Raw genomic sequence first — 551,258 nt, 5'->3', positions numbered from 1 at the left:
TAACCGTTTAATTAATTAATTTTTTTAGAGGAAGCTAAACCACAGTGACCTCTTGAGTTTAAACTAAGTCCAGCTACTTGTCCCTTTCATACTTCATTTAGAACCTTTGCCCAGATTTGCAGTCCTGGGGGAATCCCAGCTCTTCCCAGCAGGATCAGCAACAACAAGAAAGTGGGAAGCAAAACTAATTGTTCTTGATTCCTTGTGGGAAGAAAACGGCATTATCAGCTCTGTTCTTATTTGAAGGCACACTGAAGAAGAATTTCCAGTCTCTCTGGAAACTCTGAAGCTGTGGTTCAGTGGTTGAGCAAGTGTTTGCATGCAGAACGTCCCAGGTTCAGTCATTTAGAAGGGTAAGCTAATATGTGATATGAAAGGGAACATAACACAAATAAAATTGGAATAAGTACGTAAAGGTTAAGAACGGAGCTCTTCCACCAGGTCTCTGGTTGAGGCCAGGGTGTGGGAGATCGCAGGGGCCCCTCCACAACCAAGAACTATCGGCATCCCTGAGAATTGGGGCCCTGAGGCACTGATGGAGGGGGGGGGACATGGGAGGTTAAGGAGAGGTTTTATTTTTCTCATTGCCGGAGCAAGTTGTTTTTATGGGTTTTTATATTTTTATGTATTGGGGTTTTATGCCTGCCATGAGTAGTTTCTGAGAGCAGCCGGTAAGAAATCTATCTAATAATAATATCCACCAGTGTAGGAGAGGAAGAATTTATGGCTCCTTAAAAAACAGTTGTAGCAAAGACAAATAGAGGGATGCGAACAGGGGGAAATGAACCACGGAGGAAGGACAGGGGAAAATGAACAAAGGAGGGACAATTCTGCTTGTTGTTAATGTGTAAAACAGAAGCTGTAGATTAGAATGGAGGCACCTATGAGGGGAGTTAACTTCTCTCTGTGGTCTGTGTGGCCTCAGGCTTCTTCTGGCCAGACTACAGCTCAGCTCCAATCTGTTCCTGGAATCAGGATTGTACCTACAGGCCCTTGTTCTCCCAGCTCCAATAGAGCAAGCGAGCCAGCTGGGTGGAACCAGGTGCCTGCAGAGACAGAGAATATGGAGAGTTCAGATCCTCTCACCTCCACTCTTTCAATGTGGCAATTTGATACCATCACCCCCTTACTCCACTTGATATATAAGCAGTGGCTGTCCCCCTGATCTTCTTTGGCCCCTTAGTGAAGAGGCCCAGGATAGAATTGGAAACTTCCACATACCAAGCATGGATTCTGTGAGCGAACTCTCAGCAAATCACAGGGTGAGGTTCATCCCTGGGTCATAAGTGAACTAGTAAGCTGAATCCATCACAGGATTTTCAAGGCAAGAGATAGGCAGGGGTGGTCTGCTGTCACCTACCTTTGCATAATTATTCTGGACTCCCTGGGTGGTTTCTAGGGATGCCGGTCTCCAGGTAAGACCTGGAATCCCCCAGAATTATCATCTTCAGACTATAGAGATCCGTTCCCCTGAAGACAATGGGTGCTTCGGGAAGTGGGCTCTGGCACTGTATTCCACAGAGGTCCCTGTCCCTCCCAGGTTCTATCCTTAACTCTCCAGGAGTTTTCCAACCTGGATCTGGCAGCCCTACCTGCCATCCTGTGCCAGTGGCCAGGGACACCTAACAGCGCTAGTGATTTCCCAACCAAGTATCAACCAGGGCTGACCCTGCTTAGCTTCTGAGTTCTCATGAATTTGGACTAGGTTGAGCTATCTTGGTTTCTGGGTCTTATTAGGATTTATTTGACCCAGACAGTCCAAAGGGAGATGGACCATGCTTTCATTCCCTGTCCCAAAGGCAGGGGATAGCACTGCTGAAATGAAAGAGACTGAAGAAACATTCAAACTAAACTTCCCCCAGATTCTAATGAGTAGCTGTGCTGGTCTGAAGTAGCACAATAAACTTCTCCTAGTTTTACTGAACGGTTCTCAGTACCGATGGAATTTGAATGCACACACGGTCCACCAAATACTGGGAAATCCAAACTGCTGGTGAGGAAAGCAGTCTTGCATCATTAAATAGGCAAAATTAGACCCTTGGTGACAGACTGGATACGTAGCAATTAGCTCCTGGGGGAAACCCGGCAGGGGCCGAAAGCTGCAGCTTTGATGAATCTCTTTCCATTAAATGTGGGAGGAGCAACTCCCTAGGGGCTGGTCGGTCAGCAAACACAGGTGGCTTCTGCCCCTCTGGGGAGGCGCTGGATGCTATTTCTGAAATGGCGTTCTTAGAGCTTCCCACAGGTGAATTCAGAGAAAAAGCTTCAGGGCAAGCCACCAGTTCAAAGACTGGAGGAAATCCAAGGATGTTTCAAAAATAATTCTGGTCTGATAGCACTGGAGACCAAAAAGCATTTTGCATTAATACTCACGCCTGCATTTGGCACGGTTCATTTGGGGACACAGCCACTTCTGCTTAGAAAGAATGCTCTGGATCTGAGAGGAGCATGTGCGTGTTTTCTTTCATCTGGGTGTGAGGAGGGATGGATAATAAGCTGCTGGGAAACGGCTCGGCCACCCCTGCCTTGGAGGAAGAGCTAAGAAGTTGCATTTTAAAATGTTGCAGAGCAAGATGTGACTCCAGCAGCACCTTTGGACCTAAACGGATTTCCAGAGCATAAGCTTTCAAGAGTTAAAATTCCCTATGTCTATACCAGGCAGGACCGGTTTATCCATGTAGTACATGTAGCATGTCCTATGGGCCCCACGCTTCCAGGAGCCCTACAAGGTGTCTTCCCCCCCCCCCCATGGATCAGGACTTCAGCCTCTCTCCTCTCCCCTTTTCTGCCTTTAAGGACATTCATGTAATGCTCCTTTCCACAATGGGGGGGGGGGGTCCCTCTATCCCCAGTGTGGTTCCTCCCACAACCATTGTACTTTGCTGGGAGAATCCTTAAACTACTCCTTGTAACAGGGATAGCAGGGTTACACGAGAGCTCTCCAGGGGTTACAGGGCCTTTCCCAGAAGTTCAGATGGCTGCTGACATCACTAGACGTCACTGGATCACACTTCCCCTGCTGATGTACAAGCTTAGTCTCTCTCTCTCTACAATGGAAACAGTAAATGATGGTTTGATTGATTGGTTGGCTCCTACATCTTACTTCTGCACCCACTTCTCAGAAGGGACATGTCACCACTTCCAGAGTTCCTCAAAGCCTGAAAAATATTTCAAAGGGTTCCTCCACGGTCAGAAGGTAGAAAAAGGCTGGCCTTGTTAGTCTTTAAGGTGCTGCAGGACTCAAATCTTGCTCTTCTACAGATCACCATGGCCAGCCATCTGAAACTTTAAAACAGTGCCAGTCACTCTAAACAGGATATTTCGGTTTCCTAATGGAAAATCCCCTATATCTTCTTGAATTTTTTTAGCACTACCCTGTTTTGAAGAAAGTAGGAAAGTAACTGAATCCCCTCAGCAAGGCCAGGCAGATTTGGTTCCTAACTTAATTTATAAGAATTCCCATTTCAAACTTCCTGCTTTTAGTTTCAGAGGCTAAAGTTTGTCATGTGTAATTAAATATTTTCTGTGTGTGTGTGGATTTGCTTTTGGCAACTGTGTCTGAGGCTGGCCTCAGTGTGAACTAAAAGCTTGCACTTTTCCAATTGAAACTTTCCAACATAAAACAACACAGCACTCTGGTTGACAGAGTAGCAATGCATGGCCCACAAGCATCAAAAGATAATCAGCAACTAGAAACCACCTTCTGCCAGCAAATTACCTCTTCCCATCTCTTTTAATCATATGAAGCAACTGGGAGATGGGAAAGGTCCAAACTGCGTCTCCTCCCATCAGGGGCAGATTGTCCTCCTGTCTCTGGTAATATTTTAATGTGTGATGGGGTGGGGTGGAGGGACTGTGGCTGTTGCCTTCATGCTACTCTAGATCAATTAACAGACAGCTCTCAACTGCGGGCTTATTTGATTGATTTACACCCTCCCTTCTGGCCTTGTGGAGGAAATGGAAACATTTTTATTCTCATAGGTTTTTGAATGATATTTTTAAACTGGTGCTAGTTTGTGATGCCTTGCAGTGATGGGCTATTAATATAACGCTTGTTTCAGGGTGCTTTCATGCTCTCATAGCGTGTTTTGATTGGTGGGGTTGCTTTTATATTGTAAGCTGTCTTGTGCATCTTTTTATTATGAAAATGAGGCCCCTGCATGGCTTTAAATACACTTTTTTTTCCTGCCATAGTTTTGACTGTGATGTGTCACAGTCATGTAGATCAGCATGCTCACACATGATGAGAAATAAACATTTGGAGAGGAGGCAACTTTCCATCTAACAAAGAGCTTTTGTTTATCAAACACGATTTCTCCCTATCTTGAAAAGTCTTTCCCTTCCTTGAGGACCTTAAAAATGACATTTTCACTAAGATTTAGCAAGTATAAAATTACCTGCAATATGCCTTTAATGTAGTCAAGTAACCCTTCACAGACATGTGTCAGATCTGGTCAATACGGTTTAATAAAACAACCGTGTTGTCCAGTAACTTATGGCAACCCTATGAATGGTTTCTAAAATGTCTTATAATTGACAGCTTTGCTCAGGTCTTCCAAACTACGGGTTCCTTGATTGAATTATGAACCAAAAGGCTAAGGAAATCAGAATATAAGGGCTCAATAGTTCTGTGTATAAACGAAGCATAAATATTAAAAGGTAAAGCTATCCCCTGTGCAAGCACCGAGTCATGTCTGACCCTTGGGGTGACGCCCTCTAGAGTTTTCATGGCAGACACAATACGGGGTGGTTTGCCAGTGCCTTCCCCAGTCATTACCGTTTACCCCCCAGCAAACTGGGTACTCATTTTACTGACCTCGGAAGGATGGAAGGCTGAGTCAACCTTGAGCCGGCTGCTGGGATCGAACTCCCAGCCTCATGGGCACAGCTTTCAGACTGCATGTCTGCTGCCTTACCACTCTGCGCCACAAGAGGCTCATAAGGGCTCAATAGTTCTGTGTATAAACGAAGCATAAATATTACAAATATACAAAAATGCCATGCATTTATTGCATATTCAATACAAACAAATGTAGGACCAGTTATTAGCCTTAATTTATAGTATAATTACATGTTAATCTCCAAAGATAAACCATTATTGACCCTGACCAAATGCATTTTGACCAATTGGCCTTCATTATTCTTACAAAGTGGCTCTAGACCATCATTTTTCAACCTTTTGACCATGGAGGAACCCCTGAAATATTTTTCAGGCATCAAGGAACACTAGAACCAGGTCAGAAATTATGTCCACGGGCCATGCCTCCCTGCCCCGCCCCCTGAAGTGCCATGTCACTGGAAGTGGTTACTCCTCAGACCCTCTGTGGCAGAACTAGCCCACTTTTGCTTTGCATGCCCAGTTCTGCCTTGCCCACCCCCTTTTCTGGCAGGTTGCCAATTCCAAGAGGGCAGCAAAAGGGACTCTCTCTGGGTAACACACTGCCACCACCTGGTTGTAGTACAGGGTTGCAGCTAGGAGAACCAGGATTCCCAGCTGCCCCTTTCACTCCTGAGTCCTCTCCTCTGCGGTGTCCCACAGCCCCAGCACATGAGTGCCATGGGGACAAGTTACTGCAAGGGTTGTTGTTAGGTGCGAAGTCGTGTCTGACTCATCGTGACCCCATGGACAATGATCCTCCAGGCCTTCCTGTCTTCTACCATTCCCCAGAGTCCATTTAAATTTGCACCGACTGCTTCAGTGACTCCATCCAGCCACCTCATTCTCTGTCGTCCCCTTCTTCTTTTGCCCTCAATCGCTCCCAGCATTAGGCTCTTCTCCAGGGAGTCCTTCCTTCTCATGAGGTGGCCAAAGTATTTGAGTTTCTTCTTCGGGATCTGGCCTTCTAAGGAGCAGTCTGGGCTGATCTCCTCTAGGACTGACCGGTTTGCAGTCCAAGGGACTGCAAGGGTACACCCCACTAGAGCAACAGCTGCTTGCCAAGCTCCCTCCCCTGACCCTTGGTCTTTCCCTTCTCTGGGCTAGAGTTTCTGAGATGGGAAAGCATTACACAGATCAGAGAACCATGTCCATCTTCAAATTTAGATTTATTAAAATAACAAAGTTCAAAGAAGATCTTTAGCACAGTACAGAGTTAAGCAAAACAGGCAAAAGAAACTGGACAAAACGCAATCCTTCTGTCCCTCTGCTAAAACATACCCTATCTGATGTTAAGTACAGGGCAGGTAAGGAGTTCCCAAAGTTTCATTGCATTGTCCACATGTCCAAGATGGCTGCTTACCTCTTTGCCCAAGAGCGAGCTCTTGCTCCTCTGGTCAGCATCCTATTTACCTTTCTGTTCCCTTCCACAGGAAGCCCCTCCCCTAGGAATTCTAGGAAGAATTCTTTCCTCCTTCCAGGTACCTGCTTCCTGGCCAGGTCCAATTAACATTTGAAAGAGGGTGAGCAAGGGGTTAGCAACCATTTCCCTCTCTCCACAACAAAGAGGGGGGGGGGAACTCTGACCCTTTTGCCACACCCCAAATAAATTTGCATTGTATAATGTTTTAAACAATATAAGTAACAAAATTCTAGCTGTAACCATTTATCTAGAAGTATTAGCACCCAAACATAAAAGCAGTATTTTTTTTTAAAGGTAAGTACTGTCCTTTTTTCTTTAACGTAGATTAATAACCTAAAAGTATAAAAATAGCAAAAGCAATGGGTCATTTTAGAGAAATACAAACTACCCATAAATAAGCCTAATCTTTGAATGGGTCATATTTCCTCAAAACATAACAGCACAATTTTAAATACACTTTTCTAAGCTCAAATAATTTCAAACGGTGTAATTTAGTGGATACCACAACAAGTCCCACCGAGTCCGTGGGCCTTACTTCATAAATGCTATGCTATCTCCCATGGCCAAGCTATTTCTGACCCCTCTCAGCCTGGGCTTCAGGGGCAGCAGAAGTAAATAACAGAAAATCACACACAAACATGAAATTAACTTCTCATTAACAGGCATTTTATTTTATGTGACAGCTTTTTCTTTTAAGGCTTCTTTTAAAAAGATTTTAGAGTTCACCTGGATTTCTGTGTGTGAGAGAATCTCCCATCTAAGATGGCTTTCTTTCTATCGTATAGGATCTTGGCTGTGGATCAGTTTGAAGGTCTTTGAGATCTCCAGGCCCCACCTAGAGTTTGGCAAATCTAACAATGCAGGTCAGTTGTGTCTGGGTGATGTAATTCGCTGGCAGGGGCTCCTGGGAATTGTAGTCCATGGACATCTGGAGGGCCGCAGTTTGACTACCCCTGGTCTAGAATATATAAATGTTACATTCTATAATCTCTTGTTTTCGGATGTTTGTGATAAAACTCCAATAAATTGAAGAGGAAGTGCTTAAGTTTCAGTATTCAGAATATTGCCCTTTAAATGTCAGGCACTTTTTCTGTACCATTTTTGGCTTTCTCTGCTGTTTCCCTATAGTTTTTTTGTTTATGGTTGGGATTGAGTCAGTCCATCTCATGCTGAGTCTTCCTCTTTTCCTGAAACCTTCAACCTTTTCCTAGTATTATTGTCTTTTCCAGTGGATCTTGCCTTCTCATGATGTGATACAGTCCAAATGTGTTCATAAAACAACTGCCTGGATTGACATGTAAAAACATTTCCAGTCACTTGAAGTTTGTGATAACCTCTTCCTTCTCCAACAAGGTAGCAGAGGTGGGTCTTTGCCCGGCTGGTTACATGGCCCTCTGCTTTCAACCAGTCAGGAGTCGATGGAAAAACACTGCCATCCGAGAGCCAGGATCTTCTAGACTCCAAGAGTGGCAGGAAGAGAGTGTGGCCAAGTTTTCTGGTGATGGAACAATGACCTATGTGGTTTTCCTCCTTTGAGTGATGCTTTAAAAGTGGTTAGATAAAGCCAGCCATATGTACATTTGCCCAGAGGTTCAGGGAATGGAAAGTAAAATCCATACCACCTGCCTGGTCATTGAATAGAGGGAGTAGTCATTGATTTGCTCCTTTTTGCAAACATCATCTGAGCAGCCATTGTTAAGATGGAAGACCCTGGGGTGGCAAACTCCGTTCTGTTGACCTTCCAGCTAGTGGTTGCTCACTTCAAATTGGGAAATTCTTTGAGACTTAGGGGTGGAGAATGGGGTAGAGGGGATGATGAGGGGGTATGCCAGAGTTCACCCTCCAAAACGTCCTGGGGAACTGTTGTGATTTAGAGAGCAGTTGTGATTCTGGGGGATCTCCAGGCTCCACCTGAATGTTGGCAACCTTTTAATCTAGCCTGCAAGCCACAACTGCCTTCTGACTGCCAGAGCCTTTCTTAACAGCTCTGCCCACACATGGCAACAGCTGCCAAAATTGAAAGCTACCACGATGGTGCTTTACAAAGAGGAATTTAATTCCCATCATTTAATTCCCACCCAGGAGACAATCAGGGCTTAAACCCATGTACTAGTTCCAAATAGGAGGACATCTCACCCGCAGATCAGCCTGCCTGAAGCAGGGGCAGGTTTTTCATCGGAGGCTTCTGCTCAGGGGGTACCTCCCTTTTTAGAAACTAGCCTTCAATCCCAGGCTCTTCCTCCATTCCCCGCACCCAAGCAGGTTCCTTTTTGATCAAGAATGATTTACAATAACAGCCTCATCGTTTTTGTGGGAAGGAGGGCACAGTAAGGCCTTTCGTGTTGCTACGGGCAACCGTAGAATCTTTATTTGAATCTAGCGAAAGCAAAAGTGGGGTGGGTGGGAGAAATTGAGCCGCTTGCTGCAATTATGCGGAAGGGGGGGGGGGGTTGCAGGAAAGATGAGCAAATCGGATTGTGACATCCCTCCCAACACATATGTCACAAGTCCTTCAGGGTCAACTGGTTCCCTAAAATCCGAGAAGATGAAACTGAATCCTTCTGTTCTAAAGAACTGAGTTTCTAGTTTAGGTAGAAGTTGCTGGGAAAAGTTTGAAAAATAGGAAATGCTGTTTTCTAAAGGGGCTTCCCCATTGCTACAGCTGCCAATACTAGGAAAGAGCAAAAGGGCTGCCAATTGGCAAGATTCCCCACAGTTTCCCTCCCTAGACCTCAGCATCAGCTTTCCACCCCTCCAATGGGGGCAGGGGGGCTTTTCCAGTTTTTGTTTTAATTCAGCAATTGAATACTGTTTTATGGATACAGCATTACACAGATTGTCATGTCAGGTTCTCTGAATTCCCAGTTTTCATGTCATTGGTGGATGCGCAGAATCTTAGCACCATAGTGGCCTGTCAGCTCTGCACAGAACTGTTGTCTTGGTTGTTTCCCCCTGTGAGGTTGGCACAAATTCTCTGCACCTGATAAAAAAAATGCAATGAATGTGGGGGCTTGTTTGTGTGTCACTTTGCATAAGTCCAAAAGCTGATTGGCATGTTCGTGTTAACACTCAGGTGCCTCCTCCTTCAAGCTCTTTTGTTTACTCTTGGGTAGCCATTTTCACGGGGTGCCACCCCCTGCCAGGCTTCCTCTCGCTACACTTTTTGTCACTAGTCACTTATGTTACCTGCCATTGTGAGCATAGGGGGGTGACCCCAGGGGGTAGGGTAAGCCCAGAATCCTAGGTAGAGTAGCCAGGGCCACTCCCCACAGAGAAAGGCTCCTGATGTGGAGAGCTGGCACTATGGCATGCCAGTACATGTTGGCGGCGCCATGTTTGAATCCACTGCCCTGGTCCTTTACTGAGGAATCCTGTAAACCTGGGAGAGAGTAACCAGCAGATGAAAGCAGGGAGCCTGAGAAAGCTGGGATCATATTCTATTGCTTTACACTCTCATGTAAGACCCACTGGATTGTCTCTTGAGCCTTCACACCTTTCTCCCCAGTGGGGGAAAACCTTCTTCTACTTGTTACATTCTTTTAATGTTTTCAGTTTTATAATGTCAGGGGACAAGTGACTGAACAAATAAATTATATTTCCTGCTTCAAGGTTGATGTTTGAAAACATCCCGTGATTGACACACGATTAAGTGCACTAAAGTCAATAAGGCTACTCACACGTAAACCTGCATGTAAAGATGGGGGCTAGGAATGTAAACAGGTAGAAACAGCAGAAAGCCTTTGCCACATATAATTAGAGACTCCTCTTAAGTCTGGCTGTGCCCTCCCTAGGGACTGGTAAGCTACCCTCCTACCCACCCATGCCCATCTGTACTGGTTTTGGGGGGCATTAACAGGGAAAATTGACTGCCTAAACACAGGATTCCCAACCAGAGCTCTGTGGACCCCCAGCAGTCCATGAGAGTTCCAGTGGAGGCCTTTCGCCTCCTGCCTTAATGGACTCGTCCATAAGATAGGGAATGGGTAACTTCCATTGCTCCCCACCCAAGCATAAGATCTCTTGTGGTTTCTGCTCCTGGGATAGGGCATAGCCTGCACACCTACTCCCACCTTAAACCACATCCCATCTCCCCCCCAAAGTCCTCCTCAAGCCTGCCAATTAATGCAGTTGGTGATGTCACTTCCAATGACATAACTTTTGGGGAGTGGCAGTAAGGCTCCTCAAATCCTGAAAAATTATTTCAGGGGCTTCTCCACAGTCAAAAGATTGGCAAAGGCTGCCCTAAACCTTCCTCCCTTTCATGAAAGGATCTGGAGAAGCACTCAATCTATCAGCAGAGCCCACAGCTGCAAACCACCTGCCAGCCCATCCTCCTTGCCTTCTCCCTGATCAACATTTGGAAGAGTGCTCCCAGGCTGGCAGAGGTGAGAGGGCAGTCAGGAGAGAAGAATGTGGGAGGACTTTGGGCATTGAATGGTACCAGCTAGATATCAGGGGGGAAAAATTCACATAGTAGTTCAGCAGTGGAATGGGCGGCCTAAGGAGATGGTGAGCTCCCCCTCACTGGCGGGCAACAAGCAGCGTCTGGACAGATCCTTATCCTGGATGCGTTAGGCTGATCCTGCATTAAACAGGGGGTTGGACTAGATGGCCTGTATGGACCCTGCCAACTCTATGACAGAAACATGATAGGCATTGAAGGGCAGGGCAGATAATCCATAGGACTGAGTTGGCCTATGAATAGTAAACACTTTATGGTGATGGGGGAGGGGGAAGCAAGCCATAAGTGGTCTCAAATCCAGCTGTTAAACAATGACTGGAAACCAAATTCAGTACAGAAATGAGGAAAAATACTGCAAAAAAGAAAAGCAGACCGATTAAAGCGAGTGCAAAACATCAGCAAACCAACACCCCTGGAAGGAAAGCAATATGGACATAAATGAAAACTGCAATGCATAAATGGTAACAATCAGCCATATACCTTCCTTTCCTTAACCAAGAACATTTTCTTACATATCTGAAGTTAGCAAAATCTTTCTGTGACTAAGCAGGGAGCATGCCTTCCCATTCCTTTGGAAACTGAAATGAAACCATATCTGACCCCCAAAACAAGAAACTAGGGATCTGCAGGGATGGTTTGAAAGGGCTCAGGAGGCATTTATTCCTGTAAGGAATCTCCTAGTTGAAAAAACCTCCCTCCAGCATTGGGCAAGGCTTTACATAGAACTTCCCGATGTTTCTGGTTGCCTTTCCCCATCAGCAGCCATTTTGTAATTGGCTCCATACCTTAGGGTAGCCATTTTGTTTTAGTACCCACTGCCTGTCCTCAAAATTCCAGAAGGGACTATAGATTGATCTACTTAACCTTTGAAACATACTGAGGTGTGAGATATATGGAATGTCGAGGAAGCACAAAATAAAATCTATGAGTTACCAAGGAGACATTCAGGACCACAAAAAGCAAATTCCTGGCCCCTAGAAACAATATGAAGAAAAGGGGGGGGGGAATAAATTGGTGCTTGTAGGGAAAGAATCTTTACTATTCGTGAAACCCTAACATGTTTCACATATTCTTCAGGGGGCTATCACTTCAGATTCTCAGTAAAATGTTACTTTCCAAATATTAAAGATTCTTTCCCTACAATATTTCTCTATTTCCCTAGAAACCATAACCAAGGACTCTTTGAGTACTGGCCAACAATTACCTACGCATTTTTGTACTCCTCTCTGCAGCCTGGATGCCTAGACATTTGGCTTCTAAACTCTTTTTCTGAGGGCCAAATTGTGAATTAATTGCTAGCTTCCTAGCTGGGCTTCTAAAAAATCACTCAGCATTTTCTAAAAAAGAATGTGTCTAGCCATATGAGAAAACAGGAGCATTAGTCCACCTGGTTTAAACTGAGTCCAGTTGAAATAATCAGTATTGTGCACTCTTTCTGGCTCAGGCTACATCTATTGTTTAGGCATACCAGCCTATCTTACAAAGTTGCTGTAAGGATTACAAATGAATACAAAGTACTTTTGTATTCATACATACTAGGCACGAGACCTTGATTTGGGGGAAAATCTGGCAACCATAACCATGGGAACGTTCCTTTCCCAATAATTGGTTACCAACAGTGCCACCTATCAGAAAGGGGTTAAAAATTCCAAGGGAAGTCAGCAGTTTCATTAAAACTCTATAAGCCCCTCCCCATAAAACCCTGCTTTGTTGCTATGGGGATCCAGAGAACTTCAAGAATTAGGGTTACCACCTCAGATGACACCTAGAGATCTCCCACTGTCACAATTAATCTCCAGACAACCCAAAGAGGCTCCCCTGGAGAAAAGGGCAGCTTTGAAGCATTGCATCCCTGTTGAGCTCTCCTCCAAATTCCCTTCAGGTTCCATCCCAAATCTCCACAAATTTCCAAAGCACAATCTGCTTTCTGCTTTGCAGCAGCCCCCTTCCCATGCCGATTCTTTCCTCCACCCATCTTCACAATATTGTTGCTGCCCATCAGTCCCTCTCAGCCAATAGGATCCTGTCCACCGTGCTGCTGAATGTTTGCTGTTTGCCAAGGAAACAGTTGCTTTAGCAACAGATGGGGGAATTCCACCCTGTGGTCCCCGCTTTCCAACATCAGATGCACCGTCATTATCAAGACCAGAATCCAAAAATATTATTAGGAAGGCCTCAATGCATCCTGTACAAAAGAATTCAGACTCCGGGATGCACAAGACAGCTGAATGTCACTGTTGCTGCACCCCCCTCCAGCTGCACTAGCCTTGTTGGGGGGGGGGACTCTGTGCCAAAAACATGAGAACTCAGTTTTTAAAAATCCTTTTCATGCTGAGCGTTACATTTTTGACGCAAATTTCTTGCACTGCTGGAGAAATGCAAAAAGTGTTACATTGAGGTGAAGACCCAGGAGCCAACCAGCCAGGAATATTGCAAGATGAAGAATCCTCTTTTGATTGTATTTGACTTACGCTATGTAATCCTTTCTCAAGACTTGGTGAGAAATGCAGGTTGTAAAAAAATTAAATAAAAGAATAAATTGGAAAGTCAGTGAGGGGGGGACAGCATAAATGATGAGAAATATTGCAAAATGTTTCCCCTCTCCCCAAATTACACGCCTCGATTAATACTTTAAATTAACAAAGAGATCAGGGGGATTAGTTTGCAGGGGGCAAGCTTTGAGAAAAGGAACTAGAAGTGCATTTTTAAATAATATTTTGGTCCTGATGAAACAGAGCATTAAAACATCAAAACAGCTTTTCGTTTTGATAAGGATCAACATTTGTTGATTAAATCCTAAACTCACAAGTTGCTCAAGAGCTTGAAAAAAGGCAACCTATAAAGCAGCTTATGATAAAAAGACAGGGACATTTAATCTGGGAGAAAGCAGGTGGTTTTTCAGTGTCAACTTGTAAAAAATGTCACAGGACAAGCCATGTTTTGCCCCACTCTGGGACTAAATTTCCAATTAATGGCCTGTCCAATCCATAAAATAAGCCAGTTGATGATGGAGCTCTCCTCTACTACAGACAGCGAGATGAGAATGGTAAGCTTTTGGAGTGGTTTTACCATTTTCTAAAGGGCTCTTAAGCAGGGGTAGTCAACCAGGGGTAGCAAACGCTGGCAGGGGCTGATGGGAATTGTAGCCCATGGACATCTGGAGGACCACAGGTTGACTACCCCTGCTCTAAAGCTCAGAGTAAGAGAGATCCCTTCCCAACCTAGTGTGTGCACTATCTTGTTTCCACGGCTCTATTCTGGCATCTACAGACTTTAATATCACCTGGGCCAGATATGGAGCAATGAACCTCATGAAATGCAGGTGGGTTAACTTTTGGATATTTATTCAGTGATTCTAAGAAACACCTAAGTGGAATGCAGACTGGGACAGCATGCATCACATGACTGAGCCCCCTGGGGTACGTTCCAAAGGGGAGCTCCTGGAAAGCAACAGGTGCCAGGGTATAGCAGGTCTGCTCTGAAGAGAATGCTCCTGTTTCCCTACCATCCCATTTGCTCCCCAAAGAGAAATCAGACCATGGAAAGATAAGCAGCAAGGTCAGAGTGGCAATCCATGAATAGTGTGAGTGTCCTCCCCCCTCCCACAGCAAAAATTGCAGCAAAGGCAACTTGCCTTCACAACTGTGCCGACAATGCAGGGCTATGCCAAAGTTTTTTGCTGGGTCACCACAAGGACAGCCTTCAAATATTAGCACGATAGGCAGCACTTGGTGACCTCAAGCACGCATTGAGTAACACAAAGACAAAACACTGCATCATTGTGGGAGCTCCAGTGGGAGGGGTGGAATTCCCCCTCCCCATTTACACAGGTTCATATTCAGGGATTTGGTGAACAGAAAAATGAAGCCGGAGAATGCAATGTTGACCACACAGCAGAGCATTCAGGGCCCTTTGCATCTCTGTCTGAACAATCCTTAAACCACCTCTGAGAGACCATGCTAGAATTATCCTGATAGCAGATGGGTGCGTGGGTGTTTGAGGCAGACCGAATGGCAGCTTGGACCAAGGACTGGCCAAGCCAAAGAGAGATTTTATTTGAAGACTTCCTGGGGCAGTGGGTCAGGTATTGTACTACACTGCAATCTTGATGCAGAAGGAAGAGTTTAGTGTTGCTGGTGGGAAGGGCCTGATGATGAGGGTGACCCCTGCAGGATTTTCACAGCAAGAGTAACAGAGGTAGCCTTGCCATTTGCCTGCCTCTGCATCACATTCCTACATTTCCTTGGTGGTCTCTCGTCTGAATACAAATTAGGTCTGACCCTGCTTAGCTTCCATGAGCTTAGAAGATTGGGCTGCCCTGAGCCATACTCGGTGCTGGAGCCAAGTCTTGGACCTTATTAAGCACTAATTATACAATGTTAACACAAGCAAATCACGAATTCCTGCAGATCTGCCAAGGCGGTCAGCTAACTGCTGAATACAATTTTTAAAAAGCAGAAGGTACTTGAGAACCGATGACACCTTCCCCAGCTGCAGTCTCCAAAACCACAAATAAGAACATCACCTGCTTTTCTAGGTTCTCTCTAGAGACATTTGTTCTTTCATTCAGATCTCAAGGACAAGTTATTTTATGAGACACCACTGTGAGTACTCTGCCTAACATGAATTAAGGCACAAAGGGCCCCTTCTGCTACCTGGCTGTTATCCTTCCCTCCTCCTAGGCATATACACAGAGACTGCTCAAGGTACACATTTGCATCCATTTTATTAAGGCAGCACATGGTCTTAATGGGAGACGGGAACAGTTGTAGGGTACAGCTAATCACCAAGAGGAAGGACACTTTTTTTTTTGGTTTTGTGCTTCAGTGCTGGAAGGGATAATAGTCGAGTAGGAAGGAAGGTAGCACCACAGCCAAAACAAAGATATTTTAGATGCCAGTTGCTGAATTCCTACTGTCAGGAAAGTAAAGGGAAAGTGCTCCAGTAGAATAAGTTTTCCCCAAACTTCCAAAAGTAGGAACAGCCAACCCTGGTGTAAAAAATATGCCATAAAGCAGTGGTTCTCAGCCTGGGGGCCAGGGCCCCTATAGGGTTTGCATGACCCTTTCACAGGGCAAGCAGCTTGGCGGGGGGGGGGGCACCACTGTTGCCACTCCCCCTGAAGGTGCCCACCAATTTATATACAATCATGAATAATGGATCTTCACACCATTGGTCAGTTTCGGTTTAATTTCTATGAAACAACACTTGCCAGGGGTCACCACAACATGAGGAACTTTAATAAAGGGTCGTGGACATTAGGAAGGTTGAGAACCACTGCCATAAAGGGACACCCAGAGTGGTTTTTAGAATGAGTGAGATCTCACATCCCTTCAGGTGAGTGCATCTTTCTGCACCAGTCAGTGCTCTGGCATCTTGGGTACCTGGAGTGTCAACCACAGTCATGCAACAGAGTTGCAACAGTTACTTGCCTTCAACAGTTTGAATGGATGGAAGCAAGGCCAGAGTGGCAAAACCACACAGGATACTCTAAACTTGAGGCAACACTTAATCCAGCTGAATGTTTGAGAACTGTTGCAACACAATTGAAGCAAACTTTTCAAGTCACCTAAATCAGCCATTCCCAACCTTTTTTTTTTTGCACACAGCCCTTTTAGGAGCTCTTCTCAGCTCCCACAGTGTCCCTGCAGTAGGCTGGCAGTTTGCACAATGAGCCAGGCTAAAAAAGGCCTAATTTAAGAGTGAACTAACTATACTCAACGTACCTTGTTTTATATATATGCAAAAGAGATTTCTGGAACATCTGATCAAGAGAAGCATGTGCATTCCTTTTTTCCCCTTGCATGTATTAATTCAAGCATACACGAAGGAACAAATTCCATCATTTCTTTTTCTTTCCCTTGACGAAGTAAACCTTTCTAGCAATTAATGTTGTCATACATGACAGAAAGAGTATTTAATTGGCTCTATTACCCCCATAAACCCTGTGGGCTCCCCTTTTCACATTTTTCAGTCTGTGGCCCCCTTCAGATGTGCCAGGGCCCCTCAGGGGGTCACATGACCCCCGTTGAGAACAGCTGATCTACATTACCAAGGGAAAGCCAGTGGGTGCTGCCAAGTTGCACAATCTCCAATCAGCACTCGTGTTTCAAGGCTACAAAGACCATCCTTCCCAAACGAGTTTTAACACGTGGTTAAGTATCCTCCCAAGACATTGGTTTCTTCAAGATAGACACTCTTCTTGAACATGATTCCATTGCCCCCCTTCCCCTTTGCAGAAGTTTTCGCTTTCCCAACTCTGTAAAACCTTCACCCTTTAAAGAAGCCCTGCTGTCCCACCCCTGGTCCCATGGGCAAAGGGAATGGGGTGATGGCGCATGCAGCACTCGATGGTGTCTCGTCCTGTTGACTGCCTGGATTCATTCAGCTGAAATGAAATGAAGACAAAAATAAAAGAAACCTAAAAAAACCCACCAAAGACAGGCAGAAATACAACAGAGCCAGCAATAAAGGGAATTCTGACTGGAAGAATTGTCTGGCTAATGCTGGAGACAGAACTCTGGGCTAGATGGACCCTTTACTTCAATCACAGGCATTTTCTTAGCTTATGTAATAAAACTTATGAGGCCTTGATTACAGCATGCCCTTGTTTGGCAGATCGGCAGATATTCTCCTAGTGGAGACAAGAAACTGTTATCGCTCCAAGGATCAAGAATAATCCTGAACTCACAAATATCAGCGGTGCCTTAAAGGCAAGAGGAGCAATTCTCTATGGACTAGTAACTTGCAAGCCCAATTTATACTGTCTCCCTGGAAGAGACACAATTTGCAACCCCAGACTCAGCATCTTGATTTCCTTGCTGGCTTGGCTGATGTAGGAGAAAAGCGATTAGGCCAAATGTAAATGAGAACCTGTTGCAAAATGTAAATGAGAACCAGTTGCAGGGACCTTGTGGCACCAACTCTGTGATGTGGGCCTCTTTTCTGTAAACATACAAAGCACGAGGCTTTAAGCAGGTTCTGTTCTGCCTAACGGCTGACAATCACCCACTGGCTCTGGAGCGATGGGTGGAGGGATGCTAGTCAAGCAAATGTTTTAATGGAATAGGGTTGGAAGGTCACTCCCAATGGGTGAGCCTGTTGCCTCGGAAGTTGGTTAGCGTTTATCATTTTCCTACAACAACTTCAACCACAAATGCATGGGCACCCTTTAAGCAGCAAGATGCTCCACAACTCAATAACTAACGGGTTTGTACTTTGTTGTTTCCTGAGCAGCCCATTTTCCTACATCCACAGCTTGGAAGTAGACTCTTTCAGCCTCCCACAAGGCCTTCAAAGATGAGAGTGGCTCACTCAAAAGTCACCCAGAAGCAAAATTGACTTAAGAAAACAATGGAGTAAAAGGAGCAGGCAGAGGCAACAGACACATAGACACGAGAACAGACTGAAGAACACCTGTTTACAACTCTTATGCTTTTCTGGGCCTGATCTACCCAGCTAGCAAAGCACAGAAAAGAGCCAGACAGAGAGACTGAATGGGGCCAACAGGCACTTCCATGATCTGCAAAGTCTTCTTATCCAGGCCAGAACTTGAGCCTGTATGGAGCCTTAGCAAGAAGAATGTTAATATCTATGGCAAGCCAAGACTTGCAGGGGCTGGCAAGCAACGGCAATAGAACCGGAAATTATATCTGCTGTCACGACTGCATGGCTTCAGACACTCAAGGATCTCTCCGGGAAATCTCAAAGACAAGTCTGACATCTCAGGAAGATAAATCAGGCTGCTTTGAGTTCTGGCAGGATCTTTATTGCAGGTAAGGCTACAGAAAGGACAAGGTTCCAGTATCTTCCTGCCCAGTTAAAGGCTAGGAATTGACCTTTTTCCTAACCAGGTCAACTCCCAAAGCAAATCAACATTCCCAGAAAATAGGCTGAAGTACAGCTGGGCTTTCTGGTGACGTAGCCCTCCAATTCCTCCTGAGTAAGCACAACCCAACTTGGCACCGTGGTGTCACCAAAGCCATCTGAGGCAAGACACACAACGGAATTCTACTGATTTGCCTTGGGGCTTTAGCCCATGTTGCAGTCACATGGTCACAATTCTGCCTTTTAGAAGTCTATATTCTCACCCAACTATCCCTTCTTTTTGCTGGCTCCTGCAACAGATTTGGTATGTTAACATATTAAGGAAACAGAAAATCAAACTCCAGGGCAATAAAAATCTACATTCTGCTACCGGAGTAAGCGGCACAGAACTGCCCATCTTGCAAGCTGTTCGGCAGCTCTACTTTCTATATTCTGCTCTTGCTAGCCTTGAGAAGCATGAGGACCCCCCCCCCAAAAGAACCTCTTCACTAACCATTCTGCTTCTACATGGCCACAAGAGCTAGAAATAAGACAGATACCAAGAGGCTTAAAATCCAGTGCAAGCCACCAGCATTCTGTGGTTCAACAAAATAATGTATAAGTACAAGGGCATACTGCCCTGGGTGTATCCAATGATGCATTAGCTTCCCATTGGCTCAGCCCAGACAAAAACGAGGCATGCACCCAGGCATTCAAACCCTCTCTTCAGAAGAGGCAAACACCTTGAACATCTTTGTGCTAACTCCAAGCCAACAATATATTTCATTTCCTGTAGTTACAGTGCAGGAGCAGCTGGCTAGCATGCTCTCCTTCCTTTCCACCGCTGCTGATCAGTGACCTTCAGCCCTCCTACGAACATTGCACCAAACAACCCAATACGTAGGTGGAACAAAAGAAACAGCAGCAGTTTCTTTCCTGTTTAGCTGCATCTCTGGAACACTTTCCCTTTTGACTTGCAGGGAGACAGCCAGCTTCTAGGCCCAGGAGCTGATGCGCTACTCCACTGCACCCCCTGCAGGAGACCCATGTGCATGCTCCAAGAGCAATTCTATACATGAAAAATATATATGTATACATACACAGAGAGACAGACAAGTCAGAGAGTCAAGGTCTTGTTTAATGGACACTTTGAAGAACCTTCCTCTCAAGATGCACTGCAGCCTCTCCTACTCTCTTCCCTCTTGCTGGCCCAAGAAGACAGGAAAGGAGAAGAAGGCAGACCAGACACAAGAAGAGTCCTAAACAAACATGACCAGGTCTTTACATGTGGCTTTCGAGAAAGCTGCCAAGATGCTAGCAAACACCACGTCAGGGGTCTGGGATGCATCCACCGCCTTGTGGATCCCACGTCGGGTGTAATAGTCAACCAGCGGTGTGGTTTGGGTGTGGTATGACTTCAGCCGAGTTTTCAAAGCCGTTTCGTTGTCATCCGAGCGGCGGATTAGGGGCTCTCCGGTGACCTGGTGAGAACAAGTGCAGATGAAGAAAGAGTCTGGGCAGAACAGCTTCCCTCTTGAGCTGGGATACCCTAAGCTTCAGGCCACTAGGAGAGCTCAGAGTTAAAAGAATCAGGCATCTAAGAAATTATTCCAACTTTTGATGTTGGCAACGTCCAGTTTTGTAGGAGTGACTCTAAGGAAGGCTCAAGTGCTACTCCAACCCAGATGGGAACTAGTTGAAGATGTTTAGTGAAGGGTGGAAACCAGCTGTTTGGAGCAACAGCTGTATCCCAGAATCCCTTGCACCTTTGCTAAGGGGACCTACAAAACAGACTGTGTATTCAAATTCTGCTGCCTGTATTATTCTAAAGCGTCTTGTTGAGTCTGGCTTTGTTTGTTATGTACAAAGGCAGAAAGTTATTTAGGACAGTGAAGCTTTAAGTTCTGGAAATCTGGAAGACCCCCGGACTTCTGAAACTTCAGCATGCTTCTAAGCACAGCTGTAAAGCCCCAGAGGCTGCAGTTTTGTTTTTGTTTTATAAAAGGTGAAAGCAGAGACTCTCAATAAGCAGCGAACCACCCCACAAAACCCAGCTCTGCCTATGATCATGATTTCAGCCAAATAGTCTGCATCAGCGTTCCCTTCCTGGAAATGGCATGCTAAAAGTCTGTCACTGGGAATTCCATGGGCATCCAATACATTTAGATTTGGAGCAACTGAGCCAGGTCACACCGATTAACAGTGAAGTACCCACAGAAGAAAGCCGATTTAAGATGATATCTGCATAAATTGCGACCAGCCTTTTGAAAATACCACAGAGGTTTAGAACAATAAAAGGTAATCAGAAGAAAACCCCTTCGTTTGAAGTACACCTACATCATCCTTCATGTGGACTTTAGGAGGACTGAATTCCTCATGATATGAGCGGCCACTTGCCGGATGGATCAACCTGAAACAGATGACAGCAAAGGGTATTGCAGTTCTAGTTATTTCTTCAGAGCTGGATTCATCCAAGCAGCTTTAGCCTTTGCTCAGTTCCAAAAGTATCAGCCTTAACTAGAGAATCCCCATGAGATGGCAGGAGTCACAGAGGGCAGAGGGGTCATAAAGGCGGCTGCAGCCCCAATTAAAAGTAACATGTCCACAGAAGACCAGGGCACATTTATTCCAGTCCAAGCTTTTAGGAGTCAGAATTCACTTTTTTGCAGATATGCAGGAGTATAACTATCTGACCCCAACTTATATACACAAAAGCAAGGAGTGAATAAATGAGATATGTTATTAAAAGGGGCCAGTTCAAAATGAAGTCCAGTGTAAAGGGCAGCCAGTTCATTCAGTACGAGTGCGGGATACTTCCAGGTCTTGTAAAACAGTAAAAAGGTAAAGTCTAGTTGAGGATGGTCCTGGTGGATTCACAATCCTATGCATCTGAAAAAGCCACCTCTGACCCACAGAGTAAGTTCTCTAGGTGCCACTGATTTATTTAGCCACAGCAGGCTAGAAATGGGTGATTCAGCCCAAATAAGCCTGACAATACCTAAATCAAAGTTGTTTAACATTCCCATCAGTTTAAACCAGCTAAATCAGAGATTGGCTTGATTCAGCTGATTTGTGACTTGACTGATTGAGATCAGACTGATTGAAGATCAGCTGTTCGGCAGGGTCTTTAAATGTCTCCCCCCCCCCGATTCTTCTGAAGAAGGGTCTATGGGGGAGAAAGACTTGCCAAACTGATCCCCCACCCACCCAGAGTAGATCCTGACAAAAAGCTGATCCTAAGCTGTTCACTGGGCTCTGAGCAGGGGGAGGGAAGAGGCAATACCTCCCCTTCCAGTACAGGATCAGCTCCTTGGTGGGGTCTTTTGCCCCTGCAGACCCATCTGAGCCCTCTCTTTGCAGCTTCAGAGGGGTCCTGGGTGATGGTAGGGGAAACAATCAAAGACCCTGCCAAACAGCTGATCCTCAGTCAGATGTTTGGCGGAGTCTTTCTCCCTTATCCTGTTGGAGCTGGCTGGAAGCTGGGATGGGGTGTGTACAAAGCTGACTTGTCAGTCCTGCCCCTGGTCTCCTCTATGCTGCTGGGGCCTGCTACAGACTGGGAGGGGGGAGGGGGGGGTTGGGTGCAGACCTGGCTTATCAGCTCCACTCCTGGGCTCCCCAACCATGCTGGTGTTGATTCAGCAGACCCAAGCCTCTTATCTGCCTGCCCTGCTCAGCCCAGACTGTGTGGGAAGTGCTACCCTTCCCTAGGTCCATTTAAATGTTTCCAGAGCCACTTCTTTCTGGGGATTAGCTGTGTTGGACTGAGGGGGTTGCCCTCCTCAGCCCACCAAACAGCTGATCCCTGCAAGGCTTCTCACCCAGCTGGATCAGCTGTCTGGCAGCTGATTGGACCAAATTGGTTCAAGTTTCCTGAATCGATCAAACTCATATTGATAAACCGAATCTGTGATTTGCTTGATTTGAGTCGTACCAAATCAGGAAAATTCAAAACCAAAAAGTGTCAAACTTTGCCCCACTAGATAGATTCAAGTGGGTAGCCGTGTTGGTCTGAAGCAGAACAAAACAAAATCAGAGTCCAGTGGCACCTTTAAGACCAACAAAGATTTATTCAAGGCGTGAGCTTTTGAGTGCAAGCACTTCTCCTCAGTTCATAGTCTGAGGAAGAGTGCTTGCACTCGAAAGCTCACGGCTTGAATTAATCTTTGTTGGTCTTAAAGGTGCCACTGGATTCTGATTTTGTTTTGTCTTTCCCACTAGACATCCCTGCTACAGATCAACATGGCTCCCCTTGGAACCTTCATATTTGGGCTTGCCCTGAGCCACCCAGAAGAACTAAAAACACTTATTTCCCTGCAGAAAGCAGTTCTTACCGTCCTGTAATCCTCCGGATGAGTAAGGAGTCAGCAATGCTGAATTCAATGACGGAATCTAGATGCTCTTTCCTTTTCTCCATGAGCTCATCAAGCTGTTAACATTTCAAGAGGGAGGGAAGAGGCATTTTATTACAGCTCAAGCTAGGCTGCTCAGCCTGAGAAATTCAGTAGGGGAACACAGCTACGACTTGAATGGTCCAGGGTACCCTGACCTGATCAGAGCTTAGAAGCTAAGCAGGACTGGCACTGGTCAGGACTTGGGAGACTACCAAGGATTATCAGGGTTAAGAGATGAAGACAGGCAGTGGCAGACCACCTCTGAGCATCTCTTGCCTTGAAAACTGCACAGGTTGCCCTAAGTAAACTGTGATTTGACAGCAAAGGAAAAAGGTTGCCACACATGTGAGAACACTTAATTGCCCAATTGCCACACATGTGAGAACACTCGGCTCAGAACTTGCACTTTGTACATCCACAGAGTCCCAAATGGACACCAGCAGGAAAACGTCTTGCCTGAACCACTCACAGTGCTCATCATCATCATCATCATCATCATCATCATCATCCGACACTCCCTAGCAGGCTCATGGCAGGTACCAATAGTCTTAAAACCCCATTAAAACTCCCATTAAAAGACATTAAAAAAACCTCAACATGGTGGAAAAATATCCCACTCCCACCCCTACTGCCGAAGGCGGTGGAGAAAATGGTGAAGGAACGATGTACAGTTCAAACCCCCGGGGGGGGGGGGGCGATAGATCTACCTCGCCAACCACAGCCTCAACCACAGACCTGGTGGAAGAGCTCTGTTTTAAAGCTTGTGGCATTACCATAATTTCCACTCTGTATCACTTCTCCTTCCAAGAAAAAAAAAGAAAGCAAAGGCTATCCAAAATTTCCTTGCTGAGTAAAGGGGCCTTTGAAAAAAGACATGCTGTCTAATTCAGGGCAGACTGTGTCACCCAAAGCCAGGGGCACCCATTCCCTCCCAGGCTGGCACTACTATCAGTTTGCTCCAAGGCAAGCCCCTGCATCACCAGCAAAAGGGCTTGGTTTGGATCAAGCTGCCCCAGGTGAACATGCCAATCACTCCTTGTGCAACTGCGGGCACAGAGTGAGTCAAGCCCCTGTAGCGCATTGGTGCCCTCCTCTACTGTGCCACTGCAATCACTTGGACAGCATGGCTGCAGAACATTATTTATTTGGGCTTGTATTTATTGACCGCCACTCCCAGACTTGGCCAGCTCATGGTGGTTTACAATTAAAAATGATGAAAATTCCATAAAAAACAACTATCAACAATCCTCATGGCCAACAAACTAATTTGTTTCCCTCTCCCCACCACGTCCACAGCTGATGACACCAGACTGTACTGGTCCCCAGTAGTCCACCATCGTCTCTGGGAGAGGCACCTAAGCCCAGCTGGCCAAGGCCAATGCCTCTACAGGGCTTATACGGGGAGGGACCCGATCTTCCTGGCCCAGCCTCAACCATACGCCTGGTGGAAGAGCTCTGTCTTGCAGGTCCTGCAGAACGTTGACAGGTCTGTCAGGGCCCTCAGCTCTTTCGGGCACTCATTCCACCAAGGCTGGGGCCAGGACCAAAAAAGCCCTGGCCCTGGTTGGGGCCAAGCGTGTCTCCCGGAGGCCTGAGATAACCAGAAAATTCATATTCACAAAGCCCTGCGGGGGGCATAAGGAGACAAACGGTATAGAAGAATAGTTGGTTCTTATATGCCACTTTTCTCTATCTGAAGGAGTTTCAAAGCAGCTTACATTCACCTTCCCTTTCCTCTCCCCACAACAGACACCCTGTGAGGTGGGTGATACTGAGAGAGCCCTGATATTACAGCTTTATCAGTGCTGTGGCGAGCCCAGGATCACCCAGTTGGCTGCATATGGAGGAGGAGCACATGCAGCTGCACTTCTAACCACTACACCAAGCTGACTCTCGCTCACAGTAGATGCCTTCTTGGGGAGATGAGAGAGAGGAAAGCAAAAAAACATGCAAAAGTTAAAAGTGACAATAAGGACCTAACTTGATTTGCTTAAACCAGCACATATTAGATACCGATCCCCAAACACCAGGAGGGAGTTTGAGAGACACCCACGTTAGTTACGCACCATTTCTGCTTGTCGCACTGTGCGGGGGAAGCCATCCAAAAGGAAGCCGTTTCTGCAGGGAGGAGTTTCCAGGTTTTTCTCAATCAGCTCCACCACCATCTCATCGCTCACCTTACAGGGGTTTTTTGGGGGGGAGGTAGGAAAAGGAAAGATAAAAAAGAAGTGTCTTGAGACAGAATCCTACATCAGCAATGTAAATCTGGCCTTGCAAAATACATAAAGCCCCTCCTCCTCCCCATGTCAAATCGGCAAATCCTTACAAATTAAAGCCTGATACTAAGAAAGCAGTCAAACAGCATTTAGTAGGACTCACTTCTATGCTTATGTTAGTTTTCAGAGTCTGCTTGCCGACTGACTCCCTGGGCAACATAAAAACATGAGAATCTCACAGCTATTGACTCCATGCAAGTCTCATGTTTCTTTTTTATCATTTGTATATTTTGTGGCCATCCAACGTACATACAAAAGCAAATCCACATGAGCCATCTGGTCTCCCAGAGTCCCTGCTCTGAGCTTATCCTGTTCTACCTCCTCTCTCCTGGGCTCATGATCATCCATAAAACTCTCCACTTTCATCAAGTCTTGACCCACCATGAGAGAACTGCTACATGAGAGGCCCAGCAACCAGGAAGGGCCAAGAACTCCCTGCATCCATCATTTGCCCAGCGCTCCAGGGCCACACCAATTTCTCCCTGACATTTGGCTCCTGAACTACTGTAGTGTCAGGGCAGCTGTGCTTGGCAATCAAACCTATTTGCTATGTAAGCAACCTTCTACAATGTACCTGCCTTCCTCTCTTGAGGGGCACCGTGGTCTAGAAGACACGGACTGAATAAGGAATAGGGTGCTCCTAAGTAAGCATTCGGTCCACTGCTAGAGGCAGAAAAACAGCCTCCTGCTGAACTTTACCCAAGTACTTCAAACATATTCATCTTATATTAATTTACATACAGAAGAACACTGCAGATGTCCTGAGCATGGCATGAATTCCCATTATCTCCCATCCGGAGGAGCAGGGGTGAGGCATCTAGCCAAGGTGGATTATTGGCTCTAGGGGACAATAGCCTTATCTAGCCCCCGCAGCTGTTTCTGCCGAGGCCCCGCCTTTCCTAGCCCGCAGATATCACGACCAGGAGGCTGCGTGATCCATCACATCCCTGCTTGAATAATGACAACTGCACACTGGAGGCCACCCAGTGGCTGCAGGGGGACAAAAGGGAGCCATTTGTTCAAAGTCCAGAGTGGTCAACAAAAGCAGCAGGGTGTAAGCAGAAAGGGCCTTTATGAGGCCAACCCTTTTAAACTTTCAGCTTTCCGAGTCCAAATCGGAAGGGGGGGGGAGGAAGAGAATAACAAATAAAAACATTCCTTTCTCTAAAAACAAATGTAACATAAAACCTTCACATCAGAAATATTTAAGATACAGGTGAAGAAGGAAATATTTAAGCCATCGACCAGTACCTAGGAGAGAGGGACGATCCCTTTGCAACCAAGTCTCCTCCTTTGTCAGCAACTGATAATAAATGCCCCCCCCCATTGCACAGTTGCAAGCTGTCTTCCCCCATTCATTCCAGCAGGCAGCAAATCCAACTAGAACGATGAAACAGGATTGATGGAAGGAAGAGGCAGGCGGGAAGGGGGGGAGGGAGGGGGAGGGAGTTCTAAAAATAAATTAAAGATGCTGCAAATGCAAAATTCTGCTCCACAAAACCATTTCACACATCAAAATTCACAACCAGAGCGGCAAGCGGAACGTAAGTATGAGGTTCCACACTTTACGGCCGTTGCCCACATGCCAATCTGGGTGTAATTTTCCATTCCAGGGTACATGTTAGGAACAGGAAAATATCTGATTGTTGCGAACTACATATGCTCCATATACTTGATGCAGGAGTGGGGGGGGGGGAGAAGGGGGGGCAGGCCTGCAAGTACTCAACAGATCTAGGAAAGGGGAAAGGCTTCCCAGCAGGAACCGCCTGTACCTACCAGCTTGCCAGCATCCATCGTCTCCTTCAGCCTCTTCCCAAGCTCTGAACCGGAGGCTACCATGGCCCTCAGCATGTCCCCCGTGGCCAAGTGACACACACAGTATGTTTCAGCAAGGCGGGGAGCCTGAATAAGCAGAGCAGAAAGAAACAAGTGAAGCCAGGCCATTTTCATACACAGTTCCTGGAGCAGACCTCACCCCACAAGTGCTCCTTGAGAATTTAGAACGACTGGTGGAAACGCAATAACAGCAACAGGGCCAGCAAACACTTCCCCTGCAGGCAGTCATCACTTACGCTGTCCCAGGAGAAGGAGATGCAGACAGCCAAGAACAGAGAAGAAAGGCCAGACTACGCTGTCTTGTATACCGTCTCCATTAGAGGCCAGTTTCTAGGAAGCCAACAAGGATGGAATGTAATCACCAGCCCATGCCCACCCGTCCCTCATCATGTCTGGCACCCTGAAGGCTCCATTCCTTTATCATTACGGGTGGACTAAGACGTTTGCATGGTCCAGGAGAGCAAACCAGGCTGAGCAGTCCCTGCACAACAAAAAAAAACATAAGCAATACCATTGATGGATGTTGGCTCACCCCTCACATCCCTCTGCACCAGCATTCCCTAGGAACAGATTGGAGAAGGACTGTGGCTCAGTGACGGAACATCTGCATGGCATGGGAAGGTCCTAAATTCAATCCTAGACATCTCCAGTTAACAAGATGAGGTAGCAGATGATGTGAAAGAGCTGAGACAGGGCAGAGCTACAGCCATCCAAAGCAGCTGAGGCTGATATTGACAGATCAAGGGTTTGATTCAGTAGAAGGCAGCTTCAACGGTTCAGGTGAGTCAACCCTCATAATTGGATGATTGCTCAGGTCTGCAAGAAGAGGCCTTTGCAGCAAATGCAGAGCACCCAGGGCTTGGCTCTACCTGACTGCTGTTCACCAGGAACTTTCTGTCAGTGAAACAGCCAGCCCACCCTTGACCATCATAGATTACAGAGGGTAGGTATGTCAGCAGCTATGAATTTCTCTAACTCACTCCCATTTATGTTAGCAATCATAACTGTGGCCTTCAAAGTCAAAACCTACTAATAGTGGCCCCAGTACCATAGACAAGAAGAGGAGAGTTGGTTCTTATATGCCGCTTTTCTCTACCCAAAGGAGTCTCAAAGCGGCTTACAGTCACCTTCCCTTTCCTCTCCCCTCAACAGACACCCTGTGAGGTGGGTGAGAGCCCTGATATTACTGCTCAGTCAAGAACAGCTTTCTCAGTGCTTGTGGCAAGCCCAAGGTCACCCAGTTGGCTGCATGTAGATGAGGAGCAGGGAATCAAACCCGGCTCACCAAATTAGAAGTCCGCACTCCTAAGCACTACACCAAGCTGGCTGTCAGACCAAGAGATGAGCAGAAGTGGTCTGCATTTGCTTTCCTCTGCATGGCTACTATCATATCTTAAGCAATTAAATTATGCATAGTATGAAAAACAGTCTCAGTGAAGTCAGCACTGCCCTCTCCTGGCAGCAGAAGCTTGGTTGCAGCAGACATTCACCTCCCAAAAGAGGGAAAAGGATCGTCATGACCAGCCTGTAAATAGCACAAAATATTATCTGGAATTCCAGTTGCAAGATTAGGTGAGCTAAATTTCAGTGATATAGAACTCTCCAGAAGAAAGCTTGCAACTGAAGATGCTCGCTGAGTAAAGGACGCAGCCTCCTGTGTGCAAAGTGCTGTATAGAAAAACAGACAAACTACTGCCCCAAACCAGAACTGATGGAATTGTGGGGCAAAGGGAAAAGGGAGGACCGTTAATGGGAAAGAGGAGGAGGAGAGTACAGAGGCAGGAAAGGGCAAGCAGAGATGGTTCCAGGATGCCCAACATTTAACCTCACATGTCTCTTCTCCAACAGAGAGAAAGCAGCATCCTTCCCAACCCTTGAAACATGTTGTTAGGATTTATTATGAGACGTTGAGAACAGTGACTCATGCAGAGATGCAAGAGGCAGCTTCTTGAGGCATCTCTCTCTCTGATGAGAAAAAAGAGTTGGTTCTTATATGCCACTTTTCTCTACCTGAAGGAATCTCAAAGCGGCTTACAATCACCTTCCCTTTCCTCTCCCCACAACAGACACCCTGTGAGGGAGGTGAGGCTGAGAGAGCACTGATATTACTGCTCTATCAGAACAGCTTTATCAGAGCTGTGGAGAGCCCAAGGTCACCCAGCTGGCTGCATGTGGGGGAGCATGGAATCAAACCAAACTTGCCAGATTAGAAGGCAACACTTCTAACCACTACACCAAGCCAGTTTTGCAAGAAAGGTTTTTTAAAAACCACTTGAGAGATTACTTCAGATACATCACCATGCCTCACCCAAGACAGCACAAAGGGCAAGGGGTTTGCTTTGCAACAGTACAGAATGGAAATTACTCAGAGCAAGCACAGAAGGAAAGAGTCCTGTCCCAAAGGCACTTTGTGATTTGGAAGGCTTGCTTTTAAGTGAAACAGCTGGTCCCAGGATAGGGCAAGAAAATACATGAAGATATTTTACTCCAATCATTTCTTTCACATAGCAGCCACAGTACTGCCAGCCAGTCCTCCCAGGGAATGCAGCACCTATAAGTACTACTTTGTGGGAGAAAGAGCACAGAGTGCGCATATACACACACACACAAGAAGCACATCTGTTGAGAAAGCCCAGCACTATCCAGGACTCCCTATTCCAAGTGGCATGGAATTACCAAGGCTGAGGCCTTGCCTCTTCTCTTGAGATAACAAGGGCTGCACGGGACAAGCAGAGGAGATGCACAAGGCGACCAATACCAGGTGTTTATGCTCTGGAGGTGCAACCAATTCTAAAACAGCACCAGGCCTGGTTCACAAGGCAGGAAACAACCTAAAAAAACAATACAAACAAAACACCCACCTCCCCCAAATGGGGGCCTATTCAGTCCCAATACCTTCCAAGTAAAGTTCGCATTGTAAGCCGCCCTGAGCCTTCGGGGAAAGGCGGCATGTAAGCTGGATAACTTTGTGAAGCTTCTCCCATTTGCTTCCCTTCAAAACGGGCCGCAGACGGCAGGACCGCACTGCGGAAGGCTCCCAGGGCCCCGGGGCTTAAGACTCTAAAACCGGCCCAGCGAACTAAGACAGCAGTTCTGCCACTTCACTACTACGCGCGCTACAAAATGTGAGTCCGGTGGCACCTTTAAAGGCCAGCCCAGATTTATGCAAGGAGTGAGCTTTCGCGCGCACGGGTTAATCTTAGTTGACCTTAAAAGTGCCGCCACCGGACTCAACATTTGCTGTGCTGCTTCAGGCCAACAAGGCTACCCGCAGGAATCTACCAAGTGCGCTGACCTTCTTCCTCAACACAAAGAGCACCCAATGGGAAGCCGCATCGTGTCCCCCCTGCACGTGAGAACGCTCCTCGGGCCGCGCGAAGACGCGGGCCGAAGTTCGCAGGCTCCCGGGCACCCCTAGCATGGGAGGAAGCCAAGTAGCCTCCGCTGCTCCAGGCTCCCCCCCTCACCTGGGTGCCCTTGCCAGCCCCGGGCGGCCCCAGCAGCACAGCCCGGATGCCCTTGCGGACCCCCCGGCCGAGGGTCCCTTCGCCGCTGCTGCTGCTGCCGCCGTCTTCCGCGCTCGGAGCCATCGCAGCCGCCCCTTCCGCGGCCAGCCCGGAGGAAAGGCATGCGCAGGGAAGCCCGCCCCCAGAGCCCCTCCATTGGCCGATGCTCCAGTCCCGCCCAGCGCCGGCCGCACTTCGCCTCCAATGGCATCAGGAGAGCGACACCCTCCGGGTTCCGATTGGAAAGCGTCATTAGGACCGGCAGGACGGGTGGTAGGTGATGCGCCTGCGCGGCGTCCAGGACGCGTGTTCAGCCGGGCAGAGGATCCTTTTCGGGCGACGCGTGCGTCGTTCTGATAAGGGGGAGGGTGCCGTTTTTATTTATTTTGCCTCTCGAGCTGTGAGGCGAACGGGAACGCGCGCGGCCTGGTTCACACGTGCGGTGGCGACTTTACCGTGTCGAGGCGCAGGCGGAAGACTCGTCGCCAGAAAAGTAAAATAAAACAGAGAAATTCAAAAGTTTACTCCACTGCTTATTTGTCTTGCGCAGTTGATTCTGTCACCTCCATGGGCGAACCGTTCATTACGCACGTGTAGGATAAGGCACTTTCAGTGTGCTTTTGTAGTTGGATTTTCCTGTGCAGAACACGAAAATCTACTTTTAAAGTATGTGTGCAATGGCAGGTCTGGGAAGAGGGAGTGGGGCTGACCCATACTTGGTTGCTGATGCTAGATGCTGTGTAGCAGGAGTCAGTCTGATTCAAGTGGGGAGCAGTGTTGGTTTGGCACAGCAGAAGGAACTTTGAGTCCAGGAGCACCATTAAAACCAACAAAGTTTTATTCAAGTTATGAGCTTTTGTGTGTATGCACACTTCAGATACAATGAGTGAGTCTGCTACACTTAAGGGTCCCTTACGGTGGAGGCCTTTGGCCTTGGTGCATGTGCAGCAAGATTTCTGTTCCTTTGCAAATCACCCTGTGGCCTACCTCCCCAGCTGTGCATGGCAAATTACATGATATTGCTCTCTGAGCATCCGTCTCAGCTGACTTCAGTATACTTAATTGCAGCAAGGGGTTAGACACTGTCTCCTCTGAATACTAAGGACAAGCTGATTTTGCAAAAAATGACCCTTTCCCAGAAAGCACTCAAGCAATCATTCCTGCCTCTACCATCACGGCTGCTCAGCATTTGAGGTTTCACAGTCCTGCGTTTTATTTTCACAGCACGTTTGTGAGGCAGGATGGGCTGAGCAAGAAGCTTCTTCCACATTAAGATAATTCTTTGTGCAGCTCTTGTTACTGCCGGGGAATGTAGAAACATTTGCGGTGGCAATGCAGCCTTTTCATGGTCTCATTGCCTCAGCCTGCTGCAGCCACTATTTCTTCCCCCTTCATCAGAGGGCTTTTGATAATCCTCCCCCCCCAAAAAATCAGGAATTACCAGTCACTATTGCATTATAATAAATTATTGGTGCAAGCTATTTAATCCTTCCTTTTTGAAAAAAGTAGATCTCTAGCACTTTTCTTTGGGGAGTTATAATGGAAAATGTGAAGACTTGCACTTTTATTACAGTTGGAATGTTACCGGAGAAGAATTCTGGAATACTGTTTTTGCAGTAATGTTCTCTTATATGTTTAGTAATTGGGTTGGGAACAAGCCCCCCACAAAGCATATTTTCTTAGTGGAGGGAAAATGACTGTCAGATATTATAATTAAATGGAATTGCCAAATTTAGAGGCAGGTAGTATAGCTCTTGAGCCTCTTGTGGCGCAGAGTGGTAAGGCAGCTGTCTGAAAGCTTTGCCCATGAGGCTGGGAGTTCGATCCCAGCAGCCGGCTCAAGGTTGACTCAGCCTTCCATCCTTCCGAGGTCGGTAAAATGAGTACCCAGCTTGCTGCTGGGGGGTAAAACGGTAATGACTGGGGAAGGCACTGGCAAACCACCCCATATTGAGTCTGCCATGAAAACGTTAGAGGGCGTCACCCCAAGGGTCAGACATGACTCGGTGCTTGCACAGGGGATACCTTTACCTTTACCTTTAGTATAGCTCTGAGAGCCTCTTGTGGCGCAGAGTGGTAAGTGGCAGAAATGCTGTCTGAAGCCGTTTGTCCATGAGGTTGGGAGTTCAATCCCAGCAGCTGACTCAAGGTTGACTCAGCCTTCCATCCTTCCAAGGTCGGTGCTGGGGGGTAAACGGTAATGACTGGGGAAGGCACTAGCAAACCACCCCATATTGAGTCTGCCATGAAAATGCTGGAGGGCATCACCTCAAGGGTCAGATATGACCCGGTGATTGCACAGGGGATACCTTTACCTTTAGTATAGCTCTGAGTATTAGATGCCAGGGTCAGAGACTGAAGGAAGGGTTATTGCCTTCATGCTTTCCTTTCTAGCAGTCATCTTGCATTGTGCATGAACACACAATGATTGGCATGGTAAGGTGACCTGTGAGTTCCTTATCAGAAGTCCTTGTTTGGGGCCGGCTCATCCTTGCCCATAGAGAGCCAGCATAGGAAGGAATGAGGAACTACTAATTGTTCCCCCTTCCCCATCCATATTCATGACTAATTGAATTTGCTTGCTTCTGACAGATGGAGAGCAAGGTGTTTGGTAAGGAAGGCATCCAAGTCAGAATCCTCCAGGATAGATACACCAGCTCCCCCACCCACTTTCTCCTGCTGCATCTCAAGTTTATAGACTCAATCTGGATAAGCAGCAGAATAATCCAGTTATCGCTAGAAGGAAAACAAATGATTAACTAAAGCTTCTACCCCTCTGGCAAATATTCAAGGATGCCATGTCAGCACTGGCATTGGACAGTTGCGTCTTCAAACAACAGGAGCACTCGATAAAGATCACAGGAAAACACACACACACACCAGTGGAACCTGGCTCACAGTGGCTTAACCTATAACCAAGGTTGGATGAATACCTCCTGCAGTTGCTCAATAGTAATTATTATCCTACCTTGGATATAGCTTAAGAATTGAGACACAAGCCACTGTGAGCCAGGTTCCACTGAAAGCTTTTGTCCTGACATTTTGCTAACGCTGCTGACGAAAGTAATGAAACAAGCTTTATTTGTACCAGAATCATGTTCAGCGTACAGTATTGAGAATTCTTCCTCTGATTGGTTGCAAGGTTGTGGGCATTTTGATCTCTTTCAGTCAAAACAAAAGGACTCATTTTTATTAATCATTGAAGTTGAATGGGCAGTGTTACCTACTGTAAACTGAAAGGTGACTGCTGATTGGATTGCATTGCTGATTGGATGTCACCCTCTAAAAAGAAATTTCCACTTAATCACACATTCTGACCACTGTGTTAAATTTATCTATGTCGGTTTGCATAGGCACATGATGGTTCTGAAGAACATTGCTAAGAACTTGTGAAGCAGCCTTGTACTGAATCACGCCACTTTGGTCCATCCAGAACATTATTGTGTATTCAGACAGGCTGTGGTGGCCTTTCACGTCACCTGCTGCCTGATCCTTCTTAATAGAGGTGCTGGAGTCGAAGCTAAGACTTCCCTGTATGTGGAGCAGATGCTTTACCTCTGTGGAACAGCCCCTCCTCAAGAAAAAAAACCAACCATGTTTTGTTATTAGATTAGAAGAAGCAAGTCACAGGGAGGACCATTTTAGAAGAGGGCTTACTTCCTATCCAGGACAAAAGACAGATTTAAAAAAATATTCTGGAAGCCACCCACCCCATGTTTGTGGAAGGAGAGAAAGAAGCACATTGGAATCCTACAACTAGAGTGCAAAGGCATTTGGTTATCCCCAGTGGCTGCACCCCACGGTTTGAAAGGGGATCCCTAGGTTTCTTTCCAGGGTCTGCAGGCCTGTAGATCTTGCAGTTGTGTGGAGCAGGGGTAGTCAACCTGTGGTCCTCCAGATGTTCATAGACTACAATTCCCAGGAGGGCTCCTGGGAATTGTAGTCTATGAACATTTGGAGGACCATAGGTTGACTACCCCTGGTGTGGAGGACAAGCAGTGTGCATGGCCAGCCTTGGCCTGGTCTCTCTGCCTGCTGGAAAAGCATTAACTAACCCTCAAAAGCAGCCTGTGTTGCCAAGTGTAAGAGTTCAAACCCCCCCCCCCACACACACACACACACACACACTGTTCCGGAATTCCCTAGTCTTGCAGTTTTGTGCTTTAGCCCGGAGCCTCTAGCCTTCTGAATGCAAAGGATGACAAAAGGGAGAGAGATGGAGTGCCTGGACTGTGTTTGATCTCCCTCCTCCAATCGGATTGCTGTGCTTGGTTGCCAAGGCAACCCTTGTGAGGCAGAGATGGAGGGGCAGCTGCCGTATATAAGGGACCAGCATGCCTCCTGAGGGCAAGATTAGCTGGTGCTGCTTTACATAGGCTTTGGAGTGGGGGGAGGAGGAGGAGCAGCAGCAGCCACTGCCGAAGCCTATATTTACTCTTGGGAGACCCATGGGCAAAATCCGTTTAAATGCTTTTTAAGGTGGGTGGAGGGGGAAAGTGGGACATCTTGTGCTGGCGGGGTTAGCGGAGGGGAGGGATTCATGGGGAGGCAGGGAGAGAAGAAGGGGGCTGGTTTGCCAGGTTAGGAGTGACAGCGCTCGCTGGTAGAGGCAGAGTCTCCTGATCAGTATACCTCAGGTTGCCAACTCTGGGTTGGGAAATTTCTGGAGATTTGGGGGGGGAGTGTTGAGAGGGGAGGGTTTGGGGAAGGACCTCATCAGGGTATAATGCCATAGTTCTCTCCTAGGGAAGTGATGTCTGTCACCTGAAGATCAGCTGTAATTCCAGGTTGACAACATTAAAAAAGTCTGCTGGAGCACCGGTAATGAAATGGGTCTCCCTCCCCTTGCAGAGATCTCGGATCCCCAGCAGCAACTGCGCCTCGGGGTGTTGCAAAAGCTCAAAGTTCACCGGAGAACCCCCCTAGCATTACACCCAGCCACCCGGGAAGGAAGAAGGCTTCGGGATCTGGTGAGGCTGCCCCTTCAGTTCTTGGAGGGAACCTACAGGGCTGGGAGGGCACAGAGGCAGAGGGAGAAGCCAGGACAGCAGCCTGGAAGGGCTCCTTGACTCTCTGCCCACTTTCTCACGCATGGTCCTGACCCAAGAATGAGGGACACTAGTATGCGGGAGAACTGTATTTGTTAGAGGCCTATTAAAATGTTAACTGCAGAAACCCTTATATCCAAGCACATCAACCGGGAGGATAAATTTTTCATGTTTATTTTATTTATTTTGAGAGAAGGGGTTTAGTTTAGAGGAGGGGTTGTAGCTCTGTAGCAGTTCCTTGGCATGTAGAATACCCTGCTTTTCACTACCCAAAGGAGTGTCAAAGCACCTTACAATTGCCTTCCCTTCCTCTCCCCACCTGTGAGGTAGGTGAGGTGGGAGAGCTCTGACAGAACTGCTCTGGGAGAACAGCTCTAACAGGGAATCAAACCCGACTCTCCAGATTAGAAGCTGTTACTCTTAACCACTCCACCAAGCTGGTAGGAGGTCTCTGGTTCAATTCCTGGCATCTCTAGTTAAAAAGGGTCAAGTAGCTGGTGATGTGGAATATATCTGCTTGACAACCAATCACATGTTACCTATTTTCACACATGTGTTCACAACAGCCACACAGTAGTTGCGGGAAACTGTTTCTTTAAAAAGAAGAAGAGAGCATTTTGGGGTTCCCCACACAGAGTGGAGTTACTATGCCAATTTTGCTGCTCTCTAAGCACAGATAACTCCATATGGAGCAACAAAATTGGTGAAATGACACGTCTGACTCCCACCTTGTGCCAAACCAAAATGTTCTCTGGGGTGTTATTTGATCCATTGGGGGGATGCATGTGTAATGAATACAAGCAGCTCCAAAATGTGGTAAAGACACACATGTACAGAGACCATGTTGGTTCAGAAAAATGGTATGGAAGCAAGTTAGAATCATAGAGTTGGAAGGGACCTCCTAGGTCATCTAGTACAGGGGTAGTCAACCTGTGGTCCTCCAGATGTCCATGGACTACAATTCCCATGGGAACTGTAGTCCATGGACATCTGGAGGACCACATGTTGACTACCCCTGATCTAGTACAACCCCCTTCCCTCCATGGTCTGGTTCTGACCCCCAGATCTGACTTATTTAGAAAATCGTATCTGTAGGGGGCCTGAAGGCCAAATGTCCCACCCTTTCTGCCTGTGCTGCTGCAAGTACTTATAGCTATGTGGAACACATTCATCATGTTAATATTGGTTAGGGGTATGAATTTTTCTGGGAACATGCTTCCACAGAGACCATTGGGCATGCACTTCCCTGGCTATGAAGCTTTGCTGAAAAAATACATACAAGTGGCCAATTCTGCAGAAATCATTCAAAAGCTCACAGATGCTCAGGAAGGTGGGTGGGGAAGATTATTTATGGAGATGAGGCTGCAAGGACCTGGGCTGAGGGCTTATCATTTCTGAAGAACTCATGCACCCAGGGAGCAAAAGAACAAGCCGTATTGTAGGAACATAGAAAGTTCCTATACATTGATTCTCCCTGGAGTTAGAGTGCATTCACAGCAGCAATGGAGCATCTGTGCAGATGCTTTATGTGTATTTTCCTTGCCTCAGCCCCTGAAATCTATGTAAACAGAGACAACCCTTATTAAACAGCTAATCAGAGTCACATCTACGTCAAAATTTAGGGCTACTCTCTTGGGAAGACTCCTCCAAAATTCATGGGACATTTGGAAATAGGTTTTGAGGAACCTCTTACCAAGGAGACTTGAAATGAAATCTGGGGAGCACAGCTGTTAATATCAAGCTGTCTCAGCATTAACGAAACTCCACTCAAAGTATTAATACCGCCTATCCAATAGTCTTGAATGGTCTCAACAAATAAAGCTGAACTTTGATGGGGAGATTGTCAAAAAGAATAGCCTCATTGACCTGCCCCAAGATGAGAAGATCTGAGGCCTGAGCTCTCTGTCACCTCCCGGGCTACTTACAATAATGTAACCCCAACATTTGTCTGAATTGCATGTGCAAATCCCATATTTTCTCAGCAAAAGAGAGGGAAAAAGCACCAGCTGAGGCACAAGTGGCTCAGCAAATTATGGACTACTTCATCGACAAGCGCAAAGTGAAATATTATTTTAAAAAACACTTTACATTGACTTATAAGTATTAAAACCCATTTATTATTTATCTGTACAACAAAGATTCCCTGATTCCCTTTATATCCAATTCTGAACATGGTCCCAGAGATTAGATTTTTAAAAATCTGTGTAAATGGGCCATGTAGCAGAAGGGAAATCTGTCTCTGTAAACCTAGGAATATCCCCAAGCTTACAGAGAAGCTCTAAAAATAAAAAAGTGAGATTTAAAAACCCTATTAAAGGAAAAACAAGATATCACAATGCTTTGTCACATAATCTTATGTGCCATTTTTTGGGGTTGCGTAGCAACGGCAGTAAAAGATGCTACAGTGCGCAGCAGAGGAGGTGGGTGGGGAGGGCTAAGAAGCATTAAGAGCAGGAGAGAGAGAAAGAGAGAGAACTGGCAGTGGAAACGCGGGAGGAGAGGCAGCAGTAGCAGTAGTGGAGGGCTGGAGATGGCAGGAAGGCTGAGGAGGGAGAAGAACAGGATAATGCCAAAGTTGCTGTCTGATTTACTGTTTCTTCTTCACCAGTGCTGTTTATCTGAAAGCCAAAATCAATCAATAAACAAATAAGATTATAAAGGTCTGATTTGGTTTTCCTTTCATAATGGCACTGAGGAGTAGAGTCCAAGGTAAGGAAGAGGAGCTTAAATTAGGTATTTAAAAGCTGTCTAGGATAGTTATTTATTGTATTTGCTTCATTTATAACCCTGTGTTTCTTCTCCAGCCATTTTCATTGTTCTCCGTTTTATCCTGACAACAGCTTTAGGGGGAAGGTTAGTCTGAGAGTGTTTGACTAGCTCAAGATCTCCTGGCAAGCTTACCTGGCACAGTGGGGACTCAAACCTACATCTCCTAGATGTTATCCCCACACTCTAGCCACTACACTGTACCAGTTAATACCAGGTAGCTAAACTAAGCTAAAAAGTTCAGTTTTCAGGTCAAGAAAAGAATTTTCTAGCTTCCATGGCTGGCAGTGAAGAAGAACTTGGAAATACTCAGGTAGAAAGTGGGAAGGCCACTGCTACATATCTTCCCTTGGTTTGGGTGGCTCAAAAGGGACTTAACTCTGCTCCCGTTTTCTTTTTCTCCGCAGTGTGTTGCATACTTAAAAACTATAACCCCCACAGAGATTTGAGAGGCGAGCTTCCCCCTCGTGGTGACGATGGCCGGCTACTTGGACGAACTGGACATCACGATGGTGGAAGAAGGATTCACCACGAAGGACCTCATGGAGAGCCTTCTAAAGGAGGCCTCCCAGAGGGTAAGAGGCTCTTCATACACACTCCTTCTGCCAACAGCTGGTAGCAGCAGCAAAAAGGGATCCAGTCCAACAGTCCCCCAGGTGGTCGGCAGTGGAGGGACATATTTTCAGTCCTGGTCCCCATTTGGTGGAATGAGGAGATCAGGGCCCTGTCAGAGCAGACTCAGTTCCATACGGCCTGCAAGACGGAGCTCTTCCTCCAAGCTTTTGATGGGGGCCAGTGATCTTGGAACATCAATTAGGGCCACCCCGGATAACCCCCCAAGGAGAATTACATCTGACAGTTTTACATCTGAAAGAAATGTCATAGTTGCACCAAGATGTTTGCAGTCTCGATTTTATATGTTTTAGCATGTTTTTATTAATGTTTTTATTTTATTGTTGCTAATGTACTTCTGTTGTTCGCCATGCTGAGCCACTAGGGCGGTCAGTATATAAATTGTATTATTATTATTATTATTATTATTATTATTATTATTATTATTATTATTATTATTATTATTATTATTATTATTATGGCACCCAAAGAAAAGGAGGCTTCATGGGAATCCCAAAACTACAGAAATCTGTCTAACCTTTAGTGTTATGAAAATATGCTTAAATGCAGTGGTCCCCGGTCCTGGGACTGGTACCGGTCCGTGGATCAGTCAGTACCAGGCCGTGGCTCCTCCTCATCCTCTTCCCTAGCTGCTGCCTTGGGGGCTGCCATGCCACTCTGCTGCCAGCTCACCTTTGGTACTCTCCGGTGGCAGCCATGGCTGGGGCTCCCCCTCAGCGTGGTACTGTGCAGCTTCTGCTAGCAGCCCCCCCCCCCAGTGGGAGGCAGAAAATCAGAGACGCCAGCGGGAAAGCAAGTGGAGCAGGGTCTCAGGCAGTGGTGTCGGCGTCCCTCGGCAAAAGACTACCCTCCCCCCCGGGTTGACCGGCCCCTGTGATAAAAAGGTTGGGGACCACTGCTTTAAACGCACATGAGCGGTGTGTTATGAGACATCTGAAGCCAGGAGAAGGAAGATCTGAATTGGAAGTCCTCACTAGCTGAACATTGCTATGGGTGATTGGGTGGTGCTCCGGGTCCCCCTGCTCATATAACCCAAAGGGCATTTTAGCTAGCTCTATGGGACTTGAATTGTCATTGCCATAGGGTTTTTTAAATGGGTGTTTTAATGGGGAAAAATGTTGTATATTTTATTGAGGTTTTTAGTGTGACCCGCTGTGAGCCAGCTTGCTGAGAGCTGCAGGCTGTAAATTGAAACATAAATAAAATAAATTAATTAAACCCCAAAGTTTCCCAGGCGTGAGGTTTCAGTTGTCATCATACTTGTTGCTCTTCCCCATGATAAAGGAGGATAAAGGAGGAAGATAAATTACACCAAATATGAGTGAGTGAGTTAGATTTATATCCCACTGCAATCAAGGTTCATCTTGCAGCGGGTTACAATCTGTTCCACATAATATATTTCTGGTAAGGGCTAGAAGGAGTAGCGTATCTCGAGGCTTAAGTGCCACTCAGCGCTTAACACCCACTTAGGCGGCTGTCCCGCCCCTGAGTGCCTCCTCTACCAACTGGCTTGCCTGTCTGTCCAAGGGGCAGCCAATTGCCTTCCACCCCCCACCCCTGACCACCTCCTCCTCCTTCCACTTCCCTCTGAGGCTCGGAGGCTGCAGATCCCTGCTGCATGAGAGCTGCCCCTGTCGGTGAGTTTCATAACAGCTGCCTGCAGCCTTTCCAGGTCCTCGGCGGAGGGGGAGGCCATCTACAGAGTCCTTCTACCACCACCCCCAATCTAGCGCCTGTTGTATTCCTGACGGTAACGGCCTTGGCCTCTAGTTAAAATATAAACCCCACATACATTTAAAGTTAAAAATGAAAAACCAAATTATAATTGGCAGCGCCAAAGAGAGAGAAAAACAAAAAGAAAACCCCCTATTGCTTCCCTTTCCCTCTCTCCCTCCCCTCCCAATGCCTCAGGGAAAAATATGGGGTGCTGACTGTTCCAGTACAGATCTTAGCTATTTTGGATATGGACGTGGAAGGGCCCCTAGTTCTCCTGCACCCTGGTCTCAACCAAAACCTGGTGGAAGGGCTCAGTGTTATAGGCCCTGCGGAACCATGACAGTTCCTGCAGAGCCCTCAGCTCTTCCGGGAGCGTGTTCCACCATGCTGGGGCCAGGACTGAAAGGGCTGGCAGGGGCTCATGGGAATTATAGTCCATGGACATCTGGAGGACCACAGGTTTGACTACCCCTGATCTAGTCCAACCCTCTGCACTACAATCCTATCGCTGACACTGTAACCTGCCACTCCCTTGGTTCTTCACAGAGGATACAAAAAACCAGCTCTTGCTGCCGCCGCCCACTACCTTAAGTGATAACTGTTCAAATAACTGGATATAATAATTTTTCAAATAAATTGGGTGATTTGCCCCAGAAATAAAGCTGCTAAATTTCCTTCCTGGTTTCTAGGGTAGCCGAGAAGCCTTCTTTGTGGCAGATCTTGGGGATGTGGTGAAGAAACATTTGCGCCTCCTCAAAGCTTTGCCCCGCGTCAAGCCCTTCTACGCTCCCAAGTGTAACTGCAGTAAAGGAGTGCTCCAGATGCTGGCAGGACTGGGGATCGGATTTGGATGTGCCAATAAGGTAGGATCATGGTAAAATTGGGGACCCTTGGGGAAAAAATCTGGATTTTTAACTTTAATATTACATGTTTGGGGATTGTGAAAAATTGCGGGGAGGAGAAGCAGTTTGCAAGCATCCCATCCCCATTCGTCATAATCTAATAAATAAACACTCGGTGTTTAACCAGGCTCCCTCTCCTCCTTGACCTTTCTCTCAACATTTCCTTCCATCTAGAGAATGCTCAGTTCTCCTTGGACATTTTTTAAAAAAATGTTCTTTTACATACTTTACAGTGTACATACTCTCATTCTCCTTACTTGTGTGTTCCTGTTGCTTCCCCCCACTGCTTTGAATATGTTTTGATCCCTCTAGTGGTTGATTCAGTATTACATCATTTTATGTGCATCTTAAAAACTTTCAGGGAGATATGCTGGACATTCTGTGATGTAATGTCAAATTGACTACTAAGGGGAGCAGAATACATTCAGAATGGGGGTGGGAAGAACCCTGAAGCAACAGATGAGGAAAATGAGAATTTGGAAAAGTCCAAGGACTTTACCTGTCATGACCTGAATAGGCAAGACTAGCCTGGTCTCAGAAGCTCAGCAGGTCAGCTCTGGTTAGTACTTGAATGAGAGACCTCCAAGGAAGTCAAGGATTGTTATGCAGAGTGAGTCAATGGCAAACCATCTCTGTTCATCTCTTGTTTTGAAAACCCATTGGGGTTGTCATAGGTTAGCTGAGATTTGATTGGGGGGGAATCTCCCCACCCCTCTCCTCCTGCATTTCCAGGGCATTCCTTTGAGCATGGGTGAGGCCTAGCTCTGCTTTTGTGTCTGTTGTAGAGTTTGGACACTTTATTATTTGATATACCCATTCAGCACAGGGCATACACAACCCCAATAATGTTCTGCTGTCTTTCTCATGATCATACTAGCACAGATGGTTGAAGAGAGAGCTAATCCACCTGCGCAAAGAAAAACAGCTGCATTGAACTTTTAAGATATCGGTAACAAGAACTGGTTCATACAAAATAGTGGTAAAATATTGTGCTGATGACAATAGTACTTTTTTAATAAAAAGTATTTCAAGTTGTCTTCTATAAATAGGCTTCCCATATAAATATATAAATGCAAATTGTGATCATTATGATCCACACATCTCAAACTGCCCTTGTCCCTGGTTATTTTGCCAGCTACAATGCACCTGTGGCAAAAGAAATTCTCTGCTTCTTTGTAAAGGTAAAGTAAAGATATCCCCTGTGCAAGCACTGAGTCATGTCTGACCCTTGGGGTGACGCCCTCTAGTGTTTTCATGGCAGACTCAATACGGGGTGGTTTGCCAGTGCCTTCCCCAGTCTTTACCGCTTACCCCCAGCAATCTGGGTACTCATTTTACCGACCTCGGAAGGATGGAAGGCTGAGTCAACCTTGAGCCGGCTGCTGGGATTGAACTCCCAGCCTTATGGGCAGAGCTTTCAGCCTGCATGTCTGCTGCCTTACCACTCTGCACCACAAGAGGCTTCTTTGTACCAGCATCAAATGTTGCAAAGCCATTTATATCTGTTGTGAGGATGTTTCAAAGGCACCCTCAAGATATTCAGCATAAATGCGTCATTCTTGGGCAGGTTGCTGTGTTAGTCTGCAGTAGTAAAACAAAATTCAAGTTGGTAGCACTTCCAAGACCAATAACATTTTTCCAAGGTCATATTTCTTATTTCATCAGATCCAAATGAGAATGCACATCCATCCGCCCTTATATCCAGGTCAGAAGGTGCTACCAGGAAGGATCTGATAGAGTCAAGATGCTGAGGTACAATGAAAAACGAGCTGGGTATTATGCACAGAGATATCATGGAGGTGGGAAATGCAGAAAATAGACATCTGTCAGCTGACCTGTATAGCCCAGGCTAACCTGATCTTATCAAATCTTGGAAAATAAGCAGGATCAGCCTTGGTTAGTATTTGGATGGAAGTCTAAGGTTGTTATGCAGAAGCAGAACATGACAAAACACCTTTGAACGCCTCTTGCATTGAAAACCCCATGGGGGTCCCCATAAGTCAGCTACAATTTGATGGCAAAAAAGGACAAGAATACTAAGTCCTGATTCAGCCTTGAGGCGTCCATTGTCCTGAACTTTTTGATGTATTCTAGTTCAGCAACCTCACATTGTAATCTCCCTTTGAATCTTCTCTGCAGTAGAACTGCCTGACTCTCTTGGGCCACCAATGAAATATCCTGGAAGACTGAAACATCTATCCCCTTGTTTCTGAGTTCTGAGGTTTTTGATTTTCCACCTTTTGACCCGGGTATAAGGACTGAAGGACCTCTCTTATCATTTGTATCTGACAAAATAAGCTTTGTCTAATGGAAGTTTGTATCTTGGAGAATGTTGTTGGTCTTTAAGGTGCTACTGGATTAGAATTTTATTTTCCGTGTATGGGAGGCGGATTTCTGGGGGGGGGGGGAGGAAAAATCCCATAGTTCTGCAAGTCTGCAATAAAAGGCAGCTGTGAATGCTGCTGATTGGGTAGCCTCCATGCATCCACATCAGCTGGGCTGCAGTTGTTTTAGAGATGTTTGTGGCCCCCCTTGAATGTGATGAAAACCTGGCACATGTAAACTGCTGATGTCTTCAAAAATAATGGAAGCGAGCTGTCTCCCTTAAGCAGGGATGGAAAGGGCTGGCTGATGTCTGTTCCTTGCCTTGAGATAATGTTTTTCTCTACCATCTTCATTCAAAGGGTTGGAAAGACTGAGGCCCAACAGATGATGAAGGAGCCTGAGATCAGGCAGGAAACTAGAGGGATGGTTTCCCTGTTCAGAGGTCCCAGCATCCATTTGGACAAGAAAGGGCTGAACAGAACAGGGAATCAGCTCTCAGGCCAATGTAGGGGCAGGAATCCACAGGAAGCAGACAGAAAGAAAATCCAAAAGGAGGAACTGGCTTGGGATCTGCATTGTGGGTGGTGGAGCAACAGTGGGTCCCTGGCACACAAGTCAGGAGGATTCTGGTCTGTAATGTTTGGTTTGAAACACCTGCCTTTGTCTCTGCCCACTGGAATTCCTGGTCCAGGATCTGAATGAACTTCGTAGTGCCCAGTTAAGCCACCTCTTCCAATGCCTTTTGCTTTCTCTTCAGCCAGAGCTGGCACTGTTGAAAAGTGCTGGTGTCCCACCAGACAGAATCATCTGTACAGGCCCCTGCAAGCAGATCTCCCAGATCAAGTATGCAGCCAGCCAAGGGGTGCAGCTGATGACTTTTGACAATGAAGTGGAGCTTGGGAAGGTAGCACGGAACCACCCATCTGCCAGGTAGGCATTCATGGCACCTGTGGGGGGCAAGGGAGGGGATCATTGCACTGAACAGAAGAGCTTTGTGCAACAAGAACAAAAGCTGTAAACCTTAGGCTTTAGGATTATCACAAAGGTTACAGTGCCTTTGGTTCAATCCACCAAGGTTCTAGGTAAAAGAGGCTTCTAGCCTTCACTTTTGAAAAGAAGAACCAAAAGGTTAAGAAACCTAGCCTTGAAATCTTCATCTTGATATGGAAGTATGTGAGCAGCTATAACATTACAGGACTAGTTGGGCTGTTATAGAAGTACACCAAATATTGTACAAACCAAGCATTGTTTCTACAGGGATGAGCTCTGTGGGGAGGTGGGGGACAGTTCTATAAATCTGTAGAGGAAATTGACTACACACAGTGCTGATCGGCTGCTACCTGTGAAGTCATCAACTCACCTCCCTATTCTCCCCATATTTTTCAATTTAAAAGTTATGATGCAGTAATGTAGGGAATGAACCATTACATGAATAAACGTTCCTGTGCTGGCTTAATGACAGACAGCCTATGACTGTGCGCGGCATAGCTAGTGTGGTATAGTAGTTATAGTGTTCGACTAAGATCAGGGAAATCCAGGTTCAAATCCCCACTCTGCCATGAAAGCTCTGGGCCAGTCACATATTCTAGGTTTACAGCACCTCACCAGTTTTGGATGGGAAATGCATTCTAACCCTTTAGCAGAAGCACCTGCCTTTGTCTCTGCCCACTGGCAATAGTAAGTGCTGGAGAGTGCCACTGATTTATGGCAACAGAGGTCATTTGCCATGCCCTGTAGCAAGCCTCCAATTCTTTGGTGGTCTCCCATCCAAGTACTAGCCTGAGCCATCCTGCTCAGGGCAATAGTTATTGCAGCAAAGCAAATTCAGTGACTAACACCCCCTCCTCCAATCTTTCCACAGAATGATTTTGAGCCTACTGACTGAGGAATCCAGGCCTTCCAGCCATCCGACTATGAGGTTTGGCGCTACCCTGAAATCCTGCCGCCATCTGCTAGAGACTGCAAAGGATATGAATGTGGAGGTGGTCGGAGTCAGGTGGGCAGCAGAATTTCTGGCACTATTAAAGGAAAGGGGGTTCTCGATCTCCCGCCTCTGGTGCTCCGGCTGGCCTGGAACCCAAAGGCTGAGCAACAAATATATATAAAAATTAAAATGCAAATATTTATTATTAAATGCACATTAAGAAGATTAAAAACAACCTGAAAACATAAGACGCAGTGTGTACAGTATTGCACGTACAGTCTCAAACCAAAAGAAAGTGATTTACACACGAAGATGCACACTCAAGGTTGAACCTTGGCCTTGGAGAGAACGGTGGTTCTTGACTATTTTGATATTTTGGATTGATTCAAGTGGGTAGCCATGTTGGTCTGAAGCAGCACAACAAAATTTGGGTCCAATGGCCCCTTTAAGACCAGCAAAGATTTATTCAAGGCGTGAGCTTTCTTGTGCATGACACTTCTTCAGAAGTGTGAGGAATGCATGCATATGAAAGCTCACACTTTGAATAAATCTTTGATTTTGGATTGTGAGCTCCACGCCTAAAATTATTATAATGTATATATTGGGAGCTTCATGTTTTATGATTCTTATATGTCACCAATCCGAGCTGGTTCTGCACATTTTTTCCCCATTGTCTATCCTGCTGAGTTCTGATCGATTTGAATCCAGGTCTTCCTCCTTCCTTTTTCTCAAATTGAAACAGACTGCATTCTATACTTAATTGTGTGGCTGCTCTCTCCTTTCTGCTTGATTGGGGGAGCTAAAAGAGGGGAGAGGAGCAGTGGTTGTGCAGCTCCAGCTGGCATTGAAGGAGCACAAGGCTGAAGCGGGGTTTATTTCCTGCCGTTCGTCTCCTCTACAGCCAAAGCAAGTGGAGGGAGGGAATGGAGCACAAGGCTGCATGTTTTACTTTTCCTGAGTGAGCGAGGATGGGGAGAATGAGGGGGGAAAGACAATCCAAAAGGCAAATCTTGGCACATAAAAGTGTGGACTTGGAGCACGGTCACTTTAAAAATGAGGGCAAAAATAAGTCTCAGTAGGGAAGCCTTGCAACTGAGTACCAGGCCGTCTTTGAACTGATGCCCTATCCAATCAGTGACAGACCGCTTTGCTACATCAGTGTTGAAGTCATGGGGGAGGGAGTTAATCCAGAAAAACCCAGAACATCAACACTTAATGATGAGGCTTTGGGAGCGGTTTTCTCAAATGTAGTGAGTTATATTTGCTCCTGGATATCACAGGGGAAAGGTAGTGTCACCGCAGATCAATCATAGACATTGCAGAGGGAAAATTTAAAGTGCAAAACATCAAAATGGAAATCAAATAATGTGTAGATGACTTTTTAAAATTTGGGGTCATTGAGAATAAAAAGCCCATTGCAGATTCAGCCCAAGTCTCATTGCAATACTGTATTATTATGTGTGTACAGATAGCTTATTTGACCGCTGATGAAGACCCTCTGGCTTGAAGCACATTTGATTTATGGCCATACCATGTGCAGCTATTGAGACTGTGCGTGCAATGTTGCACAGACTGTGTCTTATGTTTTAATGTTGTTTTTAATCTTAATGTGCACAATAATAAATATTTATGTCTTAATTTTAATATATATATTTGCTGCTCAACCTTCGGGTTCCTAACTTGTTTTCTCTGATTGGGTTTTTCTCCCCTTTTTGTTTTTCATAATTCCTGCCAGCCTGCCAGGCCTTGGCCTTCCTCTCCTACTGCACCTCCCTCCCTAGCTCACTTTTGCTGCCAAGGCTTGATTCCGAGAGGCCTATCCAAAGCCAAGAAGGGACAACCCAGGAGGACATATGGAGGTGGACTAGGAATAGAATGGAGGAGCATAATGTGGGATAGCTTTCTCAGGATAAAGGAGAAGGATGGGGCATGAGTACAGTCAAGATGGCGGCTAGTACTAAGTCCTTGGTGGTCTCCATGTGCAGAGAATGGGGCTGAGGAGGGCCCCTCGTACAGCAGGGACTCAGGCCTGCGGTGGGATTGAGACTTAAAAAACCCAACCATGTGCTTACCTGCCTTCCTTTCTAGCTTCCACATTGGAAGTGGCTATACGGATCCTCAGATCTTCACTCAATCCATCGCAGATGCTCGCCTGGTCTTTGAAATGGGTGCAGAGCTGGGCTACAAGATGCGCCTCTTGGGAATCAGAGGTGGATTTCCTGGTGCTGAAGAGGCCAAAGGACACTTTGAAGAGGTACAAGGATATTCCAAAATTCCCTCTACAGGAGAGGGTCGGGAGTAGGGAGGGTCCATGACTAAGTGGCAGACTATCTGCGTGGCATGCAGAATGTCCCAGGTTCAGTTCTTGGCATATCCAGTTAAAAAGACCAGGCTGTAGATGGGAAGGACTTCAGCCTCAGGCCCTGGAGAGCCGCTGTCATTCCAAGTAGACAATACTGACCTTGGCTGTCCAAGGTCTTGATTCAGTACAAGGTCCTCTCGTGTGTTCAGTTCACCTGAAGCCAAAGTATTCCCTTAGTGATCTTAAGCAAGGCACTCTTCAGCTATACACCAGAATGGGGCTGAGCGGTGGAAGGGCCAGGCCAGGCTGGGCTCAGGAATCTGGTCTCAAGGATATCAACAAGTGGCATTCTGGGGCACAACTGAGAGGGGGCAAAACTGGATCCTTACTTCTGGTGCCAGGGGCAGGATGGTTCCTGCTGCCCTGGATGCCCCTGTGCTTTCTCCCGTAGAGTAGGATGGCCACCACTCACTCCCATGGTGCTGTCCTTGGGGACAGACCTGCTCAGCTTTCTGCTGGCAGTGGGTAGAAAAGGGTAAGTGTGCAGCATATCTCTGTGCAAAGAACTTGGAGGTACATGGCACTACCCCAGGGTTCCCTGCCATATGCTCCTCCGACAGCGGCATTCCCCACAAATACTCAGGCCATGGACATGCTGCATAATTTGCTAGCGGGCTCTTGAATGATTATTTCATAGCAATAAGAGAAACCTCGGCTTCTGTATAGAAGGTACTAACTATTGAGTGGTGTCGGAAAGTGCTGTCGAGTCAGAGCCAACTTATGGAGATCTCAGAGGGTTTTCAAGGCAAGAGACGTTCAGAGGTGGTTTGCCATTGCCCACCCCTGCATAGCAACCTTGGAATTTCTTGGTGGTTTCCTGTCCAAGTACTAAGTAGGGCGATTCTGCTTAGCTTCAAGACTGGGCTAACTTGGATCATCCCAAACAGGGAAAGCTATAAATTCATGGCAGATTCTGTGGGAGCGTTAGCATATTAAATTGAAGAGCATGCGTGTTTGTTGCCTGTTCTGTCTTGTCACAGTATGCTCTGCTCCGTTTACAACTCTGGAGCAGAAGATAAAGTACTTACCTAAGTTCTTAACAAATCTGGGGAACACTGATGAACCATAGCTATATCATTTGATGTTCTGTATATTTTGTTCTAAACTGCCAGTAAAGGCTTCTGTGCTGTGCTGTACCCGGACCTCATTCCTGCACATTGGTAACAACAGGATTTTGGATTCTTTCCCTTGCTTAATCAGACAACAGCTGTGGTCAACTCCGCCTTAGACCTGTATTTCCCAGAAGGCTGTGGGGTGGAGATAATTGCAGAACTGGGACGCTATTACGTGGATTCGGCCTTTACCCTTGTGATCAACATTGTTGCCAAGAAGGAAGTTCCCCTGGATCCACTGGGCTCTGATGGTAGGTCCGGGCAGAGAAAGGGACAGTCTCCGAGTATCTTCAGTACATCCACTTTGGTATAAAGCAATTGTTGCTATCAGATAACATTCAAAGTTGGTAGAATATTGCTCTATCCTCCCACCTACTCCTTCCCCAAACTGAGGTATATGATTAATACCCTGTTACCCCGAAAATAAGACCTCCTCCGAAAGTAAGCCCTAGTGCAGGGGTCCCCAACCCCCGGTCTGCGGCCCGATAGCAGGCCGCAAAGGCCATCGTACCGGGCCGCCAGTGGCAGCGCCTGCCTACCCCCCCTGCAGCGAGGGGGGGGAAAGAGGCCGGCACGGCAGCTGGTGCGGCAGCCGGTGCAGCGGCTATGCAAACGTGCACGCGCGGAACTGCCGTGCATGCGCGTTTGCGCCCCCTGGTGGCCAAAACGCGCATGCGTGGCAACTCTGCGCATGTGTGTTAGCGCCACCTGGTGGCCAAAACGTGCATGCACGTTTATGAGGAACTGCGGCAGCCGGGCCGCTGGCTCTCCCCCACCCCCGGAGGCGGTCCCCGACCAAATGAAGGTTGGGGACCACTGCCCTAGTGGTACTTTTTCATGCACCACTAGTATTAGCCCTCCCCCAAAAATAAGACCTACCTCTAATTGGTCATCATTATCATTGTCATCATTATTGTTATTGTTATTATTGTTGTTGTTATTAAGCGCCACTCCTAAGAGGCTCGTGGCGGTTTACAAAAAGTCCGACTAAAAACCCATTAAAACCCATTAAAAGGGACAGTCACAACATCCTGACACAACAGCAAACATGGCGGAACCCTCAACCACCCCCACCCTTCTACGAGATGGCATACAAAATCAGAGGTGGCATTTGTCATTTAGAATCAGGGAGACCCCAATTGCTCTTAGAGCCAGGGCCGGCCTTAGGGGTGTTCGTGGTCATACAGGATGCCAGGCCAGCCGACATTCAAATCTGCAGCACACATGTGTGCAGTGCTGCTGTGCCGCTCGTCTCCCCACTGGCAGCGATACACACTGCAGAGCCCTGCCCCTGCTCGCTCAGCCTCTGTCAGCTCCGCCTACAATCCCAGAATCCCCTGGCTTGACAGAAGCTGTGCCCTGCACTTAAGGTACGATTTATCGGGGTTGGGGGGGACCTGGAATAAATGTAACTTTTTTTTTTGACCTCAATAAATACAAGACCTACCCAAAAATAAGCCTAGTGCATTTTTTTAAACCTAAAATTAATATAAGACACTGTCTTATTTTCGGGGAAACACAGTATGTCTATCTTCTTCAGGCTCTCTCTCGCTCTGCATTGTTCTGGTTAATCATAAAACTGAATTAAAATTATACTGCCTACTTAAATTCAACATCTATGCTGTCCTCCAGTTCAGATTGATAAAATAATCATCCCCCCCACCCCCCGATTTCTTTGTTGGACTCGGTGCTACCTTTTTTTTCCTTCATTGGCTTTTGCACATAGCCAGGGTGTTGAATGCCGTCTGCTTGCCACCGGTCGGGAGGTGCCACGTCGAGGAGGGAAAGCACCGCCATGCGCAGGGCAGCCATGTGCAGGGTCCTTCCTCTGTTAGACATGGTTTTCAGTATCTCAAGACATCCCAAGCTTGCCCTGTGTTGCACTTCCTCTCCATCTTCCAGAGGAAGACCCGGGAGGCAAGAAGAGCTTCGTCTACCACCTGAATGATGGCGTCTATGGCTCCTTTAGCTCCGTCATCTTCAACAACACCTGCCCAGTCCCAGTCTTGCACAAGGTAAAGGGAACTTTGCCCTCGGGGTCTCTCGTACAGAGCCATGGAAGGAACCATCCCTTCCCTTGGCACAGAACCTGGGATACTCTCTGGGGTGCCAAAATGTGGGAAGACAGGGTAGGTGATCTCAGCTAGCAAAAACCTTGGAAATAATATACACTTAAATAAGAGAAGAAGAAGGTGGTTTTTATACCCCGCTTTTCACTACCCAAAGGAGTCTCAAAGTGGCTTACAATCACTTTCCCTTCCTCTCCCCACAGCAGACACCCTGTGAGGCAGGTGGGGCTGAAAGAGCTCTTAAATTGTTGGTGGTCTCATGTTCTTTTGATATTGTTGGGATGCCGATACTTAGCTCTGGATGTAGCCATAGAAATGGAACAAAGTGTGAGGCACCTTTAAGACCACAAAGGTTTATACCGAGAATTAAACTTTGTTGGTCTGAAAGGTGTCCCTGGACTCTAATTTTTTTCTAATGCTTCAGACTTACATGGCGCCCCACCTGAGTAACTTCATAGAAACGGGTACTGGGTATAGAAATTCAATACCTGAGAATTTCAGTCCTTTTGTGTCAGTTTTGGTCCTTTGGGCCACTGGGGATCACAGAAGGCCAGGTGGGCACTTATTTTTGTCTGTTAACTCCCCTCTCCCATGCAGAAACTGTCTCCCGATCAGCCCTTATACAGCAGCAGTCTTTGGGGACCTACGGGGGATGGCCTGGACCGCATTGTCGAAGGCATGGAGCTCCCTGAACTGCACATTGGGGACTGGCTGATCTTTGAGACCATGGGGGCCAACACGGCACCAGCCTTCTCCTCTTCCCTCAGTGGAGGGCAGCCAGCACGGATCTACTACGCCATGTCCAGGGTGGCTTGGTGAGAGGATTTCGTAGAACCCCTTGTGAGGAAAGAACCCCTTGTGCGTGTGGAATCCGATCTCTGGGGAAGGAAGGCGTTCTGGATGTGGCAGGGGCCATATTTGCATCATGGAATGCAGCTTCCAGCTAGGGTGCCACCCTCTAGATGGGGCCTGGAGATCATTCAGAATGGCAGAGCACAGAAATAAGTTCCCCTGGTGCAAAAAGGCTGCTTTGGAGGGTCAGCACCTTTGACATTATAACCTGCAGTGGTCACTCTTCTCCCGAAAAGCCACCCTCCCAAGGCCCCGGCTCTCAAATCTCCAGGAATTTCCAACCCGTAGTTGGCAACCCTGATTGCAGTGCACTTTGAATGGCACAAGTCAGCACAGCATGAAAAGACTGGACAGCCAGAGGCGATGTGGTGCTGAGGGATCCAGGAGTGCATCTCCCCCATGTTGTCTTTTTAAAGGCAACTGCTGCTGTGTAAAGGCCCTGGTACATATTGGGGCTATGATACCGGGAGGGACAGGGTTCAGCTCTCCCTCCCTCCTGGAAGCTTTTGCCAGTTGAAACTGTACCTTGCCAAAGAACAGATGCTTCTCTTTGGCCCTTCCTTTGGCTTGGGGCAGGGTGGCCAAGTATGGATTGGGGGATTTCTGGAGACTTGGGAGTGGGGTTTGGGGTGGGGAAGGACTCCAGCTTCCAAAGCAGACATTTTCGCCAGGGGAATGGGTCTCTGTTGTCTGCAGAGCAAATCGTAATTCCAGTAGTTGTCATCATCACAGCCTCAGCCCAATTCAGGGCCCCATGCTGGTTCTATTTCCATTTACTAACTACTGGGAATATATATCTAGTTCTATTCCAAGAGCCTGCACTAGCCCAGGGGCTCATGGGAATGGTAGTCCATGGATGTCTGGAGAACCACAGTTTGGCTACCCATTCCCTAAATCAGGGGTAGTCAACCTGTGGTCCTCCAGATGTCCGTGGACTACAATTCCCATGAGCCCCTGCCAGCAAATGCTGGCAGGGGCTCATGGGAATTGTAGTCCATGGACATCTGGATTACCACAGGTTGACTACCCCTGCCCTAAATGGTCTCAACCTCTGTGGTGAACTCCCCCTGGCAGAGCTGGGCAAGTCCCCTGACCCCAGTCTGGAAAATGGAGATAGAAGGGCTCACAGCAGTCTCTTCTTGATCCCTGAGTGGCTTTGAATGCTTTGAATAATTCTGTTTTGTTTCTCTTTAATTCCCCATGGGTGTTCTGTACATCTCTTTCTTATCAGCCTTCAGTGGAGCAAGTGGTATTTAGCCTGGGATCCCCCCTCATTTATTTTCAGTGCATTTTATCAAACACCTTTCCCCTGCCCAAGAGTCCCAAAGCAGCTGTCACCTGTCTTCTGGGAAAAGCAAGTTCTGTTCTGATTTATTTTCGGCATTGGTGTGGTCTTCAGGGAAGCAGTCCAGCTCCTGCAGGGGAAGCTCCTGCCGCCAGAAGAAGAGGACCGGGAGAGTACCTGCACCCCGCTGTCTTGCGGCTGGGAGATCACGGACCCCCTGTGTGTCACCCCCGTCTTTGCTCCAGCAAGCATCATGTAAGCCGTGCCGCTCGGTCACCACAGTGGGGGGGAAGACCCTTCTCCCGACAGATGCCTGCCACATTTCCTCTTCCTGTCTTCTGTGCCCTCAAGTGGGAGCTGTCCCCCCCCTCCCAGTGCTGTGTGGTTTTTAAGTATGCAACATAAATCCTGTTCCTCCTGATGCCAATGTCTCTCTGCTGTGTTTTTGGGCTTGCATGGGACCCCTCCTTGAATCAGTATGCTGGAATGGAGTTAGTCAACACTCCCTGTGAGTTAGGTGGGGCTAACAGAGCTCTGACACAATTGCTCTGTGAGAACAACTCTAACAGTACTGTGACTAGACCCAGGTCACTCAGCCGGCTGCTTGTGGAGCAGAGGGGAAGCAATCCTGCTCTCCAGATTAGATACCACTGGTCTTAGCCACAACACCAAACTGGTAAGCCCCCTGGCTGCATACCTGCGGGTCACAATTTATTTCTTATTTATTTCTTTTGAAAATTTTTGGCCTCCCATCTCTAGCAGCAGTCTCGGGACAGCTGACAACAGCTTAAAATTCCTTGCAAAGATATAAGCCAGTTTTCATTGAAACCCATTTCTGTTCAAACAAACAAAGGTGCTCCGTTACGAAAGGCCTGACGGGAGATAGGTCAAGTTTAACCACCCAGGGTTAGGATGGTGGGGTGGAGAGGGCAGGGCCCCCCCCCCAGATGTCAAAAGAGTATTTGGTCTTGGCCTCAACCATAAGCTTGGCGCCATTTTACACACCCTTCAGAACTTTGACAGACCCTTCAGTTCTAAAAGGGCCCAGACCTCTGTAGGCAGCTCATTCCATCAGTAGCTTGGAGCTGGTGGAGCGAAGTGCTCTTTCATCATCAAAGAAATGGGCCCTGAGAGATTTGTTTTACTGGTAGTCCATCTTCCTCGCCGAGACCCAAGGCAGATCACCCAGGGTAAGTCTACGCAATCAACGGGATGATGGGTGTTCTGACCTCAGTTGGGTAGGTCAGTGGCTGAGCAAGCTGCTGTCCCACAAGAGGGGAAATAAGCATACCATCTTTAACTCAGATGGGGTCTGTTCAACATGTGACCATGTCCTGTGGAAAGCAAGGATATGCTAAATGTACACCAGGCTCTTTGTTCAAAAAAAAAAAAAGGAGAAGTTATTAAAGCAAAAAAACCATGTTTGGACCAGAATGATGTATAGAGACATCTAATTCCCTCCACCCAGAACTGGTTCTAAAGCAGGCCAGATATTTTGGGAGCTTTTGACAATAAATGTAGACTGTCAGATTGAACTTTAGGGGGGAAAAAACCTTGAGTTGCTCTGTATATCTCTTCTGTGGTGGGGCCTTCAATACCTATAAAGGTAAAGGTATCCCCTGTGCAAGCACTGAGTCATGTCTGACCCTTGGGGTAACGCCCTCTAGCGTTTTCATGGCAGACTCAATACAGGGTGGTTTTACCATTTCCTTCCCCAGTCATTACCGTTTTACCCCCCAGCAAGCTGGGTACTCATTTGACCGACCTCAGAAGGATGGAAGGCTGAGTCAATCTTGAGCCAGCTGCTGGGATCGAACTCCCAGCCTCATGGTCAGAGCTTCAGACAGCACGTCGGCTGCCTTACCACCCTGCACCACAAGAGGCTTTTTCAATACCTAGATAAGGAGCGAAAATCTAATCCAGCCCCTTTCCTTTCACTGCATTTTCACTCTGATTCAATTGATGAATTTCAGCCTGGCGCATTGCTGGAAGCATTGTATGGGTGAACCTTTCTGACTGCATTATGCACTTCTGATTAGAAAGATGGGGAAATCAGACCAAAAGTTAATCTGCTTTAGCATCTTCTGGACAACTAAGGATAGCTGGCATTGCTGGGTCATCAAGGCAATAAGCATCTCCCTTGTTAATCCCCATCAGTACTCTTTCAGTGATATTCTGGACTGCTCTAGCCTTTTGTGTTGCAGAGTTATAAGGGGAAATGTGCAGCCTGCATCTTTAAAAGAAAGCCTCAGAAGCCCCTGGTGTGGAGGGAAGAAAGGGAAATGGTGTTGAAGCAGATGCATACACCTTCCCACGCACATGACATCCAAAGGACTTCAGTTTTTCCCCAAAAGATGGTACTAAGCCACATTTGCAAGAGATTGTAGTAAAGCGGGGAGGGAAACAGAAGCAGGGTGAACAGAGGACAGGGTCATATGGATGAACCTGAAAACAGTGCTGCTAAGGAAGCCAAGGTGGAGCCAAACTTCTATGGGGAGATGCTGTGTTGTGCTTGCTGTGAGGGGCGGGCAATGGTTGGCCCTTTCTGCATAGTAATTTTTTAAAACTTTGTGTGGCTGCTTGATCTGCAAAGCATTCGCTGGCAATTTTGGAAAGCACAGTCAAGTTGCCACCAATTTATGGTGACCCATAGGGTTGAACTTCCAGGTGAACAGTCACAGTGTTGCAACCTTGGGAAGGAGATTAGCCCCCAGAGTTTAAGGAATGAAGCAACATGGAACTGGGGTCACTGTGGGTGGGCAGGTAGTTGTGAATTTCCTGCATCCTGCAAGAGGTTGGACTGGATGACCCTGGAGGTACCTTCCAACTCTATGATTCTATTATTCTATGACTTCTAAGCTGCCATTTTGTGTCAGTTCTAATTTGTGAGTCAGGGTGTGTGTTGTTGTTATGTGCGAAGTCGTGTCCGACCCATCGCGACCCCATGGACAATGATCCTCCAGGCCTTCCTGTCCTCTACCATTCCCCGGAGTCCATTTAAGTTAGCACCTACTGCTTCAGTGACTCCATCCAGCCACCTCATTCTCTGTCGCCCCCTTCTTCTTTTGCCCTCGATCGCTCCCAGCATTAGGCTCTTCTCCAGGGAGTTCTTCCTTCTCATGAGGTGGCCAAAGTATTTGAGTTTCATCTTCAGGATCTGGCCTTCTAAAGAGCAGTCAGGGCTGATCTCCTCTAGGACTGACCAGTTTGTTCACCTTGCAGTCCAAGGGACTCGCAAGAGTCTTCTCCAGCACCAGAGTTCAAAAGCCTCAATTCTTTGACGCTCAGCCTTCCTTATGGTCCAACTTTCGCAGCCATACATTGCAACTGGGAATACCATAGCCTTGACTAAACGCACTTTTGTTGGCAGGGTGATGTCTCTGCTTTTTAGGATGCTGTCTAGATTTGCCATAGCTTTCCTCCCCAGGAGCAAGCGTCTTTTAATTTCTTTGCTGCAGTCCCCATCTGCAGTGATTTTGGAGCCCAGGAAAATAAAATCTGTCACTATCTCCATTTCTTCCCCATCTATTTGCCATGAATTGAGAGGGCCGGATGCCATGATCTTTGTTTTCTTTGTTTGTGTGTGTGTGTGTGTCTGCAAATGTCACTTGTAGCCCACATTTCCCCTTGTCATTATGCTTTGCCCATGGATGGTCCATAGTCAGATCAACCTCCAAACCAATCTGGAATGGGATATAATCACGCCAGGGCTTGTCAGGAATGCTCAATACAGTGCTGGCTTTAAAAAACAACAACAACATAATCCTCCACCAGGCAGATACCCAGATTCACACCTGGGATGGACAGATCTCAAAAATCTCTCACTGCGTATGTCCAGGGTGTCGTTCCCGCTTTTATCCTGCAGAGGGCTCCCAGTGGGGTTAAAAAAGAAACCGCGCAGAAGCGAGAATCTGCAGCCCCTGCGAGGCAGCGGTGATTCCTCCTCCTGGCCGCCAGGGGCGGCTAGCTCGAAACCTATCAGCCGAGCCCTCCTGACCTCAATTGCGCAGGCGCCGCTGGAGTGTCGTGCAAGCGAGCGGCGCGTTGACGGCGGCGGTGTCGTAAAAGGCTTGCAAGGAGAGGGAGAGGAGAACCAGGTGAGGGGACTTTAACGCGGTTCTCAATTGCAGGGTTCTGGAGCCGGCTGCTGATTCTCCGCCGAACGAGGCTGGCTACCTTCGCTATAGGGAGGTGAAGCCTCTGCGTGCAGCAGCAGTCTACCTCAGCATTGGGGATGGCGGGGGTGGGAGGGCTGTTGCTTTCTGGCTTGGTAGTTTATCAGGTTGGCGAAGTGAAAGGGTCTTCCTTGTACCGCACTGCCGGTACCCTCTTGCAGGACGAGGAGAAAGCCGAGCTGCTTCAAGCTATGGGCGGCTGGAGGCTCCCGTTTTAAGCTGGCTCGCCAGTGATTTAAAAAACTTTGGGGTGGGGGGGAGGTGTGGTTGTGGGCTTTCTGTTTGCATGGGAACCTGCGATATGCTGTGGTCCATCCTGCCCACTTCAGCATTGGACCACCCTCTGCTCATTATGCACCACAGGGTTGTTGTTTTTTAACTGGGGTTTTATTGCCAGATTTTGTAATTTATTTTGACTGTAAGCAGCCGCGAGCTGGCCTGGCCACGAGTGGAGGCCAATAAATCTCAACATTAAATAAATAAAATGGTTTTAACAGCAGTGGGGAATTATCTGTGACTAACACTGGAGAGTGACCATATGAGGGAGGGAGAAACTGTAGGTGCACTAATCCACAACTTAGCCAGGCAAACAACGTCCAATTTTACTGTTTGGAGAAAAACTTGATTGCAATGTCACAGCAGTAAAGCACAAGCAAGAACTGGTATATTCCTTGTTTCCAAAAATTTCTTCAGCATGCACACAGAATTACCATACAGGAGACTGGAAAGCCAAAATGTCATATACAGCTCCTTCTCTCTTAGGAAGTGAATTTGGCTAAATGCTCTTAGCTGGTGAATCTAAACTGTGTAAATCCTAAATTGTGTTAATCCTTTTCATGGTAAGCTTTTTTCATTTGAATTCATTTTATAGAATAGTACTTTGTTTACTGAGATTTTCGGGGCATAAGTTGTGATTTCTCGCTCTGTTTTTCTAAATATTGTATGTAGCTTTGTGCATATTTGAGTTTTGTAATTGAATTGCCTCCTGTTTGTACACATCCGTTATACCCAATGACCTTCTGAATACGATTGTTGACATTTATACACAGTGGCTCTTTCCTCATTTTTTCTGTTCTATATACTCTGTATCCCCTTCTTTGTTTCCTCTGACCCTCAGCCATGCCGCTTTTGGACCTCCAAGACAAGCTTGGCATTGATATCGACAGGTGGATCCTGATCCAGAGTGCCAAGCAGCCATATCAGAGGGCTTCTTTATGCCACGCCTTCGAGAAAGAGTGGCTGGAGTGTGCCGATGGCATTGGCCAAACCCGAGCCCAGAAGGAGTGCAAGATAGAGTTTGATGATCTCCAGGAGTGTATGACCAAATACAAAATGGTAAGGGGAGGGGGATTCTGGGGGATACACCTGTCTCAAGAACTTGTTCCCATGGGGTGCATGAAAGACAGTGCCGGAAGATGGATAACACAGGTAGAGTGTTCAGGAAGGCCCATAAGAAGGTCTCCTGGGTTCAAAACCTCTCCCTCATCATGAAGTTCACTGGGTGACATCTTCTGCCCATACCAGTCTCAGAGAGGAAAATGGAGGAGGGATGAACCTTGGATACTGCCTTTGAGGAAAGGCAGAATCTGTACAGTTTGGGGCCATGGGCCCTAGTTTAAATCAAGGGAATTTAAATCCATGTATTCTTTTTAGCTACAAAATACCCAAATCAGAAAACCATTAAACCAGTTTTTCTTAAAACCTAGCAAAGATCCTTTTGAAAGGCTGTGCTATAAGCTTACTTACATTACTTAGTCTGCTGTTCTCACTGAGGCTCAAAGCGGGTTCCATGGTGCAAGTCACGTTAGCATGTAAGGTAAGGCACAGAATGCAGATATGATGAAGAGAAATAGTTTTCTGACTTTTTACATGATGGAACAATCTCCCCTGGCCCCCTCACTTCTGATCTTCAGGAGGCAGCTGGAGACAGTTGTACTTAGAACTACATCTGATTAATTTTGTTTTTATTCATGGGCAGCCATAACAGATTTTAAAGTGCAGTCTTTTAGTTGTTTTAAAATAATAAAACATTGTTTTATTTACTTGGTAAGCCGTCTTTAGTTCTGCAAGGTAGAAAGGCGCTAATACAGGCTTCAAATCAATAGATGAATGTCTTTATTTTTTGAAGATTCAAGTGGGTAGCCATGTTGGCCTGAAGCAGCACAACAAAACAAAATCAGAGTCCAGTGGCACCTTTAAGACCAACAAAAATCTTAAAGGTACCACTGGACTGATTTTGTTTTATTTTTGGAAATTATGCTTATTTGTAGGTAACAGTGCTCCAGTTGCATTCCTTTTATAAAACTCCTGCGTAGATTAAAGTGGTCTCCAACTGGCGATAGAAAGTGGTGCTTCTTTTTCGAAGTTGCTTTCTTCCCCTCCTGCTATCATCTTCCCCTCCTGTTGTGCCATAACTGTTCCATCCCGCAAAAACAAATACACTCAGCTATCTCCAAAAGCTGGTGATAGTTGCTGTTCCGATTACAGATCTTCATGAGGGGGCAAGAAGCCACCAGTTCTTTATTGTGGGAAGACAGAGCCTGTTGTCAACATCCCAGTCATCAAATGCAGCACACATGAAACGGACTTATACTCTAATCAGATCCTTGGTTCACCAAGGTCCATATTGTCTACTCAGTGGCTCTCCAGGGCCTCAGGCCAGAGGTCTTTCATATCACCTGCAACCTAGTCCTCAAGAGGCTGGAAATTGTAACTGGGGACGCTGGGAATTGAAAATGAAACCTGCATGCCAAGCAGATGCGCTACCACTGAGCAACAACCTATTAAACAACACCCCCTCCCCGGTAGCAAACAGATACCTGCATGATGACTGGCACAACTTATCCCCCTCCTCTAAGAAGAGCCATTGTAGAAACACATCCGACTGTTATGTTGACTGGTCAAGTCGTTCTCCATGGCATCTTCTTTTCAGAGGAAAGCAACCTTTCATGTTTGGATCATCAGCTCAACTTTAAGAGGCTACATGTTCTCATTAAGCTAAGAATTCACTTTACACAGAAAAAATGCTACAGCAGGAATTCAAAACAAAAATGCCTTCTCCCCTTTAAATTTTTTTTAAAATCATTGATTTTGGGGTGGACTAGACTGTAACCGGTACTGCTTCCTGGGGGAGCACTAGTTGGGTACTGACCCACTTCCACTGCAGGGCCAGTCCCTCACTTTCTTCCAGCATGGGGGTGAGTAATCCTTGGCTACTCCTGGCTGAGAGTATGCATTGAGCAGGGGAGTAATTGTCCCACCTGGAGGAAGTTGATGTAATTGGACCATCAGAGGCAAGGGAATTGGGAGTGAGCCTCTGTCTCCTCTGTGGCATTGCTGCTTACAGGCACTCCTCTGGATGTGCACAAATGATGATTATGAAGGAGGGGTGGGAGTAGGGCCCCGGCTGATGCTTGTTCCTGCCTTGCATTGGTTAATTGTGCTAGATGGCCTTTTTGGTGTTGGTCTGATCCTCTTCAGCTGTACCTTTCTTGGGAGGACTGGGCTGGGAGGGGGCTTCTAACATTTGCAGACTAAATTTGGGTATGCCCGGATATCATTTGGGAGATACATTAATGCTGAGCAATCATTGGTTTTTGCCACCTTCCATTTGTATTCACTTCTCTCTTTGTTTTTTCTTCTTCTTTGCTTTCACATGGTACAAGTGTTGCTGCATTACATTTTCTGTCCTCTATTCCCTTCCCTGCCTTCTCCACGTATTCAGAGTCTGCTCTAAGCAAAGCAGATGTCCAAACGCCAGCTACCGGGGTCTGAAAAGAGACTGAACTTCTTGGCTGGTGAAGCATGATGCTGGCAAGTTGTGTTCATTTGCTGGCAGACAGGTGGACGGGACCAGGGCTTAGGGGGTGTCATCTGGCAGAAGTTGCTTTTGCTTTCTCCCCTCACTGCCACTCCCACTAGATCTGTCCTGGACAGATGTCACTTGAAGCGAGAACATTGGAGTGCTGTTCCTGACCATCGCAGTCTTCTAGTTCCAACCTGAAACCTGGGACCTTGCTTATAATATTTCTCCATATAGGTCTTTCTTTTCTGCCGCTACTGAGTGAAGACAGAGATGGATAACCCCGTTGTTAGAGAAGGATATGTTTTTGAGCAATGAATATTTTTCCTTTGTTCTGCAGGATAAGGATCCGAATGCACCTAGATCATTGGCTTCTTGTCTTTTAATGATCCAGCATAAAATAATAAAATAAAATATTTTTTAAAAACTAATAATTACAATGGACCCAGAAGAGAAAAGGGAGTTTAAAAAATATATGTAGCAGGTTCTGTTTCCTGGGGCAGCACGAGCTGGGTATTGGTTGGGCTTTAGGCTATGGCCAATAAAGCTGCACCAAGGGAGGAAAGGTATCAAGGCTCCTTGATCACTGAGCAGTTGGTTGCAAGAGGGGATTTGGGCAGGTGCATTTTTATCATGCACAGGGGAGAAAAAAGCTACATTTGCTGGAATTCCTTCTCTTGTGCAGTAGTCAAAAAGAGCAGCGTTCCTTTGCTTCTTCATACACTGCAACAGACGCTCTTGTGATTCCCCCCTTTCAAGCGGTGGTACAATCCACAGGTGGGGAACAATCCACAGGTGGGGCCTGAAGATCAGGGGGTGAGAGTGTACTGAGTGTTATTAAAGTGAAGCCACGTCAGGGGCAGGAATGCATTTCATGTCTATCACAAAAAAAAAAAGTCTTGTCTGCTCAGCCCAGATGACATCTGAATTCTCCTGCCACTGTTTTGTTCTTCTCTCTCTGGCAGATAGAACGCATGATGAAAGTTTTAGAGCAGAGAAAGAAACTGATAAAGGAGGGTAAATACACCCCACCTGACCACCACACGGGGAAGAAACTGGACACCGACCCTTGAACATTTGCAGTGGAGCCTTTGCTGCCCGTTGGCTTGGAGTTGGGTTTTTTTATCCTACTGGTCCTGCCTGCGTGAAAGAGCCAAGATCGGGCCTTGCTCCTGTCCTGTCACTATCCATCTCTGGTTCTGTGTACACCACTGGTTGGAATAAAAACAATCTTTCCTGGTTCTCAGGTGTTGCTTCCTGTGAGATTCCCCCCCCCCCCACGCATGCACACCACGACAGCCAGCCAAATGATCTGTTTACCAGACAGAAATGGAGTGAGCGGGAGCACCCAAACTTCAGCTGTTGAACAAAGCTTGCAGAGGCTGCCTCTGTCTGCGGTTTCATCTGAGCCTACCTGCCATTGGCTTCCTTCGTTTCCCTCCAACCACGCCCTCTGAAGCTGACTCCCTGTGCTCTTACTTATCACAGCTTGTTGCAAAGGAAACCGATTTAAGGGTGCTCTTAAGCAGGGGTGGCAGGGGCTCATGGGAATTGTAGTCCATGGACACCTGGAGGACCATAGATTGACTACCCCTGCTCTTATGGACGGGATGGGCAAAGAACAGGAGCTGACTGAGATGTTCTCATGCAGAAGCCCCACTGAGATAAATAGGAGTTGCAGCCCCTTTTGATGCTCTTTGCATCTGTCTTGGCCGAGTCCAGCTTGGTTTCACTTGCTGTGTCTTACCCCCTGCTTGGCCTGAGTCATCCTTACTCCTTTTGCTCCCCGTTGTCAGTTTATGGTTCATTCCTCTACCTGGAGATGGTTTCCATTTCATTCATGTCCTTTTCACACCCGTGAGCAGACACACAAACACACAGCTCCCTTCAACAGAGTCAGGTTATCAGTCCAGCATGGTCAGCATTGTCTTCTTTGACCAGCAGTGGCTCTGTAGAGTCTCAGGTGGAGGCCTTTCACATCACTTCTGGCTAGGTCTTTTAATTGGAAATGGCAGGGTTTGAACCTGAGTCATAGCCCTTCAGCCAGCACCCACTTTTCTCCTGTGTAAAATACCGGTATTCTTTTTCGTAGGTCTGGAAAGTACTGCTGCTCATTGAGGGTTCATTGAGAGCCTTTAACAAAGCAAAATGCTGGTGGTCTGCAGGGGGTAGGGGCCCTCTTTCAGCATGCCTAGCATGGACCCTAATCGCAAAGCCTGAGGAGCAGTCCAGATAAGTTGGAAGTGCTGGTAGTTGGCAATGTTGGTGGCCAGCCAAGGGTTGAAACGTCCTTTGAATGCTGGGTTGCAGAACTCTGGAAACAGTAAGTTCAACCAACTTTGGTTGGCTCATGTTCGACTACTGCAGTACATTTTTCATGGGGCTGCCTTTGAAGACTGTTCGGAAGCATCAAGTGATCTAGACCAAAGCTGCTTAAACTGTGGGTCGCGACCTCATATGGGATCATGTAACTAAACGTAGGTGTCATGAATCCTGATGACTTCCAGCCAGTATGGAAGGGGAGCAAGAGCAGCTGTCTTAAGGAAAAAGCCCCACTGCGCTTGCATGACTTCCCACCCACTGCTTCCTGTGGGTTAGGATTTGGTTCCTGAGCTTGCAGGTATGCCTCAGAGCTACAGAACTGTTTTCCCTCCTTCTGCTACTAGTTTCTTCCCCTGCCCCCAGGCTTCTGTGCCACAACTGACTTCCACTGTCTTGTAAGCAGAGAGCTTGTGGTGGTGTTAGGTTTGGAGGAGGGTGGAGGTGGGAAAGATCTACTCTGGAGAGCCTGCAGGAGTTGGCCTCTCCCCTCCCTGCTGTTTTCTAAGGGCTGAACAGCATGGGATCTCCCATGCAGAGTTACTTATGAGCAGTCCTGTTGAGCGGCTTTGGAGGGGCTCATCCCCGAAGCCTGGCTGGTGAGTCTTCTGAAGAGGAATGGATTTTTTTTCTTTTTTGCTTGTAGTACTTGAAGGCTTCAGCAGGCTGAGCTGCTTCCTAGAAAGACTGAGGAAGTTTGTGGTGGAGGGGAGACTAGGGAGGGCTTCAGATCAACATGTCTTGCAGCCAGATCCCAAGAAGGTTTTCTCATGAGTAAGTTGGGGGGGGGGGAATAAGCTCTCCAGTCCTGGAAGAAAGAAATGCTATAGTGTGCTTTGTTCCTTTTTTTTATAGTGGGTTTGTATTAAATAGTTTTGAAATGCAATTACTAGTTTTAAAGATCCAGCCTCCTGGATCACTCTGCACAGCTGACCCTGCCCTCACCTGGGAGGCAGAATTGGGCATCGGAGGCTGTAGGCTGGAGTGAGTCAATCATTCCTCATGGATCAGACTCAAAGAATGTTCATTCAAGAGCAGTTATCCCTCTGGGATCCGTAAGGTGCAATCCCTCCCCCCATGCTCTTCAGCTTTTAAGTAAAGGTGCATAGAAGATGAAAACTGCCCCACAACACCTCTTTCTCTTTAAAAATAAAAAGGCTTACAGGCCAACCTGTGCTGCACTGCATATTCCTCTATAAACTCTGGAGCTTTTCTAGTTCTTGGTTCAGAATGTGGGATGCCAGCCTCCAGGTGGGACCTGAGAATCCCTTGGAATTACACCTTGTCTCCAGACTAAAGAGTTCAGTTTCCCTGGAGAAAAGAGATGCTTTGGAGGGCACATGTGCAAATGCAAGCTTTGCATTCTTAGCGCTAATGAAAAGTGTGTTGTCTGTGTTACATACCTGTATACTTGGAGTCACATAAAAATTTCTCAGGCAAGAAGGGGACCTGAATGGAAAAAGTTTAAGAAGGATGCTGAGTGGGCTATTTTATTGGGGAAAGGCCCTGCCAGTTCAGAAGAATTTCTTAGCCATCTGTTTTATACAAACAACTTAAAATATTGGTTTTTTCTTATAAACCACCATGTGGACTTAGATCTAGCCTGGCCTGATTGCCCTGATGTAACCCAGATGCCTTGTTTTGACACCCCAAGGTCGATTTCCTGCCATTATGTTTTATGCCTCCTCACCCTCCTTCCACATTCCTTTCCCTTCCTGTCTTTAGTGTCCTGTAGTTCTCAGACCTTCCCATTCCCTGATGGCCAAATGTTTATCTCTATGTTTTGGCTCCTTTGAACTGTGCCCGGTTTGAGTTCCCAAGGGAGGGGGGTGAACCTCTATATGGTCTGCCTTATGCTTTGTAACTCAGTCCTGACTATGCCTTTGATGTAGATGCTTTAATTTTCTTAAATAAATTTTCATTCCATGAGTTTACTTATTTAGAAATTGAGGTTTCTCACACTTGGTGTAGTGGTTAGGAGTGCAGACTTCTAACCTGGCAAGTTGAGTTTGATTCCCCGCTCCTCCTCCACATGCAACCAGCTGGGTGAACTTGGGCTTGCCACAGCACTGAGAAAGCTGTTCTGGCCGAGCAGTAATATCAGGGCTCTCTCAGCTTCACCCACCTCACAGGGTGTCTGTTGTAGGGAAAGGGAAGGGAAGATGATTGTAAGCCGCTTTGAGCCTCCTTCGGGTAGGGAAAAGCAGCATATAAGAACCAACTCTTCTTTATTTAAGTCCCACCTCCCCAGGCTTTCAATTGTGGCTTACAATCACCTTCCCTTCCCTTTTCTGAATATATATTTTACAGTGTCCTGCTGCTTTTCAATTGCCGCTGCATACTTCCTTTACTGATCCTTTTCTTGATTGAGCCTACTGTTTTAAATATTTTCTCATTTTTCTCACCCTCTCTATTATAACAGTGCTTCAGGCATGTTTCTGCTGAGAGATGCATATAATGCCCTATAGCAACTTAAATTTAGTTCAACGGTGTCCTGGATAAACGGTGTGCTGTACCAGCTCTGCCCTCATCATGTATTGACATCCTAGAAGCAGCAGAACCATCTTTGATGAAAAGTTAGTTATGTTCTACATTGATGAATAACATTGGATTATAAAACTCAGAATTAAAAAGGTGTCTAAAATGTTAACCCCTTTTTTAAAGAAATGAGAGAATGTAGTGGGCACTACCATAAAATGGCAGATACAATGAGGTCAGTCACAAAATGGATGCCATGAGACTGAACCAGGTTTGATTCCCCACTCCTCAATGTGCAGCCAGCTGGGTGACCTTGGGCTTGTCATAGTCCTGTTAGAGTCCTCACAGAACAGTTCTGTCAGATCTCTCTCAGCCCCACCTGTCTCACAGGGTGTCTGTTGTGGGGAGAGGAAGGGAAGGCTATTGTAAGCTACTTCGAGACTCTCGGAGAGTGAAAAGCGGGGTATAAAAAACAACTCTTCTTAGTATGATGCCTCTAACAGGCAACCTTATGAGGATGGAGAGCTGCAAGCAGATGCAAAAATGGGACTGGGGTCTTGTTAGAGGATGAATTGATTAGGATCACTTCTTCATGAGTGTGTTTCCATTGCAAAATCAATTTCCTGCTTGTCAGTGAGGCGAAATATGCCACACTCAAACGGAGCCATCCCATTCCAGTCTTCTACTTTTTGTGCATATCTCTGGACACCAGATAGGCTAGCAATTACAGCTGCCCAACACCAAGTCACCTTCCCAATAAAAACAGTATTCTGGTAGGGCAGAAAAGGGAGGCAGAAATGCAGAGAGTGCATTTCACTTCAGTATTTCCAGGGTGTAGGAAAGGGATTCCTCAAGAGACTTTGCAGAAGCTTGAGGGGCAGGGGAAGGCAAGAGGTGCCTCCATGTAGGAAGCAAATTAAGTCAAAGCCCCTTCCTTGCTTTCCTTGAGGTGAGGAAGTGATGGGTGAAGCTGGATGTTGGGTGTGGAAGAAGGCAGGGCGGGGTTGGGGGGAGGCAGCAGGGAGCAGATAGTGGGATCTAATGGTGCACAGAGAGTCAGGCCAGGAAATGCTGGGAAATAAAATTCTATGTCTTCCATTTCCTCGCTTCAGTTCCCCAGACTTAAATTTGGCTCAACTGCCAGTCCCCAGCTCCTTCCAAAGCAGTCCCAGTACCTTGTACCCTTGCCTGGCAGCCTAAATGTTGTGATTCGCTTGTGGGTGGTCAGCATGTAACAGCCAGAAGGTAGGGAAGTAGGCCAGCGGCAGGAAACATTGGGTGCCTGGGCACCAACAGCCGCCATGTTGGCGATCTCGGGATTAGGAGATGGCGTACACTGGCAGTGGTTAAGCTGGTGTGAATAGTGCCAGAGCAAGGGGAAAGGGAACTGGAGCGGAGGCCAGGGAGAGATGAGCAGAAGCTTCCCTTTGCTTTGGAGTCTGGGGGTCTCTTTCCTCACTGCTGATTTGCTTAACATAAACCCAAGATTTTTGTGGAAGTTGTACCCCCTTCCTAGCTGGAATGCTTTGCAGTGGTGGCCAAACAGTGACATGCCAGATGTCCATGGACTACAATTCCCATGAGCCCTTGCCAGCTAGCAGAGGCTCATGGGAATTGTAGTCCATGCACGTATGGAGAGCCACCATTTGGCCACTGCTGCTTTAGAGCCAGGATGTCCTCTATTGCTGGTCCCAGCCCCACCCCCAGTACCTTCTAAGTCTCTACCTGTCTGCAATGCAAACTTCTTTGTACTTTCCCCTGCTGCCCATGTCTGAGTTCCTTGGCTTCCAGCAATTAAGGGCAAGAGTGTTGCCTACAAGTCTAAAGCAGACAAGAAGCAATGATCTGGTAGCTCACCCTTCTGTGACATCTGTACTGAAATCTGCAAAGCATTATGATGATATGTTATTTATTACCCCCCCCTTCTCTGTTGACTCAGGGCGGGTTTCAACAATTGAATTTACATAAATAGGATGACATCAATATTGCCAGAGGGTTGGTTGCTGTCAAGGGGTGGACCCAGCAGGGACAAGCAGCAACTTGACCAGAGGTCAAGTGACAAAGCTGAGATAAAAGGCTCTGTTTCTCAGAGGGCATTCTTCTTCCCTTGCCTGGCCAACCCCCTGAAGCAAGAGCTGGAGAAGTTCAGCCATGTGGCAGGACACCTGACCAGACTGCATTGTGCTGATCTATGGGCTTCCCTCTACTCATCTCTGTCATTCCCATCCCAGAAAAACACTAAGAGGCAGGCCAGCAGAACTGCCAGCAGATACAATGTTTTAATGGTATTTAAACTGTGATTTTGTAATTGTTGGATGGATGAATGCAAATTGTGAATTGCCCTGAGCCTGCTCACAGGGAAGGGCAGTATATAAAACAAATAAATGTACATTCGTTTTTAGGACTAGCTACGAAAGTAGCAGCAGTTCTTCTCAAAGCAGGTCTTCAGATGGGTTGTGAACCATGCCATAAAAAGACAGTCCTGGGTGTAGTCTGCACAGGGCTTTTTTCCCACTGCCAGCTCGAATAAATCCCTGCCGTCTACACTGAATTTGATTTCCACTTTGATTTTGGGCACTTTAAATTTTCCCTCTGCAACAAGCATATTTGAAAAATCAGCATCAGTAAATGTGCAACTCTCTACTTTTTTGCGAATTAACTTCTTGCCTACTGTCTCCAACGCTGTAGCAAAGCAGTCTTCCCTGATTGGCCAGGATGTCAGTTCAGAGACTTCCTGGTTGCAAGGCTTGTCTTAAAGTGACTGTGCTCCAGAAGCCCTAACTTCTCTTAACAGAGATCTGCTTCTTGGATTTATTACCCCTCCTCTGCTGTCTCCATTCCTCCCCCCCCCCCCCACCACCTCATTCAAGAAAAGCAAGAGACTCCTGCTGTGCTTGGCTCCCCTCCCTACTCTGAGCTTTCCCAATCCAGTGCAAACCACTTTCTGTTTCAATTGGGGTGGGGGGGATAGAGGAAGACCCGAGTTCAAATCGATCTGAATTCAGCAGGATCCACAATGGATAAAACAAGTAAGTACAGAATCAGCCCTACTCTACCCACCAGCTCCACTGATAGGTGTGTGTCTGTTTGTCACTCCCCTACCACCACCACCCATCTGAGAACCCTTGATTGCAAAGAATGGTGGTAGTCCTCCCTGCAAAACTCCATTTCGAACTACAAGTCATTTGCTGGAAAGGAGAACTGGAAGCTAGGAATTGCTCCCACACAAAGGCCCCTTTTTGCTACTTTTCCCCTGATGTGAGTGAATTTCTCCTCCTCCCTCCCACACGCAGCAACCTTGCATTTGAGTAATAAGAGGCCTGGTTGCAGAAGCACAATATGTTTCTATCTATGCCTTTGCCAGCACCCTGTGGATTTCTTTGGCTCGGAGGATGCGTACTTCCCTGATTTTGTGGTTATCTGATTGAGAGTGATGCCCTCAGGAGAGAGACAAACCCCTCTTGGCATCTTTTGCCCAAAGAGCCATGGATGAAAAGTTGGAGCATAATCGAAGCATCTGATCAAATCTTATTGAACACTACATTTGTCAGGACAGTACTTACATTTTAAGCAGGAAAGTCTTGAACTTAAGGATTCTTAGGATTTCTCATAAAGCTCTCTTTGTTTTTACATGTTGAGTAAGGATACATGAGACATTTTAACGAGTCCACCCCAAGAATTATTGCGTTGTGCTATGGAAACTGAAAGAGAGCGCTCTTAACGTTCTCATGTACTTAATTCCAGAACAAGAAGCAAATATTGTACAGCTTTAACAAACCTAATTCCTTGGGAAAATCAGCTACTGGAGCATGAAATACCCAGGATAGTAAACAGGGAACTACAGCCAGAATTGTCAATTGCCTTTCTCATTTATGTGCTAATGCACTAATCAGAAAACCCAAATGTGTTCTGCTTCAGATTTACTTCGAACAGTTTGGCTGGATGGGTGGAGGTACTCATCATCCTGAGTCTACAGGTGGTCAACTCAGTTTTGAGAAATTTCTGGTCAGGAGTGGGACTGGAAAGGGGAGGGACCTTGGTGGGGTATGATGCCATAAAATCAACTCTCCAAAGCAGCCACTTTCTCCAAGGGAACCCATCTCTGTAGTCTGGAGATCAATTGTATTTCTGGGAGATCTACAGAAACCAGCTGGATGCTGACAACCATAGATCATGTTGGAGGGCTTGCTGCACAGTGTCTTTGTGTGTGGCTCATAGTGTGTGGGCTGCTTCAAGAACAGTCTTTCTCATTCATTTATTTAACTTCTACTCCACCTTTCTCCCCCATGGTGACGTAAAGCAGCTTACACAATTCTGCTCTCTTCCATGTTATCCTCATAAAAAAACCTGAGGGGGGGGGGTTAGGCTAAAACAGTAACTGGCCCAAGGCCATGCAGAAAGCTTTCATGGCATGAGAGGAGATTCAGATCTTCTGTTTCTGGAAGTCTAGATGTTGGGTCACCCTTATCCCCATGTTTGTTCATCACCTCAAAGAACTGTAAAAGGTTAGTTATTCTAAAACAGGGGTAGTCAAACTGCGGCCCTCCAGATGTCCATGGTCTACAATTCCCAGGAGCCCCTGCCAGCGAATGCTCCTGGGAATTGTAGTCCATGGACATCTGGAGGGCCACAGTTTGACTACCCCTGTTCTAAAAGGCAAGTTACCTCACAGAATCCATGCTGGTTCACCTAAATAGCCTTTGTTCATCAATGCGCCTGCTAATTCTACCTTTAATAATGGATTCCACCAACTTACTGATACCTATGCTAGATTGACCAGCCTTTAATTTCCCAGATCTCCTCTGGAATCTATTTTAAAGATGGCAGTTACACCAGCTACCTTTCAGACCTCAGGAATGGAGGCAGTTTTTAGTGATAGATTGCATATTTTTGTCAGGGGATCCACAAGTTCACAGTAGAGTTCTTTCAGATCTCTTGGACATATGCCATCTGGGCCTGGTAATTTGTCAGTTTTTTATTTGTCCATCAGTCATAGGACCTCCTCTCTCATCACCTCAGTCCAACTCGGGTTTTCGATATGGCTCTTGAAACCAGTGGTTCTGGACAGAGCAATCACCTCCCATCTTCCACAGTGAAAACTGAGGGGAAAATGCTTTCACTTTTCTGTCATTTCCCTATCATCTCTTAGTAATCTTTTTGCCCCTTGCCTCTCATTTTTCTTTTTGATTCTAATGTATTTTTTTTTGCGGGGGGGGGGGAAGTATTGTGACCATGTTTTCTGTAATATGTTCCTCATAGTCCCTTTTTGCCTGTCTGATCACCAGCTGCATTTTGTTTGCCAAAGCCTGTGTTCCCTTTTATTTACCTCACTCCGATCCAACTAGCCGTCCACCATGCAGCCCTTTTAGAATACCTTTTTGAACCTTTCCTAACCTATTTCTGTTTTTCCTAACTTTTCCTAAAGGTCACTCCCCTTTCACCTCCCAGGAATTCTTCCCTCCTGTGAAACTCCCCTTGACATACACCCCTGAACTGCCAATCCCTTATCCCCCAGCAGTGACACTACTCCCTATGGCCCTCAAAGTTACCTCAGAGTGTCACCAGTGAGGCTGCCGTGTTGCTGGCCTGGGCCTTCCTCACGAGTGGCAAGTCTCTCCCACCGCATGCCCAGGAGGGATCTGGCAACCTTACAAATCTAGTTTCCACCTGCCTCTCTTCGGAAGGAAGGAGCCCAGAGAGCAGAGCTTGTGAGGCAGATCTTAACTGGCATGGCTGGGCAACCGGGCAAGAACTAGCACTTTATACTGAAACCAATGTGCTGTCATTGGTGAAATTTCTCCCTGCTGTGGCTTCTCTTTTTCATTAAATGTGTATTTAGAAGGACAGAGGGAATCCCAAATAAAGCAGCAAGCAAAGAAACTGCAAAATGTGAGGCTGGATTGTTTCCCATGAGGGTTTCCGATGCAAATTACAACTTGAAGCAGGCTTGAAATATGAATGTGCGTAAGCTGTTTTCACAGGCTGCTGTACTAAGCTAGCCCGAGCATGCAAAAGCGATCCCTTCCAAGCCAGATTTGTTTCCTTTTTAAAGCAGGTGGCAAGGACAGAGAGGGCACAAGAACTGGTGGAGCAGACAAGAGGGAGCCAGGCTGTTGTAGAGCAAAGAGGCTGTAAATATCTCGGTCAATGCTCTCCTGTGTGCGCCTGCGCCCGCACAACCTCTCTCCCCTTCCAATCCATATGCAATGGGGAGCGTGATGCTCTCTTCCTCGCATACTGTGCAGTCAGCAAGAAATCCTCACTTGGCTGAGTGTGTTAATTTCCCCTCTGCCTGCAGAGAAAAGCAAATCGGCTAATTACGCCAAGCCTGCCTTTCCGCCACTGCGCTCTAGACATGTGAACATGTCACTGCAGCATCAAAACAGGATTGTGGCAGCTAATTATAAAACTTAGTAGACTTTTTCATTTCCAGTGGTTTAGCTATATGTTTCATGTGTTTCTGAAGAGTTACCCATATTAGATCTTAAGAATATTTATCATCACTTCCATGGGTGAAGATCTGTGAGAAACATAAAATTCAAATAAATCTGTGTTGGTCTTAGACTCAAATTAGACTCCTTAGACTCAAATTTTGGTTGTGTTACTTCAGACCAACACAGCTATCCACTTGAATCTGTAAGATAGTTATCCAGCTTTCATACACTTAAAAATATATATATGTTTTTGGTTATTTTAATTGACATTATAAATATCCCCCTCCCCCATTCCCCTTTAATTTCAGGTGTGTTTGGTTTGTGATTAATTTTATGTCCATTCTACATATAATATATATTATATGGAATGCTCTGAATATTACCTTCAAGGTAGGCTTTTAGTCAAAATGCGTTCTTATATAAGGCTATAATTCATACCTTTTACTTGTATTTATGTATTTGAACATTTGTGTCTATTCCAGGCATAGATACTTATATACAGAAGCAAGTGTATGTGGCTTTTAAATGACAATTTAAAAACTTTCAAATGCATAAATAGTGATGATATTCTTCACATTAGCACTACATATTTAGACATATTATAGTTTATTTTTCGGGTTCAGCCTTTTAGGTTACCCTACTGTAGTTGTTCCATGCTAAAGTTGCCAACTTCCAGGTAGGGCCTGGAGTTCTTCTGGAGTTACTACAGAGATCAGCTCCCCCTGGTGAAAAATGACCGCTTCAGAGGGTAGATTCTGGCATCACATTGCTGCTGAATTTGCTCCTGTCCACAAACTCCACCCTCCCCAGGTTCCTCCACAAATCTCCAGGAATTTTCCAAACCAGAGTTAGCAATCGTAATTCCAGCCCATTCCCAGTTCGGGGCTGGCCCTGCAACAGAAACAACCCAAGAAGCTACCTGGAGTGCTATTAACTCAGCCTGCAAGGCAGCCCAGGGTACTCCCGAAGAGGAAAAGCTGTTGGGATTGCAGACAGGAAGGGAGCAAGTTGCACGCCCAAGATCTAAGATCTGGCACAGCCCCATAGACCAGGGCTTGACGGACCCAGGAGCAGGGCTTTGGTCTTGGGCAGGTTGCAAGATTCCAAAGGAACTTCTATTGGGGGATGTGTGTGTGTCATGGGACCCATTTCCATGGGGCACTCTGAGGCATAGAGCGGGAGGGTAATACATAGGACAATTTCTTTGTGTGGATATCTGAGATGCAACCGGTCTAGTTGTGCTTGTGACCACAACTAACCAGGCTAGCCTGATCTTGTCAAATCTTGGTAACTAAGCAGGATTTGTCCTGGTTACCACTTGAATGGGAGACCACCAAGGAAGTCCAGGGTCACTGCATGGAGGCAGGCTATGGCAAACCATCTCTGTTGGTCTCTCTTCTTGAAGAGTCTACGGGGCCACCGTAAGCTGGCTGTGATTCGATGCCGGAAGCAAGCTGTTGGGAGCTGTGCAGCCAAAGAAGCAGGCTGCTGTTGAAGCAGTGCTGTTGGTTGGGTGTTTTCTTTCCTTGCTTCTGGTCTTCCTTCAGCTGATCCCTTGGAAGTCCTTTACCTGTGGCAGGAGCAGCTCTCTTTTTCCTTCTGCTTAGGCCCCAGATGGATTCATTACTGTCATGCAGATGGGTTCTCCTTATAGCAAACAGGCTGTTTGTTCTACCTCCCTGCCATGGTTTGGTCGGTGGGAATCATGGATATTCCCTTTAGAACAGAAATAGCTACAAGAAGGGAGTACAAGCAAACAGAAGCTGCTAAGTGCTTCACCACGCTGTGCACAAGATATGCTTCTGACTGTGACTCGGTTCTTACATGAAGACACACAAAGTTGTCTTATTCTGATTCTGACCCATCGGCGTCCATATTGTCTGCTTGGGCTTGCAGTGGCTCTCCAGGGTCTCAGAAGGAAGTCTTTCATAGCAACTAGTACCTGATCCTTAACTGCAGATGCTGGGGATTGAACTTGGAACCTTCTGAATGCCAAGCAGATGCTATTCCATTGAACCATAGCCCCTCTCCCTTCTGTTCCTGTCTGAAAGTCCCAGACCAACATATTCCCGTTTGAACTGGGTTTTTGCAGATGGATTGTGTTCCAGTGCCCAGGTTGTGTATTTTCTTTACTGGCAAAAATAAGTAAATTGCACATCTGCTCCATCCAGTTGCCTGTGACTTGAATAATGCGTGCAGGCAGTTTAAACGAAACGTCCACAATTTCCCTTGCTCTGTATAATTTACTGTGGAAATGTTTACAATATACCGCATTATAAATAAACATGTTATTTCCCCTGCCTTTCTGCTTTAAAAGCATCAGGATGATTTTACGGCAAAGCGATAATTACGATGATGAACATGTATCAGAAGTTAACAATATTAACAAACTAGGTCAATAGAAAGCAGCAACTGAGGGCCTAACTATATATTATGTTTTCCCTGGGGAAAGTTGAGATGAATGTACCAGAATTACCACGCTTTCCAGGCACGCAGGGGCCTGATGCACGGGTTAAAACCTCCTTCCCCTGCCTCGAATTCTTAACCTAAACCTGCCCTGGGGGAGCCACACTTTGTCCCACTGGCAAAACTTAATCTGTATGGATAGGTTTCAAGTATGCTTCCCAAACAGAATCAAAAGCTGTGTTCCTGGGGCCAGTTTAGATCAGGTAAATAGAATGGAGGGTGGGAGGACTAAGCCCCACCTTCATCAACACTGCACTCCCATTCTGAGAAGTGTAGAACAGCCATTCTTAATGATGGGGGGTATGGCCCTCTGGGGGGGGACTGGCGCATTTGAAGGAGGCCACAGACTGATGAATGTGAGGAGAGCCCAAAGGGTTTATGAGGGGGGAGGCCAGACCTGCAATACCCTTTGTGCCACATATCTAACATCATGAATTGCTAGGAAGTTTGATTTTTGTCAAAGGAAAGAAAAAGAAGTCACGTAATCCAGGGGATAGTCAACCTGTGGTCCTCCAAATGTCCATGGACTGCAATTCCTATGACCCCCTGCCAGCAAATTCTGGCAGGGGATCATGGGAATTGTAGTCCATGGACATCTGGAGGACCACAGGTTGACATTCCTATTGTGTTTGCTTGAATTAGTGTATTCAAGAGAAAAAAAAACTGAATGCACATGCTTCTCTTGATTACATGTTCTAGAGATCTGTCTCACGTATATATAAGCCATATCAAGTGAAGTTATTTCACTCTTAGCTTAGGCCTTTTTTAGCCTAGCTCTTCATGCAAGTGGCCAGCCTACTGCAGGGGGCCCTGGAACCTGAAGAAAGCTCCTGAAAGGGCCATGACCCATAAAAGGCTGAGAATATCTATGGTAGAACATGGCTCTCAGCTAGACTTGGGAAATTCTTGGGGACTTGAGAGTGCTGGCTGAAGTGGGTGATTTTTTTCGGGGGGGGGGTTGGGGGGAGTTCAATAGGAATGCAATGCCATGGAGTCCAGCAGTTAAAGGTGCCATTTCTTCTAGGGAAAATGATTTCTGTAGTTTAGAGAAGAGTAATAATTCTGGGAGAAACCCCACCTGGAGGATGGCAACCCTACTCACAACCCCCTCCAAGGACATCTCTGAGGAAAATGTAATACATACTTAGGCCCAAAGTTTCCACCCTACAGATTTCCAGGAGTTTTCCAGCCTAGAATTGGCCACCCTGTGATGGACAGCCACAGGCCCCCTCTCGGTTGTTGAGCTCAATGCTCTGGATGGCTTTAAAGAGCAATGTCAGCACTTGCCTGGCAGCAGCTCAACACCTGGTCATCTTTTCTTGTTCTGTTTAATTTACTCTGGTTTGGTCAGAGCATTGAAGTCCGTCGCCCCCAGGAATTTTGCCCGGCTGACTGTCCCTCTGCCTCTACTATCTCAGAGGGCACTGTTGTCTCAAGCACAGCTTGGTCACCAGAACGACAAGAAAATTTCGCTTTTTCCAAAGGGAAATCGCTGCCTTGAAGATGCTGAGCTCCATGTCTAGTGCCATGTTAACCTGTGCCCTTTCTATGCTCTTACAGAAATTATATTGCACACAGCTGCCTCCTGGAGCAACCCTTTCTTTCTGCTTGGTAGGGAAATTCCAGATTTCTGACATCTGTGGCTCTCCAGATATCCATGGACGACAATTCCCATGACCCCTGCCAGCCCCTGGAGAGCTACAGTTTCACCACCTCTGTCCTGGGGGTTTTCAAGTCCAGTTTTCCTTGGTGGTCTCCCATGAAAGCACTAACCGGGCCTAACCCTGCTTGTCTAGTGAGATGTTACAAGATTGGGCTAGCCTGGGCCGTCCAGGTTAGGGCCTCTGGCAGCCTAAAGATGTCAGAAATCTGGAATTTCCTTACCACTGCCTTGCCTCTGTGCTGGGACCGCAGCTAATTGCCCTCTACTCTCAGTATAGCTGCAATTACGTTGACTGCAGGGAGCTCTGCGAACAACAAGGGGAAGCTGCGAAAGAAGAGAAAGGGTACTGTGCGGAAAGCAAAGGAAGCTCAGAAAACAGGGGGGAACAGACTACAAAGAATCCTGCAGAGAAAACAAAAACAGCACTGCCCCAGTCGTTGGCACAGACTAGGCTATAAATAACCATTGACCCAAATGTGCTTAGATCTGGCTGTATGCAAATTCAGAGATGGTGCTATTCGGATCTCGTTTCAGGATATCCAGACATGAAGCAAAAAATGAAGGCGCCACTTCTGGCTTGTGTGCCAATGCCCATGAATAGCTACACTCCTTCCCAAACTGAAGGCTTCCTGGGCAGAGGGTGGGTTCAGGGGGCCTGAAGATGGTGCCCCGCTCACGTTAGAAATGGATGACTGGATATTTTCTCCTTCGCCATGATCATTTGCCACTAAAATCAAGCGAGGTGCAAAATGTGCAGCGGACCACAGCCACGAGAACGGATGCCAGGGTGATAATTGCTACTCTGTTAAATGAACCGCCTGTGAAAATCCGAAAATCGGCAAGGAAAGGACTGCATTGATAAGAGAGAGGAAAATAAGAAAAAACATTCTTTTCTTTGCTTTAAAAAAAATCTTCACCTCTTGTAGAGTTTACCGATGCCTCTTCCGATCTGAGTCATCCAATCAAGCCTGCTTCAGTTGTCAAAGGAAACACTGAAAGATCTCAAAATGCTTGTTCCTTCCAAGAGATTCTTTAAATCGGCCTGAAATTTAAACAACCATTATGAGCGGCACATAAACAAGCTGATGTTTTCGGTGGAATTTTGCAGCAGTGTGCACAATAAAAGATGGTGCGGCTGAATTTTAATTCCTGTTGAAGGGAAAAGATAAAGAGCTAATGAGAAAAAGGAGAACAACAAAACAAAATCAGAGTCCAGTGGCACCTTTAAGACCAACAAAGATTTATTCAAGGCGTGAGCTTTCGAGTGCCAGCCCTCTTCCTCAGTCTATGAACATGACAGCGGGAACAGAGAGAGAGAGAGAGAGAGAGAGAGAGAGAGAGAGAGAGAGAGAGAGAGAGAGAGAGAGAGAGAGAGAGAGAGAGAGAGAGACTAACCCCCTAAAAGCAAGTTCCTAGAAGGGTTCCTCCTCTGTATAGTGACCCTGGCTTTCCTTGGGAGGATCTGCCATCCAAATGCTAATCATGGCCAATCCTGTTTAGTTTGCAAGATTTGGCAATATCAAGTTATACTCCATGTCTCCTCCCTTCCCTTTGTTGTACTGAGCACTGAGCTAGAAAGCATGGTGAGATCCTGTCTGCCGGATCCAGTCAGTTTAAAGTGAAACCAACCAATAGTGTGCACTGGCAGGATCTATTCTGTGACTATACATAAGTTATTTTTTTAGGGGTGGGTGTATCAGTTCAGTTCTAATTTGTACCATGCTGGGGTCCTAACAAAGACGTCAAATTACTTCCAGTGTCCGTGTCCACCTCTGAGCCTGTAGGGTGGAGTGGTGCAGGTACGTCCCACCTGGGCTCCGGCCAGCCCTTACCAGCAACAGTTTATATTTATTTGGCGCAAATAGACAGACAGACCAGCAAGGGTCCTGCAAGTCTGGAAAGTGCAGGGAGATCCAAATAAGATCTATTTAGACATTGTAACTGGAGAACAAGCCACTGGCTGGAGAGACATACGGATTGAAGTGACCTTCAGTGGGTGGGTGGGTGACAAATGAGGTTCCACTGGAAATGACCTCCACTGAGTTACTTTATACCTTGGCTGGAGAAAACAAACACGCCACCAAAACCATGCATGCGCAAAGCAGCTCTTTAGCTAAGCCATACCTACCTGCTTCTTGACCCCGGTGAGTTTCTCTGGGATGCTGTTTTAGGAATGTACCCCCCTGCTGCTGACTTGCAGCATGTGGTCCTTTGGGGGACACTGGTGTTCCTTGGATGGATCCTCCAGTCTCTGAGCACCTATCACCGCTCCCCTGACAATACAAAGAGCCATGCGCAGGAATCAACAGGGGTATAAATGCTGGAAAACAGCATACAGGAGTGGGAGAGTTAGCTGGGATGGGGGAAGACTGTCACTCCCATCTCACCCGACTGTTCAAGCTTGTTTTAGGAAAACAAACACTGACCTGCTTAGTCAGCACTCTGGCGTGGTAAGAGGGCCTGCCCCCCTCCTCTTGTCTGTCTGCTGCTGGCATTACTGACTCTGGATGTGGAATGTTCCCAGCCCTCCGCCTGAGGATAGATGGTCAGAGTTCTGGTATGGCGTCAATTTCCATGATATTGTCTTTCAGACACGGCAAGTATTGGTCCAGCATAAATCCAAAGCGATCCGTGATGAGGGAAGGGGAGGTGGAGTTACCCAAAATGGCACTGAGTATCAGAATCCTGGCTGATGAAAGATATCGCTCTGGCTAGAGATGGTTGGGTAAGGCCCTCCCCAAACGTGGAGGTCAGCACAGTTCATGCTTCTCAGTGGAACTGGGCTTCGCCGTCTTTGCCAACTTAGTGTCGTGGTTAAGAGCAGCAGTCTCTGATCTGGCAAGCAGGGTCTGATTCCCCGCTCCTCCACATGCAGCCAGCTGGGTGACCTTGGGCCGGTCACTGTCCTGATAGTGCTGTTCTCATGAAGCAGTAATATCAGGGCTCTCTCGGCCCCACCTACCTCGCAGGGTGCCTGTTATGAGGAAAGGAAGGGAAAGTGATTATAAGATGCTTTGAGACTCTTTTGGGTAAAGTGGAATATAAAAACTTCTTCTTCTGTATTTAACACAGTAACTATTTAAATTGAAGATTTTTTTTGGGGGGGGGTAATTTCTTGGCTGGGAAACTGTCAGTGATGGATAACCTGCCCACTCATTGGCTGTGGTTGAGTTTGTCCTCCTTTCCTAAGCTTGAGAGATCTGTTATTTCTCAGCCTAGACCTTTATTACAGTCAAGGAGGAGAATCTGACTCATAGAAGTTTGGCTGGAATTCAGCAGAGGCCTTGCACTGTTGGATGATGCTCCTGACCGTGAGGATGTTGGCAGAGTTTAAATATGCAAGAGAGCGAAACACCAGGCTGCTTAAAGAATAACATTTTATTTAGAAGAGAAACAAACTTTTCATAGAAAGAGGAGATACTTGGTCCTAACAGTCTACCTATTCTGGAGGCAAATAGGGAGGAAGTATGTTCAAGGAGCAGAAAATCTCCTATTGGGTGAGTCACGACACTGGAGGAAGTGTTCCCCAAGTCACTCTGTCTCCTGAATTTAGATGGAAGAATAAGTGAATTCCAGGAGACTTAGTGAGAGGCAATTAACTAGAGGGTCTCCACTTGCATGTACCAGGGTCCTTCCCTCAGAAACTCACTTGGAAACCAATTTTGAAATAAATGAAACATTATTTTTCTTGAGAAACACATCAGACAAGGGGGAAAACAGAGGATAGAGGACAGTGCAACAGGGGAGTATAAAAGGGAAAGAGAAATTGTATCTCCATTCAGGAGATGCACAAATCCAGAAAAACAGTGAAAATGATCAGCACTTCAGATGTATGTGGGATATCTAGAGCAGGGGTAGCGTTTGCTGGCAGGGGCTCATGGGAATTGTAGTCCATGGACATCTGAAGGACCACAGGTTGACTATCCCTGATCTAGAGGACATACACACTGAAAAAAGTGGGCCCACATGGATTTATCTCCCACCTCCATTCATCTCCCACGTGATCTCTCACCGCCATTCATCTCCCATGTGATCTCCCTGGAATGGGTCAAAATCAGTATCAACTGATGGGTCCCAATGTTGTCTGTGCTCTTTACACATACTGACATTCAGCGGCGTCCACCTAGGGATTGGGGTTTGCCTATTACTGTCCCAATATTTAAGCAGGGAGAAAAGACAAACCCTCCACAATACCACCTAATTGGCCTACTCAGTATGGTCTCTAAGCATTGTTCAAGACATTTATGCTGGAAACTTTGCAACTGAATGGACCAAGAAAATATACTAAGTGCAGGAGCAGGCAGGTTTTTAAAGCGGGTATGTATCTGCTTCTCTCTAGTCTTTCTCCAGAAATAACACACAATTGTGTATGGGGGCACGTAGCATGCATAAGCAGATAGTTAAGTCCTTAAACGGGGCTGAGTTTTAATGGCCCCACTAAATTTATTTGTTGATCTTAGTAGTGTATGAGCAAAAGTTTTAGGTTGATTTGATCACGACTAACAGAGTTCCATAGATGCGATGGGAAGGAAGATGCACTTAAAGGGTGATAAGTTTAGTGATATTCCAAGGTGCACAATTGACCTGCAGATGGGCATTGTTTCTAGAGTGGGAAGAGAAAAGGCGGTGGTTGAGTACCCCTGATGGTCCATAATGATGTTACCTGAGGAATCCGGGCAGCTCCTGGAAAGGGTTGTGGCTAGCTGGAGAGCACATTTCCTGCTTTCTATAGATGGTGCAGATATTGCTGGCCAGTTATTGGGGAAATTCAAACATTTGTACATTTCTAGCACAGAGATGCAATTGCAAAGCACTATAACAGTGAGATACAAGCAACCTTGATGATGGGTGTTTGTGGGCAAACCGTTCCTCAAAGTGAAGAAGGTTTGGCAGCTAACAGATATTCCTATCCACAAGAGCCTCTTGTGGCACAGAGGGGTAAGGCAGCAGACATGCAGTCTGAAAGCTCTGCCCATGAGGCTGGGAGTTCAATCCCAGCAGCCGGCTCAAGGTTGACTCAGCCTTCCATCCTTCCGAGGTTGGTAAAATGAGTACCCAGCTTGCTGGGGGGTAAACGGTAATGACTGGGGAAGGCACTGGCAAACCACCCCGTATTGAGTCTGCCATGAAAATGCTGGAGGGCGTCACCCCAAGGGTCAGACATGACTCAGTGCTTGCACAGGGGATACCTTTACCTTTTTTAAACTATGCTACAAACACAGCTCCTCCAATACCCCTGTAGGATATTCTTCATATCCTTTTGAATCATGTACACTACAGATCTTGCATCTTCCATCATCCCTTTGCAAGATTTAGCATGCGGTCCACCTTTCTTCTTAGGAAAGTAGAATCTGCTAATCTCTTCCCTGGAGGCAGGTCTGTTTGGTCCTCAATCAGAGCTTTCTGAACATTCACCAAAAGTAAAAAGCCAAATGTGTTTTTAAAAAGAGTTTTTCACTAGAAGTAAATATAATATCTACCTCATATGTTGTGTGGTTGCTGAAAGTTATAACATTTGTTGAATTTTCAAATCACAACTCCTGGTCTGTATTTATACATTCTGAATTGTTTAAAAAAATAGTATATGTTATTGACCACTGATTAAGGCCTCATAAGCTGAAATGTCTATGGTCTTATTAATCATTGGATATATTTATCAGTCGAATTTGTGAAATCATCCAGTCTACATGTGAAATTGCTACAATTTACGTAAGCTCATTTTGATACTCTATCTAAACTGAAATTCACACCTTATGTTTTTAACCTTTACCACTGTATGTCCCATATATGTTTTGATAACATTTCATTTAAAGTGCCATGATCTATGTCAATAGTGCAAATGGGAAATTCTATTCTAGGGGTAAAAAAGCGACTGAAATTCAAATAGGCAGCAACATAGCATAATATGCCTGCTTATGACAATCTATGCTGTAACCAAGGCATCATTGGGCTGATAAAAGTGCCAAAAAAGGGCAACTGAAATGATCAAGGCGTTGGAGTGCCTCCATTAGAAGGAATGGATAAGATGTTTAGGATTTTTCATTTTGGAAAATAATACTGAGGTGAGTGTGTCCATGCATACATGTGTGCATGGACAGATATTTATAAAACTATGTGTGCTGTAGAGAAAGTGGAAAGAGAGAAAATTTTAGCCCCTTGTAATACTAGAACTTGGGGCACCCAAAAGGCTCAGCCCAAAATGAGGTTACCCAAGTCGCTCCTCTGTTGGAGACAGGAAGATGGTGTCCACCCCCTTGGCCCCTGCCAGGCAGTTGGGAGGTGGGGAAATTATACCTACCTGCCTTTCCTTGCCCTGTGCCAAGAATATCCATCCTGCTGTGGTCAGGCAATGTGCAGCAGAACTAAGAAGGAAGAAAGCCAGGCTGGGCATCCTCGTCTCTACCTTGCCATCCCTGACAGTGGAGGAAAAGACAGAGCAGCAGCTCCACCGGCTTTTCACTGGATCTGGGGAAAGTGCCTTCCAGGGCAGACCCCCATGCAGCAAGAGGGCCACTAGGCAGGGAGTGAGTGGGGGCTGATGGGGCTGGTTGGCACCCCTCCATGACTGACTTCCAGGGCATCTGTCTAGAGTTGCCTGGCAGCTGGGCCACTTCTGGCATCCAATAGATGGACAATGATTTGGGATGGGCGACAGAGCATGTTTTATACACAACGCATAACTGCAGAATTCACTGCTGCCAGTTTAATAACGGCCTCTGGTTGAGATGGCCATAAAAGGATGAACTCGAGGAGGTTTGGTCCCTGGGCCAGCCTCCATGCTCAGGGGCAGCAGACTTCAGAAGGCACCACCAGCTGATGGGCAAAGGAAGGGAGAGCCCTTGGCTCCTGCGCTTGAACTTCCCAGGAGCATCTAAAATGGTCGCTGTGGAAATAGGCAAGGGGCTCCGGCCAGCAACCCCCATCTCTCCCTGGGGCTGGTGCCTTGCATGAGTTTGGGACCCGTTCTAATCCTACCCCCCTCCCATGTCCTTTTGGGGCTTGCCAGGCAGCTCCCCTCCTGTGGGTGACCGGATAGCCCCGTCCTGGCCCTGATCCACCGTGCCCTGGGAGCTGATCCAAAGCCGGCCGGGAGGGAGCCCGGCCTTCGGGGGCCAAAGCGCGCGAGGCCGTGCCTTCGCAAAGGCGCGGGGGGCGGAGGGGAGACCCGGCTTCCTCTCGCGGTGCGTCACGAAGCGGCCGCGGGGCGGTCCCGATCCGGCCAGGGAGGAGGAGGTGTCGAGGGGGCGGGGTTTGGGCGCGGGAGGGAGGGAGGGGCCGGCTGCCTTGCGCTCGCTCTCTCGCCCGGGCACCCGCGCGGCTCCTTCGCCGGGCTTGGGCAGCCGAGGGCCGGCCATTGTGCGCCCGCAGCCGGGCTCTGCTGCCCCACCGAGGACGCCCGGTAAGGGGGCCGCCAGGGCGGGGGTTGAGCGGCTCGGGAAGGGGGGAAGGGCGGGCGGGCTGCGGGCCGGCGCTGCCTCGGCTGCCCCCCTCCCCCGGCAGGGATGCGCGTCCAGCGGGGGCATTTCTCCACCTGCTGCCGGGAGACCCCCGGGCGAGGCTGCCGAGATCGGCTGGCTCGGGAGGGGGAGATGTCCTCCTCGCCAGCGGGTAGACGAGGCGCCTTCGCACACACACGTGTGTGCGCGCTTTGCCTGCCTTCCGCGGGGCATTTGATGCATGCCAATGACAAAACCTGCCGGATGGCTGGCGCTTTGGGGAGGGGGGTGGGGGGTGGGTGTGTTTCCGAGATGGAGTAAAAAAAAATGGGGGGGGGGTTCGGCGCTCCTGCCTCTCCAGCTGCACGAGAGATGCTTAGCTCGACTTAGTCTGGGAATGTACATGCATGCACACACACACACATATTTGCACACGCACATGAACATGTAGCTCTGCCCATTGAGGTTTTTCCCTTGGACGTTAACGGGAAAGATGGCTTTGGGGCTGAAGGAGGCTTTCGGAGATTGTGCCTTTGTTCTCCGGGACTGTCACTCTCGTTTCGTTGATTACTCATATGATGTCGGGCTCTCCTTCCAAAATCCTTATTTTTTAAATTATCCTCAGACATTTTAATTGTGATGGCTATAAAATGAAGAAATAACATTTGTAGATGTGTCGTGGTGGAGGGAGAGTGCAATCACTGTTAGTTATTGTAATAATAATAATAATAATAATAATAATAATAATAATAATAATAATAATAATACATCACATCTCACTTGACTCTTGATGGCCCTGCAGGGAAAAGAGATGGAGTTGTTTCAAATATGATTTATGTGATTTTTCCACCCTGGCTGGATGTGAATGTAAAATATATACCCTCCACCAATCACTCGGTTTAGGAGCAAAATTACGTTTTATCACCTGATATCTGATGGATTTTTGTTTTGCTTTCATGGGAAAGGGGGGCAGAGATGGAAGAGCACACTGGATTTAGACAGCCATGGGGGTTGATTTTCTTTGGTATTGCTGCACAGAATCCTCCCTGTATCCATGTATTTCTTGAAAAATTCAAGGGACTGAAGCCATGAATTGGGGTAGGCAGTTGATTGCCGGCGGTGTGGCATTTGTGGTACCTAAGATGGGGGATATTTCTGCTCTGCCTCCATTCAGCGTCCCTCCCCCTCCGCTGGAAACGAAACTGGAATCTCGTAAGGATAGAAAAGGGAAAGCCTGATGAGATGATGGTGGGGGTGGGGTGGTGGGCTGCACATGAGAAATCCAGAGATGTAAGAAGGAGATTGTAGATCGCCCTGACTTAGCAGTGGCGGAGAAGGAAGCTCATGATTTTGGTACAGAACAATCACATGGCAGGAGATTTAGGACAGGAGGCGCTATCTGCAGGGGAGCTCACAGCTCTAGTACAATACCTGGAGCAACAAATTGGGACAATGTCCGCGTTGTGTTCTCAAGCAGAGTTCTGTAGAATATGAACAAAGATGTAGCTCCGGGTTCTGGTTTCATTGCTGCTGCTCTGTCCTGGGCATGAGAAATAACAACAGTCTTTGGACATATGCAGGCGATCTCTCATTGATCCCTGGATGGGACTTAGGAGCCTGTTTTAGAATGTGGGTTCCAGAAGGATTTTATTTATTGTGTTCAAATTTATGTATTCAGACATTTGTACCCCATATCACCTCAGGATTGAAGGTCTTACAAAAATAGTTTTTACAATTTCATTGAAAACCATAATAAAACAACAAACTCAACAGTTCTCCTTTAAAAAGATGTCTGCCATTCACACCTCCTCAAATACCTGGCAAAATGGAGCATCTCCTGATATTTCAATGACCCCCCCCCCCCCAAAGGAGCCCATTCCACAGAGCAGGAGCAGAAGATGGGGGCAGGCCTGGGCTCTGGTCGATGCCAAATGGGTCACTCTAAGTGGTGGGGGAGCCACTGCATGAAGACCCTAGCTGATGCTCTCCTGAAACTCTCCTGGGGTACCATGAGCTATTAATAGCAGTGCCAAGTGTTTCTCACATCATTGCAAAGATGTATGCTTTCTGCATGTGATATCTATGCATGTCTGTGCACACTTGCACAGCGAGTCTCCCTTCCCAGCATTTGCACCTCATTGCTTGGGAAAACTTCGCAGGACATTTCCAAGGGACTTGGGTGTTCTCTGCTGGTTTCTTATTTATGGAGGAATTAATGGAATTATTTCCATCACTCCTTTCCCTTCAAGCAGCTCACAAACAGCTGTGGCAAATAGCCCCCCTGCCCCACACAATAAAAATGTAAACAAAAAGACCCCAAAACACTAAGCCCTGCTTAAGATGAGGTTTGGAAAATTTAAACTGAATTATGGCTCCCTCTAGGAGCCAGTTTTATTTGCAGGAACTGAACCCAACAACGTGGTGTTTAAAAGAGAACTTCTGAACATAAATAGAGTGCCTATCTGTCATCGCAAAGAATCCGCAGCCGAACCCTCAAATATATGGTTTGAAGGTATCAAATATATTTGACATCTGAGACATACCTTTCCACTCCCCAATCTACACCCCCAGGCATTTTTCATTGGATGCAGGTAGTTCCACTCCCCAATCTACACCCCCAGGCATTTTTCATTGGATGCAGGTAGTTCTGAGTCTCTGCACCAGGAATATGAGAGCAGTTCTGCCCAATCAGTCTAATGGTCCATCAAGTTTAGCATCCTGCTTCACAGTGGTCAACCAGATGTTGTAGAAGGTCTACAACACGGTTGGGAAACTGTGGCCCTCCAGATGTCCATGGACTACAATTCCCATGAGCCCTCCCTGGCAGGGGCTCATGGGAATTGTTGTCCATGGACATCTGGAGGGCCACAGTTTGCCCACCCCTGGACTAGAAGCACAGCATAGAGACCAAGTCTTCCCCCCTGTACTCACCTCCAGCCTGGAATTCAGAGGGTTCCTGCCTTTATTCAGTGTAACACTTAGCCATAGGTAGGCCTCCTCTGACCTGGGTGGCCCAGGCTAGCCCATTCTCATCAGATTTCAGAAGCTAAACAGATTGGTTTCGGTTAATCCTTAGATGGGAGACCACCAAGTAATTCCAGGGTCTCTATGCAGAGGAAAGCACACCTGTATTAGTTGCCTGCCTTGAAAACCTTATGGCAGAGGTATCAAAATCATTTGTTAAGGGGGCTGGGTCTGACATAGAATCATAGAGTTGGAAGGGACCTCATGGGTCATCTAGTCCAACCCTCTGCACTACGCAGGACATAAATGTCAGTTTGTCACATTGTCATGTATGCTGCAAAATGTAATGCCAGGTGCCAGAGACACAAACTTAATAAATAACATGGGCAGAGCCAGTTAACGATATTATATTTATGCAAAATATGTACATGCTTAAAACATTAACACTCTTATAGTGCTTGCTTAAAGTCCCCTCCCAGGTTCCCTTCTTGTAAACCTCTGCTGTTCCCTCCCTTAACTAGCTTTTCTGCAAAATAGAAAGCCCAGAGGGAGTGGGGTCCTGACTTCTATTCATTAACACTAGGCCATTAGCACCATCTCCGTTATCTGGCAATAAAGGTAATGGCCAATTGTTTGCAGAACAGATAAGAGCCCTGCACAGGTGGGCTCCTGCCTGTAGGCTGCCTATTTAACACCCATGCCCTATGGCAGTGGTCCTCAACCTTCCTAATGCCGTGACCCGTTAGTACAGTTCCTCCTGTTGTGGTGACCTCCCAACCATAAAATTATGCAAGGGTTCATTCACAGAAAGTAAACTGAAACTGACCAATGGAGTGAAGATCCACTGTTCATGACTGTATATAAATTGTTTTTTTTCCCGGAGGTTTCTCAGTTCATTTCTGCCTCTTGTCCCACCATGCCGATCTCACCATTTCCCACTGCTCCAGACAGACAAATGCTCTCTCGATCTACCACGCAAGGCTGTTGTGTAGATGAAATGGAAGAGGAGCGATGTCGGCCACTTTGGGACCCCCTTGGAGAGAAGGGCTGCTCGCCCTGCCGTGACCCCTCTGAAAGGGTCATTCGACCCCCAAAGGGGTCCTGATCCCCAGGTTGAGAACCATTGCCCTACGGGGGGGGGGGGTGCTCTTATTCAGCTTGATTTGACAGCACTTTATACACCCACAAAATAGTGGCCATCACTACATCGCATGGCTGTGAATTTCAGAAATTACTTTTGGAGTGAAGAAGTGCTGCCAGCCCTTAAGGGGCTGCCTGTCAAATTCATTGGGTGCCCCCAAGTTCTAATAATGCAGAATTTTCTCCTGACCTACTTTTGCCATGCATAATTTTATAAACCTTTATATCATGTCCTCCCCTTGTTGTCAGCTGTTTTTGAGACTGAAAACCCCCACAGCTGTCCTTTGTTGGGAATGTACTCCAACTTCTTGATCATTTTGTTTATCCTCTTCTGCTCTTGGTTAAATGTCAGGAAGCAGAGAGCTGGAATAAACAGACAGTTCTTATTGAAGGGGAATGCACAGTGGAATCCCTCGGGAATTACTGTTGTGACTGATGCTATTTAATGTGTTCATAAATGATTTGGAATTGGGAGTCAGCCTCGGAGTGGCTTTGTTTGACAGGAGATTATTCAGAATGATGAAAACCAAGGCAACAACACAGCAAATGTGTTTGGAAGTGTGAAGTGGATAAAATCCTAACTTGCCATATACACTGTGTGACTTGATAGGAACTGACCAGGAATGACATTTTGGGGTTGCGGTGGACAGATGGAAGAAAATGTCAGCTCAGTGGGTGGCAGTGGTGAAAAAGGAAAACTGCATGCTGGGGGTTATTAGGAAAAGAACTGAAAACAAAACAGCCAGTATTGTAATGCCCTTGTAGACAGCTATGGTGTGGCCTCATTTGAAATCCTGCGCATTATTCCGATCACTGTATCTCGAGAGAACATTATTGTCATGCTGGGAAAATGGCAGAAGAGGGCAATCAAAATAATTGAGAGGTCGAAGCATGCTCCCTCTGAGCTTTTTAGTTTATAGAAAAACTGATTAAAGACTGGGGGGGGAAACAATGGAGGTTTACAAGATGGGGATATGGGAAAGGACATCTCATATCTCCCTCTCCTAGCCCCTTGCTTCTTCTTTTGGTTGCCCCCTTTTCCTCCTTCCACTCTGGCCCCACTTCCTCCCTACATGCTTTTTTCCCTCCCCCACCAACTCTCCGCCCACCCTGTTTACAGCTCTTGTGTTGTCTCCCCTTCTATGGCTACCAACCGCCAAGTGCAACCTGGAGATCTCCCAGAATTATAACTAACCAGTTCCCTTGATCTTTGAAGAGATTATAACTTGCTAAGCGTTATAACTTGCTAAGGTCCCCGTTCCCCAAGCCCCATTCTCCACCCATAAATAGAGTCAGTAGAGGGACCATGGTTCAGTAATAGAGCATTTGCTTGGCATTCAGAATGTTCCATGTTCAATTCCTGCTGTCTCCAGGCAGTAGGTGCTACGAAAAACTTATGCTTGAGACCCTGGATAAGCATTGCCAGTTTGAGTAGATAATAGGGTCTGATTCAGTATAAGGCTGCTCTATTTAAATATCCATGAATTTCCAAGCCAACATTTGCAACCCTACTCCCCCATCCTGCCCTTACTCCAACTCCAACTTTTATCTCCTACTGTCAGTCTTTGGGTTGCTCTGGCAAACCCGCAGCTGTCCCTAGCCCAGCATAGCCCTATTGTGTGGATTTTTGGTCCACACTTGTGTGTGTGTAGAAGATCCCCTGTGACTATTAGATATGTGAGTAAAAGTAGGCATGAAGAAGGTAAATGAAGAGAACCTTCCCCCTTCTCTCAGAATATTAGAACTTGAAACAGTAGATTCAAGACAGACCAAAGGAAGTACTTCATCACATGCATGCAGTTGATTTCTGGAAGTCACTGCTATGGGGTGCGGTGGTGACCAGCTGGTTGCTCAGATGGCTTTAAAAGGGGATTAAACATCTTGATGGATGAGGGGAGGCTTATCAGAGGCTATCAGCTATGATGGCTGAAAGGGGACCGTATGTTCAGTGACAACTAGGTTTACACTTCCAGGTTGGGAAATACCTAGAGATTTTGGGGGCGAAGCCTGAGAGGACAGTCTGGGAAGGGGAGGTACCTCAATAGTGTATAATGCCATAGAGTCCACCTTCGAAAATGGTAATTTTCTCCAGGTGAACTGATCTCGGTCACCTGGAGATCAGTGGCAATAGTGAAGGATCTCCAGCCACCGCCAAGGGGTTGGCAACCTTAAGTGCCGGCATAACTCTGAATGCTATGGACTTTGGAGCAGTAGCAGAGGAGGGGGTTGGGCCTCTGCTGTAGTTTCTGCGGGGCTTCTGGCTGGTCCCTGGAAGAAACAGGAAGTTGCACGGGAGGGACCAGGGTTGTGATCCTGCAGGACGCCACTTACATTCTTACATTCACTTTGACCTTAGAGGTACTCTTTGATTTTTAATGTATTCGTTTATTAACATTATTTATAGTCTGCTTTTCTCACCGACACTCGAGACAGATTGCACCATGCAACTCCTGCAATCAACAGGATGATACGTGGAATAAGCAATATAATGCGAGCAGGGATTGCCGAATTTTGAAACTGAGCTGCAGTCTGAACAAAGGATAAAGCCGCAAACAATGCTGAATATGGCATTCACATTGGAGAAATGCAGTGTAGTTTCCCAGACCAAACCAAAAATGCCCTCCTGAACGTTTCTGTTTACACTGTTTATGAAATGCCAACAGGGTGGGAGCCTTCTTGACCTCCACAGGTCACCAATTCACACGATAGGAGCCACTACACAGAAAGCGCTGCAGAGAAGGCACAGTTGTTCTTCCCTCATTGGCAGAACAGAACCCCTAGAAGGCCCTGGTTAGATGCACAAAGTTGTCACAGCAGTACACTGTGGTTCTTGACCAGGAGTTTGAGTTTTCCAGGCAGGCCTCAGCCTTCTGTCCCTCTCTATGGAAATGAAAGACTGAGGCCAAGGCAAGGAGATGTGTGGGACTAACAGGGCAAGAAGGAAAGGGATGGGGGTTCTCATCTGGACAGCCCCTCTTACATTTTTGATATTTTTGTGCCAGGGGAGCCAACTTCCGCACAAAGGCCTTGCCAAAGAGGAAATGTGCATACAGTGCCACAGTGGGGTGGCCACTTTTCATAAGATATTGCCTGACATCTTGGTGCTGTTTCAAAGTGATTCACTTTCTGTCGGTTGTTCCGTAACCAGCTATTGAAAAGATTCTGAAGGGTTTTTTAAAAAAATGTCTTCCTTCTTTTTCAAAATAGCAAAGTTCCAGCTCTTAATGACATGAAAGTAGATTTGCCACCAATTCCTGTGAATCCCAAAAGTTTTCTTCTCTTGCTCCTATGACTTTTTGCTAATAGGTTCCTTCATCTTTCAATATTGCCCAGTGCTTACCCATCTAAAGTATGGCCTAGGGCAGGGGTAGTCAAACTGCGGCCCTCCAGATGTCCATGGACTACAATTCCCAGGAGCCCCTGCCAGCATTCGCTGGCAGGGGCTCCTGGGAATTGTAGTCCATGGACATCTGGAGGGCCGCACTTTGACCACCCCTGCCCTAGGGCAACCTTTTTCAACCTTTTCAAATATTTTTCAGTCATCGAGGAATGCCAGAACTGGGCTGAAAGTGATGTCATCTGGCCACACCTCCCTGCCACACCCAAGGAGGATGGGATGGGGTGGGGAAGAGAGAAAGGAGGCAGTTGGAGAGGCAGGAGTAAACGTCCCTGCTTCACCCCTTTTGCCAGGTGTGGAAACCAGGCCAAGAAGAAAAGACCTATCCTTATAGCATTAAACAATAATAAAGAATGTTCTTAAACAATGTCCTTTCTTGAGCATGAATGAACTATATAATTATTTTATTTTACATCTAACAAAATTAAAAAATGATATATTAATTGTGACTGTTTATAATTTAGGACTTGCCCCTGAGGAAAAGATAATAGAAAACGGATTTTATCTGGAAAACTGTTCTCGTCCTTGGACTGAAATAAACTGAAAGTAAAGTCAAGAAAGGACATTGTTTAAAAACATTGTTTATTATTGTTTAATGCTATAACGATAGGTCTTTTCTTCTTGGTTTGAGTTATCTGAGACCGTCCTGTGTTTTTCCTATTGTCGCAGGTGTGGCAACCATGTAAAAATGCCATCTTCAGATCAATGGAAACAGCCAGTTTCGTGTTTTCACAGCAATGCTGGGGACAGCTTGTGGTTGTGTCCATTAAGGCAGGATACAGGGGAAAGGCCAGGGAGCCCATAGGGAGCTCTCACAGAGCCCCAGGGAGACCTAGTTGGGAATCCCTAGTCTCGAGGATTCAGTGTGGAAATCAGGAGATCTAGGTTCAAATCTCCTGTCATTTGTGAAGTTTATTTTCTGTCACGGTGACCTACTTTACAGAGTCATTGTGAGGGTAGCACAGATGTTAAGAAACCATGTGTGCCACTCCTGGGAAGAAGGTGGTGGAGTAAAATGTCATGAAGGCACTAATTTGCATTATCCAAAATATATTCCATGTTCTCAAGATAGGAATCTCCATTACAAAATATGCTAATGTGCATAAAGATTTTTTTAAATCTGCATATGCTATTAGGAGCACATTAGCATGCTTTTATGCGGTTCTTGGGCAGGAATCAAAGTATGAGGGCAAAGAAAAGATTTGTTGATGTAAAATACAGAGGTCGTGGATGTTGGTTTATTATGGGGAGGGTGGACTATTTCCCTTGCGGCTGGGCCTGATGACAAGGAGTGCATATAGGAGTATGTGGAGAAAATAATTATCTCCTCACTGTTTGAGCCCACGTGGCTGTGCTCAGGCCAGCACAGCCAGCTAAAATTTAGACATGTTCTCAGTGTTGTGCTTTAGAATCCTCCACTGTTTTGTCAGGAATTCTGGGAAAGACCCTTGAGATTGTGCTGGGCATAAAACAGGGTAAGTTATGTTCAGGATTGAAAGTCTCAGATGTGCTTGATAGGGCCATCCTTCCATCCTCTCAACATTCACTTACTGTTTTATTGGCTGTTCTGTCCATCTGCAGGTTTGGCTGTTCCTAAGGAGAAGCACCACCTCTGATCCTGCCTGTTGAGTGGGGCGATGTCTTCCTCAGACGAAGAGACCCTCAGCGAGAGGTCCTACAGGAGTGAGCGCTCGTGCAAGAGTGAACGGTCCTACCGAAGTGAGAGGTCGGGCAGCCTGTCTCCCTGCCCGCCAGGGGACACCTTGCCCTGGAATTTACCCCTCCACGAGCAGAAGAAAAGGAAGAGTCAGGACTCTGTGCTAGATCCGGCGGAAAGAGCTGTTGTCAGAGTCGCTGGTAAGAAAACTTCCCTAGTTCCATAACAAAGTGTAAACAATTGTGGGTCCCTACAGAGCATTGGCCCAGATCTGATTGGCCCAGCCTCACCCAGTCTCTGCAGAGCTTGGAAGCTCTGGTGAATACTTGGATGGGAAATCACCAGGTGAGTCCAGGGCTGCTATTCAGAAACAGGCAGTGGCAAACCTCGTTTGTTCCTCTCTCACCTTGAAAACTTACAAGTTTGCCTTAAATGGGCTGCAATTGACAGCACTTTCCACCACAGAGTGGTTCTTAGTTGGCATCTATGAGGCCGAATATTGTTCTATTGTTTTGAGTTCTGGGTCTCCTCTTGTCTGTTTCCTTTATAGCAGGGGTAGTCAACCTGTGGCCCTCCAGATGTCCATGGACTACAATTCCCATGAGCCCCTGCCAGCAAATGCCTACCCCTGCTTTATAGGACCCCTCCAACCCATCTATGGTGCTCTGAAATGCTACAAAACCTGTAAGCCCCCTAAATCCTGCTTCCTTTTCTGGAATGGAAAGGAAAGCGAGTGCAGCGGTTGCTAAAATACGCCGTTTGTTTCATAATGCAGAAATGGCCACACTCTGTTTTGCAGGGAGGAGATCGGTTTTCCAAACTGTGGTTCGTGGGCCGCAAATGTATTTATTATTCATTTAAATTTACTTCATTTATAGCCGATCCTTCTTCCCAATGGGCTTTATGTAATTCTCATCTTCTTTTATTCTCACCAGGCTGTGAGGTAAGGTAGGCTGAGATCATGTGACCGACTCAAGGTCACCCAGCAAGCTTCTGTGGCAGAGTAGGCAGTCTGACATGCTAACCCCCCCCCCCCCATTCATAGGCAGTCAGACTCCATAATGTGATGTGTGGTGCCATCTAGCAGTCAAAGCATTGCATTCCTAGGGCATGAGCACCTGGCAAGACATGATGTAGAAAATCCAAAATGAGATGGAACATTATGTGCAAACCACCTTTGCTCATCTCTTGACTTGAAATCTCCATGAAGTTACACTTTGTGTGACTCTACAGCACACTGTACCTTGCCCACCTGTGTCTCTTAGGATGTAAAAGCTTCCCATTCCTTATGAGTGTTAATGTGCGGCTCCTTGGGGACAGATAAAATTGCTTCAGAGGTCTGCCTCAGCCTAGGGTCCACCACTTGGGCTTGCCTTCCGTGTGCATGTCAGGATCTCAAAGCTGTAAGCCAGAGCTGGGTCAATAACAAGAAGGTAGAATGAATGTCAAGACGAGGGCCGAATCAGGAGCAAGGCAGCTTTGTACCTGGAAGACTGGAAATGTATTGGTGGCAGTGGGGCCAAAAGGCACAGCATTTTTGCAGATGTTAGAATGACTAAAGATTTACTACTACTACTACTACTACTACTACTACTACTACTACTACTACTACTACTACTACTACTACTACTACTACTACTACTACTACTACTACTACTACTACTACTAAATTTATTACCCGTCACTCCCAAGTAGGCTCATGGAGGGTTACAGACGTCCAGTTAAAACCCTATTCAAATTGACAACAAATACAGATATGGTAGACCAACAACCCAGCAACATGGTGGAACACCCCCCCCTAACTCCTACCCCTACCTCTAGAGATGTCACTTGTGATTTCTAACAGGTGATATTGATACACTGGCACACCAGGCCCTACCTTCCCCCATATCTGCAAGGAGTTGCTGGATGCGGCCTGGCAAACCCTATAATATGATGCCAGCGCTGTTCCCTCTTGTCTCTGTTCTCTCGTCTTCTCACCAGTTGCCAGGCAAGGGCTATGAATCCTATGAAGACAGCAAGCCTGTCTCCACATCCTATTTCCCATCAAGTTGAATGCACTGTGTATGGCATTTGTCCAGCAGAGGGAGAAAAGCTGCCCAGAACTGTAAAGCATTAATGAGTGGTTGGGGGAGAGTGTGAAGGCCTAGCTGGTAAGCTGCGTTTGTCATGGGGGCTTATGACCTCTTTGGGGCCTGGGAAAGTGCTTCAAATCTCATGGAATTCCAGATGGGCTGGTTTGGTTATTGACCGAGCAGGAAGATGCAAGTAAGGTTTATAAAGGAACAAGAGCCAGATTCTTGGCTACCCACCCCTTTCCTGAAACAAATAATACAGAAGTAGGTAGAATGGGAGCCAAGGGCCAGTGGTAGCTTCAGGATTATTTCTTCCCACTCATTAAACAAACAAACAAATAAACAGAAAGTAGCTTTGGATCTACAGTTTAAAGGAGGGGACCCTTGTCTGTCTGCAGTTCTAGAGCTGCTTTTTCAATCTTTTGACCATGGAGGAACCCCTGACATTTTTTCAGGCTTTGAAGAGCCCTGGAAGTGGTAACATGTCCCTTCAGAGAAGAGGGCACAGAAATAGGATGTGGGAGCCAGCCAATCAAATGACCGATCATTTACCATTTCCCTTGTAGAGACTAGGCCTGTAGAGCAACAGGGGAAGTGGACTCCAGGGCCATCTAGTGATCTCAGTAGCCATCCAAAGTCCTCAGGAAGGCCGTGTAACCCCTGGGGAGCCTGGAACCCTGGTTTGGAATCCCTGTTCTGGAGAACCGCAGATCCAGTATACTATATCAGATCTCCACAGAGAGAAAGTGATATCCTGCCCCCCTAAGATACTTCACCCAACTCCATCTGTGGTTTTCTCCTTCTTTGTCTATTTTTTACACAAACACTTGCCAACTCTCTTAAAGTTTCATTAAGGCAGGGGTAATGGCTTAGTGATAGTGCATCTTTTTGGTGTGTTGAGACTTCCTGGTTGAATCCCCGGCATCTCCAGTTAAAATGACCAGGCAGCAGGTGATGTGAAAGATCTCTGCTTCAGCCTCTGGCGAGCTGCTGCCAAATTGAGTGCAAAATAGTGACTGATTCAATCAGCTTCATGTGTTCATATCCTGCGCCCTCCTTTGTCCCCCTACGCCTTCATGCGTTGAGTCATTAAAGGCCATTGAGGGAGGGTCTCCAGGGGGGGGGGTCTTTTGAAAACACCACTCTTCCTTTTGTCATTTGATCAAAAACTAAGCTTGTTGCAATAAATTACGCAAGGCCTTTGAACTCTGGAATGTATTACGTAAATGATCATTTATAGTATTACTGCTCCCATTAGCTTTTATGTCATTCCCATTGATTTTGGTGAGAACTTGCACAGGGGACTTAGAAAGCTAAGAATTTTCAAGACAGGCGGTCAAATACATGCTCAGGGAACCAGTTACTCAGGGCCAATCCAAATGTTACCAAGTCCTCATGGGGGACAAAAGGCCACATGAAGACTAGAGGTTTGTGCTGGGAATTCAGTTTCCACACACGGGGGGGGGGGGGGGGGGGCTGATTCAGGTTGGAACCATGGCCCATATGGAAGGTGCTCTTAAGCCTTCCGCCTGCTCCATTTTCCTGCCCTTGAAATGGCCATTTGTCCCCTTGAGGAAATTAATAGGGAACCTGATCTTGTTGGATCTTGGAAGTTGAACAGGGTCAGTATTTGAATGAGAGACCATCCAAGGAATGCTCTGCACAGGAAGGCAAACTTGCCTCAAAAGACCTTTGCTGAGGTCACCACAAGTTCCCACATGAAGACAGCACTTCATGTATGTCTGCAGGGCTGTTTCAGGTTGGGAAAAAGAGGTTCAGGAGAAAGAGTAGGCCTCATTCCCTGGGAACTGTAATTCTGATTGGAATGGGGCCTTTTGAATTGAGTCCTGGGCACAGAACTCTGTGTTGTCTCTCGGAGCATTTGCCCACCTGCCATGTGGACTCTTGTGGGCGTCCTTGGGACCCTGGCTGAATAGGAGGAAAATAGACGTTCATTCCATGAATAAAACTGGGCATCGCGTAACACGGAGGCTGATTTAATGTTGAATAAAATGTCTCCTGAGGAGGTTCACGGCTAAGCAGGGCAGGGTGGGCAGAAAAACGATAAACACGGCAGTTCTATTCAAGCAGGAAGGGTGCATTTCTGATCTTCTGCTCCGCTGTTCTGCTTTCTCGCCTCTGCTCCTATATCTTTCTAGCACATTCTTCCACCTCCTGCCCCCCCCTGCAGCTGGATCTGTCTCATTTCCATATTAGCAACCAGCAGAAGTGGGTTTTGTTTTTGAGGGTTTTTTCTCCAGTCATTCTCTGTTGTAGAAAACTGAGGCTGAGAAAAGAGAGTCCCTCTGGAGTTCTTTGTCTGCTCTCCAAACAATCCATTCCCTGTGGTTGGCTCCTTTGCCTCTTACTTGGGGCACACAATAGAAGCACAGCGGGGTGGAGTGAACTGGTCACAAAGGGCAACTTCATCAACTGGCCCAGCAGTGTCAAGGGAGTGGTGGGGCCACCCAGTGCTTCTCAGATGGGGGGGGGGCTTGTTATTGCTCCACATGTCACTCCGCCACCTGGGTTCCTCATTTGCTGCTGAATTGCCCTTCTAATGCAGACAACCTTCTTGCTTTCCTCTGTAGGGAACTATGCAGAGAAGGCTATGGCTTATGAAGCACATCCCTCGGTTTGTTGCTGTGGGCCCAGGTTCTTTTCCCTGCTGCTGTTTCGCCCCTGAGGTCAGGGACAAGCTTTCCAGCCCTTGTTGCAAGTTCATTCTCAACCTTTTCCCCTTGGAAAAAACCCTGAAACATTCTTCAGGCTTCAAGAAGGCCTGGAAGTGGGCCAGGAACAGGGCTGGGGCAGACATCTGCTGCTCCGTCACCCCCTGCCACCCTACCAATGCAGCTAAGTTAAAATGAGAGTATTTGCCGCTCTGGACTCCAGTTACCATCATGTACAATGAGCCATGGCCAGCAAGGATTTTTATGAGTGGGTCCTTTCCCCTTTCCACCCCCACCAGGCCATTTTGGGAGGGGGTGGGTGGGTCAACATATATATGGTCACCAATAATATATGGTCATCCAATGAATTTTTAAGATGTAAAAAAATATATAAATTAATTCCCAGCAAAACCCTTATGGGGCCGTCAAAAAACTCCTGGGTTTCTCAAACCCTCTGTCAAGAAAGCCTGCTCCACTCTTTTCCCCCTGCATCCCCTCCCCAATTATTCCCTCTTTCCCTCAAAGCCAAGAAATATCCCCTTTTCCTGTTTCTGTATCTTCTTCCGGTTCACCAAGAATCCTACTTTTATCTGCTCCCATTTTCCCTCTCTCTGACAATCTTTCCCTGAGAATGATCTGACTGAGTTGTGTGTTCTGTTTTATTATTTATTGATTGATTGATAATTTGATTTGCAGTCCACCACACCTGTAACCAGCTATTGGCCAATAACAAAATATGAAAAGCCCACAATAAATTCCTCCCATACATAAAAACCACAACACAGCCTGGCAGCCGAATAAAATACTCTCCCTGCCCCTCCCCCTCAACAAAAGGCCTATAACCACGTCTGAGGATTAATAGGGAGCAACGTGATGCCCAAAGCTTGTTGACTCAGGGGAGAGGGGGGAACCCTGAGCCTCCGGGGAGGGCGGTATATAAGTATGATAAATAACAACAACAACAACAACAACAACAACAACTATCCTGACGGGAAGAGAATTTCAATTTTGGTGTTATGACCAAAAAGGCTCTTTCTAGGGTTGCCGCCCATCTAGCCTGAGAACAATTAATGGAGTTGGTGAAATCTGTTCATTTTCATATATTAAGGTTTCTTTATTTACTTCATTTATACCATGCCTTTCTTCCCAAAGGGGAACCAAAGCTACTTAATTCTCCTCTCCCGACCAGATTTGGCACCCAGAGGTTTCTTTGAGCTGCTTCTCATACCAGCTATCCAAGAGTGGTATGTGATGCAAATCTGAACTTATGGCCATTAATACATAAATGCCAAATCTGACCATTCTCTGAGCTTCCTGGTGACTCATGCCCAACAAAATCTTTCAAGAGGTGGCTACTTGTTTTCCTTACTGTGGTGAGCGTGCCACATTCTGTTTCTCCCATGGGCATCTGCATGGTTGAGAAGCACATTAACGGTGCAAAGAAAGATGACTCCTCACACAGGTAGGTTCTTCTGACTTTTCAGTCCCCTTCCCCTCCCCAGGAGCTCTTTGCCTGAATCTTTAGCATTCACGACACCCCTCCCTTCATGTAGAAGGCTAGAGGAGGGGCCGTGGTTGAGAGGAAGAACCTTTGCTTTGCATCCAGAACCTCCCAGGTACAATTCCTGGCATCTCCAGTTAAAAGGACCAGGTAGTGAGAGGCAGGAAAGACCTCCATCTGAGACCTTGGAGAGCCACTGCCAGTTGGATTTCCAACCAGGGTAGCATTTCCCTTCTTGCCTTAATGGACTTGGCCACAAGCTAGAAAACTAGCAACTTCCATTGCTCCCTTCCCAAGCATGGGAAGGGGGCAATACCTGCACTCCTACTCCTGCCTTAAACTGCTTGCTGTCCCCCCCCCCCTCCTCCAGTCCTTCTCAAGCCTGAGTGTATGTCACTTCCAGTAACATGTGACTTCAGGGAGGCATGGCCAGCTTACATTACTTCTGGGGTAATTGGAAGCCTGGAAAATTATCACAAGGGCTTCTCCACTGTCAAAAGTTTGAAAAAGACTGGAGTAGACAAGTCAGCTTGTTGAAAATAAAAGTCACTTACTTGTGACTTAAAGTCCATGTGCTGGCAACAAACATATTCCTGCTGCAGCTTTTAAGGGGAAAGAAATATGAATTTCCAAAGCTGCCCGCTTCCAAAGGAGAGCTAAAGAGCAAAAAAAATGGATACTGGAAAAAGCTGTTGGTTATGAGGGTCAGCATTTGGGCAGGCCAAATAAAAACAACACTAGAGGCCTTGGGTGTTCTGTGGCACAGTTGTATACATGAGGCTAGCAAAGTAGCAAAGTGTTAGTTATCCTCCCAGACTTTTATAGGGTGAGGTTCAGAGCTGGCTCTTACACCACACTGAACTGCAAACTGACTATTATCAACAATTTGCAACCAGCTTTAATTTGGATCTTAGTTGCAGTTTAAAAATAAAGAAACAAGATTCCTTGCTTGTTTTAATTTCAGGCTGCTTTTAATTATTCTTGCTGGTTATAGTTCTTATCTTAATTTCGATGTATTTGCGAAGGTGACTTCCAATATATACTTGTGCAGTTTTTAAGTGTTTTGATATTTGCCTGCAGCTCCTTCCACAAGCAGAATCCTTGTTAGTTTGTGTGTAATTATTTCAGTGTATGGATATTTAACATTAACTGCTTTGGGCAGAGGGTAGGAAAACCAGGAGGCAGAGGCCATGCTCTCCATCATGGAAGTTTTGTACAGCTTTCCCCGCCCAACTGGCTGGAGGGGGGGAAAGTCCTGTCCTTGTAACAGAGGCTGAATGGGATATTATTTCCCAGGTGATGTTAACCTCCTTGTCATGAAAAGCTTTAACTGCCCCCATTTCTGCTCATTATGTTCAAGGGATGGGCCATTTCCCCTCCTTTCAAGCTGCTGGCAAACTTAAGGTTTTGTGAATATAAATAAATGTATGGAGAAGGGGGGGATGAATTAAAAATACCAGTATGGAAATGATAACTAATAATAACAATTGCTTAGTCTTGAAACCAAAATAAGTATAAATGGTCCAAGACAACGAGAGAGAAAATGCCACTCAAATTGTGCTGAAATTGTTCAGGTACATCCAACCCTCTCTTTGCTTCATTATATTCCATGCACAGGTATGCATGTACATGTGCGTGCGTGCGCGCGCACACACACAACCTTGTTTAACACAACAGAAGTTTTGATTATTTTAGGCACTGGTTGGCAGCTAAAAATAAGCTACACCATGTGAAGCTTTGGAGTCTCTGTTCTGAAGATAGAACACCCCCCCCCCCCCGAGACCTCCCTTATGCTTCTTTATTTCCCAAAATAAAATAAAGGAGGCTCCTTACAATAGGTGTGGTAGGCAAGCATGCCTCACTAAAACAGAAAGCATTTGATAAATGCTATGAAGTGGGATTAGTAACACTGGGGCATTCCCAAGCAGCTCTACTCTGAAGTAAGTTCCATCTTATTCAATAGGCATCCTTGAAACCCCATGGGAAGGTCCTTGTCAGTCAAACCTAGTTTCCCCTTCAAGGGAAAGGCCCGTAGGATTACAGCTGTAGACAGGTCAATGTTCTGTTTTCTATATTGTGTCTATGTTAATTTCTTAATTCAGAGAGAAAATTTGGGATCACTGAAAGGAAGGTCAGTGCAGCTTCTCATTTTTGCAGCTTCTCATTTTTGTATTTGCAAATTCACATTTGGTTCAAAGTCCTACTATACAGGTGTTCTTTTGCGATAAGTCATTCAGAAGCAAAATTTGCACCACAATGGGAGTGGCATACCCCTCGTTTTCAGCATTAAAAAAGAAGTCTTCTGCCTACTTGCTCATTGAGATGGAAGCACCCATTGTAAAGTGTGGTGAACATCTGTGTTCTCAGTAATGTGTGGATTGACAGAGTTCATCAGGGCAGTGTTCAGGTGTGGGGAGGGAGAAGGAAGGCTGAACCCTCACAGGCCTCCAATGGCCCCAATTCAGATATAAGCTCACACATAAGAAGCCCAAGGCAGCTAGATAGCTTTCCTATATCAGATTATTAATTTCCTGGTAAGAGGTACATCTCAAAAGTATTTTCCCTATCATTTGGTATATCGTACAGAAGTAAAATTATTACTAGAGAATCTAGCCTTCATTTTGTATGATTATTTACACTTTTAACATGAACTTAAGTGATCTGTTGATTTTGCATAGATAATTGAAGGAGAGAGATTATTTAAGCCCATTAATTATTTCTTGCCCCAAACCAGCAGATTACAGGCAAGGAGCATCTTTAAGAAGATCCATCATTGTATAATTTCCTATGTCGATAGATTTTGAAAATCATCCTCCCGCAGTAGCCATCTATACTGCTGATAAGGGCTCATATCCTTAGCCAACTAATTACAACTGTTGATCACTGACATAGACAGTTTTATTTCTCCTATACGTTTTTTTTACTACAACTGAGGGGACTGATTGGCTGTTTTAGCAAAGAACTACCATATGGCTGTATTCGGATGTTGTGACACAGTTTACTCATTTAACAGGATTAACTTTTGCTTATATATTCCCACTTGTCATGATGGTCAGTTTGTAGTCTGAGGAAGAGTGCTTGCACTCGAAAGCTCACACCTTGAATAAATCTTTTTTGGTCTTAAAGGTGCCACTGGACTCTTTTGCTTTGTTGTGCTGCTTCAGACCAACACAGCTACCCACTTGAATCTAAATACAACTGCTTTTTAATGTAGCAAAGAATATCAAAATAGAAATTACAAGTTTCTCATACATTTGGTTATATGTTGGTGTCCAGCCAATATATCCTATTTTTGAACTTTTATTCTACTTCTAGATTTAGTTGGAAATTCTTGCCATTCCCAGATTCAAGTGGTTAGTCATGTTGATCTGAAGCAGCAGAACAAAGTTTGAGTCCAATGGCACTTTTAAGAACAACAAAATCCAGGTGTAGGATTTTACGTGCATAGCATACTTCCTCAGACTCTAAGTGTGCTATGCACACAAGCTTACACACTGAATAAAGCTTAATTGGTCTTTAAGGTCCTATTGGACTAAACCTTTATTTTGCCATTACCAGATACTTCTTGCACCTGGGCCCAGACCTATTGCATCTATCGATTTGAATTATACTATTTCTAATCTACCAGAGGCCATATCATTGTTAAACCTTTGGCCTTCTGCCAGGCCTTTCTATTTTGAGTCTCTGGACTTCCTTTTTGGAATGGCTAGCCAAGAGATCAGGCCATCCCTGTTTCTGGCTGGTAGAAGCATCATCCATGATCTTTTTTGTCCAGACCAGCAACTGCTCCCCTATATTCCTGGCTATATCCATGACATTTAGTTGGTTACTTTGAAATACAATCCCAGCATTCGGGGTACTGCATTCTATCAAGAGCATCTAGACTTAAACCCAGCAGGTAGCCAGAGTTTATTCCCACCCATTCCCCAGATATCTGCTTTTTTTGTCTCCCTGCTGTCTTACTCACTGCATTACACAGCCTCTGCAGTTCCCAGGTCCTGCTGGAGAATTCCTCTCCTCATGACACATTCTCCTTATGGCAGCTGCGTTTTGTTAACAATATGTGACTTGCTCTTGACTACATCACAATGTTTGCACACATGTGGCTGAGCTTGCTGGTAGGCAACAATATTAATATAATTATAATACGGTTATAATAGGTTGGAAAAGTTCTGTAAATTTGGAGCCAGGGAAGGGTGTGGTTTGGGGAGAGACCTCAGTACAGTATAATGCTATACAATCCACCTTCTAAAGCAGCCATTCTCTCTAGGAGAACTGTTGTAATTCTGGGAGCTCTCCTGGCCCCACTTGGAGGTTAGCAAACCTAATTATATAATGGATGTCAGGAAGGGATATTGAAACATATGTTAACTTTGCCATTGAAACTTGGATTTTAAACTTTGGCTAGCCAAAGTCCAGCCAAAGATAAACATTCTGCTGCGTTATCCTCATAACAACCCTGTAAAGTAGGTTAGGCCGAGTGACAGTCTCAAGTTCATCCACTATATTTTATAACAAGTGAGGATTTGAATTTGAGACTCCTTGTTCAACACTCTAATATCACTATATCACACTGGCTGTTCATTTAAGTAAAAGAACAAAAATATTTCTCCGTCTATCCTATTGAAAGCTGTCTGGGTCTGGGTCCAATCCCAGCCCCCATCTGTAACCCGGGACTAATAATACTTGCCTACCCTACGGGGGTCCTGACCTGGAGCCAGGGGTCCTGGGTGGCCCATATTAGCTCGATCTTGTCAGTTCTCAAGGTCAGCCCTGGTTAGTCCTTGGATGGGAGACCACCAAGAAGTGCAGGGCGATACCCGACAAGGGGAAACCATCCCTGCCTCCCTCCTTGAAAGCCCTGTGCAGTTGCTATAAGGTTGTTGTGGCTTAACAGAACAGTCTACCACCACCCTACAGGGAAATGTAAGACCTAAGGAGATAATATATGTCTGAAGAGCTCTTTTGAAGAGCTCTTTTGGGGGAAAAGTTTCCTCCTGATCAGAGGGGGGGGGCATGATGCCTTTCTAGGGAGAAAAGTGGAGGGGGTGGGAGAGCCCAAATTGTTTCTCTTAGCACTGAAGCTACACTTTAAATACCCCCCCCCGTCATTTTTTTTACTGAGATGCAAGGACAAATGTTGAGCTTTTAGCCTTTTCACAAGCTCTGTATGGGTCTAAAGCCTCACTGTTTTATCTTCACACCTTCCATAAAAGGAGCAACTTGCCTCTCACACCCTCGCCAAGGGGCCTGCTGGGGAAGCACCCTCCCCATGGCTTCACCCGAGCCCCTCAACTAGGCCCGCCAAATCCAGCAGCGAGTGAAATGGAAGAAGGCGCTTTCCCTGTTGTCAGGGTAACACAGATGGCTGAGCAGCCATTCTGGTGGTTGCTATGGTTCCAGGCCCATTGAGGGTGTGTGACTTTCCCTCTGAGCTCCCCCCCCCCCATGGACCTGGCTGCAAGATGCCCCACAGATGAGTTAAGGAGCTCCCGTCCACAAAAGACACAAAGATTTAAGCAGTTTAACTGGAAAAGGCCTTGTCTTCTTTAGGTCTGGCTCTTGAAGGCCCGTTCATACATGGAGCAGAGGGATGAGAAAGAACACTGGGGTGGGAGAAAGGAGTTGGGCCAGTATGAGGGTCCCTTACATTTAGACTGGTAAAATTCCTCCCAAATATGTATTTATTTTATTTATAATAGCCAGGCTTTCTCCCCAATGGGGACCCAAAGCAGCTTACATTATCATCCTCTCCATTTTATTTTCACAACAATCCTGTGAGGTAGGTTAGGCTGACAGAGCATGACTAACTCCTGGCCACCCTGGTAGCTTCCATGGCATGTGTGGTGATTTGAACCTGTGTCTTCCGGATACTAGTCTGACAGTCTTATCTACTACACCTTACCAGCCCTCAGAAGGGCAGCAGGAAGGGGTAGTTCTTGTGCTGCTGTACTGCTTTTCTGCTTACAGGGAGGTTTTGCAGTTCCAAATGCACAGTAGCATTCAGAAGTAGAATTCACCACCTGCTTCTATTCTACTTTTTCGGGGCTCTGCCACCTGTTTGTCTGGCCTGTATGATCCAGATGCCCTTTTTTTTGTTTGGTTGTAATTTTCAATTTATATTGCAAGGACTTGTGGGGAATTTGTTGGGGGTGGGAAGGGGGGGTGGATACAGAGGGAGTGGGAATAGGCTATTTAATTCAGGGTGGGAATGATATTACCCATCGTAATATGGAAGGGAGCAGAACAGCAGCCACCTTTGAAAACCCAAGGGTGATCCCAAGACGTTTTAGTCTGAGATTGAAAATCCAAATGGCATTCCACTTTAATACCAGGCACAATCTCCTGGGGATATATTCTGGGAAAGCTTCATAGGCAAGAATATAAATAGCATTTTTTTCAGCCACCTTACCTTACTATATCACAGTACTGCCAGAAAATCCTATTAAGAAAAATTAAAACTCTTTGAAAATAAGTTCCCTGCTGGTACTATTTACACTAACTCACTCCACCATTTGTCGCTTCCCTTCTTTTTCTAGCCTTCTTTTATGTCCTCATGCTGTCAGAAATAACTGATCAGACAGCACATGCCCTACCCTTTTGGACATACATTTTGAATCCCAAAAGTTATTTGTTATTGTTAAATTCCAAACCCTGATAATTCTGTATCCATTAGAGAGGGGCACAAACTGTCTGACAAACAAAAGTTCTTCATTAATTTCAGCCAATTTATGGTTTGTGAAGCAATGTCCATGACCTGAAAAGCCACTTTTAACTTCCAAGTATTTGATGCAGTTTCTGGTGGTTGTGAATAGCAGAAAGCAGCGGTTTAAATGGCTCTGAGCCATTTAAACCCCTGCTTTCTGCTTTCCACCAGTCAGCTGTTTGGTTTAAATGGCTCAAGAGACAGTATGAACCAGGTTCAGAAATCTGAATATCTGTTTGTGGTTCAGCCACAAACCAAACTGCAAAAATGCAGCTGGTGCCCATCCTGAATAAACCCTTTTCTTTCCTTTGAAGATTCACTCCAAGGGGAAATCAGGGGACATTTTGTATGTTCTTGCACTGCTCTGGTTTCTCCACCAGATGCCACTCAAGCTCTTAATTTATTATTAACTTAAAAAAAAATCCCTCCTCTCTTTTCTGCAGTTGCTTCCAGGGCCCTCTTCAAATATTACAAATTTCCTCTGCTCCAAACTGTTTCATGATGGAAAAATACAGTAATGACAAATGCATCTCTTTTGACCTTTTCAGCCTTAGTTGACTGAGATAAATGTGAGTATCTTGAGACCTCTTTAGCTGAGCATCTGCCACATACTGTACATTGCCTAATGCTTAATCCTTGCAGGTCTGGGTAGGCATCAAAATCAGGTGGTTTCTTCACCCCTAGTGGGCCACCAAAGATGCCTCAATGGGGTATATGTGGCTGAGGGGGTCACATGCTATGCAGACTTACAGTAGTAACAATGGCTGTTTGTTCACCCGAGTTATGTTCAGGGCCAGCTGGCTTGCAGAGATACTAATATTATTAAAGCCAAGTGATCTAAGTAGCAAAACAGCCTCCTTCTCAAGGCCCACGTGCCTTGGCAAACAGCATGGACTTGCTGCTTCCATTTCTTGGAATAAGAAATGCCCGCAGTGGCCCTGGTCAGAATGCTATGGGAAAAAAAAACCCTTCCAAGAAAAGAGGTGCCATAAATATCAGTATGGGTGCTTCCATACATGGGTGAGCCTGTGAAGGGGTGGGAATTGCTCTGTTTTTTCTTGCTACTGTCACATACACACACCCTGCAGGCTTCACACTGTTTTGTTTTTTAATCAGCATAATGATACTTCCACAATAACAATTGATTTATTAACTTACTTCATGTATGCCCTACCCTTTCCCCCAATGGGGATGCAAAGCAGCTTGAATCATTACCCTCTCCTCCACCACATCTTCACAACAACCCAGTGAAGTAGGCTAGGTTGAAAGTGTGTGACTGTTTCTATAAGAGAAGGGGATTTGAACCTGACTCTCTGAGATCCTAGCCTGAACCATTATATCACACAGTATTTTTTTTAAACCCACAAGTGGTGTGTGTGTGGCAGGTGCAAGGGGAAATGTGGGTAGGAGAAATCACACCTTCCCACCCCCACACTCCCCAAATACACTTTAGCCCTGTTTGTAAATTACAGTGAACACATGTACAATCCACTTTATTTTTCTTCGTGTACATGCTGAGTAATTCTCAAGTTACATTCAAGACATGTGCTGCAAAATGTGTGAACTAAACGCCACATTTATCCAAATACTGGTCCCAGCTTTCATTTACAAACTATATGCAGGCAGATTTGCACATGGGATGCACATGCATTCATTGTAACCTGAACAGGGCTAGTGATATGATGTTCAAGGAAAAAATCATAGCAAAGCAAGCTTGAAAACAGGGACTGGAGCCAGGGGAAACCTGCTTAGGTGTAGGCACAGGTGACACTGTTGTGCACTCTCCCTCTTCCCCCCAACTGCAGTTCAAAGAGGAATTCTCTTCCAACTAACACAAAATATTGCTGGTGCTTTTGGTGGTCTTTGCAAAGGTGGTTTGTCAGACAAGAGGGCTCCTCTTAGCTCCTGGACCATGTCATGGATGGGCTCCCAGTCTGCGCTGAGTGCAAAGTCAAGGCGCAGAAGTGGCAGGGAAAGCCAGGTGTGGGGGGGACCTGCAACAAACAGAGGGCATCGGCTTAACCGCTTGAGGCCTGTGGGTTTCTTTTGCCTTGTCTAGTTCCCTTCCTGGCTTCCTTCGGAGGGGCTTTCTTCCCGAGCCGGATCCCGTCCCGCTCCTAGAGACGCTTCTCGCTCCCTCTCCCTTTCCCCCGACTCGCGTCCAGTCGCGTCCTGACGTTGGCCGCTCTCTGCCTCCAGCCAATCCGCGCCCCGCCTGGCTTCCGAGCAGGACTCCGGGGCTCTTCCCGGGCTGGAGAGGGCGTGGAACCGGCTTCGCCTTCGCAGTACTCCTGCCGGTCGCCGGGTGCCCTCGCCACTCCTTCGCCGGGCCGGGGGAGAAGGGAAGCGAAGCGAAGCCAGGCGAGGGCGGGCCTGGGCCTCCGTGACAGCGGCGGGTGGAGCTTGAGCCGGGAAGCGAAGGGAAGAGGCGGCGGCGGCGCTGCTCCAGTGGCCGGCCTGGGAGAGCGCAGAGCTCACGGCGGCCGCTGCTCGCCTGCCTTCCTTCCTCCTCCTCCTCCTCTGCCTGGCCCAGCAGCAGGCTCGGCACAAAGGGATCGGGCGCCGCGCGGGCCGGGCCGGGCCCCGCCATGGCCGGCTACGTGCCGGGGAAGCTGCCGCTGAACCGGAGCCAAGAGAAGGAGTTCGTGCAGGCGTACGAGGATGTCCTGGAACGCTACAAAGGTGGGCCGGCGGAGGGGCGCGGCGGCGCCTTTGGGGGGCGCTCCGACGGCATCCCTTTGTGCCTTCGGCGGGACCGCGGCTTCTGACCCCCGGCGAGGCTCTGGGAGCCGGATTGAGATCCTGGATCTCGGGTGTCCGTCGTCCCTTCCTCCCCCCCGATCGCTTGATTCGCTTCTTTCCAGGGGGAATGGGGCTCTCGCATCCCCCCGCCCCAACCTTCTTAGCCCGAAGGAGGCTCAAAGTAGCCAGGCGGGGGCGGCCGGCGCCGGCGCTGCCTCTTGGCCCTACTCGGGCTGTCAGTCAGCCCAGCCTGGCGAGTGGCCGTCCTTGCCGGGTCGGCAGGAAGGGTTCTTTTGGGCTGGCTCCTCTCCCGTCCCTTTCCCTCCTTCCCTGTAGCCTGGCTCCCGGCAGGCCTCTTGCCATCAGGTTCGGTTCCTGCCCAGCAGGGGCAACGTTGGGCCCTCTCCCCAAAGCAGCCCGAGGCGGGGGTCTCGCCCTTCTCCGGAGTTCTTGCGGGTGGGGTTGTGGGGGGGGGCAGCCGGGAGGCCACGCTGGGCAGGTGACAGTCGTGAAAGGGTCTTCTGGAGCCTTCCCCGGCTTTGGAAGGCTGCTTGGATCTGTGTGGAATGGAGAGAATTTGAATCCCCCCTCCAAATTTAAGGGGGGGTGGATTCAAGAAGAGCCCTTATAATATTAACATTGAGAAGCCCCTTCCATGCCGCATTTACCCCCCTCCCCTGCCCAGGTGTTCACACTACCTGCCTTGCAAGATGCCTCTGGACGGGCATAAGCAGTGAGCGGTAGGCACATTTCAGTGGTGGTCTCTTTCCTTTCGGTTGTTGCCTGTGTGCCTGTCGGCACATTCTTGTTAGGCTGGCTGTTGTGTTTTTCCTCCTGGAGCCAGGCATCAGCCCCAAAGAGTCTTTTTTCCCCCCTCCTGCCGCAGAAGTTTCACAGCCAAGCGCTCAGCCCTGTCTGGGAAAGTGGCCCACAAAAGAGCTGCAGAAAGTTTCCTTTTCTCGTTGACTCGGGGAAGGAGCCACTGGGTTGCTATGGGTCTAAGCAGAGTAGCTTTGCAAAAGCTTTCTTTTCTTTTTTTGTAGGGGTGGGGGAGGGGAGGGAGAATTGCTGTAGTAGTTAGGCTTGATCAGACTGTTTCTGTGTTGAAGATTAGCCTGAAGGAGACACCCCAGTCCATGCAGTATCTAAATTTTGAAATGTTGGGGAGGTGGGGACTTAGGGGCCTTGGGAAGCGACCTGGGAGATACTGGAAAGGCTTTAGGATTTGAAGTGCCTATCTGGGGGGCTTATTTGACTGCCCTGGTGGGGCTGTTTTGGCCTTGGAGGCAGGAGCAGGCCTCGATCCCCCTTCAGTGCCAATCCTCAGAAAAGTACTGAAAAGATTCCCGTGGGAATCTGCACAGACTTAATTATTCCACTGGATGCTTAACTGGCTTTTCTGCCCAGGTGACCTTTGTTCCCTATTGGAAGGTTACTTTCCAGAGAGACTGGAAGGGGGGGATATTAAGATCAAGCAGCCAATTTCCCAAACTGAAATTGTGCCCTGAAATACTGGATAGTATGTGTGGGGACAGTGAAACAATGTCTTGTGGCTATTTTCAAATGTAGCCAGTTTTAGAACTTTGTGTTCTGCCTTAGACCTTCACAACTTCTGTAGGAGGTTCTCTACCTCTATAAGAACCGGCGGCTGCAGAGTTTGAAGTGTCTGTTTGGGGTCTTGTCTGGCTACCCTGGTGGGGTTGGTTTGGCCTTGAGGGCAGTAACTGGCCTAGATCCCCTTTCCATGCCTATTCTTAAATCCAACTCTCCCCCTCCCCCCCATTTAAGTTGTTTCTATTACTGCCTTTTGTTCTTTTGGTAGCCTGTATGTAAAATGTCATCAAATCAGTCAATTTATGGCAACTCAGTGGGGTTTTCAAGGCAAGAGAAGAACAAGGGAAGTTTGCCATTGCCTGCCTCTGTGTAGCATCTTTGGTGGTCTCCCATCCAGGTGCTAAATAGGGCTGACCCTGTTTAACTTTCAAGTGCTGAAGAGATTGAGCTAGCATGGCCTCTCCTATTCCCAAATCTCTTATTTTCTCCCTGCAGTCAAATTTTGGACTCTTTGGGACATGGGCCTATATAAACTACTGCGTACGTACGAAGTGATATGTAAAAAAGAATAGTTTTAAAAAAACTTTTGTGCTGTTTTTGATTAATATGTATATCATCCTAGAACTTTCTGCTGAGTTACATGAAGAATTCTCCATTTAATTAAAAAAAGAACTAGAAGCCTTTATAGATGGTAGCCATGTTAGCTAAGCAGAACCTTGATATTCAACAGCTGTCTACCCTAAACACCAGAAGCTAGAGGTGAACACATAAAGCTGCTTTATACTGAAAAACCATTGGTCTGTCAAGGTCATTGATGTCTATTCTGATTGGCAGCAGCATTCCAGGGTCTGACATGGAGGTCTTTTTACATCACTAGCTGTCTGTGCCTCTTAATGTTGGGGATTGAACCTGGGACTTTCTGCATGCCTAGGAGATGCTCTACCACTGAGCCATGGCATCTGCCAGCAATTGTGGAGAATGTGAACTTCAGAAGGAAAATCTCAGTGGCTGTGATTGCACATAGGATGCTGGGCAGTGTGGGCCAGATCATGGCCAAATCTTGTTGCGTTCCTCTGCAAACCGGTATTGTGAGTAGCTTGGGGTGGTGAAACCAGTGATATAACTTTTTCAGAAAGGTCCCCTTTGATCCCCACCTTCTGTAAACATATCTTTGAAGGTAGTAAAGAGTCATCCTGTGAGAAAGGGAGGTGGGAGGAAGAAAGTGGAGGAAGACTTGTTCTAGACCAGGAAGATCATTATTGATAGCTAACAGGCGGGGAAACCCACTTAGAAATGAACTGACTCTGCTTCTTTTATGAGTAAAGAACTGGATAAATGATAAATGGGAGGGGGAGGCAAGACCATTTTATAGCTTTAAACCTTAATTTTCCCCTGTGCTAGGCAGGCATTGTAAACAAGATGATTCCCAGCTGAGCCCAGTCCCTTGTGAGGTCTGTGGTACCAACTGGTTTCCATGAATCAGCATCTTTAATTTTTTTCTGGTGCATTTTTTGTCCTGTCCTCAAGGTACCCTGGATGGCATACATGGTTTCTTCTTCATCCATTTCCTTCTTCCATTTCCTTGTTGTTTCTCTACAACCCTGTTAGGTTGTAATGTAGAGGGATGGCCAAGACCACCTGGCAAGTCTGGGGGGAGGATTTGAACCCGGATCTGCAAGGTACACCATTCTAACCAGTGTCCTATTGCAGTGTCTTTTGGCCAGAGCAGTACTCATCATGGCATGGATTGTCCATCTCTTCACTTTCTATTCTTTCTTATGAATGGCCCTTATAGTGCTTGTGGGAAAGCTGCTTTGCAAAATATGCTGAAGCCCAATGGATGCCTTGGATCCAAAGGCTGGTTTCTTATGGGATGGGGAAGAGAGCGTTGGTTGTTCTCTGAGCTTGGGACAAGTTGCAGCAAGTAAGGCTTCAAAGCAGAATATTTTCTGTCACTCTTCTGGAATGTGCAAAACGTTCTCCTTGGTGAAGCGCCTCCTTACATTTATATGGTATTTTTTTAATTAGTAAAGCTTTCTACTGTCTTTACAAGGCTTGTCTTAAAACCAGCCCTTTGGAGTTGCTTGCAGCTCTTTATGCCTTTTTTTAAAAATGATCTGAAGCTGAGAGTGGTTCACGTTGCATGTTACATGTAGAAGCAGAGATGTCCCAGTAAGTATAGGATGAAGCTAAGAGAGAGAGAGTACAAAGGGAGCTCAAGTCTTACAGATACAGCATCTGATCTCTCTGTTGGCCCAGTGGGCTCCTGCAGGGCAGGGCTATGGAAAGGAACTCTGGCATTAAAATAAATGGGTTTGGGAAGTGCTCTAGCCATAGCCTTCTTCCACTTGGGCAGAAAGGTGTGTTGGTACCAGGGTTTGGTGGCAGGTTGCCTTTGGAGCTTCCCAATACCAATGGAGGTGGGCAAATGGACATAGGGTTCTCTTACGTTGTGTCCGACCTGTTTGGGTGCGAACGAAGAATGGGAGTGTTGCTATGGGCCTGGCCACATGGTCCTGTGGTGCTGATGCAATCCCTTGGGATCTCCAGCAATGTGCCTGAAGATGGTGGTGGAGCACAAGTCTGTAATCACACACCATCCAAAAACAGAACTGAGCTGCTGCAGATCTTGGCTTCTGCCTTCCAAAGGAGTGGTGTACGTTCAAATTGGTCATTATGTTGTGCTCTTTCTCAGTCCTGGAGGAGAGGTCCACCAGTGGCTACTAAAGGGAAACCACTAGAGCAGTGGTTCTCAACCTTCCTAATGCCGCAACCCTTTAATCCAGTTCCTCATGTTGTGGTGACCCCCAACGATAAAATTATGCAAGTGTTCTTTCACAGAAATCAAACCAAAACTGACCAATAGTGTGAAGATCCATTGTTTATGATTGTGTATAAATTGGTTTTTTTCCAGGGTTTCTCAGTTCAGTTCCGCCTCTTGTCCCACTCTGCCGATCTCGCTCTTTTCCACTGCTCCAGACAGATGAATGCTGTATCCTGATCTACCCCGCAAGGCTGTTGTGTAGATGGTGCCCCGTGGCAGGGTACCTTGCCGCGACCCCTGTGAAAAGGTTGTTCAACCCCCTACCGAGAGGCAGCCAACTTCCAAACACCTTTGCCGAGAGAGAATCTCAGGGGGGAAGGCCTTGGCCTCTCTGTCCTGTTTGCGGGCCCATCCTGGGCACCTAGTTGGCGACTGCAGGGGGCAGGTTTCCAGACGAGATGGACTGCTGGTCTGATCTAGCAGGGTGCTGTTTAGGTTCTTATTGCTGCATGGCCTGATGGGGGAAGGGAGCCACTGGCTATTAATCCCCGTTATGGCGGGGAGTTAATGATTCTCCAGGATGGTAATCCAGTCCAGTGGGTTTTCTAGACAACCAGGGAGTTTTGTCCCACTTTCTGCTGGCAGATTATAACAGCATTGTGCTCACATGCTCCGTAGCATCTGTGGGAAGCCAGATGTAAGTTACCATCTAGGCAAGCGTGATGACAAGAGCACTGCTCTGCAATTGGAACCGGGTAGGAGAGTGTGGATTCTGTGGCTGCGAAGAGGGGAGCATCTGGAGGCAGTAAATTATTGCACCTGAAGGTGTTGTCCAGGTACCCAACAGCTGCTCTTTGTGAACGGTGGCTGTGAAGTCGGAAATGCCCCCTTTCCACTCCTTCCCGTGTCTCCCAGGTGCCCGAACATTTGGTGCTGGTGCAGAGGAATTTTAAAAAGTTTCCTGCTTCTGATCTTTCTGAGCGGTTCACATCCTTGTCGCCCAGGCATATGTTCCCTCCCTGGGCTTTCTTTACCAAAAGGATCAGGTTTAGTGGCACCATGTGAGAAGTTTCTGCCCGAAAGCTTAAGTTCTGTGTTTTTCTGCAATTCTTCACAAAATTCTCCTTGGCAGCGTTGACTTAACTGTACCCTGCAAAACGAGTTCCTTAGCGTTGGACTGATGATCACATGATTACAACACGGTCAGGTGATCTTTGCTGAGCTGTCCATTGCCGAGAATCATTTCCTACACAGATTTCTTGTTGCTTTGGGGTGTTTGTGGGGGAGGACAGTTTTCCTTTGAGGCTGTACCTTTAATGCAGCCAACACAAGAGGCTGCATTTGTGTGGTCAGCTGTCGGTAATTTCCACTTAGCATCTCTGTGCCCTCCCTTTTGTCTTGCAAAGATAAACACCATTCCTTTGTGGTGATGAAGGAGAAAGTTGCGCTCCTGTCCGTCTTGGTGTCTGTGGAAGCTCAGTTTCTAAAACCTTGCTCTGGTCCAAGATTTGGCAAGTTTCTCCCCCTCTCCCCCCTGGGAAACGCTGTCGTCTCTGCCTCCCACATTGTCAGCACTGAGAGCTGAAGCAGAGGTTGACATTTCCCTCCTGGCCCTAGCAGTGGGTGGGGAGAGAAGCTGCATTTCAACTCCTGCATCCTCAAGGGGCTCATCTGGCAAGAGCACTGCCTTGCTTGTTATGATGATAAGGATAAGGATGCTGAACCCTGGAATATGTACCCTCCTTCTGCTAGCCTGGTCTCGGCAGGTCTTGGAAGCTAAGCTTGTATTTGGATGGAACACCACCAGGGAAGTCCAGGGTTGCTACATAGAGGTGGGCAATGGCAAGCCACTTTGGAACTTCCCTTGCCTTGAAAATCCTGCAGGGTTGCTATAAGTCAGCTGTGATTTCATAGCAAAAAAAGAGAAGGAAATAAAAAATGCTGCAGTGTCAAGAGCTATTATGGATTGATTGATTGATGGGATTATATTTATATGCCACCCTCCCTTGCGGCTCAGGGCGGTTAGAACTTGGGGATAGGGCAGCGCAATATAATAACATCAAGCAAATACAATTAATGACAACTTAATTAATCACAGCGATTTCATAACAGTTCCAGTAACATTTTCCCCTAACGATTTCAGCATGAAGTTGCGATAACGTTAACCTGTTGACTATGAACCCATGGGCTGGTCGAGTCGGGCTTTCTTCAAGTCAACGAGCTGATATGATAGTTCCATATCTGGCCATTTCCCCTTCTCTTGAGGAATGTCAAAAATAGTACAAGATGGTAGCAGTTTGTTTCTGCATGGTGCTGCGATGTCAACATGAAGCATAGAAGCCAGCCAGATTGGATTGTATCAGGATGTATTTTAATTTTCTTATAGATAGGAGCTTATTATGGGGTGGCACAAAGTCTTGTCCCTCTTATCCCGCTTATCCCATAACATCTAATGAAACTGTCACAGATCAAGGAGTTCCACAGTTGATCTATCCGCCTCTTCTCAGGGAGGTTATAACTTCATCCCAGGGCTAATGAACCTGGTAGAAGCTTTCTGGTTGTCTCTGGGATGGTTTGGTTGTCTGGGGACCAGTTGATAGGTGCAGCCCACTTCTGTCTTTTGAAATGGCAACCAGAGACTGGGATTGAATGAAGCCATTTTTTGGCTTCTTTGTTTTGCCTGTTGAGGGGATGACTGGGGCCTGCTTGCCCCTCCTTGCTAGGTTCCTATGGCCTCTCCAGTTTTTAAAAAATATATAAATGATGGGGCGGGGGGGGGGTGTTTGTTGCAACCAGCATCTCTGCCCAAGATTCTAGCTTTGCCTTCTAGCTAGATATGCAGCCCAGTGGAAGGAAATGCTAAGGACTTTGAGAAAAACATTAAAAAAATGTTTTGCCTCTGGATTTGCAAAACTCTGGTGCAATGGACAGAATATCCAACTTGGTCTAAGGAGAGCTGGTTAAAATCCCTGCTCATGAAAGGTTCTTGGGCTGAATGCTTCTTCATGGCAGAATCTGTCTCATGAGGTGAGCACAAAGGAGAGGGGAGAGAGGGGGGATTAAAGTGGAATAAACTGGTAGTAGTGAAGGAGTTATCAGATGCCTAATAGGCATGACCCATGACTACCAGGCTGTGTGCTGGCTTCACTTCAGCTTCCTGCGTGAGCAGCCCAGAGGTTTAGCAGAGCATCAGACAGCACAGGGCAGGCTGTGTGGTGCTAGAGAAACGAAGCCGGCCAGGAATGGCTTTTCAGCATCTCGGCGATGTTTGCTGCCCCAGTCTGTAGTGCTCTTGCAAACTAAGAGGGTGGTACCCAGGATCCCTCTCTAACTCTTGTTGTTTTGTATGATGCCTCGTGTCACCTACAACTAATTTTGTTTTGTTATTAGATGTTTCTAGGTTTCCCTCAAGGTGCTTAATAACTTACATGGTTATTCTCCTTCCCCCATCCTCACAACAACCCTGCGAGAGATTGAAGGAAGTGAGTTTAGTCTGGGCTGAGCCAAGAGAGAGGAGCTGGCATGAGGATGCTCACATATGCACATTAAGCTGCTTCATACCGAATCAGATCACTGGTGTATCAGAGTCTCAGGCAGATGTCTGTCTCGTAACCCAGCCATTCTCAACAAGGGCCATATGGCCCGCTGTGGGCCCTTGGCACATTGAAGGGGGACACAGACTGAAGAAAGTCAGAAAGGGAGCCCAAAGGGTTTATGGGGGGGGGGAGCTTGGTAACTGAACCGATGAGATACCCTTTTTGACACATAAAGGTAAAGGTATCCCCTGTGCAAGCACCGAGTCATGTCTGACCCTTGGGGTGACGCCTTCCAGCATTTTCATGGCAGACTCAATACGGGGTGGTTTGCCAGTGCCTTCCCCAGTCATTACCGTTTACCCCCCAGCAAGCTGGGTACTAATTTTACTGACCTCGGAAGGATGGAAGGCTGAGTAAACCGTGAGCCGGCTGCTGGGATTGAACTCCCAGCGTCATGGGCAGAGCTTTCAGACTGTATGTCTGCTGCCTTACCCCTCTGCGCCACAAGAGGCTCAGTTTTGACACATATGATGTCATTAATTGTTAGAAAGTTTGACCTTCGTCAAGGGAGAAAAAAGAAACAATGTAATCCATTCCTTTGTGCATGCTTGAATTAATGCATTCAATGGTAAGATGAATGCACATGCTTCTCTTGGTTGAATATCTTAAGTATATGTAAGGCAAGGTAGGTGGAGTATTGTTAGTTCACTCTTAGCTTAGGCCTTTTTAAGCCTAGCTCAACCTTTTTCAACTTTTTAACCATTGAGTACCCCCTGAAGCTTTGAGAAACCCCAGAAGTGGTGCAATCATGCAGAATATGATTGGAAATTTGTGTACACATCCAGGGCCCCTCGTCTTCCCACCCCCTTCAGACCCATCGTTGGCCAACTGGGGAGGGGGTGGAGGGGATTGACATGACCATATATGGTAATCACACCTGAAAAATGTTTAACAAATTTTAAAAAATATATTACAAAATTGACTCCCACCTGGAATTGACTCTGGAAACCCTTCCGGGGCCATTAAGAAACCCCAGGGTTTCACAAATCACTGGTTGAGAAAGCCTGGCCTAGCTCATTCTGGAAGCGGTCAGCATACAGGGACCCCTGGGACCTGAGAAGAGCACCTAAAAAGGCCGGAGCCAAAACAAATTTGAGAATGGCTAACCGGTTGCCTGGTCCTTTTAACTGGAGATGGTGGGGATTGAACTTGTGACCTGCATGTGAAGGAGAGGCTCTGCCACTGAGCCACAGCCCTTCCCCTGTAGGCTTCATGGCTGATTTGAAACTGTGTGGAACTGCTTCTGAGGTAGCCTTCTGCTTGCTACCAGGCCCTGTTCAACCTCCATTTTTGGATTTTTTTGTGCTCTCCTGGCTAGGGGCAAGAGAGGTTTTTCCGTCCCTTTGCTGGCCCATTCCTGTCATGCCTGGTCCCGTCCCCTCCCTTTTTGCTGCCTGATTCCTGACGCAAGAAGTTCTGGCGGGTTTGCTGTGGGAGGGGAAGGTGCATCGCCAGGGGCTAATTGAGAAAAGCTTTGATCTCCTCTTCCTGGCAGATTTAATGGATGGCCCAGGACCAAAAGTGCTGAGAATTAGCAAAGCCCAGTGGCTCCTCATTAAGTAGGGTTCACCTCTCTCACTCTGTTCTTGTGAGGGAAGAAGAGCCAGTGGGACCCAGCAGGTGCTGTGGGACCCATCCAGGCCATGCTTGCTCTTAAAATCTGAGCCCCATAGATGTGAGAAAAACAGCAGAAATCTGCCCTTTTCTTTGTTTGGCACCATTTCTCCCCTTGGTGGGGTTGACTTTTTGTGGGGTTCCAGGCTTCCCCCTGCTGCTCTAGGGAAGCACGCCTAGCCCTAGGGAAGCACGTTCCCGGCCCTACGGAAGCACGCCTAGCCTTGACCAGGGCCATGGCCTTTTCGGTCCTGGCCCCCACCTGGTGGAATGAGCTCCCGGGTGAGCTGCGGGCCCTGTGGGACCCTTCAACGTTCCGCAGGGCCTGCAAGACGGAGGCCTTCCGCCAGGTCTATGGTTGAGGCTGGGGCTGCTGGGGTACATCGACTGCTTTCCCCCGGGCTTCTTCTTGAACATCGTTGACCTCCTTCTTCTCCACCCCCCCCCTTTTTTAGGAAGGGGGGTAGGAAGGGGATCTTATTATTGTGCCGCCATGTTGTGACATTTTAAAGTCTTTTAATGGGAGTTTTAATGGGGTTTTTAAGACACTGTAACCCGCCACGAGCCATTTGGGAGTGGCGGGAAATAAATCGAAATAATAATAATAATAATACTGGAGCGCAGGTGCATGCTGCGGCAAATACGACCCCTAGGTTCACATACTTTGCTGAAAATTCCTTTTGTGGAACATCTCATAACATTAGACCATGTCTGAAGAGGAATTCAAAACAGAGAGCCACTCCAGAAACTCTGTCCTTTCACAAGGCTTATCAGAATAAAAGAGAAGGCATTTTACACCAGTTTCTCTGCATGAAAGATCTCATATGAGATCTTTATTCTGCGGGAGCTTTCAGCGTTTCGCAGGGACTGCAAAACGAAGCTCTTCCACCAGATCTATGGTTGAGGCCGGTGTGGCAAAGAAAATCTCATGAGTGTAAAACCCCCCCCCCCATGTAATCTGCGCTCCCTCCTCCCACTCCTGTATTAGATTTCGAGGGGCTAGTGGGTTATTGACCGCCATGGTTTTATTGTTTTAGGAGTCTGTTTTTAGGAGTCTGTATTGATGAATGTCCGGATGTGTTTTAATCGGGTTTTAATGGGTTTTTTAGTGGACTGTTGTAACCCACCACAAGCCAGTTATGAGAGTGGTGGGTAATAAATTGGATGAATGAATGAATGAATGAATGAATGAATGAATGAATGAATGAATGAATGAAGCCCACACAGGTTATTGGCTTTGGTTGCTTGAAAAGCAAGCAGGCAAGTAAGTTGGGAGTTTCAGGACATGGAATTCTCTGCCTGCACTGTGTTATTCTGCATTTGCCCTGTGCTGGTCAGTTGGTGTTTAGGAGGGCACAAGAGCTTCAGTTTTCTGAACCTGTGTTAGGACTAGATGCACTTCAGCCCTTCTTCTAGCTGTCCAGTGTTTCCTCTTGTTCTGCAGTCCAGTGATGTGAACATCTCCCTTTAGGTTGCTAGGGAGTTTAGCGTACTGTGCTGGGAGCTGCCTGTCTGCTGGTATCTGCTGCCCAGCTGGGCTCTTGGCTCATTGTTTCTCTGCCAATTGCAGTACAAAGTTATGTATTAGAACCTGGCAATGGGACAAGGGGCAGGAGAGCAGGACTTAACAAGCTGGGTACTGGGCGGCAGAAGAGCTGCTCCTTGCAATAACCTGTTCTCGGGCCCCTGGTGGTTGACTGGCGGAGTGGAGTTGGCAAGAACGGGGTTTTTTAGCTTCACCTCCTTGTGATTTTCCCCTTGGACCTGCTCTCTTGCTTTGTACTTTGCCGAGAACTGCGTCACCTCCTTCTTCAGGCTCTCTCGCTTTGGCACGCTGGAGGACTGATTTGCTGTGCTTATTAACTCCGCTTGGGCTGATTAGCGTCCTGAGCTGGCGGTGAGGCAACAGAGGATCCCCGCGCCCAGCCCTCAAGCGAGCACAGCAGGCGATTTCCCACTGCTTCTCCGCTGGAGCTGCGTTCCCGGGTGGGCAGCACGGAGGGATTTGCAGATTCTTGCGGGACTGGCTACCTTAAGTTTGCTTCCCATTCCAGTCCTTCCCCCCATCACCCTTCTTGGGTCTAGAAAAGTGCCTTTGCAAAATCCATTCTGCTTGCGAGATTCCAATGCTGCGGATTTTGGGTTCTTGGTTTTCTTGCGAAATAGACAGTGGGAGTGAAGAGCTGGGTGCAGGGTGGGAAAGGCCTGGTTTGAGAGCCACCTTGGTGTAGTGGTAGATATCTGCGGCCTCTAATCTGGAGAGCCAGGTTTGATTCCACTCTTTCACCTGCAGCCAACGGGGTGACCTTTGGCCAGTCACAGTTCTCTTAGAGGTGTTGTTGAAGGGCAGTTCTGTCAGAGCTCTCTCATTCCCACCTACCTCACCGGGTGTCTGTGGGGAGAGGAAGGGAAGGCGATTGTAAGCCTCTTTTAGATGCCTTTGGATACTGAAAAATGGGGGTATAGAAGCCAACTCTTCTTCAGTTGTCTGCTTTGGGGTGTTTCTGTTTGATGCCCAACAAAATCATTTTCAGAGAAAACGGAAGTCATCTGGATTACGTGGAAGTCGTTCAGTTCTGCAAACCAGATTTGACACTGGGAGTCCTGTGGTGGAGCTCCTGTATTCTTGACATTTAAAGATGCCCCACCTCCCAGGGAGCTCCATTCAGAGCTAGCTGAGATGACCAGCATTGTTAATTGGTCATAGAAGACTTTTACTATACAAAGTGCTTTAGGCACAAGTAACACTGCTCCAATTTAAGGCTGGATGCCTGTGTTGTTTAGTCAGCTTGCCTCTGTCTTCTGAATCAATTCGGAGGAAGGTTGTGTTTCAGCCTTCGTAGGTACGATTTATCATGAGGGTGTGATTTTGGTCATAAAAAGGGATTGCTTCTGTCTGAGCTTGTGCCCCCTTACCGCTGTGATGTTCTTGGTGTTACCCCAATGCTTTGGAGCTTATCAAAGCTTATTGCTTTCAAAGCTTATTGCTTTAGGATGGTTTGGGCTGATCCTGTGTTGAGCAGGGGGTTGGACTAGATGGCCTGTATAGCCCCTTCCAACTCTATGATTCTATGATTCTATCAAGACTGAGTTTCCGAAGACAGAGCAGAATATAAATCCCACAATAAATAAATAACCGTGGAAATTGCACTTCTCATGGGTAGTGTGCAGAAAGAGTCGGTCCTGGGTGATCATAGCCAGCAGTAATACATTTCACGGAAGCTTGATGTCTCACTTGAGAGCGCCTGACATTTCTGGTTCCTCTCTTGGCTTAAATAATAACAATCATCTTTATTTTTATAACCCGCCTGGCCTAATGCTCAGGTGGGTAATGACATAGATTCCATAGTCAATACAATTTTGTTTAAAAGTGGCAAATCTAATCTGGTGAGCCGGGTTGAATTCCCCACTCCTCCACATGCAGCCAGCTGGGTGGCCTTGAGCTAGTCACAGTCCTGTGAAAGCTGTTTTCACAGAGCAGTTCTCTCAGGGAAGGTGGTTGTAAGCTACTTTGAGGCACAGGGGAATAAAAAACAACCCCTCTTCTTCAAATATAAATACCATAAAACATCTCCTTCTGTAGCCCCCAACTAGTTCAGGTGTTGATTGTGAGGGGCTGATCTTTAGAGGAAGCACGGCCTGCACTTCTTGCAGGTCCATCAGGACCCCAGCCAAAGGCCTGCCAAAACAGCTCTGTCCTACAGGCCCTGAGGAACTGCTTAAGATCATGCAGGGCCCTGATCTCTCTTAAACCAGTGGTTCTTGGCCTTTAATCCAGTCACACACACCCTGAGTACACAACATGCTGTCGAATGACTCAGTTTATTTATTGTAATATTTATAACTCATGTTTCCTGTTGATCACAATGGCTTGAGGTAGTTTATAAAAAGAATTACCTGCAGATACCAGATATATTTTTTAAAAGATGAGAAAAAACGCATCTGTACAGCATTTCATCTGGCTAGCCGTGTTGGCCTGCAGATGACAACTCATACCTTAATCTTGCCCATCCTCCTAAAAATAATTCCGTCTTCCTGAAATGAAGAGAAAAACACCTGCCTAAAACAAATGGCCTAACGCTTCTTATGAGAGGCAGAGAGAGTAAGGGAGTCCTTTGCTCCTCCTTGGGGAAGGCATCCAACAGCGCAGGTGCTGCCACTGAAAAATGAGTGGGCCAGTGCTGTAGCCAAATGGAGTGCTCAAAGAGAGGGCTCAGCAAAAAACTTGCCCTGGCAGGGTCTGAGATGTCAGGCAGGCATAAAAACACCAAAGTAGACAACTTTATTTAGGTATAGTTCTGTTATATGCATACGATGCACAGATCTCAGATGCATTTTCTCCAAGACCCTTGAACTTGATGTCCATCAGCCAACTCCTTGATTTTCAGTTGGGTTCCTATTTGCTGGGTGCCACCTGGGGAAGGAATTTGGGACTTGCAATTTCATTCTCAGGTCCAGGTGCATGACGTCAAAGAATACTTCTTGGCCTGCTGTCAGAAGCTGGAGAGAAGAGGTTTCCTAAAATCGCTACCTGGCTCACCCCAGTTGAGAACCTCCCTCCAAAGTTAGCAGATTGATCCTTGGGGGCTCCCTGTTAAGGGTCACTGGAGTTGACTGTTGAACTTCAGTGTTTAATACATTACCCTGTAGTGACTTGCTGGTGGCAAATTAACCAGAATGATGCTACTGTCCTGTCAGAAAACTGTCAGGTTTCTTTAGCGAACAGGTTTAGGAGTCTTGTTTGTTAGGGGAGGGTGTGTTACACTCTGCTGCAGGCCCCCCACCCTAAATTGGCATGGAATCTGTTGCCATCTAATTGAAAAATTGTGGGAGAGTCCCGCCCTTTGGATTCAGAGATATGCTTAACACATTGCTGTAACCTTACATGATTTTTCTACTAGGCCCTCTGAATACTTTTATTTTTTCAAAAGATGGCCATTAGTCTGTTTACGTACAGGGGAAAAGCATATTTTTGCAATTAAAAGAGTTCAAGGTTTAAAAAAAATGAATGGAAATTTACCACAGAATTCTAGAGAATTCCCAGGGTGTGGCTGACACTGTGACATCACTTCCACCCACTTACCCAGAAGTGATGTCATAGTGTCATGCTGACAGTCACCTCTACCCTGTTTTCCCTTCCTGCTGCTCTACAGAGCAGGATGGGAGCCAGAGCGTGGGTGAGGGAAGTCGCCAGCCACACTGGGCAGTCTAGTAAATCTGTTGCGTAAAGATTGCAGCAAAGTGGTGGGAAACATGGAAAGTGGATGCTGTCATGTGGGTGTTCCAATAACTCCAATCTTGGCTGAATATCAAACCTGGGGTAAAACCTCTGTGGAAATTGCTCGTGGAACTTTCAAAATGGCCCCAGATTGCTTCTTGCACTTGAATGCAGCATCCTTACCTTAAGTAGGAAGGGAGGGAGGGAGTTCTGCTTGAACAACCAAGGATCAGCCACTGTTCCTCCCTTTTGGGAAAAAGAGGCATCCCCCTGACCCCCAAGTCCCCTGGTTACTGGCAGCACTGGGTAACAACAAAGACTGGAACAAGTTTGTGGATTTGGATATTTTATTGGAGATGGCAGCTGTCAGAAGCTGGGTTTCTTCATTTCTGTGCAATTCTGGATTTGTATCAGAGGCATGATTCTGGAAATATAGGTACTGTGGCATGGCACAGCTGTGGCTTATATTGCGTGCATATCTAGAAGCTTTCACAGGCTTTGCTCAGGCAAATGGGCAGCCTCCAATTCTCTGTTGTACTCTAGCGCCGACAACAGCTCCCAGGATCCAGCTTTGGTGTGTCTAGGTCTGAAATAAGCCAAAACTTTCTCCTGCTGGCCCTGTAAATTAAAAAAATAATTCTGGAGATAGGGCCAGGCTTTTTCCATGCTGCTGAGCAATGGCTCTTTGGGGAAATAACCTATTTACTTTTCATTGCAAATGAAATGTGGCTGTTCATCCAATTTCTGTTTCCTGTTTTCCTTCGGTGCAGACTTTGCATCCCGCCTAGAAACCTTCGGGGTCTGATTCTGGCTAAAGAAATACCGGCAGGGAAGGGGGGGTGCTTCTTGAATAGCGTCATGGAGTCTCCTCTCTTCCCTCCCCCCCGTATGTTATATAGCACTTACAGCCTGAGAGAATCCAATTTTCCAGGCCTAGAGCCAGGTTGTTGGGCTACATGAATACCTGTGCATTAAGCAGTGTTCTGAGGAACTCAGGAGCATAGATTGCTGAGGCAGTTTCTCTGGGGCTCTCAGGGTATTTGTTGCCGGAGTCTGTGGTATAAGCATGCTCACTGTTCAGGTGGAACTGTCTATGGGTTTTGCGTTGGGTTCCCAATGCTTTGCCTCCTTCTTTGGGAAGAGTTCCCCTTGGAGGCCATTGGGTCTTCAGCAGTTAGGTTTGCCAGCTCTGAGTAGGGCAATACCTGGACATTTAGGGAGTGGAGCCTGTTGAGTGTGGAGTTTAAGGGAGAGACCTCATTCTATAGAATCCACCCTCCAAGGCAGCCATGTTCTCTGGAGGAACTGATCTCTGTCATCTGGAGATCATGTTTAATACCAGATGATCACCAGACCCCCTGGCAGTGGGGAGCCCTAGGTACAAACATTGATATTGGTAATAAGAGAGACATCTGGCTCTTTTCCCTCCAGGGCTCTTTTGAAGGACCTCTTCATTCTTGGGTAGTTGGTAATATCCACATGGTCAATCACAGCACATTGATTGACTGTCTATCCAAGAGCCTCTTCATACAATCAAGTGGGGCAAAGTTTTGCTGAAGCTGTCAGGATGTGCATGGAGGGGAGGGGTGGCGAGTTTGAACGTTTCCTCCCACCCGCCCTCCCTCACCCCATGTTCCTTTTGTCCTTGGAGGCACAAATGGAAAATCTTGATGTGTTGCTACATATGAGCATTTCTTTTTATTAGTTGCATGCTTGTATTGCTTTCATTTGCATATGGTGGGGAAACAGGCAATAAAAATAAATTAATAAATGGCACTCTTCAATTCCTGTTTGGACTGATAATGCTTGTTCATTTGGAAGTTCACTGGGATTCAAGCCAGATTGCGTAAGGTTTTAAAAAGTAATAAATCAGTATAATGCGTACAAGCAGTCATTACAACCGGATCACAGAATGATAGTTTAATACATAGTTGCTGGTCTACAGACTATAGAGATAGGTGTGGCCAAACAGTGGCTCTCCAGATGTCCATGGACTACAATTCCCATGAGCTTCTGCCAGTGCTGTCAGGGGTTCATGGGAATTGTAGTCCATGGGCATCTGGAGAGCCACCGTTTGGTCACTCCTGCTAGATAAAAATGGCTGCTTTGGAGGGTGAACTATATGGCATTATACCCCACTTGTGGCTAGGGCATATTATGATGTTTTATGTTTAAGTTTCATATACTTTAATGGGATTTTAGTTTATTCAGTTGAAATTGCCCCTGCAATAGGCTAGCTCGCCCCCTCGTCATGGCAAGGAATGCGTTGTATTTGATATTTGATGGTCTACGACCGCAATAATAAACAACCACTACTACCCACTGAGGTCCCTTCCCCTCCCCCAGCTTCACCCACAAATCTCCACTCCAGACTTCCCTGGATCTTGCAGAGTGGTTCTATTCTGGCAGTCTTGTAGAGCTGGAACTTTTTACTAGCTGAAGAAGTCACGGCAGTCAATTGCAACTGGGTTATCCTGTGCAGACATGATGATCCAGTTGTGAGTGATTGCCAGTGATAACAGCAGCAACAGTATGTTTATTCGGTCGATTGACCCATATAAATAATGCATCAATACAAACTGCAATCAGTGATAAAAATTAATCGATATGTGTAGTAGAAATACAAAAGTATTGCTACATAAAAATATTAAGATAATAAAACAATGTAAGAACAATGTATTGATGGGAACAAATAATAATATGTTATTGTAGGTAGGGGGGGAAGGGTTATAACATGTAAAGAAGAAGGCGGAAGAAACCTGAAGGAAGTTAGCTGCAGGGACAAGGAATCAATACATCTTCTAGAGCAGGGGTAGTCAACCTGTGGTCCTCCAGATGTTCATGAACTACAATTTCCATGAGCCCCTGCCAACAAACACTGGCCGGGGCTCATGGGAATTGTAGTCCATGAACATCTGGAGGACCACAGGCTGACTATCCCTGCTCTAGAACAGTCCACTAACTCAAGTGATAAGATGGTCTATCCATTACTACTGTTCAGACATTCTTTTCAATCTAATTCTAGTAGAGATGTAAAGGAATTTTGCTACCATGTTAGAACTAAGTGGGTCTTTATCCCTTAGCAAAAATTTAACTAGAGTGTCACTATTATGTGATGATAAAGATGAATGTCTAGTGTAGTGATATATCTGCTACCTCCTGTAGTCCACCACAGGAGAAAGTGTCCTACTTTATATTTGTCATGACTGAATTGGACCCAGGTCCGGAACTGTGCAGTCAAGAGCCGACTTGGTTGGCTGTTGAGGTCCGCGTGGGGCACACTGTAGCACCCTGCAATCGGCAGCATGATTAGCTCCCTCCCACTCCCTTTGTTTCTGTAATGAATTGTGCTGCCAGCTTTGTTACTTGTAGGGGCTGCGCATGGCTGCTGGTCAGAACCAGGTGCTCTAGTTCAGAGATGAGGAGGCTGGGTGGGAGAAAATGCTCTCCAGTCATCACAAATAATAAAAGCTAAAGGGCACTGAAGCCGTGCAAACAGAACTTGCGGATTGTGCCCCAAGAAAGTTCCTTTCTGCGTTTTGCCCTTTCTTGCTGGGAGCTCCCCCTCCCTTTTGCATTGTTCTGTCATCCGGCAAGAGTAAATTGTATTCTATTATTAGAAGAAAAACCAAAAGAAGCGTGAGTCTGCTCAGCCCAGTCTAGAGAAGTTAAGTATTCCAAAATGCTTTCCCTTTTCTGCTTGTGCCATCATTGCTGCAAGGGAAGGTGGGGCAGAATCGTGAAATACCTACTTTGTTCTGGCCTGGATGGGCCGGCTGCAGAGGGCGGAGCACTGCCCTGCTGGGATGCCTGGGCAGGGAGTACCACAGGGCGTCTGTCGGTGGCCCAGAGGCTCATGTGACTAAACTGACGCCTGCACATGCTGCAGAACAGCTTGGCTGTGCCTGGGACAAACTTCACGTGCCCAGGTGTGACTGTAAACTGCAAAAAGCGTGGTGGCTGATGGCAGGAGATATGGATTGGGGCAGGTTGCTTGAAATGGCAGGGGAGGTTTACTTGGGTTTGCCCTCATGCCAGTTTCTTGATCAAAATTACACACACACACAGTGCCAATTGCTTTCTGCCTCTAGAATAGCAGATGAGTGCCTCTTTTCTCATTTATGCCCCGCCTTTCTCTCCAGTGGAGAATTGGGCTCATTTGGTACCTGTTGGATAATGCACTTTAGAAGTAGGTTTTCTTGTTTCGCACAGGAAAATCCGGCTGCAAAAGCACATTGAAAGTTCATCACCCAACATCAGGGGTAGTCAAACTGCGGCCCTCCAGATGTCCATGGACTACAATTCCCAGAAGCCCCTGCCAGCATTCGCTGGCAGGGGCTTCTGGGAATTGTGGTCCATGGACATCTGGAGGGCCGCAGTTTGACTACCCCTGCCCAACATGCATTGAATGAGCCCCAAAGTAGCTTATCCTGTCCTCCATTTTTACCCTCACATCAACCCCTCGAGTTAGGTGAGGCTGAGAGTGCGTGACTGGCCCCAGGCCACCCAGCAAGTTTCCATGGCTAAGCAGGGGTTCAAATCTGGATTTCCCAGATCCTAGTTGGACACCCTAATGACTACACATGCTGGCTGTCATTCCTATTGCTGTTTTCTTTCCCAGAGCCGTTCTCTTTCTCCTGACCCACGTGTGTTGCTTTAAGGAGCAGAGCTCTGAAAAAGCTTTGTCTGTTTGGCCTTCTGTTGACATTACAAATGTTGTGTTTGGGTGTGAGTCAAAGGGCCAAATCCTCCAGCAGAACGCAAGCTTTAGGGATCTGGTGTAACAAAACCAGTTTACAGCACAATCCTAAACAGAATTATACCCACCTAACAACCAGCAGAGTGCTGGCCTGGGTAGGGTAAGCTAGCCTGATCACGTCAGATCTTGAAAGCTAAACTGGGTCTGACTTGGATGGGAGACCACCAAGGCAGTCCAGGTTGCTGTGCAGAGGCAGGCAAACGACCTCTGTTTGTCTGTTCACCTTTGCCGTGAAAACCCCACAGGGTTGCTGCAAGTCACCTGTAACTTGACAGCACTTTCCTTCTCCGCCAAGGACAATGCACCTCTGCCATGAGTGGACTTAGAAGGGTGTGACTCCATTTAGAAGTGCACGGGTCGAGACTGGGCAGTCTGCGGTTAGCGTCCTGCCTCTGCTGTGAACTTTCTTTGAGAAGTCATCTATTGTGATCTCTGTTGCAGGATTAATTATGGGGTTGTGGTGAGGTCTGAGAAGGTCTGGGCTGCCATAAGCATGTACTAGGAGCACGATGCCAGGGTGCTCCATGTCTTCCAACTGGCATAGCATTCTGCATACTCCAGAGTGGCCCTTATTTTCTAGTGTTTCTTTCCCACCGCTATTGAGTTTCCCCTGGGCCGTACCTCTTATTAAGACCAGCCACAGTGACATAAGACTGTGCAAGTTTTGCATTCTTCAGAACTCTACGTGAAAGGGGGTTTAAGTTGGAAAACAAAACAATAAAGGGGGGAGGGAGGAAACAAATCCTTCTGTGCCACGATTTTGTGACTACAATCTCATTTGCATCTTTCATAGAACACTAAGCTGACTTCAGTAATTTGGAGTAGTTTTTAAGTAATTTAAAGTCCACCATTTTATTGAGAGACAGTGCGTCATTAGCTTTGAAAGTTGATGCAGTAAAAAAAAAATACAGCCTACCAGGGCTGTAGGCTCAGGGCAGATAACAATAAGATTAAAAACATTCAATATACATTCTGATAAATTACAACAATAAAACATGAAATATCAATTCATTAAGGTTTTAAAAAAATAACAGTTCAAAAGCAGTCTCTTCATATAACTAGTAACCTTCTAAGGGGAGGGGGTTGAGCGGTGTTTGGGTAGATTAATTAGGGAAAAGAATGACCACAGATGTGCGGGGAAAACATTTTAGGCAATCCAGAAATTGGCAAAGTCCTAGGCACCATTGGGCTGTCAATAAACATGATTAACACAGTCCAGGGTGAGAGGAAGGTCAGTGAGAAGGACTCTCATGAGAACAATAATCTCGCTCTGCATCCTCCAGGGTCTTCCTGGAGGATGTGGCGTCCAGCTAGAAAACGTACACACTGTTTGCTGCTGGTGTGCAAACATGGCAGGGTCAGTTTCCTTGGTGAATTTGACGTGTCTTTGTACATTTCCGGCCAAGCGATCTAATTAACCATGGCATAGGAGAAGGGTGACAGAAATACGAATAAGCTAAGCGTGCTAGATGTGATAGAGGCTAGCCAGGTCAGAGCCTGGAAGCTAACAAGGGTCAGCCATGGATAGTACTTGGATGGGAGACCACCAAGGAAGTCTGGGGCTGCTACGCAGACGTAGACCACAGCAAATCACCTCTGCTCCTCTCTTATCTTGAAGACTCCCATGTGGGGTCACCATAAATGGGCTGTGACTTGATGGCCCTTAATATCCTTATTAGGTATTATAAAGAGTAGAGATAATGCTTAGATATTATAAAGAGTGGGGATATAATGCGGAAAAATGGTGTTGCAGCAGTAGAAATCAGTGCAGTGGCCACAGAGCGATAAATGCAGCAAGCAGAAAATGCAGAGTCCAATTACAAAGGGCCTTCCCGAAAAATTCCCATTTTACGTAGTTCAGGTTTGGAATGCCCAATCTGACGAAGAGTTCTGGACCCCCCAAAACACGCAGTGTTATTAATAAATATGGCTGGCCTTGGTAAAGCATGGCTTTTATTTTCAGCGTTTCCTGTGGAGAGGCATGCCTACCCACGTCTTCGGTTTCCCCTGGGTTGTGGCCAATCTCCTCTGTATGGGGTAGCAGCTAGGACTGAAACCTCTCAAGGGAATCTTCCTCTTGCATCAGTGAGCGGGCACTGCTACCTGCTGTGCTTCTCCCCACCACCATGGCTCCCTGCAAACAGCTCCCGGCTTCTTTCAGTGGAGACAGTATGTGAGCTCCTCGAAGAAATCAGGGCCCTGTCTGAACTCCCATAATTCTGCAGGGCCTGCAAAAGGGAGCTCCTCCACCAGGCATTTGCCTGAGACTGACCACAGGTCCCCCTCATGCATCCCCTCCATGACCTGAACCAGTCTGACCGCTCTAAGGGCCTTAGTTAAGTTCCCGTTCCTGTTATATTGTTGTTTAAGATCACTAAAATAGTGTTATTTAGATCGTTGTTGTTGTATTTGTTTATGTTATATATTAATTCGTTCCATGTATCTTCCTCATGTTGTTGTATGTAAACTGCCCTGAACCATATGGAAGGGTGATATAGAAATCAAATAATGAATCAAGCAAGCAAGCCTGGCAGCAATAGGACATTTCCAGAGTATGAGGATCTCCCAGAAGATTCACTCAGGCTGGGATTGGGTGTGTGTGTGGGGAGAATCCATGGCAGGGGGGGTCTGGAGATGCTTCCTCTTGTTGCTAGTGGCTTCTTTGGAGTGGAGGCTGAAGGAACAGACGGATATTTCATCTCCGCCCTTCCCCATCAGCTGTTTTGGATGCTCTTGATCCCGCCTGAGAAGCGTCACTTGCTGCTGGACGGGGACATCTTTGGGATGCCAAGAGCAAAGAGACAGCTGAGCGAATGGTAGCTCTCTCAGAAGCTGCAAATGTGTGTTTTTTTCCCCTTTCCAGACTTCCAGAGACACACACCCTGGGGATATTGAGGCAATATCCTGTTCGCAGCCCGACAGCTTCAGGTTTCCAAAGCCAGCTGGAGCAATTTCTCTCTCTCTCTCTCCCAGCTGTAGCATTCCAGGCATGCTTGCATGGCTGGTGGGGGGAGCTTTGCCTAAGCATGAATAGGCCTCGGTGGCGGAGGGGTGGAGAGTTAACTGGTAGGGCGGAAGGGAACAGTCCAGATGCGGAAGTGCCCTGCTAGACTGGCAGCTAGCGAGGGCACATGTGATTTTTCTACACTTCCCAACGTTTCTCTCTCTACCCAAGTGGATTACATTTTGCTTTGTACTTTTGCAGCCTGATTCCCTTCTTTACAACACCCCTCCCACCTTCTGACTGGGATATAAGGGATCTCTAGTCCTACTTCTGTCTGGCAAAGGGAGCTTTGACTATTGAAAGCTTAGAACCTGGAATGCTTGTTGGTCTTTAAGGTGCTCCTGGGTTCCAATCTTGCTGTCGGTGTTCTGTAGGACCTGCTGTGGCTTGAGCTTGCCTGGTAATTTCTTGGCTAGGCTAGAAGATTTTCTTTGCTCGGGGCAGTATGGTTATGAGGCTGGTTTTCAGAGTCAGAGACTGGGCCCAAAATACGTGAACTAGCAATTTAGAGTGCCTTTCTGTGCTCCGATCACAATTGTGGCCCATTTTTTTGGACCCAGGAAAAGGCTTTCTAAGACAGCATGTTGGTCTTTAAAAGATTGATTGTTAAATGCAGTACGCCATGGGTGGCCGGAGGGCTCATCTGAGCCCTGCTTCGGTATAAAGCAGTGGTCCCCAACCTTTTTATCACCGGGGACCGGTCAAAGCTTGACAATTTTACTGAGGCCCGGGGGGGGGGTAGTCTTTTGCCAAAGGACTTTGCCACCGCCTGAGCCCCTGCTCCACTTGCTTTTCTGCCAGCGCCCCTGACTTCCCGCTGCCTGCTGGGGGGCGCTGCCAGCAGCAGCTGCACAGTGCCATACCGAGGGGGAGCCCCAGCCATGGTGCCCGCTGGAAAGCACCAAAGGTGAGCTGGCAGCAGAATGGCAGGGCAGCCCCCAAGGCAGCAGCTGGGGAGGAGGACGAGGCAGAGCCGCAGCCCAGTGTTGACTGACCTACGGACCAGGACCGGTCCCCGGACCGGGGGTTGGGGGCCACTGGTATAAAGGGCCATTCTGCACCCAAGTTAAAATGTGAAATCCTAACCTTATGCAGACACTTTTTTTTAAACCTTTTACACGACATTGTCTGCACCCAGCATCCCAGCAGCAAACCGGCAGCTAAATCCTCCATTTTAAAGCGATACTTGGGGAATCCCCAAAAGTGGATTCCCACAACCATCTAACGCAAGCAGCAAGCCACACACCAAGGACATGTGCATAACCAACATAGGCAAAGCAGCACAATCTCCGTCTCCAGCGCCCGCCCTCAAGCCTGCCTCCTTCTCCTTTCTACCCAAATGAGGCTTTTTTTTTCTTTTTGGAGCAAGCTGCCTGGACTAACGAATATGCATTGGTCCATAGAGGCAGAACAACAACAACAAAAAATTCCCACCCACCAGTTGGCATACAAAGCATGCCTCGCAACCCCCCCTCCCAAAAAAAATCTGAAAAGTACTACTGTTCACCTGCAAGAGTCAAACTTACAAAACGTGCTGGCTACATTATGCACTATGCATCTATGATTATATGGATAGGCATAACAACGGAGAAGTTTTACTTAAAAAAAAAGATTGCTTTCTCTTTAAAACAAGGATAAAGCTGATTGGCTGGCTGCCATGATTGACAGGCAGGGGGAGACTCGCTGGTATTGCGTATCCCTCTCCGCAGCCATTTTATTCAGCCGTGCGGAGTGCCTGGAAGTGTGAGAAAGTGGGAGGAGAGTGAGGAAGTGAGAAATGGCGGGGAGCACATTTTTTAATAGCATTAAGCAATTTCGGTTGCTTAACGCTAAATTTTTAGAAGTGCAGAATGGCCCATAGAATAACCATATTGTCTGCATATAATAGTGTGGAAATTGGTCTGTTTGCCATAATGGGTAGATGGCAGTCAGGAATGGATAAGGTCTGCACCATGGATTTTATATCAAAGTTAAATAATTAAACAAAAGGGGAGCAAGGATGCAGCCTTGCTTCACACCTCTCGTAACTGGAGCCATGTGGGACAGGAGACTTTGCAGGTTACATCTCACTGACAGATGTTCTCCTGTAGTATGTGGATAAGGGCAAGCAGCCCTTATCCTATGGTCCATTGTGCAATATTCTAGTTTTGGCCATAATCCATTGTGTGAGATGCTCTCGCACACACCATTTTATAATCCACAAAGGCTGCATAAAGTGCCCCATGTTGCCTCCTTACAGTGCACAGGTTTCTGACTTGGAGGTTTAGTTTGACCATTAATGCCCTGATTTATGATCAATTTGAGCCACATTTTTTTGTGGGTTATGATGTTCAAGACCTTTTTCCTGGTCTTGTGTGACTTCAGCCTGTAGGGTCTTATAAATAGGAGCCCCTCTCTATCAAAAAGGTCTTGTGTGTGTTTCATTGGGATATGGTGGGTTTTGCAATTGACCAAGATTAAAAGGGAAAACTGTCACCCTACCTTTGCCCTAACCCATCACGCTAAAAAGAGTAGGGATGGCTATTTTCCATGTCTGTAGGACTTTTTGCAGACACATTTTTTAGCTAAACAGTAGCATAAATCTGATTTGTTCTTGGGAGCATTGGTCATCCCAGTAAGAGTAAGTGGGTAACCAAAACTACACTGAGTAGGTAACTGTAGCAATATATCCTGTTAACTTACCACCAGCCAAAAGCCCAATCCGTTAGGAGGACAGCCTATTCCACAGCCCTGAAATCCTGTATGCCCATAGGAGAGATATGTAGAGAGATTATTTGGCCCAGTACTACTTTCCTACACCCTACAAGGTAGTCAGATGGGCATCTCTAGATACAGCCCTTGGCCACCAAGTCCTGCAGCAGATCTTGCAAGATGATTAAAGCTGCAGAGGCTTTTTTATTCCCTCTGGGGACAGTATGCTTTGTTAGATCACACCTGGGTCTCCTAGTCCTCCCAGTGCAGAAGGGCACATTGATACTTACTGTGAAGGTCTGTTCTTGGAATTCACTAGGAGACCCAGCCCCCCCTCCCCTAAAGAGCAGGATGAAACACAGAGGTGCAGAAGGACAGAGGCAGTATAGAAAAAGAGGGAAGTTCCCTGATTGAGTGATTGACCCAATTGTTAGTCTGGGTTGGATAGTTTTGTATTGCTGTGTTTGCTAAATTTTTCAGATTAGGTTGTGCAACAGGGGACCTATCAAATTCTCTGGACTGAAGGGGAGATGGGAACAGAATAGAGCTTGTGGGCTCAGAATAGAGACCTTGTGCTCTGTTTGAATGTTTTGGTCATGCACAATTATTATAAAGCTGAAGATGTCTCACAATGAAACTAAACATTACCTAGGATTCCGGTCTTGTTTTGATGATATTTTTGATGACTCTGAAGACAAAAACTTCTCTTGTTTAATGTTAACCTCTGATAGGAACACAGGAATTCTTTGATTAACTGCAAGATTCGTTTGTTCATTCGTTCATTCGTTGATTCATTCATCTATACTGCCCCTCATGAAAGGTCGTCTTGGGGCAGCTTACACATAAAAAACCCAGTAAGCATACAACATAAAAGCCCATAAAAACCCTTAATTACACAAAACTAAGAATAACACCAAGAAAAAGAGCCACACCTCCCTTCCTTTGTATACATTATCCTGTGTATATTTCCACTTTATTATCTTGTTTTCCGATATCTGCAGTTCAAGCCCTGTCACACTGTTCCTTGGATGCCCAAGCCTGTTGATTGTATCTGACATAAGCAATGTAATCCCCCTTAAGTCTTGGTGAAAAAGGTGGATTATAAATAATGTAAATTGAAACAGCATATAAACACATTTTATTTATTTATGTTCTCTATAATCCTCCTATCTCATCCAAGACTCAAGTTGGGTTGTAAAGTAGATGTCAGATCAAGACGCCGGATCCAACTCCAATGAATTTGAACTGGAAAATTTCTCCCAAGGTATTCCAGTGGAAAATGTCCCAGGAAAGGAAGTGCTGATCTCACCCACCTTGCTTTGTGCTTACTTTGCCAAACCTTGACACAGACAGTGGATCCAGCCAGTGCCTTGTGTTCTGGCCCAAGTAAAGCCTGTCCAGCTAAGGAGAAGGGTGTCTCTGGGCATGTGCAATGGTCCTTCTTCCCCTTTTCCCTCCATCTTAGTTCAGAGAAGAAGGGCATTGAGATTCCTTGTCCCTCTCAACTTCCCCAGGGCAGCGTTTGGCTTTCCTTAAGAGCGGCTGGAGAGAGGATCTCAGCAGGGCCGCATCTCTGGTCTTGCCTTCTCTCTCTCTTCTCTCCCTGCCATGGTTCTGCCGGGCCCTGACCTACTTTTCCTTCTTACAATCAGGCATTTGTGAGCAAAGGGAAGTGAAGGAACGAGACAAAGAAATGTTGAAAAGTTTTGAGTTACTTTCTGCTCTCTTGCTGGGGATTGTAGGCTTGAAACAGTTGATGGGCCAGGAGAATAGGCTCTGGAGGTTCTGGTACCCGTGGCCTGGTTTGGGACACTTACTTTAAAGCTGCATCGGGGCTAAACATGTGCCCCCCCCCCCCCCGGCCGTAGTTATAAACTTGCTGAAACAACCATCTGCTTCCCTTTCTTGCTAAGGACTCTTTTCTCCTCCACCCTTTTCTTTTATTTGGGGTCTGAGAGAAGTGGGGGGAGGTTCTCTGCCTGGGCACAATAAAATTGGATCTCGACCAACCTGTTCTCAAGAACTGCCTGTTTTCCCTGGGGAGGCCAGCAGAGTTCTTGTGGCAGCTTGTGAATAGCGGCAGGATGTGGCTGCAGAGCAGGGAAGGCGGGTGGCATCCAGTCCCTTGCTCTGAGCAATCCTCTAACCTCCCTGGCAAGGCACTGGCTTGATCCTTTGCACAGCAGACATCACTCAGCCGGTTGCTTTGGACAGGCACACAAGCATGGCTGTTTCCCCTTATTTTTAAGTAAATTAATTAAAATGTGCCTGATTTGGGTGGTCTGGGCCAGTCTGGTCTTGTCAGCTAAGCTAGGTCAGCCCTAATTGTCGTCCTTCTCTGTGTGTGTTTGTGTGTTCAAGAGCTTTGAAGCCCCCCTTCCATCGTCCCCAAGTGCTGGCATCCCCTACTTGGTAGCCCTTCTTTCTTGCCAGGTCTTGCCAGGAGTTTGGCAAAATCGTTCTCATACTGGCTAGTAACTTTAGACGATACTTGTGTGGTGCTTGGTTTGTTCTCAGGGGTCAAGACACAAGTTATTTTGTGTTATTTCCCTGTTGCTAGGTAGGCAGGTTGTTGGCCTGAGGGCTCGTCTGGGTCTTCCTCTCACACTTTCATGGCCCTTCAGCAGCTCTGCACTTTTGGGGAAGGGTTGACCCCTGATCCCAAACCAGATGAAAAATTTCCTTCAGACTGGATGCGCTCCCTGGCACCCCTGCTGTCCTATTGGAGCCTTTTCTATTGGCTCCGCTTAAAAAATGAATGCATCCAGCCGGGGCTTTGCATCTGGGGGATTCCCTCCCCCCACCCAACAGCACAGACGGTCTCTGCCCTTTGGAGGGAAGGGAGGGCTGCCCTTTCCCTTCACAGCAGGTTCCACCAGGCCTGGAGCAACCTCCCTGCCCTCCCTTCCGCTTGGTTGCTCCTGAGCAGTCAGGTCTGCTCTCGCTCACTTGGGGGAATAATGAATTTGTCCTCCCACCCCCCATTCTGCTGTTGGAGATCAATAAATCAGTCTCTGAGTCAAGGCAGCTTGCCTCACTAGCTCAGCGGTCCTGTGCCGTTAAGGTGGAAGGCCCAAGCCATGCTGGGCCTTCCGTCTCTGTCTTGTGTTGGCCTTTCTCATTTGCTAAGCAATGCAAACTTGGGAGAGAATTCCCGCTGTGTTCAGACAATGTTCTGGTAAGAATCTCGGTAGTAGTTGGTTCTGCTTTGAGTCCAGCAGTAACCAGGAACACACGTAGAGCCAGAATTGCCTCCAGATGACAGAGATCAATTCCTCTGGAGGAACTGGCTGCTCTGGAGGGTGCACTGCATGGCATTGCACCCTACAGAATTTGCTTCCCTCTCCAAACCACAGTCTCTCCAGCCTCCACATCTGTCTCCAGGGCACTGGCAACCCTAGACACATGGGTAAGAGTGCAGGAATTGTGGCCTTCAGTGGAACAGCACCCGCCCATCCTGCCAGGCAAGGGGCATCTGCTCATTGCGGGGTCCGGCCAAAATTGTTCTGACTCCTGTGTGTCCCAACCAAGAGCTAGTGCCTTGATAGTACAGTGCTTGCAATGGTATACCTAGCTTATTTGGCACCCTGGAGCTTGGTGACACAGAGGCCGGGGTGGGTGGGGGTTGTCGGGGCTTGTTTCTAGTCAAGGGCACAACCCCCTCCCCACCAAGCTGCTTCAGCACAGATGCGCCCACCCCCCTGTGGAACAAACCTTGGCCCCTGAGTGGCCCATGAGTAAAAGGGATGTGGCAGAAAGCAGGCTTTGCATATCCTGGAGGGAGTACCCTCATCCTCTAAACCAAGCAGCAGCAGCCTGGGACCCTCGCAGCTGGCAAGCCTCGCCCCTTCCCCCCAGGGGAGGATGCCTGGACGGCTTGCAGCAGAGCTACGGCTTCTCAGTCCTCTGGCTGCACTACCAGGGACAAGGAGGGTGCCCAGCCCAGTATGGTCCTGTAGGGCATGTGGGCCCAGGCTCAACTGGTTTGGTGCTGACAACGTCCCCGTGGCTGGCAGATTTGGCACCAGTGGCCTGCCTGCAGCTGCTGCAACTTCCTCCAAGTCTCTTAGCTTGCGCTGTACCCCCTCATCAACTGACTCCCAGGGCATGTGCACTTTTCACCCAACCTGAGATACGCTTCTGGGTGCTTGCAGAAGAAACAGGCTGGGATCCCCTTAAGGTTGCCCTATCTAGGCTGGAAAATTACTGGGGATTTAGGGGCAGAGCCTGTAGAGGGTGGAATTTGAGCAGAGGGGGAATCTCAGTGGAGTATATCGCCATAGTGTTCACACTTCAAAGCAGCCGTTTTCTCCAGGGGATCTGTTCCCTGTACATTTGAGATCCTGTAGTTGCAGGAGACCTCCATGTCCCACCTGGAGCCTGGTAACCTTAGACCTCCCAGGCAAGTGAGGCCAACTGCAAGCCATGTGGATTGCATGCCCCTTTCCCTCCTCTTAGCAGCAATCTGTTTAAGAGGGCTAAAGGGGATTCCTTCCTGACCTTCACATTTGGTCCTCAGACTGAGCAGAGCTCTTGGGGCCAAGCTGTCCCCAAGGAGATATAAATGGATAGGCCCCTTTGCTACCTGACACTCCATTCCAGGTTGCTGCTAGAGGGTGTGTGTTGGGTGGGGGGCAGAAAAGAATGGCTTTGGAGCACCTGCTTTTTAGCACACTGGAGGAGCATTTATCCCTCTCAGATTCCTGGTTCAACAGCTGCTGTCGGAACGAGAAGCAGCAACTGGTGTCCGAGGCTCATTTCGATTGTCAGGGAAACGGATCCTGTGCCTATCGGGTGCCTGTTTCTGCTGCGTCCTCCTGCTCTTGAGGGGCTTTCTTCTTAGAAAAGCGACCCTGTTCACGACACTCCTGTTTTAGAAGTACTACGAGCGTTAAAGGAAAGCACTCGGATGCATCCTTCGTATTTGACGTGTATCTTTCGGTATAAATATTGTTATGGAGCAGAGTGGCAAGGATGGTGTGCTCAGAGACCCACATGCTCAGAGGCAGGTTGTTGCAGATTCCTCATTTGGAATGCTGGGTGGGGATTAATTCTGGCTTGTGTTCCATACCGGAGCTCTGTCTCACAACTTAGAATTCGGTTAAATTGTGCCTTTTAAGAGGTCCTGCAGTCTCTTTCAAGAATCACTGTAGTAGAATCTCTAGAAATTTGGACTGAAAGTGGAGCCCTAGGTCTAATTATATTGGGAAATAAGTTTGCATTAGCTAATAGCTCAGACTAGCCTGATCTTGTTAGGAACTGGAAGCCAAGCAGCCTTGGCGTTTGGATGGGAGACCACCAAGGAATACCTGAGTTGCTATGCAGAGGTAGACAATATTAAAGCATGGCACTGCTGCTCATCTCCTGCTTTGAAAACCCCATGAGGTGGACCAGCATGGGGTCACCCTGAGTCAGTTGTGACTTGATGGCTCACTTCACCCAATATGTCGGTCCAGTGCTCGACCAATGAGACAGTTCATTGGCTTGCCATTCTAACAGTGGTGTTTCCGGTAGCAGAGTACGGTAACTACATCATGTAGAAGCCTGAATCGTGTACAGGTGCTGGGGTTTGTCCAAGTTTCATATCCTACATTTAGCCTGTTTAACATGATTGATTTGCTGAGCAACAGCCCTGACAAGTATAGAGAAGCAGACTATAAATATTTGTGGGGCGGAAATTTTTCATGGAAAAATGTAGCATCAGAAAATGATTGCGTCTGTTATCTTCTCATTCTGGCCCACTTCCCATTGGGACTTTAATGGAGAAAAAGGGAAGAAATGTCTTTGAGACAGAGGGAAGGACTGTGCATTAGCAACAGTTAAGAGCCTTATGTTTTAGGGCAGTGGTAGTCAAGCTGTGGCCCTCCAGATGTCCATGGACTACAATTCCCATGAGCCCCTGTCAGCAAATGCTGACAAATAAAACAGACTACCCCTGTTTTAGGGTGTAGAACAGGCTTTCTCAACTAGGGTTTCATGAACCCCTGGGGTTTCCTGATGGCCTTGGAAGGGTTACCTGAATGAGTGGAAGTGGAATTAATTCTTTGTATATATTTTTTAAAATTGCTAAATGTTTATCGGGTGATATGACCACTTATGGTCATGTTGACCTGCCCCCCCATGGCCGATGATGGGCCTGGAGGGGGTGGGAAGGGGAGGGGCCCTGAGTGGGCAATATACATAGCTGCGCTTCCCAACCATATTCTGCATAATCGAGCCACTTCTGGGGTTTCTCAAAGCCTGAAGAATGTTTCAGGGGTTTCTCAATGGTAAAAAGTTGAGAAAGGCTGGTGTATAAAATAGCGCGGTATTCTACATTGCTTCATACACGTACATTACGCAAGGAGATCTGGTGATTTGGTAGTGTAATGCTTTTGAGAGCAATTTAAAAAAAACAATAAAACCTCTCAGCCCATTGGGACACTTCCTCTCTGGATGTTTCTCACACAGGTCTCCCACGCATTCTTGGCATTTCCAATCTAAGCAGAATGACCCTGTCTGTGCCCCGAAAGGTTTAGCTGCCCTCCTCCCCCATATGATGTGCATCAGGTCACTGCCTAGGGCTGCCATTGCTAAGGAGACCAACGTGGGACTTGCATCGAAGAGTGGGAAGGCTGCTGTGCGGGGGGGGGGGGAGTGGGTGAAATGAACGAAATGGACTGAAGAAGCTAGGCGGGGACGGGTGAGCAAACAGATGCCAGGCTACATGGATGCAGACAGAGCACTACAAAAGCCCCCAACGTCACCAGAAGGCAGCCAGATTTGGCACCCACTGGAAGGAACGTGCTTGAAGCATTTTGCAAGCACATGGCTTGATTTCTTTCCTTTACTCTGAATTTAAATGTTGCATGATCTGATTCTCCAGGTCCTTGCATGACTGAGTTTGGACATGCAAGGGGGGAGAGAACTCATATTGTGCTCTGCGGTTTCCCCTTGACTCCTTCTGGGCTGTTTTTCCTTCCAGTCAAGCATTTCCAGAAGGCAAAAGAGTTTAATTTGTGTTGGGGTTTTTTGCAGTGATTCTTAATTTGTACCAGAGTTAGTTGTGGCATGTGGTGGACAATTTTTTTTTAATGGCTGGACTGGATTAGCAAAAGGGCAGTTAGCGAGGCTGAGCCTCTATTAGGGCTGCTGGCTGAGATATTCCTGGAGATTTGCGGGGGGGGGGGGCTGGAGCTTGGGAAAGGCAGGGTTTGGGGAGGGATCTCAGCAGTGTATAATGCCAGAGTCCACCCTCCAAAGCAACTGTTTTCTCCAGTGGAAATGATGTCTCAGTGGGAGATCAGTTGTAAATGTAGGAGTTCTCCAGGCATTCCTGGCCTCTCACCACCTCTTCCCACAGAGATGAGCTTCCCAACCATCCACACTGCCTTGTACAGGTGAGCCTCTTGCCTTGTGTTTGAGCTTGCCCACTTGCCTGGCTCTTACGTAGTTTTGTGGTTAGGCACAGCTGAGCATGTGGCGGTCACCGGCTTAGCTGTTGCATTCAAGCTGCGGCTTTTGCAAGCAGGTGGACGCTGAGAGTTTTTGATAAAGCATCTTGCTTTCCCTCTAGAGAGATCGAGGGAACTAGCTGATAGAGTCATTTGCACCAAAACATACTCTGAGCAAACCCCAACCTCCGGCAGTTCCTTGGCACATAAGTGTCAGGCTGCTTTTCCTCATCCGATGTATGAAAAAAAATAACAACATTCCATGTGCCGCAGTACAGTGGCCATAGTAAGGAGGGTTGCTGGCTCCGGTTTGGACAGCCATGATGTCTGCCCTCAAAAGTCTCCAGTTCCTCCAGGGACTGGAGGATCTCTAGGGATCTCTAGTCTGCAGCTCATTTATAATTCCAGGGATACTCTAGGCCTGGAGGTTGGCAACAGCATGGTTAAGCCGTCAGAATAGCTTCTCTTCATCCTTGAGTCCTGCCTTGGAATAATGTTCTCCCTGCTGTTCAGATTAGTCATAGAGCCATGAACTCATTTCCATTGCCTTGTGGCAACCCATTTGACATTTGTGTCCTTTCTCTCTGTGGGGTGGCTCCTACCTCTGTTGGCCACATCCCCACAAGGCCCAGTCCTGTTTATCCATCTCCAGAACTCTGTATTCGTGTTGTTGTTTCTTTGCCACAGTATGAATCTAGTCGTAACCATAGCAACGCCTCACGGCCGGGATGTGAGGTTTTAGCTGCAGATGTTAATATGTGAGAGTTTTTCAGAAAAAAATGATGTGGGAATTCTCTGACAATAATAAGCATGCCAAGCTGAGTCACGCACACCATGTGTGAAGACTTGGGAGGGGAGACCCCTCCCACCTTTTACACCTTGCTTATTTTTCTTCCTCTCATGCCGAGCGCTGTTTAAAAGTAATGAGGTGTACGTTGTGAAGTCTTTCATTACATCAGGAGTTCCCGGAGTAATGCCTTCTTCCTGTCCTACCCAAGTTTTAATTTCTCTTTTCATGTTTTTTTGTGTTTTAACTTTGGTTTTAACGATTACTTGGTTTTTAAAGGAATGTTTTTCATGTTGTATGTTTTAATCTATTAGCTGCCTTCATGAGGGCGGGAACGTGTGGCATAAATATTCATAAACTAGTATTCAAGCCCGCTGTGTTCTAAATACAGCGGGCCCTAGGCAAGGGAGCCCGTGGCTCTTGCAAGCCAGGGCCACCCACGCCCCGCAGCTGTTCAAAACCTTCTCTCGGCCGGCGGAGCAGCCTCGCGGTGTCTACGACGCCGCGAAGCCGCTCCGGCAGCCGAGAGAAGGCAGCCAGGGCCCCCCGCCCCCCGATGGGTCTCCGAAGACTTCTCCCGGCCGGCGGAGCGGCCTCGCGGCGTCTATGACGCCGCGAGGCCGCTCCGGCGGCCAGGAGAAGGCGGCGCGGCCGACTGCTGACCTGTGGCTGTGCGGGCGAAGCAGGCAATGGGGAGCCGCGCTTCGCGCGGCTCCCCATTGCCTGCTTCGGGCGGGATGGACACTTGGAGGGGCCAATCAGGAGCCGCTTCACGGCTCCTGATTGGCCCCTCTGAGTTTTTATCCCGGACCGGTCCCGCCCTAACTCCTCCCCACTACCCCTTACTCTTTTATTCAGTCCGTGGCGCCCATGGCGCCACAGGCTGTTTACAGATAAATTGTGCATTTTTAGTGAGGGAAAATGTGCAGAAACATATTTTCCTTTAGTTACAGTGGGCCTTTTGAGTCACCTGGCTGGAGTACATAAGAGTGGGAAACATTTTGAAATAGGGTGTGTGTGTGTAACATGCAGAGCAAAAGAAGTCAGGTCCCGCTGTGACCGGAATGGTCCAGGCCTGGCCGATCTCGTTAGACCTTTGAAGATAAGCTGAGTCAGTCTGGATTACTACTTGGATGGGAGACTACCAAGAAATTCCTGGGTTCCTACAATGAGACAGGCAATGGCAAACTACCTCAGTTCATCTGTTGCTTTGACAACTCTATGGGGTCACCCTGAGTCAGCTTGATAGAACTTTTCATCAGAAGTAAAGTCTTGCTTCCGCCATGAATGAACTCTCAGTACTTCAGCGAAGTGCTGTTCTTTAAAGATCTCCTTCCCCTACCTTTTGCTTGCAGCATGAGAATAATACTGGCCTCTTTTGCAGGGCTGTTCTCGGCCTTGTTGGTGAAGCTTCTTATTCTTGACTTTGCAGATCCATCAGCACCTAAAACCTGTGTGTGTTTCGAAAGCAGGAATAATAAAAATAGCATCCATGTATAAATAAGAGCCTGTTTATGCTATACTTTTAGATATTTTGTATGGTGTTGTATAGGTGGGCAGGCAGGCAGACGATAGAGCACATGGTCCATGGTAGGACCAGGTAGTCCTGGACTTTAACTGTTGCAGGCACCGTGACAGCCAGCAAGTTTAAATTAATCAAGGGTTATGAGCCAATGGTTTGCCACCACGGCCAGCCCCATTGTTCTCTGCAGGTATATATGTTGGGGTTTTCTTGGAGGTTTAGCAGAGTAAAGTCCTGGTACTTTCTGTATCATGTGCTCTCACAAATTAAAGAGCTGCAACGATTCCAGTGTCATGTGGTTCTTGAACCCACAAATTTACATATGGTGTTGTTTTTCTGCAATTCTTCATGTCATGGTTTGTATTTCTGTTGCAGTTTCCTCAGTTTGCCTGCCTGAAGATCCTTAAAGGCAAGGATTCCCCTTTTGTCTGCTTGTTTTTAGTGCGATCCGTTCCTTTGTGAACAACCACCACTCCTGGATCATGTCATTAACGTTCGCAGTTCATATCCTTCTTATTTTGCATGCCCATCTTTCCAACAGGGCCAGTTCTTCCTTAAATCCAAACAGACTGTTTGCGGTCGCAACCCTGTGTCTCCATGTGCAGTTGGTTTTAGGGGGCTGTGTGTGTGTGTGGAACCCTATACCTCCTGTTCGCTCACAGATGGGACCTTTCTAATGTGTCGCTGCTCTTTTGCATAAAAGGGAGGGAGAGGTGGGGGGTGGGCAGGGGCTAGTTGGCTGACACCCAATGAGGTTTTAATGCACACTTCATCAAATAAGGAAGCACAAAGAGGGCTATGGTAGCGCAGGGAGGCAGTGCTGGTGACCTCACCGCTTCAAGAGTGGTCAAAGTGCGATTCTGGTACAGCTGCTGGTGTATTCAGAGCAGGACGAGGAGGCTGGGAATACTTTGCAGCTTTGCGGGTCCGTTCTCAGGGCCTTCGGATCATGATTGCGGCTCCCTTCAGCTGAAGGGGGGGTAGACACTACAGGCCAATGAATACCCAGAAATACCAGAAGTTCTTGGATGGGCTCAACAACCTGAAAGGTATGTGCAGACTGTTTCTCCCTTTCCCTGGGTGTCAAAAAGAACAAGTGGCTGGACAGGAAGGGGATAAAATTAACACAGTCTGGAGGCATATAAAGAGGTTGAGAGAGAATTGTGCGAGGTTTGGATATAGTCCAGCAGTTGCTCCCGAGCCAAAAGGTGTTGCGCTTTCTCTAATGCTACAAAAGCCTAACATACCACTTTGACCCAGGTGGGGCTATGACGAGTGCATAAGCTATGAACTAGGAGCCCCTCCATTAAAGCATTCAACTCTCTGACAAATGGTTGTCCTGTTCCAGCAGAGATTGGTTTGTAGGCCACAGGGGAGAAATCCCTCTTCCCTTTTCACCTGAAGGGACAAATCCGTACCTTGTTTTCAGGTTGCGGAGTTGTCTCTGGGTTGTGGAGAAACCATGGGCTGGGGCCGTGGTCCATGTGGGTTTTGTGGAGTTACCTTGTCCCCTGCTTCCGGCTTCTCCTCTCAAGTCTCGGTGAGATGGAATTTAAACGTGAAGCGCTCCCTGTCCAGGAAGTGAGAGCTTTATGAGAACAGAAAAGGATCAAAAAGTCTTTTATGTGTGAAAAACAAAAACGAAAAAGGAAGCTGGCAAGTATTGCTGGGGGAACAGGGCTGGTTGTGAGGCGCCTTGCTGCGGAGTTTCTGAAGGTCTTGAGGAATAATAGAGTCTTGTTCATCTCCTTCCCCTCCCTGCTTATTTTTGCCCTCTGAACTGAGCTTCGTTGCTTAGCTCTGGAGCCTCCGGGGTGTCGACTTTTGGGGCGTGTTAAGTTACAGTATGAATGAGGCATTCTTGACAGAGGGGGGCAGGTGATTCTCTTAAACACGATCCGTTTGCTCTGAGTCTTAATAGCCAAGGGTGCTCCTCTGCTGCTCCCTCAGCATCCAGCGTCTGTCATCTCCCATCTGCTTCCCCAGAGGATGAGCAAAACAAAAAATAGCCAAGTGTCCATATGGAAGGTTATTTGATCGGCCTGTCTGTAGCTTCCTGCACTCGGAGACGGAGAAGCTTGCTTGATTTTCTTTCAATTGTCGATGTCTTTACGTGTGTAGAGAAGAGAGAGACTACTTGGACATGGGCTGATTTGTGGTTTGGCACATCTTTGTCCATCTTAAACTTTTTTTATGACATGCTGGACTGGAGACACTCGGATCTTTCTCATCCTGCCAAGAATGGAGGCTTCTTCATGTCAGTTTGGGGATCATGAATCACTGTCTAGTTGAGGTTCAGATTTGGCAAAGTCTGTGTGACTGGAGGACCGTCATTCAGACCTCTGTTTGGCCATGACGCTTAATGGGAAACTGATCACTCTTTCTGCCTGATCTAAAATGGAGAAGAGGAGAACATTGCAACATCCCAGAGTTGGGATGGATGGGATAAAGCAGTCTTGGATGGAGTTATGGTGAGGAAAGGCAATAGTTGTGGCTCAGTGGTGTGACATCTGCTTTGCATAAGGAAGGTCCCAGATTCATTCTTTCACATTTACTCTTTAAAGGCTCCCATAGGAGGTGGTATAGAAGTCCTTTGCTGGAGGCCCTGGTGAGCCACAGCTGGGAGGGGTAGCAACCACAGTGGAAGACAGAATCAGAATACAGGATGATCTTGGCAGGCTGGAAAACTGGGCTAAACTGAATAAAATGGATTTCAGTAGTGATGAATGTAGAGTTCTGCATTTAGGTGGGGAAAATCAAATGCATCGTTCTAGGATGGGGGAGACCTGTATTGACGGTAGTGTTTGTGGAAGGAGTCTGGCAGTTTTAGTAGACCATACACGGAACATGAGTCAGCAGTGTGACTCAGTGGCTAAGAAGGCAAATGAGATTTTGGGCTGCATCAAAAGAAGTATAGTGTCCAGATTGCGTGAGGTGATGGCACCACTTTATTCTGCTCTGGTTAGATCTTACTTAGAGTACTGTGTTCAATTTTGGGCACCACAATTGAAGAAGGAGCTAGACAACTAGAGCGTGTCCAGAGGAAGACATAAAAATAGTGAGGGTTTTGTAGACCAAGATGAATGAGGAAAAGTTGGGAGAGCTGGATCTGTTTAGCCTGGAGAGAAGACGACTAAGAGGTGATATGATAGCCATCTTCAGGTACCTGAAGGGCTATTACAGAGTATGGAGCAAAGTTGTTTTCTGTTGCCCCAGAGGGTCAAACCAATGGGATGAAATTAATTCAAAAGAAATTTTGGCTAAATATCTGGCTAAATATCCTGACAGGCTTCCTCGGGATGAGGTGAGTTTGTAAGTTATGTAAGTTTTTAAGCAGAGGCTAGATAGCCATCCGACCGCAATGCTAATTCTGTGAACGTAGGAAGATTGTAAGTGGGTGGACAGAAGGGATTGTGTAGATGCTTGGTTCTTGTGGCCATTGCCTGCATTCTGCAGGGAGTTGGACTAGATGACCTTGGTGGTCCCTTCCAACTCTATGATTCTATGATTGTATGATTCAAAGCAGACATTACATGCTGTAAAATAAAGTGGTTTCAGGTGGGTCGCTGTGTTGGTCTGCAGTGGAAGAGGAACCATAAAAACCCAACTGATGTTAATTGGGACTTTCAAAGGTTGAATGTCTGCATTGTGCACAATTAAAAAACACATGTTGGGAATTGAAAACATATATACAGCCCATAGACTATTGCAAAACAGTGTGCTATGCACTATATGAACCAATAGACCAACGTGCTTCGGCCCTTATAGGGTGGGAAATAAATCGAAATATAATAATAATAATAATAATAATAATAATAATAATAATAATAATAATTGCAATGAGTAAAGAGCCAGATTTGAATCCAGTACACCTTAAAAACCAACAAGATTCCCAGGGTATAAGCTCCTGTCGGTCAAAACTCCAAAGGTGCTACCAGACTTCAAAGCGGCTTAATTAATGTGGTTACTTAGAGTATTGTATGCCAGCCACACTTATGAACCTGTTTAAAGGCAAAACTTTTCCTAAGAGTGTCCTTCAAAACCATGCTGGAGTTTAGAGTTGGGTCAAGAAGGGTTCTGAACCTGGCCAGAGCCTGCCACTGGAGCAGCTTATCTTCTCTGACTTAATCCCTGATTTGGAGTGTGTGGATGTGGAAGGCAACTTTGGAGGTGCCCGGGGGCATTATTCTCTCTCTTACCAATGTCTCTGTGCTGTGGGGGCTTTCCCAGCATTAAAAACAGGGTTCTAGGGCTGAAGTCCAGTTATATGAAATCTCCCTGCGGTGTTCCTTCTTTCTCAGCTGGTTGGTGTGCTTTTGCATAGCAAAGGTGACTCCTGTGTTTATTATGGCTATGTGCCAGGGGTCTGTCATTCCCCTTTCTGCCTACAACGTTCTTTCTCCTGCCTGGAAAGCAGTCAGTCACTTCCAGGTTGCTGGATTTATTTCTAGGAGAAAAAAAAACGAGCCCTTCATATGCAGGGTCTTTAGCTGGCCAAACCTCCAGCTTTCAGGAGAACAGCTATGGCACTTTTTCTCCTGTCCCCTCGTCCTGTCTGCAGCTGGTGTTGGGAATCAATGTAAATCAAACTCTGGTGCAGTCAAAGGAAGCAGAGAAGCAACTGTTTGGAATTAACGGCAGGCTTGGAAAAATTCTTCTCCCTCCCCCTAAGTTTCCCATTTGACAATGCAGAAGCAAGGGTGGTATAGAAGCAGTGTTTGGATTTTCAGTCAACTGGCTCTGATTTCATCTCTGTGCCTTTTGGGAATTTCAGGTATAAAATAGTTGTCTCTGAGCCACTGCTGCCTTCAAGAGCTCAGGTTGGGGCTGGATTTTTATTCCCTCCCTCCTTCCCTAACTAGCATTGCTTTCCGATTTCTGCCCTCTGCAATGTTGGCTCCAAATAGATGATTGTCCTGGCTCAAAGCTAAACCCTTGATGGAGATGTAGGTGGGCCCCTGTTGGAGTGCGGCCCTGGGCCAGGTGCTTATTCCTCTGATGTGCCCCTTTGCACATTATTCCTCCGCCATCCTGTGCCCTGTGGAACCTCACGCTGTGTTCTCAGAGCTAGCTGCCCAAAAAGACTTCTGGCACCTTAAGATGCGGAACATGGATGGAGTTTTGGCAAAAACAACATTGGGGGAGAGAAGTTGGATTGCTTGACGCATTGCTTTTGGAATTTGCTGGCCCCCCATTGGTTATTATCAGACACACTCCCTAGGAGTCGTTGGGAATGACAGTGAAGCTGCCCTCCTTAAGAAAAGGACTTGTTGGCAGCATGTTGGGGTGTAAAGAAAGATTTGGGGGCACGCTTGATGGTAGGGATCTCAACCTTCGTTGCCTGTGGGACAGTCTCAGTAGCTGCTTCTGTTTTCAGTGGCTGTCACTGGGAACTGGCCAATCGGTGTTGGAGCTCTGGACTGACAAAGAGCAGCTGTAAGCTGTTAGATTTTTTTGGTCATTTGTAGGTCCAACCAGCTGTGTGCTGACCCCCAAAAAGCTGGAAATAATTCCTAGCCCCATTTTGCTTTCTGCTTTTGGGGAGTGCTAGGAGTCCAACTGGTAAGGTAGAAGAAGTCTTCCTAGTTAATTGGAGCTAGAGGAGGCCACCTGTTGAATTGTCATCACCACCAGTAATAGTTGTGTGGCCCAAGCAAGCCAAAGATCAGGCTTAATTTAACCCGAGATTCAGCTCCCAGACTATTTTTGAATGCTGGTGCTCATTCCTGTGGTATAAATGTAAGACAGTGTTCCTGATGATGTACCAGAGGCCTTTTCTTTGTCACGGAGAGACTCAATTGTGCTTCAGGGTTCAGGGCTTTCCACGTCAAGCTGTGTGGCTGATGGGCCAACTTTGGCACTTCGGTTATCCATGAGAGAATATATGAGTGACCAGTTGGCTGGAATTCTCCTGTTTTGATGTAGATCCAGGCAAAGGGAGGAGCCAGACCCTGCCTTGGAAGCAGCTCTGATTTCTTGACCAACAGGCAATGAGGAGATCCTGTATGCAGTTAGAGAGCTGGGCACAGATCTATAAAAACATGGAGCGCCACCCCTTGCTCTTCAGAACTTCTGGAAATGTGACTTCTCTGCTTTTACTACCAGTAGTATTTGGCTAATATAATTTGGGGAGGTGGTGAGGGTGGCTAGTGATGGTTAGCAGGATCTATCTCAGGCTGTTGTCCAGGGCCTTGGGATCAACATATGTCTTACTGACTCCTGGAAATATTACCATGCCATATTCAGCATGGGTTGAGAGTCTTTTCCTTACCGCCAAATAACCCCAGCCAGGTTTCCTGATTCCAGGGTTAATGACTAGCCTAGTTGGTCACTAGCTGTATCATGAGCTCCAGTAGCTTAGTTTATTGCAGGGGTGGCAAAGCGGTGACTGTCTAGAGCAGGGGTAGTCAAACTGCGGTCCTCCAGATGTCAATGGACTACAATTCCCATGAGCCTCTGCCAGCAAACACTCACAGGGGCTCATGGGAATTGTAGTCCATGGACATCTGGAGGGCCACAGTTTGACTACTTCTGCTCTAGAGGTCCAAGGACTATGAGCCCCTGCCAGCATTTGCTGGCAGGGGCTCATGGGAATTGTAGTCCATGGACCTCTGGAAAGCCACAGTTTGGTCACCTCTGGTTTATGAGAATTGTTTCAATAAGGGCCTGTTGAGTTTTAGTCTGTTTTATTGTGCAGTGTTGATTTTATGTAGTAAACCCCTTTGAGACAAAGGGAACAAGTCAAGTGAGATACATATATTCTAATGACAATAACTTCTCTCCATTAAACAAAATTTGAGTCCAATAGCACCTTTACGACCAACAAAGATTTATTCAAGGCATGCACTCAAAAGCTCACCCCTTGAATAAATCTTTTGTTGGTCGTAAAGGTGCTATTGGACCCAAATTTTGTTGGGCTACTTCAAACCAACACAGCTACCCACTTGATTCTCTCTGTTAAGTTTTCTTCTGATGCTGAGTTTGCAGTGTCCCCTTTTCCTTCCACCCATCCGCAGGCTTAATGGTCTCTTCTGCACCCTAGGGTTGCAGGTAGATTTGGGAAAAGCTGCTGTGGATCATAGAACTTTTTGAGATAAATTCCCTTTCTTTGTTTTTGTTGGGTGGAAGCCATGAAGTTCACTCTCCCCCAACCCCCACTCCTTCCAAGTTAGCCTGGAGGAAGGAAAGGAACCCTTTGATTAAGCAGTTATTTACAGTCTTAGTTTAGGCTCCTCCTCCATCCCTAGCCACTTGCTCTAAGATAGGAGAGGCCTTGCTACCCTTCCCCGCATGCCTTGGGTGACCTTAACTTGTCAAGCTACAAAAGTGCAGAGGGGCAAACCTCCCTGCAAGGTGGCCTTCTCCTTTCTATCCCTCTCGCCCCTCTTTCTGACTCATTCAAGACTGCCTCTTAACGCAACTCTCCAAGCGCTTCAACAGTTGCATGGAAGGAAACATTCTCAGTGTTTGTGTGTTTGTAGTCCTACCACCTGGCTAGCCAACCTGTGAACCTGAGCCAAGAGTGTATGAGTGTCAGAGCGAGAAAGGGAATGTGAAGACAGGTGTTTAGATAGTTAAAACCAGGCATGTGTGTGTGAGCACCAGAGGCCTGTTGAAAGTACTCTGTTTTTTGCCTCCTTGAAGCAGCCTGAATAGCCTGATTATGTGACAACTTGCAAGCTAAGCAGAATTGGTGCTTGGATGGGAAGACCACCAAGGAGGACGGGTTGCTATGCAGAGGCAGGGAGTGGTAAAGCTCCCCTGTTGCTTGTGCCTCTGCCCCGCAGGCACTGTCTTGTATCTCTGCAAGAGGCTGACCATGCACCTGGGAGCGTCCAGCCGCGATCCTGCAGCCACTGTAAATGCTGTTGATTGATGAAAAGGCTTGGGGGCACAAGGAGCCATTCTTGGCTGTTTTGGGTCATCACCATTGCTTTGGAATCATTGGTGAAAACACCATCTGCCTTGACCATATGTCCCTCCCTGCCATCGGGTTTCCCCGAAAGATGCTTGTAAATAGCACCTCCTCCCCACCCCCTCCTTTCTGGCCGGAGATGAGGTTGCTGAATGGCTGAGCTTGGTGCCGGTTCCCTTTTCCTCCGACTCTCTTAATAGCCGCTGTGTCTGCTGGTTGTGGGCGTGTACTGAAATTGTTTTGGGAGTCAAATATGTTCATTGGCAAGAAGGCTTCAGTATCGGGGAACAGAGTCCCTTGCAAAACGTGGATCCAAGAACCAAGAGGCTTGTGAAACCTCACTCTTGCCATCTGCACATGCATTGCATGCTTGTCCCATTAATTAATTTGTTGTAATTAGCAGCCTCTGGCTGTCTATGTGCAACTGGTAATGTGGTTTAGAATTTGCACGCCCCCACTGAAGGAAAAAAGAAATCCATCATCCTCTCCAGTATGGGTAGTTGCCACGCTTTTAAGAACACCCATTCCATGGTGAGGGGTGCATCTAGAATGAGGGAAGGCAAAGAAGAAGTGCACACCTTTTGACCACCTGACAAGATGCAGGAGGGTGCTAATGAGCAGTCTAACAGGCAGTGACTTCAAGTGGGTAGCCGTGTTGGCCTGTAGTTGCACTACAAAATCAGAGTCCAGTGGCACCTTTTAAGACCAACTAAGATTTATTCAAGGCGTGAGCTTTCGAGTGCATCGTGACATGGGGAATAAGTAGTTCATTGTCTGAGGAAGAGTGCTTGCACTTGAAAGCTCACACCTTGAATCTTTGTTGATCTTAAAGGTGCCACTGGACTCTGATTTTGTTAGGCAGTGACTTCCTCCGTCTTTCTGTCATTCCACTGCAGTTCCTGCTCAGAAACCTTTTGCATGGGTTTGAAGCACTAAGAAGATCTTGTGAAACAATCTTCACCAGAGGCAGTGGCAAACCTGGTAAAAACTGCACAATAATATCCAATGATGCCTCTCTTGAACCATTTATGCACTGGGAACTTCACTGCCCCAGCTCCTGCGCAGGAGCACAAATCGGGGGTGGATGAGGCGCACCAAGCCAAATGCTCTCCCATGTGGGTGTAGGAAGAGGTGGGGCAACCTGCCACGACTAAAACTCCAGCCTGCAGCCCGGCATGAAACCGCCAGTGCATAAATGGTCTTGCTGTCAAGTGATGGCACTTGCAGAAGTGCTGCGCATTTTCTCCAGCCCGAGTACTGAAGCAGCCGGCAGAGAAAGCAGAGGAAAACGTCTCTCCCCCCCCTGTTTATGTTTTGCTTTGGGCCAGTCATGTGACTGGGGCCTCCCAAGGTGGCTGCCCTGATAAGAGGACTCGGCTGGGGGACTCTTTGGAGCTGCCCAAGGGTGGGGCTGCTTTTCATCCTGGCCTAGCTCCTTGTAACTGGGTGAACAGTAGGCTGCGAGGGTGGGTGGGACACACCCATCTGGGAGGAAGGTTTGTTTCAGATAAGGTTGCCAACCTCCAGTTGGGGCCTGGAGATTTCCTAGTGTTCCAGTTGATCTCCAGGTGACAAAGATCAGTTTCCCTGGAGAAAACGGCTGCTTAGGAAGGTGGACTTCATGGCATTGTACCCTGCTGAGGTCTCCTCCCTCCTCGAACCTCATCCTTCCTAGGCTGCACCTCCAAAATATCCAGGTATTACCCAACCCAAAGTTGGCAAGCTTATTTTCAGAGTGGCAAGGAAGAGCTGTTACCCTTTTCCAGGGGCATGGCCACCTGAAAACCGGCCAGCAGAGCAGCTCCCAGTATGACCTATGCAGTCCCATTTCCACTTGGAAGGCAGATTTGGGGAAACGGCTTCTTTCTCTCAGCCTTGGGCTTGCAGTTTCAGAAGAAGGAGAAGAAGAAGAGTGGCCAAGTGGGATTTTGATCCCTGAGATCACCTCTGCAAAGCAATTTGAACACCATACAGCTGCAGTTATTTGTACCACTTCTTGCCTGTGGAGTCTGGAACACCATGTGCCCCATTTCATGTCCCAGCAGGGAGTTGGACCTTCTTGCTAAGAAGGACCTCCCTTGGATGTCTACCAGCATTTTCTACCTCCTGGGCCGGTTTAACATTTTGTCAAGGAGCCTAACCTGTCCAGGGTTTTTGTGTTCTCATGTGACTGGCAAGAGTTAACTTCTGTCCTTTTTGCCGACTTTGGCTGACCTTCTTCTGCGGCAGCTAAGCACTGGCAAGTCACCATGACGTCTTTCCACATGTGCTCTTGCGTCAGCTGGCACTTTGCTTCCAGGTTCAAGCAGACCTGTTTGCTTACCTGTTATTAGGGATTTTTTTGGGGGGGGGAAACAAAATTGAAGGTGGCAGGTATCAAGATCTGTGCTTTAGAAGGAGAACCCATGGGAGACCTTGAGAGCCCTAGATGGAATGCAGTTGCTGAGTGTGAGCGTAGCTCAGAAAGCCTTCCTCTCCATGGATGGCCCTGTAGCTGAACAAGCAAGGAAATGTCACTCTTTGCTTTCTCCTGGGAAGGGTTTTGCGATCACACAGTATCTAATTTAACCTACAGGGCTGTCGTGCATGCAAAGCATAGCAGGTGCACGCGCCACCTGTCAGCTTTTTACAGGTAAGCCGTCCCATTCATATGAGATGCTCTGCAAATACACAATCTCACGAGAGAGCTCCATTGCCCTGCAAGCATCGAGTTCAAATCAGGCCTCTGTTTCTGGAGAATGTGCGCAGTTAGAGGGAAACAAGGGAGTTTCCTGGTTCGTCAGAGAGAGACTATACCGGAGGCGGGGTCCTGGCAGCATCCGCGAGGGGCTTTTGATACTGGGGATGGTGCTTCCTGTTCTAGGGCAAGAGGATGTCAAGTTTTCTTCATGTGCAAGAATAACTCTCCCTCGTGCTAAATGGAGCTCCGTGGGCCTTAAACGCCAACACAGCTGGACAGAACAGGGGCACTGCGGTCAAATAAAGCCAGACTTTGTACAGCTGCTTAAATTAGAATTTGGCTGCTTGTTGCATTCGGCTCAACCGTGGATGCTCCTAAAACAACAACGAGGCATCTTGGAGACCAGCATCAGCTTTCCTGGACTACTTCCTTAGCTGTTATCACAAAAAGCTGCTTTGAAATCTCAATAGCCCTCCTGATCGCAGTGGAGCTGTTTTGCAGGGCTAAGACTAGAGCCTATTCTGTACACAATAGATAATGCACTTTCAATGCACTTTAGTTCTGCACAGGAAAATCCAGCTGCCAAAGCACATTGAAAGTGTGCAGAATGGGCCCTGGATGGGCCAGGCTAGTCAGATCTCAGAAGCTAAGCAGGGTTGGCCATGGTTAGTTGTTGAGTGGGAGACCACCAAGAAAGTTCAGGGTCGCTCTGCAGGGCCAACTTCAGTCTCCTGCCTCAAAAACCCTGGCTTAATCCTGCATCCAGTCACACACAAACCCTCCCTACTCCAGTATGATCAGTATTGGACTTAATTGTGCATCCTGTCAACTCCTCAAGCCAGTGAGTATTACCTGTTATTTGACTTAATAGCGCACCCAGTCAACCCTACCATCCGGATCCAATAACAAGCAGTCTTGATATTCTTAACCCACAACAGCGGAGATGTAGTTTTTGTACCAGAAACAAAAGGAATTCATGGAGTGCCCTTGCCTTTCTGCATGCATCGCTTGACTCCTCAGGCTCCACAAGCTTGGTGTAGTGGTTAGGAGCGCCGACTTCTAATCTGGTGAGCTGGATTTGATTCCCTGCTCCTCCTCCAAATGCAGCCAGCTGGGTGACCTTGGACTCATCACAGCACTGATAAAGCTGTAATATCAGGGCTCTCTCAGCCTCCCCTCCCTCACAGGGTGTCTGATGTGGGGAAAGGAAAAGGAAGGTGATTGTAAGCTGCTTTGAGTTTCCTTCTGGTAGAGAAAAGCGGCATATAAGAACCAATTCTTCTTCCTCCTCCTTCTTTTGCATTTACCTCTTGTGCCCCTGATGCATGGAGAGGTGTCAGCAGTGATTGCTTTTCTGTCATTCTTTCCTTCTGAGCAGTTCCAGAGACCTTTTTGGAAGCCCTAATCGTTCTTGGTTCACTTTTTGGTGCCAGGGCAATCATATCGATCCTCTGCCAAGGAGACTGCAATGTGTTCAACGCCACTCAGATATTCCTGGTGTCTGGCCCCTGCTTCATTCCTCTGTGCCCCAGGAGAAAGCGATGCACAAATTCACAAACATTGCCTCTCACCCCTGCTTGTGTCTGGAGAAGGGGAAGGTTTTCCCCATGGAAAGAAGGGGTCCTTTTCAGCTAGGGTGCTCGGAGCAGTGTCTGTGTGCAGTATCCCTACTGTGATTGTGATTCATCTGAACAGGCCTCTCTGTCTTTCTGGATATGTGTGCCTCTGTTTGTGTTGCAGTGGGTGGCCCGTCTGTGTAGAGTGCGATGTTAAAAATACACATGGAAAGGGCCAGCACACCAAGCGACAAAGCATGGATGGTTTCCCACAAGGCTCACATTTTCATATTTCCCTTTGCTGCCAAGTAGACTTTGGGTTGTGTCAGAATAAGAAGGTTGTTTGTGAAGACACCGGCTGCTTTTGTCCCGCTGGCAAAAGACCCTTTCCCCTCACCCCCTCATTCAAGGCTGCCTCGCCCACCCACCCTTTTATCTTTCTTTCACTTGGCTTTCCTCTTTCCTAAGCTGCTGTGGGAAGGTGGCAGAGCGAGGCTTGGCTCTGAAATGCCACTGGAGTCCCAGCTTTTCTGGGGGATTCCTTGAAAGCACGTGAAGATGTCAGATAGTGTAGTTAACAATGTTGGGGAGGAGTATGAAGAAGAAATAAAGGGCGGGGGGAGGAGAGATTTCAGCAGGATCCCATTTGGAACAGTGGCAGCAGCAACAAAGGATATTCCTGGCTAATATCCTGAAGATCCATTCTGATCAGTTTCAAACCAGGGTTTTGGACCATAAATGGCCTGGGTTGCCCCAATAAAAGATCCTTACTGGGAAATGGACAGGGGGCTTGCAACTTGGGTTGGGCTCCTGGTTCTGTCACTAGTGTTTGATCAATAATAAATATTAAGCGCTGTCAAGTCACAGCCAACTTAGGGTGACCCAGTAGGATTTTCAAGGCAAGAAACGTTCAGATGTGGTTTGCCATTGTCCACTTCTGCACAGCCACTCAGCACTCCCTTGAAGGTGTCCCATCCAAGCCCTAATCAGGGCTGGTACTGCTTAATTTCCAAGATCTAATGAGACTGACCTAGCCTGGACCAACTAGGCCCAGGCTGCATGTGAGAACGCTGTAAAACCAAGTCACTGAAGCGACTGGCTTGTAGTGAATTCTGCAGGTGCAATGTATCATGGCCTGGTGTGTGCATAACAGCCAGCTATGAGTCTTCTTTTCAGAGGTATATTGCTTTTTCATTGTGTCCCTGGCCACAGGTGCTTTGCTCAGGTGAATTCTGTGCCCCCAAATCACAGACTTTGGGCATGTAAAGCCCCTTGCTTGATCCAAAACTGCCCTTTCAATTCCCAAAGCAATGTGTGTTTGGGGAAGGGAGAGGGAGTCTAACCTGATCTGAAGCAGAAAAATCTGGGGCGGGGGCTGGAAATGAAAGTGAGGGTCTGTTTTAAAATGGTGAGGCTTCCCCTCTACCTGGCAGCTTCCAGGCCTCTGCTGGGAATGGTTATGAGTAGCTCAGATCCAAGGCCTTGGAGAGCTCCACAGAAGGCTCTTGCTGCTGTTTTTCCTTGGGACTTAATTAATTCTCTGTCCCAGTGTGGTATAGTGGCCGAAGAGACAGGCTAGCACCTGGAAGATTCCTTGTTCTGCCATACAAGCCTGCTGGGGAACCTTGGGCCAGTCACCCACTCTCAGCCTAACCTTCCTGCCAGGAAGAGAATGCTGTGAGTTGCTTTAGGTCCTCATTGGGGAGAAAGGTGGGCTAAAAATGAAGTAACGTAAAATAGAAACAAACTCTATAAGTTGTGTTGTCGTGAAATGCTTCCTTTCCCCTGAACCATCAGCCCTGAATTGTAGTACACCTTCTAGGCTGGTGTGTGTTTTGCTTGTTGCATGGCTGTGGCGTGGATGGTATGTGCAGACATGTGGGTGCTTTTGGAGTCACTGGACAGTTACAGCTTGCATGCTCTCAGGTTGCAGGTGGAGCGGCAGAAGCACCTTCTCTTGGGCCCAGGTGGCCCAAGGCAGGTGATGTCAGTTGTGAGCATGTTTCTCAGTAGTCTCTGCTGTGCTTATTCTGCACCTCTGTGAGGAGAGGGATTGCTGGAATGAGCGCTTCAGCTGGCAGAAACTTCCCATGATGGAAGCCTTGGAAAATCTAGGTCATAATAATGCAGCAGGTTCTATTTGCTCTGAGAGAAGGAAAGCTAGAAGAGGATTCTTGGTGTTTTCAGGATATGCCTGCATTGCTGTTATGTTATCAGTGCTCGGAGTTCCAGGTTTTGGCAGGCTCTCAGCAGACAGTGCCCAGGGACCCCTCTTCTGCCTGTCACCAGGCCTTCCCCATGCCCTCCTTTCCACCCATCTACCTTTGTGTGTAGCCCCCTTCCCATAAGCCTTCCCACCATCTGCTCTCATAGCCACCTGCACCCCATTCATGCCTTGTCCCTGACAGCACTGGCTGATGCATGCCTCTCTGCTCCACCTGCATGCACGTCCCCATCAAAGCAGGGAAGCTGGGGGCATGGATGGTAGAGTGCTCACATGCACATGGGCAGGGAAAGGCATGCAGATGTTGGATGGGGAGGTGAACAGCTAGGGGGGAGTTTGTGACAGTGCACCCCACCAGAAACCCTGGTCCTTTGGCATCTGCCTCACCTCAGATGTGCTGATGCCAGCCCTGTTTGGGAACCATGGCTGCATGGTCCTTAAAAGGTACTTTGGTACTGGGACTACTTAGGGGAGAGAAGGTCAGCCCAAGTGGTTTTTGAACCTTCTTGTGATGGATGGACTACCAGAATGCAATTTTGTTGAGTTAGAGAAGAGGGTGATGCATTCACAAGGTGAAGAGAGGCAGCCAGTCTCCTTTGGCTTAGAGGCCCGTGGGGTGCTGGACCCCTTGGGCAGGTCTCACTGTTTTGGGGACTCTGAGCAAGGAGTGACATATCACCCCAGTGATACTCATTTATGGTCCGGCTCGGGTTTCTCCCTCTGTTTGCGTGAACATAAGATCTTGATATCCCACTATGTGTTTTAGCATCTCTGAAAATTCTGAGCACAATTCTGAGAGCCAGCTTGGTGCAGTCGTTAAGAGTGTCGACTTCTAATCTGGCGAGCCGGGTTTGATTCCCCGCTCCTCCACACGCAGCCAATTGTGTGATCCTGGGCTCACTACAGAATTCATAAAACTGTTCTGACTGAGCAGTAATATCAGGACTCTCAGCCTCATCTCCCTCACAGGGTGTTTGGTGTGGGGAGAGGAAAGAGAAGGTGAATGTAAGCCGCTTTGAGACTCCTTCTGCCAGAGAAAAGCAGCATATAAGAACCAACTCTTCTTTGATTCATGGCGACTGGGGGGAGAAATCCCATAAATGACTGGATACTTTTATTAAGACTGGAGACAAAAAATGGAATTTTTTTCTCTACAGAAGGCTGAAGATGATGTGGAAGAAACTGTTGCAGTTGTGCACCTGAAAATGCATGGGAAGTGAAATCTCTTTTGGGCACTCGCAGTTCATTAAAAAATACAAAAACATCTTCAGCTTTTTAGGTACCCTTCCAGTCCTTCAGAGTCTCCACCATGGCGTAGTGGTTAGAATGTCAGGCTGTGATCTGGAAGACCCGAGTTCGAATCCTTGCTTTGCCATGGAAGCTTGCTGGGTAACCTTGAACCATTCACATGTTTTGGGCCTAACCCTACCTCACAGGGATGCTGTAAGGGTAACATAGAGGAGAGGAGAACCATGTGAACTGATTACCTGTTGAGGAGAAAGGTGACATATAAATGAAATGAGTCAATTCATTGTGTATTTTCTTTAGTGGGTATTTTCTTAAGGGCCTTAAAGTATGCATCCTGAAAGAAACAATAGGTCCAAGTCCACTAATGAGAGCCCACATATTGGGAGTGAGGTGTGCAAAAGTTACTATGGTATTCTAAAATTTCTGTCAGCTGCTTTGAGGATCTTTTTCAATCTGTGCCACATGTGAGTTACATATAGAGACTATTTAGATGTGAGGTCATTAGTACCCCAGAGATCCCAGAAGTGTCAGGGTAAGCTTTCAAGACATCAATATATGCAATATATACCAAGTTGTGCTTGGGGAAGTCCTAATCTCTTAGCTGGTCCCAGTTGCTCTGTGTACTAAGCTGGTTGTGGGGAGTTCCACGGGCTCAGCCAGTCCAGCAGGTATGGCCAGGCGATTACTCTGCTTTTTAACAGGCCCCTTGACAGGAGGAAATTGTGTAAAATGTCAGTGTACAGAGGCGTACCAGTATATCCGCTAACATGTGACACATCTCTACGGTGGGAAGTCAGTGTCTAGCATGACACCATTTGTCTAATGTAGACAATCTCTTCTCATATGTTCCAGTGCTCATGTTGTGTTTCTGTACAAAATATTTACATAGAGAGTGTCTTTTTATCAAATGCTTCCAAATATAACTCTTCCTGAGGGCTGACCGTCTTGGTCTCTTGCAGTTTTGACTGTCTTGGCTTCCTGCGGTGAATCTAAACAGGAGTCTAGGAGCGCCTTAAAACACTTATCAGTGTTTTCTTGTGAACTAGAACCTACTTAATCAGATGCAATGTAGCAGGGCCTTGCTAGGACAGTATAGGAAAATGGCAGCAGCAAGGGGCACTGAAATGCTGGAAGTACAGGAGGAGATGCAATTATGTGAAATTCAAATGTAAATTGGGGGAATACAAAGGCCATTCACAGCCACAGTGTTGGATTAGGAGATGGGAGACCCAGCTTTGAATGCCCACGTTGCCATGGAAGCTTGCTGGGTGACCTTTGGCCAGTGACACACTCTCAACCTAAGTTCACAGGGTGTTATGAAGGTAAAATGGAAGAGAGGAGATGTCAAACTACTTCGGATCCCTGTTGGTGAGAAAGGTGGGGTATAAGTATACATCTTGCCTTTCCTTGTGGCTCAACATGGCTTGCAAATCACAAATTAAAAGCATCCGGCATGAAATAAAAACTTCAGATAACCCCCTCACCTCTTAAAAATGTGGGTAATCTATATCCCTTTGAAAGTCCTGGCAAATTTAATTCAGCCTTTTGGGGTCTCCTGAAAATGTCTACAAATGGTCCGCCTCACCACATTAGGGGCTGCATTCAAGAAAACAGTGAATATGGCAAAGACTCTGGTAGATGTCAGTTGGGCTTCCGCTCAGTAAAGGAAAATTCATACATGGCAGCCTGAGGATTGCAGTGGATGCTTGGGAAAATAGGAAACGTGATGGTCCAGAAGATATGTGGGCCCCAGGCTATGAAGGGCAGTTAAGGCCATAACAAGTATTTTGAACTGAACTCTGAAATAGTCTGGAAGCCAATTTAGCCACTTTAAAATAGAGAGATATATTCCTGCAAGCTAGCCCCTGATGATCACGGTGCCGCATTCTGCATCCATTGCATTTTTCAGGATGTCTTCTGGGGAAGCCCAACATGCAATGCTGTGGTAAAAATAACCTCTTGGGCTCTCTTATTTTACTGAGGAGGTCTCAAGATAATCTCTCCCAGCTTCCTTTTTCCTTTCTCAAGTAGGGTGTCCTCTCCACTGCCACCTGCAGGCCACCTATAGAATCGCAAACTGAGGGCCTGCAGCCACTCTTAAACCAAAAATAAAACCCAAAATCCTCTCTTTAATTCAGCTAAGATAAGCTAGGGCGAATACTCATGAAATCTCACTTGTGAAAGATATTCGGATCTGGCATCTTCTCCTGGCCCTTGGTAGGCATGAATGAAAACATGAGGCTTTTTTCTATGGCTGCAAAAAGCAAGCCTTTGAATCTGTATGCGAGAGGGAGAATTCAGCACAGAATTGTGTACGGCATTGACGCCGGGCAGACTTGTTTCTTACAAAGTTTCTGCATTGTCAGGGATGTTGTCTTGAAGGAGGACTGGCATAAGCACACACACAAAAAAGAAGAAAAGCGGGTTGGCTCTCATGAGATAAAGAGGTTGCTGATGCATTGTCGAGAGCAAGTGGCATTTTTCCAGCTGGGCCTAGGTTTTGTTTAGTTTTGTGCGTTTTTTGCACACTTTGGGCTTTTCAGTTTAGTCAGCCCATGGTGAGTATGAGAGAGCATCCTGTGAGTGTTGCTGGAAAGTTCAGACCGGGTGCCTCTCCACTACCCAGTGGGTGGGAATCCCTGCTACTTCCCTTGCCCTTGAGGGCAAGGACTTTGCTCGGAATGACTCCGCTAATCTGTTTGGGGAACAGTGGCCAAGCTTGGCTTTGCTCTCCTCCTACAGGAAATGCTAAAGCTTTGTTCTGGTGGTGTGTTGCAGCATGGTAGTTTGTTTGATTGTGTGTGTGTGTGTGGGGGGGGGGGAGATGGAAAGTGGTGGGGCCCAGCTTTTTGCCTTAAATACCTCACCTCTCTCGCTCTACCAGGAAATCTTACTTTCCCTTTCTTTTCATCTGTCCCTTTTTGTCCTTTCGTTGCTGAAGAGTACGTTTCTGGGTGTTCAGGGGGCTTCTAGTGCCAGGTGCTCAGGGTAGGTATCTGGGAATAGAATATACAATTGGGAACCTACAAGACACTTTTGAGGAGGATGCATTGCTTCCCACCCCCTTGGGTGGTTGCTTGCAAGAAGAACTTGTGTCCAGGGGGAATGTATATGACAACTAGGCTGGAATCGGCTGCTTAAGGAGGTAGTGAACTCCCCCTCACTGGTGATCTTTAAGCAGCAGCTGGAGCGATACTTATCATGGATGCTTTAAACTGATCCTGCATTGAGCAAGGGGTTGGCCCCTGCCAACTCTGTGGTCCTTTGGCTACAGGCATGTCCCACTTGGGTAGTGATGTGGTAGGAGTCAGGCCAAGAGACCAAAATCTGAGTGATGCTGACAGTTGGGATGGATACCGGACAGCTACATCTCACTCCTTGTCCAGAGCAAGGCTCTTGCAGGCCTTTTCAGAATATAAGAAGTGACATCCTGGACCAGAATGAAGGTCCATCTAGTCCAGCATTCTCTTTACACAGCAGCCAACCAGCTGCCTCTTAGAAGCCTGCAAGCAAGAAGACGGCAACAGAATCCCACCGGTGGTCCCCAGGACTCACTGTGAAGAGGTGTGCTGCCTTTGGTCCTGGAGGGAGCCTCAGGGAGGGCGGTATATAAATATAAATAAATAAATATCTGTTATAACTAGTAGCAAGCAATAGCCTTGTCTCCCGTCAGTTCGTCTACTGCCTTCTTCAAGTTGGCAGTCCTTGCGATGAATTCCACAATAGAACTGTACGCTATGTGTCTGTCTGGCCTGTTTCTCACATCCGTCACTCTAGCGGATGCCTCCAGGTTCCGGTGTTATGGGAGAATAATCTTCTCTTTCTTGACACACACGTACCTGGTCAGTGACAGTAGCATTAATCCATATCTAGGTGCAAGCTGGGGGGGGGGGAGAGATCAACTGGCTCTTGTTCATCCTCTTCTCCTGCTTTTTTTTTTTTTTTAAATCCAGCTATTTGGTGGCTTCCACTTTGATCTTGGGTGTCAGTTTTGACCTGAGTTCCACATATGTCTGAGGGCAATAATACTGATTGATGTCACTCGGTGCAGAGCAAAGCAATTGCAAATTGGAAGGGTTACACCATCAGTAGAAGTTAGTAGGAACTGGAGAAGACCTACGGTGGAACAGAGAGAGGCCTTATATGCAGCATTTCTTGCTCCTGCTGCTACTTCCATCCTCTGCAATATAATGTTTACTTTATATCCGCCCCTCTTTCCAGTGGGATCCAAAGCAGCTTACGCCATTCTTCTTTCTTCTGCTGTATCCTCACAACAGCTGTATGAGGTAGGTTGGGCTGGGAGTGTGTGACTGGCTCCAGTTTGTTCATGGCAGAGAAGGGATTCATTGTTTAGTGCTTAGAATGGTGGATGAGGGACTAGCAGACCCAGGTTCGAATTCCCACACTTTTATGGAAGTTGGCTGTGGGTGACTTTGTGCTGACTCCTGGCCTAATCTGCCTTGCAGAGTTCTTGTGAGAATAAAAATGGAGGGAGGGAGAACAGTGTACACTTAAGTTCCCGTGAAGAAGGGTTGAGTTTTAAAACTGCCCTACATTTAAAAAATACATAATTTTCTATACCTCTCTCCCGAACCAACTCTGGGTGGTGTGTATCATGCAATAACAGTTAAAAGGTAAAGGTATCCCCTGTGCAAGCACTGGGTCATGTCTGACCCTTGGGGGGACGCCCTCTAGCGTTTTCATGGCAGACTCAATACGGGGTGGTTTGCCAGTGCCTTCCCCAGTCATTACCGTTTTACCCCCCAGCAAGCTGGGGACTCATTTTACCGACCTCGTAAGGATGGAAGGCTGAGTCAACCTTGAGCCGGCTGCTGGGATCAAACTCCCAGCCTCATGGGCAGAGCTTTTAGACTGCATGTCTGCTGCCTTACCACTCTGCACCACAAGAGGCAATAACGGTTACAGATAATTAAAATTTAAGTTAGCATAATAAACACGGAAACAGTTTAGCAGCATCTACAACCAGCAGCAACATCAAAATCAGGAGATCTTTCCAGGTTAAGATGTGTCATTGGAGATGTATCGTCAGGGAGAGCTCATAGGTGTTATGAACTGTGCCAGCTCTAACGCAGGGCCCAGATCTCCTTTGTGAGCTCGTTCCACCAGGTGGAGGTGAGGGCTGAGAATGTCCTGGACCTAATTGAGACCAGCCATACTCCCTTGGGGCCAGAAACCACCAACCGGTTGGAATTTGCAGAGCGAAGCACAGGTTTAGGCTACTGTGTCACCTGGTGGGTGGATTGAATGCAATGCATAATCCCCAAAGCAAGGCGTGGTAAAATGTGGCCAGAGCAACCTGTTGTGTGTGGGGGTCCCTTGAAGAAAGCTTTCCTGGCTGGGCGCTCTCTACATATATGCCAAGAAAGAAGGCTGAGCAAGGTGCCTGCTCTAAGATATTTGCACGGCAGAGCGTGGAGCAAGCGAGCCGATTGAGTACACCACTGGGGAAGGCTGCTTGCCATATGTCCTCACGGAGAAATATATCCTTTTAATAGCTGCTTCTTGTTTGAGCCAGCTCTGCTTGTTTGAAAATGTTCTGCAGTGAGCAACACATGCCAGCGATCCTTTATTCACTCTTCTGTGTTTTCAGCTTCTTGGGAATTATGCTAATCCCCTTTATTGGGCCCTGTTTTGTTGGTGCTGCCTTGAATGGGGTGGCCCAGGCTAGCCTGATCTTGAATGATCTCAGCAGCTACTTCGTGTCAGCCCTGGATAGTAGCTGGATGGGAGACCACCAAGGAAGCCCAGGCTTGCTTTGCAGTGGTAGGAATTGGCAAAAACCACCTCTGTGCCTCTCTTCCCCCCAAACCCTCCGGGATCACTCTAGGTTGGCTACAACTTCCCACCACCACCTTTGTGGGTGGAAGGATATGCATAGTTTTGAGTTGTGCAGGCCTTTTTGTCCTCCGGTGGGATGAGGGAAAGAACATTAATCTCCTGTTTGTTGGTTGCCAGAGGGAGAAGAGACCATGTAGCCCCAGAATGCCCACTCTTCCAGAGCATTCGTGCTTCCTGCCTAACCTCAGTATGCCTCCAGTTACCACTCTTCCTTTTATTGCAGTTAATAGGTACACTGGTCTTCCAGCTTTTTCTTCCATGGGACCCAAAAGCCATATATGGACAGCCCCCATCCAACAGTGCTTCTGCAAAGGACTATGTCTTCTGCCTTCAGGCCATAATCCTGGACAGGTCTCTGGGCAGGGAGAGCCAACTTGGTGTAGTGCTTATGAATGGCAACTTCTAATCTGGAGTGCCGGGTTTGATTCCCTGCTCTTCCTCCACATGCAGGCAGCTGGATGACCTTGGGCTAGTCACAGTCCTGGTAGACCTGTTCCCACAGAAAAGTTCTGCCAGAGCTTTCAGCCCCACCTACATAGAATCATAGAATCATAGAATCATAGAATCATAGAATCATAGAGTTGGAAGGGGCCATACAGGCCATCTAGTCCAACCCCCTGCTCAACACAGGATCAGCCCAAAGCATCCTAAAGCATCCAAGAGAAGTGTGTATCCAACCTTTGCTTGAAGAAAGCAACTCCCTACCTCACAGAGTATCTGTTGTAGGGAGAGGAAGGGGAGGTGATCGTCAGCCGCTTTGAGATTCTTTCATGTAGTGAAAAGCGGGGTGTAATAACCAACTCTTCTCCTCTGCTGAGCCAATTCACTGGGATAGTGGAATTTTAAATCTGATTTTTCCATGCTCTTAGGCAAAATCCCTTCATCTGTGGGAATTTCTTTGGTTGTTTGGGGGAAGGGCTGCTAAGTCGATCCCACTTGGGAATTTTTAAGCCTCTTTGTCCTCCCCCTCGCCCAAAAATATGCATTCCTTGGCCGTCCTGATAATTGGCTTTGTCTGGAATTTTTAGCGTCACGATGGAGACAGAGCTTTTAAAACTTAATAATAGTAATAATAATGAATATGCAGTCAGAATTATTATTATTTTTGGAACAAAGTGACTGCTGTAAAGAGGAACGGATGCTGAAGGTTTTTAATCCTTCATTCCAGTAAATTCCCACTGGGGTTCCTTTGAGTTCTGACCTGTGTCTCTAAAAGTCTGTTGTGTGGCTGACAGGGTTTTGGCCCATTCCGAGAGCTGTTGCTGCGGAAGGATATGAGAAAGAAAGGAAGGCCTCATTCTCTGTGTGGAGCCTTCAGAAAATCTTTATGCTTCAGTCCCTTGGCAAAGCTGACTTTCTCTGTAGGTCAGTTCCCTACTTACTGGAATTATTGGGAGACTAGTAAAAAAAGCCCATTTTATTCTTCAATAAAATGGGCGCTAGCGAGCGCTGGGCGGGGAAGCCTTTGGAGGGCGAAGGCTTCCCGGGGCCGGGCTCTGCGCAGGCAGGCGTTGGCGATGTGGGGCATTGTCGTGGGCTCTCTTGGGGGCGGGGAGAAGGCCGCAGGGCAGGCGGGCAGCCACGCGGGATGTCGAGCGTCCTCCCGGGGCGTGGAAGAGGCTCGGCGCTGCCGCGGCTCGGGAAGGCTGGTATGGGGGTGGGAGAAGGGCGGCCGGTCATCCTGGCAGCTTACCAGAGCTGCAGGCGAGGTGCTCCATGTTGGAGACGCCGCAGCGGGGACGCAGGCCGGCTGGGGCTGGTGGGGGAGGGTCGGAGCGACGGCGAGTGGCAGCAGGCATGCGCGGGAGTCCGCGCATGGGCGTGTCAGTCCATGGTGGAGGTGGCGCAGGGCGCGCTGGGTAGGCGAGGCGCGGCCTAGGCAAGGCGCAGCAAGGCCTAGGCGAGGCGCGTCGCCACGGCAAGGGGAGAAAAGGGCCAGGGAAGCAGAGGACGGCATCACAGTGAGTTGTGTTGCGGGCACGGACCTGGGAAAGGGACGGTGGGGGTGGGGCTGGCGGGCATCGTGGCGGCTGGCGGGCATCGTGTTATCGTGGGGGGAGGGGGGTTGCGGGAAGGGGTCGGGCGATCGAGCAGACGGAGGGACAGGGCAGCGCGCGGGAATTTAGTGCACCTTATTCCGGAGGCGTCGCTGTTGTCCGTCTGCATGGGCGTGAGGGTGACGAACTCCAGGCCGTCCTGCACCTCCCCGCCGGCGGCGCTACCGGGCATTGTCGACGGAGAGAGCCGCGAGCGGTCCCCGCGGGTCGTCCCGGCCATGGCGGAGCGGGTCTCTTTTTTTGGGTTTTTTTTAGTGCGGGAGTCCCCCCAGGCGGCGGCCCGAGCGGCGGGTCTCTTTTTTTGGGTTTTTTTTAGTCCGGGAGTCCCCCCGGGCGGCGGCCCGAGCGGCGGGTCTCTTTTTTTGGGTTTTTTTTAGTCCGGGAGTCCCCCCGGGCGGCGGCCCGAGCGGCGGGTCTATTTTTTGGGGTTTTTTGTAGTCCGGGAGTCCCCCCGGGCGGCGGCCCGAGCGGCGGGTCTCTTTTTTTGGGTTTTTTTTAGTGCGGGAGTCCCCCCAGGCGGCGGCCCGAGCGGCGGGTCTCTTTTTTTGGGTGTTTTTAATTCCGGGAGTCCCCCCAGGCAGCGGCCCGAGCGGCGGGTCTCTGTTTTTGTTTTGTTTTGTAGTCCGGGAGTCCCCCCAGGCGGCGGTCCGAGCGGCGGGTGTTTTTTTTTCTTCGAGGAGTCCGTGGGTTCCCCCAGGCGGCGGCCTGACGCGGCGAGAGGCGCTTTGCGCCTCTCGCCGCATCAGGCCAGCGGACAGGGAGCCCTCGGCAGCCGCGCTTCGCGCGACTGCCGGGCTCTCCCTCAGGCGGCCTGACGCGGCGAGAGGCGCTTCGCGCCTCTCGCCGCGTCAGGCTGGGAGCAACTGCGAGCCGCGCTGCGCGCGGCTCGCAGTTCCTGGGGCTGGGAATCGGAGGGACCAATCGGCAGGCGCTTTGCGCCTGCCGATTGGTCCCTCCGATTGTCTGTCATGAGGAAGGGTCCAATCTGGACCCTTCCTCATCCCGGACTCATCCCGCCCCAGGACCCCTTACTGTTTTATTTAGTCCGTGGCGCCCGCGGCGCCACGGGCGGTTTACAGATTCTTCAGAACGGCCTCTGGAGGAGATTCCTCAAGGAATTAAATGTCTGTTCTGACCGCCCTTCCTGAAGAATGAGGATGGTTTTAAGGTCTTGTGGGCAGTGCCTGAATAAACAGTCTGCCACTCACACTCTCTAACCTCTCTGCTTGGTATCTTATGGAAGATCCATAATGATCATAGAATCACAGAATCATAGAGTTGGAAGGGGCCATACAGGCCATCTAGTCCAACCCCCTGCTCTATGCAGGATCAGCCCAGAGCATCCTAAAGCATCCAAGAAAAGTGTGTATCCAACCTTTGCTTGAAGACTGCCAGTGAGGAGGAGCTCACCACCTCCTTAGGCAGCCTATTCCACTGCTGAACTACTCTGACTGTGAATTTGTTTTTCCTGATATCAAGCTATATCGTTGTACTTGTAGTTTAAACCCATTACTGCGTGTCCTTTCCTCTGCAGCCAACAGAAACAGCATCCTGCCCTCCTCCAAGTGACAACCTTTCAAATACTTAAAGAGGGCTATCATGTCCCCTCTCAACCTCCTTTTCTCCAGGCTGAACATTCCCAAGTCTGTGGTTACTTTTCTGAAGGAAGTTCGATCAATGTCCATGGGTTGTTAGATAAAAACAACATGTCAGCAACAGGCAAGCATCTAAAGCAGGGGTAGTCAACCTGTGGTCCTCCAGATGTTCATGAACTACAATTCCCATGAGCCCCTGCCCCTACCCCTGGTCTAAAGGACTGCCACTCCCGGCCTGAAAGAAGTGCCTTTTCAGCCCTGGCCCCAGCCTAGTGGAACAAGCTGGACCCTGACAGCACTACGTAGTTCCGCAGGGCCTGTAAAACGGCACTCTTCCACCAGGCCTTCAGTTGAGGCCAGAGGAAGCTAATATAGCAAATAAATCTATTGGACCTCCTGGGTAAATTCCGTCCACCAATTTAGAATTTGAATATGAATAATATTACATGTTGTCCATAAGGTGGACTAGGTGGGGGAATCAACGGAGCATAGGTTTTAAATGTTTTAACTGTGATTTTATAATGATGTATACATGCAAATGCGTATTCTGAACAATCCCAAGCCTGCTTTCAGGGAGGGGCGGTATATAAGACAACTAAATAAATAAAATCCAACAACAAATATAAACACGCATTCCTATGCCCTTTTCCTCAACTGTAGGTTCTGGGGCTCAACCCCTTTTTTCCAGACTCCAGATGTGTTGACTGTGATCCTTTCTATCCCCTGGGCCTGAGGCAGGCAGCCTGCCCTGACTTTGTTCCGTGCGGCCTGAGGTTTATTTGAGAGTGGAAGGTTATTTACTGAACTTGGCTGCAGCAACTTAGCCTTGGGGGGAGACTCGGTTGCATCTTCTTGCCTCTCTTGACAGACAGTCCCCCCTGGCCTCAACCAGATCAGGTCTGCATCTTGTGCTATTGCCCTGTCTACCTAGACAGGTGTGCCTCTCCTGCAGTGCAAGATGTTTCCGGGGGTGGTGGTGAATGGTGGGTGAGGATGTACAAGCTGAGCAGGCTTGGAAAGGAGGTGTGGACCTGCCCGAGACGCCCGGTGGAGCTTTTACAACCCCAGGAAGGTCACGGTTTGCTTTCTCGACTGCCTTTCCCATGGCTGTCAGTGTGCAAGAAGGGATGGGGGAGGCTTTGCATGGTGTGCTGCGTCTCCTCTGCTTGCCGGTGCTTGCAGGAGGGTGGGCCGTATGTGTTTGTGTGTGCGTGCCTGTTGCCGCCTTGCTTGCCGTATGCACACGTATGCGTGTGAGGGCATGCACGCTGCAGCCAAAAGGAAGGAGAGAAGCTGGGAATGACTGCAGGACCCATTTAGTGGGGTCTCACTCAGTGTGGAAAGGGAACCAGAGGCAGGTGGTTAAAGATGGGCATGCTAAAGGTTGGCAACACTTTGCATGTCTGGTGGTGGGGATGGCTGTAGACCAGTGAGCATCAGTGCATGGTGAACCACGGGAGGCTGCCGCCATTGAGGCTGGGCAGAGAGGAGGGGAAAGGCCTTGAGTGGCGGATAGCAGGCAGCCAATACCCACCCCTCTTGGGCTCTTGGGCTTTGTTCCTAGGCTATGCTAGGGGTGAAATACCATAGATGATTCTATTTACTTAATTTCTAGTCTGTCTTTTCCACTGGGACTCCAGGAAGATTAAATCAATAAAATCATCAGGATTACTTAGCACTTAAAACAATGGGAAGCACAGATCTGTGTCACCTGGTGGCTAATGTCAGGTGATCTCCAGCCATCACCTGGAGGTTGGCAACCCAATATGCTAGGTGACCAGAGGGCATTCAGCTTTGGGAAGCATACTAGTCCCTGAGGAAGCCAGGCAGGGAGCAGCCCAGTGACAGGGAAGCTGGAAAAAGTTGTCTGGGCTGAAGGCCGAGAGAGGCCTGTTCCTTACAGAAACCCTGAAGCTGGTTTTAGAAACCCAGCAGAGCCAGTTTGGGTGCAGTGGTGCTGGGTGCTTTTCTTCTGCTCCAGCCTCTTGCCGTGTGGGCACACCTCTGCTCCTCCTTGGTTCCCACACTGGGAGGCCCTGAGGGAGGAGGCAGGCGGGTTATCCGGCCTGTGTGGGAACAGTGGCCTGCGGAGCTGAGAGGCCTAGTCAAAGCAGGGAGATGCCAGAGCATCATGCAGGGTTCCCAGCTCTGGGTTGGGAAATATTTGGAGATTTTTAGGGTGGAGCCTGAGGAGGGGTCGGGTTTAGAGAAGGGAGGGACTTCAGTGGGGTATAATGCCATAAAGTCCATCTTCCAAAGTGGTAGGGTTGCCATACCCTCTGGTGGGGGACGGGGTCCCATATTGCTTGGCCCTGCCCCCCAGTTGCCAATCAACTGGCAAGCAATAGGGAAATAAGAAGGCTTAGGCCACACAGGAAATGATGCTATCAGACCAGTGACTTTCAGGCAATGCTCTGATATTCAGGCAAAACCTCTATCGTGGGAGCCTCTTATGCTGCGCTCAGGGAGGGGGTGGGATGGACTGACATCACATCCATGATGACTTCCATTAAGCTCCAGCCCTGAGCGCAGCATAAGATGTGTTCCACATCAATAAATAACTTATTATTGTGCTTGGTGAGCCCGAAAGGGACAAAGTTTTTCCTTTCCAATCAGATGAGCTACTGGTCATTGGAAAAATTCTGGCCCGCTGCAGCCTCTTACATTTTTGCAGCTTGCAATTGTGTAGTTTAATGTGGTATTTTTGTTTCCCTGTCCAGATGTCCTTTAGTTGTTTAGCAGTTTGTATACATATGGCCTGCTTTCTCAGGCTTTATCTTGGGTCATCTTCATGACACTCCTTGAACTTGACCCTGGGCTGTCCAGAAGGCTTCAGGAGTGGTTCAAGGATTCGTGCAGCTTCTAGCACCAGAGCCAGTTTAAGGATTAGTGGGGCCCTGGCAGAGTACAATTTTGGTGGGAGCAGCCAGACTGGAGGCAGCTGGCCCTGATCTATCAGTGGCGGGCACCATGTGGGGTCCCTGGAAGTGCAGGGCCTGTAGCATGCACTACATCAGTGGTCCCCAACCTCAGTTCCAGGGACCGGTACCAGTCCGTGGATCAGTCGGTACCAGGCTGTGGGTCCTCCTCATCCTCCTCCCCAGCTGCTGCCTCGGGGGCTGCCCTACCACTCTGCTGCCGGCTCACCAGCGGCCACCATGGCTGGGGCTCCTCGGCGTGGCACTGAGCAGCTGCTGCTGGCAGCGCCCCCCAGTGGGTGGAGGGAAGTCAGGGGCGCCAGTGGGAAAGCAAGTGGAGCAGGGGCTCAGGTGGCGGCGATGTCCCTCTGCAAAAGACTACCCCTCCGGGCCTCAGTAAAATTGTCAAGCGTTGACCGGTCCCCAGTGATAAAAAGGTTGGGGACCACTGCGCTACATGGATAAACCAATGGAAGGGTCAGGAACTAGAAGCAGCTGGGACAAATTCAAACTAGATTTCTCAGTTGCCAACTCAGAGGTTTGGAAACCTGGTGCATTATCTACAGTTGATATATAGAGAGTATATAGCATTGTTCTGGCTATGGCTATGGGCTGTGTATGTATATTTTTAATTTTTAATTTTTGTAAAAAAAAAAGTTGTGCACAATAAAGGTCATATAATTTTGTAATTAACTGATGATGTTATACAGACATTCAACTTTTAAGATCCTGACTTCAGATGGGTTTTTGTGGTTCTGGTTCAAGGAATTTGTTCCTCTTTTGGTTCTTGATGCCTTATCTGTGGAAAAGGGAAGCTGTAGCAAAGTCACCTGTAGCATGCTAGTTGTTAACCAAAGTGCGCTATACAATTAATCCATGTAAGTTGTGGGACTTCTAGGACACAGGCTGAGCTCTGTGTACATCTCCTAGGTTGTCTAAATTTCTCTTGTGCCTAGAGTCCTCTTCTGGTTCATCTCCATCCCTAAATATGGGGAAAACCTCCCTCCCCCAGCAGAAGAGATGGGCTTGAATGTCCTTAGTAAGAGCAAGCAATGATTGCATCCCTTCCAAATACCTTTTTTTTGGGGGGGGTGTCACTGTCACACTGGCTAAAGGCGTAGCCCCTGAGGGGATGAGTCAGCCCTGGAACTTGCATGGCAGCTTCTGCCTGCATCTCTTTCTTTGGTGCCATGGTGGAACTATAGGAGTGGCTTCGACATTTGATTGCCGCTCACTTTATTGTGATTTATCCCGCAAGAGAGACAGAAAGTTGGGTACTGTCAGGATTTGTGACAGTAAATCACAGCTGCCAGGACACTATGATTTGGAAACTGTAGCAGGAGAGGGGAGGGAGAAATCAGTTATCCTCTCCTCTGAGCGATGAATCGTGTCTTCTTGAGCAAGAACAAGTAATAATGACTCAGTATGAGAGACAGATTTCCTTGTTCTGGGGAATGAGAACTCATTTTAACGGAGAACCTTCTCCCACCACCTCACCCTATATTTGGTGTTGGTTACATTTAGAATAATAGTCCAAGGGAGTGCCAACTTGGAGGGGAATTTGATTTTTAGATACACATTCTGGGTTTTATTCTGATTAAGCCAGCTGTGGGTGGCCATTGAAAAGGGTGGTGTGGTGTCTGTGCTTTGACAGCCAGGAAGTTTCTGTGGCTGTAAAAAGGCTTGAACTTCCAACTGTGGATCTGTGTATGTTGGTGGGCAAATGCCCTCTCCTCTCTGCCCCATATCTGAATGGAAGAAGGACCGCTTTCCCAGGGTGGTTGCAACCGTGAGCGCTGTGAGGACTTTGCAGCATTCTGCAATTAAGTGGTTCTTGTCAATGATAAACAGACTTCCTCGGGAGGTGGTAGGTTCTCTATCTTTAGAAATTTATTAAACAGAGGCTGGATAGTCATCTGACAGAGAGGCTGATTCTGTGAAGGTTCAAGGGGGTGGCAGGTTACAGTGGATGAGTGATAGGGTTGTGAGTGTCCTGCATAGTGCAGGGGGTTGGACTAGATGACCCATGAGGTCCCTTCCAACTCTATGATTCTATGAAATGGTTCTGTTGCCAATTGGACAGTGGTTCTGGCAAAACTGCCCAACCCCACGCCATTGTGTGAAGGCTCCAGTGTGAGGTGACACTTTTCCGGGACGGATTGATCCTCGGTCCTTGTTGACCTCTTGTGGGATGGTGGTGTGGAGGATAACCAGAAGTGGGTCAGCCACAGTGAGGTCTGCGGGTGGTGCTCTGATAGTATTACCAGTATTACTTCCAGATTGGGAAGTGTCTGGAGATTTGAGCTGGAGGGTGGGGTTTGAGGAAGGGGAGGGTGCTCAGAAAGGATGTAAAGCTATGGAGTTCATCCTCCAAAGCAGCTGTTTTCTCCAGGGGAACTGATCTCTGTTGTCTGAAGACTGGTAGCAATTCTGGGAGATCACCAGGCCCCACCTGGAGGCTGGAAACGCTGTGCTCTAAACAGGTTTACAGAAAACTCCCCCCCCCCTCTGTATGTGTGTGTCTGTGTGTCTATTTCCCATTGTAGGACTCAGAAAGTCCTACAAGGTTGCCAAGGTTGGGTCCAAAGACTCCTGAGGCAGCCTGTGTCCACACAGATGTCCACTTATAGAAATTGCCTGTAAGCAAAGCCCTGGAACATTAATTATATATAATGTTTGATCAGCATCCTCTATTCACAGCTCAAGGGCTTCATGGTGCCCTGGCAGAGCCCCAGAACCTGTTTGGAATCCTGAGGGTCTCCTCTAGAATGTGTGTTGTTAAAATAAACCACCTCTAAGCAGGTGCAGAGTAACTCTAATTCAGAGATTAGGGTACTGGGGACTGTGATTGGAAAAGCATTTGGCTCACAGAGGATAGCAGCTATGGCAGCCAAGTGGAACCTCCCTGCTCAGAGGCAGTCTGCCTGTGTTGGCAGATGCTCAGGACAAATGGGCATTCATGTGCATGCTTGTTCCCTGCCTTCTTGTAATTTCTGAGGCCTCTGAATGGCTACAGTAGGCTGCGAGACTAGATGAGCTGGCAGGGGCTCATGGTACTTGTAGTCCATGGACACCTGGAGATCCACAATTTGTCTGGCCCTGCATACAGGGAGGATGCATTGTGGTGGGGGGGCTTGCTGGAGTTCCCTGCCCGGGTCAACCTTTTAACTGTCCGGGCTGTCAGCCGTGTTTTTAAAGGGATGTCTTTTGCTTCACAGGGAACTCCTAATATATCCTATATCCCTCCTAATAGAAAAATGGTGCCTTAATGCTTGATAGAGAGCTCCACCATCCCGTTTCTGAGGTCTCCCCGCACTGCTGCATCTTGGGCGCGCTGTTTCAGGTGGACGCCTGCACTCATTTTCCTTCTGCCAAAGGATCCATGTTCTCGGGCTGCTCTGCTCTATTCTTTTCCCTTCCCAAAGCCAAACTTGATGCAGCTTCCTCTCCCACCTCCACCCCGATCCTGTGAATTGCATTTTTGGTGTTTTTGTGGTGCCATCTGGTGGTCTCTGGAAAGAACTGAGAAAGGGCTGCAGTAGCCAGAGCCTTCTGAGCAAAGTTGCTATTCCACCCCCACCCCCACCCCTGTATCCCCCTAACTCTGCACCAAGGTTTTTCAACAAGTACAAATAATACAGATGCAGGCAGATTTACATACTTTCTCATAGTCTCCATATTTTTTATCTATCTAATTAGGCTTGTATCCCGCCCTTTTCCCAAGGAGATTTGGGCGGAGTGCATGCTTCTCCCTACCTTCATGTGAGGTGCCTTAAGCAGAGGGTAAGGGCATGGCTTTAAACCTTCCCATAAGGCAGCTTCGTGGCCAAGCTGCGATTTGCACCTCTGCCTCCCTCCCCAGCCCTTGTCTGATACTGTAACCCCAACACAGCACTAGCTCTCCTTTTTGCATGCAATCGATTTTACTGAACTCAGTCACATAAAATCGGAAGGAATCCCAGAGGGCATGGAATTCAGGTGCTATGTCCCTGGGAATATTCTGCCCAGCAACACTCCCCCACAGTTGAGGATTTGGATGCTTAAAAAACAGCACATCTTTGCAATTATGAAGTCTAACATTTTGCTTGTTAGGAAGACAGAAGAGCATCTCAGGAAGGAGAGTTCTTTGGCCAAGACCACACCTGGAAATCTTTGCATCCTTCCATGGCATTGCAGCATCTGCATTGGCCTACTTTCTGGGAATTGCACAAGAGAACTAGGAGAATAAACACTGGACCTTCTTGTTTGATTATTTTCTGCATCCGTTTATGTTCCGCTCATCTCCTTATCAGGCTAGCTCAAATGCTTGCTTTCCATTGCCCTGGTTGGTCACCCTTGGATGACTGCATCTTTACCAGCCTTGCTCAAAAGTCATCAAAGTTTCTAGTCCACATGATTTCTTACTCTCACTCTCTTTTTTTCTTTTTCTCCCTGGTCGTACCATTACCTGTTAGCCAAGCTGAATGCATTATGTGGTTTCAAAATGTTTTAAAAGCTGTCTTCCGGTTTATAGTGCTCCTTAGCTTGATCATCTGGAGGTGTTTCCTGGTCAGCACAGGGGGCCAGGCCTATGGGGCTGTGGCTCAGTGGTAGAACATCTGCTTGGTGGCCTGATGGCCTGATTTATTTAAGGCAGTTTCTTGTTCAGACACCTGTTCTATTCATGCCACTGTCCAGGGCCAGTAGAAACACTGCCTACGGGATCGCTTCCTGTTTGAGGGCTGCTTCTGAGTTCACACAGGATAAAAATGGCATTGATTAGTTTTATTTCCTGGCTCATGACAGAGTATTCTTTGTCTATCGCAGGGGTAGTCAAACTGCGGCCCTCCAGATGTCCATGGACTACAATTCCCATGAGCCCCTGCCAGCGAATGCTGGGGCAGTTTGACTCCCCCAGAAGCTCTTGGGAGTATAACTCAGTTTGCCTTCTGCATTTTTATTCCAGATTGGCCTGCTAAGCTTCAAGGTGTATTTAGACTTGATTTTGTCAAAAAATCCTGATATGAATTCTGGGTGTGGGAAGAAGCCTATGAGTGGGAGCTCCTTCTGGGCGGGCATTAACAGCTCTGATGGGTTCTCTGTATGCTGGGGCAGTCTACCAGGGTGTCCAAGATGCTGGGACAAAACAGGGCGTGGCCGGTCAGCTTCCCTCTGGCCTTTCTAGAGGCTTCTGGCTGGCCATTCGTAGATAAGATGCTGGACTACTCTTCTATTCTTACTGAGTTCAAAATGTTCCATAACCCTTCCAACAACCCTGCGAGGTAGGGCAGCGCAGCTGTCTCCACAGGCAGAGAAAGTGGTGCTTGAGATGCGATTTGGAGCAGGGCCTTCCAAGGTCCCACTCTTGCATATGCAATTTGTGACACTGGCTCTGGAGGGGCAGTAGTTCTTGATCCAGTGTAGGGTTGCCAGCTCTGTATTAGGAAAAACCTGGAGGAAAAACCTGGAAGAGCCTGGGGAAGGGGAGGTTTGGAGAAGGACCTCAGCAGGGTATGATGTCATATAGAGTACATCTTCTGAAGCAGCCCTTTTCTTCTGGGAAATGGATTTCTCCAGCCTGCAGATCAATTGTAATAGTGAGAAATCTCCAGGCACCACCTGCCAGTTGGCAACCCAACATCCAGGCTGGGAAAGAATCAGCGCATGGGTAGGGGTGGTGGGGGGGGGGAAAGGGCCATGAATTCTCCTCTCCTCTCTTTGTTTTGTTTAGTCTGGAATGCTGGCAGCCTCTCGGGTCTCGTTTTGGAGGCTGACGCCGCGTCGGGCGCAACTGGAACCGTGACTCACTAGACAAATGTACAGTAAACTGTATCATCTGAGCCAGAGTGACTCAGCCCTGAGGTGAAAGAGGAGGCTTTCAGAATCTCGCATGCCTTGATATGGGCGACTGGCTCATCAGCTGCCTCTGAGCTGTCTGTTGAATAGGCCTGACCAGCGGGTGCGGGAGTGGCTACGGCACACTGGCACCGAATTTCAGCCTGCTATTTCTGGCTGAGGACTTGTATTCCTCAGAATCTCTACTTCCACTTTTTATTTTTTGAAGAACACATTTCTAGTCCTTGTGGAAACATATGGGGGGGGGGGAGGATGGGGAAGCTGGGCGGAGGCTGATTCAGGAGGCATCTGAAGGGGCTGCTGCCGTTGCTGATGGGCCAGGCAGAAGGCGCTGGTGGGGTTGCTTAGAGGCCTCTGTGACGGCTTGTCTGGGCTGCAGGAGCCAAGGAAGGGTTTGTGAATACAGGGTGGTCAAGGCCACTCTGGGATCCAGAGCTTATCTTGGTCAATCCCTAAAACAAAATAGAAGGAAGGTACTGCTGCCTTGCCACTCCCATTTCAGCTGGTATATAAACACCCAGGTCAGGTGTGGTGTGCACAGAGGATAATGCCTTAGTAACTCGTGTGACTGCCTTGCTTGTTAGCATGGACTTCACCTGAGAGTGTGCACTGTGGAACAAAGGGTTCATCTGAACATGTACAGCAGGGGTAGTCAAACTGCGGCCCTCCAGATGTCCATGGACTACAATTCCCAGGAGCTCCTGGGAATTGTAGTCCATGGACATCTGGAGGGCCGCAGTTTGACTACCCCTGATGTACAGAGTGCCCATTCTTCAAGCAGCTCAGTTGGAATTTGTGCCTTCCAGAAGGTCTGAAGTCTCAGCACTTCTCTCCTTATAACTAAACTTAAACTAAACAGTTCTTGCACTCGAAAGCTCACGCCTTGAATAAATCTTTGTTGGTCTTAAGGGTGCCACTGGACTCTGATTTTGTTGAGCTTTCAGACCAACACGGCTATCCATTTATATCTAAACTTATAAATGTCCCCTCTCCGGTACCTAAGGTCATATTCACTCGACCTGCAAACCTCTGACAACTGTGTCAACTTAACCTATCCAAAATCTTGGGTGATGGGGAGAAGCAAGTGTCGCAGAACAGGTTCATTTGCTCCATTGCGTGTGTGGGAGAGGGAGAGGGAGTGTGTGTAGTTATGACCTCAAGAGCGGGGTGTTCTTGGCACAGGGTTTATTTTTGATAGAGAACTTAACCAGATAGTGCTATGAACTGAATCTGGAAAAATCCCTATGTCTAGAATGAAATAAGTGAAAAGGTGGGTTTAGAAAAGCAGTGAATAAGGGGAGGTAGGGGAGAGAGACATGTAATGGTGTTTTATAAAATTGTGCACAGGATGGAAAGAGCAGACAGAGAACTTTTGTCCCTCTTCTGAATTTCACAGGCATCTGATTTAGTTCACGGGCAGTAGATTGAGGGCAGACAGAAGGAACTACTTCTTTACTCAATGAATGATTAAGATGTGGAATTCACTGCTAGAGGATGCAGTGCTGGCCACAAGCATGGAAGGCTATAAAAGGGGATTAAGACAAATTCAAAGGTTATTAAGGCATGGCTACCAGCCATGGTGACGAAAGGGAACTCCCACATTCAGAGGTCGTAAACCTCTGAACCACAGTTCCAGGAGGCAACATCAGGGGAAAGCCTTGGACTCAATGCCCTGTTATGGGCTCTCTGGAGAAACTGGCTGGCCACTGTGTAAGAAAAGATGCTGGACTAGATCAACCACTGATCTGATCCAGCACGGGTCTTCTCATGTTCTTATGCCCACTGCCGAAGAGGCAGAAATTGCCTGTGAGGGGTATGAGCAAACGCTGAAGCCATGGTTGAGCACAGCTGAAGTTCTGCCTCCCATTGGGGTGTTATGTCAAAAAATGCAGACACCTTGCTCCCCCCAGGCTGAAAATTAGAATTAATCTGCAAAATATTAAAAGGTAAACATTTGTGCCAATGAATAATTGAAAACCGTGATACAAATGAAGTAAAATTTCACAGAACCCTGGCTGAAAAACGGTCTTCCAAGAGCTGTGTAGGATCTTGGAGGGAAGGTGTGGATTTAGAGTGTGAATTTTCAATTTTTGTTTATTCCTACTTTGCCACCCCAGGTCTCTGCTTGTGTACCTCTATTCTGTGTCTACTTTTAAGGTGTAGCTTCTCTCCTGGATGTGTATTATCAGGTTTCTTCCCTACCCCTTCCTTTCTTGGTATGGGAAAGATCCTCTGAAGAGCTTGCTAAATTCTGTCGCGACTTAAAAGGTGAGGAAATGCTTCCATGGCTGATTGTGGCCTTTAAGAGGCCATCAACAGTGGCTTCTCCCTGCAGCTCTAACCAGCTCCTGGTCAAGCCCTTCTGCGTACCACAATCCATTCCATGGATGTCTCTTTTCTGTGTGTTTAAGCTTGTTGGCTATTTGCATGCCAGCCTGAAGAGATATTGCCGTGGGCAGGAACATCTCAAGTGGTGTTTAGCGTATGGTGCATTTCTGTAACTCTCCTTGCTTTATGTGCGCTTGGTGGCCAGAAGCGGCAGAGCACATGAAAACACCCACAGACGTTTGTGCATTTGTGGTTCCTTAATAGTCTTCCTCCCTCCCATCAAGTCTGGATGAATTGTGATGTATCATCGATTTTTCTCATGGCTGCTATCTCTAATGCTTCAGGTAATAGACCAAATATCTCTTTCTCTTCTTTAAGGGAGGGGGAGTTTAAGGGGGGGGAAGCCAGTTTGGTGTAGTGGTTTAGAGTGTGGACTTCTAATCGCGCATGCCGGGTTCGATTCTGCACTCCCCCACATGCAGCCAGCTCACCACGGCACTGATAAACCTGTTCTGACCAAGCAGTAACATCAGGGCTCTCTCAGCCTCACCTCCCTCACAGGGTGTCTGTTATGGGGAGAGGAAAGGGAAGGCGACTGTAAGCTGGTTTGAGACTCCTTCAGGTAGAGAAATGCGGCACATAAGAACCAACTCTTCTTCTTCTTCTTCTTAATTGGGTGGAATTAAGTGCTATCCCTTTGCTATGCTGCAGGAAGGTTTACCCTTTTTTAATATATATTTTTATCATAAATGAATAAAATTTAGAAAAAGGATCTACATAGAGTTTGCATTTAACAATTCATATCTTGTTGTTTTGCATCACCTTAACGTTACAGGTGACAAACTACATTTTCCCCGTAGTTAATTCCCCCCACCCATTTTTTATTTAGAAGGATAGAAGGTTTACCCTTTTAAAACCCAGCAGAAAATTCCTGCCATGCGGCAGGATTGACAGCCCAGTGCTTTCCCACTGCTCTAGCCCTCCTCCCGCTGCATCCCAAGGCCAGCAAGTGAATTCAACACAAGCAGTAGCTTGTTCCGGTCTCTGCTTGCCTCCTATTGGTCACTTTTCAGCCAATTATTTTGTTTCATTCTCTTCCTGTTGAAAGAGATGCTCTGTGCAGGAAAGAACTAGGCTACCACACAAAGGCAGGGTACCGGGAAGGAGGAGGCAGGAGAGATTAACCCTTTTTTATCCTCTTTCCCATTTCACTTGCTGTATATGTGGGGGGGGGGGTTGTGTGCAGGAGAGCTGGGAAATGGACTTTATGATTAGAACTAGAAATCTCCTGGATCTATGAATGGGTCTATTGTGGACTGTGGGTTCTCAGGTCTCAGCTGTCTGAGGGCCATCAGGGACCATAGAGATGTCCGTCACCTGTCCCTGGCCTACCTGTCCCTGGCCAACCTTAGGGGCCTGCAGGGCGTCAGGCTGCAATCCTGAGCTTTGCCAGTTCCCCACCAAAAACCCAGATATGGAGATCAAAGTCTCCTTAGGCTAGACAACAGTGTAGTTGCCCATGGTTCCTGGACTCTTCAGGAAACTTCTTTTTCTTCTCGATCCCTGTCATTTGAGGCTGTGCTCTCTTCAGCTGTTTTTCTTCCATCCCAGGAGGGACTTGGGAATGTGGGGAGGGAGGAAGGTTAGTGGGGAGGTGCCTTAGGGCAGGGGTTGTGGCTGCTGATCTCTAACTGTGTGTGAGAGGCAGCCTGAACATTCTTGGCTGGCCAGTGCTCTTACTTCAAGCCTGATTGGGGCAGGAGATGAGTGACAGCTTCTTTCCCCCAAACTTCAGCTTCATCTTTTGTTTTCATACAACCTTAAGAAGAGTCCTGCTGGATCAGACTTGTGACCATCTAATCCAGCATCCTGTCTCGCGCAGACAGATTATGCATGGGCCGGGAAAGCCGGGCCAGCGCTTGCATGCCAGCAGGCTAATCCCCACTTAAGCATGATGCCAGCACTGTCCAAGCCCCTTCCCAGCCCCGGCCTGCAGCAAGGGAATGCAGATTCTTCCACGTTCCCTGTCTTGCCCCAGCGGCCAGCAGAGGTCTGGCCAGGGCAGCCCTGTACGAAAGGGAAGAGCTGGGACTTTGAGGCCTGTCTCCTCCCCCACACCTACGGTGTCCCTTCATAGACACAAAACACCCCATTCGGCTTCATAATGTTGTGGCATGCCGCTATCCCACCATCCTGCAGTGGGACCCCCGTGCCCCCTGCTCCTCCTGTCGCCACCGTGAGGCAAGGCGGAACTTTCACTCCCCATAGTTGTGCATGTGCACACACAACTCCAAGGTGGACCGTGTGTGCTGGGGGATTTTATCCCCTGTACATGCATGGGATGTGGCAGGGCATGCTGACCTGCTGCTAGGAATTGGTGGCAGCCTGGTATGGCCACTGCCATGCATATTCGGTCATTGTGGCCAACGAGTTCCTGTGGAAGCCCAACAACAGGTCATAGATTAGATTTTATCTCCTGACACTGTTTTATTACCTCTCAATGTGGAAGTGCCCCATATAAACAATGGCTAGTAGCCGCTGATGGACTTAGCCTCCATGAATTTATCTCATCCCCTTTTACAGCCATTTTCATCCTAATTGTTGTTGTTGTTATTGCGATTTATTTCATGCCACTCCCCGAAGGCTCGTGGCGGGTTACAGTGTCAGATAACCCCCCCCAATGGCCATTAAAACCTCTGACATAAAACCATAAAATGCAACAACATCAAAATATCAAAACTATACAAAAAGATGTAGGTGAAACGTCGTCCCATCCCTAGTAGACCCTAGCAATACCTCTGGGGAAGGGGGGGGGGAGGGTGCAGATGAACTCGCAAGCCGCTAGTCCTGTAGGGGGGCCATGATCTTCCTAGCTGCCCAGCCTCAACCATAGACCTGGTGGAAGAGCTCTGTTTGGCAGGTCCTGCAGAATGCTGAAAGCCTTCCTTTCTGTTTCCCTTCCCTCCTTTATCTCCCTCAGGGCCAGGTTTCTGCCCACGTTGCATTTAAACAGGTTGCTTTTTTATCCTGTTGTACCAACTACTTCAGCCCACTACAAGCATCGGGTGACATTAGGCTGTTAGTGACATTCTCTACGAGTGTGAGTTCATGAAGTTGCCTTAAATTACCCCATTTCAGAAGCTACAGTGAATGCACATCCGGTCCATGGATGATGTCCGCTCAGTTTTTCTTTATATTGGCACTCGAGTAGTCTCATGTTTCATTCAATGCATGGGCAGCAGACAATGTGATTGCAACCACATCTCTTTGAAATACCGCTCCTTGATTCTTTCGTCAAATGTACGTACTTACTCGCAGGATGTAGATACCTTCTCTGTAACACGTGGACAGGCATATCAAGTCACACTGTTGTGTATTCTCGTTTATTTATTTAATTTTTATACCACCCTCCAAGGAAGGCCGGCTCAGGGCGGTGCACTAGATATAACAATGCAGTCAGTAAAATTAAATGAAATGGCTTAAAATGGATGTGCAATATTAATTGACAACAGTGCACCTAAGTCAGCGAATACAACCCTTTTAAGATGTCTCCTATATGCTCCTCAGAGCCAGGGTATAAACTGGGGCTTCTTATAATGATGCTAGGTGGAAATTAGTAAATAATAAGGGATAAGTGATGAGTGAATGGGGCCTGATTGATGTTACCATGTCACTGGCCCCAACCAAAAGCCTGGCAGAAGAGCCCACTTTCAGGCCCTGCAGAACTGTGCTAGTTCTGGCAGGTCCACAATGTGTTCTGGGATCTCATTTCACCAGGTAGGGGCCAGGACAGAAAATGTCCTGGCCCTGGTTGAGGCTAGACATACCTCTTTGTGGCCGGGGACCACCAGCTGGTTGGAATTAGTAAAGCAGAGCGCTCTTTGGGGGGTATAGATAGACTGATATGCAGGACCCAGGCCACAGATGGCCTTGTGGGTAAGTACCCGAACCTTAAACTTGATTTTGGAATTCACCTGAGAGCCGATGTAGCTGTCAGAGTGGCTCAGACTGTTGAACTAGAGACTCAGGACTTAAATCAAGAGTCTTCCGCATGCAGATCAAGAGCTCTGCCAGGGGCTTATCCCCCTCCCCATAGAGCCAAACAGATGGCCTTACATGTAGTGACTACCTCAAGTACGACAGGGGTCCCTTGAGGGCAGAACAAGCAGCAGTCAAGTCTGCCCCTTTAGGAGCAACCTGCTAGGAAGCCCTTTAGCCCAACTCTGAGGAAAGTGAGTCGGATTTGGCAAGAGTTCACGCAGAAAGCCGTGCATGTGTGTCTGTGTGTGTGTGTGTGTGTGGGGGGGGATTGTGACCTATTTCAGTTAGTAAGTGAAGGGCCATATTGAATTATTCTGTCTCAAGCACAAAAATGTTTTGTTTGAAAGTTTCTCCTGTGGAATTTGCCTCTGGGTCACCCAGGTGGAAATCTGTCTTTTGGAGGCAAACATTGTTGAGAAGGGGGAGGAGGAGGAGGAGGAGGAGGAGTTGATTCTTATATGCCGCTTTTCCCTACCCGAAGGAGGCTCAAAGCAGCTTACAGTCACCTTCCCTTTCCTCTCCCCACAACAGACACCCAGTGGGGTGGGTGAGGCTGAGAGAGCGCTGATATCACTGCCCGGTCAGAACAGTTTTATCAGTGCCGTGGCGAGCCCAAGGTCACCCAGCTGGTTGCATGTGGGGGAGCGCAGAATCGAACCTGGCATACCAGATTAGAAGTTAGAAGAGAAGAGTCCAGCGGTCCTGGCCCGTTAGCATCGATTGGCCCTCCTATGGTTGCAGACCTCCCCTCGAGTAAATCTTTCACACTACCCCAGTGTGTGACACAGAACATCATTAACTTGTTTTTATTATATCAGCATAGTTGGCCTTTTGGTAGCCCTTTTGGAGTTTTCAGTCTCTTTCGCCAGTGCAAAAACAGCCTTTTCAGAAACAGACCCTGGGATGCTCGGTGTCAGGTTCCCAACCCCTTTGGGAACAATCGCACGCTGTCTTCTTTGGCAAGGCTGTCTGCTGAAGAGTCTGCCGAATGTCCCAAATGTTGCCAGTGTGAACAAAGTGGCAGTGTTATTCCCCCGGGGCCTTGAAGGAGCCTCAGCACATCATCCCCCTGCATTTCTCAATTGGCAAGATAAGGATTTGTTAACCCCCAGATGCTCCATTTGCAGTGTGGGTTTGATTTGGCCTAAGAGTGAAACCATCATTGCCTTTACCAATATGCTACAATGCCTGTTGTTATGACATTTTTGTGTGTGTGTGCGCAAGCATGTGTAGAGCGAAGAACTGCACAGTGCAAAGATGCTCAGGAATACAGTTCATCTCTCCTCTGTGCACAGAGGTGCAGTTTTTATTTTGGTATTTCATTTTATTTACACCCTTCATTACTCCCCACTCAGGTCCCAAAGCAAGCTTACACTGGTCTCCTCTCTTCCTTTTTATCTTCACAACAACCCTGCGAGATAGGCTAGGCTGAGAGTGTGGGACTGTCCCAAGGCTAGACCGCTAAGACTGGGCATACATTGCCAGTTGAGGTCCAGCATGCGAGAAAGGGGTTGTGCGAATGGGAGAGGGAGGGGTTGTTGCCTTGGGGGGCAGGCAGCTGCCCAGGGATCGTGACATTCCCACTGCGTATCGTTTCTAGAGAGCATTTCCTCTTCCAAAGGAGTCTGTGTGGATAGCCGGCATTCCAGCGACCTTAGGAATGGAAATTTAAGAGTATGACGTTCCCTCTTGGAGGGGGGAGAGGCTGAAGTCAGTTTGTGTCATCTTGTCAGTGGGTGCCAAGGAAAGAAGCCCGAGTCACCCTTTTGCTCACTTTCTCCCTCTTTCTGTGCCTTTTTTCCAAAGTCCCCGAGCTCTGCCCGCCTAGCTGTTCTTTCTCTTTCGAAAGAAAGCGAGGCGTTGATGTTTTTTTCCTGTGGGCCCATGAGAAGTGGGGAGAAGGGCTCGGGCATTCTGAGTCTTCTGTCCTGGGCCGTTTGTGCCCCGCTGTTTCTCTCTGCTTGGAACTCTGTGCTGTGGCTGACCCCTCCCTCTCTGTTCCTCGGGCGATGCTGCGGCCGACCGGGTGGCCTCAAGAGAAAGGAATGTAAGGATCCGAGATAAGGGGACCGAAGCCGGCCAGCGGGACTGGGGATCGGGAGACAAATGCCGCTTCTGGATGGTGCATTCCTGCCCCCCACGGTTTTCGTCTTGAGCCACGTACTTGGAGTGGCTGGCATCGTGTACTGGACGCGGTGGAGGAGGGAGGAAGGTACCGTTCTTTATGTAACTAAACCGGCGTGTGCATTCTTATGTTCCTGCTTCCAGCCTTGAGAATCAAAATTTGCTGAAAAGCATGAGGTCAGGGACTCTGGGGAAGTTCTAGCTGGCCTTCGCACTGGCATTTGTTGAGCTGCTGGGCACTAAAACAGACTTCAGCTTTCAAGTGCCCAAGCTTGGGGAACCCTGGGAATTGTAGTTTTTTGAAGAGGCTGCAAATGTACTCTGCACTCGCCCAAAGTGAGAATTCTCTTGGACCAGAACGCTGACTGATCCTTCTGATCATCACCTGCAGGAGTCAGAACTTCTGCCTTACGTTTTTGTGATTGTGACTAAAGAAGGGGGGAAAGGCCGCTCAGATGGTTCCCTTGCCAACCGTGTTACCTTTTATCTTGCCTTCTGGTCCTTTGTCTCCATAAATAAGAATGTTCTTGGAATTCGGCTATCCTGAAGTTTTTGTGCAGACGTGCCTTCTCTGCCTACTTTTAACAAGGCATCATCTAAGTGCATGGGCCCCAACAGAGAGTGCTTTTCTCTTGCTAGCTCAGCCTTTTTTGATCATTTAATCGAGGAAGAACCCTTGACATTTTTTTCAGGCTTTGAAGTGGTGACATGTCCCTTCAAAGAAGTGGGTGCAGAAGTAAGATGGGGGAGATGACCCTGCGTTGAGCAGGGGGTTGGACTAGATGGCCTGTATGGCCCCTTCCAACTCTATGATTCTGCAAACCAGCCAATCGTTAATCATTTCCATTGTGGAGAAGGAGACTAGGCCAGTAGAGCAATAGGGGAAGTGGGCTCCAGTGACGCCTAGGGATGCCCTCTGTACTTCTGGGAAAGGATGTGTAATCCCTGGGGAGCTCTTGCATAACCCCAGGGTATCCTGGTTGGCAATCCCTATTCTAGCATAACATTTAAATTGAGCTTGGGTAATGGAGCCCTGGCTTGGATGGTGCAGTCTTGTCAGATCTTTGGAAGCTAAGCAGGGGCAGCCCTGGTTAGTACTTGGATGGGAGACTACCAAGGATAGTCCAGACAGGTAATAGCAAATCACCTTTGTCTCTTGTCTTGAGAACCTTACGAGGTTGTCAAAAGTCAGTTGCAACTTGACGGCACCCTCCACCACTTCAGCAGACTTCCAAGTGGCCCAGGACAGAAAGAGAAACTTATTGGCCGACATATAGATTTAGGCCAAAGCAATGGCTGCACAATTGCTTTTCAAATCAATGTTTCCTAATGATTTTCTGGTGCTTGCAATCCACAGTGTTGTGTTAGGATGCAGGGCATGAAAAACTCTTGTTGGAGTAAATAATAATAATAATAATAATAATAATAATAATAATAATAATAATAATAATGACCTGTTTTGGGACCCTTGTCCTGTTCTGGGCAGGCCAGGCATGGACACTCTCATCTGCTCTTGAGGGTGCTGTTTTTGGGCAACATTGCCTTTGGAGAGATAAAATCTGGGTTCAGAAGCAGGAGAGAGGGTGCAAGCTGGGAGGCAGATGGCCCAAGAGCTCCCCATGGGTGCTGACAGGCCTGCAAGAGTCACTGTTTTAGCAAAACAAAGGCTTGAAGACATAAAGCTGCCTTTAAACCAGACCCTTGGCCCATCAAGCTTAGTATTGTCTGTTCAGACCGGCAGCAGTGCTCCAGGTTCCCTCGCTGAGGTCTTTCCCACCCCCTACAGCCCAATCCTGTTAACTGGAGATGCCACAAATTGAGCCTGGCGCCTTCTGCTGACAAAGCAGAGGCTCAACCACTGGGCCACAGCCCTGGCTTCTGAGTGACTCTTCAGTTTTGCTAGCTGCCTGGAGTTCTCCAACTATGAAGTGTTAAATATTGAAAGAGCTGAACAAGGGAATTTTGATCCCTAGGGCACGGAGACCTGGAGGAAAGGTGGAGAAAAAGGACGTTTTGATAGTCTTTGAAAATAATTTTGTTCCATCACCTGCTTAAGAGCAGGAGAGACTCTGATGAAGGGATTACAAAGTCTTGGACTCCCTTTAAATGAAGCTGCTGGCTCCCTCAAAACAAACCGGACAATGGGGCTTACTGGAATCAGAATGTCATGCTCCTCAAGGTGTCTGAACACCACAAAAACAACCCCCCAAAACCATGGTGTGCCCAGTATGTATTTTCTCATCGGTCCCTTGTCCTGGGAGACTGGCAAGCAGGCTGTCATTCTCGACCAGCCTTTTTAAACCTTTTTACCATGGAGGAACCCATGAAATATTTTTCAATCTTCGAGGAACCCCAGAAGTACGTGTGGCAGTCAGATGTGGGAGCCAGCCAATCAATTGCTCCATCATTTACTGTTCCCACTGTGGAGAAAGAGATGAGGCCTGCAGAGCAACAGGGGAAGTGGGCTCCGTCCAAGCAGCTATCCAGGCTCCTGGGAATGGCCTTGTAACCCTTGGGGAGCTCCAGCGTAACCCCAAGAAATTCTGGGAAATTCTGCTCTAGTCAGACTTGGCAATTTCATAGTGCCCAGCTATGGTTGTCAAAATTGTTAACAAGCTGAGTCTCTCTGGGACACTCCAGAAAGGATTTCTGAGTTTGCATTTCTGTCCTTGATGAATTTTCTGGGTCTTCCTTCCTATCCAGTCTTCTGCAGAGTCCCTCAGCTCCCTCCGGTCCCCTCCTTCCTACTGTAGGGCCAGGTCAGGTCATTGACAATAGCAGCATTTCTGTAGCCTCCGTCCCTGAATTTTGTAAGGAATGTGAGGCAGTTGATTGGTTATCTTCCGGGCAGGCGAGGGGGAGTGCGGGCAAGGGCCGGGTAGCGGAAAGCCAGCCGGAGAGGCTGTGGCCGTGAGTTGAGGAGAACAGTACTAACGGGTTTCTCATCTGAAGGGCTCTGGAAAAGATTAGCCAGCTGGTGATAAACTGATGAGGCCTTGCCGTTGTTGGTAAGGAGGAGTGAAGAAATTATTATTAGCCCAGGGCGTGTGTGTGTAGTGGGTGGAGGAAGGGCTAATCTAATTAGAATCCGAGGATCACTTGGAACTGCAAAACAGGGCGACCAACTCTTCCGTCTGGGGAAAGAGCACCAGAGAGATGCTGGAGTTGATTCTTGGGTCGCAGCGGAGAAGATGACCGGACTTGGGCTGGGGGAGCCTCATTTCTTTCCTGGCTGGAAGTGGAGAGCGCTCCCACAGGCCGAAAGGGACTGAAGAGGAGTTATATTTAGAGGAAGGAAGAGACGGACGATAAAGCAGCCCCCGTTATCACCGTTGTGGACATTCCAAACTGTCAGCCTCCAAAAATGGTATAGCGCTAAGCTGGGTGAGATTGGGCCGAATCCTGAACTGTGGGGTGGTGGGGTGGGGGCGGTTTTTAGACTAAGAAAAAGAAAATAAGACAATGATTATGGGAGCTGAAGCTGCAGACCCGAGCAGCGTGAACGCAAAAAAGAAATGAAGGCTCCATTGTTCTCCCTGGGTGACATTTCCATTTGTACAACTGCTGCTGTTGACACCAGGACTTGACAACAGGGTTTGAGGAAGGAACCGATAGTTTGGACTGCCCTGTTGCATTCACGGGGGAGACAGCAGCTAGACAGCGCAGGCATGTGCATCTCTTGGCCTCCAGGTTGCACCTGGGACTTAAGGGAAGGGATTTTCTTCCTCTGCAAAATTTACCTCCCCTTTGGGGTCCCTGAATAACTTTACTATCCTGGAATGGTTCTGGATTTCTACTTTTGGGGCGGACTGTTGCTTCCTCGTCTGCAGAGGCCCTGAAGAGCCCCATCTGCCCGTCACTCTGTTTAGCAAGTGTCTGGAAGAGCCAACTAGACCTTGTGTGTTGTGCTGTCTGTCTCTTCTTGAGTGAGTAGGGGATTTCAACTGCCCACCCCACAGTACTGTGGAGAGCGGGGCAAGGCGGAGCCCTTTGTGGGCTGAAGCAGGATATTGGCCAATCTCCGAGCCGTGGCTGAACCTGCCTCGTGGAGTTCAGGCATTGCCTCTTGCACTGTCTCCGCTACTGAGGTTTCTTTGCCCTCGTGAGATAAGAGCGTTCGTTTCATCGCCGTCTTCCTGTCTCTCGTTCCCCTGCTTGTGGCTTGAAGGGCTGCAGACATCTTGGGAGGCTTCCGGTGAAGTGGGTCCTCTTCTCAAAAGGCACAAGAACAGCACCTCCGGTTTGAAGGACCTTTTTGGAATGATGCTCTCCAAGGAGGAGAGGGCGACTGCTGTCCTGTTCACAGGATAGGAAGTAGTGGGAGGAGTCGGACCGGTGAAGCTGCTCCGATTGCTTCGGAGACCACGTTGAAAGGGAAACAGGAAGATGGCAGAGATCCGTGGCGTGCTGAGGAGCTGAAGGTGCCGGGGGCCGAGTGGGGTCATGTGGCACATCTTCAGTGGAGAGCGGGAGCTGAAAGCCCACCTGGCAAGTCAGATGTGCTGTCTCGGTTAGTACGGCTCTCCCCGGTTTTGACTGTTTTTGAGAGGGGAAGCAGAGAGCTTGTTTGGGCTCAAAGCTTCCTGGTTAAACATGAAAGGGATTGCAACCTCGGACTCCTATCACCCTCCTCAGATTCATGGGTGGGGTGGTCCCCGTCACTATCAGTGGTCCTGGAACAACTTTGTGGCCTTGAATGTTAAGAAGGGAACTACCCAGAAGAACTTTCTGAGCAGATGGGACCTTTCTAAGTTACAACAGGGAGGGGGAAAGTTGAATTCTGTTGCTGTGCAGCTTTCTTTAGTCCAGCTTGGGAAGCAGGTAAGGCAGGGGCCGTAACAGAAGGTAGAGTGGGGGGAGTTATTTTTCCATCGGCATAAATGGGAATGCACTTGAATAATTCCTGTTCATTTCAAGGCCAGGATAATGTGCACAGGTGAGCTTCTGGAGAGCAGAGGGAAAGTATGCTGCAGGGGCTAGAGTATTGGATTAGGACTAGGCATACCCTGGCCCTGCCACGAATCTTTCATATACTCTCACACTGGGATATTGTTTGGATTTGCATTTTTTTGGTACATTTCCACCCTGAAATTCACCTTTTTGGGCGCAGACCTGAATTGCCCGCTTACTTCTCCTTTAGCACAGGAATCCTTGGAAAACTGCTTTTCATTTTTTAGCACGGGGACTGATGGGGTCTAATTCGGGGCTGCCAAATGTGGAAATGCGTGCAGTTGGGTTTTTCCCCTGCACCCACCATTTGGAGTTATTATTTGGGAACGGCCCTTTCCTTGTCGCTATCCTCCTTTACCCCTCCCTCCCTCCCCACCCTCTGATCCAAAAAAAATCTGCTTTTTTATTGCCCTCCTTTCCCCCAAAGTGTCCCAAATGTAATTTTAAAAACTGGAGTTATAGCATTATTATAACAACATAACTCTGCTGCATAAGAAAGCAAGACGGCTTTTTTAGAAACAGTGTTGTAACGCGATCACCCTTTGCTAAGGCATGCATTCTGAGATGGCCATTATTTTGGATTTAAATAACTTACAGGCAGAAATCCAGAAGGGATCTGGCTCTTTTGACAAATTCTGCCTCCCCATTTTTGCCAAGTTTTTGGGCTTTTTTGGACTTTCTGGTTACATATGGACTGAAGGGAATAGCCTTATGCTGACTTCCCGGTCAGTGCAACATCTGCATCATGTACCAAGTCCAGGACTCACCTACCCTCTAGTAAGAACTATGATTGTGCACAGGCTTTTATGGTCTTTAGAGACGTCTCCTTGTCAAGATGACCTGGACACCCTGAATAGCCTGGTCAATGTGAGGGGTAGTTGAAACTGTCCCTAATTTCACTGCCTGCCTACTTGCCTTCTACTCCATCTCGGGTGATAGTAAGACCCCACTATTAAGTAATTTTGGGTCCTGTATCTCCACCCAAAGCCATTTTGTGAGCTGATTTCCCTTATGTTTTCTATTTTAGTGGACCCTATCCTCTCTGTAAACTTACAGAACGATACTTCCTATATAATTTAGTTGCAGGGATATCTGTATCCCACTGATCCCCCAGCGGTCACAGGATATTTCTCAAATGCCTGGTCTTAAAGAAACTGCAAATCTTGGCAGAGTTGGACTTACTCTGGGGAGCAAAGTAAAAAAAGGGTGTGTGTGTAAGTGTCCAATTAGGGATGGACAGAGTAGTGGTGTCAGTGTATAAAGTCGCATTTGTGTGCATGTAGTTTTGCAAAGCATCAATGTCAGGTCTACAAGTTACTTTCTGCAAGTATCAGAGAACAACAAGAGTAGAGGGATATATAGGGAAAGGAAAGGCCAAGGGACCAAAAATGTGCCTTAATTTTGCCTGCCTCATGCTTCCCACCGTGTTGATTGCTTTTTCTGTGCCTCTAGACCTGCAGTCCAGCCCTTAGGCGTGAGAAGTCCCTGCTATCCCCAGTTTCTGAGACCTAGAAGCCATGATTTGTGTAGACTGTGGAATGGCTTGAATTCTCTTTCCCCAAAATGTTGAATGCTGTTCTCTGGGTCTGTTGACCCAGGTACTAGTAGATTCAGACGTGCAACTGAAGAGATGAGAAGCTGTCAGAGTTCTCTGAGCTGGGCGAGGGACTTCCCATTGTTAAACATTTGAGCAGTTTGAAATGCATACTGTTTGGGTTTATTTGTTGCTGTCTTCAGTGTAGTTAGCCTTTTGAGAAAAAAACTAGCTATCCAAAGCAACCATTTCTTACTGTTTCACATTAGCATACACTTAGATCCTGTAGGCCTGTAATACGTGTAACAATGAATTCAACAAGTTAAAGCCTTATATAAGGAGAGAGAATGGTATTCAACTTTCAAATGAGGAATCAAACATTGCAAGACGGAGCCTAACCAAACAAACTCTGTGTTCGTGCCTTTGAGTGGAAGGAGCAAACCGCAAAGAAGCCGGCACAAATCTCTGGGAATATTCCTTATGGTCTCTTCCCCCCTGCTTGGTTCTGATGAATTCAGGTTTCCTTAATTAAACCTGTTGCGTATAGAATGGGGACTTGTTGCTATCATTCAGGGTAGCGGAGGGGTATTCTCCCTGCCCAGGCGGCCTAGTGATGCTGGAGGAAGGAGGCTGATGTTATGTCTGGCTGTGCTCATTCGCAAAAGTTGCAGAGAGAGCTAATCTGTGCCTCGTGGCTTGTGTTCTCCACTTGTGGGACAGCGGAGGGCTCTGCTGCTAAAATCAAGGCCTGTCCTGGGTTCTCCTTGGGTCTTTTCCCATTCTGGCTCTGTTTCTTTTTGCAAGTGAAAGAACTCACCTGTTGGATGGGAAGCAGTTGGTAGCCAGGTGTCCCTAACACTCCCATATGTGTTGGTGTGATTGGAAGGACTCACTCCCAAATACTCGCTTGGAGTACTGTGTTCAGTTTTGGGAACAACTGATGAAAAATGTCGAGAAACTAGAGCATGTCTGGAGGAGGGCTTTGAAGATGGTGAGGGGTTTGGAGACCAAGTTGTATGAAGAAAGGTTGAGAGAGCTTGGTCTGTTTCACCTGGAGAGACAGCGACTAAGAGGTGATATGATAACCATCTTCAAGTACTTGAGGGGCTGTCATAGAAGATGGAGCAGAGTTGTTTTCTGTTGCCCCAGAGGGGCAGACCAGAACCAGTGGGTTGAAATTACCATAATTCAAAAGAATTTTTGGCTAAATATCTGGAAGAAATTCCTGACAGAGTAGAAGAGGCTTCCTCGGGAGGTGGTGGGTTCTCCTTCTTTGGAAGTTTTTAAGCAGAGGCTTAGATAGACATCTGACAGAAATGCTGATTTTATGAACTTAGGCAGATTGTGAGTGGGTGGGCCAGAAGGGATGTGCCAGTGTTTGTCTCTTGTGGCCCTTCTTTGCATACTCAGGGAATTGCTGATCACCACTGTGGGATGGTAGGTGAATTTCCTCTACCTGGGGGGGGGAATCACTTGGGCATGAAATTGGGGTCACTGTGGGTGGGCAGTTAGTTGTGAGTTCCTGCATCGTGCAGGGGGTTGGACTAGATGACCCTGGAGGCCCTTTCCTGCTCTACGATTCTATGAATGCACTTGGCTACTTGGAGCAGTCCGGAAAGTTCAAAGCTCTCCAGGTGTCCTTGGGCTGAGCTTGAGAGCCTGAAATAAATATTAAATCCCTAAAATCCAATGAACCGAAATACAGTGAAAGAATAAGCTGCTAATTGCCAGTATTGTTCAAGGCTCGAAAAGGCCTCCTCCTTAATACAGGCAGATGCATTGGTTTTATGCATTTCATGAAACCTACACGCTCGGGAAAAGCAGCAAAAGGTACATAATTCAGATTTGTAGAAATAGCAAACCCCATGTTAAAGCTTTGGCTTTTCCTGAATGCTCCTAGAAGCCTCCTGATTTTCTTTTCTCCAGGTGCTAAAAGAGGCTTGCAAATGCTTCTGCGGCATGAATACACAGCAAGGCAGTCCTCATGTTCCAGTGGGCTGAAAAGCTAACCTGAATTCTTGTTCTCTTTCTGTGTCCTTTTCAACAGATGAACGGGATCGAGTCCAGAAAAAGACCTTCACCAAATGGGTGAACAAGCACCTGATGAAGGTAAGCCGGGTTCTAGTTCACTGGCTGAAGCCCTCCCCCCTCCATTTTTCCCACCCTATGATGTTTGGTTTTTAAAGTCTTCATTATGCGGTTCAAGGCCTCTCTACCCAATGCTATGTGTATTCTGCGCAAAAGGAAGGAGAATCTACAGATACTGGCATCTGGATTTTTTAAAGCGTGCTTTCCAGGCCTTATGGCTGCAGAAACAAACTGAAGTATGACGTCTCGGGGGAGGGAGGCAGGTTTTCCTCTTGACAGCCAGCTTGGTGTAGTGGTTAGGAGTGCTGACTTCTAATCTGGCAAGCCGGGTTTGATTCCCCCCTCCCCCACATGCAGCCAGCTGGGTGGCTTGGGTTCGCCACAGCACTGATAGAGCTGTTCTGACTGAGCAGTGATATCAGGGCTCTCTCAGCCTCACCCACCTCACAGGGTGTCTGTTGTGGGGAGAGGAAAGGGAAGGCGACTGTAAGCCGCTCTGAGACTCCTTCAGGTAGAGAAAGGCTGCCTATAAGAACCAACTCTTCTTCTTCCTCATCTTCCATCATTTCCAAAAAGAAAAGGATGAATTAGTAGTGATGGATATGGGGGGGGGGGATGACTGGTAATTATTAAACTCATGGCTTTAGGGCCAAAGCAATGGCATTTTCAGGGTCCAAAAATCTTGAGGGGCTGTCATAGAAGATGGAACAGAGTTGTTTTCTGTTGCCCCAGAGGGGCAGACCAGAACCAGTGGGTTGAAATTACCATAATTCAAAAGAGAAAAGCGGCCTATAAGAGCCTGTTAGGGCTAATCCTGTGTTGAGCAGGGGGTTGGACTAGATGGCCTGTATGGCCCCTTCCAACTCTATGATTCTATGATTCTATGATTCTAACCAACCCTTCTTTTTCTTCCTCTTATCAGAGGGTGGGGCTTTAATGCCATTTACAACTCCTCTACCCCTCCCTGTACCAAATTTGTGTGATTTCCCCGTGCACATTTCCACTGGGTTCTGAGAGATGACCCAAAAAGACTTCAAGGCCGCTGAACTGTTTCCTCTTTCCCCCAGGTGCGCAAGCACATCAACGACCTCTACGAGGACTTGCGGGATGGCCACAACCTCATCTCTCTGCTGGAGGTCCTTTCAGGGGTCAAACTGGTAAGTTTCTCAGCTCTTGAAGCAATAAAAGCTGTCTGGCTACCTTCTTGCCCCAGACTCCTAGCCAGGGACCTATTCCTTAGATCTGGAGCATATTCGTTGGTCTGTTTGTGCTCCTCATTGCGTAGCATTTCTATTGACATGTTCCTTTAGAAAGTCCATTTTTCCCATTGGCTAATATTTTTCTCTCTGTAGGGAAAGTATGTATGCTGTGTTACAGAGATGGTGGTTAGGATATATGGGGCTATACATTGCCCCCTTTGCCTGTCTGGCTGGGACCTTGGGGTTCCCCAAAGCTACTGCCGGTTGCTCGCAGGACTTGAACCTGTAGCAGTCTGAAACTTAGGGCCTGAGAAGTGTAACCCTCTGTGTTCCAGCAGGAAAACCTGCAAGTACAGGCAGGTGGTCTCCTGCTTCGACAAAAGACTGGTGGGATTCTACTCCTGTGCCCCCCTCTAAAAGATTTTCGCAGCCTACATAAGACTGTCTTTACCTTGTGTTTTGTCACTTGTGATTCTCTCCCCCCCCCCATGGTTCTGGTAATTATTGTGATGCGGCTGATGGTCCCTCTGTGTGTGAATGTGTTTGTGCATGCACAGACGTGTGCTGCATTGTTGAATGTGCAAAGCTAAATAAAGGGGTTTCGTAAGTAAACTAAATGTTACTGATTTTGATGAGTTGGCCCAGAGTTCCAAGTCCCAGTTTGTGTTCATTGGGGCCATACAGCAGCTTCAAGGAATGAGAAAGAAAGAGAGAGAGAGAGAGAGAGAGAGAGAGAGAGAGAGAGAGAGAGAGAGAGAGAGAGAGGGAGGGAGGGAGGGAGGGAGGGAGGGAGGGAGGGAGGGAGGGAGGGAGGGAGGGAGGGAGGGAGGGAGAGAGAGAGAGAGAGAGAGAGAGAGAGAGAGAGAGAGAGAGAGAGAGGAAGAAGAGGAAGAAGAGGAGGAGAGCCCCATGGGCTTGGAACAATGCTGTTGGGTGGGAGAACTCTAGCTTCCTTCCAAGCTGTTTTCTGTATTAAAACCATGCAGGGGAGAGATTTATTTCCCTGATTTTGCTGCTCTGTATGGAGTGTCTGTACATGTGGAGCAGCAAAACCAGGGAAGTAACTCCCCCTCCGGTGTGATTTTTGCAGGGGAAAGTAATTTATGGGGAGGCAGGCATTCTTCCTCCACATCACAGCATCCTTCTGAGCCCATTTGGGATTTCTTTTTTAAACCAAACAAACACTGTAGCTGCTGTATGGATGCAGGGAACACAAGTTGGTTCTGGGAAATCGAGATCCAACTATTTTCAAAACAGTAATTCTTAGGTTGGCCCAAATACACCTCAGTTGTACTAGTTTTGAAGGTGTGCATTTTCAGACTGGTGCTGTCTCACCAGCGGCTCCCTTAAAGAAGCGTGCCAAAGCTGGCAGAGGGTCTTGCAAATCCTGTCTACTCCTCTGGGCTGTGCCTTGGAGGTTGGTTGCTGCCCCCAGTTCTCTGAAGAGTTCCTTTCCTTCTGGGGAAGAGGGTAGATGGGACAGTCAGAGCCAGCCAGTGTCTTTGGGTCCTAGGCCTTCCCGGCCTCCCTGGTACCCATGCCTATTTGAATCAGAATATCACAACACATCTGTGCCTGTGTGAGCATGGCCAAAGCTATGCTTTTTTTTGCAGAATTTGGCCAAGAATCAATCCAAATCAGGTTTTCAGAAAGGACAATCCCTTTCTAGACTGGGCGGCACTTTGTGGGGCAGGCCCTGAGTAGGAATGAGATCCTGCACAAAGGTTCAGATGAGGCTCTCGAGTGACGGGTGGCAAGGACGATGACTGATGGCTGTCCCCTCCAATAGAAAAGATGCCCTCTTTGGAAAAGGCTTTCTCCATGGGGCCTATGGCTTGAGGCTACAGCTGTTTGCTAATACCGTGAAATCATGGGGAAGGGCCTGGACGGGGAGTGGCAGGTGGCCTGGGAAAGGTGGCTGGACACCCTCTGGAGGCCCACCATTCATTGGCCTTTTCCACAGACCTGGATGGGAACTGCAGAAGGTGAGAAGCAGCATCCCTGAGGCGTTCCCTTGCAATGCCCTGTGGGCAGCAGGGAATCACCTTGAAGGGATCATCACTGCCACCCACACGGGGTGTGGGGAAGCCTCTACTGTGAGCTGTGATGATTTTAAGACCAGAGAGAATGTTCCTTCTGGCCCCGTTCAGTACTTCACCTCGAAATGGAACAATGGTCAGGCATTCTGCGGTGAATGTTTGCAGTGGAATGATCTGGGACAAGCCATGTGTTCTACGTAAACAACCACCACAACCACAACAATCCCGGAGCATAGAGGGCAAAGGAGACCGGCTTTTGGCCACCTTTCCCCTCCTCCTGTGCATTTTGTGCTTGCTGCGTTTTGTTTATTTGGGGCGAGCGTTTGCCGTTTCTTCCCTTTGGTGTTGTTTGTCTGCCGTGCCTGTTAGCCCAAGGACCCTGCCGGGCAGAAGAGCCTTCGCTCGGGGAGAGGGCCATCCTGGTGTCGCACAAGCAGTGAGGACTGCGAGGAGGAGGAGGAGGAGGATGGTGACGGAGTATGTCAATGGCCTTTGAGAGCAGAGTCGGCAGTTGCTGACACCGAGGTGCAGCCAGATAATCCAGGCGTGGCTGGGGGATCCATTGAGGAGCGGAGGAATTGATAGTTTCAGAAGGTGCCCATGCTGCTCTTCCGTAAAACCGTTAGATTTGAGTCCAGAAGCATTTTAGAGATCAGCGAGAATTTCAGGGGGTAAGCTTTTGAGAGTCAGGAATTCATGCTAATTCTGCTTGGCATAATAATTCCCAAGTTCAAAGCAACCCCAGGATTGCTGCAAGCAGTCTCGTGTCAGCTCCATATTGCAGGTAATGGGTTGGATCTGCCAGAGCAAATTGCCTCTGCTAGCAGACTGGATCTGCCTGCTCCATCTCCATCTGGAGAGTCTGAGAGCAGTTAGTCCCACTACAGTGCCCGTGCTTGCTCTCCCACTTGCACTGAAGAGAGAACCAATGTTTTTGGAGCAGTGCGGCAGCTCATGGGAGCAGGAAGCTTTTCTCTCCAGTCTTGAATTCTGGCCAAAATGGCATGGCCAAATTAGGAACAGAAGATGGCTGCGCTTGGTCCTGATTGGCTGCCGTCCTCTGTGACATCACAGAGAACCCTTTCCCCCAGTCCCTGCAACAGTTTCTCATTCATTCATTCATTCATTCATTCATTCATTCATTCATTCATTCATTCATTCATTCATTCATTCATTCATTCATTCATTCATTCATTCATTCATTCATTCATTGGAATTATATCTCGTTGCTCTCAGAGACTGGCTCGTGGCAGGTTACAAAAAACAATCCAGAGAATAAAACTCCATAAAATACCCATTAAAACCCCAATAATTATAATTAAAACAACCCAAGATGGCAAAAAAAACCTCCTAACAGGAAGGCCCTTATGAGGGCAGCATAGGAGAAACCAAACTGCACCAAGATGTCCGGCGCAAAGTACCAAGGGGGACCTATACCCTTTGCCTTCGCACTGGCCCTGACCATAAACCTGGCAGAAGACCTCCATTTTACAGGCCCCACAGAAAGCTGAAAGCTCTCCAAGGGCCCGCAGCTCCTCCAGGAGCTCATTCCACCAGGTTGGGGCCAGGCAAGCCTCCCTGGGGCCAGGAACGACCAATAAGTTAGTACCCACTGAGCATTAAAAATACACACTTCTCTTTTAATTAATAAAGTGACAAATGAGATAAACACAGAGATATTTGTTCAACACAATGGCAAAAAACAAAAAAGAAGACATAGAGTTTGAACCATCGGTGATGGGGAGATGGACAGCTGTCCTAGCGTTTGGTTTGTTGTGATGCATGCCTGGGGTTTCTCTTGTGAATCTAGGAGAACTGGGTCTCTCCCGACATTGCCACCCTCCAGGTAAGTCCTGGAGTTTTCCTGGAATTACAATGGATCTCCAGACTGCAAAGAACAGCCCCATGGAGGAAACAGCTGCAATATACTATAGAGTCCTAGACTCTGCAGGGTACCATTGAGTCCATCCAATGGAAGTCCTAGAGTGATATCACATCCCTGCTGAGCTCTCTCCCCTCTCCACACTCCACTTTCCCCATGCATCACCCCAGAATCTCTAGGAATGTCCCAAACTGGAATTGGCAACCCTCTTCTCCCAAGGCTGGGGAAAAAAAATCCCCCATAGCCCTTGCAGTACAATTTCCCACCATTTGCAATTTGCCCTTCCCAATTAAGGTACAAAGATCCACAGCTTATTGAATGGAAATAAAGTTCCATGGGAAATTGTTGGGACTGACTTCCAAGTTAAAACTTTTATTAGGCTGAGGGAGGTGATTAATCTCCTGGAAAGAAAGTCACCTTGGAAGGGGAATGTCTGGTGCAGAAGGCAACCTGATACAGCCTTCTGGCTTCAGTCCCTTGCCCTGTATGCACTTCTTCCGGGTAGCATCCGATTCCGAACACTCTGGTTTCCATATGCTGTTCATGCATGTGCTGTCTTGGTCCTGGGTGGTCTCAGACACCAGGAACAGGAGGGAGAAGTTTGGGGGGAAGAAGAGGAGGGCTGGGAGAACAGAGGAGCGGCCTTTTGGGTGCCAGCGGAGAAGCTAAGGGGTGGGGGTGCAAGAAGGATCCTGCATAGTGCATTGGGTAGTACATGTAGACTCTGGAGAACCTGCATTTGTAAGGATCTTTTCAGAATGTGTGTGTCTAGACCAGGGCTGGCCAAACTGTGGCTCTCCAGGTGTCCATGGACTACAATTCCCATGAGCCCCTGCCACCTGGCAGGGGCTCATGGGAATTGTAGTCCATGGGCATCTGGAGAGCCACTGTTTGGCCACTCCTGACCTAGACCTCATCCCTCCTGAGAGAGAAGCATGTGAAAATGTGATGCTTTGCCCTGCCCCGTCCCTTGCTCTCAGCCATAAATATAGTATGCAATCCAATCACATTTTACCTTTGAGAGTTTTTTTGTTATTATTTATTTCCATTATTGATAGTCTGCCTTTCTCAGGGGGAGTTGAGACAGATTACACTTAATGAGTCAGAACAATCCCAAACATAGAACCTTCAGTAATTAATTAATGCATTAGGGTTTTAGCAGTCTGGAAGCAGCAGAAAGAACCGAAGCGTATCATAAGTATTCGCACGGCCCGTTTCAGAAATTACATAAATAGGATCCTACTTACAATAAGCCAAACATAGCTGTCTAGTTCTTAATCATTTCTCCGAGCAAATTCGTAAAACCATTTTGTGCAGTGCACACAAAAGCCCTCTGGAATAGTTTTGCAGACTTTACGGGACCCCAGGAGGACCATTTTTCCTACCTCTGCAGGCGGGCATAAGTTAAGCTAGGCAGCTTTTAAAAAAATGCTTGTTTTTATTGATTTATTTAAAACCGATATTAGCTGCCTTTCTACCTTGTGGAACTCAAGATGGTTTACAATGTAAATAAAGCCACAATTCTGAGCACACAAAGAGCAACAATTTAAAATCGCAGTTAGGACAGCCCATACATAAAAACTAAATCTGTCAAAACTGTCTTCCGCTTTATTTGCTCGAGGAACAAACTGCACATTACCCCCCCCCCCATCCAAAGTGGCACAGAGTGAGTTTCTCTCGGGAGGGGGGAGTTCATCTGAATTTACACTGGATTATCTCTGCGCCTTTGCTGGTGTCGGTAGCTGAATGTGGAAGGAATACTAACCCACCATGTGTGAGTGCATGATCGTCCGTTTGCTGGAGTTCCTGTGCACATCTTCAAAATGTGTGATATTCCCACACTTGTAAGTTGAGATTGTTGGCTTAGACCAGGGCTGGCCATACTGGGACTCTCCAGATGTCCGTGGACTACAATTCCATGAGCCCCTGCTGGTAATTGCAGTCCATGAGCATCTGGAGAGTCACAGTATGGCCACCCCTGGCTTAGATGCTTCATATGTACATGTGAGCACGTGTACATGTATACTGGATTACATCGCAGTGCTGGGTCTTTCCCCCCACACAAAAATAACCTTTTACGATGAATATATAGGAAAGGTTAGGAGGCCAAACTAATGGCCCTTTCTGCATGGGGAGACAAAACCACATCTTACACTAAAGGATATTGTGTATCTGCACCTTTGTAACCGAAGACTAGCGGGGAATGCTGCATGCTGATTGCTTTGCCTGCGTGTGGATCTCTCTGCAGAGGATTGAAGGGAATTTGCATCCCAGTGGAAAGGTCAATTTGAGGCAGTTGTGGAGCAGTTCTGGATTTAATGGCCCTCCAGGCAGGAAGTGCTTCCACAAGGAGAGCATCTAGCATGGTCCTTTGCTCAGGGGATGGGTTTTTGAACAGCCTGACTTCCTGCCTTTCTAAAGAGTCTAGGTCCTTGGGTGATTACAGGAGTTAAATATAGTTGTGTCAGTAAAACATGCTGTGTTATCTATACGGCTGGGACTCTTGGCCGTGGCTTCCGAGGGTGCTCTCCCTCCTGCTCCGATTAACTTAGCATTTCCTTTTCTCTGTACGTCTTTGTCATTCTGGGTGATTCCTTCCCTCTCCCTCTCTGCTACAGCGTCACGCACTCAGGAGCTGTGGCGGCTCAGGCAGCTGAAGGGCACCAGAATCTGGGCTTGGTTGTCTTTTGGGGGCCCTACAGTTCTTATGTGACTGTTCTGTTCCCCATCCCAGTATCGGGGACTGCAAGTGGCTTATGCAATGAGTGTACATCTGTGCTGTCAAGTCGTAGCCAACTTACGGTGACCCCCAGCAAGGGGTTTTCAAGGCGAGTGAGAAGCAGTTCCTCCTCCCAGCATGTCTTCATTGGCGCTCTGCCATCCAAGTGCCCAACCCTCCTTTGTGAATGAGATCTGACGAGATCAGGCCACGCCGTGCCATCAGTACGGTTGCAGAATGAAAGACGCATACTTTAGAGATGTGTGACTTCAACAAAACTATGCAACTCAACAGATCGTCATGAGTACAGTCATAAAGTAAGAGATGAGGCACAACTGCCCCAGGGTAGTGCTGGTACACACCAGGACAGGGGCCAAGATCTCTTTGGCTTGTGCCTGTGGCCATGTACAGGCTGAGCCTTGCACGGCTTCGTGGGCGATCTCAGCTACCACATGGGGTGGAGAGATTGCTCGGTGCCTGTTGCGATCCTAGATCCTCTGTGGGGATCTTGGGATATCGTGCAGCACAAGAGCAGAAGGTCATGGGCTGGCTCCAAGCACTGACCTATATAAAGCAATAGGTTTCTCTGCTCTGCTAGGGACATAAAACGATTTGTCTGGATGACAATGAAGATGATTTGTCTGGATGATGCACCCTGTATTCTACAGCTTCTCCAGCCCCGCTTCCTTCCTATTTTTATGTGGGTCTTCTGATGGAAAGACTTCTGTTTTGTCCCAGGCTAGCTTGATTGTGAAAGCTGAGCAGGGTTGCCCTTGGTTCATCCTTGCATGAGAGACCACAGAGGTTGCTCTGGAGAGGTAGACAATGGCAAACCACTTCTGTCCTTCTTCTGCTTTGGAAACCCTAAGTTTGCTATGACGTGATGGCACTTTCCACCACATCACAATGATACCCGCCTTCCCCCATAAAAGATGCCCCCCCTTACAGCTATTTCAGCTATTGGGCATGCACAGAAACTAGGTACTTGTCTGTCGCTGTCCCTTCTTGTGTTGTGTTTGCAACTCTTCTGTCAAGCTCAGTTGGCTCAGATAGCTGAATTGCTCGAAGTCAGGCCTGCTTGGCTGAATGCGGGCTGTGTGCCCCAAGATTTGCCTTCCAAAGGTTCTTTTGCAAGGCCTGGCCCAGGCCTGGTCGTCTTGAGAGCAGCCAAAAGAAAGGGCACAGGGTGGTCTTCAGAGGCTGAGGAGTGGGCCTGGTGGGAGCCGGCATGGCATAATGGTAAAGAGTGGCGGACCCTAATTTGGAGAACCAGATTGGGTTCCCCACTCCTCCGCGTGAAGCCTCCTCAGTGACCAGGGGCCAGTCACAGTTCTCTCAAGGCTCAAGTGGCTCTTGTGGGGAGAGGAAGGGAAAGTGATCATAAGTTGCCTTTCCTTAAGGGCTTAAAGGCTGAAGTCCCTCCTCCCCCACATTACCTCTTGGCACTAATGTTTGGATTTCTGTGTCTGAACAGGGAGGTTCCTTTTAATCCCTATGGCTAGCCACTACTGTTAGGCCTGTCTTCCATCAGTGAGAGTGGTTGGTTTTCTACTCCAGGTGCAGTGGTATCAAATAAAATCAGGATAGTTGCCATGACTCGCTGACAGATATGTCTCTCTCACTCTTTCCTGGCCTGCTTCTTGTAGTTTTGTGCACTTGTCTTGTGTTGTACACTGAAGGCACCTGGGCCTACCAGCTTATGTGTAAAGTGACTGTTTCTTGGTTTAAGCTGTACAATCTGGATTGGTGACCTTTGCTAGAAAGAATCGTAGCTGGTAGTTTGAGATTTTAGGAAAAGACTCTGAAGGGAGTCAGTGGATTAATGTGTTTTCGGAACAATCGAGGGTCCACTCTGAGACACTCTGAGACAAAAAATGTGCTTTTGGGATGGGATGGCTGAAATGAAACTATGATTTCTGTTTTGCAGCCACGGGAGAAGGGCCGGATGCGGTTCCACCGACTACAGAATGTGCAGATTGCTCTCGACTTCCTGAAGCAGCGACAGGTAAGATTCCATGTTTTCTTTCCCATGTCTCTTCCCCCCTGTGCCACCCAATATATCTCAGAAAGCTTCTTCAGTGGTTGTGGCTGATTTCGGAGCCTTGGATCCTATGACATTGTGGGTTGGGAAATCCCTTAAGATTTGGGGACGGTGCTAGTGGTTTGTGGGGAAGTCTGCCCTTCCTCAGTGTTGCTGAATCTTGCTATTATATTGCTTTGCAATAGCATTGCTATGCTAGAATTGTACAAATGTGTGTCAGTTTTGCTAGAGACTGACCAGCAATATTTGCATCCAGACAGAAATGCAGGAAAGCAGATGCTATGCTTTTCAGGAGCTGCCTGGATTCCTCAGGTGTCAACCTCATCAGCCTGCCGGGATACTCATATGCTAGATTCTCTTTCTCCTCCTTAGAGACAATATCCATTTGCAGGTCAATGGTGCATCCAGGAACGTTACTAATCTTATCACCCCTTAAGTGCTTCTTCTTCCCTGCATCACCTACAGAATTCCATTAGCCATGATTAACATACCCACCACACCTAAACCTATTTCCCATCCTCTAAATCACAGGGTCGTCAAGGCACCATTTGCATTTTTGCCTTAATTCAGTTAATGTAACCACATCTTTGTTGTTTGCCTGGGAAACTTTTCATGGGTCTACCCAGGGCAATCACAGGTATTATCTCTGGCCTGGGAAACCTCCAGGACCTTCCCCCATGTTTTGTCCACACTGGACAAGAGCATCACCAGCCTCCCAGATTTCTTTTTCACATGCCGTCTCACAAAGTCTGTTGTTGTAATGTGCTACAGAACCCAACCTTAGCTTCAGTACAGAAATTTGCCTACCTAAGGCCCACTCCAGAGTCCCTCTCTCTGTGTATGTATCTTCTGAATACCCCACCTCCATCCAAAGTGCTGGCCTTTTTAGCTGTTTCTTGTAGGACTTCTGCAGGTCATGAAGATAGCTATAGTTTTCTTTCCCTTTTATATTCCCTTATCTCACCATCTCACTTCTGGTATTTCTCTTGGGTGACTGCTTAGCTTAATGTGTGTACAAGCTGGCTAATTCTATTTTGACTTGTCTTTCAATAATTTCATTTTGTTTCAAACTGGTTTCTGTGCAAGTTTCTAAGGGAAGGGCCCTGGTATACACAGCTGGAGAATCCCATTGTTACCTCTCTCACAAGCTGAATTTCCCAACTCAGTCTAATTCGGGTAACAGTGGAGCCTGGCAAGGGTGAATTTTGGGAAGGGAGGGACCTAGGCAGGGGCTAATGAAATAGAATCCACCTTCCAAAGCAACCACTTTCTCCCAAGGAAATCATCTCTGCAATCTATTTTTCTTCGAAATCTGCAGAGTTGGCAACCCTAACCAGGGGTTACTTGGGAAAATCTCATAGGATGCGGAAAAGAGGGCCTAGAAATCAGCACCTGCCCATCCATGCAGTGGGCAAACCCTGCTTTGATCGTTCTGGAAAGATCAGTAACTGGGCCAAAAGGGAGAAATTGTGGAAGCAGAATACACGGATGTTCTGAAAGGCCCAGTTCCAGTTTGAGGCAGGGTGGAGAAAAAAACATGGCCTGCTTTTTTGTGACCGTGCCAGAGAAGCTTGTCCCCGAGGGTGGTTCAGCGTTTGATGATGAAACTCCTGCCCCCTGACTTAGGCAGAGCCATCGTTTCCTATCTGTTCTGTCTCAACACACCTGCAAAAAAATGAAGGTGATGAGCAAAGGGATGAGATTTATGGGGCTTGGATAGAGGCATGTGCCCTACCCTGGGGAGTGTGAACAGCTTAATAGCCCCCTATATTTTAAAAAAAGCAGTGGAGTTTTGCTTGAAGGTGCTTGGGAATTTTTTTCCTACACAGACATTTCCCCACCTTGATCCCTGCCCCCCTCCCCCAGGACAGAGATGCTTGTTGAGGCATATTGCGTGCAGAAAGATCACAAACACTGTAATTGCTGTAGGGGGGGGGGTTGGCGGTAAGCAGCGTTCAAGCTCTTTTCAGATTTTAAACCTGGACATTCTAGGCTGTCAAATAAGTGCGCAGAATGGATGGGCGAGGTCTTTAAAATGTTTTCCATCTAAGAAATGCTTTTGCATCAGGTTTTAAAATTCACTGATACTGTGGTTTATTTTTAGGACACTAGGGTTTGAATATGTGTCCCATTTTAATGGATTAATAAAATAAATACATGTCATAGCTCACCACTGGAATAGATGCATTCTTCAAAGTGGCTTCCCGTAAATCTATGGCACACAAACTGAAAGCAGCGTGAATCAACATGACACATAGTAGCACAGAACTCCCTCCCCTATTAACCTTAACATTTTTGTCTGATTATCTAATTACTGAGGGGGTTTAAGCAAAACATTGTAGTATAGGAATATTGTAGCTGGCTTCTTCATTTGGTTTTTTGAAATCCGATAGCACTACCACTTAGGATGATGGTTTAATCTACCTTCTTACAAGCCATTGTGCATATAAGAGAGTAGACAATCATTTACTACTCAACTGAAATGATTCTTCATTATAGTAATACCCTAGTATCAAAGTCCATTTTAAAAATGGGCTTTGAAAGGGGTCCAGTGGGTAAGGGAAAGCCCAACAGGTAAGGGAAAGCCCCCCCCACCAGTCCCCCCCCACCAGGTGCCCGTTGAGCTGTGAAGCCATCTCACTGCGTCTGCAAGGCAGTGAGAGGGCTTTGTGGGCCAACAGGGAAGGGAAAGCCCCCCTCCCCCCACTGGCTTCCATTGGCCTGGGCCAACGGGAATGGAGTCCCCCTAGGGCACTTACATGTTTCCTGGGGAGCGTCCAGGGGCAAACTGCCGGCCATGGCAGCAGGGAGCCCCTGGCCAACTGGGTGGGCTGGAGTGGGCATGGCCTGTGCAAGGCAGGGCCCAATCACATCCCGTTTGTGTCCTGCCTCAGATAGGCCGCACCCACTCTCCGCCCACTTAGTCCTTAGCAAGTTATTATAACAGTGAGCCTGCTGTTACAGATGGTTTAATAGGCAAGTAATCATTTGTTGGCTGATGAAATGTTATCTGGATGAGGATTGCTGGTTTTAAATGTTTAGTAAAACCACCTGTAATCCACATGTATTCTTGTCTTTTTTACATACAAATGGTTGCATAGTATTATATGCATTTATTTGTCGGAAATGAAACTCATTTAAATGTATGCATTTACAGTTCACTTAATAACAGAACTATTCCAAAAGTAGTCATAAAATGATCCTTTTCAGGCACCAAGTGCCATCCCAAATAAAAACCTTGCAAAAGAACCTTTTCCCATTGAGAAACCCCTGCAACATTCTTCAGGCTGCAGAAGTAGTGCAATCATGCAGAATATGGTGGGGAAGCATAGCTGTGTACATGCCCACCAAGGGCCCCTCCCCTTCCCACCTCCTCCAGGCCCATCATTGGCCATTTTGGGGAGGGGTGGGTGAGTCAACATGACCATATATGGTCGTATCACCTGATAAATGCCCAAGAAATTTAAAAATTAATTAATTAAGTAAGTAGCTCCCACCCATTCAGGAAACCGTTCCAGGGTTTCATGAAAGCCTTCTTTGGCATCTGACACAAGGAATGCATTTCTGACAGGTAAGAACTGCATTCTTGCTGGTACTGCTAGCACCTCTGCTTGAAGGGCCTCCACCTCTGCTTGAAGGGCCTCCTTCAAACAGTGATCGTGACGGTCCCAAATGCCAGATATGCCCAACTCCTGGAGCAATCCATGTATCACCTGACTGCTGCAAAGTCAAAAGGCATATGTCATATGACCACATGTTTCCCAGGTCACTGCTGCATGCTCGTAGCCAAGAATTGTCATAAATGTTCCCTAAGAACATAAGCCTCAGTTAACTGAGTGCCCATGATGATCCCAAGGTTTGTGGTTGCAGATGAAATTCTTGTTTATGCTTGTGTCAGGAGGTCCAGACACCCTCTTCTCCATGGGCATGTGGCATGAGTACCTGGGCAGGGCATTTGGGCAACCGTAGCGCTTTAATTTGGGAAGTGCCTTTTACCTGTGAGACTCCTCTGTTCTCTGCCAAAAAGTGCAGGTAATGTGTTCTTTATGGCACCGAACCCTAAGGCAGTTGTGGTCTGAGGTTTTATAAACGGAGTTGGTTGAATAATGCAGGGTGTGGGTGGATCAAGCTTGGGCCTGTATTTTATATGATCCGTAATATTTCAAAACTAACATTCAAGGTGCTGATGGGATAAGTGATATCTAAAGTAAATGGTATGCTTTGAAATATTTGGGCAGAGGCCTTTTGAGAACTGTCTGTTTTTAAAAAATACAGCTACAATGCATATTTGGGGCAGGGTGTGTGTGAAATGAGAATAGTGTGTGTGGGGGGAGGGGATACAGTGATGACAGGAGCAAAGCTAGTGCCTGCTATGGAATCTTTCTGAATTTAAGGGAGGAGATGTTTCCTCAGTGGTCTATATATATAATACCTGGGGTTCAACTCCTGCCATCTCCGAGGGTCTCACAAAAGACTTTGAAGAGCTGCTACTATTCTCAAGAGTAGATTGAACTGAACTTCATAGACGGATTGCCTCATTTGGAATGAGAGAGTTGCATGTATTCTCACATGTCCCTTGTTGGTAGAAGCTGGAGAGCTCCTGGGATTACAACTAATCTCCAGGTTACAGAGATCAGTTCTCCTAGAGAAAATGGCATCTTGGAAGGTGGACTTCATTCATTCATTCATTCATTCATTCATTCATTCATTCATTCATTCAATCAATCAATCAATCAATCAATCAATCAATCAATTTATTTCTTAGATTCTATGGCATTATACCCTACTGAGGTCCCTTCCCCATAACTCTTGCTTTCCCCAAACTCCATCCCAAATTCTCCAGGTATTTCCCAAGCAAGAGCTGGTAACCCTAGCCTCTGCTCACTTGTATGTTTACTGCTTATTTGGGAAACTTTAGAGAGTGAAAATATACCCAGACAGCGTCATCTTGCATTACTGTGGCTTGCAGGAGATTCAAAACAGCAGCAGTGAAAAAGACAAATTGGAGGTGTTGGGAGGACGTAACATGTTTACAAAATATGAAGGTACAGGAAGTGCTGGAGAGAGAGTGAGGGAGACTTTTCTCTTACAAAACAGGACTGAAGAACTGTCCACAGAAAATGACTGTCAGTAAATTCAGACCAACAAAAGGAAATTTCCCCCCCAGTGCTCCTTAATTTAACAAAGGGAGTTTGTTAACCACCTCAAGATGGTCCGGGGGGGGGGAGGGTGGCAGCAGCAGCTGAGGTCCATAATTATTACTTGGGCATGAAATTGGGGTCATTGTGAGTTCCTGCATGGGGATGGGGTCACTGTGAGTTCCTGCATGATCCCAGAGGTCCCTTCCAACAATGTTTCTATGAAGTGGCAGGACTGGTCAAGGCCTTGGAGAGTTTTGCCGGAGAGTTATCAGGCTTGGCATAAGAAGACTAATGTGGGCAAATCCATGGCCATCCAGCCGTCTCCCTGTGATCCCCCAAAAGCTGGCCATGGCTGGAATCAGAGTCTCTTCTTAGTACAGTGGGAGATTTGATGGACTCCCTCTCAAGGATCGGCTCTGTATCTGCAGTGAGGGTCAAGTAGAGACCCCAGAACACATCTTATTTGAGTGCAAGCTGTATATTCGCACAGGTGCATTAGTACGAATGCTTATAGAATGCCCTCACAGCCTGAAAAAGCACCGCCTGCAACTATTGCTATCAGATTCAAATAATTTTTAAACTAGCAAAATAGCAAACTTTGTGTGGCTAGCTTTAAGAACTAGGAAAAAGTGGGTCACTGATGTATGGCCATTATAACCTTGCCACAGAACTTCTTATGTTTTTTGGTTAGTAGCTTTCATGGTACGTCTCTTAATCTTGTTTTTTGTTGTATGTTTTAACAGTTTTAATAGTTTTATTGCTTTCATGGCTCGTTTTGTTTTTGTAAAATAGTCCATGGTATTTAATGCTTTTTAAATGTTGACTTTTATGGTGGAGAAGTTTTTAAGTCTTACCGCTGATGCATTTCAAACCTTTTTATGTATTACCTTCCCTTTTTATAAACTGCTATTGTATAGAAGTGCATCTGAAATTTTAGTCTAAAGGACCGTAAATAAAGATCGAGTCCTGGACCTAACTTTTGCCCAGCATGTTGCTTCCTGTGTTCGTTTAACTCAATCTTTGCTGTGAATGAGGGAGCTGCAGAAAACGCTTGGGCTGATGTCACATTTAGTGCTCGATTAAGGTTCATTCTACTTCCCTTCACCAGCTCCCTACTGGAGGCGGCTCACGAACATCTTCACTTTGGTTCCCTTCTAGGTGAAGCTGGTGAACATCCGCAACGATGACATCACGGACGGGAACCCAAAGCTGACCTTGGGGCTCATCTGGACGATTATCTTGCACTTCCAGGTAAGGATCTGGCTTCCCTCTTTGGGAGATGGAGATGGAGCAGAAAGAAATAAAGTGCGTCTTGCAACCTTTGCATAGTAACAATTTTGCTCAGTGTTCCCCTGGGGCTGGCGAGTTAGCATATTCCGTGTGATGGAGATGGGAGCCGTTGGAGAGTCAGTCCATGACAGCAATATGTATAACCAGTCCACTGATGGCTGAACTTAACAGTGTACTAAATTGGCATTAAAAGAGCCTCTTGTAGTACAGGGTGGTAAGGCAGCCGGCATGCTGTTTGAAGCTCTGACCATGAGGCTGGGAGTTCGATCCCAGCAGCCGGCTCAAGGTTGACTCAGACTTCCATCCTTCCGAGGTCGGTAAAATGAGTACCCAGCTTGCTGGGGGGTAAACGGTAATGACTGGGGAAGGCACTGGCAAACCACCCTGTATTGAGTCTGCCAAGAAAACGCTAGAGGGCATCACCCCAAGGGTCAGACATGACTCGGTGCTTGCACAGGGGATACCTTTACCTTTCCCTTAAATTGGCACTGAGCTTCACTGGGACAGCTGTGGATCTTAAACTGTGAGTCAGGTCAGGAGCCCTGAATGGGTTGCAGCTCTCCCATAAGTGGATCATGGGGGTAGGGAGTGGAGGACCTGCATGAGATGGGAACCACTGCATATCATGTGAAATGGCTGTCATATACCTAAGATACCTTCAGATTGGGAAATTCCTGGAGATTTGAGGTGGAGCTTAAAGAGGGTGGGGAGGGGAGGTACTTCATCAGTGAATAATGCCATATAATCCAACTCCACCCCCCCCCCCAAAGCAGCCATTTTCTCCAAGCGAACTAATCTTTGCCATTTGGAGGTCAGTTATAATTCTGGTCTCCAGGCCCCACCTGGAGATTGGCACCCCTGTATTGCCTGCTGTTCAGATTATTTGTCAAAACCAAGTATGGGCTATAAAATGTAAACTTGTTCAGTGATGATAAAGTTCCTGTGTATTATGAGGGGAGGAAAAAAGCCCATAGAGTTAATTTGCAAGGAGGTCTTGTAAAACCCAGTAAGTTTACAAGGAAATTCTGATCCAATATGTTTGGAAGCTGCTACTCTGCTTTGCTCAGCTGGGGGAGCTGATGAACTTACTTGTGGGGCTGCAGTGTGGGAAGTTCCTTGTGCTATTGGTTTTGTTGTGCCTCTGAAAGGCCGTTGAAATAATGCTTCCACCACCCTGGGGATTTTGCCCAGCATCTGAGACTGTGATGATTTCAGGATTCAGCGGACCAGTTTGAGTCTATGTTCAAGGACTAGGGATGATTCTTTCCTCCTATTCTGCTGTGGTCATAGCAGCGGTGGAATGGGAGACCTGACTCACGATTTCCTGGTCCTGATGAGGTCCCCGGATTTGCAGCCAGATTGTGCAAACTGATGGTTGCACGCTTTGTCGTATTGGCTTGCAAGAATTGCAAGGCATTATCTCCTAGGGTTTGCTTTTTCTTTTTGTGGTATTGCTTTCCGAAATGAACAGAGTGACAGAAATGGAACCACTTTCTTGGTATACCGTGATTGGGGGAGGCACTCTGGGAGGTGCCATGCTGGGGTTACTGGTGGGGTCAGGGCACCTGCAATACCACCCCTACAGGGTAACCTTGGCAGCGCCTGCGTTTCCCATGGTCCTGTGCAAATAGCCTTTTGTCTTCATGCCTTTCTCTGATGGAGAAGAGGTTTTCCTCTCTTGTTCCCTTCTGCTCAGACAAATGAGTTCTGAGCGGCAGTTCTGGTCGATGGGATGCTTCTGTTGGGGTGACCGTTGTACTTGCACGTGTGTCCAGGGGGGTGATCCCATCTGTTGGCCACCCGTCCTGCAATGCCACCTGCTGTCTGAAGGGACCAGAATCTATTTGGCGGGGGATGGGGCTGCAGTGCCTGAATGCAAGGCACGTTTGGGCCATTGAGTTTGGGGAAGAAGTCATCTTCCCATCTGTTAGGTGTAGACTAGACTTTTTTTTTTACTATGTCAAGCCTGATTATTATTAAAACAGATAACATTAACATGAGAATTAAAAAAGCCAAGACTCCCCCCCCCCAAAAAAAAAAAGCCTATGTATTGCTTTTGTGAGACATACATTCATGAATATTTTTATTCTGGAAATAACGTACTGCACTCAAAAAGCCATTTGGGAACAGCCATGATAAACCCCTGGTTTCCTTAAATCAAACCACGTTATAATGCCATAGAGTCCATCCTCCGAAGCTGCCATTTCCTAGAGGGGAACTCAGAAGTTTGGAGATCAGTTGTAATTCATGGAAATCTGCAGAACTCACCTAGAGGTTGGCAGCCTTAGTTGGAGATGAATGGAGGGGGCTCTGCCGGAAGGTAGGGTTGCAATGGGCAGTTTGGTGCAGTGGTTAAGAGCAGCAGCTTCTGATCTGGTGAGCCAGGTTTGATTCCTTTTTCCTCCACATGCAGCCAGCTGTGTGAACTTGGGCTAGTCACAGTCTTGATAGTGCTGTTCTCCCAGTCCTGTCAGAGCTCTCTCAGCCCCACCTGCCCCACAGGGTGTCTGTTTGGGGAGAGGAAGGGAAGGTGATTACAAGCTGCGTTGAGACTCCTTTGGGTAATGGAAAATGGGGTATAAAAACCAGCTCTTCATAAAATGTAATGTAAAAATTTATTTATATCTCGCTGTTTTCTGAATGCTCAGGTTGTGTAACAACAGAACTATAACAATAGCAATAATACGATAACAGTAAAATAAATATTTAGTCCTAAAATGTTGTTTATATTCAGTTTAAAATCAAATTCATTCTAAAATGCTACCTCCTTCTCTTTCATGAGAGAGGTCATATAAGTCTGTTTGTTGGTCGATAGGGTAGAAATACAACTGATGTTTTGGTTAGGGATGCCAGAATTTTGGTATTATTTTAGGCCTCAACCATAGGCCTGGCAGGAAAACTCTGTTTTACAGGCCCTGTGGAACTGTCCCTGGTCCTGCAGGGCCCTCAGCCCTTGCCCTGGTTAAGGCCAGTTTAACCTCTTTGGGGTCGGGGATCTTGAACAAATTTTGTTAGCTGGATGTTAATCTCCTCAGAGGGACATAATGGAGTAGGTGGCTCTATAGGTACAAAGGTTCAAGACTGTTTAGGGCTTTGACGGTGAGAACCAATACCTTGAAGCTGATTCGGTCCTCATTCTGGAGCCAGTGCCACTGGTCGAGCCCATGTTGAAGGTGTGCTATTTATTGGATCCTGGTAAGGACCTGCACAGGTGCATTCTGGATCAGTTGAAGCTTCCGGTACAGCTTCAAGGGCAGCCCTGCATAGAGTGAGTTGCAAAAGTCTAGTCTGGAGGGGACCGTTGCATGGATCATGATAGTTAGATGTCGACAGGCAGGATCCTAGTTGCTGCACCTGGTGGAGATTGTAGAAGACCTGCCAGGCAATACTTGTGATAGATAAAGTGGAGTCCAGGGTCACACCCAAGCTCTTGTTGGTGGCCCAAGTTGTTCCAATCCAGGGTCCCCTGCTGTTCCTTGGGGAACTGGATCCAGTTGAAGGCTGGAGCCTGAACTGCAGAAAGCAAAAAGGGTTGCTGTATTGACCAGGTGAAGGTCAAGAGACTTCTCACCATTGAGGCCTGGCCTGGCCAATCACAGGCCTTCACGTTGCTTGCCAGTCATAGACCTCACCGTGCTGTCCAGCCCTGAACAAGTCCTATGCTGCAGGAGAAATCAGACCCCACCCAAAGCCTGACCTAATTAGCCAAAGTAGAAAAGTTCCTTTTGATACCAAGGCAGTCCTGGATCTAATAGATTCAAATGGGTAGCCGTGTTGGTCTGAAGTAGCACAATAGAATCAGAGTCCAGTGGCACCTTTAAGACCAACAAAGATTTATTCAGGGCGTGAGCTTTCGAGTGCAAGCACTCTCCCTCAGACTGATTTTATTGTGCTGGATCTAATAGATGTATGCAATTGACCATGTTGAGAGTTTCTCCTCCTTCCCTTGTGTGAAATAGAGAAGGACCACTCTCTATTATCATCGGGTTTGGCCCTAAGGCAAAGGTTCTTTACTGCTGTAGTCAACAGAGAATTCTGCAGATAGCCCTATTGGCAGAAATATGTCCCCCCCCCCCCAACTCTTTGCCTTTGAGCACTAGGTGGCACTGGTGCATTGAGAGAGAGACACACACATGGGAGTTGACTGCAGTGGGTAAGGCTGGCAAGGAACCCCTGTGAATGTGCAGATGGCGGCCAATCTCCTGGTGCCCAGGAATGGTTTCAGGGTTGCTGAGCAGACCCAAATTGGGAGGAGAAGGGCTGCCTGCCAGCTTTAATTGCCCACTCCAGATCCTCTTTGGTGTTCAGTTGCTTGTTGGTGAATCCTTCCCTCTCCTTCTTGGGATTAAGGGGATTTATTCCGGCAATGTAGCTTTTTGTTACCTTCTGGGGTCTCCCTTGCATCCCCCTAAAGCCCATTCCATCCTTCTCTCACCCCGCTCTCAAAATGTTCTCCTTTTCGTTTTTCGGTCTTGGCTGGCCAGGAAAAAAAAAAAGTCCTCCAAAGCTTTAGCAACGTTATGGGTTGTCACCTTTTTGTGCACCCTGGGGAGAAAATTAATTGGGAGGAGAGCTATTTTTAAATTAGCTGGGATTTAATATTTTTAATTTAGCCATGACATTGACAGCACAGCCCTGAGCGTCAGCTTATACCCTTCGAAGCCCTTTGACTCCAGTGGACCAAGAAGGGTGTAAATCAGTGGTTCGCAACCTGGGGGTCAGGACCCCTTTGGGGGTCGAACGACCCTTTCACAGGGGTCACGGCAGGGCGAGCAGCTTGGGGGGGGGGCGGGTGCCGCTACTGTTGCCACTCCTCCTGAAGGCCATTTAGAACCAATGTATATACAATCGTGAACAATGGATCTTCACACCATTGGTCGGTTTCTGTTTAATTTCCGTGAAAGAACCCTTGCATAATTTTATGGTTGGGGGTCACCACAACATGAGGAACTGTATTCAAGGGTCGCGGCATTAGGAAGGTTGACACCCACTGGTATACATGCTTAGTATGCTGCTGGAAAGCACACCTGGATTCCCAGGTCACTAGAAAATGATATTCAAGCAGAGTCTTACCCGATGTTATCTGACCAAGAAAACTTACAAGCCGCTGCATATCACTTGTGAAATGAGTTCAGGTGTGTTTGTGGAGGACGTTTGCTCGATGCAGTGTTAACGTTGGCCCAGTGGCAGAGCATAGCTCTCCTGGACCAATTCCGCACGGAGAACTTCGCTGCCCTGGCTCCCATGTGGGAGCACAAATCCAAGGCAGATGGGGTGCACCAGGCTAAAAACTCCCCCATGCGGGAGCAGGAAGTGGCAAGGCAACCTGACCCAGCTCAAACTCCAGCCTGCAGACCCACGTGAAGTCTCTGATGCGGAAATGATCCTGGTCTGCTGTTGCCAAGAGGGGGAGAGATGCATTGCTGTTGTGCAGGGCCCTGGGGTGATGCTCCCTTCCTCCATAGTTTCATCAGCCAGCGTCGACAGGCGAGACTCACTCCAGTTCAGCTCAAGTTGCACATGGCTCTCCATGACCATTTGGGGCAGAACTATAAGCGAAGCTCTGCAGAGTCCTTGTCCTGCCCCACCTGGAGGGTATGCAGGGCTGGATGGGGCGGGGAGGTGTTATTGGCCCAGTTGCCTTGGCAACCAGGATGAATTCCCTCCTCCCCAGCCAGGAACAGTTTCTCACCCTTTTGCAGTGGGGTGTGAAAAAAATTCGCTGGCAAGGGTGTACAGTGTTTCATGGGTGGGGGTGTTTATAAAGTGTGCCTGCTCCCATGTCAACTCAGTAATAGATTCCTTGCTATTTATTTTAAAAAGAAGGATGGGTGGGTAAGGAAGAATACCCCTTAGGAAGTGGGGAAACAATCAGCCCCCACAAATTTGGGATGAGGGAGTGCCAAAGCTGCTCCAGAACCTGTCTTATGAAACCAGATGTTTACTCAGTTAATTTGGAGCTGTCTGTTTAATTAATGGTGTGCTTTAAAAACAAATCAGGACAAAGTTTGAGTTCAGGGACACCTTAAAGAGCAACTCAGCTTTATTCAAGGCGTGCGCTTGTGCATGCACACTTCCACAGACACAATGAAATGGGAGTTGACCAGTCCTAACGTATAGGCAGAGAGTGAGCGGTAAATTAGTGCATAGCATAATGAAGATGTTGAACAGATTCAAGGGCGATACAAGAACAATGAGCTAAGTTTCTAAGGTTATCATTTGTCTGGATTCAGCTCTGGAGGAAAAACATAGGAAAGGAAATAATTATGTCAAGATTGGAGACAAATGGACATTCCAGTTGTGGAATGCTGGGCGTAATGAACTGAGAAACTGTCACTACACTCTATCCATCTCCCCCCCCCCCAAGCATGGAGGCATCCCCACAGCATCCTCTTCCCTGAAGTGGGCTGGCCTGCTTTGCAGAGTTATGCCCTCTGTCCTCAGACAAGAGAAATCCATTCCCCTTCCAAATTACATTACATTATACTATGTATTAAGAGCCTCTTGTGGCGCAGAGTGGTAAGGCAGCAGACATGCAGTCTGAAATATCTGCCCATGAGGCTGGGAGTTCGATCCCAGCAGCTGGCTCAAGGTTGACTCAGCCTTCCATCCTTCCAAGGTTGGTAAAATGAGTAACCAGCTTGCTGCTGGGAGGTAAACTGTAGTGACTGAGGAAGGCACTGGCAAACCACCCCGTATTGAGTCTGCCATGAAAACGCTAGAGGGCGTCACCCCAAGGTTCAGACATGACTCGGTGCTTGCACAGGGGATGCCTTTACCTTTACCTTATACTATGTATTATGTTACATTACAATCTACTATTCAATTCTATTATTCCAAATAAGAAATAAAATGAAATGAGGAGGATATATGGCCCTTCTGGGGGTTGTTAAGGATGCAGATGGGGCTGAATGAGGTTAGCATATGTAGTGAGATAAGAAACCAATATCCCTGTTGAGTCCTGGGGATTCAAAAGACTTGTTGCTCAGGCAAGGTCATAGAAGAGATATGACTTCATGTAGGCCTGTCTGTCACAGACTTCTACCTGGATAAAACTCTCTTTTTAGAGAGCCGAGAACTGAATGCTTCTTGCATGCCATTCCATTCAACAAGGAAAGGATTTGGGTTGCGACGGAGGCCGTTGCTGCAGTTCAGAATTTTGTGAGAAGCTAATAACCTCACCTTTCCATGCAGAACTGGATATCCGGGTTAGACCAGATCTTAAAGATAGGCTGACCCATGCATGCTTTTACAGGGCACCCCTGCTCTCATCTTTGTGGCCCCAGAAATGAAATGTTGTCCCTGTGACCATCTCCTCTTTCCTCTAGCGGCTACTTTCTGAAGAAGGTGGGGGCCAAGTCTAGGATGATCCTTGTTGGGCACTTGCCTGCTCATATTGCGTCAGGGGGATGAATGCTGTGCCTCAAACTTAAGCACCATGCTCAGGAATCAGTGATAAAGTGCAACAACCTTCATGGGCTTTCATGTTGTGCCTCAAATTTAAGCACCATGCTCAGAAATCAGTGATAAAAATGGAACCTTCATGGGGTTATCATGACAAGAGAGGGACAGTTTGGTGTAGTGGTTAGGAGTGTGGACTTCTAATCTGGCATGCCGAGTTCGATTCTGCACTCCCCCACATGCAGCCAGCTGGGTGACTTTGGGCTCACCACCACACAGATAAAACTGTTCTGACCGGGCAATGATATCAGGGCTCTCTCAGCCTCACCCACCTCACAGGGTGCCTGTTGTGGGGAGAGGAAAGGGAAGGCGACTGCAAGCTGCTTTGAGCCTCCTTTGTGTAGAGAAAAGCGGCATATAAGGACCAACTCTTCTTCTTCTTCTTCTTCTTCTTCTTCTTCTTCTTCTTCTTCTTCTTCTTCTTCTTCTTCTTCTTCTTCTTCTTCTTCAAATGGAACGTTCATGGGGTTACCATGACAAGAGGTGTTCAGAGGTGGTCTCTGTCTCCTGCCTCTCATAGACGGTTTATGCACTGGGAACTTCACTGCCCCAGCTCCCATCCAGGAGCAGAAATCGAGGGTGGATGAGATGCACCGGGCCAGATGCTCTCCCATGTGGGTGCAGGAAGAGGTGGGGCAACCTGCTATGACTAAAACTCCAGCCTGCAGCCTGGCATGAAACCTCCAGTACATAAACGGTCACCCTGGACTCCCTTGGTGACCTTCCACTCAACCAGGGCCGATCCTGCTTAGATTCCGAGATATGATGAGATCAAGCTGCCTGGGCCAGTCAGGTCAGGGAAGAAACACCTTTACTTTCTACGTTTAATAACTACAACTATTGCTACCACTACTACTAATTCTAAAGACCTAGGGAAGAGGCTGAATATTAAAAGGAACGTATCCTGCCTGTGGGCTTGAAATCTTTGAAGTCTGGGCTTGGCTTTCATTTCTGGCCTGGGCTGTGGTACCAGCTGAGCCCCTCCCCTGATTTCCCCAGGCAAATGTCAAGCCTTAAATCTCTGAAGAGCTGCATTTTTCTGTGCAGGTTCCCAAAGTTCGGTCCTCTACCTCCTCCTCCCCCCAAAACCCGTCTGCTTCATCTGAACAGGGTGGCGTGAAAAGGGTTAATGTACCACAGAGCATCAAGGGATGCACACTAGTCCCCCAGCCACCGGCTTCAAAGACCGAGGGGCAGGTGGGCTTCGGGTTTCCTTGTTCGGCTCCCGGCTCCACTGAGGTTTATCTTCTTAATCCCCCCATTGATTGATTGATTGTCCCCCAAATCCCTTTTTTCAGTGTTGAATGCAGAGGTTGAGGGCAGTTTTCATTCGGCTCACGCAGACTATCCGGATCTTTTAAAAAAAATACATTTCTCCATCTTTCAGCGCCACCTTTCCTCATCCTCTCCTTTTGCCTTGTTGTGCTGCTAAAATAAAAACAAACTTTCCCCCCTGATTTCCATCTCTCTGTCTTCCCGCCACACCCCTTGGCGGTCCTCCTCCTCCTCCTCTCCCCCCCCCTTCCCCGCTGTCGCCTCCCAGCCTCTGTCTGGCTTTCTGTTTGCCTTACGGAGGGGAGCGCTCCCATTACCTCATATTTGGAGAGAGGACGCCGCAGCCAATCCGCTCTCCCTCTGCTTTTAGGTCAAGTGATTTCTGAACTGCAGTGAGATGCTTTGAATGTGTCTTCCTTCCTCCTGGACTCGTAAGATGGCTGGCTGAAGCAGCCGCGACGGAAAGGGAGATTCTCCGGGCGTGTATGCGTGCGTGCTTGTGTGTAAGGGGCTGCCTGCAGTACGGTGTGTATTTTTTTCCCTCTCTCTAAATGTGCTTCTGATCTGATGAAGCGGAGGCTGGGATTTATCCTGGAGCCCGGTGCCAGCTTAGCTGCATTGTCGCCAGTCTCTTGTGCGCCAGGGAGATGGGGAATACTCTGGGCTGTGTTAAACAGCCGAAAGAGCAAGCTGGCGAGGCAGGGCACCCTCCCCTCTCCCCCAAGAGGAAAGCGCGCTTCAGACGGAAGAGGAGGGGGAAGAAGAGGACAGCGGCGGCCGAGGGTGCCGATGGCCTGGAGGCCAAGGAGCCCTCCAAAGGGGCTGAGATTGCTGAAGAAGGGGAGGCATTGACCAAGTTGGGAGCTGCTGCCTTGCAGGGGGAAGGAGAGGACCTTGTTGGAAGCTTGCACCAGGGCACTGTCTCGCACGAGGATGCTCCTCCTGCTTTGCAGCCGAGGGGTGTGGAGCAAGGACATGTGGTCCAAGTGCGGGAGAGGTTCCAAGGGAGGTTGGAGAAAATCCTCTTGGTGCCTGAACATCCGCCCTCTGGCTCTGGGACCCCAGGCGATGGTCTGGAAGAAGGCACCACCGTCATCGCCCATCTGCTGGACAACCCGGCGGAGCAAAACCGCAAGAAGGCCACCAGCCGGCTGGTGGCCTTTCAGAGGCCTGGCGCCGGCAACAGCCAGGCCATCCTGGTGCCTTTGCAAAGGGAGCTCTCTGCCGCGGAAGGACAGGAGGAAGACGAAGGCACCCTGGTGGTCTGTAGGTCTTGGGAGCAGTCCGGGTTGGAGGCCGTTGCACCTGTGGCCAAGGAGTCCCGCACGGCTTACGCTAGTGAAGATGGGAACGAAAGCCTCTCAAGTGCAACGTGGGGGACTTCGTGGACCGCAGAGAAGGGCACTGTCTCGGAGCTGTCCACCCCATCCCCCATGGTGGACCAGATTGAAAATCAGCCCATGGGGAGACCTCAGCAGCCGCTGTCTTCTCAAGATGGACCTTTTGGGAAGGGGGGAGAGGGCACCTGGGCAAACCTCCCTGCCTCTCAAAGCAAGTCTTCCTTCAGTGAATCAGTCTCGAGCACTTTCCGATGCTCATCGGGGTATGGGAGTGACTCTACCCACCCCCTGGTCAAGGCTGTCGGCACGGGCAAGAATTCCTTGATTATCAGCCAAGATGGGCCTGTGTCTTTCCGGGGAACAGAAGGCCCCAAAGGGAGGTCGAGGAAGGCGAAAACGAAGCTGCCAGCTGAAGGAGGGGTTAGTGCAAACTTATCTACTACTCTTCGGGGTCTGGGGGACAGGCGTGTAGGGCCACTGGGTCCAGCTGTCTACATGCCTCTGTACTTTGTGACAGCTGAAGCGTCCTGGGGCCACATCTAACCCATGTGGCTTTTGGGGGGCATTGCTCCATAGTTCAGGCCCTTGTTTTTAAGAGTCAGAATTACTTCTAGGGGACCAGGATGGGGAAGCTCTTTGCAAAATGGCAGAGAGCTTTTGCCACTGCAGGCCACAGGGTGCTGGCATAGATGCGTGCTGGTTCTACTAACTTTTGGGAGCCAGTTTGCAAAGCTGCCCTAACAGCAAACACCTGGGGGCTGATTAAGGGAACTGGATGTTCAGGGGAAGGCACTCTGTCTGCGCTCCAGGGAGCTCTTCAGTTCCTGTGCTCTGGGGCCTCAGGCATGGTGTGAAAAGGGACCTGGGAGAGTCTTGGCTGAGAGTCAGCCGGATCTGCTCCCAGATGCCCTTAGGTTTGTGCTTCTCTATTGCAGCTGCTCGGAGCTGACCCCCCAGTGCTCCTGTCTCTTCTACTTAGTGTTGAGCTTCAAGTGTATGGGGAAGATGTACCTCTGGGAGCCCTGCTCCCCAAACCTGGGTGCTTTCAGATGTGCTTTTACTTTGTAGGGAGGGGAATGCACTCTGCATCTGCTCAGCAGCGTTCTCTTCTTTATCATAATTTTACATCTCCTGGGGCTGAGGTTTCAGGGCAGAGTGCTCTCAAGATGAAGACCTGGGCTGAAAGAAAGTCAGCCTCAGTGATGGGGAATTTTTGTTTGGGTTAAATTTGTCCTTTTAGCCGCCAGCAATGTCTCTGATGTTCATCCTAATGTCCTGCTTAGTCCATGTTTGCTCCCTGAGGAGCGGCTGTTCGGGTTCTTTATCACACGTGGTGCCGTCCGAACCATACTGTGTAAGGGCACTGCTCATTTCAATGTTGTGCAGAACTGGAAGAGGGCATTACAAAGAAGGTGGAAAGTTTAGAGTCTCTTGAGGGGGGAGTAGGAGGCTGTGAATCCAAGCCGTGATCTGGAATAGGGTTCCCAACTGGTTGGGGGGTGCTGTGTTTTTCAAACAAATGCCACCGTTCTTTTTGTTTTCTTTTGAGCCTATTTTTATAGGAGTCTATCTGGCATTTAATTGCCAGAAGTTGGAGGGGGGTTACCTTCTGATGGAGAGTGGCAAGAGGCAGGGAACCCTGGAAGAGTTGGGGAGGTGTCTTTGCTACCAAAATGCCTTGAACTCCACCTCTGAGTTGGAAAGCTCACTCCAGAATGCCAGATGCATGCGAAATGTAGGTGCTGCACATATTCAGGGGACCATATTACTTCACGTTATTCCATAAAGGCCTGGCCTGCTTCCAAGCTCTAGAAGCCACCGCAATTATGTCATGCATCAAAATGGTGCAGAAAGTTAAGAGAGTTTCTCTTTCCGATCATAGCCCCTTGAAGGAGACCACATGACAATGGTCAGGAAGCTGTTGGTGTGGCAGGAGATCAAAATACTGGGGCGGGGGGAGGTTTACTGTCAGGGGATGTCGGGATAGTTAGGAAACTTCAGCTCTCATGGCCTCCAAAGCAGATTTAGACTGGTTATCAGCGCAGGTTTCCTATCTGTAAGGCCCTGACCTGAATGGCTCAGAATAGCCCAATCTGATCAGATCTTCTAAGCCAGGGGTAGTCAAACTGTGGCCCTCCAGGTGTCCATGGACTACAATTTCCACATGCCCCTGCCAGCGAATGCTGGCAGGCGCTCATGGGAATTGTAGTACATGGACATCTGGATGGCTGCAGTTTGACTACCCCTGTTCTAAGCAAAGCAAGGTTGGCTCTGGTTAGTACTTGGACCACCAAGGAAGTTCGTGGTTACTATGCAGAGGCTGGCAATGGCAAACCACCTCTGTTCTGGCCTTGTAAACTTTACAGGGTCATCCAAAGTCCTCTTTGACTTGACAGCGTTTCCACTACGGTCAAGTTGCCATCAGCTAGTGGTGCTTTGGGGTTAGACGGTCAAGCTGAGAGAGTCTCTGAGCATGAGCTGAGAAGCTCCCTCCCCTCTGAGTCTTGTCTCCACCCAACAGAGCAGTCTCTGATTGGGGGCTAGTGAGCATTTGAAGCACATGGAAGGGGGGCATCTTCTGGGCTTAGCTATTAGCTTGGGGACGTTTTGCTATTTCTGAGTTAAGCAGCCCATCAAGGTTGATATGGGAAAGAGAAGCGGCTGAAGGGGTTGTGCTTCACTGGCCTGTAAAGAGAGAGTAGGTTGCTTACCCAGGCAGCTATACTATGTGATCCTAGAGGCGTGCGCTACCCTAGATCCCTTGAGAGAACACCGTGTCTCACTGTATGCCGCACCCTTAAAAGTATTTCCCCTCTTCCCCACCAAGGCACTAAGTAGTTGTTTTGCTCCGGCTTGTCTCTACTAATGCCTTGGAGCCCTTTTATGGGGATTGTTTCTTTCCGGGTGCCTCTTCAAGTTGGCAGCAGTCTGAGGGAACAAAGTGAGGAGCCCAGCCATTGAGGAGTCTCTTCTGAGGGAGGCCTGGCCTCATTTGAGGTTCTTGGTATTCATGAGCTCCACAGCTTGCAGGGTGTGAGAGGCGCAGGGCTGAGAATTGACTCTCAGTTTAAAAGGTGCTGATTAGAGAGTCAAGAGGCTATTTGTGTGGCCCATGACCAAGCCCTGGTCTTAGGTCACTAACAGGTGTAATCAGTGGTTTCCACACTTTGGAGCCCCTCAGTGAGAAGATCCAATATGGCCTCAAGAAGACTTCTTCGTGCCTTCAGTGGTCAGCCCTTGCAGTGAGCAAGTGTTGGGGGCTCTCTAGGGAATCCAGACTCCCTAGCATTTCTGAGCTGAGCTATAGCGAAGCATGTCTACTCTCTTGATGTTTCTCTTGACGTAAAGGCGTGCCCCAGAATCCTTTGCAACAGAAACAACTTTTGTGTCTGATACATATGATCTTCTTGGGTGTGAATGTCTATGTGGACAGGGTTCCCTGAGCTAGTTGAATATACTGACTTGCATGGTTGGCTCCATGTTGCCAGGGGATGGATGGAGGGACGTTGGTTCTCTTTTGGCTCACTTTGCCCTTTTGGATGGGCAAAGAAGTAAGATGGTGGCTAAGTTCAAGGAAGTTCCACATCCATTTTGGCTAAAGTGGCCAGGTCAAATCAACTTGTCAGCAGTCCCTTTAACTGTAGCTTGGGTGGCAAAACAGCCTGCATTGGGGAGAGTAGAGCAAGGCCATGGATTAGGTTGTCCTTCTGGGAAGCCTCAGGTACCAAAGAGGAGTGAAAATCCGGAAATAGAGAAGCCAGTTTCAAGTGTTGAGGTAGCAGACGAACCCAGAATACAAATCCCCATATCTAATTCAGGCATTCCGAGAAAGAGGCTGAATATAAAAAGAAACGACAGATCTGTGCTAGGAAAAGCCACATTCTGCAGCGTAAATAAATTATTCATATTCCCGGTTTAGTTTTTGAATTTATTCTTTTTGCTGTAAGGGCAAGACAGAACTTGGAAGCCCCGCTTTCAAGTGCTGGGAGTCTCACTCTGGGTTTTTGAATTTTTGTCGGGAATTGATTTCCAAATTTATTTTTCCCAGCCATAAGAACTAAACACCAAAGCGGTCTGTTTTTTTATTATTATTAAACTGCCAGGCCAACTGAGAATACAGATCTCTGTATCTAATTTGCCCAATCCTGGCATACTAATGTATTTATTTACATTATTTATAATTCTGCCTTTCTCCTTGACACTTAAGGCAAAGTGTAAATCAATACAGTCAACGGGACAGGACCTCTGGTAAATCAGAGGTCCCCAATATTTTTCTGTCCGTGGCACCTTTAGAATTCTGGCACCGAGTGGTGGACATAACCACAATATAGCTGCTGTGGAACACAATATATCTGCTGTGGGAGGTGGAGCCATGCACACCCCCAAAGGAAGTCCAAGTGCTGGGGAGAAGAGGAGTGCTTTAAAAATACACTGGGAGAGAAAACAGAACCAACATTTGCGACAGCTGTTTAATCTGCATAGTCAGTCAGAACTCCAGTGGCCCATCAGATTCCATTCTGGGCAAGAGCCCCACCTGGCTCCACCCACTTTTTGAAATCACTGGGTGGGCACCAGGTGAGGTATTGATGGGCACCACATTGGGGACCCTCTGAACAACTGGGTGTAGAGTTCAGAAGTCTGAAACAGAGTTGAAACAAAGCATAAGCATTTAAATACTACATGTTAAATTATATAGAAATTACATGCTAGGAGAATACTTGCGTCAGTGGGTACTATATGCCAGAGGTGGCTAAACTGTGGCTCTCCAGATGGCCATGGACTACAATTCCCATGAACCCTTGCCACCACAGTAGTCCCTGGACATCCGGAGAGCCACAGTTTGGCCACCTCTGCTATATGCAGTAGTATAATCCAGATTCCCCATCCCTTTTCCAAAGCATCTTTCTTTTTCATTGCAGTACAGCCTTATTACCTCTGTTTAGAATGCCCTCCTGAATAATTCAGTTTTGCAGTTTGCAGGAAGCCAGGAGAGTGGGGGTCTTCATGACCCCATCAGGAAGGCCATTCTGTATGTTGGGGTCCACAACAGAGAATGCGTGTACAGGAAGTTACTGATCTTACCCATTTGCAGGGAGGCATCTGCAGAAGGCCCTGCACAGATATGCAAAGCTGTCATGGAGGAAAGTGGTCCTACAGATATGAGGGACCAAGGTCATAAAGAACTTTGCATGTGATTGCCCATACCTTGAACTGAGCCTGCTAATATGTAATGTTCATGCTTCACTTGGCTCCAAAAAGTTTCTGAGCAACCAGTTGGAGACTTTGAGTTGCCTGAGAGGACTTAGGAACCTAAAGGTTGAGCTACAAAGTAAATTTAAAATAGAAGCGCCCCCCCCCCCATGTCAACCCTCCTTATTTTTCTCTGAAGGACGAAAACCCTGAGGAGAGCCTACAGTGACAGGCTTCTTGCCTGAGGAGGAGGGGGCCCTTTCAGATCCCTGTCCCAGATCATGTGGGGCTTTATAAATAAAAAAATAACACTTCAAATTGGGTCCAGACACAAATTGGTAACCAGAGTGGGTCTTTCAAAATCAGAGGTGATAACTAAAACCATCCCTTAAATGACTAACCTGAGGATGTCAAAATTTGGTCACGTTATGAGAAGACAGGACTCACCGGAACAGGCAATAACATTTGGAAAAGCTGAAGGTGATCAGAAAAGAGGAAGGCCCCAACATGAGATGGGTTGACTTAATCAAGGAGCCCATGGCCCTCAGCTTTCAAAACCTGAGCAAGGCTGTCAATGAAAGGACATTTTAGAAGGACATCATTGAGTCCTCATAAGTTGGTGGCTTCTTAACACTCGCACACCTCCAACCATTAAACAGGCAGCCCTGTTTTGCTTCCAAATGGTTTTCAAAGGCAACTTCATGCAGATGCACTGTAATCTGCAGGGATCATTTTGGCTAGATCCCACTTCTTGAGGAAAGGCCTTATCGGTTAGAAGAGACTGTGCAGACCAGGGCTTGCACCAAACAACCGCCCCTTAGTCTTGTCTGAACCAAGCTTCTGTTTACTGGGTCAATGAAACCGAGCTGCATGATCCAGAGCACTGTGACTAGACAGCAGAAGTATTATCTGCTTGGAGACAAAAGTCACATGTTTGTTTGGCTGCCTTAGTGTGTATGCTGAGCAGCATCTCTTCCTTGAAGAGTCTACAACTTTCCAGATTGGGCTGGAAGGAGGGATGACAGCTTCCAAGGGATCCCCCTGGAACTATAGCTTATCTCTATACTACAAAAATCAGTTACCCTGGAGAAAACAGACGCGGAGGTTGGGCTCTATGGCATTGGACACCACTGAGGTCCCCAGGCTCCATCCCTAAATTTCCAATAGTTTCCCAACCCTCTGCCCTGTCCCCCACTAGCTTCCAGCGGGGATCTGACAATCTTAACCGGAAGATATTGAGGGAAACTGTTTTCCTCTGAGTTGGAAAATCCATGTGGGGTCATAAGTATTTGTAATTTGAGACATGAACACCTGGCAGAGCTCTGATTGCTGGCGGAGCTTGAGTTAACCCAGATTTTAAAATTTTATTTATTGTATTTACACTCCACCTTCTTCACTGGCTCTGACCTACATAGTCCAGGTTTGTCAATTCTAATAATCTAAGTATGGTCAGCCCTGGTCGGGATTTAGATGGAAAACAATGTAAGAATTCCAGGGTTGGTATGCAGAGGCAGGCAATGGCCAACCACCTCTTAAGATTCTCATGCCTCGAAACGCTATAGGGATGTCATAACTTGGCTCCAACTGGATGGCTCTTTCTGCCCTTTTTCTCACTGATCATTATGGTGGGGCACAAGGGTCACACCCTGGACCTCTGAGGGATTCTGATAACCTTCTAGGCGAATGCTGGCAGGGGCTTCTGGGAATTGTAGTCCATGGACATCTGGAGGGCCGCAGTTTGACTACCCCTGTTCTAGGCCCTGGACCCCATAAGACCCTCTTTAAAAAACAAGTGCCCAGAGCTGTAAAGAATGGGCGGTATAAAAATCCAAAAACCCAAATAAATAAATAAATTTAGCCTTAGAAGTCGGCTCCCCCCATCCACTTCCCAATACCTCTCTCTGGAGAGGTATAGTTTGGACATCCCTGGTTATAGGAAAGCATCTTCAAATTTATGTCTTTATCGAAGGTCATGCCTTGGAGAAAGGCTGGCTCCTATAGGGCACTCACTGGACACTGGAAGGGCTCATCTGGACCAGGTCCTGCTTTAGAAACATAAGAGGCTCCAAGAAATTTATCTGGCCTTCTGTTCCATAGAATGGATTAAGGTCCTTAATGTCCTACAAAGTTAACATATTAGATCACTATATGTAATGTAAAGGAGCTAACTGTATATTTAACATATCTGTTCTTATGTTTTATGCATGCTGCTTTATTTATTTATGCCTGACCATCGATAAAGGCAGCGATGCCGAAACGCCTCTGGTCAGTGGTGGCCTTAGTATGACTGTGTATTTGGATTTTAATGAGGCTATATTTCAAGCCCTGGGTTTTTAATTTTAATAAATATTAATATTTAATTTCACAACACGTTTTACCCTACAGAGGCTTGAGCATACTTTCCCTATTTTGACTCTTTTTTTGGAGGGGAGGGGGAATCTTGATCTGGGTCAGGATATTTTCTCCATTTTGTTGTGTCAGGTTCTCTTAAAGGCAGCCGTGGTGGGTCAGGGCGTGGGTGCTGTGGGGAGAAGAGAGACTTGCTTTTCCCTATAGAACCATCTTGCTTCAGTGGGGCCTGAAATGTATTGCCTAGTTGTGGGGGGGGGGGACTTTATTTCCTTCCTCCGCCAGAAGGAGCATTAAAATCAGAGTCCAGTAGCACCTTTAAGACCATCTGATTTTATTGTGCTACTTCAGACCAACACGGCTACCCATTTGAACCAGAAAGAACATTGTTCTCTCGGTATGTGCCTTGGGGTTGTGTTTTTGTTTTCCTTTTTAATTTTAGCAGCTGCCAGCTGACTAATGGGTCTTCTCAGACAGAGAGCTTTTTATCTCACCTTCTTTCCCGGCACAAGGACTTGGTCAGCCTTCCCCCCCCCCCTCCCTCTTTCTTTAAATAATTCCAAGGACAGACCCTTTCAGTGGAGGTGCCCCGCCCCTGCGAAAGCAGCATCTCTGTGCAAGACGGTGCCTTTGAAGCTGGTCGGGGAGACGAGAGCAGCCATGAAATTAACATGATTCTCCAATCTGAACTGGCAGGAAAAGGCTGGGAGAGAAAGATGAGCAGCAACACAGAGACAGCAAGGGACCCGGGTGTTCATCAGCGCCTCTTAGGAACGTGAACTCGGGTACCTTATGGAGATGGGGGCTTCCTTCCAAGGCAGTGTAGCTCTGCCCAAAATTGGCATCAGCACCTCTTGCTTGGAATGGCAACCCCAGAACGAGAGACTGGGCCACAAGGGAGAACAGCTGGATTCTCCAGTAATTTAACCCCCAGAGTCCTGAATGGACCCACCTTTGGGTGAGTCTAAAGCTAGCTTAAACTAGCCCAGTCTTGTCAGCTCTCAGAAGCCCTGGTTAGTAAAATAAACCTTCATTCTTATGCACTGCCCTTCGATTTCATCAGCCTCCCTAAATACGGAGCTAATGTTGACCCATCTTACAGGATTGTTGTAAGGATTCCGGCAAGGTGATGCATGTGAAGCCCTTTGAGAGCTCTCCAGCAGAAGGTGGAGGGCATTGTTGTTACATACTCTTCTGCTCCTCTCGTTCGGCTGAACGAAAGAGCCAGGTACCAGGTTACTAGAACACTGAGCCTCCTGCACGCGTGAAAAGGATACCAGCCCCCAGCATCCTTGTGAAATACGTGGCGTCAAGGCCATCCACCAGCATCAGTCTTGGCAGCCCGCCTAATGAGAAAGCATCGCTTTACCCAGGGCACATCATAAGCGCGTGGAAATAATTGTGCCAGGATGTTGTGATTGCCTGTGTATTAGTTGCGCAGCTACATGGGGGTCTGCTGTTGGGCTGATTTGCAGACACTCCAAACAAGAGCTAAGGTTGCAGGCTCCATGTTCTGAGCGGATGTTTCCTGCCGTCTCCTGCTTTTGAGCGGTCCCCGGAGTATCTGGCTGGCTGCTATCTGAAGACAGTATGGAGAGAGCTTGACAGACCATTCATCTTATGGTCAAATGTCCCTAGCTGGAATCCTCACCCCATTGTTCTAATACTTTGTCATTGTCCGCAAACCTGGAATCATTTGTTGTTGTTGTTGTTGCTGAGTTGTTTTAGTGGCCGAGAGCCAGTTTTCTTTCTCTCTCTCTGTTGGCAAGGAACTCATAGGCCTTGAGGAATCCCAAGTGATACAGCCGGGGAGCTGCTGTCTTTTACAGGGTGGCCATCTGTCCTGAAAGTAGCAAATCCGCTCCCCGTCTCTCCCAAGGTGTCCACCTGATTGGGATGCAAAGCCAGAATCATTTTACGCTGGCCTTTGGCCCTTTTCGCAAACAGTATCCTCTAGCATCTTGAAAGGAGGGGACATTTGATGTCATGTGCAAAATGCAAGGAGTACGTCATGGAGCAGTCCTAGGTCTTTTGGGGAGGCTTTTTGAAGCTGGGTCTGAATGTTTGGTTTACATGTGACGGGGAGCCTTCTGGCTTGGTGTGGAAACAGTCCTTCTGCAACCAACTCATTCCCTGCTGTCTTTTCCTCTTCCCACTCCTCTTTTGCTGGGAACTGGGTCAGTGTGCTGCCGCTGTTCCTCTGTGCCCGTTTCCAGCTGCCTGCATCAAGGGATGGACCTTGACTCCCACACTGTGGAGCTTGGAGTGAGAGGAGCTGGACAAGCTGCACTGCCATACATTGGGCAGAGTTTCAGAGAGCTTTTTTCACTGTGTGTGTATTTGTGCACCCAGGATTTGCCCACTGTTACCCAAAAGAGCCCTCTTGAATGTTGCATTTCATGAATTAAACAGTCCTGTGAACAAGGTAGGAGCCAGCACTTTGTGTGATGACCTGACTGCAAGCATCATCCTTAGCCATGGTTAGCAGTAGCTCTTGTATGTGGCCTTAACCGTGGCTGACATCTCAAGCTTGCAAGCGGAGAGACAGGAAACTGCTATAACCATAATAAAATCAGAGTCCAGTAGCACCTTTAAGACAAACAAGGATTTATTCAAGGCGTGAGCTTTCGAGCGCAAGCACTCTTCATCAGACTATGAACTGACCATCACAACAGTAGGAATATATAAGCAAAAGTTAATCCTGTTACATTAGTAAACTGTGTCACAGCATCCACACACAGCCACATGATAATTCCCTGCCACACCAGCCAATCGGATCCCTTGAGCCCATTTGTAGTTCACAAAGATATATCAGAAATAAAACTGTCAATTCCAGGGATCCACGGCTCACACCCTACTATTTACTGCTTTGCTTGTTGCAAAGGTAATACTTAGTCATGACTAATATGTTTTGCCATTAAACCATGGTTTTGCATTTTAGTTTCCCGTTAAGCAGTATTATGAAGGCAAGAGATGAGCAGAGGTGGTTTTCCTCTGGATAGCAAACCTGGACTTCCTTGGTGGTCTCTCATCCAAGTACTGACCAGAGTACTGACCGCTTAGCTTCTGAGTTCTGATAAGAGTGGGCCGATCAGGTCTATTCAGGTTGTATAAAAACATGATATGGCTGACAAATGATGGCATATGAATATGGATTATGAATCTGTCTCACTGCATGGGAGTGTGCAAGGCTTCTTTGCTGCTTTTATGCACATGGAAAAGGGACGGTGGGAGTAGAGAGTAGGGTTGCCAGGTTCATTGACGCTGGTGGAGCTTTCCGGGAGCAAAATGAGGTGCTGACATCACCTGGGGAGGATGGGACTTTCTGGCTTTGGGGCAAAACTGTATGGTAGATTTGCTTCTAACCATAGAGTTTTGTCCAAAATCCAGAGAATCACCCCGTGATGACCCTGACATGCTGACATCACCTGCTACAGGCCCAACTATGCAGAGCATTATTTCTCAAAAAGGAAATTCCTTTTCTAGGCAGTATTTTATTTTTATTTATCTTTAAATTTTTAATTATATTTATATACCACCACCACGCTCCGAGGCTCAGGGTGGTTTACATGAAATGTTAACAGTACATAGAACTTGGTTTCTACATCACATATAAATGGACTGCAACAATGATAACATTAACATTAACAAGCATAACTGAAGGTAACAGTCTAATCAACGGTTCAAACAGGTCCATGGTTCTGGTCAGGTGTATAGATTCCTGGGAGGGAGGTTTATACTGAACAAGCGATCCTGCCGCTGCTTCCACTTTGCCACAGTGATTTTGCAACTGGCTTGTTTGCGGGGAATGACTGTCACTCTGCTCAACACTTGGCAAGATGTAAACAGCATTGCCGGTGCCTCTGATCCCATGTACGTGCTGCACCTACTTCCTGCACAGCCATGTAGCAAGCCTCGAGGGCACTTCATCATCACAAGATAAAAAACCATACCTGCTCACAGGTAGTTTAAAAAACTATTTAAAAAACCCAGATAAGATCAGTAAGCCAACAGTAATAAAACCAGCTTCACTTGTAGCTGAGGAGAATAGTCTTGGAGGAGAAGCGGCACAAGGCATTCCATTTCTTGAGGGTGCAGGGCCTTCTCAGTGGGGGCACCACAAATGTTAATCACTCTCCCAAGGAACGCTTACCTGGCTTCCTCACTGCTAACTGTTATGAAGATAATGGGAACCTGCCTATATCTCCAGGCCTTCAGCAGTCCCACCATAGATACTTGAGCTTATCAGAGTTTGGAAACTAATTAGGGTTGGCCGAGGTTAGTTCTTGGATGGGAGGCCATCAAGGAACATGAGGGTTGCTATGCAGAGGCAAGCAAAGGCAAAACCACCTTTGTTCATCTATTTTCTTGAACACTTCTTCAAGGGTTGCCATTAATTGATTACTACTTGGTGGTGCATCATCATAGAATCATAGAATCATAGAGTTGGAAGGGGCCATACAGGCCATCTAGTCCAACCCCCTGCTCAACGCAGGATCAGCCCAAAGCATTCTAAAGCAATCATCATCATCATCATCATCATCTGCTTTGCTGCTTCATTCACACCTGACTTTGTTCGTGGTTATGTTTTGAATCTGATGGATTTATTGGATTTGCTCCTTAATTTTTAAAAAATATGTGGGACAATCCCTAGAGAGCTTTATTGCACCGAAGTGTTTTGATAAGCTGAGACGAGAAAATGTGTTCCACTTGGGCCAACTAAATTTGGACAGCTTTGCTCGTGTGTGTAGTTTTGTGGATTATGAAGGCCATTGGTCCTGGGAAATCAAGACTTCATCTGGATGGGGATTTTCTGTAGTGTGCTGCCTCTTCTCTCGGCTGATGGTGTCCTCCAGGCTCAGGTGCTTGAGTCTGTCTGCAGGGAGTGGAGGGCAGGTGAAGTGCCTGGCTTTGGGAATGGGGAATAAGCCTCCCACTGTAATTCTGTATCCAGGACTTAGTCTGTGATCTTGTGATCACTGTTTTGCTTTTTGACTTGTTTTGCTCAATTTATATCCTGCCTTTTTGTTCAGATGTTCTGAAAAGCAGTTTACAACATATTAAAATAATACAAAAATATGCCAAGCCCCCTCAAGAAAGAGCCCTTGTTCCTGGAAGGTGATGTCTAATAGTCTCTAGTAAGGTGGATAACATATTACATTTCTCAGAACTGGTGCAAGAAATTGGGTCCCTTGGATGGGAGATCCAAATGTCGCCCTCCCTCCTAGTCTCATGGGGCTCATTCATCCAGAAAGGCCACCTCCACAAGCCTCATGCTCAATGAAGTGAAGCAAGATTGCACCAGTGTGCATTGTGGCTTGTGGGAGAGTTTTCCTATGGGACTGAAACCTCCTGTCTCCCACCAGAACTTCATGTCCAAAGCAGGTAGTGATGTCAGAAAAGTGTTTAGTTCAGTGGTTCTCAACCTGGGGGTCAGGACCCCTTTGGGCGTCGAATGATCCTTTCACATGGGTTGCAGCAGGGCAAGCAGCTTGGCGGGGGGGGGGGGCACCATCCACACAACAGCCTTGTGGGGTAGATCCAGATACAGCATTCTTCTGTCTGGAGCAGCGGAAAAGAGCAAGATCAGCATGGTGGGACAAGAGGCAGAACTGAACTGAGAAACCCTGGAAAAAGAACAATTTATATACAGTCATGAACAATGGATCTTCACGCCATTGGTCAGTTTTGGTTTAATTTCTGTGAAAGAACCCTTGCATAATGTTATGCTTGGGGGGTCACCCCCAACATGAGGAACTGTATTAAAGGCATTAGGAAGGCATTAGGAAGGTTGAGAACCACTGGCGTAGTTTATCACATGGCCTTCTGTTGCTGGTGAGGCTGTCGTCTTCTATGGAGCTTGCTAATTGTTGAAATGCCACCGCCTCATGCCTTGCCTGGTCTTGCATTGCACCTGTGTGGTCTTCTTCTCTTCCAGATCTCCGATATCTACATCAGTGGCGAGTCTGGAGATATGTCTGCCAAAGAGAAGCTCCTTCTATGGACCCAGAAAGTAACGGCAGGTTATGTGGGGCTGAAGTGCACCAATTTCTCATCCTGCTGGAGTGATGGAAAGATGTTCAACGCCATTATCCACAGATACAGGTATGAGTCACATCCCCAGGGAGCTCAACGGCCCCCAAATTGTGCCAGTTCTAGAGGAAACACAACCTGTTTGGTAAATTTCGAACTGATGGAAGTGTGAGTCCCAGGTCTGAGAATTCCCAGTTCTAATTTTGAAGCTTGGCCTTTGTAGATCCTTAAAAATGAGCAACATTTAAAACAGTTCCCACAGCTAAACATAAACTCCTGTGTCTCTTCCCATATCACTCAGTCTTCAGCAACACCTGCCTTGGTTTTGTGATTAATGTTTCAAATTTGGAGCATTATGTAGAAAAACATACTGTGTTCCTACCTGGATAGATTCAAGTAGGTAGCCCTGTTGGTCTGAAGTCCCACAACAAAAATAGAGTCCAATAACACCTGCTCAGGATTCCCAGCCAGAAATAAGTGGAATTGGTCTTGACCAGCCCTTGCCCCACCCTGGTGGAACGCTCTGTCCAAAGAGATCAGGACCCTGTGGCACCTTAACCAATTCTCTGCAAAACAGAGCTGTCCCATGTGTGGGGCCTGGAAAGGCCAACAGGAAATGCTAGCCTCACTGCCACAAACTGAGGGAACATCTGCTCTGAACCCCCCCCCCCCCATTCCTCCATTTCTATTTGGTTAGTTAGTTGGAGGTAAATCAGAAGATGTTTTTGTGGCTTTAATTGATGTTTGTTTTTAATAATGTTGTCACATGCCCTTAGCTGTATTGGAAGGGTGGGGTATATAAGAATAAAGATTTGTTTATTATTAAATTGTTCAGATTTTGGGGGTGTCTTAGGCCATAAAATGCTTTGCCAGAAGGTTGGGGAGGGGTATCTTCTTCTCCCTTTTGCCCTAGCAGAAATTCCAAGCAACCATTAGCTTGCAAATTCTCCCCTCTCCCCTTTTATTTTTTGTTGTTTCCTGCAGGCCGGATCTTGTGGATATGGAAAGGGTGCAGATTCAGAGTGGCCGAGATAATCTGGAACAGGCCTTTGAGATTGCAGAGCGGCTTGGGGTCACCAGGTTGCTGGATGCAGAAGGTAAGGGGGAAGATAGCGAGGCTAAAGGTGTGGGGTGCAGGTTGTGGCATGGCCTTCTGCAGGGATTTCATGGGATTCATACAGGTCTAGAAATATTTTTAGAAAAAAATTCATTCCACATCACATCTGAGGGGCTAGAGCTGACTTCCCTCCACTGGTCTCCCAGAGGAAGGATTAGGTGGAAGCTGAGAGCTGAAATGACATGTCCCTGAGTAGCCAGCCAGCCTGTACCATCTTTTAGGTTTATGCCTCTGTACAGAGGAAAATTAATGGGGTCCAAACTGAGCTGGTCCTTGCCCAGATGACTGATGCTTTTCTGAACAAAGCAATAAGAGGTTAGGATCCACACAGTTAATTGGATATGAGATCATCTGCCATTGTTGGATTTTATAAAATAAGAGAGATTTGCACTGATTAATCCATTCAGATTTGTATTGAAAATGTCCAGCTGAATGTCAAACCGTAGCGCTGATCTATTTTGCTTTCTGTGTAAAAAAGCAAATTCTAGAAACCAATCTGCACACCCCACAGAATGGTATGATGTGGGGTGCATGCAAGGAGGACAGCATGTCCTCTTGTTACCCAGTGAGGGACACAAAGCTGCGTATTGGAAGAGGAGGATTCTAAACTTGCCTTCTCTCTATCCTGGTAGTTTTCCGTGTGCAGAGAGTTTTTTTTTTAATGTCAGTGTGCTGAACGTTTGAATGGGTCACTGGCAGCAAGGCATGGTAAACAGCCTAGGAACACCAATATCCCCTGGATGTGCTGTGCACATAGAGCAGTTCTCTTCATGGCCAGCAAAACAGAAGGCCATTCAGTGTTCAGGCTTCTTTTCTTCTGATTCCTTTTCTCCCTTTTTGTCTCAGATGTGGATGTCCCATCCCCCGATGAAAAATCTGTGATAACTTATGTGTCTTCAATTTACGATGCCTTTCCCAAAGTCCCAGAAGGAGGAGAAGGGATCAGTGCCACTGTAAGTTCTGCTCATATCTTTTCCGATCTGGTTTGAATATCTCAGCGATTGCCCGGCTGGATTCTGGAGGTGGGGCAGTCCAAGAACACTTCAGAGAATGGAAGTGAAGAGGGAAGATCATTTGAAATGATAAGGAAGTACAGACGTTGAAGAAGAAGAGTTGGTTTTTATACCCCACTCTTTGCTACTCACTGGGGTCTCAAAATGACCTACAATCGCTTTCCCTTCCTCTCCCCACAGCAGACACCCTGTGAGGTAGGTGGGGCTAAGAGAGTTCTGACAGATCTGCTCTGGGAGAACAGTTCTAACAGGACAGTGCCTGCCCCAAGGTCACCCATGGTTGCATGTGGAGGATTGGGGAAGCAGGCTCGGGCATCTAGATTAGATTCCACCACTCTTAACCACTTAGAGTCCACTATGCCAAGCTGACCTCCTACCATGTCAGGGAGAGTGGTTTGTATTTCCATAAGAGGCTTCATTGTCTTTAAAAGATGTGAGGAAAGGTAGATGATTGTTCTTTTGGTAGTGGGCAGGAAGAAAGGAGGAAACGGTACTTGGCTAAGAAGGAAGGTACTCTTGTTCATAAATAAAAGTCTACTGAAGAAGGTGGACTTGACCCTTCTTGGCTAAAATCCAAAAGAAAAGAGAGCTTCATCATTGTGTCCTGAGAATTTATTTTTTATTTATTCTTCGATTTTTTTACCGCACCCCCACCCACCCCTATCCCGGCATGCTGGATTTATACTCTCTGCTTGGAATGTCTATCCCCCTCTGGGTCATTCATGATTTTCTTGCTACAAGAGGAAGACATTACTATTTAGCACTTGATCTCTGCTGTTCAGGTGTGACATTCTGGCAAGGTCAAACCTTTTGTTCTTATTTCTGCCAAACCTGTTTGCATAACTAAACATTGGAGCATTGTATGCCTGGGAGAGAGAGATCTCATCTCCTGTAGTTTTCATTTACCAATTTTTACCAGTATTTCAGCCTCTTGAGCGTGTGCACAGTGTCGGCCCAATTCATAAAATACCAAGGCGAGTCTGCTGTTTTAAAGACTGTAAAAAGGTAAAGGTATCCCCTGTGCAAGCACTGGGTCATGTCTGACCCTTGGGGTGACGCCCTCTAGTGTTTTCTTGGCAGACTCAATACAGGGTGGTTTGCCAGTGCCTTCCCCAGTCATTACCATTTACCCCCCAGCAAGCTGGGTACTCATTTTACCGACCTCGGAAGGATGGAAGGCTGAGTCAACCCTGAGCCGGCTGCTGGGATTGAACTCCCAGCCTCATGGGCAGAGCTTTCAGACTGCATGTCTGCTGCCTTACCACTCTGTGCCCCAAGAGGCTCATTCCTTTATTACCTCATTTTGTGAGAATGCGATCTTGTCTGCTGAGGCTGTCATACTTTGGCCGCACTATGAGAAGACAAGAGTCACTGGAAAAGACAATAACGATAGGAAAAGTTGAAAGTAGCAGGAAAGAAAAGAGGAAGCCCCAACAGGAGATGGACTGATTCTATTAAAAGAAGCCACAGCCCTCGGTTTACAAAACCTGAACAAGGCTGTGAATGACAGGACATTTGGGGGAGACATTAATTCAGAGGGTCACCACAAGTCCGAAGCGACTTGACAGCACTTAAAACACCCATTGTCTGTGCAGGAGAATGAGTTGGTAAAATCTTGTGCTGGTAGGAGAGAAAGTATCATTGCACATGGTGTGTTTGCAGGGGTATGATAAAAAAAAACAACTTCCCCATGTCTAAATCCTTTTAACTGTAAAGAAACCATTTAAATATGATCCCCTGTTTGCATTCTGGAGTGGTTAGTCTGTTCTATCACATTGTGATTTTATGATTTCGTTCAATGCACTGATTTTATGACATGAGTTTGCTGAATTGCCGGGCTTTTTTCTTTAACTGTCCCAGGTTGTTCCGGACCCAGCTTTTGGTCGAGCAAACGTGTATCTTTAAGCTCTTTCTTTTTGCAGCTTGATATTCTGTTTGTTCTTGATTTGGGACGGCTTCCTTTAGTAATTCATCCTGGATAAACGATCCTCCTTCCTTTTGCTTCCTCTCTTCACAGGAAGTGGACGCGCGGTGGCTTGAATATCAGAACCAGGTGGAATCTCTCATCTCCTGGATCAAGCAGCACACAATAATGATGTCTGACAAATCTTTTCCCCAAAACCCTGTAGAGCTCAAGGTAGGCTTTGGATGCAATTCCTCCAAAACACACTGCAGTACTGTGTACTTTAAAGTACTTTAGAAAGTACTTTACTTTGAATGCATTCCCTCCAAAACATTCTTTACTCTTTTGTGAATGATGGCCATCCATGTGGCCAAGGAGATCCTGGGGAGATTTGGCTGGTGGCTAGATATGGGACTTCCAGGGGGAAACCTAGCTCAGAATTTGTTGACACAGTCACAGACCATGATGCAACCAACCCCCTACTTGTGCACATGTCAACTGATCACAGGCTACGCCGCAAAGAACTGATTGTCGCTTGCAAGAACTCTGTGGCCAAGTATCAAAGCAGTAACCAGGGTTATAATCTCTGTGGTGTGCAGAGGTCACAGTGTTCCGAGAAGCCAGAACTTGAGAATGACCTGAGCAAATGTGGGTGGCTGAAGCACACTGAATTCCTTGCCCATGTAGACAGAGGCGGTTAACTCTGGGAAACATCCCTGTGATAATCTTTGCTGAGGGCTGGTTGTGCAGAGAAGCCCTCAGGAATAGACAGGTGGTGTGTCAAGTCTCCCCCGCCCTCCTGGCTTTGGTCTGCCTGTCTGCAAAACTGGAATAGCAGCAATCCCTCAGGAACCCCAGTAATGCAGGGAGGGAGCCAGGAGTAGTGATTAGCTGAAGTACTCTATGTTACAGTGGCAGGGAAGTAAGGATGAGGCTGTCTGCATTAAAAACCCAATAAGATCTTGTCTGAACAATATCTCGTCAGACAAGCCTCAGGGCTGCAGAACTCCTTTGTGTCATGAGTAGTTGTTTGCTGTGGTTTCCCTTCAACGTGTATGGGGAGAGGGGCTGTCCATTTTCCTGGCCTGCTGGTCAGCCTCCTGCCATGCTCATTTCCTTGGGAAGAAGGGGAATCTAGCCTCCTTCAGCTGGGGTATGTTTAGGGTTGTCAAGGGTGGGGAGTCCTGGGGTTATATTGATCAATGTATTGCTTATCAAATCAGTTTCAGCAAGAATCATTATGAGCTTTGTATCGCTGCCTCAATAAACTGCTTTTGCTAATACGCCAAGTGTGTTTGTTGGGAATGTTGGCAGTGGTCTGACTCAGATTGCACAGCTTTGATTCGAATCCAGGACCTTGACAGAATCCGAGAAAAACTTGTGATTTCTGTGGGGGCGCACAAATGTCAGCACAAAAATTAAAAGCTCGTAAAAATGCCCTGGAGCCCTGGATGTTGGCAGAAGAAGTTTGTGGCAGATCCTATAGGGAGGGAAGAGATAGATGCATCAGGCAGAGCTGTTTCCAGGGCCCCAAACCTCACCGGCATTGCTTGCTGTTTGCTACCCTAGATCAACCCTTACAGAGACCCTGCGGGTGAGGATGCTTGGTATTTTCTCAGAGCTAATAGGAGAGCTGCAGGGTTGATTCTTCTCTCCTCTCAATTCTTGCAGGCACTTTATAACCAGTACATACACTTCAAAGAAACAGAGATCCCAGCAAAGCAGCAAGAAAAAAGACGTGTCGAGGAGCTGTATAAACTGCTGGAGGTAGGATCTAGGATGGGTTGGGATGAGTAATTGTGGTTTTGTTCTTAAAAAATTCAGAATGTTAGTTTTGCCTTTAAAAATTTCTATTAAGAAGCAGGACCAACATGTTTCCCCGTCCCCCTTGGGCTTGTTATTCTGTTGGTTTGATTTAATCGGATGCAGCAATTAATCTCTTGCCACTAAAGCGACTGATTCAGTTAAAACCAGAGAACAACAAAATAGTACAAAGCTGATATTTTGAGAAGAATTCAGGCGCTGAGTAGGAAGCATATATATTTTTGCCTGATGCTTAAAATTACTAAGTCCAGGCACCAGATGCACAGCTGTGGGGGAAATTGGTCTTGGGGCTCCTTTTGTGGACTGGCTAGAATGCACTTATTGGAGCTTTATTATATAGTAATTTAATTTAGTGTTGGGATATTGTGATATGATACGACGATGACAAGCTGCAGGGTCAAGAAGGCGTGAAATGCAGAAAGTACAGCATGAAGTATACTGATATGAAATCCAAATCTAATGAAGAAAAACAGATAGACCACTAGCTAGGCTAAGCTAGTTAGCATCTGTAATAGGGAGGGAATCGAAGTTTTGAAAAAATAATGAATGAGCAAGAAATCCTACGTCATTGCTCAAGTGGGATGGGAGGAGGAGTTAGCCTTTTAATGAATCCCAGTTCAGCAGTTTCACAATGGAATCTCCCTTTGAATTTATTTGGACCAGAGCTGATTCCACCCCGCAACCAGGCTGGAAATCAGACTGGAACGCATCCAGAACTGGTTGCTGCTCTGTACTGTAATCGGGGCCTCTCTTTTTTGTTGGCTGGAAGTTGGTTCTGGCCAAAAGCTGCCCCCAAAATAGTTTCCACATAGATGGAGCAAGTGGAGGTGATCCCCTGTGTACCCCTGTGTACCCTTCACAAGTATGCTGCCCTGGATTCATACAGAACCTTTCTCAGCTGGGCGTGTCATTCCACACACAATTGTGTGGAATCAGAGTGACGGCCTGGTGGTAAAGAAAATAATGCAACCTTCTGATTGATCATACAGTCATTAGAAATGGACTATAGTCCTGCATATTGGTTTGCCCGTCTTTGACCCTTGGTTCTTATCAAGAGAACCTTGGTTCTTGTCCTCTCCAAAATGTGACTTCCCATGAGATGGAGGAGGGAATGTTTTGAGCAGGGTCAAGTGGGTCTTATCTTGTGCACCAAGGCCAGAAGGCATGTGTAAACCATTACAATCTGTAAGCCTTGGGGGCTGGGATTAATGCCAGGCAAAGACTCGGATCCCTGCCAGCAGTTCCTGGAAGGCTGGCGTAAGGGCTGTAGGGTGTTCCAGGAAGGTGGAGTGGGGAGGTAGAGACCCCAGGCTATTGGCTCATCCTGCAAGGCATCATCTTTCCCAACCTCCAAGGGAAGGGCCTTTAACATGATGTAATCCTATTGTCCTCTGTGCAGATTTGGGAGCTCCCCTGTGTCTATATTACTTCTGCTGAAAAAATATTTAGAAGGTTTTTCTCTCAGTATGATTAATTGGGGCTGGGCAAAAGAACCCTAATTGGGCCATTTGGCTATCAGGAGGAAGGCAATTCTGATGGGGAGTGTATGAAGCCTTGAAAAGTAATTGTCAGATCCCCAGATAAGCTTTCTCTACATGGGCTGTGCCTTGCAATAACTTGTATACTTGCTGGGGGTGTGGAGAAGAGAAAGTTCTGCTCCTGCCTTTAGGCAAGGTTCCAATCAGCCAGGGTGTGTCACAGCAGAGGGTGGGCAACAGAACATGCAAAGTTTGGGGAGTTGCACATGTCCTTCCATGGGTCTCATTTCTAATGGGCCAGGTTGTCAGTAGTTGCCCCTTAGTTCCCCTCCAAACCCCTTGCTCTGTACAGGGTCACCTGCAGACGGGCTGAAACTGACTCTGACCTTGTAGTTGAATAGAATTGTTGGTAACTATAAGATGACAGAGGATAATTTGGTAACCCCAGGTAGATCTCTCCCTATAATGCACAAAGACCTAATGCTTTTTTAACCCCCCAAAAGCTAGGTTTTTTAAAACTTGGCAAAAATGGCTGGGTTTTGAGCGCATGTTGCAGCAGATTTAATCCCAGCAAAAAAGACAAGATCTCCCATCTGATCTGGTTGACCAAGTGATTTCTGGGGAAAGGCCAGGGAATGAGGCCTCCCCAGAGGACCCAAATACATCAGATTAGGCCATGGACACCAGATGTTTTTCCCTTGTGCTTTTTAGACCTGGATTGAATTTGGCCGCATTAAGCTGTCCCAGGGCTATCACCCCAATGATGTGGAAGAAGCATGGGGCAAGCTCATAATAGAGATGTTGGAGCGTGAGAAATTGCTACGGCCAGCCGTGGAAAGGTAAGTGATATAGATATGAAGAACAATCACTTTAAATTTGAAGATTAGTCATAAAAGTTCTGAAGAGCTTTAAAAGTAAGAACCCCAGTCCCTCAAATTGAACTCAGCTGGTGTAAGCACTGCAGAATTGGTGTTCAAAGTGACTAACCCCTGGAAGAAATCAGGCTGCTTGCATTTGGAATTATTTGTCGCCATGGGCAGCACCACACTGAACACATGACATTAATCTAGCCTCAAGGTTTCGGTAACATGGGCCTGTATGGTTTGGTAGGCTAAGCCTAAGAAGGAAGATCACTTTCTCTGTTAGATGCAAGGTGAAAAAAAATTCTGCTCTTAAATGAATTTTGGTTTTTTAACAGGAGGGTTGGGTCCAAAAAGTCTCCCAAACTCTTATCTGTCTGTTCAGAGCGAGTAGGACAGTTCCATCTAGAACAGGGGTAGTCAACCTGTGGTCCTCCAGATGTTCATGAACTACAATTCCCATGAGCCCCTGCCAGCAAACGCTGGCAGGGGCTCATGGGAACTGTAGTCCATGGGTATCTGGAGGACCACAGGTTGACTAACCCTGCTCTAGAACACATCACCCTTGTTCTCCATCATCACCTCTGGATTCAGGGTCTCAGCATACTCTCCCTCAGTCATTTAACTGCATCTGGATGTGGATACTGAAGGTGCTAAAGTAAACGAGGGGGGCAATTGCTGAGGGGAACTTCAGTCAATCAACCTGTCTTTATTTTACTCAAATGCACTTGTGATGCTGAAGGGAACTTAAATTTTCTTTTTCATTAAAAAGAGAATAATAGAATAAAACCCAGCAATGTTTGTGATTGTAGGAAGGGAATAAGAACTGTATTCACTGGCCGATTCTCTTGGTGCAGGTTGGAATTGCTGCTACAGATTGCAAACAAAATTCAGAACGGGACTCTCAGCTGTGAAGAAAAACTCACTCTGGCAAGAAACACGCTGCAGGCGGTGAGTATGGACATGGCTTCGTTGTTTGTCCTCCTTCTAAACTTCCTGCAGGCTATTCCTGCTACCAAGGAGTGCTCACTTTTAGGTCTCTGTCTTACCAATGAGGGCAAGTGAACATTCACTAATCCTGTAATAGCTGCACTCCTTACTTGTTTCTTTTGGAAGGGAATGCAGTTTCATGGAGTTCTCTTTAATCCACCCATTTGTATTCCTCATGCTTTTGTTGTTCCAACTTGGCGTCCCTTTCCTGAGAGCATAATGCCCCCTCCATCCCAGCTGTGCCCCTTCCTTTCCAGGTCTATAAAGGTAAAGGTATCCCCTGTGCAAGCACCGAGTCATGTCTGACCCTTGGGATGACGCCCTCCAGTGTTTTCATGGCAGACTCAATATGGGGTGGTTTGCCAGTCCCTTCCCCAAGGTCTATAGTCTTCCAGGTCTATAGTCTTGCCCATTTATGTGTCAGGGTACTAAATGACCCCCCCCCCCACACACACACACATGCACACTGTTAAGCAACTGCCGAGTTACTTACTTCTTCTCATGGATCACTTGGGGTATTGGTGAACATTCCATGACATCATACTTTGGTGTAGTGGTTTGGTGTAGTGGTTAGGAGTGTGGACTTCTAATCTGGCAAGCCGGGTTCAATTCTGCGCTCCTCCCCCACATGCAGCCAGCTGGGTTACCTTGGGCTCGCCACAGCACTGATAACGCTGTCCTGACCGAGCAGTAATATCAGGGCTCTCTCAGCCTCACCCACCCCAGAGGGTGTCTGTTGTGGGGAGAGAAAAAGGAAGGTGAACATAAGCCGCTTTGAGCCTCCTTCGGGTAGAGAAAAACATGGCATATAAGAACCAACTCTTCTTCTTCAGTAATATCAGGGCTCTCTCAGCCTCACCTCCCTCACAGGGTGTCTGTTGTGGGGAGAGGAAAGGGAAGGCAACTGTAAGCCACTTTGAGACTCCTTCGGGTAGAGAAAAAGCGGCATATAAGAACCAGCTCTTCTTCTTCTTCCCCATGAAATATTAGTGAATGTGTGATGACATCATTACACCTTAGCCATAGGCTGGCTGGAGCTCACAAGTAATGCTTCAAAAAAAAATACAAGCCTGTGCAGATTCATCATCCTTGCTTATCTAGGGTATTGTCAAGCATCTTGCTATAATAACCTTGAATCTTCTTTCCTCCAGGATGAAGCACACCTGGAGTCAGGTCAGCTAGTGCAGTACGAATCCGACGTTGTCATGTACCTCCAGGAGTGTGAAGGGCTCATCCGCCAACTCCAGGCAGATGTTCAGATACTCCGGGATGAAAACTACTACCAGCTGGAGGAGCTTGTCTTCAAGTAAGGGGTGTTGTTGCATGTCTTGTTGGGGCTAGACATTCAGCAGGTTGCATGTCACGGTAATGCTGGGGGTGATAAGAAAGGAGCTTGATTTCATGTCTGTCTTGCTTGGGAGCCCATTCCTTCAGGATCTCCTGCCCAAGGCTAGTAGCAATCAATGGAAGCTCCTCAAGAGCTTGCTCTGCTCTTTTGCAGTCCCTGTTACACCCAGGGTAGTCTTCCCAGCAGATTCTTCCTGGCCCAGTATCCCTCTGCCTCCCACTGTCCCTTGCTTATTGGCACCCTGCTTCCTCCTCATGGGATGGCACCTTGCCTCGCCTCTTGGTAGCCAGCTTGGTGAGACAGTTAAGAGTGGTGGATTCTAATCTGGAGAACCAGGTTTGATTCCTCACTCCTCCACATGCAGCCAGCTAGGTGACGGTGGGCTAGTCACTCTCCTGTTAGAGCTGTTCTCACAAGGCAGTCCTTCCAGACCCACAGGGCAGTTCTGCCAGAGCTCTCCCAGACTCACAGGGTGTCTGTTATGGGGAGAGGAAGGGAAAGCAATTGTATGCCACTTTGAAACTCCTATGGGCAGTGAAAAGAGGAGTATAAAAATTCTTTTTCATCTTCTTGACATCACTTTTAAGGGAAATTACATTGGGGTGCATCTCTGTCTCCGCCCCACCCCGGTCTCCAAGGGAGAGGAGAGCCTCCATGGACATTTTGAGGCAGGAGAGGAAAACCTTCCTGGTGCCAAGGATATTCCAACCCCTTTCTCAAAATCCCCTGCCATTATATTCTAAGTATGGGCAGAAGAGGATTTCCGGCTCCGGGCGAGCCAAGAGCAGCGTTGCATTTGTTCCCCGCTTCTGGAGTGCTATAATTTTATTTTTATTTTGGCTAATCTTATTTCTGGCTAGTTAGGAGTTCTGGGCAGGCGGCCAGCCGGCATTGCTGACAGTCAAGTGGGAAGCTGAAAACTGCATCTGTTTTGGAGTTTGAATATCCCCTGACTGATTGTAAAGCGACTTCTGAGCTGAGGTGTCTGGCTTGAAAAACTCCCTGTGAGTTTTGGAGGGGGTAGGGAGGTCCCCCCCCCCTTCCTTAAATATTCCTTTTTTTTCTAAACCATTCAGTTTTAACTACTGTTACTACTATTTATTGTTATTTGCACTTTACATTCAATTTATATAAAAATTGCTCCTGTGGGGCTCCTTTCTTGGGAAGCCATAGGCAGCTCATCAGCACATCAGCCCGAGCAACCTGAACTCAGAGCAGATAAAAGAGCATTGTTTTTCTTTTCTTGTTTAGGATTCCTGCCCCAAACCCACTTCTTAACTGTTATTTTAAACAGTTATTTAAATTGGTTATACCTTAAATCAGGGGTAGTCAAACTGCGGCCCTCCAGATGTCCGCGGACTACAATTCCCAGGAGCCCCTGCCAGCGAATGCTGGCAGGGGCTCCTGGGAATTGTAGTCCACGGACATCTGGAGGGCCGCAGTTTGACTACCCCTGCCTTAAATGAAACTCAATGGAGATTGAATGCAGACAGCCTCTTGAAGATTTCATCCATCCATTCAGATTTCTATACCACCCTTCCATACGGTTCTGGGTGGTTTACATTAAACGTGGTTTATAGTTATGTAGGATATTATATAGAATATTATAACAATGCAATAAATAACAGTCATAACAATATGAAATGCAAAACGCCCAGCCACGCAAACTAGGCTAGATGGCTTTTTTTCAAGGTAGAATTAAACAACAGATTTGAAGTGCTGAGCACTCTGGAGAAAGATTGACAGCCAATTAATGTCCAAAGGCTGGAAGAGAGCGTATGTCATGGAGAAGTGGATGTGGATGTGTGCCAGAGGCAGCACTCAGAGCCCTCTCTGTGGGAACATGTGCCATCGCCCCAGCATAGAGTTCCCTGAGTCAGCCTGCATGAGGTCCGGCTGGCCCAGGAAGCGATTGGCTGGCTCGGGTCGCTCAGCTGGGCTGGCGTCTGCAAGTGTCAGGGGGAGTGGGAAGGCTGCACCAAATGGAGGCCGGGGAGAGCAGAGCCGGGCCAGACCCTGCCAGGGACACCACACACCGCTACCTGCACACACGCCCTCAACAGAGTGGAGGTGAAGAAGGATGGGAGGGAAAGGAAAGGAAAGGAAAGATGTGGGGGGAAAAGGGGGGAACAAAAGCTAAAAATAAATGGCCCAACAACAAAGGAGCAAAAGAAGGGGAAAGAGAGGGGGAAAGGGTCATAGAAGAAGAAGGGAGGGTGACAAAAGAAGGGCAGTGTTCAGGTTTAATTGCCGTGTTGGCACTTTGCGATAAATAAGTAGGCTTTGGGTTACAGTTTGGGCACTCAGGCTCTAAAAGGTTTGCCATCACTGAGTTATTATATCACTGACTACTAGACAGAAAGATTGAAAGATGAGGATAGGTCTTAGAGAAACAGCTACAGCTAGAGATGATTCCTGTGTACAACAGTTTTTGGCGGGCATTAGGGATGCTAGATCAAAGGCATATGGGCAGGAGAGGGAAATCCTGGCTCACCTGTATCTGGGTTGTGGTCCCTTCGGCTGATGCCTTGATGTTTCTGATCTCCCTCCTCTCGGCTCTCTCTCAGGATTGTCCGGCTCCAAGATGAGCTGGTTACGCTGAGGCTGGAATGCACCAATCTTTACCGGAAGGGGCACTTTTCTTCCCCTTCCTCCCGGGACTTGCTGCAGCCTTCCTCCTTGAACACCATGCACCTTAAGGCCGAGCCCTTGCTGAAGGGAACGCACACAGCCACCACTGCCTCTACCTCCTGGTTCCGGAAGCCAATGACCCGCACGGAACTGGTGGCCATCTCGTCCTCGGAAGACGAGGGCAGCCTCCGGTTTGTGTATGAGCTGCTCTCTTGGGTGGAAGAGATGCAGGTGAGTTGGGCAACATAAACGAGGAGAACATGCAGAGGGAGGGGTTGTAGCTAGCAGTGAGTGGGGGACTCTTTCTGCCCCTGTTCGGGCTGGCTGGTGTTGCTCGGCAGCCCCTTTGCGCTGGTTTTCAGCCGATGCACAGGGTACGCGTGGAAGGGAGCGTGACAGATTTTATATTCGGCTTTGTGGCAACTTTTTACATGGCGGGAAGTGCTGTCAAATTGCAGCAGACTTACTGCGAACCAGAAAGGTTTTCAAGACGAGAGACAAAGGAGGTGATTGGCCATTGCCTACCTCTGCGTAGCAACCTTGGTGGCCTCCCATCTAAGTACAAATCAGGGCTGACCCTGCGTAGCTTTTGTGATCAAGCAAATCAGGCTAGCCTGGGCCATCCACTCTCACAAAACTCCCCCAAAAGAGTATGGATGTGTCTCGGAGGCTAAGAGGGAATCATTATTGGGGAGAAAGGCGGAGTACAAATGAAGTAAATAAATAATTTCAGCACAAGACTTGGCCTCGACTCTCTAGGGAGAAAGGCATCACCCGGCAGAGACGGGCAGGTGTGACATGAGACTGTAGCTAGCAGTGGGCGAGGGACGGCTTCTGGGTGGGTGATGCTAATTGGCTGCCCCTTTTGCAGATGAAGCTGGAGCGGGCCGAGTGGGGCACTGACTTACCCAGCGTGGAGTCTCAGCTGGAGGTGCAACGTCACATCCACACCAGTGTGGAAGACCTCGGCTCCAGCGTGAAAGAGGCCCGATTGTATGAGGTAAGCAGGCCGAGCAGTGGGGGATTTCACCCTACTTTGAAGAAGAGGAGGAGATCCAGGGGATGAAGCAGCCTTGATTAGAATGAAGGATGTCGGAGGAAAGACTCAGAGAAGATGGATTTGCTCTTGGCCCAGGGAAAGGAGGGCGCCGTGCTCCCACATCTGGGGGAATGGTAACGACTTTTCAATGCAGTCACGGTCTGATGTAGCACAGAGAAAGTGAGGTGAATCTGAGCAACTTTATAGGGAAATAATAAGGCTGTTCTACTGGAGATTATGCTCACACACCCATACACACTCTGGTTGCAGATCCTGTCATGCGGAAGGGATGTGATTGAGTGATTGGTTTCCTTCCTTCCTTCCTTCCTTCCTTCCTTCCTTCCTTCCTTCCTTCCTTCCTTCCTTCCTTCCTTCGACTGCTGCTGGATTGAGGCTTTGGGGTATATTATCCTGTGGTCACGGTTTTTCCAGTGGCATAGAAAGGGCTGTGTGGGAGGGCAGGGGAAAGGCTAGAGCAGGGTTTCCCAACCGCCTGCCCTACATTACCGTAAATGCCCTTCAGTGGCATGGCAGGCCTCAAAATGCTGGCTGAGGAGAGCCCTCTCAGCTTGTGCCTGCCATTTTCATCTCCAAGTGAAGCAGAAAGAAAGAGTTTTTTTAAAAAAAATTCTACCCTTATTTGAGCAGGTTAACCCCTCTGAAAGTGGTCAACAAGGGGCCTGGAGGGGGTGGGAAAGAGAGGGGCCCCAGGCATTTAAACTTTTGCTGACCGAGGCTCCTCTCACTTCTGGGGGTGTGGCAAGGAGGCGGAGCCAGCTGACATCACTTCCTGATATCTGAAAGCCTGAAAAATATTTCAGGCGTACCTCCATGGTCAAAAGGTTGGAAAAGGCTATGTTAGAGAAACACAGAGCTATGCGATCCTGTGTTATTGTTGCATTAATTGCATTTTGGATTTGGGGTGGGGTGGAATTTTGGGAAGGGGAGAATGTCAATAAAAGCCTGATCTGGAGTGTAATGCATTTCCTGCTTCCAGGTTCTATATTGTTTCTGAGTCTTGTGACATTAATTCAATGGATCGATTACAGTGACTGTTTAAGGAACCTTTGAGTGACCAAAAGGGTGTTTCTGATTAACTAGGCAGACGATTTATTATATACCTGCAGTTTTGGGCCTTGCATATCTGAGGGACCGCTTGTCTCTTATGTGCCCCACTGGGCTCTTCGCTCTGTGGGTATGAATCTGCTGGGTATCTCCGACCCCTGGGAGGCATGCCTGGCCTTGACCAAGACCAGGGTACTTTTGCTTCAAACTCTTGGTTTTACTCAAATGCAAAATATATTTGGTTATTGAACTCTCAATTAACCAATGATAACTAATCTACTTAAAACTCAGCTTTTAAAAGATCATGATAGATCCCCATCTCTGGTGAACTCTGAGTTTAGCGTTTAGTACATGGAAATTTCATGCAATGCCTTCCGCTGTGTGCAGTCAGGCAGCAGGGGTTACTGGTTCCTCGGTGTCTATGTGAGTGTGAAATGGGGGAAATAGACGATCTGACCCACTATATATTGAAATGTTATTTTTATGTAGAACTTTAATAGTTTATTCCTGATGGCTTCTGGTGTTTCAAATATTGCAAAAGTTATATTTCTATTGCCAGATAGAGATCAATATGTCTCAAGCAGGGTTGCAAATTTATACACTAGCAGCCAGAAGGATTAGATCTACAGACTGGAGTGACACCCTGATATCTGGAGATGTATTCTGTTAGAAGTATTTTATTATCTTTCCTCCCCGTTATTGTAATGTTGTTGCATTTTTAATGGATCTATGTTTGTTGTCTTTTGTAATGACTTATGGCCAATACAGTAAATCATACGTGACTTCTTAAAAAACAAGGATCTATTCTATTTATTACTTTCTTCCCTTCTTTTAGGGTAAAATGTCCCAAAATTTCCGTACTAGTTATTCAGAGACACTGGCGAAGCTGGAGACTCAATACTGTAAACTGACGGTGAGTGTCTCTTAGCACTTTTTGGGTTCATGGGGCCAGGAAGGCCTTGGGAGTGTCACCATCTCTTTTGAAGCTTGCCTTTATTGCACACTTTTCAAAGTAGGGGAGGGGACACCTAAATTGTTTCAAGCTTTTTCAACCTGGGAAAACACAGTTCTTTCCTTAAGCAGCACATATGTTGCTGTGGGCAGAGACAAGGTATACACATTTGGAGTGATCTATAGAACTCTCTTCCTCACCTCCCACTCCATACTTGGGCTTCCTCAGTAGATGCTTTTTCCTTGAAAAATCTTGGCTTCTGAAGCTATGCCAGTTTGGTGTAATGGTTAGGAGCATGGGCTTCTAATCTGGTGAGCCGGGTTTCATTCCCCACTTCTCCACATGCAACCAGTTGGGTGACCCTGGGCTCGCCACAGTACTGAGAAAACTGCTTTGACCAAGCAGGAATATCAGGGCTCTCTCAGCCTCACCTCCCTCACAGGATGTCTGTTGTGGGGAGAGGAAAGGGAAGGCGATTGGAAGCCACTTTGAGACTCCTTTGGGTAGAGAAAAGCGGCATATAAGAACCAACCTTCTTCCTCTTCTGTGTAAACAACACCACATCCCAGTTGCATCTGCAACATGAGGGCAGGATAAGGCTCTGTGGCCTTTCCAGACTTGCAAAGAACTGAAATTAGGAGTCGTCATGCAGGAAGTCCCTGAGAAAATGTCAAATGGTGCCTGGCTGTTGGCTGGCCTGGGAAAGATATTTGGGGAGCTGTGGTGTCTTGCCAACAATCCCCAGAGGAGCAACGAATGCACCAGATCCATCTTATCTCCCCAGGAGACCTCCAGCTTCCGTCTGTGCCACCTCCAGAGCTTGTACGCATTTGTGTCTCAAGCCACCACAGAGTTAATTTGGCTCAACGAAAAGGAAGAGGAGGAGCTGGCCTTTGACTGGAGCGACAACAACCCCAACATGGCGGCCAAGAGGAACTATTTCTCGGTGAGTGGGAAAGGCTGGTGATGCCACCGGCACAATCCTTTATGATATAAGTGAAGGCCTCCAGATGGCCAAGGACATAAAGCCACAATAGCTTGTGTGTCTCACTGATGCTTTGGATTTTGGAAAAGTTAGGACTAGTGTGGCAGTCTATAGCAAGCCTCCTCCTTTAGCTTGAAGTTCAGCTTCTGATTCCTTCTGAACTTTATTTTTGAGTCTTTTGGGAATGTGGAAATTTTGAGGAAGCAGGACCAACTTGCCCTGCTCTGGATAATCCAAGCATGCCTGATTTGATCTCAGAAATTAAGCTAGGTCAGCCCCAGTTAGTACTTACTCGGGAGACTACCAAGGAAGTCTAAGGGTTGCTATGCAGAGGCAGGCAACGGCAAATCATCTCTTGTTCATCTCTTGCCTTGCAAACCCTCTTGGGTCACCAGCCATCAACTGTGACTTGACAGCACTTTCTGCCAAGACTAACCCGGCTAGGTTAATACTGTGTTGTTTCTTGTGTTTCCCATGGGTGTACCATTTCACGTTCATTAAACCTTGAAGTAGCCCTGTGAGATAAGCAGGCTGAGGAATGAATAAGGGATCAAGAAATGGATTGATTGGGCAGGGAGTTGAGTCAGGGCTTCCTGAATGCTCCCTTGGCTTTTCAATAGTTCAGCCAGAACTAATGCACCAAAGGAGGATTGTTCTCATTTTGTTGCTAATGGCTTTTAGGTAGGTCCTGAAGGTCTAAAAATCCATGACTGAATCTTCCAGCCATGCCTCATCTCCCTCCCCTAAACACCCCTCCCATCTGACTTTAGAGAGACAGAGGCCAGCAGAAGTCCAGTGTTAATGCAGGAAATGTAATCTGGCCTTTGCATGCCCCTGGTCTGCAGGAGCTCACGATGGTGCTAGACGAGAAACAGGATGTGTTCCGTTCCCTACAAGACACAGCTGAGATGTTATCCTTGGAGAATCACCCAGCCAAGCAGACGGTGGAGGTAAGGGATGGCCTGAAGGGGAGCGTGCTGGGATGGTGCTGGTGTCGATGGGCACTTCTGGGGCACTTAAGGAAAGAGGAATATATTGAAGGCTTTTTTGCATGTCATGTAGCAGGCAGTGTGTTCTTGTTGTGTCGGCTTGTGTATATACAGGAGGGAGTCACAGCCAATTGTGGTTCTCTGGCATGTGCAACAGAAAACATACGTTTAGCTGGAACTGTGTCTACTGCACGTCTGCTGTTAACACTCTTGGGGGGCATGAAATTCTTCTTGCATTTGGCTATAAAAAAAAGCAGTGCATGGTCATTTAATGATCTGGGCTCCTGTTCAACTGGTCAGTCAGGGAGGAGTTATGCACAGGATAGAGGTATCTCTGTATGTTTCTTTTGTGTTTTAAAACCACCTCTCAGGTGAAAACTCTCACAGCAGACGTTCCAAGTAAATCTGCAGAAATTACTAGCCTCGCAACACCGCTTGAAATGTGACTCACCTGCTTCCCAGCATCCTTATCCCCCAAGCCAATTATGGCACAGTTTGGAAATGAACCCAAGAACCAATTCACTTCCATATTGGCAAAGCTTCCCAGCTTAGTCCCCCAGGAGTGATTGTTTCTTGCTAGAGGCAACTGAGCCAGCTGCTATTTAAGTGCCTGGCTAGTGGACAAGGAGTAAGCAATGAGGAGTAAGCACCTTCTCCTGGGCTGGCCTTTGGCAGGTGGTAACCTCCATCCCCTGCTTCTCCAGGGGCCACCTGGTCTGTGGTCGGGCAAGCACTTCATTCCATTCTGCTTCTTCCAGGCATACAGTGCAGCAGTGCAGACTCAGTGGCAGTGGATGAAGCAGCTGTGCTTGTGTGTGGATCAGCATGTGACGGAAAACACGGCTTACTTCCAGGTACAGTCAGAGTCAAAGGTGCCCTCAAAAGAAGAGGGGGGCACTCTGCAGTTGAGAAATGGCTGCGACAGCCCCAGATCTCCCACCCTCAGGGCTGCTGGTTAGTTGTAGTACGTCTCCGAGAACAGGGGTAAAGAGGAATTCAGTGGAAAGAGGAATTTGGTGGGACCAGTTCTCCAGAGTCCAAGGATGACAGACTCGAAACCACAACTTCCAAAAGCAAGTGCTTATTCGTAGCAGTTCTAGCCAAGACGTTCAAAGCCGAATCAGGCTCCCAAGTTCAAAACGCAGTTCTTATCCCCGAACCTTTCTCGCCAAAGATGTTCACATAAGCACAGACACAATAAGCCCTCCATGTCCAGGTGCAGTCCGGGAAAGCAGCCAACTACGATAACATACACAGCAATGACCTTGGAGCACCCAGTAGCTACTATTTGCAATGATCACCCCACTTGTTACTTAAATGAGTACATGAGCAGACCGTTCAGGGTTAGGGAACAGACAAACTTCAGAATGGCTACACAGAGGCTAGAGAACAGATTGAAACATGGCAGTAATCAGGAGACAAGGCAGCATGGATGCTTTCCTGCCTGCTTTCCTACTAATTAAACTGCAGGAGGATGTATAGCAAGTCCAGTTTTTCCCCGCCCCAACAAAACATCCCTGTTTTGAGCTTACCCATAGAACTTTTGCTCTGATAATGTAACGGATAGGAGAAAGCGGCCCTCTTTGCTTTGTTGTTTGGATGCTGAAAAAGCCTTCAACTGCATTGAAAGGATAATCTTGCGTCGCTTGTACTCTGCCTCCAGTTTTTAGTGTTATAAACAATCTCTTTCTTGTCTTTCGGTCAATGGGGAAACCCTCTGTGCCCTTGCAGTTTTTCAGCGATGCCCGGGATTCAGAAGGCTACTTGAAGAGCTTGCAAGACACCATCAAAAGGAAGTATTCTTGTGACCGTAACACCAGCCTGACCCGCCTGGAGGACCTTCTCCAGGATTCCATGGTGGGTGCTCCTTGGACAGCTCCCGAGATCATGCTGACTTGATGCTGTGTGCCACGGAAGCTGCTAGAACATCCCCAGATCCTCTCTTACCTGAAACTCAGCCTTACCTGTTCCCCCCCCCCCTTGGTCTAATCTTATTTATACAGGAATCCCTAACCTGTTGAGATGAATGTGCTGGAATGGAGACTGAGCAGAACCGTTTGACCTGTGCTTTATAATGTATTCAGCCTGTTTTTCAGCTGTCCCCATGCCTGTATTGCTTAGCTGGCCCGGTGTGTTGCTTGTGTTCTTGGGGAAAGAAATCCAGCATGGGGTTTGGGGTATTCTGCCTGCCCCTTATTTGTTTATTTTGCTAGCTCATGCTGCTGCTCTTACTGTATCGTGAGTCAGCTCATTGATCTATGTCTCGTCTGTCCTGGCTTGCGGTGGTCCTCCAGGGTCTTAGTCAGAGAAGTGTTTTTCTCAGAACATGCAGTCTTGCTTGGAGACACTGGGGACCAGACCTGGACTCTCTGACATGCCAAGCTCATCCTCAGATGAGATCAGTGACACCACAGCTGCCAAATCTGTACCTATAAAACGTTAGGTTGTGCATTCCATGCCGTCAAATCATTTCCAACTTACGGCGACCCCAATGACCCCTAAAACGCCCCACAATTAACAGGTCTTGCAAACTGAAGGCCATGGCTTGCTTTGAGTCAATCCAGCATGTTGCGTCTTCCTGTTTTCCTACTTCCTTCACGTTTTCCTAGCCTCAGATTGACCAGCCATTACTTGGCAAGGTGGAGATGAGCCAGGGGAAGGTAGGTTTGGCCACAGTGAGTTGGACTGGGGAGTCCCAGAGTAATTCAGGGAAAGCTTTGCTGGTAAGGTGCACTGTGAGCAGGGGGCAGTCATGGCTGGGAAAGATTCAAATGAGTAGCTGTGTTGGTCTGAAGTAGCACAATAAAATCAGAGTCCAGTAGCACCTTTAAGACCAACAAAGATTTATTCAAGGCATGAGCTTTCGAGCGCAAGCACTCTTCGTCAGACTAAGAACTGACCATCATAACAGTAGGAATATATAAGCAAAAGTTAATCTTGTTACATTAATAAACTGTGTCACAGCATCCACATACAGCCACATGAGAACTCTCTGCCAAACCAGCCAATCAAACCCCTCGAACCCATTTGTAGTTCACAAAGACATATTAGAAATAAAACTGTCAAAGCCAGTGATCCACGGCTCATAAAATCATAGAGTTGGAAGGGGCCATACAGGCCATCTAGTCCAACCCCCTGCTCAACGCAGGATCAGCCCTAAGCATCCTAAAGCATCCAAGAAAAGTGTGTATCCAACCTTTGCTTGAAGACTGCTCATACCCTACTATTTACTGCCTGGTCCCATCTGTCTCCAACCAGTGTGAAACTTTCTTACAAGTAGAAGCTAAGCTGGCAGCTATCTTGTCCTGGGACCAGAAAGTAGAATTCAAAATTACATTACATATTACTAACAGTCACATAATCCCAATTAAAATAAATTGTGAGGAATGTGGGTGCACAAGTTATGATGGTCAGTTCTTAGTCTGAGGAAGAGTGCTTGCACTCGAAAGCTCACGCCTTGAATAAATCTTTGTTGGTCTTAATGGCTGGGAAAGGGAGAGATTGTTGTTTGGAGGCTCTTTGGTGCCTTTACAGCCTAAGGCGCCAAAGTGAAGGAAAGCAATGAAAGGATGCCGATAAGGGACGGAGAGGCAGGAAGAGATACTGGAGGCTGAGAAGGCACGGTCCATTGGGAAGCTGCAGATAGGAGCTATCACTGCCAAGGGCTGAGCATAATGTTAAGATCCATTAATTTCTTGGGGCGTAAAGGTGCCTTTGCCAGAACGGGTCCAGAGAAGAGAAGTTCAAAAGTTACAAGCCAGGAGGGTTGAGTCAGCAACTCGGGGTTAAGGAGGGAATGATGCAAAACCGTCTTGCTTAATCCCATCAGGAGCAATACTAAATTGGTCTGATCAGAAGTCAGCCCCATCTTATTCCATGGAGCCTGTTCCCAGGGCAGTGTTCTTAGGGTTGCAGCCATAGCCACAAAAGAAGATGGGTCCCTGGAGCTGAGGGACGATTGCATTAGCACAAACCATTCTCTGTCTCTATTTTTGTAAAAGCAGTAAGGGCCTTTAGCGATGTCACCTCTGGAGCTGTTATATTTGTAGACCGTGAGGTCCAGTGTGGAGACAGGCTTAGCCACTGAGATCTTCGAAAGGTGCTCTGAAAAGAAAGCTTTGTCCCCTGTGTGTGATGCTTCCTTTATCATAATGAATGAGTTAAAGTTGTATTTCTTCCAACCATGCTCCCCTGGGACAGGCAAAGGTAGCTTGTTTTTAACCACTCTCTCTCTCTCTCTCACTCCTATCTTTCTCTGTCTCTCTTTCTCTTTTGCTCTCTCTCTCTCTTGCTCTCTCTCAGGGTCTGTACCTCTTAAGTAAAAACATCAATGCTCCAAAGCAGTTTTTTTTCATGCAGTTCAGTTTATTGCCATGTTTCACCAAGATCGAGCATCCCCCCTCCCCCAATGTATTTTCATTGCAAAAGAGCAGATTTGAGCCTTGTGGCACAATGTACAGATACTGCTGAATTTGGGTCTAGTAGTAATCTAGTAATTGTGCATGCTTCATTGTGGGGGGAGGGAGAGGATGGCAGATAACCTAATCCTCTTGTCTGGAATAATATTAAATTGGTGCTGACGTTTAATACTATTCATCATGGTATCATATTTAACATCGCACGCTTCCCCCTAACTTGGGAAAACTGTCACAATGGTGATTTTTAGTCAAACGAGCCCTTGAAAAAGTCCTCTTTATCAGGCTACAGGAGCTATTGACTGTCCTCTGGGTCCCTTTTCCTCCATCCCAATTGGGCTTTTTTGTTTTGTTTCGTACAGGACGAGAAGGAGCAGCTGATCCAGTCCAAGAGTTCTGTTGCCAGCTTGGTGGGCAGGTCCAAAAGCATCATTCAACTGAAGCCCCGAAACCCCGACCACATTTTGAAGAACACCCTCTCCGTAAAGGCAGTCTGCGACTATCGCCAGATCGAGGTAAGGGAATAACCAAGGGAATAAAACGTAATGTGAACATTCTTGTTTGGAAGATGCCTTGAATCCCTCTGTGACTTCAAGTCCTGCATTTGGATGTATTCCAGAGTTACACTAAATTTTCTAGTTGTAGGCAAGCCACCATTTTGCAGCCTGAATCCTGTGTCTCTAGCGTAGGATTATGAGACAAGGCCTGTGGCATGCTTTGGACTGTTTCCAAGATGACATAAAATGCAAAATGCTCTTTTATTTGAAGGGCAACATTTAGGTCAGGATCGGGAGGTTAAATGTCAAAAGGGATATTTTCCTCCTGTAATTTAACAAGCCGGCTCGGCCCATTTTAGTCTCCTTCATTCCACAAAGAAGTTGGGAAAGCTGTAGATGAGCTTGTTTTGGGTAGAGGAAAGCCATGGGTTGTCCTGCCTGAAGTAATGGTCTTGCAAACCCCTCCTGTTCTTTGGACATGGAAGACTGATTCCCTGGCACCCTCTTTCCCGCCAGCCCTGAGTTTGCAGCCGGGATTCAACTTGGCAGGCAAAATATAGTCACAGTGACTATTTCGATGAGCTTTCCAACACGGAGAGCAGCTCTTCACAACCTGCATGGTGCACTGGATTGCTTAATGCCAGAAGGGGAGGAAAGTTGTAGCAGGGAGCTGACGGCAGTCTTGCTTTTCCTTGCCTACACAGATCACCATTTGCAAAAATGATGAGTGCGTCCTGGAAGACAATTCTCAGAGGACCAAGTGGAAGGTGATCAGCCCCACAGGGAACGAGGCCATGGTCCCTTCGGTTTGCTTCTTGATTCCCCCTCCCAACAAAGAGGCAATTGACTTTGCCAGCAGGTAAAAGAATATTTGGTTTACGGCCTTGAGGGATGTCAGGCTATCGCTCATTAAGGGGTGTCTTTGGAAGGTGTTTTTTGGGGGGGGGCATTTCTGTGCTGGCAGGAGGGTATTTTGAATTCTCTTCAAGGAAGGACACTTTCAGCAGAGACTCTGTGCGTTCTGCGTGTTGACTTGCACCGTGTTGAGCAAAATCTGGAAAAGTGGGCTATTTATTAAAATATTCATACCCTGTCTTCGCCTTGTGCCTTCCGATCCCAAATTTAAAAAGCATGCGAAGCATGATTAACCCCTCTCCCCAAGAAAATGCCTGTGGTTTAAAGGCCATTAAAAGCCCCTTGCAACACCTCCTAAAAACTTATGAGGATGGTTTCAAATTATAAGAACTGTTCTTTTCCCCGTAAAGTTCCTAATTCTCCACATAGTCAGAGATAGTTCTTACCCAGGCTACCAATATTATGAAGAGATGCATGAACAAGAACTATACCTAGAAATCTCAATGTGTAACATCTTTACTCTTTCTCTGTGAGACCCCTTTATGTGTAACCTTTATAAAGGCACCTCTCCATAGTGTTTTGAGGTGATGTGTGAGCCTCCTTGCCTCTTACTTAGCTGCCACCAAAGGTTGTCACCTTAGAATTCTTAGCTGAACCCAGCACACAGGGGCGGTTCTGAGGTAAAAGGGGTTCCATCGAAATAAATCGTTGTTTTTCTTTACATTAATATAGTTTATAAGTAAAAACAGAATAGCGGTTTCTGTATGGTTAATAAGCATGTTGGTTTCAGATAACTCCTTAATACATCTGGCTGTATTTGTGTGTGTTTTTTTTCCTTCTCACTTGCCACTGAGGCCCAACACTTGTAAGCGGCTTAATTTCTCAACTTACTACTCAGGGTAATAATTTCTATGCAGCTCATTTTCCTCATTTGCCACTGAGGCTAAACTTCCACAAAGATCACACATTTTTCTCACAGTAGTCCAGGGGTAGTCAAACTGCGGCCCTCCAGATGTCCATGGACTACAATTCCCAGAAGCCCCTGCCAGCATTCGCTGGCAGGGGGCTCCTGGGAATTGTAGTCCATGGACATCTGGAGGGCCGCAGTTTGATTACCCCTGCAGTAGTCTATAGCCCCTCGCTCAAGTTCCTTTCTCCCCCCACACACACTGCTCCTCTAATGATCGCACAAAGCCTGTCTCCAAACAAAAGAGTCAACTCCACCCCCTAGGGCAGGGGTAGTCAACCTGTGGTCCTCCTGATGTCCATGGACTACAATTCCCAGAAGCCCCTGCCAGCGAATGGGAATTGTAGTCCATGGACATCTGGAGGACCACAGTTTGACTACCCCTGTTTTAGATCATAGCAACACACATTTAAAACTCCACATTAAGACAAAAAACACCACAGCTATGAAAAGCCCTCTCAAGTAAGACAGCCTTGCAGCGCCTTCTAAAAACTTACAAAGACCGTGTTGAATCCTAAGAATTGTTTTTTCCTCATGAAGTACCCTGTTCTTCATGTGTGCTGAAATAGCTGCAACATCCTTCATTTTGTCCCTGCCGCCTTCTTACCCCAGCAATGAAACTTTGTAAAGTTTAGAGTGATAATGGGGCCTGTTTCTTAAAATGGTACACTGTTGCTTTACTTTTTCTCTATTTTGGAACTCTTTGTGATGTAAGATACTACCATGAATTGTCAGATCAATGTATCCTTCGAGGTCCATATTGGCAGTAAGGTACCTCACCAGACATGAGGGATCATACCCAAGGAGCTGAATGCCTGCCAGATTGTCCAGCTCCCTCAGTGAGGCCCAGTTTTGCTCTGTCGTCCTTCTGTAGAGTGGAACAGCTATATCAGAAGGTGATGGCCCTTTGGCACCAGCTCCACGTCAACATGAAGAGCCTTGTTTCCTGGAACTATCTGCGGAAGGCCATCTCTCTGGTGCAGAGCTGGAATGTAGAGAAGGTAATGGTAACCCCCTTTGGGGACCCCCGTTTTCCCTGTCTGTTCAGGAGCCAGAGAGGTTAACCAGTTGCAGGTTCACAGCCTCTCTTGTCTCTGCTTGTTTTAATGAGAGTTCTGTCCCTTTTAGAAGAAGAGTTGGTTTTTATAACCCACTTTTCACACAAGTCACACAGTGGCTTACAATCCCTTCCTCAGACACACTGAGGTAGGCAGGGCTGACAGAACTGCTGTGTGAGAACAGCTCTATCAGGACTGCGACTAACCCAAGATCACCCAGCTGGCTGCATGTGGAGGAGTGGCAAACCAAACCCGTCTCTCCAGATGAGACCACCTCTCTCAGCTACTACACTAATCTGGTGCCCATTCTCTTTCTCCGAGATATCACCAGACAAGGCAGGCCGATTCCTTATCTGCCTCCCCTCAAACAGATATTTCCCTATGCTACTGGGGCAGGAAACTAAATATCACCCTCAGTTGCAGTTAGCGTGTTGGATTAGGATCTGGGATAATTGGGTTCAAATTCTCTGCCATGAAAGCTCGCTGGGTGACCTTGGGCCACTCACACACTCTCAGCCTAGCCCACCTCACAGGGTTGTTGTAAGGATAAGGTGGTGTATAAATGAAATAATGGCTCTGGCCCTGGCCTAGTGGAATGTGCTGCCTCCCAAGATGAAGGTCCTGCGGGACTTTAACCGGTTTCTGCTCCCCCTTTCAAGCTGCTACCAAACTGCTAGTTATAGGTTGCATCTGCACCTTGCATTGGAATAATCAAGACCTCTGTGTCCCCCCCCTGCCCCCAGCTCAGGGCCTTGCCCCTGGGAGAGTGCCACCAAACCATGAGGAACCTGCAGGTGCACTACACGGACTTCTTGGAGGACAGCCGGGATTCAGAGCTCTTCTCCGTGACGGACCGGCTGCACCTGGAGGAAGAAGTGGAGGCGTGCAAGGAACGGTTCCAGCAGCTCCTCCAGTCAATGGAAAACGGTGAGCCTCTTGGAACCAGATTAAAATGAGAGAGATTCTCTGGGTCAGGAAGGCTCAATCTGCTCCCCGCATCGGTTGGAACCCGCCCCTGGTGTTGCTTGTGATACTTTAATTAAGATGTGATAAAAGGTTTGCTGTAGGGACAAAAAAAAAAGTAGAAGTAGAAGAAGAGCTGGTTCACTTTTCACTGCCCAGAGAAGTCTCAAAGCGCCTTATAATCGCCTTCCCTTTCCTCTCCCCACAACAGACGGCCTGTGAGGGAGGTGGGGCTGCTCGATCAGAGCAGCACTATCAGGGCTGTGGTGAGCCCAAGGTCACCCAGCTGGCTGCAAGTTGGGGAGCTGGGGATCACATCCAGCTCACCAGATGAGAAGCTGCCACTCTTAACCACTATACCAAGCTGCCAGTGTCACACAGTGCTGATAAGGGAGTCTCTCTATGGCAGGAGTAGTCAAACTGCAGCCCTCCAGATGTCCATGGACTACAATTCCCAGAAGCCCCTGCCAGCATTCACTGGCAGGGGCTTCTGTGAATTGTAGTCCATGGACATCTGGAGGGCCGCAGTTTGACTACCCCTGCTCTATGGGATGTGGATGCTGCCACTTTCCTCTTTAAGTTTATGATTCTTCATAGTATTTTTTTTAAACCCTTCAGTTTAAGAGAGTGAATTTTGACATGAACTTTCATGCCAAACTATGTAAGGCACAATATTCTCTTAGCCAGAATCAGATCTCTGGTCTATATGGCCCAATTCTTCCTTCTCTGACAGCAGTTTCTTTCCAGGTTTTCCAGCAAAGAGAAATTCATCTCTCGCTGCCAGAAGTCCTGTCAGTAGAGATGGGGAGAGGTTGTGGCTCAGTGGAAGAGCCTCTGCTTGGCATGCAGAAAGCCCCAAATTCAATTCTCAGTCTCTCCAGTTAAAAGGCTTGCACTGTAGGTCAGCCATTCTCAAGCTTTTGTGGGTCAGGGCCCCTTGCATTAGGCTGGCTGCTTGCGCAATGAGGTAGGGTAAGAAAGGCCTAAGATAAGAATGAAATAACTATACTCGACTTCTTGTCTTATATATACACACACCAGACAGATTTCTAGAACATTCGACCAAGAGAACCCTGTGTGTTCATTTTTTCCATGACTGCATTAACTGAATGGATTACATAATTTCTTTTTCATTCCGTTGACAATGGTCAAACTTTCTAGCAATTAACAACATGGCAAGAAAAGTATTTAATTGGTTCAGTAGCTTCCCCCATAAATTCTTTGGGCTCCCCTTGCACATTTTGCAGTCTGTGGACCCCTTCAAGTGTGCCAGGGCCCCCCAGGGGCCATATGGCCCTCGTTGAGAAGGGCTCCTGTAGGTCATGTGAAAGACCTCTGTCTGAGCCTCTGCCAGTCTGAGTAGATCTTGGAGGATCAGTGGGCTGAGTCGGTACAAGGCCGCTTCATGTGTTCACGCGTGTTCCAAGATGTGAGGGCTGAAGCCAGTGCTCTGCCCCACAGCTTACAAAACGGCAGTATTTCAGATGTGGTGTGTCAGACCTCTGTGGGTCTAGCTTCCTCTCTTCTTCTCCCTTATTGGGTCCGCTTTTATTGAGAGCAGAGGACAAAGATGAGACGGCTGCTCGGACCTACCTCTCTGAGCTGAAGAACATCCGCATTCACCTGGAGGAATGTGAGCAGCGGCTGGTGGGGACCATCCGGACCCCGAGCAGCACCAGAACAGATGGAGACGCTTTGCAGGAGAACACCTTCCGCATCGCCGAGCAGGAGGTGAGTGTTTCTGCATCTCAAGAAGCGGGATTGGGATTTCTAAAAGCTTCTGCTGAAATTTTTTAAAAAAATGTGGGTCTTCTGAGCGGCCACAAGACTCCCGTTGGTTGTTGCGTTCTCTTCACAGCGACTGAAGGAGGATTTAAATCAGCTGAAGGCAGACGTGGAACAGCTTTCTGAAAGATGCAACATTTTCCTGCACAAATCTCCAACAGGCTCCAGCGCCCCTCATCTTCGCTCTGAACTTAACCTGCTGGTGGAAAAGATGGACCACGTCTATGGGCTCTCATCCGTCTACCTGGACAAGTGGGTTCTTTTGCTCACAAACCAAAAGAGGGGCATTTGTGAGCTGGTGTTGAAAAGGTTGCCAGCTCCAGGAAGGGAAATTCCTTGAGATTTGGGGGAGGGGGGCATGGAGCTTGGGGAAGGGCAAGGCTTCGCCAAGGTATAATGCCATAGAGTCCTGCTTCCAAAGCACCTATTTTCTTCAGTGGACTTGATCTCTGTCATCTGGAGATCAGTTGTAATTCCAGGTCATATCAAGGCCCTGCTTGGAAGTTAGCAGCACAAGTTGTCAACTTTAGACTGCAAGACCCCATTCTGTCCTGATGCTTACTTGGTGACTCTAGGCCAGACTGTTTGTCCATCCTTAGTCTTTGAGGAAGGGGAGGAGTGGATGGGCGTGGCACTTTGAGGTTCTCTGCTGAACTTGTCCCGAACATCAAACTCCTGCAGACAGAGAATGCCTGCTGTGGTTTCAGTAAGCAACCTAGAATCATAGAGTTGGAAGGGACCTCCTGGGTCATCTAGTCCAATCCCCTGCACTATGCAGGGCACTCACATCACTATTGTTATCCACTGTAACCTGCCACCCCCTTAAGCCTTCACAGAATCAGCCTCTCCATCAGATGGCTATCCAGCCTCTGTTTAAAAATCTCCAAAGATGGAGAACCCACCACCTCCCGAGGAAGCCTGTTCCACTGAGAAACTGCTCTAACTGTCAGGAACTTTTTTGCATTAATGTCATCCCATTGCATCTGGTCCATCCCTCCTCACCCTTTCCGTTCGATAGGTTAAAAACTGTGGATGTCATCATCCGGAACACACAAGGAGCAGAATCCCTGGTGAAGGGGTATGAGGTCAAACTGAGTCAAGAGGAGGCCGTGCCTGTGGATCTGGCCACCGTAAGGTCTCACCGAGCTGCCTTACAGGTGAGTGGCCTGGAAGCAGAGCTGCATCACTTGAGGCTTGCTGGGAGTCTCATGCTGACCTACAAGGTTCTGCCCACCAGCCGGATCACTCTTTGTCACTCTCGGCTGCCAATTCCTGCTGCTGAGTGAATAGCATCAGAAACGGCTGGATCCAGCAGGCCATGCCTCCTCTTGCTTATTCATACCTGGGGCTGGCTTTTTTGGCAGCCAGGCTGCATTTCACTGCTGCAATAGGGAGCATGTGGGGTGGTTTGCTCTGAGCCAGTAAGCAAGTGAAGCTTTGCATTGCCATGTGTGTGTGTGTGTATTCCATGCACCTGCTTCTACTAACAGTAAATAGCATAAGCTGTTTCTAGGCTGTGAGCTGTTCTAAGACCCTTTGCATCCCTCATAGGAACTGTGCTGCGTCCACTTTCTGTCCCTAAACTTTTCCATTTGATAGTCAGTACTTCTGTGGATGTTCCATAGCATCACAGCTAGGGGCAAAGACTTAGTGGCTTATATTTCTATAACTTGGCAAATCCCATTTATTGCAGAGCGTTTTCGCTTGCTCGGCTCAACTCCTTTCCATCCAAAGTATTACAAGGATTTGCCAAGATTCCTTTCAAAAATAGACCATGCCCTTGCGAATCAAATACTCCTGACACTACTCAACATATTTTACTGGATCGTCCCTTGTTTATTGTCCAGCGTCCATGTTATGCCTCTTATACTGAAATGGAGAAATCATTCAATAGACCTGATCTGCCAGTTTTTATTGAGTGATGATGCCGATGTCACTTTTATGATGGCTGAATTTCTGTCTTCAGTTTTTAAATTCAAACCGAGTGACATATTTTGTCTATCTCTGCTTATCTTCCTCCTAACCTCCTTTATACCAATAAAGATATTGTGTGTGTGACTTAGTGATGTGCCATGGGTCCAGTGGTCTAAATCTAAATGTTTCCTTTCTTTCCTTTTTCTGCTAAAGCAATGGATCAGTGAGATGAACGAGAAGAACAACATCTTTGCGATGCTGGAGGACGACTTAGCAAGAGCCAAAGTGGTTGCCGATCGGCTGTTCTCCCTGAAGCAGGAGCGCAGCCCTGATGTGGAACGCTACCAAGAGAAAGGCGCACAGCTGTGGGATCGCTGGCAGAGGGCCAGCACGCAGCTCGAGACTCGGTGAGGGTTGCCACCCCTTGGGAGCTGCTTCCTCACTAACAGCCTAGAAATTTGGGAGGAGGCAGCTGTACCTGCCTCCCACGGGTGGCTTCTTCCCTGCATATTGCATGATCAATTTTGCCCACCTTAAATCTGAGGAGGAAGAGAGTACTGAATCTTCCAACGTTTCCAGATGGTAATAGTAGTATTGTGCTTAAGTTAGCACCTTCAGAGTCCCCTTCCTTTGTCCCCTTGCTGAGAAAAGGGCTCTCATGTAATTCCTTTGCATTGGCTAGCAGAGGGGAGCAATGGGTGGTTTCTGATGGAGTTCTTCAGCCAGCTGAAGGGCAGAAGGAGTTACAATGTGACTGCAGGATCTTCCAGGCTGCCCTGTCATTGGGTCAATTGCTGGAAGAAACCAAAATATTTCTAGCGAGAAAGAAATAGAAAGAAAAGAAAGGAGCAATTCATGGAACAATTCAAGGATTATTCATGAAAACGTACAACAATCCATGATTTTTAAAAGCCTTTTCTTTTCTGGCAGTGTCTCACAACATGGCACCATGCCCAGCTTACACTGTCTTTGACAAACTTGCTGGCTTTGACAAACTTGCAATTATTGCATGGCAGACTTGCAGAAAGTTGACAGTATTCTTAAACTTGCAGATAACTTGCAGGACACAACAGGAATTCCAGATATTTCCTATTTCACAACTGCTTCTTCATATGTCCAAAAGATTGCCCAGTCATCCAATAGCTTGGTGGACTTTAATAATTCTGTGGCCAAAAAGCCTTCCTTCTCTGCTGTATGGTAGAACATATGCAGCAGTAGAAGCTTGGGAAAAACTCATGCAGGGAAGTGAATGCCTGCTAAAGTTTCTACTGCTGCTTATACTGGGGAGCAGTGGGTTAAAGAGTCCCTTGCTCACCCTTGCATTTGCAAGTGTCAGTGGCTGATACTAAGACTGTGAAAAATCCAGGTTGGGTTCTCTAAAATAGGATGATGTTCTCAGTGTCAAACATCACCGAATTCTACCAGACTTGGTTTGTGCTTGTAGATGCAACTCATGCTTGTTACTCTGATGAAAGAGCTTAACATTTTCAGGTCAGAGGAATTAATTTCCTTGCGTCTTGGAGCCAGCTTGGTGTAGTGGTTAAGAGCAGTGGCCTCTAATCTGCCGAGCCAGGTTTGATTCCCTGTTCGTCCGTATGTAGCCAGCTGGATGACCTTGACCTAGTCACAATCCTGTTAGAGCTGTTCCCCTAGAGCTCCCTCAGCCCCACCTCCCGCACAGGGTGAGATATGAAAAACAACTCTTCTTCTTCTAACAGGCAATTAGAGCTGGAGAGCATTGAGGAGGTGCTGAGCACTTACCGGAGCTGCCATGGGGCCCTCATCCAGTGGATCGAGGAGACCACAGCCCAGCAGGAACGGATGAAGCCTGGACAAGCAGAAGACAGCAGGGTCCTCTCTGAGCAGCTGAGCCAACAAATGGTAGGCTTGACCTAGGGATGCAAAGAGAAACCTCAAGGAAGCGACAGGGTGTAGCTCTGGGTTAGGCTTTTTAATTACTGGAATGGTAATGGTAGAACAAAGTTTTGAGATGCAAAAGTGTTGTGCTTGGAAAAGGATAAAAGCTTAGTAGGTTATTACCCAATTTCCCTTAATCCCTGTTGGAACATCTGGGCAAGTCCTGGGAAGTTAGGGCACACCAGAGACACATGCAACCTGAATAGCCCTGGGTAGCCTGGTCTCTTCAGAACTTGAAAGCTACGCAAGGTCGGCCATGGTCGGTACTTGAATGGAAGCCTGGGGTTGCTCTGTAGAGACAGGCAAAAGCAAATCACCTCTGCTCCTCTCTTGCCTTGAAAACTCCATGAACCTGAGATCGCCATGAGTTAGTTGGGACTTGATGGCATACGATGATAATGGTGATGCAATTACATTTGAGATACCATATCTAGTCCTTGCTGCTCCACTTAAAAGAGATGGCTGAGTAGAAAAATGGCAAAAAAGTGCACCAAAAATCGTCAGGGGGTTGGAGCACTTTCCTCATTAGACAAAGAATTTGGGGCATTTGGGTCTAGAGAAAAAAGGCCCGCTAAAGGGAACATGAACCTGGTTTGGGAGGCGAGAGAATCATGGATCCGTAGAGTTGGGAGGGGCCATATAGGCCATCTAGTCCATCCAGTTCCCTGCTCAATGCAGGATCAACCTAAAGCAGTGGTTTTAAACCTGAGGGTCGGGACTCCTTTAGGGGGTCAAATAACCCTTTCACAGGGGTCACAACAGGGCAAGCAGCTTGGCCGGGGGGGGGGGGGGGCGCCATCTACACAACAGCCTTGTGGGGTAGATTGAGATAGAGCGTTTGTCTGTCTGGAGCAGCGGAAAAGAGCAAGATCAGCATGGTGGGACAAGAGGCGGAACTGAACTGAGAAACTCGGCAAAAAACCAATTTATATACAATCATGAACAATGGATCTTCACCCCATTGGTCAGTTTGGGTTTAATTTCTGTGAAAGAACCCTTGCATACTTTTATGGTTGGGGGTCACCACAACATGGGGAACTGTATTAAAAGATTGCAGCATTGGGAAGGTTGAGAAACACTGACCTAAAGCATCCATAAGAAGTCCATCTGCTGCTTGAAGACCTTTGTGGCGATGTTCAACAGAGTTCCTCCTGGGGTCTTAAGACCAAAAGTATTTAGGAGGAAAGATTTATCTTTCTCTGAGATAAAACAAGGATTGTAATAATGTTCTTGTTGGCAACATGAACATGGGATTCGTGTAGAAGTTGCCACATGGCGGAAAGGAATGAACCAATGACTGAATTGTCCTTTCTGGGGATGCTGTTTTTTGATGGTGCTTTTGTTTTGAATTGCAGGCCCTGTTTGCTGAAATAGAGGGCAATCAAACAAAACTGGACCAGTGTCAGAAACTCTCTCAGCAATACTCAGCGGCTGTCAAGGTAACGCAACGTCCCTGTTATAGAATGTGTCTGGTGTAGCCTGTTTGGTGCAGTGAAATTCAGGGAGTGGGAGACAGGCCCAGTAGTTCAAAGGAAAGGGTTGGTACCTGAAGCCAGCTCCAAAACACTCCTGTCCGTCTCTAGGCAAAAGTCGTTGTGCTGCAAAATGTGTTGGCACTGGTTAAAGGTAAAGGAGGAAAATTTTAAAACTCTGTGGAGAGGAAAAACGCTTGTGGTAAATAGACAAGAAAGATTGAATTTCAATGGTTTGCTCAGAAGAATCGACAGAGCTACTCCTCTTCTGGTGTTATTTTTTTACTCGTGAATGTGAATGTTTTGTCCTGTGAGCCATTGTGATATTGGGCTGTGTGAAAGTGTTCTAATTAAAGGCTTGAGCTCTCCCAGTGAAAGGCAATTTTAAAAAATGCTGTATGACTTTCAAAAGAAAGCATTTGATATGCTGCAGGATATCTGCATACAAGCTGATGAGAGACATTGAGAAAAATGAAACTGGGTAGTCCGTATTCAGCATCAAATATGGCAACAAAATGAAGAGTGGCTGATGTGAGGAATAAAGAAGAGAATTATTGTCCGTGATCACGAATGTACCTGTATTTCTGTTCACGGATTCATCAGTGACACGTTGATCTTATAGTATGTTTATGGCAATCATGGAGAACTCTGCTGTTGGTCTTAATTGTGGGTGAACGTTTTAATGGATGCTAGATTAGAAGAGTTCAGGGCAGATGACTTCTGAATTGACACCCAAATCTTCCGGGGAGGGGGGGGGGCTGTAGATAATTTACAACTCGCGGAAGCTTGGAGATTTCTACACCTCAAGGAATGTGGTGATACATTCTCCCCTCCAACTTGCCAATCTTATTCCAGCATCTCCCTTTATTATGACTAGAAAAATATTAAAAAGTAGGACCCGGCACGAGTGTACCTGCCACCATATTGTGGATATGTCTCACATCACTACTTTATAAGCAAGTGTTGGCTACGTAAATGACCGAAACAACAAGAATTCAGACGGAGGCTCTTTGCAGGCAGGCCACCTGTGGCAAAACCTTCCCGAGATGGATGGATGGAACTGATCAAAATGGACCTTTTTGGGGAGACTGCAGATGTGTGCACTGGGAGGCCCACTGCATGTTTTTATTTAATTTCTTTTCCCCCTTCCTGAGAAGTTAGTGAAACACATCATTTCTAATTCCCATCCTATGGAACTGAATATTTGTTGTCACCTCTGTATTCCCAGGAGTATGAGCTGCAGCTTATGACATACCGTGCTTTTGTGGAGTCACAGCAGAAGTCTCCTGTGAAACGCCGGCGTGTCCTTTCCTCCTCGGATGCCATCACACAGGAGGTGAGAAGGCCCCTGCCAGCCCTTGCATTTTCATAGAAGCAGAGACGACCCGTCAGCCCAAAATGTGTAGACAGGAAAAAGGTAGTTTTCAAGCTGGCAATGGCCAGTTTGAAAACTACCTTTTTCCTGTCTACATAGCCCTTGCCTTTTGGGCATGATTGGGGTGGGGGAGACAAGGGGAAATGTTCAATTCCTTAGACCAGGCTTTCTCAACTAAGGTTTCCTGAAATTCTGGAGTTTCACAATGGCCCTGGAAGGGTTTCACTGATTGGGTGGGAGTTAAGTTTGTTTTAATTAAAAAATAAAATAAAATATATTGGGTGATATACAACTTTATAAACCAGTAGTCAGTCCACAGTGCAGGTATGGTTCTCTTCACAAATCATCTGAAAATATATGTGCTGTCACTTCCTGTGTTGTGGGAGTGGCCTGATGATGTCACATCCAGTAGGAGTGTTTGGATAATGTCAGTTCTGGTGACATGTGACTTCTGGGGGTGTGGCAGGAAGGTGTGGCCTGAGGACATCTCTTCTGGGGTTTCTTGAAGAATGTTCCAAGGGTTTCTGAATGGTAGTAAAAAGTTGAGAAAGGCTGCCTTAGACAAGTTGCCTCTCTTTAGACATGCGCTCATGCTTGTCACTGGACCAGTGTGTAAAAGTTTCCTCACTCACTGTCTTTTCCATCAGCCACAGAGGCTCTAAGCTCTAAGCATCAGGGGTTTGAAATACGTAGACTTCTTGGAACTGCTGGTTCAAATCCCTACAGGGGTCAGCCCAGCTCAGCTGCCTGCAAGGTAAATAAGGAGCACCATACAGTTCGCTGTGTGTGTGGATCTTTTGGATGAGACCAATTAAAAGAGAGAAAGAGAGAGAGAGAGAGAGAGAGAGATTGGAAGGGCCTCTTTGCTCCATGAAGAAAACTGACCTCTGAGTTTCTGGAAGGATTTTGCACTGTGGAGATCTCTTCACTTCCCTGTTCTGCTCTTTATTTCACTCCCTGATTGGAAAGTCTAGTAATTAGGTTGTGGGAGTCTTTATGGTATAGGGAGGGGTTTTGTTTGTTACATGCCTTCCACTCAGAGCCATTTGTGTAGCACTCTTGATGGCTTTCATTCAAGTCATGGCTTAGTTTAGCAGCAAAAGTGCATCATAAACTTCAGACTGTTCTCTGGACTACCATTGCGGACGACTGTCTTTAGAGGCGCTCTCTATGGTAGAACTGGAGGTGGAATTTCTTTGGGACTGGTGAATCTGTGGCTGAAAAAAATGATGAGAATTTTCCATCATGCAAGTAGGTGCTTCTGCTTATGTTAGGAGGTGTTTTCTTTGCATGGGACAGGCACTGGCTAATCCCCAAAATAGCTTTCTGAAGTTGATTGAGCAAGCCAGTTACGTGTAGCTCTACCTGCTTAAGACTGGCTCAGCCCAAAGCCTTGCCCTGACTGCTCTGCTGATACAGTGAAAGTCTGCAGTAGGCTTGTGCACCAGGGGCCCGATCTGGCCCGGTCCGGCTTCTGCGCCCTTTAAAGTGAAGGGCGCCTTTGATTCTGCCTTTCCCAAGGCCTAGGGGGGGTCATTTACAACCTCCAAACTTTCAGGGTAGCTCTGGAAGGCTCTCCCCTGATCCTGCTCAAATTTCACAGTGATTGGACCATGGGGTCCACCTCCAGGGATTCTGAAAGAGGGCGTCCCCATCTGCTCCATTCTATCCAATGGGACAGACTCTTCATTAAAGTCTCGTTAAAGTCAATGGCTCCATTGACTTTAATGGGTGCCAAAGCCAAATCAGGCTGGATCCGGCCCCTGATACACAAGCCTAGTTTGCAGTCCTACTGACTGCTTCTGTTAGTTGAGTTTTGATCAGCCTCCCTCTTCCCAAGCCTTCACGTTCCATGCATCAAGGATGAGGCGCCCTTCTTTTTCCTTTCCTCAGAACTGTTTTCCTCTGGCCTGAAAAACTGGATGGTTAAGGCTGGACCATCTCATATAGGGTACTGCTTGAAGAGCAATAAACAGATTTGGTTTTGCATTCTGAGGAAAACAGCTCAAGAGGCCCATGTTTACTTGCTGTTTGGACCTTGGGATGAGTTTGCATCTTCTCTGGGGTCGACAGAGAAGGAGCCTCATTTCTTGAGAGGTTGTGGTCTGATTTGGAGTCTCTTGCCAGACCTTACTTCCTTCAGGCCTTCTGCCTTCTTTCTGCGCCTTGTAGGTTTTCACCCATCTTTGTGTCCCAAGGTTGTGGACTGGCTACATTGTCCATCAGTTTGGACAGGGAGTGGCAAATGAGAACTCCTGTATTTAAGATCAACATTTGTGTGTGGGGGGGTCCATTATGAGCATTAACGTGTCCCTTTCCTTGTGGTTCCTTCTCCCCACCTTTCTTCCAGTTTATGGATTTACGGACACGCTATACAGCTCTAGTCACCTTGACGACACAGCATGTAAAGTACATCAGTGATGCTCTCCGGCGGCTAGAAGAAGAAGAAGTAAGGCTCCGATTTTTAATAAAATGAATCTGTGGCACCTGTCTTGTAAATGGGGCCCTGTGATTTCTCCCCTCCTGGATAGTGTTGCCAGCTTTGGGTTGGGGAATACCTGGAGATATTGTGGGTGGAGCCTGGGGAGGGTGGGGTGGGGTGTGCTGTGTACATGAAAAGACTGATTTGTATTTTTATATGAATATATTCCATGTCTTTTTCATTTTCTTTCTTTCCCCGTCTCCCCCCTACAGAAAGTGGTAGAGGAGGAAAAGCAGGAGCATGTGGACAAAGTAAAAGAACTCCTGGGATGGGTCTCGAGTTTCAAGCAATGCGCACGGTTCAAAAGCATCACCCCCAACAGCAAAGAACTGGGAGATATTGAGAAGTCCATTTTGGATCAGCAGGTATACATTGGAAAGGCAGGGGGGCATCTCCTTGCATCCTTTTGACAAGATAAACCCTGCAAGACTTATTCTGGCCATCCCTATAGTTCCTCAGGAGCTTGCTTGCTTTTGAGATCTATTAACAGCTTTCTCCCATGAGGTTCTTTCAGAGCCTCAGCAGTGTAGTTCCCCTCTTGTTGTTCCCTAACAGGCTCTTTTTGTTGTTGTTGTTGTTCCATAACAGGTTCTAAGTGAGGAACTGACAGCCAAGAAGGAGGAGATCTCAGAAACTGTCAAAACCACCCAGATCTTCCTTGCAAAGCATGGCCACAAGTGAGTTGGGGAAGTTAGGAAGAAGTTGGGAGTTAGGAAGAATGTGGCTGTGTGGCATGCTACAGAATTCCTTGTTGCAAATCTTTACTTTTTAACTGCCCACTCTCCCATTTCTTCAATTCTAGATTGCTTCACGCTTTCCAGGCTCACAAATGTTCTCCTAAGAAAAGGAAACTTGGAACCTGAAAAGCTAGGGTTCAAATGAGAGTCTGGAAAGGGAAGAGCACGTGCCTTGTATGCAATTTAATGTCTAAGGTTCAATGCATGGAAACTTTGGTAAAATGCTTGTTGATGGTTGTTTTGGACATTAAATTGCAGTTGCTTTATGGCAGGGATGGCCAAGCTCTCCAGATGTCCATGGACTACAATTATGATGGCCATCAGCAGCCACTCCTCTGCCTTATGGTGAACTTGTAGGGTTTCAAGCAAGAGATGAACAGAGGCAGTTTGCCGTTGCCTGCCTCTGCATAGCAACCCTGGACTTCTTAGCGATCTGCCTTTTTGGCTTCCAACATCTGACCAGAACTAGCTCACTGGCTAGCTCCACCTAGTTCACGGGGTGAGGAGAGGAAGGGAAAGGCATTTGTAAGATGCTTTGAGTAGTGAAAAGCAGGGTATTAAAAAACAGCTCTTCTTTCTTTTCAAAGCTTTCAGGTTCTGGACTCAAAAGGCCCTGGGTTTAATCGGAGGGGGGCGGGGGAGACCAGCATGGCTGCTCCCCTCCAAAATATCCTGTGACCTAACCATCACTGGTCCATATATCCCACAGAATGAGAAATCTGAACTTTCATAATGAAATATGTAAGAATGGGAGTCACTCTGCACAAATATGAATAAATAAAAATATGAATGGAATGGAATGGAATGGAATGGAATGGAATGAATGAATGAATGAATGAATGAATGAATGAATGAAATGTTGTTACAATCCAGGATCTCAATAGGGTTCTTCTACGGCAGCAGATCTTTCAGCTTATATCAAGAAATGTTCTCCGCCCCATTCTGCAGGCTTTCTGGGCAGGAGAAGGAGCAAATTGGGATTCAGCTGAATGCCATGAAGGAGACGTATGACCAGCTATGCAGTGACTCCACAGAGCAACTCCAGCAACTTCACAGCCACATGGCCCAGGAGACGGCGCATAAGGTATTCCTCCTCTTTCTATGCTAGTATCTCCCACATCTGGGATATTTTTCTCCCAGCTGTGAGGGAGCAAACTTGTACCTGGTGTGTAGGTCATCTTTTCCCACAGCCTGCTGGTGTTTGATAAGTCCATGCAAGTAACTGTCATTCCACTCCATCCCGTTTCTGACATTCTGATTGGCATCCAGCTGACAGGTTGATTTCTCAAAGGTTGAGCAGGGAAAGTGTGTTATCAATAGGTTGATACTTGGAAGGTGGCAGGGCAGGGTGACCAAACCCCTCACCATCTTAAGGCTCCTGCACCTGCAATGACATTAGTGGCCCAGGAGAAGTTTGGTGAATGCAGATTTGCGGGTGCATTGACAGGATCTGCTGTTTGCCAAGTCTTTCTAGCTCTTTGGCTCTGGAAAAAGCCGTGCTCTCCTCAAGGAAGGGCTTTCACCACTCAGCCTACCGTGGTTTGAAGTTGGTAGGTTTCCCATTGATATCTGAGGCTGGAGAACTTCCAGGTTTGCCTTCCCCCACCATTCATTTATTTGTTTATTCATTCATTCATTTATTCATTCCTGTCTTCTAGCACAACTAAACAAAAGAGAAAAGTTTTAAGTATGAATTTACAGGCAGAGATTACAGGAGTCATACGGAGATTCTTTAGGAGGAGATTACAAGCAAGGGGAGCAAGGGAAAGAAGACCATGAAGGCCACAAAAGATTGGGCAGTGGGTGACAGGGCAGGAGAGCAAAAAGTGATTTCATGGCAAATGAAGGAAAAACGTTATGTGATGTATAGGACAGCCAGTGACAGTAACGAAGGATCTGGCTGACAAATAGCTTATGCTCCTGGCCAGAAGTGAACTAACAGGAAAAAGGACTTCTCACTTCAGCATCTCCAGAGGGAACACTACCATGCACTTCTCCACCATCATAAATTTTTCACCGACCACAAATACCAGATCTTTCTTTCCCTCCCGTTCCACTTCAATTTTGTGCCCCCCACCCCTGGCATCGGGCAAGACGTCATTGAACATCCTACCTGTTGTTGGTTTGTTGCTCTTCTGGAGTTCTATGTGAATATCTTTGTAAATTCTGTGTATGTAAGTGTGATATTCATGTGTCCCACTGGTAACGTTATCTCTTTGTGGAAGTGTTTATAATGCTTGCTACCTCCCCTGTGCTTTGAAGCACCAGCAGACTAACTTGACCAGGTTGGCCACCATTTCTGAACTTTACTTGGATGCCTTCGTCCAGGGCTTGGAGCTGCAGGGAGGGCAAAGAATCTGGTTTGGTCCAGTTCTTGTCCTCTTGCATTGTGTTAAGAGACCGGAATGCTTTGCTTCAGGCTGTCCAGCATGGGAGAGGTCCAGTGTGAAACAGCCGTGCTCTGAACAAAGGAGCAACACTGCAGTGTGTGTGTGGGGGGGTGGCGGAAAAGGGATGTGTGTCTAAGAGGGCACGTTAGAGACTTCCTCAGTTGAATGGAACAGCTTGTCAGTTAGGCTTTGGTGCTTCATTGTCACGGAGAGCCTTGGGGGAGATCTTCTAACACTCTTTTGCTCGTGGGAAATGGAAGCAACTTTTTAGTTGGAAGTGAGCTGGTTCGATTCGTGGCTAAGAAACCGCCATCCTTCTGTCCTTCTGACAAGCGGCAGAACTCACTGCATTGAGCATGATGTGTCCCTGTATGGTTTCACGTTCCGTGTTGAGTTACCATTCAGATGAATGGCTGTCCTCACTTACAAAACGTTGTGGTGTTCACTAACAATTCTAGAGGTCACGCAGAAAAAGAAAGAAAAGAATCTCCATATGGTGAAAAGAGGAAGACGTTCTGGGGGTGGGGGGAGGATGACTGGGAGGGTATTCTTCTTACCTTTTTGTGCCAAACAAAACAGTCGCATGCCAGAAGCTAACCCCAAGCTTTTACTCTGTGTGTGCCATTCGGCTGAGTTGCTCCATAAGGGCTCTGTCTTTCACTGCTCACGGCAAACCTCCACCATCCTGGTAAGTAAACCTCCTTTTATGACTTCTGTCCTCCTTTCCCCCTCTCTTTGGTGTCCTTTTCTAATATCTGAATGTGCATGTGTGCAGACTCCTGACTCTGGCATTAGAAAGTTGGGAAGGGGCTTCCGGTGGGTCTCCATCCAAGCCCATCTGGGCTAAGGAAGTGGGGGAAGGACCTTTTGTGCAGCCCTACAGTTAGAAAGAACATAGTTCTGAGCTTCACATGAAACCTGTGAATTCTACCCCCTGCTAGTCTAAGGAGCCAGGTTGTCCGCAGGCTCTTTCAGTGATCCATGCCCTGCAATCAGTGAGACACCTGATCTGGTTCCCTAAATGTGGGGCCAATGTGAGCCAATGCTTCTGAGAATGCTCAGAGCATTGTGCGGCCACATGTTCTCCAGTGTGTGTGCAAGGTGCTTTGGCTTGGGAGCAGTCCCATCTTCCTTGTTTGCAGAGGGTTCCAGTTTCAAATACTGCCATCCTCCATTTGAAAAAGGTCAGGTGGTCAGTGATGTGGAGGACGTCTACCTTGGAGAGCTTGGAGAGCTGATGCTTATCTGAGTAGGTAGCATTGTCTTCGAAGGTCAAAAGGTCTGTGGCTCAGTGGCAGATGCCACACAGAAGGCCTGGGGCTTCTCTGGTTAAGTATTAGGCGGTAGGTGATGTGGGAAACCTCAGCCTGAGAATTTGGAGAGCCACTGCCAGTCTAAATAGACAGTACCGACTTAGATGGACCGATGGTCTGATTCAGAATAAGGCAACACTGTGTGCTCATGTTCCCCTCTTCTTTTGGCTGTACTTCCCAGCACAGTAATAAAAGTGCTAAAGTTCATTTCCTATTAGCTGCTTCTAGAGACAAAACTCTTGAGCAGATCTGAGGCTCTTGTTCTGAGTCGATTTACATCTTCAGAAGTTAACACAGATGACAACCAGTTCCCGTGTGTTGCGCAAAGGCACAGCCAGCCACAACATTGTTAGGAGCCCTGAGCCGCCAGTGTGGGTCTGTTCTGCATTTTACAAGACCAGGTAACCCTCTGAAACAACATAGTCAAGGACAGATTGTGCCGTACTCCCAAGGAGGGTGGCTGTGGCGTGGTTGGTAGGAACAGATTGATGGAACGGCTGCATGGTCTTCTAGGACAGGGGTAGTCAACCTATGGTCCTCCAGATGTCCATGGACTACAATTCCCACGAGCCCCTGCCAGCGTTTGCTGGCAGGGGCTCATGGGAATTGTAGTCCATGGACATCTGGAGGACCACAGGTTGACTACCCCTGTTCTAGGAGACTTCCACCTTTCTTCTGACTCAGAGTCGTTGCGCATGTCTCTGGGTGCTGTGATAACCAAGTTCATGAGGAGCTGGTGGGATGCATGGTTGGCAGGAGGTTGGGGTCTTCCTGTCCTTCTCCCTTTCCTTTGGCTTCATAGGGGCACTCTGTATTGTGGGTGTTTGTGCCGTCTGTCTTGTTTTGGGCACTGTGGAGAGTGCATGTCTGTTGCTCCCGGTGTTTCTCTCTCTCTCTCTTTATCCATTGATCCTTGTGTATGTGGAGCAGTGCGGCTGCTTGGTTATTTTTGCTGCCTTTGCTGCTTTGCTGCTCTTGGTGGGTGTCCGAAATGTCTCAGTAATGCCCTATGCGGCCGGCTAGATTGAGCTCCAAGGACACCATTGCCAGGCCAAATCTTCACCAGCACTGATTTTGTCCCTTTGTTGTTAAGCATTCGGCGAATTCCTTTTATACCCTTTGGGGATTTGCTCTCTAGCACAGTTTTGACTTAGAAGTCTGAGACATCCTTGGACTTTGGGGTGCCCTTCCTTGGACTTTGGGGGGTGGATTTCTCTTTCTTATGGCTTCTCTGGTTCTGAGTTAAATTCTGCCCCCCTCCTTCTTCTCCTTTAGGAAAACGGGCTTATTGCAGGAGTGCTAGACCTTGGCACTATGGAAGTCCTCCCTGTTTTTGGCGCCATGCAGAAAGGTCTCATAGACCAAGAGACAGGCTTGATTCTGTTGGAGGCTCAAGTGATCACCGCTGGCCTAGTGGTTCCCGACACCAATGAAAAGCTCTCTCTGGCTGAGGGTCTGGCAAGAGGCATCATAGACTGTAGAACCCATCGTCTTCTCTGGGAACTGCAAGATGTCCTCCAGCTGGTAGAACAAGTGGACTTAAAAGGAAAGCCGCTTCTTCCTCTTGTGGCCCTGATGGAGGATGGCACAATCAGTGAGAGCCTTGGGCTGAAAATCTCAGAAGTTCAGCTTGTCACCGGTGGGCTTAGAGACTCTTCCAGCCATGGGAGAATAGGCTTAGAAGAGGCACTTCACAGAGGCCTTGTAACCACAAGCTTTCACGGGAAACTGACATCTTACTTGAGAACTTGTAAGGACTTGATAGATCCCAATTCAGCCATGAAAACAAGCTTGAATGACCTGATGCACCAGTGCATTCTTCACCAGGAGACAGGGCTGAGGTTGCTGCCTGTAAAACAGCTGGCAGGAGGGATGGTGAACTTGAAATCGGGCAGCAGAGTCAGCATATTCCGTGCAGTTCAGGAAGGCTTGATAGAGAAGCAAGTGACGGTGAGGTTACTGGAAGCCCAGCTCTTTGCTGGCGGCATCGTGGACCCCAGAAGTGGCCACCGGTTGACTGTGAATGAAGCCATAAGGCATAATTTGATTGACCAAGATCTAGCATGTGCCCTTCTGGTCCGACAACTTCAGACAGGTGGCATTATAGATACGGTTACAGGGGAAAAGCTTTTGCTGGATGATGCAGTCAGGAAGGATTTGGTAGCACCCAGGATTGCTGTGGTGATCCTGGAATCTCTTTGGTCATTTATGGGTCTTCTCTGGCCTGAGTCAGGTGAGATTCTCCCTGTTGTGGATGCCTTGGAGCAAGGTATCTTGTCCTCTGAGCTAACCCATAAGATTCTTAGCATGAGACGTTCCATCAAGGCACTTTATATCCCTGAAACTCGAGAAGTATTGTCCTGGAAGAAAGCCGTGGATCGTGGGATCCTGGACAGGGATACTGCCAAGAAACTGAAATCAATTGGCCTTCCTGACGTCATGCCAAAAATGTCTCTGGCAGACTCTCCAGCTAGAAACCAAAGAAACATCCTTTTTTCTGGCAACCAAATGAATCATGGGGACCCAGGTGAGCTTTCACTGAGAGCAAAGGAGGAAAAAATGCTGTTTTATATGATGACCCATAGTTACATCAATGCTCACAATGGCCAGAAGTTGCTTCTAGTAGACAAGGGGTTACATGACTTTTCTGAAATGCTTGCCCCAGCCCATAATAATGGCAGTGACCTTCACCTCTTTGAAGCTAGCAAAACCCACTCCTCAAAACTGGAGATTCATGAACAAGATAACAATGTGATTCTAGGAGCCAACGTCTGTGATGAATTAACTTCGAAAGCTCTTGAGACTTCTTTAGATATACCAGAAAAAGAATCAAATGTTTCTCTGCCTAATGAAAAGGCAGAGGTTGAAGATGCTGGGGGAAGTATGAATATGAAATATCAGGGGAGGGAAGCTGATGGTACAGAAAGGAGTAAAGCTGATGTGTCAAATTCCTGTCTACCTGATGAAACGGTAGAAAGGAAAGATGCAAGGGAAGATGTGAACGTGAAGAATCAGGGAGAAGCTGATGTTGCAGGAGACTTTAAGGGTGAAATGAATGAATCAAACATTCGTCTGCCTAATGAAAAAGTAGAGATGGAAGATGATGGGGGAAATGGGAAGGTGGAGAATCGGGAGAGGGGAGCTGATGCTGAAGAAGACTTTAAGAATGAAACTGAAGACTCCAAAAGAGAGCAAGATCTGGAGGTGCTCCAGAACAACCATGAAATTGAATCAGGAGACCCTTTTATGAAGGACTCTGCTTTTGAAACACAACCCATGGGTACAGATATTGTAAAAGGAGGCCCTGAGTTAGCAAAAGCATCGGCAGGAGAAAAGATGGCTTTCAGAGCTGAAACAAGAATCCTTGAAATTGAAAGCAATCATGGGGCAAAAGATGCTAGTATTTCGAGTGATGTTTTGGAGAAAGAGGAGGAATTACAAGACTTGAAAGAGAGAACGCTGGATAAGGTGGGCTTTGTGATGAAGGATGGAGATCTTGAGGCTGCCAATTTCTCAAACATGGGGAAAGTTGAGAACGGATCACCAGAAGCTGTCTTCATTGAAACTGAAGGGAAATACACAGAGGAGCATATTAAAGAACAGCTGTTGGGTATAAGAGAAGAATCTGTTCACTTACATAAAATTGAGAGTTCTGAATCCCTGGAACTATCCCCATTAACGGGAAGTGACAATACTCTGAAGATGTTGTTAACACAGCTCCAGGATGGAGGCATTGTTCATGAGCAAACAGGCAGGAAGATGCTTCTGGATGAGTCCATTGCCTGTGGTGTTGTGCCTGGCCATACAGCTGTCAAACTGATGGGGGCGATGCAGATGTTTGGTGGCTTCTTTGATTCTCAGACTTGTGAATCGTTAACCACAGAAGAAGTAATTGGTGAAGGGCTGATGGATGAGGAGCTGCTGCAGAAGGTACTGGCCTCTGACCAAGCCATCAGCGGTGTCATAGATCCACTCACCAAAACCCTTTACTCTATCAAGGAGGCATCGGAGGTTGGTCTCTTGGACAAGGAAACGGCTGCAAGGATTCTGGAAGGGCAGATAGTCACTGGTGGCATTGTCGACTTCAAGCACGGCAAGAAAATCTCCGTCACGTTGGCTTCCAACCTTGGCCTGATAGAGCCATCCAGTCAAGAAGACCTTAAAAGGCTAGAGAAAGTGTCTAAAGGGAAAGGAGCGGATGATGCAACCCAAGAGAAACTGATGGGTTTGCAAGTTGAAATATGCGGCATCTTGGATCCTCAAACTAAAAAGCCTTTGACCATCCCACAAGCAATAGAAAAAGCGCTCCTGAATAAGGAGAAGGCCTTTAAGCTGTTAACCAAGCAGATAGCTGATGGAGGAATCCTTCACCACAAGACAGGCATGAGGCTTTCAGTAGAGGATGCCTTGGAGCATGGGCTGATTGACCAGGACTTCTATGAAGATCTCAAAAAGGCAGAAAGCGTGTCTCTGCACCAGTACACTCACCCAGAAACTAAGGAACCTGTGTCCTCCTCTGAAGCCATAACTCTGGGACTAATCAGCTCAGATTTTCAAAGCAAAGTTCAAGAAATACAGGCTTCAACTGGAAGTATCCTTGACCCTGTTTCCCACCAGAAAATTACTTTGACTGAAGCTGTGAAGAAAGGCTTATTGCCCAAACCAGTTATGGAAAAAGCAGTGCTGTCTTATGAAATGAAGCATGCAATCATTCATCCGGAGAGCTGTAGAGTGGTCCCTTATTCGCAGTTGGTTAGAAAGAGCAAAATTGACATTGAATCAGGGCAGAGGTATTTGGAGGTGGCTCCCTTTCAACAACTGCAAGAGGAAGAAACTGGGAACATAATTCCATGTGCTCAGGCAGTGAAGCTCGGCAAGGTAGACCCCATGCTTGCGTTGAGGTTGTTGCAAGCCCAAGCGGAGGCTGGCGGCATCATGGATGTGTCCTCTGGCCAGCGGTTATCTCTGGCATCTGCTGTGGAACAAGAAATGGTGGATGAAGAGATGGCTGCAGCCATTGCAGTAAGCCAGCTGTTGACTGGTGGGATAGTTGATGCTGAGAGTGGAGGCAGAGTAGCGTTGGAGGTGGCTGTTGACACAGGTATCATCAGCAAAAGGCTGGGCAGTGTAGTTCAAGAAATTGCACAGATCAGCCATGATAAATCTGACCACAAAGTCTTGGATGAACTTGACTATTTCCCATTGGTGCAAAATGGTGCTTCAAAGATGGAAGCGGCAAAGAGTAACGATGATGTGGCAAAGAGTAATGATCAGAAATGGGACATGGAAACTGGAGCAACAGGCACAAATGAAGATGCACTTAATGATGATTCAAAAGGACTTCAGGAGGTGTCAGAAGAGACAGACGAAGCTGTGTCATCTCCCCTCCTTCTTTCTTCAACTTTAGACAGATTAGCCAGTCCGCTTTTAGAAGGAAGTGAACTGGCCCAGGAGCTCTCCTCAATGTTGGACCCAGAGGTCATGAGAATAAGGACCCAGAAAAAACTTACAGGGAGAAAAAGCAGGTTGAAGGGGAAAGAATTCCAGAAAGGGGAGAGAGAAAAGCAGGTCGAGGGTGATCAAGTGATAGAAAAGCAGCTGGAAAGAGTTGAGAAATCTATAATGGGTAGAATGAGGAATGTGACAATTAATGGCGATCAGGAACAAAGAGAGGGAACGTTTGTGGGAGACAGTGGAGATCAGATAGAGGGTGATGCAGCAGCCCTTGTAGCAAAAGAAGATGTGCTGTTAGAATCTCTAGAGAAGTTGGGATCAATGGAATTTGGGTCTGTAGGTCACAGAGGAGAAGGAGGAGCTTGTGTGAATACTAAAGATCTGGTAACTGTGGCAAAATCCAAAAAGCAGAACTCAGCAAAAGTACCACTTGCAGATACTAAGCATCTCAGCCAAGGACCTGAGGGTCTGCGTAGTCCTGTCCCTTTGGAAATCGGTCCTAAAACCACCAAAAAGAAGAAAATGAAAAAGGACAAAAAGCAGGATTCTGTTCCAAGAGAGCCAATGAGGGTGCATGAATTTTCTCAAGAGAAACAATCCCTTCCTGTTCCAGACACTAAAGGAACTTTGATGAGAATGACCAAAGAACCATTGAGCTCCGAGATGCAGAAATCTATCAGAAAGAACTCATCTGGAAGTAGGGCAAGAAACCTTATCGCACAAAGGCAACCTGCAGTTTATGAAAAGGATGACAGCCGGGCACTTGAAAAAGGAAAGAAGCAGGTTGGAGAGAAAGAGGACATTGCAGGTGCTCAGAAAGTGAGCATTCCTCCAAAGAAAGGCACGGCCAAGGAACCAACTGAACAAACTACTAGAATTGATCATGAGTCCTTGGAGGTAGATGCAGAAACCCTTGAAGAAAGAGCATCTTGGGAAAAGGACAAGGAACCACATATATCAGAAGATGACCAGATACCCAGCATAGTTGCCATGGGTGAAACAGAATCCCCTAGGGCAAAGACACAAGCCGTGCAAAATAAAGGGATCCCTGGGGATAAACTGAGTCCTTGTCCTTCAGTTCCATCATGCATGCAAGAGCATCCAACCCATGAGATAAGCAGAGCAGATGAGAGCTGTGATGATCAAGAGGTGAGCATGCCCACTGGGGCAGAGAAGACATGGCAGATATATCCTGATGGAGGCCGATTGCCTGAGCTGATGGCAGAGATGCTTCAAGAGGGAGAGCTTCCAAGAGGGAAGAGGGACGCTTCCAAAAAATTAGCTGTGCAACAGAATGCAGACCTGGAAACAACCAGAGAGCTCAAGAGTTTTGATGGTCCATCTGGGACAGTTGGAGGTGTGGAAGAAAGAGGCCAAGATACTTCTAAGCAGCTCTTCAAGCCTGCTAGGGTAAGTGGCTTTATTAAAATTAATCCAATGAGAATGCATGCATATCTGATGAGGTGGATGGGTGGCCAATGTGAGAAGATACTTGGGAGTTAGATGTTCATGTGCCAAGCTTGGACCACCACCCTTGGATGCACCCTGATTTTTCTGGCCCTTCACACTTTTTTGGCACCTAAGAAGGCAGGCTGGTTGCGAAGGAACAGGCAGAGGAGCCAGCAGGGGTGGAAACCTCAAGTTAGCCTTCCCCTCTGGAAGGAGAAGAGTGCTTGCTCAGTATATATGTCATAGCAATGGCAACTCTCTTCCAAATTATTTGCTATTGAAGATATCACATATAAGTAGAGTTTCCAGTTTCCAGGTGGGACCTGAAGATCTACCAGAATTACAACCACCCACCAGAATATAGAGATCAGTTCCCCTGGAGAAAATATGGAGGGTGGACTTTAGGGCATTATGCCCTCAGAACTCCTGCCCTTTTCCAAACCCTGCCCTCCCCAGGTCTGTCCCCCCCCCCCCGATCTCCAGGAATTTCCCAACACAGACCCAGCAAACTTACGGGTAACTGAGAAATGTAAGGACCAAACTGGAAAGTGATGGAGATGTCTCACCCACAGGGTATGATTTTGGGTGGTTTCTTTGCTGATGTGGTTCCAGTTAAAGCACAGCAGCAACAAGGCAGGTTTCCCTTTCGTTTCTCTCCATGTGGAAGGTTCCTTTCCCCTTTTACAGAGAACTTTACAAATTTAAATGCCAGTCAGATGCAAAAAAAAAAGAGCCTCTTGTGGTGCAGAGTGGTAAGGCAGCAGACATGCAGTCTGAAGCTCTGCCCATGAGGCTGGGAGTTTGATCCCAGCAGCCGGCTCAAGGTTGACTCAGCCTTCCATCCTTCCGAGGTCGGTAAAATGAGTACCCAGCTTGCTGCTGGGGGGTAAATGGTAATGACTGGGGAAGGCACTGGCAAACCACCCCGTATTGAGTCTGCCAAGAAAATGCTAGAGGGCATCACCCCAAGGGTCAGACATGACCTGGTGCTTGCACAGGGGATACCTTTACCTTTACAGATGCAAAAAAAGAAGTCTTAATCACTAATCAGATGTTGGGGAGGTTGCTCTGTGAGTTCCTGTTAAGATCGAATTCTACAAAGGAATGTTCCTTTTCCCCCTTAAAAAAAAAGTTTCTAAAGAGAATCATTGTAAAACATTTTTGCAAAACTGAGATCACAAAAATAAATAAATAGTGCTGCTCTTGCTGTCAAAGATATGTAGACAAGAAAGAAATTTCCAAGCTGGCGATGGCAAAAACTTTATTCAAATAGAACGAGTTCCTAGGTAGAAAACCTCATTTTCGTTTTTTTACTTCGTCAGTGAACTTATTTCTTAATTGGGTTTTTTTTCAGAGATACTAACAAAGTCTTCAATATACTACCTTATATTTTATACCTTATATTTTATATTTTAAGCCATATAACTTGAGTCTATTAATATCAAAGGTCCATGAAGGTAACTATCTTATAAATCAGGAGTCAAACGCTGGCAGGGGCTCATGGGAATTGCAGTCCATGGACATCTGGAAGGCCGCAGTTTGACTACCCCTGTTATAAGGTAAAAGTATCCCCTGTGCAAGTACCAAGTCATGTCTGACCCTTGGGGTGACGCCCTCTAGCGTTTTCATGGCAGACTCAATACGGGGTGGTTTGCCAGTGCCTTCCCCAGTCATTACCGTTTTACCCCCCAGCAAGCTGGGTACTCATTTTACCGACCTCAGAAGGATGGAAGGCTGAGTCAACCTTGAGCTGGCTGCTGGGATTGAACTCCCAGCCTCACGGTCAGAGCTTCAGACTGCATGTCTGCTGCCTTACCATTCTGTGCCACAAGAGGCTCACCCCTGTTATAAATGACCTCAAAGATATGTAGGCATATAGATAGTGTGTTGATATCAGCTGTGGTCCCAGTGCAAAATAGAAAAAGTATGAGATCAACTGTGGGGCAGGGGGAGCAGAACAGAAACAGAATGACCTGAAGCGTGTTTGTTTTTGTCTTCAACTGGCCAGGCTCTTTGCAGCAAGCAGCTTTGCCTGGACCGTGATGAGAAACTGGTTGCGTTCCTGTCCAGGGTGCGCAATATCGAGATGGAAATCCAGCAGGCTCAGCTGGCGGAGCGGGAGTTAGGAACACGGAAGGAATTGCTACATCAGGCTGTGGTAAGGGGACTCCTGTCTCACAACCACTTCTGCTTCTATGAAAGGCCTCTGTGCTCTTAAAAGGTCATGCCACTGTAAGAAGATGGACTTTTCTATTCTGTAGGTGGGGTGGGGGCCTGGTCTATCGATGATTTGTGTGGCCCAATGGCGACAGAAAACAGCACGACTGTCTTTATTTCAACTGAGCATGTGTAGCTTTTGTGAAATGTTAATCTTCACACCAGTCCTCAGTTTAGGGTTACCAGCTCCAGGTTGGGAAATACCTGAAGATTTGTAGGGAGTGACACCTGAGGAGGACAGAGTTTGGGGAGGAGAAGGGACTCCAGTGGGACATAATGCTTTAGAACCTACCTTCCAAAGTCCACCTTTTACGCCAGGTGAGCTGGTCTCTATTGTAATGTCAGGAGCGAGCCAGTCGCCACCTGGAGGTCGGGAACCCCGTCCCAGCCTATTTCACCCATGTTATTTCCATGGTGCTAAAAAGCATGTGGATTGCCCAAGGTTGTGCAGAGAGATTGGCCAAGGTGCAGCTGGGCTCCCAGTCTCCTGCACCTCTCTCTGTTGTGCTTTGATTCTTACTTGGTTCAGCTGTTTGGCGCTGGTCTGTTTTCATGCTTGGCCAGTGACCCAAGTGTGAAAGCTGCGGAGTCTACTGTTTGGACAGGGTCTGCAGGACCTGGCTGGGATTGAGAAACTTTGGAGGCAGACAGAGGGAGTGTTGGGATCTAGTTTGTTGCAGCCTTGGCAGATGTGTTAGGTTTGCTCGTATTTTGGCTGAACTGTGCCGTCTTGCCCTTTCAGGCCTTGGATGCAGAGCTGAAGAGCCTGTCAGCTCCTGTGAATCAGGAGCTGGAAGAGGCAAAAGGGATTGTGTCCAACCCTCCTCCCGAAATCCCTGAGCAACTGCTGAGGGCTTTGGAAAAAGATGCCAAGAACCTTCAGAAGTTTTTTGGCTCCGTGAGCGAGGTCTCGGCCTCTTGGCTGCTAAGCCTTCGCACTGCAGCTGAAGCTGAAAAGGTACCGTCTCTGTTTCAATTCAGTCCTCACGTTTTATGCTCTCTAAAGTCCAGGGACATCAGAGTTTGTCAAAGGGGACTCCTGTTCCCTAAAATACAAATGCTGTGTGAAATATAGCAGGGGTAGTCAACCTGTGGTCCAGATGTCCATGGACTACAATTCCCATGAGCAAATGCTGGCAGAGGCTCATGGAAATTGAGATCCATGGACATCTGGAGGACCACAGGTTGACTACCCCCGAAATATAGGATGGTTCCTAACTGTGAATTGCCAGCCGAGATCTGGGCCCTATTGGGGCGGGCAAAGTTCCTAAGGGCCTCTAAGATGGCCCACCAGCCATACGGTTGAGGCCAATACAAGCACTGTGTGACAACAGAAGCCCCCCTCCCACTCCCCACCTCTCTCCCCATCTGAATTCTGGATATAAAATCAAACCCAGGACCCTTCTGACCCATGTGGGCAGTGCTGGAGCACTCAATAGGGTATTTAGTTTTGAACATTTTAATGATTGCTTGTAAATTCTTTTATATTTACTTTGTGTTTTATTTATGTTAGCCACCCCGAGCCGGCTGCCAGAGAGGGGCAATCCATAAACCAAATGAATAAATAAAAGATACATAATAATATCCCCTTCTCTCCAACAAGATCAAATAGGGGCCAGTTCTGCTTTGCCTGGGATGGGTGCATATGAGAGTGATATTCTCCCCTTATGTTTTGCTGCCCATGTACCAAAAATGGTTTTGTGAAAAGTGTGTGTATGTGAGGGTTGCCAGCTTCCAGGTGGGGCCTGGTGTTCCCCAGAATTACAGTTGATCTCCTGATGACAGAGATCACTTCCCCTGGAAAAATGATTGCTTTGGGAGGTGCAGTCTATGTTTTTATACCCACTGAAGTCCCTCCCCAAACTCTGCCTTTCCCCAACTGTACCCCCAAATCTTTAGGAACTTCCCAATCCAGAGTAGACAACCTTATCCTTGTAGCAATAATTGCATATTGTCCACATTCTGAATAATGGTTTGGGTGTAGCTTTTTCCCTTCGCCTTTGGACTCCCTTTTTTAGCTTCGTGTGAGCTCATTCAGGAGAGATCTTGCTCACAGGAACTTGGGTGGGGGGATGTTGTGCTTTTGCTTCAAAAATAGCTCTGGTTTTGCTCCCTCGTCTAACGTTTGCCAGCTAAAATGGCTGACATCCTTGGCTACCCTTTTGTTCACTTTTTAAAACGTTTGGCTAACCTTTTGTTCTCGTACTGTGGTTGTAATGATTGTTTCTGCTTTTGTTTTGAGGTCAAGGTTTTAATGCAGTGTGAAGAGCTCCAGGGCAGACTGCAGGAGCTGCTAAACTGGGTGTCTGACACCACCCACTCACTCAGCCATCTTGAATCTCACATTGCGACTGGGGCCAACAGCTTGAACTCTTGCCTTCAGCACTACAAGGTAGTCATGGCAACGTCAGATGCTAAGCCTGGCGGGTGGGGCCGTAGTTCTTCCTGCACAGGGAGAGAGTTTATTTAATCCATCCCATTTCCTTCACTCATTTGCGGGTGTCTCTGGTGGAGTTACAGCAGGGGTAGTCAAACTGTGGCCCTCCAGATGTCCATGGACTACAATTCCCATGAGTCCATGGACTACAATTCCCATGAGCATTTGCTGGCAGGGGCTCATGGGAATTGTAGTCCATGGACATCTGGAGGGCCGCAGTTTGACTACCCCTGAGTTACAGGGTTTATTCTCTGTGCTTCAGCACAGAGTGAATGCAGCACCCATCAGCTACCTGACCTCTGCAGAATGTAAGCTCTGTGGGATAGCTTTCTAAAAAACGTTCTAGGGCTCTGCTCAGCAATGTAATTGTAGCTGTTGATGGGAGGGATCATCTTGGAGGGGTCAGCTTGGAGGGGTCAGCTTGAGTGGCAGAATGTTGGCCTAGAATTTGGGAGACTTGGGATCGAACCCCCACTCTGCCATGGAACTCCACAGAGTGACTTGGCGCTCTCTTGACCTAACTTGCCTTTCAAGAGTGGTTGTATTTTGAGAAACTGATCATGAAGCTCAAGATAATGTATCCACTGGGACTGAATCAAGACCTAGGTTTCCTGTCCCATTACCTATGCTAATGTCTCCACGACTCCTATTTATATCACAACCAGTCCAATCATTGCTTCTATTGTCATTCACCTACTGTTGTCATTTGCCTGCTAATGTCATTCAGCCTCTGAAATCACTCCACTTTCCAATATATAAGACTTATGGACCAACATTCTAGCTGTATTTGAAGTGAGCAGTGGCCCATGAAAGCTCCTATCCTGCCACAAATTTTGTTAATAAGTGCTACTGGACTCTTTCTCTTTTCTGCTCATCAGATCTTGGAGGCTAAGCAGGATCAGTACTGGTTAGTACTTGAATGGGAGACCTCCAAGAAAGCCCAGGGGTGTTATGAAGGCCACAGCAAACCTTTTCTAAACACCAGAACAGACTTTTAAGTCCAGTGACACCTTTAAGACCAACAAAGTTTTCTTTAAGGTATAAGCTTTTGTGTGTATGCACACTTCCTCAGCTTTAAACGTGGACCTGCACATGTGAATAAAACGCTGATCTAAAAGGTGTCACTGGACTCAAATTTTGTTCTGTCGCTTCAGACCAACACGGACCACTTCTAAACATTTTGTCTTTTGCTTTGGAAACCCATAAAGCACCTGAACCTTGATGGCAAAAAATGGGGGAGGGAGACTGGTGGTCCTACAAAGAATCCCTTCCAGTTTGGACTATAATATTGAGGATCTTTTGCCAATAAAGGTACTCTGACTCTGATATTGAGGAGTATGAGGGCGACTTTGGATAAGAGGACACTGAAAGCTTCTGTTGGATTATGTTACAATGGGGATGGGAATGTGAATAACAAAATTTTTGGCTGATTACAGGTACGGGTGAAATTAATCTAAATATGATTTGGTATATCCTGAATCATCCAAATCTGGTATTTGGGTTCAGCAAGATTTACGAAGGCCAATTTTTTTCCACTCTAAAACATTTAAAGAGACTTAGATCCATTTAAATTCTCTCCATGGATTCGTTGGGCTGCCGTGGTGGAAATACAAACCAGCCCTCCCCACACAGCCCGACTAATGGCTGATCCTACAGAGAGGATTTTCTCCCCAGGATCAGATTGGGCAGTGCATGCATGTGTGCATGTATATGGTTTGACCCGTACAAACACACGCACACACACACACACACAAAACAGCATCGGTTCAGTTTATTTCAAGTTTAGCCATGCCGAATGCACACCCCAAATGTACAACCATGCAAGCAGAACATATTGGAAGCAAAGTGTAAGTCCTCAAACAGGTAGCATTCCCTGTGTTGGGTTCAAAGGCAAGATACCATGGCCCATTCTCAGTGCCACTGTCTGTACTCAGCCTGCAGACTTACTTTTCTTTAGTTCTGACTGTCCCCTTATGAAACCTTTATATTTCATTTATTAAAATCCCTGACCACTCAGTCGAGACATGAGCAGAGACAGCAGTATACTGTGTGGGGTTTTCCAAACCCTGTGGACAGGCTGGTGTCAAATCAACAGAGTTTTGAGAAAGCAGGACTGAATTGCAGTTGACAATTGATAGCTCTGGTCGAAAGCCAAAGTATGTTGTCCTTTTTGTGCAAGAGGACTGTGAGGAGCACATTGGAATGTTCTGATTTGTGTACTGTTGATGGCAGAAAATTTGTCTCTGCTGACTTGAGTTTTTGCCTCCTTTTGTTATGCTCCCTCTCGATATGCACAGGAACTGAAAAAGCCGCTTGTGGATACCAAAGCCCGACTCGATGCGACCGCCTTTGACATTCAGTTCTTCATTTCGGAGCATGCTCAGGATTTGATGCCCGAGCAAAGCAGGCAGCTGTTGAGGCTGCTGAATGAACTGCAGGGGTCTTTCCGGGACCTTTCGGAGCAAGCGGCTGCCCGGGTAGAGGTCCTGCAGGTCTGTCTCCATCAAGCGGAGCAGACAGATCAGGTGACAGTGGTGGAGCATCACCCTCTAGAGTGCCTGAGACAACAGGGCGCTGTGTGTGTGTTTTGGCAAGGTGTATCCCTCTTTAACAAAGCCTGCTCTGTCTTTGCACAATTTTCAATGTTTATCCCATTACAACTTATTCATGAATTCACATGAGAGTTCTGGCCCCACTCTGTATTTCGGGGGGCTGTTGGTGATCATTCTATTCTAAGAAAGTATTCCCGCAGAGATGAGTTTTCTAAAAGGAAATTTCATTTCAACCAGCTTCTTCCGGTGTGAGCCTGGCCCAAGTATTGAGTGGGGCTTGATCGCCTTGATCTGAAGATGGCTCAAATAGTGCAGTGGCAAGAATGGGGATGGGAAAGTCATGGAGGAAAAATGGCAGCTGAGCTCAAATATTACCCTGGGTATTCAGCCCTTTCTACTACGGAGACTTTCAGCATACATAAAATGCGACATTGAAGTAGGTGCATTCACCAGGGATCGCCATCTGGCTGGATGATGCAGGTCTGCCCCTTTGTAATTGTGAAATTGTCCTTGGGGTTGACTTATCCAAATATCTTGTTGTCTATATTGACAGCCTTTTTAGAAGTTAGATCATGAGACCACTTTTGCTCCTTAGAAAAGAGTGGGTTCAGAATGCCCATGTCCTAGGTATTTGGGGCCACCTTGACAGTAAATGTATTTATGTTCTTTTTATTTATTTATTTTGGGGTTTATAGACTGCCCTGACTTTGGGAACTCAGAGCAGGTAAGGGGACTGAAATGCTGTAGCCTATTTGCTGTTCTGCAAGCCCAGGGCTCCTTCGGGTTCTAGTAATGTGGGGAGCCACAGCTTAAGTCTGTAGCGTAGGAATTTGACTTTCTTGAAGGGCTGCTTAGGATGAAGTGCTGAGCCTCAACCCCTGCACACATACACATACACATGCTATTTCTTTGGCCCCTGTCCCCAGTCCCTTAGCATTCCCTTAGCAACTGGGGAAGGGAACAGGAAGTACTCCTTACGTGCTATATGGGGATGAGGAGGTCCCAGCTGCTGATCTCCAAGCATCTAGAGGGCAACCCCTCTTTAAATAAAGGATGCCCACAATATGCCTCTTGTGACGCAGAGTGGTAAGGCAGCAGACATGCAGTCTGAAAGCTCTGCCCATGAAGCTGGGAGTTTAGTCCCAGCAGTCGGCTCAACCTTCCATCCTTCCAAGGTCGGTAAAATGAGTACCCAGCTTGCTGGGGTGTAAAACGGTAATGACTGGGGAAGGCACTGGCAAACCACCCCGTATTGAGTCTGCCATGAAAACGCTAGAGGGCGTCACCCCAAGGGTCAGACACGACCCAGTGCTTGCACAAGGGATACCTTTACCTTTTCCTTTTTACAAGGAGAGCAGGGTGCCTACTGCTCTCTGCTCGCTCAGCAATCTGGCTCTTTCCGGCCACCTAACTCCCTGCATGCCCCTTTCTTCTCTTTCTTCCTCCCAGACACAATTAATGCCAAGTCATGTTTTGATTAACAGTTACCGTCCTGTAATGTTGTGACCATTCTGCTTCCTTTGTTTTGTGTGTGTTTGTGTATTAACCAGTTTGCTTTGCCTTTTCAGATTCAGTGTGCGAGAAGATCTCACTGTGCTGCTGAAGAGTGCTTTTTTAGGGAGTGCTCTCCCCTGCCCTTTCCCTTCAAACTGCTTCTGTTGTTTGGCTTAAGGACTGCCAGAGACGGGGGGAAAAATAGATATATATATATAAAGCAATGTTTCTCGTTTGGCACAAAGTTTGTATGTTTTGATTCCCAAGGTGCCAGGGGAAAGAGAAATTGCACACTGGTCAAAAGGAGACTGGTCTGGGAGTCACACATCATGCTCAATCGCTCCACTGACGCTCCATTTCTGTACAAGAGGACAATCTAGGACTCTGTTCGATGCACTGTCCAAAGCACTCTCTCTCTCTCTCCCAGACTCTTTGCGTCCTCCTCTTGGGCCGCCTCCATTTTTGTGTGGCTCATTGTTCCTTGGGTTCCCAAAGTCCAAAGCAAAAGTTGAGTAATTGGCTTTGCTGTTTTGGGAGCATGGGCTGGAATGTTTTCCTTCTAGGGCAAGGATTTATGTTTGGATTCAGTCCTGATGTAACATTCATGCAAATGAAAAAAAAATGTTGCCTTGGAATGCAAAACAGCCTCAGGTTTTGCAGGAGTGAGACCACTAGATTCCATTCCCTGACCACAATTTTTTTCTACAAATGTGCACATGGATTGTGTGTTCCAGAACGGCAGTCTTCTCGCCATGCCCAGCTCTGCTAATACTGTGCCCATTGAGCAATAGGCATCCCAACATCAGACCAGCTCTTGCTGAGAGGGCAGCTTACAAAAAATTTGGGCGATAAAAAATGCAAGACAGTAAATCACTTCTGTTATAAAAGATCTGCACTTTTCCTTTTGTTGTGGGCCCAGATTTACGTCCAATGCAACAGCTCACGTAGGGCGGAGGAGGCAGAGAGAGGAGGAGAGAGAAGGTGTCTTTTGGCCTCTTGGCTTTTGCTGAAGTGTTTTCTGTTTTGCAAATGTTTTGCCTTGCCAGTGGTGGCTGTAATGCTTTAAGTGATTGGCATTTTAAAATCTCTTTTCTCCCCCTCCCCTTTAAAAAATCAAGACACTGCAGGAGCAGCAAGCTATACGCAGCCAGAAGTTGGAAGAGTTGTGCACGTGGATGACCCAGGCTGAGACCTGCCTGGGGGGTCCGCAGGAAGCTGTCGCAGAAGGAGACCTCAACACGCTGCAACGGCGACAGGGTGACGTTAAAGTAAGAGCCGTTCTTTGGGATGGGCTTGACTTCTGCACAGGGTCCCATGGCGGATGGTGGAATAGCTCTTTGGGGTGCCAGGGGCATGCCATGACAGTGCTCCGGCATCACCACTGGACTTGTGTTGTGGGTTGGTCTAAACCCACAAAGCCCTGGGGCATCTTAAAAGCCAGCCCTTCTGAGCATCAGCCACCTTCCTTCATGCTCCACTGGCATTCTCTTAGATGACCAAGCCAACATCTGCAGCCCCCCCCCCCGAAACCCACTCAGACTCCTGGACCTGTTTGAATTACTATTGTTTATGTTATACTGTTATGTTAGACTGTTACCCAGTTATATCAGTTAATAATATGAATGTTATAATTATTATATGTATGGTTCCATGTATCGTTTTAGTTATATGTAAACATCCCCGAGCCTTCGGGGAGGGCGGTATATAAATATATATATGAATGAATGAATGAATGAACGAACAAATGAACGAACCACAGATATGTTTGTAACAAGGATGTGCATCTGCCAGTCTTGGATTGCGAGGGAACAAGGGAAGACTTGTTCAATGAGTGCCCCACAATGGACAAGACTCCATGTCCTGGATTGGTCTCTTTCAGAGAAATTGCAACACCTTTTCTTTCAGAGGGGTGCTGGTGGGGATATGGCTAAGTCTGCATAGAATAGGGTTAGCCTGCTTTTAATTGGGAGGATTTGCTAACTGGATTGCTGAGATAGTTTTTAAAAAGCAAAAGCCCACTAGCACCTTAAAGATGAACAGAATTTGTGTCAGGGTGTGAGATTCTGTGAATCACAGCTCGCTTCTTACCTTATGGAGCCGCCTCTCCTTGGCATGCAGAAGGTCCCGGGTTCAATCCTTGACATCTCCAGGTTAAAAGAACCAGGCAGCAGGTGGCAGCTTCTTGTGAGCCACAGTGCTGCTTTCAGATGGAATGAAAAGGAAACACTCAACTACTCTGCTCTTCCCTTCCCACAGTGATGTGGGTTTTGTCTATTACAGTGTAACTTCTCACACCACCTCCAGTATCTCATAAATAAGCCTTTATTCAGCCTTAGGATTTATTCATTTGAATTTCATTCTATTATGGCATTTTTAAAATTTGTTGTTACTCCTTGGGAGATATTGGCACAGGGTGGGCTATAAATGCCATTTGAATAAGCTTGTGGATGAACAGTTTGGAAGAGCATTGCTGGTCTTTTCATTGGTACCCCTAGGATCTGCAGAGGAGCATGCACAGCCGGGCAGCATCTTTTGCGAGTGTCCTGAAAGCGACAGAAGAGTTCCTGGAGGAGAACCGGGCCAGGCTGGATCCGGGGGAGCTGGCATCCCTGCAAAGCAAGCTCCAGGAGGCTAAGGAACGGTACCAGTCCCTGCAGGAGAGGACAGAGGCAGCTCAGCAGGACCTGGAGGATGCTGTGAAGACTGTCGTGCAGCAGCAGACGGAAAAGGTGAAATGTGCTGGGCGCTGTTGTGAAACAGACTGACCGATCTCCGTTCGTGAGCTACAACTGCCTGAGGCCTGGCACAGCTTTGGGAGACACGGATCTCACTGGTTTTAAGGCGGTGGGAGATAAACGTTTTGGGAAAGGCCTGAGGGTCTCTGGGAGGGAAGACGGTGTGGCATAACCTGATTTCATCAGATCTCAGCAGTTAAGCAGGGTTTGTATTTGGGTAAGAGACCACCAAGGAAAACTCTGCAGAGGAAGGCCATGGGAAGCCACCTCTGCTTCTCACTTCCCTGGAAAGCCCTTTGCTGGGGGAAGTTGATCCAACTGGCTGTGCAGTTGTGCGGCAGCTTGTCTGGTAGAGGAGGTGGAGAGGGCCCTGTGCACCCACAAAGTCTCTTGGCAGCTTCCAGGTGCGTTTGTCGCGAGGCAGAGATCCGAGACTCATCCTGCAAGTCATCACGGCTGTCAAAGTTTGCAAGTTCCCCTGCTTACTGTGCCTGACAGTGAGGACTTCTTTCCTCACCACTGAGCAAGATGAGCTCCATCAGTTGGTCTTTGTCCACTTCTTGTTCCTCAGATGCGTCAATATCTATGAAACTTAAACAAAGGCCCTTTCTGATGGATTTGTGCACAGTGGTCCTTCTGCTTCTTACATGCTTTACTCAAACTTCTGATTCCAGGACAGAGCTGCCAAAGACCTGGAAGAAAACCAGAGTAAGATCGATTCCCTTTTGCATTGGATGGCATCCCTGGAGCAGCCCAGGACACTCACAGAGCGCAAATTGCACCCCGTGGGGCAAACCAATGGCGGGCCTAGAGAAGGAAGAGTCCCAGATGTTCTCAATGGCCAGTGGATGAAGGCAGGAAATGCTGAAGAGGACCTTGGTGTGCACTACGAGAACTTGAAGGTAGGACGGTGGGATCTTGGTGGGTCAAGGATTGTGCTCAGAACTGTAGGGAAGAGTGAGAGATTTCAGACGCACACGTAGATATCTGAGGGCAAGGAAAGTCTGCCGACTTTCTGCTGAGCCTCCCCAAGCTCAGCATAATTTTATTAGTATTCACATATAGCATGTATCACTTTTCAGAACAGAAGCTCCTAGCATTTAAGCGCCTGCACATAAGCCTCTATTGTTCTGTGTTGTATCTATTTGCCTTGCGATAACAGCTTGCTCAGCAGTTCAGTTAGCAATGCACACACATACAATAGGCCTGCGCCACAAGAACCTGCATTTATAGAACAGAATTATAGATCATAGAATCTTAGGAACAGAATTATACATCATAGAGCCTAATGCTGGGAGCGATCAAGGGCAAAAGAAGAAGGGGACGACAGAGAATGAGGTGGCTGGATGGAGTTGCTGAAGCAGTCGGTGCAAACTTAAATGGACTCCGGGGAATGGTAGAAAACAGGAAGGCCTGGAGGATCATTGTCCATGGAGCCACGATGGGTCGGACACGTCTTCGCACCTAACAACAACAAGAGTCTTAGGACACGTCTAGCTAAACTTGAAAGTTGATAATTGTTTACTCCCATAATTTATATGTTATTACAATGGTTCTATTTCATTATCGTCCTCTGACTTTTACATGTCTGTAATGGTTTTATTAATTCTCTTATCCCTTTTATCACGCTAATAAAGAAACAGACCTACTACTACTGATCATAGAGTCATAGAATCATAGAGTTGGAAGGGACTTCCTGGGTCATCTAGTCCAACCCCCTGCACTATGCAGGACACTCACAACCCTCTCGCTCGTCCACTGTAACCTGCCACCCCCTTGAACCTTCACACAATCAGCCTCTCCATCAGATGGCTATCTAGTCTCTGCTTAAAAATTTCCAAAGATGGAGAACCCACCACCTCCCGAGGAAGCCTGTTCCTTCAGCTTACATTCAGACCATTTGGGGAAGTCCTGACCCAAAGTCATTTTTGTCCAGCCTCAGCTTCTCAGTCTGCAGGAGTTGCTTTGGAGCTTTTTATGCTCATTTAAAAACATACCTTGTGATAAGTTAGATCTTTGGTCCAGTTATTTGACAGACAGCTGTTGTTCAGAGTCAGATTAAAAGTCCATGCTCCTAAGCACTACAGCAAGCTGGCTCACAACTGCCTGCCAAAATGTCCCTCTGAATAAAGTAGAGGTTGCCCTGTGTGGCTCTCACAAAACAGATCCCCAAAAGGGAGGCCTTGTCTCTATTAAAGATAGCACAAGTAGACTCTTGATTCTGTGACTGTGTGGGCACTGCAGTTAACTGGTGCTTCTTGGTTTTTGCAGGTCCAGCACCAACAGCTCCTTTCTCAGCAACAAGATGTCATTCTGGCCACTCAGTCAGCCCAGGCCTTCCTGGACAAGCAAGGCCACACTCTGAGGCCGGAGGAGAGGCAGAAGCTGCAGGGGAGGCTGGGGGAGCTGAGGGCCCAGTACACTATGGCCTTGTCCCAATCGGAGGCGCAGTTGAAGCAAGCACACGCGCTCCAGGATGAGCTGCAGAAGTTTCTACGGGACAGTGGGGAGTTCGAGGCCTGGCTGGAACAGGCAGAGCAAGAACTGGAGAGGATGCATGGGGGAGATGGGAGCCTGGAAGGCCTACAGTCAACGCTTCGCTGGCAGAGTGGCTTCTCTGAAGACGTGATCTCTCACAAGGGGGATCTGCGATTTGTTACCATGTCAGGGCAGAAAGTGCTGGATGCAGAGAAGATGGCGGCAGCTGTTGGCGGGCCTCCAGGGCCTGAGGTTTTAGCCACTGGAATGCTTGTCAAGAACAAGTTGGATGACTCCACCAAGAGATATGGCGCTCTGCACTTCAAGGTACCCAGAAGGCATATGAGGCCAGGCCTAAGTGCTGCATAGAAGGGCATAGGACCATCAACAGACCGTAGCATGTTCCTTCTGTACAGTCACCTCTTTTGCTTTTGGCAGGGGTGCAGACATCTCTGTTGTTAACATCACCTTGGTGACTGCAGCACAGGAGAAAGTAGGACTGCTATAGAAGGCAACTTCTCCTACCCCTACCACCTTCATATCTCAGGATGGGATGAAGATTACAAGTGGTGTGAGCATTACCATATCTCCCACTTCTTCATTTAAAATATCTTCTCCCCTCACCATACCTCTCATATTCTCCAGTTACTGGGATCTCTGCCCCCTCCCTGTTCTCCTTGCCAGCCATTGACCTGTTAGCTCCCTCCCAACAATCACAATAACAGTATAAAATCTAGTGCCCTCCCCCCGTTTACTATCTAAATTAATAATCCAAGTAACAGTCTAGGTAGAACAGATTAATACTAACTAAAAGCAAACTAATTAACAGTCTAATTAACAATCTAATTAACAATCTAACAGCAAAACAGTAAATTAAATTGTATTCTTAACAAGCTAATTAATTTAGATAACATTAAGTTTAAAAAAAGAGAGGACCATACAAGACTGAACTCAACCCCACTGTCCACAAAGGCAGTTCCTTATTCTTGCCCATTGGAAATGACCTTGCCTACGAAGAGGTCAGAAGACCATAAGACAAGTGAATTATGGTATAAGGTCATGATGAGCTCCCAGTGCAAAAATCAGCCAAAGCAAGTACTCAAAGGGGGCAGATACATGAATAGCGTAGCTAAGAGGGCATGCTTGGCTGACTGTGGAGAGCATAAATGTTAGCAATCCTACCTTCTCATATGCTGCAATTACCAAGGTTTCTCCAACACTGGTTTTCTGCAATGCCAGGTCCATAAATAATAAGACCACAGTTCTGCAGAGTTTTTTTTCTCAGAGCAGGATATGGACCTGGCTTGTGTGACAGAGACCTGGGTGAGGGAAGGTGAGGCAGTTGCCTCAAAAGTACTAGCACCACCTGGGTTCCAGGAATCCCATACAAAAGGCGGCCAGGGTGGTGGGGTGGTGATACGGATCCAAGATGCATTCTCCTTTAGGACTCTGCAGGCATTGTATGTGTTGGCCTGGTGTGGGACACACTGGAGAGTTTAGCCATCTGTCTGGTATACCATCCACCTAATTCACCAGGAGAAACCCTGCTGAGTTTCCTGAAGCTAGTGGCTGGGTTGGTCTTGTAGTTCCCCAGATTGATGGTTCTGGGGCACTTCACACACAGAAGCCTGCTTCCACATGACCCCTTAATTCATGTCCATCATGACTGGTGAAAGCTGGCGGTGAGGAGATCCAGGTCCCTCTCCTGGAAATTATCAATTTGTCCCTAACATCAGATACTTTCCCGGGGAGATTAAAAGAGGCTATGGATAGGCCACTTTTGAAAAAGCTAGTTACCACCCAGTTTTGCATCTACCATTCTTGGGTAAGGTGGTTGAGCCAGCAGCTGAATTCAGAGCTTCCTAGATGAAACACTGGCTCTTGATCCATTCCAGTCTGGCTTCCAACCTGGCTGCAGGGTGGAGACAGCTCTGGTTGCCCTCATGGATGACCTCCAAAGATAGTTAGATCTAGGCAGGTCAGCGCTGCTGCTTTTATTAGATCTAACAGCAATATTTGACCACTGTCAATCATGGAGCTTGCCCAATGCCTAGCCAACATGGAGATAAGAGATACAGCCCTTAAATGGCTACAGGCCTTTCTCTAGGATCGGGGAAAGAGGGTGTCGCATGGAGAGAGAAGCTCCCAGTGGTATGCCCTGCTATTCAGGGTCCCACAGGGATCTGTTCTCTCTCCAGTGTTATTTAACGTCTATATGTACCTCCTCGCCCAGTTGGTCTGGAGTTTCAGGCTGGATTGTTATCAATATATAGATGACACCCAGCTGTATCTGTTGATGGACAGCCATCCGTCTACACCCCCAGATTCATTGGCCAGTTGTCTGAAGGCTGTGGTGGATTGGCTCAAGCAGAGTCGGCTGAAGCTGAATCAAGCTAAGACGGAGGTTCTCTGCCTGGGTCAGGAGACTCCTTGTGAGTCAGTGCAACTTCCTGCTTGTGACAGAGTCCAATTAAGAACTTTGGCCACTGTCAAGAGCTCTATCAGTGAGATCCTTTTTGGCCCTGGCCCCGGCTTGGTGGAATATTCTCCCTGGAGAGATCAGCGCCATGAAGGTTTGGGATAGTTTTACAGGGCCTGTTAAACCGAGCTGTTTTACAATTGAGGCCAGCTAATACTGAAATTCTGGCCTCACTGCACAAAACAATCAATCCATCTCTCACCATATTTGGCATCTACCGTACCCCTGCTGGGAAATTAGAGTCAGTTTTGAGCTAATTTGAATGTAATATGTTTTAAGATATCAATTGTCATTATTTTCTTGTTGTCTTTATATATGTTGTTGCCCTGAGCCTATGGGGGAGGGGGGGTTAAAATATTATTTTTATTATTATTAAAAATAGAATACTAGTGGTTCACTGACTCATGTAACATTTACAAAAGAAGATTAGATATTTGGAATCTTAAAAGAGCTGGAAATTGATGTTGTAGATGCAAAACATTAACTTTGCTGTCGAGCCGGTATCTTGACCTGAAAAATAACCATAGCACCTTTACGCCTTTGCCTCCTTCCTCCCTTCTTGCAGTGCACCACTCTGGGTTCCCATCTGAACATGCTGCTGGATCGCTCTAAGCAATTTCAGGATGTCTCAGAATCTCTCCGGACATGGCTGCGAGTGAGCGAAGAGGCTGTTTCGAACCTCCTGTCAGAGCCCATTTCCTCCGATCCAGCTGTTTTGCAGAAGCAGCTGGCCAGTGCCAAAGTAAGGATCCAACCAGGTGTTTTTGCTCAGTAGACAAAAGAAAGAAAGCGAACTCCAAGCACTGCATCTTTGCCTTTTCACCAGCTTGGAGTATGTTAAAGATAACCCTGCTGGGTTCTGTCTTACTGCCTAGGAGCTTTATGTTTGCCACATTTGAGCAAAGAGCAATTCCTTGCTGTCTTTTCAAATAGAGAGACTGGTGTGGGGGTGACGCTTAACTCCCTATATTTCCCCCACTTAGACCGTTTACGCACTGGGAACTTCACTGCCCCAGCTCTCATGCAGGAGCACAAATGGAGGGTGGATGAAGTGCACTGGGCCAAATGCTCCCCCATGTGGGTGCAGGAAGAGGTGGGGTAACCTGCCTGCAGCCCGGCATGAAACCTCCAGTGCATAAACGGTTCTAGTGTTTCTGACCCAGATTGGAGTCATGTGCCAGTTACTTAAAAGAAGAAGAAAAAAACAACACTTGGGAAGTATCCATGCACAGAATTCCCAGTATTTCTTTTTGCTTCGGCCTTAAGTGTGGGGCTTGGACCCTCTGCCTTGAAAACTTCATTAAACATTGAGGTTTGGTGATGGCACAATGATCTCTCAGTCAAGATGAATGCCATCAGAAAGGTCAGCCTTTTTTAGTCTTCTGACTGTGGAGTAACCCCTGAAAATGTTTGAAGGCTTTGAGGTAACCCTCAAGTGATGTCAGTTGGCCACACTGCCCTGCCCCCCGGAAGTGATATGTCACCCCCTCTTTCTCCCTCCACCCCACTCACCCACACAGAGTAAAAACAACCTGAAACAACCACCAACAACAACCCCAAGAGTTCAGCCACCACTGGTTGACCACAATAGGGTGACCACAATAGAGGAACCCCGGCTGGCAAAAGTTTACATGGCTGGGGCTCCTCTCCTTCCCATCTCCTCCAGAACCATCATTGGACATTTGGGGTGAGAGCGGATTGATCTGCCTAAATAAGGTGAAAACCACCCCAGGTCCTTTAAAAAATCTTCTTAAAATACATATTTTAAAAAAAATCCCCCCAATCCGCATAACGCCTCTTGTGTTCTCGAATAACCCTGGGGTTACGCATAACCCTGGTTGGGAAACGTTGAGATAAGTGCAGAATACATTATCTTCAACAGCTAATAAGCACAGCAGGTGCATGTTCACTTGGGACTGGGAGTGATCAGGGCTGCAGACATGTTTGGCATACCCCCCTTGCTGGTTTTTCGCAATTAACCAGCAACTCTTTGGTAAATAGCTGTTCCTGGCTTGCTCTTACTTGTCATTATTGCAACAGAGCCTCCAGGAAGACCTTGCAGAGCATCAGGTACCCATGAAGCAGCTGGAGAAGGCCACACGTTCTCTCTTGGAGATCAATGAAGCCCCCATGCCTGACCACCAAGTCATTCAAGAAACTACCGGTAATGATAGAAGATGTGGCTGGGGATCAAAGATCAGTCTGGCTTGTGCTGTTGGGGAACATTCCAAGGGATTGTGCCTTGCATTATGTCAGAGGGACATATGTGGAGCTGCACCCTGGGGGATTTGCAACTGTTAGATGTGGGGGCCGACGGAGGGTACGGTCTAGTGGTCTCATCCTGCTGTTGTGTTTTTACCGCCATATTGGGTTTTATTGGGATTTTATTGTTTTATAGGATTTGAAAGGTATAAAGGTATAAAAATCCAAATAAATAGATTCATGTAAACCACCACGAGCTGATGTTTCTGGAAGTGGCGGTCTAAAAAATTGAAAAGAAATATAAAATAAATAAATCATGTCTTCTGGACTTTCTGCCAGGCACTAAATTGTCCTCCGTGATCCCCTGGTATGGCACTCCTCAGCCACCTAGACATGACTCTTGTAGTGCTGAATTGCTTTTCCTGGCTGGACCCAATGTAGCACATGGTCTGCTTGGTTAGCAGGATGGTTTTTTGCTCCTCACCCCTCCCTAGTTCAAGAGTCATGGGATCTTGCTTGGCTTCCTCAGATTCCATCACGAGCCGTTTCCAGAGTCTCTCCTGCCGGATGGCCGATCGCTCGGACCTGTTGCAGAAGTCCATTGCTCAGTCGCAGAGTGTCCAGGAGGGACTGGAGACCCTTCTGCAATCCATGGCAGAGATTGAGAAGAACCTCCAAAGGAGTGATGTGGCATCTTTCTCCTCCTCCTCCATCCAGGAGTCCCTTGCCACAAACATGGTGAGCCATTTTGGTTTTGTGCACCTGGGATGTTTAGGAGAAATTCCGGAATAGCACTTTCAAGATTTTTCATGCACTCCAGATTCCATGTTAAAAAGGGGTTGAATCCTGGCAACTGCTTTTCGATTGCATTTATTATGCACTTTTGAATGTTCAAAGGTTATTGTGTTACAGTAATCATTCCAGCTGCGCTGTAGAATATTTCAGCATTATTATCCCCCCCTCCACCAAATGCAGATGGAAAGCTTATCCAAAGCCATCCAGTGAACTTGTGGCAGAGGCGAGATTTGAACCAAGTACCTTGATTTAAATCTGAGTCTCCTAGCCATGCGGATCAATAATAAAAAGAGTCCCCCTGTGCATGTGCTGACTGCTGTGTGAGTCAGTACTGTATAACCACAGATAATACTCTAGGCATCTGGGATCTCAAGCAAGGACTTTGTTCTCCAGAACTTGTTTGTAATAGTTCTGGTTGAGGTAGGGGCACCAAATTTGCAGTATAGCTGCAGGTACCTCTCCTCAAATGTTTCAAAAAGAATTGATTAGGGCAGCCTTTCTCAACCTTTTTACCATTGAGAAACCCCTGAAGCATTCTTCAGGCTTTGAAAAATCTCAGAAGTGCTTCAGTTGTGCAGAATATGGTTGAGAATCATAGCTGTTTACATGCCCACCTGGAGCCCATCCCCTTCCCACCCCCTTCAGGTCCATCATTGGCCATTTTGGGTGACATGAGTGGGCTGACATGACCATATATGGTCATATCACCTAATAAATGTCTAACACATTTAAAAAATATACAAAGAATTAATTAACTCACACCCATTGAGGAAACTCTTCCAGAGCTGTCAAGAAACCCCAAGATTTCACAAAACCCTGGTTGAGAAAGCCTAGATCTGGGGATCCAGTTCTACAGGGGTTCCAATTCTTTTTGAAACTTGAGGGTGTTTTGAGGAGAGACTCCTGCAGCTATGCTGCAAATCTGGTGCCTTTACCTCAGGCCTCATTCCCCCAAACCACAGAATAGACAGAAAAGGGAAATTTTGGTCCCTTTAAATTACCGGAATTGGTCCCTTTAAACTGCCTGAATTGGCCCCTTTAAACTGCCTGAAATGTGCTTGAATCATGATGCAGCAATTTGGCCAAGGCTGATTTGGCAACTGGTTGCCCAGTGTGCAAGAAAGGATTCTGGATTAGATGGACCACCAGTCTGATCCAGCAGGGTTTTTCTTATGTCCATTTTTGTGCTTAAACACTGAGCAAGAGCCTTATGAATCTGGTCTGAGCTGACAAGCTTTGCTTCAAGTTCCAGTCTATATGGATGTCTCTGTCCCTTTTATTCACAGAAGCTGAAACAGGACATTGCCAGGCAAAGGAGCAGCCTGGAAGCCACGCAGGAGATGGTGGCTCAGTTCGCAGCCACGTCAGACAGCAGCACGGCTGCAGCCCTGCAGGCCAAGCTGGCGGAGGTGACTGGACGCTTCAACAGCCTGCGGAGTCGGCAGAAGGAGAAGGAGGAGGCACTGAAGGACCTTCTCCCCAAGGTGGAGCAGTATGAGCAGCTCTCAGAGAAGCTGCAGCAGTTCATGGAGAGTAGGAGTCGCCTGCTGGCTTCAGGGAACCAGCCAGATCATGACATTGCTCACTTCTCCCAACAGATCCAGGTAGGGAAGCCACTTGACCGTGAAGATTCTCAGACAGTGGTGGCATGCACATCAGAGGCCTCCCGTTCAGGTTGTGGCATCTCCAGGCACTCTATTAACAAAGCGAGGAATGGGTTTTGCAGGGAAACTTCAAGAAGGTCATTGTCAGCCAAAGGGTGCAGCCAGTATTTCTTTCAATAGGCATGCACAAGCCTTGTTTCCTGAATTTCTGGGTGACATAAGCTCACCAACAGACAAAAAAAAACCATACTAAAACTCAGACCCACGAATAATCCATTAGAATCTTAATAAAAAGAGTGAACAGAAGTACCTGATTACTGTCAACCATGCAAAGTCCTGGCAACTGGGCTAGATGTCTTTTGATTGAGTGTATCGCTTTTTAATAATTACAAGTAGATCCTTGCACCAACCCTGCTACAAAGGAGCTGGGAGCTGAGCCTCGTCTGCTTTCCCCCTCGTCTCCTGTAGAGGGCAGCGCTTGGCCGCTTGACTGCCACACACACTGGCCAACAGGTGTGGAAGGTCTCTGGGCCAAACTAGACATCACGACATCCCCAGTCCGCCACAGGGATCCGGAACCCTTTTGGAACCTGGTGGTTGTTGTTTTTTACTTTTAAAATCACAGCAGGACCGCAGGGCAGAGGAGGGAATTTAATTCCCCCTGCCGCAGTCCCCATCAGCATCTGCCCACCTCAGTGTTTTTTTAAAAGGCTCTAAAATAGAAATTTAATTATAAATAAATAAAATGGCACTGTGTCCCTATGGCAGTCTTGGGGCTGTCCTATTGTCTAGATCAGGGGTAGTCAAACTGTGGCCCTCCAGATGTCCATGGACTACAATTCTGAGGAGCCCCTGCCAGCATTCGCTGGCAGGGGCTCCTCAGAATTGTAGTCCGTGGACATCTGGCAGGCTGCAGTTTCACTACTCCTGGTCTAGACAATAGGTCTAGATGAGCCTTGTATGCAAACCACAATTCTACAGGATCGCTTTTATGGCTGGATTCTGCTTCTTCAGAATCTCAGCATCTTTCAGGCCTTCCTGGCTGCTGGAGGCTTCTGGAGCCAGAAGTGAGATCTCAAGGCTGGGACTTCAGTGCCCCAAGCATTTTGGTGCCCCTCCCCACACGGAGCAGACTACAATGAGAATGCCTTGTTTATTTATCTAATAAAATATTTGCATCCCTCTTGTCCCCATTGCTCAAGACAGCTTACAGACTCAGATTCAAAAGGGACAATAACCCCCATCCCTCGAAAAAGACTGCCCACAGCTAGGTCTAAACAAGAGAGCAGCCTTTTGATGCACACAGAATCGAGCTGTTGTGTAGGAAGGCAAATAAATGGTCTGATCCTGCATCCTGGGCCATGAGGCATTGTGGGACAAGAGGTGCTGCTTCAGATGTTCCAGTCCCAGAATCCATCTGTGTAGAATGGATTGTTAGGCACCAGCCACCTTCTACTACCTGCCCACGTGGCTGGCATAGGCTGTGTGGCTTCGTGGCCCTCTCCCTGTGGAGAATGCGGCTATGTCCCCAGAGATGCACACCGAATCATGCAAAGACTGAAGTTTCCTCCCTGCTTGTTTTATTTTCTTTTTCTAGGAACTGAATTCTGAGATGATGCAGCAACAAGAAAACCTGGAGACACTGGAACAAGTGTCTGCAGAGCTGAACTCTTGTGGGTTTGCAGGAGCAACCTCTCCCCAGCACCAGGAGAAGATACGCGGTTTGCGGAAAGACTTCCTGCAACTTCAGAAAGCGGCAAAGGAGAGGTATGATACAGCCCCAGGCAGCCCTGTGAACTCCAAGTGGGGCTGACAAAGGTGGTGTGTTTAGAAGAGCTCCAGACAAAGAATTTGGGGTTAATTTTGGATTCAGTTAAATTGACCCAAGCCCGATTCGACTTACCCTGAATCTTCTAAAGCCTTGTTTTGGTACTGGGATTCAGGTTCAGCTTGATTAAAGGTAAAGGTAAAGGTATCCCCTGTGCAAGCACCGGGTCATGTCTGACCCTTGGGGTGACGCCCTCCAGCGTTTTCATGGCAGACTCAATACGGGCTGGTTTGCCAGTGCCTTCCCCAGTCATTACCGTTTACCCCCCAGCAAGCTGGGTACTCATTTTACCGACCTCGGAAAGATGGAAGGCTGAGTCAACCTTGAGCCGGCTGCTGGGATCGAAATCCCAACCTCATGGGCAGAGCTTCAGACTGCATGTCTGCTGCCTTACCACTCTGCACCATTAGGGAAAGCTAAATTTTTCAGCTCTGAGGCATTTAAAGGGAATGAAATGTTGGGCTGCAGTGGCAGGTGGGTGCTAGACACCACACCGCACCCAATGATTCCAACGCTGCTCCCCTGGGCAGAGCCTGAGGTCAGGGTAGGCCCCCTCTCCCTTCAACCACTCAAAGTAAAAAAAAATGAAACATCCTCCCCAGCCAACTCCAAGAGGACTCACCGCACCAGACTCCAGCTGCCACTTGCAGGTCAGCCTCAGCTGGCAAGGGTTTGCATGGCCAGGACCCCTTCCCTTCCCACCCCCTCCAGGACCACCATGGGCCATTTGTGGAGGGCAAGGGTTGACCTGCCCAGTTAAAGTAAAAGCCACCCCAAGTCCTTTAAAAAATCTTTTAATGATATAGATATAAAAATTAAATCCTCCCAACCCACGCAACCCAGGGGTTATGCATAACCCTGGCTGGGAAATGCTGGTGCAAACTTTATAATGACAAAGGACTCCTCCCCTAGGAGTACGTGTGCCAGCAGAGTTCTATGAAAACTGGGTCAACAGAAGAAACCATCCTTGCCCGCCCCTGTCTGCTTTTTCCTTCTCACAACAGCTTTGATTCAGCTGTTAAGAGCCACTGAAACGAACAGGGCAGTTCAAACTTTCTTTAATGGAACATGGAGATAGAAGGAAGGTAGATTCCTGGAGATGTGCTCTTGGAGGAGTATCTCGTTTCTGCCTTTGGTACACCAAGACAATTGGCGGGGGGGGGGGGCACCAAGCAAAGATAAACAGGGCTCAGAGCCAGGGATGAACTGGCAATTTAACTGACAGGAAGAGTTCCTGCCAGGCCACTGCTCTGGAGGGCTGGAGGCAGCCAGGAGAATACAAAGCCAAGCCCGGGTCCCTCTTCTTAGCACTGGAAGGGCTGCTCAGCCTGACTTGCTCCAGGGCCATTTTGGCTTTCAAGTCCACATCTGCTTGGGAGAAGAAGGTGCTACCGGGCCTCAATCTAATTCTTCCACTGCAAACCAATGTGACTCCCCTCTGAAAGTAAGCAGTCACCAGTTGATGTGTTGACTCCTTCCCGACCTCCTTTCTATCCCCACCTCAGAGAGAAAGGTGCATCGTCCTGCCAGGAACAGCTGGATGAGTTCCGGAAGCTGGTTGGATCCATCCGGAAGTGGCTGAAAGAAACAGAAAGAAATATCCCAGCCACCGAAACCTCCCTGGGCACCCACGAGTTGGAGAAGCGGCAGCAGCAGGTGGAGGTGGGTTGAACACAAGGTCGGGGACCCTGTGTGGGTGGATGTGGGGAATGCCTTGTCAGGCAGCACAGTTTCCACCACAAGCTGGGAGGATGGTCCAGAGTGGGTTGACTGGGGGCTGAAGTTCACTGCGACCAGTCTCCAGCAAGATCTGGAGCCTCTTGGCAGAGATGGGTGTCTGGCTTCCTGCAAAGGTGGTCTTTGGGGGACACATTTGCTCTCTACAGGCATCCTATAGCTAAGGCTGTTGTGTCTTCCAGTCTGCTTCCACTGAAAACAAACAAATCAGAAATCTGCCCCAGGGAAGGATGAATTCTGAGACCTGCATAAATATATTTCTATCAATGTGCTTAATTTGCAGCATATATCCTCCTTCTGGGATCCCTTGAGAGGAGGAGGGAAAGATGTGCACTGCAATCATTCGCCACCCCATCCCACCCCAAACGTTATAAATCCTGTGGGTTCACGTGCGCCTTCCATTGCTGTGGGCTTCAGGGTTTTTGTGAGGCTCTGGCCATTCATTCCGGCCTAGTTCATATCCTTAAGGGCTAGAAACTTGTATCCATATTTAAATGAAAGCCGAGGTTCTCTGCGTTTTGAAATCTGTGCCCAGCCAACTCTGTGCACGCTTCTGCAGAGGAACAGAGAAAATACACATTATAGCCTTGCCTGTACCCAGGTCTTTAGGTTTGCCTCCGTTTCTGACATCTGGCTGTATTCTGTTGTTAGTTCCTCTTGGACGAATGGACAGAGAAGGGAGCTCTCGTTAGGGACGTCAACTGCAGAGGGACAGCCTTGGAGAGCTTGATAGTTGAGATCACAGCTCCAGATACACAGTCCAAAACAGGTGAGACCTACTCCTTTGAAACGTCTTCAAACTGCAGGTAGAGCTATTCCTTCGTGCCTTTATGAGTTATCCTGCTTTCAGTGGTTAATGACATAGAACTTGCATAAGCACAGCAGCATGGATTTGGGATTGGGGAGGGTGGGAGACAGACAACCAAGGGCAGAAACTGGTGAGGTGGAATAGGGAGGCAGATGTCCAATTTTGGTTTCCTGTTTGTCTTTTGTGACGATTTAAAGGACTCCTGGAGCAGATACCTTGTTTGGTGGTAGATGGTCCCAGGTCCAGATAGGAGAATTTCAGGGAACTTCCTGTTCACCTTGAGAGCCTGGATAGCTGCTTCCAGGCAGAGTGGTCACAAGGAATTGGAGCTCTGGGCTCTCGATGGCAGCTTCCTGTCTGTGAAATCCATTTTCTTGCTGCCTGGAGCTGGCAGGGGTTTGCTTCCTTGTCCAGCTACTGTCAATGGCTTTTCCAACAGAATGTGAAACACCTCCCTAAATTTCAGAGGCATCCAATATATATAATAATAAAGTGTTGTTAAATCACAACTGGCTTCAGACAACCATGCATGGAATTTTCGAGGCAAGAGATGAGTATAGGAGATTTGCCGTTGTCTGCTTCCACAGAGCAATCCCTGGTCTTTCTTGGTGGTCTCCCAGCCAAGTACTGATTGTGGCCAGTACCGCTTAGCCTCCAAGTTGTAGCTCAGCTAGAATCAAGTCCAGTAGCACCTTAGAGACAACAAGATTTTCAGGGTGTGAACTTCTGAGAGTCAAAGCTCGGACCCTGAAACGCTTGTTGTTTTCTAAGATTCTATATTATTCTAAACTGAATTTCAGCTCAGTAGCATTAGGAAGTTAAAAACCAATTTATTTCAAGACTGGATCAATTCACCTTCCCCTCTGCCACCAGCTTGTGCCTCCCAGGGGCTTTCAAATTTGTTCCTGTAACTCTGGCCCATGAAAACCTTGTTAGTCTTCAAGGTACCACAAAGTGACTGCTTGTCCTTTCTGGGCCTGTTGCAGTTACCCCTTTGCAGTTAGGGCACAGAGACCGCTCTGGAGGTATGCCTTTGCCGCAGCTGAAGAACCAGCCCTAGAACATCCCAGCTGGGGCCGCCATTGTGGTCCTTCTTGCCGTCAATTTAAAAGCATCTTTGGAATTTCAGTGGGAAGACGTTTTAGCTTTCACTTCCTTTCCTCAAACCTCTTCGGGGGACGGTGGCATCGCAGCAGCTGCTGTGTTCCCTCTCCGGACTGCAGAGAGAGAAGCATGCAGAGTACCACGTGGGAAGGAAGGGGGGAAGAGAGACACATTGGATGGTTTTCAGACTGTAGTACAAGAAGAAAATAAACAGGAATGCTTCCGGGATTGGACGAGGCTGTTCTGAAACACGAAAAGCTTCCATGGGGCTTGGCATGGCATCTTAAGGCTGAGGTTCCTGTTCAGACAAAACCCTTAATGAGCATTTTAGTGAACGGTACTTCCATGAATAATAATAATCTCATAGCCGTGGCCTCCCTCTGCCTAGCAACCATGGACTTCCTTGGTGGTCACCCATCTGAGTACTAACTATGCCCAACCCTGCATAGCTGGGTTATTCAGGCTGCTGTGCCCATGTTTCTCTTTGTGTGTGCGTGAAAAACTCATTTAAGTAGGGAGGAAAATAAGGGAAACGTTTCTGAAGTCCTGCTAAAAGAGGCTGCTGCACCTGCTTTGGATGTCACTTCATTCTTCATCCACCTGTAGAGACTAGGAGCAAAATATCATGTTACGAAAAATCATGTGACCCTCATGCAACCCACTGAGCAGCGACTAGCAAGGAAAGGTGGTGTTTCTGGGGCTGCTTGGAAACCAGCAGCTCTCTGCTCACTGCACTGGGCTCACGTAGCCCTTGTTTATACCTTGACTTGGCAGTGGAGCTTAGGAGACCAAAACCGGGCCTGTCGTGAAATGTCGTGTCGTCTTGTGCGGTGCTAGCTTTGTTTCCTGGATGTGGTTTGTCCTTACAATCATGCCCGTCAATCCCATCTGGATTCGGACCTGATTTAGGCATTACCTTAGCAACGTAGTAGCTGTGGGAAAGCTGCGTCTGCATAGCTGGCCGGACACAAGGTCACTGCCTCTTGCAAGATGGGTCCTGGCTCGGTGGAGGTAGTTCTCTAATATCTACTGTGTTGCCTAGGTAACATAAATTGGGCCTCAGACTAACAGCTGAGATGAGGAAGTCACCACCAATAAGGGTTGTTCCAGGGAGGGCTGCAAGGCCTTGTTGCCAAAATGGCAGCTCACCTGTGCTCACAGGGCCTTGATCGTTCAGAGAACTCATTGAATGGCCTCTGTTCTGCTGTTGCGATGGGTGGCAAAACTCCTAGGGTGCTTTTCCTATCTGGGGTGCAGGATTTCTCTCCACTGCCCCAGTTCCTGGAAGCGGAAGGTACTGTGATAGGAAACCATCTCTCGGATCTAGAAGAATTAATAGTATCCTCCAGGTGCCGTACATTCTTCTGGGGATGTCAAAGCACAGGAAACGAGAGACCTGTCAGTTGAGAAGCCAAGGAGAAAAACAAGCTGACGATGGATAAAACGAGTGCTTCTTTATTTGTGTGCAGCCAAAACGAGCCCTGGAGGAAGAAACTCATTTTTCAACTACAATCTTCATCAGTGGCTCTTTAACTCTGTAATCCAAAACTTTTGTGTGTGTGTAATAAGTTGAAACACCTCAAAATATCCACTTGAGCAACTATGGTTCCTAGATTTTTTAACAGAGTGGGGGATCCTGTGGTGTAAACCTACAATGTGGTCCGCATATTATACTACAATTTTTTGTTTTGTTTTGGATTACAAATAAAAGGCCACTAATGAAGATTGTGGTTGAAAACGAGTTTGTTCCCCCGGGGAGCATTTTGGCTGCTTACAAATAAAGAAGCACTCTTTTTATCCATCGTCAGCTTGGTTTTCTTTTTGGTGATGTGAAAGCAGCATGGCACAAAGGTGTTTTCACGCATCTCTGCATGATGAAGGCAACTTTATTTATTTTTAGTCTTAATTTATATGCCGCCCTTCCCTGAGGGCTCAGGACAGCTTACTTTGCATAAAACAAGAGTTAATACATTTAGACATTAAAATGATACTTTTAAAAACGATACTTTTTTAAAAACAGAAGCCCATAATTTTGATACTTTTTAAAATTATGGGATACTTTTTAAAAATGATACTTTTTAAAAACATAGGAGCCCATAATTTCCTTCAGCAGCGGAAGGTAATTCAGGCCAGCCCCCTGTCCTGAGGCAGAGGATCTTTTCAGGGAACAGTTTATTTTTTGTAGATGGTCCAACTTGGCCTCTCTGCCCTCGTGGGCAGTGGCCTTGCTGCCAAGGATGCTGTGTGTCTGTGGTTTTTTAATGTCTGTATTGCTAACATGTTTGTCTCTGTCGTTCTGTGTGTCTCTGTGTCTGTCTCATTCAGGTTCTGTGGTGCCCACTGCAGGAAGTTCTGTAGGCAGTGTGAATGGATATCACACCTGCAAAGGTGAGAGAGCCAAGCCTGATATGTGTGTGTGTGAGAGAGAAAGAGTCATAAAAATAGTGGGTGTAGTAGTAAATGTGATTGTCGGAACATAAAAATAGCTTAACAAGTTATTTAACCCCAAATTTAAAAATCCGAAGAAGAAGTAAAAATTAACTAGAATCCTTGTTGACATTAACGATAGACAGATGATAACCTTTAAAATGAATCAGTAAATAGAGCCATAAAATAAACCAACAGCTCTGCTTCCACTTGGCATGAGCAACTTTCATGTGCCTGTCCTCTAAAATAGCCTGGCCAGCATTCTGTAGCCTCCTTAGAGGGAATTTGTCTAATAGGGTCAGAGAGAGAACGAGAATTGTGTGGGAATGAGGAACGTCTGCCAAAAGACCCAGTAGGAGTTTCTAAGGCCATGTTTTGTCTTCATGTGAATATGTCAATAGACTTTCACCCCTGCACCAATGTCAGGGCGTGTGACTTAATACCACCCCCCAACACACATTTGCTTTCTCTTTTGGCTTAGATTTGACCGAAATCCAGTGTGATGTGTCAGATGTGAACCAGCAGTACGAAGGACTTGGTGCTGCTCTACAGGAGCGTCGGGAGGAGCTGTGTGCCATGTTGGCAAAGATGAAAGGCGCCCAGGAGGAGGCGGGTTCTGTGTTGAAGTGGCTGGAGTCCAAGGAGCAGGCCTTGTCAGCACTCGAAGCGCCCTCCTCACCCACCAAGTCGGAGACTGTGAAATCTCAGGCGGATCGTAACAAAGTACGTGGCTGTTTATTTGTACCTGCGTATCCCTCCTCCGTGAATCATGAGAAGAAGGGGCTTCTTGGGAAGAATACCACATGAACAGCTTTGGCCCATGGCATAGTGTACATGGGATGGATCTGGCCGGCAGTGGTGTGCAAATGTGCTTTCATAACCATTCTCTGCCCTGGTTTTGGGGTGCAACAGTTTTCAGCTGATGGGCCTACAGGCAGGGCCTTGAGCAATCAGATGCTAAGGGAAGAAGCAAAGATCAGTAGAAGCAGGGTCTAGGCATGTGCACAGGAAAAAAAGATTCAGACCTTTGTAGATTTGGACAGAGTTAATTTGGACAGAATCGGAATCACTGGAATCTTCCTTCAAAAAGTACCATGTTTTTCACGTGCACATGCTTCTCCCCCCTGCATTTCTGCTACTTGAGAAAGTGGGGTGGGTAGGAGGCATTTAAAGGGCTCACCAAGCAGCTGATCATGACTAATCAGCTGTTTGGTGCATTCTCTTCACTTCCGACCCTTCCTTTAAAGTGGTCGAATTGCAATTCAGCCAGTTTAAAGTTCAGGAATGGGCAATGCATCTTGGATAGGTCCAAAAAGTACCTGAATCAGCATTGAATCAACTGCAGGGAAAGTCTTGACCTAGAGCAAACCCACGCTAAGGGGAGCCCACACTAGGAGTGGGTGCATGGCAGAAGAATCTTTTTGAGGCAATGGAGCTGATAAATTCCCTCCCACACCCCAAGGTGGGAAATGCACATGCTCTTTTGGGAGGACCTGTTGAGTCAGCCTTGGTGGCAAGAAGACGTCCCCCTCTCCAACTCTGGTAATGGAGCAGAGCAGCCTCTGCTTGGAGGATGTCAAATCCAGGTTGGGAAGTTACTGGAGATTTGGGGGCAGAGCCTGAGGAGGATGGAGTTTGGGGAGGGATGTGATACCACAGAGTCCAGCCTCCAAAGCAGCCCATTTTCTCCATGGGAATTGATCTGTTGCCTGAAGATCAGTAGCAATTCCAGAAAATCTCCAGCCCCCACCTAGAGGTTGGCAACCCTAGCTTGGAAGGGACAGCGGCAGGGAAGCCCAGCCCCAAGTCCAGCTGAAAAGGGCATGACTAGCTGGGCAGCAGTTCTTTGTTCTGCTCTTATTTGTGTAGCTTCATCGTCTATAGCTCCACTACCCAAATTCCTTTGGCCAGGAACTGGAAATATCTCTGGGGGGAAGAGACGGATATTGCCTGTGTCTCTCACCGACAACTCTACTTTTTCTGGCAGGGAGTCATTCTCACAAGTGTTCCCAGATGTTGTGGCCCAGCAAAGGGCTGTGAGAATGGCCATCCCGGCCTCTATGCTATGAACTGGAGGGGTGACCCAGGCTCTTGGGTGCTGAGTTCAAGGAGAGCTCTGAATGCTCTCTTCCTCTTATGGCAAGTCTTGAGGGCATCACCCTCAAGTGAGCGTTGGGAGGACTCACACGCAAGCAGCTCCTGGCATTCCCATTGCCCTCCAGATGTGAACTCTGAGTTGTTTACATTCTGTGACTACATAGAATTCTTCCTCTGGTGAAAAGTTCCAGTCCCAAAGACGTAGGTTCACATCTGCTGCCTCTGCCCCCACCTGGTGATTTCCTGCTGCTATGGAGGCAGGCCTGTCTTTTCCTTTGTTGTTAGAAACCAATTATAAAACAGAATAAAATCTGCAACTGTATGCCTAATATTCTTGTCTCTTGTTCCCCACCCTTTCACCCTAGGCATTTCTGGTTGAGCTGGAGCAGAATTCTGAGAAAGTTCACAAGGCAAAAGAATCTCTTTCCAGACTCTTGGAGAAATATCCAGAATCCCCAGAAGCCAGGACCTGGAAGAGCACACTGGAAGACTTAAGTATGTTGCCCCATGATCGCTGGGCCCCAAAATCTCACCTAGGCCAAATCGAGATTTAGCCCTAGTTTAAAGTCAGCAGCAAAGCAGAGTTTCATTTAACTGTGAAGTTCAGCAAATGGAGCAGCCAGGACTTTTGTGTGCTGAACAAACTGTAGGATAAGGGAAGCAGGACTAGGAAGGGGAAAAGGTCCACTGAGGCACAGCCCACCAGTGCATTTGTCCCGTGCAAGCCCTGTGGGAATGAATGGAAGGTGCCAAAACAGCACAAGCATGCTTTCTTGCCTTACTCATTCACTTATTCTCCTCTGTCCCTGGTAGGGGAGATCATTGTACTAATGTCAGTACAAGTCAGCAGTACAAGTCAAGTTTCTGCCCCAACACCTGGGGTTTTAGAAGTTCAATCTCTTGAGCGGTAGGTGAGTGCATTTTTAGTCTAGTGCCAGAAAAACGCACAAAGCACCAGGACAGTGCTTCTGTGCCCTCCTCACCACACCCCAAACTGCCCAAGCAGACAGGAAATGTCGTGGTTATTCAGTACTAGCAGTCTTGTTGTGTTGAACAGTTATAGATTTTCTGGCAATTTCTGTGCAGCTGCAAGTAGAACTGAAATAGCGTTTGCACATTGCTGGTGCCTTCCCAGGACCACTGTCTATCTCTTGTTGCCTCCTTCCCTCCACTTGTTTTAAAACTTGCCCACAGTTATTTCTTGCTCGCTTATACGGTGTTCCTGAAAGGGTCCCTAGCACTTGTTTTCTTATTGGCCGTATGGGAGAAGGAACTGACAAAAGATTCCATTCAGGATTGGCACTCCCACCGTGGAGTAGCAGGAAGTAATTTGTTAACGCTGGACAAATGCAGTGGCCCAGGGAAGCAAGAAAAAGGGGAGTCACAAAATATGAAGGGGCAATTGCAGAGAGCATCTGGATTATTTTCTGGAGCAGAATTTAGTTACTGTAACACCCATGAAAACCTCCTGTACCACCACTAAGAAAACAAGTACTAGGGATCCTTTCAGGAACGCAGAGTAAAGTCATTGTGGGCAAGTTTTAAAACAAGTGGAGGGAAGGAGGCAACGAGAGACAGACAATGGTCCTGGGACACTTCCCTCATGCATTGCAAATCCTGCCATTGTGTGTTTTAACTTGGGGGAAAAGCCAGTCTCAAAGGAACTCAGAAATTGCTGGGGTGTGGTGGGTCTGATGTGATGGCACCTGTCTTCTCTGTAAAGGAACAAGTTATTTCTCTTCCTGGCATAGCGTGGAAGAAACCAAGGAAACGGTTACAGCCAGCTTCCTCACACATTCTGCTTCTAGGAAGTCACAGCAGGCCGACTTGAACCATGTGCATCAGGCAGAGAAGAGTCTCAATGAAATCAGGGAGTGGGAAGGATTCTTAATTAGGGTGTGAGAATAGGGTATAACCAGTGCATGGGTGTTGCCTTCTGTAATGTTAGGGTATAGATTCATGTGATTCCACTAGGCTGCAGAGGAGAATTCTGGGAGGAGGGAAGATTGTGCTGCTTATTTTTTCCTGCAGAGTTTCGCAGATCTTTCCACCATGTGGCCTCTACTCCTTTGGGTGGGGGCTCAGCATTGGTGTGTATGTGTGTGAGAGAGAGAGACAGTGGGGGTGGGGAGAAGAAGGGGATCTGCACTAGATTTTCAGCAATTGCCAGCAGATGTGTGTCCTGGATCCCAGATAGTTAGTGGAAAGTTCCCATCCTCTGTTTTTAGCCATCATTTTCCTGCTCTCTGGTGTCCTTTTGAAGACAGTGTTTCCCTCGTGTGGTCCGACTCCCATCTCTCCTTTGAATAGCTTTTGCCAGTCCTTGCTTGCCTTTCTTTCGAGAATGATTCCGACTGGTCCAAAGGGTTTGTCCGGATCGCCTGAGTTTATGAAGGCTTCTTAGTAGTTGTAAATGCCAAAGATGTTTCCTGTTATACCACATTTCAGCCAAATCTGTGCCCTGCTCTTTCGTGTGAAAACATGACTCTTCCTCCCCCACTGCCACCCCCAGTTTAACATTTAGCAATTTGAATATTTATTAAGCAGGGATTCATATTTGTAATAGAATAACTAAACCGAACTACTTGGTATGCGAAAGTCTCCCCGTTTTTTAAAACTGGCTTCTGTGTAAAATTGGTTCCATCTCTGTTTATTCAGAGGAGGCACTGCCTATTTGCACAGGAGCTGGGCCAGTAATTGGAACTACATGGCAACTTTCCAAGAACAGCCCTGCAAGCTACATTTCAAAGAGGTCTCTGCCCACAGAGGCGTGTGGTTTTACATGCAGAAGGTCTCCAGTTCAGTCCCCAGCATCTCTTGGTTAAAAAGGAAAGGGAACATTGTGTGAACATGCATTCTTGCATTCCTTTCCACTAATTATACCTTTACTGCAGACTTACATTGATTTGGTTTGAACTGTAGTTTTAGGGAGGGTCTGAAACGTCAGTGAGGGTGTTCCACCTTCACAGAACAGAAGATTCCGTGGCTTGGGAATGACTATATAAACCATCTTATGCTCTTATCATGGATACACCTGTGTAGCTTCTAGAGCAGAGCCATCCACCCTTTTTGAGCAGGTGGGCATTGGAATTCTGACACAGTGTGGTGGCTGCAATCACAGATGGTTGCCACACTAGGTGAAACCAATCCCAAAATGTCAGGGAATGTGGATATGCATAACTTTAATAGCAACTCTTTGACATTTCTGGGAAGAATCTCTGCTTAAGAATCTCTGCTAATCTGCATGACCAGTCTCCAGTGGCTGGTCAGAAGCCCCACCCACTTCCTAAAAACACTTGGTAAACTTCGGGAAAGGGGTTGACAGGGGTCACAGCACCTATGGGCACCCTGTTGGGGATCCCTGTGGTGAAGATTCTAGGGAGTGTGGATAGGCAATGCCAGACCTTCATTGCAACTTTCATTGTAGCCAAGCAGGTCACGGACTGCCAGTCATGGGACAGAGCAGCAGGTTCAGGCTCTTTTCTGAGCAACAGGAAAAAACCAAACAAGCAGAGCTAAATAGTGTAATAAAGACAAATGAGAACACAGTCGTATGACAATAAAATCATAGTTCAGTAGAACCTTTAAAGGTGCTACTGGACTCTGATTTTATTTTGCTACTTCAGACCAACACGGCTACTCATTTGAAACAGTCATATTAATACAGCAATGAGTTCTACAAGTGTTTGTAGATTCGGAAGATGTTTTCAATTACAGTCATCGCACAGCAACCAAAAATTCACAACATTCCATACCTTGCAGGCAGCACAGTTGCAATAGGAACAAAAATTTCAAGCCATGCAGTGAGCAAGGTCACGGCGATAAATGTAGTGAGCAAGGCAGTGAGCAAGGTCACGGCGATAAATGTAGCGATGGGGTGTTGGCTATTGTAAACGCCTGTTTCACATTCTACCTGGATTCAGCTTTATCAAACCTCAACAAAACTGTGCAAATGATTACTATCTTTAATCCTGCAGCTTTGGCATCCACTGACTATTTGGAAATGGTCACCCCTAATTCTGCTGGAGAATTTCACTATTTGAATGTGAAAGAGTGAATGCTATATTAAGCATACATACTAGACCAGCCTTTCTCAACTTTTTTACCACTGAAACATTCTTGAGGCTTCAAAAAACTTCAGAAGTAGCACAATTATGCAGAACTAGTTTCAAAGCCCCTTTATAAAAAGGGGTTTTGAAAGGGGAGAAGGCGCGTGAGTCCAGCAGGGAGGGAACCCCCAGCAGCGGTCTGACGCTGTGAGAGGCGCAAAGCGCCCCTCGCAGCGTCAGACCGGCAGGGAGGGAAGCCCCAGCAGCCGCGCTTCGCGCGACTGCTGGGGGTTCCCTCGGGCGGCGGTCTGACGCTGCGAGAGGCGCTTCGCGCCTCTCGCAGCGTCAGTCCGGGAGCAACTGCGAGCCGCGCTGCGCGCGGCTCACAGTTGCTCAGGCTGGGAATCGATGGAACCAATCGGCAGGCGCTTCGCGCCTGCCGATTGGTCCCTCCGATTGTCTGTCGTGAGGAAGGGTCCAACCCGGACCCTTCCTCATCACGGACAAAGCCCACCTCTAGGGGGCTTAACGAATTATTTAGTCCGTGGCGCCCGTGGCGTCACGGGCTGTTTAAAGATGTGGTTGGGAAGCATAGCTGTGTATATGCCCACTCAGGGCCCCTCCCCTTCTCACCCACCCCCAGGCCCATCATTGGCCATTTTGGGAGAGGGGAGGTGCGTCGACATAGCCATATATGGTCATATCACCCAATAGAAGTATAACAATTTTCAAATATATATTTTAAAAGAATTAACTCCCACCCATTCAGGAAACCCTTCCAGGCCCATCAAGAAACCCCATGATTTCACGAAATCCTGTTTGAGAAAGCCTGTGCTAGACGCTTACGTTCTCCCAAGTTCAGTGGGGGACAGATGAGACGAGTTGTTCAAGTTCAAGATCCAGAGACCTTTGCTTACCCTTAGCTGCTGAGTCCAACTGAAAGGTCCTACTGGTGACATTCCCAACCACTGTGTTTCTGGCATTCAGATTCCCGGTGGGCCCACGTCAACCAAGTGACAGCGAAGCGGCAGGAGAAGCTGGAGAAGTCAGCCAGTGAGCTGGCTAGTTTCCAGGTCGCCGAAGGCCAGTTGCGGCCCTGGCTGATGGAGAAGGAGCTCATGATGAGTGTGTTGGGGCCACTGTCCATTGATCCCAACATGCTGAGTGCTCAGAAACAGCAGGTTCAGGTAAGCTGTGGAGACATGCTTTGTTTCTTCCTCCTTTGGGAGATAAATGTTGATTGTGTTATGGGGTGGGGGGCGGAGCACCAGCTGCTGAGCAGATCTGGCTGCCAACCCAGGACTACCCAATTCCACCTTCAGCCCCTCCATGTTAACTGGCATCATGCCAATTGGCCCCAAAATCCAAAGCTGTGATGAACTAAGAGGGGGTGAAGAAATGGGGGTCTTGAAACAGGAGCTGCCACATTGCCAGAGCAGGGAGAAGAGCACCTTCTGCTGCAGGCTGGTGAAAAGCATAGCAATTTCCCTCTCAGTAATGGCTAGGCGACCCCAGAGACCAAAATGATCCCACCTGGACCAATAAACTTTCCATCACTCTGATCTCAAGATGCCTCTTCCCCTTCTCCAGACCACCAGCCTCGATGGGGAGGCAAAGCTTGTTTAAAGATGTTCACTGCATTTTACTAGCCCCACCTGCCTGCCTTTTGTACTTCTCCCCCTCCCCGTGGGGTTATGAATCATATTGCTAAGCAGCCCGTAACCAGTCAGAGATGCAGAGGAAGGGAAAGGGGGAAAAAGTCTCTTGGCTAACACAATTGACTGTCACGCTGCAGTTTGTTTATATGTTCATGAACAGCAGCAGGACAAATAAGGCAGACGAGGGAAATGTTTGATGAATGCCATCATCATCGCCGTTACTTATTTATTTTTGAGCAGTGAAAGTCCTGTTAGAAAAAGAATCCGTTCAGCTTTCTCGGAGGCGGCAGGCGATTTGTGCCTTCTGTTCGTTGCCTTCTAGCTGAAATCCTCCTAGCTGGCTCATGCCTTGGTTGGCTTAATGTACTGGCCAACCAGTACATTAGAAGAAGAAGAAGAAGAAGAAGAAGAAGAAGAAGAAGAAGAAGAAGAAGAAGAGTTGGTTCTTATATGCCGCTTTTCCCTACCCGAAGGAGGCTCAAAGCGGCTTACAGTCGCCTTCCCATTCCTCTCCCCACAACAGACACCCTGTGGGGTAGGTGAGGCTGAGAGAGCCCGGATATCACTGCCCGGTCAGAACAGTTTTATCAGTGCTGTGGCGAGCCCAAGGTCACCCAGCTGGTTGCATGTGGGGGAGCGCAGAATCGAACCCGGCATGCCAGATTAGAAGTCCGCACTCCTAACCACTACACCAAACTGGCTTAATGTACTGGCCCACTGAATATCTGCATATCTTGACACCCCAGAGTGCCAGAAGAGTGGGTCCCTAAACCACGGGGACACTGTACCACTGAGCTGGCAACAATATCTTTTGTGCCACTCACTGCTTAGTTCACCAGTTTCCAAGGTATTTCTCACTGGGGAAACCATTCATGGTGCCCAAGAAACCTTGAAAGGCAGCAATCCTATCCATTTCCTCTATATCACGTAACTGGAGGTGGGGGGGATATGCTCAATGTCATGCTGTCCAATCCTGTAAGACAACCAGTGCTGGGAGGGTGGTCAGGAGTGGTTTAAGGGTTTGCAGGCCCCATGGCACCATAATCAGTTTAAGGATTCTCAGGACCGTAACAGAGTAAAATTGCAGCAGGAGCAGCCAGACTGGGGGGTGGAGGGACCCCATATAGTGAAAAGAGGTGTCACTCCAGGTGTCCTTGAAGAGAGCAAAGAGGAGAAGAGGGAGGCCCCTGGAAGCATGGGACCCATAGCATGTGGTCCATGGGTAAACCAGCCTTGAGGGTGGTATGAGGGGAATTCCTTGGCTTTTGCACCCTGCTCTTGGTCTCTGTATGAGATGGGAGGCTGGACTAGATAGACTACTGATCGGATCCAACAGGGGCCCTTCTTTAACACAGGGACCCAGAATGTATGATGAACCAGAAGTGCACCCTAGAATGTGCCTCAGAATCTTTTGCAGTGAATGGAGTTCTTTGCCCAAAAGTAGGGAGAGTTGAGCTTCAAAAGATGGTGGTGGTTCCAGGGCTGTTTCTGCTGCAGATTGTGCTGTGGATCCATTCTGGTAATCAGCTTGGTCTTCTTGGCAGCCCTTGCTATAAAGACTAAGCCAACTCTTGGTGTTCATCTCTCTTGCAGTTCATGCTGAAGGAATTCGAAGCTCGCAAGCCCCAGTACAATCAGCTCAACGAGGCCGCTCAAGGGATCCTCGCCAGCCCTGGTGAGGTGTCTCCGTCCACTGACCGGACACGGGAGGATCTCCAGGCCATCAACCAGAAGTGGACTGAGCTCATGGAACGGCTCAACTCCCGTTCCAGCCAAATCAACCAGGCCATTGTCAAGAGCACCCAGTACCAAGAACTGCTTCAGGGCTTGTCTGAAAAGGTGAAGGCGGCTGGGCAGCGCTTGAGTGCCCAGTCTGCCATTAGCACGCAGCCAGAGGCTGTGAAGCAGCAGCTGGAAGAAATGAGTGAGATCCGGTCTGATCTGGGGCAGCTGGAAAAGGAGATCACCGAAGCTCAGGCGCTATGCGAGGAGTTGTCTGTTCTCATTGGAGAAGAGTACCTGCGGGAGGAACTGAAGAAGCGCTTGGAGACGGTGGCCCTCCCTCTCAAAGGCTTGGAGGACTTGGCAGGTATGGAAGGGAGTGGTTCCCAGATGTAGGGTGATTAGTACCCAAAATTCAGGGCCTGAGAACCGGAATCCCCCAGCAAACCATAGCTGAGAAGACCTTGTGAGTGACGAGGACTCCAAACCTTGTTAGGCCTGGTCTTTTCCTCCAGGCCTTTACAAGGAAAACTTTGATTTGTCATCCAGTGTTACGCTGCTTTTCTACAATGCCCCTCTGGGTTTTAAGCATACACCTATAAAATAATGAGAGAAGCAGCCTGCAATCTCAGGCCCACAGAGGGCTTGCTGGCCCTTTTGTATGTGTGTGTGTGGGGAGGGGGGGCTCTCCTTACAGACCATTCTCAGCATGGGATTTGCATGCAGAGGCAACTTTGAAATCTGGTTTGGATGTAATGAGTGGAATGAAATTATCACCTTTTGCTATCTCGGGTTGTGTTTAGTTTTTTTTTTTCTTTTAAAAAATAAAGTTCCTGCACCTCCCCAATTGTGAAAATTAAGGAGAAACAGCTGGCATATTTTTTCAGGTTTCCTGTTGTGTGAGGTGTGGGAAGATTTTTTTTTTTGTTAAAGGAAAAACAGATGATGGAATTCTGCAAGATCTGCTACATTATAGATATATTCTCTAATTTGGACCATGTTCTGGCCACGTAGATTTCCTAGACTGTCTTGTCTATAGCGGACTGCCATTTTGCTAGAAGGAGCCTATTTCCAATGATCAGAATATTAATTTGTGTGTTCAGAGGACAAAAGGGCACAGGGGCTCTGCCTTAAAACCTCACCAAATCTTAAAATGTTAACACATTTCAGACCTGATCTAAAATACTAATATATAAAGTATTTTAAACATTTAAAACCTAATATTAAACACATAAAATATACAAACAGGAAGAAGGGCCAAAAATAATTAGTGAAGTAATGCCAAACCAACCCCTCCCACCCCCCCAAAAAAAGAATCTTCCTTGTCAGCAGAAAACAACAAGAGAGACAGACAAATTTTCCCAGGGAAGAAATTTCCAAAGTTCTAATGCCATGACTGAGAAAGCCCTTTCTCACGTTGCTCCCTGTCTAGCCATAGATTGCCTCTGAAGATGACCCAAGTGGTCATTTTTAACACTGAATGTTTAACCTTTATACAGGGCATGCATTTTTAACAGTGTGTCCCTTCTTCCTCCATTTTCCAGGGGACCGAATGAACCGTTTGCAGACGGCACTTGCAAGCTCTCAGCAGTTCCAGCATATGTTTGATGAGCTCCATGCTTGGCTAGATGACAAACTGAGGCAACAGGCACAGAGCAGCCCAATCTCAGCCAAACTGGAGAGGTTGCAGTCTCAGATCCAGGAACAAGAAGACTTCCAGAAGAGCCTCAACCAACACAGTGGTTCCTATGAAATGATTGTGGCAGAGGGTGAATCTTTGCTGCTTTCTGTTCATCCCGGAGAGGAAAAAGCCAATTTGCAAAGACAGTTAGTAAACTTGAAAGCAACCTGGGAGGAGCTTAGCAAGCAAATCACCAACCGACAGGCCAAACTCAAAGACTGCTTGCAGAAAGCTCAAAAATACCAGCGTCATGTCGAGGACCTTTCCCCATGGGTTGAGGATTGCAGTGCAAAGATCTCAGAGTTGGATGTCACCCTAGATCTAGTGCAGCTAGAAGCCACTGTCCTGAGGTCAAAGGCTCTGCTGAGTGACGTAGAGAAACGGCGCTCCCTTTTGGAGGTGCTCAACAGTGCAGCTGACATCCTCATCAACGCATCGGAAATGGATGAAGATGATGTCCGGGATGAGAAAGGGAGGATCAACCAGAAAATGGATGCCATTACAGAAGAGCTCCACACGAAGACAGAGTCCCTTGAAGAAATGTCACAAAGACTTAAGGAGTTCCAAGAAAGCTTTAGAAACATTGAAAAGAAGTTGGAAGGGACAAAGCACCAGTTAGAAATCTATGAAGCTCTAGGGCCTCAGGCCTGCAGCAGTAAGAACCTGGAGAAATTGAGAGCCCAACAGGAGGTTCTGCAGGTCCTGGAACCCCAAGTGGATTATCTGAAGAACTTCACTCGAGGCCTGGTAGAAGATGCTCCAGATGGATCAGATTCCTCCCATCTGTTAGGTCAAGCTGAAGTGGCCCAGCAAGAATTCAAAGTTGTCATGGAGAAAGTCAATGAATGTTGCATACTGATGGAGACCAAGCTCGAAGGGATTGGTCAGTTTAATAACCATGTTCGGGAGATGTTCTCTCAGCTGGCTGATCTAGATGACGAGCTGGACAGCATGGGTCCCATTGGGAGAGACATAGATAGCCTCCAGTCCCAAGCAGAAGATGTCCATGAATTCTTGGCCAAACTTCAGAGGTTGAAGGTAGACATCCAGGCTTCTGAAGAGAAATGCAGGCAGATGTTGGAGGATGAAGGGAGTCCTGATTTAATAGGGCTGAAACGTGAGCTGGAGACCTTAAGTAAGCAATGTGGCAAGTTGACTGAAAGGGGCAAAACTCGCCTGGAGCAGGTGGAAATGACATTGACTCGTGTCAAAGACTTCTACAACCAGCTGAAGGAACTGAACCACATGACGACCACTGCAGAAGAGAATGAAGCGTTGCAGTGGGTGGTTGGGACAGAAGTGGAAGTGATAAAACAGCAGCTTGAAGATTTCAAGGTAAGATTCTTGCTATCCTGTATGTAACTTACAAACATAGGCAGATTGTGTGTGGGTGGGCAGGAAGGGATGTGTCAGCGTTTGTCTCTTATGGCCCTTCCTTGCATACCCAGGGAATTGCTGATCGCCACTATGGGATTGTAGGTGAATTCCCTCCAGGCCAGGCTGGATTCTGGTGGGGGGGATCACTTGGGCATGAAATTGGGGTCACTGTGGTGGGCAGGTAGTTGTGAGTTCATTCTGCAGGGGTTGGACTAGATGACCCTGAAGATCCCTTCCAGCTCTATGATTCTATTCCATGATTCTAGCTCCATTTAAGCCATGCCTGACCTTGTCCTCATTTCTTGCAGTGTTCTGTTTTTCCAAAGGACGTTTTGTTTCTAAAATTCTTATTTATGTAAAAACTGTCAAGATAGGTCAGATGTTGATTGCCTTGAAGAATATTTACAGCAGGGGGGAAATTGCACTTATTGAATCTCTCTTGGTGAACTTCTCAATGCGCCTCCACATGGCCACACTCAAGGGCCTGTGTATTCTTTATAGTTTTAGTTGTACCTGTGCTGCATGTTCGACGAGTACAATGCATGATGTTTAAAAATGTGTTTGATGTGCCTTATACCTTCTCCCCTAAGACCCCCAGAGAAATCTATGTTCGAACATAATCTCAAGATCTCTGGCCCCAGAGAAGCTAAACCGGACTCAGCCAGAGCCGGGGCTTTCTCTGCCCTGGTGTCAGCCTGGTGGAACACACTCCTGAGTGAGATCCTTGTGGGATTTACAACATTATCGCAGGACTTGCAAGACAGAGCTGTTCTGCCAGGCTTATAGGTGAGGTCCATAGAATACCAACCACAGCTGGTCTCCCTACACAGACCTCAGCAACCACATAGGTAACATCACAGTACTTTATTCCCCCTCTCTTCCACTGGAGAGAAGGCGGAGAGCTTCTGGATTTTTAAGGTGAATCGGTTTTAAATAACTTGAATGGTTTAACTCTTCTATTGTAACAACCAGCTACAAATCTCCAAATCAATCAATGCATGCTCAACAGCCATGGTCCTTCCATTTCAAGGCATTCAGACCAATTAACTGTAGCAAGGGGGATCAATCCAATAAGGAAAGGTAAGCCCATTGAACCCTACCCGGGGAAGAGCCAAGATCATTTCTGCTCTGCCCTCGCTTGCTGCCACCAGTGGTGGACGATGATTCTGCCACATCACTGCCTCGGGTATTGTTGAATCAACCAAACACTCCTGTTGCGCATATTACAGAATTCCCTGCCCTGGGCTGTCCATTGTGCCTCTGCCAAGTCAATGAATCATGCAAAATAACAGCGTAGGAGTTCATATTCTTAGCCCTTCCCAAATCCAACCTTTTCAGCTGTCAGTGGGAAGCGTGTCACCAAATTTTAGTTTTCAGAGGGGAGGGGGAACCTCTGATATTGGAGCTTTAGGAACTCCCTGGCTCTCTACTTTCTCGTTGGTTGCCATTGGTTGTGCGCAGCTTTGGACATGCTGTTTTTCTATGTGGTCAGAATGATTAAAAATGTTGACCGCCTCCTTGAGGGTTAATCAGTCTCTGTTGGACATCCAGTGCTTCCCCTTGTGCTGACTCAGTTAAGCGAAACATATCAGTCTCCTTGTCTGAATGGCTTTGATTAGATGCCCAAGATCAACCCAACTGTGTCCTCATGTTGACCTGACGGATAGGGAAATGTAGGAAAGGATTGGGACTAAGTGCTATAAGGACCCTCAGGCTGAGTTAGAGATAGCCAAGACACTTGAAATGTCCTTGCACACTAGACTTTGGGTTTTTCTTGCTTTCCAGGGTCTTGGGCTTTCCTAAGAACCTGTTCCCTGAGATCCTAGAAGAACTGAAGCAGAGAGGGGAAGGGCAGAAAGAGGCTTTGCCTTCTCCTGTCTAAAGGAACTGGCAAAGTAACTAGGGATGCTGTGGACCAGGGGTAGTCAAACTGCGGCCCTCCAGATGTCCATGGACTACAATTGTCATGAGCCCCTGCCAGCAGACGCTGGCAGGGGCTCATGGGAAATGTAGTCCATGGACATCTGGAGGGCCGCAGTTTAACTACCCCTGCTGTGGATTTGCTAATGATCAGCGGTTTATTTGAAGAAGGAAAGACTTCAGGGGGGAGAAAAATACAATCTAAATGATGGGTGAATGAGTGGTCCCTTGACTTTTCCAGTTCTTGTACTGTCACGTGTGTTACCGGCTCCCGGCCCCCCACCCAATCAGAATCTGTTTGCATGCTTGCTAATTTTGCATTTTGTGCTCTGCTTCTAGAAACCAGTTTTTTGTAAGTGCAAAGAGGATTGGGGGGGGGCATATTGTTGAACAAGGAGTGGGGCTGTAGAGGAAGGAACCCAAAAAGATAAAGCAAGGCACAGAAGACTTTGGTGAGGATTTCCCACTGCTGAAGCTTCTCTTGAGCATATCTTTCTAGCTTCTGAGATTTCGCCAGGCACATTTGCAAAGACTGTATAATTACTAGAAATTACTAGAAATTAGATTTGCGGCAATACGTGACCGTCAGCCTGTCTCCAGTACAACAGTTCTCAAATGCAAACAGCAAGGATATGTGAGGGATGGGGGAGGATAATTAAATCATGTACTTCTAGTGAACCAGGAGTAGCGATGTCCATAATGATGCCCATAATGTGTGCCATTGAGTTGCCGCAACCCGAGGACCATGGGGTGTTTAAGGCAAAAGAGAACCAGAGATGATCTGCCATTTCCAGTCATGCATGGTGGTCTCCCATCCAAGTACTATCCATGGCTGACTCTGTGGAATTTCCAAGCTCTGACAAGAGCAGGCTAGACTGTTCTGTTCAGGCTGCTGGTTTATTTTTGGTTTTTGGCTGTCAAGTCACAGCCAACTTACAGTGACCCCATAGGGCAGAGGTAGCCAAACTGTAGCTCTCCAGATATCCATGGACTACAATTTCCATGAGCTCCTGCCAGCATCATGTTGGCAGGGGCTCATGGTAATTGTAGTCCATGGACATCTGGAGAACCACAGTTTGGCCACCCCTGACATAATGTTTAAAAGGCAAGTGAAGTTCAGAGATGGTTTGCCATTGCTTACCTCTGAGTTGTTGTTAGTTGAGAAGTTGTGTCCAACCCATTGCGACCCCATGGACAATGATCCTCCAGGCCTTCCTGTCCTCTACCATTCCCCGGAGTCCATTTAAGTTCGCACCGACTGCTTCAGTGACTCCATCCAACCACCTCATTCTCTGTCGTCCCCTTCTTAATTTGCCCTCAATCGCTCCCAGCATTAGGCTCTTCTCCAGGGAGTCCTTACTTCTCTTGAGGTAGCCAAAATATTTGAGTTTCATCTTCAGGATCTGGCCTAGATTAGCAAAGTTATGCTCAAAATCCAACAAGCTAGGCTCTCCCTCTGAGTAGAGACCTTAATATTCCCTGCTGGTCCTTCATCCTAATACTGACCTGGGCCCACCCTGTGTAGCTTCTGAGATCAGATGAGATCTGGGTAGTCTGGACATCAGGCTCCAAAGGATTTCTGTATATTTCCGATTTCCCCATCAAGTTTAAAGTTTAACACCGTCGCATTTGTAATGTCCCTTTCCTTTGAACATCTACAGCTACCACTGTCCCTCCAGCTGTCCAAGATCCCAAACAGAGAGATATTTCCCCCCTAGCACCAGAAATCCTTTAAGAATAGATAGCCTGACAGTACTTTACACACATAGCAGAAGGGAACTAAACTTGGGACCTTCAGCCTGCAAAGCGTGGAATCTGCATGGGAAGCCCCTGCACCTTCCCTAATCCTGGTGTGGGAGAGTTCAGCGGGGAGAGGTCAAGCTACATTCCTTGAGCCAGACAGGAAAGAAAGAAACTTCTCCCTGGAGCTTGACATCCAAAGCTAGATTTGCCAGTGTTTTCCTTATGGAGCCCTGGGGGTGGGGAGGAATAGTACAGACAGCAACGAGCATCAGAAGGTTCTTATGTTACAGGAGAGTGGCCAGGGGGATCCCTCGGCCTCTGTTTTGCCAAGCTCGCAGGAAGCAAAAACAATGTCAGGAAAATATCTGTCTCCGTCAGCTAGATTTTCGTGGCAGGGATTTAGTGCCTGAGAACCTTGGCGGGGTCTCCTCCCAGAGTGACGTTCTCTGCCAGGATGTTCTTGCACTTCGTTTTCATGCTGTGTGAGCGTGCTGCGGCCCCCCTCCTCAACGCCAAGCACGCTGTGTGGGCAGGCTGGGTTTATCTTGGCTCCTTTCCCCGCCTTCGCCACCTCATAAACACGGCATTAAAATCTGCCTTTTATCTCCTGCCATGGTGGGTTCCCCTATTGCTCTTTTTCTTTTATAATGGGAATATAATAAGGTTACGTATGGCAGTGGAAACCGTTGTACCGCAGAGGGGCTGCGTGCTGGCGGGGGCTGTTTCGTTGCCCCTGTTCCTGTGGAGGTTGGCGGGGGGGGGGGGAGGTATTGCAAATTGAGAAGGGAAGGCAGCTTTGAGACGTGGTGGGTCCCCCCCCCCCCCAAGCTATCAAAATAGTCATTTTGTGTCTCTGCGCCTAGGGATGGAGCAGGTGCTTAGTGGGTGGTGTGAACAATGTACAGTCCTTGGAGTAGCATTCCCTCCTTGGCCTCCGTTCACTTGCTAGGCTCTTCTTCCAAGCCCAGCAAGAATCTCTTTGTATCTTTGGGGGGCTTGGCACTCCAGCAGTAGCTGGCTTGGCTTATGCTCCCCTGTGGCCACGTGGCACATATAGCATAATCCATCTTCCCACAAAGGTGTGTTATGGTGTCTCTTCTCCTTCAGGCAGTGAAGTATCTGCCTGAATTGTTCTGCATCACCTTCAGACTTCTGGGCCTTCCTTGTTGACCCCTTGCCTTTAAAAAAAAGTTCACTAAACTTGGAGATTAACACAAGACTTTCAGTTGCACTGAGCATGCCAACAGCTCCCCCCCCCCCAAAAAAAACCCCAGAAACCGTCAGCAAAACTCCCACTATTAAGCGTTTCATTTGGCCAGAGGACTAACTGAGTAGAATAGCATCAAAGGCACTGAGGAGCAATTGATTTTGTCAAGTTCAGCCTGCATTCTCATTTAGTTATCCCTTCAATGCAACCAGAGGTAAAATGACCCAAATACCGCAAACCTGACATGCCGGTTCACAAAATAATTACATGGGTGAAGGAGGACGTTAAACATCAGAGAGGACTTGAGCGTATGAAGGTTGAGGCATGTCCCATGGACCACCAGGTAGACAAGTAAGTGGGCTGTTCTTCAAATCAAGCCTGAACCCTCCCTAGGAGCAAAAATGACCAAACTGAGCTTATGAGAAGACAAGAGGCACTGGAAAAAACAGCAACGCTAGGAAAAGCCAGGCAGTAGTAAAAGGAGGGAGACCTAGCATGGATTCAAGAAAGCCATGGCCCTCCGTTCGCTGGAGACAATGCTGCGAATGATCAGCCATTTTGGAGGGCATTAATTAATTCATACATTGAAGGAGACTCAAAAACATTTAATATGCATGGACTATGCAGTAGGGTGGGAGTCTGGACAGGAACTGGCAGCTCAGTGGTTCCAGACAGGGAGCAGAGCTGACGGTTGCCGAGGCAATGACCCAGGCCTGACCTGGAAGCATTAGTCCCTGGCTCGGATAGAGGAAGCTCTCCCCCTTCCCCCATCTTCCTTCCTCCCTGCAGCCTCCAGTGGCCCTCGGAAGGGCTGCCCATGCACAAACTAGACGCCCCCAGATCCTCTTCCCCCACCCTCATGCTTGCTTTCCAGAAATTATTCAGGCCAAAGAAAGCGGTGCTTTATCAAGGAAGTGGGGGGGGGGCAGAGCTGGTACAGGGGGCATGAGATATGAACAAGATGGGCAGTGACGTTGGCCCATCAGCACTTTGACGGCTTATGGGAAGCTGGGGCAAATAGGCCGCCCGTGATCTGTGCCCCAAGGAGTGCCTGGGAGCCACTGAGACGGTGGCAGAGGGAGAGTCCAGATGGCCAGTTCCACTCTATTGGAGCTCTGTTTTTAATCTGCAGTCAAACCATCCACTGGCTAATCACTCCAATTATTTGATTAAGGGTGCAAATTACCCTGCTGGCAGGGGTGTGGGGGTGGGGAAGAGGACAAAGACTCTTTTCCGTTACCAGGAAATGCACTGAAGCACCCTTCGAGGCATGAATAAGGGGTTTGCACCGGGCTCAGCCTGTGTATTTCCTCTGTCTTTTCTCACACTGGGAAAATGGCTGCCTGACTCTGATTTAATACCAGGAGAGTGTTGGGGCCTGTATAGGATGCCACCTAAGAAAGGTGGATAACGTTGAAGCAAAGGGAGAGAGCTGGCTTGAGAAGAGAGTGAAGAAAGAAGGAGTAGAAATTAGTAGAAAGGCAAGATTCTGGTGTTATTGAGAAGGGTTTATATGGTGAAGGAGAAGGCGAAGAATGCTAGGGAAGGGAATCAGCAGAAGGGGCAGCTTTCTGGGTACCCCTGGATGGAGAATGCCCAGCGGCAAGGGGGGGGGTGAAAGAAAGGTGCTGTCAGTCCCTTAAGCCAGGGTAGTCAAACTGTGGTCCTCCAGATGTTCATGGACTACAATTCCCATGAGCCCCTGCCAGCATTTGCTGGCAGGGGCTCATGGGAATTGTAATCCATGAACATCTGGAGGACCGCAGGTTGACTACCCCTGCCTTAAGCAACTCTACAAAGTAGCGTACCAGCAGTAATAGAAGGCAGTAAAGAAAATGGCGGGTGGTCAGGGAGGGGGCCCCCTTCCCCAGACATTGCTTGGCTTAAATTCAGAGAAGAAGTTTGAAAGTGTAGCCAGCAGCCTTTCCTGCCTCAGACTTGCATTTGTTTCATTTAATAGCAGCCGCCAGTTCTGAGAAGTGCATGGATGGAAAGAGACTCTGCGTATGCTCAGAGGCATGCTTCTTTCCAGTTGGCCTGCCAGTATTCCAGGCAACGCACGTGTTGTGTGGGAGCATCCTGACATTTAGAAAATGTTTTGGAGCCCAGTCCTGAACTTTCCTCTGCCGCAGTTCTACAAAGACTGTAACCCGCCCCCCCAGAAGGTCCCTCCCCATTGCAGAGCCACTGAATAAAGGAGACGGTGGGTGGTGAAGACAATGAATGTGAAGCTCATTTCCCCTTGAACGGAATGGCCTGTTTGGGAAGGAAACAGCAACGTCCTGTTGGAAACGGTACTTTGCATATTGGCACCCCTAAAAAAAAAATTTTTTTTTAAGGGCATCTTCTCCCCGCCTCCCTTTCTCCTCGCCTGTTCTGTCCTTTGCCAGCTTCGTATAATAACTGAAGAAACAAAAGGCGCCGTGGCCAGAAGGGGGATGAAATTGAATGCAGATTTTCCAGGTGGTTTCATCTGGCAAAAAAAGAAAGAAAGAAAAAAAAACCCAAACTGCACCTGCCTGCTCTTGGCAAAAAAAAAAAAAAAAAGGAGCTCAACAAACAATAGAATAATTTTAGTGGGGGCGGACAGGAGGGAAGAGAGAGAGAGAGAGAGACTCACTTCAGCCCCCATCACCTTTGCAAGCACATTGTGGGTTTCTTCTTCCCTGAATGAGTCTTGTAATTCTAAGCTTCTGTTAGGAAGGCACAGACTAGGGTCTGTGTCTTGAGAGTCAAAAGGACACACTGGGTGGCATAGAGCTGGCCCTGGACAGCATCCTAGCCCGGATGGGGATAATGCACTCACTAGGCCTCACTAGGTTCACAGTGTCTGCCTTGGCCTTTGCCCAGTGTCTCATGAGCATCCAGGCAGAAGGGGCAGTGGGACCCCCCCCCCGGGGTGCTGACTCTAGACTAAGAGATTCCTGAAGATTTGAGGGGCAGAGCCTGGGGATGGCAGGGCCTCAGCAGGGTAGGAGAGAGCCAGCTTGGCGTGGTGGTTCTAATCTGGACAGCTGGTTTTGATTCCCTGTTTCTCCACATGCAGCCAGCTGCGTAACCTTGGACCAGCCCCAGTGCTTTTAGAGTTGATCTCACAGAGCAATTCTGTCAGAGCTCTACCAGACCCATGTACCTCACAGGGTGTCTGTTGTGGGGAGAGTAAGGGAACGCAATTTGTAAGCCGCTTTGAGACTGAGTACTGAAACGTGGGGTATAAAAAAACAATTCATCTTCTATAGTGATGTAGTGCAAACTCCAAAGCCTCCATTTTCTCCAGAGAAACTGATCTTTGTTGTCTGGATATTAGTTATAATTCCAGGAGCTCTCCAGGTCCCACCTAGAGCTTGGCAACCTCCCTCCCCAATGCATGATTTTGTCATTCATTTTCAGTGACCTGAAAACACACTGCTGGGTTCTTTACTAACAAAGCTCAAAATAATGAGGAACATTCACTACTTCTTTGTTCAGTGCTTAAAACTTTGGTCCAGGAGGGAACACCCAACCGAAAAAAATGTAGTTTCATTTTTAACATTATGGAAAGAATGGTTGGAAGCTGCAGAGACGTGGCTGAACTGAAATAATATTGGAACCAGGGTTTTTAAGGGCGGAAGGTGCTTTCCCGTACTTTCTGCCCTCAAAGGATTTTGAACCCCTAAGATCACCCTCTGGAAAAGTCTGTCCATAACCAGGGGTGGTTGAGGCTTTTGCAGTGTTCATGTGGCTTTGGAAGAACATGACTCTTACAAAAGGCCTCATAGCTCTTTGTGTGTATGCAGAAAGCTTTTGGAAAAGGTGCATTTACAGACAAATGGACATTAGGGATTCTGTGCATAGTTTAGTCTTGCTGTCTGCTGCACAGCCTGGGCAACTTGTTTTGGAGGACCAGATCTCTTCTTCCTGTTCCTCCTGCTCCTCCATACCCACTGCATGTAGATTAGCAAGCTACAGCGGAGACGTTGCGGTACAGTTCTTCGCAGTACTCACAGACCTGTTCCCTTCTGGCTCTGGAGGTTTCAGCAATTCTGCAATGTCTTCTTCAAGGGCATCCTGCCCTCCCTGGTGTCTGCGCCCGAGGAACCTCGAAGAGGATGCCTGAACAGGCTTTTCCGAGGTGTTCAGCTTGGATGCTTGTGCAGTTGAGCCAGTCCTGGATCCCAGTCACACGCTATCATGCATGTTTCCATAACAGTCGGCCCCAAACAGTTGCTTTGTATTTGAAACGGATGCCACGTTGTTCCAGATGTCAGGTTTGGCCCTAGATGGACAAATTTGCTCAATTCAATTTCACTCATCAGCCACCATGGCTAATAGCCATGAATTTTGTCCTCCAGTTTCTTTTCCCATTGCACCATTTCCCCCCTTCTCTTTCCTAATTATGCATTGGCGTGGCCTTTCTTTGTTAGAGCTTCCGTTTTCAAGTGCAATGTACAAGATGGTGGAGATAACATAACCATGAAAGGCCATTACACGCCACTGAGGTCCCTCCTTCCCCAAACCTTACTCTCCTCAGGCTCCACCCCCAAAATCTTCAGGTGTTTCCCAGTCTAAACCTGGCAGCCCTACATGGTGCAGGAACTGCCTTCAGAAGACCCCAGAAGGCATTCATTGCCTGTGTGTCTTCCAGGTGGAAACAGCCGCCTCCTTTGGAGCCAGTTTGGTGTAGTGATTAGGAGTACGGACTTCTAATCTGGCAGGCCGGGTTCGATTCTGCACTCCCCCACATCCAGCCACCTGGGTGACTTTGGGCTCGCCACGGCACTGATAAAACTGTTCTGACCGGGCAGTGATATCAGGGCTCTCTCAGCCTCACCCACATCACCGGGTGTCTGTTGTGGGGAGAGGAAAGGGAAGGCGACTGTAAGCCCCTTTGAGACTCCTTCAGGTAGAGAAAAGCAGCATATAAGAACCAACTCTTCTTCAGTAATATCAGGGCTCTCTCAGCCTCACCCACCTCACAGGGTGTCTGTTGTTGGGAGAGGAAAGGGAAGGCAATTGTAAGCCTTCAGGTAGAGAAAAGCGGTATATAAGAACCAACCTTCTTCAGTAATATCAGGGCTCTCTTAGCCTCACCCACCTCAAAGAGTATCTATTGTGGGGAGAGGAAAGGGAAGGCAATTGTTAGCCACTGAGACTCCTTCAGGTAGAGAAAAGCAGCATATAAGAACCAACTCTTCTTCTTCTTCTTCATATGAAAGTTTAGGTAGGTAGTCAATCAAGGCTGCCAGCTTTGAGTTGGGAAATTCTTGGAGATTAAGGGGTGAACCATGGAGGCAAGGAACTTCAGCAGTGTAAATTGCCATAGAGGCCTCGGAAGCTACCATTTTCTCCAGAGGAACCAGTCTCTGTAATCTGGAGATCAACTGTAACTCTGGGATATCTGCAGGCCCGACATGGAGGTTGGCAAGTCCGCTAAGTGTGTTGGTCTTCAGTGGAACAGCAAAATTCAAGTCCAGCAGAATTTTGAAGACCAACGCGATTTCCTAGGTTATAAGCGTTCAAAAATGAAGCTCCTTATGAGGAAAGATTGAGAGAGCTGGGTACATGTAGCTTGGAGAAGAGGAGGGCAAGGGGTGATTGGATATGTGTTCAGCTATGTAAAAGCTAAGCATGTTGAAGAGGGGGCCAACTTGTTTGTGCGGCTTTAGAGACAAGGCCTAGGAGCAGTGGGTTCAAGTTATGGAAAGGGGGGTTCCACTTAAATATTAGAAAGCATTTACTGACAATGAGGGTTGTTTGAAGATGGAATATGCTGCCTTGGGGGCATGGAGTCTTCTTCGTTGGAAGTTCTTAGGAGGAGATAGAATGAGCTCCCATCAGGACTGTGTGATTTTTAGGTCCACAAGAAGATGGGGGGCTGAACTGGATGGCCCTTTGAGCTCTCTTCCAGCTCTGTGTGAGTCTGGTTCCGATTAATCAGATATCCTCTGTTGGTATCCAGCAAAGGGAGCTTTGACTCACGAAAGCTTATACCTTAGGAAATTGTGTTGGTTTTAAGTTGCTACTGAACTCAAATCTTGTAGAGAATGCTTGGCTTGCAATTTCCCAACATTTTGTGATGGTCTCTGCCTCCCTAACGGGCAGCCATTTTGTAGAGGCCCCTCATTCCCCATCCTCAAAAACCTAAACATGTCCATTGCTCAAAAGGGTTGGGCCATCTGTTCTAGAGACATCTGACTGGTCACTGTTGCCAACTGGGCTGAATTAGACCTTTTGGGTTGATCCTGCAGGGTGCTCTTTGGACCTCTGAGGTGTGTACCCTCAGAACAACCCTGTGAGGTAGTAGCAGTAGTGACCAGCTTGGGGTTGTTGAGTGAGTTTCCTGGTTCTCCCGAAGACAGGTTCTCCTGTGCCAGTCGGAGGCCTTTGGCACCTGAGGCTCGAAGTTCTAGCTGATTGGCACGGCTGCCTTTATTTTTGTTGGGGGCCGTGGCTCTTGCATGTCGGCAGGCTGCCATCTGAAAGCTTCTTTGTCATTTGGGTGTATTGAATGGAGGGTAGGGCTGGCTGGGGAAGGGGGATAAATCCGTCCCTCCTCATTCTCTTGCATGGCCTGATCGGGTGGCCCAGCTGGCAATATATTTTAACACATCTCTGATGTACGCTGGCTCCATTCAGTCCAGTTTCGAACAGCTGGGGGTGGGGACGGGGGTGGGTGGGAGGGGAATAGGGTAACTATTTTCTTTTTTCTTGTTGACTCTTTTCCAAGCCCGCCCCGTCGTCCCCCCCAGGCTGCTGCCTTGGTATTTTGAGCAGCAGCACCAAGAAAAAACGTTTCCCTGCCAACTGTTCCATGTTCTTTAAAGGGTGTTATGATGCTGTCTATAGAGCGGCAGTGTCAGAACTGGGAACAGGGCAGTCTTGTCCAGTGGCTAGACAGCAGATCCTGGGACCTGTAGGCCCCTGTGTGCCAGTTGGGTGTAGTGGTTAAGAGCAGCGGCCGGGTTTGATTCTCCGCTCCTCCATGTGCAGTCAGCTGGGTGACTCTGGGCCAGTCACAGTCCTGTTAGAACGGTTCTCACAGCTCAGTTCAGTCAGAGTTCTCTCAGCCCCACCTACCTCACAGGATGTCTGTTGTGGGGAGAGGAAAGGAGACTGTAGGCTGCTCTGAGATTACTTCAGGTAGTAAAAAGGGCATAAAAACCAACTTTTCTTCTTCTGTTCAAGCCTGTCGGGGACAAATATTAGCCTGGCTGCCTCGGGATAAAAGCTTCGTGGGCCTTCTCCCTAAGTGTACCATCGGTAGCTTCTGCAGTCTGCCATCACTCTTAAGAATGCAATTCCAGCATTAAAGTTAGTGCCTCATTGCGCAAGAGCTAACCTTGGCCTCCTTGTTCTTGTTTAGGTATCCTACAGTGTCCCTTATCCAGTCGCTACCCTGCTGGCTTCTGTTTCCAAAGCCTTTTTCGTTCTGTTTAAAATAGCGCTGAAAATATGCATTTCCACCTACTCACCCTTCCCTGCAGTAGCTGTCATGTTTTAGGCTGGAGAGGTAGGTGCGTTTCTCCGATCACGGCACAACCGTTTCCAAATCCCACAGCGATGATGGCTCTAACCCCGCCCCACTCTCGAACCTTGGGCAATGGGGAAGTGCGTAGAAGGGCAGATCAGTGTCTAATACATGTATTAAGCTGTTATTTTCCCCCCAATTACCCAACATAATGAAGCCAGGGGGAGGCAGCATGAATGGAGTGAGAAAGCAGAGTGGATGTTGAAGGGTAAAGGAAACAAAATCCTGCAAGCAAGGACCGTTGATGCAGGCACCTTATTTATCTAGTCTTGAAAATGGGCATAAGCAAAGAGTTGTTTTGCATGTTAATAGAGATTTATAGGGACAGAGAACAGGAGTTAACAGGATACAGTTGATTGCAGATTAAATTTACACTCCCCCATTCGAAGCAATTTCAATGATCCCGGGAGAAGGACGGTACAGAATTTAATAAACTGACCAGCAGGTGGAGAGGCGCTCTTGAGGGCTCCCCCTCCATGGAGCTATCCTAAATCTCCTCTCGGAACCTCATAAAATCACCATGCCCCCGCCTTCCTTGCAGGGTTGTGGCTCAAGCTGTAATTGAGGCGTTTAATTATTGTGTTAAACTTTTTAATGGCTAAATGAAATCAGATCTCTTTGCTGACCCGATTTCTCTTTAACTTTCTGCTTATGGTGTGTAATCCCCCCCCACACACCATCTTGTGTTAAACGTAGGCCTCCTGACCACAATGTTTCGGAAATAAATAACAGTAATTGGCGATGACAATAATTATTATGTGGCCAGTGTTGCAAAGCCACCGTATGCGTCAACTCCAAAAAGGATATCACTGAAGTGGCTGGAAGGTTTTTAGTGTCAAGTTTCTCATGCCTCCTCCTAATACACAGAGCGGGGAGGATGCTGTAAATAGCTCTGTGTCGGCAGAGATGCTCACCAGCAAGAAGCTCCTGTGTTATGTCGGGCGACACCATTCCCAGCCCAGAGGGATAAAAGCCCATCGGTGCCGAAGACGTAGCCAGACGTCTGTGGCTCTCCAAAAGCTTTGTCGGCAAAAGAATCATTGTCATAGCTCATTCTGAAGAAGGGAGGAAAAAAACCCGATTGCCTGTGACCTTGGCCCATTGGGGGGAGGCCAGAACCACAGCTTGCATATTGCAAAGGGGGGGGGGTTTAAGGACGCGCACAGGGAGAAGTGCTCCGGGGAAGGAGGTGGGCTAGCAAGAGAGAATCCTGAAATGTTGCATCATCTTGAAAGGTCTGCAGTGCTGTCTGCTCCTTTGGGCTTTGCTCCCAGGGTCTCACTTGTTCTGGGTTCTCCCACTCATTTGTAGTTCTGGCTAATGAGTTTTCCAGGTCTGTGTTCTCCTGTTTGGAGTGTGGTAGGAAGGAGGCTTCCCAGAATAAGGAGGATTGAACGGAAGGTCATGTCAAGGTGGGAAGCTGATGCTTCCAGGTTCATATTCTCGGTTGATGCAGCGTGGGAAGAGCTGAGGTAGCACTGAAGCAAAGTGGACCCTCCCTCTGAATGGCTGGCCCACCTAGGCAGTAGACGAGCGTCCTCAGGATGCTCCAGAGAGGCAGAAGGTGAGAGCCAGGGTGAGCCCAGAAGTGTCTGCTTAATAAGCCAGGTCAGGCAGTGTGTAAAAGAGCAAACAGCAAGTATGCTCTGAGGATGGGCTTCCCCACCACCAGCCCTGAAACACATTTGGGATGAGAGGCAGAGAGGGCAGTGGTTTGTCAAATAGCTACCCTTCGCCCGATCTGTATGGTATCCCCATACCTATGTGAGCCTGTGGCCAGTATTATACTATTAACATTTATAAGGACTTGTCACTGATGAAAGAATCTCACTGAAAATGGATATTACCTGGATTCCGTTTTGACAGATGTCCTACAGAATAAAGAAACAAGGAAAACTACAAAAATTTTCTTTCTTTTATGAATATATTCATTATATTGCCAGTGAATAGGTCTGTTTCTCTCTGTTTGGTTTATTAGACCGTCCTTCTTAGGCCTCCGGTAAATGACCGGTTTCAGGAAACTTTCATCAGCAGCACGAACCAATTGTTAGGACACTAGAAGGAGCTCCAAAGGGCCACTAGTTTTCTGTAATCTGATAATGTAATGCTAAGTGGTCTGGGCTGATGCAGCAGTATTGTCGCAGCAGTACCTCCTAGGATCATGTTATCAGATTAACAACAGAACCTTACATAGCCGGTTGCCTTTCCAAGCTCTTTCTGGCATCCTAACAATTGGTTCATGCTGCTGCTGAAGGTTTAGCAAAACCAACAGTTTACCGGAGGCCTGTCTACATAGCAGAACTGCAGTTTGATTTTTCAAACTGGAATTCTTATGGACGGTAATAAAATATGGCGTTTGTATGAATAATTTGGGTTGTTAATATCACATGGAACTTTGTATTTACTTTTTTTTTCTCATATTTTCGTGTGCTCCTTTCATGATACTGATTGACAGGCCAACCATGAATCAGCTTGGTGTAGTGGCTAAGAGCAGCAGCTTCTAATCTGGAGAACCGGGTTTGATTCCTCACTCCTCCACAGGCAGCCAGCTGGGAGACTTTGGGCTAGTCACAGTCCTGATAGTCCCATCTACCCCACACGGTTTCTGTTGTGGGGAGAGGAAGGGAAGGCGATTGTAAGCCACTTTGAGGCTCCTTCTGGTAGTAAAAAGTGGGATATACAAACCAATTCTTCTTCTTCTTCGAGAATGAGTAGCTCAGGGAAGCGATCCAAACTGCACATTGCAAAGGGAAGCCAGCCAGCCAATTGTGAACCTGTTCTTTCACTTCCAATAGTATCTTGTATTTGTAGAAGAAAATAAAGGAGTTGAAGAATGTTTAATGCATCCTTTCAACATCTGTGTGAGGTGGGACTGGAGTGGTGGTAAACTGCAGCAGAGTATGGGCAGCCTGCCTGAGGAAGCAGCAGCTGAACTGAGCTTCCAAGTGGCAGCTTTCCTTTTTGTACCTTCTGTCACTCTCCAGTGACCTGGCCTGTTCTGAGTTAGAATGCCATCCAAGGAAGTGGACAGGTCTGTTTGGGGCTTCGGGAAAACAACCACCACCACCACCAAAGGCTGCTTTACCAGCTCCCAGTTGTAGAAATCAGTCAGCCGTTAGGGGTGTGGCATGGTGGGGGTGACGTTTCCTGTAGGGTGCATCCCAGACAGCTCAACAGCTGCAAGCAGCATATTGTCAGGACTGCCAAGCAAGAGCGACTGTTTACTGAACAACCCTTGAAAGCAGCCCCTTTGGAGAAGGCTGGAATGGAGGCTAATTTCTTTTTTTATTATGTGTTTATTAAACATTTATACCCTATCTTTCTTCATGGTCCAAGGCCACAATTGGCACCATTAAAAGTAGAGAAAATACCAGACCCCCCCCCCCCGCAAAACCAAAATGCCTCTCCCCGTTCTACTGTCCCTTAAAAGATTCCTGCCATTCACACCCCCTCATGCCCTGGGAAAGCTGTGCAGTACCTCCTAAAGATCTCCAAGGTCATGGGGGGGGCTCTCCCCACTTCTTCAGGGAGCTCCTTTGGAAAAAGGAAGCAAAGAGCACCATAGCTGTTTTGTGGGTCCTGAGATGCAAATTGGCCTGAACATTGTGCCCTCTCTTTAGGCAAAAGTTGTAGTGACTCAGTGGAAAGGGGGAATGCACTTTGACCTCATCCAAAGAAACTCAGCTTCCTTGTTATTACCTCCTGCATTCCTGGAATGAATCCTGATCCTGAAGATGGTCCCAGCTCCAATTCAGCCTTGAAGCCAGGACCAAATTGGGTGGGAGGCACAAGACAGTCCTGATGTTGGGGAGAGGATGGGGTGCAGCAAGAGGAAGCTTCACCTTCGGGGGTCCCATTGGTGCATTAAGTGTACACAGAAGGCAGCAGTGAGAAAGGTGCTCAACTTACTAGAGTGGCTCTTTGACCTGTGACACAACCATGTCCTTCAGTCACTCACTCCTTGCAAAACTTTCTGTATAATTCTGCATGGTCACCATGGAACTCTCTCCTGTTGCTTGCAGATCATCTTTGCTAATGCCTGGGGATATTGAGGGACCTATTTATGAGATTGTAGCTGCAAAGGATCAGTTGGGAGGCAGCAGATATGCAGAGTTGAGGTTTTCTGCTCATGGGCCTCAAAGGTGATCGAACTATCATTGACCCAAGAATGGCCACTTTATTACAGAAGTTGGGAGGGACTGTGATCAGTGGTAGAGTGTCTGCTTGGCATGCAGTCGGTCCCAAGTTCAGACTGGCATTTCCTGTTGAAAAGGATTAGAAAGTAGGTGAAATAAAAGACTTCCACCCGAGACCCTGGAATCTCCCTGCCAGTTCAGGTAGGCAAGACTGACTTTGATGGATCTAAAGTCTAATTCACTACAAGGCAAGGCAGTTTCATGAGTGCATGTGTGTTCGTGCATGTGTGTGCAAGATGGACAATGGTTTTAGTAAATGGCTGTTACTTTGAGCTTCACTTAGGAACAGTTTTTCTCTAAACGTCAAGTGTAGGATGGAGCCTGACCATGGCATGACAGGGGGTTAAACCTTCTCCTTCCCTACACTGTTTTTCCATTCAGTTCCAGGAAGCAATGGTATTTGTCCCATTGGACAAGCATACCGGTACCCTTAGCAGTGCAGGAAGGATTCCTTTCTGAGCAATGGCGACCTACACACTGGATGTTTTCATCAAGGCCCAGCCTATGCAGTTAACCAAGTATGCAAGGCAGTCTGCTTAGGACTGCCATAACTCTTGGCATTTTGCTCAGCCTTCCTGAGAAGTCAGTGAGGTCATGTGCTTGTCAGGCCTCAGTAATGGCAGAGGGGTCTGCATTTCGATTCGGTGGGTGATAAATGGTGCAGGCCCTGTGAGACAGACAGCCCTGGGTGTGGTGTGTTTAGACTGCTATGAGAGGCAGGAATTTGTGTTGCATCTTGGGAAACTCTCCAGCACCGCAATGCTTTCCACTCTAATGCCAGCTGTTGTGATAGGGCCACCTCCCCTCTAACCACATTCAGCAAAGAGAGAAGAAGCTTTTCTTCTTAGGGGAGTGGGCTCATATGCTGTCTGAGGCCTGACATGAAACCGGCTGGAAGACTTGCCGTGAGCCAAGCAGATAAAAGGAATCTCCTTGCAAAGCACAGTTGGGTAGGATTATCATGGCAGCTTTTTGTCTAGGGCACGCTTGGATCCGAGGGTTTAGCCTCATGTCATAGCTGCACCCCATGCCCACAGAAATGTCAGTTTTCACCCAAAGATTTGTAGGAGAGATTGGTGGGTCTAGGATGGAAAGAGAGTGCAGCTGAGCAAGAAAGATTAAAAGAAATCTTTTGTGCTCCCAAAGGCAGGCAGAGAGTGAGCAAAGGGGTGGATTTTAAAATAAATTATATAAATCCTGCCTCTTGCAGAATGGAGAAGAGGGAGCGATGGGGGTGCAGTATTTAGTTTTTGAATTAACATAATCCTGCCAGCTCAATGCTAGGAGCACCATAATCTTACTCACTGCTGCAGCACCTAAGGGTAGAAATGATTTTGCTCCAAACTTCCCTCTGAAGCTGTAAAAGCAACATACTTGCTTGGTTAAAATGGGAGTCCCAGAGAAGCCACTCTCCAGGTGTCCCAGAGAAGCCACTCTCCTCATCATCCTAGGGTAGGAATGCCAAGTCCCCCCAGCCACCAGTAGGGGATTTGGGGGGGGGGGGTGAGCCTCTTGTGGCGCAGGTAAGGCAGCTGATATGCTGCCTGAAGCTCTGACCATGAGGCTGGGAGTTCTATCCCAGCAGCCGGCTCAAGGTTGACTCAGCCATCCATCCAAGGTCGGTAACGTGAGTACCCAGCTGCTTGCTGGGGGGTAAAATGGTAATGACTGAGGAAGGCACTGGCAAACCACCCCGTATTGAGTCTGCCATGAAAACGCTAGAGGGCGTTATCCCAAGGGTTAGACATGACTCGGTTCTTGTACAGGGGATACCTTTACCTTTTTAGTGTTGCCAGATTTGGGGATGGAGTGTAGAGAGGACAGTGGGGTACAATACCACAGAGTCTACTCTCCAGAACTTCCATTTTCTCCATGAGAACTGATCTCTGAGGTCTGGAGATGAGCTGTAACTCCAGGGGAACCCCAGGTCCCACCTGGAGACTAGCGTTCCTATCCGAGGACAAAGACTATGGTCCAGGTTGGGCTCCCTGCAAGCAGCCCACTGACAACCCAGGTGGGATAAAGAACAAGGTCTTCTAGGCCAAAGGAACCCCCGAGGCCCAGGCCCTCTCATTTTAGAAGCGAAGCACTGGGAAATGTGGTTTGCCAGCTTCTTAACTTCCAGCTGTTTAATTGCATTAAAAGAGACCTAAAAATACCCTTTCAAATTGCCTCCTGATGCGGCTTGCCCATGCAAGCCTTTTTCGTTGTAGCCTGGAGGAGAGTGGTTTTTTGGAAGAGGGTGGGGATCGGGCGTTTGCAAACGTGCAATCGGAAAGGGAGGCACCAGGTACAGCCCCCTGGGAGACTATGGACTAGGCTAGAGGGTGTGTGGGTAGGTGGATGTGTGGGTAGGTGGATTCTCCCAAGTCCCCAGCAATCTTAGGGACAGTGACCCTGTTTAAATGGTTTAATTTTATTTGTCATTTGAGATGCTCATTTCCTGAGGTGGTTTTGCTTCTGGCGTGTTGCTGTCATAGAGGATTGAGCCCTGGAGATCACTTCCACTAACAGAGGTGTTTTCCTCTCCATCTGGAGGAAGGAGCCTTCCAAGCGGAAAGCGGCTCTAAAGGAAAGTGCCTCTGTTGGCGGAATGAATAGGGACAGAAGGAGGCATGGCATAGCCCATAGTCATCATATCTTGGAAACTAAGCACCAAGGAAGGCTCTGCAGAGAAAGGCTATGGCAAATGACTTCTGCTTCTCATCTGCCTTGAAAACCCCTTGACATGACAGTGCTAAGCTACAAAGATGGTGGAATAGATCTGGGAGATCCAAGCTAGGGAATGAAGAAGGATCATACGGCAAGCAGCTTTTCTTGGAACAATAAGAAGGTAGCAATTTGCTATTAGGTTGGAATTTCTTGTGCTTTAAAATGGCACCCGTGTTGAGGTTAACAAGCAAATGTATTGGAACGTAACTAATTAACGGTTTGCTTTTGAGATGATTAATTAACTGAAAATCCATGTGGCACCAAGAGGTTGAGAAGCAGCTGCAGTCCAAGAGCTTGCTGACCCAAATCTCAACTTCCTCACTGCTCAGAGGCGACCAACGTTCTCAACAGTAAGGGGATAACAGTACAGACCTACCTTACAGAGCTGTTGTATGGATTGCCTTAAGAATGTATGTGTAATGCCTTGAATGCTGAAAGCTCTGTCCAAATGGGGAAAGTATCTTGCAGAGTCACTTAAAATCAATTCCTAGAGCCTGGAACTTGCCCCTGGAAACTGTTTTCAGTGCCATGGCTCAATTGTGGTGTGTGTGAATGAAGTACCCCTCTGGGTCCATGCAAGCTTCCTTTCCAATGTTTCTGAGCCACTGCAGCTAACACCCCCTCATCTATGATTAGGGGACAGAGATGTTGGGCAGTTAAGAGTTGTGGTGCTCTCACACACACCCCACACACCCCAGAAAGATGCCTCATGAAATGCTGTTGTTTGCAAAAAGGAATCTTGTTTCCTGTTTGGCTTAAAAGCATAGGCCCTTCGTGGTATGTAGTTTCTCAGTGATGAATATGATCTCCAGAGCACGTTTGGGAAATGCAGATTTGAGGTTTGCTTGAATCAGCTCTTGAATTCTTTGCTCAGCAACCCAAGGGCAGGCCCACAACTGAATCATGGAATGACCTGTGCTGTCAGTAGCTTTTTCTCCTCCTTTTAAATGGTCTAGGGCAGTGGTCCCCAACCTTTTTATCACCGGGGACCGGTCAACGCTTGACAATTTTACTGAGGCCCGGGGGGGTAGTCTTTTGCCAAGGGACATTGCTGCTGCCTGAGCTGGAGAGCACCAAAGATGAGCTGGCGGCAGAGTAGCAGGGCAGCCCCTGTGGCAGCAGCCAGGGAGAAGGAGTAGGAGGATCCGCGGCCCGGTACCGACGATCTACGGACCAAGACCGGTCCATGGACCGGGGGTTGGGGACTACTGGTTTAGGGGATAGGGTTTCAGGAAGTTCTGGCATCAGGTAAATACAATTCCGATCTCTTGGTAGGTCTCTGTGCATGCCAGAGGCCTAGAAAGACATGCAGAATGAGAGCTAGACCTGGATATCCCTCTTAAATATTAAATCTGGCCATGGCTGGGCAGCTGTGTGAGGGGAGATGTTTTTGAAGGGCCCCAGAACACATGGTTGTCGCTATACTTGTAGTGCAAGAGTCACTCCTGACCAGGACCTTCCTTGAAAGCAGGGGCCCCTTGCTAGGGACACTGCCTGCCCACAGGGTCCTCAGTTCAGCAAATGGATGTTGCAGGACCAGAGAGGAGACAGGTGGGGTGGCAGCACTGGGCCTCAGATCTCCAGGTGTGCAGAAGAGCGGCAGAAATGTCATGGGATGCTCTGGAAATCAACATCCTGGGAGTATCCACTTTTTGCCACTGGAAAGAGAAGGATAGCCACTTCCACTAGGTCCAGAGACAGGGCCAGCTGATGCCTCCCTTCAGGTTCTTTTGGAAGGAGAGTCTCACAGACCCAGCAAAAATCCAGGGTACCTTGCTTTGAACCTGTAGTCTTTTCTGTGTGTTTTAAGTCCTTCCCCTTCCGGTGACATATCATGGGTTAAGGAGTAGTGATTTTTTTCTATGTACGTATTGGGGAGGGGGATTCTTCCACCACACACAGCCAAATGTCACTTCAGCATTTTCCATCCAGCTCCCTCTTTGAGCTGGGGGAGAGGTGCAGGAGAGAAGTCCCAGCCAGCACGAGAGGGGAGGGGAAGGCAGAAAGCCACTGTGCAGACTCCTGCCGTTTCACATCTCCTTCCGGATATCCTGCTGTTTTCCAGCTGAGGGGTATAGCAACAGTCAACAAAGCAGCTCATGGACCAAACCTTTGCCCCTTTAATGCTTCAAGAGGCAGGAATGATGCTTTTGCTGGCCTTTCACTTTACCAGTTCTCTGACCTGGCAGACTTGGAGTATGGCAGAAGCCCCATCTACCAAAAGCTGAGGAACTCATCCAGCATAACCTAGAGTGCAAAGGCTGAAGCAGGGGAACTCAGAATGGAGATTGGTCTCCTCTCCTGAGAGACTTCTCTACCCCAGCCTGTTGGGAGTCTGTCTCTCCATTCCAGGATGGCCCCTTTTGGGGAAGTATCCGTGACTTTCATGCACCCTTAGGCCCATGTGGCAGGCCTCCCAGCTTGCCCTGGCATGCTCACCAAGACTGTCTTGGTTGCCTTATCCTTACCTGAACAATTGGAGGCTTGAGGGTCAGTTTGTCCAAGTGGCTGCTTTATTACCTTGGCCTACAGACCGGCCACTCCTCATTCCACCTGCAGAACTACCATTCTGCCCTTGTCTAAAGCTGATACAAAGACCTGGGACTAGGGAAGGGAAAGGCTGTTTCTTACTTTATCACTTTATGTTTTGTTTCCCTCTTCTTAATTTTGTTTCTATACCTTTCTGTAAGCCACTTTGAGTCCTGTGTTTCAGGCGCAAAGCAGCATATTAATGTGCTAGATAAATAAAAATGTATAAAGCCCTCACTAGCCAGCTCATAGCTCCTCAACATTGTGGCGAGCTACTCTGAAACCTGGACCACACCCCAATTCTGCACGTTCCTGTCAAGTTAGGTCAAATTGTTCATACAAGTAAAATTCTCACTGTGGCCATGATGCTCTGAACCAGAGGAACATTACTGACTGGAAGACTGTTGATACCAGGCTAGCACTAGTGTTTGTCTGAGTGCAGTCCCCAACCTTTTTATCACCGGTCAATGCTTGACAATTTTACTGAGGCCCGGGGGGGGGGGCAGTCTTTTGCTGAGGGACATCACCACCGCCTGAGCCCCTGCTCCACTTGCTTTCCTGCCGGCGCCCCTGACATCCCACTGCCTGCTGGCAGGCTCTGCCAGCAGCAGCTGCGCAGTGCCACACTGAGGGGGAGCCCCAGCCATGGTGGCTGCTGGAGAGCGCCAAAGGTGAGCCAGCGGCAGAGTGGCAAGGCAGCCCCCGAGGCAGCAGCTGGGGAGGAGGATGAGGAGGAGCTGCGGACCGGTACCGACTGATCTACGGACCAGTACCGGTCCCCGGACTGGGGGTTGGGGACCTCTGCAGATAATGGCCTGTTCTGATCCCCATGACTCTGCAGAGAGCAAACCAGGGTAAATACGTGTTCCCTCTTGCTTCAAGCTACCCGAGTGGCCTGAGCAACTTTTTTGAAAACTGGATTGGCCAAAGGACTAAGATACGAATGGGAATCCGAGTAGAGGTTCCTTTATAGATGCGATTTTTGGCAGTTCGTTTGATGCTTTAGGGCAGAGGTGGCCAAACTATGGCTTTCTAGATGCCAATGCACTACAATTCCCATGAGCCCCTGCCAGCATCATGGGCTCATGGGAATTGTAGTTCATGGATCTGGAGGGACGGAGTTTGGACATCCATGGTCTCTACTCTCCTGAAACCAGAAGGCCTATTATCCACTTCTTGAAGGTTTATTATCCAGTACATAATGCTGGCAGGGGCTCATGGGAATTGTAGTCCACAGACATCTGGCGAGCAGTTTGGCCTCCCCTGATTTGGGGTACTTCTCATGGGCCTGGTTGGAGTAAATGTCCTGGCCCTGTAGTAACCCAGAGTTGGTAGATGGGCTGTGTTTGCATTTCTGCTTCTCAGCCTGAATCTTAAAAGTTCTTCAGACATGCAAGGAGTTAAAGACAGCATGTTGTTCAAGATTGCGGCTTGGTGTAGTGGTTAAGAGCAGTGGCCTCTAATCAGGAGAGCTGGGTTTGATTCCCCACTCTTCCACATGCAGCCATCTGGGTGACTTTGGGGTAGTAACAGTCCTGTTAGAGCTCTCTCAGCCTCACCTGCCTCACAAGACATCTGTCATGGAAAGATGATATGTAAGCCACATTGAGACTCCTTTGTGTAGTGAGAAACAGGTTATGAAAACCTACTCTTCTTCCTGGGTCTGGTGACAATGTCTACTTTATGTTGCCAGATGCTGCCAAAAGACCAGGCCTTCCTGCCTTAAGGATCAAGACGTCACAGGCAGCATATCTTCCATGGCAGCCGGAAGTCTGAGTGGGAGTGGCTGGGTCAGGCTGGGCCTCAGGTTATAGTGGCACCCTCTTGGTCTTTAGGCATTGCCATCAAAATGAACTATGCTGCCACATGGAAACCTTATGAATTAAGCAGGGGTAGTCAACCTGTGGTCCTCCAGATGTTCATGGACTACAATTCCCATGAGCCCCTGCCAGCAAATGCAGCAAATGCTGGCAGGGGCTCATGGGTATTGTAGTCCATGAACATCTGGAGGACCACAGGTTGACTACCCCTGAATCACAGAGCATACAGAAAAATGTTGTGTCTACCCTGAAATGTTTGCAGGATAGGCTGGGTTGTCTGCAGCACTACCACTCTGAAGATCCAAGTAGCTTCTTGAGACTTAATCCTGCTTTTTTCCTCACCCCCCTACCTGCAGATTCTCAAGGAATCGTAACCTGCCCATTGGTTCCCCAGCATGAATTCTAGATAGTTTCTTAATGCTCCTGAGTTCCCCCTTTTGGAGCTCCTGGCTCCCACATGCCCAAGGTGAACTTGGTATTCCATTGATCGTGACAAGCAGTTCTTTGCTCATCCTCAAGAAGAGAGCTGGCACTGAATGTACATGGAAATTGTTGTTCTCTTCCCCTCCCCCCCCCCAGCATTTTATTGCAAAGAGCTGGCATGGGCCAGAGGTTAGTAACAACCTTCTGTTTTGTGGGGATGAAACAGAGGATGCTAGAAAATGGGAAACATCATTATGTTGTCTCTTCACACGGCTGATGTGTCTAGATCAAGGCTACCCAGATAAGGTGGCACACAGCCAGAAGAAATGATGTGTTCATTTCCTTTAGAGAAGGTGCACTCCAGGTCAGATTTGCACGGCTGCTATGTGGGCCCCTATCAGATCCAGAAGATGAGGACCTTTCCACAGAAGATTCGACCACTATCAAAGAACAGAAAGCACCTTCACAGAAAATAGGATTTTGCAGTAAGAAAACTCCCAAATTTCTCAGCGCTTTTAAATTGCGAAGATGTGCCTGAAAGTGGGCAGGAAATTGCTCAAGGAACTCTCAGAAACAAGAAAGGGTTTTTTTAATCAGACTCTCTGGGCTGGTGAGGGATGGGGCTTTGGAGATCCTTGCCCCTTTCACAGACATTTCATTCTAGGAAGCCCTGCCAACCAATCTCCATTCATTTTTGGAAGGAAATAGGAGCAGGGCCTTCCCACTGCACCTTCAGGATGGATTTCAGATGCTTAGGGGTCAAAGGCTTCAGAATCTTTCCAAGAAAGGAGGCTGGAAGGCGGGAGGGAGTTAGAATTCTTCATTGCTGGCATCTCACGTAACTTATGGGATGTCTAGGAGGCAACTTAAAAGCCAGACTGGAGCTAGTCACTTTGTCTTATGGAGGAGGAAAAAAAGGGGGGGGCTGGCATAGGAGGGAGGGTTGGCAAAGAAGGGAATGCAGGATGGCGCTCCTTCTGTTGGCATGTGACCTGATGAGGAAATAGCCGAAGAATTTCTGGCTGCAAACTCCACACATCGTTCTTTATGAGAGATGGGAGGGAAGCCTTGCATGGAATTCCTCAGATTCTTCCTACAGGAAGGCTGGGGAACGTTAAACAGAGGGGGGGGGAGGGAGTTTGAAGAGCCACGGCGGCAGTGAGTGGGGTGTGAAGGGGCTGCTTTGGTGGAACCGCTGGCCCAGATGGTTGTTACAGCTGCACCCAATTATTAAAGTCAGACTAGACTTTCTCTTCTGCAAGTGTAATGTCTGGGCGTCTTGTACGTTTGCAGCGAGGAAAAGGGGATCTTGGAATGTGTACAGAAAGCAGAACGTTGGCAAGCAAAACTTCTTGGAAGAGGCGGCCCGTGCTGATCTCTCTGATACTCTGGGGCAGAGCGTCTGTTGCCTTGGTTTGGAAGGGCTGGCTCGGCTTCATGCGAGCTGGCTCAGTAAATTCTGTTGCCCGAATATGCCCGAAGGGTCACCATAGCAAGAGCTATCCCTGCAGCCTGGGTGCCAAGAACAGCTGTTTGCCAGCTTTCCTCCCTCAAGCATCTAAAATACACTTCGATTAACAGGAAAAGCTTTTACCTTCCAATGGGTTCTTTTGTACCAGATTTGTAGCACACTTAGCCTCAAGCTTGCTTAGATGATCGCAGGGGGCGGGGTGAGTAAAGGGTGTGAAAAGAGACCACCATCTCACCATCATCCAGCTTGCCGTAGTGGTTAGGAGTGCGGACTTCTAATCTGGTCAGCCAGGTTTGATTCCCCACTCCTCCTCCACCTGCAGCCTTGGGTTCACCACAGCACTGATAAAGCTGTTCTGACCGAGCAGTAATATCAGGCTTTCTCAGCCTCACCCACCTCACAGGGTGTCTGTTGTGGGGAAAGGAAAGGATATTGTAAGCCGCATTGAGACTACTTTGGGTTGAGAAAAGTGACATATAAGAACAAACTCTTCTTCATCATCCCCCCTCCCTTCACCATTTAAGTTCTTTGGGTTATTTTTATCATAAATTTTGTAGGACATCATGCCATTTTGAGCATCTGCTTGGTCTGTTGAAGAATGGGAATCCATCTCTGTGGCAGACTTTGCCCCGACTGCTATTTTGCAGGGTGTACCAGATAAGTTTCTGTTCACTCGGGGAAAGGTGAGGCCTCGTCCATTCGTGGTGCTTACACTCCAGACTCTGACAGAATGGGCCAAGACTCAGAGATAGAGAATCTCCTTGGCATGCAGAAGGTCCCAGGTTCGATCCCCGGCCTAGCATTTCCAGTTAAAAGGTCCAGGCAGTATGTGATGCAAAAGACCTCTGCCTGAGACCCTAGAGGTCCCATTGGCAGTCTAAGGAGACCATACTGACCTTAATGGACTGAGGGTCTGATGCTTCATGTGTTCATGACCTCTGCAACATGCGGGCATTCTACAGTGAACTAGTTAAGGTAGAAAGTTTGAAATGCCTACCCTTCAATAGACCAGGGAATTTGCAGGAATCTACTCCACATGCTCAGGGATCGGGGCCTTGTTGTGTAAATCTGTACAGGGTTATCAAGTTTCCTCTTGCATTGTTCCCCAATGCCACAGTGTAAAATATTTTGCTGAATTTTTATAGGGTTTGGAAGTTCTTATTTTGGGACTTTATTTCTCCAAGGCAGTTCGAATCAGTTCGAAGTGTGAAATGGTGGCCTAGTCAGAAGTACACCTGTATTAAGTGTACCTTTGCAAATATTTACCCCCAGCTTTATAAAAGTGTGCCCCACCCGCAGGGCAGCTGTCTGCGTTATGACCTGTGAGCCCAGTTGCCTCTCAGGAGGAGGAAGTGAGGATATTCAGAAGTGGTGGGTAAAGCAGTTTGTACCCTTGTGGGAGGAAATGACCTGCACTGATTAAGTCTACTGGCAGCTAGCTAATTCGAGGGATTTGCTCTGGCCTGCTCCTGCATTCTGTGGGGCAGCCAAGATATCACCACAGCCACTGAGTAGCTGCCCTGATAGCAACCCCCCCCCCCAATAACTCTATTAATATGTTCATTAAATTCCTTGCTGTCCTTCCCTGAAAAAGTGCAGTCAACAATTTCAAAAAGTAAAACAATCTGTGCAGGAGCAGGAGACACCAGCACAGCAATTTAATCCTTTTTTATGCCAAAACTTAAAGCCGCCTGCAAAACTGACCCCTGGGCCTGTCAGCCTTACACCTTTAAGCCTCGAGGTCTGGGGGGCAGATTTTGTTTCCTTAGCAATGAGGCAAATGCACTCTGCACGCGCTCAAAGTCAAGGTGCTGTTTTTGCATTTTGAAAGCTTGCCCTGACACCCTCCCCTGCTGGAAGGGCTGCCACCCTCCAGGCGGTGGCTGGAGATCTGCCATTACAGCCCATCTTCAGGCGTCAGAGATCCGTTCCCCTGGAGAAAATGGCTGCCTTGGAAGGTGGACTCTGGCATTAATTCTGTCCACCGAAGCCCCTCTCCTCGCCAGACCCCGCCTCCCTCGGGCTCCATCCCCAAAATCGCCAGGTATTTCCCGACCCGGAGCTGGCCACCCTACCTGCCGGAAATGCGTCTCCTTGCGCGTTTTTGAGGAGCTTTGCTAGCAACAGCGGCAGCATTTCTGAGCCCCCCCCCCCCCCCCCCAGTGTCTGGTATGAGGTGTTTCAACGTCTCCGCTTCTATTGTGAAGTCCTCCGTCCAGGCGAACGGGGTGGAAGGCGCGCCTCCAAAGGCGACTTGTGCTTTGCCCGGGACTCGCCACCAGCAGCAGCATCGCGCCCTTCGCTCTCCCGCCGCCTCCCTCAGACCCCCGGCGCGCCGGGCTCCTTTGGCGAGCGCCCGCGAACAATAGCAGCCGGGCGCGCCAGGCGGGGGCCTCCTTCCCGGCGGAGCTTGCAGGCCGGCTCGGTTGGCTCGCCTCGCCCCGGCCGCTGCTGCTCCGCTCCCCGCCCTCGGCCGCTCTCCCCGCCTCCTGCTTGCGGGTCTCCGCCTCCCTCCTTCGCTCGCTCGCTCCCACCGCCCCCTTCCTCCCTCCCTCCCGCCGGAGTTGGCGGCGCGCTGGCCGAGCCTGGTGCTTGCAGCCCTCGGCTTCAGAGCGGGACCGGGGCTCCCGGGAGGGCGGGTCGCGGCGTGGGTCCAGCAGCCCTCCCGCCAGCCAGCCAGCCAGGCCGGCCCCCTGCAAGGGCGCGGGGGCGGAGGAGCTGGCCCGCCCGCCTGCCCGCCTGCCCGCCTTTCCTGCCGGCCTCGCCGCTCAGCCTTTTGTTCCCCTGGCAAGAAGTTTGTGCTGGGAGAAGAAGGGCCGTGACAGCTGCGGCCCCCGCGCGGCGGCTCCGGCTCGCCCGCCATGCAGCCCGCGGCTCGGGAGAGGCGGGCCGGGCTGGGCCGCGGCGCGCTGCACACAAAAGGCTCCAACTAAGTTCCTGGTCGCCGAGCGGCGGCGTCCCTCCAGCCGCCCGTCCGTCGGTCCAGGGGGGATCCAGCGGCGCTCGCAGGATGGCAGCCCCCGACGGCGGCGCGGCCGGAACCATCGCCCCCCGTCCGCAGCCGGCGGGGCGGCCCGGCGAATGAAGGCGGGCTTGGCCCGGCCCCCTCCGTCCCTCCCTCCCTCCCTGTTTGCCTGCCGGCGGCAGCCCTTTCCGTTGGAGGCGCCCTCCGGCCGTGCCCAGATGCGGGCGGCTGGCCCAGCCGGGGATGGCAAGCAGACGGGGCGCCCCCGGAGCTCCGCGGCCGGCGTGCCGAACTTGGCGCGCTAAAGCGGCAAGGAAGCGGCGGCGGCGCCGTCCGGAGGAAGAAGGAAGAGCCCGGCGGGCGACGGCGGCGCTGCCTTGCGATCGGGAGGCTGCCCTGGCCGGGCACGGCTGGGCCTTTGTTCCCGAGCGCGACCGGGGAATCTCTGCGGCACAGGAGCTGTCGGGATCCAGCGGGTCGCGGGCCGTCGAAGAAGCCTCGGAGAGCCCTTTGCTGATCGGCCGCTTGCCTCGGACGCCGGGAGCGATGGAATACGCCTCTCCTCGATGGACTTGCCCGTCCAGAGACCCTTTCCCCGGTGTTTTGTGGAATGCCCCCTGCCGCTTTCGATCGCTTTAGGATTGCTGCTCAAGGTCCTTTTGATTTTTTAAAAAACTGATTTCTTTTTTTTTTCTTGTGGTGGGCGGATAGCAAAAAAAAAAGAGAATGGTTTGAGGGTGTGTGGAACTGCTTTCCATTTTTAGAAATTTATGCTGATTTTTTTTCCTTTGAAGTATGGGCAAGCCACTAAGCAGGCCTGACTGTTTAAGGCAGAGCCCTGCTTGCTTGGGGAAGGGAGAGGATGAGGATGGCTACATAGAGGACTGTTACGTCCCCCAGAGGTCCATCTATGACACCATGAGGATCAATGAGCAAATAGATCAGGGGTCGAAGCTTAACCAGCCCTCCAAAAGTACTCTTGAGAAAGGAGACGCCAGTACCATATCCAGCAATGGGACTCTAGGGGCTCCCAGTGGCTCTGAATCCAAGGCGCCCGAGGGCAAAAAGTTAGACGAGAGAGTCATCTTTGACGCTCTGAAACTCAGCAGCGATGCCCCCAAGTCAGCTCCAGCACCGCCCAGGCGGCGACCCAACCCAGAGAAGAAGGAGAACATCAACAGGAGATCCTGGAAGTCTTTCATGCCCCCCAATTTCCCGGAGTTTGCCGAGAGGATCGAGGCCTCCTTGAGCGAAGTCTCAGAAGCAGGCATCTCCAACCCGTCCTTGCAAGAGAAGCAGGGCTCAAGTACCCTATCGGAGAGCCCTAGGCAGTCAGGCCACGGGGAGTCCATGTCTGAGCCATTGACCATGGAGCATGCCTCAAAGCCACCTGGAGTCCCCGAAATTCAGGTGGTGAAGCAGCTGAGCGATGCCTTCTGCGAGTTTTCTCAAGATGAATGCCAACCACTTCTGGAACCCGAAGACACAGCAGTTGACCTTTCCGGTGGTGGCAGGCGGTGGGACCACAGGCTGGCGAGCGCAACGTGGCCGCGGGTCGTGAAGAACGCCATCAAGGCGGGCCTGAGTGCTGGGCGCCATGACACCTTGGAGGCGGATGACAGCGACTGCATCATAGAAACGGTGCCTCTGTCTCCCTGCCTGAGCGAGGAGCTTCTGGATCCAGAGATGAGTATCCTCATCACCCCCAACCTCCGAGAGAAAACAGAATCAGAGCTGAGGTTTGAAGAAGACGAGCGGTTGATAATGATGGAGGCTGAGGAGGTGTGGGAGGGGGAAGGCTTGCTGTCAGAAAAAGAGAAGGCTGTTGAGAAAAGACCTAGCGGCTTGACAGATATTTCTGAAGAAAGGGAACAATTAAGTGCTCCAGTGATGACAGTCACGGAAGCAGGCGAGAGCTTTGCTGGTGTCCAAGGGACCTCCAACCACCCATCTCCCTGGCAAGAGGCCTGGGATGACTCACAGTCGCTGCAGCCTGTCAGCTCTGCTCCCGTTCCCCAGGAAACGCACAGAGACTTCAGTGCCACTCTTGGAGAGGGTGATGCTGACGACGCCTGTCCAGGTGACGCGGTGACAGGCCACCTGGAAGTGGGAGGGTTTGCTGCCGGGTTAGAGCTGCTCACCCTCGAGCAGCTCTCGGATACTGACTCAGTCCAGATGTTCCTTGAGCTGGAAAAGCTTTGTATGGATGAAGATGAGGGTGGGGGAGTTTTGGTTGGCTTGGAGGTGCAGGATATTAGCCTGTGTTCAGAAGAGCTGTGCCCCCAGAAGGACTTGGAGCAGCTTTCTGAGAACTCAGCAGAAGCTTCCCAGCACTTGCTTCCCCTCGAAGCTAGCACTGCCGACTCGGCTGTGGTGTCCGATCTGGAGGACTGTGATACCACATACAGCTCCCATGTAGCAAGCATAACCGAGCCAACCCTTTCAGAGTCTTACTCTGAACGGGAAATGTGTGGGGACTCTGAGAAAGCGCTCTTTTCCGATCCTCCCATTGCAAAGAACGCTGTATCCCAACACTCACTCTCTTCTTTATTCAGTCAGATAGAGGAACATGAGGTGGAATCAGTGAAAGTCCATAGGGCCAAAGGGTTGTTGGGTTCTACAGTTTCAGCAGAAGTCTCTTGCTGCAAAGACCCTCCTCCCTGTGTTCATGTTTTTACAGCGGGTGGGGAAATCGATGGGCAACTGCTCTCTGTTGCTTTCTGGGGGGCAGAGGAGACTTCCCCAAAACTTGATGAACTTTCTACAGCTGCAGAGGAGCTGGACTCCCAGGCAGATCTGGGTCTGATAAAGGATGTGAGCACCAAAGAAAGAGGACTGGATGCTCACAGTGAGCCCAACCCTTCCGAAAGAACTGATTTCTCCAACTGGGATGTCCCAGAGCTGGTTTCTGAGGATGAAGTTGCAGAACTGGACAAAGAGAACGTCCCCTACGAGAGCCATGTTGACGAAACAAAAAATGTAGATAGTTCTTGGGTGCCTTTGCAAAGTATATTTTTTCTGGAACAGGACTCCAGAGAGCCCCTGAACCACTCAAGTTCCTCTGAGGACTTGAAGGCCGAAGACACCAACCTTTGGGGTCAACTGGAGCATTTGGCAGGGTTAGCAGGTGATAGAGAAGTCTCAGCCAGCACTGTCTCTCCTTGGCTAGAAACATCAGAGGTGGCAGAGCAGGTAACAGTGGGCAGTCCAGGTGCATTCTTGGAGGATGGAATCCTTGAATTACTCTTTGGTCCCTGTAGGGAAGATGAACCACTGAGGGCTGGGGAAGGTAGCATTGAGCTGAAGTATGAAAATCCCCCCTCTCCACTTTGGGCTGAGCTTGTCTGGGCTGCAGAGCCCAGTGGAAAAGACTTGGCCTCCTCTGTCAGAGAGGAAGTGGCCGCTGCATCTTGGGTCCCTAGTGGCCAAGCTTCATCCCCCTTTCCAGATTACACTCAGGAGCTTGCAGCCTCAGGGGGGTCTCTTGCCAGTGGTCCAGCAACTCCCGGGAAGCCCCTGTTATCATTAGTGACAGGTTTAGCCCCAGGAGTGGGGGCTTCTTCTCCAGACATTGACGAAGACCTTTGTGGGGCAGATGGCCTTCCGACGGGCACTGAAACGGCTAGTGCAGAAGCACCGCCAAGCCCCAAGGAAGCCTCTTCTGTTTTCGTACCACTCTGCCTAGAAAACCAGCCCTCAGGGGAAGAGCCTACCAGGGCAACAATGTCCAACTCCTCAGAGGAACTCATCCAGGGGATACCTGCTCTCGATCTCCCTTTGCCATGGGACACAGGAGGCCTAGCATCTGCCATTGCACTCCCTGACCTGGAAGAGAGCTTTCCTGTCCTGATACCTGATGTGCTGTGGAATAATACAGTTTGTAGCACGCCACCGCCGTCTGCTCCGTTTCAAGCATGCTCTGCACCAGCCCCTGACCTGGAAGAGGAGCCGGCTGGGGCATTGCTAGACACGGAAGGGCCTCCCGCGTTTGAGTCTCCACTTGCTGCTGAAGAGCCTCCTGCTGGAACAGATGGATCAGTTCCAGATAATGAGGTATTTGTTTCTCCGTTACCCACACGCGGTTGTGTCGGACACTGAATTACTTCGGAGGGAGCTGGAGAGGAAGTGGGGAATTAAGGCTCAGTTCACTGACTGAGGCTGTTTATGGAGTACAAAGCTTTCCTGACTTGTTTCTGTCTTTGGAAAGCTTAAGGGTGCCCCTCCCTTTAAAGTGTGGGGAGGGGGCTGCGGGGGGGGGGCGCTGTGCAGACAGACATTGTGATCTTGATAGCCGTGGTTTGGGGGAGAGAGGGGAGAGGCCTTGCAGAGGAGGGCAAGCCAGCCATTCACAGGGTGATGACAAATGCTTTCCTTCCTTTCGCCCGTTGACTTGAACTGGCTGCTTGAGTCACGTAGCGTTTCTGCTCATGCGCTTGGAAGCAAATTTCATCTTCTCTTGCCGAAACAGTTTGATTAAGTGTGGGCAGCAGCCGAAGCTTGTTGCTGAGGCAAATGGGAATGCTGAGAGGGAAACAGTGCGAAGTAAATTTGGGCTGCAAACAGCATCGCATCAAATCTAAAAGCCAACCCCTTGTTCAAGACTCGTTCAAATTCTCACGGAGTGGGGGGAAAGGTCGCTGACAAACCTGGAACCAAAATTAAAATATCCAGCACAACAGGGATTTGTGACAAGGAGATTTTAGGCAGAATCTGATGGTATTAGCATTGTCTTATAAATGGCGTGGGTTTTCTTGTAACCAGATCCTGATTTGGCAACTAAACTAGTGCATGAAGTTTTTCTTGCATAGCTTCTTTGGCTCTGTAGCAAGTTCTCATGCTTCAGGCAGTTGCGTATTTATTTATTTTTTAAAAAAAATCAGAGGCCTGAGAACTTTTTTGAAGTGGCATTCTATAAACGTGGAAAACAGCTCCAACTGTGAGCAAAGACTGAGTTTTGAGTGGTTGCTTGTTTTTTTTTCCAGTTTGAAATTCTGGCTCCCATGCCAAAACATTACTATTCAGCGTGTGATTAGGAAAAAGGAAGTGGAACCACAAAGCCAGCTTGGTGAATTCCCTGTCCAGGAAATCTTTGCTCCAGTTTCATTGGATGGTTCAAAAGAAAGGGAGGAGTTACTGGATATGAAAAACTTCACAGTTGACAGTTCACAGGCATTCAAAATGGCTTTGCAAGGGATGGGAGAGACAATTCTCTTGTATTGCCTTCTGTGCAGAGGAGAAAGGCAGCACCATGAACGCAAGGGCTGCTTTGCACATTTGGCAGCCGCTAATGGGGGCAGACGGGTCTCTTGGGAGTGTAGCTGTGTGATCTGTGTCAATATGAGTTTGCATCCTTCTTGGGTAGCCTGTAACTTCTGCTCCTTCAGAAAAAAGAGAGAACCTGTCCCAGGCTATCAAAATCTGTATACAGTATAATATTTATACAATACACATTGATAAGATATTGAATCAAACATCAAAATGTGCCTTATCTCTATTTCAATGATTAATGAAGCAACCAAAACGGACTCTAGATTTTTGCCGTTTTCAATGTTGAATTTTCATCAGTGGTTGTTCCCTCCTATGATTGTGAAAATTTTCCTTGCAAATTTCCAATATGCCAATATTTTCTTATTCTGTATTGCTGACAATCACATCTTTTTACCATATATCCAACTAAAAGTTGTAGCGTGAACTCTGTTCATATAACACCAGCCTTCAGCTCGCAAGTATGGGAGAGGTTTGTCAAGAGACCGCTCCCCTGGTCCTTCGGCAGGTCAAATAGAGAGTATCTGGACTGGGGCTGGAATATTTTGCTGAAGAAGCAGAAGAATCTAAAGCAGGGGTAGTCAATCTGTGGTCCTCCAGATGTTCATGGACTACAATTCCCATGAGCAAATGCTAGCAAGGTCTCATGGGAATTGTAGTCCATGAACATCTGGAGGACCACAGGTTGACTACCCCAGATCTAAAGGATGGATAGCCAAGCATCTTTGATGCAAGATTCCCCCCCCTAGTGGAGTAGCACAGGTGGCATTGATAGTGCAGGTAAATAGTGTTAAGCTGCCTGATCTTAGGCACATTTATTTGGAAGCGCCAAGTCCTTCTGGCTTCCATGGGACTTAGCTTTCAGATAAGAATGCAGAAACACCTTGGGAACTGCCCAGGCTGGGCACTGTCTCCATGCCTCCTGAGTCTCACACAAACAGCTTACTGATAGGGATCACTTTAATTAGTTCAGGCTTTTGTCTTGAAGAGCCTTTCACCTTGATCCTGTTAAAAAGAACACCTTGACTTCATTGTTCCAAGGGGTTGGCTGTCGAAGCGTATCCCATAATATTTGTCTGTCGTTAGCCGGAGATGTTGCAGGAGTTACATGCCCCAGAGCATCCCGTCATCTTCCTGGGTTCTGAACTTGGGCCTTGCATACTACAACTTGGTTCACTGCACCTCACGGGCTCAGCCCCTCATGCCATGCTTGAAACAAGCCAGCTGACCATATGCCTTCCACCGCATAACAGCACATTTAGAGATTTTCCTCTGGCAGAACTGCGCTTTCCAGCTTCTTCCTGCTTCCGTTTATCCTTGTCAAAACTGGGTTTTATAAGCTGACCATTTCCTCAAGCCATTTCCTCTGGATTTCTCTGGGAGATTCTGTGTTTGAAGAACCACTCCGGCTCTCGTGCGTTTTCTGTCAAGGCAGTTCTTGAGCTCAATTAGCTTTTTAAAAAACCTCTCCCCTTCCCCAAACCTTGTTTCTGGATCATACCCACCCAAAGCATTGCAGCTGTTCCCTGGTTGCATCAGGGGGCTTTTGCACTTGGGCTTTAGTGACATGCCTCTTCTACGTTAGTATTAAAAATAAGTTTAGCACCGGAGGTTAAGGCCTGAGCGTGTCGGAGGAGGTGGCGGCATGAAGGGCTTGCATGCCTGGCTTATCGGCCTGGACTTCTTTTGTTCGTGTGTGTGTGTGTGTGTGTGTGTGTGTGTCTGGAGCTTGTAGGAGGGCCCATTCCATTTATAAAGATGTGTTGGTAATGCGAAAGAAGCAGAAAGGGATGGGCGAGTCTGCTGCCAAGCTGCCGTCAGTCCCCCCTCCTCCATATCAGGGTAATTCTGGGATTTCGGACAGCGTCTACACTGAATACCGTGGCACACTTCCATGTCTGGAGACAAGCTGCGAGAGAAGAATCTGTTTCCTTCTCTCTCTTTTTTGCTCTCCCTTCCCCAACCAAAGTCTGGCTGTTTTGTATCACTTTGGAAATAAAGCGGCTGTCCTGCATGAGGAGCCCTCAGCAAAAGTGAATCCTGTTGCTTGGCCTCCAGGAGGGAGTTGGACCCCATTGTTTTTGGAAACAGCTGCTCAATATTTGGCTCTCTCTCTCTCTTTTTAAAAGAAGTTGCTATTTAGGGACCCCCGTCTAGCAGAAGAGTGCTTTTGGTGGTCAGTTCTGACTGCTGTTGCTTATTTCATTTACATCCCTCCCTTCCTTAAAAAAGTTCCACATGACACCTTTTTATCTTCACTGCAAACCTGCAAGGCAGGTTGGGCTGAGACTGGGTGGTTACTCAAAGTTGACCATTGAGTTTTATGCCTGAGCTGGCATTTGAACCTTGGTCTTCCCAGAACAAGCCTAACATGGGACGATGTATGCAAATAAGGGGGGGGGGAATTACTTGGCTGAATGAATCCTGCCAGTTACAAAAGAAATCATATATTCCAATTGGAGGTCAACATAAAGCATGAAGAATACCCTATATACTCATGTATAAGCCTAATTTTTCAGTACCTTTTTTCACACTGAAAAAGCCCTCCTCAGTTAATACACTGGATATATAAAAGCCTGCTCCAGCCAGCCAATTGTTGCTCTGGCAGCTTGTAGGACATCAACGGTTTGACTGAGGGACTCTGATCTTTTCCCCTTTTGCCTTCACTTCTTCCTCTTCTTAATCACTTCTTGCAAACTATTATTTTAGCTTCAGTGTGTGAAAAGCGGGGTACAAAAACCAGCAGCTATTCATCCTCTTGACTTTTCTGTATTTGTTGGGCGGGGGAGGCTGGATGGGAGGAGAGCCTGTGATGGTGGAGCATTTCTCACCCTTGGCTTATATGCAAGTCAGTAAGTTTGCCCACATTTTGTGGTAAAATTGGGTGCCTCGGTTTATATGCGGATCAGCTTATATGCAAGTATATACGGTGGTTCTTGCCTTCAGAATCTTTAATAATCATAACCAGAATAAAGACTGGTATCCTAGGTACTAACTAGTTTCACTGTTAGACTTCCTCAGTTGTGTAATAATGGGAGGAGCCATATCTCTAGCAGAATGCGGGCTTTGCATGCAGAAAGCCCTAGGACATCAGGTTACAAGTACCTTCCCTAAGCTGGAGAAATAGGCATTGGTGAATGGAGGGGAGGGGGGGAGAGTCCCCTCTTCATGATATGGGATTTTTTTTCAGTCCTGCCCCCTCACTATTTAGTATGTTAGAAACCCTGTGATTCCTAAATCACGGTCGTACAACATACCACATGTGTGGTTAAAAAGCACTGTGTGGATTAAAGTAACACAGTGAAAGATATTTTTACTACTTGTGTCTGCAGAGAGATTGTGTGCTCAACATGATTGGCATTGCCTTGAGTGGCTGTGTAGTGCCCCGTTCCTCCAGAAACGGGTCTCTCAGTCTTGTCTTGCAAATAAAACAAAAGCAAAGCAAGGAGAGAAGGAAGCAGACAGTGACGTGAGGCTGCGGGAGTAGCTCTGGGTAACATATCTTTGTATGCATAGTCATTGCTGGGTCATTTCCTGGCAAAGCAGATAACTCTTGTTATTGGGCAGATTCAAGCGGGTAGCCATGTTGGTCTGAAGCAGCAGAACAAATGTTGAGTCCAGTGGCACCTTGAGGATCAACACAGTTCCTTTTCAAGGCATGAGCTTTCCTGTTCATGCACAAAGTTTGAGTCTAGTAGCACCTTGAGGATCAACACAGTTCTTATTCAAGGCATGAGCTTTCCTATGCATGCACAAAGTTTGAGTCTAGTAGCACCTTGAGGACCAGCACAGTTCTTATTCAAGGCATGAGCTTTCCTGTGCATGCACAAAGTTTGAGTCTAGTAGCACCTTGAGGACCAGCACAGTTCTTATTCAAGGCATGAGCTTTCCTTTGCATGCACAAAGTTTGAGTCTAGTAGCACCTTTAAAACCAACACAGTTCTTATTCAAGGCATGAGCTTTCCTGTGCATGCACAAAGTTTGAGTCTAGTAGCACCTTTAAAACCAACACAGTTCTTATTCAAGGCATGAGCTTTCCTGTGCATGCACAAAGTTTGAGTCTAGTAGCACCTTTAAAACCAACACAGTTCTTATTCAAGGCATGAGCTTTCCTGTGCATGCACAAAGTTTGAGTCCAGTGGCACCTTTAGGATAAGGTGACCAGATTTTAACATTGGTAAAGCAGGACACCATTGACTGGGGGGGGGGGGTTGGTTAAAAATTTGGTCTATATGGAGCAACAAAAAGATTCATAGAATGCAAAAATAGTATTGTAATATATATTTTTTAAATTTCAACATAAGTACAATTTGCCAGGTATCCCCAGATCTCCCTATAAAAGTGGGACAATCTGGTCATCTTACTTTAGGACTAACACAGTTTTATTCAAGGCATGAGCTTTCATGTGCATGTGCACTTCCTCAGTCATTGCCATAAGAGAGTTTACTTGCTTTCGAGTTACGCAGGGCTCTTTATTTGGAGGGCAACTCTGAGTATGTGTTCCTTAGCCCTACACATGTTGGCCTAGAGAGAAGAAAATGCTGCCTTAGGAGAGGTTTACCAAAGAGGTCTGTTTGGAAATTTAGAAAAGGGATCCACTATGAGAACTGGTGGCTTTAGGCCTGCTGGAAAGAAAATGTCCTGCTGGGCCGATAAATTTGAGGGTAACTTCAGGTAAACGGCCTGTGGAAATGAAAGGAGAAGTGAGCATCTACCTCTCAAGTGTAGCCAGGCCTGGGCTGCTTACGCATCTCTTCCTCCTTTTTCCCCTGGCCTGCCCAAAGGACCTTGAAGGTAGCTTTGAGAGTGACCTGGCTCAGACTCTTTTGGCAAACGAGATTCCGTCTGAGTAAGGCCTTCATGTCCCTTTCCGCAGGCCAAGCCTTTCTGCAAAAGGGAGGTAATGTGTGTTTGGCTTGAGCCTCTGCTATTCAGTAGCCCTGGGCAAATAGCACCACTTTCTCCACCGCTACATACAGCTGCCAGTATTCATTAATACCATGTTACTCCATTCTTGACTGCTTGGTTGTGTTTGGCCAGCCCTGGGATGTAGGTGGCTGCTATTCTTGTTCTCCAGGGAGACTGTGGCAGAGATTTTAAGCCAAAGTCTTCAACCTACCCCTTATATTAGGTAGGAGCTGGCAGGTAGGTAGGAGTTGGTAGCAAGCATTAAGAGTAGACCTTGGGGGATGGAGTAGAGAGATCATGGATAGAATGTATAAGGCTTTGCTGTCGAAATGTGTGGGGGAACTTATGGCCTCACAGTGTACCCAACAAACACAGAACGTTTATCTAAAAGAAAAAATGGCAAAACTTAGTTTTGGGTGAGAAAATTCATTGCAGATTCCATAAATTTCAAAAACATTAACACATTCTCAAAAAGACTGTTCTGTGTACAAAACAGCCTTTGAAACAGTCAGTAAAGGAAAGGTTGACAACCAGCGTGGGTCAAGAGCGATTCTAAATGGGCACACAGCAACTTCAAAAGAGCAATTCTATAGGTTAAGAGAACATAGGTACTTAGTTATTCACAGTAAAGAGGTGGCAACCATTGTGGCAGGGGGGAAATGTCTGGCAATTTCGAAAAACAGTGTGCTATGTAAAAAGAACATAGGTACTTAGCAGCAACAGAGAGTTGACAACCAGCGCAGAGTGTATTGTAGCATCCATGTTGGGAAGACAAGATAAAATTTGGGAAGGGCAGCCATGAGGTTAAGGCAGGGAGTGAAGCTAGTCGGCCAAAGAGCCCCTCCAGTGTTCATGATTCCCTGAGGTCTTGAAGAGCCATGTTCAGAATGGTGTGTTGGAATGGTTTCGTGCAGATTATACACCAGAGGTGTCCAAACCGTGGCTCTCCAGATGTCCATGGACTGCCAGCAGGGGCTCATGGTAATGGTAGTCCATGGACATCTGGAGAGCCACGGTTTGGACACCCCATGTCTCATACAATACTACAATACACCCCTGTCCCATACAATACTCGCATCACCTAGCAGCACAGAGCTTTCCGGTGGACTCAGTTCATGCATGCAACAGAGTCGTCGTGTGTGAGAATCAAATCATGACCCAGCATGTCTGAATTGACCCTTGCTGTGCTATGAGCCATTTCTACCACTCGTTTTTCAGGGGCCGTTTGACATCAACAGTGACCACAGACTGGCAGACTTGGCTAGAAACTGGCGCACAGACTTGTCACGGTGCCATCTACACGGTGCAAACACCCACTTGGCAGCGTCTCCTGTGTAGGAATTGGCGGTCTACGAAGCTGTCCTAATTCTCGCCATTCGACTCTCCCTCACTCTGGTTTGCAGCTTGTTCACATCACATGTCCTGCAGCCTGGGCTCATTGTCATTCCACAGAGTCGCTCATGGAGTGTTCAGACCTCATAGTCCTAGTAGCAGTCTAGGGTTTTTTCCCCCTTTTCCTCTATGGGAAAACAGTCACGGGGACGCTATGCAAGCCTCTTGCTTGTCGATAGGCATTTACAGGCGATGTGAGGATCTCCGCTTTGAATTGTCCTTTACGGGAGCAGGATTGTATCGTGCTGCTGGCCTGTCTTCGTTCCAGGGCCAGGTCGCCTCCCTTTCGTTTCCAAGCCCTTTTGTTTTAGGATGCTTCCCCCTCCCCTCAAAGCTTTCAGACTGGGAACGAGCCAGATACGTGGGAAGCTCTCAGATAAGCAGGAAATGCATTCATCTTCCCCTCCCTGGTGGATTCTGTCTCTCTCTTTTTAAAAAAAGATGCACAGCCTTGCTTCCCAATGTCAAGAGTTTCCGAGTGCTTTTGTTGGTGCTCTCAGGCTTTGCTTTCCAGAACTGCAGGGCTTGTTTAGTGAGCACACCACACATGTGAATCTAGCTTGTCTGGAGCTGTTGGCTGGTATTACCTTTTGAGTCCCTTGAGGCTTTTCCACCTCTGGGTGCTGCAGAGCTGGAATTCCTCTCATCCAGCGGGTTGGATATCAGCTCCATAGAGTTGCCCTATGGCACCATAGCCCTAAAGACCTAGTAGATCCTTTCTGCTCTGACTCAGGAAGGAAAACGAAGTCCCAGTTCTGCTCTGTGAATATCTCTAATCCTCAGGTGAAGATCCAGAATTGGTAAATTGTAGGCACCTTTCTCTGCTGATGCAGATCCTCTTGTTGACAGGCACCCTTCTTGGATCAGTGTGATGAAATCAAAAGGGGGTAGGCAGCCCTGCATGACTGTGGCCGGAGGTGGAGGCCTTGAAGGCAACAATATCCAGGGTTTCCAGAGCTGCTCCTTGCTACTCCTTGCAGTTGTAGGATAATGAGCAGTCTGTTGGATTTAAGCCAAGGAGGCTCCAAAAATGCTCTGGGGCTGGACACTCTCTTTCAGCCTAATTTACTTCACAGCACCGTTGTAAAGGCATACCGAGGGAAGTAGCGCTTCTCCCTGCAGGGAGGCTGGATGGAAGTGCGATACATCATTGAAAAAGCTGAGTGGTTTCCATGACCCAGGTCCATTTCGTTTTTCTTCCGGCCTTTGCTCAGACCTTCCAGAAGGAGCAAGTCGACCCACTTCAACAAAGACTGCAGCAAGTCAACGGGCTTGGGCAGGGACTCATCCAGAGCGCGGGGAAGAATTGTGACGCTCAGGGCCTGGAACATGACATGGAAGACATCAACACCCGTTGGAACACACTCAACAAGAAGGTGAGGAGCAGCAAGCTAAGCAACTCTTCCCAGTTCCTGGCCGTGGTCCTACACATTTGACAAGTGTGGGGGGAGGCATGTGCATTGCAAATAAACCTTTTAGGTGTAGTGGGTGGGCCCGGGACCAGGTTTGCCCCACATACACCCTGGGCCCCAAGGGCAATGCTTCCCTTTTCCCCAGAGAAGTAAATTCAAAGATGCTTAACTAGGGACTGATCCTGCTCCCAGGAAGAAGTCTGAATATCTAAGTGATAAGATAAGATACATTTATTTGTATATAGCCATAGGCCTTTACAAAATATAAAATACAAATTTACAAACAGTAAAATAGAATAAAAGGAACTGTATAAAAATATAAAATTTAAGACCAAAAAACTGAAACAGCATACAAAGTGCAAGAGTGTTAAGAGGCTGCCTTAGTGGTTGTAACATTGGCCCTTATTTTCCTTGCAGCCAAGGCAAATAGGGCAGTTTTATATCTAAGTGGGAATGTTTCTGTGTATGACATAGTACTAGCCATGGGCATAATAAGGCTTCCCAGGGCCATCTAAGCAGGGAAGAGAGGCCCCAGCTGGAGGAATGTGCAGCTTCAGTTTGGATGGACTGAAAAGGATCGCAAGACGAACAGTGAGCAGACTAGAGAAGCGCACACAAGCTAGAGGTCAAATGAACAAGGAGGGTCTGAGTTCAAGTCCCCACTTAGTCTGAAGCTCGGCAGGTTGGCTTTGCTTTCCCCCTGCAAAATGGTGGTAAACATCAACTTCAGCCACTGCTTATGAGGCAGAGCGAGATAGAAGGCCAAGTGCCCCCAGAGACTAATGTCAAGGATCTCCAGTGTTTGTATGTTGAAAAAGGCAGGCAGGCAGGCAGGCATCTAGGTGGATGCCTGCTTTTTGAAAGAAGTGGGGGGGGGGGGAAATGGGGTCTGAGCTTGGACCCAAGTTTTTGCTGCAAACTGAGCTTTGCAAACAACTGGCTAATCCATGCTGTTCCCTGTATGTGTTGGCCAAATGCAGGTGGCTCAGAGAATTGCCCAACTGCAGGAAGCCCTGCTGCATTGTGGGAAATTCCAAGATGCCTTGGAGCCTCTGCTCAGCTGGTTGGCAGACACCGAGGAGCTCATCTCCAATCAGAAGCCTCCCTCGGCGGAATACAAAGTGGTGAAGGCCCAGATTCAGGAGCAGAAGGTGAGTGAGACGGTGTCAAGGGGGATGAACCCCCAAGGTCCCTTCCAGGGGGCACAAGCAATTGCTACGAAGTGCAGGATCTTCCATGATGTCTCCTAGCCATGCGTGCTTAATTTGGGGACTGCTTCATAAAAAGCTGCTGTGCAGAAAGAGTTTAAAGCTGCTTTCTCTTGAAAGCTCTAATCTTAGAAAGGTATGCAATAGGTAAGTCCCAGTAGTAAAGAGTGAAATATTGCCATGGCAGAGAGGGAAAAAGAAGCCAAGAAAAGGCTTTTAAGGGAGGTGCGAGGAATATAATCACGAGAAGAGAAGTTTAGCAGAGAGGAGAACTCATTTTTCAGGCCCTTGGGGAGGCAGAATGAGAATTTCTGGTTTATTGGGGTGGTTTATGCTGCTTCATTTATGCTTCGCTTTGCTCCCCTATGATGACCAAGTAGCTTGCAAAGAAGGGCCTTAGATGCCTTGGCTCATTTCTCTGCACCATTACCCGTGCCCAAGATTTTTGTCCCCATGTGACACATTCCCCCAAGCAACCAATGGCAAGATTGAGATGTAAGCATTCAACTATGATTCCGTTCACTTGTCCTTTTGACCCCTTCCCCATGCTTTGCCCCAAAGCTGCTGCAGCGCCTCCTGGATGACCGGAAAGCTACCGTTGAGATGATCCAAGCGGAAGGTGGAAGAATAGCACAGTCAGCTGAACCGGCAGACAGGGAGAAGATTGCTGGGCAGCTGGAGAGTCTTGGAAGCCGCTGGGCAGGCCTCCTCAGCAGCGCCTCAGCCAGGTAAGCCCAGAGACAGGCAAGGTGCAACTTGGGGGAGGGCGTTACAGTTTCTTATTGACACACAGCATCTTCAGTGTTCTTTGCTCTAAAACCTCTGCTGTTTCGTGACGCAGGATCCTGGTGCCAGATAGACACTCTTGAAGCACCTTTGAATAGGGTGTCTGGTGTGGAGGTAGGATTAGGAAAGACAGAGGCTCTCCCTCCTCCCCCCAGACTAGCCTGCTGCTGCTCTGAGAAGTTATGGAACAGTTATGGAAGCCCCCCCATCAAGCCATCATCCAAGCCCTGGATTAACCCTGTTTCTGCAGCTACCAGCCTTGCTTTGAACAGGAAGTCTTTTATGGGGAGGGGCTGTCTGGCTCAGGTTAAGAGCATCAGCCTGGCCTGGAGAAGGGCCCAGGTTCAATCCCTGGCACCTCTATTTTAAAGGATCTGACAGCAGGTGAGGGGGAAGACCTCAGCCTGAGACCCTAGCAAGCTGCTGCCAATCAGAGCAGAAACTACTGATGATAGGACATGGGCCCAGCTTCAGAGGAGGCAGCCTTATGTGGTTATCCGGTGCATGGTTAAAAATGACCCCGGGAAGGCTGCAGGCCACATGAATGTGAAAGTGGGCTGGCAGAAGGGGTGATCCAGTGGAACCCTCATATGACCTAATAGGATGTTGACATGGACTTCTTTGACTAGGAACAAGATTAGAAATGGGGCGAGCCCTTAGAGGCCTTGGCTCATTTCTCTGCACCATTAACCCTGCCCAAGATTGCTGTCCCCATATCCCCACTTGACACATTTCCCCAAGCAACCAATGACGGAAAGAGAGAGATGTAAACATTAAAATATGATTCTGTTCACTGATAAGAGGGTAACAGAGACAAATGATGTTTAAAAGGCAACCTCAACTCTGATAAATTGTAAAACAGCAATCTTCTCTTGCTGTTGCTTCAAACTGGGAAAATTGTGGGGGTTAGATGTATGCATTGTCCTTCCCATCCTAGTTAGGATGGGTGTCACCCTCCAGCTGCACTTCATCAGAAGGGATCTTGGTATCTCTTTTATAAGTTCAAGAGTGTAACGAGGATTACCAGAACAGCCGAGTTTCAGAATCCACACGGCCAATTGTGTGCAGATCCCATATGTCTGGCTGGCAGAGCAATTGCATAATCTGTGCCAGTAGCACTGTACTCAAAGTGGACTGCTGCAGAAATGGGGTACAGCTCGGTCCCTACCGTAACTTGCAGTTTCAGTTGTCATGGTCAGTCACTAGCATCTCTAACTAAAAGTGTCTCTGTAGAGTTCAAGAGACCTTGGAGAGCTGATGCCTATTGTAAGTAGATCAGGCTTTCTCAAACAGGGTTTTGTGAAATCCTGGGGTTTCTTGACGGCCCTGGAAGGATTTACAGAATGGATGGGAGTTAATTATTTTTAATAGATTTTTAAAGTTTGTTAGACATTTATCAGGTGATATGACCATATATGGTCATGTTGACGCCTCCAGTGGCCAGTGATGGGCTTGGAGGGTGTGGCAAGGGGAGTGGCCCTGGGTGAGCGTGTACACAGCCATGTTTCCAACCGTATTCTGCATGATCACGCCATGCCTGGAGTTTCTCAAAGCCTGGAGAATGTTTCAGGGGTTTTCCCAACTGTAAAAAAATTGAGAAGGGCTGCACTAGACAGTCTGAACCAGAAGAATGCTTACGTTATGTCTTTAGGCGTCTCAGCAGAAGAGCAGATCTTGCATGTCCTATCCTTGGTATTTCTAGCTTGTTAGAATCTCAAGAAGCTTTGGTGACAGAGATCCCCCTGAGAACTGGGACCAGCACTGTCTGTCTTGAGTAGACGGTACAATGGTCAGCTGGGGACAGCTTCACTGAGTGTGCCTTTGAGTTTGTCAACACCATCTTAAGGCCACGGAGTTGGATTCAGTGAGGCTGTAGGTCCAAGGGGAAGCTAGTGGTCTCAAAAACATCCTAAAACTGTGGGGGTGCAAGCAACTCCTAGGCATTTTCTTGCTTAACTCTTTCAAGAATGCTGAGTGTGCCCATTTGGATTTCTGAATGGATTTGTTTGCCTTTTTGCTACAGGCAGAACCAGCTGGAAGAGATCCTGGTTTTGGCCAAGCAGTTCCACGAGACCTCGGAACCCATCTCTGACTGGCTGGCTGTGACAGAAAAGAAATTAGCCAACTCAGAGCCCATTGGGACTCAAACTGCCAAAATCCAACAGCAGATCACCAGGCATAAGGTTGGGGAATGGTAGCCAAGAGACTTGCAAAGGCGGTGGGGCAGGGGTGGGATCCTCAGGCAGGTGTATTTAATGCTGAGAGATGTGCATCCCTGGATACAATAGTGAGTGTGTGTGAGATGAGAGGGTGCTTTGAAGTCAAGATGGTTTGGCTGGAATTCAGCATACATGGACCCAGGGTTGATCGTTTGAGCCTCAGGACTGAACTTGAGTAACTGATAAAAATATCACTGTGCAAGTAGATTTAGATCTCTCAGTCCTGAGCTCAGAGCTTTTGAACATTCTGTGGTATCAGAAATAGCTCAGCCACACTGGGTGAGTATGTGTGTATGTGTAAGCGAATAGGAAGCTTTGCAGTAAATCATCGGGGCTCTTTTCGGGAATGAACCTGGCTTGGCACAAGTGGATGTGCCAGAGTCCCGTTAATGTTGATTTTAGGCTGTGAAAAAGCAGCCTTGCTTCTATTAATGAGTTTTCCTGGCCTCCAGAAAAGAATGAAACGAAAGTCATCTCTTCACCCCTCCCCCTTCGTTCAGACCATTTATTTGATATATTATTTAATGTATTGCAGCATATATTTTTTTTTATCCGCCATCTCCATTATTCAGTTTTGGTTAAGAGTTTTCATTGACCTTTGTGTTTTCCCCCCTTTGTGTTTGTTCCATTTTCAAATCACATGTTCTTGTCCATTTTGTGTTCCCCCCCCCCTCCTTTTACTCTCCCCGATTTCCAGGCACTAGAGGAAGAGATAGAGAGCCGGGCCGCGGCCGTGGCTCATGCGGTCAGGACGGGGCAGTCTCTGGCCTCCCTGAGCTGCAGAGCCGAGCAGGCCTTACTGGCCGACAAGCTGGACCTGCTGGAGTCTCGCTATGCCGAGATTTGTGACCGGTGCGGCCGGAAGGCTGCCCTTCTAGACCAGGCCTTGGTTAATGCCCGGCTCTTTGGGGAGGACGAGGTGGAGGTGCTCAACTGGCTAGCAGAGGTTGAGGACAAGCTCATCTCGGTGTCCATCAAGGATTACCAACGGGATGTCCTGCAGAAACAGCATGCCGAGCAGCTGGTATTCACCGCTTCTTTTCCCCCCTCATTTTCCATGACGTTGCGTTTGAGTTCCTGTGTTTCTGTTCATTTGAACCATTCTGTATTTTGATTTTTGACTGATTCCAGCAAGCCAGAATAGTGGGTATGTCGTCTTGGCAATTCACGTAACAGCCTTGCGATCTGAGGACAATGTTATTTATGATCGCCTCCCAAATTGGGAACGAGGGACTTGCTTATGGTAGCTTCATGGTTGCACTCATACTTGGATGAGCTACTTTGGTTTCGCTCCGTTCATTTCACCAGTGTGTAATATGGTGCCTGTACTTGAGGGCCTGTTAACGCCAGTGCCCCCTTGTGTCCCAGATGTTTCTGCCTCTATATACAAATGCTGTTGCATACTCTTCATGGAGTATTTGTAGTTGCCTCCTGCTCTTGGAAAATGGTGGGATGGCATTTGCTCCAGTGGAGCACCCTTCTGAATGCACAGCTGTTGATTGTTTCCTTCTACAGCAGTGGTTCTCAACCTGTGGGTCGGGACCCCTTTTGGGGGTCGAACAACCCTTTCACAGCGGCCGTAGAAGGGCAGGAAGCCTGGCTGGGGTAGACTGAGATAGAGAGTTCGTTTGTCAAGAGCAGCAGAAAAGAACGAGATTGGCATGGAGGAAAAAGAGGCAGAACTGAACTGAGAAACCCCAGAAATAAATTTTTTAATATAAAATCATGGGCAATGGATCTTCACGCCATTGGTCAGTTTTGGTTTAATTTCTGTGAAAGAACCCTTGCATAATTTTATGGTTGGGGGTCACTACAACAGGAGGAACCTGTATTAAAGGGTCGCAGCATTAGGAAGGTTGAGAACTACTGATGTATGGGAACTGAAGGCAGCCATTGGCAATCGGTGTCACTATTGGGGTGGGCATCTAAATCTGCCCCGATAACCTGAGGTCTGGGGTGATGGATAGGTTTTGATCCTTCTCCACTGCACCCAAGATTTTTGCCCCATAGGACTGAGCTTGCAGCCTTTTAAAACTGACCCAGCGCCCGCCTGCTTGGCTTTCCTGTGCAGCTCCTACCCTGACTTCCAGAGCCAGCACGATGTAGTGGTTCAGAGGAGCAGCTTCTAATTTGGCGAGCCAGATTTGATTCCGCACTCCTCCACATGCAGCTAGCTGGGTTAACCTTGGCCTGTTTACAATCCTGTTAGAGCTATTCGCACAAAGCGGTTCTGTCAGAGCTCTCTCAGCCCCTCCTACCTCACAGGGCGTCTGTTGTGGGGAGAGGAAAGGAAAGTGATTGAAAGCCGCTTTGAGCCTCCTTCCCGTAGTGAAAAGTGGGATATAAAAACCAACACTTCCTCTTCTTCATTTCTTGGAGCAATTACAGGCTGTGATAGACCCCTGGGCTGCCATGTAACTGATGCCTGTGGTTTATGGCAGAGATCCCAGACATTCAGAGAGGAAACTGGAAGGACATTTGCCTTCTGTAGGATTGCTGGGAAATGAGTTGCGTTACAAATGGAGAATTCAGGCTTGCAAAGTTGGCCCGGGGGACAACAGCCCAGCAGTTGATTCACACAGCTCTTTAGGAAGCAGCAGCTCCCTTCTTCAGTCATGGGTTGGAAAATAGGCTTGAGAAAGAGGACCCTCCAGTGATCTGTACATGGAAAAGTGTTCCCTAGCATGTGTGTCCTGGCGCATAAGCATTCTTCCGTAGACATGCCTGAACCACAGGAAATATTTATTTAGCAAATAGACTTTCTCTAGTACCTGCCCATGGGGAGTCACAGCAAATTAAGAAACCAGAACCAACAAGGCAACAAAACTGTCAAAGAAGTATACCCACTGAAGAGTACATGGGAATGGAAGAGTAACATCTCTCTCTTGCCACTGCCTCCCTTGGTGAGGAAGGGGTTGACGACCATAGAGATTGGTTGGTTTGCCAGGCATGGGCCTTGAAACCTCCTGTACTTGACATATTTTGGGTAGTTTAGAGCATAAGAGCTGGCAGGCAATCATTCTCCATGCCGGTGGCTTTATCCAACTTGGCTAATTCAGTGGCAAGGGAGCCATTGCCTCTGGAGCTGTTCAGATTTTTCTCCAAGCTTGTTAAATCCTGATGCTTATGGTAGTTCCCAAAGTGGCATTCTTTTTATGCCAGAAGTGTGGCGATAGAGCTTTAAGTAGGGTAAGGCTTTGGAAAGACGGTCTGTGTGTCCAGCTAGAAGTATTTTCAGTTGAAGGCAGCTCTTCAGTCTCGAGGCCTTTGCCAGTCTAGGGGTTTCCATGAAATTATGTTCAACACCGAAGCAGAGCATGACCTTTGGTACACTCCCCTTTTCTGCAGTCTCACAAGAGCACAGAGGCATTCATGAAAGGGATCCAAATCAAATCTTTTAATTGTCACCTTGGTCCACCAGGGCAGGGGGTGGCCAGATGCTAGCTCCTCGTGTTTCAAAAGCAGCCAGAGACTCAGATGTGGCCTCTCTCCCATGCTGCTGCTCTTTGCAGTTTTCAGCTCATGAGCTATTCAACTGCTTTCCAGGGACATCCGGCTACCAGCTGCTGCCGCCAAAGTCTGCTGGGCCAGTGCTTCCAGCAGATTGAGGTCCAGACAGGTAGAAAACTCCCTTGAGACAAGTGTGTCTCTCGGGCTGTGGTTTGTCCCTCTTCAGCATGGCTTAGGAGCTTCGGGCCCTCTGCAGAAATAGGCAGACATCCCCAGGTGAACTGTTAGCTATTGTTGATTCTTCCCGTTTAGGCCTTGAACGATGAGATCCTGAACCGCAAGAAGAACGTAGACCAGGCCATTAAGAACGGACAAGCCCTTCTGAAACAAACTACAGGTGAGACAAGGAAATGAGACATGGAGTAGGAGCAGTGGGTTCAAATGATGGGAAAGGAGTTTCCACTTAAATATTAGAAGGCATTTTCTGACAGTGAGAGCTGTTGTGTGATTGGAACATGTTGCCTCAGAGAGTAGTGGAGACTCCTACTTTGGAAGTTTTTAGGACGAAATTGGATTAGCACCTGTCAGAAGTTTGTGATTTTTAAGTCCCCGAGAAGGGGGGGGGGGCTGGACCGGATGGCCTTCTGTGGTCTCCTCCAGCTCTGTGTGATTCTGATTCTGATATGATCAACTCCAGCCCCTCCTTTACATCCTCCAACAAAGATGACCAAGAGTAGAAGGCCTTGGGGGGCAATACCTCCAAAAGTTGGGCCTGAGTTTGCCCTTCAGATTCTCTTCCCTTCCTTCCTTAAGGACATCCTAGTAAGGAGGCAATGGGAGGATGTGAGTGCAGAAGGGGGTGGTGGGAGTAGCAGATTTTGAAAAGACACGCTTACAATCCTGAGTATCCACTGTTTAAAATAGAAACAATCGTAGCCCAAATGAAAGGCCTCAGGGTAAAGTCTTTGTGTGTTTCTCCAGGGGAGGAAGTGCTGCTCATCCAGGAGAAACTAGATGGCATCAAGACCCGTTACTCGGACATAACCACTGCCAGCTCGAAGGCGCTCCGGACACTGGAACAGGCACGGCAGCTGGCCACGAAGTTCCAGGCCACGCACGAGGAGCTGACTGGCTGGATGGGTCAAGTGGAAGAGGAGCTGACATCTGGTGGAGGGTACTCCCCTACTGGGGAACAGATTCCTCAGTTCCAGCAGAGGCAAAAGGTAGGGGACATCTCTTGTAAAAAAAAATTGCACTCTTGTAAGGAGAGTGTCGTGTGTTTCACAGCTGCCCTCTTGAGCCCATCGAGTGGAGGTTTGGGAGCATGGCTGCAGGCAAGAAGAGGATTCGGCCATGTGCCGCTGAGAAGGATTGCTATACTTTCATTTGTCTCTGTGACAGGAATGATTCATCTTCGTGGTTTCTGTGCAGTCCTACATGGGTCTGTATCTTCGCAGGCCTGCCATGGAGAAAGAGCAAACAAGCTTAGCAAAGGTTCTAGAAGCTCCCAAGAGTGCTCACCGCTCCCCTCATAAAGTCATGTGACGTGGGAGAGGTTAGCACTCTCCCCTCAGTTCCCTTTTTGCCACCGCTGAGAGAGGACTGTTCAGCAACCTAAAGCAGAATTTTTACCTCAGGTTCAGAATGAGAGGCGAACGACTTAGAATTCTGATATTATTGTCCACTGTTGTAAGGACTTGGCCTTGTTTAAATAAATGAGTAAAGGGGCTGAAAATGGCCCCAAATGGAGAGCACTGAGCCTGCCACCTGACTAAAGACTTCAACAGTACCTCAACCTTGTTGCCAAACTCCCCCAGAAACTGAGGGAAAGAAGAGCAGTTCATCTGAGAAATGGCCTCAGCCCCTCCAACCCACAAGGAGAGAAAGCTCAGGCTGCTGATTTATCGGCCAGCAGCCACCTCAGGTGAGCTCAGTGCCCCAGTGATGCCTAATCGGAGGAGGAATCTGCCCTTAGGGCCACACCTACCCCACTGGTGAAGGAGAGAGAGCCCAGGCGGCTGATTTATGGGCCAGTAGTCCACTGGTGTGGGAGACGGAAGAAGACTGTCTGTCCAGCGGCCAGCCAATCGCCTTCTGTCCCCCACCCCTGATCACCCCCTCCTCCTTTCACTTCCCTCCGAGGCTCAGAGGCTGCAGAGCCCTGCCATGTGAGAGCTGCCCCTGCCAGTGAGTTCCATAACAGCTGCCTGAAGCCTTTCCAGGTCTCGGGGGGAGGGGGGAGGCCATCTACAGAGTTTTTCCACTCTATCCCAAATCTAGTGCCCGTTGTATTCCTGAATGCAACGGGCTTGGCTCCTAGTAGTACTAATATTGTCAAACAGAGGAACTGGTCAGGACATGAATTTAGACTATAAATAAAACTGTTGACATTCAGAGCTATTAAACATGCCTTTGATTCTTTGGTATGCAGGATTCAAGAGCAGCGGGCCCTGCTTGCCCAGCAGATGACTCCATGGCATAAACCTATGTGAATGACCATGGTGGACACAGGCAATATGCTCAGGTTCTATTGTTGTTAGTTGCGAAGTCGTGTCCGACCCATCATGGCCCCATGGAGAATGATCCTTTTCTTTTTTTCATTTATTGATTGATTTAAACATTTACAGTACATCCTTTTTGAATGGCTGTGGATTTGACTTGAAGTACAGACATTATCATGTTGAATGATGTCTCCATTAAACTGACTTAATTTCTGCCTGAGGTAGTTGGCCCTATTGGGCTCAGACTTTTTCTGCAGCCTACATGGCTGGATTGCTTCTAGTAGACATCTGCAGTGGAGTGACCTGGTCGAATGAGCCTCATCCGTCCACCACTATGCCAGAGTTGTCAACTCCTAGAGAGAGGTTATTAAGGGTAGAGTGGTACTTCAGTATATTTTTCTACTTTATAAGCCCACACCCTCCTCCATGGTGAGTGATCCTGCTATTCTCCCATGCGGGACTGCACAGAAACCATGAAGATGAAAACAGGGTGGCACTTACCTGTAACTGCTGTTCACCAAGTGGTCTTCTGTGCAGTTACACATCCCTCCCTCCTTCCTCACTGGGGCCTCACCTGTTCCGCTGGAGGGAAAGAGAACTGAAGGGAGAGTGCTAACCTCTCCCACATCACATGACTTTGAGTAGGAACGTCATCCTCTTTGAGCACTCTTGGGAACTTCTAGAAACTTTGCTAAGCTTGCTAGCTCTTTCTCCGTGGCAGGCCTGCAAAGATGCAGACCCATGTATGATTGCACAGAAGACCACTTGATGAATAGCAGTTACAGGTACGTGCAACCCTGGATTCTCCCCTTCCAATTGCTGCAAACTGGGTGCCTGCTTTTCTTCTGCTAGGCAGGAACTGCTGTTTTCTTTGGCAGCAAGTCCCTCTCTCCCCTCCAGTCTTGAAGCAAAGGTAGCCCAGAGTCTATAAGAGCAAGAAGTGGGCCCTGCCTTGTATCAGCCACAGAGGTCTTTCCAAAATCCCAAGCTCCTTCTTGGACAACTTAGGAATAAGGTGAATTCATGGTCACTCATGTTTGAGCTTTTCTCCCCTTCCAGGAACTAAAGAAGGAAGTGATGGAACGTAGGCTTATTCTGGACACTGTGAATGAGGTGAGCCGAGCCCTGCTGGAACTGGTGCCATGGCGTGCCCGCGAAGGCTTGGACAAACTGGTCTCGGACACCAACGAACGGTACAAGCTGGTCAGCGACACCATCAAGCAAAGGGTGGAAGAAATAGACGCTGCGATACAAAGGTCCCAGCAGGTAGTTTTCTCTGAGTCGCTTTTCCCCCCGTGGTGGTCAGAGATGCTCCAAGGGGCTAGCACTGGCTTTTCTTTCCAACCAAAGTGGGAAATCACAGCCAAGCAGATGAAAGGAAGAGGCGGAAATTCTGGGTAGCAGTGGAGGGCAGCCGTGTCAGGGTTGTGCTCGTGGCACAGAGGATGCTTTTGATCTCCCAAGTCTGCAGAATGTTTATGCAGGTGTCCAGCAGCTTGACATACCTCATCTTTGTAAGAAACAGCAGTCCTAAAGGATTGCAGGTATTCAGGCACTCAGGAATTTTTCATGAGCAGCACCACCATTCACCTACAGCTCTAGAGGAGAAGAATTAAGTTGGCTGGCAGTTTCTTTGGATGAGGTGCAGATGTTCTTTCAGAAGATGCTTGTGTGGTCATGGGAACCTAGAAAAGATGAAGAATGAGTAAGCAACAAGATTAGAGGCTTGGGGCACCTGAAAGGCCAACAGGATCTCTACAGCATCTGACAAAGGGGCTTTGTTTCTTGCAAATGTATACCCTGGCAATCTGGTTAGTCTTCAAGGAGCATAGAAACTAGAGCAGGGGAAGTTATAGTACCGCTCCATTCTGCATTGGCTAGACTTCATTTGGAATACTGTGTCCAGTTTTGAGCACTGCAGTTCAAGAAGGATATTGATAAGCTGGAACAAGTCCAGAGTAGGGCAGCTAGGGTGGTTGAGGGGCTGGAATCTGTGCCTTACAAGGAAAGGTTGAGAGAGTCAGGTATCTGTAGCCTAGAGAAGAGGAGGGCAAAGGGTGATGGGGCAGCTATGTTCAACTATGTAAAAGGTAGGCATGTAGGCAAGAGGGGGCCAAATTGTTTACTGCAGCTTTAGAGACAAGCAATGAGTTCAAATTATGGGAAAGGAGGTTCTGCTTAAATATTAGAAAGTATTTTCTCATGGTGGGGGCTGTTCGTAGATGGAACATGATACCTCATAGGGTGATGAAGTCTCCTTTGTTGGCAGTTTTTAAGTGAAGATTGGAAGCACCTGCTGGGAGTGTGTGATTTTTATAACCCTGAGAAGGTGTGGGGGGACTGGACTAGATTGCCCTTTGTGGTCCCTTCCAGCTCTTTCTGCTGCGTTTCCCTCCACAGCATCGTTGCTGCCATGCTGGAGAATTCGCAGCAGAGCCTTTAAGCTTGCCATTTGTCAACCAACATAAGTGCAGCATGAGGACTTGCCCTGTTTGCACGCCAGGTTCACCCCACTGTGCTTTGCTAACCACCCTGTATCCTCCTCTTTCTTCTCGGTGCAAGTATGAGCAAGCAGCTGATGCAGAACTCGCTTGGGTTGCGGAGACAAAGCGGAAGCTGATGGCTCTCGGTCCGATCCGCCTGGAACAAGACCAAACCACTGCACAGCTGCAGGTCCAGAAGGTATAGAAAGGCCGGCAAGGCAGAGAGGGGGGGTTCCTCGAGGGAAAGCAAAGCGTGAAAAACAGGCTGTTAAGCAAAGGCGGATGGCGGCGTGGAAGGCTTGCTGATGCCATTAGGGAAGTGTGGGTGATGCAGGAAATGAAGGTGGCGAAAGGGACACCAGCTGCTAGATGGGATGCTTTTAGAGCAAACATATGAGCTAGATCTGACCAGCTTCTTTGCCAGGGCTCAAACTGAGCAGAGTTGAGGGGGCAGCTGGGTGGAGGGAGCAGATGAGTTTGAACAGCATCCAAAGCATTTCCATTTGTCATTTCAAATAGGACAAAACACTTGAAACAAGATAGTCCAGGAATCATGGTTACAAGGATGTGTCTTCAGCAGGATGGCTGGTCTCCAGCTTTCTGGAGCAGCTGTAGAATCGATACAATGCTGAGCAAGCCCCTCCCCCCCCCCAGAGAAGGCCGGGGCGAGCCTTCAGGGGAAGGTGAAGGCGGCCGGAAGCAGCAGTGGACGACGGCAACAGGCAGCAGGCAGCGGTGGCAGCAGCCAACGGAGGAGGAGCCATGGGACAGGCTCACAACAGTCAGGGTGGCGTGGAGGCGGCCACCCACTGCCAACCCCTCGCCACGCTGCCTGGTTCTGCTGTTTCCCGCTGCCCGCCGCCACTTCCGGCAGCCACTTGCTGCTGCTGCGGCAGCAGCAAGCAACCTGGGAACCTCACAGGAGGGGCCACGCAACCCCAAACGAGGTCGCAACCCCAAGGTTGAGAACTACTGTTCTGGACAATAATGCTGAGAAAAGTTGAAGGCAATAGGAAAAGAGGAAAATCCAACATGAGATGGATTGACTCAGTAAAGGGAGCCACAGCCTTCATCTTGCAAGACTTCAGCAAGGCTGTTGATGGTAGGACATTTGGGAAGTCACCAGTTCATAGGGTCACCATAAGTCGGAAGCAGTTGGATAGCACCTAACACGTGTACACACACATGATTTAGACAGCCGTGAATTAGTGCCTTTGATAGTTGTCCGTCTTTGGTGCAGACAAGATGACTACACTTTGGTCAAAAAACACATGCCGAAAGAGACACAGAGTTTGTTTGCATATCGTGTCCTGGTTGCTTAAGCAGTCTTCTTTTGTCCCCGGGTTTACCTTTGCAGGCGTTTTCTATCGACATAATTCGGCACAAAGATTCAGTGGATGAACTGTTTAGCCAGCGTAGCGAAATCTTTGGCACGTGTGGGGAGGAACAGAAAGCCATGCTGCAGGTAAAGCCATCTCTTGAGAACGCTGCAAGGGACCTGGAGCTGCCCAGGTGATAATGCTGAAGCAGGGCCAGACAAACTAGATCAGTGCCTGTCCAGAACCATCCCTATCGAGACTGAGATATGCTTATGAAATGAATATAAACACCAAAGCAAAGGGACCACAGACGAGGTTATGAAAACAAGCTCAAGAAGCAGCAATCTGGGAATAACAAGGCTTGCCAATCAAAACATGACTATTTTAATGCAGTGAACTGAAATAAAATTAAATGGGAATAAAGGTACATTAAGCAACTTATCATGGCACATAAACAATAGCGATAAACACAGTTCCAAATTTTAAATAAATGATTATTTGGAACAAAAATGACTCAGAAGACTTCTCTGCCCAATGCGTGTTTCATCCCTGCAGGGGTTTCTCCAAGGGACAATATTTAATACAATCTGGGCAAGTGGGCTATTGAAGATGTATTCATTTATAGAATGGTAAAGATCATAAGTAAGATCCAAAATGAATTCTCAAAAAGGGAAGAAATCCAAGCTGAGTAACATGGCTGAATGCTATACTGGCCTTACGATGGGTAACCTCAGAATGCCTTGAGTATTAAATAGAGGAAGAAATCCCTGCAGTGGTGAAATGCACCTACTACAGTCTGACCTAGGCAGTTTTGCACTGTAAATGTCCCTTCCTCTGAAGAACCATTAATCCAACTACCAGGGTGTCATGATGTAGAACAACATATCCCAACCAGAATAATAAGTAACCCCCACCCAGGGTTACCTAAGAATCCTGGAGGGGTTACATGGGTTGGGCAGGTTTTCACCTTATTGGTGCAGGTCAACCCGCCCCCCTCCTGAAATAGCCAATGATTGCCCTGGAGGGGGTGGGCCCTGGCCACACAAACCTTTGTCAGTCAAGGCTCCTCTGTTGTGGCTGACCTGTTAGTGGAGGCTGGAGTCCAGTGCAGTGAGTCCTTTTGGGGTTGGCGGTGGTGTTGTGTGTTTCATTTTCTTTCACTCAAAGTGAGTTGGGGGGAGGGGGCAGGGCTACCCTGGCCTCAGATTTGGCCCCGAGGAGTGGATAGGGACTGCGGTCAAACTTCCACCCACCGCTCCAGGCTCGGCCTTTCAGTCCCAGCGGCGGGCAGAGCAGGCCGTTGCTTTTCCGCCAGTTGAGTCTCTTGGAGTTGGTGAAGGGGTGGTTTTGGCTTGTTCTTACTCTGGGTTGGGTGGGTGTGATGGACAGAGAGGGAGGGGTGGCATGTGACTTCTGGGGGTGTGGCAGGAAGGTGTAGCCTACTGATGTCACTTCCAGGTTACCTCAAAGTCTGCACCACTGGGGTTACTCCACTGTAAAATGGTTGAGAGTGGTGTAGAGTCAGGAAAAACCCAGAGAGAAGAATTGTGTAGGATGGATGGAGGGACAATGTGTGAAGTTCCGCTTTGGATGGCGTTCAGTCATGAAGCTGGCCACTGGGAACCAGCCTCTGGAAGAGGCTCCTTTGCCGATCCCCTCATTCTAAACCTCCCCTTTCCCTCCAGGAGAAGACGGAATCTCTCGCGAAGCAGTACGATGAAGTCAGCCACCTCAATTCAGAGCGCTATGCCCGGCTGGAGCGGGCCCAGGTCTTGGTGAACCAGTTCTGGGAGACGTATGAAGAGCTCAGCCCATGGCTGGAAGAGATGCAAGCCTTGATTGGGCAGCTGCCGCCACCAGCCATTGACCATGAGCATCTCAAGCAGCAGCAGGAAGACATGAGGGTAAGTGTGCTGTGAGAGGTTTTGGGGGAAACCTTGTGGGTCAAATCCAAACTGACCACTCTTTGCTCCAGTTATACTTAACTCCAGGTGGAAAAAAAGAATACTTCACAGCCTGTGTTGCCTCCGCTACCTTACGCTTGGCTCAGTTATTTAAAACAGTTCAATCTTTATCCTTAAAAGGATCGTCTAAAATTGTTCAATTGGACATTAGCTCTGAGGCTTTTGCAAGCTTTCTTGCAGAGAAAATCTTGTCGCTCTGCCAGGACTTCTCTGCTGATTTTGAAAGCAGCAGGGAACTGGAGGCCCCTTGGCCATCTCAAGGTCCTACTTTGGACCACTTCAGCCTACTCCCCTTGGCCAATGTGGACAGGACCCTGGCAGCTGTCTCGACAACCATGTGCCCCCTTGACCCGTGCCCCTCACGGCTGCTGAAAGCTGGCAGCAAGCAGATATGGATCCCTTTCCAGAAGAGTATCAATCTGTCCCTGGGTTCAGGGACTTTTCTGGAGAGGCTAAAAGAAGCCATGGTTAGGCCACTGCTGAAAAAAATGGGGCTGGACCCAGCCAACTATGACTTGGTTTCTCATTTGCTGTTTCTAGGCAAGGTCCTTGAGTATGCAGTCACAGGACAGTGACAGTTTCCTGGAGAAAACATCAGCTCTTGGTCATAGAATCATAGAATCATAGAATCACAGAGTTGGAAGGGGCCATACAGGCCATCTAGTCCAACCCCCTGCTCAACGCAGGATCAGCCCTAAGCATCCTAAAGCATCCAAGAAAAGTGTGTATCTAAGCTTTGCTTGAAGACTGCCAGTGAGGGGGAGCTCACCACCTCCTTAGGCAGCCTATTCCACTGCTGAACTACACTGACTGTGAAATTTTTTTCCTGATATCTAGCCTATATCATTGTACTTGTAGTTTAAACCCATTACTGCATGTCCTTTCCTCTGCAGCCAATCTGTCCATTCCAATCTGTCTTCCAATCTGGCCATGGGGTGGAGATGGCTCTGGTCATCCTCACAGATGATCCCCAGAGGCAGCTGGATCTGGGCCAGTTAGTGCTGCTATGCCTACTGAATCTGTAGGCAGCGTTTGGTACAGTCAACCATGGGCTACTAGCCCAACGCCTAGCTGATATGGAAATTCAAGGCACAGCCTTTAAATGGATGCAGTCTTTCCTTCAAGGTCAAGGGCATAGGGTGGTCTCCCAGAGGCAAGCCTTAGCGTATGGGTCCGCAGGTCCGGAGCTATTCCGTCCCTGAAGCTGTTTAACATCTACATGCACCCCTTTGCCCAGCTGGTCTGGAGTTTCAGCCTGGGTAAGCAGTGAAGTAGTCAAGTTTGCAGATAACACCAAATTACTGAGAACGGTGAATACTAAAAAATTGTTTAAAAGCTCTGTGAAATTGCATGTTGATAAGTGTAGGATGATGCACACTGCAGCAAAAAATCCTAATTTTAAAGGCAAGTGGATGGGGTTTGAACTAACAATGATTGACAAGAAAAGAGATCTTTGACTGATTTTACCAATTATATATTACCTTTCCTTGTGGCTCAAGGCAGCCTACAAATCGTAATTTAAAATATAGCAACAAATTACAACTCCCCCTGCGAGAGATTGCGACTGGTAAGTATTTATACTGGATAATTTAATGAAATTGGTCAGCCACGTGTGCGTCATTGTTAAAGGAAGCAAGTTACTCGAGGGACATAAGACAGGAAATGCCGGTTGTCCAACGCTCCTGCTGCTTCTCCACTTTGTAGCAATGGAGGGAGTCCATCGCTGAGCACAAACCCCACATCGACAAGCTGCTGAAAATCGGGCCGCAGCTGAAGGAATTAAACCCAGAAGAAGGGGAGATGGTGCAGGAGAAATACTCCCTGGCCGAGGCCACGTACTCTCGGATCAAAGAAGAGGTCCGCCAACGAGCCCTGACCCTGGACGAGGCCATCTCACAGTCGACCCAGGTTGGTGATCCTGTTGTTTGCTGTGATCTCGCACCTGCAGCCCACGTGCATCATTATGGGGGCGAAGGGCCAGGCTGGAGAATTTGTGATCCCTGGTTTTATGAGAGCCTAAGGAAGGGCATTGCTGCTCACATCTTCCAAGGGGCCCAGTCCCACACATGAACAGAAGGCCTCTCCAAGACAGGCGTCTACAGGGGTTGGGTTTTGTGGGGCAGTGGGTGGGCTAGGGAGTAGAGCAAGCATTGCCCCTCTTCCCCCTCTGTGCACATTTGAGGAATGATCAGAGCAGAGGGATCATTGCTGGGATTCAGCCTAAGACAGTTCCGTATGTTCCTGTTAATGGAGTGCCTTTCTCCCTGGCAGGGAGGACTGTGCTCCCCTTTATACAGGCTGTTGCCACCAGGTTTCAGGGGGGCTGATGGGAGAGATCCGTATGAGCCAAAAGAGGAATTGCTATTTGCTGTTACCAATAGCAAAGCAGTTGGAGGTGTTTATTTTAAACATCCCCTTTATCTTAAAAAAATACGTTCCACCAAGCAGTTACACCTGAATTTCTCATTTTCTCATTTCATCTATCCAAAGCACCTGTCTTGCATGCCATTTGGTTTGAGTTGGCAAAATGTTCCTCCGGTAAAACCAGCGCAAGTTTTGTTATGTGTCTCATCTGTTTTAGAGATTTGGGGTTTTTTTTGGGGGGGAAGCACAGTTTTGTGGTGTTTAGTCACTTGTTTTCCTCTTGGTTTATGCTCATAATAACTCTGCGTTTTTCCTCCACAACCATCTCATGTCTCCTCACCCCTCCCATTGTGGAATGTGTTCCCTGTTGTGTGTCTCGGGTACCCGTTGGCCTGCTCCCCGCGTGGCCTTCTCATTTCATTGTTGTGTTGACTGCACCCACCATTACAGATCGCAGAGGTAAGAAGCCCACCCATCACACCTTTAACTCATTTTGAACTTAGTAAAAAAAAGCCTGTGTTATCCTGTCTAGAAAGCTTGCTCCCATTCTTTGGAAAGTTGCTGGTTATTTCTATTCGTTGCCATCTGGAAGTAACTTTGGTTTGTAAACTGATTTCAGAAAGCGGAGGGAGAAACCCCTCTCTTATTCAGCAGTTCCAAAAGTATGAATCCTAATGTAACAAAGCATCCAAAAGCACCCTTTTAAGCACAAAATCAGAAATTATTCAGCCTGGGGCTCGGAGAGAAAGGGAAGCACCAGCGGCTGTGAATTCTGGCAGAAACATTAGTGTTGAGACTAAACAGAGTCTGTACCTGGAGTCTCAAGCAGGCAGGGCCCTTTCCCAGCTCTGCTCTTGGCGATCCGTAAACTGGAGATGCCCTTTAAGCATTAGCCTGGGACCTTCTGCATGCAAAGCACGTGCGATCTCATCAAATTGTGCCTTCCCTTCTCCCGACCTTAATACATTACCTATTATCCCATTGTTTTAATTGAAGCTAAAATAAAAGAGTGTAGATAGTTGTCCCCAGATACATGCTTCCCACTAAGTATTTAGGAATGTTTTTTTAGACGTCTGGATTAAGGAATGGCCATATAATTTATGTAATCGCAAATGACCAGAAAAGCGCTAGGGCAAAATTCTTGTAGCCTAAAGGAGGGTGCTGTGTTCCTGCTGCTATTAAGCAATTCAGCATGAAATCTCTTGCACATCTCATGTATGGCAGCCCACTTAGCATCAACTCAATTTGTGCCAAGATGGAAAGGACTCAATCAAAATTTTAAAGATTTATTTTCCATGTCCCTTTTTCTGTTTTTAATGCTTGCATTTGGCTGGAAGCTGGCATGGCTAATATTGAAGCCAAAATGTGGACTGCTCCATTTCTTTATTGGCTAAAACTAGTTTTTTCCCCCCAAAGGTCTTACACTCTTGATCCTCCAGGATAATGATGATTCTCCCTGGATGAGATCTGTGAGGAGCAAATTAGAACATTATGGCCTCTTGCAAAATCTTCTCCTGTCTTTATGTTGCCGGCAGGCCAGAGTATTGGTTAAGCAAATAATCCATGCTGTCGAAAGACAACTTGATTTAGATATGTGCTTCCCACTAATGTGGCCAGAAGTACAGGACAGGCCACGTTCCTGGTGGCAGTAGAAATTTATAGTGGCTGGCTGAAGGCTTGTGAATTTGAGGATGAGGAGAGAATTTCCTGGCTCATGCTGCCTGCTGTGACTATTTACTTATTTATTACATTAAAAACAGTAAAAAGGGAACACTTCTTTTCCCTGTAAGTCACACACAGATCAGTCTAACATGCACACTATAAGTGCAAAAACTCTGACCTAACGCATTTCGATCTGCAAGATCACACACAGTTACAAAGAAGGCTCCTGATTTTGCACGCAGAGAGACACACAGTTGAATCTACGTTTGCCCAGGGGAGATTACAGATTGTTGAAAAATGTACCTGGTATACAAGAACTAATATTAGCAAATTGCAGCCCCAGGAAATGTAAAGGCATTCTACTTAAGTAATGGGTTTTTTATGCCCTGGTTAGAAAAAAAATTATATTTACCTTGTATTTGTAACTGTGTGTGATTTGCATTGACCTCTGATGAAGACGTCACATATGGAACGCGTTAGGTCAAAGTGTTTTGTGCTTCTGGTATACATGTTAGATTGATAACACAGTAGGGAAAAGAAGTATTCCCTTTTTATTGGTTTTTAATTGCCTTCAGATGGCCAACAGATTAAAAACATACTCACAAGAGAAACACACATCTTAAAAGCCATTAAAAACCACACAAAAGGAATGGAAACCAAATATGTAGAGAAACATAAAAATAACATGTAAAATGTAAAATGTAATGAAGGGAGGAGGGATCACTGAGGGGATGCTAAACAAGCAAAACAGGCTTCATCCACTGGTGGAAGATGGCAGCAGCAGGGGCCAAGCAAGCCTTCCTATGGAGAGAGTTCCAAATGCAGAGGGGCAGAAGGGAGCACTCTTGTGGAATTATTTTCCTTAAGCGATACTGCCAAGGACCTTGAGGCACAGTTCCAGAGCTCTGTGTCCATTAAAGCGGAATGTCTGAAGGTGTGCTGCCTCTGAAGCCACCATTGAACCTCAAAACCGCTGTGGCGCATCCCCACAGGTATGTGCTGTGATGTGTCATCTCCACCGCTTGCTCGCGAATGATCCCTTCTTCCCTTTAGTTCCATGACAAGATCGAGCCCATGCTGGAGACATTGGAGACCCTCTCCTCCCGCCTGCGCATGCCCCCGCTGATCCCAGCCGAGGTGGAGAAGATCCGGGAGTGCATCAGCGACAATAAAAATGCCACAATGGAACTGGAGAAGCTGCAGCCATCCTTCGAAGCCCTGAAACGCCGTGGGGAAGAATTGATTGGGCGATCCCAAGGGGCAGACAAGGACCTGGCAGCAAAAGGTAAAGATGGCGGAGCCTGGACGTGCTTGGGAATCTTGTGTGCGTGTTCTTTCCATATGCCACACTGATTCAGCACATCCCTGCATGGTTTCCTTTGTGTTGGAGATCTCTTATTCAGTAGATTCCTGTATGTGTTTTGTGGTGATGGGAGACTCCTGTTTCTGAATGGTTCTTTTCTGATAGAGAACCTCATTTTTGTCAAGTTTTGTGATGTTGTCCTCCTTTCTACCCTTTCAGAAATCCAGGATAAATTGGATCAGATGGTGTTTTTCTGGGAAGACATCAAAGCTCGGGCTGAGGAACGTGAGATCAAATTCCTGGATGTCCTGGAACTGGCAGAGAAGTTCTGGTATGACATGGCTGCCCTCCTGACCACCATCCGAGATACCCAGGACATTGTCCATGACCTGGAGAGCCCAGGGATTGACCCATCCATCATCAAGCAGCAGGTGGAAGCCGCAGAGGTAAGGAGGGCAAAGAAGGACACTTCTGCTTCAGGAGACCAATTCTGCTTCAGGAGAAAGAGTTTTGCACCGTCCATTGTTAATTTTACAAATGCAAAAGGGCATTGATCAGATTTTCAGAGGACACTAAATTGGGTGGGGTGGCTAATACTCCAGAGGAAAGGACTACTATGCAAGGAGCCCTGGATAGATTAGAAAATTGGTCCATAGCCCACAAAGTGTATTTTCCTAGGGACAAGTGTAAAGTGTAAAGTTTCACAATCATAATGAGTTGCATCAATATAAGATGCAGGTACCAGGCTTGATAGCAGTACATGTGAAAGGAACTTAGGCATTCTGATGGACCAGGGGTAGTCAAACTGCGGCCCTCCAGATGTCCATGGGCTACAATTCCCAGGAGCCCCTGCCAACAAAAGCTGGCAGGGAGTCCTGGGAATTGTAGTCCACGGAAATCTGGAGGGCCGCAATTTGACTACCCCTGTGATGGACAATAAGTTGAATATGAGCCAACATTATGATAAGGAAGCTATAGTGTCACGCCATTCTGCATTGGGTAGACTTCATTTGGAATATCGTGTCCAATTCTGGGTGCTGCAGTTCAAGAAGAATATTGCCGTGTTGGAATGTGTTCATCAAAGGGTGACTAGGGTGGTTGAGGGGTTGTAGTCCATGCCTTACAAGGAGAGGCTGAGAGAGTTGGCTGTGTGTAGCTCGGAGAAGAGGAGGGCAACGGAAGATAGAACAGCTGTGTTTAACTACAGTATTTGCTGGCGTATAAGACTACTTTTCCCCCCTGAAAAACATGCCTCCAAGTGAGGGGGTCGTCCTATACGCCGGGTGCACTTCAGTTGGGATAGAAATAGCTGCCCATAGTACTGTAATGTAATGTAACAAACTCTATGGGGCTTTACGCACCGGGATCTTTGTAGCAAATTGGTCACTGAATGAAAAATCGCCATTTAAAATAGTGGAATTCGTCGTTATGCATACCTGCCTTTGTAGTGGAATCCAGTTGCGTTTTGTAGCGTTTCCCACAGGCTTCCGGTCTCGGCAGAAATCGCTAGAAAGGAAGCGCTATTGCCGAGCTCGTCCCGTCCCTGGCCGTCAAGCAGCCAATGGGCAGCCATTAGCATGCTCCCAAACAGCCCCTTTCCCTTTAAGAAAGGTTTTTTTTAAAAAAAAACAGACCCATTGTAACGAATCTGTGTTAATTCGTTGCAACAGAGAGACCCATCCAGCTGCCTGGTGTGTTTGAGCTGTCATTTGATCATTGCCACGCTCCCTCTGAGTGGAAAAAAAAAAATCCCCCCCCCCCTCTCACGGGCCCAATTTTCGGCTGAATGAATGTGTAAAAAATAAAGTGACTGCTTAGTAGTGTGCTTAGTGACTGAAGTGTGCTTAGTGACTGAAGGGGAGGGACTGAAGCCGGGGAAGCCTCTAAACTGAAAGAGGCTCGCTGGTGCTTTTATCCCCGCTCGCTCGGAGAAAAAAAAAATGGCGATCGCTTCGCCGGAAGATCAGAGAAGAGAGCCAGGGGGAGGGACTTTGTAGAAACCGCAACAATGTTAACGCACAGGTCTTTTTCGCTAGTGTTGCAGATTGGTTGCAGGAGTGTATCGCTTTCCAGAGGGTGAATCCACTTTTGGGTATTTCCCTGAAAGCGCTACAAGGAAGCGCTTTTTGCAGATTGGTTTCAGGTGTGTGGCAGATTGTCGACGACGTTGTGCAAAACAGCAAATCAGTAGCGTTTTCAATTGGCAACCATTGTGCTATTTTGAAGGCGTGCAAAAAGCCCCTATATTTTGAGTAGAAACGTTGGGGGGTCGTCTTATACGCCCAGTCGTCTTATACGCCGGCAAATACGGCATGTAAAAGGTAGATTCAAGTGGAGAGCCATGTTGGTCTGAAGTAGCACAACAAAATCAGAGTCCAATAGCACCTTTAAGACCATCAAAGATTTATTCAAGACGTGAGCTTTCAAGTGCATGTACACTTCCTCAATGAAACAGAGATCATAGGAATAAGAGTGCGCACACTTGAAAGCTCACGCCTTGAATAAATCTTTGTTGGTCTCAAAGGTGCTACTGGACTCTGATTTTGCTGTGTAAAAGGGAGACATGTTGAAGAAGGAGCCAACTTATTTACTGCAGCTTTAAAGACAAGGATTAGAAGCATTGGATTCAAATTACAGGGAAAGAGAATCAACTTAAATATTAGAAAGCATTTTCTGATGGGGAGGGCTGTTTGAAGATGGAACATGCTGCCTCGGAGGATGGTGAAGTCTCCTTTGCCGGAAGTTCTTAGGAGGAGATTGGAGGAGCGCCTGTCAGGAGGGTATGATTTTTAGGTCCCTGGGAAGGTGGCGGGCTGGACTGGATGGCCCTTTGTGGTCTCTCCCAGCTCTGTGTGATTCTGTTTCTGGGACTGCAGTGATCACTAACATTACATGACTCCCCCAAGGATTGCTTAAATACAAAGGAAAGAAATCTTCCATCCAAGGATGTCTTGAAGATGTTACCTTCTCTCGGAACAGGGATCCCACCTGAGTCTTGAGTCCACCAGCACCTTAAAGACCAGCAATGTTTCCTAATTATTCAAGAATCAAGCTTTGACTTCCAGCTTATCCTGTGGCTATCTTGTTGGTCTTTCAATGGTGCTGGACTCAAATTTTGCTCTTCTGCTACAGACCCACCTGAATCTCCCTCCCGAGACTTTCTTTTGCAATTTCCATATTCCATGTTAAGACTGCTTGGTAAAGGGCAGGTTAGTTTCTTCTGATTATACTAAGCTCCCTTGAACTCAAAGGCATTGGAGAGCGCCTTCCGCATAATAGATCAAGATGGAGTATTCAAAAGAGATGTAAAGAATGGGCGGTATAAAAATCCAAATAAATAGATAAATAAAATAGCAGAATAAGTTTCCACACTTAATGGCTTCTTCAGCAGCTCTGTGAAATCTCTGTTCAGTAATTCCAGTCGTTGCCTGTCCTTGTAGTTGAGTAAGTCATGCCAGAGCTTGTGTTCTTCTTTCCGTATAAATTAATTACCCCATGAAGAAACATGGGCTGGTTGTCATAGTGTATAGTTGTTCTCACAGCAAAGTTTCAGTATTAAATTGCCTTCTGCTGCTCTGATGTTCCCTACAGACAATCAAGGAGGAAACAGACAGTTTGCACGAAGAACTGGAATTCATCCGGATCTTGGGGGCCGACCTGATTTTCGCCTGCGGTGAGACCGAAAAACCAGAAGTGAAGAAGAGCATCGATGAGGTGAGTGGAAATGTCTCTGCTGATTTCTGCTGCACCCAAGGGCATTCCTGGGCCAGGTGCATTCTCCTGTGAGGAGGTGCTTTGTTTCCCCCAGACCCATGCAGAGCAGCCATGCTTTGCACAAATTGTCATTCAGAGGAGACCCCATGTGGGTACGCCAGTCCCAGTGCAAATGCCTTTTTGTGCAGTGTCTTGTTTGGGGCTGGGAGGGCAGGAGGCAAGAAAGCATGCACCCCCTGCCCATGCACCCCCTGCCATTCATCCCATCTGCCATTGAGATGGCCAAAAGATCAAAGCACACCAGGCAATCACTGCCCCTTCTCCTTCCATGGAGAACGTTTTGCAAGAGAGTGCTGGAGGACTCCTGGAAGTCAAGAGGAGTCTTCAGGGTCACCAGAAAGGGCCTTCCCAGGTAACTCTTTTCATGTACTGAGAAAGCAGGTAGCCTAGGGAGATTGCTCCAGTGAGTTTTCCGGCTGAAGTGGGTTGGCCGCTCGATGCTCCCTTGCCCTCCGGGTTCTGGGCTTGCCTCCAAATCCCTCTTTGCCCTTGCAGATGAACAGTGCTTGGGAAAACCTGAACAAAACCTGGAAGGAGAGGCTGGAGAGGCTAGAGGAGGCCATGCAGTCGGCAGTGCAGTACCAGGACACATTGCAGGTAACGAAGGGTGGCCGGGGGATGGGGAATGCATGCAAAACGTAGGCTGATGTGTTGAAGGCAGTAGGGTTTCTGTCGCAATGCCCCCCCCCCCCCAAATTGCATCAGGCACCAGGGGAGCACCACGGGCACAAAGCTGATTTCGTCAGAATTAGTTTAGCAGCAGTTATGAGCTGTGCAAGCTCAATGGAACCTCCATAGTCAGAGGCAGTGTGCTTCCAAGTATACTGGGAAAGTGGGAGTGTTGCCCTGTTTGCTAGAGTAGATGCGGGCCTTTTGTTTCTCTTAACAGAGTTGTTTTCTCCCAGCTCTAGTGAATTCAGGCTAGCAATATCCCTTTGCAAATAGGTTAAGATTGGGGGTGGGGGGGAATCTACTGCTTCAAACTGTGTCAGCCGGTTCCATCTCTAGTGCAGGTTTGCCATGCCTTGACAGGGTGACAGCCAGCTGTTTTTTCTCCATTTTGTGGCTATGCTCATTTTCAGGCTATGTTCGACTGGCTGGACAACACGGTGATTAAACTCTGCAACATGCCGCCTGTGGGCACCGACCTCAACACCGTCAAAGAGCAGCTGAACGAGATGAAGGTGTGGACTGGACCAGACGGGCATCCGGGGACACTTCCAGTGCCGGGGGGTGGAATTTGCTCATTTATATTCAGCTTGGCTCACTGTACTGTGAATTAGACTGTCTTCTCTCTCCTGTATTTATGGCCTGTTGCTCTCACTGAGCTTTAGAGAAAGTATGATGTCTACATGCATTGCTCATTGATTGATTAGTATTGCATTATGGATATAATAATAATAATGGTTACCAAAAAAAAAGTTCCCCCCTGACTTTCTCCTCCTTTGGCAGGAATTTAAAATGGAAGTGTACCAGCAGCAAATTGAGATGGAGAAACTGAATCATCAGGGGGAGCTGATGCTCAAAAAAGCTACCGACGAGACCGATCGGGACATCATCAGGGAACCGCTGACGGAACTGAAGCATCTGTGGGAGAACTTGGGGGAGAAAATAGCCCACAGGCAGGTACGGCAATCCCCCGGGGGGGCGGGGGGGGGCTGCAGAAGGTGGGCAGCCCAAGAACCCAGCAGCCCTGGACAGGTGGGAATTGAAGCTTATAGATTCAGCAAATTAGAACTTCAAAGCAGAAAATGAATGCCTGTCATTAGAGAGAGTTCTTAAAATGGCTCTTGCTGTGAGTGATAGAGCGATTTAGGCAGGAGAAGTAGTTTTGTTGGCAGCGTGAGAGTTCCCTGGTTTCAGTTGGGGCCTTCTTGGTCCGGGGAGGGGTGTAGGGTGGAGTTTCCAGTTGCCATCCCGTTAGAGGAGAGCAGTGGCAGCCACTGCAGGTGCTGCTCCTGAGGCCCCCAGAAGTTGCATTCAGAGTCAAGGGGAAGAGCCAGAGCCTCCATTCAGGAGAACGTCCTCTCTGTCGTCTCCCCATGTTCTCCCCTCACTGGCCTTTCTGAGATCTTTTCCTCACTCACTCTCTCTGCCATTGCAAGAGGATGCTGTCCTGATGGGAAAAGTAGGGAATAAAATGCAGCGACCGTTCCTCTAGGTGCTCCAACAGAGACTGGCTTACTGATGAGCTACCGTTTTTCATCGATAACAATTCTAAACCAGCCGTTCGCAGCCTTTTGTGGGTCATGGCCCTTTCAGGAGCTCTTCTCTGGTTCCGGGGCCCCTTGCAGTAGGCTGGCCACTTGCACAATGAGCCAGGCTAAAAAAGGCCTAAGCTAAGAATGAACTAACTATACTCAATGTACCCCAGAGGGCCATATGGCTCCTGTTGAGAATGGCTGCTCTAAACCACCTTATCTTCCAAACAAGACACTTGAAACACAGGATGAGTTAGCCCTTAGTTGCCTCTGTTAAAGTGTGCTTGGAACCTCTTGATCAGTTTGTTTAATGCAGGGGTAGTCAAACTGCAGTCCTCCAGATATCCATGGACTACAGTTCCCAGGAGCCCCTGCCAGCGAACACTGGCAAGGGCTCCTGGGAATTGTAGTCCATGGACATCTGGAGGGCCGCAGTTTGACTACCCCTGGTTTAATGTCATGTAATCTACCATGAGCCATGCAGAATGTTAGACTATTCAGATGAATAATGGTTTAAGGGGAAATTGACGATGGGCTTTAAAAAGGCATAGAATTTTCCCCAGATAAAATGATCTGATTAATTTACAGAATAAATTAATGTGATTAAGAGGAAACAGAAATCCTGTATAAACCAATATTGATTCAAGATGAGCTAAATAAATTGATAATTCTTACCCATCTTAATAATTCACAGAGTTGTTCGTGAACATGCCAAAACACTGGTATTGTGTTTATATTTTAAGTGCTCTGATTGGTGCATGTGGAGTATCAGCATCGGATCTGTAGATTGCAGATTCCTTTTCTTGTGATCTACTGTTGTGAGACTCTCCTCCCACACCCTGTGTGACATTGCACGGATGGATGAATATAATTTACAGAAGGAAAACTTGTTTTCTTACCATGAATCCTAGAAAAGATTTAAAAAGCAGATAGGAACAAAAGAAGAGCCTTGGGTTTAATTGGGGGGATATAAGAACAGCTTTCCTAGTGGAATTAAGAGAATCTGAAGAGAGCCAAGGGAAAAGGAAAGAAAGTAAGAATAGCAGTTATTCTTTTTAAGGGAGGAGAAATTGGGGCGGGGGGAGTGACAGAAAGGATTGTACCTAGATTTTATTTCTTGTTCAGTTGCAGCTCTCTTTAGGTTTTCAAAACTCCACAGTAGGCCAGCGGAAATCACTAAATGCAAGTCACTTAATAAATGGGTAAATAAAACTAGGCGTACATTCTTTTAACTCTGCAAAATCAGAAATGGGTCAGGGGCGATGATGCGTGGGTAGCCACACCTAACCTTAAGGTGGTGTATTAAGCAATTCAGTGAACTCAGTTAAAAGCCAGCTTTCTCTGGGGAAGCATAGCCAGTGGGTTCGTATGGAGCAGGAGGGGTTATCAGCGCCTCGTGAACGGTGGGTTAACAAAGCGCCAAGAAGCAATTCATCACAGATATAATTATTCCCTCTGAGACGATAGAAACAAAGAATAATGATAAAACTGTACTTTGATGCAGGAGTGCCTTTTTTAGAGTCATTAGAGTAATCCAGATCATATAGTCTGCACATTCGCAGAATGGATAAGGAGAGGGATGACAAAACAGAGAAGAAAGAGGGCTCACAAATGTGTCGTTGCAGGCCTCTTCTGTTTTCATACTAAACCATTTCCTGTTCATCGTTTTCTTTTGCAGTTTTTGCCTTAAACCAAAGTAAACAAGGTTTTATTGGAAACAGAGCAGTTATTGCAGGAAATAATTACTACAGGGAAGATGATGACTGTTCAATTATGTGATATCGTACAGGAAACAGCAGTCAATATAAGGAGATTTAATAGGGTTGGCTTGGAATCTACCTGGTCATGGACAGGATCATTTCCCCTCTGGGTTAGGATTTGAATCTAAATTGAGGATAGTTTAAAGCAGGGGTAGTCAACCTGTAGAGCCTCTTGTGGCGCAGAGTGGTAAGGCAGTGACATGCTGTCTGAAGCCATCTGCCCATGAGGCTGGGAGTTCGATCCCAGCAGCCGGCTCAAGGTCGACTCAGCCTTCCATCCTTCCGAGGTCGGTAAAATGAGTACCCAGCTTGCTGGGGGGTAAACGGTAATGACTGGGGAAGGCACTGGCAAACCACCCCGTATTGAGTCTGCCATGAAAACGCTGGAGGGCATCACCCCAAGGATCAGACATGACCCAGTGCTTGCACAGGGGATACCTTTACCTTTTTTACCTTTAGTCAACCTGTGGTCCTCCAGATGTTCATGGACTACAATCTCCATGAGCCCCTGCCAGCATTTGCTGGCAGGGGCTCATGGGAATTGTAGTCCATGAACATCTGTAGGACCACAGGTTGACTACCCCTGCTTTAAAGTACTATATAGGGGGTATGTTGCATCTCAAGAACTATATAATATGTAAGCATTAAATACCTTTGTACGTGGGAAGTGTTCTGAAACCGGCCCAGGTTTTGAATATACCTGGTGGTGGTTAAAAACTGAAGTGTCTTGAAATATTAATGATACAGTTGAGAACATGCAGACTTTGCCAGGCATAAGCAGAAGTTACAGACTGGTTAATGATGAGTTTCCGAGTTAGAGCTCAAATACTATTAGCTAGGTGACAGAAATCACCTTGGGTGCCTTGATTAAAAAGGGCACATGACAGAATGCTACAGACTGCTGGAATCTGTATTGCCTGATGCAACATGCACAGATTCATGGGAAGGAGAATGATCTGCCTCTTTTTCTCAGGCACGGATGGAAACGAGAAATTATTGGAATCCTCCATAAGAGCAAAGGCCCCAGTTATGCCTGTAATAGTTTGTAAATTATAAAGCGTCCTTTGCGACGGTGGTGATGATAATCAAAAGATGGAGCAAAAATTGCTCTTCTTTGTCTTCCACAAACAGCACAAGTTGGAAGGCGCCTTGTTGGCCCTCGGCCAGTTTCAGCATGCGTTGGCCGAACTGGTGGCCTGGCTGACGCACACAGAAGAGCTGCTGGATGCTCAGAGGCCCATCAACGGCGATCCGAAGGTCATTGAGGTGGAGCTGGCAAAGCATCATGTAAGTGCAACTGTCTTTTGTGCGGCTTCCACTTAGCAATAGGATGCTGGCTGTTCTTGTGCCTGTTCCTAGGTCCTTGACATCCCTGCTTCAAGAGGCCTCGACAGAAAGATCTGGGAGAGCTGCTGCCAGTCAAGGAAGGCAAGCCTGGCTAAGCATAAGGCCTCTCCTTGCCTCTCTGCCCACAGTGTCCCCCAAGAGCTAGCCCTCTCCTTTGTTAGAGCTCCCTCATCTCCTTTCTGCTGTGATAGGACAGCTGTGCCGCATCTTGCTTAAGAGAAGGGCAGGTGATATTTCACAAACAGCATCCTAGATCATACAGCAGATAACTCTGATAAGTATTTGCTTCATTAGCGACGCAGGTGACATCCTTTACTGGGACATGCAAGGCATGGTAGCAAGAATGACTGGCCCCCACCAGAGACAGTATTTATGGTTAAGCTCATATATTGTCTTCACTTGTCCTTGGTCCTGAGTTCGCATGCTTGAGCTGCAGTGTTCGGGAAGCAGCAGAGATGGGTCTCTTGAAAAAAAGGATTGTTTCTTGACATTCTCAAAATTAGAGTCCTGAGGCGCCAACTTATGAGGGTCGGAGGGTTATTCATCTGCCTTCAAAAGGGTGTCCACAGCTTTAAAGCATATCTTGTTTCCTCCTCTGCTCCTGATGCCATGCGAAGGTGCTGAAAAATGACGTGTTGGCCCACCAAGCCACGGTGGAGACAGTAAACAGAGCTGGCAACGAGCTCCTGGAATCCAGCGCGGGAGACGATGCCAGCAGCCTCCGGAACCGGCTGGAGATGATGAATGCGTGTTGGGAGTCCGTCCTGCAGAAGACAGAGGAACGAGAACAGCAGTTGCAAATGACTCTTCAGCAGGTGGGCCACCATGATCCGGCACGAGGCCTTGGCCTCTGCAGTTCACCTGGATGGACGTGCTCTTTCAGCATGACTTATTTCTTGTCAGTGTTAACCAGGGAATGTCTCCCGCATGAGTATACTCAGCCACAGTCTAGTAATTTGGCGTTTTTGGGGGGAACCAACTATTGTTGGGGACAGAGTCCTCAGAAATTTGTTAGGGTCTTTCTAGTGACTTTTGATGGCCAGTGCTCAGCTGGTGTTAGAGGAGTTTTCAAAACTCTAGTGTACTCCCCCCCCCCTTTCCTGAGTTCAGTCTGGGAGAGAAAAAGATTCGGCCAAAGCTTCTCACTAATGAAGCAAGCGGTTTTATTAAGAATGATCATTCTTATGCAAGCTTGTCAGCGTGCCCAGACATCACTAACAAGCTGGCATAAAGAACAGATACAAAGTTCTTCTTTTATAGGATAAGAAGACAAGATAAAAGAGGTCAGGGCTTGGTATTTAGAAAAGAATTCATCCGATTCTGTTCTCAAAAATAATTCACTCCGCCCTGTGTTTAGATTGCATCCTACATTCATAAGAGGGACAGAAGGAAAACAAACCTGCTACACTTTTTTCTGAAAGATAAGGATGGCACAGATCTTTGACTGAGATAAGGTCGCTTAGAGATCAACAGGTCAAGGAACAGATTTACAGAGTGTGTAGGTGGGGAGGGGACCGGGAGGGATATCTTTAAAACTTAGCAAGCCAACATAGGCTCACATTTAGAAACCATGATAGGAATCTCAATCTTAACAGTGTCATATTCAAAGGACATTTAATATTCCTTAATAGCTGTTAAAGGCCCACTGTGAAGAGGCTGGGATGATATTTTCACTTGACAGTGTGTTTTATGTTGCTTTTTCAAGATATATATCTTTTCCTCTCCTCTTAGAGTCTTTCCCTTGCCTTGAAGCTCCCAGGAAGAGATGGGATGCTGATGTTCAAATCGAGACATGGTCCATGATGCGCTCTGCATTCTTTTACAGGCTCAGGGTTTCCATGGTGAAATTGAAGACTTCCTTCTATGGCTCACGAGGATGGAGAGCCAGCTGTCGGCCTCCAAACCAACAGGCGGGCTGCCGGAAACAGCCCGGGAACAACTCAGTGCCCATATGGTGAGTTGCAGTTGCTGCATTGACCCTTGCCTCATTGTTAACACAGCATGAAAAGACTTTACATGGACAGGTGAAAAGAAAATTCTGTCTCAACACCCGGAAGAAGTTCCTGACAGTTAGAGCAGTCTCTCGGTGGAACAGGCTTTCTTGGGAGGTGGTGGGTTCTCCATCTTTGGAATTTTTTAAACAGAGGCTGGATAGCCATCTGACAGAGAGGCTGATTCTGTGAAGGCTTAAGGGGGTGGCAGGTTACAGTGGATGAGTAATAGGGTTGTGAGTGAGTGTCCTGCATAGTGCAGGGGGTTGGACTAGATGACCCAGGAGGTCCCTTCCAATTATGTGATTCTATGAGAGTTCAAGAAGGTGGGAACCTACAACTTCAGGATTTGAATCCAGGTGCACCAACAAGATTTCCAGGGTGCCAGGTTTTAAGAGTCAGAGCTCCCTTTGTCAGATATGATCAGGAATGGGGAATCCCTGAGAGTCAGGATGCAAGGGGGCTTGGTTAGAGCCAGAGAGGATTGATTGCTTGAGGACAGGAAATCAGCAACTCTAGTGAAATAAGACTCCTATGCTCCTGTTTAGCCCAGGGTGGTGGGTGGGAGTGTCTGTTGGTCTGAATGTAAGAAGTTAAAATCATTAAGTGATGAAAATGGGAGCAGAAGCTGGATTTGCACAGTTGCATCCCACGGACAATACGTGTGGTTTCGGGGTGGCCTCATAATGAGCCAGCTTGTCTTGGAAGAAAATGTCCAGGTCACTTTGCATGATTTGTACTTACAAGTGGTGGGCCCATAGTTGGGTTTGAAGATTACACTGCCTTCCCACTCTTCCTTGGTGGTCTCCCATCTAAGTGCTGGCCTTGGTCAACTCTGCTTAGCTCTCAAGCCAACTGGGCTTACTTGATTGCTATCCAGAGTGAAGGGGTCCATCAAACGGAAGTGGAAAGGGGAAGTTCAAAATTAGGGGTTGTTGGAAAGGCTGTTTAAAATTACTGTAACAGAAACAGAGTCAGTATCAGGATGCTTGGCAGGGTAAGAGGGTGCTGGCTTGGCTAATGAGCAGAGTCAGGCAGGCATAAACACTTCCTTCATAAACTGAAGTTTTGCCCAACTGAGAACAGACAAAATCATAGCTTCTGGCAGAAAAAAAAGTAAAATGAAATTGCTCTGTGCAATAAGACAAAGAATATAAAAGCATCATTCGTGTATAGTATTTGAGGACATGCGTGAACGCTGTAATTGGCAAAAAATGGTTGGCATGATTGCATATTTATTTATTTATTATATTTATATACTGCCCTCCCCGAGGGCTCAGGGCGGTTTACAGAAAACAGGAAAAGATACAGATAACATATGGTAACAGGTGATAATAGTAATAACATTATAACAATAATAAATTAAGAAGATCATAACAATAACATTATAAAATAGAAATTGCAAGAGCCTCAGCTCAGCTCTTACTGAGACCCAGTGGGTAAAGCCGATTAGTGTCAGTCGTAGGGGAGGAGGGCTTGGGGGCCAATTGGAAGCGGTTATTTGGGTCGACCTCAACCAAATACCTGGCGGAGGAACTCCCTTTTGCAGGCCCTGTGGAACTGTCAGAGCCCTGATATCCTCTGGGAGCTCGTTCCATCAGGTGGGGGCCAGAATGGAGAAAGCTCTGGCCCTGGTTGAGGTCAAGCAGGCTTCCTTGGGGCCAGGGACCACCAGGAGGTTGGATGTAGTAGAGCGCAAGGCTCTTTGAGGGGTGTAGGTGGAGAGGCGGTCCCTTGGGTATACTGGGCCCAGACAAAAGAAATCAGTGATGGGGGCTTTGTATGCTCAAATATGTAACATGTCTCTAGAAGCCATTCTTGTGTGACGTGCTCTTGACAATTCTTTGCTGTAGGAGCTCTATGCCCAGTTTAAAACCAACGAGGAGGTCTACAGCCAGCTCTTGGCGAAGGGGCGGCTGATGCTTCTGAGTCGGGATGACTCTGGATCCGGATCGAAGACGGAGCAAAGCGTAGCCCTCCTGGAACAGAAATGGGGCCTCATCAGTACAAAGATGGAGGAAAGAAAGGTAGGTGTGTAGAGTTAGAACTGCCCCACCAAATTACTGTGCTTACAAGAGTGCTGGTCGAATCAGCCTCCAGAGGAACCACAGTCCCCTGTCTGTCCATGCTCAGTTAGGCCCTTGTGCATTTAGCTCAAGATTGTCTCCTCTGACTGGAACAGCAATCCAAGAGTCTCAGGCAAAGAACCATCTTTCCCCCCAAACACCTGGAAATAGGAGAAGCCAGGGTTGAATCCAGGACTTTTTGCATGCAAAGCTGGTGCTGAGCCACAGTTCCATCAGTCTCTGACCCCTATAAGAGAAGGAAGGAGAATGTTTTGTAAACACCCCACACACACACACACACACACACACAAACCAAAGCCTAAGCATAGTCCAAGTCAAAGTTGGAAGTCACAAAAGAGCACCAGCAACCAAATACGAAGGGCTGAGCAGCAGACAAATCCAGGTTCACAAACCGTGGTCAAGATACAGAGCCCCTGCTTCATGCAGGAGATGTTAGAACTTGGGTGGTATTTGTGATGGTGGTATTAACTGGGAAAAGACTGACATTTCAGAAAGAGTCTGAGTTGGAAGAGGGGAAAGTCTAGCTGTAGTCAGCATGCAGTACTTAATTTAAGGGCTGGGACAGAGCACAATTTTGGAAGCTAAGAAGAAACAGAAACCCATTTCAGCTCTTACCTGACTTGCCAGTCTGGACCACAGGTATCTTTGCCATCCTACTGAGAGGTTGGTAACAATAAAAGAGAAAGCTAGACATGGTGGCCAAGAAACTCCACTCCAATCATTGCTTTTTCTCCCAAGGAAAGGTGCATGGCTCAGTGGCAGAACATCCATTTGGCATGTGGAAAGCCGCAGGTTCGATTCCTGGAATCCCCAGTTAACAACATTGGGAGGTGGTGGGTTCTCCATCTTTGGAAATGTTTAAACAGAGGCTGGATGGCCATCTGGCGGAGAGGCTGATTCTGTGAAGGTTCAAGGGGGGTTGCAGGTTACAGTGGATGAGCAATAGGGTTGTGAGTATCCTGCATAGTGCAGGGGGTTGGACTAGATCAGGGGCAGTCAACCTGTGGTCCTCCAGATGTTCATGGACTATAAATGCTGGCAGGGGCTCATGGGAATTGTAGTTCATGAACATTTGGAGGACCACAGGTTGACTACCCCTGGACTAGATTACCCAGGAGGTCCAACTCTATGATTCTGTGATCTTAAAGGCAGAGGAGAAAGTAATGACCTTCATGGACCAAGGGTTTGGCTCAGCATAATAAGGAAACTTTCCATATGGAAAGTCCCAAGGTCAATCCCTGCTATCTCCAGTTGATGTGAAAGACCTCTCTCTGAGACTCAGAAGAGACACTGCTGGTAGGATAGATAGACAGACCTTGATGGGCTGATTTGGTTTAAGGCAGTTTCATGTGTTTGTGAGCACAATATCTCATTTGTATGGCGTGCCACCAGTATCTTCGATGGGAAAGCGTTCTTCAGGACTGCAGCTAGATTTTGCTCAGTGAACCGACAGCATAGTTCTCTGGGTGCTTCCAAAGGGAGAGGGTTCCCCTGTTAAGAAAAAAAAAACACACCTCGGGCAGCAGGACATGCACTCAGATTGAATGGAGGAAGCCCTCTTCAGAAAGACAACCAGTGTGACCGATTTGTGAACTCCCGTTCATCTGTTTCTCACTCTGCCACCTTTTCTCCTCAGTCCAAGCTGGAAGAGGCGCTCAACTTGGCCACGGAGTTCCAGAATTCCCTCCAGGACTTCATCAACTGGCTGACTCTTGCCGAGCAGAGCTTGAACGTCGCCCCGTCACCCAGCCTCATTCTTAGCACCGTGCTCTCCCAAATAGAAGAACACAAGGTAATGGCACCCAGCACTCCTTTCCGAAAGTGGAGCTGGAGGTGCTGTTTGACTTGCATTTGGCTGAAAGGTTAGAAACAGGCTGAGGATTTTTGTGAGCTTCCGTTTCTAGTTCTACAGTTCAATCATTTTCTTTGGAGGAATAAGGACTAGGTGTGTTTCTAATATTAGCTTGACTGCCAATGAGGATATTTGCCAGCCTTTGTATTGGGATATAGAAACTTCTACAGACACTTTCAAGTGGGTGACCAGGCTGGTCTGCAGTACAGGAGAAAGTTTCAAGTCCAGGAGCATCCTAAAGGCCAGCAAGATTTCTAGTCAAAGCTCAAGTATCTGACAAAAGGGACTTTGAATCTGTCAAAGCTTACACCCTGGAAATCTTGTTGTCTTTAACTTGCTCCTGGACTTAAGTCTTGCCCAGCCACTTCAGTCTGCAGCAGCTTCCTACCACAGTCACAGTGTTTTTTGTCATTCCAACAATGTTGGGAAGTTGATTGCACTTTTCCCTTTTGTCATACATGGAACTTTTAGCTGGAAGAGATGTAGATTTGAATCCCCTAGTCTTCCAGGCCTCTAGCCATCTGCTGCGATGGTTCCCAATAGATGGCCTGTTTAGTACATTTTATGTCACTCTTCCTCCAAGGAGCTGAGGGCAGTGCGTGTGGTCCTCCCCTCCTCCATTTTATATCCACAACAACCCCATGAGATACTTTAGGCCACAAGGCAGTGATAGGCCCAAGGTTACCCAGTGAGCTTCTTGGCAAGCGGGAACTAGAAGAAGAAGAAGAAGAAGAGTTGGTTCTTATATGCCGTTTTTCTCTACCCAAAGGAGTCTCAAAGAGGCTTACATTCGCCTTCCCTTTTCTCTCCCCACAACCTGTGAGGTGGGTGAGGCTGAGAGAGCCCTGCTATTACTGCTCAGTCAGAACAGCTTTATCAGCACCATGGCGAGCCCAAGGTCACCCAGCTGGCTGCATGTGGGGGAGTGCAGAATCAAACCCGGCTCGCCATATTAGAAGTCCGCACTCTTAACCACTAAACCAAGCTGGCTCTCTACACTGGAGCTCTGCCTTTTCTTGGCAATATGCCATTCTAGACGAATGTACTTCTTTGCATTGTATGGCACCTGAGGGGACTGTCTCTACTGCCTTTCTCCAGGTCTTTGCCAATGAAGTGAATGCACACCGGGACCAGATTATTGGTTTGGATCAAACTGGGAACCAGTTGAAATTCATGAGTCAGAAGCAGGACGTAGTCTTGATCAAGAACCTCTTGGTCAGCGTCCAGTCGCGCTGGGAGAAGGTGGTCCAGCGTTCAGTGGAGAGAGGACGGGCGCTGGATGATGCTCGGAAGCGGGCAAAACAGGTTAGAAACCCGGTGCCGTTGCTTGCTTTTGTCCTGGTGGGTGTGGCTGGAGTACTGGCTGTGTGCCAGGAGCTGCACAGGCACAAGTGATGTTGTTCTCACTCTATAGAATGGGATTGGTGAGAAAAGCAGAGGGGATTGGTGATGCACAGAAGTTTTTGGGGGAGGACTTGGAAGGAGTGGAGGAGTGCTGAAGGTGAGGCAGGACGGAGGAGTATTTAAGGAAAGGATCAACCAGGCTTGGAAAGCAAAATGGCCATGGGGAGATCAGGAAGAGGCCAGAATCATAGTTGAGAAGGTTCAGAAGAGGAGCAAGAATGTAAAGGGGACAGTAAGTGAACACATCTCAACAGACCAAAGAACTTTAATCATGAGAGGTAAAGGCAGTGGAAAGATTTGGGGCAGCGGCTATCTGGGATAAGAGAGACATTTTGCCAGCTCAGGAGTTTTCTTTTGGGGAAAGGAGAGATGTCAAGAGGCAGGACTCAGAGACAGTTTTGGCACGGGATGCTCAGGGTGACTTTTAAAAAACTACTTCTAAGCCCATTTTTTCTACCTTGGGAATCAATTTGCAGTTCCACGAAGCTTGGAAGAAGCTGGTTGACTGGTTGGAAGATGCGGAGAATCATCTGGACTCTGAACTGGAAATCTCTAATGATCCCGACAAGATCAAGCTGCAGCTCTCTAAGCACAAGGTTAGAATTCAGCTTCTTGGGACAGGGAGGCAGCAGTTCATCCCAGACCATTTTCCAGGAGATACAGGACAAAAAGCCTAACCATATATCCATACCTTCAAAATACAGTCTAAAATACAGCTCATGGCAACACATGAATTTGAGAACAGAGTCTTGATACCACCCCATTCTTCTGTTCAGTAAACTGCATCTTTTAATGCTAGTGGTCCTGTATAGACAAGCAAATCTAACTTAGAAGCATCCTAAACACCAGAAATTCGCCAGGAGGTTCTGGACGCATTTCTCCCAAATACAACTTAATGAGTTATTTGAACTTACCCTTTATGAAAATGATTAGCACCAAATTAATTTTGTTCACACTTAACATTCCAACCAGTATTTATATCAGTTGAACCTCCGAACTGTCTATCAAATATACATGCCTTCTGCCTTGCCCGGGGACAGACGTTACTAGCTGATCCCTTGCCGGTGGCCAGCCAAGGAGTCAAGCAGAGAGATCCTTCCAGACCCTTTTGCCTGAGTGGGGCTTTCACACGCACTGAATAATGCACTTTCAATCCACTTTACAACTGGATTTTACTGCATGAAACAGTAAAGTCCACATGTAGACAATCACTTAAGTGCATTGAAAGCGCATTACAAAATTGGTATGTCTGGGATTGAGCCAGGAACCTTGTACTGCTCATCTTAAATACAAGGGGACACTCTTTCTGCACAAGCCTCTTAGCTGAACAAAATTTGAGTCCAGTGGGACCTTTTAAGACCAGCAAAGTCATATTCAAGGTGTGAACTTTCATGTCCATGCACACTTTCTTAGACAATGAAATAGAAATCATCAGTGTACATATAAAGGTAAAGGTATCCCTTGTGCAAGCACCGGGTCATGTCTGATCCTTGGGGTGATGCCCTCTAGCGTTTTCATGGCAGACTCAATATGGGGTGGTTTGCCAGTGCCTTCCCCAGTCATTACCGTTTACCCCCCAGCAAGCTGGGTACTCATTTTACCGACCTCGGAAGGATGGAAGACTGTCCAGAGAGACCAGAGAGTTAGATTCTAAATTACATTACATACTACTGTAATGAATAGGGAATGCTTCCATGAATAAAAGTGCCATTGTACTCAGATGTTGTTCTGCTCCTTCAGACCAACCCACCTGGACCACATTAGCTGTTGCTGCAATGAAGCAGCTGAGCTCTCCTTGAGAAGCATCTTTTCCCAAACTAAAATTTGAGGGGGTATGGGGAGATGTTTCTCTATGTCTGGTTTCATCACCAGCCTAATCTGTATTGTATATCTATATTGTATCATTTTTAAAATCTTTTTTCCTCCCTTGTCTTGTTTTTTTTTTTTTTTGGCTGGAAAACCGGTCAGGAGTTCCAAAAAACTCTAGGTAGCAAACAGCCTGTCTATGACACCACCATCCGGACAGGAAGAGCCCTGAAGGAGAAAGCTCAGTTCCCAGATGACACTCAAAGCCTGGATCATCTTCTTGGGGAAGTCCGAGACAAATGGGATACAGTGTGCGGAAAATCTGTGGAAAGGTGAGCGCCCACCAGGACATCATCCTGGGTAGGCTTTTGTAACAAATGTGGATGCTAGAGAGATGGAGGCCAGAAACACCAGGCCACCTTGCTTGTATGTCGGATATGTGTGGATTACTGGATTTCTTCGTGCATAAGGAGTATTTGGAGTGATGGTGGCATATTCAGTCGGGGCAATTGCTTACAAGTAAGCTACTCTGGTTTCTGCTCAGATCACGTTTGAGGCCTTGATACGTCAGAACCAGAGCCCCAGGGTCATACTCCCCACCTCCCACCCCATGTTCATTAAAATACAAACCAGGCTCAGAGCAACTCCATATTTTACAAGGAGACGAGCTACTCTTGGGATGTCTGAAACCCTCCTTTTTACAGGCAGCACAAACTGGAAGAGGCATTGCTTTTCTCCGGCCAATTCATGGACGCCCTGCAAGCTTTGGTGGATTGGCTGTACAAGGTGGAGCCGCAGTTGGCTGAAGACCAGCCTGTGCATGGGGACCTGGACCTGGTCATGAACTTAATGGATGCTCACAAGGTAACAGCTGGGATGAAGCGCCTGCAGTATGCTGGCTCCCTGTGTCTTGTTGCCTGGCATTGCGACATTCAGTGTGGCTTCCAGATCGGTGTGCTTGGGCTGCAGCCTACATTGCTCTGCCAAAGCCCTCAATTTGAGGCGGGGGTCAAAGAGCCCCTGCAGAGATATCCATTGATGCCACCTTCCCTGCTTCTCCTTCCCCACCCTTGGTAGGTTTTCCAAAAGGAGCTTGGCAAGCGAACAGGCACAGTGCAGGTACTGAAACGCTCCGGACGGGAATTGATCGAGAACAGCCGTGACGACACCACCTGGGTGAAGGTGCAGCTGCAAGAGCTGAGCAACCGCTGGGACACCGTCTGCAAGATGTCTGTCTTGAAGCAAACCCGGCTGGAGCAGGCCTTGAAGCAGGTGGGCGGAGGAAGGCGTCTGTGCTTGCAGGCCTCAGTTGCATCTCTCTGGTGTTTGCTAGCCCAGCAGAAGGGAAAACAGGAGGCTGGCTGCAGGGCCCTGGCTGCTGTTGCTGGGTGTCTTTTTGTGGCTGGCACGTGACAGCTTTGGTTTACATGGCTTGTTTGGATTTTAGCAAGGGCAGTTGAAGCCGTGAAAGCTGGCCCTACTTTAAGTAGTGGTTTACAGATGGCCAAGGGTGCAGACAGGTTTAACAAGGGATCAGGTAATTATAGGATATATTTTATTACTTACAGCCAAAAGCCATTACACTGTACACACACACAATGTATGCAGTTAAAGTCAGTATCTGCAAACAATAAAACAGTATAAACAAAGTTAAGGAAATGAATCAGATCCCAGTAAATACCAAGCACTAAAAAGATTTAAAATGTTAACTCTCTGATGCGGTAAGTTTGGCTCACATTTTCCTTGCAGCCAGTGCAAACTGACGCATTATAACTAAGCAGAGAATTAGTATCCAGTAGCAGAAAGACCAATTTATCTGTTGACTGGGGATCCGATAGATCCGTGGAGAATAGGTCTATCTGCCTACAAGCCACTGCAACTAAGGGGAAACTCCATAGTCAGAGGCAGTCAACCTTTGAATCCTAGTGCTGGGAGGCAACACCAGTGGAGAGCCTCAGCCTTTCTACCCTGTTGTTGGCCTCCCAGGAAAACTGGCTGGCCGCTGTGTCAGACAAGATGATGGACCACTGGTTTGGTCCTTCTAGGTCACTAACAAGCTTGTACCTAATTACCCCTTTTGCCTAGGAAACTCCACCTATAGCCGTGATGGCCAGAGAAACATGGCAACATGGCCAGAGAAACATGGGTGGTTGTGGGCCCCATGTCCTGCGTGAGCCTCCCCGGGGCTCCTGCCTGGGCACTGTCCAGAAAGATAGAATGCTGAGCGCTTGGTGGCCCATTGGCTTTAGCACCATGAGGCTTTTCTGAAGCCCTTGCTCCTGGGGGAGGATTCATCTTGTTGCCATTTATTCCCAGGCTGAGGAGTTCCGGACGGCTGTCCACATGCTGCTGGAGTGGTTGTCTGAAGCCGAGCAGACCCTCCGCTTCCGGGGGGCTTTGCCCGATGATGCCGAAGCTCTACAGGCACTCATCGATGTGCACAAGGTGGGCAGTTTTCCAGAAGGCAGTTGGGGGGCGGGGGAATATGTATTTGGTCCTGGTTTTAACTATTCAAGGGCTCTACCATGTGTTATATTTCTGTCTCTCTCTGGCTCAGGAGTTCATGAAGAAAGTGGAAGAGAAGAGGCTGGATGTGAACTCTGCTGTTGTGATGGGGGAGGTCATTCTAGCTGTGTGCCACCCGGACTGCGTCACCACCATCAAACACTGGATTACCATCATCCGTGCCCGGTTTGAGGAAGTGAGTTTCGAGAGGCTGACATTTATACAGTTATCAGTAGGATAAACACTAACTTGTTGCCTGTGAGTCTCCTTCCCTCCCTTGTTGATCCATCTGTGACGTTACAGAAGGTTCACAAACATTCTGACTGTTGAGAGGAAAGAGCCACAAAATACTGTAAATGCATGTGGTTTGTGAAAAGGGGACAGTAGTTGGTTACTTTCTTTTCAAGTCCTGTTTTCCAGTTCAGACTCTTTTAAAGAAATCATCAGCACCTAGCACAAAGCAGCTACTTATATTGAAAACTAGGGGCCAAGCCCATTGTATTCAGGAATACAACGGGCGCTAAAATGGAGGTGGGGGTGGAAGAACTCTGTGGCCTCTCCCTCCCCCCAGGAGCCGCAGGCAGCTGTTAGGGAATCCACCAGCAGGGGCAGCTCTCACCCAGCAGGGATCTGCAACCTCTGAGCCTCGGAGGGAAGTCGAAGGCGGAGGGGGTGGTCAGGGGTAGGGCATGGAAGGTGATTGGCTGGCCACTGGACAGACAGGCAAGCCAGTTGGAGGAGGAGGCACTCAGGGTAGGGACAGCTGCCCTGAGTGGATGTTAAGCGGTGAGTGGCACTTAAGACATGAGACACACTGCTCCTACAAGCCCTTTCCAAAAATATATTATGTGGAACAGATATGAGTTAACAGATTAAATTTTAAAAAAATCCTCTGTGAGCCAGATCTGGGAAGTGCAGGAATGGTCCAGATCCAGAGTATTTGGAGGGCTTAAAACAAGAGCCAAGCCCTGGGACACAAGCCTTGCCTCCTCTTCCCCCCCCCCCCCCATTTAGACCAGCTTGATTCAGCGTTCTGGCTCTTTACTGCGGAGTTCCGTCCATATTCATGGCTCTCCCTCCTTTCTGCTTTCCCTGCCAGGTTCTCACATGGGCCAAGCAGCATCAGCAACGCCTCGAGGCAGCCCTCTCTGAGCTGGTGGCCAATGCAGAACTTCTGGAGGAGCTCTTGGCGTGGATCCAGTGGGCCGAGACCACACTGATTCAGCGGGACCAGGACCCAACGCCACAGAACATAGAGCAAGTAAAAGCCCTCATCACAGAGCACCAGGTCAGTCTGCCTTGATGGTTTCCTCTCCTGCCTGACTTTTTAGTGGATTTTATCTTCATCTGGCTGTGGGTTCATGCACAGCACTTGCTCATTGCCGTGGGACTTGTCATGGACTGTGGCCTGCACGTGGGTCTTCCCTCCTTTTTGTGTGTGTCCATAATCTAATCTAGGGTGACAAAGAGAGGGATTTCACCCCAGGGACTTCCTTGTGGGCAGTCCTGTGTCCTTGTGGCTCAGACCACATCTGGCTGCCCCATTTGAGAGTATAACAACATAGCTGGCCTAAAGACATGGAAATAGGAACAAGGCCAAAGAGGTGAGACAACTGGGGCTTTCAGGTTTATAGTGTTATGGCTTTTACTGTTTTATTGTCTCATCAAAGTTTATATTTATGGAGAATTTTGTTGTATACCGCCCTGAGCCTATTACGGAAAGGGCAGCTTATAATAATAATTATTATTATTTATTGTTATTAACTATAATAATATTTCATTGTGGGACTTTGCAGATATATGAAGAAAACACCGCCAAATCTGGCAGTAATTCTGGGTCCAGGAACATGGCTTCCTGCAAATTTTGATTTTGCAATGAATGTCAAAAAGAACTTGAAAATATGTGAATACCTAATTTAAACTAGGTATCTGACAAGGCAGGGGCCAAAGAAGACTTGATCAGTCCAGGGTTGGAGTTCAAGTTCCTTGCAGAGCTCCTTGACCTGCCTCATAGGAGGAGCATAAAGCACCCAGTAACAAACTGTATTATCTTCTCTCTCCCTCCCCCCTAAGTCCTCATTTTAAAAATTGTATTTTGCAGTCCTTCATGGAAGAAATGACACGGAAGCAGCCAGATGTGGACCGGGTCACAAAAACGTACAAGAGGAAAGCCACTGAGCCAACGCATGGGCCTTTCACTGAGAAATCGCGGAGCAATCGTATGTTTGAACTTTAATTGGCTTGGGAGACTGGGCAGGGACCAGGATTTACTTGCTTGAGAGCCATGGACCTTAGCTTACTAAATGAGATCCCCTGGCCTGGTTTGCAATTGAAGTGAAAAGCAGGGTTGGTTGGGTTGAATACAATGATTATTTGGTATATCCCAGAACTCAACCTCATTTTCCAAAACAAGGCCCTGAGGTCTATTGTCCACTGCTCAGAAGAAGGCCTGCAGTGGGATGGTTTCAGGGTCCTAGAGCATCGCATTGCTCCAGATCTTAATGAACCCAGGAGTTCTCACACACACTATCAGAAAGAGCAGATTGTCAGCTGGGGAGACATCAGCATTCAGCATCTGTGTTCTCCCCTACAATCTGATCTGCTGCCTCAACCGGAAAGTTTTCATTTACTTTCTGCCTTTTCTTCTCTGCTTGACTTACTCAATTCCCTCCTCCCTTTCTTTGTGTTTCCAGGGAAGTCCTTGAGCCAGACTGCCCCTCCCCCCATGCCCATCCTTTCCCAATCAGAAGCAAAGAACCCACGGATCAACCAGCTCTCAGCCAGGTGGCAGCAGGTGTGGCTACTGGCGCTGGAGCGTCAACGCAAGCTGAATGACGCCCTGGACCGACTGGAAGAGGTACTTGTCCCCCCGCCCTGTTCCTCACTTCCTTGCAAATACCCTTTCTGTGGAAGTAGGGCTTGTGTCCAGAAGAAGGTGGCAGGTGTCCTAGCCTGCCTTGTCGCCTCTTGTAAGGATAGGTACAGAATGTGTTGGATACTACTGCCCATTATACGGTGCATCCAAGCTTAAATATGGAAAATGTAGTTTTCCACCAGGACTCATGAAGGAAATAATACCCTAACGAATTCATTGCAAAGAAACGGTACTGTTGATTTCCCAGTGTTATAGATAAGCCAAAAACGAAATCAAAAGGCCAAAATAATGAGTCTCTCATCCATATATCTAATAAGTATATATTAGATATATTAATCATTCAACTTCTTGGCAATCAGAACGGGCTCCCAGGTATATTTCTCCTGTTTTCTGATTCTTCCTCAATGTTTGCCACTCCAAAATATATGTTCCATTTAGCAGTTATAAATCAAATAAGGTGTATCTCTTGGCTGTAAGCTCTCTTGTCCTGAGGCAATTTTACTCCTACGTGGAAATAATACCCTGTAGTCAAAGACTTGGTGTGGAGGGATCACTTGGGCATGAAATTGGGGTCACCGTGGCTGGGCAGGTAGTTGTGAGTTCCTGCATTGTGCAGGGGTTGGATTAGATTACCCTGCAGGTTCCTTCCATGATTCTATTACTTTCAGTTTACCTAAGAAACCAGAGTGTATGCAAAGCTTCTGGTTTGGATACATTGTAGGGATGGGAACAAATTGGTTTATGAGCCAAAGTTTGTCACGAATTTGGCCTGATTCATGCAGTTTTGGGTGAGATGCCTGCCCTGAACATTTCTTAGACCTTGTGTTCAGTTTGGTTCAGGGGTTTGAGCCATTTAAGCCTAGGACCTTAGTAGGGCAGTCTGCCCATCAACTGTTAGGTCTAAATAGCTGTGAGCCATTTAAACTGTCCATTTTGCTCCCTCCCCCCCCCCCCACACACACACCGCTTCAAAGTGAGGAGGAAGCAAAACAAACAGCTGAAACGAGTACAAGCTTGGAAGCAGAAGGGAGAAAAATTGATCGCTGAAATGGCTGCCAGCCATTTTAACCTAATGGCTGAAGGGTGGGCCCACCAAGCTGTAGGTTTAAATGGCTGGCAGCCATTTCAGCAATCTGTTTCTCCTCTCTCCTGCTTCGAAGCAGAAAGATGTGAAACAGATCAACCCAAACCAGCTGTTTTGGGAACACTCTGAATGGGAATTTTCTGATTCATGCCCATCCCTGGTACACAGATCCTGTGAGTTAATTTTTCTGATAGAGCAATATCCAGCTGTACCTTTACATTGTTCTGTGTTGATTTCCCATATAAAAATATGAGCACAAGGGAAGCAAGTGATAGAAAAAGAAGCTCTTTACAGTGAAGTGTTTTCATTTCATCAGCAAATATCCCCACTAACAAGCCCCTGGTTCCCCAATCAGTGTATTGATATGCTGCTCTCAGGATAGATTTGCCTCCAGACTAAAGTGAACATATAGCGTCTTGCATGTGGGAAGTGATTTTATAGTCAACAGGGCTAAAGCATCATCCACTGTCCACTCTTGCATCTCCTCCCTCTTCCAGAAAGAGCATTCCACACCAGCCCTGCAGAGTAGGCTTGCTCATGGCCTCTTGCCTTGCATGAGACATCACCTTTTCCATTCCTCTGTCTCCTCTAGTATTTTGTCCAAAACTGCTGCTGCTTCCTTGTCTCCAACCAGGGCAACTCTTGTTACCATGTTTTTCCTCCAGAGGAGACTTCACACAAATCATCCTTTCTGTCTTTCCAGTTGAAAGAGTTTGCAAACTTTGACTTCGATGTCTGGCGGAAGAAGTACATGCGCTGGATGAACCACAAAAAGTCTCGTGTCATGGACTTTTTCAGACGGATTGACAAAGACCAGGATGGGAAAATCACCCGGCAGGAATTCATTGATGGGATTCTAGCATCCAGTAAGCATGTGTCTGGTTTGGGTCCAATTGTCCTGTTTTTGCCAGTTGCTTTCTGAACTCAAGCAGTATGTTTGAAATCAGTAAGATTTCCTACTCACAAATACAAGCAAAGCAGAGTGTACTCGACTGCATGTACCACCTGGCTAGACCCAGCCTATTCCCAACATCTGCTGGGATTTTAGGAGGCCCCTCCCAGCAAAGAGGAAGGGCAGCTCCCTTTGGCCGCTCCTGGCCCCACCAAGTTCTTGGGTGGCAGGCCCGTCCTTGGCTTCAGGTTGCAAATGGGGGGCTCCCCAAGGGAACTTCTCCCGCCTGACTCCTTTGTATGCAGAAATGACTGTGCTCAGATGCGGGACCAGACGGGACCAGATGCCCTCGCCTCGGAAGTAAATGTGAAAGGCATGACTTGAAAGCAATCCTCACTACTGCCGTTCGGAGACACATATGCGGAAAGCGAGGCACAAATTTGACATCAACGTACAGAGACCAATATGAAGGAAACCCAGAGAAAAAGGACAATTGTGGAAACTGTCCCAATCTCTTCCTTCTGAGGCCATGCAGGTCTCTAGCTACTTAAGGCTCCGGGGGAGGAGCGTATCCCACTGGACCCTGCTTGTGGGAGATTCTCGAGGCATCTTTCCAGTCACCTTTGGGAGACGGATTTTACCTGCTATTTCAGGACCAGTCTGCCACATGGCAAGTCAAAGAGATTAAGCGTTAACACACACGTTGTTCTCTCTCTCCTTCTCAGAATTTCCTACCACCAAGTTAGAAATGACTGCCGTAGCTGACATCTTTGACCGTGATGGCGACGGCTACATCGACTACTATGAGTTTGTAGCCGCTCTGCACCCCAACAAAGATGCTTACCGGCCGACGACAGACGCAGACAAAATTGAGGATGAGGTGAGGCACTGATGTAGCTCTGGGAACGCAGGAAGATCTGGCGAAGGAGGGAGGCTGCAGCCCCTCTGGGTTCTGTAGTAATGCACGGCTCCCATTTTAGATAGCCCCAGTAGTTGTAGGTCATAAATTCCTCTGGGTTGTTCCCTCATGAAAAAGCTGAGGTCTCATGACTTCATGACGGGTCTGATGAACAGTTGTTTGTGCTCTTTTATCAGTTGGGGGAGCGAGTAGTTTGGGTACAAAACCACGTGTATGAAGGTACTCTGTCCCGTCCCGTCCCCCATCCATCATGGTACTAAATAAACTCAAGAGGACAAAAATAAGGCCTTAAAGAGAACTTAACTAAATACTGGATTCCAGTCCCTCTAATCATGCTATTTAATTCTAGTTCCCATATGTTTTAATTGGTTGGATGGTTGATTGTTCTTGATCTAATAATAACATATAACTTTGGTATTAATTTCCCTTCTGTTTTATCTATATTATCAGTTAGCAAGTATTTAGTGGTCTATTTGCTCTTGAATTTCTTTTTAGTGCAGAAAGTTGGGAGTTTCCAATAATAATGGAATTTTGGCTAAACTATTACAGAGATCAGTAAAATTATAAAAGGGGGATTAGAACCCTCAGTTCAGTTAGTTTTCCTGAATTTATTTTTGAATGGAAATGCTCAATGAAAGCATAAAACATTGATAAACCTCCTTATTACAGCAGCCAGGATGATAATTGCCACAAATTGGAAAAATGTTCGAAATGTCTCCTTAGATAAATGGCAAAACAAAATTAGACAACTTATGATTTTGGAAAAGTTATCCAATAATATTAAGGTATTTCAAGAGAGGGGAAAAGAATGACCATTTCAATAAAGTTTGGATCAATCTGGTAAATTGCTTAAAAGAATTTTTCAGAATGTAATATAAGTAAATGTAGCTGGAGACATGAGATATTGTGCAATGGATTTGAATGGTAACAAATTATATCTTTATAGGATTGGAATGAATGAAGCTTCAGTCCGTATTTTTTCAATATTTCTTATATTCTTTTTGCTGTATAGTCAAATTTAAATTTTAAAAAATGGGTGGGGAGAGAATATAATGGGTGGGAGCTTTTTCAGTGAAAATGCTGCTTGCAGGTCTGTTTATTTATTTAATTATTCTCAGATCTGTATGTCACCCTTCACCGAGGGCTCAGGGCAGCTTGCGACAGTCTTCAGTAGACTAAAACAATTCCAACATTTAAAACTAATCAGTTACATTAAGAATACTCCAAGAATTCATTGCCTTCTCTCTGTTCAGAGAGGAAGAAGAATAAAGTGCTTTGGTAGGACATCCAGTGCATACTTGATTGTCTCCAGTTATGTCCAGGCATTCTTCGTTTATGTAGGGAGGCCAGCTTGCTGATGGTATATGTTTAGGACTCAGTTGTAGGCACAGGGAAATAGCTCTGTTTTACAGCCTCGTGGAACTATTCTAAGCACCGTGGGGCCTTGATCTCACTCAGAAGAAAGAGCCCTGGCTCTGGCTGAGACTGGTTTTATTTTGCTGTTGAAAGTGAAGCAGAATGCTTGCTGCACTTGATCCAGTTCCCTAACCTGTGTCTGCAGCTGATCCCACCCCCTCCCACTTCGCTCAACCGATATTCTTTATTGTAAGTGGCATTAAATTGTATGTCCGTCGCTGGTGAGGTGATGCCATTCCGGGAGCACAGCAGATCCTGCAACTCCGTATCTCTGTTTTGCCAGATTCCTTTACGGCTGAAGTTCTGGGTTCCAGTGCAGTCGGGCAAGATTAACCTTCTTTCCCACTCCTTTCCTCCGTCCTTCCTCTTTCTGATCCAAACAGGTCACAAGGCAGGTGGCTCAGTGCAAGTGTGCTAAGAGGTTCCAAGTGGAGCAGATCGGAGAGAACAAGTACAGGGTAAGGCAAAGATTTCAGTTCCTTCCAAAGCGGAGGTGGGCAGATGATGGCCTTAGATGGCCATCTCTGACTGGCAAAAGCTTTCCCCCTGTTGGTTGTGCTGCTTAATGTAACAGTTGGAATCACTGGCTGGCCGGACTGCAGCATCTGGCTACCAGGATATTGTTTCTGAAAAGGGGCTAAATGTCTCAAGGCACCCCCAAATAGCAGAGTTGTGTCCCCAGAAGGGGTGACCTTTAGGGTGAAGGATCTGCCCACCATTCCCCAGGTGTTAGGTGGCTTCTGACAGCCTGATCATGCATGATGTGGCCATCGTTCATCTCCTGCACAGCAAACCGTGCAGGCCTCCACATAGGTCCATGCAAAGCCCTTTTTTGTTTTGTCATCTCTTAAGAGAGGAGGAGGTAGAAATGGCTCCTGAGCCCCCAAGGCTACAACCTGGTTGGCACATAATGAACAGGGTGGATTATGTTCCTTTCCCAAATTAAGAAATGTTCCCTGCTGCCAGGCTGGATGAAAGGTCTGCATTGTCCACTATCCTGGTTCTAAGAGTGACCTTCCTACTCTGTGCGGGAAATGCAGGAGAAGGGAACAAATTAATCTGTTTTGGCAGTTTCTCTGCTGCCTTTCTGTCTTCCGAAGTTCCCAAAAGGGGCCAAGATACAAATCCCAGAAAATATTCCTACATAAATCAGTTTGAAACACCATAGGGTATAGATCAGCCCTTTCCAACCTTTTTAGCGTGGAGAAAGCCCTGAAATATTTTTCAGGCTTCAAGGAATCCCGGAAGTGGTGACATACCCCTTCAGAGAAGTGGGTGCGGAAGTAAAATGTGGGAGCCAGCCAATCAGTTGATCTTTTGATCATTGACTGTTTTGTGGAGAAAGATACTAGGCCTCTAGAACATCAGGGGAAGTGGGCTCCAGGGATGGTTGATGGTGCCAGTGGCCATCTGAACTTCTTTGAAAGGCTGGAATCCGAGCTGGAAAAAAAGCCCTCTTAAGCCAACTTCTGCCACATGACTTCCCAGAGCATTGCTGCTAAGATCCACAGTGGTCTGTCACCATGTGGACAGGAAGACACTGTTAATAAACTCTCTAAGCTACTGGCCAGGGGCTTCTGTGCTGTGGCAGTGGATTCTCTTGAGTCCATTGCGTGTTGTGTAAAACAGTATTGTTTCTTTTACCTGTTTAATGCTACAGCCCCACAGCTTGCTTCTGAAACTTCCAGGAAACTGGCTTTTGTGTTCCTTCTGTCTTTCAACCTGCTGTTCTGGAAACAAACCCTTTCAGTCCTGCCGTGACTGCAAAGCCACCTGGGTTTCTTCCAGATCACTGGGGAAATCTGGGTTTGGTCAAGAGACCAGGCATATGCTCGGGTTGGCAGCATTTGGTGGGGGGGGAGCCAGTGAAATAGCTGTCTGTGCAGTCAGAGAGGTAATCCCTCGGGATCTCCCCAGGTAGCCAAACCATTATGTCAAGACCAACAGTTGACTGTGGCACGAGAAGGAAGTCTTTACCAGCCCGTAACCCTCTCCTGGAGTTGGCTAGGGTCTTCCTTAGATGTTCTAGGTTGTGTTCTCTGCTTTTTTGTGTTGTTTTCTTTAGGGACAGACTTAGTCAATTCAACAGCAAGAAATACACAGAACATGGGTGCTTGGGGGTGACAAGACACAGGTCATCGGTATTACGTTGTTAACCCTGTACAATGTTTTCTCTCCCCTTCTCCCTCCCTCCTTCCCTCCCTCTCCTCCTCTTTTTCTCCCTCTTGTTTGCATCCTTCTCCTTCATAGTTCTTCCTCGGCAACCAGGTACAGTGTGCCTTGCTATGCTGCCTTCAAGCGATTTTGTAGATTGTTTCCTTAAAAACATTGCATGTTGTGCCTCTTTTAAAAAAACAACCACTTTGTTCTGCTGTGGGTGGGTTTCTGCTTTTCTGAATGTTGTAAGAGCTTGGATGTATTAACTTAGCCCAGATCCTGGTATACAGTGAAAAGGATGACAACAAGGTGACCTTTAATTTCTAGGGCAGACACACACATTGGCCCAGCAGCCTTGGCCCTTGCATTCAGATCTGGGGTCTTTCTTGGAAACTGAAGGCTTCCAAGCCGGACAGCCATGCCAGGAGAATGTTGCTGTACACGCAGCTCCAAGGCTTTACCTGAAACCAGGCTCAGGCCCCAGGATCTTCTTGTGCCTTGGAAAGCATCTAGCAGTGACACAGAGCATGTGCAGAGTTCCACTCCATTATTTTCAGTCCACAGGCAGTAGCGACCTTTTCCCACTGTGGGATCCTGAAGGCTCGATTCATGTATACAATCGTGCTTCTGCTTCTTATGGGCTGAATACTATCAGCTGATTCTGTGTGGGGACTTGCACCTTTCCCCAGAGGACAAATAGTAGCACCAGGGTGGCATGTAATTTCCATCAGAAAAGCAACACTGGGCAAAAAGGTTAATCTCTCTTCTCTTCCCGCCCCCCCCAAAGCAGTTAATATTCCCCAGCACCCCACTCTGCCCTGGATGGCCCAGGCTAGCCTGATCACATCATGTCTTTGAAGCGAACCAGAGTCAAATAAGGAGGTCCAGGGCTGCTAGGAAGTGACAGGCAGTGGCAAATTTTCTCTGAGCGTCTCTTGCCCTGAAACACCCAGGGCAGGAGCAGCCCAGACTGTGGCTCTCCAGATGTCTCATGGGAATTGTAGTCCATGGATCTCTGGAGAGCCACAGTTTGGCCACCCCTGCCCTATGGGGTCACTTTATGTTGGCTGCAACTTGCAACATAAATGATGGCACTTTGTACCATCAGGCCAGTACTGAAGCCCCAATCCAAATTCCTTTTCCTGCTGGTTTTACCTCTGTAAAAAAGATCTGTTCGTGGATCTATGGTCAGTTCTCAGGCTGCCTTTTACACAATCCTGCAAAACCAAAAAAAAAAAAGGAAAACCAAACCCACCCTGAGCAGAAAGTCAGGAACCCAAAGGTTGAGCTGTAACAACAATATTAAAAAAAACCTTTGCAAATATTTAATAAACAAAGTGCACTGATTCAGATATTAAAAACAGTAAAAACAACACGTATCTAACTGCACATGACAGACCAAATGCGTTTCAACCCCAAAGGGTCTTCCTCAATGGTCAAATTGTGTGGAATGCTCTCATGTACCAGATCAAAATCTAAAGGCTTGCTGGGTGGCAAAGAAAAATCTATTAGTTCCTGCTCCAACGTATCTGTTTGGAGCCCACCTTCTAAAATATGTACTATCTGAGGCCATCACTCTCAGCTTCTGCCTTGCTCTCCATGTCGGAAGACCCTTCAGGGTTGGAACGCGTTTGGTCCATTTTTACACAACCCTGCCTGAAATGGCACATGGAGTCTTGACAGGGTCAGCTTCTCCTGGGACTTCATTGAGTTGGCTCCACCTGCATCGGGTTGGAAGCTCCGTGCCAGCAAAGGTCTTGTTCTTGTGATGTGTTGCCAGTGGAAAGGGTTTTTGGCCTCCTTGCACAAAAGAGTTTTGAAGTATACCCTGCATACCAGCATCTGGATCACTTCAGTTTAATTTTTCTATTGCTTTCGGGATATAATTGCTTAATCCAGTCAGATGACTTTCTTTCATAATTACCACTAAAATTTCGGTCTATCTGCATGCATCTTACTTAATAACTCAAGGCTGCTGGAAGGTAAATCGAAAATTACTTCTTATCCTATCTTACTTAATTTTGATTCCAATTTTATATGCAAAAGATGAGAGTCCCAGCAACCCACAGAAGAAACCCATTTAATTTTTTTTTTTCATGAAATAAATCCTGCCTCTGTGTTGATCAGATAGTGGGAACGGGTGATGCGAAGCCTGCATTACCAGAATTGATATGTTGAATTTTTATATCGGGAATCTATTTTGACCGATCAGCTAGATGTGTAACATCCTGAAAGAAAATTTTGCATTTCCTATAGAAAATATTGTGGCTATGTCAGACCCTAGAGCCTCTTGTGGCGCAGGGTGGTAAGGCAGCAGAAATGCTGTCTGAAGCTGTCTGTCCATGAGGCTGGGAGTTCAATCCCAGCAGCCGGCTCAAGGTTGACTCAGCCTTCCATCCCTCCAAGGTCGGTAAAATGACTACCCAGCTTGCTGGGGAGTAAACGGTAATGACTGGGGAAGGCACTGGCAAACCACCATGTATTGAGTCTGCCATGAAAACACTAGAGGGCGTCACCCCAAGGGTCAGACATGACCCAGTGATTGCACAGGGGATACCTTTACCTTTATGTCGGATCCTCTGCCTAAAATACAGGGCATCTCCCTGTACAAAGCTAACTTTTCCTAACTTTTGCCATATCATAAAATTCAATTCCCATCTGTAAAATGTCACCCAAAGCAGCCAGTTCTCAAGGTACAGGGCTGACAAAGAGTCTTTGGAGATATTCTGCCCGTCCAAGTAGGCAGTTCTGGGACAAATGGGCTATTGGGCTAGAGAGCTTCATATGGACCAAGCTACCAAAGAGATGTGGGCAGTTCTTCAGGGAGGGTTCATGACTAGGTAGCAGGACACCTATTATGCATGCAGAAGATGATCGCTCGGTATTCGTGCCTGGCAGGACAATAGCAACCAGGATGGATGGCCCTTCTATCCATGAGGTGGCATAAAAATAGATTCCTGAAACAGGCTGACAAAGTATTTAGCACACAACATATACAGCAGCAGAAAGGGCCACTAGAGGATCAGGAGATGCTGCTTGAGTCCCTCTTCTGATCGGGGAGAGTGTAGACTGTTCTGGATCATTGAGAGCTGACTCTTCTGCCTCTTGGGAGCCAGGCCAGGCTTGGTGTGTCCTTGGGGTGCTTTTCTGGTGGCCTGTTCCAGACTTCGTGAACATTACGCTGACTTCAGGTTGTAGTGGGAAGGGTTTTTTAATGTCATTTGGGAGAAGCCTGCTCTACTTGGACTCCATGAATGATGTCTGTTTCGATGCCAGCTGGCTCTTCTTCAGAGTGGACTGTCTCAGGAGGTCCAGGCTCAAGCCTCTCAGAGAGGAAATGCCAGAGAGGCTGTCTTTCTTTTCAGCACCCAAGTAGTCTTTATGGTAGATGAGCCTAAAATGCAGAGATGCGATTTTAAGAGAAGAATTTCTAGTAAATGCAAGGCAAAGTTGACACGTTCCTCTTTTTTTCTTAAATATGCAAAAGCTCATTAAAGTGAGTGGGCTCCATTAAAAAAAAAATTCCTAGGGCAGTCAGCCAGTAGAAGCGCCAGTCATCCCAGGGATGGGAGAATTTTGCCTCTCCTGCAATTCCTTTTAGAGAAGAGCCTGGTGCTCCCCCGCTCCCCCTCCCCCTCCCCCTGTCTTTGGGGGTCTCTCTAAACTGGCTTCCAAGTTTTCTGTTCCTTTCACAGTTTGGGGATTCGCAGCAGCTGCGGCTGGTCCGTATTCTGCGCAGCACAGTTATGGTTCGTGTTGGTGGAGGATGGATGGCCCTGGATGAGTTTTTAGTGAAAAACGATCCTTGCAGAGGTAAGGGAATTGTGTGTTTCTTAACCATCATTTTGGAGTACAGATCCTTGGGTGGGGAAATGCCTAGACATTTGGGACGGGGGCAGGGGGGGTTGAAGAAGGCAGGATCCTCAGTGGAGTATACTTCCAGTGTCTAGTCTCCAGAGCAGCCATTTTTCTCCAGTGGAACCGATCTCTGCCGTTCAGAGATCAATTCTGGGGGTCTCCAGGCCCCAGCTGGAGGTTGGCAGCGGTGCCCTCAGGTTTTGCATTAACTAGAAAAGTTAAGGCAAGTCACCAAACCTAGGGCCACTAGAGGATCAGGAGACGCTGCTTGAGTCTCTCTTCTGATCGGGGACTGTTCTGGATCATTGAGAGCTGACTCTTCTGCCTCTTGGGAGCCAGGCCAAAGTCACCAAAGCTAAGATCTTGCCCAAAGGGCACAGAACACCAGAAAGCTCTTCTGCACGGCACTCATTAAATTGGATGTTGGTCCAGGAGTCCTTTCCATCAGGAGTACCATCCTTGTGTGAATTAATGGAAGGAAGAGGTTTCCGGTTTGGGCCTACCACCTCCAACACCACCCTGTTTTATCTGATATAGAACCAGCTTGCAAATGCAAACCCCCTGAAACGTCAGGAGTTGACATAATTCCCATGAATGCAGAGGACATGATAGGCAAGCACAAGCTTGTTGAAGGAAAAGCACAAAGTGGGGTGCTCCCCAAACCCCACCATCATTGTGTCTGTAACCTGACCTTTCTTTTCAGGCCCCCTTGTAGCATTCCAAAATGGCTGCCCTGCATGCCAGTCTGCAAACCTTTCTCCTGCCCTTCTTCCTCTCTTCCTCTTCTCCGACCCATGCTGCCATTTTGTTTTCCTCCTCTGCCTTTCCTTTGTATCTGGTGTATTTTCTTTCTTCTAGTTCATCACCCTGGAAGTAAAATAAAACGCTCTGATTCCAGCTCTTCGATTGCCAGTCAGTCTCCGATAGGTTGGCGGTTTTTTCTTGGCTTTCGTCTCCCTGTCTCCTGTCGGGAATGGCTTTGCTTCTCTAACCCGGCTTGGCCTTCCCCTTGTCCCTTCCCTTAGGAGTGCTGCAGCAAAGGACAGGGAAGGAGCCCTCATGGTTGGCACTCTTGGGGAAGGGGCAGCGGGAAGGAAGCCTAAGCTTGCCAGGGGCATCTGTTGTCTCCAGGGGCTGCTGGATCATCCCCTTACACTTTTTTGCCCCTCCCAATTGCACTACCTCCTTTGTCTGTGTCGGTTTTTCTAGCAGAAGTGGACCCCAAGGTGCTTCGTTTAGGATAGGGGAAGAGAATCTGGACACCTTATGCCCAAAGAAGAAATCACCTCCTGCAGTAGTCCCTTCATGGCATCTCTCTTTCTTTCAAGGAATGCATGCATTTTCTGAAATATTTCTGTCCCACGCGTTTCCCTTGTAAAATCTTCCTCACCATTTTCTTCCCATGGAGTGTGCCCAGCCCCTTACAGTAAAACTGCAGGCACCCTCCTTCCTTGCTCACTGGCGTCCTCAGCAAAGTCATTCCATCAGGCAGTCTCTGCTGCAGCCTCTTTGCCTCTGCACCTGACATGTTGTGGCTGAACTCAGCGCATGCGCTCCTCGACCTCCAGGAGACCTTTCTGTGCTGCCCCTCTGTGCTCTCGGAGGCCTTGGGGCTGCTTTGGAGCCAGTCCCACATTGCTCTGCCCTTGCAGTGCTGCACTGAAAGCTGCAGCTGCTTGTGGGGGAAGGGGGAATGCGGTGTGAAATCTCACACTTTTTTGCCCTGCAAGGCTTTCTGCATGGTGTGGCTTACTTAACAAATATGTTTCCTGTCGTGTTTTGATCTGTTTGTTTGGGTTATCAAGGCAGTGGGATGTGCTGGTGATTTTAGCTCGCAAGCAGAGATGCTATTTGTTGACGGCCAATGTTTAAATCTCTGCCTCACCCTGGTTTGTTCCCTTCCCATATCTTGGGGATTCAGGTGGCCAAGTGCACAAGGCTGGGTAGAGAGCTCCAGGTTAGGTCCTTTGCAAAGACCTCTGACAAGTCAGGCCTGACTAAATCTTTCCTGTGTTCTGGCGCATAAGTGCTCATGCCAACTCGTCTCTTGTCCTCAGGCCTAGCAGTTTCCAATGCTGAAGCAGTTGTGAGTAATACAGAGGACCCCCAACCCCCCACCTACCAAATCCACTTACACAGGGGTAGTCAACCTGTGGTCCTCCAGATGTCCATGGACTACAATTCCCATGAGCCCCTGCCAGCATTTGCTGACAGGGGCTCATGGTAATTGTAGCCCATGGACATCTGGAGGACCACAGGTTGACTACCCCTGCTCTTACAGACACAGCAGGCAGGATATACCAAGCACGTCCTGTGTGCATGGCCATGCAGTGATCTTGAGTCGTGTGAGCTATGACGCCAGCAAGAAAAACTGAGCAGTTGTGCTAACTCACAGCCAAACTCCAGGTTCCGGTAATCACTAACAGCATTTGGGAAGAATTGGCAGTTCTTTAAAAACAGCAGAGTGAGGTGCTGGGTGGCCCCGAGAGCTCTTCCCTCCCTGCTCCCCTGCATGCCTTTCTAGCTCTTGAAGAAGTGCACGGAGAGAACAAGAACTCCTGGGCCCAACATCTTCCCAGTCCAGATCGGGGACTCACAGCAGTTCTTAAAGAACTACAAATGCTTCCAAAATGGTTTCACTTGAAGTTTGGCGTAGAACGTGAATTGAATTGTGAATTGAAGAGAGGACTTTTACACTTAGCTTACCAGTGGCTGCAGCGTCAAGACAGCCTCCCCTGCCAAGCTTTTTAGGTGAAGGCCTACCGAATTGAGAGAGTGAGGATGATCTTCCCATGGGGTGTGGCGTCAGCGGAAACGAGGAAAGAAAAATGGACCCTCCCAGATGAGCCTGGGCAAGGTGTTAGAAGCTGGTTGACCGTGTTTCTCCTGCCTTCCTTCTAGCACGTGGAAGAACTAACCTCGAACTTCGAGAGAAATTCATTCTCCCAGAGGGAGCTTCTCAGGGAATGGCGCCATTCCGCTCCAGGGGCCGCAGGTCCAAACCTTCCTCTCGGGCAGCTTCCCCAACACGCTCCAGCTCCAGCGCCAGCCAGAGCAATCACAGCTGCGCTTCTATGCCCTCCTCCCCAGCCACACCCGCCAGTGGGACAAAGGTAAGAGGCTCCTTCCCTTCATTTTCACATTTAACCTCTTTCTTTCCCGATATCCATTCAGGAGGGCAGACAGGGGCCAGCCTCCTGACTCCGGCACAGGAAATTGCCTGGCACCTTGCCGGGAAGTGGAGATGGGCATTCTGTGGAAGGCAGCTACCAGTTGATCTTGAGTGCAGATGTCGGTGAGCAAAACAGGCTGGCCCTTACTTAAATCATTTATACTCTCCCTTTCTCACCAGCGAGGACCCAAGGTGGCGTGCATAATTCTACTCTCCTCCATTTTATCCTCACAACAACCCTGCAGGGTAGATTAGGTGCAGCCAGCCCAAGATCACCTAGCAGACTTCCATGATGCAAGGGGGTCTCCCAAAGTCCTAAACGGTACACTATGCTGGCTGTGGTGCCCTGTGGGCAACTTGTGGCTGGAGGAAGAGCATAGCATAGCGGAGGCTCCCGCTCCATGTATATGAACGCAAAGAAATGGAGCCCCACAGGGATTATGGAGAAGGTGTTGCTGCATCCTGTACCCGGGATCTGTACCCAGGGAGACACTTGGGGCGGTGAGGTTTGGGCTTCAGCATCTGGCAGCTGCTGATCAAAGGTTTAAATTCAGCATACTTGGGGAGACTTTCAGAGTGGCTCCTGTCCACGGGTAGGTAGAAAACACAGCGAGTTTCTCTTCCTACCTTTCCCTTGTTTGTGTGTGTCTAATACTTTTTTTATTTAGGAGCCATTTCTGATTTGTTTTGTGTCTTTCTGGGAGGTGAGAAATTTTCTCCCCCAGTCCGTGCACTGACGAGACGGCCACATTGACCCTGAGGACTTTGTGTCTCCACCCATGTGCGTCCTCCATCTCCTTGGGCCGATGTGCGTTCGTGTTCATGATCCCTCTTTCTCTTTCTGGTCTTTTTTTTAATTTTAGGATTTATTTACTTCTCTGTTTGTTTGTTTTTATTTCTTCCATCCTGGCCACTTTCTTCTCCTGCCTCCATTCTCTCTGACTTGCCCCTCCCCTCCCCCATTCCCTCAACCTTTCTTTGGATTCTCCATTTCACAGACTCTGCATCACTTCACTCGCTGTTATGACAAACCCTGGTTGGTAAACAGCAAGGCAGGCACCCCTTTGAGGGTCTCCGACGGTGCTGACCTGCACCTGTCCACTTCTGAGGTAGAGTATGGCTTCCCTGGGGCAGCGGAGCAGGGTGGCCGGCGGCCTTTTCCTCTCATAACACTTTCCTCATTCGTTATAACAGTGCTTCGTTAACCCTCCTCTAATGCTCAGGCTATTGCCTTTCTGTTAGGTGTAGGTTTTGAATCTGGGGGTATATCCAGCTGGCTGCTTGTTCACAGACAGAGCTGGATGTCATCAGTGTGATGATGGCACCGCAGTCCATATCTCCAGACCAGCTGTGCAAAAGGGCACATATAGATGTTCAATAACATCAGGGAGAGAACCACACCCTGTGGCACTCCAAACAGGAGTGGGCAGCAATGTGACTCTTCCTCCCCGATAGCTACCCTCTGTCCCCAACCTTGGAGAAAGGAGACCAGCCACTGTAAGGCTGAACCCCATATCCCCATGCTGGCAAGGCAGTGAGCTAACAGCTCATGTTCTACAATGTCAAATGCTGCTGTGAGACTCACCTCCATCTAGCTGCCTCCGGAAATCATCTGTAAGAGCCATAAAGCTGTTTCCGCCCCGTGGCCAGGCTAGAAACCGGACTGGAGTTCGTCCCAAACTGATGCTTCCTCTAGGGATGCCCGCAATTGATCTGTGGCTTCTCGCTTGACTACCTTGTCCAGGAATGCCAAGTGCAATACCAGGTGGTAGTTGGTGAGGATCACACGGATCAAGAGATGGTTTCTTCAGTAAAGGCTGAACCACTGCCTCCTTATGTTCCCCGGGAATGTCCCTGAAGACAGGGACAGATATACTATTTTCTAGAGAGGTTTCCTGATCTTCTCGTGATTCAAGGAGGACAGGGAACTTGGGGGCAAGTGACAAGTCTCACCAATACAAGCACCCCATCTACATCAGCTTGGGTGAGTCCCCTGAAGCGATCAACAGCAACCCCTGGAGATGGCCTCTAGTTCATTCACTGTATCAGTAGTTAGTGTGAGGTTGCAGCAGAGCCCAAGATTTTATCCACAAAGAAGTTTGCAAAAGCCTAACAGCTGATAGCGAACTGAGTACATTTTGGCTGCCCTTCTAGAACTGTGAGCGACTGAATTATCCTGAACAACTGAGTTGGGGGTGGGCTTGTGGATGCAGTGGAAACCACAACATTTTCTTACTTGGTGATTTTCACTGCCATCTCATAGGCTCTCAAAAGCATCCTACAGGATGTTTTTGATGCTTTCTCATGAGTCTTCCTCCAAACTCGCTCTAGTCATCTCCACTCCTGTTCCTTCTTGCACACCTCCCTGGGGGTCAGTTTGAGACAGGGGCAGAGAGGATGTCGGGGTGCAATTTCATCTATGGTACTCAATAACCTGTGTTGCCAGTCATTGACCAATTCACTAAGTGAGTTGCTGGGAGGCATCAGGACATCTTTGATGCAGGGAGTGCGCTGAAGGAGAAAGACTCCTCGACCAACACAGTCACCACCGCCCCCGACCTGTAGTCTGGGACTGATTAAGGATTGAGTAACCTGGTGGGGCAAGCCATTTTAGGGCAGCAGTTTTGCCCTCCCTCACCCAGGTCTCAGTCACGCATGCCAGATCTATCTTGTGCTCTTGAAAATAAGATTGCTGAGTTGAGATCCTACTTTTAATAGACCTGGCATCGCACAATATCAGTGTCGGAGTCAGGGCTCTTACTAGGGGTGAGCGCTTTGGCATGGTTTGGCCTCCTCGGTGATCACCGAGGCAGCCAAACCACGCTGAAGTGCTCACCCCTAGTTCATACCCTAGCCTTTTCCCCTGCACCTCTTGGGGTGGGGCAAAGGTTAGGCAGGGTCTGAGCGTTTCTGTATCTCTACCCCATTCTGTTTAAATCCCTTCTCCCTCCAACATTCTTCCTATGTCCCTGAATCGTTGTGGTCCCTAGCCCCTCTTGAGCCTCTCCACACTCCTGTCCATTCCCATCCATGTTCCAGTTTTCCCACTGTCCCTCCCTCTGATCACCAGTTGCTGCTAAAATGGTTTGCAAACAGTCTCTGCAAAAATGGTGAATATTTTCTTCAGCTCTGCAAAAAAAAATAACAAAACAAGTCAGGCTTGTTTTTAAAATATGAAATAACTAGAACCATGAACTTCCTACTGCAGTTACTCTTTGTTTATAAGTGATTTATTCATGCTGCCATTATCTTCAAAAATCAGCCACAGCACAGACACACTGCCTACTTGATTTGTAGCCGGGAGGGGGGATAATTTAAGCAGTTATGCAGGTAATTTGAGAAACTGGGTGTCATAGTAGAAGGAGCCCTCCTGGTTCACCTGCACACCAGATTTTTTGTCCATATTGGATGCTAAAGAGTAGCAGTGTGTGTGTGTCATTCCCCTTCCGCACAGCTCTGTACTGCTTTTGTGCGCCTTCTGGCTTTTCTGCAACTGGCTTTTCTGCAACCCCCCGAACCTGCTTTACTTTAATCTTTTTTTAAAAAAAAAAAGCTTTGCAGCGAAGTAGGGGCAGCTGCCATGTGGATGGCAAGGTCTAGCTCTTTCCTGGTCCTGTTAGCATCTGTGTGAAGACAGGAAGTGATCTTAGCAAAGCAGGCTGACTCCCTTTCCAGTTGTTCTCCATCTTTCATTCCAGAACTGGCATTAGGAGCTGTCCGTGGAAAGGGGGGAGGGAACAGGACCAAATATATCCTTCCCCTTCCTTAGTTACCACCAGAGAGCTCCAAAATGCCAGGACTGCCTTGGAAACCTAAGACATGTCACCTGCACGTAGCTGGTAGGTAAACCCCCTTCTGTAAGCATCCTTTAAGGGCCAGTGAAAAGTGAGAAGTCACCTGTTGTTTATCCTGTTGTATTCATTTGAAATCAATGTACATTTTACCCAAATCTTTTTAAGATGCTAAAAGAGGGGCATGTTAATGTTCAAATTAGTCAATGTGAAATACAGTCCATTTGTTCCAAAAGAAAGGCCATCTCATTTCCTATTTAACACACCAGAACTTAAATAGTTCCAGAAATAAACATCCACTCATCCTCAGCTTGGCTCCACCAGTTTTCTCCCACTGTTTGATCCATGGATGTGGTCCCACACCACCAAATCAAATGCTGGCTACCAACCACATAGGGTGGTCTTCTGGCAAGAGGCCAGTAGTAATCTCTGGACAGGGTTTGGCTTGGGGGTCACACAAATCGTGTGGAGTTGCCTTCTACCAAGCACGTTCCCCTGACCTATCCAGCCCCGAATCGCCTCACTCTGGCTGGCCACAGCTTTCCCAACTCCGATCCCTTTTAACTGGAAGTCATCAGGAATTGAACCTGGAACCTTCAGCATGACTCTTCTGCAGGAGGGAGTTCTGTTTTCTTACTAGCCTATAAGATGCTGTGGGAGTTGCAGGGCTCCCTCTCCTGGTTCTTCAGAATTAAAAAACTCTGCCTCTAGTTGATGAACTTGCCAGTCACATCACTCTCAGCATCTCTGCCGCTTCCTTCAGTCTGCTGAGAAAGCAGAGGTGAGTGGTGGAGGCAACAGGTAAATGGGCAGTGGGGCTCTTTCTGTTTTAAAGAAACTCTCAGGCTGGTGTAAGTTGCAGGCTTGTTACCCATCCAGGGTAAACTTTATGTGGCCAGTGACCAAGGTGGGTCCCTCATCCTATTTGCTCCACAAGCAGAATTGTGCTAAGTAGCCATGGCTATAACCTAGCCTCCTCCACAGGCACCCATCCAGCTAGGCAAAACCCTTGTTCTGATCCTTCTGCGATGAAATCTGCCAAAAACCATGCCCCCTCCCCAGAGAACTCTTCTATCCTGTGCCCTGCTTCTTCCATGGGCTCCACCTTTATACAGACAAACAAAAAACAACACCCCAAAACTGCTGAGAGCTATTTAGAGAAATGGGATAGCCCAGAAGAATTCTTCCAGATTCTGAATTGTGGCGAGTTAAACTTGCCCAAGGTGCTTTTTTTTTTTTTTTTTTGCCTTTTTGGAGTGTCCTCTCTCTTCCTTTAGGACCAGGGGCATTCTGGCATTCCAGCTGTCTTTGCAGGGTACAAAAATACCAAGAGCAGAATGGAGCTTTTTCAGGTTCCCCCCCCCTCCCCCCAACTGCAGCACCTGAACAGGAAGAAAGCAGAACAGGCCAACAGGAGTAAATATTTATTATCAAAGGGCAAACATACTAGGGAAACAGAAGCTCCCCTTAAAAAATTCTGGTGCCTTTGCTATAATTCAGTTCTCGTGGGCCCTGTTTTCGTCCACTACTTGGGCCAAGTACCTGTGTTGGTTTTGTTTCTTGGATCAACCAGAAACATACACAGGTGAAAAGGAATCCTGTCCATAGACCACAACTTCCTCCCTTCCGCTTCTCCTGCTGCATCCCAAAAGCCAGGACGTGCCTGAGGGAGAAGTCTGAGGTTGGCAGCAGAAAGGGGAGGAGATCAGCAGAAATCTCCCCTTCCATTCACAGAAACCCTCCCCTGGATCCAAGCTTATATTTCTTGCTGAGCTATACGCTGATATTTGGACTGCCTCCTTGTTGCTTTGAGTTCATCTTTTCCCTTGAGCTTGATCTGTTTTCAAACATAATTAAGGCTCATACTTGCCCATTGAAAAGTTTCCCATGTTCCTTTGTTCCAAGGTGACCCCATCTTCAAGCAGTAAACTGAAACGACCCACTTTCCACTCAAGCAGAACTTCTCTTGCTGGAGATACCAGCAACAGCTCTTCCCCAGCTTCTTCTGGGGCCAAAGCCAATCGGGCAGGTAAGTGCAATGGCAGACCTGAAACCGTCCCCAGCCATGAGCTGAGGAGGCTTCAAGCCGGGCTTCCAAGTCTGGAAAATTCCCCAACAGTATGAGCTCAGGACCACTGTCCTTCCCGACACACTTATTAAAAAGACCTGTTGAGGGAGGCCCCCAGTTTCCTTTTTCGTATTGGTTTGCTGGTGTGGATAGTTTGGAAACACTGTATGCGTGCAGCAGAAATGCTTAGCCAGCAAAGGCAAAGCTGCCGGAAGCATCATCTGCTCCTCTTTCTGTTGTGGAAAGGGCCAACTGGTCTGCGCCACATTTGTCCCATGCAATGGAATGCTTCTATCTCAACATGCAAAAACTTGGCAACCAGCTGGGATGCTCACAGCCCCTGCCTGTCGGATCCTGTCAACTTTCTCAGTTAACACATTTGACATCAGCGGCAAAAGCAGGTTATTGAGCAATACAAAGCTCATGATGATCCGTGCTAAATTGATAAGCAAGACATTGATCAATAGAACCCCGAAAGCCCCTCCCCCAAGCACACAGGAGAATGCCCCTGGAACCTGTTTCCAGGAAAAGTGCACCAAACAGTCCTGTACACAGGTGCACATTACATCACCCCTGCAAGACTGACCCAAGGCCAGCCACCCCAATAACATCCTGGTTCTCTCTCCCACAGTTCCATCTTCAGGAATGTAAATTGGCAATTAGTTTACACAAAGAGATAATCAGGAAAAACAAGCAACAGAAACAGTTATAATAAGATAGGCTTCCCATGCCATTGGCAATTAACAGTCTTGGCCCCCCTACAGCTACAAATGAAAATACAGGGACAGCATCTTTGATACCTGGCAAACAACCATACGAAATTATTATGGCAGGAGGCTGACCCACCAGATCCTGAATAATCATAGACTTTGTATCATGACCTCAGTAATCTGCTTTTCCCACTAATGCCACATGTGTTCATTGAGAAAATCAACAGGATCTGACATTGTCTCTGGCTGAAATGGGGGGGGGCACAGGAAAGCAGAGATACCATCTGGGAAACTGGAAGGTAGACTTCCCCGACTTCCGATGCAGTGACATTGTATACACACCTAGACATCTCGGTTTAAATTTCAGATCCTAAGAAAACCGCCAGTCGCCCCACAAGCCGCGCCGGAAGCCGTGCAGGGAGCCGAGCCAGCAGTCGCCGGGGTAGCGATGCCTCCGACTTTGACCTTCTGGAAACCCAGTCAGCCTGCTCAGACACATCAGAGAGCAGTGCCACAGGAGGGCAGAGCAGTTCCCGACGGGGAATGGCCAAGCCTTCCAAAATCCCAACCATGTCCAAGAAATCTGCCACTGCCACCCCCAAAACTCCAGGCCCCAAGAGATAATACTGCATTCTCGCCCGCCCGCATATCTACACACAGAGAAGAGAAAACCCGTGTCCACTTTTTAATCCTGCTTCATACATTGGATGTATATTTATTCTACATGGGAGAAAATTATATTGTTAAAAAGTGTAAAAGAATAATTGTGTTATGAAGCTGCCTTATTTTGTTCTGTTTATTTTTTTTCCTTTGTAAGTTACTATTTTCATGTGAATATTTATGTAGATATAAACAAAAAACTTGCCTTCTGGTGACCTCCTTTTGTGTTGGGAGAGGGCCGAGGAAAATAAATTGAAATGTGGAAGAGAATACAAGCAAGCAAGCAAAAGGTCATGATGTGAAAAATGTAAGAAGAAAAAAAGAAGCAAAAAAAATATAAATAGGATTTCTGTGCAGTGCAGGAGATGATCCTGCGTTATCTTTTAGGATTGTTTCCTAAATGATCTTTATAAAAATGTTAACTTGCTGTCTCAGCAAGGTAAATTATATTTAAAAAGCAACACCTGAATATCCAGCAGTGTTCAAGGAACTCTTTCTTTCCTCTTTTTTTTTTCTTTCCTTTTTCTTCCTTTATTTTATTTTTCTTTTCTAAATCATGGATACCTCAATAAGAGAGAAATGTGAGGTGAGGGGGATCTGGAACTTCTGTTTCCAATTTTTTAAACAGAAAATCATTGTGGTTTTACCAGAAGATCAAGTGGAGTGAGTTTGAATAAAATAAGTTTAAAAAAAAAATTGCACATGGCTTCGTTACAAGTACAGAAATTCACTACAAGTGCTGCATCTAGCAAAACAAAAAGTACTGTCAGCCGTCGAGCTTTTAAAGAACTAATCTTATGTTTTCGAAGTGGGGGCTGCACTTATGGCTGTCCAGAAATGTCACCCTGGTGTGGGACATCTGGGGTGGGGATGCAAGATGACCTTTTAACGAGGGGACAAAAAAAGGGGGAACTTTCGTGCCTCGTTCTCCTGTCTCGCCACTGTAAAAGACTGACCACTTTTTAAGTTCATGAACTGCTATTTAACTGCATCATTTCCTATTTATTGTCTCAACTGAAAAATTCCACGTCGGACCAGACTGACATTTGCGGGTTCTCAAGCCGGCTTCCACACGCACCGTCGCTTGTTCTCGGAAATGTTTCAGAGTATCACCAGCAGCCCACTTGCTAGCAAGGCCCTGTCTTGCTTTTTGTATGCTTGGGTTTTTTTTTTCCTTTGTAGAGGAAATTAAAAAAAAAAGTTAATCATGTGACCATAAATGGGGGGAGGGGAGGGGAGTGGGGGGCTCTCTCTGGTCTTCCTGTATTATTAACTTTTGCTCTTGGCCCGCCCTGACCACATTGCTGTGTGATTCTCTCAGTTGGTTAAATTGGGCCAGAACTCTGAAGCTCTACCAATGAATTGTTTAAAAAAAAAGAGACACTTTTTGTATTAAAATTGCTTGCAGTAATAATAAAAAGACCCTGGCCTCTTATTGTCTGCTTTTGTATCAAAGTAAGTGGCTTTTTTCTCCTCTTCTCCCATAAGATAAGCCAGGCACGACTTGAGTTATTTACTTATTCTAAAAATTAATACCGAAAATCTGGTGTGATGAAAGGGTTCCCAAGAGGGCCTGAAAATTTCAGTTAAGCCAATAGGCAAATTAGGTATTTTGCACACATTGAAGAAAAACAATGCCCTGTTATTGTTCTGCCCAAGGGCATCGTTCTATCTAAAGGCCATGCCCCAGCCTTTACCTTTCCGTTTTTTAAGCATCCACCTAGAGCAGGAGCGGCCAAACTGTGGCTCTCCAGATGACCCCGGATACCAGGGGCTCATGGTAATTGTAGTCCGTGGACATCTGGAGAGCCACAATTTGGCCAGCCCAGAAGCTTGGTCATTCCTGAGTCCCAGTTAGTCCTAATAAAGGCATTGCTTTAGAATGCTTGTAGTGGTCAAAAGTGACACCCAGTTGCAGCTGATCTTTGACGATGCCATAGGGTTAACAAATGGTTTGTCATTGCCTGCCTCTACATAGCAACCCTGGTCTCCTTCAAAGAACTAGCTCGGGCCAAACCTGCTTAGCTTCCAAGACCTGACAAAATTGGGCTAGCCTGGGCCATCTAGGTCAAGGCAGAGTGCCTGTACTGTTCCTTTTACTCTAGGGGAGGGGCACACTTGAGCAACACAAGTCCCTAGGCCAGAATTCAAAGGCACTGCTGCTTTTGTGTAAAATATTAACAAGGGGGGAGATGCTGTCCTTGGTGTTTGCCAGGTTATGTGTCATAATCAGCCCCAGGCGAGGATTTGTTAGTTACAAATGTGCTAGTGCTCAAGCCAATGGATTGTTCCTTAAGTGGTGAGGGAATTACACAGTCCACACTCAAAAGCACATTTGTGTCTTCCAGAGCTGTGGTGAACTCAAAACAAGTTCCAGACCTGAGTCCTATGACTGGGCTCAAAGTGTTCTGTCATTGAAAACCAAAAGGCCCGCCTCTTTTGTTGGGTGCAGTATCTAAACCGTGCTATAGAAAGGTAGAGGGCAGAGGAGGGCAAATTATGGCACGGTGGCTATGCTTCCCCGGCGGCTTTTCATGCAGCCTTTCAGTGTTTATTGGTTGCCCTGGGCTGGAACTCCTGAAAAACAGGAGCAGGTGAAATGCTCTTAAGAACAGCTAAATGCAAGAAAGGGACACCTCAGGGTTTCTGCCCACTTTGAGGACAACAAAGGTGGACACTGAACATGAGAGCCAGTTTGGTGTAGTGGTTAGGAGTGCGGACTTCTAACCTAGCATGTCAGGTTTGATTCTGCGCTCCCCCACATGCAACCAGCTGGGTGACCTTGGGCTCGCCACGGCACTGATAAAATTGTTCTGACCGAGCAGTAATATCAGGGCTCTCTCAGCCTCACCCACCCCACAGGGTGTCTGTTGTTGGGAGAGGAATAGGAAGGTGACTGTGAGCCACATTAAACTTCCTTCGGGTAGGGAAAAGCGGCATATAAGAACCAACTATTCTTCTTCTCCTCCTTCTTCTTCTCCTTCTTCCTCCTCCTCCCAAGATAATTCAGTGACCTATATTTATTTAGATATACCCTGCTTTCTTCCCAGTCAGGCTACCAAACCTCTTCTATTCTTCCTTCTTCATTTTGTCCTCACAATAACAATCCTGTGAGACAGATAAAAACACCAGTAAGCTTCCATGGTCCCATTCAAACCTGGGTCTTCCTACTGTTGACATTTGAGCCACTACACCAGGGGTTTCTAAAGTGATTCCTGTCGGTGCCATAGGCCCTGCCAAGGCCTTTCCTGGCCCCCCAAGTGTTTTTAAGAACTGGGCAGGAACAGATAGGGGTTTTGCCTGGAGGGTTTCTGATTGGCTGCTGGAGACCTGGTTGACTGAACAGTTTTTTCTTCCAAATTTAATTTGGGGAGCAGCTGCTAGTACAGTATAAGTAAGAAAATATTTTTGAAGGCATCTTGTTAACGCTTTTCCCTGAAATGTTACAACTGTTACTCTTAGAGTTTATACATAATCTCACTTCTTGGCATTTTGGGTTGGCTCCTCAGGCAGCCATTTTGTGTCAGAATTCTGAAGGTGCAGAGAACGGTTGGGGACTCCTGCACTACACCATGTTTGTCCTGAGCAGTTACCTTATCTTTTACTGGGGAAGTGGGATTCTGCTTTGCTTTGCCTTACCCATCTTTTCCTGCTGGTCTGGGCCAAGAGAACGCTGCACAGAAGAAACTGGGGACATGACCTATGTGCACAGCGTGTTTCTAAAGAGGGGAAATCTACTCAAGGTAAGAAAACTGCCTGAATCCATGACATGTGTTTTCGAATATTCTGCTCACTCCTTCACTTTTTTTAAGATCATGAAATGTATTAGGGATTTTAGCTTGACTAAATTTATGCACAGAGGTAATTTTGTACCCTAATCTTCTCACCCCACGAGTCAAAAAAATAAACAGCATCCAGAAAGGCTGCATTAAGTTTGTAGCAGCAAAAATAAGTAATAGAAGAAGAGTTGGTTCTTATATGCCGCTTTTCTCTACCTGAGGAGTCTCAAAGCGGCTTACAATCACCTTCCCTTTCCTCTCCCCACAACAGACACCCTGTGAGGTTGGAGAGGCTGAGAGAGCCCTGATATTACTGTTCAGTCAGAACGGCTCTATCAGTGCCATGGCGAGCCCAAGGTCACCCAGCTGGCTGAATATGGAGGAGCGTGGAATCAAACCCAGCTCGCCAGATTAGAAGTCTTCACTCCTAACCACTACACCAAGCTGGCTCTCTTAAGTACTTGTATTTCTGCCTAAGTTTTTCTAGTCTGGAATCCAATTTGACAGATACTATGCTATTTATTTATAGCCTGTTTTCCTCTCCAGTGGGAACCTGAAGCAACTTGCATTGGTGTTCTCTTCTTCATCTTACGTTCACAGAAACCCCGTGAAGTAGGTTTGGCTGAGAGTGCGTGCCTGGCTGGGAGTGGGTAACAGTCAGATCTAGCTGATTTTAAACGCATCCTCATGAATTCATATGATTTTTACATTGGGACAAAATGAAATCATCATCATCATACTGCAGACCATTTATAGACAATGTCACAAAAAAATCATGCATCCACTGCTTCATGGTTCTACAGTTGCACCAAAACGTTGTTGCAATCGACATATTCTCATGGATTATTAGGATTTTATTTTATTTATTACATTTTTATACCACCCTCCCTTGCAGCTCAGAGTTGTTTACAATGAATTCATAGTACAAGACAGAGAGTGCATTATAATTACGAACTTACAACATTTCAACATTATAACTGTATAACGCTTAACTGCACGACTGGAGTATAACTTTTCTGAGAGTGTGCTGCCAGGGTCACAAGTTGCCCTGTGCTACTCTCTGATTGGGTGCAATTTGGTGGTGGTAGTAGGAGAAGCTTTTGTGGGCTCTAGTTGTTGGTGTTTTCATTGGCCTTGACCGAAAACTTGGTGGAGAGCTCTATTTTGCAGGCCCTACAGAATTGTTTTTGCTCTGGCAGGGCCCTTGTCTCTTCTGAGAGCTAATTCCACCAAGTGGGCCAGGACAGAGAAAGCCTGGCTCTAGTCGAGACCAGACTAGCTTCCCTGGGGCCAGGGATCACCAGCTTGTTGGAGTTTGTAGAGTGTAGTGCTTTCTGGGGGAGGGGGTTTAGGCTGAGAGGGGGTCCATCAGGTACTCAGGGCCCAGACTACATATGACCTTGAAGGTAATTACCAAAACCTCAACTGGTAACAAGCACAGCTGATGCAGTGCAGGCCAGATGTCGGCCCTCCAAGGCATTCCCGTGAGAGCCCTGCCCGCTGCATTCTGAACTAGTTGTAGCTTCTGGATCAGGGATAAGGGCAGGCCCACGTAGTGCAATGTTGCAGAAATCTAATGTAGAGGCAACCGTCACATGGATCACTATGGCTAGGTGTTCTCAGGCTAGGTAGAGTGCTAGCATGTAGCTTAGCTTGGCCCAAGTAGAAGAACGCCAGCCATGCTACTCTTGTGACCTGTTCCTCCATGGAGAGGGAGGTGTCAAAGATTACGCCCAGGTTCCTGGTTGAATGTGCCACTGATAGTTGCACTGCATCCAGGCAAGGTAATTGTGCTTCCTCACGAGAACCCTTCCTACCAAGCCACAGGAGCCCTGACTTTGAAGGATTGAGTTTCAGACAATTCCACTTAAGCCATCTGGTCACTGCTTCCAGACATCTGACTACTGAGCCCGGAAGTGGGTCACGGTAGCCATCCATCAAGGAGGAAGAGCTGGGTGTTATCAGATTATTGATGGTAACCCAGGCCAAACCTCTGTACCAGCTGGGCAAGAGGGTGCATAAAGAAACTGAATAAAATTGGGGAGAGAACTGCTCCCTGTAGCACGCCGCCCAGCTGGTACGTTGGAGTTCTCAGCGTTGCAATTGAATCTCTCCGCGACCACGAAGGAAAGAGATCAGCCATTGAAGGGGTGTCCTTCGTATCCTGGTGTTGACGAGATGTTGAGCTGCCAAGAGATCAAGTGATACAAGCAGTGCTGGCCCACCGTGGTCTAGCTGGCGACTGAGGTCATCCATCAGGGTGCCCAGTGTTGTCTCAACCCCATGGCCAGGCAAGAAGCCCAATTGGGCTGGGTCCAGAACTGAAGCTTTGTTCAGGAATGCTGACAACTGGTCCATGGCAGCTCTTTCTACCACATTCCCTAGAAATGCGAGGTGTAAGTTGCCAACTACTGCCTATGGATCCTACCTGTCTATGGATCCAAAGATTATTTCTTCAGTAATGTTCGCACTACCACCTCATCCCAAACTCACCATCAGATCACATGTAATGTTCATGGCCACAGATCTGATCACAAAAATCATATATCTGCTACTCCATCATATTTGAATGGGGGGAAAACATGGTTCCAATTTGGGTGGCTCCTCAATTCGCCCCAAGCCCCAAATTCAACACAGACTGCACCACAATAACCATGGATCTATTTCTTCATGGTGACATGATGATGGTGAAAAAATATGGTACCAAAGCATGAATTCCTGTGAGTCCTTAGGTTTTTGCATTGGGCAACCATAAATTCCCCATCAAATCCCATATATTGTCCATAGCCTGGCCACAAACATCACAGATATGTGGCTTCATTGTGCCATAACTGTGCACATAATTGTGGTTGCAAAGCATGGAGGTTTTTTAGTTGGGTCACCCAAACTCATAATCAGATTGCATGTCATGTCTGTCACCACAGATTTCACCACTATGTCAGACATCCACCATTTTATGGTGCTACAGTGGTGCAGAAACATGGTTCTAAAGCATAGATCTCCATGGATCTTCAGGGGTTTTGCACTGGGTCAACCGAACCCACCATCAAATCATGTTACATGTCCATAGCCACAGATTTTACTTCAAAAATCATGTCCCCATAACTTTGTTGCATGGTTTCAAAGCACAATTTCTCATTGATTCCATTATGTTTCCCCAAAGCTTATAATAAAATTTCATATAATCTCCATTACCACCACAGATCCATAGGTTCTGGGTGACACAATGGTATGAAGAAATGGTTCCAAAGCATGGATACTTGTGGATCCTCAGGATCTTTCCATTATGTCACAAAAAACTCACCATTAAGTTGCATATCTTCCCCATTGCCAAAGGCTGCACCAAAAAAATAATGCATTCACCACCTCATGGTGCCATCATGGTGGAAAAGCGTTGTTCCAAAGCATGGATCTTCAGGACCATATGTGGGGTCACCCCAAATTCACTATGTAATTACTCATCACATCCATGGCCACAGATTGCATTGCAGAAGTTATGAATGAAATTAATTTCAATAGTGACAAATTTAGAGTTCTGCATTTCAGTGGGAAAAATCAAATGCATCATTATATGATGGGGGAGACCTGTCTTGGCAGTAGTATTCGCAAGAAGGATCTAGGGGTCTTAGCAGACCATACATTGAACATGAGTCAGCAGTGTCACTCCGTGGCTAAAAAGGCAAATGGGATTTTGGGCTGCATCTAAAGAAATATAGTTTTCAGATCACGCAAGGTGATGGTACCGCTTTGCTCTAGTTAGACCTCACTTGGAGGCACCACAACCGAAGAAATATGTAGAGAAACTGGAGAGTGTCCAGAGGAGGGCAACAAAGATGGTGAGGGGTTTGGAGACCAAAACGTATGAGGAAAGGTGGAGAGAGCTTGGTTTGTTTAGCCTGGAGAGAAGATGATAAAGAGGTGATATGATAGCCATCAAGTACTGTCACAGAGGATGAAGCAGAGTTGTTTTCTGTCACCCCAGCGGGTAGAACCAGAACCAGTGGGATGAAATTAATTCAAAAGAATTTCTGGCTAAGTATCCAGATGTTCCTGCCAGTTAGAACAGTTCCTCATTGGAACAGGTTTCCTCGGGAGGAGGTGGGTTCTCCTTCCTTGGAAGTTTTAAAGCAGAGGCTAGATAGCCGCCTTGCAGAAATACTGATTCTGTGAACGTAGGCAGATTGTGAGTGGGTGGGCAGGAGGGACTGTGGCCATGCTTGACTCTTATGGCCCTTTCCTGTATAGCCAGGGAAATGCCGATCGCCACTTTGGGGTCAGGAAGCGAATTTCCTCCAGGCCAGACTGGCCAGGGATTCTGCTGGGAGGGGGGTATCATCTGGGCATAGAATTTGAATCACTGTGGCAGGCAGTTGTGAATTTCCTGCATTCTGCAGGGGGTTGGACTAGATGACCGTGGAGGTACCTTCCAACTTCCATTTGGAAGTTTTGACCTGTTCAGGAGGCCGGTGTGGAACAGATTATTTTGAAGGATCCATGTGACTTCATCCTTCAATTGTGGATCAATTGTCCACTTTCCAGTGTGTTCCTGGTTTGCTCTACTGTTCTCTAATCCTTTATGTTGCCTGTTGTGCTAGGTACACTGCTCGTGCCTTTAGAATGATTAATACTTTTTCTGGTCCACCCCCTTCCCCGCCCAAAACAATTAAGGGGTTAGAGCACCTTAAGGGTCTGGAAATGTTCATTCTACTAAAAAAAATAACACCAAGCAGGAGGGGAGGTTATATAGAAGTTTCAGAATCATGCACGGAGTGGAGAAAATTGATAGATTTCTGTGGTGCATGCAATGGCCATGGACATATGTGCTTTGATGGTGAGTGTGGGATGACCCAATGCAAAAATCCTGAGGATCCATTCTTTGGAGTCATGTTCTTGCCCTGTGGTGTTGCCATGAATGTGTACATCTATGATTTTTGTGGCGTATGCTGTGGCCATGGACATAATGCATGCTTTGATGGTGAGTTTGGGGTAATTGAATACAAAAACCCTGAAGATCCAGCAGAATCTGTGCAATTTCAACCATGTTTTTTTCTTCTTCTCCAGGGTTAACACCCTGGAGAAGAAGAAAAAAACATGGTTGAAATTGCACAGATGTGCTGTACACAGATGTGCTGTACACTATAGTGCTGTACACTATTAGCTATCAAGGGTATGTAATAGTGAGTTTGGGATCACCGCATGCAAAAATCATGAGGGTCCATGTATTTCAGCTACAGTTTCCACCACTGTGGCCCCATGACACAGTGGATATGTGACATTTGTTGCACTTTGTTACACAGTATGATGGTTTTATTTATTTTCAATAAAAAAATCTTATGAACGGATGAGGATCCAGGCTTCAGATCAAAGTTTTTGTGCTGATGCCATGTTGCAAATTTTCTTATCCATGTTTTTTGTGCTCCAGCCCATAGTCCTGGCTTTCACATGTGATTTGATACTGGATTTGGTGGGGTTCCCATTTTAAAAGTGGAAGATCCATGTAGATCCAACTTCTACTTCCCCCCTTCTGCACCACAGTGTTGCTACCAAGACGTTGATCCATTGTTTGTGTAATGCAAGCCATGCTAATGGACGTGACATGGGATTTGACCAAACACAAAAGCCTGCGGATCCATGCTTCAGAATGTTTTTGCACTACGGGGGCATCACAAGACTGTGGATGTGTGTTTTGTGGCATAACCTATGGTTATGGACATGACATGAGATTTACTGGTGAATTTGGGGCAACAATGCAAAAATCTTGAGAGTCAATGGGAATCTGCATTTCAGGACCATGTGATGTGATGGTGATTTTGGGGTGGCCCAATACAAAAATCTTGAGGATCCATGGTTTGGTACCATGCCTTTACAGCACCGTGTTGTCACAAAGGCATGGGTCCATGATTTCTATAGTATGAATTATTGCCCTGGACATATGTGATTTGATGGTGAATTTCAGGTGACACACCACCAAGCCACTGAGGATCCATACTTTAAGGACACTCAGAGAGATGCCCCTTTCCATTGTGGGGGGTCCCCCCCCCAATTGTACTGTGCTAGGGCCCTGCCAACCCTTAAACTGGCTCTAGTGCTAGGTGCCCGGAAATCCTTCAACCTCTCCTGCCCCACAGAACTTCTGGGGTTAGGTTTGTGCTCTATTCTGACTGCCTCAGGAGGAGGGGAGGGCTTTTCTCTGAAGCTAAACCAACTGACCCCAGGCAGACTTCCTCCAGCCAATAAAATCAGAGTCCAGTAGCACCTTTAAGACCAACAAAGGAGCCGAAGCCTGGAGTTCATAGTCTGAAGAAGAGTGCTTGCACTCGAAAGCACACGGCCTGAATAAATCTCTGTTGGTCTTAAAGGTGCCACTGGACTCTGGTTTTTTGGGGCTACTTTAGACCCATTTGAAGCTCCCTCCAGGCACTAACTGCTGAATGCCAAACAAGAGGGGGCCTCATGCGCTGGGCTGAGAGCCGTAGAGGAGCAAAAACCTCCAGGAAAGGTTGACCCTGAGGGGCTATTCATAGGATAAAACAAACCACTGAGGAAGAGAACAACCTTGAAAACGGGCCACTGAAAAAAGATTTAAAAACTGTGTTTATTACCGTAAAGATTATAGTTCTGTACCAGCCAACTGGTTGAATTTTTTTCAGTTTGGACCATTCCATTCAGCCAGCCCTCTTTTGCACGTCGTAACTGGGCCGACGGCGGCTCTCTCGCGGCGGCCTCTGCCCCCGAGCCCGGGAGCGCAGCGCCGTCTGTCACCCGGGGAGGGCCCGGAGGAGCCTTGGCGGCCTCGTTGACGCTCCGCACATGCCCCGCGCCGCGGCCTCTGCCGAAGGAAGGGCAGGGCAGGGCAGGGCAGGGTAGGGCGCCGCCAGCGGCCGCCCAGCTCGCACGTGCTTCAGCCCAGCGCCGCTTAAAGAACCGCCCCGACGGCCGCGGCGCGCCGAGCGCGATGCGGCTCCTGCCGCTGCTCTTCTTGCTGCTGGCGGCCGAGCGCGGGGAGCGCCCGGTGGGCCGCCGCGTCTCCTCCTGCCCGCGGCAGCAGCAGCAGCGGCACCTGCAGCAGCAGCAGCAGCCTTCGGCGCGACGGCTCAGCGGGCGCGAGAAGCGGGAGATGCAGCGTGAGATCCTGGCGCTGCTGGGCTTGCCGGGCAGGGCGGCCCCGTTGGGCGCCCGCCGCTCGCCGCCGCCCTCCGCCGCGCCCCTCTTCATGCTGGACTTGTACCGCGCCATGGCCAGGCGGGACGACGACGACGACGGCGGCCCCAGATGGACGCCCCAGCCGAGGGCGCTCGACGGCGCGGACACCGTCATGAGCTTCGTCAACTTGGGTGAGTCTCTGCCGCCCAAAGCGCGCCGGCGTCGGGGCTGCGCTCCTGTGCGCCCCCGGCTGCTGGAGACGGCGTCGACTGCAGAGGAGCCGGCCCGTTGCCTTGCCCGTCGGGCGCCGTGCGGCCCTTGGACGGAGAGCGCTTCTTCTGTCCCTTGCCGGGAGTTGGCCGAGCGCAAAGTGGAGGGCGGCCAGGCCGAGGATGCAAGCCCCCGCCCGCCCGCTAGGGGCGGGCTGGGGTGACCCCGGGCTCAGGACGGCAGCGGCTACTGATGCCCCTTCTCTTGCAGCCTTCCCTGCATCTCCCGTTATGTTGTTTATGTAATGTAGAAGATATAAATCATGGGGCTTATTTGTGCCTTGGCCCCAATAGCCCAGGCTGGCAGGATCACATCAGCTGGAAGACTGCCAAGGGAGTTTGAGGTAGCCGTGGCAAAACGCCTTCCTGCCTCTTTTGCCTTGAAGCCTCCATGAGGGATTGCCAATTGAGTTATTTCGGGTCTATTCCTCACACGTTGGATAACACACTTTAGAAATACGTGTTCATGTTCTGCACAGGAGAATCCAGCTGCAAAAGCACACCGAAAGTGCATTATCCAATATTTGCAGAAACACTCCATGTCTCAGGGTGGGGCTGCATGTTTGGCACAGCACCTCCAATTAAATGGACCAGCATCTTCCTGATACCTTCAAGAGCTGCTTGCAATAATGACCTTGACAGATGAAGGGTTTAGTTTTGTGTGTTCATGAGCTGGCTGTGACTTATAGCTTGCCTTTTTTTTTACTGAGACTCAAAAGTGGATTATGATGTGCAGAAAGACAGAAAAGCATAGCCCTGGCCTGCAGTATGAATGAACAGTGCAATAGGAATCGAAATACAAAACATAGTGGCAATTTTGTCCTTTCTGCTTTCCCGGCTTCTCTTTAAACCTGACAGACGTAGTTTATTGCGGGGGCAAAGCCTGGCTAAGGGGAGGTGTGTTTTCCCTGGCCCCTGTTGCCACGGAGGAGATGGGGGCATGAGCGTAAAGAAAGTCTGTTGCGGGGATGCTCGCCGCTGCTCGAGGCGTGCCCCAGGATCAGACTGGATGAAGGCTTTGCCACCTGTGCCGAGGGTTCTGGTTGCTTGCCAAGCACCTGGTGCAAAGCTAAGGGCAGGAGATTCCAGGCTTCTCTGTCTGTTTCCCCCAACAGGGTGGAACGGAGAGTCGGAGCAAAACCAGAATGGTGCTGGAATCCAGTTGAGCTGGTTCCCGGGCTTCTGAAGTGCTGACAGGATGAAACTCCCCGTGTGTGCCGCTTTCAAAGCTTTTATCCCTCAAGACCCAGTGTTTGCATTTGGGGAAATTTCGAGCCAGGCTAAGTCTGGAACTGTTCCTAATCAGGTGCCTGAGACAGAATATCCCAAGTGGTGTGCATTCTTCTCCCCTCCCCTGGTAATTAGCATAAGACCCTGGGAAACTGGCCCCCAAGCGAATGAGTGGCCTGCAGCTGCCAGGCCTGGAGTGGCACCCCATCCCCACCTGCAGTGGCCGGCCTAGTGACTGTGGCCCTGCCCTATAAGGAGGGGCCGCGACTCAGTGGCACAATATCTGCTTGGCCCACAAAAGATCCCCAGTTCAATCCCAGGCATCTTCAGGTGACCAGGCAGCAGGTGATGTGAAAGACACCTGGAGAGCAGCTGCCAGTCTGGGTAGACAATACTGAGCTTGATGGACCAGGAGTCTGACTCAGTATACTTTGGCTTTGGGAGCCCGAATGCCCATTGGAAAGTGGGTCTGAGAGCTCTCCAAGGGACAAAGAGGTGTCTGAACTGGATAGCAAGGAGAGTATTTCTTCGAGACTGCGCTAAGCATCAATAATATTTGAAGTGGTCCGTTTTACATTGTGTGTATTGTGCACAAGCCCTTCTCAAATACAGGGGGAAATTGGGAAGGGTTCTTCATTAAATGTTCAGCATTGGGCAGTGCATGAAAGCCCCATGCTCAGTGTGTTCTCCTACGTGCCTTTTGTCTCCTGTAAGTAACAGAGAGACTTAAAGTTACAGATTTGTAAGGTTCGTCTGAGGAAGAGAGCTTGCACTCAAAAGCTCACTTCTTGAATAAATCTTTGTTGGTGCTACTGGACTCTGATTTGTCAGGTGTTGGGGCGGGGGGTAGTTTCCCTAGCAGATATCGTGTTCTATAGCTTAAAGGAAATCCAGTAAAGCACATATCCAGATCAGGTTTGATAGATATGAAAAGAACCCCCATGAAGCAGTAGGTGGCATGACTGGGGGGCAGGGAGTGTAAAGGGAAATCACAGCCTCCCTTAGAGCTACCCCTGCCTGTGGTTTTGTGCAGAAGACAAAAGAAACCAGATGAGTGCCTGTGTGCTGCTCCAACCCCCAGGGGCTTGTTCCCTGGCCTCAGGTGGGTTGCTTACCTTTGCAGTGCCCTGAGTGTGGAGCTGAATCTCCATCCTGTTCGCCATGGAAGACAGCGATTTGAATGCCAACCATTACTGAGATGGTGGTTTTCCAACCATAAACATGCCAGCCAGGATCACACTTCTAGGAGATTTGTCAAATGAGGTCACTTGCTCACAATAGCTCACACTTGCAGAGCATTCAGTGGAACAAAAAAAGTGTTGTCTTTTTTTGTCTTGGGGCAAACGCAGCTGTCTCACTCAGCCACACACTCTGGGGAAATAAATTAAGTGGTTTCCTCTGCCAGGTTTGATTCTCTCCTCCTTTGCTGGTCTTCAGGGTTTGGGGTCCTTCTGGAACAAACAGCTGGCTGCTCCCAAGTAAACGTCACCCTTTGCCCAAGCAGCATCCAGTCTTGCCTTTGTTCAGTGGCCATTGTTATGGTCGTCAGCCACTCAGTCGTATCTGACTCTTGGGGATCCCATGACACAGCTGCTGCCATGAACCCCGATCCCACACTGCCTCCCTCAGCCGTGGGATGTTCTGGCTGGGGTCTATTCCGTTCTCGTCCAACCACCGCACCTTCTGTTGGCCTGATTTCCTTTTTCCACTTACCAATCCTAGCATAATTGGTTTCTCTATTGAGTCGAATTGCATGATATGGCCGAAGTAAGTGAGCCAGAGTTTCATGATTTTGCCTACCAGTAATATATCTGATTTTATGCACTGTAGTATTTCCTTGCATGTGACTTTTGCTGTCCATCAAATCTGCAGAAGCCTTCTCCAAAGCCAGAGTTCAAATGAGTAGATTCTTCTCTTGTCTGATTTTTTCATTGTCCAACTTTCACAGCCAGAAGTGGCTATTGGAAATATGGTAGATCAAACTAATCTACATTTGGTAGTCAGACTTGGTGTAGTGGTTAGGAGTGGACTTCTAATCTGGCGAGACGGGTTTGAATCTGCGCTCCCCCACATGCAACAAGCAGGGTGACCTTGGGTTCGACAAAGCACTGATAAAGTTGTTCTGACTGAGCAGTAATATCAGGACTCTCTCAGCTTCACCCACCTCACAGGGTGTCTGTTGTGGGAAGAGGAAAGGGAAGGCGAATATAAGCCGCTTTGAGACTCCTTTGGGTAGAGAAAAGTGGCATATAAGAACCAACTCTTCTTCTTCTTATGTCCTTGCTTTTCCATGTTTGGTCAAGCCCATCATTGATGAACGACCCGGAGCAATTCGACGTCTTATTTGCATGCAGCACTCGCCACTCCCATCAACTTGTCATTCAAAAAAATTAATTTATTGGCTTACCAATATACATTTACCCTGAATGTGTTCAGCAACAGGGGGGGGGGGAAACATTTATGAACATGAATAAATGTATATAATTTATTTCCAGTTTCCAGATATTTTGGAGTTATAGAAGAGAGAGGAGACAAGCTTCCAAGGTTTTGCCCTGCAAAGATGGGAGCTAGAAACCCCTTAAATTTTGTTTGTTTTGGTGTAAGAAGAAGAAGAAGAGTTGGTTCTTATATGCCGCTTTTCCCTACCCGAAGGAGGCTCAAAGCGGCTTATAGTCGCCTTCCCATTCCTCTCCCTCTATTACAGACACAAGACACATGTTTCAGAATGAAAATATCCTACATTTTAAAAAGAATCTTCCCCCTTTTCCTTTGCTGTATGACAGCTACGTTCAGCAAAAAAAACTATGTTTTAGAAGGAAAAACAGCAGCACTGTTTGGAGTACTAATGAATGTCTCTGTCCATAACGAAGCAACCTGTCCACACCTGAACAAAACTAGACAACCTGTCACACCTTGCCCGAAGGGCAGGTTAACTTTTGATGAACTCCTATTAAGGAAATCCCTTGGAGGCCTTCAGCATCGAGAAATGCTGGGAACATTTTAGAAGCAAGATCCTAGCAAGCTGCCTTGATTTTTCCCAGCAGAAAGGGCAGCTATGCCCGGCTTGCCATCCTGACCACAAGAGCTCTGGAAACACAGTGCCAAGAGGAAGCATGGATTCTTCTGCTTAGTGGCCGCTGCAGCTATTTCTGGGAAGTGCACAGAGCTTGGGGGAGCCACCCAGTTTAATGGCTTACTGGTGGCCAAGCAAGGAGAGGGATGGACAGCCTGGATCTTGGATCCCATGTTGCCTTCTAGCAACGGCTCAGAGAAAAAGCCTGCAAGCTGGCACAATCTTTGGGCACGTTGTACCAGGAGCTTCTCCTAACCAACATACACCCCCTGCCCCAGGCTTCGCAAGACGCCAACAGGTGCGGCTCCTGCCATCCTTGCTATAGAAACTGCTGGTGGCAAACCAGCCTTCATGTTTCTCTTTCAGTGGCTTTAGCAGAGTGGCCCAAAATTCATCAGAGCTCGGAAGCTACGCAGGGTCAGCTGTGATGAGGACTCATGTGGGAGGCTGCCAGAGGTTATTGTGCAGAGGCAGGCAAGGGCAACGTGCAGTTCCATATCTCTTGCCTTCAGAAGCCCGTGAGTGGCACTTAGTGGGAACGGCATGAGTTAGTTGTGTCTCGACATGCTTATTGTTATTATTACCACTTTCAAAATTATGTTGACCCGAGGAGTAGCGGTCAGCATGGGATGGGAACAGGTGCTGTTGAGAGGCCAGACTCTTAAAATGGGGGTGGGATTCTCTATTTCAAGTCTGGGAATCTGGATACCAGCACCAGTGTGGAGTGGTAGATAATCCTAGCTGGACCCTCCCCATCTACCTCTGTACAAGCTGCCTCCTTCAAGCACCTGTTTAGCTCCTGCCTGTTCCCAAGCCCCACCCCATCGCCTTTGCCTAACAAAAGTGACATGTACCTATGGAATTGCTGTTTTAAATAAGAGCCCCATGGACCCAGGCTTGGAGTAGCTTTGAGGATGTTTATTTTCAGGAGGCAGGTGTAGCTTGCTGAGAAACACCTTTGTTCCCCCCCCCATTAAGGACATAAGGGTTGCCCACCTCAATCAGACCCAAAGCTCTGTCCATAGAATGATAGAATCCTAGAGTTGGAGGGGACCTCCAAGGTCATCTAGCCCAACCCCCTGCAGAAGGCAGGAATTCACAACTACCTGCCCACCCATAGTGACCCTAATTTCATGCCCAAGAGATCCCGCCACCAAAAATCTCCAGAATCCAGCCTGACCAGTTTCCAACAGGAGGCACTGGAAGCCTGCTGTATCACTGGAAGCTGCCCAAGCAGGACATGGTGGCTTCGGCCCTCGTCTGTCATCTCTCCCAATACGTTATTGTGAAAATTGATACTACTGAACATGGGGGCTCCATTAATCTGTATCTTCCCTCCATTAAGTTGAATACAGTGGTCACTATTGTATTTTTGTGACTGGGAATTTCATAGATTAGCTATGCCCGTTCACTTGTTGCTGTAACCGCTACCTCCTCAGCTATTCAGGCACGTCTCTGTCTCTTCACTTTTTCAGTGGATCAAATCAGGAGGAGTTGGTTTCAGGTGATATCTGTTCCACATAATATTTCTGGTAAGGGCTTGGAGGAGTGCGTCTCATGGCTTAAGTGCCACTCAGCGCTTAACACCCACTCAGGGCGGCTGTCCCGCCCCTGAGTGCCTCCTCCTCTTTCAACTGGCTTGCCTGTCTGTCCAGCATCCAGCCAATAGCCTTCCATCCCCCACCCCTGACCACCCCCTCCTCCTTCCACTTCCCTCTGAGGCTCGGAAGCTGCAGATCCCTGCTGCGTGAGAGCTGCACCTGTCAGTGAGTTCCCTAACAGCCTTTCCCTGCAGCCTTTCCAGGTTCTGGGGGGAGGGGGAGGCCATTTGCAGAGTTCTTCCACTCCACCCCTCTAATCTAGTGCCTGTTGTATTCCTGAATGCAACAGGCTTCGCCCCTAATATATATCTAATAAAAGGGGCAGCCTGTCAGTTTTTGTCTCCCTCTCCCTTTCGAACAGAGAGCCATCTTGGTGTGCTGGTTAGGAGTGACAGCTTCTAATCTGGAGAGCTAGGTGACCTTGGTCTAGTCATAGTCCTGTCAGAGCTGTTCTCACAGAGCAGTTCTGTCAGAGCTCTCTCAGCCACACCTACCTCACAGGGAGTCTGTGGTGGGGAGAGAAGGAAAATCAATTATAGGCCACTTTGGGACTCCTTCAGGTAGTGGAAAGTGGGGTATAAAAACCAGCTATTCCTCCAAGCTGACATGCTTGAACCTCTGCTGCTTCCAGGGCATGCAAACCAGACAGTGGAAAGGGAGCCAAGGCCAGCTGTGCTGGCCGGAGGGAGACTTGGACGCTCCTTCTTGCTCCTGGCATCCTTGCCCAAGATTGGGTGGAGCCGCTTCCCTTCTGTCTGTTTTAGTAAGCGAAACATCTGGGGGCACCTCAGTGGGAGAGTGGAGTGGGCGTCTGGGCAGTGCGTGTGGGTTGCCTCCTGCAGCCTGCCTCTAATTGCTAGCTTGGGGGCACTTGCCAAAGGCTTTGGTTTCCAGCCTTGTTTGTACAGCCAGGACAGCAGCACAGGGTGCATTCTGCAGAAGATTATGGTCAGCCTGATTCGGTAGCAATGTCTACCCAGAGAGGGGAACTCAGCCCGTGGTTTTTCCCATCATGGCATGCTGATTCCTAAATCCTCGAGGCTCAAAAGGGAAATATTTCTATTTTCTTTTTGCCGTCAAGTCAGAGTTGACTTAGGGCAAACCTCAGGAGGTTTTCGGGGCAAGAGAGGTTCAGAGGTGGCTTGCCAATTCCTGGACTTCACTTCCTTGGTGGTCTCCCATTCCAGAACCAACCAGGGCTGGCCCCGCTTAGCTTCCCAGATCTGGACTATGCAGTTCAAGGTTATTTCATTTATTAGGGGGCAGTGTTATAGATTTTGGAGCCCAGGTCCACAGGGAAACCAGCACACTTCTGAAATGTGTCAATGGAACAGTGGTAGGGGGCCCAGCCTCCAGGTAGGGGTTGGCATTCTTCTGGAATTACAAGTGATCTCCAGACTGCACAGGTCAGCTTCAGAGGGCAGGATCCACAACATCACACTGAGCTCCTTCCCCTTCCCAAACGCTGTCCCCAAATCTCAAGGGATTGCCAAAGCCAGAGTTGGCATCCATAGATGGTAGGTGTAAGGCAACGCAGGTGCACAAGAGACATACATACTGCAGTACAGGCTGCAAAATTTAACCTCCTAATATTCTCTGCTTGTTCTGCTTTAAGTGCAAATTTCTAGCCCGGTACGGTTGCAAAAAAACACGTTTGCCATTGTGTGGGCATTGCCCAGCAAAATCTGACAGCCAAATGGTCTGGGGGGGGGGTCGAATAAAATGTTCAGTCGTCAAAGAGTGGAGCATGTTTCATTCTGGGTCATGATGACCAGAAGCAGAAAAAATTCTGCAGAATGGTTGAAATATATGGGGTTGTGTGCACTGCACTTAATTTAATCCAGGTCGCAGGAAACCAGATTACCCTTCTCAGAATTCAGACTCTGACTACACATATCCATGTGCAAGCCTTCTAGTCCAAGGTAGTGAAATGTGGCGTTTTGTTCCAATATTATCAGATGAAATAAAGTGCACCCTTTTTGGTGATATGGGTTTTAACAGATAAAAGGTCCCATTCATTTCTTTTGAAGCGCTAACCCTGCCCCTCAACACACTCACCCTTTCAAGCAAGGAATCTCCAAGGTGACAGATTCAGCTCAACCTGCCCCCCCCCCCAATCCAGGGGGCCTTTGAAGCAGAATTCTTTCTGGTGGGGAAAGGACTTGTTTTGTGACTGAGTGAGGTTTGGTTATTCCTAGAGTGGGATGGGGGGGGGGGTCCCATCCCCTGGTCACCTCCTCTCCCCCCACAGATTGGGAAAACAGACAGTTCCTGGATGACCAGAGACTTTCTTTTCATTCTTACTAACTAGTGCTGAGAAACAGGATTGCTTGATTGGAATTGTGATGCACACAGAGTCAAAATCCCTCAATTGAGAGTGCCGGTGTAAATATCGAAGACTTGGCAGACCTAACAATCCATATTCCTCCATTCTGCCCTTTCCTCTCCTGGCAAAGATTTTTGTTAGATTTATTTTTGAGGCTCCATCATTGATAGATTTTTTTTTCTCTCTCTGCCTCTCTTTCAAATATATTTTAAGATCCCGAATTCTTTATGTGGTTTAGTATGCCACTATTTCCTTTTAATTTAGTATCCCAAAAAGGCTCTGGGACCAAGATAATTACAGCGAGAGGTGTAATTTATAGAACAAAATGGTATGTGCGTACACACAGATGCGCACACGCACTTGAAAGTGCAACTAAAAATACTTCGGAAATGGCAGGGAGGTGAAAACGTCCTGTTCAGACCTGCAGAGATTTTGGAGCAGGCTAGAAAGTTTGGATACTAAATAAACTGAAATTCTGAACGAAGGCAAATATAATAGTGGATGACCCTCTTCCATGCTCTGGATAATGTGTAACTTTCTAAGTGTCCTCCTAATTCTGTCATTTGCAGGTTCAACCTTTGATTCTCATTTTTTTTTTTACATTGCTTAGGCCTCATGGTGGATCGGAGACCCTGAAAATTTTGGTAGCATAAATGCTGGGTCAGGAATACGAGGTACCAGGAACAAGAATCTGCTGTTACGTTGCAAACAACTTGTGCCAACTCCATCCACAGGGCATTCCAGGCATGAGATGGACAGATGGAGTTTGCCATTGCTTGCCTCTGCATAGCGACCCCAGTCTTCCTTGATGCCCCCTCCCATCCAAGTATCTTGTAAAATGCACACCTTACCAGTATAGTGGGATCTTTGCCTTCGTTTGTCCTTGCTGATTTTTCTAGTGCCTGGAACATATTTGGATATTTTAAACAACGGTCAGCTGTGAGAATGGCAGAGGACAGATTTCTGTGTGTCTGGGTAGAACTGCTAGCAGCAGCTGAATAACACCTTCCTGGTTGCTAAAGATTAGCTGGAGGAGACAGAAGACACACTTATCTGGCAGTTACCTGGCAATCTGACACACATAGCGGTGGGAAACTACTTTCTTTCTTGTTAGTTGCTGTGTGTCCCCCCCCCAATTGTTAATTTCTTTGTGCCCCCAAGGAAGACAAAAGTAGAATACAAACATATTAGACAAACAACACATGTTTCATGTGGGAAAATACTTGTCTACCTATGCATGTTGGATCCGAATGCTGAAAGGTTTGGCAAAAATACTTCTTTTTCAAGTGATTACATTCACTGACCGGAACAGCTGGTAGAAAGTGTTCCCAAGCCACAACTGACATAAGGAAAGTGCAATTGATTTACAGAGACCCTTCATGGGGTTTCAGGGCAAGAGATAAGCAGAGGTGGTTTGCCATTGCCTTAACTCTGCATAACAACCCTGCAGGTCTTCCTTGGTGGTTTCTTTTCCAAGCACTAATCAGGACTGGCTCTGCTTAGCTTCCAAGATCTGAGAACGTCCTGCTAGCCTGGTCCATTCAGGGCAAGGACAACTAGCGGGTCAAAACAGATGTCCTGGTTAGATTCAAGCCCATTGTTCAGTGAATTTTTGTTGCTTTTAACTCACTGAGTCACAGTTGTTGACATTTTCAGATTTCAGCCAGCTTGGTTTACTGGTTAGGAGCAGCAGGTTTTAATGTGGGGAGCCAGGTGTGATTCACCATTCCACTACATGCAGCCAGCTGGATGACTTTGAGCTAGTCACAATTCTGTTAGAGCTGTTTTCACGGAGCAGTTTCTTTCAGAGCTCTCTCGGCCTCACCTACATCATAGGGTGTCTGTAGTGGGGAGAGGAAGGGAAGATGATCGTATGCCACTTTGAGACTGCTATGAGTAGTGGAAGACAGGGTATAAAACCCAACTCCTCTTCTTAATTAAATAGGAAAATGCCATGTCAAATCAGCGAAACTTCAAATTTAGTGTATTGCAAGGTAAAGCCCTTACAAGGCAAGTTTCACAAAACAATCTGGTAACTGTGATCAAAGAGGGCTAAAGTACTGAATTCAGATTGAATCCAAGAAATCCAGTAACATGATGCATTTTAAAATTGTCCAGAAATACTAAGGAAGCTAAAGGTCTAAGCATATTTACAAGCACTGGTTCAAGACCCAGATGTTGCTAATACAGTTCCAAAGAACAAAACCAAAACAAGGTTTCTAGTCTGCAAAGGCCATTCCAAACAAGGAATGTCCTAAAACCAGATAAAAGCAAAGGACAAAAACTAGAACGAAAATCCTGTCTTTTATGCCCAAAGACTTGTGTTGGCCTTATTCTAGGTAACCAATCAAATGCCTCGCAAATGATGTAACAACCTTTTGGTCTGTTGCCAAGCAGGTGACCTGCCCAATCAGATGGGCTTGCCAATTAACCCAGATGCACTGCAGCTGCATTAGATTCCTCTGAACAAAACACCTGTCTCCCATCCATGAGTTCAGGCACTAAGATGCTTCTTGTTAGATTCTTGTGCCCTTGCAGCTAGCAAGCCTGATGGTTTGTCCAGCAGCTGGGTTCCCTCCCATCTCCCTTATTTGAGTCTTTGAGACTACAAGCAGCTGGAGAAAGAAACGGCTATCTTTTCTAGGCCGCAGCCTGAACCATTGTTTTGAATTTGAACCAGAAACTGCTTAAAGGGACCTTTTTCTTGACTGGAAGAGGTAAAAGGTTGAATCTGTATATGCTACTGTTTTTGGGGGGATAGAAAGTACTGTTAAGTGGCAGACAATTTCTGGCAATCTGTAGGGTTTACAAGCCAAGAGCTGAACAGAGGTGTTTGCTATTACCTGACTCTGCATAGCAACCCTGAACGTCCTTGGTGGTCTCCCATCCAAAGACTGATCAACAGGACTGATCTTGGTGAACTACCAAGATCTGAGGAAATCAGGACAGCCTGGGCCATCCAGGTTGGGGGAAGAGTTGTTTGCAGGCTGCTTTTAATGTGGCACAGAAGTGGGGTGGGGGCGGAATTGAACTATTAAGCCTGTTTATGTAGAGTAGATACCGATCATTTAAGATTCGTCAACCCTAAAACAAACATTTTTTCCCCAAAGTGCTGATTAACTGGGGGATTATGCTAGAAATCTGGATTATGACAGAAACAGGATTGTGACACATGTGTTTTGAAAACAGACACTGCAGTCCAAAATGCTGGGAAGAATGCTTTCGCAGTGACTTCGCCAAAGGGCTTTCGTTTCTGCCACACTTTTTTAAAATATAATTTAATTTATACCCCGCCTCTCCTGACTGAGTTGTGTTGAGGTACTTTACCAGGAGCTGGTAAAGAGAGAGAGAAAACATACCTATCTGAGCTGTTTTTTTTTTAATTGCATGCCTAATTGATGTAATTATTAAGATACAATAATTGCACTTTTTGGTCACATCAGAAGACAAGACTCACTAGAAAAAAACAATAATTTTAGAAAAAGCTGAAGATAGCAGGGAAAGAAGAACAAGATGCAACTTGAGATGGATTGACTCAATAAAGGAAGTCTTGGCCCTCAGTCTGCAGGATCTGAGCAGGGCTGTTAATGAGAATGTTATCTAAATCATTTTCACTAATTCATAGGGTCAAGCCACTTGATGGCATAGAACAACCACCCTGTCCCCATAGCAAAGTCATGGTGCTCCTGTGAGGCCCTTCTGCAGCTCTCTCTCTCTGCCAAATGCATGGAGGCGGGAGGCAGAAAGAGTGTTCATCCAGATTAGGGACAAAACTAGCCCACAAGGTCAAATTGTCAGGAAACAGCAAAGCCTATGGAAGCCCAATGGATCAGTAACTCTTCCATGGAAGTCAGTGGCACAGTCCATTCACAAAGACCTTATATTGGTTGGGAAAGGACACAAGAGATCACTCCTGTGATTGGAGTTTTCTGTTGCATTTGCTGCTTGTGACCACAGGGTGTTGGGTTGTTGTTTTTTTAACAGAAACCCAGAGGGGGAATTTGTCTCTTTTTTAAAGCAGGTTTGGTTTTGATGCAGTAGTTTCATGGTGCATGTTTGGTATTGCGCTTCCTAGAGATGTGAGATGGTTAACCCATAGTAAGATGTGGTGCGCTTTGTGAACTGTTTTGATCCCATTAAAAACCTTGTTGCACAAAGGATAAAAACTACTTCCAATGGAATGATGATAAACAGTCATGCAAATTCACATTTCCTGCATCACTGGACCTTTTCACAATGAAACACAAAGTAGGATTCTCCAATACCCAGGGGAAGAACAGAAATATATGACGGCTGAGAATTCTGCCTGACAAATAACAATCAATATGAATATATTTCAGGACCAGAACCAGCTAGAACAGATTCAAGAAGTATTCATCCCCCTGCTGAAAGCTGGGGTGAGTGTGGCAGATTCAGTATAACTGTATTTATCTGTATATTGACCTCTGAGAAAGGTCAGTATGGTCAAACTTCCTGGCATTAGTGCTGTATACACTGGGATGCTTTGTGTGTGCCGAACAGATAATGATAGATTCAAATGGGGAGCTGTGTTGCTTTGAAGTGGCACAATAAAATCAGAGGCCAGTAGAACCTTTAAGACCAACAAAGATTTATTCAAGGCGTGAGCTTTCAGAGCAAGCACTCTTCCTCAGACTGAAAGCTCACGCCTTGAATAAATCTTTGTTGATCTTAAAGGATCTACTGGACTCTGAGGTAACAGATAATGAGATATTCTTTTATGGTTTTAAAGCATTTTGTGCTCTGATAATAAATCGGTTATATTTTTCTATATATGGTTTTATCCCTAACCTTTGTGGTTCCCATCATCTTGGCTCACCTGCTCCAACTCAGTGTCTGTTTCTAGGGCAGGTGGTTTTAGCCCTTTATAATTAACTGTGTAAAGAGCCTCTTGTGGCACAGAGTGGTAAGGCAGCAGACATGCAGTCTGAAAGCTCTGCCCATGAGGCTGGGAGTTCAATCCCAGCAGCCGGCTCAAGGTTGATTCAACCTTCCATCCTTCCGAGGTCGGTAAAATGAATACCCAATTTGCTGCTGGGGGGTAAACGGTAATGACTGGGGAAGGCACTGGCAAACCACCCCGTATTGAGTCTGCCATGAAAACGCTGGAGGGCGTCACCCCAAGGGTCAGACATGACTCAGTGCTTGCACAGGGGATACCTTTACCTTTAATTAACTGTGTAAAAATTGGAAGGCGCTGAGTGCAGAACTGGAATATTGTCAGATTATTCCTAAAAAGAGCAAGTTGTCATTTTAAAAAATGTTAATATAAAATTATCCTCAAAACAATGATTAAGCCATTTCTTTCTGTGTTTAAAAGGTCCTACCCCCTCCGTTCAAACAGAAGGCAGAATGGGGGAGGGTGTGTGTGCATTTAATCTTTTGAATTTAAAGCAAGTCACCGAATTGCCTCAAGCAGCTGCCAAGATGAGCAGACATTTCTCCTTCTCTGGGCATTGACCCCGCAGGGTAGTTATCCAGATACAGAAAGTTAGATTTTGTTGGTTCATATTGTGGGACTGACTGGTACTAAGTCAGCCCAGGTGGTGTATCAAAAAAAGAGAAAGAGAGATGTAATTGTTCCTGCAACTTTAGTGTCAGATCCACTTTGACACTCAATGGCTGATCAGGGGAGACTTTGGCTTTCTTGGCAGCTTCGACAGAGCCATGAGCTTCCTAGACACAGACAGTGAAGCAAATGCAGCAATATAAGCATGTCTGCTAAAAACGCACAAGACATTTTAAAAGTAGACATGGTGAGCTTTTCAGTTGCAATATAAACACAGCTTCACTACTTGCATTATAGCCAAATGAAACAGTTGTGCTTTCCTCCCTCTCTTTTGGGCTGTCCTCCCTCTCTTTTGTGGAAAACCCCCTCCACAGAGTTAAGATTGCCAGCTCTGTGTTGGGAAGTAGCAGGAGATTTTTTTGGGGGGGGGATGGGGATGGGAGTCTGAGGGGGACATGGTTTGAGGAGGGGAGGAACATCAGTGGGTTATAATGCCAGAGAGTTCACCTTCCAAAGTGGCCATTTTCTCCAGGTAAACTGATCTCTGTCGCCTGGAGATCAGTTGTAATCCATGAGATCTCCAGCCACCACCTGGGAGTTAGGAATCCTAGGCGGAGCTGGTAGCCATTTGCCAGCGTGGTGTAGTGGTTCAGAGCAGTGGCTTCTAATCTGCTGGCAAGTCAAGTTTGATTCCTCACTCCTGATAGTGCTGCTCTCAGAGCAGTAACACTAGGGCTCTCAGCCCCACCTCCCTCACAGGGTGCCTGTTGTGGGGAGAAGAAGGGAAGGTGATTATAAACTGCTTTGAGATTCCTTCTGGTAGTGAAAAGCGGGGTATAAAAACAAACTATTATTATTATTATTATTATTATTATTATTATTATTATTATTATTATTATTATTCTCCTCAATGTGAAAAAAATCACAAACATTAAATAAAAAATACTGACCCAACCTTTCTGAGGCCTGAACAGAAATGGGTTGGTGATGGTACAGGCACTAGCCAATAGACTTCCATGACAAGTAGCTTTAATCAGGTTCAGAGTGAATTTTGCTGAAAGCCTGTAGAACCTTCCTCTCCCCCAACCCCATACCAACAAAAATCACTGTTTGGAGGAAGGGCACCAACAATGCCATCAACCCACCTCTGCCGCTTCTGGAGTGCTCTGTCTGCCCCTCTGTTTCTCTTTAGAAGGTGTGTCTTGTGGCAACAGCACAGCTGTCCATTTGTTCCTGCCAGGCCGACACCGCTGATCAGGAAGTCCTTTCCGCATCCGCCCTGGGCTGGCTGTTATGCCAGATATTTTCCTTAAAAAAAAAAAGGAAAGAAAGAAAGTTGTGGTGAACCCAGTAGCTAGAAAGGATGACTTGTAAAAAAAGGCAGAGATGCATAATTAACATTTCGGCATTTGGTTTGGGAGCAGGTCCCTCCGCAGTTCACTCCCCTTGTATCAACATCCAGTCCAACCCGACGATCACAGTTAACAAAACAATATGGAAAACATGAGCCGGGTGCAACGCAATTAAAGGAGTAAATAACATTAAGCAGGATTTTCTGCCGTCCCCAGCCATTTGGGTTTCATTATAAAGGCACGTGGTTCTGCGCCTTTTCATCTGTGTTATTAGCAAGTGCTCTAGAGAGAGCCTCTGAGCATCACTGTCGTGGCTGCAGGGTGTGGAGGGTCACATTTTTGGAGGTCTGCTGGCATCGATGCGGCTGTTCAGTAAGACAGCATTTCTTTCAGTGGTCCTGTCCCGTGGAGGGGTCAGAGAGTGAAAGAAAGGCTAAAGGGGATGGTTGAGGTAGCCAGGTGGCTCTTCCCTGTTGATCCTGTTCTGTACCTGTCTGCTCATGTTCTGTTCTGCACTCTGGTGCAGGGGTAGTCAACCTGTGGTCCTCCAGAGGTCCATGGACTACAATTCCCATGAGCCCCTGCCAGCAAACGCTGGCAGGGGCTCATGGGAATTGTAGTCCATGGACCTCTGGAGGACCACAGGTTGACTACCCCTGCTCTGGTGGCTTTCCCAGTTGCATTTCAAGGCTTGCTGCAACCTCCTTAAGCCAGTGGCTTTCAAGCTTTTTTAGAAGTTTAGAAGTTTTAGAAGTTCTGTTGAATGACAGCTTGCTCAGTTAGGGATGCCAGCCTCCAGTGGGACCTGGGGATTCCCAGAATTATACCTCACCTCCCGACTATAGAGATCTCTTCCCTTGGAGAATATGGATGCTCTGGAGGGTGGATTCTGTGGCGTTGCACCCCATTGAGCTCCCCAGTCCTCCATCTCAAAATCTTCCGCAGTTTCCCAACCTGGATTTTGCAACCCTGCACCCCCACCCCCTGCCAGTAATGAGGGCAACCTGATAACCCTATACTCAAGGCTACCAATCCCCACCTGGTATAGACAGACAGACAGACAGAGTGGGGCACTGGATGAATTCTGGGGAATGCTCTGTATCTTGGGAAAGTAAGGCAATTGGTCTAATTCATTTTGTGTTCAGAACAGGTGACACAGAAGTGTCTGCAGCTTTTGTGGAAAAGGTTACCCAGAGGTAGACAATTTGAACATGCCCACAAACCACCTCTATAACAGAGACCTAGGCCATTATCAGGACATTCTTTCAGAGTACAGGGCAGTGAGACAGAAAGAGAGATTAAAAAATAGTCTGTGTTACCAGAGAGCTGCACCTGCTGTCTTAACCCAGTTGTCAATAAAGAAAAGCAGGTCCATGCTGCATAATAAATCCTGGTGTGTTTTTGAGTGGTAATTGTCTGAATTCCCCGGCGCTGGAGAAACTTGCCCAGACGTACTGCATTAGAGTCCCCCTGCTGCCAATTAAGAAGAGCTGTGTTGGGGTCTTTCAGTATCGAGTCTCCCAAAACTAAATAGCAACCTGATGGCACTTCTGCAGTCCAGTACACAAATGTCAGAGCGGCACGAACATGTGGGCTTGGTTTTTCTTTGGCATTGGGTCCGGCACAGAACTAATGAGCTTTCTTTACAGTCCCCCAAGGTAGAAAATGTTCTTGGCATACCCTATAGCCTTCTGGCCTGGTGTCACTCAGCACACAGGCAGAGCTGCGTGGAGGGGTTGAGCAGAACCTCTTTGAATGCTGACCGGACAGAGCAGGGCTCAGGAAGCAGTCCGCCTGGGGTGCCTATATGACCTGTGAGTAACTGGTCGTTCCCTTTATTGCAAGACTAGTAGGAAAGCTTGTTGCGTGCTGTAATGCAACAGGCGCTAGCTTATGGTTTGGTGTGGGTTTTGTGCCTCACTTGGAAGCTGGCAACCCTAAGAGGAGGACTCTCCGTGCACAACAGTCCTGACCCATGTCAGGTTCAAGCACACCTAGGAAGTGTGGAATTCCTCCTGGTAGGGAGCCATTTGCATAGCTATGGAACTGTGCCCAAAGAACCATGGTCCTCTTTGAGTTTAGACAGTCACCTTTTAAAACCATCTATGTATATGGCCATCACTATGTTTATTGGCAGTAGTTTCCACAAGCCAATTATTGAGTAAAGAAGGATTTTCTTTTGCCTGCTCTGAATGTATTGCACAAAACTTCATTGGGTGCCGCTGAGTTTTAGTATTATGGGGAGGACAGAAAACAGTTCTTGCTATTCACTTATTCCAACCCATGCACAATTTTATCTAAGTTTATTTTGTATCTTTTCCTTCCACCCCTGTCCTGGCTAAGTCGTATTTTAAACTGTAGAGTCCCAGATTCTTGGCAGGAGTGGCCAAACTATGGCTCTCCAGATGTCCATGGACTACAATTACCATGAGCATCATGCCAGCATCATGCTGGCAGGGGATCATGGTAATTGTAGTCCATGGACATCTGGGGTGCCACAGTTTGGCCACCCCTGCTCTATCCAGCATTCTCGTTTTCATTACTTGTGTGTCCCCATTGCTTTGGGTTTGTTTTTCTCTTAGGCACATATTTTCCCTAGTGGTCGATTCAATATTACATCACTGAATGCTGGGCATGTTGCAGGTTCTTATGCTGGATGGAGCGATGTAATATTGAATCAACCACTAGGTGGAGCAAAACAAGTCTTGAAAAGAAAAAAAAAGAGCACATGATTAAAATGGGAATGTATAATGCCTTTCCTCATAGGAAAGGTGGTACGACCTCTTAGGGACCAGCATGGTATAATGGTTAAGAGCAGCAGCCTCTAATCTGGAGAGATCGGATTGATCCCCCACTCCTCTTCATGTAGCCAGCTGAGCTGGGTGACCTTGGGCTAGTCACAGAATCACAGAATCATAGAGTTGGAAGGGGCCATACAGGCCATCTAATCCAACCCCCTGCTCAACACAGGATCAGCCCTAAGCAACCTAAAGCATCCAAGAAAAGTGTGTATCCAACCTTTGCTTGAAGACTGCCAGTGAGGGGTAGCTCACCACCTCCTTAGGCAGCCTATTCCACTGCTGAACTACTCTGACTGTGAAAATCTTTTTCCTGATATCTAGCCTATATCGTTGTACTTGTAGTTTAAACCCATTACTGCACGTCCTTTCCTCTGCAGCCAACGGAAACAGCATCTTGCTCTCCTCCAAGTGACAACCTTTCAAATACTTAAAGAGGGCTATCATGTCCCCTCTCAACCTCCTTTTCTCCAGGCTGAACATTCCCAAGTCCCTCAACCTATCTTCGTAGGGCTTGGTCCCTTGGCCCCAGATCACCCTTGTCACTCTCCTCTGTACCCTTTCAATTTTATCTACGTCCTTCTTGAAGTGAGGCCTCCAGAACTGCACACAGTACTCCAGGTGTGGTCTGACCAGTGCCGTATACAATGGGACTATGACATCTTGTGATTTTGATGTGATGCCCCTGTTGATACAGACCAAAATGGCATTTGCCTTTTTCACATTGCCTCCTCATGTTTAGTTTACAGTCCACAAGTACCCCAAGGTCTCGTTCACACACAGTGTATCCCCCATCCAGTAGGCATGCTTTTCATTTTTCTGACCCAGATGCAGAACTTTACACTTACCTTTATTCAATTATTTTATCTTTATTACATTATCATTATTACACTTATCTTTATTAAATATAGTCACAGTTCTGTTAGAGCTGTTCTCATACAGCAGTTCTGCCACAGCTCTCAGCCCCACCTACCTCATAGGGTGTATGTTGTGAGGAGAGGAAGGCAATTGTAAGCCACTTGAGACTCCTTCAGGTAGCAAAAAGAGAGGTATATTTTAAAAAAAACCCCTCTTCTTAATGATCTTTGTTGCCTTCCATACTTTTTCTTGCTCTGTCATGTTTCTTTCAGATCTGGAGACCAAACAAGTGAGGCCACACCACTGATCTACTCTTGGGCATTATGTTTTTGCCCTTCTTATTTTCAGCCTCTTTCTTAATAATCCACGGCATGATGTTTGCCTTTATTTTTTTTTTACCCCTGCCATACACAGAGCCAATCTTTTCATCAAGCTGCTAATTACAACCCCAAGCTTCTCTTTCCTTCTCAGTCGCCACTCTGCCAGTTCATACCCAATTAGCATGCATATAAATTTAGGATTCCCCACCCCCTCCACTCCAGTTAGCATTCCCTTGCAGTTGCCTATATTAATTTCATTTGTGTGGCCTCCCACTCATTCAGTTCAGAGAGACCACGTTGGAGCGCTTTGCTTCTGCTTGAGCTTTCACCATCCTGAATAATTGGGGTTTGTCTTCAAAGTTGACCGCCCCACAGTTCACCCTACAGGACTCTACTGCCACTTCCTTCCATCACAAGATCGGTCCACTTGCCCTTCCTCGCTCCTTCCTGTTGTTTAAGAACCACTGTCGAGTCACAACTGACTCATGGAGACCACATCCACAGGCTGTTCCAGGCAGGAGATGAGCAGATGTGGTTTCCCATGGCTTTCCCAGCACAGCAACCCCACAGTTTTGCTCAGTGGTCTCCTGTCGAAGAACCAACCATGGCAAACCCTCCCATTGTAAGCTAGGCTATTCAGGGCTGTTGCTGTTGTGTAACTGCTTCATAATCTGCAAGATTCCTGAGGGTAAAAGCAGGCCCGAGAGACGTCAAGTGTGTATCCCTAATGCGTGCAGGTTTTACCTCTCAGGCTGCATCCACAAGACTGTGGAAGACATTAGAAAAGGCATTCTCACGTTAGCTTTTGCCAGGTTTCAGTCATCAAAATGAGTTCCCCTGATCAGCTGGAGTTAGCATTTTAAGGTAAAAAAGAGGTGACCTTAAAAAAGAGGTGACTTTTTCTCCCTTGTCTGAATTGCAATGAACTGGTTTGGTTGAGTGCAGCCAAGTGGAGGCTGAAGTGGAGGTTAAATTGCTTGTGTCTTGTCTGCTTGGCCAAAACGAAGGAGCCTGCTGCAGAAGGCTGTGTTTTTCTCTTCAGGCATTTGGCAACCCTCGATCATCATGGGGGCTTCTTTGTTCACAGAGCACAGTGTGTGTGTGTGTGTGTGTGTGTGTAAATAAGTGGATGACAAACCTGAGAGGTTAAAAGTCTCTAGTTACGTGTGTCTGTTCTTTGTACTCTAATTATTGGCCAGCAACTTCAGCTGGGACTTGGAGCATTTCTGTACCATGGTCTTTTTGCTTTTTCCTGGCAGGTTGCACCCACAGTCTGATGCACTAACTTCGTGGCACTCCTTTTCCAAAAAGGCATATCCTTTGGGGGCGTTTTATTTGCATTTTCTCCAGGCTGAATGAAAGCGTTTTGTATTAGTCATTGGTTATTGATGCTGTATCAGAATCGTTGACGTTTTCACTGGTATTTTACTTGCCGGGAACATTTCACAGCAGTGCCATGTAACAGCAGAGAACATGACTTATACGTGCCCTTCTAAGGCTGTTTCCTCACTGGTGGTCTTCAAGCAGTGATTGGACAGAGACTTGTCATGGATGCTTTAGGCCAGCCTTTCTCAAACTTTTTAGTGTTGAGAAACCCCAGAAACATTCTTCAGTCTCCAAGAAACCCCAGAAGTGGTGTGATGGTGCAGAATATGGTTGGGAAGCATAGCTGTGTAGATGCCCACCTGGGGCCCATCCCCATCCAGGCCAACCACTGGCCATTTTGTGAAGGGGGAGCAGGTCAACATGACCATATATAATCATATCACCTGAGAAATTAATTAATCAATTCCCACCCATTCAGAAAACCCATCTAGGGCTGTCAAGAAACCCCAGGGTTTCACGAAACCCTGGCTGAGAAAGCCTGGTTTAGACTGAAACTAGCTGGCAACTGAGTGGTAGGTTATTTATTTTATTTTGCAATTTATATAATAAAATTAAAATAACCTTTCAGGAACTTCTTCTGGATGTTCAGCTGAAAATTCTTTTGAATTAATTTCAACCCATTGGTTTTGCCCCCCCCCAGGGGCAATAGAAAACAGCTCTGCTCCATCTTCTCTATGACAGCCCTTCAAGTATTTGAAGATGGTTATCATATCACCTCTCAGTCGTCTCCTCTCCAGGCTAAACAGATCAAGCTCTCTCAGCCTTTCCTCATACGACTTGGTCTCCAAACCTCTCACCATCTTTGTAGCCCTCCTCTGGATATGCTCCAGTTTCTCTACATCTTTAATTGTGGTGCCCAAAACTGAACACAGTACTCCAAGTGAGGTCTTACCAGAGCAGAGTAAAGTGATAACATCACCTCGTGCGATCTGGACAGTATAGTTCTTTTAATACAGCCTAAAATCCTGTTTGCCTTTTTAGCCTCCAAGTCACACTGATGACTCATGTTCAGTGTCTGGTCTACTAAGACCCTACTAAGATCCTTTTCACATGTACTACTTACTATGTTCACTCATCCTATAGTGATGCATTTTATTTTACCCACCTAAATGAAGACCTTGACATTTATCACTTTTGACATTCATCTTATTCATTTTAGCCCAGTTTTCTAGCTTGTCTCGATCATCCTGTATTCAGTTTCTGTCTTTTGGTGTTTGCTACCCCTCCCAGTTTAGTGTCACCTGTGCATTTAATCAGCACCCTCTCTATTCCTTCACCCAAATCATTTATAAATATGTTGAACCAAAGCAGTAAGCCTAACTCCCAATCCAGTTCCAAGTAAGCCTTGTCTTCCAATAATGAACCAAGATCAGCCTTGTCGCTGTTATGAAGAATTTAATAATTTCTACTTCTGAGACACCTAGCACCTTAACAGAATTTGATCTTAAAAACCTCCAGAATCTTGAGGTTTAATTTAGTAGCAACTACCATATTCCAGTATGCATACATAAACACCATATTGTGGAGGGGAGATGAGCTTTATCCTTAGAACAAAACTAGTATGCACCTGAGAAATCTGAGTAAATCTTTGATATCCTCCAAGGTTCTCAACCTGGGGGTCAGGACCCGTTTGGGGGTTGAACGATCCTTTCACACGGATTGCGGCAGGGCAAGCAGCTTGGCCGGGGGGAGGGGCACCATCCACACAACAGCCTTACGGGGTTGATCAAGATAGAGCATTCATCTGTCTGAAGCAGCAGAAAAGAGCAAGATCGGCATGGTGGGGCAAGAGGCAGAACTGAAATGAGAAACCCCAGGAAAAAAACAATTTATATACAATCATGAACAATGGATCTTCACGCCACTGGTCAGTTTTGGTTTAATTCCTGTGAAAGAACACTTGCATAATTCTATGTTTGGGGGTCACCACAACATGAGGAACTGTATTAAAGGGTCGCAGCATTAGGAAGGTTGAGAACCACTGCTCCAGGGTGATAGATGCTGTTGGTGCACTATTCCATAATAATTTTCCCTTCGTTGTAAACTAACTGAGTGATCATTCCAAGTATATATTCCTCCAAACATCCCTTCATTATTTTTTAAATCAGCAGTTGGCATATCAATTTAATGGAATATTAGTATCCATTAAATATATATTTAGATTTTTATTATTGATTTACTTAGTTTATATACCACCCTACCCAGCAGGCCAGCCTATTATTTGTAGTTTGCTTTTCTCTCTGGGATTTAAGATGGATTACACAGAGAGTCAATAGAATCAACAAGATGAGACATTAGTAAACAGTGAAATAGGATTTGGGTTGTTGAACCAACCAGAAGGAAGGCATGAGAATTCACATGACTCATTTAATGATGCAGATGACATAATAGGATCCAACATGCGGAGTACAGAGTAGTATGAACCACAGTCTCTAATAATCCTAGATTCAAATGGGTAGCCATGTTGGTTTGAAGTAGCACAATAAAAATGCTTTGAATAAATCTTTGTTGGTCTTAAAGGTGCTACTGGACTCTGATCTAATAATCCTGGTAGCCAAATGGGTCCTCTCAGTGTAAGGGATTATGTCAATTGCCTAAGTAAAAAAGAAAGCCTCATTGTGTCAAGTGCATGTCTTAATTCTTACACAGTTGAACTGGACAGAGATATCTTCTATCAAAAGCCATACTGGAAGGAGTTCCGGTTCGACTTAACCCAGATCCCAACAGGGGAGTCTGTAACAGCCGCCGAGTTCCGCATTTACAAGATGCAGGGCATGACACGCCACATCAATCAGACCCTGCACATCAGCATTTATGAGATTGTCCAAGATCACCCTAACAGGTACACCAAAAGTAATGTTCTCAATCTGGCCGTTCTGGACCATGTGAATGAATCCCGTTCCTAAATATTTAGATCACAGAAGGAGAGTCGAATATCCTTGCGTGTGTTCTCCTGAAATGGCCGGGCTGTGCTCTCCTGCGGCTTCCAGTCCCGCTGGGGAAATCCCTGATATATTAATTCCAACATCTCCAAATGTCAATATGCTGACAATTTAAATAAGGGTGCAAGGTTCCAGTCCAAAATAGGCTTGCCAACCTCCAGGTGGGGCCTGGAGAGCTCCTGGAATTACAACTGATTTCCAGGCAACAGAGATCATCTCCCCTGGAGAAAATTGCCACTTTGGAAGGTGGACTCTATGGCAGCCTTTTTCAGCCTTTTACCCATGAACAAACCTGTGACATATTCTTCAAGCTTTGAGGAACCCTGGAAGTGGTGTCCCTACAGAGAAGTGGGTGTGGAAGTAAGATGTGGGAGCCAGCCAGTCAATCAAACCATCATTTACTGTTTGTGCAGAACAAGGTGAGGCCTGTAGAGCAACAGGGGAGAGGGCTCCAGAGAGGTCTAGGGATGTCAGCAGCCAAGGCTGCGTAACCCCCTGGGAGCTCTCACATGACGCCAGGATTTCCTGGAATCCCTGTTCTTATAGCTTTCTGAGATCCCTTTCTAAACCCTCCCCTCCCTGTGGCTGCACCCCTAAATGAAAGCCAGCTTTGTGTAGTGGGTAGGAGTGTGGACTTCTAATCTGGTGAGCTGGGTTTGATTCCGCACTCCCCCACGTGCAGCCGGCTGGGTGACCTTGGGCTGAGAAAGCTGTGTTGACCAAGCAGTGATATCAGGGCTGTCTCAGCCTCACCTCCCTCACAGGGTGTCTGTTGTGGGGAGAGGAAAGGGAAGGCGACTGTAAGCCGCTTTGAGCTTCCTTCGGGTAGAGAAAAGCAGCATATAAGAACCAATTCTTCTTCTTCTTCTTCTTCTTCTTCTTCTTCTTCTTCTTCTTCTTCTTCTTCTTCTTCTTCTTCTTCTTCTTCTTCTTCTTCTTCTTCTTCTTCTTCTTCTTCTTCTTCTTCTTCTTCTTCTTCTTCTTCTTCTTCTTCTTCTTCTTCTTCTTCTTCTTCTTCTTCTTCTTCTTCTTTTTGCATGGTGCATCTGACAGTGGCTTTCCTCTCGACTGCTGTAATCTCCCAAACTGCTTCTGAGTTGATTTCTGAGAGAAACTAACGGGAGTTTGTGTGGCAGCAGAAAGGGCAATTGAAAGCCAAAGGAGGAAACATAGCACAGAAAAGAACAGGAATGGAAGGTTGGCAGCTGTGGCTTTGGAAATTCCTGGGGATGTAGAGAGGGTCCCCGGAGAAGGCGGAGGGTAGGAAGTGGAGGGAGCTCAGCAGGGATGTCATACCGTAGAAGAGTCCACCCTCTGAAGCTGCTGTTTCCTCCTGGGGGAATGATCCTGGTAATCAGCTAGAGGTCAGTTGTAACTGGGGGAGAAGAGTCCTCAGTGAAGTGCTATGCCAGTGTTCCCAGGGACCTCTTGGGATGCTTGTATGAGGCCTGCCCTTGCCTCTTTCATTTCAAGTGGACTCTCCTGTATTCATTCATTCTGTTAAATAAGTTTCTTTGCGGGGAGGGGGAACAAAAATGTGTCTTTCTGCCCTAGGAGGGAGAGCGGCAGCTACCTTTGGATATGAATAGCTTCAGAGGTCCGTGCATAAGAATTTTTTCCCCAAAAAAACGATCTTTCTCTGCTGCTCTAGAGAATCGGAGTTACTCCTTTTGGATCTGCAGGATTTTCTGGCTGAGACGGAGGGCTGGCTGTCTTTTGATGTCGCAGCTGCCGGTAATCACTGGTTGTTAAACCACAAATACAACCTGGCCTTGAGACTGTACGTTGAAACCGACGATGGTAAGGCCCTTTGTGCAGTTTTTAGCATTTCTTGTTTTTTAAGAACCCTGTTTAGAGACAGTCATTTCTCGGAAGCTGCAGAGAATCAGGGCTGAACGTCCAGCAATTTGTTCCATTGATGGAGCCTTGTGTGCGTGCAGCTGCAGCAGGGACCCCCAACACTGCCTGCTGGCGCTGTGATACCTGACAACACATTTCCTTGAGAATTCACATATTCCCCCAAAAAAGCATTTCTCAGTCCCTCCTCTGCTCATGCATGTGTGTAAAAAGCACAACGGTAGCTTTCAGTGTATGAACATTTATTTTTACATTTATATACTGCCCTCCCCTGGGGCGCAGGGCGGTTTACATACAACTTGGCGGAACAGGAACAGTACAGAGAATCAGTGGCTATAAATAACAATACTAGTCACAGTAATAACGATAGACAGCATCCAATAGAACAATAAGTTAACAAAATATAACCAGCTGAATCCCTGTGGTTGGATGGTACAGGTGATGATTTACATTGGGGGGGGCAGAGGAAGGAGTGGTTCTGGTCGACCTCAACCGAATGCCTGGTGGAGGAGCTCCTTTTTGCAGGCCCTGTGGAATTGCCCTAGTTTCGTTAGGGCTTTGATCTCCTCTGGGAGCTCGTTCCACCAGGTGGGGGCCAGGACAAAGAAGGCGTAAACGCGCATGTGTGGCAGGTCTGTGCATGCGCGTTTGCGCCATGCGTGGCCGCAAACGCGCATGCACGACACTTTCATGTGCGAAACTGCCGTGCATCGTCGTGGCTTCTTTTCAAGATGCCTAAAACTTCCAACAAAGCCAAAGTTCTTGTGCCTGGTGCAATGCTGCGGGGCAGTTTCAAGGACGATTAGTATTTCAAATGTCCTAGCATGTTGCAATACGATACATTTCAAACCAGAAGTCCCTAGAATATCAAGACTTGCTTTCCCATAGAGAAACAACTTGAGATTCGGCTTAGTGTTCTCTGCACTTGTACAATTGGTCCTGGGAATCGCTGATGGGGGGAAAAGGTGAGTTAAATCAGTACCTCCTTGTTTTGCTCTGGATTTAACTGTTCACTATTTTAATTACTAAAGTTTTAATTGTAAAACATATCTGTCGTAAAACGCCCCAAGACGGTATCCAGGAGGGGCGGTTGTACAAATGTTAAAATAAATGAATCAAATCAAATCTGAAGAATTCTGTTGAGATATAATATTGCCTTCAAGTGAACTACAGATGTTTTCCGTATCCTGACAACTGGCACATGCCTAATGCCAATAGAAGACAACCATTACAATAATCTGGTTCTGTCTCTTGGGGGAAGCATGTCCTTAATTGTGGATGAGAGTTGCCAACCTCCAGGTGATGCCTGGAGATCTGAAATTACAGCTGATTCTCCAGATGACAGAAATTAGTTCCCTGGGAGAAAACTTTGGAAGGTGGACTTGGTCCCCTATCCCCAAGCCCCTCCTCCCCAGACTCCACCACAGATCTCCAGGAATTTCCCCGCCAGGAGCTGGCAGCCCTACCCTAGACTGACCTTCAGACAGATCAGCCACATCTATTAACGTGACGCACGGCAATACTAACATAGTGGAAAGGGTTTGGTTTCTGAATTTTGTAGGGCAGAGCGTCGATCCTGGATTGGCAGGCCTCTTGGGGCGCCACGGGCCACGCTCCAAGCAGCCCTTCGTGGTGACGTTCTTCCGGGCGAGCCAGAGCCAGGCCAGGCTCCCTCGAGCTGTCAGGCAACCGAGGAAGAAGCAGCACAAGAAGACCAGCCGCTTCCCACACACCAATAGACTTCCGGAATCATTTGGTAAGAAGCAGGTGCCTTCTGTCAGGGCAGTCTAGCTTGGGGTAGAAAGGAAATGTTTCCCCGAGTCATTGGTTAAATCAGTTTGGTATCCTTTCAGGAGCTGGCTGCTGTTCTCTGTCTCTCTCTGAGCTCAGAAAGGGCCCTAGCATGTGCATAACACTTGGCGCTAGATTGGGGTTTATTGGGGTCAGTCTTTATTTACGGTCCTTTAGACCAAAATTTTACATGCACTACTGTACAATAGCCGTTTGTAAAAGGGAAGGTAATACCTTAAAAGGTTAAAAATGCATCAGCAATAAAACTTAAAAACTTCTCCACCATTAAAGTCAACATTTAAAAGCATTAACTACCATTGACTATTTTATCAAGGATAAAATGAGCCATGAAAGCAATAAAACAAAGCTGTTAAAATATTAAACAAAAAACAAGATTAAGAGACGTACCATAAAAGCCACTAACCAAAAACCATAAGAAGTTCTGTGGACCTATCGGTTATAATGGCCATACATCAGTGACCCAATCTTTCCTAGTTCTTAAAGCTAGCCACGCAAATGTTGCTACTTTGCTCCCACTATAACTCATCTGGAGGGTGGACCCCCACTGAGGCCCCTTCCTTTCTTCAATCCACCCCGTGCTAGGCTGGCCTGAAGGCTCAAGCACAGGCTTATTTAGAACCGATCCGTTTAGCTGGCAAGGAGAGCAGATCTTCACTGGGCCCCCAAGTGGTGCCATTCCCCAAAATCTGCCTTCCCCTATGTGTATCCATGTCGACACCTGGCAGTGATCTCGGCACCAACTGGGCTGCAGCCTGATTGAGGAGAACTCTCATTCCTCCTTGCCTGTGGCAAAGAAACCTCAGCATAGCGGACTGGCTAGGCATTTCCCCTTGCAAAGCCAGCTGCCTGCGGTCAAGTTCTTTATCCTCTGACACTGCTCTTTAACCCTTCCTCCCACCCCAGATGGCTTCCATCCTTCTGAAGGGGAGCATGTGTGCCGGAGACATGAGCTGCGCGTCAACTTTCAAGAGCTTGGATGGCTGGTAATTTTTGGAGGGGTGCTCTGCAAGAATCCAAAGTTTTCCTTTTCCTCTTGGGTCTCTCTCTCTCTTTCTCCCATGAGCTCAACACAGATTCATGTGCAGTATATTAATTCCGGTTGCTCAGCAGATGTTAAAGCAGCAATTCCAACATGATGCCATTCCAAAGTGATGCACCACAAGAAGTATGTTTAATTGAATTAGGAATTCTGCTTAGGTTCAAAAGTAACTCCTCAGCAGAGGCGGCGGCCTGCTGAATCTCTGCAAGGAGACCACCTTAGGTGAGAGGCCCAGAATTGTTTGCGTGGAGACCAGATTCAGATCGGAAACACAGCACAGCAGGACAGGTTCCCTGTGCAGTTTGCCTAAACTGACACGGATCCCTTTCAAGTTGAGAAGACAGTGCATGGAAATCTTGGCCGCTTGCGGTTAAAGAAACCGTTCTTGGATGGGAGACCACCAAGGGTTGCAACGTGGAATGGGAAGCCACCACAGCTGACCTTCTGCCTTGAACTTCCCACGGTTCTGATTTGGCAGCACTTCATTTGCAGCAGCCTAATAGCCCAGCCTAGCCCAGCCTCGTTGGAATGGGAAGCTCAGCAGGGTCATCCGGCGGGTGGGAGACCACCAAGGAATTCTGGGGTTGCTGTGCAGAGGTAGGCAATGGCAAACCCCTTCTGCTCACCCTCCTGCCGTGAACAGCCCACGGTTGGGGCTGCCATGAGTTAGTTGTGACTCAACAATACATTCTTCTTTCAGCAGAAGCTTCTCTCTTTGTGAGTTGGTAGGCTGAAGCTGCCTGGTGTAAGGAAGGCCCCGCGCTGAAGCTCCCGCCTCTTGTCCTTTCAGAACTGGGTGATTGCCCCCCGAAGCTACTCGGCTTTCTACTGCCAAGGAGACTGTGCTTTCCCGCTGGGCTCCTGCATGAATGCCACCAACCACGCCATCCTCCAGTCCTTGGTCAGTCCTTGCTTGGGGAGGGGTTGAGACTGTGGGCGGGGGGATCCAGAGGGGCTGTGGCTAGCAGCATGTGTGCATGTCTTCCTCTCCAGCACCTTTTTGTAGCAATTTAAAGAATCGCACAGCTTTTTTGAGTCCAGTCAGTACTGGGCTGAAATAAATACGTCTGTTCTCTACAATACCTACCTGGGGAAGCAAGAGCATCATAGAATAATAGAGTTGGAAGAGGCCTCCGGGGTCATCTAGTGCAACCCCCTGCACTATGCAGGACATGCAGGACACAACCCTATCGCTCATCCACTGTAACCTGCCCCCCCTTGAGTTTTCACAGAATCAGCCTCTTGGTCAGATGGCTATCCAGCCTCTGCTTAAAAATCTCCAAAGATGGAGAGCCCACCACCTCCCGAGGAAGCCTGTTCCACTGAGAAACCGCTCTAACCGTCAGGAACTTCTTCCTGGTGTTTCATCCCATTGGTTCTGGTCCGTCCCTGTGGGGCAAGAGAGAACAGCTCTGCTCCATCCATGGAGACGAAGTTGCACAGGGCCTGCATGACAGAGTTCTTCCGCCAAACATATCGTTGAGGCCAGCGGAAAACCTCTCAGTTCCCTGTTGGGCTTCCCTCACGCACACACACACCCTTATTCTCTGATGGTGCCATCTCAAGAAAACTGGTTGTTGATTAGAACTGTTGTTTAAATGGTTTTAAATTTGTATTTGATTGAGTAATATGTGTTTCATTATCTCTGGCCATGACGATGCTGTATATTTTTTAAGACTGTACACCGCCCCAAGTCGACTGGTGCGAGAGGGGCAGTATAGAAACTGGGGGGGGGGGGGGAGGGAATGTTAAAATATAAGAAAAAGAAGAACTGGCTTTTGGTACCCCGCTTTTTACTATCTGAAGGTGTCCTACAATCATCTTCTCTTCCTTTCCCCACAACAGGCACCTGTGAGGTAGCTGACAGAGACGGTAGCTGGCCCAAGGTAGACTTAACCCAGCCGATGTGAAGGATGGAAACCTCACAGGGGTGGTGTGAGGAAGAGCTCGCAGTTGTACTGAGTGGGACCCCATGATGTTCAATAAAACAGCCAAGAGGTCCTGGATGTTTCTAGTAGGATAAAAAAGTGCCGGACATCCTAGGTAGCCTTCTAAGAAATATTTCCTGTTCCGTGCACAGGACCAGCTGGACGTGCAGAGATGAAGGACCTTGGTTCTGCCTGAGAATGGTGGCATGTGAGAGGAAGGAGCATTTTGATTTGTCAGATGCTGGGGGGAAATTTGTGACATGTCCGGCCTATTGAAGAAGAAGTAGTGCCGGGTTTTTGTACCCCTCTTTTCTCTACCTGAAGGAGTCTCAAAGTGGCTTACAACTGCCTACCCTTCCTCTCCCCACAACAGACACCCTGTGAGGGAGGTGAGGCTGAGAGAGCCCTGATACTACTGAAGAAGAGTTGGCTCTTATATGCTGCTTTTCTCTACCCGAAGGTAGGCAGCCCAGAAGTTCTTCTGCTCTGCTTCCTGGAGGGGCTGAAGCAGAGGAGGAAGTCCTAAGGAAAACCGGTTCTTGGTGGGCTGCGAAGGGTGAGCTTGCTGCATGCAGGCAAGAGGATCAGTAGACGTTCTTGGGCACTGCTGATATCGTACGTGGGCTCCCGCAAGGGCAGATCCAAGGCAGGTCTAAAACAGGGCCTACCTCCAGTGTCATTCAGAAGAAGAAACAAGCCTGGAGTTAAGAGTTTGCCCTCTCCGTGCTTCATATAACAGCAAGTGTTGAAGTGACTGTAGAAGGCTGCAGGCTTGAGGGGGGGGGGGGGGGGGAGCCAGAAAGGCCAGGGTGCAAAGAGAGATTAGCATCTCCCAAAGAGAGTCTGAGAGGCCTGAAAGGAAGAAATGGCTCACACATGTTTGGCAGCTCTCAGCAGTGCGGGAGCCTTTGAAGGCAGGAGAGCTCACCGGCTCACACCCCTTCAAGGGCAAGAGGAGTGCTCCAGTTCGTGCCACTTTGGCACCGGGAGAAGAACCAGGCAGAGAGACAAGCGGTGCTCCTGCGTGCCTGGAGCAGTTTCTGGGCCTCTCTGGGGCTGAGGGAGTGGTTGGCGAGGGGTTCTCACCAGAGCACACAAACACACGAAGCTGCCTTGTACTGAATCAGAGCCCTGGCCTATCAAAGTCACGTTGTTTTATTAAGATGGCCGTGGTTCGACAGGCTCTCAGGCACAGGTTTTTGAGAGCCAGCTTGGTGTGGTGGTTAAGAGTGGCGGCTTTTAATTTGGAGAGCCAGGTTTGATTCCCCGCTCCTCCATTTGAAGCCAGCTGGGAGACCTTGGGCCAGTCACAGTCCTGATAGAGCTGTTCTCGCAGAACAGTTCTTTCAGAGCTCTCTCAGCCCCACCTACCTCACAGAGTGTCTGTTGTGGGGAGTGGAAGGGTAGGTGATGGTAAGCACTGAGAAAGGCATCTCTTTTGGGGCAGCAGCCAGTTGACTCAGAGAGAACGTGTTTCTACCAATTATTTACATGAAGTAAATGGAGCTTAGCTTTTTTTCAATCAGGATTGTTTAGAGAAGAGTTTACAGAATGTGATCATTTGATGTTTGTCCTCTGGATAAAGCGTGTGTGAAACAGGAGGGCCCAGTATCTGTTGGGGAGTTTTTCCTGGTATCTCCTGGGTGTCCCGGCTGGGAGTTTCCTGGATTGTATTTGAAGATTCAGCAGACACAGTGTGGAGACCTGGAAGTTAGAAGATCGTGCTCTTTTTTATGGGACTCATTATATGATATATGTGTTCGAAATATGTCTGTGACAGATGTGTTATGTCAGCTTGTATAAGTGAATAGTGAGTGTGTTTGCCGTTTTGTGTCATTCATATTTAGATTTTGTGTATAATTATACTGAGATTTTTTTCTATAAGTGAAGGCTTATTTAATAAGGTGATACAGTGTTTAATAATAATTTATGTTGCTTGTATATTACACATTATACATTTTTGGTTGGCCTTTTTGTACATTGGGCTTTTTCTATTGTTGGTACAGACTCAGACAGTAGGTAGGCCTAAATAGCTTGTTTTTGTCTCCATAGAATCCTAGAGTTGGCAGGGGCCATCCAGGCCATCTAGTCCAACCCCCTGCTCAACGCAGGATCAGCCTCAAGCATCCATGTGAAATATTCATCCAGCCACTGCTTAAAAAACACCAATTATGGGGGAGGGGGGCTCACCACCTCCTTAGGCAGCCGATTCCACTGCTAAACTACTCTACTGTGAAAAAAATTATCCTGCTATCTAGCCAGTCCTGTTCTACATGTAGTTTAAAGCCATTACTGTGGGTGCTATCCAACAGAAGCCTTTCCTCGTCCTACTTCCAGAGGTGCTACAGGCTGGACTAGAGCATACAGTCAAAGTCTATGTCTCACTGCTGAGCTATCAGCCCCCCTCTGCCAGGGAGTTCCCATTCCCAAAAAGGGGGGGTGAAATTCCCCTGTAATTCAAGGGGCAGCTCCCATCCGCACTGCCAGCGCTGCCCTGAGAAATGGACATTGGAACGGACTTTCAGCACGGATGCTTTGGAGGGAGTGTTCAACGAAAACTGCATCTCTAGCTGCCAAACGCTTTTGGATAAATATTTGGTTCTTTTTTTTGGGGGGGGGAGTTGAAAAATAACATGCTTATTCAAACCTTGTGTAGGTCAACAAATGCTTCTTTGAAACCTTTCCTGTTTCTCTGGATCCAGAACAGGGAGAGGTGGGAGCACGGGGCGTTTAACCTTTTGACTTGGGTGAGCACTGACAGAAGCCCCTCCCTCCCCCCTCCGTGTCTCTCGGCAGGTCCACCTGATGAAGCCAGACACCGTCCCTAAGGCGTGCTGCGCCCCCACCAAACTCAGCGCCATGACTCTGCTGCATTACGACAAGAACAACAACGTCATCCTCAAGAAACGCCGCAACATGATCGTGGACACGTGTGGCTGCCTCTGATGCCTGGGAAGACGCTGGAGCTGCCAGATTCCAGGTGGGGCCGGGAGATCTCCAAGAATTGCAACATCTCCAGGGATCAGTTACCCTGGGGGGAAAGTGGCTGCTTTGGAGGGTGGACTTTATGGTATTATACACCATTGATCTTCCTCCGCTCCCCAAACCCTGCCCTCCCAAGGATCCACCCTCAAATGTCCAGGAATTCTCCAACCTGGAGCTTGCAGCCTATGGGCAAGGGGGGAAATCAGGGCAAGGGGGTGGGCAGCACCAGTTGCCATAATGTTTTAAGAGGAACCAGCAAGATTGGTGACCTTCCCTCCTCCCCATCCTTAAGGACAGAGGCCGTGGCGGCTGACCACGGACTGATATGGGTGCAAAGGCCTTACCTTGGCTAGCAGCTGGTTTGTTTCTAGCCTGCGCAAACAGCGGGCCCTGGTAGAAAAGCCTCTGCCAAGGAAACTAAAACATGACCTGGCTGCCGACACAGGTCTCTTTTGTCCTCGGTGCCAGAATCCGCCCAAAGATCCGGCAGTTTAAATTCAATTTATAAAGCTTAATTAAATTTGAGCATCAGAAGGAGAAAGCCTGTGGAAACCGATATGCTTGCTTTGCATAAATATACTCGTATTTTGTACGCTTTATTTTGTACCTAATATGTCGAGGGTGTTGTTTGTTTGTTTTTAAATACGATGCACAATTTTCTTTTTTTGTGAGGAGCAATGTAAGAGCAAATGCCCTGACCCGGACAGCCCAGGATAGCCCAATCCTGTCAGATCTCAGAAGGTAAACAGGGTTGGCCCGGGTTCGTCCTTTGATGGGAGATCAGGGTTCCTACGCAGTGACAAGACATGGCAAGTCAGCTCTGGACATCTCTGGCCTCGAAAACCCTGCCGAGTCGCCATAAGTCAGCTGTGACTTGACTGCCCTTTCCACCACGCCTCTTCGGGGATGATGGACACTGTGGCTGCGCTTGAGGGAACAGATTTGCCTCCTCTTCCCCCGCTTTTGCAGACATCTCAGCACGTATCCAAGCTCCTCTTCAAGCAGGAGTGCCCGAAGGGGGCTGTCTTTAAAAAAAACAAAAAGGTTTTCAGGACCCCAAGCTTGTGTGTGAACAGATGCCTCATCAGCAGGATCTGGCTCGGAACGGTACTCCAATGATTGCGTGGGGTAGGCCCATTCCCAACAGGCCACATGGTGCAAGTTAATGCAGATTTCAGCATGAGACATACTGGACTGTCACCTTGCATGCCAGGGGTCCTGCCCACTGGGAGTGCTCCTCTGGGCATGTGCAGCTGGGCCAGTGGAGGGGCACAAGCATGCAAGGAAGGGCTTTACCCTGTCTGAGAGAGCTCCCAGTGGATGGAATACTGCTGGTAGATGGTCCAGCAGGGGAGATCCAGCCTGCACATTAACCCTTAGATGCCGGGGATTCTCTCTTGCCCAGTCAATCACCTCCTGCATGGTGTGCAAGTCTTCCATTGTTGCTTTTCATCAGGTACACTTGGAAGGCAGCAGGAAGCGGGGCAAGGCAGATGGTCATCTGAGTAAGTTAGCTGCCGGTAGCCCCTTCCAAAGTGCAAGCTTGGTTCTTTGGGTTTGAAGCACGCGCTTTAATGCTTTCCCTGCTAACTGTGCATGGATGGCTGACTTCAAGGATGTAGTCTTCAAAATATCCATAACAAGAAAGTTATTTTCAAATGTCCTTTGCATAGAGTTTATTTACAAGGGGGCAGGGGGGGAATCAATGCAACCCTTTCAGAGAATCCAAAAATTGCCAGCCTCCAGATGGGGAGCGGAGATTGCCTAGAATTGCAGCTAATTTCTAGGCCACAGAGGTCTCTTCCCCTGGATGGCTGCTTTGGAGGGTTGATCCGATAGCATTATCCCTCCCCACCCCATAGCACATCTCCAGGAATTTCTCATCCTGAAGATGGCAACCTTACCAAACCCCAAGCTGCTACGCTTTTCTAGAGTGCTGTACATCGTTTCTGGGCCACTTCAGCGTTACCTTTTGAGCCGGACAAGATATGGATCCTGCTTGCCTGGGGGCCTTGTTTAGTGAGCCTTCATGTCCTGGCTCATCTAGCTTTGCCAGGGCATAATGTGCAAGTTGGGCCCTGCCGGCTCTGTGGCAACATTCAGCAGCCAGAACTCATGACCTGGAAGTGGATCCCTGGTCCCCTTAATCACTGGTGTTCCGTAACCGTCATTTCAACGCATTTGCCTGCTTTTTGCGGTACTGTTGTCCCAGTAAAGTCCCAGAAGGTTTGCCACCTGCTTTAAAAATGAGCCCTGGTCCGACAGAGGCTCGCTTCGGACAGAACGGTCGTCTATACCAGGATGTGGATTCCACAGTGGCGGCAAGCGGGAGGGTTTCCAGTTCCAAGTGGGGAAAGGCATGGGCATGTGGAGAAATAACCAGGCCCAGCCCCAGGGGCTGCAGCGGACCACATTAGTCCAAGCCCTCCCCCATCCCAAGGCTGGTTTCTCTTCTCGACAGCCAGCCCAGAGTGGGGCAGAAGCACTGAACTGGCCCACATAAAACAACCGCTACACAAAGAAAACAAGTCAGCAAAGGACCAGTGGCCAGGCGTGTGAGCAAGACTGAGTGGGGTTTTTAAAGGGAGGTCCTAAGGGCCAAGAGTTCCTGGCCATGCAGTTTATCACTCCCCAAATAGGCCCACTTTTCTCTGCACAGAAGAAGAGCTGGCTTTTATACCCCACTTTTTACCACCTGAAAGAGCCTCAAAGCGGCTTACCATCTCCTTCCCTTCCTCTCCCTACAACAGGGCTCTTGAGAGGGAGGTGAAGTGGAGGGAGCTCTGAGAGAACCATGAATGGCCCAAAGTCACCCAGCTGCCTGCACATGGAGGATGAGGAACCAAACCCCGTTCTCTTGATTAGTTCATAACAAACCACGCATTCAAATAGATGCGCATATGATTCCACTAATTCGATGCAGGCAATTAAAAGTAATATTGTGGGTTCTTGAGAAGAAGCAAAGGCACACTCCCACCTATATTAAAGTGCTCCTGCAGCCACACGGTCCTGAGTCAGGCAGAAAAAAGCCTGTCGCAATTGGGCAGCAAAATCCATTCAAATCTTTCTGCCTGTGGACTGCTTGGAGATTCCAAATGTGTCCTAGGAGAAGAGAGGAAAGACCAATTCCTGTATACTCTAGTGCAGAATCCAAAGGCAAGGTTAGGTGACACTCTTGTCCAGAGTCCAAAATGCAAGTTAAGGCAAGGCAGACAGGACTCCAGTCAACAAAAACAGAGTCCAGTAGCACCTTTAAGACCAACAAAGATACCCACTTGAAGCTATCCTTAAGGACTCCGGTCAGTTCCTTTTTTCGCTAAACTCTTTGCTTTTTTTCATGCCAACATGCTTTAACGGGTACAGCCAAGCTCACAGCACCTCAGGTTGCGCACTGACTCCCTGGTTCTGAAGGGTTTAGTTACTCTGACCTGGATGGCCCAGGCGATCTCATCACATCTCAGAAGCAGAGTAGCAGGGGCCCTTGTTAGTACAGAGCCACCAAGGATGTCCAGGGCTGCTACGGAGGCAGGCAATGGCTATCCACCTCTGCTCACCGCTTGTAGGAAATGTGCTCTAGCCATAATGAATCCAACTCCAGAATGTATTTAGGTTAACAATCATAGGATTGCTTGGGGATTCCCCCCATGGTCCTTAAAGACTGAGAGCGTCTGCCTGCTTTTGAAGCAAGGAAAATGGAGAAGACTCACGAAAGGCCACACCCCTCCATGCCTGCAGCACCGTGATGCCTATGAGTGGGACAAAAATACTTTCAGTCTCTCTCAAGCAAGCTCCGATGGGTCTAACATGAAAGGTTTTCATGCAAGCATTTTCAGGCTGTGCTGGCTGTCTCTCCCAGCAGTGGCTTCCTTCTTGGAACTGAACATCCAAATAGTTTTGGAGGGATGTCCAGACTGTGGTCATTTGCGGCCTCAGCCCTCTGACATGGGTCCAGGTCTCTAGAGGGTGCTGGCAGAGGCAGAAGCGCCATCCAGGGGGACTTGAGACTCCTGCAGCATGGCCTTCCCACCAGGCTGCCACCTGTGCAAGCAGTGGCGTGGTGCCATGCGAGTTCCGCCCAGGCACTGGCCCACTTCCAACAAGATGCTATGCAAGGGTCAAGCTGCCAAGGAAAATGACCAGCCACTTCTTAATCATGGCTCTGCTGATGTCTTTATGAAAGCAGCAGCTACGGCTTAAGTTTAACCAGGGGTGAGGACCTCAAAGGGCCCCCCTCGACACCTGTAAGACTGACCGGCAGCCTCACACTGGAGTGTTTCAGCTCCATCCGTTGATTTCCAGGAGGTGGGCATTTATTTCTCCACCGTTGTAGAACATGCATGTTTGCTGTAGTAAGGGCACAGAGGGTTCACTTTTGTTGGCCAGCCTCCAAGACGGTGGGAAAGTATGCAAGCAGCAAGAACCTTATCTTTGAATGTGTGGCATATAGACAACTATTGCATATTGACTTGTTTTTAGATGTTTGGAAACCTTTAATAAAAGTGGATGTGTATATCTGCCACCAGTGTTCTATATATATATATATATATTACCATTTTTATATATGCTGGATTCCCCTTTCCCTCTTTTAAAAATGTAGTTACTGGCTTGCTCCCCCCCCCCCCCGACCCTTTCAGAAATAATAATAATAAAAACCACAGGCGAAAATGTCCACAACTCTGCAGCACCTTGTGAACAAGTCAAACAGTTTATTTTGGTCATAGAGCAGCACAATAATATTCACAGTACCAAAACTATTTACACAGATGGCATAAAAAAGCAATGTAATTCATTAAATCAATTATGGTAAAGTCACAGCTGCACAAAACCTAGTGACTCTATCGATAATCCGAGGGTTGGAGAGAAGAAATGTCCCAGGGGGTTTGTAGGTTTTTTGAAGTATGGGAGTAATAAAAATATATCTAAGGTGGCCCTAGAAAGGGGGTTTAATCCAATCATATACCCCCCTCCAGAAAGAGCCGGTGAATGTCACATTGGGCCCTCCTCCTTTGAATCAGGTCCCCCCCACCCACTTCCCAAAAATTACTGCTCAGACCACTTGCTCCTAATCAGACAGAAACCAAATAAGACTAGATATCACAGTCACCCTCTTTTAAAAATTTATGCAAATATATTTCCACCAGCTATTGGCTACAACAGGAAAGAGGAACAGCCGGGGAAAAGCGATACAGATATCAAAACAACTGGCAACGTAGAATTTCACCAAAAACGAGCAGAATGCACAAATGCTAAATTCAAGTTGCCGGCCGAGTAGTTCCTTTCTGCTGCTTCCCAGCCAACCATCTGAAGCTCTAACCACAGGCCTCCATCCTCTTGACAGCCACTTCTGCACCCATACGAACTCTTTGCACACGGTCTCCTTGGCAAACGAGCTTTCCCGACTCCGTGGCTCAGCACGTTCACAGCCCAAGGAGTTCCTTGTGCCCTTCTGACGAAGAACCAGGAACCCTTTGGCAGCTCTCCTACTCCCTTGCCGGAACAGTTGCCCTCGCCCCCTCCCTCTCAATGGCCCAGGGCACCCCCAGTGCAAAGGACGACTCCACGGCTCCCACACCCGCCCTCCCAGCTCTCTCCCCAGGGCAGGAGATTGTGCAAAAGCCTCGCCGTTTCCAGTCATCGTTGGCTTGTCTTTCCTGCCATCTAACCCCAAAGCCTGTTCTTCCTTTCCCCGCAGATATTAGAGGTACAGCACCACCCAGGTCTGCAGTTCTGGGTTTGCCCTTCATCCCCCTCTTGCAAATTAGTTCTCACAGAAGTCTGGCTGAGAGGATAGCAAAACACAGCTAGGGCACGGCAAAATATCCCTGGAGCTCAGTTTTCCGATGCAAAGCTGCTGGAATCTCACCGGCTTGGCCCAGCGCGGCATCTTCAAAGGATGCAGAGGATCTGTTTTGAGTGCTCCGTAGTAAACCCCCCAAGTTTCACTCCTCCTTCAATAGCCCATCTAGGCTGGAGGGGACACAGCATCTCGTGGGAAGTGTCCCCACCATTTACATCCCTCCCCTGGTTTTCCAGGCATGAGACTCTGCTTTTGTGGGTTTAGATCAGTTCTCAACCTGGGGGTCAGGTCCCCTTTGAGGGTTGAATGACCCTTTCACAGAGGTCGCAGCCAGGCAAGCACCTTGGCCAGGAGGGGCACAATCCACACAACAGCCTTATGGGGTTGATCAAGATAGAGCGTTTGTCTGGAGCAGGAGAAAAGAGCGAGATCGGCATGGTGGGACATGAGGCAGAACTGAACTGAGAAACCCCAGAAAAAAAACAATTTATATACAATCATGAACAACGAATCTTCACGCCATTGGTCAGTTTTGGTTTACTGTGAAAGAACACTTGCATAATGTTATGGTTGGGGGTCACCACAACATGAGGAACTGTATTCAAGGGTCGCGGCCTTAGGAAGGTTGAGAACCACTGGTCTAGAATCAATTACGGAAAAGGTGAAAGGCCTTGCTTGTTCCAGCTGCTGGGTTTGGTTGCCCCCTGGAGGATCTCATACATACGGGGAGAATAAGCTTTTAAAGATCCAGCACCAATTTCCTCCAGTACATTGGCTGCATCCACTTTCCCTGGGGGTGTCTGGATGGCCTCTGGGTCGCTTCACCACATGACCAATGGAATTTGCTAGTGCCACTGGCAGCCTCAGCAGAACAGCCACTTCCAGTTGCACTAATTTCCGAATTGCCAGGGTGAGCCCCAATACACCCCTCACCCTACCTAGGCGGGGCTTTGTTTAGGACAGGGGTAGTCAAACTGCAGCCCTCCAGATGTCCATGGACTACAATTCCCAGGAGCATTCCTGGGAAATGTAGTCCATGGACATCTGGAGGACCGCAGTTTGACTACCCCTGGTTTAGGATGTGTATGTCCTGCCCCCCCTTCCCCTCTCCATCAGCCAGAATGCTAAGCTGTGGTTGTAGCAAGCTGGCATTAAGCACACTGATACAGTGAGCAACCTGCGGTGGGGGCAAATCCTTTCCCGTCCCTGCTTCCTAGAAGGGAAGCGGATATTTGCCAGTCTCCCTGTGTGAGTCTTCAGGTAAGCCACAGTTCCGCTGCACACCTGGGACAGTGGTAAGCAGCTTAGATTTTCCAAAAGCACCTGTAAAAGGGATTTCTCGTAGATCCAGTAAGAAAAGGAATATATCAAACACACCCCGCGGCCACCAGGCTTTTGATCCCCCTGGGGAGGGTCTGATTTCTGTTGAGGAAATGTACAGGAAGAAAAGGCCTAAGCCTCCTTCCAGCCCAGGCTCAAATCCCCACCTCAACTCCTGCTTTTAACTGCATGTCAGAAGATCCAAGCCTAAAAGCCAAGTTGGTTGAGGTCCTTTAGCTCCTTCCACTGGGCCCTCGAGCCTCCCCTCCCGTGAAACTGAAGCTAATGCCTGTACTGCCCACTCACAGGCCCACCTACAGGATCCAGTTATGAATTATTGTCTTCTATTACTGTTCAATTGGTCCACTATTGTTCACCGTTCCATGTTTAATGATTTATGGCTTTTATGTACTGTTACTGTTCCCGTTCCATGTACACCATCCTGAGCCTTCGGGGAAGGTGGTATATAAATGTGATCAGACACAAACAAAGGGAGATTAGATAGACGATAGATAGACAGACAGACAGACAGATGATAGAGTGAGAGAAGCAAGCAAGCAAGAAAGAAAGAAAGAAAGAAAGAAAGAAGTCACTCAGCTCAGGCCTTTGCCTTGAGGCAGCAGGCAGATAGGATTTCGTGGGCCTCCCGTCAAGATTGCATGAAGCCACCTTATACTGAATACTCAAGAGAGCCTCTCCCCGGCACCCTGACAGTCCCAGGTAAAAGGAGCAGACAGCAGGTGATATGGAAGACCTCAGCCTGAGACTCCGGAGAGCTGCAGCCAACCAGGGCAGACTTTGATGGGACTGAGAGTCTGATGCAGAACAAGGCTGCTTCCTGTATGGCCTTCCACATCGCCTCCTGCCTGGTCCTTTTAATGGCATGCTAGAGACAGAAGCTGGCATGCCAAGCAGAGGCTGATCCACTGAGCTAGGGCCCCTCCCCTTGTGCACTCAGTCCTTTCCTGGGAAAACTTCTGCCACGATTGCCCAGGGCAGACTAGGAAATGCTGATCTCTACCCTACAGCACACAGCTCCATGTAGCTCAAAACTGCCGTTCACATCAAACCTGCTAGATCAACATGGCCAGTCAGTTGAGGCCGAGAGGAAGAATGAACATCCAGTCAAAAAGATAATTTATGTGCAGGTCAAGTTCGGTACAAAAAAAACACAGCTCTGTCAAACTGGCTGCTCCACATGAGGAGTGCAAAGAAAGAGTCTCCCACACATGGCTGAATATTTACACGGCCTTGTTTGGTCCAGGCCCCGCTCCTGACACCCTTGCCCCTGAGTAAAACTGGCCTCAGCTTTGCTCCCATGGGGTGTAAAGGGCTCCAAGAAGCTGCTTAGGTCCCATCTTCTTTCCTCTCAGCTTGTTCCTTCCAGCTACGTTGCCCCTAGTGCACCTCCTCACACATATTCACCACAGTCTGAGATGATCACTTTTTGCTTGGGTTTCCCGTCTTTGTTGCCTTGAGCCTGTACAGCAGGAAAGAGAGAGGAGGAGAGGTAAAGCTGGAACTCCAAGCTCAGGAAGAAACATCCCCAAGAAGTGGTCTTGGCCCAGTGTACCTGAGGGATTGCCTCTCTGCTTACCCCCCCCCCCAAAAAAAAAAGAGCCTTAAGCTCTACCACTTCCAACTTCCTGGTGATCCCTCACTTGGCCTCAACCAGGGCCAGAGCTTTTTCTATCCTGGCCCCCACCTGGTGGGACAAGCTCCCAGAGGAGATCAGGGCCCTGACGGAACTCGAACAGTTCCGCAGGGCCTGCAAAAGGGAGGAGCCTCTGCCAGGCATTTGGTTGAGGTTGACCTGGGCCACTTCCCAAGGGCCCTCCTCCTGAGCCTCCCTCCTATGGCACCCACCAGATTTCCACCCAACCCACTGGGCTATCAGTTTGAGTTAATTTAATGTTTCCCACATTTTTTTCTACTGTTCCCTGCTGCTTGTTGTTTCACTTCATTCATTATTGTTAATTTAAGTTATCTGTATTGTTCTGTTCTATGTGAACTGCCCTGAGCCTTCGGGGAGGGTGGTATATAAATATTCTCTCCTTCAAAATCATCAAGGCATTATTAAATTAGATGTGCTTGTGCTGCAATAGTGCAATTTCTTGCATGTGTTTAAAATGTTCTTTTATTCAAATGTTTTATAGACTGTTCCATGTACTGTTCTTATGTTATTATGTAAACCGCCCTGAGCCCCCGGGGAGGACGGTATATAAATATAATAAATAAATAAATAAAATAAATAATAAGAAATAAATAAATACATAAAATAAGACGAGTTGGAATTTTTACCCCCCTTTCCACTCCCCAAAGGAGTCTCAAAATGGCTTACAATCATCTTCCTGTGAACAGGCTGTGGATTAAAGAGATAACGATTTGTGAATGCAGATAGCACCCAGTTGCTGGTACTGATAATTTCCAAGTACTATTTGGCACAGTGGGAAAAAATCGGTAGAATTAGTTTTCCCAGGGGCAATGCTGGTATAGGGGGAAAACTGAATGGTGTCCTGCAGACGGTGATTGCTCTGCAATATCCCCTGCATGGGCCATGTATAGGTCCCTGCTGGACAAGGGAAAGTTTCTGCTGTGACAAAGCAATGAGAAGTTTCTGTCATCTTCCGCTTCTGCCATGGTAGTTTTAGTTACACAGATGTTTCTCTTTAGGAGTTGGGTTTCACTTTCCCTTCCTCTCCTTAAAACAGACACCTTGTGAGGTAGGTGGGGCTGAGAGAACTTTGAGAGAACTGAGACTGGCCCCAGGCCACCCAGATGGCAGCATATGCAGGAGTGGGGAATCGAACCTGGTTCTCCAGATTAGACTCCACCGCTCTTTAAACAATGCAGCACATCAGCTGGGGCCACACAGGAGCTAAGAAACTATGCGTGAGGAAATCTCCGGCACATTTGTACTCTGCTCTTCCTCCAAAGGACGGCATGCATGGCTCTCCCTTCTTCCATTTTAACCTCACAACAGCCCTACAAGGTAGGTTAGACAACGAGCGGGCCACTGAACTGAGGTCACCTGGCAAACTTCATGGCAGAATGTGATACTTTACAAGGTACACCATGTTAGTGCCCCGACCTGAATCTTCCCTCCGCCATGAACACATTAACCTGCGCCCCACACTTGCAATCCTGGGGTAATGCTACTAACTTTAACTCGACACGGTTGTTGTGAGGAAAGCAACAAGGTAAATTGTGTGAAATGCTTCGTACACTTCCGTGTGAAGTGCTGTCGTGATCAAAAGCAGCTTCTGTAAAAAACTGACCTCTATCTGCCGCACCACGTCCATCCCCTCCGTGACCTCTCCAAACACGACGTGCTTCTCGTCCAACCAATCGGTCTTATCACAAGTGATGAAGAACTGAGAGCCATTGGTGTTGGGGCCGGAGTTGGCCATGGACAGGGTGCCTATAATCACACAAACACCACCCACCCCAGTTAGACTCCCCTTGCTAGTCCTTCAAGGCAGGGGTAGCAAACGCTGGCAGGGGCTCATGGGAATTTTAGTCCATGGACATCTGGAGGAACACAGGTTGACTACCCCTGCTTCAAGGATCTTCAACATCTGGAATTCAAAGCTTTTCTTTGCTCACAGCCCCTCGGGAAGAGGAAAAGGAAACTATGGGGAACTATGGAAACTATGAGGCACACACTCCAATGTGGTACAAGAGTCTGCTAAGCTGCCTCCACCCTGAGCACCCAACAACTCTTCCGGGGCAGAATTCCCACAATGCTCATACCTGGCCCCGTGTGCTTCAGAATGAAATTTTCGTCATCAAATTTCTTCCCGTAGATTGATTTCCCCCCCGTGCCGTTGTGGTTGGTGAAGTCACCAGCCTGGCACATGAACTGGGGGATCACACGGTGGAAGCTGCTCCCCTTGAAGCCAAATCCCCTCTCGTGTGTGCACAGACAGCGGAAGTTCTCTGCAGCCCAAGGGAATGAGAGGAGAGTGTTAGGTCCCCGAAGGACACAGGGGAGGAAGACAGCAATCTAGCATTCCAAGAGTACTCTCTCTACTCTGGGGATACTTCAAGACTGTTCAATTGCATTATTTGGTGATGAAAACATTTACATTCTTCATGCCCCACCTTAGGATTATTTCCTGTCTGTTTGCTTTGTGCTGTATCCTTGTTTGGGAGGGGGCCCTAGAACATGAGAAGGGCCATGGCCAAAAAAGGTTGAGAATGGCTGGGTAGAGGTCTCCTTCTGGGCAGTTGGTCCACTTGCCTGCCTGCTGGAGGGTAACACCCTTATGAATTTTTTTGTCATCAAATTCCACCAGGCATGGGGGCTGTTGCAACAGTGTTCCCTATGAAATATGGGTCAGTTGCTCTGAGTCAACCATGGCAATCAGTCTGAGCACCCAGGCCCATTGGATTAACTCCCCACCTCCTTTCATGCAAGGGCCGCACAAAACAACTTTAGATTCCTTCCAGCATTGTGATTTTTTGCATGTACAAGCCCATGCAGACTTGGTGGCACTTCTCCTGGGCAAAAAGAAGCCAGCTCTTACCTGTGGTCATGGGCACAATATCCGATCTCAAGAGGATGTTAATGCGGCCAGCGGGCTTATTGCCAATCTTGATGTCCATGTAAACCTGAGGGTTCACTCTTGATTTCTTTGCTGGTGGCTCACCCTAGGGAGGTAACACAAGACTTCCACAGTTAACTCTCACCTGGGCCAGCTTTGGTGCTGTCATCACACCACAAGAAGCCTTTTGCACATCCTGAAGAGCCAGGTGAACGCCAGGTCTGGCCACCACCTTCACCACTGACCTCCAAGGATACTTTGGTATGGTGATTCAGCAGCTCTGCCAGGGAGCTCTGTGAATCCTCTTGATGGTGGTACACAGGGACCACCTCTGCGTTCTGACCTGGGATGCCAGCCATCCAGCCTGACATGCACCGGCTGAAATAGCACTGGTTGGTTTTGCAGCAGGCAAAGGACAAAGGGTGCTAACCTATCCCCCATAGCAAAGTCCCATGGCTAGAAAATCCTGGGAGGCAGCAGAAGGTATCCCACTCCCCACACCCCAGTCAAGGAAGAGTCGCAGATACCTCCTGGGCCTCTGTTTTGGCAGGCTCTGCCCCCTCTTCTTCCACGTTCTCTTCCAGTGTCTTCCCAGAAAATTTCTTCAACCAGTCATCATCTGACCAGACTGCAGAAGGGAAATTAAAATGTGTTCAGAAAAAAAAGGGGGGGACCACCAAAGGGAAAACAGCACTGAGAAATGGAATTCCTTTCTTAGGTACAACTCAAAAATGAGCATCATCCAAGCTTAAATATTTGTAGAACCCCAAGGACAGCTAAAAAGGGAAATCACCCAGGTTGGCAAATTCCGGGATATTAGGGGACAGGGATACCGTAGAGTTCACCTTCCTAAGCTGCCATTTCCCCAAAGGGAGATCATATCTGTAGTCTGGAGATCAGTTATAACGCTGGGATAACTCCAGGCCCTATCTGGAGGTTGGTAACCCTACCTAGACCACAGCATAAAATTATCCAGAGGGATTTGCTTGGGAAAACCCCACCTGCCGATCACACCCTTGTAACACAACACGCTGTAAGCACATGGGTTGACCCCTCTGAGTCTTCCTTGGACCAAAGGATAGACTTGATGGCTTTGATGAAAGCCAGTACGGTAGGGTGATTAGAATGTCAGATTAAGAGTGGGGGACCCAGGTTGAAATCTCCATTCAGCCACGATGCCCTTGGGTCGCTCTTGGGCCAGTTACTCTCAGCCTAAATCCATTCAACAAGATTGCAGTATCAGTGAAATGGAAGAGAGGCCATCTATTTATTCCCTTCATTTATACCCCACCCACCTTTCTCCCCATGGCCCCCAGAACAACTTAGATTGTTCTCTTCTGTTATCCTCACAACAACCCTGTGAGGTAGGTTAGGCTGAGTGTGTGTGACTCCCCCAAGGACAGCCAGCAAGCTTCCCTGGCAAAGCGATGATTTGAACTAGGGTCTCGTAGATCCTTGTCTGAAACTTTCTAGCCACTACAGCCACTCTGCTCCCTCAGCCTCCTTGGGTGAGATAAAATGCCAAATGGGCCAGCACGGGACTCACCTGGCCGGGAGGATCCTTCCTTAATCCTCATTGGTTTGGCCAGGTTGACGCGAATCGTCCTTCCGAAAAGCTCAGATTCGTTCTGAGGAAGAGAAAAAAGAAAAACAGCTCCATTTCCAGTTCCCAGGAACATCATTACACCAGACCCCTTTGACCCTTCAGGAGCCTATTTACTTAGGGGATGTAGCTCAGCACTTGGGACAGAGTTGGCTTTTATACCCACTTTTCACTGCCTCAAAGCAGCTTACAATTGCCCTCCTTTCCTCTCCCTATAACAGACACCACGTGAGGTAGGCGAGGCTAAGCGAGCTCTGCCAGAACTGCTCTGTAAGAACATCTCTAATGGGACTGTGACTAGTCCAAGGTCACCCAGCTGGGTGCATGTGGAGGAGGAGCGGGGAATCAAACCCGGCTCATCTGCCCTTCTTAACCACTACGCCATGCTGGCTCTCTTGTGTCAGTTTGAAGTCATAAAACCAGGCACCACACAAAATAGGGATCAGCAGGACGGTGTTGTCAGGTTCAGTAGTGTACCAAATAAGTAAATGGAGCCCCCTTCAGGTATTAAAATCCCAAATTCCAAGACAGGCAAACAGCAGGAGCTCCTTGACTCATGTGGTGCTCCTGCAGCAGGGCCTTGGTGTTGACCTGAATGCCCGTTTCTTTGGCCTGAGCGACTCCTTGGCCGCCTCCTTCTACTACCGCTGAGGGCAGGGGGGCTCAGGGTGGACTCTGGAGACATCCACAAAGCTGAGCAAAGGAGAGCCTTACCATGTTGTCGATCGCCGCTGCAGCATCCTACAAGGAAACAGATGACAATGTTGGATTGCTAGGCATCCCCCTCGCCCAGCGTCCCCCTCAGAACGACCACCCAGCAGAAGACAGCGACTGGCTCCCAGGAGGAACACTCCAGATGATGCTTTGTAGTGTGGTCAATCAGGTTAACTTGTCAGGTGCCCAGGAAGCCAAGATGCCACTGCAGAAAAAAAAACCCTGCTCTCAAAGTTCAGTGCTGGGAGTTTTTTTAAAAGCCATGGCCTGAAGCATGACAAGCACTGGGACAGTCAAGGCACCGAGGGTGGTCTCAAGGCCATTCCTGGGCAGCATGGCAGCCAAATGCAGGAAGCCTGACACGAGCTTCCATTTCATTGTCTCTCTAGCACATCTTTCAGGGTGCCAGCCTTTTGGGCAAACCTGCCAACCTGTGGCTCAGAGACAATGACTGGAATGCAGTGGGCTGCTGGACTGGTTATCCAGATTCCTTGTTCCAACTTTGTGACTGATGTGTGGAAGTTCCATGCTGAGCAATGGATCCTGCTAGCATTTTCATTCGATTTTGCCCAGTTCCCCCTCCTTCACACACCTTTCATCCCGCATGGTTTTTGTTGAGGACAGACTTATAATCCCCAGTATAAGCTTTTTGGTGGTTCAACAGAACCCTTCCCCTCCCTATTTCACCAGTGGAAAAGCTGGCTGGATCCAACATGACATGGCTATCAAGGAAATAATTTAGTCTGCAGCAGAAGAGCAAATTTCAGGTCCAAGAGCACCTTGAAGACCAACAGGATTTCCCAGAGTAGAAGCTTTCAAGACTCAAGGCTCCCTTTGGTAGATGCCTTTGTCACAACTGGAAACAGCTGTGGCCTGGAATTAAACCTGGGCACCTGGAAGGCACAAGAGCCAAAATTTGGGAATGTGGTTGCATCTTCCTGCAATGAGCAGGGGTTGGCCTAGATGACCTCAAAGTACCCTTTCGACTCTCATCCAGCTTATTGTGAACGTAGGTGAACTACTGAAGGTGCTCTCTAACAATGTAGGATTCTGCCCAAAAGCATGTCCATATAAACCAGGGGTGGCCAAACTGTGGCCCTGCAAATGTCCCTGGACTATAATTCCCATGAGCTTCTGCCATTATGATGCTGAAAGGGGCTCATCGGAATTGTAGTCCAGAGGCATCTGGAAAGCCACAGTTTGGCCACACCGATATAAGCTTTTACTCATGGTTTGCCCAAAGTGTGCCATCAACCACCAGAAAAACCCAACAGAAATTTCCCCGACCTCTAAAAGCCTTGTGGTTTATGTCCGATTGGTGTGTCTCCCCCCCCACCCCCAGTAAGGGTTCTTAAAAGCTGAACCCCACCCAAGCGTTCTCCTGTTCACTGGATGAACAGGGGGGTGGGAAATAAGGATGAAGAAAAATGGACTTGGAAATCCAACTCCAGACTTGCCCTTGGTTGCTCCTCACCTCAGCCAGTTCAAATTCAATGAAAGCGAAGCCACGATGCTTTTCTGCAAAGAAAACAGATGAAAAGGGGATTGAGTCCCCTGGATGCAAACCTGCATACCAGATGGCCAAGAAAAGCCCAGACCCCCCCCCCCCCAATTCAGCTGTCAAGCCTGGCCACACATCCTGCTAGCTGTCTTTTTTTGGGGGGGGGGACTAGTATTTTCCAAATTATTATAACATAATTTATATTGCTTTAATAAGAGTTACATCTCAAAAAAAGATCAAATGTCTGGCAAATGTTCAACAAGCTGTTCAGCTTCTGAACAAGGAGGGAGACTCAGAATTCTAAGGTGGGTTTTTTGACCATCCGGCGAATAAAGGACAGCTGAGTGCAAAATCAAGTTTTAGATCTGTAGCTCTTTACAAACTCATCTCCCCTGTCCCCCTAGCAGAAGACACACATTTGTGTTGTGGCAAAAATGCTTACCAATATATCAACACTGCTTTCTGCTGGCAAAATAACCTACATTTTACAAAAGGAGGGGTGGAGTAGAAATGAGGCCAGGATACTATCCAAGAAATTGTATGCACTGCCCAAGAAGAAGAAGAGTTGGTTCTTATGTGCTGCATTTCTCTACCCGAAGGAGGCTCAAAGCGGCTTACAGTCGCCTTCCCTTTCCTCTCCCCACAACAGACACTTTGTGAGGGAGGTAAGGCTGAGAGAGCCCTGATATTACTGCTTGGTCAGAACTGCTGTATCATTGCTGTGGCAAGCCCAAGGTCACCCAGTTGGCTGCATGTGGGGGAGCAGGGAATAAAACCCAGCTTGCCAGATTCGAAGTCTGTGCTCCTAACCACTACACCAAGCTGGCTCTCCAAGATTCAGTTAAAAGCATGAAGAGCCCTCTTGGAATAGGAGCAGGCCAGCCCTAACTGGCAAAACACTGGCAAAGAAATACGAAGTCTACTTAAAACACAGAGAGAAAGAACTCCTCCCTTTAGTACCACACACCCTTAGGAAGTGGAACCTGGCTCACATTGCCTGCCTCTGTGATCCAAGTACTAACCAAGATCGATCCAGCTTAGCTTCCGTGATCTGACAAGATCTGGGTAGCCGGGGCTATCCAAGGCAGGGGGCAGCTAGGCCTAAATCAGAACAGAAGCACAGCTCACCTGTCTCATAGTCCAGCGGGATCTGGATATCCGTGATGTCACCAAAGGGAATAAAGGCTGCATGGAGCACCCTCTCGTCCACTTCCTCTGCCAGCCCACCTGCTCACAGAAAACACATCACATTAGACACTCATTGTTCATGTGGCTTTACCACAGGCACCGGAGCTTCAAAAGGATGGGGATACAATTGAAATTCTTATCACTCAAAAGCCAGGCTGTGAAATCTGTGCCTAGCATCTAGTAGCATGGACTGACACCTGTACAGCCTTTTGAGAAGCCAGGATCCACCCCCATGGAGGACAAGGGTGACAGAGCAGAAGAGCTCACCTGTACAATACTGCACATGTGCAGTAGCTGACTTATGCTATGTCCTCAGTAGCACATGAACAAGCAGCACACCTGTGAGGCTGATTCCTGGGTGAAACCACACAGGAACCACCTGTGAGGCTGATTCCTACACGTGTTGCAACAGAGCATCACCTTCAAGGTGGGATTCATTCCAACACCCCTCTTCCCCAGGAGACCAAGGCTGCCCTAACGGGCCCCCGTCATTGGCTCCTCCTGGCCTTTCCTCAGACCCTAAAAGCGGGATGAAAACCACGAGGAAGCACCTCTCCGTCTCCATGGGTCTGCAAGGCCCACCAAACCCAAGGCCACACTCAGCCAAGCCAGGGTGCGTGTGTGTATAGCCCACTGTCTCTCCCGCCCCCCTCCTGGGAATCAGGACGGCGCATGCGGCTTACCCCACCCACGTTACCTTCCCCACACCCCTGCGAGGTCGGCCAGGCTGGGGTCAGCTATGAAGCCAGATGACCCCCTCCGGGGTACCCTCTTGCGGGCCCGCCTCCCTCCCAGGGCTGAGACAGCCCCGTGCGCCTTTGAGGCCACCGCGACCCCTCCAGCGCCTCTTTCCTGGGCTGCCCAACTCACCCACGTACAACACCCTCTTGGTGGAAGCCATGCTCCTTTCCCACAACCTCCCGCGCCGCCCTCTGCCCCGGAAGCGCTTCCTCCCCGGCTTCAGGGGAACCCACGTGGTTGGCCTTTCGTGCTGCAAACAGCCGCGTCTCTTGCAGCCTTTGGGGAAGCGGGCGAGGCAGAGGCAGCGGGGCAGGCGGCGTCGGGGAGGGCTGGAGGGAAGGCCTCGGGGGCAGGGCGTTTTATCAACATCGCCTCCCTCTTAGCGCCCCTCGGGTAGCGTTTTTGCAATAGGTCGAGTGGAAAGGGCAGCCTCTGCACAACGTCATTGAAACCATAGAAACCTAAAAGGGTAAGGCAGCCATACGAGCGACCTCTATGGCAAAATTAGAACCATAGAACCGTACAGTTGGAAAAGGTCATGCGGGCCACTGAGGCTAACCTAAGGCGAGGGGGAGCCCACCACCTCCTTAGGCAGCCCATTCCACGGCTGAACTAACCCGGCTGTGAAATTTCGCCCCTGATAGCTAGCTGGTTCTGATCTATACATAGTTTAAGCCCATTCTCTGCTGCCAACAGGAACTACTCCCTGCCCTCCTCCAAAAGACCACCTTTCACATATGTAAAGAGAGCCATCATGTCTCACCCTCCTCTTACCCAGGCTGGGTATCCCTTGTACATTCCCAAGCCCCCCAAGCCTTTCCTCCTGGGGCTTGTTCTCCGGGTCTCAAATCATCCTAGAGGTGGAAGAGGCCATCTAGTCCATTCCCATGCTCAATGCAGGATCAGCCTAAAGCATCCAAGATATCTGTCCAGCCGCTGCTTGAAGACTGCCAGTGAGGGGGAGCTCGCCACAGGCTGCCCACTCCACAGCTGAACAACCCTGGCCATGAAATCTTTTCCCTGATATCTAGCCGATATCATTCCACACGTAGTTTAAACCAGCGGTCTGCAACCTTCTGGCTGCCGCGGACTGCTGTGCCGGAGTGGGGGGAGAGGGCGGCCTGGGGCCCCACACATGCACGGACTTGCCGCGCATGCGCGTTTGCATCCTGCGGGGGCACAGACACACACGCGTGGCAGCACTGCGCACGCACGCTTGCGGTCCCGCCACCGCTTTGGCGGCCAATTTGCTCACGGCCTGGCGAGCTTCTCACTGCGCGGGGGGGGGGGAGGGAGCCACGGCCCGGTACCGGGCCATGGCCCAGGGGTTGGGGACCACTGGTTTAAACCCATTACTACGGATCCTATCCTCTGCTGCCACCAGGAATCTCCCTGCCCTGCTCTATGTGACAATCATTCAACTACATTCCCAAGTCTCTCTGCCTTTCCTCATAGGACTAGATTCCCAGGCCTGGATCATCCTCATCGCTCTCCTCTTCACCCTCTCAATTTTGCCCACATCATTTCTGAAGAGGCCTCCAGAACTGCACATAGGGCTCCAAGTGGGGTCTAAGCAGCCCTGCTTCTGAGATTTTTCAGCTGTAGCGGCCTGAATCACACGTGTAGTGCTAACTTCCTCAGATGATTGCAGATCATCCCCTTTAAAATCTGCTCTATTATTTTTCCTGCAATTGCTAGGGATCATTCCGAGGTTACATTTGCCCTGTCAAACCACTGGAAGATGCCTCGGTTTTTCAAGCACCTGGGAGATATCTGACGCGAAGCATCAGAGTTTGGAAGAAAAGTGGGACACATGTACATATGAAGCTGCCTTGTACCTCCTTCCCAGGCTCAAGAGAGGAGGGAGAAAAGAGCTGGCCGAGAGCATGATGCTTGTTTAAAATTCCTTTATTGATAAACACTTTCCAGGCATTGCAAATGGGACTTTGTTCAATTAAAGCCAAAACCACAAATGAAAACGTTCAATCGGAAAACTTTAGTGTCCTGCTTATGGAAGACAAAAGAAGACTAAACGTTGTAATGGCAATGAAAAGTTGCATATTTAAGTCTTGGAAACCCAAATGTTTTAACGGGATTTTGTTTTTCAGATAAGGCATATTGAAACATTTCCACATTTGTAAATGATACGCTGTGTGGTGTTGATAAGTGCAGGACAAGATTTCTAAACAGCTTCAACTGATGCCTTCCAGAGTGAGGGGCCCATTTGGCTTTTTTAAAACCTATAAAGAGAGAAAAAAAATGTTTACTTACTTCATTTGTACCCTTCCCTTTCTCCCCAATGGGGAACCAAAACCTTCTCCAGTTTAGTGTCACAACAACCCTGTAAGGTAGGCTATTTATTTATTTATTTATTTATTTGATTTATTACTTGACACTATTGAAAAAGTTGTCTCCTGGCAGGTTACAGCAGCCTACAGACTAGGCTCAAAATTCATGACTGGCCCATGTTTACCTGGCAAGGATCCGTGATTCAAATCTAGGTCTCCCTAATCTCAGTCCAACACTCTAAAATGCTTTAGGTGCTGAATTCCTTTCAGTAAAGCTTCCTAGGTACCCCTGTGCAAGATGCTCCATCTCATCCCAACATTAGTAAGAACACAGGCCCTGTGTGCGTGGGGGGTGTCACTAAGTAAGGTGATAACCTTCAAAGCCCTAAATGGTTCAGAACTGGCATATCTATGGGCCTGTATCTTCCCTGGTATTCCCCCAAGAGCATGAAGATCTTCAGAACAACATCTGCTCAGGATCTCCAGCCCAAAGGAGATGGGATTGACCCTGGCCCCAGCCTGGTGGAATGAACTCCTAAAGGAGATGAGGGCCCTGCAGGATCTTAAGATGCTCCACAGTGGCTGTGAGACAGAACCATTATGCCAGGCTTATGATGGTCAGGGCTCAATTATTAGCTTGGGGGAATTAAGACTAATAATGTCTTAATCCTAATTGTATATGATATTTTTATGGCAATATTAACTAACCTGAGCAGTATTGGGTGTGTTAGAAAAAATAAAGGTATTTAAAAGTATTTAGAATTTAGTACCTGCCTCAGGAGTCATGAGAGGCTATGTAACCCTCTTCACTCATTCAGTAACAACTGTCAAATACATTCTAATCCTTTACACAAGGACTTAACACCACAAAGATTTACAATAGGTCTGTCTCTGCCACCACTCCTTTGTCCCCTGCGCTCCATTCCACCCCCCTTCTGCAATACTAGTTATTAAAATCTCAGTGCAAATTTCCCATGCTGTACACATGATGACGTGAGATCCAACTCAAAAATGCTTATGCTGGAATAAGCATATTTATTATATTTATATATACCACCACTCCCTTGCAGCTTCAGGGTGATTTCCATAGAAGTTCAAGTGGGGTAGCTGTCTTGATCTGAAGCAGCACAAAAACAAAACAAAATCAGTCCAGTGGCACCTTTAAGACCAACCGAGATTTATTCAAGGTGTGAGCTTTTGAATGCAAGGAGGAAGAGTGCTTGTACTCGAAAGCTCACACTTTGAATAAATCTTTGTTGGTCTTAAAGGTGCCACTGGACTCCGATTTTGTTTTTTCCATAGAAGTTTGTTTAAGATACCAATCGACTTCTGTTTTACTTAGGGTAACTGAACTGGGATTTTTTTTAAAGAAATTTTAAAGTTAGTAATAAACACTGACCAACTTGTATGTAAATATATTTGTCCTTAAAAGATATGGAGATGGCCACCAAATCTACCACCTGGCATGATCTGCATTTTACTGTAGGGAAGGCAAGTTATTCTTATGTAACAGAACTGAAATCTAACAGCACTCAACTGCTATTCTGTGTAAAGGGAAGACACGTTAGCTGCAATGGGGAAGACACCAGAATGCCTGGCCCTCTCAAATCACAAGGACAGCCAAGGCAACCAATCTGGGCAGGCCACTCACCAGTCTTCCTGGTTTAAGAGGTAGCAGCAACGATGCCCACTTTCTGGGCAGCTTCTTTCTTTGCTTGGTGTGCCTGCAACACAGCCACAGCCTCCTCCACCTGAGAACGGGAGAAATCAAACTTTGTATCTGGCCTAAGCGAACCACTCCAAAAGGAGGATAAACAGAGCAGGGCGCAGGTAATGCTCTAGTACCTTTGAGCGGAGTGATTCTGGAGACTCCAACATGTGCAGCAGTTCTGAGTTGTCGATCTCTAGCAGCATTCCTGTGATCTTTCCCGCAAGACTGAGGTGCATAGCCTGGATCAGGGGGAACAAACGTTCACCTGGGGGAAGCAAAATTCAGATTAGTCGGAGGCTCCCACACAGCCAGGCCAAATAGGGGAGGAAAGATCTTGCCTGCCTCTCCCCCTACCCCCAGCAAAGGAGTAGCTATTTTGCAGTTCTTGAGTTCTCATGCAACACATATCAACACATTGTAGCAGAAAAGCAATGCACAGAGCTGAAAAATTCCTAAAACACCATGGAATAAAATAACACGGAAAAGCTCTCTTCAGGTAAGCAGATGAAGAGCACACTGCTGTATAAATGTATTGCCTTCTAAGATTCAGAGTTGTTTCTCATTACAGCACTGTGATTCTCTGTATTATATGATCCCTAGGTGGCAAATCTTGGCAAAATTTGCTTATCTCAGGTGCCAAAAGAGCTCAGCATTACTCAGTCTAAGATAAAGCGGAAAGGAGTTCCTTACCCAGCATCTGTTTTTGCTCCTGGGGAGGGGCAGCAGCCAGCATGGAAGCAGTTAAGGGCTCCTGCCCCTGTACGTGAACAGCAGGCTGAGAAGCCTATTGGAGAAAAAAAGAAGACTTCAGCTGTGCCACGGAGCATGCAGAAGGAGATGGTGTCTTGATTATGAATTCATCCATTAACAATTACAAAAAAAACTGAGACAAGTCATATTTTGAAGGCAGTAGGGGTTGCCAACAGAAGTAATCAGGAAAATGGAACATCTTCCGTATGAAGGTGGTCATTTTAGTTCAGGAAGTCTGATCAATAAGTATTTGGGGAACCTAGGCAAAATATTGGACAGAAGCTTCCTCTCAAAGTAAGTCAAACTGAAAAGGATGTGCTGAAGAAAGAACTAAACTAAGGCCATTATATCAGTGATGTTGTGTACGTTAACTGGAGTGTGTCGTAGGGACCATATTAACTACAGTCTTGATCCATCTACACAGGCTTCCAATTCCCACCAAGCCACTCCAGTCATCTTCATGACCGTGCTTCTTCTAGGGCTCCCAACAGCCTAGACAGATGGCAATCCAAGAAAGGGATTCCTTGGTCATGGGGCCAAAATCCCAGAAAATTAGTCAGCCCTCTATTGTTTTCTTCCAGCAGGTGAAGATGTTTTTTTGCTTAGGGGTTCAGGATGGATCTTGTCTGATATCAGAAGCTAATCAGGGTCAGCCCCGGTTAGTATTCTGATGGGAGACCACCAAGGAATGCCAGCATCACTATGCAGAAATAGCTCGCTGTAAATCGCCACCCCTGAATGTCTCTAGAACTGAAAACCCCAGGTGAATGCTGAAGTTCCCTGCAACTAATAACTCTTATTAGCCCTCCTTCCTGTATGCGTGTTTTTATATCATGTTTTATTTGTTTTAAATATTTGCTAGCTTTGCATTTTTAATGTTTTTTTAACATCTGAAATGTTTTTTTAATGTTCGCTGCCACCTTGGGGACTATGAACTGGGTAGAAAGGCAGCACAGAAACGTTTAAGATAGATATCCATTCTTCCTCCAGGAAAATTGCCATCCACTCCACTGCATTATTCAGCCTAAGTCCCTGCGTACATCAATAACATCTGGAGTGGTCAGCTAATATTAGCAGGCTGTAGCTTCCTCAAGGAAACAGAGCAGATGTGGAACAACTTCCCATTGGCCACATCACAAAGCTAATCCCACATGAAGCGGGGCAATTACTTCTGCCTGAAGTACGCCTCATTAGTGGTCAGAATTAAAAGGTAAAGGTATCCCCTGTGCAAGCGCCGAGTCACGTTTGACCCTTGGGGTGACGCCCTCCGGTGTTTTCATGGCAGACTCAATACGGGATGGTTTGCCAGTGCCTTCCCCAGTCATTACCATTTACCCCCCAGCAAGCTGGGTACTCATTTTACTGACCTCGGAAGGATGGAAGGTTGAGTGAACCTTAAGCCGGCTGCTGGGATTGAACTCCCAGCCTCATGGGCAAAGCTTCAGACTGCATGTCTGCTGCCTTACCACTCTGCGCCACAAGAGCTCTTAGTGGTCAGAATTACAATGCACAAAAAGCAGAGTACTTTTTTGACACAAAGAATTGTGCTGCTTGCCCCAAATTCACTTGGAATAAGACAGTGTTGCTTTCCTACAAAGAGGCACTCCCAATGAATGCAGTAAAAGCAGATTTGAATTCAACTAGAGTCCCATGACCTAGAGAGCCAGTTTGGTGTAGTGGTTAGGAGTGCAGACTTCTAATCTGGCGAGCTGGGTTCGATTCGGCGCTCCCCCACATGCAGCAAGCTGGGTGACCCCGGGCTTGCCAAAGCACTGAGAAAGCTGTTTTGACTGAGCAGTAATATCAGGGCTCTCTCAGCCTCACCCACCTCCTCTCCTCTTGTGGGGAGAGGAAAGGGAAGGAGATTGGAAGCCGCTTTGAGACTCCTTTGGGTAGAGAAAAGCGGCATAAAGAACCAACTCTTCTTTTTGGGGGGCGGGGGGGATCACCAAATCACAGCCAACTTATGGCAACCCCATAGGGTTTCAAAGGCAAGAGAGGAATGGAGATGGTTTGCCATTGCCTCCCTCTGTGTACTAACCCTGAATTTCCATCGTGGTCTCCCATCCAAGAGCTAACCGTGGCCTAACTGGCTTAGCTACTATGATCCAACAAGATTCATCTAGCCTGGGACATCCAGGTCACGTTTCCATACTCCTAATCCTAAATCCCGGATGGAAAAGATTAGGCCATGAAATGTCCCCGTTTCATCACAGAATCTGTCAGATGAGTGTAAAGTCAGCAGTGCCTACCTGCAAAGGCTGTACCGTTGGGTGCGGGCTACGAACACTTGAGGCATATTTGTACGGAGGAACGGCTCTGGGAGCCTGGGCAGCCACAGGGGGTCGAGGCGCTAAGTTTGGAGCAGCGTTGGAAACACCTGTTGCAGAATAAACAGGGCATGCAATGGGGCTTACTGAACAAAACGGCAAATGCCGTGAAAATTAGCAAATTTGCCCAAACTAATAGTTACCAGCAAGACGTTAATAGTTCAGCAATTCAAAAGCTGTTCTAGGACTATCCTTATACCCATGTTAGAAGTGCAGTGCTTGCTTTCAGAAGACTCAAACAATCCACATGTCTCTTAATCTCCACTGCCATGTCCATATATATATTTTTAATACTCGGGAATCTCACAAGGGCTTCTTCCTAGAAATATCAAGCATCCGTCTCCAGAAAACAAGAGGGGAAAGCTCTCTGCCCAGTGACTTACCAACTCTTTGGGAGGCAGCAGGCAGGCCACGCGAGGTCTGGGCATTACCAGCAGGAGCCAGATGGCGTAGCGAAGGCCGTGGTCCAGACTGGCGCATGGCATTGGGCATTCCTTGGAAACCTGGTGAGGAGCAGGAAAGAAGAGTAAGCAAGGACAAATCCTACAAGAGTTAAACTCTGTGGATATCCACACTCCTATCTGACCTAGCTCCCCAGACACCAGAAGTTTTCAATTGTTGGGGACACCCATCCCATCCCCGCAATAAATTTGAAACCGATTTATTCACTTAGGCAGACACATGCAAAACCCTCTAGCAGCTACTGGCCTTCTAACTGAAGCCGGTGGAAACAAAGCAATGCATTTTAAAATGGTAAGCACAATAAAGGAAATAGATCCTCATTTTCCCCAGGCAGGATGGGGCATCAAGTGATTAGATAGCTCTGGCAAACAATGCAGAGGTCATTCAAGCAATGTGATGCTTTAGCCGTGGCAATATGCATGACAGGGCCCAGGATCTCTTTCAGCAAGCGCCGATGGACACTTCTTCATATGCAATTGCACCCTTAATGAGTACCACTTTGGCGCAAGGAGTTCAGGTTATAGGATAGTTCTTGCTCCTGTAACACCCACACCCTTGCACAGCATATGGCCAGTCCAAGCACTGCTTCCCTTTAAGGCCAGAGCAGCTTCTTCAGGCTTACCTTGAGGTCTTCCCCCTTGCTGCCAGCGTGGATTGGGTCTCATCTGAGTCATTTGATTAGGTGCATAGTAAGTGGGTCTGCTCTGGGCCTGAAAACAGAAGGGGCCATACCCAGATCAATCATTCTGAAACATGATCCTACAGCAAATTTACAATCCCCTCTGCCCCGTCTGCAAAAGCTTTGACACTTTTAAAGCTGGCTACATTGTAGTTGCCAGTTCAGTTATTTCGTATTAATCTCAATGCAAAGGCAGCTTTCTGAAAGCGGACCCCCTCCTCCACCCACTCGTTCACACAGGCCATTTCCCAGCACTTACCTGGGGTACCGCAGGCATGAAATAGCCACCTGCAGCTGGCTGGAACTGATTGATGATCGCATTGGCGGGCAGAGCTCTCATCCCTGCGATGCGCTGCATATACTGGTTGGTGAGGTGGGCCTTCCGCTCTTCCTTCCTCTGCGCCAAGGCAACATACAAGGGCTTGGAACCCACGATGCGTCCATTCATTTCCGTTACAGCTTTGGTAGCTTCCTCCGGTGAGGAAAAGCATACGAAGCCAAAACCTTTGCTTCGGCCGTCTTCCAGCATCACCTAGGCAAAGGGAGCTCTTTGTAAGTGCGCACTACCACTTTCATGGACTGCTTTGCCTAAAGCTAGGAGAAGCTGCACAAAGGCAGGCATCACACATAAGTGCCAACCCAGCATAGGCCTTTACACAGTCCAATTTTAGCATATTCTCAGTCTCCGCTACTGGGGTTGGAACTTAACTATCACCAGCAAAATGCTGCCTTCCAGTCCTAGATTCTGGGGCTACTGACCCTGCAGGGATTAATAATTACATGTTAAATCACCCTTCCTGCCTTCCCCATCTGTGCAGCTGCACTGATTGGAAGAAGCAGGACAATTTTACACCCAACCTACAATCTAGCCATCGGATGACTGCAGGAACCGAGGGCAACGCTGCAAAACCTCATGTACGTTCTTTTGGCAAATTCTTGGTTTTGGTACAAGGGTGTGACTATTTTATAGTAAATGAGACCACTGTGTGCTCTATCAAGTGTGTGACTATTATACGCTAAGGATAGATTCAAATGAATAGCTGTGTTGGTCTGAAGTAGCACAATACATTCAGAATCCAGTAGCACCTTTAAGATTAACAAAGATTTATTCAAGGCATGAGCTTTCGAGTGTCTGAGGAAGAGTGCTTGCACTTGAAAGCTCACGCCTTGAATAAATCTTTGTTGGTCTTAAAGGTGCTACTGGACTCCGATTTTATTGTACACTAAATCAGACTACTGGTTCATCGAGTGGCACGATCAATTCAGACCGGCAGTGGCTCTTGTGTCATCTATTTCCTGGTCCTTTTAAATGAGTGATGCCAAGGACTGAACCTGGGACCATCTGCATGCCAAGTGCATGATCTATCAGTTTTTCTGCCAGTATATTTAAAAAATCTAAACTGGGCAAGACGACACAAGCTTTTTAAATAGCAGAACAGAGGAGTGACCAATGATCCAAATCACACGTGTGGGCACACTCCTCACTCAACGTCTGCCCGTAAGTCCAGCCTTGTTCATCTCCTTCCCTTCTGCAACATCCCAGACTGATGCAACCAGATGACATCAGCAGCCTCTGACGTCTGAGCTGCATCAATGCCTTTCAGCTTCTTCGGAGGCTTTGCTCGCCCCCTGGTTCACACAAGTGTTGAGCAGAGAAACTGCCCTGCAGACAGGCCTGCTGAAAACAAATGTTGCCGAGGTTTAGAGACAAGCCCTCAACAAGAGAGGCAGGGGACTCATCTGTATAGCCTCTGCTTCTGCTTTTGCACCGTTTGTCCCCATGCCCACACGGGTTTGGTCAGGCATGGGAAAGATTCAAGTGCAGCATTCCCATAACAGCATCACAAGCCCATCAAGTCCAATGCCCCCCCTCCAGAAAAAAAGTAAAAGAAAAAAAGACTAGCATCAAGATGTATGCATGAACACAAAAGATTCTGTTACCTGATCTCTTGCAGGGAATCAAATCCCACTAAGTTCAACAAACTAACTTCCTAGCAATTATAATTGGGTCAGTAAGAGCCAGAGTGCAATTTCTCAGGAGTTATAGAATCACAGAGTTGGAAGGGACCATACAGTCCATCTAGTCCAGTGGTTCTCAACCTGGGGGTCAAATGACCCTTTTACAGGGGTCATGGCAGGGGAAGCAGCTTGGCCGGGGAGGGGGGGGTGCCATCCACACAACAGCCTTGCGGGGTAGATCGAGATAGAGAATTCATCTGTCTGGAGCGAGATCAGCATGGTGGGACAAAAGGCAAAACTGAACTGAGAAACCCCAGGGGGGGGGGGAAACAATTTATATACAATCATGAACAATGGATCTTCACTGGCCATTCGTCAGTTTCGGTTTGATTTCTGTGAAAGAAAGCTTGCATAATGTTATGGTTGAGGGTCACCACAACATGAACTGTATTAAAGGGTTGCGGCATTAGGAAGGTTGAGAGCCACTGATCTAGTCCAACCCCCTGCTCAATGCAGGAACAGCCGAAAGCATCCTAGGTCAAGCACTTCCAGCTATGCAACTCTTCTTTGAGCCTGTCGAATGTCACCAGCCTTTTACCTTGGCACTTGTGATGGAACCAAAAGGCGAGAACTCCTTCCTCAGTTTTTCATCATCAATTGTATCATCGAGGTTCTTGATATACAAATTAACTCCCTGGGAGAGGAAAACCCAGAGAACACAGTGTTAGCACTCGAGGTTAAAACAGCGCTGGAGGCATTGCTAGTATCTATTAAGCCAGAAGCCAAACTAAATGAACATCTCTATGATCTGTCCCTATCAACTTCCAGGAGCAAAAGTACTGAAATGTTTCAGAGCTGTAGAGGCAAGTCTCTTAGCAAGAGAAGATAAACCTGCCTGGATTTGCCCTGTGCTGATTTAGCATCATATGTCCCCAGGCCTGCACTGCATAGCAAGGAGTGGGAAAGATTCAGATGCAGTTCGCAGCCCACCCACTTCTCATAATGTATCTTAAGCTACAAGCCATCTACTGCTCCTGTTTAAAGACACTCGTCACATCTGAAACTGAACCTCCTTTTGTTTCATGTATCAGAGCAGAAGTGGCCAAACTGTGGCTCTCCCAATGTCAATGGACTACAATTACCATGAGCCACCGATGTCCATGGACTACAATTACCATGAGCCAACTGGCCATGCTGGCAGCAGCTCATGGTTGACTGTAGTCCACGGACAGTTGGACAGCCACAGTTTGGCCATCCCTGCATTAGAGTATGTATGAGGATTATTGTCCATCAGAAGAAAAGTTGGTTTTCATACCCAGCTTTTCACTACCCAAAAGGAGTCTCAAAGCAGCTTTACAACAGACACCCTAAGTGGTAAGTGAGGATGAGAGAACTCTGACAGAACTGCTCTGTGAGAACAGCTCTAACAGGACTGTGACTAGGTCACTCGACTGGCTGCATGTGGAGGAGCAGGGAATCCAACCTGGCTCTCCACAGTAGAAGCTGTCGCTCTGAACCACTATACCAATCTGGCTCAAAAGTACAGCCAAGAGTAACAGGAATGTTCCTTAATAGTGAAGAACGAAGCACATTCATTCCTCTCAGGCAGCAGCCCATGGAGGCTAAGGAAGTTTGGGCCATAGTTAGCTCTTGTATAGGAGACCACCAAGGACACCCAGGGCTGCTATGCATCGGAAGGCAGTGGCAAACCATCTCTGCTCTTGCCTTGAAAACCCTGTAAGGGGGTCGCCATAGGTTGGCTGCGACTAGACGACGCCTAATTATTATTCCACATACAGGATGACATTTTTTGTTTACCTGATAGCGACTGATTCTTTCTTGCTTCAGCTGCTCGAACTTCCGTTTCAGTTCCGCCTGGCGTTCTACTTTTTTCTGTGCGCGACCCACAAACACCATTTTCCCATTGATATCTTTTCCATTCATTTCTTCCACTGCCTGGGGGGAGGGGGGGGAGAAACAGCAGATACCTGTTTATAGCACGACTGCTGTCCCCGAGTAGCAGCCCCTGAATATTGTATGCTGAGGGCCAAGTTTAAAATGATGCTGAGAGGCAAAAGCACTCACGCGCCAGCACCTTGTGCCCAACGCGGCACAACTGGCTTGCTAAGCTGTTTTTTGCACAGGTAGCAGCCCAGCGGAAAGCAGCTGCTGTGCAAGAGGAGAGTCCTACAGGTGAGTGTTTTTTCTTGCAGCATTACATTTCGGTCGGGCCTGAGAGACGATTCTGTGGTTAAAAAGGGTTCAAAGAGTCAACCATCCTGACAAAAATCAGAGACTGTCAGCTTCCTCCTGATTTGTTTGATCTATTTTATGTTCTTCACTCATCAGCCACCCATCTCTTCAAGGCAGCTAATGTCAGACACATATACATGTAGAAAAGAAAATATTCTTTCCAAAAATAGAGGGGGGAAATACTTGAGAGAGACACAATCAATCAAAATGGCATCCAGTATAAAGAAAAGCAGTGCATGTGTAATAATGGGTGCTGGAAGCATTCTAACCAGTAAAAGCAAGTACTATACAAGAACAAACAGCAGGAGATGGTGTAAGAATAATTACAGAAGGTTTTACATTTGTGATATGATCTGCCCTTTATTTTTGACTTTTTGTAGATTTCCCTATGTAATTCCAGAAGACTGCATAAAAGGAGGGAAAGGAGGACCCTGCCTATAGCCAAATGCCTGGGAAAGGAGGCCAAATGCCTTGACCTAGCTAGGAAAACTTAACATTCTATGCCGGGCAAACGGGAGATTCCTTCATGAACAAGGTAACCCATTCAGATTTGGGACATGAATCTCTTTGTTTATTGAAATAAGAAGGCCATTCAAAGGGATCTGGACCACATGGCCAGCAAGAATCTGAAAGATCTCTACAGAAAGATACCCAGAGCTCCAAGCTACAGGGGACTTAGAGCCCTGGGTATAAGGTTTATGTGGGGATTTTACAGGGTTTTTTTTAATATTGTAAGCTGCTGCAAGTCTTTGGAAAGCGGCGGGTTATAAGTTCAATAACCATAATAATAAATGCAACTGTCACTTTATTTCCCCCTGTATCCCTTTTTCCACATTATTTCCACCTGTCCTTCTGGTAGCCTTCATATACTCTCCCCTTTCCCTGCTTTCTTCTTTCCCATGCATCATCCAACCTTTCTTTTATCTGTTTCCCCCAAATTTGTTTTACTTCATTTCTACTTCCATGTTTCTCCTCACAGACACTCAAAAAGCAGTCTACCTCATTCTCCTCCCCTCCATTTTATCCCTGCAACAACACAATGAGGTAGATCAGACAAGGAGAGGGCAACTGGCCCAAGGTCACCCCCAGCATGCTTCCATGGCCTAGTGGGGATTTGAACCTGGGTAGCATCAAGTCATCCAAAACTAGGTGAGCTGTGCAACCTGAACGGTAACAAGTTGCCTGGCAGCTTTTGCTAGGCCTGGCCCCAATGAGTCCTCCTCCTCTAAGGCAGGAGAGAGGAAAACAGGGGTGGATTCAGAGGTCAAGGTTTGTGATTGGTTAGTAACTTCTATCTACTTGAAAACTTGCCCCCAAATTTGGCATTTTGATTGGCCCAACTACCCCCACAGTGACCACTGATACGTGCTTTTTTGAAGGTACAAGCACTTTAATTATTATGGGGAGGGGATCAACCCTTCAGTTTATTTTTTAGATTTAAAATGACAGATCTGTTCACGGTTTCAGTGTCTGGATTTAAGTATCCATGATGATAATTCAGTATATTTCTTTGATATGCTGGTTTCTATGTTGCAATCTTATAACAGGCCAACTGAGTAGTCTTTAACATCTTTTGAAGATCTGATTTTTGGGGGGGAGGAAACTAACACCAGAGATTTCTTTTCTGCTCTATATCACAGTAAAGAGGATAGCTAAACACATGACGCTGCCTTTGACTAAATCAGACCATTAGTCCATTACAGGCAGTCAAGTCTACTCAAATTGGCATGGGCTCTCCAGGGTTCAAATTGTTTCACACCTACTAAGAGATCCTTTTTTAAACTGGAGATGCCAGGCACTCACCCTGGGTCCTTCTGCCTGCCAAGATTCCTAAGCCACACACCCCCATCAGGAAAAAAAAAACAAAACCAGACATTCCATCTTTCATTGATAAATGTTTAAAAAAAAACTTTTAGCTAATCAAGTCCTGGATAATAAACAAAATTAATCTTTGGTACCTATTCTATAAACATATTTTGTATTCATTGCAAAAGAACATTTTTATGAAGTCTCATATATGAGGTACTGTACACCTCATCAGTTAAGTAAAATCTTGAGCGGTAAATTACATCAGTGTAGGAAGGATGGGCAAAAATCCACAATGTATTGTACAGTTGTGGTAGGCATGCCCAGTTGTGTCTGGATTTTGGAAAAAAAACTCTAAATGAAGTCAAATGTATGACTGTAGTGTCAGTACCTAAAGCCTTAAAACAGTGCACCCTAGGACCTACAAAGCATTCTTTCTAAAGGAAGATATACTATGATTGCTGATATGTCGACAGCTGCAAAATTATAAAAATATTTCTATCAAGGAATGAATCTGAAAAGTTTGGCAAGCTGTAAAATTGACTAAATTAATAGCGAGTCTCTGTTTAAAGGATAGAAGAAAGCCTTAACTGCTCTCAGTTTTGGAGATGTATTCTTAATTTGCAGATTGGTGGTTGCTATTGTTTCTCTTTTTTCTCTCAAATCTGACCTTTGACCGTACATTCTTTAATGTAATGTAATAAGGAGGGGGAGGGAAGAAACAGAACGCTCACTGGGAACACACACACACACACACACATTCCTTGTTGTTCTAGGGACTGTGTCAAGGAATAAGCACCCTAAAGCTGCCTCTGGATAACTGCTGAATCTTGCCTCCGAAAAAGTCTTTTAAATCTGCAACTGCCCCATTCTCAGTCTGCAGATGGAGATGCAGCGGGGCAGGTCCTTTGCCTGCTAGTGAGTGCCTATTTTGTGAAAGCTAGAGGTGGACTTAGTCTGTTCCCCCTATTTTCAAACCCCAAAGCAGGTAACAGTTTGAAATGACATGCAACATTAGACTATGAGTTCATACTGAAAGAGGAGCTGTCCATACCTTGTTAGCTTCTTCATGCCTTTCAAAGCTCACAAAGCCAAAGCCTTTGGACTTCCCAGAGGGGTCTGTCATGACTTTCACACTGAGGGTCTTGCCTGTTGCCAGAAGAACTGAATTAGCAAAGACGGCACACAGCAAACGTCAAGGAGAACCTTTCAAAATGAAACCAATGCTTTAAAGACTGTTTTCCCCTTTTAAAAAATTTCATGTGAATGTTTCAAGACTGCTGAGACCAAAAGTTAGTTTCTCATCAGAGAATCTGTCTTGTCCTGTCCTGCCTTACGATATTTTCCCATCTTTCCTTTGCCCAAATCCCTTGGCTGGGAGCTATTCCTCAGATATTACTTGGAAGAGAAATTTTTAACAGTCTTTGCCCCCAACAGCAGCCCAGGTGTCAGGCACAGAAGGTTGAGGACCTGCTGCAGGAATATTTACCATATTTGCTAAAGAGCTCCTTGAGTCTCTCATCGTCCATATCATCCCCAAAGTTTTTAATGTAAACGTTGGTGAACTCCTTGGCTTTGGCTCCCAATTCTGCCTCACGTTCCTTTCGGGATTTGAATCTGCCTACAAATCTGAAAAAGGAAGAGCAAAAACACGACGATGAAATAAACCCCCTGCTTTCCTGCAACAGTGGAACGGCAAAGCATGGTCCCAAGGGAAGGGGACAAGCAGAAGCTGGACATGAGATGGGCAGACAAAAGAGGACAAGAGACCAAAGAGATGAGCCCTCCGTTCAGAAAGTGAAGAGGCGGCAAGCTAAGAACACCCACCCAACACCGCTGAGCAGGGCAAACACAAGGTATTGGACCAAGCCTGTCAGGCAGTAAGTGGAAGCAGGCCCCTGCACCAGAGGGTGTAGGCTGTGGCTTGGGCAGGGAAACTCACCAGCCCCGGAAGTAGAGAGGTAGCAGGCCAAGGCTTGGGTCAGGAGAACCAGCAGCCTTGTGGGTTAATACTGAGATGCATCACGGCTCATGCGGTGGGCTGCCGCTGCTTCTAGCCGAGACACTCACACTTTGCGGTCGTTCAGCAGCATGCCGTTCATCTTCTCGATGGCCCGGTCCGCAGCATCCTGTGTCTCAAAGTGCACAAATGCGTAGCCCTTAGAGCCGTTCTCATCACACACCACCTGCAAGGCAATGGGCCAGAGGTAAGCAACACAAATTCCTCTTGTTTGGCTTCCCTCGAGCCTCCGCAATGCCAAAGGTCTTACAGGGTAGAAAAAAATGGAACGGAAGGATGCAGCAATAGCTCTCACACCAGAAATATGAATGAAACCACAAGAATCGCTGCTCAGTGCTTAAAGAGCATTATTATTATTTGTCTGATTTTTATTCTGCCCTTCCAGCAGACTGGCTCAGGGTGGGACACAACATCTAATCTAACAAGATACATAACATAAAACAATATATACACAGTTAAAATTAGGTTAAGCTAAAAAAAATAGTCTATTTAACATAAGTGTCCACACCAACAAACAGATATTATATTGCTCAGCTCTCTTAGAACTAGATTTCAGTCTGGAGGTGACTTTGATAGGGGGGACCCAGTAATCATTATCTGATTCACTGGCCCCAACCAAAAGCCTAGCATAAGACCTCCATCTTACCGACCCTGCAAAACTGCGCTAGTTAGGGCCTGGATGTGCTCTGGGAGTTCATTCCACAAGGTCCACAGAAAATGCCCTGGTCCTGGTTGAGGCCAGACGTTCTTCTGTGAGTTCCCAGTCTCGAAGCAGACTTGGCCACCAATGAGACTCTCTTCTCTTGGGTAAGGAAGCTCTGATTTACATCTAGTGATAATGCAAAAGTCTTGGTAAAATCTCATGGGAAGCTTTCAGGAGGAGAACCATTTAAGAGAACCGTTTTCAGGAGGAGAACCATTTGAGCAGGGGGTTGGACTAGATGGCTTGTATGGCCCCTTCCAACTCTATGGTTCTATGATTCTAAGCTGATTATTTTTGGGAACAAGGAAGGGAAACCAGAACACTAGTGGGGACAGAATTAAGATACTTGGAAAAAGCAAGTTTCTTTTGTTTCCAAACCTGTAAAGTGATTTCTACCTTTACATTTTCCTACCTTTACATTCTGTAGTTTTGCCTACACGTCCCTAATGTCTCTGTGTATGTGTGTTACGTGCAGTCAAATTGCTTCAGACTTATGGCAACTGTGTGGATTAAAGGCCTCCTAAACATCCTATCATTATCAGATTTGCCCAGGTCTTGCAAATTAAGGACCATAAGCTTCCTTGATTGAATCAATCTATCTCATGGTGGGTCTTCCCTCTTTTATTGCTGTCTTCTTTTCCTATCTTTTCCAGTGACTCTTGTCTTCTCATAAGGAGACCGAAGTATGACAGCTTCGATTTAGTCATGTTTAGTTTCTTGAGACAATTCAGGCTTGATTTGATCTGGAACCCACTTAATTTGTCTTTCTGGCGGTCCACAGTGTCTGTAAAATTCTCCCCCGACCCCCCATATTTCAAGTGCCTGACAGCATCACTATTTCCCCACATGACATGCATTTAAGTTCCCACCAGCCTCCCTGAGAGGTTATAACAGGGCAAATAAAAACAGGCCTTGTTGAGAGTTCAGGGATGATGCCAAGTCTCACCTTGCAGGAAAGGATATTCCCAAAAGCTGAGAACGTGTCATAAAGTGCCTTGTTGTCTATGGATTTGTCCAGATTCTTAATGAAGACATTCCCTACCCCGGATTTCCTCAAGGATGGGTCCCGCTGAGACCACATGATGCGGATGGGCTTCCCTTTGATCACATCAAAGTTCATGGTGTCCAGAGCTCGCTCCGCTGCAAGGTCAAAGGCAGTAAGAAGTGAGGCATTACCTTGATGAAAAAGGGATGCAATCCCCTCTGCAGGAACTAAGGCGCCCCACATAATGGCTACCTTCAGGGCATGCATTGCCTTGCATTTCAGCAAATGATTATTTATCATTCTTCTGTGCTGCCTCTTCAGAGTCCTGAATTTTTAATTTTTTTAAAAACATAATTTCAAAAACAACAACAATGAAATTGGAAATTCAGGATGTACATGACAGGATGTGCACACATTTGTGCATTTGACCAAAATACAGTGAGTAGGATCAAGCGGAAAGGGATTATGAACCCTGCAAGTAATATAGCACATTTGAATTTATATGAATGATTCAAAAACTGCCTGATTGCTACTAAATGGGAATACAAAACCCACAACAACACATTTGTTTCTTCCCCACACGCAGCAGCCTCATCGCCTTTTTGAAATGAAGAAAATATTAATTGCCCTAACCCAGTGAGGACCACGGAAGTCCTTCTTACACTACCCAGGAAATCTTAACCACCACATTCTAAAGCTCCTGCAACTCACGCTAATCCTCCTTCAGGATTCTATTTCTGTACTGAGTAGCTTATTAAAAGCACAGTGACACACTCCCATCAGGATTCTGTTCATAAAATTCATAGGCATCGGGCAGAGCGTTGTGCCAAACAGTGTTCTCAGTGAGTTGGAAGGAGAGTAACTGATTTTTCACTGGGGAGAGAGGAGCCTGAAATGAGCATGAGATGACATTCCCCAAGGCACTGTTTTACCAGAAGATATTATTGAGATATTTATGCCTAGGCTTTTCTCCTCAATGAGGACTCAAAGCTGCTTGCAACAGCATTCTGCCCACCTCCATTTCATCCTCACAACCACCCTGCAGGGTAGGATTGGGCTGAGAGAGCATGACTGATCTCAGATCACCCCATAAGCTTCCACAGCAGAGTGGGGACTCAGACCTGACCCTCCCAGATCCCCAACCAACATGCCATGCACTACGCCACACCCCCTCTTAGAATTGTTTCTCCCTACTGAAAAGGGCCAAGGGAAACGGTTGAAATCACATAATTTGGGTATGGACAGCCTGGATAGCGGGGGGGGGGGGGGGAATGAGAAAGCAGGTGGCTAAGGGGTGGGGCAGATGGGATCTGGTAGATGGGGATCCAAGCACAACTTCCACAGGACTTTTCAACCAAAATCTTACCCTCAAGGAATTGAACACATCTTTTGCCTGATATAGACTATTCCAAAAATTCAAATCCTCCAACTGACATGGAAACTCAGATCCATTGCGGAAGCAGCAAAGTATCATTCTGTCTATTCCTCAAAATACGAATCTTTGCTGATATTTGGGCGCAGATTATAACATTAAAATGCTGACCATTTTTTCCAATTATTCTGTAACTGCCTTTCTAAGCACATCCACAAGACGTTGCCTTATACTGAATCAGGCTCTCAAACAGGCAGCAGCTCTCCAGGGTCTTTCCCGTGGGAGTCTTTCAAATCACCTCCCACCAGATCCTTTTTTTTCCTCAATGGCCAGACTTTGAATCTGGGTCTCCCTACATGCCAAGCAGGTGCTGTATTACTAAGCCACAGACCCTTTCCTGAAAACACTGGAAAGGCAGGCAGAACCTCTTCAATGACTGAGGAAGTACTTGCGATAGCTAATGCAATCTAGGGTACACAGGGCAGAAGCCGTTTATATATTAAGAAGAAGATCGGCACCTTGAATTTGGCCTGAACACACCAGTGAGGTTATTTTAGTCAGCATAATATGATCTCAATAATATTAGACCAGGCTTTCTCAACCAGGGTTTTATGAAACCCTGGGGTTTCTTGCCAGTCCTGGAAGGGTTTCCTGAATGGATAGGAGTTACTTTTTAATATATTTTTCACATTTGTTAAACATTTATTGGATGATATGTCCATATATGGTCATGTTTATTTATTTATAGTTGCATTTACTGACTGCCACTCCTGGACCCTCCCAGCTTGGCTTTAATATTAAAGCCACATAAATATTAAAGCCACATAAAATACCATTACAAAAATATACAACTCTCTACAAACTGGCGGCAAAGACCCCTCTAAAAACCTCCCCTGCCCTCCTACCCACAACCGGCTACAGCCACACACAGCCCCTCACCACAATCTCAGGGGGTAACTACTGTCCAGATAACTAGCAGATAGCCTATACAGGGAGGGACCCAATCTTCCTAGCCTGGACTCAATCAAATGCCTGGTGGAAGAGCTCCATATTGCAGGACCTACGGAACTGTGATAGTTCCGCCAGTGCTCTCAGCTCTTCCAGGAGCTCATTCCACCAGATCGGGGCCAGAATCCACCCTGGTCGAGGCCAGATATGTCTCCTGGGGATCAAGGACAACCAACAGATTCAAAACCACAGAGCACAAGGTTCTGCAGGGGGCCTAAGGAGGGTGCCTCAGGTAAGCAGGGCTTAGGCCTGCCCCTGCCCAAATGGCCAATGATGGGCCTGAAGGGAGTAGGAAAAGGAGAGCCCCAGGGTGGGTGTGTACACAGCTATGCTTCCCAGCCATATTCTGCATGATTGCTCCACTTCTGGGGTTTATCGAAGCCCGAGGAATATTTCAGGGATTTCTCAATGGCAAAAAGTTGAGGAAGGCTACACTAGACAGAAGTCTGCTGCAACACTTTCACCAAGAAAAATTTCCAAGCACAGTCCCACACAGAACAAATAACAGCTGGATCTAGAAGTGCTATGGTATGAATGCCAGTAGCAAGATCTCGGACTTCCAGTGACTGATAAACCAGCCAAAGCTGGAAGAAGCGATCCGAGCCAGTGTAGATACCTGGGTATGCAGAGCAGGATCCAGAAACTATTCCCGAAATGCAAACCACATTCCGTAACAGCATGAAGCAAAAAAGGTTTGTTAACCAAGTGGTAGGCAAGTCGGGAAACGGCAGAAGACTTCACTGCTTCTCGGAACTCCCCAAGTTCTGTTTATTGGACTGTGGCAGTGGAAGCTCTTGCTGGCCATACAAAGGCCATGGCTGGAAATTTTCAAAGATATATCCCCCTTCCACAAAAAACTGCACCTTCAAGCTGCCCCCTCACTACCAGCTGCTTGCTAAAAGAAAAGGGGCACCCTGGTTTAGAAGGAGCAGTTGTGTTAACCAAAGGAGTTCCATTACAAGTGAATCCTCAGCCCAGCCAGTCAAATTTGGCAGTGTTTATTTATAGCAGGAAGAGGTGCTCCAGAGAGAGACATGCTGGCAAGGACAGCAGCTCCTAGAATATGCCATTTGTAGCTGACCAGAGATCCTGCTGAAAAGAAGAAAGTCGTATGAAACAGCAGGCATGCAGCAAAGGAGGAGTTGCTGACATGCTTTACGCTACAGCATTCTTCACTGCACAGTGAAATGGGCTGGACCCTGCTACACAGAATTCTCCTCTAAAACCATAGTCTAGTACTGTTAAAAACTGCAGGAAAACAGATTCCTTTTATGCTGACAGGAACCCAATTGGACGTAGATTGATAGACTGTATTTCTAAAAATTTATTAAAATACTCTCTATGCTCTACAATAGCGATCCCCAACCTGTGGGCTGCAGACCACATGTGGTCCTTCGACTAATTGGAGGTGCCCCCCCCGGCCCTTTACTTCATCCCCCCTGGCCCTTTACAACACACTTTGGGTGTCATTGTCTCCCATCACTCCCAGATGGGACTACCTCGTTGCAGAGAAACAAGCTCAGGGTTCCCATTGATTTGTCATTGTCATGAGTTAAAATTTCCATGAAAATAAAATGTTCCTTATGATCATTGTTGTGGCGTGTCTGTATCTTATTTTGAAGGGATGTTTAAACATTACCATAGCGACCAGAGAGTGTTAGGGCAGTGGTTGAGAGTAGAGGAGTAAACTACCCCCCCCACACTGGGCCTCAGTAAAAGGCGTTGAGTGGTCCCCGGTGATAAAAAGGTTGGGGATCACTGCTCTACAAGACTGCATCATAGTCAGCATGCAAGGCATGGCACTAGGAGTCAGTGCATCACTTTGACCATACCAGGAAAGCTGTAATCAGGATCTCTAGCAGGCCATGTGATGGGCACGACTGGAGAAAAGACCTTTGGCTTCTGCAGACTACATAGCTGATCACCGAGCCATCCTTATACGTTACAACTCCCAGGCAGAGCAGGCAGTAATTCTTCCCTTAACCCTCCAGTGGCTCAATGCCCTTTGAAAGGAGTTCACAATTTTGTATTGCTGCAGTCTTCATGGTGAGCATTTCCCCCAGCCAGAAGCTAAATATGACATGGGCGAGAACTACTATTTGCACAGAATGGCGTGAGTTGCATGCACATCTTTCACACAGTCACAACAAGTTGTGGAGCCACAACACATGTTTCCAAAGCACAATGTGGCAGAAATAAAATGCTGCCCCCTCTGCTAATGGCAAGCACAAACTTTGGCTGGCTATCAAGGTAACCAATATGCATAGACCCACTTGGGACATTTTTTTAAAGTTGTCAACATTACCATTTTGGCCTGGAGTGGCTTTCAACAGTCTAGTGGCTTCAGAATATTTACACACTCTGACTTCCTTTCTCAAAGACAGACTGGCATGTGCTGATGCCAAGGCCTTACAAGTTTTTTTCTAATGACTCGCTGCAGAATCTGATACCTTCATTAAGAAAATATGGCTTCCCCAGAAGGCCACTTTGCCAGTATGGGCTTTATCTGAATTTATCTGAATGCAGATAGTTCTAGGATCAATGCTGGGTACCTGGATTGGGCATCTTCCACAGGAATTTGAGTTGAGAGGACATTTATACTGCCTGTTATATGATGAGCAGTCATCATACTTCATCACACGCAGGTAACAACTTTCAGCAGCTTACTCTATGCTGAACTCATTGCCACATTATGAACTAGACCTCTGAATCTATTTTATGATTAACCTCTGAACAATGATTTTCAGCTTCCTTGAAGATATCTAAGTAATTAAGACCATGCGTCACCTATTTATAAAAAATGTTGAGTAGCCATATTTCTAGTGCCAGTTTCTTGAAACTGGCTTCAGTGAATGATCATAAGCAGAAAAACAGCATTTATTAAATTGATAATTTGTAGATGGCTTAATTCAAGCAAACACTGGCATGCTCCCTGGGAGCACACAAAGGTGTTCCTGGATTAAAACGTCTCAATTCCAAATAGGTCAGAGTCAATGTAGTACAATAAACAGTTCCCCAAATTCCGATACAGAAGGTACGTGTTGAAATCCCTGGTCACAGTACATATAATTATCCTCAGCCGAACAAATCTTCAAGGGGTCACTGGCGTAGTAATTAAGACTAGGATCTAAGACACTTATGTTTAAATCCTCAGTCTGCCATGAAATTCAATGGATATCCCAGATCCAGTCATTGTCTCTCCCAGCCTCAACTGCTTCACAGGACTGTTGTGAAGTTAAAAGGGGAAAAAGAATATCATACACATCATTCTGCGTTCCTTGAAGGAGGGGATAAAAACACAGGCCCCTGAACCTTAAGCAACTTGGTAAGAAAAAAACTTACACAGCAAAGTGGAAGCAATGTGTACAATTACCATGGAACAAAGGTGAAATGTTAGTACTTAATTATAGGTCCAGCGGAGTTGTACAGTTATATAGTTAAATACAACCGGTGCTTTTCACAACCTGTTTACCCCATTCCAGCAGTTAACAGAAAGGCCTTGGGGTGAGCACTAGCAAGCCTTTTCACTGCACATGGCCCAACTGATACAAGAGGGAGATGTAGCATAGATGATGGGTCAGCTTGCTCAACTTTTGACATGTCAGAATGTAGCTTGCATGAGCCCTGGGCCTGTAGAGATACTCACCATCTGCTGGTTGCTGGAAGTTGACATAAGCATATCCCAGGGAGCGACGGGTGATCATATCTCTGCAGACACGGATGGAGAGCACAGGACCAGCAGGGCTGAACTTCTCGTAGAGCATGGCCTCTGTGACATCGGGGTGAAGGTCACCCACATATAATGATGCCATCGGGTAGCTACTAGCAGCTGTGTTCATCTTCCGCTCTCCACACGCAATCCCGCCCCAAGGTGCTACTATTAGGCTTTTAAGTTATTTTTTAAAAATAAAACCACTAGTTTTGGAAGAAATTTAAAACCAGAGCTACTCAGGGCCACACACAAAAAGATGAGAGGGCTGCTAAAGAAAGCTCTGAATCAGAGAAGAAATAGCAGCTATGACAACAGTGCAAATATAAAAATTTAGTGTCTGAGAGGGAAGGGCCAAGACATAACCAGGTAAGTATATCTATGAAGGAAAAAAATTACTTCAGACCCAGGTAAAAACGAAGAGGCAGGAACATTTTTTAAAAAGTTAAATATTCACTTAAATAATTTCCAATTATACCTTTAAAAATAAAACTTCTTTCCCTCTCCCCCTGCAAAATATCCAACTGGGAAATCTACTTTCAAGTAATTACCGACTGCTTCAGTCTTAATGTCTTATAGTCTCCCTGATTAAAAAAATAACTCTGGAAAAGAAAAAAACACCACCACCACCTTATATTATCTTAAACCTCTATTCATGGGGGGCTTTTTCTCCCATAACATTTATTTATGCAACACACATCAAACCGATCCTGGCTCATGGGTGGCTTCAGCCAAGTTGCCCTTCCTTGCCTAGAGGCATAAAAATCTCAAAATTAAAAAAAATGGGACACCGAGGCGGCGAAAAGGCCGAGAAAAGGTGCTGAAAGGAAGAGGGGGAGTCAGCTGAAGGAGCGGGACGGGGTGGAAAACAGCCGCTTTCCCCCAAAAGACGGGGCCCCAGAGGCAGCTGTGAACCGGGGAGGGGAAGGAGCGCGAGAGGGCGGCGCTGCAGGGAGGGGAGACAAACGGATTCCGATTCTAGAACCCAGACCCCGAGGGGGGGGGGGCGGAAGAAAAGGGGGGGGGCACAAAATGAACGCGAATGTGGTGGGGGGCGCCTCGGACCGCGCTGAGGGGCGGACGAGACTTCCGGGGGGTCTGAGAAGGGGCTTTGGGGGGGGGAGAAGCCACTGCAGTGCGCGGAGACCGAAGCGGGGCCGGGGGCGAGACTCCTCCGTCAGCCGCGTCGCTTGTCTGTCTGCCTGCCTGCCTGCCTGCCGTCCCTCCCTCCCTCCTTGCCGCGCTGTCCGTTACCCTCCTCCTCTTCTTGGGTCGCCGGGCGGGATTTTTTTCCTGTTTTTTTTCCTTTTTTGCTGTTTTTAAGGGTTTTTAAAAATTATTTTAAATATTTTTTTGTGTGTTTTTGTTCCTTGCTTTCCTCCTCCGAGGCTGCCAGCAGAGAGGAGGCGGCGCCGGCCGCGGAAGCCCCTTTATAGGCCGGGCCGAGCGGGCCGCCGAGGGCGCCGCCGCCGCCACCCCCGCGAGGCCTCCTGGGCACGGGACACCGAGAGGAGGCCAGACGGGTGCTCAGGAGAACGCTGCAGCGCCACCTACTGGCTGGAGGAGTCTGGGCTGGGGAGGGAACAGGCACCCCCTCTCCCCGCTCCCAGGGGGGGCCTCTTTGCCACCCCCCAGTGCCCTGCAGCTGGTTCTGACCTTTCGGTCTGGGCACTGAGGGACCCTGTCTCCCAGAATAATACCAAGATCATCCAGTGCTAAGATGCTGAAGGTCCCTGGCCTTGGTCAGGGCCTTTTCTCTCCTGGTCCCAACCTGGTGGGATATGCTGCTTGCAGAGATCCAGGCCCTGACAGAACTACCAAAGTTCCACAGGACCTGTAAAATGGGGAACCTACTAAAACTAGGGACAGCAACTGGCCATAGACAATACATGATTGCTTTGGTGATCTCTGCACTGATTTCAAATCTTCAGTCGTTTCTTACAATAGTGTGGTGTCATTAGCATATATGACTAGTTCCTCCCATCAACTTTCTATGTAATCCAGTTTTTCTTATTGTATAATCTGCATATAGATTGAGGAGGTAAAGATATAAAATACATCCTTGTCTGACATCTTCGCCAATACCATTTTGTTTGTCCCTATTCTGAACTAACTGTAGCCTCTTGTCAAGAGTACAGGTTGCTCATTAAAACAATCAGATGCTGTGGCACATCTATTTCCTTTAATACCAATCATAGCTTTTTGTGATCAACATTTCAAAAATTCTGCTGCAATCTCTGATATACTGATTTCTTCTGATATTCTGGAATTTAGTTCCAGCATTTAGTGTAGATTGGTAGTATAATCTCTAGTTCCTTTTCATTTTCTGAATCCAGCATGAACATTTTTGTTGTAAGATTTTGAGCATCTCTTTACTTGTATGAGAAATTATTGCAATGTTCCAATAGTTGCTGCAGTCTTTGATGTCTCCTTTTTTGAATTTGAATATGTTGACTGTTTCTGTGTTTCCCCCCCCCCATGTTCATGATTTATTTATTTATTTTATTTATTATATTTATATATCGCCCTCCCCGGAGGCTCAGGGCGGTTTACATAATAACACAAGAACAATACATGGAAACCATCAGTTTCCTGACTCCTCTGCAGAATCCCATGACTTACAATGACTCATTAGATGAGCTGGTTGATGACTGGCATAACGGGCTGTTGACAGCAATGTATGAGATTGTGCCCTAATGCCCTCTCTGCCCCCATCTCGAGCAAGTGCTCTAGCACACTGGGAAGTTATGCAAGAAGAAGTAAGAGCTGAGATGGATAGAGCGAGTTTAGAGGAAGACTCGTGATGAAGCTTCAAGAACATCTTAAAATATGGTTATGAGGACGTATGAGATGGCAGTGGTGGTCGTGAAAAGAGAGTTCTATGCAACCTCCATTGCATCTGCAAGCTCATGTCCATCACAATTGTTTAGGATAATTCGGTCTCTTATCACCCTCAAAGAGGGGCATGCAAAATGTAAGCAATTAGCAGTTAAAATTATATGTATAAGAACGGGCCTTGAAAGGGCCCCTCCCCTGGGCCCCAGTCAGGCAGCTTAAGGTGGCTTTGGGCAGCAGCTCACAGCCAAATCAAGTGGGGCAGGCAGGGGCTGGGCAGCTCGTTAGGAGGCCTGGGACAGAGCTCCTTAGCAGGCAGCAGGCCGGGAGGCCCTCGTCAGCAGGCCCAGCCTAGCAGGCCAAGAGGCCCTCGTTAGCAAGCCTTCCACCATTACCCTTTGCCCAGGGCTTCTCCCCTTACCTGCTGCTGGCTCGAGGCACTGAGGCCTCTGAGAGCAAAGAGGATAGAGTCCAGAGACAGAGGGCGAGAGCTGCAGGGGCAGGGCCAATCAGGGCAAAGCTGGCTGCACCCTGATTGGCCCTATTCCAACTTGGACAGCCGGGCACGTCCCACCCCCTAGGCTGTTTCATAAATATATAGATGAACAACAATGAATAAAGACGTATTATCTTTCTAGTAAAGCTTATTGCTTTTAAACCTCAAAGTGCTGTGAGTCTGGATCTGTGTCTAATCCACAAAAGGAAACCAATAATTGCAAATGCTCTGCACAAACTCTGTTTTGAAAAAAAATCCAGAACTTCCTCTGTATATTCTGCAAGGACAACACCAGTTCCAGTGTAGAAATAGGCTAGAAGCTGTTTCTCTGATGGCAGGTAAAAAGAAAGTAAAGCTATCCCCTGTGCAAACACTGGGTCATGTCTGACCCTTGGGGTAACGCCCTCCGGTGTTTTCATGGCAGACTCAATACGGGGTGGTTTGCCAGTGCCTTCCCCAGTCATTACCGTTTACCCCCCAGCAAGCTGGGTACTCATTTTATCAACCTCAGAAGGATGGAAGGCCAAGTCAACCTTGAGCCGGCTGCTGGGGTTGAACTCCCAGCCTCATGGGCAGAGCTTTCAGACTGCATGTCTGCTGCCTTACCACTCTGCGCCACAAGAGGCTCTGAAAGAGAAAGAAAGAAAGAAAGAAAGAAAGAAAGAAAAAGAAAGAAAGAAAGAAAGAAAGAAAGAAAGAAAAAGAGGCTCTAAAAAGAAAGTAGCAATATATAAAAAGCATCTTTTTAATTGGGATCTTTGTTATTATAAAGTTGAATCTCTGCTACTGGCTTACCTCTCTGCTGGGCTGACAACAGCTACTCGGCCCTGAGTACTTCTTTTCTGGCATCTCTGCTAAAGCCACTAGTTGAGGAAGAGAACACATCCTTCAAAGCATGACTGAGGAAAGTCATTCCTGCCCACCAGATTGTTTCATCCCCTACAGGAGCAGCATTTTCAATTTCTCAGCTGATGCACAAAGGACCGTGATTGGCAGCCCCATCCTATAGGCACCCAAAGAAAGATACCAACTGCCTCACTAGCCTTGGGCATTTGGAGTTAATGTTGCATAAAGCAAATGTGGGGGACATCTTGGCATTGTATCTTTTCTGTTTCATTAAATATGCTTGGTTTGCATTACCGAAAGTGAATGGCATGTGAGAAAGATTTAATGAGTTTTCCAAGTGGGAGCATGTAAGAAATGTACCCTAAATGGATGGAGATGTCCCCTGGATACTTGGCCCTTTCACTGAACAGAACAATTGCTTGTATATCATCCTGCAGCAACACAAATGTACGTACTTGCATTTCCATATCAGTTTCGAGAATTTGCATCCAGGTGGTAGACATTCACAGCTTTGCCAGCAGGGGGCAGGAACAGACTACATCGCTTTTCGGATGGGTACCATGGTGCAGTTGTGCCACCGCTGGCATTACACCCTGCCATGGTCTGTCCTTCCTTTACACTCCCAACAGCAAAGCAGAAAAAAATATCTGTATGAAAAAGGCTAATGTGAAAACACTGGCAACCACTCCCACAGCAGCCATGGTAACTTCACTGCCATCCACCAATCACAGTGTTGCACATCATTATCGAGGCACAGGAGACGTCTATCAGTGTATGGCAAAAGGCGCATGATATTGAATAAATCAGCCACACAACCAAGTGAAGAGGGACTACACCCCCCCCCCCCCAATCCACCTCCCTTTCTGAGGGGAAAACTCTGATCCCTATTCACAAGTTTCAGTTAAAGCATATGCAACAAGGATTACCGACTCCTCTTAAGGAAATTGCTGGAGATTTGGGGAGAGGAATCTGGAGAGGATGGGGTTTGTGGAAGAGAGGAACTTCAGCAGGACCACTGATGGGAGGGCAAAATTCCAGGGCCCTATGTGGATTAGGTTTTCGGAATTCCCAGTTTCAATTTTCAAGGAGTCTCTAGCCCTTTCCATTGTGAAGATATACCTTTTCCCTTATATCTTCACAATGCAAAGGAATGGGGATTTGGGGGGAAAACTGGTAAACTTACTTGTTATAACATCAAATCATTATAACAATATTCTAGTGCCAATTTTTTGAAAAATCCTCTCTGGGGATAATCTCAGTGAACCTCAAATCATCAAACAGCTGATAATTGGTAGAAAGCATTTAGGAGACAGAACTCACATCTTCAGAAAGATTTGTTAAAGTGAGTGCTCACCACAGCAGAAATTTACACTAACCTACCACTTCTCTGGTGGTGGGGTAAATTGCCAGGTCCACATGATGTCAGCCTCGGACCAGGGCTGTCCCAGGCTCTCATTTGCCCTGTGGCAAGGGAATACAGATTATTTTTTGCTGTGGAACTCATCAGGGCCTAGGCCAGGCCAGGGCCGTCTGGAAGGGAAAAGTCAGGCCATCCTGCTCCAGTTCCTCCCCTCCCACGCCCAGTTACAGCATCCTGAAAGGGACAAAAAAATGCTCCAGGCAGCTTGGCAGAGTCAACTGGGACATTATTTATTTTTTTTACAATACCCTACTCCAAAAAATCAAAAACTGGTTTCCACTGCCCCACAGCTGCCTTGTCCAGAGGCACAAATCCAGGTAGGACCGGGTCCAGCAGGGGCTCCATAAATGGTTGGTGGAAGCAAAAGTGTTGTAACCTTGTGTGCTCCACTATCCCTGCTTTGCAGGAGAATAAAGCATAACTTTTAAGCATTTTTAAACTGCCTTTAAAAAGGGATGGGAGAGGGGTGAATGCATCGCCAACATTATTTTTCCTCCTTTGTAAGAGCTGTTTCCTACAGGCTGTGTTGTAATTCTTTTCTGCCGCCCTGATAGCAGAAGTCTGGATCCATCTAAAAATAGGCTGTCTGAGAGGAATGAGATGCCTCGGACGTTACCAGGCCAATTCTGTGGCCATTGCTCTGCAGGCCTTCACTCTCCCTCCTGCCGCGGCAGCCGTAGAGGAGCAGGGACTGAGCCTAGGGTGGCCAGCCTAGGTGGCAGAGCCCAGTTCACCTGGAGCAAATGGCTGCTCTGGGAGGTGGACTCTATGGCACTAGGCCTTACTCCTCCCCTCCCCAGTACCCCACTCCTCTTCAGACTCCACCCTCAAAACCTCCAGGTATTTCCAAACACAGAGCAGACAACCCTACTCTTCCCACCCAGGCTGCTCGCTTAAACCAAGCCCAGTGAGGGCCCTTCTCTCCTGCTGGTTGCAACTGGGCTCTTAGAAGCCTGTTGTCAAAAACCAGGCCTGTTTCTGCCGTTTCTCCATCTGGCATTTTTCATTGCTGGACTGCCAGCTCTGTTCTCTGTCACAGTAGATGCTTAGTTTAGAAAACCTAGGTGTGGTGTACTGTATATCACTGCAGAGCATTAGTTGTGGGGAGATGTCAATGCTCAGCCCGATCGTCATACCAATGCTATATCTCACACGCTGTCGGAATGCAGTTGTGTCTCCCGGACAAGGGGAACCTGTAATATGGGACTCTTCGTGCCCAAAGGGGCTAGAGGGGGGAGCCAGGGGACCAGGGGTGGAAATGGAGGGGAAGTCACCTCATGCCAGTCTTAGCCAGAATTGTAGGGATGCAGCATCATTGTACTTTCCAATTCACTTCCTTTGGCCATATCAAAGACCTCCCTGTATAGGCCCGGTGAGACACATGTTTGCAGACACATCTGTGCAGGGTCATCTCTCCAGAGGGCGGTGGTGGTTTTTTCTGTGGATTTTGTGTCTGTTGTCACCAGCCAGGGGTGGATGGGAGGAAGGAAATAGATTAGGTCTTCTGCCATTACTGTTGGTGGTTATTCCGGTTGTGTTTTATTGTGATTTTATTTTGTGGACCTTGTTGTGAATCGCCACGAGCCGATTGTTCGGGATTGGCAGTTGAGAAATATAAACATAAATAAATAATATCATGCAATCCAACTCACTGGCGAAAGCTAGGATTGGTCAATGGAAAAAGGAAACCAGGCCGACAAAGAACGTGGTGGTCAGATACAACCACCGGCCAGAATATTAAACAACTAAAAGGAACGGTGTAAGATCGGAAATCATGGGGGCAGTTGTGCGACAGGATCACCAACAGTCGGACTCGACTGAATCATCACCCTCCCTTTCCATTAAAGAGACTTTCCTTTGAATTGAGTTTTCTTATTGAAAGCAATTGGCCAACACCTCACAGATTGCTAAGACTTGCTATATGTTCCCAGTCCTCTGCTGTTCACAGCATCATGTCAGACACTGGGAATAAGGATATATGAGCTACTCATGAGGAGGGAACCCCCACAGGAACCCCGCACCTCCATAGCTGGAGATCAGGCCACGGCGCAGCATGCTCCTCGTGCAACACGCTGCAACCAGAGAGGGCTCTCTAAGATTAGCAAGCCTAAAAATAAGCCGCACTTGGGTGGGATCCAAAGACACAAACCGAGATGGGAGGAAGCTTTCTCTGGTGGACGCTGTGTGGAAACATTTTCGCACAGGCCTGAAGCCCTTGTGCCATTGTGCTCTGGGGGGTGGTCAGCTAATTGCAAGGAAGTGGTGAGCCGTCAGATTGAGGCAGGATGGCAGGACATCCCCGCAGCACTGTGGATCTCCTGCCAGGGCTTCCTTCCCGCTCCCTTTTGAGCACCTTTATTGACCGAGCAAGAGGGCGTGGGCTGCCAACTCTAGGAAATTCCTGGAGAACTGGGGGTTGAGTCTGCAGCGAGTGGGGAAAATAGCCATGTTTTTGGGGGGAACCAATCTCTGTTGTCTGGAGATCAGTTGTTGTTGCAGGAGACCTCCAAGCTGCACCAGGAGGTTGGCAACACTAGGCTTTTAGACCCTGTTACAGCCAAGTTAGCCTAGCCACTTCCTCATCTGAACTGCCCTGCCAAGGTGCGTCTCTTGATCGTTGCAAGAGGGTTGGATGGATACGAAAGGATGCCCTGAATGGTCTTTGTGCATTGCATCTGATTTAATAGAATCATAGGATCATAGAATCATAGAGTTGGAAGGAGCCATACAGGCCATCTAGTCCAACCCCCTGCTCAACGCAGGATCAGCCCAAAGCATTTGTTACCATCTCAGTGCCTCCTTTATTGCTGGCACATCCCAGCCTTTTGACTCGCTGCTCTGTCTGCCCAGCAGGGACCCACCTCATGCGTTTGACCATGTGAAATGCAATCCACAGAAGCTCCTGCTGGAATAAAACCTCGTCCATCTTTATGCCTGAGGCCAGCCAGGAAATTACACCTCCCAAAACTACGGGGCCTCCCTCCCTCCCTCCCCCACATGCAGCCAGCTGGGTGACCTTGGGCTCACCACAGCACTGATAAAGCTGTTCTGACCAAGCAGTCAATCAGAAGCCCTACTTAATTAGCCCTGCCCATTTTCTAAATGCCCTTGGTAGGCACCAATAATGGTGTTGGCAAGCGTCATGATGCCCAGGGGCCTCCCATTAGGCACTCCTGCCCTAGGCCCATTCCGCACAGAATAGATAATGCAGAATAGATTTTGCTGTGCCGCACAAGCAAATCCAGCTGCCAAAGCACATTGAAAATGCATTATTCTATGTGTGCGGAATGGGCCCTTGAGTCCAAAGGCCCATCAACTGGTTCCCAACAAACACACAAACTGACAGTGCAAGAATGGTAACAAGAAGTTTTATTACACAGGAAATACCCAGCAGGACAGAAATCCAGAAATCCATGAATGCCCCCTTTCATTAATGCAAAAGTCTGCTTACAGACACAGAAGTGAAACCCCTCAGGTTCCACATGTTACCGTGAAAGGGCCAACACAATGACCAACAGAAGAGGACAGTGTTACCATGTGGCATTCAATTTTGGGTGGGTGTCAGGCAGGGTGGCTTCCTTCAGGAGAGGGCAAGTGAAGTCCAGTGTTTTTGACTGGCGATGCACGCTAGACTTAAAAAAAAAAAACAACCCTCACTTTAAATATACGTGGATGACTTCTGACTGGCTGAGACCATGATCTTGGGGTTACAGTGGATCTAGCTCTATGAAAGTGTCATTTCACTGTGAAAAATGCAGACTTCATCCCTTGGATTATAGGGAAATGGATTGTATAGAGGCAGGCCCACTTTTGGAACACTGAGCACAGTTCTGGTCGTTGTATTTCGGAAAAGCTGAAAGAAATACAGAAGAGAGCAACTACAATGGGCAAGACATGAGGAAAGTCTTGCCTATGAGGAAAGACAGAACTGTTTGGGACATTCCAGCTTAGAAAATTGGATGACTGGGTGGTGAGGGGGGACGACACAGCAGAGGTGTAAAAATGTTGTATGGGGTTGAAAAGGCGATTAAAGTTTTATTTATTTATTTATTTATTTAATTTAGATTTATATACCGCCCTCCCCGAAGGCTCAGGGCGGTTTACATTAAAACTAGTCAACGATACATGAAACCTCTTTACCAAATACAAGAAGTCAGGGACACCCAATGAACCTGGCGGGCAATAGGAACAGGACAGACAAAAGGTAAGTTTTCTTTACTTTCTTTAGTCAATAGTAGAATTCACTGCCAGTGGATGCAGTAATTGCTTTATAAGTGAGTCCGACGGCTCCATGGACAATAGACCCTTGAAGGGCTACTAGCTGGTGACAGAAGGGAACCTCTATAGTCAGTGGCAGTGAACCTCTGGAACCCAATTTAAGGACCAAAAAGCTCCAAGAAGCATGTAAAAAATTCCAGGTTTTCTTTATCCACCACATCCATATCCCAGCTTTCCTCTCAAAAACTCAGAGTGGCTTTTATCCACAGAATAACCCTGCAAGGCAGGCTGAGGTAAAGTAACTAATCCAAGGCTGCCCCATGAGTTACAGGACCGAGAGGAGATTTAACTATTGCCTTCTGGTCAAGGCCAGCCCTTTCTGCTGGGACCACATTAATTAAACACTGTTTTTCTCCACTAACATTTCTCAACAGCCTGAATTTGGCAGGGGCAGGCAAGGGGCCATTCCGCACCCAACTTATTTCTCCCCAGTCTTTAAGTAAAACGTTTTTACAGAGATGCCCTGATTTATCCTGTGCACCCTTGTGCACAGTCTTTCCTAGTTTCCACATCTGGAAAGGCAGTAGAGATCCTCAACAGCAGGCAGGACAAGGCATTACGCACTCCGCTATGCACAAATTTCAACCCACAGCCAAACCTTGGTTTCCAGTCAACTTCAGACCCACCTCCTCTGAGGAAATCCTTCTGGGTTTCTTTCTTTCTTTATTGAATTTCTATACTGCCCTTCTCTGAGGGTTCCCTCCCTCCTGTTACCGACTGGCATGCATTACTGTGTTTAAACATTTCAGAATGTTTGTCAAGAAAAGCCAGCTTCTTTGGCCTGCACCATGTGAAATCAAGATATCCCGACCAGAGTATTTTGCACCTGCTTTTGTGAGCTTAGAGGAAGGGGCTGTATGGAACAAAGAGATCTCATTTTCATCTCCGCAAGCCTCCTTTTTGGGACAGATCCAGGACCAAGGCACTTTCCGTGGGCCCCTAAGCCTGGAAGAGGAGCCAAGGATTCTCATGCACGGCCTCCAACCTGTGGGAGTGCTCCTTGCAACATGAGAACGACCATGTAGTTGGGTGACTTGGGGGCCTGTGCTCAACCTCCCAACTCCCCACTCCAAAGCCAGCCTGGATATCCAAAACAGCAGCGTATGAAGTCTGAGGCTCCCTCAGGCATTGCCCACAAGTTATCACATGTTATCCATGCAACAAAACAGCGAGAAAATACCTCTCTGAGAAACAAGCGGGTGTCCAAAGCTAGAATGGGCATGAGAGAGGCGTGAATGGCACAGGGGCTCAGGTGAGAGAGGAACAACAGGTCCACAACGTGCAAAAACGCAAGCGGAAGGAAGGAAGGCTTTCCCTCCCGGCAGCCTTGCCAAAGAAGACATGACACTGGCTATCCGAACACCTTTGCCTCCAGTGGTGGGAGGTGCTCCTTATTTTTCATCTCCCAAGAGAGACTTTGATCTCCAAGTATCCAAAGGCTGTCCTGGCCAATTCTGCCCTCTGAAACTACTTGCTGTTCTGGGTCTGTTTCCCCTGCGCTGCGCGCCTGTGTTTCTGTGCCACCCCGTAGGGGACGTGGGCAGCAATTGTGCCCATCTCTTTTGCCCCCTCAACGTGGAACATCTGGTCATCAAAGAAGATATGCGGGCAGATCTTCTTCAGCAGGGGGCCCTTGGGAGCACCTGCCAGGAAGAGGGCTTCATCTGTTTCAAGCCCCCAGCTCCGGAGAGTCTTGAGAGCTCGGGCCCCCGAACTGGCAGCACTACGGGCTGTGACGAGGTAGGTGCGGATGGGGCATTCCAGGCGGAGGCCCTTGGAGTAGAACTTCTTCTGCAGCTTCCCAAGGGCTTCCAAGAAGCCTTTCAGAGGTCCCTGGGGAAGAAAGGTAGAGAGGAACCATCAGGCGTGGAGCATAAAGAGGCCTCTCTGAAGCTCACCAAACAAATTGCTGCCTGAGACACCTGGGGAAATATGGGGGACATCTTAGCAGCCACCAAAAAAGTGCCCTCAAGTTGCAGATGACTTGCGGCAACCTTGTAGGGTTTTCAGTGCAAGTGATGAACAAAAGTGGTTTCCCATTATCTGACCTTGCTGATAAAGACTGAGGGCTAACCTGTGCAGCAGGCACAAATCAAACGTATAATCCCACGCATCCTTATCCATTGTTCTTCTTAATATTTGTGAAACAGCCCCGAGGGTAGTGTCCTGGCTGTCTGAGATGGAATAGGGTCTGGCTGCACCCTGATTGGCCCTCCCTCTCCAGCTCCCGCTCTCCTTCCCTGGATGCTAGCCACTTTGCTCTCAGATGCATGAGAGAGACACACAGAGACACAGAGAGTCCCGCCAAACCGCAAGCGACCCCTGATTACCTGCTATGGCTCCTGCCGCGAGGGAGAGACATACAGAGACAAACTGCAAACGACCCTTGCTTCCCTGCTATGAAGGACCCCTGATTACCTCCTATGGCTCCTGCTGTTAGAGAGAGAGATATCTGCACCTGCCGATGTCCGCTGGGTCCTAGTGCCCATTGCATTCCTGGTTGCAATGGTCTTTCTTGCTAGTAGTATATCATGTACAACTATGCAATATAGATACAGAAGCCATAGCATGAAGCCGTAGCATGAACATCTGGGCTTCACTCCTCTGGATGCCTGCATGCTCTGGTTTAAGTAGGAGGACTCTTTTTTACAACAGAGTTACCATATTCCTATATATTTTGCATTATGTTGCAATTCTATCCCTGTCTACTTGTATTTAAATCTTGTTGTACATTGTATAATACAGTATGCTGGATTATACTTTTGATGTGTGCCAACTATGCAGATTAGCCTTGGCTTCTTTTCTAGATTTGGTTTGCATATTGTGTTCCCCACCCCATTTTTGTATTCAGTGAAGCATTCAGGAGCTGCAGGCGCTGTTCTTAACCAGGATTCTGGGTGACTGAATGAGGGTGAATCCATGTGAGTCAGAAGTGGCTGGTGCCATTTAAAGAACCTCTGTGCCCAAGGGAGCCTAGATATGCTTGCCTGGGAAGGTGATGCTGACCAAGGCAAAGCATTTGGCCATAAGATTTGTGCATTCATGCAGTGTCTGCTTCAAACTTGGCTGTTATCTGTGCCATTGCAAAGGCCTATAGAGGTGCACTCTTGCATGGCTAGCATCATGCTTCAACCACGTCTAGGATGAAGAAAATCGATGAGGCTCTTGTAGTTCCACCTATACACTTCTGGGACTTCTCAGCCTTACCTTTTTGAGAAGCAGGTTGCTGTCTGAGGTATCTAGAGCATCTTTCTAGCAACTCAGCCTGCTCTGCAAGCTGCATCCTTCTAAGGAGTAAGGGGACTTTGCCCTGTGGCATACTCAAGCTGCTGTCACTTCTGCGCTTGAGTCTTATAATGCCTTGGAAGCTGCATCTTATGCAAAATGCTCTATCCTAGGGGTAGTCAAACTGTGGCCCTCCAGATGTCCATGGGCTACAATTCCCAGGAGTCCATGGACATCTAGAGGGCTGCAGTTTGACTACCCCTGTCCTAAACCATGACAGGAATCAGCTCCTCTGAGAAAATAGCTGCTCAGAAGGGTAAAAACAGAAATTGCCTGTCTCCTGTGCTAAACCAGGTATCCATGCTCACACAAATAAACGGCTCTCAATAGCCCTACATGGTGATGCCCCTTATTTTATATTAACTTATAACCTGCTTCTTACCCCAATGGGGGCTCAAAGTGACTTACAGAGTTCTCCCGTCCTCCATTTTTACCTTCATAACAGCCCTGCGAGGTAGATTAGGCTGAGAATATGAGATTGGCCCAAGGCCACCAGCTAAGCTTCCATGGCAGAGTGGGGATTCGAACACGGGATTCAAACTGGATCCTAGTCTGATTCTCTAACCGCTTGACCACACTGGCCTGCATTCTCACCTGAGCCAGCGGCTTGTTCTCATACTCTTTCTCGTGTTCAAAGAACTTGTCGAGACCCTGAGCCTTCACTATCTGTTCAGATTCATCCGAGAAAAGGACAGCGTCCCCATCAAAGGCCACGCGCAGCTGGTCCTCGGAGATCTGCACATCTGTGCTTGGACTGAAGATAGTGGCAGCGGCAATCCCTAGGGAAACAGAAAAGAGGGCCTTGGGGCAGGGGTGGCCAAACAGTGGCTCTCTAGATGTCCATGGACTACAATTCCCATGAGCCCAGAGGCTCATAGTCTATGGTATTACACCTGACCATTCCCCCATTTTAAGAAATATGTCCATTTTGTCGCCCTTTTAATATTAATATTTAATATTTGCCTGCATGCAAATATAAGGCCAGGACTTTAAATTGTTGATTTTTTGGCAGGTATGTAACGGGCCCCACAGCCAGGGAAGAAATTCTGTTTAGAATTTCCCTTTAGGTGCTGCTTTAAGAAAGGGTTTTTATAATTAAAGAGAAGAAGAAGAAGAAGAGGAAGAAGACTTGGTTCTTATATGCCTCTTTTCTCTACCAGAAGGAGTTTCAAAGTGGCTTACACCCGCCTTCCCTTTCCTCTCCCCACAACAGACACCCTGTGAGGTGGGTAAGGCTGAGAGAGCCCTGATATTACTGCCCGGTCAGAACAGCTTTATCAGTGCTGTGGCAAGCCCGAAGTCACCCAGCTGGCTGCATGTGGGGGAGGAGCGGGGAATCAAACTCGGCTTGCCAGATTAGAAGTCCATGCTCCTAACCACTACACCCTTTCCCCTAGCTGAGGTCTTCTGGCCTGCAGGGAGAGGGAAAGTCAGGATTTAAAGTGTTCATGTATTTGCAGGCCCAAGCAAATGGTGAACTCAGTATGTTTATAAAACTCTTTTATTGTGTTACTTTCATGAATACAGAATATTTAACCCCATCTCATTGCCTTCCCAATGTCCCTTTTTTTGAATCAAGGAAATATGGTTAGCCAGCCTGTCTTTAAGGCTGATGTCTGGCAATGCAGAGGAATCCTAGCCTGCTTTGGCTGTTCTGAACAACAGCGAAAAATCAAACCCGACCTTGTTTTGCAGCCTAATTCCACATAGACCTGGCATGGCACTGCAGATGGTGGCCCCACCTCATTCTAGCCCTTTGGTTGTTGTAGATTCTCTCAAGCCCAGGGAGCCTGTTCACACAACCAGTAGGGACAAAATTCATATTAGGGCAATTACCATGAGCCCCTGTCAACTGGCCATGCTGGCAGGGGCTCGTGGTAATTGTAGTCCATGGCCATCTGGAGAAACACAGTTCGGCCACCCCTGGCCTAAACAATCACATGAGTGAAACAGCAGTGCCCATTCAACCAGTGGGGAAGTACACCATAGCAGTGAAACTGGCAACAACAGCCTCCGAGCATGGGTATATTCATACAACTCCTTTCTTTCTAGTGGCATATTTCATTGGCTTTCTTTCTGGTAGGACCCCCCCCACACACACACACAAACACACTGTTCCCCCCCTTTCCCTTCCATCCAAAGGTCAAACAACAGCAGACTCACCCTCTTCTATGGCTTCACTCACTTTCTCACAGTCTGACGACAGGTACAGGTTGGTGTGGTAGGCCTTCAGGTAGCCGATGGGGCTGTTCCCGCCTGTCATGCAGAACCGCTCAATGAACAGGTCTAGTTAGAAGAAGAACACCACCATTATGCTTGTTACAGGCAATGTCCTAATGCACCACCAGCCTTGGGAAGCACACACAGCCGTTCCCAAACCAGCTGGGAGTCACAGCTGGATTCCTGGAGATATGGGTGTGTAGCCTGGGGAGGGGAGGGTTTGGTAAGGGGAGGGGCCTCAGTGGTGAATAATGCCATAGTCTACCCCCTGAACAGTCGTGTTCTCCGGGGGAAATTACCTCTGTTGTTCAAGGCCAGTTGTAATTCTGGGAGATCTCCAGGCCCCACCTGGAGCGTAGCAACTCTAGTGGCAGCTACTCACTGTAGTGGTTGATGGTATTGATCAGGCGCACTCCCACTTGGGCATGCTGGTTGGTCACAAGGACGATGTCAAAGAGCTCCTCACAGCCCGGGTACAGTTCCCGTAATTTGGTGTTGACGGCTTCCAAAGCCTGCAAAACCAAAAGCCCATTAGGTCACATGACCGAGACCATCCCTTCCAGTAAAACAACCCACCAGTGCAGAGCTGAAGTGACCTGGGACCAGCAAACAATTGTCCTTTAAGACCCTCTTCATCCCTCTTCATCCCTTTATGGCCAACAGGCTGTGAAGTCTAACACTATAAGGATTTCTGTACTCTTTAAATGTAGCATCATGCCAGTCAAATGCAAACTGACTATTCCGGCCCCTTCACATGATGTCGCACACATCCAGCGTCTGGCCAGCTGACTGCTCACTACATCCTTCATTTTAAAGTGCTTCTCTGCGAATCCCAAGGGCATTTCTGCATATTAGTAAAAATAGCATCACACCCGTCATCTCCATTGGTCCAAGGGCTCCATGTCTAGGGGTTCCTGAAGAGGGTGCCCCCATCCCTCCATTATATCCAGTGTACTCTTCTATGCATAGGCATTGCAACAGAGAAGTATGATTTTAAAAAAATTAGCAGGCATTGTGAGAACTTTAAACTGCATCAGAATATGGAGGAAAGGGATTGGTTGCCTGAATTGATTGACAGGTGGAAGTGCAATGCATATACGGCGTGTTGCTCTCTTCCGCCTCTTCCAGCAGCAGGTGAGGGGGGTAAAACGCACAAAAAGAAGGCAGACAAAGGCGAGACAGCAAAAAGGTGAGGAGGGCCGTGGGGGGCATATAATGTCCTGCTTTGCCATTCTGTGGGTGTGACGTTTTTTTAATAATGTGCGGAAATGCCCCATGTATGGTCATATCTCCCAAAAAATGTTGAACATATTAAAATATATATATTGAAATTAATTAACTCCCACCCATTCGGGAAACCCTTCCTTATCTTTTTTAGCTGGAGTCCCCTGGGATGGAACCTTGGATCTTTTGCATGCCAAGCAGATGCTCTACCACCAAGCCATGGCCCTTCCTCATGCCTTGTCTGATAATACAGCTAACATGTGTTCTCTTGCATCTAGTGGTCTCTTGCCTCTAAGCAGTGGTCTTAAGTATGGGGATTCCTTTAACTGGTCCTGATTCTCATGCAACGGAAGTTTCTCCTGGAGGCAAGTTAACCAGGGAATAGACCTGGGACCTGCAGCACACAGAGCAGGAGGCTCTACCACTGACCCATGGCCCCATCCTATTTAAAAACTGAGCTTGCACTATTTCCAGCTGCATATCTCGAACCCAGATCACAGCAAATAGAAAAGAGAGCAACCAGCAACAGAACGGACCTTGACAAATGGGAAAGCTGCTCCAGGCAAGAAGGGCTCGTTCTCATGGTCCAGCTGGTATTTGACGTAAGCCTCCACGCCCTGTTCGCTGTAGATCTTTTGCTCCTCTTCCATACGGAATAGAGCTCGGGACGACACAGCGATTGTAATGGCATTTTGTGGCTTTGGCTTGGGAGAGAGGAAGAGAAAGCAGTTGCTTATGCATACCAGGCACTCGGGACAAGCCAGAGAAAAAAGGGTGGCTGGTTTCTGGCCCCATCCAGAAAGGCTTAATATTTAGAGACATATTTAAGATCTAGGAACATAAATGAATTAAATACCCATTCATTTGTTCAGCATGGGGGGGGGGTGCATGTCCCCTTTGTGTACAATCCATCGGTTCCTTCTGACCAGCCTATAAATAGTGGCTCTGTGATAGACCAGCCTTTTCCTCTGGCACTTTGCCTAGCCAAATGCCTGGGAGGAAGGGGGCACCATCTGGGCACCATCTGTGGCAAAAGACTTGCCAGGCCCTTGTGGGTTGGCAATCAATCAGAGTCTTGGATTCCATTCCGAAAGTGATCCATATGACACCCAGACCTAGAACAACAGAAGTCCTTGCCTGTGTCATGGGGTTGCCAGCCCTGGAGATTGGGGGTAGGGACTGAGGAAGGTGGCCTTTGGGGCGGAGAGGGCCCTGTGCGGTGTGAGCAGCCATTTCCTCCCCTGAAGATACAGCTGTAATTCCAGGAGATCTCCTGACCCCACTAGGAGTTTGGCACTAGTAAAGACTAGTAAAGACTATTGCCACCCCACCCTGATAGGTGCCGGTGAACTAGGCTGGTCACTGTCCTCCCAGCCTTGGCAGATGGGAGGACAGCTGCACTTCCTGGGGGAAAGTCATAGCGAGGAAGAAGGCCGTGTGTCCTGGCACCAACTCCAGGAGCCCTGTTTGGATTCTCCATCCATCGCACACATCCACAGGCTGCCTCCCCAGACGGCCTGCCCTCTGGGAGAGGTCTTGATGCAGCTGGCCCCTGGGCGCTCTAGCTCTCAAAGGGAGAGCTTCCATGCCAGAGTTGAACCAGGCTTCTGCCTCCTTGCAACCTTTCGCAAATTTGAAGGGCTTCAAGGAGCCCCAGGAGTGTTGACAGGCCCCTTCAGTGAAGTGGGTGAGGAAGAACGATGCAGGAGCCAGCCATCCCATCGATCATTTACCGTTTCCATTGTGGAGAAAGAGATGAGGCCTGCAGAGCAAGAGGGGAACTGGGCTCCAGGGAGGTCTAGTGATGTCAGCGGCCATCTGAACTTTTAGGAAAGGCCGTGTAGCCCCCAGCAAGCTCTCGTCTAACCCTGCCCCCCCCCGGGACCCCAGTTGGGAATACCTGTTCTAGATTTTCTATTGCTGATCGTCACTTACTGATGTTGTGAGACTGGTGTTAGGGTTGCCAATCTCCAGATGAGAGCTGGGGATCTTCTGAAATTACAACGGCTCTACAGAGATCAGTTTCTCTGGATGAAATGGCAGCTTTGGAGGGTGGACTCTGTGCTGTTATACCCCAACTGAGCAGCCCAAACCCTACCTGCACCGGACTCCATTGCTGAAATCACCAAGAATTTTCCAAAACACCATTGGTGACCCTAAATTTTATGGCTGTGTAGCTGTATAAGCTGCTTTGAGCACTAAGAGTGAAAAAAGAACATATAAAGTGCTTTGAGCACTAAGAGTGAAAAAAGAACATATAAAGTTTCAAAGTACATTTTTACAACATTCTATTCAATGCTGTGCTGGTTTCCACTAGGAAACCCATGTTCCCTTGAAGATCTTGCTTGCTCCAGGTTTATGAAAACCCGCTTGGTTAAACTGGAATTGATTGACAAAACCTGAGCTCTTTGCAAGATCCCAGCCCCTCTGCATACTCCAGCACACACAAACCAAGCAAGGGGCCCACTGCCATCAGCCCAAAGTTGCCAACCTACTGGTAGTGGCTGGAATACTCCTGGAATTACAGCATCTCCCAACCATAGAGATCAGTTTCCCGAAATAAATGGCTACGAAGAAGAAGAAGAAGAAGAAGAAGAAGAAGAAGAAGAAGAAGAAGAAGAAGAAGAAGAAGAAGAAGAAGAAGAAGAAGAAGAAGAAGAAGAAGAGTTGGTTCTTATATGCCGCTTTTCCCTACCCGAAGGAGGCTCAAAGCGGCTTACAGTCGCCTTCCCTTTCCTCTCCCCACAACAGACACCCTGTGGGGTGGGTGAGGCTGAAAGAGCCCTGATATCACTGCTCGGTCAGAACAGTTTTATCAGTGCCGTGGTGAGCCCAAGGTCACCCAGATGGTTGCATGTGGGGGAGTGCAGAATCAAACCCAGTATGCCGGATTAGAAGCCCGCACTCCTAACCACTACACCAAACTGGCACCAAACCACCTTTGAAGTGTGGACTGTATGGTATCATGCCCTATTGAGATCCTTCCCCTCCACAAACCCCACCCTACCCACACACAAACCCCACCAAAACCAGGTTGCATCCCCCTCAGTCTCCAGGACTTTCTTGACCAACTGCTGACAACAAAGACCAACAGAAGAAAAGCAAAAATGCAACACATTCAATAATTTTCATAAGTCTCTATTTGGTGAGGATGTTACAGCACTTCTCAAGCATTGCAAGGCACATTCTGATATGGACAGATGTGTTGAATTCCTTTTAAAAATTGATTGTTTAATATACTCACCTTACCTACTTAGTGTTGCATTTTTACTTTTCTTTGTTGTCTGACTTTCGCACTGTGTACCCATTTTGTTGTTCATCCAGTCTTTTGAAGAAAGTAAAATGAAATGTTGGCTTATCAGTCATTCAGGATCGTCCTTTAGGAACCAGTAAGGGGGTTCCCAGCTTGCCATAATTCTCCCAAGGTAGGTACTTGGCAGCTGCAAACTAATCATTAGCTAAAATATTTGCTTATTTATATTTTATTCTGCCCCATCTCAGCAGACTCAGGGCAGATCACAACATAATTAAAATCACATAAAATTCTGGAACACAGAAATAGACTCTATTTTGAATTAAAATTTCCAGTGAATTTAACTCTACTGTTGCTCATAAGATCTGTAATAGGATTAGGGGAACGCACACAAACATATAGTACTGAACATCCCTAAGGAGTATAATTTGGCAGGTACAGGCAGAGAGATCAGTGAGATGATGATATCAGGCCTAGTGCAGGGGTAGTCAAATGGCGGCCCTCCAGATGTCCATGGACTACAATTCCCATGAGCCCCTGCCAGAATGCTGGCAGGGGCTCATGGGAATTGTAGTCCGTGGACATCTGGAGGGCTGCCGTTTGACTACTCCTGGCCTAGTGAAACAGTTCTTCTTGCAAGCCCAATGGAACTGTCCAAGGTCCCGCAAGGCTGATCTCATTCAGCAAAGCGTTCTACCAGGCTGGGGACAGGGCCGAAAAGTTCCTGGTTTTGGTTGAGGCCAGCTTGATTTCTTTGTGGCCAGGGATCCTCACTAGATTTTGGCCACTACACTGTAATGCCCTTTGAGGGGTGTAATGGGAGAGGCGGTCCCGAAGATCCAAAGGTCTCCGGCCGTTTAGGGCTTTGAAGGTGGAAACCAAAACTGTGAATCTGATTCAGTTCCCAATCTAGAGCCAGTGCAGCTGGACAAGGACAGGTTGTATGTGGACCCTCCATCATAGCTGGATTTAATGACCTCCAAACATCTGGCCAAGGATTCGGGGGGGCGGGTGTGAACGGATAGCTCTTAAGCCAGGCCATTTTGGTTCCCTGACAACAATTAAAAATAGCTCAGACTTGCTTTACGTGTGTATGGATTCCAGGCTTTTGTTTACCTGCTGGGTGTAGTTTTTGACCTATAAAGATCCTTCCTTTCCTGGCCTTAGAATTGAGAGGCAGGGGTAGCCCAAAGGGGCACCCAATATAATTTCTGGGGAATAACAGAGCAGTATTTTTTATTATTTACTCATTTTGTACCCTGCCCACCCCAAAGAAAATCCATAGGAGCTTACATTGTCTCCTCCTCCATTTATCCTCATGCCAACCTTATGAGGTAGATTAAAATGAAAGTCTATGACTGGCCTATGGTCACTCAAGAAACTGGCCTTCTCTAGAAGACATGATTGCTCTCTTGAGGTACTTGAAAGGTTGTCCCTTGGAGGAGAGCAGGGAGTGGTACCTGAAGTTTCCTCACTGGGAAATGAATGTTGCAATGATTCGGAGTTTGAAGAGGGTTGAGATGGAGCCAGGCACAGTGAGATAAACTTCTGGGAGCTTCAAGGCCAAAGGTCCAGAGGGAGTTCGACTCACATTCCATCTCATTAGAGCAAGGAACTCTGCACATGGGAAGGTTTCTTTGTTGTGAGTATGTGCCATCTGCCCAAGATACCTGCTGATGTGTTTTGGCAACTCACACAAGAGGCCGAGCAGGATCAGGCCAGCTGTGGGCAGTCGGCCAGAAAGCCAGCCCGTTCATTGTAGTTTGATACTTCTTTTTAGGCCTGTCTTCCTTCCTGCCATCCTTTGGCTGTAGGTTGGGCTTGACTACCCGCTTCTTGAATTTTGGACTCAGGAGTTCTATCTGGACACTGCACCTTCAGTCTATCCGGTGACATCTGGGTCAGAGGACTAAAGGCTGAATAAGTAATCTAGGACACTTAGAAAACCGCAGAGATGCCTTATGCTCTCACCCTCAGATGTTGCAATGAAGCCAGGTGAGCCCAAAACAGCCCCTTTTCTCCTCCTGGCAACACTCAAGGTTGTGCAAGGTCAGAGAACGCTGGTTAGATGTTTGCATGGAGGAGCAGCCCCAAAGTGGCAGGAGAAGGCAAGACTTAGCTGGATAGATTCCCAGACAGGCTTGACATAAGGTGAGGGGTGGGGAATGAGGTCAGCTTCCTTCCCCTTGGGAAGTCTCCCTCACTCAGAGACAGTGGGGAGGAGGGGAAGGAAGGAAAGGATGACGGACACAGTCCAGGCGGGGAGGGAGATTGCAGGAGAAATATTCCTGGAGCAGTGAGAGAGAGAGGGAGGGCAATCTAGTGGCAGCTTCTGAGCAGAGCAGATTGCCTTTGAGTACAGCCAGTCCTTTTCACATTACGGCAAGCAAACGGCATTGCCCAAAGCTCTTGCATCCCTTGGTAGATGGAAAGCTGCCAGCACAGGGCTAGAGTTCAGCAACCCAATGCAGGCACTGCATGCAAGAAGGGCTCTATTCTCATGCCCACCATGAGAAAGGGGGCCAAGGGTAGCATGGGGCAGGAGCAGGCCCACTTGCTAGACCTCCTGAGGATATTACTGGGGGACCCACAAGACTAGAGGGGGGTTATCACCATAAGCTGAAGTGTAACAAGGAACAACCTGCTCATATTCGACCAGACAAATGTAATGACTTGTTAAATAACATTTTTGTGAAAAGTAAGCACCCACCCTGCTCTGATGCTCTCGGGGGGGGGGGGGTCCCCTCCCCCACCTGCAGCTGTATTTCAGAAAAGGAAACACTTTTTGGATATGTTTCCAGCCCAACTCTGAGCAAATATATGCAAGGGAGTTTTGCCAGAGGTCGTCAGGGAGTTCTGTCATTTCAAGTATTAATCTGTCATATACTGACGCAAAAGGATTCCAGTTACCAGAAGGCTTGGAGTCTGGATTGTGAGGGTAGGGTGGGTGAAAGACAGTGGCCTGGTGTTTGGGATACTCCAAATAATCACTCCCAAGTACACTCTGTTAGATTGCAAAGTTTTAAGTTGTATACTAAGTGGTAAAGGTAAAGGTAAAGGTATCCCCTGTGCAAGCACCGGGTCATGTCTGACCCTTGGGGTGACGCCCTCTAGCGTTTTCATGGCAGACTCAATACGGGGTGGTTTGCCAGTGCCTTCCCCAGTCATTACCGTTTACCCCCCAGCAAGCTGGGTACTCATTTTACCGACCTTGGAAGGATGGAAGGCTGAGTCAACCTTGAGCCGGCTGCTGGGATCGAACTCCCAGCCTCATGGGCAGAGCTTCAGATAGCATGTCGCTGCCTTACCACTCTGCGCCACAAGAGGCTCATATACTAAGTGGTATCTCACATCAAAAAGGATTTCTCATACTATAAATCTAGTTCAGCATTCTGTTGGAAGGGATGTAATTCCCTTCGTTCATATTTACATGGTTGGTGGGAATGCCCAGTCATTCAGTCATTTGGGTGTCAAATTCACCTGTTGATTTTATTATACATTATGGAACAATTTCTGCTGACATATTGGCCAGCTTTGTGACTGCAAAGAGAAAGGACTGAAATCACCCATTTACTTATTGCCATTGCCTCACTTTCCCTTTTGTCTCAGATGAGACAACCTTGCAGGGTGGTCTCAGCCAAGAGGCAACCTGTGAACAACAGCTACTCTAATCCTGCTGCTAGAGGACTCTAAGGCAGGGGTAGTCAACCTGTGGTCCTCCAGATGTCCATGGACTACAATTCCCATGAGCCCCTGCCAGCATTTGCTGGCAGGGACTCATGGGAATTGTAGTCCATGGACATCTGGAGGACCACAGGTTGACTACCCCTGCTCTAACGTTTCACTCCATGAAGGTGAAGCTCTCCCCTTCACTTCAAAAACCTTTATTCCCTTTAATCACCTGAACAAGGTGATTAAAGAGACCCAGCAGCCAAGATAGTCCGGCTCATCCTAGGCTCGTCAGAATTTGGGATTGGCCACAGTTCTTGGATGGGAGACCAGCAAGGAAGATAAGGGTCACTTTGAGACCAGCAAGGAAGATGGTCACGTCTCTTGCCTGAAATGCCCCAGGATTGGGGTCTGCATGAGTTGGCTACATCTTGACAGCATGTTCTTCAGCATGAGCTGACCAGTGCTGGATTGTTGCCTGGGGCTACAGGCCATCTTCTCTGTACCCAGACCACTGCATTACTTACAAACAACAAGGCCCTGCCTATCTTCCCACTGGGCAAAACAGCTGGAAAACACAGCTCAGTAAATTCTTCACCTCAGAATCAGAAGAACAGCACATTCCATTTTAGAAGAAGAAGAAGAAGAAGAAACAGAAAGAGAAGGAGAAGGTGAAGGAGAAAGAAGAAGAAGAAGAGCTGGTTTATATGTCCCGCCTTTCACTACCTGAAGGAGTCCCAAAGCAGCTTACAAGCACCTTCCCTTCCTCTACCCAGAACAGACACCCTGTGAGGTAGGTGGGGCTGAGAGAGCTTTGATAGAACCTCTGCGCAAACAGTTCTGACAGGACTGTGAGTAGCCCAAGGTCACCCAGGTGGCTGCATGTGGAGGAGCAGGGAATCAAGCCTGGCTCTCTAGATTAGAGGGCACCACTCTTAGCCACTACACTAAGCTGGCTCATCAGCTTGTTGTGGTGCCCCCCCCCATTTCATCATTTATCCAGAGCAGCTCTTTGCCTTGCAGGCAAGGTCAGCTGCTGCTGGAAGCATTCCACTCTCTGCTGAATGCCAGCTGCCATTCATCCCATGTGAGTCTGTGGACCTACAGAGCTACCTTATTAAAAGCCATGACATGGCCCAGCCTAGTCCAGCACTGAGTAGCAATCACTTTCCAAAGTCTGAGACAGACAAATCTTTCCCAGCCCTGAAACCCAAGATCCTTCAATCAGAGAGTGATCCTGGCCTCTTCGCTCTACATGCAAGGCACGCGTTCCCCCTTTCTGCTCACCCTCCATCACACCTGCCCAGGTAACTCGGCAGGGAAACTCAACAAGTCACTCAGCTCAGGATTTCTACTCCAAAGATGGATCCCCTGTTTGCAGGCCTCCTCTTCTCCTTGATGTAAACACATCCCAGGGCAAACCAGGCAGCCACCCCCTTTCTCTGGTAAACATACATCCCGCTAGTGCCTATCCTATTCCCAGAAAATATAAAGAGGTGGTGGTGGGGGGAGAAATCTCCCTTACCGATTTGGGTTTCTTCTGCGGGGAGAGGTTGGCATAAAAGGCTTTGGTATCTTCCCAAGTCTCTATCTTTGGCTGTCCTCCAGCGCTGGTCGCTTTGCTGCCAGTGTCCCCTTTCTCTTCCGGGTGCCCGAGCCCTGCTGGGTCCATCTTCTCTGCTGCCTGTCTTTCCCGAGGCAGGAGACAGTACTAGCCAGTGGAACAGATTTCTCCTTCCAGTTTAGCAGTCAGAGCGGCTGGGGACGGTGCCCAGGATTAAAGCGGCAGTATCCTTGGGATGCAGCTTGGCTCTGGAGAGAATGAAATCAGGCAGTGGAGGAGGAGGAGGAGGAGAGAGCAGCAGGTTTGTGTGTGTCTGTGTGTGTGTGCGACTCACTTCTCCAGCCAGGACAAAATGCTTGAAACGGGATCCCATGAAGCTCCAGGGCCGGCTCGAATGCCAAAGCAGCCAGCTCGCCAAGGGAGCTTAACCTCCTCAGGGCTGGATATGCTGCCTCAGGCAGGCTGACTTCTCAGGCAGGCTGTGCTTCAGCTCAGAGCAACATGCCAGGGAAGGGGGCAAATCTCTGAGCCAGAGGAGCTGGCTGGACCCAGCCTCCTGGGGAGGGCTGCTCTCTAAGCTGCAAGGCCGACTGCAAGAGAGGCAGGCAATTCAGTGGCTATACTTTGTTTACCACAGGTCGCGAGAATCCCACAAGCAGGGTGCAGAAGCGTAGACCCATGCTGCCACCTAGCAATGGGCACTCAAGATCTGCTGCCTGCTAACCTTGCAGGGTGGTCTCAGCCAAGAGGCAACAGGGGTAGCTGCCTGGTTATGAAGAAGAAGAAGAGTTGGTTCTTATACACCACTTTTCTCTACCCGAAGGCTTATATTCACCTTCCCTTTCCTCTCCCTGCAACAGGCACCCTGTGGGGTAGGTGAGATTGCCCGGCCAGAACAGCTTTAACAGTGCCGTGGTGAGCCCAAGGTCACCCAGCTGGATGCATGTGGGGGAGGAACGTGGAATCAAACCCGACTCACCAGATTAGAAGTCCGCACTCTTAACCACTACACCAAGCTGGCTCTCCCTGGACATTCCTGGAGATTTCTGGATGGAGCCAGGGAAGGTAGGATCTTCAGCTGGATAAAATGCCATAGAGGCCACATTCCAAAGCAGCCATGTAATTCGAGGGAGTTGATTCTGGTCATCTGGAGAGCCATTATAATAGTGGGAGAACTCCAGGTTGGCAACCCTATCTGTGCTTTATGTGTTGTGCTTCTAAGTCCACCTTTCTCGCTGAGTTTACAAAGTTACAGAGTGAGGGGGAAAAGCACAATAAAGAAGACAGAGTATGTGGTGATTAACATTGCAATGGGATTACAAAAACAATGCAACAAACGACTACCGTTGTTTGCTTGCTTGTTTGTTTATTTATTTATGTTTTGATTTGTATTCCACCTTTTCACCAAAGGCTCAGGGTGGATCAAAAAGACTCAGGGGCGGCCTTTGCTGGGTTCCAGGAATATGCTCTGGCTCTTTGTCTGAACCAGGCAGGTGTCAGGCCTCCGTTGAGCTCTCAGTAAGCAGACTCACTGTTGAAGAAAATCTCTTTATTGAAGAAAGTGGCAAACAGAAAGAAAGGTGCTTCCTTGCTGGAACTAAAGGGTAAGCTTACAAGCATAACTTTTGTGTTTTTCCTGAGATTCCTCCCCCCAATTTGGAAATAAGTGCACTGAATACAATACCAGGCATGAGAGTTCCCCAAGCTATGTTTCCCATACAAAACACACACTAAAACCTAGACACTGCAAAGCATTCCTAACTAATGTGTATACAAGGTCAGAGCTATTGAATAACGCTCTGGGAAGAAGAGGCTGGCTTCCCACCTTGGGCTTCTAGCGTGTGGAAAAAATACTGGGTTAACATATCAAGGTAGGGAAGGGACCATGGGACCAAATAAACAGGTAATGTGAACAAGGCTCAACTCATGGCAAGACCATGGGAACAGGTAAACTGGTAACATGAGAACAGGGTTTTGAAGTTGTTGTCAATGGTGTTTCATCAGACTGGAGGGAGGTGAGTAGTGGGGTACCTCAGGGCTCAGGGCTTGGTCGGTACTTTTTAACATATTTATTAATGATCTAGATGAGGGGGTGGAAGGACTACTCATCAAGTTTGCAGATGACACCAAATTGGAAGGACTGGCAAATACTCCAGAAGATAGAGACAGAGTTCAACAAGATCTGAACACAATGAAAAAATGGGCAAATGAGAACAAGATGCAATTTAATAAAGATAAGTGTAAAGTTCTGCATCGGGGTCAGAAAAATGAAAAGCATACCTACTGGATGGGGGATACGCTTCTAGGTAACGAGACCTTGGGGTACTTGTGAATTGTAAACTAAACATGAGCATGCAGTGTGATGCAGCGGTAAAAAAGGCAAATGCCATTTTGGGCTGTATCAACAGAGGCATCACATCAAAATCACAAGATGTCATAGTCCCATTGTATACGGCACTGGTCAGACCACACCTGGAGTACTGTGTGCAGTTCTGGAGGCCTCACTTCAAGAAGGACGTAGATAAAATTGAAAGGGTACAGAGGAGAGCGACAAGGATGATCTGAGGCCAAGGGACCAAGCCCTATGAAGATAGGTTGAGGGATTTGGGAATGTTCAGCCTGGAGAAAAGGAGGTTGAGAGGGGACATGATAGCCCTCTTTAAGTATTTGAAAGGTTGACATTTGGAGGAGGGCAGGATGCTGTTCCCATTGGCTGCAGAGGAAAGGACACACAGTAATGGGTTTAAACTACAAGTACAACAATATAGGCTAGATATCAGGGGAAAAAATTTCACAGTCAGAGTAGTTCAGCAGTGGAATAGGCTGCCTAAGGAGGTGGTGAGCTCCCCCTCACTGGAAGTCTTCAAGCAAAGGTTGGATACACACTTTTCTTGGATGCTTTAGGATGCTTTGGTCTGATCCTGCGTTGAGCAGGGGGTTGGACTAGATGGCCTGTGTGGCCCCTTCCAACTCTATGATTCTATGCTTCTATGATTCTAAGTTTGGAACCAGGGCTAAGGCAGCCAAAACACCATGTCAAGAATGCCCAGATTCTGTTTTAGCTACTTCCATTAGGACCATTTAGTTTGCTTCAGCAGCAGTGGCATGGGAAGGGGAACAAGGATAAATCAGGCAGACCTCTAAAAATCTCCTCTGGATGCAGGAGGCTCTGCTCACCTCTCCACAAAGGTTGTCATCAGCCCTGGAGAAAAGCTACACCAGGCCAAACTCCCTCCTGGGCATCGGAGTGAACTGAAGCAGTGAAGCCAATTTGAGGCTCCAAGGGTCTCTTGCTAGGAGGACAGATTCAGTCAGGGCTAGCCCTAGTGTGCTCAGAACATCAGTTATGGAGGGACTTCAGCAAAATAATTGACAGAGATTTCGATGATTTTATCAGATCATTCAGTGAGACCCTCTTCTGTGACCATGGGAGAGGTTTCCAGGGGTTGAAGAGCTAGGTGGATTCCTGCCGGCACCTCCCTCTGCACAGGGCTGGTATGTGGCCTGAGAAGCAGACGAGTTTCTCCAGGATAAATAATCCCTGGAGGGTATTTGGTTATGCAACTCTGTCTGGCATACAACATAAAAGAGGATTAATTTTCATGGCTAAGATACTCTAATTGATTCATGTCCCGTTTGCTGCAACTGATGCGACACATGCGTGATCACCAGCAGTCCCGCTGCTGCCACAACCAGCATCCCTGGCCTTCTTCTCCGTTCAATGCTCTCTGCCTTCAACAGCTCCTGACAGAGAGCCAGTTTGGTGTAGTGGTTAAGGGCGGTGGCCTCTAATCTGGCGAGCTGGGTTTGATTCTCCTCTTCTCTCTATGCAGCCAGCTGGGTGACCTTGGGCTAGTCAGAGCACAGATATATTCTTGCAGAGCAGTTCTGTCAGAGCTCTCTCAGCCCCACCTATGTTGTAGGGTCTCCGTTGTGGGGAGAGGAAAGGAAGGTGATTGCAAGTCTCTGAGACTCCTCTGGGCATCAAAAAGCGGGGTATAAAAAACCAGCGTCCTTTGTATGGGGACCTTTTTTGTTTTGTACATAGGAGAATGGTAATCCCAAGACCTCCTGCTTGCAGACCGAAAACCTGACCTGGAGAGCCCAGGCAAGCCCTATCCTGTCAGATCTTGGAAAGCTAAGCAGGGTCGGCCTTGGCTAGCTCTTGGAAGGATGACCTCCAAGGAATATCATGGGGGAGGTCAATGACAAACCACCTCCAAGCATCTCTTGCCTGGCTGCCAGACAATCTTAGGTTCTTTTTACACACATCCCATCCGCTAAAGAATGAATGAACGAACGAACGAATGAATGAAGTGGTCTAGGCCAATCATGGACTGACTCCTCTGTGGAAATTCAGCCCAATGTCTCCACCCCACCCAGAGAGAGGATCTTCCATGGCTCTTTCTGGCTGCAGCTGCAGCTGCAGTTTTATGAGCAGAGCGATTCAATTACAGCCCCTTTAAAAGCAGGTGATCTGCAAGCAGGCCTGGGTTTCTAAAAAGAGCGGTGCTGAAGCTTTGAGCCTGACTCTTCCTCCCTGACATAGAAACAAAAGGCGTGGCCATGGTCAAAGCGCTTCATGAACATCTGAGGAGGGTCTTTGTGTCTGCATCAGCCCCTGATGGGCACGATCATACTAGGAAGGGCTGAAAAATCTCACCGGAATTATCCAGGCTTTTAAGTACTGACCGCCTCTTTAGCCAGCTCACAACACAAGTACGACAGCAAGGGCAAAAGAATCACACCCAAATCACTGAAAGTGACAAGGCCAAAGGCCAGTCTTTTGACCACAGAGGAGCCCCTGGTTCCATCAGGCTTTGAGAAGTCCTGGGAGTTGTGTCAGCTCTCTACTATGCCCCCCCCCAAGTGATTTGTTACCAGAAGTGACATCACCACCTGTATTAACAAGCAGGCTCAAGGAGGGCTGGGGGGGGGGGTGTGACAGGAGGCAGGAGTAGGCACGCAGGCTCCGCCCCCTCCTGGGCACAGAAACCACAGGAGAACTCAGTCATCTTCAGGAATGGGAACAAGGGAAGCAGCTGGTTCTCTAGCTTGTGGCCCCGTCCATTAAGGCAGGAAGGGAAAGACTGCAGACCCCTGACTGGGATAGACCAACACAGTATCCTGCCAACACCCAAATGAAAACTCGGTCTTGAAACGCACTTATCACTGTCGGTTAGCAGCTAATCCCCCTGGTAGGATGGCCAGCTCTGGGTTGGGAAATGCCTGGAGATGTCGGGGTGGTGACTGGGGAGGGCGGGGTTCGGGGGCCTCAGCAAAGTGTAATGCTGCAAAGCCCACCTTCCAAAGCAGCTATTTGCTACAGCAGCAGTTCTCAACCTGGGCTCACGACCCCTGGGGGGGGGTCAATTGACCCTTTTTGCAGGGGTCACCGAGGCTGCTGCCCCGCCCCGCCACCCTCGCACCGCTGCCCCCGCCTTGCCACCCCTGCACTGGCGGCAGTCCAAAGGGGGTTGCAGCATTAAGAAGGTTGAGAACTACTGCGCTACAGGAAAACTGATCTCTGGCCCAGAGAGCGATTGTGATAGCAAGAGATCTCCACGGCTGTTTCCGTAGTTGCCTCTGGGTCTCCTTCGTATTGGCCTCTGGAGGTCCACTTTGCTTTTGCGCTTGGCCATCCGCACATGTAGTTTCCAAATTGCAATACTGAGGATTTGCTTTCTTTAAATGCCGTTCGCATTGACCTCGGAGTCACCCCCTTCCTTTCCCCCTTTTTTCCTTTGCACATGCGCAATAACACATGCTCAGCTTAATGAATTTGTGATTTCTTTGTCTCTGAGGAATTATGAATAAAACTTTGTTGGTCTTTAAATTTGTACTTCAAAGTTGAAATGATGGGGGGGGAGGGGGGGAGCCTATTCAGGAAGAAGACAAAAAGGAGGGGGGGCAGGGGTTGCATAATCGTAATTACAATCAATTGTCTTAATGCAAGCAGAAAGAGAGGGGAGAAACCCCCACCAGAAATCGCATCTCAGAAACCCCACATCTAATGCCATGGTTAGGGAGGGGGGGGGGGTTAGAGGTGTTCCTAAGAGTTCCAAACACACATTAGGTGGTCATTCTAAGCTGATTTTAGTCACTAAATGGAGATAAAGGTTTTTATTTTGTGGGCACATTAATTTCTAACAATGATCAACAATCGTGGCAGGGTACAGGGGAACGAAACAGGAGGCAGAGAGGTAGGCTTGCAGTTCCACAACAGCATGTTGAGGCGTGGAAAGAAGAAAAAAGCCACTTTGAATGCTGACCACACACATTGGATTACCACAAATTCCCACCCCAGGCAGAAGGGACAATAAACAAAGGCCTTAAACGTGGCTGCCTTACTGAATGCACTGCCTAGTTTTCTGTACAGAAATAACTCTACATGACTATTTTGCACTTTGAAGGCTTTATTCACTGTAGTTTCAGAGTCACTAGTACACAGCCCCTTTTTCTCTTGGCATTTTTTGTGTACTCCAGTTTGTGCTTGTTATAGCTTCCAGGTGTTGGCTGGAGATCTCCTGGGATGATAACCGATCTCCAGATGTCAGACCAGTTCCCCTGGAGAAAATGGATGCTTTGGAAGGTGGACCCCCCCTCCCAGGCCCCACCATCCCCAGACTCCACCCCCCAAAATCTCCAGGAATTCCCCAACCCAGACCTGGCAACCCTATATGGAAAGGATCCAGGGAGCACAATGAATCCTGTAACTCTCCTGGGACTTTGGCTTCGTGTTCCTCAAAGACCACCCCTGCATGGAGGGGGGGAGGGATGGCCACCAGTTTTTCCAAAGCCCCTACAGCCCAGTCATGACTGTGTTGACCCTTGTCCCCCACTCCTTCCTTGACCACAAAACAATCCAGATGGCATTTAACTGATGGCGGTAGGACTGTGCTTTGCTATCCCAGGGGCTAGACCACGTGCCCAGCTGTTTTTAGACCAGGAAGGGTGCCGGTTGAACAGTTCACGCAGCCCTACTTGCACCCAGCTGGATCTGTTTTCCCAAACCACGTGCAGGGGAGAGGGTGAGCCATATGACCCTACCACACACTACTCCTTTGGGCGCCGGAGAGAACACCGCAGTGGCTTCCTTTGCACGCCTGCTGCATTTCGATGATTGTTTGTCTGCCTTCAGCACAGGCTGCTGCCTCGGAAGGGAAAGCCAGCCACCAGGTTTTAAACGGTTGATTCTTCCTTTCTGTGTTCCCATCGCAGCAGCAACCCAGAGGCTGGCACTTGTGGCAAAATTCACAGCTTTAGAATTCCACAAGCGTGAGCACCGAGCAACATGGTGCGCTCCCAAACAATAACATGGAGCCAATCCGGAGGGGTCTCTGCAGCGGCATCCTAGGAAACTGCGGCAGCAGAGCTTTCCCGTGTCGTCTGGTGCCCCCTAGAGGCCAGCGGCAACACATCCACAGCTTCCCTTCTAAAAAGCTTCCGTGCAGTGCAGGTTTTCAAGGGCTAGCAACAGCCGGCAATTGAATGTAGGACAAAATGATGGCTAAAGATGTAAGATGGTAAGAACATAAGAAGAGCCCTGCTGGATGAGGCCAGTGGTCTGTCTAGTCCAGCATCCTGGCTCACACACAGAGCATCTGGTTCCTCTGCAGGTCCAATAACTGGGCACGGAGGCTATGGACTCACTATGGCACCATCTCA

At 47.6% G+C, this 551,258-nt stretch overlaps 8 protein-coding genes, 1 long non-coding RNA gene and 2 other non-coding genes across 44 annotated transcripts; 4 read left to right on the top strand and 7 right to left on the bottom strand.

Moving 5' to 3' along the window:
• Nucleotides 1–15,470: 15,470 nt before the first annotated feature.
• Nucleotides 15,471–30,729, bottom strand: AK2 (adenylate kinase 2). Of its 2 annotated transcripts, XM_077337358.1 has the most exons (7): nucleotides 30,541–30,729; nucleotides 27,014–27,139; nucleotides 25,028–25,138; nucleotides 22,902–22,996; nucleotides 20,905–20,977; nucleotides 19,853–20,048; nucleotides 15,471–17,149 (listed from the first exon to the last, which is right to left on the bottom strand). In XM_077337358.1, the coding sequence occupies exons 1-7, from the start codon at nucleotides 30,661–30,663 to the stop codon at nucleotides 17,142–17,144; spliced, it is 732 nt and encodes a 243-aa protein (XP_077193473.1). In that variant the 5' UTR covers nucleotides 30,664–30,729; the 3' UTR covers nucleotides 15,471–17,141. The 2 variants fall into 2 exon arrangements, with proteins under 2 accessions (XP_077193473.1, XP_077193472.1); XM_077337357.1 differs by lacking the exon at nucleotides 15,471–17,149 and having other exon boundaries at nucleotides 19,685–20,048.
• A 4,135-nt stretch (nucleotides 30,730–34,864) lies between these two features.
• Nucleotides 34,865–53,994, top strand: AZIN2 (antizyme inhibitor 2). 4 transcript variants are annotated; one of them, XM_077337353.1, is made up of 11 exons: nucleotides 34,865–35,058; nucleotides 35,431–35,549; nucleotides 38,835–38,968; nucleotides 41,432–41,605; nucleotides 44,727–44,899; nucleotides 45,831–45,965; nucleotides 47,982–48,147; nucleotides 49,456–49,618; nucleotides 51,270–51,382; nucleotides 52,034–52,251; nucleotides 53,688–53,994. In XM_077337353.1, the coding sequence occupies exons 3-11, from the start codon at nucleotides 38,870–38,872 to the stop codon at nucleotides 53,830–53,832; spliced, it is 1,386 nt and encodes a 461-aa protein (XP_077193468.1). In that variant the 5' UTR covers nucleotides 34,865–35,058; nucleotides 35,431–35,549; nucleotides 38,835–38,869; the 3' UTR covers nucleotides 53,833–53,994. The 4 variants fall into 4 exon arrangements, with proteins under 4 accessions (XP_077193468.1, XP_077193467.1, XP_077193471.1 ...); XM_077337352.1 differs by having other exon boundaries at nucleotides 34,866–35,058; nucleotides 38,801–38,968; XM_077337356.1 differs by lacking the exons at nucleotides 34,865–35,058; nucleotides 35,431–35,549 and adding an exon at nucleotides 38,109–38,336 and having other exon boundaries at nucleotides 38,801–38,968.
• A 3,525-nt stretch (nucleotides 53,995–57,519) lies between these two features.
• NDUFS5 (NADH:ubiquinone oxidoreductase subunit S5) lies at nucleotides 57,520–62,792 on the top strand. 2 transcript variants are annotated; one of them, XM_077337350.1, is made up of 3 exons: nucleotides 57,520–57,670; nucleotides 58,866–59,083; nucleotides 62,516–62,792. In XM_077337350.1, exons 2-3 carry the CDS (start codon nucleotides 58,868–58,870, stop codon nucleotides 62,621–62,623), a joined length of 324 nt encoding a protein of 107 aa, XP_077193465.1. In that variant the 5' UTR covers nucleotides 57,520–57,670; nucleotides 58,866–58,867; the 3' UTR covers nucleotides 62,624–62,792. The 2 variants fall into 2 exon arrangements, with proteins under 2 accessions (XP_077193465.1, XP_077193466.1); XM_077337351.1 differs by having other exon boundaries at nucleotides 57,629–57,764.
• A 13,089-nt stretch (nucleotides 62,793–75,881) lies between these two features.
• On the bottom strand, nucleotides 75,882–79,619 carry LOC143839029 (uncharacterized). Of its 2 annotated transcripts, none has more exons than XR_013231532.1 (3): nucleotides 79,337–79,619; nucleotides 79,039–79,183; nucleotides 75,882–78,059 (listed from the first exon to the last, which is right to left on the bottom strand). It is a non-coding gene; the product is annotated as an uncharacterized LOC143839029 (long non-coding RNA). The 2 variants fall into 2 exon arrangements; XR_013231533.1 differs by having other exon boundaries at nucleotides 75,882–77,952.
• Nucleotides 79,620–84,197: 4,578 nt separating this feature from the next.
• On the top strand, nucleotides 84,198–434,264 carry MACF1 (microtubule actin crosslinking factor 1). 24 transcript variants are annotated; one of them, XM_077337334.1, is made up of 101 exons: nucleotides 84,198–84,309; nucleotides 93,429–93,704; nucleotides 195,054–195,115; nucleotides 196,162–196,251; nucleotides 204,861–204,938; nucleotides 211,274–211,366; nucleotides 234,959–235,125; nucleotides 236,038–236,150; nucleotides 237,017–237,123; nucleotides 239,201–239,320; nucleotides 240,758–240,853; nucleotides 243,100–243,227; nucleotides 244,106–244,199; nucleotides 245,390–245,544; nucleotides 248,154–248,448; nucleotides 249,089–249,217; nucleotides 251,157–251,234; nucleotides 252,058–252,219; nucleotides 253,104–253,208; nucleotides 254,006–254,101; nucleotides 254,979–255,104; nucleotides 258,025–258,177; nucleotides 258,864–259,018; nucleotides 260,856–260,982; nucleotides 261,783–261,966; nucleotides 263,564–263,733; nucleotides 263,861–264,039; nucleotides 264,806–264,944; nucleotides 265,915–266,108; nucleotides 267,420–267,582; nucleotides 268,974–269,057; nucleotides 270,319–270,426; nucleotides 272,816–272,914; nucleotides 273,160–273,312; nucleotides 273,536–273,624; nucleotides 274,633–274,768; nucleotides 278,663–284,251; nucleotides 286,299–286,448; nucleotides 287,250–287,465; nucleotides 288,750–288,899; nucleotides 291,242–291,469; nucleotides 294,109–294,258; nucleotides 295,486–295,719; nucleotides 296,400–296,627; nucleotides 297,997–298,530; nucleotides 301,248–301,424; nucleotides 302,723–302,846; nucleotides 303,414–303,622; nucleotides 304,966–305,283; nucleotides 306,881–307,050; nucleotides 308,617–308,773; nucleotides 309,500–309,617; nucleotides 313,086–313,148; nucleotides 313,669–313,910; nucleotides 315,650–315,779; nucleotides 320,321–320,520; nucleotides 322,585–323,080; nucleotides 324,258–325,729; nucleotides 367,044–367,205; nucleotides 368,222–368,392; nucleotides 369,011–369,177; nucleotides 371,259–371,418; nucleotides 372,152–372,478; nucleotides 375,217–375,301; nucleotides 375,886–376,127; nucleotides 378,465–378,671; nucleotides 379,968–380,087; nucleotides 381,246–381,353; nucleotides 382,893–383,111; nucleotides 384,876–385,079; nucleotides 388,251–388,482; nucleotides 388,720–388,946; nucleotides 392,092–392,214; nucleotides 392,770–392,871; nucleotides 393,357–393,458; nucleotides 393,727–393,900; nucleotides 397,367–397,522; nucleotides 398,200–398,397; nucleotides 399,408–399,536; nucleotides 401,427–401,600; nucleotides 403,297–403,452; nucleotides 404,611–404,817; nucleotides 405,393–405,512; nucleotides 406,885–407,054; nucleotides 407,427–407,586; nucleotides 407,800–407,994; nucleotides 409,039–409,167; nucleotides 409,280–409,423; nucleotides 410,327–410,515; nucleotides 411,329–411,446; nucleotides 411,921–412,084; nucleotides 413,890–414,052; nucleotides 414,804–414,958; nucleotides 416,797–416,871; nucleotides 418,664–418,681; nucleotides 422,266–422,383; nucleotides 423,287–423,355; nucleotides 425,330–425,541; nucleotides 426,599–426,709; nucleotides 431,297–431,420; nucleotides 432,537–434,264. In XM_077337334.1, exons 2-101 carry the CDS (start codon nucleotides 93,485–93,487, stop codon nucleotides 432,791–432,793), a joined length of 22,845 nt encoding a protein of 7,614 aa, XP_077193449.1. In that variant the 5' UTR covers nucleotides 84,198–84,309; nucleotides 93,429–93,484; the 3' UTR covers nucleotides 432,794–434,264. The 24 variants fall into 24 exon arrangements, with proteins under 24 accessions (XP_077193449.1, XP_077193463.1, XP_077193464.1 ...); XM_077337348.1 differs by lacking the exon at nucleotides 372,152–372,478; XM_077337349.1 differs by lacking the exon at nucleotides 423,287–423,355.
• Nucleotides 434,265–443,508: 9,244 nt separating this feature from the next.
• Nucleotides 443,509–481,657, top strand: LOC143837471 (bone morphogenetic protein 8A-like). Its single transcript, XM_077337321.1, has 7 exons — nucleotides 443,509–443,942; nucleotides 467,141–467,333; nucleotides 469,085–469,233; nucleotides 470,852–471,046; nucleotides 472,006–472,085; nucleotides 472,932–473,042; nucleotides 476,866–481,657. The coding sequence occupies exons 1-7, from the start codon at nucleotides 443,564–443,566 to the stop codon at nucleotides 477,013–477,015; spliced, it is 1,257 nt and encodes a 418-aa protein (XP_077193436.1). The 5' UTR covers nucleotides 443,509–443,563; the 3' UTR covers nucleotides 477,016–481,657.
• Nucleotides 481,658–485,291: 3,634 nt separating this feature from the next.
• Nucleotides 485,292–494,726, bottom strand: PPIE (peptidylprolyl isomerase E). 2 transcript variants are annotated; one of them, XM_077337322.1, is made up of 10 exons: nucleotides 494,595–494,726; nucleotides 493,665–493,763; nucleotides 492,510–492,553; nucleotides 491,036–491,062; nucleotides 490,265–490,346; nucleotides 489,246–489,346; nucleotides 488,701–488,824; nucleotides 487,925–488,110; nucleotides 487,450–487,592; nucleotides 485,292–485,651 (listed from the first exon to the last, which is right to left on the bottom strand). In XM_077337322.1, exons 1-10 carry the CDS (start codon nucleotides 494,623–494,625, stop codon nucleotides 485,583–485,585), a joined length of 906 nt encoding a protein of 301 aa, XP_077193437.1. In that variant the 5' UTR covers nucleotides 494,626–494,726; the 3' UTR covers nucleotides 485,292–485,582. The 2 variants fall into 2 exon arrangements, with proteins under 2 accessions (XP_077193437.1, XP_077193438.1); XM_077337323.1 differs by having other exon boundaries at nucleotides 492,493–492,553; nucleotides 494,595–494,614.
• A 1,631-nt stretch (nucleotides 494,727–496,357) lies between these two features.
• On the bottom strand, nucleotides 496,358–519,997 carry PABPC4 (poly(A) binding protein cytoplasmic 4). 4 transcript variants are annotated; one of them, XM_077337317.1, is made up of 16 exons: nucleotides 519,755–519,997; nucleotides 518,438–518,560; nucleotides 512,373–512,566; nucleotides 510,774–510,889; nucleotides 510,193–510,332; nucleotides 509,758–509,852; nucleotides 506,463–506,600; nucleotides 505,243–505,338; nucleotides 502,945–503,217; nucleotides 502,629–502,716; nucleotides 501,928–502,047; nucleotides 501,467–501,594; nucleotides 499,155–499,248; nucleotides 498,599–498,729; nucleotides 498,405–498,504; nucleotides 496,358–496,705 (listed from the first exon to the last, which is right to left on the bottom strand). In XM_077337317.1, the coding sequence occupies exons 2-15, from the start codon at nucleotides 518,553–518,555 to the stop codon at nucleotides 498,418–498,420; spliced, it is 1,818 nt and encodes a 605-aa protein (XP_077193432.1). In that variant the 5' UTR covers nucleotides 518,556–518,560; nucleotides 519,755–519,997; the 3' UTR covers nucleotides 496,358–496,705; nucleotides 498,405–498,417. The 4 variants fall into 4 exon arrangements, with proteins under 4 accessions (XP_077193432.1, XP_077193431.1, XP_077193434.1 ...); XM_077337316.1 differs by having other exon boundaries at nucleotides 518,438–519,997; XM_077337319.1 differs by having other exon boundaries at nucleotides 512,469–512,566; nucleotides 518,438–519,997.
• LOC143839213 (small nucleolar RNA SNORA55) lies at nucleotides 504,372–504,508 on the bottom strand. The gene has a single exon (XR_013231668.1). It is a non-coding gene; the product is annotated as a small nucleolar RNA SNORA55 (small nucleolar RNA).
• On the bottom strand, nucleotides 505,487–505,620 carry LOC143839212 (small nucleolar RNA SNORA55). The gene has a single exon (XR_013231667.1). It is a non-coding gene; the product is annotated as a small nucleolar RNA SNORA55 (small nucleolar RNA).
• Nucleotides 519,998–527,449: 7,452 nt separating the features above from the next.
• On the bottom strand, nucleotides 527,450–544,047 carry NT5C1A (5'-nucleotidase, cytosolic IA). The gene is made up of 6 exons (XM_077337315.1): nucleotides 543,552–544,047; nucleotides 535,641–535,808; nucleotides 534,263–534,392; nucleotides 533,824–533,946; nucleotides 532,255–532,439; nucleotides 527,450–530,208 (listed from the first exon to the last, which is right to left on the bottom strand). Exons 1-6 carry the CDS (start codon nucleotides 543,696–543,698, stop codon nucleotides 529,843–529,845), a joined length of 1,119 nt encoding a protein of 372 aa, XP_077193430.1. The 5' UTR covers nucleotides 543,699–544,047; the 3' UTR covers nucleotides 527,450–529,842.
• Nucleotides 544,048–551,258: the final 7,211 nt, after the last annotated feature.

The sequence above is a fragment of the Paroedura picta genome, chromosome 5 (genome assembly GCF_049243985.1).
Source record: "Paroedura picta isolate Pp20150507F chromosome 5, Ppicta_v3.0, whole genome shotgun sequence".
Taxonomy (NCBI): domain Eukaryota; kingdom Metazoa; phylum Chordata; class Lepidosauria; order Squamata; family Gekkonidae; genus Paroedura; species Paroedura picta.
Note: the sequence above shows the minus strand (reverse complement) of the source record. Positions and strands in the feature narration are given on the sequence as shown.

Bases quoted from the DNA above. Each gene is read 5' to 3' on its own strand.
- AK2 (XM_077337357.1), bottom strand. From the start codon at position 30,663: ATGGCTCCGAGCGCGGAAGACGGCGGCAGCAGCAGCAGCGGCGAAGGG. The intron at 22,997-25,027 runs GTGCGTAACTAA...AAATGTTAACAG, and splicing joins CAGTGCGACAAGCAGAAATG to CTTGATGAGCTCATGGAGAA. The intron at 20,049-20,904 runs GTAGGTGTACTT...TGTTCTCACCAG, and splicing joins AAGTCCACATGAAGGATGAT to GTCACCGGAGAGCCCCTAAT.
- MACF1 (XM_077337324.1), top strand. From the start codon at position 220,789: ATGGGGAATACTCTGGGCTGTGTTAAACAGCCGAAAGAGCAAGCTGGC. The intron at 303,623-304,965 runs GTGAGCCATTTT...TTTTATTCACAG, and splicing joins AGTCCCTTGCCACAAACATG to AAGCTGAAACAGGACATTGC. The intron at 383,112-384,875 runs GTAAGTGTGCTG...TCCACTTTGTAG, and splicing joins AGCAGCAGGAAGACATGAGG to CAATGGAGGGAGTCCATCGC.
- LOC143837471 (XM_077337321.1), top strand. From the start codon at position 443,564: ATGCGGCTCCTGCCGCTGCTCTTCTTGCTGCTGGCGGCCGAGCGCGGG. The intron at 469,234-470,851 runs GTAAGGCCCTTT...TGAATTTTGTAG, and splicing joins GTACGTTGAAACCGACGATG to GGCAGAGCGTCGATCCTGGA. The intron at 473,043-476,865 runs GTCAGTCCTTGC...GTCTCTCGGCAG, and splicing joins ACGCCATCCTCCAGTCCTTG to GTCCACCTGATGAAGCCAGA.
- AZIN2 (XM_077337353.1), top strand. From the start codon at position 38,870: ATGGCCGGCTACTTGGACGAACTGGACATCACGATGGTGGAAGAAGGA. The intron at 38,969-41,431 runs GTAAGAGGCTCT...CCTGGTTTCTAG, and splicing joins TAAAGGAGGCCTCCCAGAGG to GGTAGCCGAGAAGCCTTCTT. The intron at 49,619-51,269 runs GTAGGTCCGGGC...TCCATCTTCCAG, and splicing joins GGATCCACTGGGCTCTGATG to AGGAAGACCCGGGAGGCAAG.
- NDUFS5 (XM_077337350.1), top strand. From the start codon at position 58,868: ATGCCGCTTTTGGACCTCCAAGACAAGCTTGGCATTGATATCGACAGG. The intron at 59,084-62,515 runs GTAAGGGGAGGG...TCTCTCTGGCAG, and splicing joins GTATGACCAAATACAAAATG to ATAGAACGCATGATGAAAGT.
- PPIE (XM_077337322.1), bottom strand. From the start codon at position 494,625: ATGGCTTCCACCAAGAGGGTGTTGTACGTGG. The intron at 490,347-491,035 runs GTAAGGCTCTCC...TCTCTTCCTCAG, and splicing joins CAGCGGCGATCGACAACATG to AACGAATCTGAGCTTTTCGG. The intron at 488,825-489,245 runs GTATCTGCGACT...TTACCTCCCTAG, and splicing joins CCAAAACAGAGGCCCAGGAG to GGTGAGCCACCAGCAAAGAA.
- NT5C1A (XM_077337315.1), bottom strand. From the start codon at position 543,698: ATGGACCCAGCAGGGCTCGGGCACCCGGAAGAGAAAGGGGACACTGGC. The intron at 535,809-543,551 runs GTAAGGGAGATT...CTCTCTCCCAAG, and splicing joins CGCAGAAGAAACCCAAATCG to CCAAAGCCACAAAATGCCAT. The intron at 532,440-533,823 runs GTGAGTCTGCTG...CTGTTTCCCTAG, and splicing joins GAGTGAAGCCATAGAAGAGG to GGATTGCCGCTGCCACTATC.
- PABPC4 (XM_077337316.1), bottom strand. From the start codon at position 518,630: ATGAACACAGCTGCTAGTAGCTACCCGATGGCATCATTATATGTGGGT. The intron at 503,218-505,242 runs GTAAAAGGCTGG...CCCTTTGCCTAG, and splicing joins GTTCCATCACAAGTGCCAAG to GTGATGCTGGAAGACGGCCG. The intron at 502,048-502,628 runs GTAAGCCTGAAG...GCTCCTCACCAG, and splicing joins GCAAGGGGGAAGACCTCAAG to GTTTCCAAGGAATGCCCAAT.